The sequence below is a fragment of the Monodelphis domestica genome, chromosome 2 (genome assembly GCF_027887165.1).
Source record: "Monodelphis domestica isolate mMonDom1 chromosome 2, mMonDom1.pri, whole genome shotgun sequence".
In the NCBI taxonomy this organism is placed as follows: Eukaryota; Metazoa; Chordata; class Mammalia; order Didelphimorphia; family Didelphidae; genus Monodelphis; species Monodelphis domestica.
In genome coordinates this window covers 376,086,546-376,643,032 of record NC_077228.1, presented here as the reverse complement: position 1 = coordinate 376,643,032, position 556,487 = coordinate 376,086,546, and the positions used below count along the sequence as shown (strand labels likewise).

The 556,487-nt window shown below is 36.7% G+C and overlaps 5 protein-coding genes, 2 long non-coding RNA genes and 1 other non-coding gene across 18 annotated transcripts; 4 read left to right on the top strand and 4 right to left on the bottom strand.

Annotated features, from left to right (window-relative positions):
• Positions 1–72,825: 72,825 nt before the first annotated feature.
• RPF2 (ribosome production factor 2 homolog) lies at positions 72,826–125,413 on the bottom strand. 2 transcript variants are annotated; one of them, XM_007484432.3, is made up of 11 exons: positions 124,600–125,413; positions 124,074–124,180; positions 120,751–120,883; positions 120,253–120,290; positions 118,558–118,597; positions 115,708–115,789; positions 115,149–115,225; positions 105,348–105,447; positions 95,597–95,699; positions 77,823–77,967; positions 72,826–73,326 (listed from the first exon to the last, which is right to left on the bottom strand). In XM_007484432.3, the coding sequence occupies exons 3-11, from the start codon at positions 120,805–120,807 to the stop codon at positions 73,138–73,140; spliced, it is 831 nt and encodes a 276-aa protein (XP_007484494.1). In that variant the 5' UTR covers positions 120,808–120,883; positions 124,074–124,180; positions 124,600–125,413; the 3' UTR covers positions 72,826–73,137. The 2 variants fall into 2 exon arrangements, with proteins under 2 accessions (XP_007484494.1, XP_001379110.1); XM_001379073.4 differs by lacking the exon at positions 124,074–124,180.
• Positions 106,790–115,120, top strand: LOC103094417 (uncharacterized). Its single transcript, XR_462846.3, has 3 exons — positions 106,790–107,063; positions 107,953–108,139; positions 114,778–115,120. It is a non-coding gene; the product is annotated as an uncharacterized LOC103094417 (long non-coding RNA).
• Positions 125,414–133,489: 8,076 nt separating the features above from the next.
• GTF3C6 (general transcription factor IIIC subunit 6) lies at positions 133,490–145,103 on the bottom strand. Its single transcript, XM_001379058.5, has 6 exons — positions 144,820–145,103; positions 140,671–140,751; positions 137,896–137,959; positions 137,750–137,794; positions 137,533–137,646; positions 133,490–135,335 (listed from the first exon to the last, which is right to left on the bottom strand). Exons 1-6 carry the CDS (start codon positions 144,883–144,885, stop codon positions 135,034–135,036), a joined length of 672 nt encoding a protein of 223 aa, XP_001379095.2. The 5' UTR covers positions 144,886–145,103; the 3' UTR covers positions 133,490–135,033.
• Positions 145,104–177,664: 32,561 nt separating this feature from the next.
• Positions 177,665–286,045, top strand: LOC100022260 (non-histone chromosomal protein HMG-14-like). Of its 4 annotated transcripts, none has more exons than XR_008915875.1 (3): positions 177,665–177,760; positions 217,139–217,307; positions 243,683–244,090. XR_008915875.1 is itself a non-coding variant. In XM_056814352.1 (3 exons), the coding sequence occupies exon 3, from the start codon at positions 285,261–285,263 to the stop codon at positions 285,567–285,569; it is 309 nt and encodes a 102-aa protein (XP_056670330.1). In that variant the 5' UTR covers positions 177,665–177,760; positions 217,139–217,307; positions 284,463–285,260; the 3' UTR covers positions 285,570–286,045. The 4 variants fall into 4 exon arrangements, 1 of the variants encoding a protein (XP_056670330.1); XR_008915873.1 differs by lacking the exon at positions 243,683–244,090 and adding an exon at positions 239,096–242,938; XM_056814352.1 differs by lacking the exon at positions 243,683–244,090 and adding an exon at positions 284,463–286,045.
• Positions 212,276–237,252, bottom strand: AMD1 (adenosylmethionine decarboxylase 1). 3 transcript variants are annotated; one of them, XM_001368757.4, is made up of 9 exons: positions 236,471–237,252; positions 221,932–222,018; positions 219,036–219,162; positions 218,081–218,183; positions 215,906–215,948; positions 215,451–215,595; positions 215,253–215,345; positions 215,006–215,161; positions 212,276–214,540 (listed from the first exon to the last, which is right to left on the bottom strand). In XM_001368757.4, the coding sequence occupies exons 1-9, from the start codon at positions 236,578–236,580 to the stop codon at positions 214,400–214,402; spliced, it is 1,005 nt and encodes a 334-aa protein (XP_001368794.1). In that variant the 5' UTR covers positions 236,581–237,252; the 3' UTR covers positions 212,276–214,399. The 3 variants fall into 3 exon arrangements, with proteins under 3 accessions (XP_001368794.1, XP_056670329.1, XP_016286738.1); XM_056814351.1 differs by lacking the exon at positions 236,471–237,252 and adding an exon at positions 236,230–236,285; XM_016431252.2 differs by lacking the exon at positions 236,471–237,252 and adding an exon at positions 235,963–236,114.
• Positions 286,046–294,555: 8,510 nt separating the features above from the next.
• On the bottom strand, positions 294,556–298,783 carry LOC103095755 (uncharacterized). Its single transcript, XR_462849.2, has 2 exons — positions 298,675–298,783; positions 294,556–298,171 (listed from the first exon to the last, which is right to left on the bottom strand). It is a non-coding gene; the product is annotated as an uncharacterized LOC103095755 (long non-coding RNA).
• A 392-nt stretch (positions 298,784–299,175) lies between these two features.
• On the top strand, positions 299,176–547,940 carry CDK19 (cyclin dependent kinase 19). 5 transcript variants are annotated; one of them, XM_056814349.1, is made up of 15 exons: positions 299,285–299,417; positions 346,613–346,674; positions 369,344–369,385; positions 390,418–390,493; positions 454,875–454,985; positions 458,286–458,426; positions 507,304–507,361; positions 512,441–512,572; positions 523,663–523,806; positions 524,048–524,117; positions 532,430–532,502; positions 537,188–537,285; positions 538,272–538,350; positions 539,416–539,700; positions 543,317–547,940. In XM_056814349.1, exons 4-15 carry the CDS (start codon positions 390,470–390,472, stop codon positions 543,446–543,448), a joined length of 1,347 nt encoding a protein of 448 aa, XP_056670327.1. In that variant the 5' UTR covers positions 299,285–299,417; positions 346,613–346,674; positions 369,344–369,385; positions 390,418–390,469; the 3' UTR covers positions 543,449–547,940. The 5 variants fall into 5 exon arrangements, with proteins under 5 accessions (XP_001368690.2, XP_001368731.2, XP_056670327.1 ...); XM_056814348.1 differs by lacking the exon at positions 369,344–369,385; XM_001368653.4 differs by lacking the exons at positions 346,613–346,674; positions 369,344–369,385 and having other exon boundaries at positions 299,176–299,417.
• On the top strand, positions 463,406–463,512 carry LOC130457655 (U6 spliceosomal RNA). Its single transcript, XR_008916947.1, has one exon. It is a non-coding gene; the product is annotated as a U6 spliceosomal RNA (small nuclear RNA).
• Positions 547,941–556,487: the final 8,547 nt, after the last annotated feature.

Sequence of the window (556,487 nt, the reverse complement as noted above, 5' to 3'; positions counted from 1 at the left end):
TGAACTATGCTGTGTTTTGTGGCACTGCCACATACAGTAAGTACTCCTCTCACTGACCACCAATGAAAGAGGTGCCCCTTCTGGAAGTGCAGTAAGGGCTAGATAAATGGTCTCAGGGGGCTGCATGTGGCCTGTGGGCCATAGTTTGGGGTCCCCTGCTCTAAAAGATCACTTTATTGCAAATATTAATAATATGGAAGCAGATCTTGATCAACGATACTTGTAAAACCCAGTTGAATTGTGCATTGGCTACAGGAGGGGGGAGGGAGGAGAGAAAGGAAAGACATGAATCATGTAACCATGGAAAAATATTCTAAATTAATTAATTAAATAAAAATAATTTACAATAACAAAAAAATGCAGTTATTAAATACCAACTTGTGCCTGGTACTATGCTAAGCACCTTGCAAATATTATTTCATTTGATTGCCAAAAGCATGGTTATTTATAAAAAGAAAGCACATATTCAGACCCATCATGAAAAGAGAAATTATATTTGTTGATTTATTTTCACTGCCAAGAATCAAAATCCTTTCTGGAATAAGCCTATGGTTATATTTTTTCCACATTATCTTATTCTTCATATAATTCTATTACTTTAATAAAATTTTAAAGCCCAAGGAATATCAGATGTCATCTAATCCAATTTCAGACCTAATACTCTGATTCTTTTAACAATATCTCTAAGAGGAGGTCTCCTTAGATAACTCAAGTGAAAGGGAGCTCAGTATTTACTTAGATAGCCAATTCTGTTGGCTGGGGATCCTTTAGTGTTAGAAAGGTATAGGGGTTTGTTGTTGTTGTTGTTTTTCTCATGTTAAAATAAAATCTGTTTCTTTGTAGCTTCTACCCTTGGTACTAAGTCGGTCTTTTGGAGTGCTGCTGACCAAGATAATTTCTTCTTCATATTTTGTAAGATAGCTAGCTAAAATGTGCCTTCCTTCCTACTACTTATTTCTGAATATTACTAGTTTCTCCATCATGTCCTCAAATGAAATGATGTTCAGATCCTTCATATTCCTATTAACCCTTTTCTGGAAGGGTTGTCATATTTGTCAACTCTTTTCTCTTAAAATATGTTAGAATTTAACATAATAAATGTCAACACTTCTGGTCATTCTTAAAATGAGAGCAGTAATGGTGAACCTATGGCATGGGTACCAAAGATGGCACACAGAGCACTCTCTGTGGGCCCTTGGCTGCCCACACACACACACACACACACACAGAGTTCATTACTAGAAAGGCAAAGGGACTCCATTTTTTCACATCACTGGTCCATCTTCCCAGCAGCCCAATGGGAGTACACAGTGGATAAGGTGGGCAGCTCACAGGCAGCAGAGCTGGAGGGGAGGGGAACACTCTAGCCACTCCCCTCCCCCTCTCTACACTAGTAGAGGACATTCCTCATTCCATTCACCCCTCCATCCAGCAGCCCAATGGGAGCATTTCCTCCCTCCCCTGTGTAGGGTAAGGGAGGGAAAGGCATGTGGCCTCTGTGGGGGCCAGCATGGCACTCTGTCTGGGGTGAGGGCAGGGCCTGGCACTCCCTCTCTAAAAGGTTTGCCATCACTGGTCTAGAGCTTTACTTACTATACAAATTACCAAAATACTTATTAAAAATGAAAAGAGTATTGATCTGGGCATCAGAAGATCTGAATTCTAATCTCTGTTTTGCCACTAATTTACTATGACAAAGTAAGAGTTGACAAACAAAAAAGAAGAGGAAGAGATGAGGGGTGAGATAAAAATGATTCATAGTTAATATGACATGATTTGTCTATTAAAATGTGAAAAATAGAACCACATATGAAGGCTTAAAAACCCTCAAAATCTCATTTACCGCCAAAATAGTAGGAGGCAGAATGAGAACAGAGGCATGGGACTATAGGATATGCTAATGGAAGGAAAGGAAACTCTGAAGTCAGATTTCATTCATCACTGCTTTGTGGATGAGGGATTCTGATATTCCTGTCTGGAGTATATACATTTGGACTCTTATTTCTAGGGAAATGACTTTAGGAAAAACTTACTGTATTTAGTGAATAGTTTAGGTCAGATTACAAGATCATTAATTTAGAATTGTAAGAAACCTGAAAGGTCATGTATTCCATTTCCTTTTCATATAGATAAGGAAACTCAGGTCAAGTGACACTCAAGGAGATCAATAGTGGCAGAGACAGGATTTGAATGTACATCATCAGATGTCAAATTTAGGGTTCTTTCCCTTGCACCATGCTGGAACCAATAAGAATATATTCCCTTCAGTAGTGAGGTTGTTTAGTGGATTGAGAGTCAGGCCTAGAGACAGGAGATTCTGAGTTCTGGCCTCAGATACTTCCCAGCTGTGGGACCCTGGGCAAGTCACTTAACCCCAATTGCCTGGTTCTTACTACTCTTATGCCTTGGAACCAATATTTGGTATCAATTCTAAGACAGAAAGTTAAAAAAAAAGAATGTATTCTCCTTTAGTTACAAGACAATATTTCTGCTGTAAAATAAAAGAACTGAGATTTTTAGAGCCAAAAGATGCCTTACAGGTGTCCAGTTCAACTCCATCATCTAAAGGTAAAAAAACTGAAAAATTTTTCTCATGGTCACATAGTTTATTTGTGGTATAATCAAGACCTGAATCTGAGCTTCCTGGCTCCTAGTGCAGTGCTCATTAAATGTTATACTTCAAGGCTTCTGAACATATGAAGCAGAAAGTAAAGATTACTTAGTTGGATCCTACTTTTGATATTTACTAGACAATATCCCCTTGGACAAGTCAGCAAGTCACTTATCTTCTCTAAGCCTCAGTTTCCTCATCTATAAAATGAATATGTTGGACCAAATGGCCTCTAGAATCCCTTACAACTTTAAATCTATGATCCTATGAAGGTCTTTAGTTTGAAATGTTATTTTTTGGAACTCCCTCTTATCACTTATAAATAATCTTTTAAGCACATAAGAAACATTCAATAAACACTAGCTGATGGATTGATTCTAAACCATCTGTTGTAGAGAGGATTCTATTAGAGGCTGAAATCATAGCTGGGAAGATATTATCATCCTTATTTCACCAGCAAGAAGCATTGTCAACACTGCTACATAATAGATGAGCATAGGCTTATGTCTAAATGAGATAATCAAAATATTAAAGCTTTCAAAGTGCACAGATAAAGTTTCTCCTATGTAACAATTTGAACATTCTACTTATAAGTCCACATTGCAGGTTTTTTTCTTTTTTCCCTAAAATATCATAAAAAGGAATAATAGACTAGAATTATATTTTTTAGAAATGAAGAGATACATACATGTCGTTTTCAATTTACTGGGAACTTAAACATACTAATCTTCATCTATAAAATCTAAAGTAAATAACCCATTGTAGTAGGATAAAGGGCATTAAACTATTGTAGTATGATGTATGGGGATCTAAGGCACCTGAGTTTCTAATCTTGGTTCTCCTGTTGTTTGTCTTTTGTTTTTGAAGAGGACCAATGACATCACAGAATGATGTTTGACTTGTGGGTAAATTGGTTTTTAGTGAAATAGAGTTGCACAAAGTCATCATCCTCACTGTCTAACAGATTCATCAAAGTCCAGTGGCAAGACAAAAGTCAAGATAAGTGGCAACGGCCCAGGATACATTGGAATGACTTTGGCTCCATCAATGTCTGACCAAGTTCTAAGCACTCCAGAGCACCTGCTTCAGCCGCCTTTGTGGCAGTTTGAACAAATTCAAACTCTCATCCACCCATTCTGCTAGGGGAAGTCTTCACAAGCTTGGGATAGATACCCCACTCCGCCTCAACTCACCTATGGGTTTGTTGTCCAACAAGTCCCCTTAACCTGGTTAAGCTCATCTGCCAAAATGCTTTACCAAAGTGTGGCCACTGCACATATTCCATCTTCTTGGAGCCACAGGTGAGAGTTTAGTGCCAGGTAAACATCAAAGGTAGATGAGCAGCCCTGAAAATAGAGCAGCAAGCCCTCACACCAGAGGTGCTAGTCTTCATTGCACCCCTACTAACTAGCTGTGTGATCTTAGGTCATTCCATAACTTCGGATTCCTGTTTGCTCACCGACAAAAGGTCAAGGTTATCTCTAAGGTATCTTCCAAGACTTATGATCTAGTATTCTACCTCATTTATCCAGTTGTGGGTATTTATTTTTGTCAAACCATTTTATAGATTCTTTTATTCCCCCTTGAGGCCAACCTGGTCTGGAATAGCTTTTGAAGACAGGGATAAATGTTTATCCAGTGTCTATGGAACAGATTTTTCCTCTGAAGGGAGCCAATGAAAGAGTCTAACCAATTGCACTAACTGGCCTAGTACATTCCGAAAATAAACTTCAGTTTGTAATAAATTTTGCCCAAATTTCCTAGAATGCTACACTTTCTGAAAGTATATAAAAAGTAATTTCAGAGACACTGATGCCTGAGCTGCTAAAAAACCCATACTTCCCCATATTTGCAAGGATGAAAGACAGGAGAAATGAACTTTGAGCTCTATTTGAGTTGCAGTATTTCAATGGTAGGTGACAATTGAAAAATATCTTCAGTCATTCAACAAACATTTGTCCAGTGCCTCCTCTGTTCATACTTATCCCGTGCAGAGTGCCACACAAAGAGAGTTGGGGGTGAGAGAAACTCACTCTGGTCTCGGACCTGGGTGTGGGTCATGGCTCTTTTATTTGCTACCAGTGTGACAATAAGGCATTTACTTACCTCTGAGCTTCACTTTCCCAATCTGAAAAATAAAGGTGTCTCCTGCTAGCTCTTCATCTATGATACTACAATAATAATGATCCCTTCTAACTCTACAGTTCTAATTAGCAGTAAATGCTATGGGGCAGCTAGATAGCTCAGTGGACCTGGAGAAGAGAGACCCTGGATTCAAGTCTGGCCTGAGACACTTCCTAGCTGTAGCCCTTGCCACTCTTCTGCCTTAGAACCAACACATAGTATTGATTCTAAAATGGAAAGAAAGGATTTTTAAAAAAAATAAGTAAATGCTATATTTAAAAATATAAACTATGCCCATGGTGTCAGAAAAATACGCTTTTAAAAGAGAGAGAAAGAAAACAAATATGAATTTACACTCAAACTAGTTTGGTTTATTTGTAGAGAATATAGGTTTGGAAACCTTGAAGCACCCTCAGTTCACACAGGTATATTATTTTTAATACCATCCTTTATTAACTTTGCATAACAGCTATAATCATAACAAGGGTATGGTCACACTAACACCTTGAAGATGAAATATTGTCTCCTTACTGACTCACTGTATGACTGCCTGAACAAACTGATAAATTCTTCTAAACCTTTGTTTTTGTCTGCATATCAATCTAATACTTCTGCCTTTATTTAACCATTGATAAAGAGTTTGCTGAACAAAATAGCCTTAATGTTTTTTTAAATTCTTATTTATTGCGTTTGCTTAATTATTGGTCACTTTAGGATGGACAGAGCAGATGGAATTCATAGATTGGATTCAGAGCTAGAAGAGACCCAAGAGATCACCTTGTTCAAGGATTCTTAACCTGGAGTCTGTGGATTTACCTATTTTTAAAAACATTTTGATAGCCATTTCAATATGCTTGGTTTTCTTTGTGATCCTACATATTTTATTTTATCAATTTAAAACTATTATTCTGTGGCGTCCATAGGCTTTACCAGATTGCCATAAATCAAAAACTCTTTAAGAACTAAAGTTCAACTCCCCCATTTTACAGATGAGGAAATTGGGGAGAGCTAGAAAATTTAAAAAGATTTTCCCAAATCACACTGTAAAAGAATATCTGAACACAGGTTCAGACTCAGTCAGATTCTCTGATCCCAAATATAGTGCTTAGATTTGTCTCCTATCATTTCTAGCCTCTTGGGACACACAAGGTAATGAATTTAACTACAAATTAGCTACTTAATAGCTACTGCTTCTGAATAGGCAGAAAACATCAGGGTGGGGGGTGGAGGAAAAGAAGCAGCCTTTCTGAGATCCATGTGACCATAGGTAAGTAAGCACCAGAGTATATAGTTATAATTTAACTAGTGGCTCCCATTTGTGATGACAACAGTCTCCACAGAAAGGGAATGTTTGTTCAACACCATTATCTATTTTCTCCCCAAAGGGGTTTTGCGAAGTACTTTGCAATTGGGAATTTGCTTCCATTATGACAATGTAGCCATGTTTCAGGGCAACAATCTCCAGATAAATAGCAAATTGTAACCAAATGTGGGCATCTAGTGATATTGTTACAGTATTCCATTTAACCACAAAAAGCTTAAGTTGCCCAAGGTCACACAGGGAAGCACAGTCAGAATTAGAGTACCAAATTTCTAGTCTTGATTTAGGGATTGTTCTTGAGTTAGATATGATTCTTTAGGGTAACTCACTAAAGCTCTTAGAGATGCTTCCCCTTTCCTCCACCCTCTCCACGCCAAGTTCTGGCTCTCAAAGTTATTTTGTTTCTATAATATCTACAAATCTCCACTCTTGCTTCCTTTCTCATACCTTCTCTTATCCTACCTCAGACTCCCTGAGTTCCCTACCCTCACCCCAACTGTTCTAGTTTCTATTTCCTCATCTTTATGCAGTCACATCTGCTCCTCACTCCCATAGGAACTTTAATGGAGTCTTGAGTCTCCCCCTGCACCTGCTTTTGGAAACAGCCTTATTCCCCTGAGTCACATTACCTCTTTGCTTCTTGGTTAAGGATCTTGCCCTTGGCAGAATGTGAGTGAATTAGATGTTCTTAGCTCTGATCCCCCAGAAGGATCACTGTGACTTAGTTACATCATGAAAAAATGATTTTATTTGCTCATGGTATATAGTCTGTACTACTTCCCTCCCCCACTGCTTCTGGTAGGAAATATTTACAATTGAGGTCATATGCTAGCCCCATTACTAACATTTTTTTCTTACTTTTTCTTAGACAACAAAAAAAGATGACCACTGAAATTCTAAAAAATCCAAGAAATCAAGAGAAGGTACACATTCAGTTAGATCTCAAAATAAAAATCTAGAGGCATTTCAGGGGTAGGGGAAAAAAAGGCATAGTTTAAAAATATCCAAAACCACATCCAGCAAGCTATCCATCAGGCCCAAAGAAAGTGAAAGAAGCAATTGATAACTTCCAAATTGCTCAGATTTTTCAGGTCTTTTCAGGGATTAGTTTTAAAACTGCCATCTCCACAAACAGAACTTCCAAAAAAGCAAAGTATAGGTGCCAAACTACCATAAAGAGTGAGGTCTCAAAGTGTGGCAAACGCAAAAGCAAAAAATCTAGAGTGGTATAAATATTCAGAAAACAATTCAGTTCAAATGCCCCCTTCTTTGAAACCTTTCTTGAGCCTTGACCTTACTACATTTGTTATGATCTCACCTCCAAAAAATTACCTTGTTTCCTTTATATACTTTATTTGTACATTTTGTTTCTCTGATAGATTATAAGCTCCTTGAGGGAAAAGAAATGTTTCACTTTTGTCTTTGTATCCTTAGCTACAAAACACAGTGCCTAGCACATAAAAGGTTTTTAGTAAATGTTCATTGATTGATTGGCTTCCAAGAGGGATGCTTAAGTTTGATATCTGCTCTAACACTAACTACTACAGGTAGCAGGACATAATTTAGAAGTTGCAGTCAGAAGACTTGAGTTTATATCCTGACTCTGATACTTCCTAGAACTGTGACTGGAGCAAGCAAGTTATAGACTAGAGTTCAAGGAAATCTGAGGTCATCTAATCCAACTTCCTCATTTTACAGATGAGAAAATTGAGGCCCAGAGAGTCCAAGTGACTTGCCTAGGGTCACACAGAGAATAACTTACATCAGAGGTAGGAATCTGAATCCAAGATTCCCTGTCTACAGAACCAGTACTCTTTCTTCCTTATCACACACAATCTCTCAAAGCTTGTTTGTTATTTATAAAATGCAGTGCTTACTCTGTCTACTCTGCCTCACAACAATATTGTGATGTATAAACTTTAACAGAACAGATAATGTGAATTGTTATTAGAATGATTAATTTATAGCAGTATAGTATAGGAAGGGAAGTGAATGTTGAGTCAGAAGATCTGGGATTGAGGCCCTGCCTGGCCAATTTATTAGTTATATGACCATAGTCATTATGTCTCCCCTCTCTGAATTCTATCATCTATAATAGGGTCTCAGGGAGGTGGCTCAGTAGACAGAGAACCAGGCCTGGAGATGAGAGGCCCTGGGATCAAATCTGACCTCAGATACTTCTTAGCTATGTGACCCTAGGCAAATCACTTAACCCCAATTTCTTAGACCTTGCCACTCTTCTGCTTTGGAACCCATACTTGGTACTGATTTTAAGACAGAAGGTAAGGGTTTTCTTTTTTTTTTTCTAAAAAGATGGGATAATAATACCTGCATTACTATCTTATGGGGTTATTTTTAAGATCAAATGATATCATGTAAGGGAAAACATCTAGTAGGTGTTAAAGTTCTATATGAATGGCAGGTATCACTAACCCTCAACTTCAGGGCAATTTAGAGAATGTTGCAGCTGTCAGAGACCTTAGGAATTTTTCAGTCTGATCTCTCAGTTTTATAATTGAGGAAACTATGGCCCCAAAAGGCTAAGTGATTTTCCCAAAGTCACACAGCTATTATATTTCAGCATTTGAATTTTTAAAAATTTTACTTAGTCAATTTAGAACAGTTTTCCTTGGTTACAAGAATCATATTCTTTCCCTCTCCTCTCCCCACCCCTTCCCATAGCCAACATGCAATTCCACTGGGTTTTACATGTGTCCTTGATCAAAACCTATTTTTATGTTGTTGATATTTGCATTAGGATGATCATTTAGAGCCTACATCCCCAATCATATCCCCCTTGACCCATGTGATCAATCAGTTGTTTTTCTTCTGTGTTTCTATTCCCACAGTTCTTCCTCTGGATGTGGATGGTGTTCTTTCTCATAAATCCCGCCGAGTTCTGGATCACTGCATTACCACTAATGGTGAAGTTCATCACATTCAATTGTACCACAGTGTATCAGTCTCTGTGTATAATGTTCTCCTGGTTCTGCTCCTTTCACTCTGCATCAATTCCTGGAGGTCGTTCTAGTTCACATGGAATTCCTCCAGTTCATCATTCCTCTGAGCACAATAGTATTCCATCGCCAACATATGCCACATATTTATTCATCCATTCCCCAATCAATGGACACCCCCTCATTTTCCAATTTTTGCCACCCCAAAGAGCACAGCTATAAATATTATTGTACAAGTCTTTTTCCTTATTATCTCTTTGGGGTACAAACCCAACAATTCAGCAATTGGATTTGAATCTAGTCTGAACAAGAGTAACAGGTAGGATGTGTGTTATCTAGAATTAAAGATAGGACAGATCTTTTGTCTAGGGTAGGGTAGATTTTCAGTATTATGAGCCAATAGCAATGGTATGAATATGGTGTAATTTAAAATTAATAATACTGATTCTATAAGCTGGAGGAAAATTACTCATGTTTTTGAGACCCAAGTGGTCTTTATTTTTTAAGCACTCTCTAGGAGCTCACATCCTTCTTCTGTACCCTTGGTCTCCCCAAGTAGTTACTAATCTGCCAAGTTCTGCTGGAGGAATGCAAAACTCCCTAAGTGATCACAGCTCTGCACAGGAAGAAGGGATTAGCAGATGTGCCCCTGGGTAGTTATGATGTCTAGGAAAAAGGATGGAGTTTTGTTTATTTCATTATTTTTAAAAATTAAACTGCCATCTGCCCTTCTACTTGACTCCTGGCCTACTCTATCTATTCCTGGGACAAGGAAAACAAATATCTCCATCTGGGATTTATAGTAATACTGTATAATCCAGAACCAGGTGACTTCTAAAACATATCAAAGTCATCCTAGCAAAGATCTCCTGACCCAAAAGCCAGTTCTCTTTCCATAGTATACTGCTATAAATTAATGGCCATAATAACAATCAACATTTCTTTGCTCTGTTAAAATTTATATGTCATTTTCTTCACAACAACCTTGTTGTGAGGTGGAGTAGGAAGAGTAAGTAAGAAAGATCGTATCAGTTGCTGAGCAAAGGAGGTTTATTTAAATACTTTGGAATAAAATAATTCTTAGGCCATCTGGGACACAACTAGACTAAGATTTATTAGTGGTAGTTTATTGCTAGTCTGTTAATTGCTTTGTTTTGTTTTTGAAATAAGTTTTTATGGATACCTTTTTTTCTCATAACATCACCATAGTTTCTCCCTAGCATCCCTTCCATCCTGCTCCCAAAGAACCATCTCATATAAGAAATAGTATTTTTAGAGACCAAAACAAAAAAAGAAGAAAAAAACAGAATTGAAAATAATCAGCAACCGACCAACACATTATTTTATATATTCTTACTTTCTGTCAATATCCTTTCTAAATCATAAGTGGTATGGACTAGGTAATTGGGATTAAGTGACTTGCCCAGGGTCACACTGCTAGGAAATGTTAGAGGCCAGATTTGAGTCCAGGACCTCCTATCTCTGGCCTGGTGCCCTATCCACTGTGCTACTTAGCTGTCCCTACATTTTAAAGAGTCTAAAAATATGTGTAATATACATTTGTGAACCTACCTATCAATGCAAAGGGGTGAGATGGAAATGTCTATTCATATCTTACAGAATACTTGGGAAATAAATGAATTCCAAGACTGTGTGGTACAGTGGAAGAATTCTGGATTTGAAATCAAAGGCCCTAGATACAATGAACTCCCATATTTGTTACATGCTTTGTGCCCTGGATCAGTCACTTTAATATCTAGGTTGAATGAAGGGCTGAATTAAATCAGTATTACTTAATCTAATGTCCATAAGAATTTGGCTGGGGGGAAATTACATTTTTCTTTCAAAATAATTGGCTTCATTTGTAATCTTACATATTTTATTTTGTACATATAAAATATTATCCTAAAAAGAATCTACTTGCTTCCACCAGAATACCAAAGTGCTCTGTGATACACCAAACATATATTTTTAGCTAATATTATGTATCCAGAGATTTAAACAAGACATTAATTAGGAGACTGGGTTCTTTTCCAGCAGGTATTTTTGGAAAAATCTTGACCAATGAACTTAAAAACATTATTTGGAGAAGTGATTGATAGGCTTCATCAATTTTCCAAATGGGTAAATGATGCAATACTGATATTTTGGATTAAATGATATCTGAAGTACCTTCTAACTCTAGCCACTCAGAGTCAAATATCAAATTTTTAGTATGGGCATTTACATCTCAGAAATCAGTAAAAGCTACAAAATCTAGGCTCGGATTTGTTGTTTTGTTCATTCTCTTGCCAAGAAAATGAAGGAAAAAATGTTGATGTAGATTAAACTTGAAAGTGTGTTATGTGCACTTTCCACCCTCCTCCCCTAATTTTTTAGACTCCAGATTGAGTTCTCCCAGGACTTTTATTCTTGGAGGGTCTAGAGATATGATGGAGTGGGGCATCACTAGCTTGCCCAGGATTAAGGCAGAGTGAAAGAGTCCTAAACTCAGAAGCAGGAAAGTCTGGGTCTTAATTCCCACTCAGCCATTAACTTTAGCTGAAGGACTTTAGGCAAACACTTCTCAAATTTAGTTACCTCATTTATAAAATGAAGACATTGTGCTAGATAGTTTTAAGGAACCTTTCAGCCTGTCCTAATATTCTGTGACTCCATTATCAGTTTTCCTGAATGGAACAGAGAAGTTGTACCTAGGACCCCATATGCATTAAGATTATGGAAATGGAATACATTGAAATAAATAGATTTCCTGTACATTTCATTCCTGCCTGGTTGTGGAAGGAATATTAACATCCTTCTCTCTGAACCATTAATAACTACTACATATTCATCAGAGCCCCCCTCAAGAATATGTAATTAGTTTTCTCATCTCTGCATTTCAGTGTTCCCTACCTACTAAGGACTCCTCTCATACTCACTAGAACTAGAATTACACTCTCAAACCTGCCGTCAGCTATTATTAAATCCTACACATGAGGAAACACCTCTGGTGCAGACAAGAGGCAGAGAAACACAGAACTGGCAGAAGGAATTTAGGGCTTAGGTCCTTGCCCAAAGAAGAGAGTCAATTTTTTCAGAAGGAATAGATTATTTTCACCCTTCTTTCCCCCTTCTTATCCTCCACACATGATAATCATCAGCTAGAAACTTGGACAGCCCTCTGCAGGCAATCCTAGATTACAAAGCCCTCCCCAGTTCTCTAAGTCCTAAGGTTTCTCTTCTAGCTCAGGAAAGAAAGAAAGCAAACATGAATGCTTCTTCTTTTTTTTTTTTAATTCATTGGTCAAGATTATTCTGAAAATCCTTGCTGGACATGGACTCAGCCTCCTAATGTCTTGTTTATGTCTGACTCTTGCAGTAATTTGTTCTGTCTTTTCAATTTCCGTGGTTTTACTAAACTCAGGCTCTTGGCTGGCAATCCTGGCACAAAAACAAAGGGCTGGAGAGAGGCTAATGCTTAAGCCTAGCTGGACCCCTTCAGATCAAAATTGAAGAATTTAAGTGGTCTTCTTTCTTCCAAGTGCCTCAAAAGCATTTTCTTTTCAACATTCCTTCAAAAAGCAAGTTTTAAGAAATGACTATAGTAAAGGCATTGAGGTAGTCACTTGGGAAGATATAAGAAGACATATAACCCTTGGTTGCTGCTTTCAAGAAGCTTACACTTTAATCTAGGGGTTCTTAGCCTTCTTGTGATATGAACTTCTTTGGCAGTCTGGTGAAACCTATGTATAGACTCCTTTCTCAGAATCAAGTTTGTTGCCTATCTTCATAATTGAAAGAAGTACTCATTTTCAGTTAGAGGGTAGTAAAAGTAACGATATCATCTTTTTTTCTCCAATCAAGTTCAGGGATTCCCTGAGATCTATCTATTGTTGGGGTCTCTGGACCTGAGAATGAGAATTCTTTCTCAAGTCCTTAGTTCAACCCTTAAGGAATGGTAGGCGGCTATTCTTTCCACTGAAGGGAAGACCACGAATCTGTGATTTATTTATTTATTTTTAACCCTTACTGTCTTAGAATTGATACTAAATATCAATTCAAGGCAGAAGATCATTAAAGCTAGGCAATTGGGGTTAAGTGACTTACCCAGAGTCATACAGCTAGGTAGGGTCTGAAGTCACATTTGAATCCAGGATCTTTTGTCTCCCAGCCTAGATCTACCTAGCTGCCTCCAAACCTGTGATTTCATTAGTATAAGAAACTACTAAGGAGTCCACCTGTGGTCCCTCTACTAATGAGTGTGGAGCACCTTTACAATTGATAACTGTCTGGGTCACCTAACGGCTAATGGATTTGTCCAGCTTCTTACAACATTGGAGGCAGAATTTCCTGAATGAGAAGCCATCTCTCTACTCACAATGTCATAATGCCTCTCCACTGACTCAGTGTTACACTACTGTCATAAATAAATACTCTCTCTGAGCCCTTACAGATGCCCTTCATCATCTAATGATCAACTTCTAGTAATAAAGAGCCTCTCCAAACTTAGGTAGGCTGGTTTTGGAATAGGATATATACAATTTTTTTTGGAAGGCTACCTTACCAAGCCTTTTCAACCTGGCAGACCCTCTTGTTAGCATAGATTTTTGGAACACAAGACTACCTCTATGCCACAGTGAAACAATAGTGTTAAACTTTAGTAGAAATTATAATCTAGTAGAAAGTGATAAAATTGACAACTTGAACTGAAAAAAAGCTATAATAAATTAAAATAAACTTAAAATATTTTAAATTCAATAAAGATACCTGTACCCATATGAAGTTTTTACTGATCTCCTATCTGTTAGTGTTCTTTCTTGCAAACTATCTTGTATTTAACTAATTTGTATTCATTTTTATCTATAAACCCTACCATTATAATGTAAATCCATTGCAAGAAGAGATTGTTTCATGCTTTGAACTTGTGTCTTCACAGTGTATGACTCATAGAAGGTACTTACTAAATAATTGTTGATTGATATGTACAAGACATGGAATTTACTGATATATGCAAGGCATGGAAACATGATATATGTACTAAGCATATACAAAGATATGACAAAGACGTTGCCTTCAAAGATATCACATGAGATAACACTGAACCCAAATGCCACAAATTTCCTAGTAAGTGCCTACTCTGTACTAGGCAAAACAAATACCTTAGAACTGTAGAAATTCAGAGCAGAAAGAGGAAGAACCACAAAGATAGTCAAAAACAAGAAGAATTCATGGAGAGAAGTGGATTTAGGTTGGACTTTGAAGATCTTAAAAAATAGTTAATTTGGATGATCAAATAAATATGTAGTGCTTTAGAGGATATATAGTATATATATATATATATATATATATATATATATATATATATATATATATATATATATACCAATGATACATCCCTTCTTTAATAAGATACATTTTTTTAAAACTGTGACTATTTGCTTTACCTGTGTAGATTGCAACCAGAGGTGTAATGGAGCCAGCTCAAAGAGGCTCACAATATTCAATTGTTAAGTTTTCAGCATGAGCATCAGAAAATGGCAAAGGCTACAAATCAACTCTTGATTTATTGTTTTGTTGATTGCCTAGACTTTAAAAATGGTAGCAAAAATGATTAAATTTAGGTTAAATTTCAATTAGAAATGTGTTGTGCATATTTTTTCGAAGAGCTGATTATTAAAATTAATGAACACCTCTTGGATTGTATTCCACTTATATCCTCTCTCTGTGTCCTGTATAATTCTTGTCCACATCTTTCTGTAAATGTTCCATAGTGGATCCACCCAATATACTAGAGAACTTATAAAAATATGCCTAGAGGGGAAGCTAGATAGATCAGTGGATAGAGAGGGAGGTATAGAGTTCAAATCTGACCTCAAATACTTCCTAGCTGTGTAACTCTGGGTGAGTCACTTAATCCCAATTGCCTAGACCTTACTACTCTGCCTTGGAACCAATACTTAGTATCAATTCTAAGACAGAAGTTAAGGGTTTAAACATATATATACACACACACATATGTATGTATGTATTTTGTATATATGTATGTATATGTACATATCTATAAAGAGATTTAGCTATTTAATATAATTTTAATCAGTTAGAGAAGCAGCAATGCACATTGGCCTGCATGAAGTATAGACTTGGAGTCATGAAGATCTGGCTTCAAATTCCACTTCTAACACTAACTAGTTGACCTTAACTTCTATCTGCCTCTATTTCCCCAATTGTAAAATACCCACCTTGTAAGTTGGTTGTGACAAGCAAATGAGATAATATTTGTAAAGTGCTTAGTTGTGAACATCTGTTAAGGTATAGTTGTTTTGTTTAAAGAAAAAATGTAGTATTTCAACATTCTTTTCCTTTCCAGTATTATAGTCATGTAAGGGACAATGTATGGACAGTGTAAAGTTAAACCAGACAACTATCAGGCCAAGATTTTGGAAGGAATAAAATAAAACCAGAGCAGGGATGAGCAGAGGTGGGATGGGAGTAGAAAGACTAGACAGGGTAAGGATGGAAAATATGTTTCAGAGGAGTGAGGAACCAGAAGAGATATAAGTTAATACCATGAATAAATGAAATTACTTAGGCATTTTAAAGTTCTGACATTTTGAAAATAATTCAAATTATATTCTTCACATAACTTTTTTACAAAGTAAAACAAAGAATCCCAAAGACTTGGGATTTATGACAATGGTAATGAAATGAATGTAAAATTGTGAGGGTGTCAGTGTTGTAAAACATATAAGAGTTTCAATTGAAGATGTAGCCTTTCTACTTCATACTTGGTCTTCACAAGTTCAATAACATAATTGAAAAATTACTTTAAATTAGTGACATTTAACTGGAACAATCTCCAGGATTTGATGCAGAGTGAAAGGAGTAGAACCAGGAGAATGTTGTACACAGAGACTGAAACATTGTGGTACAATCGAATGTAATGGACTTCTCTATTAGCAGCAATGCAATGATCCAGAACTATTCTGAGAGACTTGTGAGAAAGAACACTATCCACAACCAGAGAAAGAACTTTGGGCAGAAATGCAGAAGAAAAATATATGATCGATCACACAGTGCGATTAGGGATGTGATTAAGGTTTTGATGTTAAATGATCACTCTATTGTAAATATGAATAACATGGAAATAGGTTTCGAACAATGATACATGTAAAACTGAGTGGAATTACTTGTCAGCTTTGAGAGAGGATAGGAGGTAGGGGGAGATCATGAATCATGAAACCATGGAAAAATAGTCTAAAAAAAATAAATTAGTCACATTTAGAATCCTTCACATTCAGAGGTTTGTCAGGCAACAATAAAATCCACCCTCCCCCCCCCAAAAAAAAAAACAACAAAAAGCTTTAGAAAGAATTGTATTAAAGCATTTGGCAGAAAAGAAATTAGAAAAAGTTGTGGTCACTGTCTTGAGTCTCTGTAAGCTTTACATTATACAGAGTTCAGGGACAAGCAGCTGAGTGGCTAATATTAGAAAAGGTTGCTTGAGATATTAGCAGATAAGCGTAAACATTCACTAAAATCTGGGTTAAGTCAAAAACTGTTAGGCAGACCCAAAACACAAGTTTTGGGGGTTGACCCCAAACAAGTCGTGAATGGAATCTAAACATTCCTTACTGTTGTCTCTGGTTTCCCTAAGTACATCTTTGAGGTTAGTCTAACTTCTAGAGTAAGTTTTGTGTTAGACACTTTCCAGCCACATAAAGCTGGATTCATATAATAACAAATAGCAAAGTATTTTTTTCATATAGCTTACGGTTCAAAGAGAGAAATATCAGAATTATAAATAGCAAACACACCAGAGAAGCAACATTAACTGTGATGAAGAAATCTGGAAGTTGGTGGAAATATTTGCCTTCCTCTTTTCCTTTCCAATTCCACCTGCTTCTTTAAGTACTTTATTAGAAAGGTAAAAGAATGAAGAACTGAACATTGGACCAAATCCAGGCTTTTTTGGCTGTGAAGGTGGTCAGTATTTTTGTGGAAGAGTTAGTCCTTTTCTGTCTTCCTTAGCAGCTCCAGGCTGGGAAGGAAACACAGTTGCTTAGCCAGTAACAGGTGATTGCTCTCCCAGGAACAGTGACACTCTAGCACAGGCATGGTAGTAAGCAGATGGCCCGTCTCCCACTACCTTGACTTCACATTTCAAGGATATGCCCTATCCAAGGTTTCTATGTTCTAATTTCTATGGTCATCACATTTTATGATCAAAACTATTGGCACATGTGATCTGCCAAAGGATAACCCTTTTGCAAGTCTTTCATTAAGAGGGACTGCTTGGTTTTTTAAAAACTAACTTTATTAAGGACCTCCTCTAGAAGCAATTCTGGCCCAGAAAATAAAACCAGAGACTGGTAGCTGAACCCCAACACCCATGACATAGGAAAGGAAATGGTTCCCTACAGGAGCCTGGATTGTTTATTCTGTAAAGCCTCAGGAAGGACACAATAAATGCCATCAAGTATGTGAAGGGTTATCATGTGGAAGAGTATAATAGATGTAGAGTTGGAAAGGCCCTTGGAAATTACTTAGTCCAACCCCCTAGTATATAGATGTGGAAACTGAGATCTATAGAAATCTATAGACTTGTCCAAGGTCACACTTCCAATAAATGGCAGAGCTGGGGTTTGATCCTGGGTGATCACACTTCAAATCCAGGGTTCTTTTCATTTCACCTTGCTGTCTCACAGAGATTAGACTTGTTCTGTTTTGTTCAAGAGCAATGTGTGGAAATTGCAAAGAAACAAATTTAGACTTGATGAAAGGAAAAACTTCCTAACAATTAGAGCCATCCATAATTGAAATGAGCTGCATGGGAACATAATGGGCTCCCTCTCACTGGAGGCCTTTAAGCAGAGATTGGTTGAAGATTTTCAGGTGTATTGTAATGAGGATTCCTTTTTCATGAAGGACTAGCACCTCTAGTGTGCAGGCTTGCCAAGTCTTTCAGGGCTGCTCTTCCACTCTTAGCCTAACTCTCATCTATGGCTCCAAAAAATTATAGAATGTGCAATGGCCACATCCCAGTAAAACTGTCTTGGCAGATGGGCTAAACCAGGTTGAGAGGGTAATCAACATGCCTCAAACTTGTCAGTGAGTTAAGGTGACATTTACCCCAAACATGTAAAAACTTCCCTTGGTGGAATGGGCAACTGAAGCAAGTGCTGTGGGGCAGTTAGAGCTTGGTCAGACATTGAAGGCATCAATGCCATCACTTTGTCACCCTGACTTTTACCTTACCGTTGGACTGTGATGACTCTGGAAGAGAGAATGAGGTTGATAGCTTTGTGCAACTGCATCACTTAAATGGAATTCACCCATAAATCAAGACATCACCCCAGGATGTCTTTGATCCTCTTTGAAAACGAATGATCAACAACAATGATTGGACTAGATGATCAATGAGGGCTCTTCTAACTCTAAAATTCTATTATCTGTGACAACCTAAAAAAAACCCCAAGATTAGGAAAGTGATCTTTGTTGAGGACCTTGACCATCATAAGTCTTTCCTTGTGATCTCCCCTTGTAATATCCAACTCAGTTCTCTGTGCTAGGCTTCTTCTCAGCTATGGGTTTGTCAATAAGGGATAATAAAGTACTTGTTTGACAGGTAAAAAAATAATGTTTCCTCATATAGAAAGATGGCCCTATTTATCATCACCCAAGACAACTGCTGCTGTAGATTGTGGGACCAAGATGATGTCATCAGTAGAACTCTGGGTAGTCCAACCAGGAGGTGACCTACACAGGAGAGGAAGGTAGAAAGCAAGAAGTAATAAGGTCAGGGTAGAGTATAACATGATTGAACGTAGGCCAAGGACTTTTGTAAGGATTCAATAGCTATTAGGGAAGGAAACTTAGAAGTGAAATAAATGTCTAAAGAAAAGACTCAGATTATTGGGCTATTTAGTCAGGGAACCATCCCAGAAAAGTTAGAGGAAGATTTAGCAAGATGACAAAATGGAAAGAGATTTCTGTTTGCCCAGAGATTGGTGAGAACCATTTGCTTTTTAAGCCTACCTCACATACAAAGTAGATAGACCTCAGTGAGGCAAGGCAGGAATTTCATTGGAGAGCCATCACTAGGCCTGGCATATCCCTGAATACATCTCCCCTCTTTATCGCTCAGCTTGTTATGATCCTTCTCTGCTACTTTCCAAGGAAGCAGCATAGAACAAGGCTGGATTGAGAATCAGAGGCTGTCACTACTGGCTATCTGTATGAGCTCATTGAACAAAGTCATTGAACTCTGGGGCTCAGTTTATTCACTTGCAAAATGAAGCAGTCAGACTAGATGACCTCTTTGGGCCCATCCAGCTCAATAATTACTGATGCTACAATTGTAGTTGGACCGAAACTCCTTAGTTGCCAAAGTTCTCCACTTGCCTATCTTTCTAACACATCATGATGAGTTTCCTAGATTGGAGAGTTGTTACCTTGGACACCTTAAGGGAAAGCACAAAGAATCTGAGACCATGAGATACAAAGCAGGTACATTTCAGGGAAGGGGGGAACCATAGAAGAGACCTTAACCAGGCAAGACAAGGCCCATTTGCAAAGAGCTGAAGGTTATGTGTTTGCATGTATATATGTCTGCATATGAACTAGGTCATACACACATTTATAGGGCCTGGATGCCTCTGATAACAAACTATAACTACTTTTCAGTTTCACACAGGACTGGCTAAAGTGAATAGGCTCTTCCTGCTTTACAGCTCCTGAGGGCATCATTTTGCTGGTAGTAGTGGTAGTCTCTCATGACCGAGAATGACGATTGTCTTTGTGCATTATCATCTATTATGTGCCCTCATGTGGCTTTGGAGTCCAAAGGCTGAGGCGCACAGTTTGTGGCACATGGGGCATGGGACGCCAGTTGTTACGGGAGGTGCGGTTGTGGCCTGGTGTCGGCGTTCACGCGCAGCGGCAAGACGTCGAAGTCGCTCATCTTCAAAGGTGGTGGCGGCATGGTGAATGTGGGTTCTCCAGCTGCTTCTGTCCGAGGCAGCGAGTTCTAGTTGCTTTGGGGTAATGCCAGCCTACTTCAAGTCTGACTTTAGCTGATCCTTGAATCTTTTCTTTGGTCGGCCTTGTTGCCTGAGTCCAGCTGACAGTTCACCATAGAATACCTGTCTTGGTATTCGCTGTGGGTCCATGCGGATGACATGTCCAGACCATCGTAGCTGGGTTTTGAGGACCATGACTTCGATGCTGGTGGAGTTGGCTCTGTCGAGGACTTCCTGGTTGGTGATTCGGTCCTGCCATCGGATCCTCATGATTGACCAGAGGGAGCTTTGGCTGAATTGCTCCAGCTGTTTCATGTACTTCCGGTATAGTGTCCATGTTTCACAACCATACAGGAGCGAGCTGAGGACCACTGAGTTGTACACTTTGAGCTTCACCGCAGTGCTTACACCGCTGTGTTGGAGGACTTTGCAGCGCAGCCGCCTGAGTGCCTGGCTGGCCTTTTGGATCCTGGCATTAATCTCGTGGTCTAGGGACCCGTCGTTGGTGATGGTACTGCCCAGGTACTTGAAAGTATTGACGTTAGAAAGCTGCATGCCGTGGATTGTAATGCGTGGCTGGTTAGTTGGCCTCCCTGGTGCAGGTTGGAACAGCACCTCTGTTTTGCTGAGGCTGATAGTCAGGCCAAACAGTTTTATTGCGGTGGAGAACCTGTCCACAATGGTTTGGAGATGAATTTCTTGGTGGGCCATGAGAGCACAGTCATCTGCAAAGAGAGCTTCCAGGATGAGTCTCTCTGTTGTCTTTGTTTTTGCAGTCAGGCGGCGAAGGTCAAATAGTGAGCCATCCAGCCGGTATTTGATGTAGACGCCCAGGTCTAGATCCATCACAGCATGTCGTAATACTTGGGTGAAAAATAGGTTGAATAGTACCGGAGCGAGGACACAGCCTTGTTTCATGCCATTGGAGATGTTGAAGCGATCTGAAGTCTCTCCAACAGATAGGACTTCCCCTGTCATGTCGACATGAAAGAGCTGGATCCGTTTGACGAATTTTGCTGGGCAACTGAGCTTACTGAGGATCACCCACAATGCATCCCTGTTCACTGTGTTGAGTGCCTTTGTCAGGTCTATGAAGACAATGTAGAGACTCAGGTTCTGCTCAAGGCATTTTTCCTGCATTTGCCTCACCATGAAGACCATGTCTAGGGTGCTGCGATCTGGTCGGAAGCCACATTGTGATTCAGGCAGGTTCTGCTCTGAAACAGATGACAGGAGTCTGTTGAGTATAACACAAGCAAGGATCTTTCCAGCAGTGGAGAGTAATGAGATGCCTCTGTTGTTGTCACAGGCTGCTCGTGTGCCTTTGTTCTTGTATAGGGCTACGATGAAGGCATCTCTGAGTTCTGGGGGCATGTCTTCCTCTTCCCATATGCTGGTCAGCACTATGTGGAATGCCTGGAGTGCCTTTCCATTTAAGGCCTTGTCCACCTCGGTTGGGATTCCTTCTTTACCAGGTGCCTTGCCTGCACTCATTTGTTTAATGGCTTTTTGGACTTCCTCTATTGAAGGAGGGATGTCATGTTGTTCAATGGTGCGGTTTTGGGGGATCTGGTCAAGGGCGCTTTGGTCGACTGAAGAGGGTTGGTTGAGAAGCTGACTGAAGTGTTCTTTCCACCTGTTGCTGATGCCTTTTTTATCTTTTATGAGAGTGTCACCATCAGAGGATAGTAAAGGAGTGGTGGTGGGTTTTAATGGCCCATAGACAGTCTTGAGGGCACTGAAAAATTGTTTGTAGTTTTTTTGTATCAGCAAAGCACTGGATTTCTTCTGCCTTTTTCCCCCACCATCTGTCTTGCATCTTCCTGATCTCACACTGAGCCGTGACTTGGAGAGACTTGAATCTGTCCTTTTTAGGAGCAGAGTTTGGGTTATTTTGTACCTCCATAAAGGCTTTGTTCTTTTTTCTCAATAGGTCTTCAATAGCAGTATTGTTCTCGTTGAACCAGTCCTGGTGGTTGCATTGTTTGGGGCCTAGGACTGCCTTTGATGTTTCCTTCACTGCGTCTCTGAACTGGTTCCATTTCTCGGTTGAGCTTCCAGTGAGTGGTCCTTTGGCAGACAGCTTGTCATCCAGGCAGGACTGGAATGTTTGCAAATAAGATGGATCTCTAAGACGACTCATGTTGTAAAATGCACGAACTGTCTGGGTGCGTTTTGGATGGCGAGGCCCAATGCGCATTTGAAGAGTCGCTCTAACCAATCAGTGGTCTGTCCAGCATTCAGCTCCTCTCATCGCTCTGGTGATCTGTACATCCTGGATATCTCGCCGGAATACAATGATGTAGTCAATGAGATGCCACTGTTTTGTTCGTGGGTGCATACATGTTGTTTTATATTTGTTCGCCATTCTGAACACAGTGTTCATAATGGTGAGTTCGAACTCTGAGCATTTGCTGAGTAGTAGTAGGCCATTGTTGTTCATTTTGCCCATGCCGTGTTTGCCGAGCACTCCTTTCCATCTTTCATGGTCCTGGCCAACGCGGGCGTTGAAGTCTCCCAGTAGTATCAGCTTGTCATTTGTGGGCACTGAGTGCAGGACGGCACTCAGGTCAGAGTAGAACTGCTCGATAGTCTTCTCTGTGCTGGTCAGTGTTGGGGCATATGCGCTGATGATTGTGGCATACCTGTCTTTGCTGAGAGGCAAACGGATCTTCATGAGCCTTTCGCTGATGCCCACAGGCAGGTCTGGCAGCTGTTTGAGCAAACTGGTCTTGATGGCCAGGCCAATACCGTGGATTCTGTCTTCATTTGAGGCTCTACCTTTCCAGAAGAAGGTGTATCCAGTGGTGGGTTCGCTGAGTGATCCCTCTTCTGGTAAGCATGTTTCACTTAATGCTGCGATGTCGATGTTATATCGCGCCAGTTCTTTACCGATTAAAGCTGTTCTTCTCTCAGGTCTTGGGGTATTCTCTCTGTCAAGTAATGTTCTGATGTTCCATGCTCCTAGTAGGAGCTTCTTTGTATTATGTTTTCTTTGATTTTGACCGCTTAAAGGGGATGACCTGCCAGCTGCGGTGTGCTTACTGGGTGTTTGTAGGGCAGGCAATGTTTGGGACATCTTTTCTAGTCCCCTCCCTTGATTAGGGTGAGCAGTGCTGTCATAGAGAGGGCTGTTCAGTCGCCCAAGATGCTGCCAAACATCCCTGCTGCCCTACAGAGCCAAGCGATCACTGGTCCGTGGACCGCCTACGTGCAGGATCGTGACTACAACTACCAGTCGTCACCTCCACCTGTTGCGTCACCACTCCCCCATCACCACAGGTCTTGAAGAGGGTGGACGAGGTTAGGATAGATGAGTGTGCACAAAGAGACTTGTGTGTGAAGGAGATTTAAGTGGAAAAGTCAATTTTGCTGATAACAGAACACTTAGCCTATCACAGTGCAGGGCCCTTCTTTACTATTTCAGGGGTCTAAACTTGTGACTTCTTGTAATGTTAATTCAAAATTTTCCACTGTGGACTGAAGTGACTTTTGTTCGATGGATTTTGTGAGGGAACATGCCAGAGTCACTAGCAAGCTATCCTCCAGCATCAAGAGCAGTATTCAAGTTCAACCTCTGACACATACTGCTTGTGTGAATCTGGGTCCTTCTCTAAGGCTATAACTTGCAGAGCAGGTATCTGTATTGTTAGAAGAAATTTCTTCAGTAGAAACTCCCTATGGTAATGAAATTACCATAGTCCAGTGGGGTGGGGGGAATTATATTAAAGCTTTCATGAAAACATTCAATACCAAGGATGCTATTCAGTCCATTAACATAGACAGCTAATTGGCTATTAACCATTTCTATGCAATAATTCAAAAAATGAGGATTCCTTTCTAGAAAAATAAAAGTGAGTCTCTTTACCTCTCTGAAACTCAGTTTCCTCATCTAGAAAATGACCTACAGAGTTTCCCAGGAGATTTCTCCAACTAGAAGATCCCTCTACCCGTCCTGCCCATTCCTCTGATGGCAAGTTCCTTTAGGTGTTCCATTTTGAGGAAATATGCAAACCAACCATGCTCAATTCTTCACTCCTTGCCCATCTCTGCTACTAACTCTCTGGACTCCTCCACCATGCCCCAGTACAGTACCTTCTCCCCACCTCCCATCTCCGCCCATAGTTTTTGAGCTCCTTTTATGTGTTCCTTCCATTAGAAAGTAAGCTCCTTGAATTCAGAGATTGTCTTTATGCTTGTATTTGAGTATGGGAACCACTTTCTTAACTAGAGAGAATGTTCCTGAGTTCAGGGGGAAATGAAATGGCCTTTCGTTTGCCCTTTATTATTAAAAGTTTTCACTAACCTTTTTTAATTTTTGCTATGGGGAAAGAGAAGAGCCTTTGGGCTCAGATGGGTGGAATCCCTCACTTCCCTCAGGGCAGCCATTTCTTGAACCTATTCTAAAGTATTTTATTCCTGCTGGAGTTTGAGAAACCCTGGGGGGAAAAAAGAGTACTAATGGTTTTGTGTTGAATGTATGTAATTATATATCCCTTTTCCAGCACCTCCCATCTCATGACAATCTCCTCACTACCGTCTTTGTTCTATCTGCAGTGTAAGATGGATGAATGAAGCTAAATAGGAATGACACACCAGTTAAATGGGGCATACATCTTTTTGTGCATTTTTCTGTTTTTCATCTTGATTGCTCAATCCACAGCCTTCTCTAGTACTTCTTTTCCTTCATATGAATATATTCCATATATAAAGGGTTTCTCTATAGGACTTTCATGTTTCCACAGTGCTTGAGGGCTCTTAGAATCTATTCATTTTGAGTCTCTGGACTGAATCCTCCATCAGCATGCCCAGAGGACTCCACAGTGTGGTAATGCCTACCTAGATCAGACTCTGATTAGCCAATCAGATGAACTTCCAAGCACCCATTTTTTAAAAACCTTTACTTTCTGTCTTAGAATTAATACTGTTTATTAGTTCCAGGGAAGAAAAGCAATAAGGGCTAGGTAATGGGAGTTAAGTGATTTGCCCTGGGTCACACAACTAGGAAGTGTCTGAGGTCAGATTTGAACCCAGGACCTCCTGCCTCTAGGCCTGATTTTCAATCCACTGAACTACCCATCTGTCCCCAACCACCCATTTTTTCAAAAAAAAGATGTTATGAATGTCTGATGAGTAAAAGCTGGCAAGACTTTTTTTTTCTCTTTTAGAATAGCTGGATGTAGAAGAAAAAAGAGATGGAAAGAAATGGAGACTTTATCTGGCAAGTGTGGATGGAGAAACACTGGATCAGAGCAAGAAGGCAGTGCAAAGACAGGAATGATGATCATTTGTAGAGGAAAATATAATCATGAATAAACATGATATGCAGTTTCTGAATTCTAGCATTCTATTATAGAGTCTCATAGTAACTATGGGCCATTATCAGAAGATTGAGAGCACTGTTCACCTCTGATAGAGGTAATAGCCCACAGCTACTGTCAAAGCCAAAACAGAGCTCAGAAATATCTTTTTTTTTAATTTAAAATATAATGCTTTATTGAGAAAGAGAGAAATAGGGGGAGGGGCAGTGTCTCAAGTCATAGACCCAAGACAGATGCCTCTAAGGGATTACAGAGCAAATGTGGGGCACTGCCTTGTTATTGACCCAAGACAAATGCCCAACAATTAACAGAAAAATTCCTTACTTATAGGAGAATCCTGATGCAATCAAGTCTCCCAGAAGGGATTATAATATTTTATAATAGTTGTAGACTGTGAAGAGTGAGTCAAACTTTCTTTGTTTATCAATCAATCAGCAATTTTAAAATTAATCAATCAAAAACTTAAACACCCCTATTTAACACTAAGTAAGAGAGTTCGCAAGTCACTAAAGTGGGTGACAACTCCAGAGGCCACTGTCCTGCCCCTGGGCAGTGCTAGGCAAATTGAAAGACTGCAATTGGTTCCCATAAAGTGGAGGAAGGGATGGGAAGTGATGTGGAAAAGGAGCTATAAAAGTCCTGAACTTCCTATCCAAGGGACCTTTGACCTTTGACCTTTGACTTTGGCTCTTGGACTGCTTCTTGGACGATTGCGCCCGGATTTTCTCCTTTGGCCTTTGGTGTTGGAGGACTTTGCCTTGGGACTTGGCTTTTGGTCTTCTCCTTTGGAGTTCATTTTGGGTGGGTCAGTGGCTGGCCTTCCTTTCCTGACTTCTGGAGAGATTGGTTCCAGAGATCCCTGCTATGGCTTTGGAGGAGGCTGCAGTGGTGAAACTCTAGCTAAAGACACCACCAGAAATGGGGAAACTGTGGGACTGAGCCTCACTTCACTGAAGAAGTACTAGTAGGCTTGTTAAAACCTTTCTCTTTAGCTACCTCTTCCATTTTCACTCTTTCTCCCTCTTTGTAAATAAAGCTACTAAAAGTAAAATATGACTTGTTATATCTTTAAATTGGCAACCACAATATTACTTTAGAATTCTCATATTTAACAAAAAACCTAAATTTAATTTCTTACAAGACAGTGTTGAATAACTTTACAATGAACACATTCAAGCTAATTAACATCTTTAAGAAATTGGAGAATAGCTTTACAATAGATACATCCAAGCAAATCAATATTTTAAAGAAATGATCAGGAAGTTAGAGACAGGAGGGACTGATGAGAGGATCAGTTGAGCCATTGGGCTTGATCTCCTGGAAGAAGCTTCAATAATCCAAATACAAAGATACAATAAGAGAGTCTTCTAAGACAAAAGGTACTCAAGATTGGTACTTAAGATTTTGATCATCTTAAATAGGATACTAGCAAAAAGACTCCAGCAAGTGATTAGAAGGGTCATCCACCATGATCAAGTAGGATTTATACCAGGGATGCAGGGCTGGTTCAACATTAGGAAAACTATCCACATAATTGACCACATCAACAAGCAAACCAACAAGAACCACATGATTATCTCAATAGATGCAGAAAAAAGCATTTGATAAAATACAACACCCATTCCTACTAAAAACACTAGAAAGCATAGGAATAGAAGGGTCATTCCTAAAAATAATAAACAGTATATATCTAAAACCATCAGCTAATATCATCTGCAATGGGGATAAACTAAATCCATTCCCATTAAGATCAGGAGTGAAACAAGGATGCCCATTATCACCTCTATTATTTGACATTGTATTAGAAACACTAGCAGTAGCAATTAGAGAAGAAAAAGAAATTGAAGGCATCAAAATAGGCAAGGAGGAGACCAAATTATCGCTCTTTGCAGATGACATGATGGTCTACTTAAAGAATCCTAGAGACTCAACCAAAAAGCTAATCGAAATAATCAACAACTTTAGCAAAGTTGCAGGATACAAAATAAACCCACATAAGTCATCAGCATTTCTATATAATTCCAACACAGCTCAGCAGCAAGAACTAGAAAGAGAAATCCCATTCAAAATTACCCAAGACAAAATAAAATACTTAGGAATCTATCTCCCAAGACAAACACAGGATCTATATGAACACAACTACAAAACACTTTCCACACAACTAAAACTAGACTTGAACAATTGGAAGAACATTAACTGCTCATGGATAGGACGAGCCAATATAATAAAAATGACCATCCTACCCAAACTCATCTATCTATTTAGTGCCATACCCATGGAACTTCCAAAAATTTTTTTTACTGATTTAGAAAAAACCATAACAAAGTTCATTTGGAAGAACAAAAGATCAAGGATATCCAGGGAAATAATGAAAAAAAATACAAAGGAAGGGGGTCTTGCAGTCCCAGATCTCAGACTATATTACAAAGCAGCGGTCATCAAAACAATTTGGTACTGCCTAAGAGACAGAAAGGAAGATCAGTGGAATAGACTGGGGACAAGCAACCTCAGCAAGACAGTATATGACAAACTCAAAGATCCCAGCTTTTGGGACAAAAATCCACTATTTCATAAAAACTCTTGGGAAAATTGGAGGACAGTATGGGAGAGATTAGGCTTAGATCAACACCTCACACCCTACACCAAGATAAATTCAAAATGGATGAATGACTTGAACATAAAAAAGGAAACTATAAGAAAATTAGGCGAACACAGAATAGTATACATGTCAGACCTTTGGGAAGGGAAATACTTCAAAACCAAGCAAGAATTAGAAAGAGTTACAAAATGCAAAATAAATAATCTGGATTACATCAAATTAAAAAGTTTTTGTACAAACAAAACCAATGTAACCAAAATCAGAAGGGTAGCAACAAATTGGGAAACAATCTTCATAAAAACCTCTGACAAAGGTTTAATTACTCAAATTTATAAAGAACTAAATCAATTGTACAAAAAATCAAGCCATTCTCCAATTGACAAATGGGCAAGGGACATGAACAGGCAATTCTTAGCCAAAGAAATCAAAACTATTAATAAGCACATGAAAAAGTGCTCTACATCTCTTATAATCAGAGAGATGCAAATCAAAACAACTCTGAGGTATCATCTCACACCTAGCAGATTGGCTAACATGACAGCTATGGAAAGTAATGAATGCTGGAGGGGATGTGGCAAAGTGGGGACATTAATTCATTGCTGGTGGAGTTGTGAATTGATCCAACCATTCTGGAGGGCAATTTGGAACTATGTCCAAAGGGCGATAAAAGACTGTCTGCCCTTTCATCCAGCCATAGCACTGCTGGGCTTGTACCCCAAAGAGATAATGGACAAAAAGACTTGTACAAAAATATTCATAGCTGCGCTCTTTGTTGTGGGCAAAAATTGGAAAATGAGGGGATGCCCTTCAATTGGGGAATGGCTGAACAAATTGTGGTATATGTTGGTGATGGAATACTATTGTGCTCAAAGGAATAATAAAGTGGAGGAATTCCATGGAGACTGGAACAACCTCCAGGAAGTGATGCAGAGCGAAAGGAGCAGAACCAGGAAAACATTATACACAGAGACTGATACATTGTGGTACAATCGAAGGTGATGGACTTCTCCATTAGTATCAATGCAATTTCCCTGAACAATCTGCAGGGATCTAAAAAAAAAATACTACCCACAAGCAGAGGATAAACTGTGGGAGTAAAAACACCAATGAAAAGCAACTGCTTGACTACAGGGTTGGAGGAGATAAGACTGAGGAGAGACTCTAAATGAACACTATAATGCAAATTCCAACAACAGGGAAATGGGTTCGAGTCAAGAACACATGTGATAACCAGTGGAATCATGTGTCGGCTATAGGAGAGGGAAAGGCGGGGGGGGGGGGGGAGGGGAGGGTAGGAAAAGAAAACGATCTTTGTTTCCAGTGAATAATGTATGAAAATGACCAAATAAAATAATATTTAAAAAAAATTAAAAAAAGAAATTAAAAAAAAAAACAAAAAAAAAAGATTTTGATCATGGTTACTTCAGGATCTAAGTCTTTCTATCTTAATACATATATAGACATAATTTCTGTGCCCTCTAGTCCTACTGTCATCTTGCATCTTTCTCTTTGTGATTACCAACCTCAGCCTATGTGTCTTGAGAATAAAGCAATTAAATAAAAGGAGAGCTACAGTACAGCTTCCAAGACCAGTGCTATGAGTCCTATAGCTGAATTGACTTGCAATATCTCTTGGAGGCACAGGCAAGTTATCCAAGTGTCATTGCCAGAAATGTTTGCTTCTCAATTTAAGTTCTTGTTCTCTTGTTGCTCTATTTCATTAATTTTTTTTCTCATTTGGAATTCATGTCTCATGTGACTTGGTCCAAAAAATTAATATAATTGAATGGAGACTCATAAATTGTGGTTTTGAATTAGATGTTGACTCAAAGATACCTTGAACACCAAAGCTAGCAATGTAACTTTCAGCGAATCACACTAAACATGCCCTGGGCAACAGGTAGCTTTTGTCCTCACTTCTCTTCTATTTCAACATTCTCCTGTGTTATTTTAGCTACTCTCATGGCTTCAACTAATATCCCTTCCTGGCTAATTACTAAATCTTATATCTCTAGCTCTACTCCTGCACTCTTGTTAGATCATCCCTGTATTAGATCATCCTGACTGCTATTTCTGAGTTCCCTCAGTCACCAAAGCTTAGAACCTGGGGAAAAGAGAGAATATAAAACTTGGTTAATAATATAACTTGTTAACAGCACTATCAATGCTAGCAAAGTGTAGTGAGAGAGAAGGTTAAAACTGGTGACATCTTGAATTTGGGCAGCATTTAATCATTCCCAGCTTGCCACTGGACCTCATTACCAAACAATCCTTAATCTTTTTTTTTTTTTGCAGTACATGAAACTAGAGGAGCTATTTCCACTCAAGCATTTATTAATAATCCCTGGGTATATTCCCTCTGTAATAATCCAACAGTAAAAATGATAATAACAATAACTCACAAAGTTTCACAGAGAAGAAAATTGTTCCAACCATAACATGTCATGAAAGCCGAACTGTTCAATAAGTATCTGTTGGATGGAAACTGGAAAAGTTTCCAAGTCTCTTACCCTGTGCCAGGAGGGAAAGGAGGGGGTTGGAGATGCCACAGTGTCGAATGGGAGACTTTGAGTTTCATAGCAGTGATTGCATTGAATCTGTTGGCTATAAATATTCCTTTGACTGGGGAGGAAAAAAGCAGATCCCATCAGCTTGCTGTAACAACACAATATTGTTTCAGAATATCCACGAAATAAGCATCATCCCCAAGTCAAACACAAGCAGAGAGAGTTTGGAATCAAACAGAGGAAACATATTGAGGGCTTTGAAATTCCATTAGAAAAAAAGGTTTCCAAAAGTGCTCATAGGCCCTGGCCCAAAGTTGTGCTCTGTTTGTGTGTGTGTTTGTGTGTTACTAGAGAACAAAGAGTTTCTGCATGTTTCCAATGGATGAATATAATACAGTCAAAACTACCCAGTGGGCTCAGGAACTGGATCTGAACTGATGCCCTCAGAAGAAAGCCAAGTATTGCTTAATTGTGTGTCCTTTTTTGAAAATTGCAGTTGTGCTATATCACACTGAGCTCCAAATGGATTCATGATCTATAGTAAATATAAAAGGTTATTATCATTAACAATGAGAAGAAAATAGAAAGTAAGTACTTTGTACAATGATGGCTGAGGTAAGAATTTTGCCTCTAAAAGATATCATTAAATTATCAAGTACAGCTGGTGTGTTACAATCAAAAGTGCATAGGAAGTGCATAGACAGTTTACATCCCAGGAACTTGATTCGCTGAAAAAAAAAACAGGTTCCAAAGTTTATCGGTCAACCTTTTAAAACACAGAAAGAACTGAAACATGCTTTCAGGATCTTTGATCCAGATTTTTCAGTATGTAGAATTTCTCTTGTCGACTATTTAGTTCCCATGAGTATCACCAATTCATTGAGAAGACTAGGTCAGAAAACAACCTGACTAGTTGGCCCACAGAGGAGCAAAGGGAAGACCTTGATTTTGCAAATCCCACAAGCATGACCTACTTGAGGAAATGTAGGGAAGACTTACTCCAAGCTATTAAGCTCTGTTGCTCTAAGCCTAATGCATGGGCAAGATTTGATAAACTCATGCAAAATAAAGGGGAACATCCAGCTTCATTTATAGATCGTCTCTCTGAAATGGCTGAATCAATTATGGGTTTAGAGACAAATAGTGAGGAATCTACTAGTCACATGAGAAGACAGTTTTTGAAGGGATGCACCCCTCACTTAAAGAATTTTTTTAAACATTATTTCCCAAAGTATGATACTATGAGTCTGATCGAATTATGTGAAACCTCAACTTACCTTCATGAAAGTCATTCAGAACAAAGTAAACAAATGCAAGATTTAAAAGACAAGTTAGAGGTAACAGAAATTTTTAAGAGAAAAAGAGATTGAGGAAATCAAGAAGCTAAACACTATTAGGACTTACACAATAATAAGTATAAAAACAAAAAACAGTGCAGAGAGAAACTAGACAATGCTTTTTCTGCCATAAGAAAGGACACCTGATTAAAGACTGTTTTCTGAAAAAGAAATACGAAGTAAACAACAAAACCACACAAGCTAGATACAGAAAGCAAAATTCCACTTGCTGTTCTCATTGTAAGCTAAAATCCACACAACAGGCAACTGATTTACAGGAAATGCAAATATCATCTATTACACCATCTCATCTAGAATTGAGTGTAGGCCTATCAGTCCTTTGTGGATTACCACAACTAGGTTTAGCCTCTTTGATAAGTTGGCCAGAGGATGTCGAAATTTCAATTAATCAATGCCATTGGGTCACCACTGATACAGGTCTAGAAGTTTAGCCTTAGAGATCATCTAGTCCAACTTCATCTCCTTACAGATAAATAAAAGGGAAATAAGTGGCTAAGTCATAGTCAAAATGGAGGAGTTCCAATTGTCTATATCATAAAACCAGAGAAATAATTTCCACTCAAGCATTTATTCATAATCCCTAGGTAGGGTTGCTAGATAGCCTAGTGAAGAGAGTGTTAGGTCTGGAGTTGAGAGGATCTGGGTTCAAATGTACCCTCAGATACTTCTTAGTTGTGTGACCCTGGGCAAGTCACTTAGTTCCATTTGCCTAGCCCTTGCCCTTCTATCTTAGACTTGTTACTAAGAATAGAATGTATGAATTTTAAAAAATCTTTTTAAATAAATCTTATGTGTGATACATGAATAACCCAGTGGAATTGCTCATCAGCTCAGGGAGGGGGGAGAGAAGAAGGGAGGGAAAGAACATGAATCACATAACCATGGAAAAATATTCTTAATTAATTAATTAATTAAAAAATTTTAAAGGCAAACTAAAGCCCAAAACAAACAAATAAATAAATGAACCCTATGAGCATCTCCACCTCAAACAATTACAATATACAATGGATACTAGGTGTAAAATTTATTTCAACCCTCTCAAAATGCTAAAACCAAAATGATTCAAAAGCACACATTTTTTTCAAAATGTATTTATTTTTATTCTAAATTTTACAAATACCAAATAACCACATACATAGAACAACAAAAAGATTATTCTTTAAAATATATATCTCCATTGTGTGTAACTTTTTTAATTTATATTTTTATATATAATAAATTCAACCTGTTGCTTTCAAAATTGCTCTGTTTATTCCTAACCTTTCTTCTATTCTCTTCTCTCCATTTTAAGCAAACGACTATGACCCTCTTCTTGTCCTTCACTTTTTTCTTCCTTCCTAGCTATGTAGATGTCATTGCCAGGAATATTTGCTTCTCAAATTAATTTCTTGTTGCCTTGCTATTATATTTCATTAAATGCTTTTCTTCTCTTAGAATGTCTGTCTTCTAAGCCTTGGTCCAATAACAGAATAATATTAAATAGGGGCCCCTATCTTCTTCCTATATCTATTTGAGGAGAATTTAGGAAAGAGTCAAACCTAAACTTTAAGAGATTCCCCACCCCACCCACCTCCCAGACTCTGATATGGGTTAATAAAGAGTCCAAGAGTTTGAAAAAGAACCAGACCTTGCTCTTTAGGGACCAGGCTCCTTTAGGACTGAATTTGATCAATATATATGGGGCCAGGGCCAAGAAGGACCTCTTAGAGAGAGAAATGGTGAGAGCCCGGGCTCCTGTGGGTACAAGCACTGATTTTATGTTGATAAGCTAGGGGAAAATCTTCACAGCAGACTTCTTTGATAAAGGTGTTATATCCAAGATACACAGGTAATGGATTCAAAATACAGAAGAACTGATTATTCTCCAATAGAGAAATAAATGGTTCAAAGATATAAAAAGCAGCTTTCAAAGGAAGAAATTCAAGCTATCAACACCTATATTTTAAAAAATGCCCCAAACCATTAATAATAAAAGAATTGGAAATGAAAACAATTTGGAGATTTCACCTAATGCTCACTAGGTTGGCAAAAGGAACAAAGCATGAATATGATAAATACTGGAGATTTGCCTAAGGAAGAAGAGGCTCACTAAAGCAACAGGTTTGGTTTGTTGGTTTTTAAACCTTAACCTTCTGTCTTAGAATTGATATTGATTCCAAGGCAGAAGTGTGATAGGGAAGGGCTACCAATTGGGGTTCGCCACCTGGTCTCCCTGACTATATTTATTTGTTACCATGAGAGAGGTATTCTATGATCAGAAACTATGATTGGGAAGTTATAATAGTATAAAAAAGAAAAGAAAAAATAAATATTTTAAAACAAAAGTGTCACAATTGTGCTTCATTTTAAGATGTGTTGTGTGTTTTTTAAACCTAACCTTCTGCCTTCAGATCAATACTAGTTATTCCAAAGCAGAATAGTGATAAGGGCTAGGCAATGGGGGTTAAGTGACTTACCCAGGGTCACACAGCTACAAAGTGTCTGAGGCCAAATTTGAACCCAAGATCTCTTGTCTCTAGGCCTGGTTCTCAGTCCTTTGAGCCATCCAGCTGCCTCCTTGTATTTCATTTTTAAAAATAGCTTCTGAAATTATAAGTAGGTTAGTTCTTATGGGTTTTTTTTTGTTTTTGTTTTTGCCAACTGAAACATTTTCATTCAGGTTCAGCAAGTATTTATTAAGCACCTGCACTGAGACTACTGAGACAAAAAAACAAAACAAAATACCAAATCATATTCTCAAGAAATGTACTAAAGGGGCAGCTGGGTAGCTCAGTGAATTGAGAGCCAGGCCTAGAGATGGGAGGTCCTAGGTTCAAATTTGACCTCAGACACTTCCCAGCTGTGTGACTCTGGGCAAGTCATTTGACCCCCATTGCCTAGCCCTTACCACTCTTCTGCCTTGGAACCAATACACTGTATTGATTCCAAAACAGAAGGTAAAGGTTTAAAAAGAAAAAAAGAAATGTACTATATATTTTACTTTCATGAAAATGCTATGGTGTGGGACAGCTAGGTGGCATAGTAGATAGAGTGCCAGGTTTGGTGACGAGTACCTGGGTTCATATCTGGCTTCAGTTACTTTCTAACTATGTGACCTTGGACAAGTCACTAAGCACCCCCCCCCCCTTTTTTTTGTCTAGCCCTTGCCTTTCTATTTTAGTTGTTACTGTTTTGTCTAACCTTTATTCTTCTGCCTCGGAGTTGCTACTAAGGCAGAAAGTAAAGGGTTGGGTTTTCTAAAATTAAATTAAATCCTTCTCTAACATGCTCTTTGAGTCATTCATTCATTCATTTAACAAATATTACTAAGGACCAGTTACATATAAGACAGTTTGCTAGTGTAGGAGACAAAAGGAGGGATGGCACAAACATTACTCTCAGATGAGCTTTCAATCTAATATGAGGAAAGGCATGTATACAAATAACTTTGTTGCAGGAAATAGTGAGAAGTGAAAAAGAGAATACGAGAAAAACTGCTGTGAGAAGTTTAGAGGAAGAGTAGGGTTAGAAGGGGAAATGATGACTTCAGATTTGGATGCACTGAATTTGAGGTGAGAACCCAGCATCCTGTTGGTTTGGTGTCCAGTAGGCAGCTGGAAATGGAGAAATGAAGTGCAGGGGAGGGTTTGAAATAGAGATCTAGAATTAAGAGTCTTCACACAGGGAAATATTGAAGTCTATTTGCTCTAAGAATTCCTTTTAATGAGGATAATTATGCCTTAAATGATCTTTTTTTGTAATTTCATACTTTTTATGTCAGTTATTTTTTCAGACAAATCAAATCTCTACTAGAGATTCTTTGTCATTGTGACATCACTCAGGATAGAGGAGTGATCAAATGGACCCCATGTGTGCAGGGAGGACCCCAAGAATGTGGAGAGGGGGCTGTCATAGAGTGTGGCTCTAAGGATATATATCTCTAGCCTCTTCTCCCTCCACTCTTCTCCAAAAGCCTTTCATTCCTGACAAGAGGGGAAGCAACTTGCCTCTTTCCTATACACACTTTCTCTTCCATCTAGTGCCCTTATCTTTTCTCATTTTGCTGCCTCCAATCTCACCCCATACCTTGTACCCTGCTATAGTTACTCTCTAATGGAATTCCTTTTCTCCTTTCCATCACCCATCTGAATTCTCTTCCAAGATATATGCAACTTCCTACCCATATCCCTACTTTCTCATCTCTATGAAATCTTCACAAATAAAAAAATTTAATGCCTTTTCCTGGGTTATATTTATTTATTACAAGAGAGGCTTCTGGGGTGGGAGAAATGAGTAGGAATAGGAAAAAATTAAAGATAAAACATCAAAATATACCAAGGAAAACAAAAAATAATTTCAGAAGGGGGTACAAATAGAAAAATTAATAGACCCATTTTGGCCATTAATACTCTCAAAGTGCTAAACTAGATTACAATGTAATTAGAAAATATTTATTTACTTTTCAAATATTTTTCCAATTACATGTAAAAACAATTTTTTTAACATTCATTTAAAAAATTTTCAAGTTCCAAATACTCTCCCTCCCTCCCTCGTCGAAAATACAACAATTTGATGTAGGTTATATATTTACAGTCATAAAAAAATATATGTCCATATCAGTCAAGTTATAAAAGAAAACACAAAATAAATCCAGAAAAATAAAGTAAAAAATAGTAGACTGTTCTGCACTCAAAGTCCATTAGTTCTTTCTCTAGAGATGTATAGAGTTTTTCCTAAGTCCTTCAGAATTGTCTTAGATCTTTGTGTTGCTGAGAATAGTGAAGCCATATATAATTGATCATGGTATAGTATTATTGTTACTGTGTTCTCTTGGTTCTGTTCACTTCACTTTTCATTAGTTTGTGTATTTCTAGATTTTTCTGAAAGCATCCTGCTAATCATTTCTTATAGAATGATTGTATGCCATCATAATCATATACCACAATTTGTTCAACCATTCCTCAGTTGAGGGACATAGCCTTTATTTTTTATTCTTTGCCACCACAAAAAGTGCTAGCAGCATATATATATCAGCAAAAATATAGCACATTTTTGACATGAATCATGTAACCCAGGAAAAATATTCTAAAAAAAATTTTTATGTGGGGAAATTTTAAAAAAATAAACATTTTTGGACATATAGGTCCTTTTCCTTTCCTTGTTTAAAAATCTCTTTGTGATACAGAGTGGTATTTCTGGATCAAAAGGTATGCACAGTTTTATAGTACTTTGAGCATAGTTCCAAGTCACTCTCCAGAATGTTTGAATCAGTACTCCAGGAAACATACATCATTTTTCCACATCCTCTCCAACATTTGTCATTTTCCTTTTCTGTCACATTAACCAATTAGATGAATGTGAGGTGGTACCTCAGAGTTATCTTAATCTAAATTTCTCAAATCAATACTGATTGAGAGCATTTTTATATAGCCATACATAACTGATTTCTTCATCTGTCCTTTGATCATTTATCAATTGGGGAATATTCATATTCTTATAAGTTTGGCTCAGATCTCTAAGTATTTGAGAAATGAAGTCTTTATCAGAGAAACTTGTTGAAAAATATCCTCCCGTTTTCTGCTTACCTTCTAATCTTGGTTGTATTAGTCTTGTTTGTGCAAAACCTTTTTAATTTAGTGTGTAAGTAAAATCGTTCACGTATGACCTATCCTGCTCTCTATCTCTAGTTTGGTCATAAATTCTTCCCTTATCCATAGCTCTGACAGCTAAACTATTCTGTGCTCCCCTAAATTGCTTATGGTATCACACCTTTATGGCTAAATCATGTACCCATTTTGATTTTATCTCAGAATACTGTGTGAGATGTTGGTCTATGCCTCGTTTCTGCTAAACTGCTTTCTGTTTTTTTCCCAACAATGTTCAACAAATCGTGGCTTCTTGTCTCAAAGGCTGGAAATATCATGTTGATCAAATTACTAGATAACTAGTCATTACCTACTGTGAATTGTGTACCTAATCTATTACATGGATGCACCACTCTATTTCTTAGCCAGGACTAGGTTGTTTTGATCATTACTTTTTTTTTTAACCCTCATTTTCTGTTCAAGTAACAAATCTAAGGTACAAGATCAAGGGCTAGACTATGGGGGTTAAGTGTCTTGCCCAGCATTGCACATAGAGGAAGTATCTGAGTTCAGATTTGAAACCTGGCCCTCCTTACTACAAACATGGCAGTCTATCCACTGTGCCATCTAGCTGCCCAAAGTCTACTGCTCTGGAATATATTTTGAGATCTGGTACATGCTAGGAATTAGAAAATACTTAACAAAATAAATGAAAATAGAATAGAATAGTGATGATTTTCTAAGTCCCGTCATTTAGAGTTTTGTGTTAACTTGTTAAATTTGCTACATACTTTTCTTTCTAAACCTTTACTTTTTGGAAATTTGTTATTACATGTAATTGGTGAAAATAAAATAAAACAAACCTTTATTTTCTGTCTTAATAACAACTCTAAGACAGAAGGATAAAGACTAGGCAAAAGGGGTTAAGTGACTTGCCCAGGGTTATCAGGTAGGAAGTATCTGAGGCCAACTTTGAACCCAGATACTTCTGATTGGAGGCCTGATGCTCTATCCCCTGTGCTACCTAGCTGCTTTGTTTTATATATATATATACTTTTTCAAATAAACTGCAAAGAAATAGAAGCTCATAATTTTATCTACAATCTTATTTTTTGTTCTTTGCAAATTAGAATGTTTATGTTGGTGGACAATTATTGGGTTCATAAAATGAATGAGTGGGGGGTGGCAGTTGGGTAGCTCAGTGGACTGAAAGCCAGGCCTAGAGATGGGAGGTTCTGGGTTCAAATTTGGCCTCAGACACTTCCCAGCTGTGTGACTCTGGGCAAGTCATTTAACCCCCATTGTCTAGCCCTCACCACTCTTTTGCCTTGGAACCAATAAGATGGAAGATAATGGTTAAAAAAAAGAATAAATGGAAATAGTTACAAGAGTGGTCTATGGGGCATCTGGGCAACTCAGTGGGTAGAGCGCCAGGCCTGGAGACAGGAGGTCCTATGTTTAAATCTGGCCTCAGATTCTTCCTAGTTGGGCGACACCGGGCAGATCACTTAACCCTGTTTACCTAGCCCTTGTTCTTCTGTCTTAGAGTTGTCACTAAGACAGAAAGTAAGGGGTTAAAAAAAAAAAGAAAGGAATGGTCTACATGAGAGTATCCTTGAGAAAGACATGGGAAGAGAGAGGAGAGAGGTTTCTGTGGATCATTTTCTACATTACACTTCATATTAATAAGTACTAACACTTTGAGTTATAGAAAATCATAGATCCTGTTATCTCAATTTCTAAAAACATTAAACTAAGTACAATAAAATTCAACCTTATATACCTTAAACAAGATGGAGTGTCAGGAGATGGCAATAGTGGAGAGCCCTCCAATGATGCCCCAGGATTAGACATTTGGCAGCTTTGCAGAGCTTTATAGCAGGCCATCAAATCCTGACTAAAGGAGAATAGGACTGCAGCACTAAAGATGGAACAGCCTAAACCCAGAGACTCTGAGGTCCTTAATGTCCTGAGACACGAGAAAGTGTCTTAAAGATTCAGGGCTCAGAACCTCGAAATCCAGGGGGGCTGATTCCCAGAAGGTAGAGGGGTCAGGAATTTAGGATACCTAGGGAAAGGCCCCACAGAGCTAACTGCTTCACACAAAAGGGTCAGAGAAGAACCTGGCCATGATACAAGCCCCAATTCAGGAACTAAAGCTAAAGCTAAAGAAATGAGCAAATCAGAGAAAACACCATTCAGTATAAATATTATTACAAATGTAACTATAAAATTTGCAGGCAGAGATTCATGGGAAAAAATGGGTTTTCCAAAAAGAACATATGAATACCTAGAAGAAATGAAGCAAGAGATGAAAAGTTCAATAAAAATTTTAGAGAAGGTTCAGAACAGCTTAGAAAAAGAAATAAATTACCTAAAAATAGTTAATTTTTTTGTGGTGGTGTCATTCATTCTTTCAGATTCTTTGTGACTCCATTTGGGGTTTTCTTAGCAAAGCTATTGGAGTGGTTTGCCAGTTCCTTCTCCAGCTTATTTTATAGATGACGAAACTGAGGCCAACAGATTTAAGTGACTTGCCCAGGGGCACATAATTCATAAGAATCTGAGGTTGGATTTGAATTCAAGTCTTCTTGAGTCCAGACCATGCCAGCACTCTATTTACTGTGCTACCTACTTGGCTGCCCTGCCAGGCACATGGTAATATACTGGATGCTTTATAATTATTATCTCATTGGATCCTTAAACAACTGTGGGAGGTGGTTGCTATTTTATAGATGAGAAAACATAGGCAAAAAGAGGTTAAATGATTTAGCCAGGGTCACATAACTAGTGTCTGAGGTCAGATTTGAACTCATCCTCCTGACTTCATGTTCTATCCACTGTATTACCTAGCTTCCATAAGAAGGATTACTGCTAATTAGAAGAGATCAAATCAGTCAGTCAATAAACATATATTAAGCTCCTACTATGTGCTAGGCACTGTGTTAAGGGCTGGGGGTATAAAAAGAGACAAAAATAGTCCCTGCCCTTGAGGGGTTCACAACTAGGAAGGCAATAAGCAAATAAATAACCAGAGCAACCCAGGAGCAAGTAAATGGTAATAATTAACAGAGGAAAGGCTAGAATTATGAGGGGTTGGGGAAGACTTCCTGTAGAAGATGAGATTTTAATTGGGATTTAAAAGAAGCCAAGGAGGTCACTAAGTGGACATGAAGAGGGAGGTCATTTCCAGTACAGGGAATAACAGCAAAAAAAAAAAAGGTCCAGAGATGGACTGTGTGTGTGTGTGTGTGTGTGTGTGTGTGTGTGTGTGTGTGAGAAAGAAGAATGGTAAGGGCTAGGCAATTGACTTGCCCAGGATCACATAGCTAGGAAGTGTCTGATGTCAGATTTGAACCCAGGTCCTTCTGACTCTGAGCCTGATGCTCTATCTACTGTGCTACTTGGCTACCCCAGTGATGGGGGATGAGGAACAACTAGCAAGGCAGTAAGTGCCTCTAGATTGAAGAGTACTTATCAAGGAGTAAGGTGTAAAAAGAGGAGGGGGCTGGGTTATGAGAAGCTTTAAATGCCAGAGGATTTTATAATTGATCCTGGAGCTGATAGAGAGCTACTGGAGTATATTGAGTAGGAAGGTCACACCCTGTGATTTAGGAAAATCACTTTGGTGCCTGGAGGACCAACTGGAGTGAGGAGACTTGAACCTGGCCGACCTATCAGCAAGCTATTATAATAATCAGTTAAAGAGCATACAGAAATCGATGATTATGGGATACAAGCAAGAAATATTAGAACAAAATTAGAAAACTGAAAAATAGATGAAAATGTAAGATATCTGATATTTTAAAATTGTCTTGGAAAATAAGTCTAGGAGAGATACTACAAGAATTATTTGGCTTCTGGAAAATCGTGATTTTTTTTAAAGCCTGGACATTATATTTTTTAAAATCCTAAATAAAAACTTAGAACCAGAGGAAAAATATAGAAAGAATCCAGGACTTCCGGGTAATCATGGCTGCAATCTAGACGCCACATGCTTCCTCTCCCCGGCACCGAACGAAATAGACATCAAAGGAGCATAAAAATCACCTTTGGAGGAACAGAAGGACACCCCAGTACTCCCAGTACTCCACAGAGGCGAAGGTACGTGGGGCTTGAACATTTCCACACTAAAATAAGGAGGAAAAGCTTGCACAGAAAAGTGAACTGAGCCACCCTTCCCCCACCCCACCTCCCCCACTAAAACAGAGTGAGCTACCTGAGCGCTCACTGGGACAGTGAGTGAGTGGGGAACGTCTCTGTCTGGGGGGGGGGGGCACTCCAGGGTCCTTGGGATCTGGGGACTGCCAGGAAAATATGTCTCAGGGCGGTTTCACTGGAGAATCCAGCGCTTCAGCGGAGCTGTACTTGGGGCGGCTGCGCTGAACATCTCCGCGGAGCTAAACACCAGGGGCGGACCACGCTTTGACTATCTGGGCTGAGCTGAACACCTGGGCAGTGTGGCTGTGATCAGGGACCCAGCACTCTAAGAAACTTCGGAGGCTGGGAAGAACTAGTCTGAAGCAACCTAAATTCACAGAAAAACCACCCATATAACCCAGATCCCAGACCAAAAAGGAAAGGGGAATAAAACCACCAAAGGGATGGCTCACATGGCCCAAAATCAAGCCACCAGGAAGAAAGGGAAAAAAGTGACTATTGAAAACTTTTATGGTGGAAGTTCCCAAGGAAAAGAGGAGAATGAGGAGGAAGTCCAAAAAAATTCAGAACACGCCTCCCAAAATGGAAACTATCAACAAGCTCTGGAAGATCTCAAACTGGAACTTATCCAAAAGATGGAAACCTGGAAAGAAAAATGGGAGAAAGAGATCAGCTGTCTGACAGATAAGAATGCTCAATTGGAAAAAGAACTTGAAGCATCCAATAGAAGGGCAGACAAGGCTGAAAAGCAAAACCAGTCCCTAACGACCAGAATTAAGCACTTCGAAGAAAGCGAGATGATAAAACAGCAAGAATCAATAAAGTAAACACAAAAAATTAATGAATTAGAAGAAAACATAAAATATCTCACTGAGAAGGTCACAGATCTGGAAAACAGAGGGAGAAGAGAAAATCTCCGAATTATCAGTCTCCCAGAAAAACCAGAGATAAACAATAAACTCGATATTATTCTACAGGAGATTATAAAAGAAAATTGCCCTCACGTTCTGGAGCAAAGGGGCAAAATAGAAATATAAAGGATTCATAGAACACCTTCTATACTAAATCCCCAAAAGACAACCCCTAGGAATGTAATAGCCAAATTCAAGAGCTTCCAAGTAAAGGAGAAAATCCTACAAGAAGCCAAGAAGAAGAGCTTCAGATATAAGGGGGCTCCCATAAGGATCACACACGACTTAGCGGCTAACACACTAAGAGACCACAAAGCATGAACACGATGTTTAGAAAGGCAAGAGAGCTGGGTCTCCAACCAAGAATCAACTACCCAGCAAAACTGACTATATACTTCCAGGGGAAAGTATGGGCATTCAACAAAATAGAAGATTTCCAAGCATTTGCTAAGAAAAGACCAGAGCTCTGTGGAAAGTTCGATATCCAAGCACAGAAAGCAAGAGAAACATGAAAAAGGAAATATGAAAGAAAGGGAAAAGGAGATAAATCTTATCTTTTTCTTTAAGTCAAACTCTCTTCTATAAGGACTACATTTACATCAAATAATATATATTAATATGTGGGGAAATGTTTTGTGTAACTCTCATAAATTGTATCATCATAAGAGTAGTTAGAAGAAACATGCATAGGGAAAGATTGGAGCATTAAGAAGATTTGGGGAAATTAGGGGCAAAGAAAGGAAAAGGGAGGGGGGGAACCATCGATAATACTAAGATTAACTTCAAGAAATAGGGGGGGAATCAATAGAATAATCTTTCCCATATAAAGATACACATGGGAAGGGGAGGGGAAGAACTCTCATATGAGAAGGAGAGGAAGAGAGCGTGAAGTGGAATTACTTAAACCTTACTCTCAGTGAAATCAAATCTGAGAGGGAAGAACATCTAGATCCAGTGGGATCCTGAATTCTATCTTATCCATTAGGGCAAGAAAGAAAGGAAAATTAAGGAGGGGGAGGGGGGAGGGAGTACAAAAAGGGAGGGAAGGAGAAGGGGGAGGGGAAGGGAGCATAAAAAGGGAGGGGCTAGAAAGGGAAGCATCTCAAGGGAGGGGACTAGGGGGACTGACCTAAAGTAAATCACTGGTTCAAAAGGAGAAAGCTAAAGAAGAAAGGTCAGAACTAGGGGAAGATATCAAAATGCCAGCTATATCCACAAATAACAATCATAACTTTGAACGTGAAAGGGATGAACTCACCCATAAAACGTAGACAAATAGCAGATTGGATTAGAACCCAAAACCCTACCATATGTTGTCTTCAAGAAACACATATGAGACGGGTTGACACTCACAAGGTTAGAATTAAAGGTTGGAGTAAGACCTTTTGGGCCTCAACTGATAGAAAGAAGGCAGGAGTTGCAATCATGATATCTGACAAAGCCAAAGCACAAATAGACCTGATCAAAAGGGATAGGGAAGGTAAATATATTCTGCTAAAAGGGAGTATAGACAATGAGGAAATATCACTAATCAGCATGTATGCACCAAATGGTATAGCATCCAAATTTTTAATGGAGAAACTAGGAGAATTGAAGGAGGAAATAGACAGTAAAACCATATTAGTGGGAGACTTGAACCAACCACTATCAAATTTAGATAAATCAAACGAAAAAATAAACAATAAAGAGGTAAAAGAGGTGAATGAAATCTTAGAAAAATTAGAGTTAATAGACATATGGAGAAAAATAAATAGGGACAAAAAAGAATACACCTTCTTTTCAGCACCACATGGCACATTCACAAAAATAGATCATACACTAGGTCATAGAAACATGGCACTCAAATGCAGAAAAGCAGAAATATTAACTGCAGCCTTTTCAGATCACAAGGCAATTAAAATATTGATCGGCAAGGGTACATGGAGACCCAAATCAAAAATTAATTGGAAATTAAATAACATGATACTCCAAAATCGGATAGTTAGAGAAGAAATCATAGAAACAATTAACAATTTCATTGAAGAAAATGACAACGGCGAAACATCCTTTCAAACCTTATGGGATGCAGCCAAGGCAGTACTTAAAGGAAAATTCATATCCCTGAGTGCATATATTAACAAATTAGGGAGGACAGAGACCAAGGAATTGGAAATGCAAATCAAAAAACTTGAGAATGAACAAATTAAAAACCCCCAGAAGAAAACCATACTAGAGATCCTAAAAATTAAGGGAGAAATTAATAAAATAGAAAGTGACAGAACTACTAAGCTAATAAACAAGACTAGAAGCTGTTACTTTGAAAAAACAGACAAAATAGACAAAGTACTGGTTAATCTAATTAAAAAAAGGAAAGAAGAAAGGCAAATTAACAGCATCAAGGATGAAAAGGGGGATCTCACCTCCAATGAAGAGGAAATTAAGGCAATCATTAAAAACTACTTTGCCCAACTATATGGCAATAAATATACCAACCTAGGTGATATGGATGAATATTTACAAAAATATAAATTACCTAGACTAACAGAAGAAGAAATAGTTTTCTTAAATAATCCCATATCAGAAAAAGAAATCCAACAGGCCATCAAAGAACTTCCTAAGAAAAATCCCCAGGGCCTGATGGATTCACCAGCAAATTCTATCAAACATTCAGAGAACAGTTAATCCCAATACTATACAAACTATTTGACATAATAAGCAAAGAGGGAGTTCTACCAAACTCCTTTTATGACACAAGCATGGTACTGATTCCAAAACCAGGCAGGCCAAAAACAGAGAAAGAAAATTATAGACCAATCTCCCTAATGAATATAGACACAAAAATCTTAAATAGGATACTAGCAAAAAGACTCCAGCAAGTGATTAGAAGGGTCATCCACCATGATCAAGTAGGATTTATACCAGGGATGCAGGGCTGGTTCAACATTAGGAAAACTATCCACATAATTGACCACATCAACAAGCAAACCAACAAGAACCACATGATTATCTCAATCGATGCAGAAAAAGCCTTTGATAAAATACAACACCCATTCCTACTAAAAACACTAGAAAGCATAGGAATAGAAGGGTCATTCCTAAAAATAATAAACAGTATATATCTAAAACCATCAGCTAATATCATCTGCAATGGGGATAAACTAAATCCATTCCCATTAAGATCAGGAGTGAAACAAGGATGCCCATTATCACCTCTATTATTTGACATTGTATTAGAAACACTAGCAGTAGCAATTAGAGAAGAAAAAGAAATTGAAGACATCAAAATAGGCAAGGAGGAGACCAAGTTATCGCTCTTTGCGGATGACATGATGGTCTACTTAAAGAATCCTAGAAATTCAACCAAAAAGCTAATCGAAATAATCAACAACTTTAGCAAAGTTGCAGGATACAAAATAAACCTGCATAAGTCATCAGCATTTCTATATAACTCCAACACAGTTCAGCAGCAAGAACTAGAAAGAGAAATCCCATTCAAAATTACCCTAGACAAAATAAAATACTTAGGAATCTATCTCCCGAGACAAACACAGGATCTATATGAACACAACTACAAAACACTTTCCACACAACTAAAACTAGACTTGAACAATTGGAAGAACATTAACTGCTCATGGGTAGGACGAGCCAATATAATAAAAATGACCATCCTACCCAAACTCATCTATCTATTTAGTGCCATACCCATGGAACTTCCAAAAAAATTTTTTACTGACTTAGAAAAAACCATAACAAAGTTCATTTGGAAGAACAAAAGATCAAGGATATCCAGGGAAATAATGAAAAAAAATACAAAGGAAGGGGGTCTTGCAGTCCCAGATCTCAGACTATATTACAAAGCAGCGGTCATCAAAACAATTTGGTACTGGCTAAGAGACAGAAAGGAGGATCAGTGGAATAGACTGGGGGCAAGCAACCTCAGCAAGACAGTATATGACAAACCCAAAGATCCCAGCTTTTGGGACAAAAATCCACTATTTCATAAAAACTGCTGGGAAAATTGGAGGATAGTGTGGGAAAGATTAGGCTTAGATCAACACCTCACACCCTACACCAAGATAAATTCAAAATGGGTAAATGACTTGAACATAAAGAAGGAAACTATAAGAAAATTAGGCAAACACAGAATAGTATACATGTCAGACCTTTGGGAAGGGAAATACTTCAAAACCAAGCAAGAATTAGAAAGAGTTACAAAATGCAAAATAAATAATCTGGATTACATCAAATTAAAAAGTTTTTGTACAAACAAAACCAATGTAACCAAAATCAGAAGGGTAGCAACAAATTGGGAAACAATCTTCATAAAAACCTCTGACAAAGGTTTAATTACTCAAATTTATAAAGAACTAAATCAATTGTACAAAAAATCAAGCCATTCTCCAATTGACAAATGGGCAAGGGACTTGAACAGGCAGTTCTCAGCCAAAGAAATCAAAACTATTAATAAGCACATGAAAAAGTGCTCTACATCTCTTATAATCAGAGAGATGCAAATCAAAACAACTCTGAGGTATCACCTCACACCTAGCAGATTGGCTAACATGACAGCTATGGAAAGTAATGAATGCTGGAGGGGATGTGGCAAAGTGGGGACATTAATTCATTGCTGGTGGAGTTGTGAATTGATCCAACCATTCTGGAGGGCAATTTGGAACTATGCCCAAAGGGCGATAAAAGAATGTCTGCCCTTTGATCCAGCCATAGCACTGGTGGGCTTGTACCCCAAAGAGATAATGGACAAAAAGACTTGTACAAGAATATTCATAGCTGCGCTCTTTGTGGTGGCCAAAAATTAGAAAATGAGGGGATGCCCTTCAATTGGAGAATGGCTGAACAAATTGTGGTATATGTTGGTGATGGAATACTATTGTGCTCAAAGGAATAATAAAGTGGAGGAATTCCATGGAGACTGGAACAACCTCCAGGAAGTGATGCAGAGCGAAAGGAGCAGAACCAGGAAAACATTATACACAGAGACTGATACATTGTGGTACAATCGAAGGTGATGGACTTGTCCATTAGTATGAATGCAATTTCCCTGAACAATCTGCAGGGATCTAAAAAAAAATACTACCCACAAGCAGAGGATAAACTGTGGGAGTAAAAACACCAATGAAAAGCAACTGCTTGACTACAGGGTTGGAGGAGATAAGACTGAGGAGAGACTCTAAATGAACACTATAATGCAAATTCCAACAACAGGGAAATGGGTTTGAGTCAAGAACACATGTGATAACCAGTGGAATCATGCGTCGGCTATAGGAGAGGGAAAGGCGGGGGGGGGGGGGGGGCGGGGAGGAAAAGAAAATGATCTTTGTTTCCAGTGAATTATGTATGAAAACGACCAAATAAAATGTTTAAAAAAAAAAGAAAGAATCCACTAATTATCTCCTGAAAAGAACCCCAAAAGGATAGGCCCAAGAAATGTTATAACCAAAATCTAAAAACCCTTACAGTAAAGAAAAAGAAATATTCTAAGCATCCAGAAAGAAGTATTTCATATATCAAGAAACCACAGTCAGGATCACAAAGACCTGGAAGCTTTTACTAAAAACCTGAGTACATCTTGGAATATAATATCCCAAAAAGGAAAGGATATATGCTTACAACCAAGAATAATTTACTCTTCAAAGATGAAATGCAGTCCCCCAGGGAAATAATGTCTCTTTAATGGGGCAGAGGTCTTTCAAAATGATATGAACTTTGAAATACCAACACAAGAATTCATCTGGAAAGATTGATTAATTTAAATAATTGGAATAAGCAATATGATGATGCAGTGCTAACATTCTAAAAAAAGAACTGTGTCCCCTTGGAATCTTGATGTCTTCAAAGGATATTGAGGGAATTATAGATTAGACAGGCAGAGGCTGGGGATGGGGTGGGGTAGATTAGTTCTGTTCTGAGAGTTTCAAGTGGAAAAAGAAGAAAAAGTAAAAGATTGAATATAGAGACTAGTGTAGAAAGGAAGAAGAAGAAAGAGAGGAGTGTAACTTGTTATTTCTCATAAGTGGGGTGCATAATGTAATGTAAAGGCAGGGATAGAATGGAGTCTTCCCTCCCTGCTGGATCAGGACCAGAGTGAGGCAAAGATGGAGTTGAGTCAAGTAAAGAGAGAGGGGATGAATTGTCTTCCTTCTCAGCTCTCCCTGGCTAACCCTACTCTGACTGCCTTCAAGATACTTAACTTCTGTTCCCTCAGAGACTTGGCTGATCTCGCTTGACACAGACAACTTCTCCCTCTCTCGGGAGAGGTAACTTCCCTCCCCCAACTCCAAGTCTTTCTTCCTAAATATTATGGAGTCGGTCTCTTGCTCTTATGAAAACAGTTTATTTCTAAGGGAACAACAATAAAGGATAGGACAGATGAATTCGGGAATGAGGCAACAGGAAAAAGGTAGTAAGGAATCCCTAAAATAACTGAACCCCTTTTCCCAAAGACTGGCAGGTCAGGCTTTGCTGACATGACCCCTTGGGGTCAGTTGAGATGAAGCCCTGATTTTCTGGCTCTCTTGGCTACTATATCAAGTTCATGACTTCAGGGGATTTTAGAGGAATCTTCTAATAGTGAAGGGCTTTTGATAGTCTTCACTTGGCTGTCTTCTTGGGGTACTAGGTCAGGAGTCACAGGAAGATGGTACAGGATCAGAGATCTGCTCTGATCAACCTTCTTGACAGACTTCCCACAGAGAAGGTTCTGTCCAACTGTTCAAATCAGTTTACTTCCTCTCCTTCCTAAAGAATTCTCTTTCCTTCCTACCCTTCCCCCATTCCAGCAGAATCCTCCAGCCTTCCCAGTCTGCTTCTCTCTTCAGATCTTACAACTGTTCTCTTACAAATCCCCCTTTTGGCTTTCGAGAAGTTGTCAACTTGACACTTCACGGTGAGTTAAATCTTACTTAACCTTATGCCTACCTATATGCTATTCTGTCTATCTACATGCTATCCCCTTTATACCCCCTCCCAAAATAAAAAATGTTAACCTTACCTATGTCCTTACTCTTAAACCTACCTTATCTTGGGTAATTCCTAAGCTAAGATATGGGTTTTAGGAAAGGTAATTTAGGTTAAGTGTATGGGTACAAAGGTTTGTTACAGTGAAATAATTTCCAATTGAGGGATTAACAATATCTCTAAAAGATAACTTTGTAACTCTCTAATGTCTAATGTCTTCTGGAAATTTTAACTAACATGAAATTTTCACAAGTTGTTATATATCTAATGCTTATTTAAGGTTTTATCTATCACAATTGTATAAATCTATAAGATCTTGTATGTTTAAGGCTATTTCATCCTTTCCCTATAGCTAACTATCTGGGTTATAAAACTTCCCTTTTCCACATTAACTATCTCTGTCCCTGTTTGTTAAGGGTTAAATATGTTAGTTCTTTCCTACTCTGTTAGTCTATTAGTCTGTTAGTAAAATTTACATTATCACAAGTATGTTTCCTATACAATTATAACATATGATACATACCTATTACATATATACATAAGTTCTGCTTTGGAGTCAACCAGACAGAAAAGTATTGTCTTTCTGCCTGTTTGAATCCTGCCTGGACCTTATTTAGACAACATACATTTTTCTCATGGACTTTGCTTATTTACGACACGGTCCCGAAATCCCGAAATTTGTTATTTGTGTTTGTGTACTATGTACTATGTACTATGTGCTATGTACTATGTTTGTGTACTATGTACTATGTGCTGATGGAGGCACATACACACACTGTTGCCAATGTCTTCTCTTCACATGTTGCCTGTTGAGTCTGTTTCCTTTCTTCTTACAAGAAGAAAAGTATACAAATATGAAAGAAGCACTAGGAGAGTGCGCATCAGATAAACATCACTTTTATATGAAACATAAAAGGGTTGAATATAAACACAAAAGGCTTGGTGGATAAGTACATCAAAGTCAACAGGGTAACAAGTGAGGATGGAACAGGAGTGGGAAGTTGGGTAATTAAAAGGGGAAATAGCTATAAGCAAAATAAACTTATTTATTTTGAGAGATTAAAAGTGAATGAAGAGGAAGAAAAGAAAGAACTAGAATATATGGATTGCTTAGAGTGCTTCTTAGAAAATTAAGGAATGGCTAAACAAATTGGAATTATAATATATTATTATAACGCAAAATATGACCAAAAAAAAGTTGCAGAGAATCTAACATATGAACTGATGCAGAGTGAAGTGAGCTTCTGATCAGAACAAGGATTTATTTATAAAAGGATAACATGGTAAAGCAAAACAACAACTTTGAAGCACTTAAGAACTAGGGGCCCACTAGGTAATACAGTGGATAGAGTGCCAGGCCTGGTGTCAGGAGGACCTAGATTCCTAATTGTGTGACCTTGGGCAAGTCATTTAGTCCCAAATGCCTAGCTCTTATCACTCTTACTAAGACAGAAGGTAAAGGTTTAAAAAAGGGGGGGGAGGGCTTAAGAACAGATTACATAATAACTTATGCTTGTTTTCAGCCAACATCTCCAGAACACCTGTGATGACATGTTACTTATCTCCTGATAGAAAGATGATGGATATCAGTTACAGACACACATCTTTTTGGACATAGCTGCCATATGGATTGGTTTTACTTGACTATCCTCTTTTCTTACAGCAATTTTCCTCCCTTTTTAAAAATTTTTGTTTAACTGGGGGATGGAAGATTAGGGAGAAAAGTTAACAATACTAACATCCCCCCAAAAGAAATCTATTTTAATGGTTTTTTAAATGAACAGAAAAGAACAGATGGAATTTTTTTAAGTATAAGCTAGAAGGTCTAATTACTCAAATTTATAAAGAGCTAAATCAATTGTACAAAAAAATCAAGCCATTTCCCAATTGATAAATGGGCAAGGGACATGAACAGGCAATTTTCAGATAAAGAAATCAAGGTCTTTAAAAATGGTGATAGGAGGCAGAGTCAATATGACAGCCTAGAAGGAGCAGAAGTGCAGACTTCTGAATAGCCTTCCTTACCAATCACAAACTGAATGCTCCAAGGGGACTGAAAATCAAACCTAACAACAAGACAGAGCCAAGGAACCCACCTGCTGGACTCAATTCAAAAAGTACGCCCCCAGCCACCCACAAAGCCAGAATACTCGGGTTTAAGGGGAAGGGAGAAGGAATGTCCCAGGACCCCTCCTCCCACCCACTGAGCGGGAATCTCTGGATGGGCAAAGGTGCTGGTCTGGAGGGTGTACCTTGCAGGCAGGACTGTGCCAAGCTCAGAGTATCGAACACAGACGGCGGGGAAGGAGCTGGAGAGGAAGGATAGGACTGGCAGCTTGGCCAGAGCTGTGGAAATCCTCCATATTTGCTTGAGCCTTCCAGGAGGTTTTGGACTCAGAGCACACTCAGCCCAACTAAGTTGAACTTAATCCCAACAAAAGTCTCCAGAACTCAGGGAATCCCAGGCTCCACACACATCCTCATTGACTGCTGGACTTTAATCCAATCAAAAACCTCCAGAGGACAGGGAATCTCAAAACCCCAACAACCCTCCCCCACAGAGTGCACCAAGAGATCTTCTGTCACAGCTCCAAAAGGGGAGACTGACAGAAGCCCCCAAAACCAAAAAAATGAGAGGAGCAGGAGCACAGACAAATATGGGGAGCAAAGAAGGGGTGAATATGAGCAAACAACAGAAAAAGAAGAAAGAAATTACAATAGGCATCTTCTATACAGTGAACAGAACCGAGGGGGAGGGATCAGCAAACAAAAAATCAGAAATCCCAGCAAATTGGATACAGGCTTTGGAAGAACTCAGAATGCAATTCAAAACACAATTAAGAGAGGCTAAAGACAATTGGGGAAAAAACTTAAAAACTAAGATAAGTCATCTGGAAACAGAGGCACTTGAACTCAAATGAGAAAATAGTGTCTTGAAAGCCAAAATCAACCAGCTGGAAAATGAGGCAAAGGAGATGAAAGATGAGGCAAAGGAGATGAAAGATGAGGTAAAGAGGATGAAAGGTGACCTCCATAGAAAACCAGACCAGAAAGAGAAGAATGACCAAAAAGCCAGGGATGAAACCAAGTCTTTAAGAACCAGAATACAACAACTAGAATTAAGTGACCTCATAAGGCAGCAAGACACTATAAAACAAAACCAAAGAAATGAAAAAATTGAGGAAAATATGAAGCATCTCATTCACAAAATAGAGGATTTAGAAAATTGTTTAAGGAGAGACAAATTAAGAATCATTGGTCTACAAGAAGACCATGACAAAAGAAAAAGCCTGGACACAATACTAGAGGAAATTACTCAAGAAAATTGCCCTGATATTCTAGAACAAGAGGGAAAAGTGGAGATTGAAAGAATCCACAGATCACCTCCTGTACTTAATCCCCAACTGAAAACACCCAGGAATGGTATAGCCAAATTCAAGAACTATCAGACCAAAGAAAAGATATTACAAGGTGCCAAGAAGAAGTCATTCAGATACCATGGAACCACAGTGAGGATAATGCAGAATCTGGCTGCATCCACACTGAAGGACCGAAAGGCATGGAATATGATATTCTGGAAAGCAAGGGAACTAGGTCTACAACCAAGAATCGACTACCCAGCAAAACTGACTATATTCTTATAGGGGAAAGAATGGTCATTCAACAAAATAGAAGAATTCCAAGAATTTGTAAAGAAAAGACCAGACTTGAACAGAAAATTCAATGCCTAAGCACAGAACTCAAGAGAATCATCAAAACATAACTTTAAAAAAGGGAAAAAGAAAAACAAAACAAAACAAAACCTTTTTTTTAAGAGACTCAGTAAGTTAAAATGTTATGTATCCCTATAAGAAAAGAGGTCACTGGTAACTTAAAAACTGTTATTATCATCTGGGCAGCTAGAAGAATTACACTTAGAGGGAACAGTGACAAACTGTATAGGATGAAATGACAAGACATAAATAGGTATATAGATATATGTATTCCTAAATGCATATACATGTGTGTGTGTATATATACAATTAGAGCTAAAAAAGAGATTAATACTAAAAGAAATGGGAAAGGAAACAAAAGGGGGTAAAATTATATGTCACAAAGAAGCTCATGGCAGGAGGGGGGAGAACATCAATACACTGGAAGGGTAAAGAGATTGGAGATAGGAAATACTCAACTCTTACGTCATTGAAACTGACCCAAAGAGGGAAGAACAATCCAATCCATTGGGGCAGGGAATAGATTTGCACCCTATAGGGGAGTAGAAGGGTAACAAATGGACTGGTGGGGAGGGAAGCAGTACAAGGGACGGAGAGGGTGGGGAGGGTAGTTTTAGAAAGACTTCAGGGAAAATAAGGGGGGGAAATAAGAAAGGAGGAGGGTAGAAAGGGAAGTAAAATAAGGATGGGAACTAGGGGGACTGATTAAAGACAAACACTGGTGTAGAAGGAAATAGTGAAAGAAGAAAAGGCAGGACCAGGAGTAGAAATCAAAATGCTGGGAAATACACAGCTAGTAATCATAACTATGAATGTGAATGGAATGAACTCACCCGTAAAATGCAAGCGAATAGCAGAGTGGATTAGAATCCAAAACCCTACCATATGCTGTCTACAAGAAACACACATTAGGAAGGTAGATATGCATAGGGTGAAAGTAAGAGGATGGAGCCAAATCTACTGGGAATCAACTAATAAAAAGAAGTCAGGAGTCACAATCATGATATCTGACAAAGCCAAAGTAAAAATAAATCTAGTTAAAAAAGATAGGGAAGGGAATTACATCCTGATAAAAGGCAGTATAGATAATGAGGAAATATCAGTACTCAACATGTATGCACCAAATGGCATAGCATCCAAATTACTAAAGGAGAAACTAAGGGAGCTCAAGGATGAAATAGATAGAAAAACTGTACTAGTGGGAAACCTGAACCTTCCTCTATCTGAACTAGATAACTCAAACCAAAAAATAAATAAGAAAGAGGTAAGAGAAGTGAATGAAAGCTTAGAAAAATTAGAGTTAGTAGACATGTGGATAAAAATAAATAGGGACAAAAAGGAATATACCTTCTTTTCTGCAGCACATGGTACATTCACAAAAATTGACCATGAATTAGGGCATAAAAACATTGCAAACAAGTGCAAAAGAACAGAAATAATAAATGCAACCTTCTTGGATCACAATGCAATGAAAATAATAATTAGTAAGGGAACATGGAGAGGTAAATAAAAAATTAATTGGAAATTAAACAATATGATTCTCCAAAACCAGTTAGTTAAAGAACAAATCGTATAAACAGTTAATAATTTCATTGAAGAAAATGACAATGATGAGACATCCTTTCAAAACCTTTGGGATGCAGCCAAAGCAGTACTCAGGGGAAAATTTATATCCTTGAGTTCATATATTAACAAATTAAGAAGGGCAGAGGTCAATGAATTGGGCATGCAAATTAAAAAACTAGAAAGCAAACAAATTTAAAATCCTTAGATAAAGACTAAATTAGAGATTCTAAAAATCAAAGGAGAAATTAATAAAATTGAAAGTCAAAGAACTATTGATTTAATAATACTAGAAACTGGTACTTTGAAAAAACAAAGAAAATAGACAAAGTACTGGTCAGTCTAATTAAAAAAAAAGGAATGAAAAAAAACAAATTAACAGTATCCAAGATGAAAAGGGAGACCTCACCTCTAATGAAGAGAAAATTAAGGCAATCATTAAAAACTACTATGCCCAATTATATGGCAAAAAATATGGCAATCTAGGTGATACGGATGAATACTTACAAAAATATAAATTGCCTAGACTAACAGAGGAAGAAGTAAATTACCTAAACAACCACATATCAAAAAAAGAAATTGAACAAGCCATCAAAGAACTGCCTAAGAAAAAATCCCCAGGTCCAGATGGATTCACAAATTAATTCTATCAAACATTCAAAGAACAACTAATCCAAATATTATACAAACTATTTGACAGAATAAGCAAAGAAGGAGTTCTACCAAATTCATTTTACGACACAAACATGGTACTGATCCCAAAGCCAAGCAGGTCAGAAACAGAGAAAGAAAACTATAGACCAATTTCCTTAATGGATACAGATGCAAAAACCTTAAATAGGATACTAGCAAAAAGACTCCAGCAAGTCATCACAAGGGTTATTCACTATGACCAGGTAGATTTCATACCAGGAATGCAAGGATGGTTCAATATCAGGAAAACCATCCACATAATTGATCATATTAACAAGAAAACCAAGAAAAATCACTTGATTATCTCAATAGATGCAGAAAAGGCCTTTGATAAAATATAATACCCATTCCTATTGAAAATACTAGAAATTATAGGAATAGAAGGGCCTTTCCTACAAATAATAAATAGCATATATCTAAAACCATCAGCAAACATCATTTGCAATGGGGGTAAACTAGAAGCCTTTCCAATAAGATCAGGAGTGAAACAAGGATGCCCATTCTCACCTCTATTATTTAACATTGTACTAGAAACACTAGCAGTAGCAATTAGAGAAGGAAAAGAAATTGAAGGTATTAAAATAGGCAATGAGGAGACCAAGCTATCACTCTTTGTGGATGATATGATGGTTTACATAAAGCAGTGGTTTTCAACCTTTCTAATGCCTTGACCCCACAATACAGTTCCTCATGTTGCAGTGACCCCAAACCAAAAAATTATTTTGGTGGTTACTTCAAAACTGTAATTTTGCTACAGTTATGATTCGTAATGTAAATACCTGGTATGCTTTAAGTATTCTCATTGCTACAAATTGAGAGGTTGAAAACCACTGACTTAAAGAGTCCTAGAGAATCAACCAAAAAGCTAATCGAAACAATCAACAATTTTAGCAAAGTTGCAGGATACAAAATAAACCTGCATAAGTCATCAGCATTTCTATATATCTCCAAACCATTTCAGCAGCAAGAATTAGAAAGAGAAATTCCATTTAAAATCACCCTAGACAATATAAAATACTTAGGAATCTATCTGCTGAGACAAACACAGGAACTATATGAACGCAACTACTCCCCACACAATTAAAACTAGATCTAAACAATTGGAAAAGCATTGATTGCTCATGGGTGGGACAAGCTAACATAATAAAACTGGCAATCCTACCCAAAGTAATTTACCTATTTAGTGCCATACCCATTGAACTACCAAAAAACTTTTTTACTGAATTAGAAAAAAAAAACATAACAATGTTCATTTGGAAGAACAAAAGATCAAGGATATCCAGGGAAATCATGAAAAAAAAATGCAAAGGAAGGAGGACTTGCAGTCCCAGATCTCAAACTATACTATAAAGCAGTGGTCATCAAAACAATTTGGTACTGGCTAAGAGACAGAAAGGAGGATCAGTGGAATAAACTGGGGTAAATGACCTCAGAAAGACAGTCTATGATAAACCCAAAGATCCCAGTTTGGGGGACCAAAACTCACTATTTGATAAAAACTGCTGGGAAAATTGGAAGACAGTATGGGAGAGATTAGGTTTGGATCAATATCTCACATCCTACACCAAGATAAACTAAGAATGGGTGAATGACCTGAATATAAAGAAGCAAACTATAAGCAAATTAGGCAAATACATAATAATATACTTGCCAGATCTTTGGGAAAGGAAAGACTTTAAAACCAAGCAAGAGCTAGAAAAAAAATCACAAAATGTAAAATCAATAATTTTGATTACATCACATTAAAAAGGTTTTGTACTAACAAAACTAATGCACCCAAAATTAGAGGGGAAGCAAAAAATTGGGAAACAATCTTCATTACAAAAACCTCTGACAAAGGTCTAATTACTCAAATTTAGAAAGAGCTAAACCAATTGTACAAAAAAATCAAGCCATTTTCCAATTGATAAATGGGCAAGGGACATGAATAGGCAATTTTTAGATAAAGAAATCAAAACTATTAATAAGCACATGAAAAAGTGTTCTAAATCTTTTATAATCAGAGAAAAGCAAATCAAAACAACTCTGAGGTGCTGCCTCACACCTAGCAGATTGGCTAACATGAAAGCAAAGGAAAGTAATGAGTGCTGGAGGGGGTGTGGCAAAATTGGGACATTAACTCATTGTTGGTGGAGTTGTGGATTGATCCAACCATTCTAGAGGGCAATTTGGAACTATGCCCAAAGGGCGCTAAAAGACTGCCTGCCCTTTCATCCAGCCATATCACTGCTGAGTTTGTACCCCAAAGAGATAATAAGGAAAAAGACTTGTACAAGAATATTTATAGCTGCGTGCTTTGTGGTAACAAAAAATTGGAAAATGAGGGAATGCCCTTCAATTGGGGAATGGCTGAACAAATTGTGGTATATGTTGGTGATGGAATACTATTGTGCTCAAAGGAATAATAAAGTGGAGGAATTCCATGGGGACTGGAACAACCTCCAGGAAGTGATGCAGAGTGAGAGGAGCAGAACCAGGAAAACACTGTACACAGAGACCGATATACTGTGGTACAATCGAATGTAATGGACTTCTCCATTAGTGGCAATGCAATGACCCTGAACAACTTGGAGGAAATTACTATTCACATCCAGAGGAAACACAGGGGGGGTAAAAACAACTGCTTGAATACTGTAAAAATCGAGATTTGAACCCCAGACTTTAATTCCCAGGAGTCCTTGGTAGCTCCCACAGTTTCCCATAATAATTGGTGAGGTCCTCACCTAGGCCATGAGCAGAGATGGATTTTTAAACTGACTCCACCTTCTGCTCTCACTCCCTGCTTTTGCTTCCAAGGACATGTGTCTCCCAAGATGTAGTGAGTGAAATTGAATGGGCCTTTCGGCCCTCCTAGCCACGTGCTTTCTTATTTTGTATTTTCTTTATTTCTTAATCTTAAATAAACCTCAAAAATTATATTTTTATTATTAGAAACTAAATTTCAACCTTAACAGTTGGCGACCACAAAAGGACAAAAGACTCAATTAAAAAAAAAAAGATAGCCTAGATAGTGATCTTTAAGCCATGTTTCTCCAAGATGCTGTTTTAGAAAATCATCTTGATCAGTTCCTGCCAGCAATCAGGACGCAGATTGTTCTCACCTGGTCTCAGTCCTGCCAGCCCTTCCCGCCCGGCAAAATCCCCGGCCCGCCCACCTGCTTGCCTGTGTTCCTGTCCTGGACTCTATCAGAAAATTGCTATAACAACCTTTGGAAAATTTAATGAGCTAAATATCTCAAATCAATTTTAAGGGTTCTTTAGACATGATTTTTAGAATTTTTCTTAACAATCTCTTGTCATTTTTGCCTGCCCCTAATATAAGGTAAGGCCCATTAGTAGCTGAAGTGAAATACAATTATAACCCCCAACCTCCCGCATTTCTAAAAATGTGAATGGAAGCTGGATAGTTAATCCCAGGGAATGTACTCCTAGAAGCCTCCCAAAGGAAAAAAAAAAGGGAACATCTTTCAGTTATACTCTTCAGCTCATCACTTTACTTCCACCAGAATGATACCTAGATTTCTTGATGATGTTCTAAACCCAAAATGAGTTTTACTTTGTTTACAAATATGTTTACCAAGGTTCAAAGATTTGCTACATTTGTAAAAATTGTGACAAATATCCATCAGTTCATAGGCTTTTAAAAATGCCATACAGCAACTTATGTGAAAAATGATAGTGTGGTTGTTTGCTATTGTAATTAATTGAGCTATTGAGAATTTTGGGGATATTGATAACTACATATTTGTACTACTTTTGTACTCACAGTGGATCATGGCCAGATTTGAAGAGGAAATGGATCTCATTTCTGGTGAGAAAGCCTTATATTCTACATTTTCTTGGCTGACGCAGTGTGTCAATGATTTTAAGCTACATTTTTGAATTTTTTAAAATCTTTTATTATGTTTTTCTTGCATGTGCAATTTATTTTTTCTCTCCTTTTTATATTTGAAGCACATGTCACCAGTATTAAGATTTTATTTAACTTTTTGATTTTGCAGTAAAAGAAGGTTAATATACATTGCTATAATGCTAATGCATGCCCCAAATGCTTGAGAGTATAAAAATGATGCCACTAATTGTTTAAAATAAAAAAAATTATGGGACTTTGCTTAATGATTCTGTCTGATTCCAGGACAAGATATACAAAAGAGCCATTGCATAGGGCCAAAGATAAATCAATCCAGGATGGATTGATGCACTTCTAAACCAATACAAAGGACTTGAACCTAGTGTGAAGACTCAAGGTGGCAATGCTTAACATACGTTAAGACATAGGCCTTCCTTGTATCCACACTCACTCTGAAAATATTTACAGACGAGTATCCCAAACTTTGCTCCTACTTTGCTTCTATAATCTAGTCCCTTTTCTGTCTTTCATAGTGTGGCAAAATTTCTGTAGTCCTGGCTACTGACTGGGTAAATGCATCATTGCTTAGATCATTTTAATTGGGCCCTGATTCAAGAACCTGTTATAGATTTACTTTTCCTTTAATTGGAATTTTTACACATAAGACTTCGATAGTCTATATTTTCATCCAGAAATTTTCTTTTTTACTTGGATTTTTCTGATGTTTTTTTAATATCTCTTACCAATTGATTCATATACCTCATAACTCAGCCATACATCCCTAATTGATTTTTCAATCACCCTCTTCACGTGGAAATGTAAAAATATTATTTTAAATAGCAATGTTTAAATTCCTTTTGAGAAGAATTTTAGGTTAAAAAAAGATGCTACCTCACCGAATCTAGAAACTGAACTGTTTGGAGAAGACACTGTGAAGATGCCTCCAGACCACAAGCTGCATGAGAAGATCAAGAATGAACTTTGGGTGTGGTTGATTGAACATTTATTTGAATGTATACTTTCATGCCAAAGGGGACTGCCCCCTAACTGGCTTTTTGTCAATGCATCTAGCAATTATTGGTTTTGTTATTTTTCTCCTCTTATCCTTAAATTATTGTAATCTTTAAGTTGATTATGTTTTCATGATCCTTTTGGGGAAAATATTTTTCCCAACAGTATCAAACAGGGAAATGTAAAAATGGAGATTTGAACCCTGGACTTCAATTCCCAGGAGTCCTTGGTAGCTCCCAGAGTTCCCCATAATCCCAGGTGAGGTCCTCACCTGGGCTGCCAGCAGAGAGGGATTTTTAAACTGACTCTGCCTTCTGCACTCTCTCCCTGCTTCCTCTTCCAAGGACACACATCTCCCAAGATGTAGTGAGCGAAATTGAATGGGCCTTTCAGCTCTCCTAGCCACGTGCTTTCGTATTTTGTATTTTTTTTAATTTCTTAATCTTAAATAAACCTCAGAAATTATAATACTTTTATTATTAAAAACTAAATTTTAATCTTAACAATACATGGGTCAAAAGGATATGGTTGGGGATGTAGACTCTAAATGAACATCCTAGTGTAAACAACAACATGGAAATAGGTTCTGATCAAGGACATAAGTAATACCCAAAGAAATTGAGCATTGGTTGCAGGAAGTGTGGGTGGAGGGGAGGGAGGGAAATAATGTGATTATTGTAGCCAAGGAATAATGTTCTAAATTGACTAAATAAATTAATTCAAATGGGAAAAAAATTAAAAAATTAAAAATTAAAAAATAAATAAAAATAATCAATAAGCACATGAAAAAGTTTTCTAAATCTCTAATAATCAGAGATGCAAATCAAAATATCTCTGAGGTATCACCTCACACCTAGCAGATTGGCTAACATGACAGCAAAGGAAAACAATGAATGTTGGAGGGGATGTGGCAAAGTTGGGACATTAATGCATTGCTGGTGGAGTTGTGAATTGATCCAACCATTCTGGAGGGCAATTTGGAACTATGCCCAAAGGGCACTAAAAGACTGTCTGCCCTTTGATCCAGCCATAGCACTGCTGGGTTTATACCCCAAAGAGATAATAAGGAAAAAAACCTGTACAAGAATATTCATAGTTGCGCTCTTTGTGGTGGCAAAAATATTGGAAAATGAGGGGATGTCCTTCAGTTTGGGAATGGCTGAACAAATTGTGGTATCTGTTGGTGATGGAATACTATTGTGCTCAAAGCAATATATAGGGACTGTCAGCAGTTCCTATATAATGAACCTGTGGGTGGTGACCTGAGAAGGAGAATGGAGGCTAAAGGAATATGGATGAATAGATAATGCAGTTAGAGGGAGAGATACAGGAATAAAGATTCAGAGACAACAAATTAAAACATGTGGGGAGTTGCGAGCTCTGTTAATACCTCTCTAGAAGATAACAATTGGAGAAATTATAAGTATGAGAAACAAGAGACCATGTGGGGAGCTAAGAGTTCTAGGATACCTCCCATGGGCTAGATGGTCAAAAGATTAATGGGAGATATGTGGGGCAACTGCGTTGCGTGAATCAATCAGACATTAGGAGCAATATAGGCAAGACCAAGATCAAGAGATATAAGAGGAAAGAAGGAGAGCAAGGGCAAGGGAGGCAAGGCAAAAGATATAAGAGGGAGGCTCGCACATTTCCCCAACTTTTATTGGAGATTTTAGGAATGCAAAGTGGGAGGCAATTAATGAATACATGACATGACATAGGTTTTAACATTGGTTGAATTGACAATCACGAAGTCAAAGAGGAAGAGATTAATCCAACATGCTCTTTGTAAAGGAATGTGGTCAGACAAAGGTAAATGAATACATAGGATACAATATCAATATATCAATCATACTTCCAAGATGCTAACATGCCTGGTATGCTACAGAATAATAAACTGGAGGAATTCCATATGAACTGGAAAGACCTCCAGGAAGCGATACAGAGTGAGAGGAGCAGAACCAGGAGAACCTTATACACACAAACAGATACACTGTCATACAATCGAACATAATGGACTTCTCTACTAGCAGTAATGTAATGATCCATGACAATTCTGAGGGACTTATAAGAAAGAACAGTATCCACATCCAGAAAAAGAACTGTGGGAGTAGAAACACAGAAGAAGAACAACTGCTTGATCATGTGGGTCAATGGGGATATGATCGGGGAAGTAGACTCTAAATGATCATCCTAGTGCAAACATCAATAATATGAAAATAGGTTTTGATCAAGGACACATGTAAAACCCAGTGGAATTGTGTATTGGCTACAGGAGGGGCTGGGGTAAGGGGAGGGAAAGAACATGACTCTTGTAACCAAGGAAAAATATTCTAAATTGACTAATTAAATAAAATTTTCAAAAATAAAATAAAATAAAAAAATAAAGTACAAGCTAGCAGGACAGTTGAAAGTAACAGTAGTTATTATATATTTTAAAAACAACAAATCAGGCAATGAGATTCAGGGTTTCATACAGAATCTTTTTTTAGTGTTCTGTGAGTGTGGAAATGGAAATGCTCTTTTAGAAGGTACCTCATTTCCCAAATTGGACCTAAACATCTCCAAGCTTGGCTCTCTATCCATTGAGCTACCCAGTTGCCCCTCAACTCTCTTTTTCCCCTTTATTGAGATGTTAGCACAAAAGGTCATTGAATTCTAGGCAATTATTAGGAAGAAAAATTGTTTTGCATGTTACCTTTATTTTGGGTCCTGTATTTTAGAAGTTATTTCATGGTTACTGTGTTAGGAAAAGTGCATATTATCAGAATTAATGTTTTGTTATAAAGAATTGTATGCATAAAAGTATATTTTCAGCCATCTCTAGCAAAAGATTAGAGTTTGTGGATGGTTGTTGTGAATTTCAAAACTATTCCACCCTAATCAGACAATTCTTTAGAAGATCTGATTTAGCTATTTCCTGATCAATAACAATAGAGATACTTGGAATAATAGAATCAGGTCTTAGAAACCCACATTCTCCACCCTACTCAGTGTAACAAGATTAGGAAGGGCTGCATCAAATTCAAGATTTAATTATTTGAGAAAATGGCCTTCAACAGACATGTGCAAAAAAAGGATAGACCTCTGGGTGGTCCTAAGTCAAGCTTGAGCCACCATTGGTACATGTGAGACGCAGAAAGTGAGGTAGAGGACAGCCTCTGGAGTTCTCGGGACTTCCTGTGAGGAGGGCTAGAGTTCAGTTCGATTCTGGAACTTGAGGTTGGAGGAGCCCTGCAGACTGCTTTCCTTTAGATTGGTCATGTGAGTGATAAGGACTGACCCCTTTCCCTGCCTTGGCTCTCCAAGGCCTTAACGTCTGCGTTGGCTCAGCCTGAGCCAGAGTGGTTTTGAGTTAAACTCCTTTCCTTCTCTCCCTTTTTCCTTCTCTCCCTCCCTCTCTCTCTCCCTCTAATATTTTCTTCCTCCTATTGTAATTAAATCACCATAAAAATTTGGCAGCTGGCTTGGGTATTTTATTATTTGGGATTTCCCTAGGCGACCATTTAAATTTAGATTTTTTTTCAGTCTCAACTATAATTTTAACTGTTACATTGTGGAACCTAAACTATAGGTATTCCATAAGTTCAATGTATCAACATTTACTTTAAAAAAATTTTTGTACCATTTTCTGAAATTGTTATCCTGCAAAAGTTACGAATTGACTGCATTTGAGAGTTCAGGGTCTAGAAGAAGAAGGGGAAATGGCAAAATATTGAGTTAGAGGTAGAGGAGATAAGAAAGAAGCCCTTGAGTGCTTATTTATAATCACCAAATTATAGAAATTGTTATTAGAAGGGACTTCTCTGGTCATTTAGCTTGACCAACAGCCCAAAATAATCCTCACTATAATATACCCCAAGACATCTATCTAGCCTCTGCTTGAAGACCTCCAACAAGGGAAACTTCATCCCTTCAGAGTTAGTTCATTCCACTTATATAGAAACTCTAATTGTTTTTTATATATATTTTAAATTTTATTTTATTTCCTACCCCACCAATTACATGTAAAAAGTTTCCAACATTTTTCAAACTATATTAAACATCAAATTCTCAACCTCGCCCCAACCTCCCTACCCTTGTTGAGATGGTAAGCAATCTCATATAGATTTTATATGTGCAATCATGTATAATATTTTCCCCCATATTAATGCTTTTGTGGAAAGAAAACCAAATAAAAAAATTTAAGAACATTGTATATACAATGAAAGGAATACTGTATAATCAACAGCTATGAATAACAACAATTCTCAGCAGTACAATGATCCAAAACTATCCCAAAGAACTCATGATAAAAAATTGCCATCTGGTTCCAGAGAAAAAGAATTGATAGAGTCTGAATCCAGACCAAAGAAAACTTTTTCATTTTTTTTCTTAAATTTTTTATTTGAGTTTATTAATTAGAGAAGTGCTTAGTTCCTTCTGCATCAGTTCATGTAAGTGTTTCCAGGTTTCTCAGAGCTTCTACTGCCTATCATTTCTTACAACACAATAGTATTCCATTACAATCATATTCCATAACTTACTTAGCCATCCCCAATTGATGATGGATATTCCCTAATTTTATGATTCTTTGCCCTGACAAAAAGAATTGTTTTAAATATTTTTGTACAGATAGCTCCTTCTCCCTTTTGTTTTTTTTTTCTTTAGGCTACAACCCTAGTAATAGTATTGCTGGGTCAAAGGGTATGTACAAATGTATGACCCTTTGGGCATAGGTCCAAATTGCTCTTCAGAATGATTAGATCATTTCACAGTTCCCCCAACAGTGCTTTAGTGTCTCAATTTTCCCACATCCCCTCCAAGTTTTGTCATTTTCCTTTTCTGTCCTAATAGCCAATCTGGTGGGTATGGGGTGGTACCTCCAAGTTGTTTTAATTTGCACTTCTCTAATTAATAGTGATCCAGAGCATTTTTTTTGCAAGACTATAGAGAGCTTTAATTACTTTGTCTGAGAAGTACCAGTTCATATCCTTTAACCATTTATCCATTGGGGAATGATTTGTATTCCTATACATTCAACTCATTTCTCTGCATATGAGAAATTAAGCGTTTATTTAAAAGACTTATAAAAAAATTTTGTACCATGACAATTACTTACTCTCCATCCTGCCCCCCCCCATTTAATTTCTGGTTTCCATTTCCCCAAATTTGCCCTCTTTTCTATTAGCCCCACCCCCCCATTCTCTTATCTCCTTCCCCTACTACTTCCCTGTAAGATAAGGCCCATTTCTATACCCAATTGATTGTGTATGTTCTTCCCTCCTAGAGCCAATTCTGATGAGAGTAAGGTTCATATGCTCTACTCCCTACTTCTCCCATCTTTCCCTCCACCATAAAAGCTCTTTCATAGCTTTTATGTGAGATAATTTATCCCATTCTATTATCCCTTCCCCCTCCTCCCAATGCATTCCTTACTCATGCCTTAATTTTATTTTATTTTTATATCATCCTATCATATTCAATTCACACTCTTGCCCTGTCTATGTATACTCCTTCCAATTGCCCTAATAATGACAAAATTCTTTGTAGTTACAAAAATCATCTCCCCATGTATACAATGTAACCTTATTGAATGTCTTGATTTCTCTTTCCTGTTTATGCTTCTCTTGGGTCTTGTATTTGAGAGTCAACTCATCTAATTGTTAAGAAATCTCCTGATAGCAATCCCAGGGTTTACCTTGCTCCCTCTGAGACTGAAAGCAACAAATTTAATTTCTCCTCCAAGAGACTGCTCAGGTGTGAACTCAGTATTGATTTTAGTGGGGATTAAATGGGCACTCTTAAATCAGTGAAGAGTTAACAAAAGGAAGTTTCCTTTGCCTTAACACAGCAAGGACACAGTGGCATTTAGCTTCTCTAGAAGCACCCTCTGTCATATGGAAATATATATCTGTTTGACAGGACAAGATGGACCCCTATGGCCCTCAGACATCCACTAACATGAAGGGGTCTGATTTGACTTGAGTGGTCGTTTTAATTTTTTTTTTATACCAAGTATATGAAATAACAAAGTTCAACATAAGTTTTCTGAAGTTATATGATCCAAATTGTCTCTTTCCCTCCCTGCTCCCGGAGCTGGCAAACAATTCAATCTGGGTTATACATGTATTACCTTGAGTGGTAATTTTTATACTCCTAGGTGTGACTGCCAGCAGCCACAAATTAGGAAGTGCATTAAGGGAGACACAGCTTGGGTCTTGCCTCACTTCTGGTCTGGTTTTGCTTCCTAAACTCAGCTGTGGTTTGGGAAGGGAAGAGTCTCACCAGATCCTTCACTCAATTTTCGTATGGCACAGACCCAAGGTCTTTCACTGTCCTGCTGTCCTCTTGTGGAGCTCAACAATGTCATCAGAAAAAGGACAGGAGAGAGTTCTTGTTCTGTGTTCCTCTCTCTGGAATCTCCTCCTACCCCCTGACATAGAGAGGGTCACTGAGGGGTACCAAAGATATCAAGGCACAGGAACAAAAGGGGTCGAGTTGGAACCCCAGAGAGCCCTCTGTCTGATAGGAGACTGGAAGATTCAGCAGGTGCTGATGGAATCACAGTATTCCTCTGGGGCAGGTGGCTGGTCAGTGTCTAGTCCTGACCACTTTGGGGCTTTGGACATGCATCTCTACCTGCCTGTTGCACATCTCCAATTGAACAAGTTTGCTAGCATCTCAAAGTCAGCGTGTATAGCACTGAACTCACCATCTCCCCTTATTTGTCCACCCAACTTATCACTACCATTGTCCCATTCTCCAATTCACTGGGCTTCTCTTAAAAAGCCTATTTTCATATTAGCTTTGGGGTTGTCATGTCACATTAAGGTCTTAAAATGAGCTTGTATTTCTTAGGCTTGCCCCAAATCTCAAAAATCTTTTTGTTATCTAAAAGATAAAATATAGCATCTTGATTCTAATAGTTCAGGCTTACCTCTACTTCATCCCACTGAGCTATCTTTCCATTCTTATTTCATAGTATTTGCTTTCCCCACTTCTCACTCCAGTCAAACCAGAGTATTTATTGTTCCTTCATCTCATCCTGATGTGTCTCCTCCATGTACATTTGCACACAATATACCACCTATGGAAGGAACCCCTTACTCTCCTGTCCCCAGGCTCCTAGAACTCAGACCCAGAAAGAAAGTGATGGCAGACAAACATTGGCTTCTATACTTCTAGAAGCCAAAAGAGACCTTTATCAGCCTCAGCTTATTCTTGCCAGAGTACCATGAGGGCACAGGGGTAGCTTAAGGAGAAGGGAAGAAAGGGAAAATAGATATGAAGCATTTATTCTGACTCCTGTGTAGTTAGAATGTTACCCTAAAAATTACAATCCCTAGCAAAACTTACGTGCTGATGTAAACAGGATATAAATTGGGTGGAGGTCCGTCTCTTGCCTCTTTCCTTCCTGTCATGGATTTGGTGGAGCAGGCTTTTTGAGCAGGTAGAAAAATACTTAAGTCACATGGTTCTATTCTGCAGATAATAAACTTTATAAAAAATAATACTTGAAGTATTGCCCCAGATCTAGGGAAATGGGCTTCTTGATTTCTGGGGCATTCCTGCTCTCTCAATATCTCCCAACCTGCTTGCTAATATTATAAATACTTTTTTGGGGTAAGTGAATAATCTTATAAAACCAAAATCCCCCAATATATGCCCAAATAAACAAGTGATAAATCATGTTTTCATTTGCATTTCTACTTAATACTGGAAATACTTTTACCTGAACCTAAAGTCTTTTATTTCCAAATGAGAAAAAAATCTTAAAGAATAAATGCACTTATATATTTAAATATCCTAACAATAATAGCAAGCATTCTTGCAGGGCTTTACTATCTTCAAAGCTCTTTATATGTTAACCTATATCATCCTCATAAATTCCCTTGATATAGATATTATTATCCTCATTTTGCAGATGAAGAAATTGAAGCTTAGGGAGGCCAAGTGCCCCAGGTCACAAAAGAATGAGTGTCTGAAAAAGGATTTGAACTCAGGGCTTCCTGATTCCAGGTCTAACATTCTTAATATCTGAGACTTTGTTGCTTCTCAAATATCTGAATATTTCAACTATGTTGCAATCATGGTCACAAATATAGCAGATTTTTCACTGTTTGGATGACTAGGGAAGGGGAGAAAATTGGTCACTGAAGATCTGAAATGTTTCCCAAGAGGGGAAGGGTGCAAAAAGAAGTGGCTGGACAGGGAATACAGGTTACATTGTTATGAAAGTATTCCTGTCTAGGGAATTTGTTCATGAAAGTATCACTATAGAAAGACCATCCTCTGCTTATTTGCTCTCCCGTTACTTTTGGATCCTTTCTATGCACCATTGCCAGGCATTCCAAACTTGGAAGTTCAGAATATTTATTTAGATCACCTCATCCAGATTCTTTTTGCTACCAGGTTATTTTCCCTCCTCTCTCAAGTTCAGTATCTGTCTCATAGCTTCTTCTTTACTTCAATTTCTACTCTGAGTCTCCAGAACATCCATCCATCCATCCATCCATCCATCCATCCATCCATCCATCCATGCATCCATCTATTTAATCCTTCCCTCCCTCCCTTTGTCTTTGGGTCTCTCTGTCTTCATGATCCTTTGAACAAACTTGTGTCTTTGTTCATCAGTTTTTCGTATTCTATGATTTCCACTTTCATCCGCCCCACGCAGGGGTGGTCACACAATCTAAAAGGATCTATTGAACATATACATTACTATGTGCAATACATTGTTTAGCACCAAGATACAAAGGGAAAAAAAGCCCCTGACAATGAAGAGTTCAAATTCCAATGGACATAGATTTTATCATCTACTAAAACTCTTTTCCCTTTGAAATCTTGAATTCCGTTTGTTCATCTCTCCACCTCTCTATTTGTCACACCCTTCCAATGACCTGCTAATTCTCATCTTCAGGTCACTCCCACCATCTTTATAAATCATGATGTCCCTTGAGACAAAGAAGCAGAGGGAAGCAAACCAAATTCACATGTTATGTAGTTCCTCCAGTTTTTATCTTTTAATCATGTTTTTATTGCTGTGTTGATAGCTATCTCCAACTTGTTTGAGTTTGCCAGAAACACAAATTCTGCTGAAGCCCTTTATTTAAAATGGTGTACATGTTAAGTGTTTCTTATCAACATTGTTGAATTCCACTTTCTAATAGTCTACTCTTCCATTTTGAGTGCATTTCATTCACATTCTAATAATTGTGTATTTCCCTCTATACTATTCACTTATACCTTTTTCTTTTCCCTCAACCCACCATTTCCTTTTACATAGAAGGTAGAGAAAGGAACTGTATTCAACACCAATTATCTATAATTGAAGCCACTTGCTTCTGCTCCATCATGGCTCTTCCCTTACCAAGATTCCTGATAACAAGTTTTTACCTTTTCTTCCTCTCTTTTTAATCTTCCCTTTCAGAATACATTTCTGGAAGAAAGAGTTTATTCGGGCCAGCTAGTTGGCTCAGTGAATAGAACACCAGGTCTGGAGTTGGAAGGACTTGATTTCAAATCTAGCTGTGACCCTGGGCAAGTCACTTAAACCCCAACTGCCTAGCCCTTGTTGGTCTGCTGTCTTCACATTATAAGAGGGGAAAAGGGGGTTATTTTATAAAAGGTTGGACTGGATTATTTAAGAATAGGGTCACCAGGAATTTAATTTATTACAAAGAGATTTATTTACAATTTACAAAATATAGAATGAAGTAAGAAAATCAGAGAGAGGATAGGGTAAGATATCTAGCCTAAGCACTAAATAATTTACTCCCAGCCCCTGGCTCAACCCGGGCAGGGAGTTGGTTCTAATCTGGCCTCAGAAAAGCCAAGGACCTGGGGAAGTCTCTCTCAAGAGTTGGATCTCTTCTGAGGCCAGTTTTTTTTTTTTTTTTTAGAAAATCCAGGAAAGGAGTCAGCTTTTTCACTCACCATGTGTCAGTCCAAAAGAAGAGATTTTAAGAACAGTCTCACAAAGAATAGGGTCTCAGGTCCAGTCAGCAGATTCTTTTCCAGTCTCAACTCAAAGAATGAAGAAATCCCTCTCTTAGGAAGTTGTAACTCCCTTTTAAAGACACTTTTGCATCACTTCCGGAGCCTTCCCCTGATTTTACGTCTACCAATCATAATTGAAGCTTTGATTAGGACGGCCCACAGGGCAGTCAGTTTGATTCTAATTTATCACCTACTATTGCACACATGGGTCACAGACCTCCCCACTTAATGATTAAGTGGAATGTTCACACTTTTGATGATTAGATCTAAAAATAGGCAGGGGAGTTAATTTCATTTTCACAATCAGGGGAGAGTTAAATTTAATCTTCACAGCATTGATACTATGATAGAAGGCAAAGGTTTTAAAAATGAACAAAAAGGTAAGTTTATTTTGCTCTGGACTGGTATCTCCCAGATTCTACCCTCCATCTTAATCCTTGTCACCTTTCCCTGTTCCTACCTAGGTTTGCTGATCCCACCATTGTACAGAAACAACTCTCATAAAGATCACAAATTACCATGATTACATGCAACAACCTTTTCTGTCTTCATTTCCCTTAATTTGCCAAGGCTTTTGACTTTTGACAAGACTGTTGACTACCCCATCCTCCCACGCAGTCTACTATTTTGGTTTCTATGACATTGATTTCTCTTCCTTAGAAGGCCATTCCTTTTTTTCATCTCCGTTTATTCATCTTCCCAGAACCCAAATATGGATGTCCATGAAAGCTTTATCCTGGATTCTCTATGAAAGGGCTCTTGCTCATATCATTCACTCCCATGGTTGCAATGAACATCTCTACAGAGACAACTCTCAGATCTATATGCCTAGCCCCCCCAAATCTTGCTTGACATCCTGGTCTTGCATCACTAGATGACTTTTGGGTTTCTCTTTATAGATTTTTTTTAAAAATGTAAACTCTTACTGTGTCTTGGAATCAGTCCTATAGTATTGGTTCCAAGGCAGAAGAGTGATACGGGGCTAGGTAGCGGGCATTAAGTAACTTGCCCAGGGTTATAGTTATAGTGTCTGGGGTCAAATTTGACATCTCAACTCTAGGTCGGCCTCTCTATTCATTGAGCTACCTAGCAGCCCCCTTTAGATTTTTCTAAAGTCACCTAGTCTCTCAAATAATAGGTTCAGTCCCTATTATTATCTTAAACCCAATATATCCAAAATAGAACATATCCCACTAACCTCCACTATTCTCCTCCAAACATACCTGTTTTCTGTTATGACAAAGAATTTATAGTCATTGCAGTCATCTGTTGCCCAAAAACACAGGCAAAAATTCTTGAAATACTAAGGTATAATCCTCTCAAACAAAAAACAGCATATGAGAAAAAACAGGTACAAGCTGACATGGTGTGCCTAGTCTCGGGCTAGGAAAGCAGAAAATCTACTCTTTGAATAACCCAAAAATTATTGAGTCATTTTAGTTGTGTCCAGCTCATGACCCCATCTGGGGTTTTCTTGGCAAAGATAGTGGAGTGGTTTGCCATTTATTCCTCTATAGGAAGAAATGACAAAAGGGAGAGTTTTAAGAGAAACCTGGAAATACTTGTATAAAGTGATGCAGAGTAAAGTGAGCAAAACCAGAACAATAACAGCAACTCTGTAAGACAAATAATTCTGAAAGACTGAAGACATCTGATTGATGCAATGATTAACCATGATTACAGGGAACCAACGATAAAGCATTCCAGCCATCTCCTGACAGACAACAGACTCAGTAGATAGAATGAGACACGTTTTTTGGACATAGCAATGTGGGAATTTGTTCTTCTTGACTATGTGTATTTGTTACCAGAGGGTTTTTTTTTCTTTTTTCAATGGTGGGGATTGGGGGAAGGAGAGAGCAAAGAAATCCAAACTTGATTCCCAGTAAGCTCAATACTAGTCCAAGCACTTTCCACAGTCCTGTCTTCTAGCCTCTCTTCCCATGAATTATTTCATCCTCCGAAATTACCTACTTCTACCTCATGCTGGGCCTGGAGAAAGAGAGACTCATTTCCTGAATTCAAATCTGGCCTCAGACACTTACTAGCTGTGTGATCCTGGGCAAGTCCCACGAAGGGTTGGATGTGACTGAAAAACAACTGAACAATTAGTCCCTTTCCTCTTTCTTTGATCTTTTTGGGGCATAGGCTAGTGATATTGGTAGCATAGTGATATTGGTTGTTCAAAAGGTATATATGTAAGTGGTAACTTTTGGGGCTAAGTACCAAATTGATTTCCAGAATGGACTAACAAATTGTGAATTAACTCTTAGCCTTCCTGCCAGAGATATTTGGATTTTTTAAAGTTGCCTATAAAATTGAATTAACATCTAAATGCTGGACTTTCAGGTAGCATACGAACTAAAAAAAAACAAAACTCAGTACAGGGGCAATACTGTGGAGTGGGGGGCAACCATTAGGTAGATGCCTGGGATAGCTCAGCTCACAGTCAGCTTTCCTTTGTTTTTTTCTATTTCTCACATTTTTTCCAATTTTGAGTCTTCAGATTCTTCAAAGGTTTTTATATATAGATTTAACATGCATCTATCTATATATGGGCAGATCCTACAAAGACTTAGGATGGTACGGATGGCAAGGGCTATGATTCAATCAAATAAACAAAAAATATGAAGCAAACTACATTTATTTTAAGCCCTATGCCACCATACTCCTTCCATATCAAAAGAATGATCATGATAAAATCTGATTTAGCAAACATGTAAGTACCTTACTATTTAGAAGGCACTATATCAGCACTGGAGATACAAAGATGAATTAGTTCTTATCCTCAAGGAGTTTACAATCTAATCATCTAAATTATAAATTTACTACTTAACAAAAAAAGCCATAAAAGATACATGTAATAAATTTTATAGAATTGTTTACATCTGACAGTTCTTTTCTGCAAAAGAAAATAACAAACAACTGAAGACAAAATTCAATCAATTTTCCTCCTCTTAATTTTCTTAGATTTGTTTTCTTGATTGTCAGTTAACTTTTCTGCAGGTCTTTTCTTTAACCCTTTCATTTTCCGGGTTTGCAATTTACTCAGATCTTGTTTCTGCATGTGAATTCTTCCATAAGTTGTACCAAAAGTATCATGGGAGAGATTTTTCTTCTTCTTTGGCTGTAAATTAAAAGAAAAAAAATTTTGCTTACAATTCCTACTAGCCAAAATAGTAAAAGCTTTTATTTTTAATGGAACATCTTAGTAGTATTTCCATTAATGAAAATTTTTTGAGCACCCTCTGGATGCTTTGGGCAGTGATGGAGAACCTTTTAGAGACAGACTGCCTTCAAATCAGTCAGGCCTCCTCCAACTTGATTAACCCAAGACCCAGAGATAAACCCAGCTTCTTCCTTCCAAGTCACGACCATCAGTCCTAAAGCCCAGAAAAACAGTCAAGCAGTTGCCTTTTGCCTTCAACTGTTTCCTGGTCACATTCCAAATGGAATTTTCCTTTGATTGACAGTTGATAAATCTCCAGCTTCTTGTCTTGCTGCATGCCTTATAATTTCTCTCCTCCAAACATCCCACCCCCCAGACTGAGTGTCCCTCCTTCCCCTCCCTTTCCCCACACAGAGTTGCTGGGCAGAAGGGCAGGCCATGTGGAGAGGGGGAGAGGAGTGGCTTGAGCTCTCCACTCCCTTCCAGCTATGTGCCATGCCATAAGCTAAGCTCTAGCCCCCAACCTAGCTTCTCTCCAACCCCACCACAGGAATCACCTTCACAACAGACTCAACAGGCTGCTGTCTGTGCTGCACCCTGTGAACTTTAGATTACTCCACCCTACTTAGTCTAACAAAATCAGGAATGTCTACACCCATACTTAAGGATCAAGTATCTAGGAGGATAGCCTATGACAGACATGTGCTAGCAAATGACAAATCAGAAACAGCTGACAGACCCCTGGACTATCCTAAGTCAAGCTTAAGCTACCATTGGTACAGGTGAGACGCAGGAAAGTAATGTAAAACGCTCTATATATTTCGCGTCACTTCCTCTCTCTGGCCTCTTTGGTGGCGGAGAGGTGGCTGGCAGCAGCTTGCTGAGTATGCTAAACGTTCCAGCATCTTGGCGTGGCAGCAGCCATTGTCCAGTTTAGCGGTCAGTTTTCCTTGATTCTATACTGGGAGAAGCTGAGTAGCCTAGTTTAGGTGAGGCATCTACTGAGCTCTATCAGAGTTTAGGATGATTCTTTCTCCTTTACCTTCCAAACACTACCCTCTTAGAAAGCCACTAATCTTCAGAGACCTCATGGTGGAGGACTTTGAACTTCCCCTGGCACAGGCCAGGCGGGAGAAACCCTATACCCTTTCCATCTCCCTTTTCCTTAATTCCTTTCGTCTAATATTAATTAAACCACCATAAATTTACTAACTGACTTGGGTATTAATTTAGATTAGGTCACACCCCTAAAATTATCCTTACAACCCTCATGCAGGATGTGAGTCCCCTCCCCCCCCAACCTCTTACCCCAATCAGGGGAGGGAAGAAACTCTCCCACTGGCTACGGGGCAGAGGGGCAGGTCATGTAAGAAATGTCCTCAGGCACATGGGGAGGGGGAGGGCAGTCCTATGCCCACAAAGAGGGCTCTGAGTGTCATTTTGGCACCTGTGCCATAGGTTTGCCATCACTGCTATAGGATGTCCAAGTCATTAAAAAGTACAGAGAACATTTGAGGTTCAAGCAACTTGTCAATATCACTGTCTTTAGAGGGACAGCAAAAATTCAATTTGTTTTCTAAGCTTGAAAAGTGAATGTATATAAGAGTCCATGACCTCTGATCCACACGCAAGATTACTTACAGTTCCTGGTCTCCCTGGGTCCCAAACTCATCTGATTACAATTTCTGAGTACACTAAAATACCCTCCCTCTCTTATATCACAAAGGCATTTTAAAATTCTATTCTATTGAGTCTGAAAAAATAGAATACACAGAGTTCTACCTGGTAAAAAAGTTTGTGGCTGGACCACTATTGTATGAGCCTAAAAAGGGGGCAGCTCGGTGGCTAAGTGGGGATTGAGAGCCAGACCTATAGATGGGAGATCCTGGGTTCAAATATGTCCTCAGACACTTTTTAGCTGTGTGACCCTGGGCAAGTAGCCCACTGCTCTTCTGCTTTGGAACCAATACATAGTTTTGATTCTAAGACATAAGGTAAGGGTTTAATAATAAATAAATAAATGCCAAATTATTTTGAAAGCTAAGTTAATTCTCAAAAAAAAAAAAGAAGTCCTAGATAAATATACATACAGGAGGCAGAATCACAAGGTCTCTCAGCACTATAATCAAGAGCAGACTTTACAATCAAGCACCTAGTTCATTCAGTCTTTGAAAATTTAAGAGTTTATAGGAATTGACTATTTACTGAACAGCTAGTAGTCCTTAACAACTGTCAAGATATGAGAATCATTCAATCAAGAGAGCTTTCCCAGTCATTAGATAATAATTGATATTTGTATTCTCTGTTGTCTTAAAAGAAAATACACTATCCTTCCAACTATTCACATGGTTTTATATTGTAATTCATCACTTCTATGTTGCAACAAAGCAGTTTTAATAGAAGGGATGCAACTAGAAGTCAATGTTCCACAAACATCATAAGATGGAATTAAGTCTTCTCATAATCTGGCACATGGCAAGAAACTTGTTCAAAGACCCTCTTCCATCTCCTTAGAAAGCCTCTACTATCTCTATGATAAGCTCAAAGATCCCAGCTTTTGGGAAAAAAATCCACTATTTGATAAAAACTACTGGGAAAATTGGAAGACAATATGAGAGAGATTGAGTTTGGATCAATATCTTACACCCTACACCAAGATAAATTGAGAATGGGTGAATGACCTGAATATAAAGAAACTATAAGTAAAGTAGGTGAACATAGAATAGTGTACATGTCAGATCTTTGGGAAAGGAAAGATTTTAAGACCAAGCAAGAGTTAGAAAAAAATCATAAAATATAAAATCAATAATTTTAATTACATTAAATTACAAACAAAACCAATGCAACCAAAACCATAAGGGAAGCAACAAATTGGGGGAAAAAATCTTTATGACAAAAACCTCTGACAAGGTCTACTTACTCAAATTTATAAAGAGCTAAATCAAATGTACCAAAAAAATCAAGCCATTCCCCAATTGATAAATGGGCAAGGGACATGAATAGGCAATTTTCAAAATGATTAATAAGCACATGAAAAAATGTTCTAAATCTCTTATAATCAGAGAGATGCAAAACAACTCTGAGGTATCATCTCACACCTAGCAGATTGCCTAACATGACAGCAAAGGAAAGTAATGAATGCTGGAGGGGATATGGCAAAGTTAGGACATTAATGCACTGCTGGTGGAGTTGTGAATCGATCCAACCATTCTGGAGGGAAATTTGGAACTAAGCATAAAGGGCATAGTTGGTCTGCCCTTTGATCCAGCCATAGACCAGCTGGAGGAATTCCATGTGAACTGAAATGACCTCCAGGAATTGATGCAGAGTGAGAGGAGCAGAAACAGGAGAACATTGTACACAGAGACTGATACACTGTGGTACAATCAAATGTAATGAACTTCTCCATTAGTGTCAAGGCAGTGATCCTGAACAACCCGGAGGGATATAGGAGAAAAAACATTATCCACATTCAGAGGAAAAACTGTGGGAGCAGAAAACCAGAAGAAAAACTGCTTGATTACATGGGTTGAGGGGACATGACTGGGTATGTAGACTCTAAATGAACATCCTAGTGCAAACATCAACAACATGGAAATAGTTTTTGACCAAGGACACATGTAAAACCCAATGAAATTGTGCGTCGGTTATAGGAAGGAGTGGGGGAGGGGAGGGAAAAATATGATTTTTGTAACCAAGGAATAATGTTCTAAATTGACTAATTAAATAAAAGTTTCCCCCCCAAAAAAGAGAAGAAGCCTTCCACTGTCTTCTTTATTTAACAATCTAGAGACTAAACCTTGAAAAGATATATGGGTTGGGTCAGCTTAGGTGGCCCTGTGGATAGAGCACCAGGGCTAGAGTTAAGAGTCCTAGGATCAAATTTGGCCTCAGACACTTCCTAGCAGTGTGACCCTTGGTAAGACACTTAACCCTGTTTTTCTACCCCTTGCCTTTCTGTCTTAGAATTATTACTGGGGGCAACTGAATAGCTCAGTGGATTGAGAGGCCTAGAGACAGGAGGTTCAAATCTGGGCTCAGATACTTCCTAGCTGTGTGACTCTGGGAAAGTCACTTAACCCCCATTGCCTGTCCTTACCACTCTTCTGCCTTAGAATCAACACCCAGTATTTATTCTAAGGAAGAAGGGAAGGATTAAAGAAAAAAAAAAGAATTGTTACTATGGCTGTAAGGATTAAAAAGAAAAAAGAGAATGTGGGTGGCTATTAAGCAAATAAGGCCTATTCTGTACTGTTAACGGAAATCAGCCTCCACTACCCACCACCAAATGCCATTCCTGCTATTAGTTTTCTGTGTAAAGATACCATCAACATTATGGGATTCCAACCTCATTCTTCTTCTGAAGTCTTCTGAAAAAACACACACATGCACATAAACAAACCACAAGACATATTTTGCAACAATCTACGATGATGTTTTTGCACGTCACATACCTTCAGGGCTTTAGGCAATTTCATAGATAACTTATAAAGATCATCTGATGCCAAATATGTCCTTCTCATGATCAGATCCAGGGATGGTCCCATTTCTTCCAATTCAATTCGTGGTGTTCTGCAACCAGATTTCTTCAACAATAATCTTCATAAAAAAGAAAAAATAAACACTAATGCTTTTTCTCCTATAAAGCTTTCCAGAAAATAAAAAGTCAGAAAATATAAATTCTACAGTATCTTACAAGTTTTAGTCAAATGCACTCTTTGATCAACACAGACTTTTAGGACAGATTTCCAATTAAATATAGCTAGGAAAGAACAATTCAAACTGGAATTTCAGGAAGAAATCATTGCCTTTTTTATTTCACTTACTCAGTTGCCAAAAGTATGAAATATTTAATGTCCGTATACATTAAAGTATGTATAAAATTCGTTTCAAAGACATGCTCATACTAAATGAAGCACAGCTTTACACCTCCTCTTGATACTTACAAACACTGAAGGGAACGTAAGTGTTGACCAACCCTGAAAACTGATGCTATGCCCACACTGAGGCCTCATGGGAAGGGCCAAGGGCCAGTATACAACAAAATATTGTTGCAAAGGCAATTTTCTTGTAGTGGTCATATCAAAAACTCACAGGGTTAATAAGTGCTCAAACCTTCCATGGAAAAAAATAATTAGTGGAATCTTTACTAAATTGACCAGGTTAATCTGGTATTGCTCAACAGACTATCAAGGAAACTTCCCCAGCTTTAAATAGTGGCCATTGGGACACTTCTGATTATCTTTAAAAACTTTGGAATTTACATTTCAAAAGCTCCCTTCTGGAGAGACAGCAGAAGGATTTGCCAGTCCTCCCAACTTCCAGATAACTTCTCAGTCAAGAATCTTCTTTCTGTCATCTCTTCTATTTCCTTAGCAAATACTACAGAGACATGACAAATGTGACCTTTGACTGTAATGGGAATTTGTTATTAACCAAGTTATAAAGGACTGATTAGTATGCTGTAACCCACTGCATTGTTCCTTCTGTATGTCTATGATATCAATCAGAAAATCAATGAGTGTTAATATGCTAAAAAAAGCACCAGCTAAAAGCTCCTTGAAGGCAAGAGATTCTCTCTGAACCTAATACTGTATTGGAGTCTCTTCTTCTTTCTTCTTTTCCTAAATTCCATATTTTATCTGCAGTTTAGGACCCTGTAACATCCTTTATGTTACATGGGCCATAACAAAAACTGATTTTTCCTGGGCAGTGTGAGCTTCCCCAACATACTGCCACACTGACAGACTCTTTTTTTTCTAGAGCTCATTGAAATATGAAGTTATAAAACAGCCAGGCATAATAAGGCTTGCAAAACAGCTCTGGACAAGAAAAAAAGCAAGGGCAAATGTCAGAAAGGCACCCACATCTACCCCTTTGAGACTCAGAAACAAATGAATACAGCTAAGATGGCCTGAAAGATCACCAGATCACAGGAATGTGAGAGTCAAAGAGTTGGAGCTGGAAGGGTTCTTAAAGGCCATCTATTCTAGACCCTTCATGTACAGATGAGTAAACTGAGGCTGAGAGAGATTAGGTAATGTGCAGGATTCTAAGTCCCTGACACTTAATATAGCATTCTATCTACTATGCCATGCTGCTTCTCTAAAATAATAATAATAAACCACTTAAAAGACATATATAGGGGTCAGTCCTCTCTTGTTGTAAGGCAAGGCTACCTTTGTACCATTCACTGGGGCATGATGAGAATTCTGACTAACAGGTGAGATCCACAAAAGGTAAAAGGTGAGAAGAAGAGACCTGAGATAAAAGAAAAGAACAATGGAATGAAGTGAGGCAGCCTTGTCCTGGGTCACTGGGGAACCACTGCAGCTCACTACACCTCATTCTCACCTATAAAACCAGGGGACTGAATCATGATGATGCCTGCAGTCTCTGACAGTTCTAGACTGGGTGATTTGTTGCAGAAGGAGAGGGAGAGAGGGAGAGAAAGAAGAAGAGAGTAAAGAAGGGAGGGATAAAAACAGGATCTACGTTCCTACTATGTGCCGGGCACTGTGCTATGCACTTCACAAGTGCATATTAGTCCATCTGATGCTCACAACAACTCTAGGAGGTAGGTTCTGTTATCACCCCCATTTTACAACTGAGGAAACTGAGGCAGACAAAAGTTAAGCTGACTTGTCTAGGTTGCACAACTAGTCAGTGTCTGAGGCTGCATTTGAACTCAGGTCTTTCTGAGCCCAGACCCAGTGCTCAGCATACTGGCTAACCTAGTCGAGGAGACTAGCAATAAAGACTGGTAACATGGAAGGCAGAAAACTGCCACTTGCACTTTCATACTAGAGCTCCTAGGGGATAAGGCATCTTTAGTATGTATGCTTGGGATGGGGGAAGGAGGCAGAACCAGGGAATGGGGAGAATAAACAGCTGGCCTATGCTGTGCCTCGAGAACTCCTGAAAGTGGGACAGCTAGGTATTTCAGTGGATAAGAGAGTCAGGCCTAGAAATAAAAGGTCCTGGTTTCAAATCTGGCTTCAGATAATTCCTAGAGTCTGGGCAAGTCAATTAACCCCCACTGTCTAACCCTTACTGCTCTTATGCCTTGGGACCAATACACAGTGTTGATTCTAAGATGGAAGGTGAGGGTTTAAAAAAAAAAGGCCCCCTGAAAGTATCTGTGGGTCAAATTGAAGCAACCAAGGCTGTTGGGGAAGGAAAGATTCATTGCCCACGCTAAAATGCCAACCTAAGCAATAACAGAGAACAGAGGAACACTATAGTCTATTTAATAAGGTAAGTATGATCATGACAGACAAGTTTTTGATATAGATCTAACTGTATCTCCCTACTGCTTTCAGGAGAAAATATAAAATCCTGTTTGGCTGTGAAAACCAACATTGCATTACCAAGTTCCTTCCCAGTCTTGACACTACTTTCCTCCAAGTTTTCAAACATACACTGGCCTTCTGGATAATCTTCCCATGACATTCAATCCCCAGAACTCTCATCTTCTGGATTAGGCCTTTCCACCTTTCTGTCCCCCATACCTAGAGTGTTCTCCTCATCACCTCTGCCTCTTGACTCATTGCCTTCCTTCAAGACTCAGCTCAAATCCCACCTTTTGATGAAGGACTTTCCCATTTGCCCTAAATGTAGAATAGCTATAGACATAGCTATTTGCATGTTGTCTTCCCCCATTAGACAGGGAGATCCTTGAGGGCAGGAAGCCTGTTTTTGCCTTTCTCTGAATTTCCCAGAGCCTGCTACACAGAAAGCATGCAATAAATGTTGACTGACTTCAACTCTCAGAGGCTCCCAGTAGCAGAAAATCTGCTAATCTGAAACATAGAAGGGGTGGTATAATGTTCATAAAATCCAAGATTTTAAGAAGTTTTAGAGAAATTTCAGGAAAAGTAGCTCGCTAACTCCTTGAATCAAGAAAGTGAACTGTTTGAAGAAAGTGCCATAAAGAAACCTACGCTGCATCAGAAGACCCAGAATGAACTTTGGGATGTAACTGATTGAACCAAAGGGTGTTGAACACATTTATTCTGAATGTAAATTCTTATGCCAAAGGGGACAGCCCACTAATTAGCTTTTTGTCAATGTGCCTAGCAAACATTGGTTTCTCTCTCTCTCTCTCTCTCTCTCTCTCTCTCTCTCTCTCTCTCTCTCTCTCTCTCTCTCCTATTTCCCTCTTATCTCCAACTACTGTAACTTCCTCTTAGAAAGTGCAATACTACATGCACCTTTAGCTAGAAGATCTTTAGAGGTATAAGCTGGTTGTGTTAAATTATTCATTGGAAAGAATAGTCTCCCAAAGAATCACAGAGGGATTTGTGAAGAATGAATCAAACTTTGTCTATCAACCAGCAACTTTTAAATTAATCAAAAACTTAAGCACCACTATTTAACACTAAGTAAGAGAATTCATGAGTCACTGTAAAGTTCCCACCTCTAAAGGCTACTGACACCCCCTTTGGGCAGTTCTAGGCAAATTGAAAGACTGCAGTTGGTTCCCATAGAGTAGGGAAGGGACAGGAAGTGACATAGTAAAAAGGACTGCAAAAAGTTGTGAACATCCTATCCAAGGAACTTCGCCTTTTGACTTCTCCTTTACACTTCATCTTTGGAGGACTTCTTCAGATTTCTCCTTCAGACTTCTTTGGGATTGGTCTTTGGAGATTCTGCATCGGTGAGCTGAACTGAAGGAGGAAGCTCTTTCCCCAGATCCTGTGTTGGTTTGCTGGTTTTCCTTTCCTGGCTTCTGGAGATATTGGTTCCAGAGAGGCCTTCCTTTCCTGGAGGCAGCTGCGTTGGTGGAACCCTTGCTGATGACACCACCGAGTCCTCTGGCTGAAAATTACCGAGCCCTGCTGGGGCTGAGCTAGACACCAGAGCAACACTTAGGGTGGTAGGTTAGAAATTTCTCCACCCTCTTCTTACATTTTTCTACTTTCACTCTTTCTACCTCTTTGTAAATAAAGCTACTAAAAGTCATTTTGACTTTTGTTATGATTTTTTTAAATCAGTGACCACAATATTACTTTAGAATTTTCATATATTCTTACAGGGGTTTCCATCCATCAATGAAATCACAGGTCTGTTTTGTGAAAATATTAGTATCTGTATATAACTTGGAAAGGGTGAACCAAAGAGCTTTTATTAAATCAGTACAAGTATGATAAATGTACCCTCAAAGGATATTAGTATCCAAAAGAGAAAGCTTCTTAAATTCTTTGCAGATTCTGAATAATTTAAAGCTATGGGAATAATGCCACCTAGCATACCTTCCTAGATTAGATAGTTCTGCATAAGTGATTCTCTGAGATCTCCCTTCTCTGCTGTGCCACAGTTTTGCCAACAAGGCTGACCCTGCTTCTTAGGAGTAAAGGTCCTACCTCGAGTGTGCCTCTTCAGAGGACCTGTAAACCAAGGTGCAGAACTAGAAGGCTAGATAGAACCAATGAAATAAGAGATACAAAAATTTCTATGCAGGCCATCTCCCACACAGCCTTAAACATTGATGAAACAAATGGGGCCAGGGCAATACTGGCCAATTTTGGCACTGCTAATGAGCCAAGTTTCCAGAAAGTAAAATTTCCGATTTCTTCATGATAGGACTTTTGAAAATATCACCATCACCTGTTATTTACAGCATGTCAGCTAAAGCACAGAATGAAGAGAGGAAAAAATATTCTGATATTATCTTTCTGCACCTACATCAATCAAATCTGGAATTTTGACATTCCCTGGGGCCTGCAAAACTATTTGATTGCTATCTCACTGTAGAACTCACCTTAAGGAAACAGGGTCACAAAAATATTTACTCCATGTTCTGGCCTGTGAACATTACTTCATTAACTCAGCCTATGAAGCAGTATGTTATTTAGAATGTAAAGGTTATATTACAGAAGAGTTTCCATGAGAAATCTGACCCAACTTCAGGGTAAGCATGGTGGCAGTCTAGACGTAGAACGCTTCCTCTCCCCAGCACCCAACGAAATAGACTAGCTCAAAAGAACATAAAAACCATTTTCAGAAGAACAGAGGGACTCAACAGTAAGGCGCAGCATTGAAGGTTTGTGGGATTTGAGCATTTCCACACTATAAGGGGGTAAAAAGCTCCTACCCAAACATGAGCCGATCTACCCTCCCCTATCCCACCTACGGAGCCAAAGTCAGAGCATGCCAGAATCAGCAAGTGAGAGAGGGGCACCTCTAGAGTGAGCAAGGAGCACCTCTAGGTCTTTGGGAGCTGACTAGGACTGCTGGGGACATACCCCTCAGAGCAGTTACACTGGAAACCCCTGCACACCGGGGAGTGCAGAACATGGGCACTCTCATGAACAGCAGAGGCTGCAGAGATTCAAGAGCTTGCCTCAATCAAAATCCTTGCTCCTTAACTCCATACACAGAGAACCTGCCCATCTCACTTAGATTTCTGACTAAAAATAGAAGGAAAAACCACCACAGGGATTGCTAATTTTGCTCAGGACCAACAAACACCCTCTAAGAAAAACAGGAAGAAGGCACTGACCCTGGAAAATTTTTATGGAGGGAAAACCCAAGTTACAGAGGAAAAAGAGGAAGAAATTCAAACAAAATCAAAACTTTCAAAAAAAATTTGGAAATTGTCCACAAGCTCTGGAAGAATTCAAATTGGAGCTTATCAAAAAGATGGAAGCCTTCTGGCAAGAAAAGTGGGAAATAATTTAAAGAGAAAACAATAGTCTAAGGGACAAGAATTCCCAATTAGAGAAAGAGATGGAAGCCACAAAAAGCAGAATAGACCAAACTGAAAAGGAAAACCAGTCTTTAAAGACCAGAATTAAGCAACTGGAAGATAATGATCTTGCAAAACAGAAAGAATTAATAAAGCAAAGTCAAAAGACTGACAAATAAGAAGAAAACATAAAATATGTCACTGACAAGAAAAACAGAGGAAGGAGAGACAATTTGAGAATCATTGGTCTACCTGAAAAGCCAGAAATAAACAAAAATCTTGACATCATACTACAAGAAATCATCCAAGAAAACTGCTCTGGTGTTCTTGAACAAGGGGGCAAAATAGACATTGAAAGAGTTCACAGAACACCCTCTATACTAAATCCCCAAAAGACAACTCCCAGGAATGTAACTGTCAAAATCCAAAGCTTTCAAACTAAGGAGAAAATTCTTCAAGAAGCCAAAAAGAGATAATTCTGATACCAAGGAGCACCAATCAGGATCACACAAGACCTGGCAGCTTCCACACTAAAGGAACGCAAGGCCTGGAACACAATATTCAGAAAGGCAAGAAAACTGGGTCTTCAACCAAGAATCACTTATCCATCTAAACTGACTATATACTTCCAGGGGAAAGATGGGCATTCAACAAAATAGAAGATTTCCAAGTATTTGTAAAGAAAAGACCAGAACTAAGTGGGAAGTTTGATATACAAACACAAAGATCAAGAGAAACATGAAAAGGTAAATATGAAAGAGAGGGAAAAGGAGAAAAAAAATTTTTATTCAAACTCTCTTCTTTAAGGGCTACAAATAGATCAAATTATATATATTAATATATGGAGAAAATGTTATTTGTAACTCTCAAAAATTGTATTCATTATTATAGTAATTAGAAGAATCACTCATAGGAAAAGACTGGGACATTAAGGCCTAGAAGATGATATGCAAAAAAAAGAAAAAAGGGGGAAATCGATGATGGTACCAAGAGATACTTGAAGAAATAAAATAAATAGAATAATCTTTTTCACACAAAGATACACATAGGAAGGGGAGGAGAAGAATACTCTTATAAGAAGGAGAGGAAGAGAGTGCTAATAGGTAATACTTAAACCTCACTCTCAGTGAAATCAACTCTGAGAAGGAAGAGCATCTAGATGCACTGGGATCCTGAATGCTATCTTATCCTATGGTGTAAGGGAGAAGGGGAAACTAAGGGGGTAGGGGGTAGGGAGTACAAAAGGGGAGGGAAGGAGAGTGGGGAGGGAAATTAACAGATCCTTTAAAAAAAAAAGGGAACAAAAAGGGAGGGACCAGAAAGGGAAGCATATCAAAGGAGGGGATTAGGGGGGTTGATTAAAAGTAAAACACTGGTTTAAAAGGATATAGCAAAAGAAGAAATGACAGAACTAGGAGAGGATATCAAAATGCTAGGGAATTCACAAGTGACAATCATAACTTTGAACATGAATGGGATGAACTCACCCATAAAATGTAGACTAATAGGAGGATGAATTAGAATCCAAAATCCAACGATATGTTGTCTACAAGAAACACACCTGAGGCAGGTAGATACTCACAAGGTCAGAATTAAAGGTTGGAGCAAGACCTATTGGGCCTCTACTGATAGAAAGAAGGCAGGAGTTGCAATCATGATATCTGACAAAGCCAAAGTAAAAATAGACCTGATTAAAAGGGATAGGGAAGGTAAATACATCCTGATAAAAGGGAGTATAGACAATGAGGAAATATCACTAATCAGCATGTATGCCTCAATTGGCATAGCATCCAAATTTCTAATGGAGAAACTAGTAGAATTGAAGAAGGAAATAGATAGTAAAACTATACTAGTGGGAGACCTGAACCTACTACTAGCAAATTTAGATAAATCAAATAAAAAAATAAATAAGAGGTAAAAGAGGTGAATGAAATCTTAGAAAAATTAGAGTTAAGGAGCAGCTGGGTAACACAGTGGATTGAGAGCCAGGACTAGAGACAGGAGGTTCTAGGTTCAAATCTAGCCTCAGACACTTCCCAGCTGTGTGACCCTGAGCAAGTCACTTGACCCCCATTGCCTAATCCTTAACACTCTTCTGCCTTGGAGCCAATAAACAGTATTGACTCCAAGACGGAAGGCAAGGGTTTAAAAAAAAATTAGAATTAATAGCTATATGGAGAAAAATAGAGAGAAAAAGGAATACATCTTCTTTTCAGCAGCACATGGTACATTCACAAAGATTGACCATATACTAGGTCAAAAAACATGGCATACAAATGCAGAAAAGCAGCAATAATAAATGCAACCTTTTCAGATCATAAAGCAATAAAAATAATGATCACTAAGGGTACATGGAGAACCAAATCAAAAATTAATTGGAAATTAAATAATATGATTCTCCAAAATCAGTTAGAGAACAAATCATAGAAACAATTAATAATTTCATTGAAGAAAATGACAATGATGAGACATCCTTTCAAACTTTATGGGATGTAGCCAAAGCAGTACTCAGGGGAAAATTTATATCCTTGAGTTCATATATTAGCAAATTAGGGAGGGCAGAGATCAATGAATTGGACATGCAAATCAAAAAACTTGAAAGCGAACAAATTAAAAACCCCCAGAAGAAAACCAAATTAGAGATCCTAAAAATTAAGGGAGAAATTAATAAAATCAAAAGTGAAAGAACTATTGAGCTAATAAATAAGACTAGAAGCTGGTATTTTGAAAAAACAAACAAAATAGACAAAGTACTGGTCAATCTAGTTTAAAAAAAGGAAAGAAGAAAACCAAACAAACAGTATCATAGACAAAAAGAGGGACCTCACCTCCAAAGAAGAGGAAATAACGGCAATCACTAAAAACTATTTTGCCCAATTATATGGCAATAAATATGCCACAATCTAGGTGATAGGGATGAATATTTACAAAAATATAAATGTCTAGATTAACAGAAGAAGAAATAGAATTCTTAAATAATCCCATATCGGAAAAAGAAATTGAACAGGTCATCAAAGAACTCCCTGAGAAAAAATCCCCAGGGTCGGATTCACAAGTGAATTCTATCAAACATTCAAATAACAGCTAATCCCAAATACTATACAAACTATTTGACATAATAAACAAAGAGGGAGTTCTACCAAATTCCTTTTATGACACAAATATGGTGCTGATTCCAAAGCCAGGCAGACCAAAAACAGAGAGAGAAAACTACAAACCAAGCTTCTTAATGATAGATGCAAAAATCTTAAATAAGATACTAGCAAAAAGACTACAGCAAATGATCAGGAGGCTTATTCACTATGATCACACGTGGGATTTATTCCAGGAATGCAAGGATGGTTCAATATTAGGAAAACCATCCACATAACTGACCATATCAACAAGCAAACCAACAAAAATCACATTATCTCAATAGACACAGAAAAAGCCTTCGACAAAATACAACACCCATTATTATTGAAAACACTAGAAAGTATAGGAATAAAAGGGTCTTTCCTAAAAATAATAAACAGTATCTATCTAAAACCATCAGCCAACATCATCTGCAATGGGGATAAACTAGATGCATTCCCAATAAGATCAGGAGTGAAATAAGGATGTCCATTATCACCTCTATTATTTAACATTGTACTAGAAACACTAGCAGTAGCAATTAGAGAAGAAAAAGAAATTGAAGGTATTAAAATTGGCAATGAGGAGACCAAGCTAACACTCTTTGCAGATGATATGATGGTCTACTTAAAGAATCTTAGAGAATCAACTAAAATGCTAGTCGAAATAATCAACAACTTTAGCAAAGTTGCAGGATGCAAAATAAACCCATATAAATCATCAGCATTTCTATATATCTCCAACACATCCCAGCAGCAGGAATTAAAAAGAGAAATTCCATTCAAAATCACCCTAGACAATATAAAATACTTAGGAATCTATCTGCCGAGACAAACACAGGAACTATATGAACACAACTACAAAACACTTTCCACACAACTAAAACTAGATCTGAGCAATTGGAAAAATATTAACTGCTCATGGGTAGGACAAGCTAACATAATAAAAATTACTAACCTACCCAAACTTATCTATTTATTTAGTGCCATACCCATCAAACTTCCAAAAAACTTTTTTACTGAATCAGAAAAAAACATAACAAGGATACCCAGGGAAATAATGAAAAAAAAAATACAAAGGAAGGTGGCCTTGTAGTACCAAATCTCAAACTATACTATAAAGCAGTGGTCATCAAAACAATTTGGTACTACAGAAAGGAGGATCAGTGGAAAAGATTTGGGGTAAGTGACCTCAGCAAAACAGTCTACAACAAGCCCAAAGATCCCAGATTTTGGGACAAAAATCCACTATTCGACAAAAACTACTGGGAAAATTGGAAGACGGTGTGGGAGAGATTAATAAACACCTCACATCCTACACCAAGATAAACTCAGAATGGGTGAATGACTTGAACATAAAGAAGGAAACTATATGTAAATTATGTGAACACAGAATAATATACATGTCAGACCTTTGGGAAGGGAAAGATTTTAAAACCAAGCAAGACTTAGAAAGAGTCACAAAATGTAAAATCAATAATTTTGATTACATCAAATTTAAAAAGTTTTGTACAAACAAAGCCAATGTAACCAAAATCGGAAGGGAAATAACAAACTGGGAAACAATCTTCATAACAAAAACCTCTGACAAAGGTCTAATTACTCAAATTTATAAAGAGTTAAATCAATTGTACAAAAAATCAAGTCATTCTCCAATTGATAAATGGGCAAGGGACATGAATAGGCAATTTTCAGTCAAAGAAATCAAAATCATTAATAAGCAAATGAAAAAGTGTTCTAAATCTCTGATAATCAGAAAGATGCAAATCAAAACAACTCTGAGGTATCACCTCACACCTAGCAGATTGGCTAACATGACAGCTATGGAAAGTAATGAATGCTGGAGGGGGTGTGGCAAAGTGGGGACATTAATGCACTGCTGGTGGAGTTGTGAATTGATCCAACCATTCTGGAGGGAAATTTGGAACTATGCCCAAAGGGTGATAAAAGACGGTCTGCCCTTTGACCCAGCCATAGCACTGCTGGGTTTGTACCCCAAAGAGATAATAAGGAAAAAGACAGGTACAAGAATATTCATAGCTGTGCTTTGTGGTGGCAAAAAATTGGAAAATGAGAAAAGCCCTTCAATTGGAGAATGGCTGAACAAATTGTGGTATATGTTGATGATAGAATACTATTATGCTTAAAAGAATAATGAGCTAGAGGAACTCCATATGAACTGGAATGACCTCCAGGAACTGATACAGAATGAGAGGAGCAGAACCAGGAAAACATTATACACAGAGACTGATACACTGTGGTACAATCAAATGTAATGGACTTCTCCATTAATGTCAAGGCAGTGATCCTGAACAACCCAGAGGGATATAGGAGAAAAAACACTATCCACATTCAGAGGAAAAACTGTGGGAGTAAAAACACCAACGAAAAACAACTGCTTAATGACATGGGTCAAAGGGGATATGATTGGGGATGTAGACTCTAAATGAACATCCTAATGCAAACACCAACAACATGGAAATGGGTTCGGATCAAGGACACATGTAATACCCAGTGGAATTGCGCGTCGGGTATGGGAGAGGTGTAGGGAGGGGAGGGAGGAATAAAAAATGATTTTTGTAACCAAGGAATAATGTTTGAAATTGACCCAATAAAAAAATAATGTCAAAAAAAAGAAATCTGACCCCTCATGCAAGCAATGTGCAAGGCCTCCAATTTCATTATACACTAAAGATGCCATTTTTTAAAATGTCATTGGCTTAAAATTCCATTTGATGTGAAACATTAAAAAGAAGTAAGGAAATGTACAATCTTTTGTAGGGACAAAGAGGTAGAACATTAAATATACTGCCAGACAGAATTAAGTTTTGCTGAACTACTTCTCCCTACCCAGAACTTAACCTTGTTTAAAAGGCTTGATGCCTTGGATAGGAGAGGTGGTAGAGGCATAAAAATTAAAACTTTAAAAGAAACTAGTGTGGTGTAGCATTTTATCTGCAAGAACCTCATGATTATCATGTGATAAAGAATTTGCTGGCATTGCAGTCATCCAACATTGTGCCCAAAGCACAAATTCTTGAAATGTTAACATATATTCCTCACATTCAAAAAAACAGCATGACAGAAAATGCAGGTACAAACTGACAAGGAGGTATGTGTAGTTGCTTGTACTAGCAAAGTAGACAAGTCCACACTTTTTTTTTAAACCCTTACCTTATGTTTTAGAATGGATACCAAGTATCAATTTCAAGGCAGAAGAGTGGTAAGGGCTGGGCAATTGGGGGTAAGTGACTTGTCCAGAGTCATATGGCTAGGAAGTGTCTGGGGCCAGATTTGAATATAGGACATCCCAACTCCAGGCCTGACACTCCATCCACTGTGCCACCTAGCTGCCCCTGAAAAGTCCACACTTTGAATAGTGTGGATGAGTCAAAGGACTTAATAGGAATTTATAGAGGATACAGAGGATTCCCAGAGATTTAAAAGACAATCAGTACTACTTCTGTCCTGGTAGTCTACCTTCTAGGCAAACTTGAGCACTCCCTGTGCCCCTTCCTCTGGACACACCTATACCTTGAGTCCCTGCCTTTACTTGTAATGTCTATGATGGGAAGACAATCTCCCTCCTCCTTCCAACACAACCTATTACATTTTTACCTGTCCGTAACAATTTAGACACTACCTTTCCCTTCTCTGATCCCTATTCCCCTGACTTTTGCCAGATTTCACAGAGAGCATGTATTATTTCATATCAATTGTAACAATTGTGTTTTATTCTTCCTAGTATCCCCTTACTAGACAATAAGCTCCATAAATGCAGGGGTGAAGTTTTACACTTCACTTCCCTCAGTGCCCAAGAGTGTACTTCATCAACAAGACACATGATGTTTACTGAACTGAGTAAGGTGCTTTGGTCTTTGATCTGTTAATACATTTTGCAGAAAGGCAGCCATATTCCATTGGTCAAAGGGTCAAGCTACATGCTTCAATCTTTGTGAAAAAGAGGCAGATGACTAATAAGTGAGTTGAAATGAAGAAGTTTTTCAAGAAAGCCAAATTAAATACTGCTTTTCCTAATCTATATCCCACATCATTTATATCAACACATCATAAAGCTGATATTTTCAATGATTATCTTGAATCAAACAGAAAATATAAAAATGTTTGCTGTCCTTCATTTATGAAAGCAAGGAAGCATTCACTATTATTTTAGAAAGATATCCATTCCACACCATAATACAATTTATATTTAGAGCACATAAGAATAATCCTCTTCTATCTGGAAATCCTGGATAGATTAATCCACTAAGCAATCCAAGGGGATATAGTTCTAGTACATTTAAACAACCTTTGCTTTAAATCATTTATTTGTCTCTCCACAAAGCAAAAATTCATTTTCCTATTAAATCAGGGACATCCCTTTCAATAATCCTAAGTGAACTGTATATCCTGTCACTTCACCAAAGAATTAAAATGTGAATGTGGGTATATATGTGCTTAGCTCGTTTCATTTAATGTCTTTAATAAGAGACTAGGATAATAGTGGTCAACTTCCTGTGGTTCTTTATCCACAAGTTCTATATATCTTTTTTTTTCTGTGACAACTTTGAAATAGTAAAATCTACAAATTCTGTTAAATACTTCTATAGAAGAGGTTAGAATTTCTCCTCTAGGTTTAAAAGAGTCGAGAAGAAGGCCACCCAAGAAGTACCTTTTGGACATTTAACCACCTAATGAACGTTCTAAGTGGATGCTCTATAGTCTAATTTCAAAGTCTTTTTTTATCTCTACATTGACTTTAGCAACCTCAGGTTTCTCCTCTGAACCAGGAAGCTGTTTTGATAAAGTATTTGTAATGAACTGAGTTTTCTCTTCTAAAATTAAATAAATCGTCTTTTGTATTGCTTTTCTTTATGAGAGCAAATCTGGCTTTTCTTTCATGACCAAATTAGGCTGATTACAACTGCTAATTCTTTTGAGAAAACAAAATACATATTTATATTTCTCTCAAGGAAGGAACTTTTCTTTAAAAATCCAAGCACTTTAGTCTATTAGTTTCTTCAAGAAAATCCAAACAATTAATATATAGATTGGAGAAAGGGGGAAATAGAGTGAGGCTGGAAAGGAAATAGAAAAACGAATCAATTGGAGGCAGTCATATAGTTAAGTATAAAAATGTGAGGGAACAAAAAACCCCTAAAAATATTAAACATGTATACAATTTCCAACAAATCAAAATCATTGTGTGTGTGTGTGTGTAAACCAAGCACCTATATTTTCAGTGATAATTCTAGTATCTATATCCCAGATACTAAAGCCTTTTTTCTACAAACATTATAAGTGACACATGAAGAGAAGGTATTTGTGAATGTCCACAATCTTTTATTTATGTATATTTCTCAAGGGGTTAACAGATATGTTTAAAATAGTAATCTCTTGATTTCCTCCCTCACAGTCTCTTTTCTTTCTTTCCTGTTCCCTGTTCTTTTGCTTGTATGTCACCAAGCACTGCTCTAGCTCTTTCAGTATATTCCCTAAAAAGGTATTCTCATCCTAGCCCTGATGCTGTAGATTCTTCCCTATAAAGTCTATAGAAGCCACAACAAACACATTTATCATCATCATCATAATAATCTTCATTAAATAATTAAAGATTTTTTATGTTTCATAACAATAGATCTAACCCTATAATGAGTAAACTAGTCTCTAAGAGCAAAATGCTCATTTATGTATGATGAATGAATCCTTTTAGAGTTCTTCACAGGAAGAGGGAGGTAATTGACCCTATACATGGAAATAAGTTTACTCATCAAGGTCAGAGCAGATATGATTAATATCACTTTATATTCAGAGCTTCTTTAATCTAAGCATCTTATAAGCCTTATTAATCCTTACAACTAAGCCATAAATGCAGGAAATATTATCATTTATAGAGAGAAACAGCTTAAAGGAGCTGTCTGAAGTAACAAGAGACAAAACAAGGAATCCCAGGAAAAAGCTCATGAGAGGGCCTCCATTTTAGACACACCCAGGTGCTTCTGCTCTGCCAACACCATCAATTCATTAATGTTATGTCATGTTTCCTGTAACTCTATTCTATTCTGAATGCTTTCTCCAACTGAACGATGTTTTACAAGTGGACATACATAAAAACTTCTAAGAGAATACCTTCACAGAGAATGCATTGAAAAAGCTAATGCAGTGCTTCGTAACAAGCTGCCTTAAGGAAGCTAAAAGTATAAACTATAAGTGATCTTGGCATTTCACCTGCTGGCTTCACACTGATTTCCTGCCTGCAGCTGCACTCCTCTTCCTCCTTTTTTATGTCAAAGTAACTGCCTACACAAGAAGTCTCAGCCTCCTTAGGTGCATCATCAAAGACAGCCTTCCCCCAACTGAAGTACTTCAAGGCTCTGGGCTGCACTTTCTTCTCTTTATACCTTGTAAACTCTGCTCACTTAATGCAAATGACATCCAGATCTGGCTAGAGAGCCTTAGCTGAGCCTTCTGAGACCTAGTTCTAAATCACCAATTGCCTCCAAGACTTTGCAAACCACATGTCCTACAAGGACAAGGTTAGGAACCGGACCTGATCTTTCACTGGTAAGGAAAACTCTCAGATAAGAGGACTCCTACCAAAGAAGGCCTGTGCCCACTTCACCACTTATAGTCTTAAAGAGGTATCTGTGGCACTGAGAGGGTAAGGGATATACACACGGGATGTCAGAGATGGGACACAGACATCTTATAGGCATCTCCACAAAACAAGACCAAAACAGAACTCAGTAGCTTTCAGTGAAAGGCACTCCCCCCTTTCCCACTTCCTTATTTCTGTGGAGGGTATTACCATCTTGTCATGCAAATTATCATCCTCAGTACCATTTTTTTAAACTTCTCACTTACCCTATATATCCCACCAGTTGTCAAGTCCTATGAATTCTACCTCATCTGTCCCCTTATCCTGGGGACTCACACCCCCACCACGCTAACCCAGGCCTTAATCAGCTCTCTCACCTGAACTATGGCAGAAACCAGCTAATTAGTCTCTCTGTTCATAGGTTTCCTCTCTCTTTCCAGTCTTTAAAATCCTTCACAACTTGGCTCCTTTTCCAGGCTTAATATTTCACTCAAGCATTCAGTGGTTTTGTCAAACCAGCCTTTTGGCTGCTTCTTACACAGGAAACTCTTTTTCCCACCTTTACAAAAGTCCCTGTCCCTGTCCCTCTCCTCCTCTTGGAGGCCCGGAATGCACTTTCTACTTACTTCTCTTGGAATCCTTGTTTCCTTCAAATCTCAGTTCAAATGCAACTCCTACATGAAGATTCTCCTAATCCTCCAAAAATTTGCTAATTTGTCATAAATTTAGTAGACAGCAATGTTTATACCCATTGCTTCTTGAGAGAATGCAAGTTCCTCATGCAGTAAATTCATTCATTCATTCATTTCTTTTTGCACCTATCAATTAACACAGTTCCTGATATAAAGTAAGGGCTTAATAACTGTTGATTGCTCTGGAATTAATTTCTCAGAGTGAAACTTAAAAATACTTTTAAAATTTCATATGTAATATTTTCCATTTTGGCTAAAATTCAATTACTATTACTTTTAGTAAGTTTTCTTTAGTAGAAAACAAGGAGGAGGAAAAGATATGAAGAAACACATTGAGGTAAGTTACACTCTTATCTCTATTGTCATTATTCTGAAATCACTAATTCTTCATTCATTTGCTTTATTCTTTCAGAAGCTTATGTTTCTTTTTTTTTTTTAATAAAGCAAGATATTTTTGCTCCATGCAATTTTTGATGCCATAGTGAGAAATGCCTTGATACTGGTTTGCTCCATATAAACTAGGATGGGCTCTTTTTTACAACTCATTTTTATTTTCTCTGCTTCATGATCTTTACTCTATATTGAATCCACTCCTTCCTCATTCACTCCTACTTCTCACCAAAAAGGAAAAAGTATGCATTTCATTTATCTTAGAAATAGCTTACCTTTCATAGTTTTCAAGTTTCTATATATTGGCATTATCAATTTGTATCAGAAAAAAAACAATAGGAGCTATTTTATAATAGAGGACAATAGAGGCCTTAAAATCATAGTACATCATGGCCCTTGGGACTACAGGGTTACCTGCAGGCCTAACCTTCCTATGGCTTTAAATCAAGACACCTCATAGAAATTTTTGGTCCCTGGGATGGAATAGATGAAGTTAAAAACAATAGCTCTAGTCACTGAGTTTTTTTCTAGTTCCTTTAAACTTCTTCTGTTTAGCTTCAGGGTTTAGAGGCTTGCTGGGCCTACAGCAGGTGACCAAGAATGACCAAAAGAGAGCACAGAGCTGATGCTCTACACATGTTCCATAAAAACTATGGTCACCCAATTCTATGTTTTGAAGAATGAAAAATAAGCATAAAATAATTCCCCTAAAAGTAAATAAAAATATACAGAGACACACACTTACTTATAAGTCCGAAAGTAAATCTTCCCATCCACTGCAGTGAAATGCAAGACATACTCTAAACCAGCAAGACGAATATTTGGTACCGTGGGGCCTCTGAAGAAATCTAAAAGCATATTTCATGACAGTAAAGAATATTTTTTTAAAAAATTCAGCTCAAATAAAACAAAACCATTAGAGTGAGAATGTAGTTTATTCTAAACAGAAATCTAACAATAACATGAATATTTAAAAAATGACAAGTAGTCCCAAGGGGAAAAAAAATTCCTGATTAAAGCTTCACCAGTGCCCCATCTACGTTTTAATCTACTGAAGCTTTTCAGTCTTAACAGTTTTCTCCCTCTCTGCCAACACTTAGCATGGGGTCAAATTATCATAAATATTAACTTTAAACAAAAACACATACAATGCAACTCATAGCATGTTTTTCTAGCATAAACAGACAGAGGTTAATTTTTTTAAGTATATAAATTCTTGTCTAAACAATAAAACAATCAAAATTAAAAATCATAATGACCACAGTTTGGCCCAAAGAAGAAATGAGAAATCTCTTCCCCCTATTTCTTGGGAGAGTTAGGTGACCAAGAGTATAGAACCCTATATATATACACACACACACACACACATATATATATATATATATATATATATATATATATATATATAAAACATTGGACTTTTTGCTGAACAATTTTTTCCTGCTTTTTCTTCTTCTTCCTTATTATAAAGGATCACTTGCCTGGGAAGGGGGCAGGAGAAAGATACAGTAGGCAATAGAGGTGATATAAACACACAAACTGAGTCATCAGTTAAAATATATTTTAAAAGAAAAGCTAAGGGGCAGCTGGGTGGCTCAATGGATTGAGAGTCAGGCCTATAGACAGGAGGTCCTAGGTTCAAATCAAAGCTTCCCAGCGGTGTGACCCTGGGCAAGTCACTTAACCCCACTGCCTAGCCCGTACCACTCTTCTGCCTTGGAGTCAATATACAATATTAATTTTTTTTAAATTGGGTTTAAAATAAAAAAGAAAAAAGAAAAGCTAATAACTCAAGCTGACCCTTGTTAGATAAAGGGAAAGTCTATACTAAAAGTAAATCTTAAAGAAAATTCCCCAAAAGGAATTCAATTATAGGAGAAAAAAAATGTTTTGGGAAAGCAATTGAAAAACATGACTAGACTGGTAAAAAATGCAATCCTGCCCATCCTCCACCCACATGCAGAGTCTCTTCCTAAACCAAAACTCAGGGCAATTAGAATAAAACAATCAAATAATTTGCCAAGAGAACATGGTGCAAATTTCACAACTAATGAAGAGACACCCTAATATTCTGCCCCAAATTTACCAGCCCAGAGTTAACAAATCAATAAACCTCTGCTATCCAGTGGAATAGTATCATCACCAAGGTCAGTTTAGTTCTAGGAAAAACAGCTATTCTCTACTCTGAAGTAGCTGACAGTAAGCAGAAGCATTTTCAACACACATAGTTTTCCTAAATTTTTTAAAGAATGAAATAATGGTCTAAGAATAATACTGGGGAAAACAGAACCATACTGTCTACTAGGCCAAAAGACTTTAGATAGAAACCAGCTTATAGGTCTATGCCTCACAAAAGTCAAAGCTTTATCTTCCCTTGGATGATTCCTGACCTGAATTGCTAAATTGAAATTTCATTAACAGTTCCTGGTACTTCAAGATAATAGAAAAATATATTCAAGAGAAAAAACAGGGGGAGTGACATTTGGAGAGTACAGAAGTACATTAGTAGCATATATAGCAAGACTTAGCAACACAAATGCAAAGATGCCCACTGTAATGAGAGAGTTCTCCTAGAGCTGGGGAAAAAGAAACACAATTCCTACAGATTTGTAGTCTTGATAATTATTGACTTAACAAATATTCAACAGGGGTCTGCTCTGAGGTACTGTTGGGGATGCAAAGGATTTAAAAATGTACTAAGGGAAATTAAAATCACATGGAAACAAATATAATGTAATCTGAGCAAGAGAAGAGGTAGGAGCAAAGATTCTGGATTAGAAAAATGAGGGATACACTTTTGGAGGAATGAAAAGAACTTAAATTGGAGTAATAAAGAGTGGTAGGAATAGTTAGAGATATTTGACCTTGTCTGAAAATGAATGCCTCATCCTGCACTGATATTCTAACACCTCTCAACTAAGAAGGGCAGGAAGCATGCTTTGTACCATCAGTTCCCTGAATTTAATAGAATGAAGCACACATTTTCAGACGAGGTCAATATGTTGATTTTGTTTATCTGAATTGATTTATATACAGAATTCCAACGGAGAGGGGTATGTGGAGAGAAGTCATTAAGAGATAGTAATAGTGATGTTTTTAAAAAAGAATACTAATAAAACTTCCATAGAAACTGTGGATTTTATTTCTTAGACAACAGGACAGGAAGTTTTTGATCAAGGGAAGTTATAACCACAAAACCATGCTTTAGGAAAACTGACCTTTTTTGAAAGAGAGGAAACCTAGTAGGTGGCTGCTAACAAACCTAACAAGAGACGACTACTCTAGAGTAAAAAGCCTGAAGTAGGTGATAGGTAAGGAAAGAACAGATACAAGGGACATTGTGTAGAATCAAATCAATAGGATCTAGTGACTAGATGCTGGCAGGCAAAGGGGAAGCAATGAAAGAAGACTTCAAGTTTTTTAAAAGCAAGTAGTCTGAGAATGATGTTATTAAATTCAGTTAAAAAATGTCATGAGGAGCTGGGTTTGGATGGGCTGTTGTTATTAATACTGTGGATTTCCATTTCTTTACAACATATCTAAATAGAGCTAAGTAGCAACATGAAAATAGAAGCCTAAAGACTAATAAAGAGGCCAGGCCTGAGGATATAAATTTGAAGCTGTAGAAGCAATAATAACAGCTGACATTCATATAGTGTTTCAAGGTTTACAAAGAGCTCACCAAGGTTAATGAAATAAATAGAAAAAGAGCACAATGAGAGGGAAAAAAAGCTGAATACTGAGGAAATCTATTGAGGAAATTTGAGGGAAGGACAAAGAAAATAGAGGCAAAAAGGATAAAAGAGTAGTTTTAAGAAGGGTTACAGAAGAGTCAAGATAGTGCCCAAACACAGAAGCCAAGGAAAGAGAAAACTTCAAGTAAGAGGAGTGGACAGTAATGTCAAATGCTTGTGAGAGGTCAAGAAGGGTGAAATTAAGAAAAACCAGTGAACTTAGTAAGTGGATCACTAGTAAACTGTGAGAAAGATGTTTCAGGAGAGAGGTTAGGAGCAGAAGCCAGATTCCAAGAAGCTGAAGAAGTGACCAAGTGAGCACAACTACTCCCCTGAGAATTCTGGCAGTAGAAGGAAGATGAGCGTTAGGACAGCAGTATCAAGGATAGAAGGCAAGTTGTTTTCCTTTAACATTTGCTTTTTAAAAATCCATAATGTATTACAAATATGGAGAAGTCAGAGAAACTTAGGAAGATTTGTATGAAGTAATACAAAGTGAAAAAGCAAAGCCAAAAGAACAAAATATCCATGACAATTAAATGAAGACAATACTAAAGAATGACAGAATTCAGGCCAAATACATTTGAACAAAGTTGGCACCAAATTATTCAACTAAAAGCACACCGTTCTTTTTTTCTGTTAAGCAGTAATTTTGCTTAATTTTTTAAGTAATGTGCTTCGAGGAAAATTTGTGTTTATTGGGATGAATTGGTTATGACAGAAAAAAAAAGTTATCAATGTAACTTGTAAATTTTGGTAAAAATAAAAAGAGTATATTGTCTCTGCAATTAGCAAACTGCTGGTTGGTTTGCATACTAATGCAGTGTTTATATAAGCCAATTCTGTCTAATCTTGCTTGCAGAAAGTTATAAGTAATAGCTTTACCCAGGGGGAGAGGGGGGGACACTTATTTATTTTCCCCAAAATACAGAAATCTAGAAAAGCTCAATCAAGTGTAATAGATACTATGGAGATGAGAAGATTAAAAAATAACAGAAAGCTAGAGCAAAGTACTGTACTTCAATACTGAAGGCAAAACAGAGAAAAACAACCAGTGGCAAAACTTTCAAAAAATTTTTAATTAAATTGACTTACAACTTGAAATTTTAGGGAGCTCCTGAACTATATAGATAACTTTTAAACGGACAAAACTGACAATAATAACCATAAAGATTCAATGAGATATTCCTATAATTAAAGCTTGGAGAAGAAATAAATTTAGATGGAATATTTTGATGGTTTTCTACTAAAAAAACTAGTACTCAAAAACTGCATGGTATAAAGCTGAGTCTACATATTTAAGAACCAGGCACCTAGGTGGCTTGGTAGATTGAGAGGCTTAGAGACAGGAGGCCCCGAGTTCTAATTTGACCTCAGACACTTCCTAACTGTTTGACCCTGAGCAAGTCACTTAACCCCCACTGTCTAGCCTTTACCACTCTTCTGCCTTGGAATCAATACACGATATTGAGTCCAAGACAGAAGGTAAGGGTTTTAAAAAAAGATCATCCCAGAAGATTGTCCAGCCTAGTATGTAAATACACAACAAAGACAATATATAATCTCTAGCTATAACTGACAGTCTAGAGAAAAAAACCATTTGTAATCTTGTCTCCTTCCTATCACCATTAATTCGTTTGCAAAAATCTGTATAAATTATTCACAAATCTATCCTTTTCCTACATTTTTATATTTAAAATTATCATATAGTATCATGCATTCGAATCCAATGTTCCTTCTTTTCCTCCATCTTCCCTACCTCTGCTCTCTTTTTTCCCTTTTGCATCTCCTGGTCCCATCACTGATGCCAGAGGCTCTGCTGGCATTGGCTGGTCAGTTCTGCCATCTGGTGGCTGAATAAAAAACTACAGCATGGCCCAGAAGATGAAGTTTAGATTTTCAGACTTAGTAACAAAAATCCTCTCTATAGGTAATTTCAGGACTGATGACACATGGTACCCTGGAAGGCCTTTCAAATATCTGAAGACTCAGTAAGAACCAATAGTTTGAGAGCTGCTAAAAGTCAATGCAATTGTAAACAACATGAATCCAAAGGTAGAATCCAAGATGAAGGGCAATAATAGTGCCACCTGTTCACTACTAGGCTACAAGGGGAATGAGCAGGCCTGGACATCACACTGGCAAACTAAAGAGAATTCAGGAAAGCTCATCGTGACAAAACTCACAACTTGCCCAAACTATTACTGTCTACTCTAACATAAGCTGTATTTTTCTGCCTCCCTGCCTTTGCCCACACCACTCCCTATGCCTAGGAAGACCTTTTCATCAATCTCTTCCTGCTTGGGAAGTCCTCTCCATCAACCTCTTCAACTGTTAAAATCCAGTGTAACTCAAATGCCACTCTTCCACTAAAACCATCTCTGATCCTTCTGGTAAAGTTCCCTTAGATATACCAGACAATTCTGTCTTTTAATTCTAAAATCAAATGGCAGATTTGTAAAGCATAGTGCCTGGCACCTAGTGGAAGCTTAATAAATGTTTACTCTTCCCCTTTCCCTAGTCCTCTAAAATATAAAAGTATATGGTGAGTACATTATAGTTACCTATTTTAGTATCTTATCCCCTTACTAGAAAGTGAGTTCCATGACAGGGGGCATATCTTGCCCCTTTATAGCTAACCTACAGTACTCTATACACAGTAGACATTAAATACAGGTATCTCTTCCACATTGTTACTTCCCCCCATTGTAGTTCTGCTATACTGCAGATCAGCCTAAGAAATTAAATGGGAATGGGGGTAGGAGGGAGGGTTCAGAAGCTGCAGACAACATGTAAAGACTAGCAGACAACAGAAGAAGTATAGAAACTCAGAAATGAATAAAATAGCCTAAGACCAAATACTTAACCTAAATTTTACAATAAGATACTATGAACACCCCATAAAAGAAAAAGAACATTTCAGACTACGTCTCTGGTATGAAGGTTTCCAGATACCAGAAGCATCTGCACTTCCCCCATGATGTGGAATGGATACTTGTATATGTATGCTGATTATATCAGTGGAACTGTGATTTCATTAGGGTATTTCATCCTTCTTATTCTATAAGATTCTTTCTCATATCTTTCCGTAAGTCCTCTATGGAAGATGCATCTAACACATTAGAAGCCTTTCTCTAGTACTTTTGTTTTTAACCCTTACCATTTGTCTTAGTATCAATTCTAAGACAAAAGAATAGCAAAGGCTAGGCAACTGGAGCAAGTGACTTGCCCAGGATCACATAGCTAAGAAGTGTCAGAAGCCAGATTTGAATCCAGGTTCTCCTGACTCTAAACTTGGAACTCTATCCTCTGTGCTACTAGTTGCCCCTTGTATTTCTTTTTCAACTCTTACTTTCCATCTTAAATCAATGCTGTGTTCCAAGGCAGAAGAGCAGTAAGGGCTAGGCAATGGGGGTTAAGTGATTTGCCCAGGGTTGCACAGCTAGGAAGTATCTGAGGCTAGATTTGAACCTAGGGCCTCCCTCCTCTGGACCTGGTTTTCTATCCACTGAGCCACACAGCTGCATCCCCTGGCAGTTCTTTTAATATTTTGTGGCTATCAGTACAACACCTCAATCATTCATAAGATACTATCCCTCTCTCAATATGTCCCTCTTTTCCAATCAAGTAAGTCCATTGTGCCACTTCTTGCACAACAGTCAACAATGGTGATATGCTATAGTCTACTTATTCCCACCATGGCTCTTTCCATTACCCTTTGAACTGGTAGCAATATTTAGTCTTTCTAAGAGAATGCTAGTCCATAATTGGCAGCCATATAACAATACTAACTGAGAAATAAGGGGACACAAGGTGTACAAACATGTATTTTTGGACATATCTGATGTACTGAATGCTTTGCTTGACTAAGCTACTTTTTACAAGTTTTTCCTCCTTTCTCTAGGAAGAAAGGTTAGTAATAATCCCAAAAAAAAAGGTGACCACTGAAATGATGAGAAACAAGTCCTGACAAGATGGTAGACTCCTCTCATAAGCCCATATAATGGAGTAAAAAGAAAAAAAATTAAGTTTCCTGTTCTGAGCTTAAGCTCCTTTCCCCCAAATCCACACCAGCAGGGCATGACAAGAACACATGATAGGTTAGTCCTTTAAGAGGCTAACAGGTAAAGTTGCTTTACTTTTGATTGGTTGAAAACCATGTGAATGACTAGGGTTGTAAACTGCATTCTGATCAGCTGGCTAGATATTAATTCTCTAGTAACCAGCCAAAGATGAATGAGGGAAGGGACCAATTCACTTTAAGAGACTAGGATAAAAAAGAGCCTGCATGTGTCCATTCCTTGTACTTGCTTGTTGGTTGTAACACTGGCTTTTGAGTATCCATTCTCAAAAGGATGACATAAAATAGCTTTTTCCACATTAATGTTGAGTTCAAGATTCTTTTGGGTAGGTAATCAGTTCTCTCAGAAACTTTTTTTTTTAATGTGTAGAAGAGAACAGGAAGAAATTCAAAAAGAAGAACAGATAAGCAGGGCAGTTTTGAAAGTAACATTATACCCTCAGATATGTCTCTAATATAAAACAATTAGAAGTAACATTTTTCTTTTTATTTTTAACCCTACCTTCCATCTCAGAATCAATACTGTACATTGGTTCTTAGGCAAAATAGTAGTAAGGGATAGGCCCATGTTGGTAAAGGTGTGGTAAGTGTGCCCCTGGTGTCCCTGACGGGGCTGCCCCGTTCCCCCCTCTTTACCTCGTCTGAGGACATTTTTCACACACCCTACCCCTCTGTCTAGCAGACCAATTCGAGTACTTTCTTGGTCAGTTTTCTAGGGTAATGCCAGGGGCTGAAGGTGGCCTGAAGGTGCAGTTTGGTCATGTAGCCTGAAAAAGGTTTGCAAACACTGGACTAGGCAATGAGGATTAAGTGACTTGCCCAGGGTAACAGAATTAGGAAGTGATTGAGGCCAGATTTAAACCTAAGACTTCCTATCTCTACATCTGACTCTCCAATCTACTGAGCCATCTAGCTGCCCCGAAAAGTAACATTTTTTGAATAAGGAAAAGGTCATATAATAAAATACAGTTTGGAGTTAACATTCTATTCCACCTAAAAGAACAGCATTCACTTAAGTCTTCTTTGGCCACTCTTTTCAAGTAACTCAAAGCCCCATACCCCCACCCCAATCAATACCCTAATCCCATATTGGCAAAGCATGGGTGCTGGGGTGGCACAGAAAGGGCTGCTCCTTCCCATTAAAGTCAAGAAGTGTCCACACTAAGTGGAACACACATAAAATAGTGTGTTCCTAAGAGTATGAAGTCAACATGCCACCTAAAGTGGGGTGGATGGGCCCAACAGATAAAAGGAGCACCAGATTAAAGCTTCCATGCCAGCAGTAATGGGGTTAAGTCCATAAGTACTTGTGGTACTTCTAGTCTGTGGGAGAGTGACCCAATCTTAAAAAAATAAATTTTAAATCTAGCCTCTAGAGCTTAGTTTTTGTTCTTGACCTTTTCACATTCCTAAAAGGAAGTCTGGAAAGAATCTAAGGTTGCAGAAATATTTGCATCTTAAGAATTTTCAGTTGAACTAAAAGGTTTTCTATATACCTCCACAACAATAAGGTAGTTTCGGGTAAATAAGAGGAAAACCAGATTACAAAGGGTTGTAAAGTGAATGGGTTGTAGGTAAGGAAGTGCCTCAAGACTCAGCATCCTGATGACCAACTAAACAAAGTTAAACTAACCTTTAGAGCCTCATTATCTCTAAGATGATATTGCTGATGAATTTTTTTTTTGGCCATTACAAACTATGAAGCAGAAGTTTACTTAATGGAAGAAAAAAAAATTTATTTTGGACATTTTAAATTTGAGATGCCAGCAAGACATCCTGGAAATATCAAGTAAGTAACTGGTAACAGTGTCCAAACTCAGAGAAAAGATAAAGATCAGAGGTACAGATTTGGAATCATCATGGTGCTACTTAGTGGGCAAGACCAACAAAAAAGAGAACTGAAGATAAGAAAATAGGGGATGGTCTATAGAAGACCTTACATGCCTACTTGAGGAATTTAGACTTTAACCTATAAGCCACGGGGGCACAATTAATGTTTGTGAGTAGGCAGAGAACTTGTATTTTACAATTTTAATTTAATTTCCCAATAGGTTTTTAATTTATTGGCCTAATTTTAAATGGTTTTAAACATTAATTCCCAAAACAATAAACCATTCTTCATAATTCAGAGCAGAGGTCAATAACTCTTAGCTACAGATATCCTATATAGATGTAATTAACATCCATACAAAAAACAGCTAAAGTATTTGTTAAAGAGAATTTATTTTGGGATGAAAGGAAAGTATGAGAGGCCTGTTAAGGCAAAAGACTTTAATAATTAAATAATTACTTGGATTTAATAAATAATTAAAAGTCTTTAATAATAAGTTTTTTAAAGGGGGGCAGGGGGAACGGGGATGAAAGTTAAAGAAAGGAGGGCAGCTGGGTGGCTCAGTGGATTGAGAGCCAGGTCTAGAGATGGGAGATCCTGGATTCAAATCTGACTTCAAACACTTCCTAGGTGGCCCTAAGCAAGTCTCTTAATTCCCATTGCCTAGCCCTTACCGCTTTTTTTCCTTTGAACTAAAACATAGTATTGATTCAAAGACAGAAAGTCAAAGTTTAGGGGGGAAAAGACAATAGGAGAAGGAAAAGAAGAAAAATAATGAAGGAGAAAAAAGGGATACATGGCTGAAAGTTGGTAGACTAAAATTTCAATAAAGATTTGAAAAACTACTTACCAGTAAGAAGATTTTTCAATCTTCTATAGTCTTCACTTACATCAAAAGCATCACCAGCAAATATTAACATCGGTTTTGTTCCCTCAGGGCACTTGCTGTTCTATTAAAGAGAAATTTTTTAAACGTATAGACCAGTGATAGTGCACCTTTTAGAGACTGCATGCCATGTCCCCTCCCCCCTCTGAATGCCACATGCCACCTGTTCCTCCCTGCCCCCCAACCCAGCCAGGGGAGAGTAAGTACTCCCACTGGACTATTGGGCAGAGGGGCAGGTGAAGTGAAAAAATGCCCTCAGGTACAGTGTAGACAGGGAAGGGGGCAGCTCCACCCTAGTCCCTCTACCTTTCTAGTATTGAATTCTGGCTGATGATGGCTCGCATGCCATAGGTTTGCCACCACAGGTATAGCCTATTCCAATCACTGATTGATTTTTTTAAGCTGCCTACCCTTACACAGGATAAATTAAGGTTTTAAAGGGTTCTTAGCTATCATAAACATTTCTGTGAATATCTACAAAAGCAAATTCATGAATTTATTCCCAGAACTTTCTTCCTGTACTTCTCTTTTCCCTCTGACATTCTAGATTATCTTCGAAAAATTATTCTGTCTTAGCTAACTTCCCTACATAAGATCTCTCATCTGATCAATCTTGGATATATGTCAGATCCCTCCTAAACAGTTCTTTCCCCTGCCTATGCTTGAGTATTTTATCTATAATAATGGTTTACTAAGAATAAAATAAGAGCTTTTATACTTAAATAGCTGGAAAGACAGTAAGTTTTCACTGCTATGCAGAACCAATCTAATAGTGATAATGATACAATCTGATTTAGTTTTCAGAAATGTTACTACAGCAAACTATAAAGGGATTACTTTATATAGGCATACAAAATATAAAAATTCAGAGGAACAAGAAGTCTAGAATCTCAAAGGATATTGGAGGAGGGGAGTTGGAATGAAAGGGAAATCACAATTTCAGACCTCAAAATAATAATATAAAATGAAAATCATCAAAATGAATGGTGTCAGCTTCAAAGAGAAATGGATCCCTTTGGGTCACATTACATATGTTATATTTAGTATTGATTCTAAGACAGAAAGTAAAAGAAATGAAATACAGATAATCATGGAAAGAATGATATGAATTCATGCAGAGCGAAAGGAGCAGAACCAAGAGAACATTGTATACACAAAGACTGATACGTTATGGCACAATCAAATGTAAGAGACTTTTCTACTAGCAGCAATGCAATGACCCAGGACAATCCGGAGGAACTTATAAGAAAGAATGTTATCCACATCTAGAATATTGGGAATATTATTGATAAGGATTTGGAATAGGTTCTGATAAGTTAATTGGTAGAACAGGAAAATTCTGTCAGATGGTTTTAAGCCAGTTTAGAATGAGAGAGAAAAATCTGTTGGAATTCTCAGGTGGGGGTTTCTAACTGACTGTTCTGAGCTCTAAGAAGATTCTGAGGGTCTTTGGGCTGAGCTTGGTCCAAGACACAAGCTGTCCTAAACTCTTTGGGATTTTCCTTTAAAAAACTTTGGAAATACCTAGATTGGCAGTTGTTGGAAAAGAGAGGACTGACTGTGTGGCTAGTGTTAAACCCTGACAAGAGAAGATCTTTCCTTTGACCTTTTGAAAAAACAGATTGAAGAAAGGGTTTGGCCAGGCCTCAGTCAGGTCAACTCTGTCTGACTCACACTGAAGTAATAATATTTGGAGACTTATTTTAAGAATCATATATATTATTTATAAGGATATTAGTATTAAGTTATTTGGTTAAGATGTTGTTTTTTTAGTGAGTTATAAGGAGGATTAGAATAGCCTGGTTCTCCAGGAACAAAGAGATGCCATTAGTTAGAAATCCCCTTAGTGATAGGGAACCCTTCCTATAATACCTTATTACCTTTTAAATTCCTATAAAATTCCTAAATAATCTAAATAAAAAAGAATTTATTTTTTATACTAGTCTCCAAAGTCAAGTGTTAATTGCCCGTGGCCCTGAGGTCAAAGCCTAAACACAGGCAGCTGACCTCTTAGAATAAACAAGAGAAGATTGTAGGGACTTTTGAATACAATTTCCAAAAGTATCTTACAAGAGAAAGGACTGTGGGAGCAGAAACACTAAGAAAAACATATGATCAATCACATACTTCGAAAGGGATATGATTAGGGTTTTGATGTTAAAATATCACTTTACTGAAAATATGAATAACATGGAAACAGGTTTTGAACAATGATACATGTAAAACCCAGTGGAACTGCTTGTCAGCTCCAGAAGGGGGGAATAAAGAGGGGGAGAAATCATGAATCATGTAACCATGGAAAAATATTCTAAATAAATTTAAAAAGAATAAGGTACTTTATAAGCCTTAAAGTAGTATGCAAGGAAGTTGCAGCAACAATACCCTAGACAATTATTATTTTATTGTTACACAGAACTTCAGATATATGGAATAATTATTTGGATGAAATAACTCTAGCCAAATATTAAGTATGATTTTGTCCACAAATAGTAGTCATATGATATTCTATGATCTATATGGGGCGGGCTCCAATGAGAAAAAACTAATTAAATGACAAAATATTCACTAGGGCAGCAAAGCAGAAATATTTACAAGCTGCAGTTCCTTTCTGATGAGCCAAACAACATAGAGGAGAAGAAGCTAAGGTGACTTGGCAAGAAGGACCTCTGCTAACCTAGACAATAATGAATGGAGAAGTCACACTTTGTTAACTTCTTGCTGGGCTTTTAAGAATTAGATCAGAATCTAATCAGAAGGTAAGGGCTTCATTCAAGGTATGACAATTTGAACTAAACTGATTAGGAGTCAATTTCCCAATGTCAGAGAAGCCAACAATACTTGTTAAAAATGAACATTTCTCAAAACATTTAGTTGTAACATCTTGGGATTTTATGATTTTTTTTCTCAAATACAATCTGCTGTTTGTGGGCTGGTTTACAGGCCACTAATCAGCATCTAGGAGTGAAACTATGAAGTACTCTTAATGACCTTGTGAATTATCACAACTAAACAAACAGAAAATTTCTCTCCCATCTATCCCCTGATTTCTACTGCCCAGACCACAACACTCTGTACAGGTCCTCATTTTCACCTGCCTGGATCAATTCCACTCTCATTTCTACTCCAATCCATCCTTTATATTGCTGCCATATTTATTTTCAGATCACAGATTTAGAGCTAGAAGGGACTTTAGAGATTAGAAAATCTAATCCCCTCATCACTTTACATATGACTGAAACTGAAACATTCAGTGATTTACCTAGCCACATTAACTAAACCTAGATCTTCCTAGCTACAAGACCAGTATGCTCTCTACTTCTACTTCCTGATTTGTAGATCTGATCATGCTACAATCCTACTAAAAATTCTTCAATAGTTCCCTACTGAGAAACTCCTTAATCTGACATTCAAGACCCTCAATAATACAGAAACAGTCAAAAACAACAATAATAACCAACGTTTACATAGCACTTACTATGTGCCAGATAGCAAGCTAAGCACTTTAAAATTTTTGTTTCATTTGATCCTCACAACAACCCTAAGATGTAGGTGCTATTATTATTCTCATTTTACAAAAATAAAACTGAGGTAGAGAAAAAGTTAAATGATTTTTCCAGCGTCATATATCCAGTAAGGGTCTGAGGCTAGGAACTCAGGCCTTCCTGATCACAGGCCCAATGCTCTATCTCAGTGATGTTGAACCTTTTAGAGATGGAGTGCCAGACCCTGCCCCCCCCCCCAGCAAGTGGTATGCCCCTGCCCCCCACTGAGTCCCAGGCACATCCCACCCCCCCTCTTACCCCACACAGGGGAAAAAGAAAGCACTCCCAATGGGCTGCTGGGTGGGTAAAGTGAAGAATGTCCTCAGCAAGTGTAGGGAGGAGGAGGGGAGTGGCCCGAGCACTCCTCTCTGCTGGAGTTCTGCAGCCTGTGAGCTGTCCACCTCATACCCTGTGCCTTCCCATTGGGCTGCTGGGCAGAGGGTGGGGGATGTGAGAAAATGTCATCAGGCACAATGGAGAGGAAGAGGGGAGCAGCTCTACCCAAGTCCCCCTGCCTTTCAAATAACAAACTGTGGGGGTTGGGAGGGGGCATCCACATGCCCAGAGAGCGCTCTGCATGCCATCTTTGGCACCCATACCATCTAGCTGCCACCTCACATACAACTCTACTTGTAAAAGCCCATGTTTTAGCTGTTCCTTAAGCCCAGAATATCTTATTATCTCCTTTATTGCTAATTCCTACCCATCCTTTAAAACTCAGATACCAACTCCTCCATAAAGTCTTCACTGCAGCCCCTAATCTCATTCCTTGAAAGGACAGAATGGTTTTTCTTCTTTAGACTTCCAAAAATACTTCCTATGCATCTCATTGAACCTTTCTTCAGTCTGGACATGTGATTTTTTTCAATGTGAGAATCCACTGTCTATAACTTGTAGAATTCTCTAAAGGTATTTAAGTCAAGCATGTATAGTCATAGGGCCAGGATATATCAGAGGCAGGTCTTGGGCTTGGGTCTTCCTGTTTCTCCTATTAATAAGAGCTAGCATTTGTACAGCACTAATTTCTAAAGGCTTTACATGGTATCTTCTTGATCTTCTCAAGTCATCCCACTCTACAATAAGCCTCACACTGTCACTAATGTTTGATTTTGTAAGTTGTTTGTTGTTTTTTAATGCAATATGACTTCTAGACTATCAACTTCATTAGAACAGATGTTTCCTACTGAAACTTAGTATCATCCTCAACATGGAGCTTTGTCTTCTTTAAATAGTACAAACTTAATAAATGTTCATTTGAATCTGCTGAATCATTAGTAAAAATAATCAAGATCCCAGATCGCTAATCAGTGCTGGCACAAGGCCTTATGAACTTAAAGAATCTAGATCAACTCTCAAACCATGAATGCTTTACAAAATATTCCCATCCACCTAGGTGTACCTAAATCATCAACACATTTTTTAAAACATGCCAAATTTTATTAAGAGTATCTTATATTTAAACTTATTTATAACAGATGGGATACAGACATAGTACTCATCTTCTAGGGCATTACTATCTGAGGAAAACTGAAGGGATTAGGACAGCAAGTGGATAATTGTGGAAATTGAGTAAACCACACTGACTCCATTTTCTGACTCAATTCTAGAATTAGTTCTGTTCTCTTTCTATTCAACCATGTGTCTCTACTCCAAAGTCTGTCCTGTAAGAAAATTTTATTCAACTATGTAGATTAGGAGAAAACTTCATTGCATTGTTAGAACCTAGCTCAACATGGCTGGGAAATTGGGACAGCTCTACTTGTTGTTTGGCTATCAAGGATACTACTATTTTATGCTTAGCAGAAACCCAGTAACTTTTCTCACAATTGTACATCTCAAGTCAGATCTAAACACTGGAAAAATATTAATTGCAATAAAAATGACAATTCTACCTAAATTAATTTACTTAGTGCCATACCAATTAAACTACCAAATAATTATTTTATAGAACTAGAAAAAATAATAAAATTCACCTGGAAGAACAAAAGGTCAAGGATATCAAGGGAATTAATGAAAAAAATGTCAAGGAAGGTAGCCTAGCAGTACTGGATCTCAAACTGTACAATAAAGCAGTAGTCATCAAGACAACATGGTCTTGGCTAAGAGAGAGAATGGTGGATCAATGGAATAGATTAGATATACAATATACTGTGGTAAATGACTTAACAATCTCTAGTGTTTAATAAACCCAAAGATCCCAGAATTTGGGGAGAACTCACTATTTGACAAAAACTGCTAAGGAAACTACAAATCAGTATGGCAGAAACTAGGTATAAACTAATATCTCATACTCTCTACTAAGATAGAGTCAAAATGATACCTATGATTTAGACATAAACGGTAATACCATAAGTAAATTAGGGAAACAGAATAGTATAACTGTCAGATCTATGGAGAAAGAAAGAACTTATAACTCAAACACGAAACAGAAAACATTACAAGATTTAAAATGAATAATTTTGACTATATTAAAGTTTTTTTACAAATAAAATCAATGTAACCAAGATCAGAAGAGAAATAATAAACAAGAGGAAAAAATTTTATAACAAATTTCTCTGATAAAGGTCTCATTTCTCAAATACATAGAGAACTAAGTCAAATTTATAAGAATATAAGCCATTACCCAACTGACAAATGGTCAAAGGATATGAACAAGCAGTTTTCAGATGAAAAAAAAAAATCAAAGCTATCAATAATCATGCAAAAAAATGTTCTAAATCACTCTTGATTAGAGAAATGCAAAAATAACTCCAAGGTACCACTTCACCAACTGTCAGATCAGTCAATATGATAGTAAAGAAAAGTGATAGATATTGAAGGAGATGTGGCAAAACTGGGACACTAATGCATTCATGATATAATTGTGAACAGATCCAAGCATTCTGGAAGGTAATTTGGAACTATGCCCAAAGGGTTATAGAACTCTGCAGACCTTTCTTTTTAAAACCTTTACCTTCCATCTTGGAATCAATTCTGTATATTAGTACCAAGGCAGAAGAGCGATAATGGCTAGGCAATGAGGATTAAGTGACTTGCCCAGGGTCACATAGCTAGGAAGTGTCTGAGGCCATATTTGAACCCAGGACCTCCTGTCTCTAGGCCTGGCTCTCAATCCACTGAGCCATCCATCTGCATGCCTTTTGATACAGTAATATCACTACTAGGTCTGTATCCCAAAGAGATCATAAAAAAGGGACATACTTGTACAAAAATATTTATAGCAGTTCTTTTTGTGAGGGCAAAGATTGGGAAATTGAGGAAATGTCCACTAATTAAGGAATGGCAGAACAAATTGTGGTATATGTTGGTGATGGAATACTATTATGCTATAAGAAATGATGAATAGGATGATTTCAGGAAAAGGTATAAAGACCCACATGAACTGATATAGAATGAAATAAGCAGAATACTGTACACAGTAACAACAATATTATACAATGTTCAACTGTGAAAGACTTAGTTATTTTTAGTAAGACAATTATCCAGGAAAATTCTGAGGGGTTTATGACAAAGAATGCTATCCACCTCCTGAGAAAGAACTGCTGAGGGGAGCTGGAATGCAGATCAAAGCATACTATTTTTCAATTTAGTTTATTTAAGTTTTTATTTGGGGGTTTTGGTTTTATATGAGTATTCTCTTACAACTAGTACTAACATGGAAATGTTTTGTATGATAATACATATATAACTTAAATCAAATTGCTTACAATCTCCCAGAGGGGGAAGGAGGGAGATAGTATAGATCTTATAATTTAAGAAAACACATATGGGAAATAATTGAGAAAATAAAATGTGAAAAATAGATTTGAATCATGCATCCCCAATAGCCCTAACCTGTACATCTCAAGCAAGCCATGAATCTTATCTGAAGTTTGAAAAGAATTACAAAAAGAGCACAAAAAGAATTTTTAAAATCGAATAAGAGAGGAAAAATTATGAAAAGAAATGAGAGTAATGCAGAAAATTATGAAAAGAGTTAACAGCTTCATAAAGGAGGTCCAAAAAAATACCGAAGAAAATAACACCTAAAAAAACAGAACAGGCCAACCAATTAAAAAGAGGTACAAAAGCCACTGAAGAGAAGAAATTTTTAAAAAAGCAGAATTTGGCTAAATGGAAAAAGAGGTACAAAAATTTACTGAAAAAAGAGAACAACTTAAAAAATAAAACTGGCCAAATGGAAAAGTATAAAATTTCACTGAAGAAAATAATTCACTTAAAATTAGAATTGGGTCAGTGGAGCCAATGATTTCATGAGACATCAAGAAACAATAAAACCAAATCAGAAGGATGAAAAAAATAGAAAATTTAAATAGCTCATCAAAAAAAAAAAAACTGAGCTAGAAAATAGATCAAAGAGAAAAAATTTAAGAATTATTATTCTGCCTGAAAGCTATGATCAAAAGAAAAGTCTAGACATCATATTTCAAGAAATGATCAAGGAAAAACTGCCCTGATATCTTAGATTCAGGGAATAAAACAGAAATTGAAAATTAAAACTCCCAGGAATATTATAGCCAAATTCCACAGCTCCTAGAGAAAATACTTAAAAATCAGTCAAAAAGCAACAATTCAAATACAGTGGAACCATAGTGAGAATCACACAAGATTTAGTAGCTTCTACATTAAAGGAGAAGAGGACTTGGAATATGATATTCAAGAAGGCAAAGAAGCCAGGATTAAAAAGTAAGACTCATCTACCCAGCAAAATTGAGTATAATCCTTCAGGGGAAAATAGGTATTTAATGAAATATAGGACTTTCAAGCATTTTTGATGAAAAGACCAAAGGTGAATATAAAAACTGACATTTAAACACAAGACTCAAGAGAAGTATCAAAAAGTAAACTTGAAAGAGCAACTTAATAAAGTTAAATTTTCATATTCCTCTATGGGAAGATGATTCATGTAACTGCTAACAACTTTATCATTACTTGAGCAATTAAAAAAAGGAGTTTATATCGACAGAGGGCATGGATGAGAATCAAGTGTTAGGATGATCTGCAAAAAAATGAAGACAGGAGAAAGAAGGATATACTGGGAGAAGGAAGAAGGGAAAAACAGAATGGGGAAAATTTTCCTCACGTTAAAGAAGTGTGCAAGGAAGAGCTTTTAAAATAGAAAGGAAAATGGGAGTTGGACATGGCAAGCAATGTTTTATCTTTACTCTCATCAAAACTGGTTCAAAGGGGGCAGGTAGGTGGCTCAATGGATTGAGAGCCAGACCTAGAGATGGGAGATCCTAGGTTCAAATCTGGCCTCAGACACTTCCTAGCTGTGTGACCCTGGGCAAGTCACTTAACCCTCATTTCCTAGCCCTTACTGCTCTTTAGCCTTGGAGACAATACACAGTATTGACTCTTAAGATGGAAGATAAGGGTTTTTAAAAAAAAGAACTGGTTCAAAGAAGGAAGAATATCTGTATGTGTGTGTTGTCAGGAAACAGAAGATAATGGGATAGAGAGAAATATACAGTAGTCAGCTGTAAATATGAGTAAGATGACCTAACCTATAAAATGGAAGCAGATAGCAGAATGGATTAGAAAACAGAATCCAACAATATGTTATTTAAAAGAGACATACTTGAAACAGAATAACATGCACAGAGTTAAAGTAAAGACCTGGAACATAATCTAAAATGCTTCAGCTGAACTAAAAAAAAGGCAGGGATAGTCAAATTTCTAAAAATAATGATAAATGGTCAAAATATAAAACAGTTTTCAGAATAAAAGCATTATATAATCATAGGAAGAGTAAACTCTAAATTACTACTAAGATAAATGCAAATTAAAACCACTCTAAGGTTGCTATGTCTTTGAGCAAATAAAACAAAAAAACCCTCTTTTTTAATTAGATGGATTTTCCCATCTATGAAAATCTACAAGGAATGAAGACATCTATGTGGAATGAGAGCTCTTCTCCAAAAGACAAGTCAAAGTATGTAAATAGTTTTGAAAGCTGATAATATATTATCAATAGCTATATGAAAAATGTTCCTACACATTAATAATAAAAACACAAATACTCTGTAGTCTTTTAATTCTAATATCCTATGATTCTATAATTATGTAGATATATCTATCTCTTATGCCTTAGAGTATAACAAGAAAATAGAAGTCTTCAAGTTGATTTACTTTGCAGAACTGTAGTGTAACTACTCACCAGAAGATGTCACTAGAGTGACAGCATCAATACTATAAAAGCAATTTTTTAAAATTATCTTACCTTAAAATCTTTAAGTGAGACAAACTTCTCAATACCCAGCTCAATCATATCTAGGACATGATGATCATACATACGACCTAAAAAGGCAATCCACAAAATTGCTACCTAAATATACTGTGGTATGTATGCTCTAGGTATCCACGAACCTTCCCCCCACCCCCATTCCTTAAAGACATATCATCTCTTTAATCAACCCTTTGCCCCTTCTGTTTAGTATATGAGTTATGTGGGCAAATCTGATAAAAAACAAGTCAGAGGGATTTTAAAGAAAATTATATTACTGATTTTGTGTTTTGTCTTCATTTTTGAAAAACATTTTGTATTTAAACTCTTTTGTAACCATAGATATCTACTATCCCAGATAATATGGGGGAGATTAGTATTATATACCCATTTTATGGATAAAAACTAGAAGCTAAGGAATTACATGATTGTATTCAATGGCACATAAATAGCTCTAGAATATACTGTTCATTCCTAAATCTAAAACTCAATAATATAACTTGAAAGATAGGGTCTCAGTCAGTTATGATCATTCTTTCATATAGATGAATCTTACCTACTATGAGATTGTTTGGTCGTTTCTTATTATGAGACCCAAACATGAATAAGGAGCAGTCTGACTTCTTTGAAAAAAATTCCTATAAAACCAAAGAAAGAAAAATTTTAAAGTTTATATCTAACAATCACTGCAGCTAGAATAAAGAAAAGCTAAAGTTGGGGGGTAACGGGGTGGCAGCGAGAGACCCGAATCTACAACAAGCATAATCTAAGTTTGGTATCTAAAATTGACAGGCAATAAAGATACACAGATAAAAACCAAAAGTTATTCTCCAATAGATAGTGGTCTAGATAAGTGGTCAAAGTTCATTGGCTTGTATTTCTCTTATTAGTGATTAGGAACATTTTTTCATGTGGTTGTTGATAGGTCAAAGTATAGGAACTGTTTTCAAAAGACAAAATATGACCTAAAAGAGAAATACAAACCAATAAACTATGAATTTCCCTTCATACCTGAAACATCAATGCTTGAGAGGCTGACAGTAACAGGTGTATAATGTTATTGGAACTGTAAACTAGTCTAACTATTCTGGAAAACAATATAGAATTTGGTAAAAAATAAGCTATTCATATTCTGACCAGTCATCTCACTTCTGGGCATACACACCAAAGAGATTAATTACAGAAAGGAAAATCACATAAAAGACAAAATATTTACAGTAGCAGGTTTTTTAAAAATTGCAAAACAACAGCACTGAAACTAAAGCAGATGCCCATCAACTGGAGAATGGCTAAAGAAACTGGCATATGAATATTATGGAAGCCCCAGGAACAGATACAGAGTAAAGAAAGTTGAAGCATAACAACATACAAAATGATATTAAATAGTAAATGAAGAGAAGACTAAAAGGTAATAGAATTCAGACCAAATGAATTGACCAGGTACTTTCCAGAAGCCTGATTTTGGAACACAATTCCTTTTTCTTGGTAGAGCAGTAATAGCCCGAGTATAAAATATTACATACCGTCAATCATTATAACTTTATGAGGCAGTTTTAAATTTAAAAAAAAAAAGGAGGGCACTAGGTGGGGGGATGAGGGGGGTAGGGGTTATTAGTATGAAACTGTATTTTTTAAAAAGTGAATCAATAAAACATCTAAAATTAAATCAAAGGACCATTAAAAGCAGAAATTTATATTCTTTACAATAGTTATTTCTTAAATATCTAAGTTTTTAACTGACTTTTTTTTAATACCAGTAATTCTGGAATCTATCTATCTATCTAACAGCAATGCAATATTCCCTACACACCTACCTCCTCATTTCTCTAAGACCAAGATGTTATATCTCCTAAAAAGCTATTTACAGGAGACAGCAATATGACTCAGCAAGTTGAAAGCCAGGCCTAGAGTTAAGAGGTCGTGGATTCCAATGTGGCCTCAGACCCTTCCTAGCTGTGTGACCCTGAGCAAGTTATTTAACCTGTTTCCTAGTCTTTATGGCTCTTCTGCCTTAGAACCAGTTTCAAGATTTTATAAGACAAAAGGCAAGGGCTTAAAAAAAAAGTCAGTAACACAAGTGCCACTTTCAGAGGGGAACAGAAGAATCACTTCTTCCATCCCTCCCTGGAGTCCCAACAACTATTTAAGCAGGACAAAAATCATTTCTGGAGGGCTACTCATAGGAAACTAGTGGCTTTTTCGTTCCCCTAATGGGGTTCTCAGCATGGGTTATTTTATTTTTTTTGTCTTTAATTTTAAACATACAGACACAGAGACACAGACAGACACACCCCCTCCCTCATTAAATGGAAGGAATTTAACCTACTGGTGTTCCATTGTTTGTCTCCTAATTAGGAATATCACCGTTTTCCTACTGGGACATACAATGTGCATTTGTGTTTCTAAGGTTCATCCCATGTTTTCTTCCTGTCTCATGGGCTTCTTTTGCCTTATTGCTGCTAGATCCCTTTCTGCCTCATTTTCCATCATGCTTTCCATCTCCTCCATGGCAATGAAGTTCACTGGCCTCTACATCAAGAACCATTTGCACTTGGACACTCAGCTATCCCACTATTTGTTTTGGGATGTGTCTTCTGTTAGTTTATGATTGATTTCCTTTTTTAAATGTATGGCAAAAATAATCATAAATACTATATAAAGCACCTCCCAGGTCAAGTATTTCTCATGAACCCCCCCTCCAGTGCCTTACTGGGATATGATCTCTTGAAGGCTAATCCAGCAGAGCACAAGGTCTGGTAGTTCCCATCAAGATGAAAAGGGTTTCTTCCCTTAGAGTCTTGGTGATATACTATATCTGTCACCTGTACACCAGTTTTGTGGTGTCTGATAAGACTTATGGTAGCTGCATGGTAATGGATTTTTTAGCCACAGAAACTATAAAGAACTGTAAGTTACAAAGAGTTGGAATCTGCATCAGTGGAGGGAGTACCTAGAGCAGAAGTATCAAATACTTGGCCCATAAAGTCCACAACACTCTTCAATGTGGGCTGTACCAGATTAAAATGTTAAATTAAATTAAAATTAAAATTGGAAAGTATTTAACTAACAAAATAAAATTTTAAAAAATAGAAAATAGACAATGTCAATATGTGATTTATTAAGTTAATGCCCACAGGGATCCTTAAGTACAGTTTGGTAGCCCCCATCTCTGTGTATGACATCACTGGTCTAGAGTGATAAACTCACAGATCATTTAAGCCAATGATGGAAATGGTTTTGTCCAAAATAGATTGTTTCATTCATTCCATATATTTCATATATAGCATGATTTATTTTTCGTATTTAGCAAGATTTGTAATTCCCCTCACTGCAAATTCTGGCACTTGGCTATCTCAAAGATTGTAAATCAAGTCTTAATATCTTAGAGAGGTTGCTTTATACTTACCAGTGATGTCTGATCCTCAAAAGGTCTTGTAATATTTTTTCTAAGGATATAAACATAAATGTAAGCAAATTCAAATAAGCATATACCACTGACACTTAAAAATATTTTATCCAGACCACATATCCATAATGGCTTCCTATTCCACTATATCCTTTGGAATCTCCATTTCAACAAACTCCTCTTCATCTTGGACCTCTCTTACAATCCATTTTATCTATTAATCCTCACTAAAATCTAAAGTTCCCCTCCAAATACAGCCATTACTATACTTTTTCTCTCAAAACATTAGTATATACTGGAGATTAAGTCTTTACTTTACTTACTCAATAAAAATTTTCTGCCCAATCCAAATTACAGTGATTGTAACCCACCTACCTGCAGGTCATTTTCCCTCTGACTCACTAACTTTCTCTCCTCCCCAACTCTTGCCCTTTAATATCCACACAAATGCTACCTCACCCCCCTAATTTCCCAATTCCTTAGCCATTGTAAATCCTATCATCCACTCCCTTTACTTCACCTCACATACAAATGGGATAAACACACTCTGGATCTAAGCATTACCTACAAGTTTTCTACTTCCTTAATTATAAATTCTGATCATAACAATTCTCATTCCACCTCTCCTTATGCCTCACTCCTAATTTTTTCTTTACTTATCATACCACCAATCTCTTCTAGCCCACCCAACCCCCAGCCAAGTATATTCTCAGATCATTACTCATTAGGCAACTAGATGACTTGATAGAGAAAGCACTGGGCTTCATGTCATTAGAGCTGTGTTCTAATCCAGCCTCAGATATTAGCTATGTGATTTTTGCAAATGTTAAACATCACTATTGTACCAGTTGGTTCTTAAATTGGGCATTAGGCTTTACCCCCTAAACACTATTTATTACTTTACTTTGAGGTTTATATGATTAGATAAAATGTCCGCACATGGACAAAGTTTGTTTTGTTTTGGTAATTTGAAGTGAAGAATATTAGTTACAAAAATTGAACTCATTATTTTCCTCCCCAAACCCAACTTGCCTCCAGATTCCCCTATTTAAAGACACAGCATCCTTACAATCTTTCCAAGTTCAAAACTCTGACAATAATCTTTATCTTCATAGCACTTTTTGCATCTAAACCCATTGCTTCACTTGCATATCAACCACCCTAGTTCAGGACCTCATTACTTCTTGTCTAGATTATTGCAAAAAATTCCTAATTGGTCTATCTGTCTCATGAATCTTACTAGTCCAATCTACCCTACACATTGCTGCCACAGTAATTTCCCCTGAATCCCCTATCCCTGTATTGGCGAACCTATGGCACGTGTGCCAGAGGGGGCTGTTCTCTGCCTCTCCAATGAGAGACATTTCTCTCATCACCTGCCCCTCTGCCCAGCAACCCAATGGAAGTTGTTCCTCCCCCCTCTCTCATCTGGGGGAAGGAGGGGTCAGGGGAGGACTCAACTGTGGTGTGAGGGTTACAGTTTGAGCACCTGCTCTATCCCATCAAATTCTTCCTCATGCCCTTAGGATAAAATAAATATGAACTCTTCTCTTTATCTTTTAAAGCCCTTTAAGACTTGGCCCCAATATATCTTTCTAGCCTCAATGGACAGCCTCCTCATGAGGCTACTGCACAATATTATATCAGATTCCAAAGTGTATACTTGATTTTGAAAAACATTAAAATGTTACTTACTTTTTATATAAAACACTATAAGGTTTCTTCAAAGCATACTGCAAAAAAGAATTTAGAGTCATGAAAACATCAAAATGACCTGAAAACTCGGTAAAAACTAAATTATTATACTATTTATTACTCGAGATTATTCCAATCCTTAAAGTCAAAAGCCCTTTCTTATCAGTCAAGAGCCCTTTCTTATCTGGATTATCCCCAGATTTGTCTGCCATGAAGACTGGCCAAACAATGCTTAAATATTTTTCTCACCTATCATTTTTACGGTGTCATAATTTTTCAAACATCATCTTTCTTGACATCACTTTGAATTTCCTTTAAAACAAAACTTCAGTACTCTTCAATTGTCCCTCCAGTATAAATAAGTTTTTTCCATTTCTCGAAAGTAGGGCCTTACTCCAATAGATGAGTAAACTAAATTAAAGAGTCTTCCTGAAAACTTTCTTGGTTACTTTCATTAACTACAGAAATAAAGTTTTAGGTTTTTTTAAACATACTCACCACATCCCTAAGTACTTGAGTAACTATTGCATTTGCATTTCCCCCTTTAATAAGCATAGCATTTTTAACATTTTCATTGAGTTTAGGCTCTCTCTTCTCAAGGAATCGCTTCGCCCGTTTTGTTTTTGGCTTTCTGTACAAAGAAATTGACAGGTTAGAAATCACATTAATAATAAAGCATGAACACTTAGGTCAAAATAATCATTTGACTAATCTTGCAAAAATAATATGATTTTTGTTTTTACATATAGATTCTTAGGTTACATATGCTTACATTAAAATATTTACCAATCGCAAACCACATTAATGTAAAAGAAAAAATTTTTAAGAGATCAACTCATAAAATAGTGAAGGAGATAAATTCTCCACTAAAATTCTATACTGATGATACATATGGAGTGGATATGCTTCAAACCATCAAAGACTATAAGGCAGAAGTCAGGAGGCAATGCATTCCAGATAAGGGAAACAGCTGGAGCAAAGACAAAGAAACCTAAGATGAAGTGAAATGTGTGAAAAACAGCAAAACGACCACTTTGGCAGGTTTTTAAGAGTTTGGGAAGAGGAATAATGTATAATGAAGCTGGAAAGATAAGCTAGGAACAGGTTCTCACACTCCAAATACAGTGCTCTTCCCAATGTACCACATGCTATCTTTTTTTTAATAGACACAAGTTGAGTAAGAGAATGAAGTAAGTATAGCTTGCCTAGATTTTGGAAATGACAAACTTTTTGAGGCTATTCTTGTGGACAAGATGGAAAGGTATGGGCTATGCATGAGTACTTAGGTGGATTCAGAATTAAGTTGAATGACCTGTAGTAATAAATCTTTGGATAATAAGAGACTAAGGCACAAAAAGTCCAAGCTTATCCACTTATTGGTAAGGCTAGAAGTTACCAATAATAGAGATCAATGATCCATCGGTAACCCAAGACCCCTGACACAGATAGAACAGCTCTTTTATACTGATTAGTGGTTAGATTAGGACCAGATATAACACCCCCCCACCCCCATGAAGATTCTGATTGGTTCTTAATTATGCTTTCTGACTACTTGATTATGAGTCTTCACTCATCAGGGTGACCAGAAAACCCAAATTAGGTCAGCACCCTATTGTAAGAAGAACCAACCCTGAGTGCCCTCTCAGACCAGGTACCTTACAAGGGGCATAGATTTAGTCAACCTTCTTTAACATTCTCCAAAAGGTTCCTTATCTACCACTCTCTGTATCAATGCAGCCCAGTAGTAGGTGAACATCTTGAGATCAGGTTAATTCACCTTCTATCTTATCTTCCTCAACTGATACTTGGCTTTGCTCCCTAAATGAGGGTGGAGAATTCGACTTATACAGTAATAGTTTAAGCCTGAAAGTCTTAAGACCTGGTTACAATGTTAAAGTTTGGTTGTAATGACTACTATTAATGATTACTATTACAATCAACAAAACTCAACTAATTTATAATCTTTAATTTATAATCAACTGCACAGCCAGACCCAGAGTAGTAGTTAATGATTCAACTTGACAATATCTATTCATTGTGAAAATGGACTATGAAAGACAAAAATGATAGTCTTTGCATTCTTGGAGATTATATTGAGGATTAGAGGAGGATCATATATACAACATGTATGTGGAAAAGTAAATAGAAAATAATTTCAAGAAATAAAGCTTTAACAGCTATGGGGATTTTAGTGTTATTTCATTATAACTTCTTTAATCTAATCAAATTCAAACAGAATATCCCCAACTAAATGCTTAATGTCAGTCAGACAAACTGCTAAGACTCAGATCTTGTGAGGTTTCTGCTAGTCATATATATTGTCATAGCTTCCATTAGCACCTTAAACAGATAATTCATCTAGATCTATGTCTATTTAGCCTTAATTACCTGAATTCCAGAGTTTCATTTTCAAACAGTAGCTAAATATCTCTTCTAATTTAGATTTTCCCCAATATGACTCAAATTGTATCTATTTAAGAATCAAATCTACCCTCCCAAAACTGAACTCCCCCTTGACTTTTCCATTTTCTCATGGCCCTCAGTTATACAGACTTGTAATGCAACTTCTAAGAAAATGGGGATGTCTTATTTATCTTCCCATCTCCTCATCAACAAGCTCATATTAGGTACTAAACAGATGTTTGTTGAATTAAAATGAAAAATTAAGGCATTTTCTACTATCAATAGGTCAGAAACATAATTTCCATATATGATCGTCATACCAACAAATTTAAAGCTACAAATATACCTAGAGGTCACCTGGCATAATAAATTCCTCATTTTACAGATGAGGAAATGAAGCCTAGAATATCTTTTCCATCTAATACAGGTAATAAATGGCAAGGACTCCAATCCTACCACTCTATCTACACTGAGAGGATATTATAGTTTTAATCATACTGACAGATTGATGACATTGTAATGAAGACATTAATTACTTAATTACTGTAACTACTAAAAGTTAAGGTTCAACTAAAGGGTGCCTCTATTCCTTAATTTAATGAGAGTTCCCCACTACATCCTGAAAAAAAAATGTTTCCCCCCCAACTGTCGGAAATGCAGTCAAAATTGTAGTCAAAACACCAGTGCCAATTACTACCTTAAACATTATTACTTAACCTATTTAAGCCGTTTTCTCATAAAAACAGATCATAACTAGACTCATAGAGTGCAAATTCAAGAATATATGAGACATTATTGGGGCGGGGGTGGTACAAGGCCAAACAGGAATTTATTTGACTGTAAATGTCTGTAATAGATTTTTTTGTTCTTGTCTTATTAATGTGGGGGGGAGAGGGAAGAAGCAAAGAGGAAGCAAAGCAGAGAAATGGAAAGGGGGAGAAGGAGAGAGAGACAGATGGAGGAAGGAAAGAGGAGCAAGAGAGGGAGAGATGGGGAAAAGAAGGTAGAGAAGGAAAAGAAAGGAGAGAGGAAGAAGGAAGGAGGAGAGAAGTAAGAAAGGGGGACAAAGAAAGGGAAGAAGAGGGAGAGAAGGAAAAAGAGAGGGGAGGGGAGAAGGGAAGGAGGAAGGGAGGAGAGAAAAGTGAGGGAGAAGGAGAGAGAAAAAGATGAAGGAGAGAGGGGAGGGAGGAGAGGAAGGAAAGGAGAGAAAAGTAAGGGAGAAGGTAGAGAGAAAGAGATGAAGGAGGAGAGAGGGAGAGGGAGGAGAGGGAAAGGAAGAGAGTCAGCAAAACGTGTTTTTAAAAGGATTGTAACACTTGCATTATCTACCGGAATAAATTGATTTTAGGGAAAGGTTAAGCAGGGACAGCAATTCAAAGAAAAGGGATTGGGGAGAAGTTTTATTCCGCATCTCTCACCAGTGACGGAGTAACAAAGAGTAAAGAACCCATTCACTTATTCATTCATTCAACAAGAACAGACACGCCTACGTCACAGCAGCCCAGAGGAGAGTGGGAAGCAGGACCTGGAAATAGAAAAACAAATACTGGGCCGTCAAACACCACCAGATCAGGCTCGAGAGGTCTCCCCAGTTAAGGATCGGACACTCTGCATAACTGAGCAGATAGGGGAGGACTGGGCTGTTTTCCTTCCGGGAAGCTGCATGGGGGGAAAAGAATGGGGTAAGAACGCAGGGAGTAGTAAAAAGAAGCCAACATCTCTGGTGGCCGCAGCTCATTTCTCTAACTGTTGGCCTCGATCCTCCACCAGAAACCTCAGATACAAGGGACCGCGTCGCCTGCAGGTTCCCTCGGACTGGACACAGCCATTCTCCTGGGGTTAGAGCAAGAAAAAGGACGGGGAGAGGCACGGAAGGCCGCTCTACTATCTCGAACAGCAGCACCAGGGCTAACGATAAAAACTTCACCATCACTTCCCACTTACACTATTCGGTCCAAGTCGGCCATCGTTCCAGCAACCAGGACACCTAGACCCACGTGCGCTGCGACAGTAAGGATGAAACCAGCGTAGCTCTCTCAGTCCTGATTTCCACACACGGAACCGGAAGTTTCTTGATGATGTCACATCCGCCTACTAAATACCAGACTTGGGTTGTATTGTCCAATAGGGAAATCCAAAGCCCTGTGGGAGTGAAATAGACTTGCTGGCGGCCATTTCTTAAAGCGTGAAAAGCTGCCCCTGGTTGCCATGGATACTAATAGCCTTCCTCCTTGCAACTGTGCTAGCATTTGTGTTGGCTCAAGAAATGTCACCATGCTTTATGTAGGTTGTATTTTAACATAGGATGTCCTATAGAGGAAAGGAATGAGCTTCTATACGGCACCTACTATGTGTAGACACTTTAAAAAATATTTTCTAACTTGATCTCATCTTGACCCTGAGAGGTGTTATTATATAACACCTACTCTGTGTTAGGTACAGTACAAAGCAATTTTTAAAAATCTGATTTGATATTTCTTCAAAATGTTTTAAACTTATTTATTAAATCTTACCCAATTACATTTTTAAAAATTTTAAGCTTTCATTTATTCGGATTTGATTCTCACAACAACCCTGCTAGGTGAGTGCTATTATTACCCTCATTTTGTTAGCACCTATGTGGATAAAATATTAAATACTTTTTAAAGTGTTTTCTGATTTTATCTTTTAAATATATATTTGTTTATTTCATTAAATATTTATAATTACATTAAACTTTTTTAACATTTATTTTTTAATAAATTGAGCTTCACAACCCTGGAAGTAAAGTACTATTATTTATCTCCATTTTGTATAGTATCTACTAGGTGCTAGTACTGTTTAGTATAGCACTTTAAATATATATTATCTGATTTTATCTTAATAACTCTTGGAAGTAAGTGCTATTATTATTCCCATTAAGAAGTTAAGGAAATTGAGTCAGAGGTTAAGTGACTTGCCTGGAATAGGCTTCTAATGTCTGAGGCTGAATTTGAACTCAGGTCTTCCTGACTCCAAGCCAAGTTCTACTCACTATCTCACCAGCTGCTACCTGTGCCATCTTAAACAGTATGTTTAAAACTGAACTCATTATCTATACCCCAATTCTCTCCCTTTCTAAAATTCTCTATTATTTCAAAGACATCACCATTCTCTCTATCCCTCAGGCTCAAACCCAGAAGTCATTCAGGATTCCTCACTATTTCCCACCCCTCTATATCCAAGCTGTTGCCAAGGCCTGCTAATTTCTCCTTTGCAACAACTCCTGATTACAGCCCCTACTCTCTTCTGACACTGTCACACTCTCCAGTAGACAGTCCCTCATCATCACACACCTGAACTATTCGGGTAGATCTCCCTCCCTCAAGCCTCTCCAGCACTCCAATCTATTGTCCTTCAATCACCAAAGTGATTTTCCTGAACCATGTCAACCCTCAATTAACTCCAATGGCTCCCAATTGCCTCCAGAATCCAAAACAAAATTCTCTGTTTGGCATTCAAAGCTGTTCATAACCTATCTCCCTTCCACCTTCCCAGTCTTCTTATACTTTACTTTCTACCATCTACTCTCTTCAGTCTAGTAACATTGGCTGTTCCAAACTCTGGGCATTTTCTCTGGTTGCCTCCATGCTTTCCCTTCTCATCTCTACCTACTGTCTTCCTTGGCTTTTTTTTTCAAAGTTTCAACTAAAATCTCAACCCTGTGTTGTTCAGTTGTGTCCTATTCTTTGTTACTCTGTGGACTATACCATCCATGGAGTTTTCTTTGCTAAGTTATTGGAGTGATTAGCCATTTCCTTCTTTCTTATATAAGGCAAACAGATGCCCAGGGTCACACAGCTAAAGAGCGTCTGAGGTCAGATCATTTGAATTCAGATCTTACTGACTTCAGGCCCAGCACTCTACCCACTGAGCCATCTAGCTGCCCAACTACTCTTAATGCTAGTGCCTTTCTTCTCTTAATTATTTCCTACTTATATATTTGCATTTCCTGCTATAACTTGCTTTTACATATGTGTTTGTCATCTACCCCATTCGATAATAAGCTCGTTGAAAGCAGGGACTATCTTTTTCCTATTTTTGTATCTGCAGGGCTTATCATAGTGCCAGGCATATAGTAGGCACTTAATGTTTGTTGACTGACCCAGTCATATATTTAAAATGTTAAATTCATCTTAATGTATAAAAATCAGGAAGTATTTATTAAAAGCCCACTATGTGTCATGCAACAGTGATATGAAAAAAAATATTCTGCCTTTAGCTGCTTACTTTTTCAAGAAATAGACATCACATGCACAATAAATCAGAAATACCAATGCAGGTCAGCATGTAGGAGCCCTACAGTCCCTCGCATGTGGTAAACCAAGACAGAGGGTTCTCACAAAAGAACCTAAATCAAAGGAAATAGAAAATGGTCATATATTTACGGTTAATGATCAGTTCACATCCAAACTGCACAGAGTCAAGATTCAAACAGTTGCTGCCAAACAAGGGGAATCGGACCCAGAAAGAAGCAAGGCAGAAAGTAGATGACGACAGGACCCAGGACAACTGAACCAAACCTGAACTGAACCAAATTAAAATGTAATTTGGAAATTTTAACAAAAAAATATATAATACAATATAGATAATTTTAATTTGTGGTTTTCTAAGTCAACATATAGTCCCCAGCATTTGAGTTTGATGTCACTGCTCTAGGCAGTCATATAAAACTAAATTTCAGAGGTGGCAGTGACATCAAACTCAAATGCTATATTGTATTATATATTGCTTTTGTTAAAAATTTCCAAATTTACATTTTAATTTGGTTCAGCTGTCCTGGGAATTTTGTGAGGCCCTATAGTACTTAGATGTCATATAATTTATAAGGGTAATGGGGGCTTGAACCTGATTCTATCTGTTTTGCTCAGAGACCAGCTCTAATATCAATAGATCATGCTGCTTCCCTTTATATATACAGAATATATATATAAAATAAACACATGGTAATTCTCAGTATCTGCCAGTCCCTGTGGAATTATTTTGAGAATGAAAAATCTTTCTTCTAAAATGTTTCTTCCCAAGCTAAGCACTCAGTGGATTTTTTCCCAAAAAATGGGGTATTATGAGAGGAGAATCTTCTAGGTCATAAAAATAAAATCTGTACAAAACAGGATACAAGTTTTTGATAGGGGATGTTAAGCACTTTTTAAAAAATTATTTTTTTATTTTAATCTTAACAAATACTAAATAAAATGAACATTTCCATATACATACTAGAATAGACAAAGAGGATTATATAAGAAACTAAAAATTTCTATTACATACATCTTGCTTTTCTTTAGAAATAGATAACAAATTTAATCCTTAACTTTCAAAGTTGTCCTGCTTGTATTTTTTTCTAATCTTCCTTCTGTTCTCTTCTGTACACTAAAAAAAAAAGGCCTCATTGACTCTCTTTTCTTTTCTTTTTCTTTCTCTTAGCTATATTGTCTCTCTTCTTCATTTCGTCCCTTCTCTAGAGAAAGAGAAAAAGAAAGCCCTTGTAACAAATATACATAAGAGTCAAACAAATTCCCAAATTGGCTTTAAAAAGTGTCATACTTGAGTTCACTACTTCTCTGTCAAATAGTAACAAACAAGTTTTATCTCAGACTTTTAGAATCTTAATTGTTCATTGCATTAGTCATATTACCAATGCTTTCAAAGTTATTTTCTGTACAATGTTATTACTATATACTTTTTACTCCTGTTTCTGCTTACTTTACCCTGTATCAATTCATATAAATCTTCCCAAGTTTCTCTGAAATAGTTCCTTTATTATTTCTTACCACACAATACTTCATTACATTCATACACTATTGTTTGACCATTCCCTAATTGATTAAAAAAATCCCTTTTCAGTTTCTTTACCAATACAGAAGTATTTCTCCTATAATGTATTTCTTCTAGAAATATTTTTGCACATATGGATCCTTTTTCTTCTTTCTTTGAGGTATGGGCCTATCAGTGGTATTATTGGGTCAAAAGGTATGCACAATTTAGTGACTTTTTAGACATCGTCCCAGATTGCTTTCCAGAATGGTTGCAACAATTCATAACTCCACAAATTGTGGTTTACTATGCCTCCTTTCCCACACCTCCTCCAACATAAGGTAGAACCTCAGAGCTGCTTTAATTTAATTTGCATTTTTAACAATCATTAATGATTTGGGGCATCTTTCCATAAGGCTTTTGATATAAACCATTGATTGGGGAGTAGCTAAACATTATGGCACATGAATTAATAGAATATTACTGTGCTTTAAGAGATAGTGAATATATGATGAAAACAGAATCATGGGAAGACATATGAACTGATACAAAGTGAAGAAAGCAGAGACAAGATTATAAAGAATATTAAAAAGTTATAATGTAAATGGGAATTAAATTCTCTGCAGGCTGTATTTTTAGTTTGAAAATAATAATTTATTAATCTGCTCAAGAAAATCTAACTAGCTAATAGACTCCTCAAGAATCAGAATAGACACCACAGAATTCAAGCCAGACTGCCAGGCTGGGCAGGAGACAGAGAGACAGAGAGACAGAGACAGAGACAGAGAGAGACAGAGAGAAGAGGCCTAAATAGAAGCAAAATCAGAAGCTAGACAGGAAAACTAGGAGAGAGAGACAGCGTGGTCAGAAGATAGGGGCAAAAGAGCAAGTAAATAGGAAAAAAATCTCCAGTTGCACAACCAGTACATATTCCTTCGGATGTCATCTCTCAGTTCTTCCCCAGGACATCTCTGATTGGAAAACAGTTGTGCAGGGAATGGCTTTAGAGCCCTCAACCCTTAGGTTCTCTTCTTCCCTACTGTGTGATGGCAAGCTTCCCAACCTGGGGACTACCTAGTTGATTTCATCACCTAATTGAGTCCTAGTTTACCAATAAAGAGCAGGTCTCCACCCTGCCAGTTTATATATCTGGACAAAAGGAGGACCCAACCCAGTTTCATCCCTAGGAAGAGAAAGTTTTGTAGTTTTAAAAATCAAACTATTCTTGGAGGCAAAAAGGAAAATAACTTCTAAAAACAAAATCCCAATTCAACATTAATTTTCAATATCCTTTAATTTTCAATTTTTCACTTTTCTGTTTATTTCATTTTTTAAAATGTTGTCTCATCAATTATTCTATGATGTATACTTTGGTCCACTCACTGTTCAGTATGTCATCATTAAGTCTCTATTTAGGTCTCTATCTTCTGCTCTTGCTTCTTTGATTATTAATTTTATTGAGTTGTGGTCTGGAGAGCATTTGACTTTTTACATTTATTTACAATTTCTCTGCAACCTGGTACATGGTCTGTTTTTATAAGGTAACATGTAATGTTCCCATTCAGAAGACACTATGTCTTTTAGCTCTAAATTTTTAACATTTCATTTAGTTTGATAGTTCCCTTTTGATTACCTGTTAAATTTGTCTAGCTCTGATGGAAAGACCTACAGGAACTGATGCAGAGTGAAATAAGCAGAACCAGGAAAACACTGTACACCATAACAGCAATATTGTGGAATAATCAAATTAAGTGACAGACAACTACTATCAGCAATATAATGAATGGCCCAGGATAATTCTGAGGGACTTATAACATGTTATCTACCTCCAGAGAAAGAACTGTTGGAGTTGGAATGCAGATCAAAGCATATCATTTTTCACTTGTTTACATGGGTTTATATTTTGGGGTTTTGGTTTTATATGATTATTCACTTGGAAATATGCTTTGTATGATAATACAGGTATAACCAAATCAAATCCTTTGCCAGCTCCAGGAAAGGGAAGGGAAGAGGGAAGGAGACAAGTTCAATCATATAACTTCAGAAAACTTATGTGGAAATTTGTTATTACATGTAATTGGCAAAGAAAAATTAGTCCAGCTTTGAGAAAGGAACATTAGTCTCCTACTTTATTGTATTATTGTCTAAATATTTTTTGCAATTGTTACTTATGATTTTAGATATGATGACATTTACTAGTTGTGTAACCTTGGTCTGCCTCAGTTTCCTCAATTGTGAACAGAGATAATAAGAGTACCTACCTTGCAGAGTTGCTGCAAGGATCCAATGAGATATTTGTTTAAACAAAAATATTTAAGAGTTATTTTTAAAAAATATTTAATACAGCACATAACAGCTGTATAAACACTTATTCTTTTCCTTTACCTTCCCTTTTTGGTCAAAAGTATCAAGAGATTGATACGAGTTGGCTCCTCCAGGAATATGTCCACTTCATGGTCACTCAACAAGGATCTCAACTTTTTAAATAATAGTCAAATTAAAATTTATTGACAACCTAGAAACTGAGGGATTTTTAGCATCATCTGCCTCCTTTCTGCTATTCTTCCACTGTCACTGCAGAAATTGAAGAGAGCATCATAGAACTGAGACCCATTTTTTATCCGTCTGTTTTATGGGATATCCTGGGTATAAGTTTCATCACTCAGTTTCATCAGTCTACCAATGATGTCTTACTGTGACTAATTAGGCTGGTCCTTGGAAAATTAACTCAGTCTGCTTCCCAGGCCTTTACTCCAAGCCTTTCCATTATGAGCTTTCCCCCTAGACCTTGTGCTTGGCTGATATTCTCTCAACCACTCAGGGGGACCTCCACATCACAGGGAAATCATGGCATAAGACTCTTGTGAACAATGAAAAATATTCATAAACATTTTTGACACATAAGTTCCTGGATACATGCAGGCATGTTTTCCCGCATTTTGTGTAACCACATTGTTGATTCCAGGTATTTTAATCCCTGGCAATCTAGGTAAAGTGGAGGAAAGGGAAGAAAGCAGGTGAAATGGGTTAAGGAGTAGATAAGCAGACTCCAGTCAAAAAGTCTCCCACGATTATTCCAGGAAGGTTCATTTGAAAGTTGTTCAGTTGTTCTGTCATAGCTGGCTCTTTGTAACTCTTTACTTGGCAAAGATATTAGAATGGTTTATCATTTCCTTCTCCAGCATGTCCCCATTTTACAGATGAGGAACTATGAAAATAGAAGTTAAGTGACTTGTCCAGGGTAGCAAAGCCAGTGTCTGACCCAGGTCTGAATTCAGATCTTCCTGACTCCAGGTCCATACTCTATCCATTACACCATCAAATTGTCCATTCATTTGAATGACAGATCCTTTTTCAAAACCCATCAGCCTGAACAAATTATGGTATACAGTGGTGATGGAATGATGAACTGCTTGATTTCTATAAGAACTGGAAAGACCTCCATGAACTGACGCAGAATGAAATGAGCAGAATCAAATTGTACACAGACACCGAAACATAGAGGGACAATCAAATGTAATCAACGTTGCTACTAAAATCAATGCAATGATTCGGGACAACTGTGAGGGACTTATGAGAAAGAATGCTATTCACATATGGAGAAAGAACTGTGGATAGAACTCCAGAAATGATATGATTTATCACTTCTTTGGATGGGTATATGAGATGGAGTTTTGATTTTAAAAGATTATTCTATTACAAAAATGAATAGTATGGAAATGGATTTTGAGTGATAATACACATATAACCTGGTGGAATTGTGTGTCAACTCTGGGAGGGGGGAGGGAAGAGGGAAGGAGACAAGAATCATAGAATCAAGGAAAAAATTTTAAAAATAAAACTTAAAATCCATATGCCCAGTGAGCTAACCTCTTTCACAATCTAGTATCCATTACTTTAATCTGATAATAAAATTAGCATTTAAAAGAAAGTTGTTGCTTTCTAGTGTTTAGATTGGGAAGAGAAAAGAAAAAAGAGATGAGGCACTAAAATAACAGCTGTAGGGAGGGTAGAAATTCTGGAGAGTAGGACATGACAGAGGAGACACTCTAAATGAACACTCTAATGCAAATATTATCAACATAGCAATGGGTTCAAATCAAGAAAACATGTAATGCCCAGTGGATTTACGCGTCGGCTATGGGGGGTGGGGGGGGTAGGAAAAGAAAATGATCTATGTCTTTAATGAATAATGCTTGGAAATGATCAAATAAAATATATTTAAAAAAAAAGAAATTCTGGAGAGTATATCAAAGTGGGATAGATTACTTTGGATAGTCATAGATTTGCAGAAAGGGAGCAAAAAGGGAGGAAAGAAAAATGAGAGAGGAATTAAAATGGAGTTCCTTATTCTTTTTCTTTTCCCCTGCCACTTTTCCTAAGTCCCTAAAGGCAGACTATGCTCTAAGGGTTAAAATAAGGATTAATTTTGAAGACTGAAAAACCTCAATTTACATCTTTTTAATCTTCCTCCACTGGGAGAGGAAGACTTAAGGTAAAAAGAACAAGGAATATATGAAAGCGTTTCTCAATTCTCATAATTAGCATGGTATCTGAGGAATTTGTTCCTTGTTTTCACTCAGTATTTAATTGCCTGTCCCCATTTGATTATTGTGACTTTTGAAGGCAGTCATATCCACATTTGCATTCCCAAGCTCCATGAGCTGATGGGGGATGAACTATAAGACTCTTGGGAAATATTGGATAAGCTGGAGGAAACCACCAGAGAGTCAAGTTATGCAATGCATGCTTTTCCAATTAATATTCCATGATTCTATATAGAGGAACTTATAAGACAGAGATCTCAAGAACAAGTAAGAGAATACTTTCCAAGAAGCATACTATAACCAGCTATAATCTGGCTCTTTGAACCATCACTGCTACATTACATGTGAATAGAAAAGTTGAGAAGGAACTACTCAAAGTAGGCACTATGATAAAGGTGTGCCAGAATGCTAATGGCATAATATAGTTCCTTAAAATGGATTGTTTGCACATTAAATAGCAATCAGATGAAATATGGCTTAAATCACAGCATAAACCACTATTAGCCATTAAAAAGTTTCTCAAAAATAAGACTTTATTTTGCCATATACCAAATATTATTATAAAGAAAAGAGAAGCTAAAATGCACCTAGGTTCTCACAGTATCATTCCATTTTCATGTAAATAAGACTACTACCATATTATTTATCCAACCCTTGCTTATCTAGAATGGTTTGCCATATGACCTTACAAAATGATCTTCCATAGTTCCTTGGACTATAGCAGTGATGGTGAACCTTTTGGAACTTTTTAGGGACCGCATGCCAAGCCCCACTCACCTACCCAGACTGCATGCCCCTGTCCCTGGCTGTATGCAATGCCCCACTCATCCCTGCCCCTTCCACTCCCTGCATTCCCACATTCAGAGGCAGGGCCAGTCAGCAGACTGGCCAAGCCAGGGCTGAGCTCCCTAGGGAGATTCCAGTGCTCCATACCCTGCCCTTGCAGTGGGGGGGGTGGGGGGGGAAGAGGGGGAGGAGCACAGTACCAGGTTACTGGGCCTGGGCCAGCCATACTCTGTCCCTGCAACAGAGGAGGGAAGCCAAAATGCCTTATCCCCTGCATTCAGTGATGGGGCCAAACCAAGGGCCTGCACATGCCTATAAAGAAGTCTCTGTTTGCCATCATGACACTATTGGAATAAGGTAAGTAAACCCAATGTTATAGTGATAGTGAACCTTTTAGAGACCACATCTCTTTTATTCCAGACAGGAGGGAGAATGGGAGGGGAATGGCCTAGGAACTCCCTCCTCGAGGGAGTAAGCACTCCCACTGGCTGCTGGGCAGAGGGGCAGGGGAGCAGCTCCACCTGGTCCTTTTGCCTTTCTAGTAAGGAGCTCTGGGGCAATGGCACATGTGCCCACAGAGAGGTCTCTGCATGTTATCTTTGACATATATACCATTGATTCACCATCACGGTTATAGGATCAGAATAATTCTGAAAATTAAATTCTAGCCAGTCTTTCCAAGATAGAGCTTTGAAATCATGTTATCAGAGGAGAAAACCTTGAGCATCAAAAAGTCTCGGGTTCCTACCTGATATACTATCTACAGAACTCCTCTAAAATTAAGTTGAAGAATGGGGAAGAGATAAAGGATGGGAGTAGTATCCGCAATATGGAGGGGATCATTTAGTACAAAACAAAGTGTTCTAATTAATTAGCAGGATGAGATAGAATGCTCTCCAGTAAGTACTACAATTTCCTGGTTATCCTCTCAGAGGAAAGGTTTAGATATGTAATTATGTTATGCCTTGGATCCCTCTACTCAAGTTCCCATTAGTCCTTTAAGTCCTCAGGAAAATGTCTTTGCCTGCATATAATACTCATTTCAGCCAAACTCTAATTTAGAGAATCTGAAGGAGAGAAGTCCTTAAAAAAATTTTTTTTTTCCTGAAGAATCATCTGATTTTTGCTTTGGCCTGACTTATCCAAATCTATGCAGCTGAACTATTGTGTCTGGCCAATAGTTGTAGAATCCATGAAGAAATAAATCGATATACTCAATTCTCCAAAATCAGAACTCCAGTTATGCCCATGGTTAAAACCTATGGGAATGTTGTCACCTAGGAGTGGCTTCCAAGGTAGGCTCCTGAGTTTCCATAGAAATAGAATCTTCTGTCTCAGAAGAAGGGCTGTCAAGAAGAGGCCCAGCATCCTCCATTTCCAAGTGCTCTGATTTTTCCAGTTCATTGTCCAAGCCTGTGTTCTCTTTGGTTTGCATTTCCTGCTCTTCTATTTCCAAAGTTTTATCTGGGGCTTGAGCTGCAACTTCCTCATCTTCCTTTTGATGTGCAAAGCTACAAATCATGTTGGGTCTATATGAAAAATCATTGTCCTTGATCTGCAGCCATTCTACACCACCTGCTCCAAAAAAGAAATAATTATGCCAAGAAATAGAGGTAGGGAGGGGAAAACTGTTACAAGCCAACGTTTCCCTCAATTAATATAATTTTAGATTGATGTAAAAAGTAAAAACATGGCCAATAACACAATGAGATATACATCATTGATTACTGAGTATTCCCCTGCAAAACTTGGAAACATAAGGGTGACCTATAGTGAAAAACTATGTAAAGCCAAAAAGAAAAAGAAAATGTAGTTACCCTAAATTTTTTTTTAAAAAGGGAAGATGACATTTTACTTGCCTATCACAGTCCTTTCTCTAAAAACCGAATTCTAGATCTCCAAGTGATATCTTTAACTAGAGGTCTCCTGAAACTACCTCTGCCATCAATGATCTTCTAATCACTAAATCAAATGATCATCTTTAGAGCCTTCATCATATTTGACTTCTTTGGAATATGACACATTCTCCCATTCCCACATTTTTTGCATGCTCTCTCTGCCCTTGGCTTCTGAAATATAACATTATCTCTTGGTTTTCCTACTTCTCTTATTCATTCCTCCTCTCAATTATTAGTACTTCATCTTCTCTCCAATCTTTTTATGGGAATATTGCCCAACATTAGGTCCTAAACCCTCTTCTCTTTTCTCTCTGCATTTAATTCCATAGCTTCAGATGCCTTTATGTAGATCTAAATCTTCAGTTCTGGCTCTTCCCCCAAACACTAGATCCAGATACACAAGTAGCTACAGAACACAGGTCCATAAAATTATACAGTTTAGACCTGGAAGGACTAATCAAGATTGTCTAATCCAATTCCTTCATTTTACAGACAAAAACTTGGGCCTAGAGAAGAGAGATGATGACCAAAATCACAAAGGTAATAAATAACAGAACTGAGCTTTCCAAATTAATGTTCCACTAACAGACACTTCAAACTCAGCATGTTTAAAAAGTATATCTTTCTCTGCAAAACTGTTCCTTTTATTACTATGTCACCAACATTCACCTAAATTCTGAGATTCAAAACCTCAGTCTGATGCTTTAACTTTCTTTTTCCCTCAGCTTTCTATATCAATAGTTAAGATTAAAATTTTTCAATCCTACCTTTGCAATTATTCTCACATCTCTTTCTTTCTCTATATTACCACTTCCATTGTCTTAGTACACAGTTTCACAAGTTACCTGACAGGTTACAAGTTATTCCAATAGCTTCATAAAAGATTTCCTGCTTCAATTCTTTCTTTTTTCTTTTTTTACCATTGCCATATAAATCTTTATTTACAATTCTGGTTTTGTTATTCCTCTATTCAAAACCCTTTTAACAGCTCCCTATCTATCACTAAATAGTGATAGTGTCTAGTAATTAAGGCATTATCCTACCTTCCCAGTTTTCTCCCATTACTCTCTTTCATCTGCCACTCTAAACTCCAGTCAAACAAGACTACTTTACAGATGTTAGGCTTGCTCAATTCTATGCCTTTCCTCATTCTACTTCTTATCTATGCAATGTCCTTACCCCCTCTCTGCCCAATGAGTTCCTAACCTATTTTTTCAAACCCTTACTCTGTCTTAGTAACAACTCTAAGATAGAAAAGTGGCAAGGGATAGGCTATTGGGGTTAAAGGACTTGCCCAGAGTTACACAGCTAGGAAATGTCTGAGGCCACATTCAAACCCAGGTCCTCCCAACTGCAGGCCTGGTGCTCTATCCACAGTGCTACTTAGCTGTCCCCAATCTAGCCCAATTCAAATGCCCTTCTTTCATGTAGCAATTCTCTGGTTTCCTAGCAAAGTAATTTGTACTTCTCTGTTGCACATATATACATAGGTCTAAAAATAATATATTTCCTTTTAAACCATAAGTCCCATGAAGGCAGTGATTGTGTCTTATCCAAACACTTTATTTTCTCAAACACAGAACTCGGAAAACTAATTCAAATGTAATGTCTCAGAAGCACTAGCATAACTTGTATACTCTTAATGGGTTACCTTCTACTAAACTACCTAGCTGCCTCTTTGAATTAGTTTCTAAGTATTATCTGGACAGTAATATACTAGCTCCTTGAGGGCAGAGGCTGTTTGTGCTTTTTCTTTATATCCCCTGTTCTTAGAAAAGTTCTTGACACAGTAAACACTTAACAAATGTTTTCGGAATTGACTGATATAAGGCTTAAGTCCAAATCACCACTTTCTGAAAATAATGTATACCAACCTATGTTTTCTTCTCCCTCCTTCTTCTCTGTCAGAAGTGTTCTTGTCATACTCAGCTTCTTCATTGTGTGGCACTTATATTTCAGCTCTGTTTTATGGTTACCTTCTGCATCAACTATAAATAAAGTTATCTCAATTACTACAATGTTTAATTCCACACAAAAGATTTAGGCTCTGTGGCCCTGATCTCAACCTGGAAAATCAGGGTAATTATTTACCTTGGTCTGGATTCTCTTCAAATACAACACAAGTTCCAAGAGTATCTATAGGAAAAGTACAAACAGGACAACTTGTTGAAAAATGAAGTTCTTCTTAGAAAAATCACATAATTAAAAAGGAGTTTCAGCCAGTAAGCTCCTCTTACCTTCATATTCCCCAGCAAAGACATAGCTGTCCACTTGAAGAATAGGCCTCTCTGTGTCAATTCCCTATGAAATGAACAGTATAAAATGTAGTTGTAACTAGAAGAGACTTGAACAGGCTTCCTCAAGGAAACCTTTAACATATACATACTCCAAATAAGTACAATAAGAAATGTTAGTAGCCATAGTAATTGCAGTCCAAAGAGTACTTCTTTGGCAAATCTATCTATTCCATATAAAGTCAACTCTGAAAGATTAACTAAAGGAAGAACAGTTTAAAAAGATGTCAACAGTAGCAGTCAACTAAAATTTCAAAGGGAGAAGATACTAAGTGACAATTTACTTAGCAATAGACAATGTGCCAGACATTGTGGCAAGCACTAGGGAATCAAAAAAGAGGCAAAAGGCAGTCCCTGACTTCAAAGAGTTTACAGTCTAATGGGGGAGACAACAAGCAAACAAATATGTTCGCATACACTATAGTCATGAAAAATAGGGAAATAGTTAAGAGGGAAGAAACTAGAATTAAGAATTCCTGTAGAAGGTAAGATTAGTTGGGACCCAAAGGAATCCATGAAAGCCAGACAGACAGAGAGCATCCTAGGCATGAAGGACAACCAGAGAAAATTCTCACATCCTAGGGAATAACTAAGAGATATCTTTTCCTACACACCGTCTCCCCATTTTTCTCCATGCTTATCTTGTTTCTCACTTTCTCCACATGTATTGAACCTCCCCCAGACATACTCGCCTCTTTAAAAACAGTCCAAAGGTAATATTTATTTTATAATAATTTTCTAGTGTTAGAATAAATTATATTTCCTATTCTTAATGTAAAAAGGAAGACTGAATTATTCATATTTCTCTTAAATAAGGTCCTGATATATGGCTCTCAAATAATTTTAAGGAGAGTAACAATTGGAGAGAAGGGTTTACCTCAGATAAAAAAAAAAGGTCTCTAGCCCAATTTACATCATCTGATATAGAAGACTGTTAATTTTAAAGATCTGTACGAAGAGGAAGTCTATGACTTAGGTATTTAATCATGCTTTAAAGTCATTTATTGGGGGCAGCTAGGTAGCTCAGTGGATTGAGAGCCAGGCCTAGAGACGTGAGGTTCTAGGTTCAAATCCGGCCTCAGCCACTTCCTAGCTTTGTGACCCTGGGCAAGTCACTTGACCCCCATTGCCTACCCTTACCACTCTTCTGCCTTGGAGCCAATATACAGTATTGACTCCAAGACGGAAGGTAAGGGTTTAAAAAAATAAATAAAAATAAAGTCATTTATTATTTTAAAGATAATTACTATCGCCTACCACCTGTCTTTTTACATAGCAAATATCATACTTAATATAGAAATTCCCCACAAACAAAATTTAGCCACAAGTATAATTACTTAGGTGGCAAAAAAACGTGTGATAATTGCAGCTTACATTTTATGTAGTTCAAATCCAGCCTTAGACTATCTGTGTGATACTGGGCAAGTCACCTGACCTTTGTCTACTTCAGTTTCCCTATCTGTTAAAGAAGGATAATAACAGTACCTATCTCCCAGAGTTGTTGAAGATCCAATGAGACAATAATTATAAATCACTTTACAAACTTTAAATTGTTATATAAATGGGAGCTACTATCATAGTGCTTAATAGTTTACAAAATGCTTTCCTGACAAGAATTCTGTGATAAAGGCAGAACAAATATTAATTCCTACTCCCATTTCACCAAAGAGGAAACTATAGGTCAGACAAACCATGACGTTGTCCAAAGTCATACAACTATGACCTATCAGATTGTTCAAGACCTCATTTGCCTCTTGGCAAAGATATTAGGGTAATTTGCCATTTCCTTCTCCAACTCATTTTATAGATGAGGAAACTATGGTAACCAGAGTGAAACAACTTGCCCAGGGTCACGCTTCTTCTTTTTTTTAATTAAGTTTATTTGTTTAATTAATTAATTTAGAATATTTTCCCATGGTTATATGATTCATGTTCTTTCCCTCTCCTCCTTCCACCTCCCTACCACAGCCAAAGAGCAATTCCACTGGGTTTTACATGTGTCATTGATCAAGACCTATTCCCATATTTGCAGTAGGGTGATAATTTAGAGTCTACAATCCCAATCATATCCCCATCAATCCATGTGATCCAGCAATTATTTTTCTTCTGGATAGTGTTCTTTCTCATAAGTCCTTCAGAATTGTCCTGGATCATTGCATTGCTGCTAGTAGAGAAGTCCATTACATTTAATTGTGCCACGATGTATCATCAGTCTCTGTGTACAATGTTCTCCTGGTTCTGCTCCTTTCACTCTGCATCAGTTCCTGGAGGTGGTTCCAGTTCACGTGGAATTCCTCTAGTTCATTATTACTTCACCAACATACACCACATTTGTTCAGTCATTCCCCAACTGAGCATCCCCTCATTTCCCAATATTTTTGCCAAGTCTTTTTCCTTATTATATCTTTGGGGTATAAACCCAGCAGTGCTATGGCCAGATCAAAGGGCAAGCAGTCTCTTAAAGCCCTTTGGGCATAGTTCCAAAGTGCCTTCTGGATGGTTGGATCAATTCACAACTCCACCAGCAATGCATTAGGGTCCCAATTTTGCAGGGTCACACTTCTAGAAGACCTGTCAGAACTAGGACTCAAACCCAGATTTACTGAATTTAAGTTGTATTCTTTTTCCTTTCCCTAAATTATGCTGCTAATAAGAGTTTAAGCCCATTTCTAGATTAGGAATGGTTTAGACAAATCCCCAAAAGCTGGACACACTCACCAAAATCTTGCATTTGTTTCCACATCTTGTTAAAAACTCTGAATCTATAATTCCTGATAATTCTACCATGACCAATTGCTCCTGGAGAGGGAAAGAAAAAGGCATTAAAAGTTAGAAGCTAACAAAGTAGGTGCCCACTGTTTGGGGAATAACTAAATATACGATGTCACATGGATATGACAGAATATTACTGTGCTGTAAGAAATGATAAACATGATGAATAATATAGAGAAGACTAGAGTTTATGTGGAGATAATCAGAACCAATAAAACAATACCTACAATCACTACAAAAATGTAAATGGAAAGAACCACAAAACAATTCAAATGAATGCTGCAGAATTATAAAAAACAAGCATAGCTCCAAAGAAGAGATGAGAAGTTACTTTCAGTCACTCTCTTACAGAAGTAGGAGACACAGGGCTGTGGCATAATTACATATATTTTCATATTTCTTTGACGTATTGATTGATTTTGATAATTTTTCTCCTTATTCTTTATATTTTTTCCCTTTAAAAAATATTCTTTGTTATATGGGATGGCCCTCTGGGAAAGAGGAAGAGAAAGAATACTGGGAGAAATTTAGGTGATCTAAAAAACAAAAATATTAATAAAAAAATTTTAAGAGTTTGCCACAATGGTACAGTGAACGACTAGGTGGCACAGCAAATAGAATGCCAGATCTGATGTCCAGAAGACTCATCTTCCAGAGTTCAAATCTGGCCTTGGACACTTCCTAATTGTGTGACCCTGGGCAAGTCATTTAATCCCTGTTTTCCTGGCCCTTGCCCTTCTGTCTTAAAGAGTTCTTGCTAAGAGAGAAAATAAGGGTTAAAAAAAAACTCCAGGTACAAACAAGATATATAATAAATTCCAGATAACCTTAAAAGGAAAACAACACATAGAATTAAAGGGGATTGAGGCTTCTTGAAGAAGGCTAGATTTTAGCTGATAACTAAAGGAAGCCATGGAAGTCAGTAGTCACAGTCAAGGACTGTGGTATTTCCATTCACTAGGAAAAGCCACTGAAAATGCATGTGAGTTGGGAGGTATAGCAAAGAAACTAGTGTCATTGGATCTCAGAGTACCTGGGAGGAGAATGAGGAGTAAGATTGGAAAGGGAGGAAAGAGTGAGGTTATAAAGGACTTTAATGCCAAAGGATTTTATGTTTAATCTTGGAGTCAGATTTGTTCTTTAGAAGGATCATTTTGATAGACAAGGCAGGGAGATGAACCAGATGGCTACAGCAATAGTCTAAATATGAGGGGATGAAGGTCTGTCCCAAGAGGGAGGAAGGCTGTGTCACAGCAGAGCGGATATGTTCCAGAAATGTTGCAAAGTATAATCTATAAGATTTAGCATCAGACTGGACATGGGAGGTGAGAAACGTGAGGAGTCAAGGACAACACCTCAGGTCAGCATGGGTGACTGGGAGAATCAGTGGCATCTTCAAGAGTAATTTAGAATTTAAGAAGAAAAGGGGTTTGGGAAACATAATGAGTTCTGTTTGGGACACATTTAACTATAGGATATCTAGTCTGAGATGTCCAACAGGTAGCTGGAAAAGTCAGATCATTATGCTTGAAAGGCTTACTCTATTTAATTCTCCCCAATTAAATTCCTAGCTATTTTTAAGCTTCCAATCAGGTGATATCGCCCATAAGATGCTTTCCCTGATTCTTCCAGTTATTATTGCTCCCTACTACAGAAACTTCTAATTTTTTTGGAATATATCTCATATTTATTTTTTGACATGTTGTTTCTCCTTTATAGAATGTAACCTCTAGGGCTACGGTGCTCCCATTCCTCTTTTTATTCTTAAGCATCTAGGAGAGTGCCTACACATTGCTTTTACCAAGTAATATTGTTTATTGTCTTGAATTAACTGGAACTCAGTAACATTATGGTACAGTAGAAAAAGCATTGGATTTGAAGTCATAGCTCTGCAATTAAAATGCAGGATCTGTCACTTACAGTGCGAACTTTGGCAAGTCATTATCTACCCTTGCTAGCCCTCATCTGAAAATGAAGTCTTATGAAGGGATAATCCCTGAAGTTCCTTCTAGTTCTAATACTCTCTGTAATCTTTCAGCGCTCTTACTGGACAATTAAAGAAAAAGTCATAACACTGCATACCACATAGTTTCACCATAAATCAAATTCTGTTAAGTTAGGTTAAGCAGAATGACTTTAGATAACTTCACTATAACTTCCATTTTGGTTATAAATGTCCATCTAGGACAAAGTGCTAGGATCAGCATAATGGAAAGGATGCTGAGTGGAAGTCAGGAGACCTAGACTAAAGTCCTTCTATTAGCTAGTTGTATGACCTAGTCAAATCATAAAAAAATAAAAAATAAAAAAAGTTTAATTAATTTTACCTGTAAAAATAAGGGGGAGGGGGTGGAAGGAAGGGTAAGGAAGATTTTACTAAATTAGAATTTCTCAAAGCATGTTTTATAAAATCTGTTTCCAATAGCTGTGAATAGAAGGGACTCTTGAGAACACTCTCCTGATTATGTTTTCTCCAGCAAAAAAATAAAACTTCCATTCCTGAAAATGATCTTAAGCATCTAAAATACTATCTCGGATTGTAGTATTAGCTCTAGTGTAACTTCCCAAACAGAATATGAGTTGGTCCGAGGGTAAGAGGTAGCAATAATAACACTGGTACACAAGAATTTTAAGAAATAGAGAAAAAGCATCCAATCTCATGCTGATCTTCTAAGCAGAAGTGGATAATGACAAGAAATAGATGAACTGTGATCTCTATGACTGGAGAATTCACATGATTTCCGGCCATTTCAAGATATATTGGGGTGGAGGTGGGATGAAGCTGAACTTATTTTGCCCAAATATTCCTGACTTTGCCTCCAGAAAAGACCAGCATCTATGATTATTATCCTATGCCCTAAAATGGTCCATGTTAGTCAAGAGGAGAGAAACCAGTGTGGATTGGGAGTCTACCTCTTCTATCATCATCAGTAACAATTACTGAACAACCCTGCATAGGAACAATGGCAAAGGGCAATATCCTCTCCTCTAGAAAACACCAGTTCAGTTTTCAGCCCTCACAGATATCATCTGAGGATATCTCCTGTGGCAAAGGGTCTACTCATAGTAACTGCCATTTACTGGGAAAGTAAAGGCAGTCTAATCAAAGAAGCAAAGCACCAAGAGTCAAGAGAACACTTTGACCACTATCTCCCCTGATGGAGGCAACCCAGGACTTCTGAAACCAAGGGTCCTGGGAATTGCCTTGTTTCCAGCTCAGTGCTCTGAGCCATCAGCTTAGGAAGCAAAAATTATGGAGAAATAGTCTGGTCACTGCCACAACTGGTCACCTGCACTGCGGGTACTAGACATTCATAACTAACTGAAGCCCAGAAAAAAAAGTTCTTGTTACCAAAGATCTCAGCACTATCAAATGGTTCAGCATCAAAACTGATGTGATTTTATCAGCGGAAATGACATTAAAAAAAAGGCATTAAGATGTGACCCTAAGAACCACAGGCCCTTTCCAACTGACTCTCTCTTAAATAAAGCAGGAGCTCCTTGAGACCCAGGAATGGCTTTACTTTTATATTTGTATCCCCAGCACTGAGGACATTCTTTGGCATCTTGTTATAGTTTATTCCTGATCCTATAGGTTTGTCCATGGGGTTTTGTTGGCAAAGTCCTGGAGTGGTTCAATATTTCATTCTCCAATTCATTTTACAGATGAGGAAACTGAAGCAAATACGGATTAAGTGACTTGAGCAGAGTCACACAGCTATTAAGTGTCTGGAGCCGAATTTGAACTCAGATTTTCCAGACTCCAGGTTCAGTGATTTGCTGCCCAGTTTGACACCCAGTAAGCGTTTAAGGATTGTTTCCTTCCTCCATTCAAGCTCACGGCGAAAGAAACACTGAGCAAGTTCCGACCTCCACAGAGAAGCCATCCTGCTACTCTCACTGAGCGCCCGAGAAACGTGGGTGATCATTCTAACAAAGCAAAACCTCACAGGGAAGGAATTCCATCTTCTAGAGGCAAGCTCCACACCAAGGCCTGGGCCGGCGAGGCATCCGGCCCGCCCCGCCCCCTTACCCCTGCCCCTATCCCTGGGCCGAGCCAATCTGCGCTGGGTGCTTCTTTCCACCTCCTCTTACCTCCTCTTCTTCATCCTCTTCTTCCTCGAGCCGAGGAGCCAGTTCCTCCAAGGAAGCAACCGCCATAACCCGCAGGTTGAAGGGACAACTACTGGACTCTTCCCTAGCCCCGCCCCCTATAGTGTCACGTGAATTAGCAATTCTCTCATCTTCGGGAGGGCTTCTGAGAAGCGACTTCCTCGTTCTCCGGTTCCGGATCCGGATCCGGATCCGCCTCTTCCGCTCAGTAAACTCGCTCTGGCTCTTTCTGGCGGAGCGGAGGTACCGGCGCTCGCGGCGAGGGCGCTATTGAGCTCTCCTGCTCGAGGTTCTCTCTGTCTCACATGCTTTCCCAACCTTTCTGAGTCTGAGTTGTGGTCGCCTGAGAGAAGTGCCGGACCTAGGGCGGAGCCTACAGGTCAGGTGGGATCCACTGGCTGTTCTGACCTTCTGAGCCATTTCTAGATAGGCGGCACACCTGCAGGGAGTTAGTTAATAACTGATCACGCATTTATTAAACGACTACCCCTAGCCCTGTGAGCTACTGCATTTTGTTGGTTAAGCCATCATTTATTAAGCACCTTATGTGTGAGAAGCTCTATGCTAAATGCTGAGGACTCAAAGAAAAGCAAAAGCAGGGTCTAGTTCATAGCAGATTATATACCTATACCTAGGTGGAAGACTATGACGGCTGGTGGCCTCCCGCAGAAGTGGAGCCTTAGAAGAAGTTGGAGACAGGAAGGAAGAGGGGAAAGAAGAGAACACTTCTCCTCTATATGGGCCTTTGAAGAGAAGCCCAAAAGATGAAGGGATTGTCTTGGGGTTCCACAACTCTAGACCGGGTCAGTGATTCTGATCCTGAACTTTTAACTTTCCAGTCCAGCATTCTCTCAAAAAACCTTTAAGTGCCAGACACTTCTAAATGAAAGAACGAAAGAAAGAAGGAAGAAAGGACCCACAAACAATCGCTCCCCTCCCTTGCTCCGACTTTGATCAAGTGAGAAATCTGAAGAATGGAACGAGATAATAGAGTTGAAAAGAGAGAAAAGAAAGGAGCCTGGGTAACTTGTAGAAGATTGTTATCTTGTTCTGTAAAGCTTGTATTAATCACCTGTTTTGCACCAAGATCAAACGAGATACTGTATGTCAAGTGCTGTAAAGTGCCATATAAATGCTCATTTTAATTAGGGTTGTTACATTATGAATTACCATTAGGATTCAAAATGGGGAAAATGACAGGTTCTTGCCCTCAAGTAGTTTACAATCAAATAGGGGAATCCAGGAAGAATAATAGAGTGTAAGGTGATAAGGCCAAAGGAAAGGTACAGACTAAAAATTTTAAAGAGGGAGAGATCCCGTTAGGCTAAGGGATTAGAGAATGCTTCATGAAGAAGATGGTACCTGAAGTGGGCTACTAGCTTTCATATCGATTGAACAACTGAAAAGATGTTAGGGGAAAAAAATCTTTTTCCTCATCTGGCTAACGATTCAGAAATCCTCCAGATTTCCACTCTATTCGTGGCTACCCCAGTAGGATTTCAGATCCTGAGAATTGTTTAGACCTTATCAGTAAAGTAAGAAGAATGAACAAAATAACTTCATGTTTAACCAAAATTCTGATGTAATGTAATCTATATATGCTGTGGCGTGTAGGTGTACCCCTGGGATTTGGATACCTTCGGCAAGAATGCAAGACTCGGAAACTTAACTTAAAAGTAAAGAGAGATTTATTAATAACATTGAGTTTTTGGCAAGCAAGACAGCATGAGTGGAGGTTACTCCCAGAATGCCTCGATTCTGGGGTTTTTACATTCTTTTACACAGCTAGGAGGACGTGACTCTGGGGCAAGGGGTTGGGGAGGAGGTTCCCTGAAGGCATGGGGGTGGTTCTCAGATTTGGGAGTCAGATGGATTTGCTGTGTCTCTTTGTCCATCTCAAGTCCATGAGACAATCAAAGGAGGATAATCCTCTCAGAGTCAGATGAGTCAGAGGGTGTAAGGGAGCAAAGGAATTTCCCTGATAATAGTTTGCCTGAGTTTCTGGGGTACAATGCCCATGACATTTAGACATAATATCTAGAATTATAAAATGAAACAAATCAAAAAGGTAAACCACATTAAGATACAAGCAGAGATATATGCTAATGGAATAGATATGTAGGTTGATAAGGTATGGAGTATAATTAATTGTAATTAAATAATCACCTACTCAACCAAGGGTAATGCAATTCAGTATCTGCGAATTGGTATTTAAAACTTACTATTTTCAATTCTGCCACTAGGAGGAGACAAGTAAATTAAAAATCACTGTGATCATGCCTTTTAAGCACATAATAAGCTATAAGGCTACTTGAATCTTAATGTGGCTTACCTTTTTGATTTGAAAAAAGTTATTCTTTGTATCATTTATTTCTGTATGGTTTGTTCTGGTTTTCAGGAATTCTGTTACCTGCATAAGAGAAACACAAAAAGGTAAACCTGAGTAAGCTAGCATAAGAAACTTAACAAGAATAAACTATTTACCTTCTCCTTAGAACCCTAGCATTATCCATTTGGCATGGGAGTCTAATCAGAGGGCCCAAGAGTGGTCCTATTATTCTTTTAATGATCTTAAAAGAAGAATGAAAAAGTTTGGGGAAAAGAATATACTGAAGTGGGAGGGGAAGGTGGAGAGGAAGAATGGAAGAAATTATTTCATAATCAAAGTACATAAATAGAAGTCTACACAAAAAGGAGGAAGGATTGGGGGAAGTAGTTGATACTTGAGCCTCACTTTCATCTAAACTGGTCAAAAGAGAAAAATACACACGCACAATTGGGTTTAGAGATATAGTTTATCAAAGGGGAAATGGAAGGAAAGGAGAGAAGGAAAATGGAGAAGAATAAATTTAGAGAGGAACTATTCTTAAGTAAAACAAACTTGTGAAAAAGGTGGATTTCAAAGAGGGGCTTAAAAGAAAAAGAAATAAAGGATAAGAACCTATTATTGATATGATTGGGGGTGTAGACTCTAAATGATCACCCTAGTGCAAATATTAATATGGAAAAAGTTCTTGATCAATGATACATGTCAAACCCAGTGGAATTGCAGCCAGCTACCGAAGGGGGTTGGGGGAGAGGGGCGGGAAAGAAGATGAATCTTGTAACCATGGGAAAATATTCTAAATCAACTAATTAAATACAAATTTTTTTTTTTAAAAAGAACCTATTATTGGTCTCTGAGAGAAGGGAAAAGCAACAGAGGAATAGGAGGATCACAGCAAACCTAGAGTACTGGTAATGAATTCAATCCTTTCACACAATCCTTTTTCTTTATGAAGAAGTAGGGGAGGGGGAAGAAAAGGATACAAAAATAGGAAGGAGGAAAAAACATAATTAACAGTCATAAATGTAAATAGGAATAGGATGAATTCTTCCCCAAAAAGTAGAAGAGGCCAACAAAATGCATTAGAAACTAGAATTTGACATAAATTGCTTACAGGAAACACACAAAACAGAATGATGTACACAGTTAAAATAAGAGGCTATAGCAAAATCTATTATGCTTCAACTGAATTAAAAAAGGTAAGAGTAACAACCCTGATCTTGGAAAAATTATCAATTAAAATAGGCAATTAAAAGAGATAAATAGGGAAACTATGTTTTTCTAAAAGATACCATTGGTAATGAATTTATATCAGTACTAACCCTACATATATATATGGGAAAGTAGTTGATACTTGAACCTCACTCTCAGCTGAACTGTTCAAGGAAAAGAAAAATTTATAAATTCAGCTGCAGAAATACATTTCACTCAACAAAGAAATAGGAAGGAAAGGGAAGAAGAGAGGGAAATAACGAAGAATGTAGGTTAAGAGAGGGAGTAGTCCTGAGCAAAACAAACTACAAAAATATTTATAGCAGTTGTGGGGGGAGGGGTAATGGCAAAGAATTGGAAACTAAATAAAGAATGGTTGAACAAGTTATGGAATATGAATATGATAAAAGAGCATAATTCTATAAGAAATGATTAAGGGAATGGTTTTAGAAAACCTTGGGAGGACTTGTGTGAATTGATGTGGAATAAGGAAAATAGAACCAGAAAGATGTATACAATGACAGTAATATTATAAAAAAAAAAAAACCATTGAAAGATTTAGAAATTCTAATTGTGGAGAAAAAAGACCCCTACCCCCTTATACTTGATTGGATTTTAGTGATAGTGATAGGTTTAAGATAATGAGTATTTTCATTCTAAAGTGATTAGTATAAATTCCATTATAATCTTAATAAAATCAGTAAAATTCATAATTTTATAAGGATTTTTAACTAAAGCATAAAAACTTTTAATGGGATATCTAACCCCTTCCTAAAATTGTACTTCCCTTTATCATAAGATGCTAACTATCCAGATCTCATGTCCAAATATGGCACAAACATCACACCTCCTTTCCTCTTGGGAAATAGTCATCTCTTCCCCCATATCATATGAGAGGTAAGGGTCATTTGACTTGACTAAGTCATTAGTCAAAGGACTAATATGGGTTTTCCGAAATGAACTAACCAATCAGCTTTGTAATTGGGTGACTTTTTCTAAAATAAGGTCTACATGATGTTATGTCTTGTGATCTTGTATTCATTTTGTTATAAAAACCAGATCTCAACCTCTGAGTGTTATCTTTTGCCGGAGTCCAACAATGTAATACATGCAAGAGAACACTTTTATTGGAGAACTTGGCCCTCTTCCAATAAAATCTAACTTTCTACCTTGACCTAGAAAAATTTGGCTTTTTGACTTTATTTACCTAAATTGTCCACATGGAGTCTGTAGGTTTCTATTTCACAACATAATAAAGAGAAAGTAATTACACATAAATATAAAGGATTCACATGCTATCCACATCCTAAAGAAAAAGATGATGTATAGAAAGGTAATGAATTTCTAATAGAAAGGTAATAAATTCAGAGAGCAGATTGAGACATACAGCTAGGTCCCAATGAGTACAAGTAATAATGCCCTGAAGTGGTTATGTTATTAAGATGTTCACATTGATCATTTTTATTGAGTCAGTACCAATTACCATACAATTACATAATTATAACTGAATACTGTGAATTAGACTCCATCAGTCATTTCAGGGGATTCATTATTTGCACTAATGGGGACTTAAATGTATTTTGGTGGAAACAGTTAATGCATGAATTTGTTTTGTTTTGTAAAAATTAAACTTATATCTCCAATAATAAAAATTATTATGTTTTATGATGTTTATTAAAGATAATTAGAAATCAAGGAATAAAGAGGGAATAAAATAAAAACCAGTGACCATGGCTGGTTAGCCATTTTTAGCCATCCCCACTCACCACCATAACTACTGATTCTATATTCTGCAAGAAGAAAGAGCATGGGAGGCTTTACTGCCAGTTAAATACCAATAATGTGATATCACCAATGTGAAGGCACAGGAGAGATTATAGGAAATTCTGGGAAATACCAAAGACTTCTGGGGAATGAAGTCTAAGGTTCAAAATCTCCTACAGTTTGACTATCCAAGTTTATAACAAGTGTTTAATTTTTCTTAATGCAGGTAGGGTAGGGAGACAGGGAAGGAAAAAAGTCAAATTTTTATTTGTTGAAAAAAATTAAATCAGAAAAAAGGAAAGGAGTTTGTGAAGTTTAAGATTTTATTTAAACTATATTTAGGCTCTGAATGAGGACCATAAGAAATTCTTTAAAATTAAAATGAATGGACTTCATGGTTTCTATTTTAGAAAGGTCCCAGTTTTAGTTCTTTAGCTAAGTAAACTGACTAAAATAGGGAGATAAATTGTACTTGTGATCTTAAATATTTAAAAATTTTATCTACTTGAGATACTTGACACAATTTGTTTAGTGCATTCTTTTTTTTTAATTCAATTTTATTTTGTTTTCAGTTCCAAATTCTCTTTCTCTTTATCCCTCTTCCCTACTGTGAATTTCAAAATAACTCCACCCTATTCAGACCATCACTCCAGTGTAGCACAGCCTAAGCCAGAGTGGTTCTGAGTTAAACTTCTTTCCTTCTGTTCCTCTTTCCTTCTCTCTCTCTCTCTCTCTCTCTCTCTCTCTCTCTCTCTCTCTCTCTCTCTCTCTCTCTGTGTCTCTCTCTGTCTCTCTCACTCTCTCTCTGTCTCTCTGTCTCTATCTCTGTCTCTCTCTCTAATATTTTCTTCCTCCTGTTGTAATTAAAACACCATAAAAATTTGGCAGCTGACTTGGGTATTTTATTACTTGGGATTCCCCTTGGCAACTATTTAAATTTAGATTTTTCTCAGTCTCAACCATAATATTCACCCTTTATAGTTTGGCTGACCACGTTGCTGTGACAAAATACCCTCGATCTTCTTAAGTTTCCTAAACTTTTTTCTACTGTGACTATTTTTTAATAACTTATTTTGATCAGCTATACAGGTAAGTAAATTTGGATTTTTTTTTCTTTTCTCCCTCTCTCTTTAAATTAGATGGGACACAGCTGTTTTAAATCTTAGCAACAGGTCCTGCCTGGGAGAGCTGTTTCTAAATCTCCTTTCCCTTAGGGAACAACTGCCTAGATTAGGAGTGGAAAAAAACCTGTAGAAAGTTTTGGCTTTGTCCTGCTCCCCATGTATATTGTGAAGACCATTAGAAAAATAATTACAAAATATATGTATAAAAATGAATACTACATTCTTTGACATTTATATGGAGGTTGAAAAATTAGGGACATTGAGGAACACCTCCAATTTTTTATATTAATAGGTAATATCATTTTTGTACTCCTCAGCACTGTGCTTATAGATGCTAACATAAAAAAATTAATTGAAGCTGAAATTCAGAAAAACACTCCAAAAAATTGAGGACATAAAAAAAGATGTAAGAGAACATGCAAGCCCAATTTGAAAACTTAAAATGTTTCTTACAGGATCAATTGGCAAACATCCACCCTACCAGAATCAGACCTGTTTCAGAAACTTTTGATTGAGGAAATTTCCTTCCCTGAAATAAAGATGGAAAACACCTTCCCTATAGCTAAGTTACCAGACAGCTTCTCTTGTGTAGTGCAAATGTTGACTGAATTTAATCCTCAAAACCCTTCCCCTGCAATCCCAGTTTCTCATGTTCCCTCTCCTACAGAAAACCAAATTCCAGACCAAAGGAGATCTCATCCTCCTAGAGAAACTTGTCCTAGTCAAACTGACCCACAGGTACAAAATTCAACTAGAGGCCTGTTTCCTCTAAGAGAAGTACCTGAAATAGGATGGAATGGGGATATGGTGACTTTAAGACACAGGATACCATTTACTCCCAAAGAAATAAATGAATTTACATAAAATATCCCCACATATGAACAAGATCCCTTTCTAGTAACAAAAAAGATGGCAGACATGTTTTTTCAGTATAATCCGTCTTACAAGGACGTTGAGAACTTACTACAGGCTTTTTTTAACTGAACATGAGAAAAATAAAATAATTGCTCATGTCAACTGTTACAAGGGAATCACTTTAAAAGACTGATATATATTAATTTAAGGTCGCCCAGGAATCAGCTATGTAATTCCTAAATGAAAAACTCAAGTCAGCCATCAGCCTTTTTTGGAGTTTAATTACAATAGGAGCAAGAAAGGAATTAGAGATATATATAGAGAGAGAAAGGGGAGAGAAGGGAATAGGGCTTAAATACCCCTTCTGTTTAGGCTGGGCCAAAAGGCCCAAGCCCTTAGATAGCTGGGGCAAAGAAAAGAGATCAGTCCCTATTACTCACGTGTCCAAAATGGAGAAACAGTCTCAGAGGCCCCCACCTTCAGCTTCCTTCAGAGCAAGCTTCCCCAGAGCCCAGGAACCACACCGACCAAAAACTCCACCTCCTCCTCTAGCCTTCAGACCCTCCTATCTTTAAGGAAACCATCCAAGTTGCCTCCCCTCAGTCCTCACATCTACCAATCACTCTTCATCAATTTCCCTGTCAATGGAGGCTCTCGCTTAACCCAGGACCGCCCAGAGGTTTCTGGCTTTTGCACATGTCTGTTGAAGGTCATATTTTTCAAATGATTAAATCTTTACTCCTTTGTTACAGCCCTTTTCTAAATCCTGTTAACTTGAGTATGGTAGAGATTGGAATAATTAAATTTTGATCTAGGCTGCAGCCCTTACTCAATCCTATTAGGACTGAATAGGGTGGAGTATCTCCATTGTATCAATTCTAAAATCAATCAAGACTCAAAGAAATTCCTGTTCTATGCTTAAGCATAGGTCAAAGTCCTTTCCATTGTTCAGCAAAGGGTTTCTGTCCTAAAGTAATCTTAAGAAGGGAAGAGAAGGAACCTCCCATGCCAATGGAGTTCCCATTCCAATAGACTATCAGTAAGAAATTTTCCAAGTATGAAATATCCCAATGGTGAAATTTTCAACAATTATAAGTCTAAGGAAATTTGAGGTTTACACAACAAAACCTGGGGGTGTAATGCAGCACATTGACCATCTCAGGATCCCGAATGGGAATATAACAACCCTGAGGATTATCTACAACTATACTGTTGTAGAGAGGCCATCCTAACAGCAATGAGGGAATATGCAAACAGTACAGATAAGTGGATGGAACTTGAAAAAATTATGCAAAATGAGGAAGAAATACCCTCCATATTCATGGAAAGAATAATTGAGTTTGGGGACAGATACCTGGATTTTAACCTAACTAAAGAGAAAAGCTTAAGACAAGTTAGAAGGATCTTTGTCAATAACTCTTACAAAGGGATTAAGGATTATTTTAGAACACATTGTCCAAGATGGTCAGAGATGGAACTTGAAGAATTGTGAAAAACAGCTATATATTTTTTAAAGGGAAACAAAGAAAAGGAAGAAGAAAATAATGATGCCATGGAGGAAATGAAGAAAGAAATGAGATGCTTAAAAGATAAGATAGTTAAACTAGAAAGTGGGCATGACAATGAACCAATGACACTTGCCCCTCTCCAGAAATCTAATTATCAATTCATTACCTGCCATTTCTGTGGGAAGAAGGGCCACAATATGTTAGAGTGTAGAGCTTTTCTCAAGATTATAGGAAGGAATACGCAGTTTAATAACAACTACAGAAGTGATAATTATAGAAATAACTATTATTATGACAATGCAAACCACAACTTTAGGAATGATGACTATAGGAATAGATATTGGGAAAATGATAAATCAAATGACTCCACAACAATATATAAAAAATGGTGCTCATCCAAAAAATACTCGAGGTGCTAATGCCCCTCAGGGGGGTGCCCAAGAAACTTCCCAAACACAATGAAGGTGTCCAGTGGGAGCTAGGGCACAGGAATCAGAGGATATAACCTTTGATTTTCCGGACCCTGATGTCCTACTACCCGTTGTCCCTATCTGCTACCCCCCCCCATACTAATGAACCCTATGTTACTTTAAAGGTGGGTAATACCTATTATGATTGTCTTTTGGACAGTGGAGCTTCCTGGTCTGTATTAAAGAGAACACCTGATTTACATTGTTATTCTGTTGGCTCAGAGAATGTAATGGGAGTATCAGGAATACCCCAAAGAGTTAAAAGACTTCCCCCTAGAATGGTGTCTGTAGGACCCCTAGAGGTACAACATTCCTTCCTTTTGATGCCTGACTCCCCTTTAAATTTGCTGGGGAGGGACCTTCTATGCAAACTCAGAGCCACAAATACTTGCTCCCCAGATGGTTCCTTATCATTGGAAGTACTGGAGGAATCTTTAAATTTAATCCCTGTAATTCTCTCAGTCAGGAGGAAAAAGAGCATCCCACCTTTGCAATACCTGAAGATATACTGGAGTCTCTTTGGGCCACATCTTTTTCTGATGTAGGCTTACTTAAGTCGGCTGTTCCTATGCAGATAAAAACTAAATCTAGCCCACCTCCTTCCATTCCTCAGTATCTGCTCTCAAAAGAGGCCATTGAGGGAATTACCCCAGTAATTAACTCTTTAATTGGACAGGGAATAATGATCCCTTGTAAATCTGAATACAACACGCCCATCCTGCCCATTAAAAAACCAAAAAGAGGGCTGATGGCAAATAGATTCATGCAGGATTTGGGGGCTGTGAACAATCACGTTATAAAGAAACACTCCGTAGTTTCCAACATCAATACTATTATTTTTTCTATTCCTAGTACAACTACATAAACTTTACAGTAGTAGACCTGTACTCAGCCTTTTTTTCCATACCCATACATGAGAACTCCAGGCATATTTTTGCTTTCACCTGGAAGGGCCATAAATAATCCTGGAGTAGTTTGCTACAAGGTTTCGTAGACAGTCCGAGCTTATTTGTGCAAATTATGAGCCAAGATACAGATTATATAAAATTTAAAAACAGCAAATTAATCAAATACATAGATGATCTACTCTTGGCTTCAACAGATGCTGAAGCATGCCAGGAAGATAGCAAACACCTTCTTTTGGAATTGCATAAAAGAGGGCATAAGATCTCAAAGGATAAGTTTCAATGTCGCCTCCCTAAAGTAGAATATTTGGGGTTCATTCTGACTGTGGGTGCCCACTTTATTTCTCCCAAACGAATTGAGAATATTCAAAATTTAAGTGCTCCTACCACTAAGAAACAGTTGAGAGCAATTTTGGGAGCAACAGGGTTTTGTAGACAATGGATTCCTTGCTATGGGGAAATTACTAAACCCCTTATAGCACTAACAAGGGATTCGGTCCCTGAACCCCTCAAATTAGAACCAAAACACCTATCAGCTCTATCATATCTTAAAAAGGCTATCCTGTCTGCCCCCACTCTAGGCATCCCAGATTACAACAAGCCATTTACTTCATATGTACATGAGCAAAGAGGGGTAGCTTCAGGTGTTTTAACTCAGACTTTGGGACCTTCTCAGCGTCCAATTGCTTATTATTCTGCCTAACTGGACCCAGTAGCATCAGGAGCACCACCATGTCTTAGAGGAATAGCTGCTACAGCCTTACTAGTGATAAAAACTGTTGATCTAGTATTAGGATGCCCATTAATAATTATGTTCCCACATGAGGTAGAAGCATTGTCGCTAAGACATAGAACACAGGCATTTTCTGATCAGCGAATTATAAGCTATGAAATAACCTTGTTAAACAATGAAAATGTTACCTTGAAGCTCTGTTCAACTCTTAACCCTGCCACCTTGCTTCCAGATTTACCAACTTCAGGAGAACCATTACATAGTTGTGAAACACTAGTGTCCATGGCAGAAAAGCCTCGAGATGATCTCTTGGACACTCCCTTAAACAACTCAGATCTGGTCTCATTTATTGATGGTTCTTCTTTTATGAGAGATGGCATATGCTACACTGGAGTTGCTGTAGTCACAGAATTTGCCACTGAGTGGTCAGCTTCACTGCACTCTAATATTAGCGCTCAAGGGGCAGAATTCATAGCTCTCAAACATGCCTGTATAATTGCCAAGGGTAAAAAGGCAACAATTTATATGGATTCTAGATATGCTTTTTGCATTTGTCACTCAGTTGGGATGCTATGGCTCCAGAGAGGATTTTTAACCTCAGCTGAAAAATCCATAGCTAATGCAGAAATTATTGATGAAGTGCTTTCTGCTCTCCAGCTGCCTGAAGCCCTAGCTGTAGTTCATTGCTCTGCTCATACAGGTGGCCTTGACCTTGTCTCTAGGGGAAATGACCAAGCAGATACTGCTGCAAAGCTAGCAGTCATGGAAGGGCCTGACTTCCATTTTAACATTAATAACCACTGATGATTTAAATTTATCACTTTCCTATAATGAAAAGGAAGTGGAAAAATGGAAACAAAAATTCAAAGCAAAACAGATCAATGGAGTATGGATGTCACCTGAAGGAAAACCCCTGCTCCCTAGAAATTTCTATCACCAAATTTGCCAATCTGTTCATAATAATGGCCACTTTGGTACCCAGGGCATTGTGGACTCTGTTAAGAGGGTATGGATAGCCCCTAGTATAACTACCGTAGCCTCTAAAGTGAGTTCAGCCTGCTCTACCTACCAGGCATATAACCAACACGCCTTTCGTAGAAAAGCCTTTGGTGGGCAACCTCTGGCTTACACAACTTTTGAGCACCTGAAGATAGATTTTATGCCAAAGGCTGGACAATACAAATTTTGTCTGGTCATAGTAGACCAACTGATCAGATGGCCAGAAGCATTTCCTACAGCCTGAACCACAATGGCTTTTATTGCTAAGATGCTTTTAAAAGAAATTATTCCTCGCTTTGGCTTGCCAGCACGTATTGATTCCAATAGAGGAAGTCATTTTACTGATTCTGTTCTAAATCAGATAGATTCTTGCTTGGAGATAACTCCAAAATTCCATGTTCCATATCATCCCCAGAGTTCAAGTCAAGTTGAAAGGATGAATAAAGAACTTAAAACGATGATTGGCAAATTATGCACTGAGACCCATTTAAAATGGCCTGAAATTCTCCCTCTGGCCCTATTTTATCTTAGAAACAGGCCTAGAGGAGACTTACACATCTCACTATTTGAGATGCTTTTTGGACATCTGCCTATACAGGCTAAGCCTTTCTCCCCGGCATATGCATCACTACACTATTAGGGGGAGATACTACTATTGCTTCCTATATATAGGAATTACAGCATAAACTGCATGAACTCCATGAATCTGGAACTGCAGTACAAGCCGGACCACTAGACTTTTCACTTTATGACCTGAACCCAGGAAACAAGGTGTATATTAAGAATTTCCAGCATATTGGAGCAACTCAACCTTCCTGGGAAGGACCATTCCAAATATTATTAACTACTCCAACATCTATAAAGGTTGGAGAGAAGAAATCTTGGATTCATTGCTCACATGTAAAGAGAGCATCTTCTGTTGAGACTGATTTACTGTATCCTATCACATGCATTGAAGATAATAATCCATTGACAAGTGGATGCTGTTTTTCAAAAACACATTGAATTCCTGATTTTTTCTTCTCTTTCCCTTATTTTTTATTATTGCTTTTTCTTTTGAATGTTTGATTTTTCCCCCTTTCCTCATTTCTTGTACAAAAGGTACATACAATTAATTTTTTTTCTCTTTCTCTGCAGTAACATAAGTTTAAATATACATGCTTGCTATATTATTAATACATACCCAAACAGCTTTAGGCTGTGGGAACCCACCATTTATTCATAAAATGTTATGGGATTATGATTAATGTTTGTGTCTGATTCCAGGAAATGGGATAAAAACAAGGAGCACAGACTTAACTTGAATAGTACCAAAAGAGCACACAGGAAATACCAATGTGGACTTGAGGTTGCGATGCTTGACATACTTTAAATCGTAGGACTTCCTTGTATCTACACTCTTCATGAAGTACTCATACAAGTACCAAAATTTCACTATCATGTTGGCTCCCTATATCCCTGAGAATGAAAAAAGTCATACCAGGGAATGACATTTCCCTATCAAAATAGAGTTCTAGTTCTTTTCCTTCTTATAGTATGGCAACTTCCTGTAGTCTTGGCTGCAAATGGGTAAGTGAAATATTACTGCATTCTGTCCTACAGACTTGTGGGATATAAATTACTTTAAATTGGACCTGTACAAGGGCCTATTATGAATTTATTCTTGCTTACTCAACATTTTATATACATAGATTTTGGTATTTTGATTCTGATTTTGAATTTTTTCTTCCCTTTCTCCAAAAAGTTTAACTTTCTTCCATATTTTTTCCCTTTATATATTTTTGTTTTGGTTTGGTTTTTGGTTTGGTTTTTATTGTTTTGAATTCTTTTAATAACTGACTCATATACCCCCATAACTCAACAATGTATCCTGAGCTGAACTGGATGTTTTTTTAACACCCACTTCAGGTGGGGGTTGTATTTTAATAAAAATCCAAGATTTTGAAAATTTTTTGTTAGAGAAAGATCTTCAAGGAAGAAGCTTGCTAACTCCTAAATCCAGAGAATGAACTGTTGCAGAAAGATGCCAGAAAACCTACATTACATCAAGATCAAGAATGAACCTTGGGGTGTGGTTGAATTGAAGGTTGGTGGAATTTATTTTGAATGTACACTCTTCTGCCTAAGGGGACTGCCCCCTAATTGGCTTTTGTAAATGCACCCAACAAAACATTGATTTTGTTTTCTCTCTCTCTCTCTATCTCTCCTATTTCCCCTTATCTCTAACTATTGTAATTTCATAGCTGGTATGTTTACAAGACCCATCAGAGAGATTAGTCTTCCTTGGGCCTCAGGGGGAATTGTGAATTTCAAAACTACTCCACTCTATTCATTCCATTCTTTAGAAGATCAGATTTAGCTATTTCCTGATCAATAACAATAATTATACTTGAAATAACAGAATCAGGTCTTGGAAACTACATTCTCCACCCTACTCAGTGTAACAAGATTAGGAAGGGCTGCAGCAAACTCAAGATTTAATTCCTTGAGAATATGGCCTTCAACAGACATGTGCAAAAAAAGGACAGACCTCTGGGAAGTCCTAGGTCAAGCTTAAGCCACCTTTGGCACATGTGAGATGCAGGAAGTGAGGTAGAGAACAGCCTCTGGAGTTCTCGGGACTTCCTGTGAGGAGAGATAGAGTGCAGTTCGAGGCTGGAGCTTGAGGTTGGAGGAGCCCTGCAGACTGCTTTCCTTCAGATTGGTCATGTGAGTGATAAGGACTGATCCCTTTCCCTGCCTCGGCTCTCCAAGGCCTTAACATCCACTTTCTCTCCCTCTTTACTTATCTCCCTTTTTCCTTCTCTCTCTCTCTCTCTCTCTCTCTCTCTCTCTCTCTCTCTCTCTCTCTCTCTCTCTCTCTCTCTCTCTCTCTCCCTCTAATATTTTCTTCCTCCTGTTGTAATTAAAACACCATAAAAATTTGGCAGCTGACTTGGGTATTGTATTATTTGGGATTTCCCTTGGCAACCATTTAAATTTAGATTTTTCTCAGTCTCAACCATAATATTCACCCTTTACAGTACTCATTAAGAAAGGTAGGGAGTAAATGGTGGAAATCTTTGCACATATTTATGCAAAACAAATTTCCACATTAGCCACATCCAAAAGGAAGGTACCAGCCAGTCCCTAGCATCATAACCGTGGAATTCTTTTCTTTTACTTTCTTCTCTCCATCTTCTACATTCAGTTTATTAAGTACTATTAATTTTGCCTCCAAAATATTTCTTATATTATTTTATCCTCTGTGTTTCTCTGACTACCATCCTTGTTCTGAATCTTTATCTCCTCATGCCTAGATTATTGCAATGATTTTTTTTAAACCCTTACCTTCCATCGTAGAAGAAATACTAAGTATTGGTTCCAAGTGTAAACCTCAAATTTCCTTAGACTTATAAATGTTGGTAATTTCACCATTGGGATATTTCATACTTGGAAAATTTCTTACTGATAGTCTATTGGAATGGGAACTCCATTGGCATGGGAGGTTCCTTCTCTTCCCTTCTTAAGATTACTTTAGGACAGAAACCCTTTGCTGAACAATGGAAAGGACTTTGACCTATGCTTGAGCATAGAACAGGAATTTCTTTGAGTCTTGATTGATTTTAGAATTGATACAATGGAGATACTCCACCCTATTCAGTCCTAATAGGATTGAGTAAGGGCTGCAGCCTAGATCAAAATTTAATTATTCCAATCTCTACCATACTCAAGTTAACAGGATTTAGAAAGGGCTGTAGCAAAGGAGTATAGATTTAATCATTTGAAAATATGACCTTCAACAGACATGTGCAAAAGCCATAAACCTCTGGGCGGTCCTGGGTTAAGCGAGAGCCTCCATTGACAGGGAAATTGATGAAGAGTGATTGGTAGATGTGAGGACTGAGGGGAGGCAACTTGGATGGTGTCCTTAAAGATAGGAGGGTCTGGAGACTCGAGGAGGTTGTTGAGTTTTCGGTCGGTGTAGTTCCTGGGGTCTAAGGAAGCTTGCTCTGAAGGAAGCTGAAGGTGGGGGCCTCTGAGACTGTTTCTCCATTTTGGACACGTGAGTAATAGGGACTGATCTCTTTTCTTTGCCCCAGCTATCTAAGGGCTTGGGCCTTTTGGCCCAGCCTAAACAGAAGGGGTATTTAAGCCCCTTCTTAAGTTTTAAGTTTTTGTGATTAATTTAACCTTCATAGTTACTTAATACCTTTTTGTATTAGATCTAAAAATACTTAGCTTAAAGTTCTAACTTCACTATAAGGTGAGAACTAAGTACCTTCATTGTTCAATCAGGAGATTACAACTTTATCTTTCCCTAAAGTACAGTCTAAGTAGGGTAGAGTATTTTTATTTAAGTTCACAGGACCAACTAACAGGATGGCCAGAAGCTTTTCCATCTATTAAAAACACATCAAGCTTTGTAGCCAAAATCTTGTTGAAAGAGATCATTCCAAGATATGGTATACTACTAAGAGTAGATTCTGACAAAGGGAACCATTTTACAGATTCAGTTCTAAAACAAGTTTATGAGAATCTGGGTTTCACACCAAAATTTCATGCCCCATATCACCCCCAAAGTTCTGGGCAGGTGGAGAGACTAAACAGAGAAACTAAAATTATGGTTGGGATATTATGCATGGAAACTCATTTAAAGTAGCCAGAGATTTTGCCTCTAGTGCTATGCTATCTGTGCACTAGTGTGAATCTTAAAATTTCTCAGACTCTACCTTAGAAGGTTAAGGATAAGGTTATTCCCCATTTAAACAATGGAGGTACTTGATCAGGAATGTATTGGGAACTTTACATTACTCCACCCATACTTAGGCATACTTTAGGGGAAGATAAAATTGTAAAGCTCCTTACTGAACAATGAAACAATACTTAACTCATACTTATAGTGAGGCAAAAGCCCTTAAGCTAGGTTTATTTTTAGATCTAATAAAAAGGGTGCTAAGTACCTATGAAGGTCAAATTAATCACTAAAAGGTCAAGAGGCAAGCTTAGCAAAGAGGTGTGAAGTTTTAGTCTACCCAGAGAAGTTGAGAACTAAAGAAGAGGTAAATTAAGAATGGTCAGTCCTGTGAAAACATCTACTGTGATTGGTAGATGTGAAAACTTAGGGGAGGTGACAGAGGAGAAAATTCTCTTTAAAAGGAGGTCAGAAGGCCTCTGACCTTAGTTCAGCTTTTGAAAGCTGAATTGGAGGGACTCTCTCTCGGTGGCTGAACTTAGGTCAACTTCCTGAGCTAAACTGGTGGGCCTCTCTGAACACTAGAGTTTTGCTTGGAAGGTTCTTGTGGTGAGTGATTAAAGACTGACTTAGTTTTCTCTCTTAAGGAGAAAGGCCTAGGCCATTGGCCTAGGCCCAAGCCCTTTTCCTATTATTTCCTATTACTCTGTCTCTTTCACTTTTTCTTAATTTCTTAATTTGTATTAATTAAAATCACCATAAAACCCAGCTGACTTGGGTATTTCATATTTGGGAATTTTCCCATGGTGACCACTTATTTTTTATATAAAATCAAGACTCTAAAATTATCTTTACAGTTTTGGCAATTCACAGTCGTGAAACCATATTTTCGTGGTCACAGTTTATGGCAACCACTCTTTTGTCTGTAACACTAAACCAAGAGAAGATGTGCATATCTCACCACATGAATGTTATTTGGACATTCACCATTGCTGACAAAAAGTTTTAAAACAGCTTATGTGTCTCTGCTTGGAGGGGATCTTGTACTTGCTGAATACATCGCGGTATTACAAAACAGTGTTGGAGAATTACAAGAAATGGGAATTTTAACTCAAGGGGGTCTGTTAGATTATGCACTCTATTTGATAAAACCTGAGGATTCAGTTTACATAAAAAAACTTTAATGGAACTACCTCAACACAACCATTATGGGTAAGACCTTTCCATGTTATTTTGACAACACCATCAGCTATTCATGTATTAGAGAAAGAATCGTGGCTGCATTGCTCACATATGAAAAAAGCAGCAGCAGAGATTACTTCAGACAGTTATCAGAAGTTATCAGAAGAAGAAGAAAATGAAGACAGAGATCAAGATAAAGACAAAGGAGAAGACAACATAGAAGAAACATAGATGACAGCAAAAAGAATAATTGAACTGTAACAAAGACATTGCAGAAAAAATCAACACAGAGAAGAACACAGACTGATTATGGACACGAACTGTAAGATTTTTGCGCCATCCTAACACTACACACTTTCACTATAGTTGCAAACAAAAACTACATAGTAACAACACAAAGACAGAAGACAGTAGCAGAGGAGGTAACTTTAAAAATTTAGTATTTGCAACAAAATAACATACACATATAGGACATATTTCTCACAAACTCTGCAACATTATAACAAGGTGATGAGTATCTATAGAAATACATAAATACAGATAAATCACCTTGGGAAAATAATAATAATTGTACACATTAAAATAGTAGTAGTGGTGGTAGTCTCTCGGTGATCGAGAATGACGATTGTCTTTGTGCAGTTTCATCTACAGTGTACCCTCATGTGGCTTTGGAGTCCAAAGACTGAGGCGCACAGTTTGTGGCACATGGGGCCTGGGACGCCAGTTGTTACGGGAGGTGCGGTTGTGGCCTGGTGTCGGCGTTCACGCACAGCGGCAAGACGTCGACGTCGCTCATCTTCAAAGGTGGTGGCGGCATGGTGAATGTGGGTTCGCCATCTGCTTCTGTCAGAGGCAGCGAGTTCTAGTTGCTTTGGTGTAATGCCAGCCCACTTCAAGTTGAACTTTAGCTGATCCTTGAATCTTTTCTTTGGTCGGCCTTGTTTCCTGAGTCCAGCTGACAGTTCACCATAGAATACCTGTCTTGGTATTCGCTGTGGGTCCATGCGGATGACGCGTCCAGACCATCGTAGCTGGGTTTTGAGGACCAGGACTTCGATGCTGGTGGAGTTGGCTCTGTCGAGGACTTCCTGGTTGGTGATTCGGTCCTGCCATTGGATCCTCATGATTGACTGGAGGGAGCGTTGGTGGAATTGCTCTGGCTGTTTCATGTGCTTCCAGTACAGTGTCCATGTCTCACAATGTACAGGAGCGAGCTGAGGACCACTGCATTGTACACTTTGAGCTTCGTCACAGTGCTTACACCTCTATGTTGGAGGACTTTGGAGCGCAGCCTCCCAAGTACCTGGCTGGCCTTTTGGATCCTGGCATTAATCTCGTGGCCTAGGGACCCGTCGTTGGCGATAGTGCTGCTCAGGTACTTGAAAGTGTTGACGTTAGAAAACTGCGTGCCATCGATTGTAATGCATGGCTGCTTAGTTGGCCTCCCTGGTGCAGGTTGGAACAGCACCTCTGTTTTGCTGAGGCTGATAGTTAGGCCAAACAGTTTTATTGCGGTGGAGAACCTGTCCACAATGGTTTGGAGATGAATTTCTTGGTGGGCCATGAGAGCACAGTCATCTGCAAAGAGAGCTTCCAGGATGAGTCTCTCTGTTGTCTTTGTTTTTGCAGTCAGGTGGCGAAGGTCAAATAGTGAGCCATCCAGCCGGTATTTGATATAGACGCCCAGGTCTAGATCCATCACAGCATGTCGTAATACTTGGGTGAAAAATAGGTTGAATAGTCCCGGAGCAAGGACACAGCCTTGTTTCATGCCACTGGAGATGTTGAAGCGATCTGAAGTCTCTCCAACAGATAGGACTTCCCCTATCATGTCGACATGAAAGAGCTGGATCCGTTTGACGAATTTTGCTGGGCAACTGAGCTTGCTGAGGATCACCCACAATGCATCCCTGTTCACTGTGTTGAGTGCCTTTGTCAGGTCTATGAAGACAATGTAGAGACTCAGGTTCTGCTCAAGGCATTTTTCCTGCATTTGCCTCACCATGAAGACCATGTCGATGGCGCTGCGATCTGGTCGGAAGCCACATTGTGATTCAGGCAGGTTCTGCTCTAAAACAGATGACAGGAGTCTGACTGTTGAGCATAACACGGGCGAGGATCTTTCCAGCAGTGGAGAGTAGTGAGATGCCTCTGTAGTTGTCACAGGCTGCTCGTGAGCCTTTGTTCTTGTATAGGGCTACGATGGAGGCATCTCTGAGTTCTGGGGGCATGTCTTCCTCTTCCCATATGCTGGTCAGTACTATGTGGAATGCCTGGAGCGCCTTTCCATTTAAGGCCTTGTACACCTTGGTTGGGATCCCATCTTTACTGGGTGCCTTGCCTGCACTCATTTGTTTAATGGCTTTTTGGACTTCCTATATTGAAGGAGGGACATCAAGTTGTTCAATGGAGCGGTTTTGGGGGATCTGGTCAAGGGCACTTTGGTCGACTGAAGAGGGTCAGTTGAGAAGCTGATTGAAGTGTTCTTTCCACCTGTTGCTGATGCCTTTTTTATCTTTTATGAGAGTGTCACCATCAGAGGATAGCAAGGGAGTGGTAGTGGGTTTTGATGGGCCATAGACAGTCTTGAGGGCACTGAAAAATTGTTTGTAGTTTTTCATATCAGTAAACCGCTGGATTTCTTCTGCCTTTTTTTCCCCACCATTGGTCTTGCATCTTCCTGATCTCATGCTGTGCCGTGGCTTGGAGAGACTTGAATCTGTCCTTTTTAGGAGCAGAGTTTGGGTTATTTTGTCACTTCATAAAGGCTTTGTTCTTCTTGCTCAATAGGTCTTCAATAGCAGTGTTGTTCTCGTTGAACCAGTCCTGGTGGTTGCATTGTTTTGGGCCTAGGACTGCCTTTGATGTTTCCTTCACTGTGTCTCTGAACTGGTTCCATTTCTCGGTTGAGCTTCCAGTGAGTGGTCCCTTGGCAGACAGCTTGTCGTCCAGGCAGGACTGGAATGTTTGCAAATAAGGTGGATCTCTAAGACGACTCACGTTGTAAAATGTGCGAACTGTCTGGGTGCGTTTTGGATGGCGAGGCTCAATGCACATTTGAAGAGTCGCTCTAACCAATTGGTGGTCTGTCCAGCATTCAGCTCCTCTCATGGCTCTGGTGATCTGTACATCCTGGATGTCTCGCCGGCATACAATGATGTAGTCAATGAGATGCCACTATTTTGATCTTGGGTGGATCTACGTTGTTTTATATTTGTTCGCCATTCTGAACACAGTGTTCGTGATGGTGAGTTCAAACTCTGAGCATTTGCTGAGTAACAGTAGGCCGTTGTTGTTCATTTTGCCCATGCCGTGTTTGCTGAGCACTCCTTTCCATCTTTCATGATCCTGGCCAACGTGAGCGTTGAAGTCTCCCAGTAGTATCAGCTTGTCATTTGTGGGCACTGAGTGCAGGACGGCACTCAGGTCAGAATAGAACTGCTCGATGGTCTCCTCTGTGCTGGTCAGTGTTGGGGCATATGCGCTGATGATTGTGGCATGCCGGTCTTTGCTGAGAGGCAAAAGGATCTTCATGAGCCTCTCGCTGATGCCCACAGGCAAGTCTGGCAGCTGTTTGAGCAAACTGGTCTTGATGGCCAGGCCAACACCGTGGATTCTGTCTTCATTTGTGGCTCTACCTTTCCAGAAGAAGGTGTATCCAGTGGTGGGTTCGCTGAGTGATCCCTCTTCTGGTAAGTGTGTTTTGCTTAAGGCTGCGATGTCGATGTTATATCGCGCCAGTTCTTTACCGATTAGAGCTGTTCTTCTCTCAGGTCTTGGGGTATTCTCTCTATCAAGTAATGTCCTGATGTTCCATGCTCCTAGTAGGAGTTTATTTGTATTTTTTCTTTGATTTCGACCACTTAAAGGGGATGACCTGCCAGCCGCGGTGTGCTGACCGGGTGTTTGTAGGGCAGGCAATGTTTGGGACACCTTTTCTAGTCCCCTCCCTTGATTAGGGTGAGCAGTGCTGTCCTAGAGAGGGCTGCTCAGTCGCCCAGGATGCTGCCGAACATCCCTGCTGCCCACAGGGCCGAGCGACCACTGGTCTGTGGGCCGCCTACATGCAGGATTGTGACTACAACTGCCAGTGGTCACCTCCACCTGTTGCATCGTCACTCCCCCATCGCCGCAGGTCTTGAAGAGGGTGGACGGGGTTAGGATAGATGAGTGTGCACAAAGATACTTGTGCATGAAAGAGATTTAAGTGGAAAAGTCGATGCACAGAGACAGTCCCACTCACTCGGCGTTGGAAGCCTGGGTCCATTGGCACGAAAAGTCGTTACACCTGGAGACTTCCTCAGCTGCATTGGATGGCCGTTTTGTCTTTTGTGCTCCATCACGCCCTAAGCACTCCACAGTGCCTTGCTGCATCGCCATCTCAGCCGTTGAACCTTCTTGTTGGTTTCTTCCGCCTGTTCCGCCGAAGCAGTCTTCACATGCTGGGTGAGCAAAGCCCTGGTTCACCATGGGTTGATGACCCGATGGCTACCCTCACAAGGTTTGACCGGCCTGTTGAAGCCGTTACCCGGGGTGTGGCCCCTGCCGCATGCTAGCAGCTACTGGGAGCCACAAGTGAGAGCTGGGTGTCAGGTGGGGATCAGAGGTTGGAGAGCTGCCCTAGGAGGGCATTACAAGCCCTCCGTACCAGAGATACTACCCCTCCTTGAGCACCCCATACACCCCTGATATCTTATCTCACAGGAAAACTTTATATGTTCCTTGAAGATGAAATCAAGAAAACATACATAACTTTCTAAAGAAAATCTTTAAGGTTTTCTCAAGACTATCTTAAGGGGGGAAGCTCCTACAACATGTAAATAGTTTATACATAACATATATATAGATGTAGAAATTGTACAGATCTGTATATGTATATAGATGTGCATATAGTTAAATTATTTTAAAAGTTTTGATGTTATTAGCATAGTAAGTTGATTTTGAGCTTTAATGTAATTAGTTTTGGTTTTCTGTATTAGAAATAGAATAAGATCTTAGCATAGTAAAAAGTTTCATTTGAATTGTTCAAATAGGATTTGTAAAATGAAGTTTGCATGAGTTTTATTTTAGATAGACTTTAGGTTTTTGTAAAACATAAGTTAGTTTGTAACTGTATTTTATTGTTTCTAAAGATTTTCAAAAGTTTGAATTTCGTATTTTACATTTTAAATCTCTGTAATTGTATGTTCTGCACTTGAATTAGTGCAAATATGTTTTCATTGATTATTTGTTTTATTGAAATTTTCTTTTCTTTCATTTATATCCCTAGTACAGGTTAGCATAAATAGATATGTGTGTAGCAATAAGTGTAGCATAAAGTGTAGCAATAAGAATAGGATAAGCATAAGATTAAGACTATTTTTAGGAAATAATAATACGGTTAGGTATCGCTTTAGAATTACATAGAATAGCAAGCATAGGGGAGAGATTTTTCATCTCTCCATATGCTCAAAGGGGGGAATTGCAAGGATGATATTAGAAAATAAGTGTTTTTTTTATTAGTTTCGAGATAAGAAGTAAAGTGGCTGGTTTGAGAAAAGAATTAAGAGTTTGAAGCAGAGCTGAGAGAGCATGTTAATTTCAAATGTGACAGTTATAACTGCTTTTCTATGTCAATTACTCTCTAGCAGTTGGGAGTTGGTCTCTGACAGTTGGCAGAGCCACACTCTCAGAGATTTTCTCAGGGCTGGAGGAGGTAACATCTTTGCCTCTCTCTCTGGCTGAGGGAAAGATCTAAAGGAGCTCAGTGTTTTCTTTTCCCAACTTGGGAAACACTAGTGACTATCTATTGCAGCTTTATAGATTGTTTAACTCTGAGAAGACCAAAGAAAAACCTGGTCTTTGGTTTTGGTCCTAACTGGATTCTTGTTGAGACTCAACCAGCTAGCCTTTGCTATTTTATAATTTGAAGGCAAAATTAAGATTTATAAGGATAATAGTGGTAGTTTTTATTTAGATAATATAAATTTGGGTTAGTCAGATCAGGCAGGATTAGTGTAGCCTGTGAAACACAGGAGAAGCAGTTCCTTGCAGAACCTGGGAGTTTATTTGGGTGGATTTTGAATCCCTTAGAATTAGAAATCTTTTATTTATCCTTATATATTTCAATAAACATTTTATTTTTATAATAAGAGTCTCTAGTATCCTTGAGTCTGTCCCTAAAGGGAAGTTCACATTAGAGCTTTACTTCATCACTGAGGATACTTTTGATTACATCTATCAAAAGTGTCTAAACAATTTGAACCTGATTGGTGAGTTAAACAGTTTTGAAAAGTTTTGAACCTATATTGGAAAAGTTTTTTCATCTAAATATTTTATTTTTTAACTCACCATTTCATTATTACAACTCTTTCCTGTGGGTTTCAAGGATCACATACTTGAAATGGCAAAAAGAGAAAGTAGATGTTGGTGTATATATGAGAAGCTCAAAATGATCAGGAAAGATATGTGCATATGTAACTATCTATAGAAGAAATATAAAGTAAATCTTCATAACTTGCTATATCTTTTTGGACCACCCACTTTAATTTTTCAAAATAATTTCTTCCTTATTTACAATATAGTCCTACTCTAGTCAAGAAAACCTATGGGCCACTGGCTACATCCTAATTTTTACCTTTGTTCCTTTGCACCATTTGCCCTCACCAGGAACAATTTCTACTAGTTCATATCCACTACTTCCTTCCAGATAGTATAGCAGTTTTACCTCTTCAAGAAGTCTTTCTTCTGGGGGCAGCTGGGTGACCCAGTGGATTGAGAGCCAGGCCCAGAGACTGGAGGTCCTAGGTTCAAATCTGGCCTCAGACACTTTTAGCTGTGTGGCCCTGGGTAAGGCACTTGACCCCCACTGACTAGCCCTTACCACTCTTCTGCCTTAGAATCAATACGGAAGGTAAGGGTTTTAAAAAAGTCTTCTTAGACATATAACCATAGATTGTGGTGTAAAGGACCTTATAATTCACTTAGACCAACCCCCTCATTTTACACAGTAAGAAACCTGAGAGAAGAGTTGAATAGAGGTGAAAAGACTGACAAGGTCAAACAAGTAATAAGAAGTGAAGGCAGCACTCAAACTAAAATCCTCTAGCTCCAAATCTAAAGCTCTTCCTACATGAGATATTTGTAAAGCACTTTGCACAGCACCTGGCACATAGTAGGTGCTAAATAAATGCTTGGTTTTTTTCCCTTATCACTTCTCTATTATGATGCATCTCTTGAATGTACAAGTAGAAGAGTTGACCTTGACAAGAAGCAATGCCACTTCTTCCTTAGAGATAAGTAAAAGAAGGCTCTTTACTCCCTTCTTGGGCATAGATGAGTCTTAAGTAAGGAGAAGGAAAAATGAGAGATGTCTTTTTTTGTTTGTTTTTTTAGAATTAAAAAATTTTATTTAATTAATTGATTTAGAATATTTTTCCATGGTTCCATGATCCATGTTCTTTTCCTCCCCTCCTCCCCTTCCACCCATAGCCAATGAGTAATTCCACTGGGTTTTACATATGTCTTTGATCAAGACCTATTTCCATATTATTAATATTTGCATTAAGGTGATCTCCTAAGAGTCTACATCCCCATTCATATCCCCATCTACCCATGTGATGGAGCAGTTGTTTTTCTTCTGTGTTTCTACTCCCACAGTTCTTGGCAATGATCAGCAGTCACCTGTAGAACTTGACAGAAACTTAGCCCTTCCATTTGCCCTTGTGACTGTATCAATAACCAATTTCCTCTATAGCATTTCTTTTCCCATTTATCTTCCCATACAATTCACCATTAGATGGCAATTCTCTCTAACCATGCTCCAGATTTAAAATAAATTTATCTTCTATTACTAACAATTATTTCTAGGCTCCGTCATTCTTTTCTAATTTCTTCTTGGACCACTGAGACAAACTAGCACTCTGGAATCTTTGCTGCAACTTCTCAAATTAACAGATGTTAGTTTCAAACCTCTTAGCCAGGTAAAATGCTCCAATTTAAACTTTCCTACTTCAACTAAATTTGGGGACTAGCTCTGTCCTTTCTAGGTTCTCTACTTAAAGGGACTTTGCTCAGGATGAATATAATTCTCAGGGGAAATAAAATGGTCATTTTTATGTCTGCTACAGAAATATTTCTAAAGTCAATAAAAATGATGAGAAACAATTCTCATCCAGATTCAGTATCTTGGGGGCCCCTTCAGATTTCTTGTAGACATGTCTGTTATGGGGTTTGGATGTGTACCCTTGGGGTTCAAGAAGGATACCTTTTGCAAGAATGCAAGACTCCAAAACTTAGCTTAAAAACTGTCAACTAGAAAAACATAGAACTATTAAATAGTCAAAAATCACTCTTTAATCAAGGGAAAAGGGGTCAGCACTACGACAACAGAGCTGCTTTCCAAGACTGCACAGAGTCAAGATGCCCTAGTCACCAGCCCCTGGGAGTGCCAGGGACTCAGGATGGACTCAGGAGGAACAAAAGAACTTGGGGAACTTATATACCACTCTAGGTGACCTGGGGGCTTTAGGATTAGAGGGACAGTTGATTGACTTTGCAATGGTAAGAAAGGAAAATGAGGAGTTCCAGACAGGAATAATAGTGAGGGGCTGGGGCCCTACAATGGACACAAAAGGGAAAGACTCAGCCTAGGGCTGGGTCACCTTAGTCATGGACCATAGCCTAGGGGGAAGAAACCATTGGGACAAAAGGGATGTTCAATATTGGATGGGATTAGCTGGTCCCACCCAAACTACCAGGAAGTTCACTGTCTGGTGAAGAGGGACCTTCCCTCAGGGGGAAACTCTCCTGTGACAAGGTCAAAACCTAGGGTTTCTATACTCAAACTAAATAAACTGGGGATCTCTAGATTTCCATGTTGACAAAACAAAAAGAGAAATGTATTAGTTTAGGGAATAATGTTGAGAATGGCCAGGAGGAGAGAAAGGTGGGACAGCAAGATGGGGAGCAGTTCCTGGGAGGACAGCATGAAAGGAAAGGCTGTTCCTCCATGGGGACAGCATGGATGGAAAGGCTGTCCCCCAGACAACATCAGTTCTGGGGTTTTTATACTCTTTAGATGCTATGTCCTGGTGTGGATGTGACCTAGAGTATTAGTCCCTCAGGCATTTGGTGGGGTGAGGTGGTCACCTGACTGGGGTCTGCCTGGAGGCATAAAGATTCATCTCTTTGTCCATCTTAAATCTAGAGGACAATCAAGAGGATAAACATCTCAGGACCCTGGGTGGGGTCATTGGGTGTTTCTAAATTCAGAGTCAGGAGGATGCAAAGGCAAGGGAGTTTCCCTGATAATAGTTCACCTGGGTTTCTGGGGGTACAGTGCCCATGTCAATATCTTCTTCAGGAATCCTTCAGATCCTAGGCTTCAGGAAAATCTTGTCCAGGCTTTTGACTCCTAAGAAGCATCTTGAAGTAAAACTTAACTTTAATAGGTTTTAATCACTTCACCCACACTTTAGAATTGGGGTGGTAAAATACAGGGCATTCCTAGAAATTTCTTAGGAGTTTCCCAGGTGGGAAATTCCTTTTCTCTATTAGCGGTCATATGCCAATGATCATCAGAAATAATGTTCACAACACCATTAGTTCTCTCCAATTAAAAAAGAAATTAATTATCAGTATTCACTGGTCTATTAAAACAAAAATCCTATCTATTGTGTCAACCTGGAAATATAGAAGTCCCCAGTTTACTTAGTTTAAAGGTAGAAACCCCAGGTTTTGACCTTGTCACAGGAGAGGTTTCTCCCAGAGGGAAGGTCCCTCTTCACCAGACAATAGACATCCACTTCAGGTGGGGAGGTAAATCCCATCTGAAGTCAAGTAGCTCTTTTGTCTCCAGAAGCTTCATCCCAGTATATCACACCCTCCTTTCCAGGATCAAACTTGGGACCTTCAGCTTGAAGCTACCTACTGTGCTGTGAGACTGACTTCATCTTGGGACCTTCAGCTTGCGCTACCTACTGTGCCAAAGTAAAAGTGTATGTCTATTGTCTGGGGAAGTGGGACCTTCCCTCAGGGGGAAACCTCTCCTGTGACAAGGTCAAAACCTGGGGTTTCTACACTCAAACTAAATAAACTGGGGACTTCTATATTTCCATGTTGACAATTGTAATGGTTGCACTCTGGAAATTTACCTTAAAAATTCAAAAAGCAGGCTATAGTTCATGATTCTTTTACTTTTTCAAAAACTAAAACCCATAACTATTTCCCTCCAAACACAAAACTTAGGGTTACTAAGAAAAGCTTAAAAATTACCTTCAAGTATGAATATCTCTACAATTCCTTTCCCTTTTTTACCTTAACTCTAATTTACTTTTGTCTCCAAATTTGCCTTTCTTTTAGAGCCTTGCCTCAAAAACCACTTTGGCCTAAGGCTAAAGCCGCTCCTTGAGCAATTTCTTTTTAAATATTTTATTTTCTTCCATCTTGTTTTTTTTTTAAAGTTTCATACAATGTAGTGAAAAGTAAATTCAGGAGAGAATAAGATCTCGATTTTAAACCTACTTTTTCCAAAGCTTCCTTACTAACATTTTCAATATGTTTTACAGAATGCGAATTATTTTGAAATGTAGCAGTATCTCAAGGTCTCCCTCATCTCTCCCTCTGAGAATAATTTTCTTCAAGGCTCAGCTGAGATGCAACTTTTTGGACAAAGCTATTCCTGATTACCTCAGTTGTTAGTGCTACTCCTTCATTCCTAATTATACTTTGCATTTACTTCATGTGGACTTTGTATTTATTTGTGTACAAGTTGTAACCTTGTGGCAAGTGGCAAGGAGACATCTCAAGAGCAGTTTGAAACGACTTCCCCTTTTGACTTTGTATCTTTAGTGCCATCACTATGCACTTTGTCCATAGCAGGGTTTAATAGATGCTTTCTGTCTTAAATGGAACTATTTCAATACTGGGCACTATCAACATGGAATCTAGAAACCCCCAACCTGGTAGCCTAGAAAGATTTAAACCTCAGGCTTTCACCTGTCACATGAGAGTTACTCCCAGAGGGAAAGTCCTACATCACCAGTGTCAGACTAACAATAGATTTTAAGGTAGTTTGAGTGGGAATAGCTAATCCCATTAGATGTTAAATATCTCTTTGGTCCCAATGGTTTCTCCCCTTAGGCCAAAATCCTTTACTTAGGTGGTCCAGTCCTTGGCTGGGTCCTTGGCTGGGTCCTTCCCATTTGTGTTCATTGTAAAGCATCAGCCCCTCACTGTTATTCCTGTCTGGAACTTCTCATTTTCCTTTCTTACCATTGTAAAGTCAATCAACTATCCCTCTCATCCTTAGCCCCCATGTTTCACCTAGAAAGGTATTTAAGCTTCCCAACTTTAATGGCTCCTTGGAGTTGTCAATCTAGTGCCATTGGCTTTCCCAAAGTTCAGCATCCAGAGTTCAATCCTCGGACTCTGTGTCGTTGTTAGCGCACAGCTCTGTGTAGAGGCCTACTATTGCATTGAAGCCCTTTCCCTTGATTAAAGAGTGGTTTTTCTGACTATTTAATCGTTCGGTGTTTTTCTAATTCAACAGCACACAGAAGATATACAGTATTTGTTAAATCAACAAATCACATCAAGGCAACAAGCATTAAGTTGTTACTATATGCCAAGTACTGTGCTAAACCACGATATTCAAAGAATGTCAACGTGAAAATCTAGAGATCCCCAGTTTATTTAGTTGGGAGGCAGAAACCCCAGGTTTTGACCCTGTCACAAGAGAGGTTTCCCCCTGAGGGAAGGTACCACTTCACCAGACATTGGACATCCACTTCAGGTGGGAGGCAGACCCCATCCGAAGTCAAGTAGCTCTTTTGTCTCCAGAAGCCTCTCCCACTACATCACACCCTCCTTCTGATCTCTAGATTTCCACGTTGACAAAAGCAAAATAAAAAAAAAGTCCCTGTTCTCAAGGAATTCATAGTTTAAAAGTAGAGACAACATGCAAATAACTGTACCAACAAGATGTGTGTGTAGTAGTCTCTCGGTAACCGAGGATGACAATTGTCTTTGTGCATTTTCATCTATGGTGTATAGATGAGTGTGCACAAAGACACTTGTGCGTGAAGATTTAAGTGGAAAAGCCGATGCACAGAGACAGTCCCACTCTCTGCATTGGAAGCCTGGGTCCAGTGGCATGAAAAGTCGTTACACCTGGAGACTTCCTCAGCTGCATTGGATGGCCCTGTGGTCCTTTGTGCTCCAACACACCCTAAGCACTCCACAGTGCTTTGCTGCGTCGCCATCTCAGCGGTTGAACCTTCTTGTTGATTTCTTCCTCCTGTTCCCTGGAAACAGTCTTCACATGCTGGGTGAGCAAAGCCCTGGTTCACCAGGAGTCCACGACGACCCAATGGCTACCCTCACAAGGTTTAGCCGGCCTGTGGAAGCTGTTGCCCGGGGTGTGGCCGCTGCCACATGCTAGCAGCTACTAGGAGCCACAAGTGAGAGCTGGGTGTCAGGTGAGGGTCAGAGGCTGGAGAGCTGCCCTAGAAGGGCACGACAAGCTCTCAATACCAAAGATATTACTCCTCCCTGAGCACCCCATACACCCTGACCAGCAAGATATGTAGAAGATAAATGAAAACGGCAAAGAAAAAATAGCTAATAGTGGTCTGTATCTTAAAGATACCCTCCCTTGATTCCAATCTGGTTCTTCTAAGTACAGTTCACTACCTAAAAGTGAACAAGTAGCTGGATTCTGATATTTTTCTACATTCTCAGAAACTCAAATCAGCAAATTTCTGCATCAGTTCTGCTAATTTCTCCCTTTTTTCTCTGCTCTTTCCCTTTACTCAAAGAGGGTCTTCTCTGTTTTTTAACATAGACTATCTTTTCCCCTTATCCCAAGTAAAGTGCACAGACAAATCTAGACTAATTTACTACATACTAAAAAAAGCACTAGAGTAGTTGCCAGTCATTGCTACTTATTCCAAAAACAAATTCTCATAATTAAATCATATAAAAAGGGCAGAGGTGCAAATGATTCTAACATGTTCTCTCTTTTAATCAAAAGTGCTCAGACCACTTAAATGGCACTCAAACAGAGAGCTTATTGTAGCAGCAAGTCAAACACCAAATTGTGTCTGCTTCCAAACATCCTGGAGAGATTGTTTACTCTAATTCCTTTTTTGTTGAAACCCTATCCCATGACAAGCTTTAGATGACTAGGACCAAAGCTGAAAGTAGGCCAAACTCCTCAAAGCATGGAGAAATAGAAGAAATAACCTGTGCTCTCCAGTGTCCTTGAGATAGGGATTATCTAGGGTGGTTCTGGCCTTGGGCAACTATCCAGTTTGATACAATTAGCTGCTTGTTGTTAGCTAAACTGTCAAATTAAATTAGGCTGTTGTTTTTTTTCAAACCAGCCTTCAGCTTTAACATATGACTTCTGAAAAGTTACTCAAGATCTGTGCTTCAGTTCCTCATTTGTAAAATGAAACATTTATTGTTTACACATATCAAATAGATACAGAAAAGAAAAAGAAAATTAATAACTAGTCATAGTCTCCCTTTGGCCAAAGATACTTTACATTAAAGCAAGAGCTAATAAATAGCTTCCATATCATAGGGAAACTCTTAGAAGGGAGGGTTTTCCTTTCTGTACTTTGCTTGAGATGACATTCAGAAATCCCAAAAATCTTGCTCAGAATTCCATAATATAAACTTTATTGAGATTCAGACCTTAGAGATGAATTATTTCTACAGGAGAGCATTAGGGTATTTTTCATCATAATTTGAGAGCTCTGGATTATCCTCAGTTATAAACTCTTGGCACTAAGCCCTAATATCTTTATCACCATAGAAAACTGGCAAAAACCATGTTAGTTGGTTTTGCTTCACTTTTTTCTTTTCAATTCTTTGTCATCAAGGAAGATTTTGCTATAAAAACAAAAAAGTCTCAACTTGAGAAAAGATAATGTAAACAGAACTAAAATGAATTGTATTTCGGTTGTGCTAACAATCAAAAGGCATTATAGTGTACATAATAGTGTAGTGTAATAAATGAAAAAGCTGACCATGTTTTGATGAGCTTGAGCTCTAATATGTAGGAGACAATTTCCAGGAAGGAGTACATGTTACATTCAGTTCAACAAAATGATTAAATGCTTACCATTTGAGAGACATCTAGATACTGAGAAAAAAAAAATGACAGGAGTCCTTGCCCTCAGGAGTCTTGCAATCTAATAGAATTCTGTTCATGGTAACTGGGCTGAATTTAATTCAAAGGAGGAAGACATGACACCTGTCTATAGAATTAAGAAAAGCTTCCAGGAAGAAGTGGCGCTTGAGTGAGGACATAAAAGTATAGAAAGAATATCAGTAAACAGAAATAAGATTTGGGGGCTGGGGTGGGAGGTGGCGATTTATACAGACTTTTTTTTTCATAGTTTGTGATCAGTGTTGTGATGGAACTCTGTATTTTTCCTTTTTTTCTTTTTGTAAACCCATATCTTCTGTCTTAGAATATTATCAATTCCCAGGCAGAAGCGTTTAAGGGCTCAGCAATTGGGGGTTAAGTTAAATAGGAAGTGTTTGAGGCCAAATGTGACTCTGGGACCTCCCACCTCTAGACCCAGCTCTCTATCCTCTGAACCACCTACCTTGCCCCACCTGTAGTCTTTAAGGACCTCAACACTCCGTTAATTAGAAATCAATAGTACCCAGTATTAAACCAAAATTCTCCACTAATTATAGAAATGGGAAGAACTAAAGGAATTAAGCAGTCTTCTTCCCCTCTGAGCCCCTTCCCCCCCTTTTTTTGTCAGACAGGATATAGCTGAGTAAGAGCCTAACTAGAGACTCTCCTGTTCAAGTCTTCTGGACTTGAACCACTTATCTGGAGCAAACCCGACAGGCAGTTTGTTTAGGAAGGGTGTGCCTGTTCCCAGTGCTACAATTGAACAAAACCAATACATTATGATACATCAGAGGACCTATCTGCCAAGGGAGAATAATGGAAACACAGGTGCTCCTAGAGAAAAAAGCAAAGATGTTGAACTCTGGTGCCTCATAATAGGAAGCTCAGCATCACTGATGTCATAATTATTATCATTAGACTCAGACCATAGATTCAGAGTTGAAAAGGGACCTTACTAGCCCAATCTCCTCTTTTCCAGATGAGGCCTGGAGAATGGCTTGCCTCTGGTCATTGGGTCACACAGCTACTAAGTGTAAGTGTAAGACCTAGGATTTGAATTTGAGTCTCCCGACTCAAGATCTAGTGTTCTTTTGATCATAATTAATAACTATTATAAGTCCTTTAAATATGTATTAAGAAAAACAATCCAGTGGTAATCACAGTAGTTTAAACTCTCTATTTTGGGGTTGTGTACTAAATTGACGTACATATGTTATTTTTATGTATAAAAAGGTGCCAGAATCCATTCAGTAGCTGCAGCAAGAAAGAATGAGGATTCCTGAATCATGCAAAATTTCAGTTTTGTTTGTTCACAACAGAGGAATAAAGCAACTAACAAACTTTCAAAATATATAAATTTCTATAAAGAAAAGCTCAAAGATGTATTTTTTAAATGTGTTTTTTTTATTCCTGGCATATTGTTGAATGAGATATTGTTACCAATCTGCTGGGAGTACTGATAAAGGCTATTTTTAAAAGTAGCACAGACAGGAAGTATTGCAGAATGATATTGTTATCATCTGGCACACTCCCTCATTGGTAGGAGCTGTGGCAGGCCAAGAGGAATAATATGCTAGATAAGGCATTTGATGACATCAGTTTTAACTTTCTACCACAGATGTGATAGTCTAGATTAGCTGTAAAACAGCAAGTCCCAAAATATTCTATAAACAATTAGAACAAATTTGAGTTAAAATACTCAAAACGTGGTTTTCTTGTTTGTTTTTTAAAAGGCTGTGTCATTCTGGGCAAATCTTGAACCATTCTAGGTTTCAATTTTCTCATCTTTAAAAAGGGAATGAAATTAGACAATCTCTAAGGTCCCTTCCAACTCCAATTTTTTTTTTATTATAGGAATTCTTTCTGGAGTTTCTCCACTGTAAGCTCATTAAGTGTGAAAAAACTTCCTGAGACAGAAACTTATTAGATATAATATTAAAGATGCTGATAGAAAAGTGTAGTAGCATCACTATATCAAGGACTTCCTTTTCTCCCCTTAATTTTATGCTTATTGATTATATTCAACCTCTGAATTAAAAAAAAAACTTTATTGTGTTGTTTAACACATTGCTAGTTTCATGTATTGGGAATGCCATTCTCCATAGGAATGGGAATAGTTTTAATACCATGTCTTGCAGTCAAGGATTTTAATATGGTTCACTATATAAGGTAGCTAGGGTATACAGTGGATAGCGAACTGGACCTGGAACCAAGAAGACTTGAGTTCAAATCCAGACTCTGACACTTATTAGCTATGTAACCTTGGGCAAGGCACTTAACTTGTTTACCACAGTTCCCTCACCTGTACAATGGGGATGATAATAGTATCTACCTCTCAGGGTTGTTGTGAGAATAAAATGATATAATTATTGCAAAGCACTTAGTGTTATATAAATGTTAGCTCTTATTTTGCAATTATTTTTCTGACAATATGCAATGCCTTTCTCCTTCTTGTGTATTTATGTCCCAATTTAATTCCCACCTCCTTTGTGCCTCAGCTTCTGAATACCTCTTTCATTTATCTGTTTTACCCCTTTGGCCTTTTGCCTATACTATCTTGTAGTGTTATTTATCTTTTTTATTCCCTATCGCTGCCATTAAATTAACAACTTTTTGAAAGGATAACCTATTTTATAATTCATTTTATTCCCAGTGCCTAGAATATTGCCCTATATATTCTAGGGTGGTCAGTGGAATATCCTGCCCAATGAAGAACAAATTTAAGAACAGAAAACAGACTTCAGACCCAAGGTTAAAGGGTTGTGCCAGTAGTGCATGTATGATTCTTACTAAGTTCTCTAGGATTAAAGTCCTAGATATGTAATAATTTTGTTCCTATATTTTAGGATCCTAAAATGGTGCAGCTCTCATATCTCCTTTGAGAAACAACTCCAGGTAGCTTCCTCTAAGAACAGAGATTGTTGATCAATCAATCATCTGACTGAAATCTCCTTTTATGTGTTATCTCTATTATAATGTGATCTCCTTGACAGCTGGGACTAACTTCAGTTCTATTTTTATTCCACAGTGCTTAGCACAGTGGTTTGAACATAGTAAGCACTTAATAAACACTTTTTCATTCATTCAGTCAGTTTCCTCACACAACCACTACCTTAGCTCAATCTTTCATCATCTCTTTCTGTATTGTTGGTGATTTTTATTCAATGAACAAAACTCTTATTTCTCTCCCACCCCATTAAAAAAGAAAATAAAAAGAAAATTTCATAATAAATGCATAGTCAAGCAAAAGATTTGTTCATGGACCATGTCCAAAAAATATTTTTCATTCTACACTGTGAGTTCATCATCTCTCAATCAGGAGATGAATAGCATGTTTCATCATCAGTCCTCTGGAATTATGGTTGGTCATAGCATTGATCAGAATTCTTAAGTTTTTCAAAGTTGTTTGTCTTTATAATAAAAGGCTATTGAATAAATTTGTTCTGGTTATACTTACTTCACTATGCATCATTTATTATAAGTCTTCTCAGGTTTCTGTGAAATTGTCCCCTTCACAATCTTTTATAGCACAATAGTATTCCATTATATTCATATGCCACAATTTTTTTGGCCATCTAATTGATGAATACTTTCTGCTACAAATATTTCTATATGTATTTGACACTTCCCACTTTCTTTTCTTTTTGGTGTATATGCCTAGTAATGGTTTGGTAGATCTCTTCAGTTTAATAATTATTTGAGCTTAGTTCCAAACTGCTTTTGGGAATGGCAAGAACAACGTACTATTGTGCCTATTTTCCTGAAACCCTTCCAAAATTTGTCACTTTCCCTCTTTTGCCAATTTTATCAATATAATGGGTAAGAGGAGGAACCTCAGCCTTTCTTTAATTTTTATTTATTATCAATGATTTGGAACATTTTTTCATATGCCTATTGATAATTTGATTTTTTTTTCTTAGAGGCCTTTATTATTTCTTGCCTGGACAATTGCATCATTGTCCTAACTGGTTTCTCAGGCTCGTCTCTATCCATTCTAATATATGTTACATAAAATTGCCAAAGTATTTTTTTAAATGCAAGTATGACCATATCACTCTCCTATTTACAAACCACAATAGCCCTCTATTGCCTTCTGATAAAATAATAGATTTCTCTGTGTGCTTTTTAAATCCCCTAAAAATCTGGCCCCAATCTATCTTTCTAGTCTTATTATACATTACTTTCTCTCCTATGTTAGAGGTAAAATTTTGGTTGGACTGAATATATTTGGGTTGGTCGCCAGGGATTTAATTACTAAATCCAAATGAATTACTCAAGTCAAAAATGGATCCTTATTTACAATAGAGGGAAGATATTATAGCTGCTCAGGCCTGGTCTGAACCAAGCAGGAATTCAGAGGCCCCAGAGGGCAGAGGATTAAATCTAAGGTGGCTTCTAGACAGGAGGCTTCCTCCAAGATGAGGAGGTCTCTTCAGAGGCTGGTGCCAACAGAAAAAGCCAAGGAAAAGAGAGTCAGCCTTTCACTCACCACGTGACAGTTCAAGGGAAGCAGTCTGAGGTCTCATGCCTAAGTTCCTCCACCTTTGTCAAAAGTTCCCTCACAGGAAGTGACCTCGAAATATAAAGGCAGTTCCTTGCATCACTTCCTGTGTCTTACATATACCAATGGTGACTTAAACTTGGCTTTGGACTGTCCAGGGGGTCAGTCAGCTGTTTTTGATTTGTCACTTGATAGCACAAGTGGTTCATAGACCTTCTTTCCCCACACTTAATCCTTAAGTGGGGGTGTATACATTCCTGGTGGCTAAAATTCTAAGGAATAAGTAGGGTGGAGTAAAATCCAAAATTCACACCTACACTCTATAGTCCAGCCAAACTGACCTCTTTGCCTCAGACATTGCACCCTTTCTTCCATCAAGGGACTTTTTACCGACTGTTCATCTTATGTTCTCTCATTCTTGTCTTCATTAACCTAATCCCTCTCATGTGTCAATGCAACTTCACCAACTCCCTTCACTGTGCCCTCTGAAATTCCTGTTCTGTATCAAACTCCTCTTCATTTTTGACCTTTCTCTCACATTCTTCCCATCTATTAGCTACCTTCCAGCTACACTGTGTCCCTGTCTAAACTGTCTAGCGTTGATTGTATCTTTTCTTACATTGGTCCTAGAGGAAGAATCAGAATATTCCTTGCTCCCCATTGTCATTTCCAGAATCTCACAGTGATTCTTTTAATAAGTAACTGTGTCTCTTTTGAAATCCACTCAATTAACATTTCATACCCAATTAAATTATGATTATTTTAACTTTACAACCATTAGGTTATTCTCCCTCTTTTTTCAAAAAGCTCAGTACTTGGATCATCATTTTTCCACTTGAAAATGGATCATAATATTCCACTTAATTTATTCTTCCATATGAATATAAATTTCACATAATTTAAAATGTATTTATACATATTTATATATAAATTTCACATATAACTAAATGAAGGGATATAGGGGGTTTATTTCCAATAAGGAAATTTTTTAAAAAGTGTGTCATATGTACATTTTTTTTCAGAGCCAGTTGTTAAACATTTACCACTATATTACTGCCCTCAAGGTTTTATTCTGAGTCTTGTCTTCTCCCTCTATACTCTCTTTCCTGGTTGTACAATCCTTTCCCATGGGTTTAACTATTATCTCTTTATAGATTACTCCAAGATCTATGTATCCACTCTCAGTTACTCCCTTGAGTTTTGTAAAGATTAAAATTTAGGGGAGAGGGGGAGACTGAGGCAGGTAGAAATTAGTTACTCTCTGCAAGGAGTACTATATTTTTTAGAGGTTTATTAAAGGTTAAAGATTAAGAATATACAAGTAAGAAACATGTGCCTAGGCCAGAGGCCTAGACAAAATAACCTCACATCATGGAAGAGACGCCTCTGCTCCAAACGGAAGTCCAAAAGGGCCCAAGCCCTTCAAAAGCCTTTGCTTAAATATCTTCTCGATCTCGGCCCAGGTGAGATTACAAGGCATTCTGGGGAAGTGGAGCAAAGGCTCATGGGGATTGTAGTCCTGTATTCGAGTCTATTTTTTACAGTTTCTTGAACATCTTAAACTCAGCTTATCTAAAGCTGAACTCATTTTCTTTCCCTTTAAACCCTACCCACTTCCAAGCTTTCCTGTTTCTTTTGAAAGTACCAACAGCCTACTAGTCTCCTAGGTTTGTAACCTTGGCATTGCCCTTGATGCCTCAATTTTCCTCACCCCACATACCTAATCACGTGACAAATCCTGCTGTTTTATTTTTACATCGCTTGCATTGGATCCCTTCTTTATCCTCATACAACTACCAACCTTAGGTCATCTTTTATGCAATAGAGTATTACAAAAGCAGCAGCTAAGGGGAGCAGCTGTGCAACTAGGTGGCATAGTGATAGAGCACTGGGCTTAGAATCAGGAAAACTCATCTACAAGAGTTCAAATCTGGCCTCAGACACTTATTAGCTATGAGACCTTGAGCAAGTCCCTTAATCTTGCTTGCCTCCATTTCCTGATCTGTAAAATGAACTGGAGAAGGAAATGGCAAACTGTTCCAGTATCTTTTTCAAGAAAACTCCAAATGGGGTCATGGAGAGTTGGAAATAACTGAACAATCACATTACAAAAGCCTCTTGATTGTACTTCCTGCCTCAAGTCTCTCACTACTCCAGGCCATCCTACAGAATGCTTCCAAAGTAATTTTTCATAAATGCAGATCTGACTATATGACTCCCTTATTTAATCACCTGCAGTTGCCCTGAAGATAAAATTCCTCTGATTAATTTCTAAAACCCTTCACAACCTAGCCCCAATTTATTTTCATCTTTGTGGGACAATACTGCCCCTCCTGTATTCCATAATCCAGCCAAACTGGCCTTCTCTCTTTTTCTCACTCACAATACTCCACTCTCTAGGCCAGGCCTTTTTATTCGCTGTCCCTCATGCTGGGAATGCACTTCCTACTTACCACTGCCTCATAGGTCCTTTTTCTTTCTTTAAAATGAAGGTCAAATGCCATCTTCTTCCTGATTCCCCCCAACTAACTTGGCATTTAACTACTTGGTATTCGTTAACTTTTTATACATGCTATGCATATTTTTATATGTATTTGTCTTACACTATTAGATCATATGCTCACTGTGAGTAGGGATTGCACTAAGTGAAATAGGCAGCTAGGTAGCACAGTGGATAGGGTTGGGCCAGCAGAGTCAGGAAGACTGAGTTCAAAGTTCCCCCCTCACACTTGCTAGGCTAGTCATATGACCAAGGGAAAAGTGCTTGTTTTCCTCATCTGCAAAATGGGGATAATAATAACCCCTATCTCTCAGGGTGGTTGTGAGAATAAATTATGAAAATATTTATGAACTGCTTTATGAACCTTTATGAAATAGCATTATCTAAATGCTATTTTTATTATCATTTATACATGTCATTGCCTAGCACAGTGCCTGGCAAAGAGCAGTCCTTAGTAAATGCTTGTGGCTTGTTGATTGATTGAACAAGATGTCTCCCATTCATATATTAAAAACAAGTGAGGAGGGACAGCTAGGTAGTACAGTGGATAGAGCACCAGGTCTGGAATCAGGAGGACCTGGGTTCAAATTTGACCTCAGACCAAATTCCTAGCTGTGTGACCCTGGGTAAGTCATTTAACCCCAGTTGCCTAGCCCTTGCTCTTTTGTCTTAGGGTTATTACTAAGACAGAAAGTAAGGGCTTTAAAGAAAAAAAGCAGATGAGTCAAAGATGCAGAAATAACTTTGCTCAATAACCTTATTTTTATTTATATCAAGTAAAGCATGAAAAAGTGAGATGTCTGGTCCCTTCATTCCATCTCCAAGCTCCACTCCTAACTTGCCAGACTTCTTCCTTCCCCTGAACCTTCCTGCCCCTGTCTCACTTCATCTTCTTTTTTATTTGCCTGTGAGCTCTTTGAGGGCAGGAGCTGTCATTCTTTTTGTGTTTATAATACCAGTGCTTAGCACAGTGCCTGGCACATAATAAGTACTTGTAAATGCCTATTGACTTGCTTGTTGATGCCTGTTTATCGAAAATGCTCCCTTTTGAGAACAAATGGAACAGGGATCCACTATAGATGAAGGTGAGATCTTCCAGATCTTCCTGTTTGCACATGTCATCATGATGATGAGTTTTGTCAAAGGAAAAAGGTGAAACTTCCTAAATAAGATCTAGTCAACCAAAGAATCCAACCTGACTAGACACTAAGAAAAAATGGATAGAGAATGCCTATTTTCTAAACCACAACTAGCTGTTGAAAGGAAACCTTAAGAGTCGTTCCATCTGTACCTATATCTTGGACAGATGGACAAATGGTCTAGATGTACCTAGAATTAAATAAGAAGTAAACTGAATTTCATTTGTGAAACTGGATAGTGATTCTAATAACTCCAAGATTCTCCTTGAAAGCTCTATCTATCTTTTGAAAAATTGATATTCTTGGGGTGGCTAAATGGCTCATATGGATAGAGTCAGGACTAGAGATGGGAGGTTCTGGGTTCAAATATGACCTCAGACACTTCCTAGCTGTGTGACGCTGGGCAAGTCACTTAACCCCAATTATCTAGCCCTTACCACTTGTACCAAGTATCTTGGAATTGATGCACAGTATTGATCCTAAGAGAAGACAAGAGTTTAAAAAATTATTTTAAAATAAAATCAATATTCTTTGATGATGTAATAGCATTCCACAGCCTCTGAAGAATTAAAGTTGCAAGTCATCCAATAGGAATGGAGAAGGAGGCATGAATAGGCTACTATAAATTGAAGAAGCAATATTAAAAATATCATCAGAGAGGCATATGTCTGGAAATGGATGTGGACCAGTCAATGTAGAAAGAGTAAGATATGACCACAGCAGCTTATATGTTTCTACAAGTCCTTTGTGGAAAAGTGAAAACAATGGCAGAAACTGGAGAGGTGAAAAATGTGTTTTTTGTATAGGATTTATGGGAGGATATGCATAAGAGGCATTCAGAATAAGAAGGTGTGAATGGATTACAATCTGTACTTTGGAGAAAGCTATCCACAACAGTGAAAGATCACATATTGTTGTTATTGTTTCATTTTTTCAGTCATATCCAACTTTTTTCTTTGCAAAGACCCTAGAGTGGTCTGTCATTTTCTTTCCTTCTCTAATTCATTTTTTAGATGAGAAAACTGAGACAGGCCTGGCACTATCCACTGAACTACCTAGCTGCTCATAATCAGTTAATTAGGAGATTAACTGTTAAAGGACCTTAAAGTCAATAGAAAATAATTTAAAACAAATATGAGACATTATTAGACTCTACTAGAGCCTTATAAAGAGAGACATGATCAAACCAACGCTTAAGGATTAAGACTCTGGCTGCTGCATTTAATACAGATGCAAAAGACAGGCTTCCTAGAAAGCTAAAGCTGTATTTGATGTGAATGAATGCATTAAAAAAGCATTTATTAGTTATGTACTATGTGCAAAGCATTAAGGATACAAACAGGAAAATAAGACAATCCCTATTTTCAAGAAACTCACATTCTAATGGGGAAGACATCACACATGGAAGGTTTTGGCTGGAAGTCAAATGGAAAGGTCCCATAGTCCTTAGCAAAGCAGAAAAGTAATGCTTCTTATTTAATGCTACTTCTACTAATAAAACTTTATCAATTTCTGATGTAGAACCATTTGACAGAATTTTTTTTCCCTGGAATTTTAATAGATGCCATTGTAACACTTTCAGGAGCACTTAAGTTTCTAGGCTATTTCTCTACAGGAATTTCTTTCCACAGTGATGTCTGCAAATATTGAACTGAACTCATTGCTATTCCTTAAAGCTCTTGGGTTCAGAGTACTAGGGAAGATGGCAGCTTGATTTGCCTGGTATATGAAGCCCTGATAAAAGGGTGTGGTTACAGAAATACAAGGATTACAATGATACTTCAATAGATCTGTGATCTCATTAACATGGCTACTCCCTTCAATGATGCAGCCTATATCCAAATCTTATCCTAGTTATCTCTTATTTTCCCTCTCTACTCCTACCCACACATCCTCCAGAAAGAATCTACCCTGGAGGATTTCCTTAAAGTCTTTCTAGCATGCTATTGAAATAAAATCCTTCTTCCAAAGGGAGGTGGATTGTTGGGAAGACCTAGATGGATGGGAGATGAGAAAAAACCCACCTAGGGACTTCCCCAGGGCCAGTAAAGCACAAACCTTGCAATTATTTAAAAAAAAAAACAAGTTTATTGAGGATATGGAAATGATAAATAAAGTCCTAAATCTATACAACTATAGCTCCTCCCACCAATCTACACTCTTGGGGTTTGCTCTTCTGGTCTTCTCAAGCACTTCCTACAGCTCCCTGCTCCTCTAAGACCCCAAAAGCTATCTGACTACCCTAACTAACCTTATTAGTATGGATTATCTAAAAAAAAAGGTTAAAGAGGGAGGACTCAGATGTACGTAGTCTTTACCTAAAGCCTGGGGTTGTTTCCTAGGTATACCCAGAGTCCCAGATGACCAAACCCTCGGTTTTACCTTTACCAAGTAGATTTCTGACAGGTGGATCTCAGGCAGGTGGTCTCTGTACTTCAGGGAAAGGCAGGTCTCCTCCACGGCAGATCTCCCACCCAAGAATATCCAAAACTTTCCACAAGATCAGGATTTCAAGGGATGCCAGAGAAAAAGCTCCTCTTTACCACCTCAGTAGACAGCTAGCTAGATCCAGAGTAGCAGTTAACACCAGTAAAAACTCCCAAGATCTTTTTCTCCTTGTCAGAATCTTTCCCTAGGGTTTATGTCTAAATTCTCCTTTCCTTTGAAAGCCAATCCATACTTTTCCCCTATCCCTTATTTACATTCCTACACTATGTACAATATACCAATGCAATCCTGGTTTCTAGCTCTTGTTCCATGAGTAGACTACATGTCTTCTGAATGATATTCCTTTTCCCCACTCCTCTTCACCCTTACCCCTGCCAAGAATAGATCTCCCTATTTTACCCAGGCAATTAGTGCAGCAGCCACTTAGAAGCCTTATCTCATTGCTGATTATTATGATTATGATAATGTAGCTTAGCCTGCTTTGTTAGCAGCTCTTTAGGTCTCTGGTGGTTCGTCGCTCCCAGGGCTTAGCACATTAATGCTGGACTTGGTACAGAAATCCAATTGACTTTAGCCCGACTTTAGCTCAGAATTCTCAAACTAAGAGTTGAATCTACCAGCCTCAGTCTACCCCAAGAGCAGGGATTAGAGGCATACACCACCAAGCCCAGACCTGGGTAGTATTTTTTATAAAATGTCTTACATGTGAAAAGCTGTATAGAAAGGTTCAGAGTGAAAAGGAAACTGAAAGTCAGAACCACTCCTCTTGTGCTCTCCCTGCTCCTTTCCAAAGCCAACAAACTATTGTAGAAGCCAGAAATGTACAGGGTAAATATAAAAGTTTGGACTGGATTATTTAAGAGTAAGTTCACCAGGAATTTTAATCAATTCCAAAATGATTTTTTTTTTAGCTATTTATTTTAAAAATATAGAAAGAGTGAAAGTAAGAAAATGAGAGATAGGATAGGGTAAGATATCTAGCCTACACACAAAGTATTTTGCTCCAGCCTTACTCAACCCAGGCTGGGCTAATTAGCCCTTAGCCTGAGGGGCCTCAGCCTTGAACTGAGGACCTGGTGACTCAGGAAGTCTCTCTCAAGAGGGTAGGTCTCTCCTAAGGCTAGTCCCTTCAGAAAATCCAGGAAAGGAGTCAGCCTTTTCACTCACCCCACATGGTAGTTCTAAGGGAAAAGTCGATAAGAGCATTCCAAGTTCCCAAGCTGGAGCTCCTTCAAGATCAAGTTCAAGGTGAAAGATCCCCTCACAGGAAGTTCTTGGCATTTTTAAAGACCATTCCTTTTTGTCACTTCCTGTGACTTCCTTCCATTTTACATGTACCAATTACAGCTAAAGCTTTGCTTAGGACTGCCCAGAGGGCAGTCAGTTGATTCTGATTCATCACCCACTATCACACATGTGGGTCACAGACCTCCCCCACTCAAGTGAAAGTGGGGTGTATATGCTTCTGGTGATTAAAAATAGGCAGGGGAGAGTTAATCTCATCTTCACCCTATGAGTCAAAAGTGAAAGTTAGGTTCTGTAGTCTTTGGGGAGTCAAAAATCTTATTTTATGAACTGGCTTGTGGAGCTTACAAAATTATAACAAAATACAGTATTAATGTCTCAAAATATTCCCCTGTTAGAGATTCTGTAATAATGGGCCAGGGATTGGGCCCGGAGGCATGAACTAGGAAGAAATGTTCCTACTCAAGGCTGCCCCACCAAAAACTCAAAACTGAAAACAAATGGACTTAAGGAAATGCACAGTTGGGTGGATAACAGATGCTTTTGAGAAGTAAAACTAGGTCAAGTAAAGAAAAAAAAACATCAATTTATAGCACAGAAACAAGCTCAGAAATGGATACGAGTCACATCCAACTGAAGCAGGACAAAGGGAAGGGATGAGAGCAGGTTTAATTTCTTCATATTCCTCTCATCTGCTTTTATCAGAGTTCCAACCACACCAGCAAGTCTCTCTAGTCACCTCCACTGTTTTTACTTCTTTGCCCCTTGGGTTTGTAAGAAGAAACTATCAGCTACTGTTCTTGGCTCTGCTGCTATTAAATTCTCCCAAGTCTTTCCTCTTCCTCTCTCCCCTGATGCCAGCAGTGGGAAAAAAGAAAGGGAGCTGTCTTTCTTTACCCTCTTTTTCTTTCCAAACTTTTCTATAGGCCTCTCCAAGTCTTGCCTCCATCCCCAAACCATGTGATTATTTTCTCAGTCAGGGAGATGAATGAAAACTCAAATTTCAGAAGTCTGTGAGGATCCAGGATGCTGTCCACCTGAGGGAGATCAGAATCTGCTCCCTTCTTCAAGAGGGCTGCTTTATGAGTCGGCCATAGCTGTTGGCAATATGTTGCAAACTACATTATGAATCTTTCCATTGAATTTTGAGTGGTCCATGTCTTTGAGTCCTTGGATATTATGGTGTCCCATAATTTACAACCATATAGAATCAACTGAAGAATATTAGTGTTAAAGGATAGGTCAAATATGTATAGCCTATATCAAATTGCTTGCCTTCTCAGTGAGGGAGGGGTGAGGAGGGGAGGTAGAGGTAGAATTTGTAACTCAAAGTTTTAAAAAATGAATATTAAAAAATTGTTTTTACATATAATTGGAAAAAATAAAATAAAAGGATCAGTGTTTATATTAGAGAAAATGTTGCTGAGACAGAGCAATCAGTAGAACCGCTTGCAATCTAATTAGTAGAACTTCTGAGATAGATTGGATATAAGTGTAAAGGAGATCAAAGAATCAAAAACTGTAAGCCTAGAGGGTACAGAAGGTAATTTATGTTCCTGTTGCTCATTAAGATTCTCATAGCAATTTCCTCACAAGACACTGAGTTATACTGTGTGAATGTCTGTGTTACTATCCTCACAGCTGAGGAGAGCTGAGAAAACTAAGGTTTGAAGCCCTTACCTGACTAGTCCAGTGTCATACAGCTAATTAATGTCAGAACTGGACTTTTAAACCTCATTTCCTGACTTAGAGGGAACATGGCATTGGCTCATAGCATGCCAGACTTAGAGTCAAGAACCTGGATTTAAATCTACCATTTATTAGTTAAAAACCTTCCCAATAAGATCAGAAGTGAAGCAAAGGTGCCCATTATCATCACTATTATTTAATATTGTATTAGAAATACTAACAGTAGCAATTAGAGAAGAAAAAGAAATGGAAGGAATTAAAGTGGGCAATAAGGAAACTAAACTATCACTCTTTGTGGATGATATGATAGTATATTTAGAAAATCCTAGAAAATCAACTAAACTACTTGAATTTTTATATGAATAACTATGATATAATAAAATGATATAAATATTCACATGAATAATTAATAACTTTAACAAAATTGCAGGATACAAAATAAACCTACATAAATCATTAGCATTTCTATATATTTCCAACAAAACCCAGCAGCAAGAATTAGAAAGAGAAATTCCATTTAAATCACCCTAGACAATAAAAAATACTTGAAAATCTATTCGCCAAGACAAACACAGGAATTATATGAACAAAATTACAAAACATTTTTCATACAAATAAAGTTAAATCTACAAAACTGGAAAAATATTAAGCATGGATAGGTTGAGCTAATATAATAAAAAAGACAATCCTACCTGAATCAATTTACCTATTTAGTACCATGCCAATCAAACAACTCCCTCAAACTTTATGGAACCAGAAAAAAATCATAAAATCAACCTGTTTATTTGGGTATGATTTGGGGTTTTGGTTTTATAAGATTATTCATTTACAAAAATGAATTTGGAAATGTTTTGGGTGATAATACATATAAAACCCAGATGGAAATGCTTGTCAGCTGGGCATGGGGGAGGAAGAAAGGAGGGAACCAACATGGATCATATAATTTGGAAAACTTATATGAAAATGTGTTATTAAAGGAAAAAAAGGAAAAAAAATCCTCCCATTTACTAGCTTTGTGACCATGGGCAAGTTACTTAACCCCTCTGAGCTTTAAATTCTTTAAATTGGAATCTTAACATTTTCTGTGTCCTGGACCTCTTTAACGACTTCTGGTGAAGCCTATGGGCCCTTTCTCAGAATAATGTTTTTAAGATGTACAAAATAAAATACATGAGGTTACAAAGGAAACAAGTTATATCAAAATATAATTATAAAAAAATTTTAATCGGGTTCATGGATCCTAGGTTTAGAACCCTTCCCAGCTCTGAATCTATCCTGAGGATTCCAAGTCCAACATTTCTTCTGCAATATCAGATGACTCTAAAATGGCACTTAGCAAGCATTTAAAAGTTCAATTGGATGGATGATGGCTTGTACAGAAAAAGTTAATTAAATCATATTTTTAACAGATTGTGTTAATTCCATCTTGGTTAGATAGGCCTTCAAAACTGAATTAGCATTCCAAAGAAAAAAATGAACTTTGGTCATTTGGGAAGGGAGCAGAAATACCATTTGAGACCTTTTCAGATGTAGAGAAAATGAGGTTCTCCTAAACTTTTCCAGAGAAGTTATCAGGACGAGCCTGAACCAATTTCAGGATGTGCAGTGAGATCTGTGCTGAAACATGTTTTTTGTTCCACCTATGAGCTGCAGGAGCTTCAAGCTCTCTTGTGGAATTTAAGTTTGGTTCTGTCCTGATAGTTTACTCTATTCTTTGCATCTCATTTCTTTTACATTGGCCCAAACCCTTGGATCACTTTATAAGATCATAAGGATTATATAGTTAGAAGGAGGAGACATCAGAGTTTATCTAGTTCACCTTTTTCATTTTGTTCACAAGGAAACTGTAACCCAGAGAGGTTAAGTGACTTCTCCAAAGTTACATAAGTATTAAGGAGAAGAGCTGGGATTTTAATCCAGCTTCTTTTACTCCAAGTCTAACACACCTTCCTGTTCTATTCCATGACTTTCTGTCAGAAGGGTGCTTCCAATTTGATAGAATTTAGCTCTCACTAACCAAAAAATTACTGTGAGACATTCAGGGTCTTAAATGCTTAAGGAATAAACAGAGTACTTTGAGAAATATCATTCAGTCAACAAGTATTTATTTAGCATTTGCGGTGTGCCAGGCACTGGGAATTCAAAGAAAAAAACAACTTCTGACTTCTAGAAGATTAAATTCAAAGGAGAAGACATATTCATAAATTGATTGGTACATGAAAGATAAGTAGGGAGTGGACAAAAGGTAATCTTAGAGTGGAAAACACTAGCACCTGGTGGAACTTGGTAATAGAAGTATAGAACTTGATCTGAGCCTTAAAGGAATCCAGAGATTCCAAGGAGGTAAGGGGAAGAGCATTCCCAGGCATTGGGGTACAGCTGATACAAAGGAATAGAGATGAGAGATGGATTATTTTGTCAGGAATAACAAACAAGGCATATAGGGGAATGATGTAGGAAATGATTGGAAAGATAGGAAGGGGCCAAGTGGTGAAGAATTTTAAATGCCAAAGCAATTAATATTTGCTCTTAGAGAAAATAGGGAGCCATGGGAAGCTTATCAAGTAGGGGTGACATGGTCAGATTATCCTGTAGGGTAGTCTTGCAGTATGGAGGATGGATTGAACTGAGGAGAGATGAGGCAGGGAGTTCAATTAGAAAGATATTGCAGGGGTAGCTAGATGTCTCAGTGGATAGAAAGCCAGACTAGAGACTAGATCCTAGGTTCAAAGTGTGACTGTGGGCAAATCACTTTAACCCCCATTGACTAACTCTTACCACTCTTTTGCCTTAAAACCAATTCCTAGTATTGATTCTTTAAAAAAAAAAAGTTGCATAGTGACAACACTAAAAACTTAAATGACCAATCATGAATCTAGGGTACAGATGACAAAGCATTCTACATGCCTCTTAACAGGGAAGTTATGAATTCAAGGAACAGAATTATATATATATATATATATTTTTTTTTTTTTGCATGTAACTCATGTGCATACTTTGATTATTCATATATTTATTACATTGCAAGTGCTTTCTTTTCTGTTTCCTTTTCTCAGCTGGGGAGAGGCTGTGATCAGCTGAGAAAAAACAATTATTAAGTGAAAATAATAAAACATTTAAAAGGCCATTGTAATAGTCCAAATGAGAGATGATGCTCAGGAGAAAGAAAGTCATCTGGGAGTCATTTGCATAGAAAAGATAATGAGAAATTACCAGGTGAGAAAAGAAAAGAAGGCCAAACACAGCCTTTTAGAGAGCATCCATGGTTAGTGGGCATGACATCAAGGAACCAACCTAGGAGAATGAGAAGTCAGTCAAGTAGGGGAGGGGGAAAGACAGAGAGAGAGAGACAGAGAGACAGAGACAGAGAGACAGAGAGACAAAGAGAGAGAGAGGAGAGAGAGAGGGGAAGAGAGAGGGGAAGAGAGAAGGGAGAGGAGACAGAGATAGAGTGAATGAGAGTCAGGAAAACTCTCCTTCTAGGAGAAGGTATTCAAAGTGTCAAATAATGTACAGAGGTTTAAAAAGAGTCAGAATTGAGAAAAGGTTGTTAGATTTGGCAATTAAAGGATTATACAGGTAACTTTAGAGAGAGCAATTTCAGTTGAATGAATGAATCAGATGGACAGATGATTTAGGAGAGAGAGATGATTCCAGTATACCAAAGTATGGACAGTTTTGTTTTTTTTCTCACTTGGGCAATTGCAGTAACCTTTTAATTAGCAGAGAAGGGAAGGTGAGAGTTGGCAGGCATGGTAGGATCATAATCTTATGTAATAAAAATAATTACATAATATTACACAATTATGTATAAAATAAAATAACAACTCACATTTATATAGCACTTTAGGGTTTGTTTACAAAGTATGGCATGTATTATTATTCTCATTTTACAGCAGGAAACTGAGGTTCAGAGGTTAAATGATTTGCCTAAGGTCTTATAACTAAGACTTAAATCATGGTTCAAACTTGGTTCTCCTGATTCAAATCCAGTGTTCTTTATAAATTATGTAATGAGAAAAGTAGGGCTGGCCCAAGGCAAAAGTGTTAAGGCATTTTGTCCTCCCTATTTAACAGGTGTTCCTTTCCCCTCTTTTAGTGTCCAGTCTCCCAAGAGTCACTGCTCCTGTTCAGGAGACATCTCCACCTAAGTATTACCAGTGAGGGAGAGTGGGGAAAGAGTCCCCAAATTTTCTAAGTATTATCAATGTGGGGGACATATTCTTGATCTTGTCCAGCTTTTTTTTTTAAACATCATCTTAGTAACACAACCTCCGTCGATGAATTAATTCTTCTACCTACTAAGATAATGAAAACAATTTTTAAGAGTTACAGCTATCATTTTCCACGTAAAAATATAATCAATTTAACCTTACTGAAGCCCTTAAAAAATTTCCCCCTCTTTCTTGTTTATCTTTTTATGGTTCTCTTGAATTTTATATTTGGACATCAAAATTTCCATTTAGTTCAGGTCTTTTCTTTAGGAATCTTTGGAAATCTTCTATTTTGTTAAATGCCCATACTTTCCCTAAAAGCATATAGTCAGTTTTGATGGGTAAGTGATTCTTGGTTGTAAACCAAATTTTCTTGCCTTCCTGAATATCATATTCCAAGCCTTGCAGTCCTTTAGTGTGGAGGCTGCCAGATCCTGTGCAATTCTGACTAGGGCTCCTTGATATCTGAATTGTCTCTTTCTGGCGGCTTACAATATTTTCTCCTTGCTTTCAAAGTTCTTGAATTTGACAGTTATATTCCTGGGGATTGTCTTTTGAGAATTTAATGTAGGGGGTGATCTATGGACTCTTTCAATGTCTATTTTGCCCTCCTGTTTAAGAGTAAGGGAAGTTTTTTTAGATAATTTCTTGTAATATGATGTCACAGCTTTTATTTTTTTCTAGGCTTTCAGGTAGACCAATAATTCTCAAATGGTTTCTCCTGGATTTGTTTTCTTGATCAGTTGTCTTTTCAACTAGATATTTTATGTTTCCTTCTATTTTGTCATTCTTTTGACTTTGCTTTATTAATTTTTGCTGTCTTGTGAGATCATTAGCTTCTACTTGCTCAATTCTAGTCTTTAAAGACTGGTTTTTAGCTATGATCTTTTGATTTTCCTTTTTGGTTTGGTCTATCCTGCTTTTCATGGCTTACAGCAGGTTAATTCTGGTCTCCAATTTGCTTATTTCTTCATTTGATTTTGGTGCCTCTTTTTCCATGTGGGCAATTTTGACTTCTAAGCGGTTATTTTCTTTTTGAATTATTTTCATTTTTTTCCATTTTTCTTCCCATTTTTCTTCTTTCTTGAACTCCTTTTTGATTTCCTCAAAAGCTTGTGACCAATTTCCATGGGGGAGGGAGGTAGTTTGGATATATTTGCTTGTTTGTCACTCTTTTCTGTTGCTTCTCCATAAAAATTATCCAGGTTCAAAAGCTATTTTTGCTGCTTACTTCTTTTGCTACTTTTGGATTATGGTTCTTGCATGTTGGTGGATATTGCTTTCTTAGCTTCTGTCTTATAGGGCTTTGCCTTGGTAGTATCTTCCAGGGAGTACCTTGTGTAGCCTACTTTAAAGTGTTTTGCCCTGAGGCTATTTTTCCAGACCCTGCTGTCTCTGCTGTGGTCAGCCTTATTTCTGCCCAGGCTCTGTGCTCTTCAGCCTCAGGTCCCAAGTCTCACTGCCAAAGCCTTGCACTGCTCTCAGGGGTCAGTCTCAGCCAGCCCTGGAGAATTTAGAAATTGTCCTAGCCCTTGCTCTGACTCTGGCATGGTAGGTGGTGTTGGGTATGGGTGATCAGTTCATGCTTTGATAAATGTTATTTTTCCCCCTTATAGCATGGAAATTTCCAAATACGTCCTACATTTAAGGCTGGGTCCTGTGGGAGAACCCTTTAATTCATCTGATTTTGATTTCTGTCCTTTTGAGACACTTTGTATTGATTGGTTGGAAGGAGATTTAGAAAGTTCCTGCTACTCCCAACCATCTTAGCTCTGCCCTCTCCAGATTTTTTTTATTTTTTTGGTTACAATACTCACTTTATTTCCCTCCCTCCCCTCCACCCACCCTTCCCATAGCCATGCAATTTTATTAGGTATTACTTCTGTCCTTGATCAGAAACTATTTCAATGATGTTTGCACTAGGATGTTCATTTAGAGTCTACATCCCCAACCATATCCCTTCGACCCATGTATTCAAGCAATTGTTTTTCTTCAGTGTTTTTACTCCCACTATGTTTCCTCTAGACGTGGATAGTGGTTTTTCTCATAGAATTCCTCCAAGTTGTTCAGGATCACTGCATTGCCATTAATGGAGAAGTCCATTACATTTGATTGTACCACAGTGTATTACTCTCTGTGTACAATGTTTTTCTGGTTCTGCTCCTCTCACTCTGCATCAATTCCTGGAGGTTGTTCCAGTCTCCATGGAATTCCTCCACTTTATTATTCTTTTGAGCACAATAGTATTCTATCACCAACAGATACCGCAATTTGTTCAGCCATTCCCTGATTGAAGGGCATCCCCTCATTTTCCAATTTTTTTTTGCCACCACAAAGAGTGCAGATATGAATATTTTTGCACATGTCTTTTTTCCTTATTAGCTCTTTGGGGTACAAACCCAGCAGTGCTATGGTTGGATCAAAGGGCGTCAGATAGTCTTTTAGCGCCCTTTGGGCATAGTTCCAAATTGCCCTCCAGAATGGTAGGATCAATTCACAACTCAACAGCAATGAATTAATGTCCCAACTTTGCCACATCCCCTCCAGCATTCATTACTTTTCGTTGCTGTCATGTTAGCCAATCTGCTAGTCCTGCTTTTTTAAAAACAATTTTTCATGCAATATCTCACTCCCTTTTTCATGCAATATCTCACTCCCTTTAACCCTGACCATTGCTAGGTGACAACTAGCTAATCTGATAAAAAACAACAAAAATTCAAGCTAATATTACTTGAAGTTAATATTGTGACCCAAATAAGGTTACTCCCAAAGGCATTTATTTGATTCTTCTTGAGTGCATGGCAGAGCCCTTAGGATATAGAAAGCACTCAATAGTTGTTGATTAATTTGAATACGATTCTCCTGGTGACAATGCCTAAACTCAAGGAAATTTTTTTAATGATGGAATTTTTAAACAAAATGACAGTCTGGTGGGGAAGGCATTTTTGGCCAAAATAAAGCAGTGTGAAAACTTAGATCACACCAAATGAAGAGTAAGCAAACATTACTAACTGGAATTCACAATTTTAGTCTTGTTAGAATACTGTTAAACTGAGATTCTTTCTATAATTTTAAGCCAAGCAATTGGCAAAAATGGAATCCTTCATATCTTACTCTACTTGTAATACTTAAAACCATAAATTTGTCTTTAAAAATAGAATAAAATAAAATTTGTTTTCAGGGATGATAAGCTTGAACTCATATAAGAAGCCATTTTATATATTTGTGACATGTCTTTGAAAGGAGAATCTTCAGTGTCCACTTTTAGCTCTATGACATGGAATAGAACTATAATATTTTATTTCCTTCAGGTAATGATATAATTAGTTAACAGATATGGAGAGGACTTCCTGTCCTCTGAGTCATTAAGGGTTACCAAGGAGAGGGCAGATGCTGAAACAATTGCTTCATTAGGTATTAGGATGTCTTTGAGACCATAACTATGATAAGCTGCCCCCTTTTTCCTAGAAACTGGACAATTAACTTTTCTAAGCTAGGAATTGAGAACATTTTGTTCTGAGAGAATATATGTGATCCATTCTTATAATATCATATTTTGCAAGTATTTATTTAAATAATATTTCCCCATCATCATCATCAAGAGTTTGATTGCTTTGGCAAAATCATTGGCAGCACCTCCATTGATTCACTTAATATGTGGCAACAGAATTACAGAATCTCCAAGTTGGAAGAGACTTCAGAGATCATCTAGTTAAACCTGTCAGGGGGGCAACAAGGGGGCACAGTGGATAGAGTATTGGGCTTAGAATCAAGAAGACTCATCTTCATTCGTTTAAACCTGGCCTCAGATACTTATTATCTGTGTGACCTTGGGCTAATCACTTAACCCTGTTTGCCTGAGTTTCCTCAAAATGAACAGGAGAAGGTAATAGGAGATCACTCCATTATCGATGCCAAGAAAACCTCATTGGAGTCATGAAGAGTTGGACACAATTGAACATCAAAATTCTGTAAGGAAGAGAAACCTGTTCTCCTTGTAAGCTGTAGTAGTGTTAGTTGCCCTCTTCACCCCCCCCCCCCAAGTCCCATATGTGGCTCAGGATCTTCTTTATGTTTATACATAAAGGAGACCAAGAAAATTCCCATGATGTCAGAGTGTAGAGCTAAATTTCCACACTTTATACCTTTAGTGGCATAGTAATTAGAGTGTTGAACTTGAAGACATAAAGGTCCAAATTTGAATCTGTCTCTTATTAAGGCATTTATTAGCTGTGTCACTCTGGGCAAGTCAATTAACTCTTTCAGTCTTGGTCTCCTCACCTGTAATAGGGGGTATATAATAATAATAATAGTGCCCAATTTACAGGTAACGATGTCTTGTGCCATTAAGTTATATGAAGTATTGTCATTATTACCTAGAGACATTTGGGTTGAAAATATTTGAGAGTGGAAAGATGTTCTTGCAGACCCTAAAATACTGCATCCCCAAATTGTTATCCTTAAAAACCAAAGATATACCTAGAATCTAAAAGGCAAAGCTTTACTGACAGGTAAGAGAATTGCAAACACCAAGCACAGAACAATATTGAATCCTGTGACTTTCAGGAAGAGGGTAGAAGGACCTGGGTCAAAAAAAGTCAGCTAGAGGGTAAAACCCTCTTTACGTGACGACAAAAATGAGAATACAACATATAGCAGAGGTATATTGATTACACTACTAGAAGCTAGTAAAATTAATTATGGGCAATTAGGTGGCACAATGCCAGGCCTGGAGTCAGGAAGACTCATCTTCCTGAGTTCAAATCTGGCTTCAAGACCCTGGGCAAGTCACTTAACCATGTTTGCTTTAATTTCCTAACCTGTAAAATGAGATGGAGAAGGAAATGGCAAATCACTCCAGTATCTTTGCCAAGAAAATCACAGAATTGAAACATTGATCAATCTTTATTTTTTTTAAACCAGTCCTGAATGGTTTTGATTATTTCTTATTAGCATAGATTTGAACTATTTGACTATTCTTGATCAATTAATACTTCAATAATTTAGTTCCACTAATAATTTTGTGGTGAATTAATGTAGTTCTTATATTTGCCTTGGTAGATAGACTCCCAAGTATTTTACATATTCTGTGGTTATTTTTAATAGAATTTCTTTATCTTTTATATGGAAATGCTAAAGATTTATGTATATTTATTTTATATACTTAAACTTTGCTGAAGTCATTATTTTAGGTGACTTTTAATGAATCTTAAGGGGTTCTCTAGATACATCATCATATCATGTTCAAAAGGCCATGTTTTTTATTTACTCTTTGCTTCACTTAATTATTGCCTTGATTTCTTTTTCTTATCTTACTACTGTAGTGATGACATTTTATTTCGCCTCCTTATTGGAAAGGCCTTGAACCTTTCTCCATTTTATATATATATTTGCTAAATTTAGATAAATACTATTCCTCATATTAGGGAAGAGTCCATTTATTCCTGTGTGTATAGAAACATGCCTCTATTAATATAATTGTGCAATTACTAATTTAGTATGGCCTATGAGGTTTATACTTTCCCTCAGATATTGAACCAACTCTGCATTCCTGGCATCAATCTAAACTGGTCACCTTATTATCATCTTTTTGATATAGTTATAGCCTCTAACCTAAGATTTTATTTAATACTTTTGCATTGACGTTCATTAGGGATATTGATGTGCTTTTCTTCCTGTTGTCTTTTCCCTGGCTTTGTTATTTACCAAGACCATGTTTGTACCATAGACTGAAAAGATCTCTTAGTTTTGCCAGCATTTACTTGTCCTTTGAATGTTTGGTGGAATTCACTACTTATAAATACTGGTGTTGGGTTTTGTTTTTGTTTTTTTCTTTGGGTCATGATTTTCAGATAGTCTGGTGATTCTTAGATGATATCTCTTTACTGTTTTCTAGATAAGCTATTTTTGATAGTATATACACTTTTCTTTAAAAAACAACCAAATCCGTATCTTCTTAGAATTGATACTAAGTATTGGTTCCAAGGCAGAAGTTATAAGGACTAGACAATTGGATTTAAATTACTTGCTCAGGGTCACACAGCTAGGAAGTGTCCAAGGAAGGTCACATTTGAACCTAGAACCTCCTGATCTCTAGGTCTGGCTCTCTATCCAGTGAGTCACCTATAGCTGCCACTACATTTTTCAATATTTTGATTTTGTCTTGGTAGTTCTTGCTGCCTCATACCATTGTAGCTCTTTGTTGCCTATTATAATTTTTACAAAATTCCTAGGTAAAGTTTGCCACTATGTATTCTAAGTTATTTTTATTTACCATTCTTTCCTCCCTAGCTGTCATTTCCTTTAATGTTCCATTTTGTATCACTTTACCACTTGGGCTTCTCTCCATTCAAAGCACTTTTGTGTTAGGCATTTTTTCCTGCCTATCTCTTGCAAATTTCTGGAATGGTGGGGCTAGTGCCTGGGCAGCCTCTTCTCCTTCTCATACTCTTAGATGACAGGGACAGACCCTTGCTTGGCTGTATAAGCCCCACTTTCTGTAGGAATCCTCAGGTGTTAGTGATTGCTGTGGCTACTAGGGTCCTGGTTGTGGGCACCTAACTTTTTTTTCTAGAATTAGATGCTTCCTGGGCTGAAGATGGGAGGGAGCCCTGCTGGGCACTGGGTCAGGCTCTGCCTCCTGGTCTCTGGACAACTCTGTACTGAGTGCAAGTCTGTCCCTGTCAGCTGCTATGGGACTGGGCTCTTTTGCTTGCTTCACCTTCTACCTACCTCTACTGACTGCTTCCTCAGAATCCTCGCAGTCTAATCCTGTGCAGTCCTGGATGGAAGGAGTAATTTATAGCTGTTTTTTTGTTTTGTTTCTAACACATTTGGAGAACTTTACTGTGAAGGAACTGGACACTTCTAGGTCCTAATACACCTTTTATTCTCCCATAGTTAATTCAATAGATAGTAAAACCTGGTATAATCACTGATTGATATAAAGACAGATCCTAGATGAGAGAAAAGATACTAGGGACTGACAGTATTAAGGATGTATGACAAATTTTATATTAATAGAAGCTTTTCTTACAATATGACATCTGTTTACCATGGATGGAATGAATAATCTACAGGAAACTTCCTCCTCGGGGCTTCTCGATTCTCACCTTTCATGACAGGTGTTCCCTTTAGCTGGCTATTACTGACCAGTCTTTTTCAGGCAGCTGGTGGCAGAGTGGATAGTGCTATGTCTGGGGTTGGGAAGACCAGCGTTCAATTCCAGCCTTAGACACTAGGTGTGTGGGTCTAAGTCACTTAACTTTGCCTCAGTTTCCTCATCTGTAAAATGAGCTAGACAAGGAATTGGCAAACCACTCCCGTATCTTATCTCTTGCCCAGAAATATCACTAAGAGTAGGGCAATAACTGAAATGATTCAGTGATAACAAAGATCACTTTCATTCTGGATTCTCCTTCTTTGTTTCTCTTCCTATATATCTGACTGTTCCCTCTTGATCCGTCCTGGTATATAGCATCTTCTTCCCAACCCCAACAGGCCCCTCCCACCACCACCACCCAAAACTATGTCTTCAGTCTTTTTTCAGTCTCTACAAAATTACTCATATTTCTGTTATCTCCAGTTTTAGCCCTACTCGGCTTCCATTTCCCCCTAAACTGCTACTCTTCCTACCTTCTCTACTTGCCATTTATACCATCTCCCTTCTAACCTCAGAATTGGATTAACTCCTTCCTTTCTTTTTATCATCCAAATATAATTATATCCTATCAATTCTACCCTTCATAAAATCTTCCTCCTTTATTAATGCCAAAATTGATCAATTCCTGCTCAATAGTCTTGCTCATTTCCCAGAGGACAAACTATACCAATTCCTTAGCAATGACATTTAAGGCTCTTCACAATATGGATCCAATTCACCATTCCAGACTTATTTTGCTCTTCTGCCTTAGAACCAATACACAGTATTGATTCTAAGATGGAAGGTAAAGGAAAAAAAAAGATATGCAGCTCCCATCCCATCTGACATTCAAAAAGCTGTTTTCATCCCCATTTTACAGATGAGGAAACAGAGGCAAATAGAAGTGACTTGTCCAGGGTTGCCTGAAGTGGGATTTGAATTCAGTTCTTCCTGACTCCAGGTCAGGTAGTCTATTCATTGTATTGCTTAGCTTCCCGCAAGCAAGTCTAATTTGATAAAAGTGTTTTTCCAGATGGAAGTCATAGTTTGGATAACATGTCTTTCAATCTAGTTTGTTTTTATATAGATGATTTAATTAGTGGTGGGTCTGGAGTCAGGAAGACCCGAGTTCAAATTCATCCTCAGACACTAGTCCTTTGATTTCATTTTCAATTTCCTCAACTATAAAATGGGGATAATAAATTGTACCTCATAGGCTTGTGAGAATTAAATGAGATGAATTTTTTTTAAAAAGTACTTAGCAGTACATTTGTAGTACCACACAGAGCAAATGTGACATAACTGCTCCTCTTCCTCTTTCCTTTCTCATTGCAGTAAATTTCACTGAGTTGGCTTGTTTTCCGAGGCTTGAAGTGATACATACACACCTGACTAATAGGGAAACTGAACATGTGATGCTATATGGCTGTGGATCCTAGAATATCACCATTTTTTTTTCATTTTAAAGTTTTATTGATGTTTTGTTTTACATTACAATTACAGAGGACTCTCACTTCATGAGAGATTTCTTTGTAACAAAATAAAACAGTTAAATAAAACTAAAAATACAGTGACCTCATCTGAAAGTGCATGCAACATTTCACATTTGGAGCACTCCCCTATTAAAAAAAAATTAACAGAAAGCTTTATTTTCTTACCCACCACACCATTGGAAAATAAAAACTAATTTCTTGGGACAAATATGCATAGTCAAGCAAAACAAATTCCCTCAATGGCTGTATACAAAAATATTTGCCTCAGTTTGCACTCAATCTATTATTTCCATGTAATAGATAGCATGTTTTATATTGATTTTCTGGTATATTGAATGGTCATTATATTGATCACAGTTCTTACAGCTTTCAAAGTTGCTTTTTTGTTATTATATAAATTATTCTGATTCTGGTCATTTCATTCACCCGTTTATAAATAATTCTCAAAATTGTTCATTTTTTTAATATGTGAAAGTATAAATTATTTTGGTTGTGCTTACTTTACATCAGTTCATATAAATCTTTTCAAAGAAGAATTAAATTACGAATAACTCAAAGAGCAATGGAAAGATGGCTAACAGCGAAAAGATCTGCAGTACATAAACAAAGACAAAAGTTGTAGAATGAATATTAAAGGACTAGAAAAGGAGAGGGTAAATTAGGCCTTTCGGCAGTAAGAAAGAAGCTAAAAGGAAAACTGATCCATTTTTTCCTGTCCATTTAAAAATTCTCATTTGATAGCAAACTCCTTTCCAAAATAAATGCCTTTGTAAATATCCTCAACTGGGGAGGGGGAAAGAAAACCCACACATAAAGCTCATGTGTATAAAAGAGATTATAAAGACTTAGAAAGATTATATAGGTATTGCCATGAAACCACTGGTATAACCTATATCAGGCTAATTACCACTTTGGGGAATTGGGGGGAAGGGAGAGAACAAAAAATGGTTTCTACATGTCACTGAAAAAATAATGTTTAAAAAGGCTATTTATAACCAGCAATAAATTCAGTTCTGATTGGGGTGATGGCTCCTCCTTAGACTGTGGAGGTCTTCAAAGATGGCTTTCCAGATTTCCTTTGTACAGGGAAAGTCCCTTCTCTGACATGTTACAGATGGGAAACTACTCATTTGGGAGCAATGGAGAGGCTTAGTTTGGCTAGATTTCAAGCATGCAGGAGTGGTATATAAAGAGGCTGGAAAGATAGGTTAGGGCAAGTTATGAAGGGCTTTAAGGGCTAAGTAGAATAATTTCTCTTTTATCCTACAGGCAATAGAGCCCTGGGAATTAACTGAGTAGAGGACTGGCATGGACTAGAGTAGGGAGAGAGATTATGCCTGTGATGTCTAAGACATCTAGTTTGAAATGTCCCAGAGGCAGCTGACGAGACGAGGGCTGGAGGTTTATATTGCACTCACCTGCCTAGGAACATCATTAAATCCAGGAGCCCATTGAGGCCACCAAGAGAATGGTGAGAGGGTTAGGACAGAACTGTGGGGGACAGCTCCAGTGAAGGGGCATGTGGGTGACGAGGAGGAAGAAGAGGATACTAAGGAGTAGACCGGTAGGAAGGAGAGCCAAAATGATGACATGAAAACCCAGAAGAATTCTCTAATCATCTACATTAGAAAAACAAACTAGATTGAAAGACATGCTATCCAAACTATGACTTCCATCTGGAAAAGCACTTCAAATTGGACTATTGTTTGTGGGAAGCAAAGCAAAACAATGAACAGACTACCTGACCTGGAGAGAATGAGGTCAACAGTATCAAATTCACTCAAGAGATTAAGAAAAAGAGAAAAGCCCATCAAATTTGGTGATAAAGAGATCACAGATAAGTTGAGTGAAGAGATCAAGTCAGAAGGCTGACTGAAGGGGAGGGAGATTATAGTCTCTGGGAACTGGCTAAATGGACTCCTTGGAAATTGTCATTTCCTTCTCTCTAAGAGCAATCTTTCCGGTTCAGGAAGAGACAGTGTGGTTGGGACGAAGCGAGATCCCAACCTGAGAAGTTTTGTTTTAATCTGCAAGGAGTAGAGAGAGCCGAGACTACATACAGCAGCAGTTTCAGTAGCAGGACACGATTCCCAGCTCTCCCCTCACTGGCTACTGCTGGCCTAGAAAATCTAGTGGGTAGTGAGCTGATGGTCAATCTATTCTCTGCTTCAACTTATTGCTTTCTTGCTAACACACAGGTGGCATTTATTTATACCAACTATTTTTATCTCTAGCACCAGGTTGCTTTGAACAAGGGCACCTCGGGCTTTTTCCAAACCTCCCCCTTCCTCCCGAGATGGAAGGCCATACCATGAGTGACCCAGTGGGAGGAGATAGGTATGGTCAGGGAAGAATCCATTTGAAATGTGTCTCAGTCTTTGTAACTTCCACACTGACCTGGCTCTTGAGTTAAGAATCTAGCGAAAAAATAATAACTCTTTGAAGAACTGAAAAAACTGGGGTATGTCTGAAGGCAGCAGTGAAGGAACCGGTAAAGAAAGGGTAAAAAGAAGGAATTCACTGTAAATAATGGGAAATGGGATTCAGGGCCCATCAAAAAGCAGTTAGATTTAACCATAGAGACTAAAGTCAGTGAGATTATAGCTATAGTCACTGTTCACTAATGACTCATGACCCCATACAAATTCTATATTGGTTTGCCATTTTCTTCTCCTACTAATTTTCCAGATGAGTAAACTGAGGCAAATTTAAATGACTTGCCCAGTGTCCAGAGCCTAGGTCAGAACTCAGATGCCTTCCTGACTGTGGCCCTCTGCTCTGTCCACCGGTGTTGTATGGCCCCCAAATCTGACCTCAACTTGGCTGTGCGACTGTAGGCAAGTCAGTTAGGATAAAAGGGAATGCCCAGGGAATCACTGTTTTCTGAGGGAAGCCGAGTCTTCGTACAAACAAGTGGACGAAAGTTTATTCAGCATGGAACAAGAGTAAGAGAGGGCAGGCACAAGTGCAGTGAGAATGAGACTCAGAGAACAGGGGTGCCCAGTGATACAGGCAGGGATGGGTAAAGTAAAAGGGAGTAGGAATCTGCTAGGTATAGAGTGAATGGCAAATGAAATGTTTACAGTCTCAATAGGGTCAAGAGGCCAGGAGCACAGGGCTTGGGTGCAAAGGGGACACGGCTACCACTGGTTCCCATTCATACCTATTGACCAGATAAAAAACGTCAATGGACAAGATCATAAGAATTATACTGCTTCATGAGGCCAATTGTAAGCCATTAAGTCTAATCATCACAAAGTCTATAACATGCCGTGATACCTGATTGATGAGGTAACTGATAATATACAGACCAACAAGTTCAGAAACTAGGGCTGTTGGCCACCTTCAGTATAAGTTACTGAAGTTACTATTAAGTTACTGAGCTTCTGGATCCAACATTAGCTGTTGCTTTTATGGTACACCAAGTTATCTTTTTGTATTACATTATTAGTCATTGTGCTTATTTCTAGATTTGGCTTATTTAATGGCCACAATTCATACATCTGAGCATTTCTCTTTAAGTTCTTATATTTTTTAAGAACTTAATATTCCACTTTACTGATATCATTTGTTCAACTATTCCAATTGATGAGCATTCATCTGTTACCAATTTTTGCTATAAGAAGTGCCATTTGAAATCTTGGTATACACAGGACATCTCTTTTGACTTTCTTGGGATGAATGGATGTATCAAGTCAAAGAGTAATTTTGGGGGGAGGACAATTCCAAAACAAGTAGACAAATGGCCAATTTACAATTAGTAGTTTTCCTGTCTCCCAAGAGAACTTCCAGACTACTTGCATCTTTTATCAACTTTGTCAATTTGGGGGATATGAAGCCAATTCTTTTTTTTTTACTTTTATTACTTTTATTTTTTACTGTTTTTCTATAATCACCAAGCAAAGTCTCACTTGTAACATTCCACCTGTCCTTAAACTCGATCCAAAATCATCTGCCCTGGGGTTTTCCATCTTCCTTCTTAACTGCCTTAATTCTTATAACCTCTATTGCAAATTTGCCATTTTGCTCTGTTAAGATAGACCTTTCTTTTTCCAATGTACCTTCATTCTTTGACTGTGCAGCACACCATTCTAAAGAAATAAAACCTCTATTATCAAATAGACCCATGAAGTCATATCTACCCAGGACTGATTTGCCATCCTTGTTTCTAGACTAAAATAACCCTAAATACTTAAGACCAATGTTTAACCATTGCAACAGTATAATAAAAATGTTAAAAATCAAAAAACCCTAAACTTTTCCCCTAAGCCCCAAAAGTGTAGAATCAGTATAGCCTAACTGGCACTGGAGAACAGATCATCTGATTCATAGCTGGGAACAGATGTCAGGAAACAAGCTTTGATCTATAAAGTATACAAATGTATATATTAAACTGTTATGAGGGGAATCCTGGGGTCAAAGATTCCCTGATTTTAGTTTGCAGAATACAACATATTAACAACAAAAACAAAATATTTATTGAGCACCTAATATTTGTAAGGCACTGTTTAAATACAAAGATGAATACAACATTGTTCCTGCCCTCCAAGAGACCACAATGCATTTAGTGAAACAAAACACAAGAAAAACACCAATCAATGCAAGAACTCATGTGAATTCAAGTTCAAGACAGTATAGACAATATCACATTTAGCAGCACATGATTAACTGCCAAGTGAATGATAGTTTAACATTACTGAAGTAGGAAAGATTACTTCAAAATTTAAGAGACCTTGCTCCAAAGGTTCTTTGGTGCCAAGACCCTGAAACCAGCCAGTAGAAAGGTGTTACTTCCATCTCCACTCTTAAGACATATATTTTCTTTTTATTCTTTATCTATTTCCACTAATTCCACAATGGACTTCTTTATTCAAACATTCAACTTTAGAATAAAGCAGGGTGTTCTTTGGTATCAACAGGACTTTGTTTTGAGATCTCAAGCAATATGATCTTAGGACTAAACCAAATATTTGCAATGAACAAACAAATCGGGGTTTGTCCTTGTGATCACCAATTTGTGATAGAGAAGCCTCTTTAGATTCCAAACCTTCCAGAGTAAAAGACATATAAATCCAACAAGGTTACGTTCATTTACTAAAACTATGCAATTAAAAAAAAATGTAGCTAGAATAGTAACCCAGTGGCCTTATCTGCCTGTGACTTCTTAAGAGTTTTTAACTTTTCTTTCAAGTAGAAAAAAAAAATCATTTGACCTAATTTAGTAGAAAGAATAGTAAGTTCTTACTAATGACCTTCTTTTTGACCCAAATGATGAACATCCCAGATCAAATTCCTCCAAATCCAGATTAAGTTCCTCTCCTACATAAGCACAAGCATTTCCAAACTACTCTAATCCTCATTGACTTCCTCTTCCCTGAACATTCACTCATCTTTGTCAAGTAATTTAGGACTTAAAATTTCAGTCTTCTCTTGTGTATTTTCTGAATCTCATGAGATGAACTCTAAACATTCAAAGGTAAATTAGGCTTTAAGACAGTGATATATATATATATGATTTTAGGTATCAAATTAAGAACCCCCCCCCAATTCCAATGAAATGAGGAGTAAAGGGCTAGAAATTCAATTTCTACTGAATACAATATAATACTATCTCACTAACTAAACCAGGATTAAGACATAGAAAACACTTGAATTGACAATAGTATAAAAGGATAAAACGAAGAGAACTGTATTTTTTTTTAGAAGAGTCCCAGGTGGCCTTGGAAGTTTTATCAGTAAGAGCCATAGAAAAAAAACTAAGGATTAGTTTCAGAAGGTCAGATTCCCAAGTGGAATGTTACTGTAACAAGGCTCAGATTGTGCTATTATTTGATGTTTTGTTTCTTCTAAAGCCCATTAATAATCATAAATTTGCAAAGTGCAAATTTGTTTCTCTGGTAGGGAAAATGAAAAGGCTGAAGGAATGTTCTCCTTGATAAAACCAGCATAGAAAGGTTTTAGTTCCATCGAGAAAAATGGAAGAAATGCTTCAAGGGGAAAATCGAGAGGAAAAGATAATCCCAGGAGGCAAAAGAAGTTAGTTGGAGGGTCAAATAAGGAATGTGGCAGAAGAGATTAAGGAAAACTGTATCAAAGCAGTTAGTTATATGATAAATGTTTAATTTATATGGTGTTTAAGAAGTCTACAAAACACTTTTGCATATTCTATTTAATCATTGTAAGATAGGTATGATTAACAAATGAGGCACCAGAGGCTCAGAAGGGTTTTAAGGGACTACTCAATTTTCTGGGGAAGTAGCTATTTCTGGGGCTCCATGATAATGAAGACACACAGATACTAGCATTTGAGTAACCAGCCCTGTAAGTAACTGTCCTTGCTAGTTCTGATGAAGGTGGCTCTACCAGGGTAGTCACAATGCCCTGCCCAAAGCTTTCCTACAAGTGTAGGATTTGAAGGAGAGGTTTTGGACACTTTTCAAGACCTGACAAACCAGAACCCACTTGTTAGTAAACCAAGGCTTCAGATACTGCTAAAAATATATCTGGCTTTAGATTTGGTGAAATATTTTTTTTTTAATTTAAAACAAAATGGTGAGGGGAGGGAAACAAAATAGTCATAGACAACCACCAAACCAAATAATATAGTAACTGGTATGATGCAGGAAAAAAATAGAATCATTCAACATACTCAGAAGTTCACAGAAAACTTTTATGATCTAAAGACATTATACAACAAAGCAAATTATTGATCGTAAAGGAAGTGGAATGACTTGAGTATGATAATAGGATAAAATTTATGAGATCCAAAATGAAGCCCAGAAATGGCACAAAATCTGTTCAGGTTCACACAGGTAATAAACAGCAGATTACATAGGGCTGGTTGCCAAAATTCCTAATAGACAGGTTTAACTACATAGTCTAAAACTCCTCCCAGTCCAGGTTTCTTTCCACTAAAAGATTAATAAAAAGAAAACTGGATTTGGAATTAAGAGAAATCTACATTTAAAGTTTGCCTTCAAAAGCCTACTTACTGCATGATCATGGGACAAGTACCTTCCTCTCCTGGTGCTAAGTTATGATTGGGAGGCAGTTGGGTGGCTCAGTGGAGAGCCAGCCTAGAGACAGGAGGTCCTAGGTTCAAATCTGACCTCAGATATTGTCTAGTTGTGTGACCCTGGGCAAGTCACTTAGCCCCTTACTGCCTAGCCCTTACTGCTCCTTCTGCCTTAGAACCAATGTATAGTATTAATCCTGATATAGAAGGGTTAAAAAAAAGTGTGATTGCCTAGTGTACTTACCCCAACATGGCTGTTGTGATGACTAAGATAGTATAGGCAAAACATGTTTTAAATTTTAAAACATTATATATAAATTTCAGCTATTATGACCCTGAAGCATAGAGGGTACACAAAGATGTTCTATTGTCTTGATTCCAAGTCCTGTGGGGTACTCTTGGCCACCTTTTCTGCTTTGCACCAATAGAAAAGGAAAAGAGAAATGATATCTCTACAGTGTTATAGCCCTTTAGGCCAGGAGGAAATAAATAAATCTGGCAATGTTGATATAGTTATGATAGGGAGGATACTCAACTACAACAGGCCATTTGCTAAAAGTAAACCAGTTATAACTTTTGAAGTAGAAACGATCAACAGGAACCCTGGGAAAGAGTAGAAAGTAGGTGCAGTCTACCTACAATTCTGGATTCAGAGTAAATTGTTACCCAATGCTCCAAAAGGAAGTTGGCCTAAAAGGTACAGCCCTGACAGGGACATGAATGAACTTGATAAGAAAAAAAGGGAACCTATTTAAAGACATGTGTAGCTATGTAGGGAATGCATTGATAACTTTTGAAATGACTTGTAGATTCAGTGGGAGGGACATTAAAGGGACAGAAAAAGTAGTCCTGTATAGGAGACAAAGACAACAGAAATGAGAATTACTTCCCATTTTATTTTTCCTCTGCAAAGGAAAATAACTTCAAACTATTAATTTTACCCCTAGCACTTAGCTTAAGCTGATAATAAATGCTTGTTGCTTATCAGCAAGAAGACTGAAATCCAAGATAATAAAGAAAACACCTCATTTCCTAAATGAAAGAAATGTATATGTTAGTAGCATTTCTATAGCATCACTATATCCCATGGTAACTTTACTGGCTCTGGCAGACCTCAGTGTAGTAAGAATTTAGGTTAAATGATTTGTCCATGGTTCTAACAACCTTTATAATCTCTGGTAAATCACTTAAAAACTAACCACTCCCCCTTTTAAGATTTATAGGTAGAGACTACAAGGTCCCCTGGAGTTCTAGGTCTATGATCTTAACAGAAGCTGGAAAGGCTCAAATCTGTACAGGTGAGGTACCAGGTAAAGAAAATAGTAAACACTAAAGAAACCCTATGTGCTTGAAATATTAAAAACCAAAAAGCTATCATAGCTTGTTCACCTAGCAGCTGTCTAAAAATGAACCCAGAAGTTAATAAGCAATGGGCATAGTCAAAACAAGAGATCAGACATATATATAAAAGGATTGTGTATACTATTTCAATTTAAGCAAACATTAAATACCCACAAGCAAAGTACTGAAGTAGATGCTAATGATACAAAGATGAAGGTCCTGCTTTTGAGCTTACATTCAAACTGGGGAGAGAGAGAGAAAGACACACACAAGAAATAACTGACACAAGGGAAAAGTATAATAGGCAAATGTAAAGGAAACATTTGTCCACATGAAATGAGCTGACCTTCCCCTTGAGGGGGAAGGATTACAAAAGGTATAGGGAGGCATAGGGTTCAAAAAAAAAAAAAGAAATCCCTCCCAAGAGAAAGTGAAGAGATGAATAAAGGCACTGATATGGAAAGAGGCTGGAGAAAACCATTGGCGGAATCTGGATGAAACAGTTATGTAAAGGGAGCACTAGAATAAGCTAGAGCTAAAATGCTTGAAATCAGGATTGTCTTCTTCATAGGGCAATGGGACCTAGGAATAAGTATCAGTTTAAAGGTAGAATTAAAAGTTAAGATAATTACAGTAGTCGGAATGAAAAGGAGAGAACAGATATGTCCAAGATGTTTCAGGGGCAGAATAGCACCATTTCGGGGATCAACTCTGAAAATTAAGATGCCAAAGAATTTGGTTAACAGGATCCTAATTATTCTTAGGATAGGTTGACATAAAATAATTTACATCAAAAAAAAAATCTCTGAATGTCACTAAAAATTAATTAAGCAAACTTTTATTGAAGCATTAAGTTTTGTGGTACAGATTTTGAAAATACATTTTAACTGATTAAAGTCCAACACCATGAAGAGAGAAATTATGACACCAAACTTCCCCTCTTCTGATCATCCTAGATTAATTTAGATTAATATCCATTCGACAGCTTTCACTTAAGAGGCTTGTGTTTTCATACTTATATAAATCTGTGCATTTTTCAACTAGTTAGAAAGGGATCTTCAGTATATTAAAAAAAAAATCAGACCTCAAGCCAACAAATGTCATCATCAAATCTCTTGGGACACTGTTCAAGAACAAAATCCACTTGAATTATTGGTCCTCAAAAATATCAAGCACCAAAAAGTATCAGGTGCCACATTACTTACAAATTACAGAATCAAATTGACCTCGTTGGTAGAATGCTTCTTCAATGAAGCTGTTAGTCAACAACATGCTTAAAATAAAAGTCAAAACAGTGTTCCAACCACTTGATTACTAACCAAGCAGATTTTAAAATTTAGAAACACTAAAAAAAAGTGTTTCATTTATAAATACGGAAGGAACAAAACACCACTGCATCAATCCAGAAAGAGTCAAAAACAATGTTGCGAGGACAAGAGGGAAATATCAAATTTAAATTAACTTTGCTGGTCTCACAGCTGCTAAAATCCCACAGTTATTTGCTGAAAATGCCAACTCTTGAAAGCCTGCATCTACATCCATTAATGACCATTTTTGAACATGCCTTGTTTTTTATGAATAGTATTTTACTTCACTGTCTGTCCAGATAACCTAGACAGTTCTCACTTTGTGCAGTCATTCACTTGATGCCATCAAATCATGGTTAAAGGAATCACCACATTAATTAAGAGGAACAACAGATGAAGTCACAACACTATCAAATACAGCATAATAGTCTCATCATGCACCACAATATCACAGGACTTTCAGTCACAAGATAAAAAAGGCATATCGATTCTGCTTGGAACAACAAAATCAGGTTAACAGTATATTGTTTACTCACAATTAGGTAGAAATGGCTGCTAAGGAAAAAGTTATGGTGAATGATCCAAGCTGACCGGCATATCTAGTCTGGTAAATTCCATATCCTTTACACTACATCTCCCTATTAAATTTGTTGGTTTTAAAAAAAATCAATTAAACCATTTTATTAAGTTATTTGAAGATCTGTGGCTATACATTTGGTGCTCTATTAACTGTGGAGTATGGAAATGGCATAGTTAAAACCTTAATAACTTTGCCAATCAACTCTTAATCAGCACATACCGGAGAAAGCCTTGATGCCCCACCCCCTACCCTTGCCAATCATACATGAAAGAGACCACACCAAACCCACCTTGACCTGAATTAAGATCTGAACCAAGGTTTTGTTCTCCCAAAAGTGAAAGGCTAGTGTTAACTCAGTGTAACAGTACATTGTTCATTTTATAAAGGGGGAAGAAGGAATCACTGAGCTTAAAGAACTGAAGATACGGGGAGCAAAAGTAATGTTCCAATACTCAAAATTTATATAATAAGCAAAATCATCAGCTGTAGTAATCATTAATTTTCTTAAGGTAAAATTTCTAACTCCTCAAGTGCAAAGAAACATTTAGGTTTAAGTACGAATTAGTTTCATTAGAATTAATAGAGAAAAATGTGGTCTAGAAATAGGAAGAAACTGCCCATAAAAAATCTGGCAGCAATAGAACAGTCCCAGATGATTTAGGCTGAGGCCAACACCTAATGAGGACGAAAGCCTTGTCTGTGGGGAATTTTTGGTGATACCTGGAGAAAAATTACACTGTGCATAATCCTAATTGAATTGTTTTTACAAGTGTTGTAAAGTCTCATACAGTAAAAGTTTTTCTCTACATGCACTTCAAGTTCACAGCAAGAGTGGCATAGAATACCTAAACACAGAAGAGAGCAGTCATGCAAGATATCTAACTCCTTGATATAATAATGCATACAATTCAAAATGATTATACTATGATTACATCTAGGGCTTTCCGAAACTACAAGGTGGTGGGTATGGAAAGCATGGCCCCCTGTATCATTGACTAGAAAGCTGCCACCACCTTCTATTTGTGTTCTCTTTTTGCGTTTCTTCTTCATTTTTCTTAATCAACTCTGCTGTTGCTGCTGATTCTTAGCAAAACTGGTAAAAACGAAATTGTAATCATTGAACTGAGCAATCTGGCGATCAAGACGTTTAAACCCTTCAATCTTTTGGGCCGAAGAAAACACTGTGCGACATTTAGAACTCTGGGGGGGAAAAAATTAAGAAACCATTTAGAATATACCAGTGTCAAAGTAGCTTTTTTAAACAAACAAGGTTATGAAATAGATAAGCATTTGGTTTGTCATTAGAATACTGGGTATTTAGGTTGGCTTCTTAAAATAACATTTTAAACATGGTTATGAGACAGCTTAGAACCCCACCAAGTTCGAAATACAAACAGGATGGTGGTGAGAGATCACTATTGGTACTTATTCACTCTTACAAATCTTACTATAGGTTTTAGTCCTAAAGCACCTATTTGTTTATCTGAAGAATTGTCACATATCTGTTGTTTCCAACTTCCTGCTACCTATTTAAGCCCAAATATGGAAAACACTACCTTTAGGGAAAATGGTACAGAAACTAATTACAATTATCCATATTCTTCTTGAGAGAACTGTTCTATACATACCCCAGGTTAATGCATTACCAAAAATAAAACAGGTTACCTGATTTACAAAGAGGGTGGTCACAAATTTTCCAGGCTTGAAAACTTCCACTACTTTCCTGATCAGGTCATCATAAGAGGTTTGACCTATGTTAGTTTCAAAGCTAACATAAGAAAATTCTGGTTCTGGAGTGATGTGAATAGTCCAATAAGTTCCCTTCAAGGAAAAAAAATTGCTTTAATTATAGGGAACATTTAAAAAATTAAGGGGCATATGATGATCACTTTGGTGAAGCAGAATTACTTACATCCGATTTCATTCCATTCATTGAATACCCACAAGGATTGAACATTGTAGCATCAATGACAGAACCTGGTATCAGGTCACGAATTCCACTCACCTGAAAATTTTAAATCAGAATTGAATACTTGATGAAGAAAACACAAAAAAGAAAAACAGCATCAAAAATTAAGACATAAAAATCATAATAATAAAAAAAGCTTACACGAGTGACATCATTTGCAGTAACACCATCTTTCATGTAGAACTGGTCCATAACTGCTGGGTCAAGCTCACTCATCAGAATTTCCAGTGTCTGATCTGGCTGATTAATAACTCGGCTCTCTGGAAAATCCAGAGTGTACAAGTACCTAAAAAGACCAAAATTTTAACTTACTAAATAATGCTATAACTAATAGAATTCTTAACAGTCAAAAACTTACAAAATATTAGGGGGCAGCTGGGTAGCTCAGTGGATTGAGAGCCAGGTCTAGAGACAGGAGGTCCTAGGTTCAAATCTGGCCTCAGACACTTCCCAGCTGTGTGACCCTGGGCAAGTCCCTTGACCCCCATTGCCTAGCCCTTACCACTCTTCTGCCTTGGAGCCAATACAAAGTATTGACTCCAAGAAGGAAGGTAAGGGTTAAAAAAAAAAACTCACAAAATTTTACTGAGACATACCAGCAATCAGAATTCATACGCCCCATACAATATGCTGCTCCATCTGTTGAGAAAGGAACAAATTTTGAAACCCAACCCACATTTTTGTCTAATCACCATCTTTCAATAATTAATATTGAAATATATTATAGCTTATATCCTTTATCATAAGTGTATGATTTATTAAACAATCATGATGGAAAATATATAAGTAGATGCAAAGATAGCTATCCCTCTGATCTCTTCATCACTCTAATTTGATCTGTTATTCATGGCGACAAAATGAAGATATAAATAAGATGAACATTATGAATAGGTTGGTTAGACGTGGCCAAATCCCAATAGTTATAAAAAGAGGTCTGATTCATCTGATTCATCAGTGTCTACATGACACCGATGGTGCACACAGGGGACAGCTCTCCGCATTCTGAACTTAAGACATCCAAACTAACCAAGCATTTATTAATACCAGGTGCCAGACACCATACTATAGATATGCTGAGCAAAGATTCAGAACACATACCCCTCTTCACCCAATCAAAACCATCTTTATCCTCTCAGACATTCAAATGGAAGAGGAAACACTACAGGTACCTACCAAAAATATACACAAAGTTTTTTGAAAATTTTAAGAGTAGATTTAAGCTATTAAAGCTCAAAAGTGCACTAGATTTTCTTTAAGGACACCCCATATTTTATATAAACAAAACACATAAAAAGCAAGCAGGGAGAGGAAGAGTAGGGAGGGGAGAAATGACTGGAAACAGGAAAAGCTTCATGTAGAAAAGTTAGCATTTAAACTGAACCTTGAAGGAAACTAAAGAGGTGAGGATGAGGAGGGTGAATAGAACAGCCTGTACAAAGGCAGAGAGAATAATTACTTCCATCAATCATATGGGAAAAATTGCACAGTAAAGCAAAGAACTGTTTTGGAGCATATATAAAAGAAAGTAATGTGGAAGACACAGACTTGGGGATCTTAGGTATGTAAATTTTCAAATGCTCAACAAGGATTTGTATTTGCTCCTAAAGGTACTTATGTGTATAAATTACATGTATTAAATCAAAATCTTCCCAGAAGATACTGAAATTCAAATATCTAACCTAATTTCTATTTGTTGTAGTTTAATTATCATTTGTGCCTGGAATAGAAGCTTTACAATCAAGCATATTTAGCCTTAAGGTGTTTATTCCCCCTTGCCTTCTTGTCTTCAGAAAAAAGGTACCCAAATTTCTTTTTGCTTTCTTGATCAGGAATTTCAAAACTTCAATGACTTCTACAATCACATTATAATTGAAAGTAATTTTCACCCACATTACTAACGTGATTTCATGACTTAAGAAGTCAATGTGCTATGGCAGAAAGAGCATCAGAGATCAAGAGACATAAGGTCTGGATTCTAGTAAGATACTGCTTCCTTTGGTAAGTCACTAAAACTTTATAGGCTTCAATTACTTCATATATATAAAATGATGTGACTGCAATAATTAATGTCTAATCTCCCCTTTTAAAATTATTAGGTTATTAAAAGTTTATACAATGACTAAGACTACAATAGACAAATCAGAGTGAAAAATGTTTAGAATATATTTATTTCATGTCACTGTGTCTTAACATTCAATTCCCTGATTAAAAAAAAATCTTTCAGAATCTTTCAGCAGCTAGTATACAACACATTATAGATAACAATAGATGTTTATTGGAAAAAAAAGGCATTTCAAGTTGAAATTAATTCACAATTGTAGCATGATATGCGAACAGAGTGCTAAACTGATAGATTAGGATAGTCTAGGTTCAAATCCCACCTCTAACACTCACTAAGTGTATTGACCACAATCAAACTCCACCCCTAAAAATTTGAGCTTTAGTTTCCTAATCTATGAAATGAGGCTGCTAACTAATTATTAAAGGGTATTTATGTTAACTCCATAAAAGGCTCAAATGAAATAAAGCAATTCTCAAACCTCAGGATATATAATTAAGTTACTGTTAATACTTACATTTCTGAAACAATATTATCCCAAATATATGAAATAAAAGTCAGAAGTATCTACTAAAATCTTAGAATTATTTCAACCAGGATCCTTTTCAGTTAGTATGTACAAATCATCACAAAATTTCTAGAATTTTCCACAATTCAACACCTGCTAATAAAATTTAAGTAAATATATATGTTTTGATTTAACTGAACTTACTTGGGAAAATGTCATTAAGGAATTCTACTTCTTCCTGGAAATTCCTGTGTGGGTACTCCTGGTGGGAAGGCTTCATGAAATTCTTACGAGAATAAAAGAAGCTCTGAAAAGTATAAATGTACTTTCATTAATTAAATTAGTCAATTAATCAATTAAAATGACACATAAAATCTCTTCTAATCATAATTACACTATTTCATCAAAAATACTGCTGTTATACTGCTTCAAAAACGAACTCTTAATTTCTTTCCTCCCATAAACTCAATCTTTTGTTATACTTATATTTTTAATATCACTATCTTAAGCTCCTTAACACCAAAGTGTCTTTATCGCCTTTTTACTGAGCTTAAAGAATGATGGTGATAAATGTAATTATTTTTGGACAATTTATCTAACAATAGTTTGTGATCTAACACAAAGAACTATTTCTTTTGAAACAGAACTTTAAGCAGGGAAGGAGAGACCGGGGAGAAACAAAAACCACCATGCTAAAACAGAACACTAAAGTATGTCAATGAACATTAGTTGACATAATAGAAGTTTATAACTAGTTTAATAAGAAATGAAACATAAAAGCCAAGAGTTACCATTAGTATTTATATCCTAACTCGGAAGAATTTCTCCTTCCATTAATATTAATACAAGATCATCATCTAATCCTTTAACAAAATTCTAATTTTTGAAAAAGCCACTCATTAAAAACTTTCCTGGAACCTGGAAAGAACTTACCTTTACTAATATGCTACATAGATTGATTACCCCCCTCCCCACAAGAAATGCTCATTCTACAACAAAATGACTTTATGAAAGCTTCCAGGAAATAATTTACACAAACTATGCTACTGGTCTGGAAATAGTCTACATAGCACTATTATTGACATCCAAAAATTAAAAAAATAAAAAATCTGTAGGCATGTCATCAATAGAACTCCTAAAATGGTCTTTGTATACTTACTTGAATTGAGTCAAACCCACTGTACTCCCTAGCAAGCTCCAACAGGGGGACCAGTGCTTGCAGTAAGAGGGTGGTACCACATGTCTTCAAAATGAAACGTCTCTTGGAGACAAACATGCTACTCTCACTGTAGGTGGCAAGATAAATCATAATAATGGTTCAGAAGTTGAAATCATGCAGAAACATTAACAGTAGAAACAGTCACATTAGGTAAGTACTTGTAGAAAAGAAATGTAACATTTTACAGACTTCTACAATCTAGATTTTGTCTACAAAGACCAAATTCCCATAGAGTATTAATTCACTGTCATATGTATAACTCAAAAAATGAATTTGTTCATCATTAAAGTCAATAAATAATATGGTGCACCCCTATATACATCAGCATAATTTCTACAAATGGATAAACAAAAAAACCATAACACCACAAAACTAGCACACAAGCATGTCTTCACATTAACTATCCTCAAAGATGTTTCTAAACCCAGAAAAATTCGGATTTTTTAATACTTTGATAAAAGGTAGGATTTTTAGGTTAGTCAGGAGAGCTAATTTTTAATTATTCCCTTTAAGAAATTGCTGCTATGCTGCTGGGTTTGTACCCCAAAGAGATAAGGAAAAAGACATGTACAAGAATATTCATAGCCTCACTCTTTGTGGTGGCCAAAAATTGGAAAATGAGGGGATGTCCTTCAATTGGGGAATGGCTGAACAAATTGTGGTGTATGTTGGTGATGGAATACTATTGTGCTCAAAGAAATGATAAAGGGAGGAATTCCATGTAAACTGAACAACTTCCAGGAAGTGATGCAGAGTGAAAGGAGCAGAACCAGGAAATCATTATACACAGAGACTGATAGACTGTGGCACAATCGAATGTAATGGATTTCTCCATTAGTGTCAATGCAATGTCCCTGAAGAATCTGCAGGGATCTAAAAAACACTATCCACAAGCAGAGGATAAACTGTGGGAGTAAAAACACTGATGAAAAGCAACTGCTTGATTTCATGAGTTGAGAGGGAAAATGGCTGGGGATGTAGACTCTAAATGAACATCTTAGTGCAAACATCAAGAGCATGGAAACAGGTTCTGATCAAGGACACATGTAATACCCAGTGAAACTGCGCATTGTTAATGGGAAGGGTGGGGGAATGAGGAGGAAGGAATAGAATGATTTTTGTAACCAAGGAATAATGTTTGAAATTGACCAAAAAAACAAACAAAAAAAAATTAGAAACCAAGATGGATTGTCTGCTAGCAACAATGGTATCCTTAATATAGCAAGAAGGGGGGGGGGGGGGGGGGGAGATTGCTGCTATGGAAGAGAGAGTGACTTGCCAGATTCCATTACTTTTCACTTAATGAGTAAACTATTATTTAGCTTTTAAGTACAAAGCACCCCCAAATTCTTAAATGCAGTTTTAAATTATCAACTTTTGATAGCTTTATCTGACTTTAAGGTAAAATCAGCCAATGAGAAAATCTTTCTAATAGAGGCTGAAAATGTTAATTAACAACCAAAACTGTTCACGATATAGTCCATCATTTCTTTATACATTTTGGTAAATTTTTTATTTGTATTTTAATAACAAATTTTCACCTAAGTTTTCTGAAGTTAAATGATCCAAAGCGTATCATGTCTCTCCCTTCTCCCCTCTCCCCTCCCGGGGCTGGCAAGCAATTTAATCTGGGCTATTTCCATATTATTCATTTTTATGAGTGAATAATCTTAATAAGCCAAAACCCCAAAACATAAACCCAAATAAACAAGTGATAAATCATGTTTCCATCTGCATTCCTTACTCCAACAGTTCCTTCTCTAGAGGCAGATGGCATTCTTTGTCATAAGTCCCTCAGAATTGTCCTGGATCATTGTATCATGATTAGTAACAAAGTCTATCACAGTTGATCATTCCACAATATTGCTGTTTATGGTGTACAATGTTTTCCTGGTTCTGCTTATTTCACTCTGTCTTTCTTCATGTATGTCTTTCCAGTTCTTTCTGAAATCGTACTGTTCATCATTCCTTATAGCACAATAGTATTACATCACTGTCACATACAAAAATTTGTTCATTCTCCAATGGCATCCCTTTAGTTTCTAATTCATTGCTACCACAAAAAAAATAGCTATAAATATTTTTGTAGAAAAAGGTCCTTTTCCCCTTTTATTAAAGATCTCTTTCTGATACAGACCTAGTAGTGGTATATCTGTAATTCCAAATTGCTCCCCAGAATGGGGTTGATCAGTTCACAATTCCACCAGCAATGCATTTAAGAGTTCCAATTTTGCCACATCCCCTCCAACATTTATCATTTTCCTTTAGTTTCATATTGGCTAATCTGATTAAGGTGGTACACCTCAGTGGTTTTAATTTGCATTTCTAATTAATTAGGAGGGATTCCAAACATTTTTTCATGATTGTTGATAGCTTTGATTTGTTCATCTGAAAACTGCCTATTCATATTCTTTAGTCATTTTTCATCAATTGAGGAATGACTTGGATTCTTATAAATCTGACTTAGTTCTTTATATATTTGAGAAGTGAGATTTTTCATCAGAAATGTTATAAATTCCACCATCTCCAGTTTGTTGTTTTGCTTCTAATTTTGGTTGCATTGGTTGTTTGTACAAAACCTTTTTAAATTTGATAATCAAAATTATTCATTTTATATCCTGAGTGTTCTCAGGTAGAGTGTTCTCCACCTCATAGGCATTAAATAATTAATTTTTTTTAAACCAAAGTAATTTCTGTGTAATTTAGTACAGACAGTAACTTGGAACCTTAATTATGGGATAGTTATGCCATTTCCCATTTTATAACTGATTTAAGTTCTTCAGGATGAAGGAGAAAAGGAAAACTATTCTTTTTAAGTTAAAAAGTAAAATTTTACCTGAGTACATAAGCTTCCTGCTTGTCAGTTTTTGTCACACTTATGATTAAACAATGCACATTCTCCAAAAGTTTGTCCCACTCAAACCTAGAAAGAAAAATCCATTCAATTAGTTCACACAGTCCTCAGACATCACCTCCCTGGCTTCCTCTCCCAAGATATAGCACAGAAAAATTCACCTCTTATAATTATGGAGGGGGATTATACTATCAAATTTTGCTTTCTGGTACCCAAAGTCTAAATCTGGGCAACATAAATTCAAGCAATAACAATTAATATACCCATCACTGTTGGACACAACCTAGAGTTGCCTGTTGGGACCATTTCAGCAATTCTGTTTTCTCATTTTGTTCTTGCCAGAATTCCCACCCACCTACCCAAATTCTATTCCTATAAACCTTCTTACTTTGAAAGTAATACAATTAAGGCTGCTTTATCTATGAAAATATACTATTGTACTTTCCCCAAAATAAGCAGTCTTCATGACACGGCATATGGAAGCAAAAGTGAATTAAAAATTTTAATGCCACTCCTAGGCATATATTCTTAGAGATCAAAGATGGGAAGGTTCCGCATATACCATATAAAGTTTATAGAACTTTTTATCATGACAAAGAATTAGAAATAAAGTAAATATATATTTGGAACTGCTAATTCACTTGTAGGCTATGCAACAAATATAAAGGAATGAAATTACTATGTTTTAAGAAATTATGAATATGAAGAATTTTGGGAAAAAAGCATGGGAAGACAATTATAAATATGGTAAAGCAGAAGCAGGAAAATATACACAATATTATGCAATTTGTAATAACAAGTGTGGCCCCCTAACAATGAGAAACTGATTTCCCCTCCTTCCTTGCTGCTAGTGGATAAGACTCATGGTATATAAAGGAGACTTTTAAAAAATTTGGTCAATGTGAAAATTTACTTTGCTCTTCTCTTCTCCTTGCCTGCCCCACCTTGGGGAAGGGAAGATGATGTAGGGATGAGTAAGTTTTCTGTCCACTGAGAAAAAAGTTATATAAAAATAAAAGATAAAAATTAAATGATAGCTTTACTAACAAAAAGCAAACATTTCTTTTTTGGGGGAGTGCCGATTTCATCTAACTACATTAAACCATCACCAGGCTTCAATGGTAGATGTAACCAACCAATTGTATAAAAACATACAAGAATTCTACTTTAAACAAAAGGGGAAATATAAACCTTTAACCTAGACTGAAAATCTTGGTTAAGCATGGTTTAACAAATATAAGCCTCTACTACAAAATTTAAGATTATTTGTTTTATTTAACCAAGGTTGATATTTTACTCTAGGAATGTCTTTATACACACACACACAAACTTCATTTCCATACAATCCTCCTCGAATGAAGCAATTCAGTATCTAAACATTCTTCTACCAGAGAACTGAGGTATTTACTCAAAAACATCACAGATTCAATGATGAAGGGACTTTTGAGATCATCTATGGACAGGGATTTTTTTTTACCCTAGAGTCTTTAAATGATCTTTTAAAAAATTACCACTATTTCAAAATTACCCCCCCCCCCTTTTTACTTTATGCATTTAAGAAGCTGTGAACTGGCTGTGACACAGAAGAAAAAAGGTTAAGAACCTCCCCCCAGGTAGTCATCTAGGATCAGCTTGGAAACCTTCCAGAGATGGGAAACCCAAGGACTTCCTATTTCACTTACAGACATCTCTATTATTATAGGAAAGAGCCAAAACTCTGGCTCTATTGTTTCCAACCTAATGTTGCTAGGGACAACCTGAACAAGTTTATTCCCAAGCACAATATTGCTGATTTCCTACATTGCTTTAAAGATTTAAGAGGTCACTATAGCTTCTTTTTCTTATTGCTCTATGTAAGCAGAGGGGAGAGGATAATAAACCTGGTTGCTAGCTGCCAAGTCAAGACAGGCCCTGGCTGTCTCCTTCCAATTATTAGTATGTCTTCCCCTCCCTGAGGCACTCACCACCTTTCACACCCCAGCATTGCATCTGTCAACAACTTACTGCCAGAAAACCAAGTACCAATCAGGTGTCTGGGCTCCAATACTGTCCTGCCCAGAAAATCTCAGCTTTGGGCTTTGTTGGCCTCTCCTATGCCTTACCAGCCCCAAAAATAAAAGGATTAAGTGAGAAACCACCCTAGATTTCAATTAATCCATCAAGGTGATATAAAGGAATTAAAACCCAAATATGGTTAGGTTATGGTTTGTCTTGGAACATAAGTTCTCACTTGCTATCATACTAGGATACAATACACTGGCATATCTGCCTCTGTAAAGATAGCTAAAGGAAATGAAACAGAGAAATTCAGTTATGCCTGACTCTTCAGACTCCATTTGGGATTTTCTTGGTAAAGCTACTGGAGTGCTATTTCCTTCTCCAGCTCATTTTACAGATGAGGAAAATGAGGCTGCCTAGTTGCTCAGAAAAGATTAAAAACCAGCATTCTTGCTCAAATGTTATTGAATGGTTTGATTTAATTACGAGCACTTGCAATAGCACTGTTTACTATTTTTCACTGTATGTATACAATTATTTTGGCTATAGCTACAGTTTTGTTACCCATACTACAAACATAACCAGTATTCATAAATCATTGTCCTAGAGAAATGTCTTCCATATAACTGAATCTAAAACTTGAAACACACAGCCATTTCTTTTAAACCTGAGTCAACTGAATGGATAACTTACCACACAGGATTGTTGTGAAGTTATTATATAATCAGAATCTTTATTATTATTAGAAACCTTATATTCCATACCACAACACATTAAAATGATTTTTTTTGTCTGTTTAAGAAGTTAAAATACTGGCTGTGTATGCACTGTAAAGCTATTATACTAATTTTAAGAAGGTACAAACCCTATCCAATTTATTAGAAGATATCCTTTATACTGTGATTACTTTATTAAAACCCAGGAAGAGTTCCAGTTAGTTGATTTGTTCAAGGTCAGACAGAATAGTACATGACAGAACTAGGATTTAAACCTAGATGCTGATTCCACACTGCTCCTCCCTATTAGCTATGTTCCTATAGAGAACACCAGGTACTTATACTGGAATGGAACACAAAAGTCAAAAATAGAAGAAGCAGTAACAATTAAAAGAATCTATATTTTTTCCTGGATTCCCAGCAAACAAAATTAGTGTATGTAAAGTCACATCTACTTATCTGTTGCACTTCAAGGTCAAATAAACCATTTTTAGTAATTTTATGCTGATGAAAGTCATCATCATTACATATAAGGCACTGAGAACAGGGAACAAAGACATACAGAAAGATATAAGACATTCCATGTGACATCAAAGATTATCATCTTGAGGTAAACAAAACAGATGGGAAAACTGCTTAGGAACTGCTCTCATGGAAATGGGGGGTGTATTATATATCTTAGTGCAGCTGTTCTCAACCTCTCAATTTGTAGCAATGAGAATATATAACGCATATCAGGTATTTACATTCCGAATCATAACTGTAGCAAAACTATAGTTTTGAAGTAGCCACCAAAATAATTTTTTGGTTTGGGGTCACTGCAACATGAGGAACTGTATTGTGGGGTCATGGCATTACAAAGGTTGAGAACCACTGTCTTAGTGGCAATTACAAATAACTTCTGCATTGGGGTATAGAAAAAGTGATTTTTATTCTAGAATGAATAAATAAGAAGTTCCATTCAAGTAAAATAGCTGTTGCTGAATTTCAACAAATTATATAACTTTACAGGAATATCACGACAGGAAAACCATGAAATTTTACTACATATTGCTCATTATGAAAGTTCCAGTGTGTCATGTGTGAAAATTGGGTGGCAGCATTTCAAGTATACAGCATCCCCACTAGTACATAGTTGATTAAGCTGAAGAAAATATCCCCATATACTTGAAAATACTTTATTAGGATGATTTTTTGATAACTAAGGATTAAAGTAGATGTTTATCACCTGGAGAAAGTTAAACAAATATTGGTTTATGAATGTAAAAAAAATTTTACTGTAAGAAATTCAATGACTAAAATAATATAAACAGAAAAAACATACCAAAAAATTAAAAGTAAATGTAACAAAATTATAAAGTTCAAATGAGACAAATGAAGAGATATTAAAAGACATCTCCAATCTATCCCTTTGTGGTAGTAGGAGGTCCACGGATGTTACACATTGCAGATTATTTTCAGAATTCCTCAATGTACCCATCAGTTGTGCTATTTTTTCTCTCTGAAACTTTTAAGTATATAGAATCATATAGTCAGCTGCAGGAGACAATTAACAAGGAGAAACTAAGAAATGAAATCACCTCCTGGAGTGCTGTTTAGAAACTTGACTGTGAGGGATATGAGGGCAGGACACAAGAGACATTCCAGTGACTATAGTCACTGGGCAGCAGCATACAGTGCGGAATCCTCTCCCCCAGATCACCACTCACCATGCGTCCATTGTGCGCCTCATTCTCGTTCAGTTACTCTCAGAACAAGGTGCCAAGCAAAGGATTATGTTACAGGCACCACCACATACAGTGCTCCTCTCACTGACAACCAATGGAAGAGGTGCCCCTCCAGAAGTGCTGTGGGAGCCAGCTAAATGGTGGCACATATGGCCTGCAGGCTGTAGTTTGGGGACCCCAGCTCTAATCCATCCAAATAAGCCTAATTATTCTCCACTCCTACTTGATAAGCCATTAAACATTTATATATGCAATATGTGAAGCACTGTACTAAGTTCTGGGGACATACAAAAAAAGACAAAAGGCAACCCTTATTCTCAAGGACTTCAGTCTAATGGGGGAGGACAACTTGAAAACAACTGTGCATGCTGAAGGTGATAGGGAGCCACTGGAGTTTATTGAGGTGGGGGGAATGACAAGGTCAGAACCTGTGGTTTAGGAAGATCCCTTCTGGCTACTAAGTGGAATTATAGACCTCTGACCCACTTGGTTAAAAGAGAACTGTAATCAGTTCTTGGGAACTACATTCTTGATACAATAATGTATCCACATTGAGAGGCCTAGACTTGTAGTAAAAAAAAAAAACACCACAATTCCTAATTCTGACTCCAATATATATTAGCTTCATAACCACAGACAAGTCATTTATTTAACCTCTCGAAGACTCAAGTTTTCTTCTCTGCACAGGTTGTTTTGAGAAACTTGTTTTGTAAACCTAAGAACACTATAAATGTAAGTTATGAATCAGTTATTTATCAATGTACCTTAGACTAAACTTGTACAGAATTCTAAGAGTATCCTTCATATTAAGTACATAGAGATAACAAAACACTTTAGAAGATGGCTGATAGTACAGATGACGGCCAATAGTACCCAAGATTATCAGTGTCACATGAACTAGATACATTATGATTATCTTTATTCCTCTGTGCATAGTATCTTGCATCAAACTAGGCATTCAATTTTTGACAAGACTATACCTAAAATTACAAGGAATCTTTTCAGAATGGCCTCTTTAGGAAAATACAAAGGTTTGCATCCTATGAATTTAGAATAAAATTTTAAATAAAGAGCTATTCAATCAAAAATCTTAAGCATGAAATATTTAAAGGAAAATAGATGAAGTGGACATAGTTATAGAGATCCACTGACTTCCGTAGTACCTTCCAATCCTATAACACACCAAAGTAGGTGCCATTTTAAATGATTAAGTCACAGGGCTCTTCAACTGTATGTGTTCTCATAGGTTTGAAGGCCAATTTTGATAATGCCTGAAAAGCACTATTATAGTTATATAGTACATTATATACCAGAAAGTCAGGAATATGTAAGATGTGTTTTAGAAGATTTTTTAGGCTGAAATAAGGGGAAAAAAACTTCAGCCTGACCCCGCGCCCCCCCCATCAACTTTTTTTTTTTTTTAAGATTTCTTAATCTGCTACCTTTTCTGTTCTGGGTAGCAGCTCAGAGAAGCTACTTGACTTTGCATGGATTTAAGTTAGATCAATGCAGGTAGAAAAAAAAACTTGTGGGAAATATGAAGAAAGCTCAGCTCTTTAATAGGAAAAGCCTTTTTATTTCAAAACTTTTTGCTAAAAGGCTTTTTGGCATGGGCTGTGGATTCCTTTAATGTAAATCATTGATGCTGTAAAGCTTGAGCAATGACGTAGTCAAGTATGGAATGAGTTCCAGGAAGTTAATGCTGAGGTTTCAATTACTATATTTGCAACTACTGGTCCTCAGCCTTCACTGCAAGTTTCTTTTAACCACAAATATCTTGGTTTTCATGTTTTAAGTACAACATAAAAACAATAGAATGATTGCCAGATATAAATTCAGTATCCAATTTTAGGGCATCAGTACAACTATTAAATTAACCTATCTTTCAGCAATAATACTATGTAGTGATAACATTTTCACATGTAAACAGGGGGCAGCTAGCTGGCTTAATAGATTGCAGTCAGGCCTAGAGATGGGAGGTCCTGGGTTAAAATCTGACAGCTATTTCCTAAGTGTGACTGTGGGCAAGTCACTTAATCCACACTGCCTCACCTGTACCACTATTCTACCTTGGAACCTTGGTTCCAAGACAGAAAGGGTTGTTTTTTTTTTTTAATAAAAAATAGTTTATGTTCCTTACTTTGAGTGACAGTGACTAAACTCAAACTTATCAAATAAATAATTTTACTGTTTTTTGTGTAAATATTAGAAATAAAAAAAGGAAGGACAATGTAAAATTTGATCAGTTTAAGCTAGTTTTTTCTCCTTCAGGTCATTTGCCTTAATACACAAAGTGACAAATTTATTGACCTGTCTTCAGATCATTTCAAGAAACAGGTTAGTCACAAGTAAATAGATGTTTGTATTGGCACTTAATGTGTAAGCATTTATTTATTAAGCATTCTCCCATGGCTCAGAATCAGAAATCACATTTACCTAGTGCTACAAAGATTTGACCAGGAGGTAGAATTCAAAGGCAGATCACTCCAGCCTTCAAAGCTCAATGTTTCAGTGATTCATTGTAATTTCCTCCAATTTCATTATTTTTTAAAAATAAGCCCTGCAACTTCAATCTTAAACTCATATTCTAAAATAACTACCCCAAAGTTGGAACTTCTGAGATGATACTGATGATATTTTAACTGAAAAGCAACTGAGCCTGGAATACAATTTTTAAAGGCACAAGTCAATAAATGCTTCACTTTTTGATATTTTTATAGGCTCCACTAAGAATAATAAAGTAGATTTTTTTTAAAGCTCTGAATAGGTCATTTTTCTATCTTCCTATAGGTTATTTTCAGAATTAAGACCATTCAGAGCTTCTCAAGTTGAATTCACTCCCTCATTCAACAAATAACTTATTCAGTTACTATATATAGAACAAACATGTAAATACTATAGAGATCATTTATTTTGGTCTTAATATAAGAACAGAGAAGTTAAAATAACACAAAGGTATACTTCTACATCTGTATAATGGGTGGGGGTGGTACAAGAAAGGTCAGAAGCATCAGAGGGGGTTTGGGGGGTGGCTCCGTGGATTGAGAGTTCAGGCGCAGATACTTCCTAGCTGTGTGATCCCGAGCAAGTCACTTCACCTTCATTGCCTACCACTTTTCTGCCTTGGAACCAATAACTATCAATTCTAAGAGGTTAGGGCTTAAAAAACAACAACAAAACATGGGGGAGGTCTTCAAAATGGCATTCATACTTTAACAATAATGAAGGCATTACTTTAAGCAAATGAAACTTATCCATTTTATATTTATACATTCTTAGAGGAATTGTTTCTTGCGAGATACAACCCAGATTTCTCAAGATTTCAATCTAACATTTTAATTACTTCCCACACTATGAATCTAGGGTATCTGACTCTTGAGCTTATCAAAAGGGTGGGAGCATCAGTTATAGCCACAATTACTATTATCAATAAAAATCTGAAAATCCCCAAATTCCTATAGACATTTATTAACATTCTTCCATATATTTCCCCAGGCAGAATTTAACCCTCATATGCAGGATTTTTCTGGTCCACAAGCACCTGGGGAAAAACAAAAACACAACAACAAAAAACTAGGAATCTCTTGTGATCTAAAGTTGGACTAACGATGTTCAATATCACAGAAAACATTTGCAATGTTTTTTAAAAAATAAAAATCAATTCCACTGAATTTGGTATATTCAAAGGGCACAGTAAGAAATAAAATTATCTTCATTTTACTAAAACTGCCATGTAAACCAATTCCTCAGTCTATTCTTCAAATGAACTATTTTAAAGACGGTAGAGAAATTCCTGATCAGAATTATAATAATTACAGAAGTTTGATGAACAGATCCAAGTTAAGCTAAGTTACACTCTGAGTAAAATGAAATGAAGGCTAGGGTTGGGTGCACCCTTCTAACATACAATTTAATTACATTCCATTCTGTTTTAAAAGATGAGACTATATCACATGCTTCTTACCTTTCTGGGTTAGGATTATACAAATAATTAGCATCAGAATCAGGATTGTGATTTATGTCTCTCAACTTTCAACCAAATGTAATTTTTCTTTCCATTATAACACACTGGACTCCACAGTTCCTTTATATTATTACCCACATCCCCTGAGATTTCTGAATCAGTGATGACACTGTGAATATCTTCTTATACACAAATATTCTACTTCCACAAACCATAATACTAATATTTCCCTGACAAGTACATCTCATCTTCTCTTTCAAGGTATTTCTCCTCACCACTACTAAGTTGATAAGTTTTCATTCTCATGGAAACCTCCAGGCACTTCACTCTTCCAAGGTGCTTGAATTCCTTAGCCTTACTTTTCAAAATTCCAGCCTCAAATTAATCAGTTCAAGTGTTAGTCAATGTTAAATGGAACCTTTCACTGCTGCATTCTAATCCTTTTTTTATTCTCAGCAAAGGATCTAGTCCATTGTTCCTGCAGATATATGTATAACATAAACTGAAATCTAAACACAAAATTTTAAGAGAGAATTCTGTCCATAATGGATGGCCTTATACTTCAATGAAAAAACTAAGACTATCCCAAGCTCCAAAATCACCTCAAACATTACACCCCTGGACCTTTCTCAGAGATCAATCTTTTAACTTGTTATGCCTCTCAATCCCGGAAGTTCTTAGCCTTCAAACATATCCAAATCTAATTTATTAAAAAACAAACAACAACAACAAAGCACTTTACTTGGGACTAAAATGTCCATTATCACTTGACCTCGAAATTCTATACGAGGCACTCCCTCATCATTAAGTCCCCTAAAGTTACCAAAATATTTAATACAGCACTTTTTGCAGTAGCAAAGAATTAGAAACAAAGTCGATAGATGTCCATTAACTGAAGAATGTGGTATCTGAATGAAATGGTTATGGTATTATTGAAATGAAGAATACAGAAATGCATGCATGGATTTATACAAGCTGATGTAATCCAAGAAGTACAGAAGCAAAGCCAAGAAAAATATACAGAGACTACAACAATGTAAGTCTAAACTTCAAAACCATAAAAAAGAATGCTGCAAAGTATTACAAAGAACAAGCATAGTTAAAAGATGTAACCAGAAGTCAGCTCCCCTTACTTTTTTGCAGGAGAGGTTCATGAGGGTGAGAAAGTGCTTTAGTTTTCTTTTTGTAAACTCTTACTTTGTCTTAGAATCATTAGTATCAGCTCCAAGGCAGAAGAGTGGTAAGGATTAGGCCACTGGGGTTAAGTGACTTGCCCAGGATCACACAAGCTAAGGAAGTATCTGGAGCTAATTTGAACCTTGGACCTCCATACAGTCTCTAGGTCTGGCTCCCTAGACACTGAGCCACCAGCCACATAGTTTGCCCCAAAATTATATGTGACAACATTATTTTCAGAACTTTCAGAGTAAATTGTCTTCTGGAGTCTTTTTTTTTTAATTAAATCCTTATCTTTTATCTTAGAACTGATACTAAATATTGATTTGCAGTATGGGTTAATTTTTCAATGTAACTGATCCTAGTATTGTTGTTTGCTTCTTTTAAAAAATCATTTTTGTTTTATGAGATGACTCTCTGGAAGAGGAAATTAAAATAACATATAAACCAAAAACTATCAAAAACTTCCCCCTTAACAACACTCCCTTTCCTCCTAACTTCCCTATTTCTAGCAAGGCCATCAGTCATCTAGGTTTTAAAAGGCCATCTACACAGAATGTCATATGCAGATAAAATTATAAGGGCACTTAAATGGCCCTTCATAATATGGCTCTAGACTTTCTTACAGGCATATTTACAATTTACACATGACCTAACCATATAGAATCATCCCATTTCCTACCTTTGCATGGCAAGCCTCAATTATGTAATGTTACCATCAGACAGCTGATAGCCACAGTGGATAAGATGCTACACAATTGGAGTCAGGAAGACTTAACTTCAACTCTGACATCAGACACTTAGCTGTATGACCCTGGTCAAGTCATGTAATGTGTGCCTCAGTTTCCTCAACCATAAAATGGGGATAACAGCATTATTTATCTCACAAAATTGTTGGGGTGGTAAAATAAGAAATGTGTAAAGTGGTTAACACAGTGCCTGACCCAGAGTAGGTGCAATATAAGTTTCCCAATTCCTTCTCTCACTCATCCCCACTACTTCTGATGCCACTCTTCCTGTTCAAAAACTCCATAGAACTTGGATAATAGGATTATCCATTTCAGGTTGGAAGGGAATTTAAAGGTCATCAACTTTAATCCTTACTCCACATCCAGTGTTCTTACCTGGGAGCTATCTCAATGCAAATGCTTCAACAAATTACAATAAAACCACACACAACAGTTTCTAAACCACAGGCAAAGGATATAGACTATAACACTACTAGTATTATATAGCTATTATAACTACTCACTGAAGTAGGCAATGAACATATAAATTATAAATATTCCATTTCACAAATGCATAAAAACAGCCTCATAGAAGTTAAATTACTTTTCCAAGGTCACTGTAACCTTCAACTCCAATGCTTTCAATCAGGCCTTACTTTTATGGTCAAATATAAAATTTTCAGTCCAACATGGTTATATACTTGATTAATCAAAAGTTCAATGATTCAACAAATATTTTTAGAGTTCCTATACTAGGTGAAAGCTACTTTAGTTAACATAATTCCAAAGGCCAAGAAGGGAAACATCACTGAAGTTTTATAAGGGACATAAAACTACTTGGGTTATCCTTTTCCAGTCTCAATCAAAATCTGTTGTAATTATTCATCAAAAAGATATATTTATTCCACTGCAATATTAACCTACAAAACAAGTCTCAACTTGTTTAGTGCACACTGAACTAGACAGATATACTCTAAAACTTATCAGATTCCATAAGCTAAAAAGGGAGATGGGAAATATGCCAAAAAAAGATACTATTTTGTAATCATCATCATTGTTCTTTTTACACACCTTGGAAAATTCTACTAAGACAATTTCTTTAATGATGTTTCTCAGCCATTTTGGCTCATACCTCCAAGGCCAGGGGTCAGAATTTCATTATGGCATCTATATACATAGTCCACCACAATCCCTGCCGCAATAAAATGAGGAAGGTATTTAGCTAGGCTTGTTTATACCTAAAAGAAAATCTCTCTACATACTATTTAAACTTATGTTCAGGTTGGGTAGCATTTAGTGCAGAAAAGCCTGTTGAACCTGGAAGTTCAGGTCAGAGATGAGACAGCAGTCATTTTTTTTTCCAAATTGGTAACCTTATTGATTAAAAAGTTTTTTAAAAAATCCTTCTACAGAAGATATGTGAGGCATCTAAGAAAGATTCAGATGATTGCCTATAAAGTTAGCAAGTGTGTTGGGGCACAAGACTTGAATCCATTCTCCAAAATGCTTTTTCTTGAGAAGTACCCTAGAGAACAGAATAAAGCAACTTGGTGTCACAGTGATTGAGTAGAGTTTTGAGATCTAGGTTACAATAACTCTTCCACTAGGTAACCTTAAGTTATAAATAAATCACTTCAGTTTTGTGGGGTTTTTCATGTTTAAATTCCATAATCCAAAAGAGGCATAAATAAAAACTTCGAGAAAAATGATTCTTATTCTTAGAAATGGGTAGTCAGATGAAGGTCATGAACACCTCAAATAATGGTTTTAAATGTATAAAACAAAATAGTTAAAAGAAATTATTTTGAAAGTTTCCAAAAATGTTTTTTAAAAGTTTATGGACCACAGAGTAAGAATTTTTACATTCTAAATCAACACTGTTTCCCTCAAAACAAAAAATCCTACAAAGAATTAGTTTATCATATGCTGCGTGGTATAGGTAGATTAAAACCTAACACCAAAAACCATTCCCAAAAGTCATTATACAAAAATCTATTTATCAACATCCTTCAAATTCTGTGGTACTGTTTACCCATTGCCTTGTGAAAGGAAGGGGGAAAAAATACCTACCAAAAAAAAGAAACCCTAATAGGTTCTCCATCAAATTCTTTTTTTCAAAAAAAAAAAAAAACTGAGTTATGGGACAAATTTAATCTGTTGGCCAACAAAATCTGTTTAGTTATTAGATCTGAAACAGATCCAGAAAGATTTTTAGCTACAATTTCTAACTTCCATTTAATGAATACTTTTAAAATAACTTTTTCTGAATATTTCTAACCACGTTTTTATTAATCACAACAGACGTACAAATGAGAGGTTTTGCAATGTCTTAAGTGGGAGAAATTGTGAAAAAGTAAAAGTAACAGTCCTGCAGTTAAAGTCTTAACTGCAACCCAAAATTTAGTAAGAGCTAAAGGTCTTATTCATGTATATGCCTTGAAATCACAATGAGGTCCAGAAAATCCTTCAGTTTTTGCTGCTGAAAAATGAGCTACAGAACGTGCCTAAAATATCTCCATAGCACCTCCTAGTTTTCCCTTAACCCCAGTTGCTCTTTATCAGAGGATTAGGGCTGAGTGGCAGCCAACATTCTTCAAAAGCCCATAGGCTGACAGCCTTAGGGCCCAACATTCAGCCTTCCCAAAAAAGCTCTCATTGGTTGCAACTTTTCAATGAAGAGGAGCCTGGTAGACTCTAAGCCTGAGCTAAGAACCTCACGCGTAATCATAGTAATGGCCACTGTGAGGGAGGGTGGAGAATGAGTAGAAGGGAAGAGGCGGTTAAATCACGTTGGTCCTCCAAAGACACCAGGTAGCCCGACACTACGACGTTTAGCGCGATTTCTTTCGGTTACTTTTCATTATTACCATACCGCATGAAATGCACGCCAGAATCTCCAATAATGCTATTGCTTTTTTTAAAAGGGTAAATTAAAGGGAGGAAAAAAGAGCCTTTTTATTCCCAAGAGGCCACCAATCACCATCCGGGAAAGGAAGTTTCTGAAAAAAGCTTCTAGCATTGGTTTTTTGCCTTCAGGTGCAGGGAGCCAGGGCCCCATATCTCCTAGACCAAGCTTAAGGCATTAGGTAGTATAATACGTTACACAGAGCATTATGTCCCCAGGCAGAAATAATTGTAGGATGGGCATCTATCCTATTAACGTTGCACACCAGCTTCTCATGCCCCCGACCTCAGAGGCTCAAGTAACAGGTTATACACAAGGTCAGAAAAGCCTCCAAACAACTTCCTCTTCGAGCCTAAAGCCCCAGGGGGTTCGTTTATGCCCGTAGGGGCAGCCACCCACCAGGAGCAGCTGCAGAACAGCCTCGAGGGCAAAGGCGGGACTCTCGGGCCCACAGAGGCCAAGCGTGCCACGCGCTAGGCCAAAGATTTTGGTGCAGAGCATTTCAAGGCGACGGTGGCCCCCAGGTCCGAGGCTGCCAGCAGGACTGCGACACCGCCGCCTCCTGTTCCCTCGCTCCCCTCCACATGCAGCCAGCCTGCAGAGACCTGACTAGTACACAAGGGGGAGGCCTCGGGAGGCGGGTTTTTATGGCGGCTCCGCAGGAGGCCTGCTTTAACGAGACCCTTCTCAGTGGAGGCGCCAGGAGGAATTCCCCTTCTTCCCACCAGCGGCGGGAAGAGCTAATCAGTTCCAAAACCCCACGAGGAACGGAGGGGGCACAATACATAATTGGGATTACCTAACGCTGACAAAACCGGGTCCCGAGATAGAACCCCAGGCTTATTAGGCTAGAGCAGGCGCCGCCGATCACCACACCTGCCCGGGGGTGGGGGAGAGAAAGGGAAGGAGGCTAAGCAACTGGCCCGCCCCCCCCAATCTTTTCTAGTCCCCCCCTCCCTCCAGGCGGGGGCGGCGCCCAGTAGCCCGGATGGGTGAGCATTCCATTCCTCAATCACCTGAAGCCTGCGCTCCCTCACCCCACCCCCGGCCCTCGGAAGGACGTTACCTGAGCGCGGCCGGCACGAGGCGGAGACCCCACCGCAAACGGCGATCCAGCTCCCTTTCCCTCCCCCTCCCTCCCTATCATCATCACCACGAAATATTAGAGCGCCGACTACCGAACACAGGATTTTACCACCTGACGGCGGGCAGCTCGTCCCCGGCCCTCCTCTCAACCCCCACAAGCTCGGCCCGCTGACCGCTTATCCGTGCTAACAACCCCTCCGGCCCCCACGCGCCGACCCGACCTTGGGATGGTGCGGAGATCCCCAGATCCTTTGCTCTCGTCTGGCTGCTGCCGGGAGAACCAAACCTCCAGCAGCTTCTCGGTCCCTTCGAAGAAGTGTGCAGCTTCCATCACTGTGAGACAAGCGAACAACCAACAACCACAGAAAATCAACTAAATTAAATCTCTTCTTCTCCCGCCGCCGCCGCCTCCGCCGCTGCGGGTTGTTCCTGCTGCTTCTTTAAAGTTCAGGAGGTTGTTTTTTTGTTTTTTGCTTTTTTCTTTGCGTGCGTGTGGTTCTATTTTTTTTTTTGCTTGTTATAATTTTATATTAACTTTTTTTAAAAAAAAGATTAATAAAATTTTTCCCGGCTTTTTTTCTCTCGTGCGAAAGTTGAACGTGAGTCTGTGTTGGAAATAGAGGCAGATGCTGTTCAGTCTCTTTTACTCCGCTGGTTCCCGTTACAGAGAAGAGCATAGAGCGAGCGCTAGCTAATGTCGCCGGCCATACTGTGTAAGCGAGGGCGCTGCGTGAGCAAGTCCCTTATATAGCCCCTCGCCCCGCAGGGCCAGGAAGTGACGCACACGACCCCGCCCCTCCCGCTCATAGCACCAGCGAGCTGTCAATCATTTGCCGTTTCAGGTTGGGGCGGGCCTCCCGCGAGCGCCGGGGAGCAGCCCTGCCTGTTCGGTTTTTTGCCATGGCTCCCTCGAGTGGGAGATAACGGAGGATGTGACTGCATTTGCACTCAGTAGGGGAGACCAAATCGGGGTAGTAAAGGAACAGTCTAGACGAAGTTGGCGTGGAGAATTCGTTTGTAAAAGCTGAGCTTTTAAAAATTTAGCTTGCGTGGGCGGGTCCTTGTCCCGGAGCTGGGCTGGGCTGGGCGGTGTGCTGGGCGGTTCTGGGCTGGGCTGCTCTGCGCTGCGGGGGCGCGGCTCATTCCCTTGTCTTTAGGGTGGGTTTGCTCGCCGGGGTTTCTCGTTGACCTGGCTGTTTTCCGCAGACTTTCCCCGTGGCTAAAAAGGAAAAAAAAAATCCACAGTTCTAAAACTCACCAAGTTGCCCCTGCACTTGCCAGGAGCAGAGAAGAAGGTTTTTGCCTTGCATGTGAATAGGAATGAATACATACCGCTTTTACACAATAGGCAGAAGGGATTGGGATTTAGCTTTTTTTTTTTTAAAGGGTAAAAAAAGGCGTGTGCTGCCCAGCCCTGAAGGGCTCCTGTTCTCCCGGAATCTGCGTCTATTAACCTGTTTTGCCTTTCGAAAAAACATGTCTAAGCCTCTTGAGTTTGTGGAGCGCGGAGCTCCTGCACCTAGCAACTTCATGCCTCAATGGGTCATTGTAAGAATGAGGATTTTTTTCTGCAGAGATATTCTTCCAAATCGAGATACTAAATACAACTGAGACATTAACTTTATTGGTAAATCTGATGTCTGATTTGTTTTTCACAAATCTCAACCAACTAGAAAATGATAAGTGGGAAGAGGGGCGTTGGCCCCCCCAATATACTTCGCAAACACGTCACAGAATTCTGCAGGTATCTTTAATAAATAGAAAATACATTATTCTAAAATGGGTCAACTAGAACCATTCAGAAATGTCAGGGTTAAGATGACTAATTCACATAAACTGAATATAAGGGGGGTCAAAATGTCATAGTGAACCTTCACCTTATTTTGTTATTTTGTACTTGGAGAATTTGGAAGACTAAAAAAATGCATGCCATTTGAAGTAAATGTGTCCCAATATGAAATAAATTTCTCAAGATCAGAAAAGACTGGTCTACAAGATGATGTCAGCATGAAAAACAGCAACTGGAAAAAGAGGAGGTTTGAGCTTGCATTCCAGATACCCTGCAGGGTATATACTTGTCCAACAAGTATAGGGTTTTGTTCACATTTCTCCATGAAACTTGTTGAAAGTATTTTGGTACTGAGGTTGTTATTATATTTACTAATAATCTTGCTTGCCACCGTGTACAAAACAACTTACTGTTTAAATTGGGGTTATGAACTCCAGGATCATATAGCCCATCTTTCCATTTGTTGAGGCAAAGACAAGCAAATGGATAGGCAAGCAAAGGCTGTTGTTGTTTTTTTTTTAATGGAAAGATGGCTTGTAATACTAATTGGGATGAAGATGAAAGTCGTACTGCCATGTTTTTACAAGCCATTCCATTCTTTGGCTTTAAGCACTTACTTATAGAAATAGGGAATCAGTGTCTGTTAAAATGCCTCAAACTCTACTAGCAGTATAAACATTATTTGTCTTATAATTGCTTGTAATTAGTTGCTTTCCAATTGCTACCATATTATTTTTTTCAATGTAATTTCAGTCTTAATGTAGAGATGAGAACAATGATACTGTAAAACCTTGTTAATTTGATGGAAGTTGATTCAAAATAATGTGGAAATTGAAGCAATTACTGATTCCCAACCAAATGGCTTATGGAATCTGTTTTAGAACTGAGAGGATCATAGGGGCATAGATTTATACTTGTAAGGGACCTCAGAGGTCATTTAATAATCCAGGGGGGATTTTAACCTGAGATCCATGAACTTGTTTTTAAAAAAAATATCTTGATAACAATACTTAAATGTTAATTGGTTTCCTTTGTAATCTCATATGTTTTATTTTAGGCATTTAAAAGCATTATTTTAAGATACAATGTGAAGACTTCAGCAGATTGCCTAAGGATCCAGGATATAGAAAAAGCATAAAAACTCCTGATAATCAACTCTCTCAATTTCGAGAATGAAAAGGAAGCCCAAATACCTGTACAAGGTTATGAAGCTAGTTATATCCTCAATAGTAGAGCTGGGATTAATATGTTACTTACTAGCAGAGGCTATTTTAAGTCTTGAAGCTGAGAATCTCCATGTACTTAGTTCTTAACTTGATCAGTTAATCCATGCATAGATAAACTCTATCTTAATCCAGACAACAATTCCAAAAAGGAATTTATTTCTTCTACCACCATTTGCCTCTCTTCCCCCCACTACATCCTTCATCAGTGAAAATGATGGTAATACCAATCATTTTCATCATTATTTCAGCATTCCCAACCAAAACCTCATTCTCTCATTCACTAGATATTTATTGAGCATGTCAGTACTTCCACATATCTAAAATGAAAGAGAATTGCATAGAATACTAATACTAAATAGTTTGAGAACTATCCAATGGCAAAGAGACCCCTGCTCAAATTACCTAGATCTGGCAGGCCCCTGAAAAAAGGCATTTTTAAATGACTCAAAAAAACAGCTCAAATGTCTTCAATCCCTAGTCTTTCTTGGTGTTTAAGAAGAATCAAATAAATAGGTAGAGACCCTTCATTAATGTTTGGAATAGACAAGTAAACCTGATTTCTTTGGGGAAAACAAGTCGATTCAGAAAAGAAAATGACTCAGAAGATCTTTTACACTAGACTTATTAAGTAAAATATTCTGACCTCCTAGAGGGAATCAGATCTACAGTCAGCTGTAAAATAGAATTAGATGTTTAGCATCACAATAGACCCTTCAGAATCATCTAATCTAACCAAATGATTTTTACATAGGAAGAAATTAAGGCAAAGAAAGGATGATTATGCTCCAGGTTACACAGAATGAATGGTAGCGCTAGAATTTCAATAGAGGTTTTACTACTCCAAATTCAGTATTCTTCCTACTATATTATGCTGCCTGTCTATGTGTGCTTGACTTTTGTATTTGTCTTTTTGCCAAGTAGAATATTATGGCTCTCTCATAGAGGTGGGACAGGATAAAGCCCTCGCTAAGCTTTTCTTTCTTTGAACCATATGTATATATATATGTATGTATACATATATATATATTAGATAACATGAAATTAGGAAAGTATAACTAACATGTTGGAAAATTAACTCAAGATCCCTAAAAGCTTTTTTTTTATCATGTTAGAATAATGGACTGAATCTAATAAAATGAAATTTAATTGGGATAAATGTAAAATCTGGCACTCAGGTTTAATAAACTGGCTAAGTAAGGCTGGGGAGAAATATGTGAGAAAACAAATGAACAATCAACCTGGGAGTTTTAGTGGACCCTAAGCTCAACATGAATCAAAATATGCCTCCCAAGGCAAAGTTGATATTCTCTTTAACAATATAGAGGTCAACTTATGGATTCTTGCTTATCTGCTTGTTTGTCTATCCATACATTCACCACAGAGTATCTCTAAATATGCCAGAAGCCTTTTAAAAATTCTCTTGCTATGTGACTAGCCAATCATGTATTTATCTTAGGATGTCTTTTATTCTCTTCCTTCTACGTAATTCTTTATTTCTAATAAATCATAGCCTGCTCACTATGCCCAGGTTCACCATTCCCTCCATCATGGTGACTTCCATTTTTGGTGAGTTTGTGTTTTATGCCTGTGAAAAAAGAGCTCCATTAGTCATGTTGGATGTGTCAGTTGTCAGATAATTTTAGGGTTGTGACTTTAAATCTAGATTTAAATGTTCGCCAAATAAAATTCTCAAGTCAGTCTGGAAATTTATGGTAATTTAATTAATACAGAGGGAAGGAATTTAAGGAGAAGGAGGAAAGAGGATATAGGATTTCTCTTACCTGGCCTATGCCAGCGGGAGTTTTAACCTCCCCCCCTTACCCGCCTAAGTCTCTGAAGAAGATTAGAGGCTTCTGAGAGGAAAAAGTTGGAAAGTAAAGGAGGAAGATTCAGCTAGAAACTCACTACCGAACCGGACAATAGTTTGTAGCCACACTAAGATGCTGAAAGGCTCAGCAAGAAGCTCTCAGCTAATTCTCCACCACTAATCAGGGAAAGAGAGAGAGTGTCCTTGAGGGATGAAAAATCTCAAATATATAGACCTTTCATCCTTGTGTCTCCTCTAAATTTTCACATCTACCAATCACATTAAAGGCTTTTTCTCCAGGGCTGCCCATACTTTTAGTTCTCATCTTCTTTGATTTGATTATATCTTTAGAGTTAACACTTCTTAGTTCACCTTTTGTGAGTTACTTGACCTTTTTTGTGATTAATTTAACCTTTATAGTTACTTAACACCTTTTTGTATTAGATCTAAAAATAGACTTAGATTAAAGTTCTAGCTTCACTCTAAGGTGAGAACTAATTACCTCCATTGTTCAATCAGGAGATTGCAACTTTATCTTCCCCTAAAGCAAGGTCTAAGTAGGGTGTAGTAGTTTTCAAAGTTCACACAGTGTCCAAGTATGCAGGACTTCCTTGGTCAAAATTAGGTCCAGGTTAAAGAGGTTCTTATGACCACTAAATTGCCTTTTCTCTTCAATATCACTGGAAAGCCTTGGGGTATTTCGCCAGGTCAGTGAGAAGCTCTGTCTGGGTGAGAAACTCAGGGATGAAGTGTTAATAGTGTGCCATAAAATTTAATAGCCATTGCAAGTATTTTGTCAATATAGGAATCTTTCACTACAAACTTATTTTATACAGACCAGAGAATCCAGTAGTTGAAAGAGACATTGGAGGCTGGTGTTGCCTCTGCAATTTCCACCCATTGCTGCTAGTTCTACTTTCTAAGGTCAAGTAGAACAAATGTATTGCATCTTCCATTTGACAGTCCTTCACATACTTGAAGACAGCTAATTATACAGATTTTTCCACCAGCCAATTATGTGCTACAGATACTCCATTGTCTCTTTTTCTAATTGGCACTTTTCTAATTTGGCAAATACTTTTTGTTGCCTTAAGTGCTAAAGGAAATTCAATATACTGGGAGAGGCCCCTGGAGTATATGACATAATCATTGAAATAGACTACTTCCTTCTTGGCAGGATTTGAAATACTGAGTTTATATTTCTGTGGATTTTTTACAAATTTCATCACTATGGGTGTACTTTCCTCTATCATGTAGAACCCATCCAATCAGCCTAGCAAAGATTCAACCCCCCCCCCAAAAAAAAAGAAAATGAAAAATGTTAAAGGTGGTGTGGGGAAGCAGATATATTGACATACTATTGATGGACCTGTTAATGGGTACAACCCCTCTACAAAGATACTTCCTAGCTATGTGATGCTGGGCAAGTCACTTTACCTGTTTGCCTTAGTTTCATCTGTAAAATGGGAACAATAATAGCATCTATCTCAGGGATGTTGTGAAGATCAAATGAAATAATTGTATAGCACAATGATACATATAGATACATAGTAATAACTGTATAAATATTAGTTACTATTATTATTATTATAAAGCAACTTGGAATTATACATGATAAATTATTCAATAGTGCAAGCCCTTTGCCTCAGCTATACTACTGCTAAGATAATACCCAAAAGAAATCAAAGAAAGAGGAAAAGTGTAATCTGGTCAAGTAAGGAATGGCTGAATAAATTGATGAAATAGATGATTTAAAGACCTATGAACTGATAAAGAATGAAGTAATCAGAAGAAGAATTTATACTATAACATCAATATTATAAAAATAAACAATGTTGAAGACTTTGCTGAGCCAGAACAATTTATATTATAGCACTGTAAAAAAAATTTTGAAAGTTATAAGAATTATGACTATGATTCTTCTAAATGGTTCCAAAGGAACAATGATAAAACATGCATTCCATTACAAAGAGGTAATGGATTTGGGGTATAGAATGATACATACACACACACACACACATATATATATATAGTATAATTATCTTTCTTGACTATACATATGAGAAGGAATCAAGAAATTTTTTTTCTCAATAGGTTCAGAAATGAGAGAAAGAGAAAATAGATTTCTCTTTTTTTTTAACCTGTACCTTCCATCTTAGAGTCAAGACCATATTTTGTCTAGAAAACCATCCTCCATGATTACCTTCCTATCGTCATATCAAATTTTGTACCTTTTGGAGATCTAATTTGGTGATTATCACTATACTTTCCAGCTGGTATAGCTAATCGAGTAACCAAGGATGAGGGGCATTGTCCCCAAATGAAGATGAAATTTGGGGGTCTTTGACACAAAACCTTAAGTCCTTTTCTCTCTTTCCCCACGGAGTAGCTTTTATTTATGGTTTTAAAAAGTCATAATTTCTCAATAAAATTCTATTATCACATCCTTTAAAGAAACAAAATTAACTTCTGAACTTAAAAAAACTAAATTAAAAGGACTTTTCTAATACATAGTAAAATAGAAAAAGATTAATGTACTTGAACCTATAGCTTTCTATTATGCACAATTTATTTTTTATTTTTAAACATAAATCCAATTTGTGTCTTTCAGAGATGTTTGTGCTTCTCTTTGGATTTTCTTCTGTTCTCACCATTAAAAAAATAAAAGATGCATTAATGACCCTTTCTTCTTTGCTATCCCTATGTTTTTATTTCTATCTGCTTCTAGCAGCAATAGCATCTAAAAGATACCTTTAAATCAATTCGGTGCACATTTATAAAATTCATACTTTATACCAAACACTGTGTTAGATGCTGTGACTAGAATGAGAAAAAATGGCACCAAATCTCCCCTCAAAAAAATTAAAAATCAAGTAGGGATGGAAAGGCTATGACATACCTAAATGGATACAATATAGCATACACAATAGGAACAAAAGCTAGAAAAAGTACCATTAGAACTTTGAGGAAAGAGAGATAACACCTGCCTGTGGAGAGGTGTCAGGAAAATCTTCCTGGATTAAAGTACCATCTGATTTAGACCTCAGATAAAGGAAGAGACTTCTACAGATGGAGTTGGCATAGGGAGAACTTTTCCAAACATGGAGGATTGTAAACCTCAAAATTTCTTAGACTTATAAATGTTGGAAAATTTCACCATTGGGAAATTTCATACTTGAAAAATTTCCTATTGATAGTGGGTCTTGGCTATTGGAATGTGAACCCCATTGGCATGAGAGTTTCCTCCTCCTCCCTTCTTAAGATTACTTTAGGACAGAAACCTTTTGCTGAACAATGGAAAGGACTTTGACCTATGCTTAAGCATAGAACAGGAATTTCTTTGAGTCATGATTGATTTTAGAATTGATACAATGGAGATACTTGGAATCAATCTCCACCCTACTCAGTCCTAACAGGATTGAGGAAGGGCTGCAGCATAGATCAAAATTTAATTATTCCAATCTCTACCCTACTCAGGTTAACAGGATTTAGGAAGGGCTGTAGCAAAGGATCAAAGATTTAATTATTTGAAAATATGACCTTCAACAGACATGTGCAAAGCCAGAGACCTCTCGGCGGTCCTGGGTTAAGCTAGAGCCTCCATTGGCACAGGGAAATTGATGGACAGTGATTGGTAGATGTGAGAACTGAGGGGAGGGAACTTGGATGGTTTCCTTAAAGATAGGGGGGTCTGAAGACAGAGGGTGGTGGTTGAGGAGTTTGTCGGAGTGGTTGGAGTGTGCTCTGAGAAGCTTGCTCTGAAGGAAGCTGAAGGTGGGGGCCTTTGAAACTGTTTCTCCATTTTGGTCACGTGAGTAATAGGGACTGATCTCTTTTCTTTGCCCCAGCTATCTAAGGGCTTGGGCCTTTTGGCCCAGCCTAAACAGAAGGGGTATTTAAGCCCTATTCCCTTCTCTCCCCTTTCTCTCTCCCTCTCTCTCTCTACCTCTAATTCCTTTCTTCCTCCTGTCTGTAATTAAACTCTAAAAAAAAAGCTGACGGCTGATTTGAGTTTTCATTTAGGAATTACATAGCTGAATTCCTTGGGGACCTTAAATTAATATATATTAGTCTTTTAAAGTGATTTCCTTGTCACAGGATAGAGTGAGAAAAGAAACAGATTCACAGAAATATACACTCTGGATTTCAAATGCTCCTGAGAAGAAGGTAGTTATTTCAATGATATATTTCTGGGACTTCACCTTGGACCTCCTTCTGTGTATATAATGGAGTCTCTCCTCACTCTGCATCTTGGAATCCTTGGCTCCTTTCAAGTCTTACCTTGGGTACTGCCTCCTATAGGAAGCCTAACATGATCCTCATAATTTATGGGCAGTAGTACCCTTCCCTCAGAAATTACTTTGTGTATACATTGTATATATTTTCCATTTAATTATCTGCTTTATATGTCCCTCCATCCTCTTCTCCCCCAACTCCTCCTCCAAGCTCCTCAAGGGAGGGGGTCTGGAGTTTGGGTTTTGGTTTTTGTATTTGTATCTCTAGTGACTAGGATAAAAAAGATTTTGTTGTTATTGTTACTTCATTCATAGCAGTAAGAAGTAATCACTGGTACCCTGATATCAAGAAAGGTGACAGAAAACCAAAAAGCAGATGCAGACTAGAAACATAAAATAGGAAGGAACCATTTAGTGTAGGGCCACAAACCCTACACACATAACGATTCCTAAAGGCATCACATTATGACAGGACAGCACAATCATTAATAACTCTAATGGTAGCCAAAGGCGAGATTAAATTATGCTCAACATCTTGAATATAAAGAAAGCATAGTTCATATTACTAATAGTAAGATAAATAGACATTAAGATAGTTCTGAAGTTTCCCCTCACACAATGTAAATTGACAAAAACAATAAAAACAGAATATGTTGGAGAGGCTATGGAAAAATAACAAGGATGTGCTAAACTAGCTCGAATAGGATCACAGACAATTAAGTTTTCTTTTTTTACATAATTTCTTTGCCCCCATTACATGTAAAAAGCAATTCTTTAGCATTCATTTAAAAAACATTTTTTTAGTTCCAAATTCTGATCCCTCCTCCTTCCCCTCCCTCCCCTCTCTCTGAGATTTAGGTATGCAAATCTGATAAAGATTTTACATTTGCTATCATGTAAAATATTTTTTCATATTCATTTTGTGGAAGAAATCTCAAATGAAAAGGAGAAGAAGAAGAGGAAGAATAAGGAGGAAGGAGGGAGGGAGGAAGAAAGGAAGGGGTCTGTGAATCCCTGTATTTTTTAAAAAACCTTTCTTTTTTCTTATTTTCTTTCGTCCTTCTCTTTCTTTCATTCCCTATATACACTTACCAATGAAATCATAATTCTCTGTATGCATGTATACATAAAACATATACATATACTTATATCTTCTTATCATTATCCTTTCCTTGAAGTAGGGGGGAACTCCAAAAGGTCAGCCTGTCTCTCTAGATAAAAGAAAAACTGTCCAGGATTGTGAGGAATAAAACTGGGGGGGTGGAGATGTATGAACAATTAGAATTGGGCCAATAACCTGGGAGGTTCCTCACCTGGCTGGTGAAAGAATCTGGGGGACTGACTCATTATGAGCGAGTAATAACTAGCATCTATATAGGTTAAGGTTTTGCAAAACCCTTGACTTGCATTATCTCATTTGAGTCTTGCAACAACTCTATGAGGTGAGAGCAAGTATTATGATCCCTGTTTAATAGATGAAGAAAGTGAGTTTCAGAAAGGTGGAGTAACTTGTATGTAGTGATAGGAGTGAAAGAGGCTGGATTCAGTCAAGATCCTTCTGACTACAGTAAATCCAGCACTCCATCCCATTATATGAGACTGATTTTTATTTTAGTAGTTAGAGCAACTGGCTAGTTCTGCAGTCATTCATCAGCTCCTGCAAGTCTGCAGCTATTCAGCTCTATAGAAGTGAGCTATGACTGTTGCTGAAGTGCCACAAATTCCAAGGAGTCCCAGCTATGGGGAGTAACAGACTGATAAGCTACTCAGCCATTATCTGTATCACCCATAGGTAGGGGGCATATTTTTGTTCCATTTGGTTTATCATATAAAGCTGAAGGTCTTGCTGCTCTAGAGGAAACACAAACTAGGAATTAAAGAGAACTGAACAGGCTTAAAGGAAGATCTTTGGAGGAAGTAAGAGATTTGATTCGTCTTGATTAGAAGAAAGAGCATAAAAATGCACCAAAAAAGCCCAATATATTGTCCAGGGAGGTTATTAGGAAGTGGAGCACAAAGCAGTAATCAAAAAGTCAGGAAAATTAATGTGGATTCTGAAAGGACATGCCACAAAATAGAGTGGTAGATAACCATAAAGTGTTAGTTTGTATGATATAACTTCTTTGCCTGGATTGGATGAGGCAACATCCAATTAGGATCATGTACAGGAGACATCTGCCCCTTGCTCCAGACCCGCTCTAGTAGTAGTCTATTTCAATGATATCCTCATATGATCCTTGACAAGTCTAAGAACGTCCTATTTGCTCAGACTGTTTGCTTGGACCTTTACCAATCCTCAATCCCATATTCCATATTCATAGTGTGGAAAGGAAAACTAAAGCAAGTTCTGGACTTTCTGCCACTGAATTGGAAACAACAGCAGGTGGAATGTTAGAAAGAAGATATTGACAAGACTGACAGTTGGTGGGGGGAGGGGCAACTGGGAGTGGCAGTTGGTCTTCTGACTAGCACTTCCTTCCTGGCCCTGGAAGTGGAAGGAGCTCTCTCCCTGTCTCTGGATAGAAGTGCCTCTATTTCCTGATTTTCCCAACGGTGTACTTTCCCTGGATTCTTATGATCGTGTCATCAACATAAGGACTTAAGGGAAGCAGTTTGTACTGTAAGGCTGGTCTTTAGGGGCGTCAGCCTGAAGAGACAGGCCCACCCAGCTCTGAAAGTCAGAACTTTTCTTCCTCTCTCTGTCTACTGCTAAGACTTTTGAAATTAAGAAAGCTAGCACAGATATAGCATAGACAGGAAAAAAAAAAACCCAACCCTCCACCAGCCTGTGAGGCCTGGCCTCAGTTCAAAAGCTGAAAGAGACTCAAACCTCATCTAGGGACATCCCTATTCCCTCTTCCCTGATACCTCCCCATTCCAAACTTGTTATTAAAATTTATCTATTTGAATATCACAGTCAAATAAGAGGACTAACATTTCAGGGGACATAGTGGGAGCAGAGCCTCAGGATAGCTATTCAACTATGAATGGTCCTTATTGGACCCCTACTGGGCGACCTTAGTCTAGGGGGGGAGGCTTGTCCCTCAGGAGGGTCCTGCTTACCTGCTCTGGGGTATCTTCCACATCAATCCATAGAGAAGACATCCCCTCAGGCTATCATAAGTGGCCATTTCTCAGGAACCCCATTTTTCAAAAACAGACTCTTTGCCGGGCTCTCCTTTTACCTCACCAACAGCCATGTTCCCTCTCTCCCTTCAACTCCTCCATCCCCTGCACAAAACCTTCAGTATTCCCTGTTATTCAATCAAACTCATTTTCCCTATAAATATTACAGTAGGGATAGCTAGGTGTCTTAGTAGCTAGAGCATTGGATCTGGAGTTAGAAAGACAGGAATTCAAATCTTGGTTTAGATCAGTGGCTCTCAAAGTATGGTCTAGAGGGAGAATCTTATGAGGTAAAAACTTTTCTTAATAATACTGTTAACTTGGAAATAACACAGAACTACTAAAGTAGTCAGAAAACCAAGTCTTTAATCAGGAAAGGGAGAGGTCCAATATTTGGCAGCTACAGAGAGCCCATCTCCCAGAACTACACAGGGCCTACACCCAGGGACTCTGGGAACATATCTCTGGGAGAAGACACTCTGCTAGGTGCTTTCTCCCAAGAGTGACAGACCTTGGAAGTCTTTTATACTTTCTGCAGAACTTAGTACAACAAGCACACATAGACAAGCTGCAAGCAGGCTGCAAAGAGGTTGCAGCCAGCAGATGGGGTATCAGGGAGTGGTCAACTATAACAAATACAAAGGAAAGGGTCAAACCAAGAGCTGGGCTTCTTGAGAGAAGATTTTAATACAATGGGAGAATCTTCTAAAACAAATAAAGGTACTGTATCTCTAAACTAATAAAACAATACTTATTTTATAATATCATCCCCACCATACTCAACATTTGACTATGTCTACTAATCTCACTCAAACTAGGGTCCCCAAACACTTTAAGGTCTATAGTTCAGTCCAAAACAAGTGTGTCTGGTACTTGAGTTTTCAAGGCGGCAGGGGCAAACTTGGGGTCTCCAGATTTCAAGTTGACAATACTGTCATTTTAATTTCTAGTACAATATTAGAAATTAACTTAATTTCCAATACAACATTTCCAATAAATTCCAATACAACAAAAATGTATTTCTAATGAAATAAATATTATAATTTGCTTTTTTGTAAAAGGACAGCTAGGTAGTACAGTGGATAGAATGCCAGGTGTAGAATCAAGAAAACTCATCTTCTTCAATTCAAATCTGGCCTCAGAAATCATTTAACCCTGTTTGTTTTACTTTCCTCATTTGTAAAATGAATTGGAGAAAAAATGGCAAACCACTCCAGTATCTTTGTCAAGAAAACCCCAAATGGAGTCACAAAGAGTCAGATATGACTGAAAAGAACGACTGACTCATAGTGACATTATTTTTAAAATATCGTGCATTAGCTATAACACCCACAAAAACTTTTTGGGAGGGTCCTCAATAATTTTTTTTTTTTCTAAATCCTTAACTTCTGCCTTAGAATTGGTATTGAGTTACAAGACCGAAGAGTGGTAAAGGTTAGGCAATTAAGGTTAACTGACTTGCCCAGGGTCATGCAGCTAGGAAGTGTCTGAAGCTAGATTTAAACCCAGGTCCTCCCATTTCCAGGCCAGGAGCTTTATTCACTGAGCCACCTACCTGCCCCTTATAAAAGAAATATTCACATAGACAAAGGAGAATAGGTTACAGTGTCCAAAACTGAACTTTATCCAGTCACTCTTTGAGAAAGAGTCAAGATCTTTATATGAAATACTCTCTTTTCTTGAGAAAATATCTAGGAGATGCCTTGAAAGTCAACATGATATATTGGCAAATAACACTGAACAAAAAGTAGTTGTGAGATCTTTATGACTTGGGTCAAATAAATTCATCTTTGTGAGCTTGTTTCTCCATATAAAAAATGAAGGACCTTGAAATAGATTATTTATATGGTCATTGTTAACTTGGAAAAAACACAGAACTATTAGAGAGTCAGAAAAAGCAAATCTTCAATCAGGATAGGGATAGGTCCAATATTTGGCTGCTACACAGAGCTCAGTGCCAAGATCTACACAGGGCCTACACCCTGGAGACTCTGGGGATGTATCCCTAGGAGAAGGCACCATGCTAGATGCCAGCTTTGAAGAAGGACAGAACTTGGGGATCTTTTATACCCTCTGGAGAACTTGGTCCAGCAAGCCTGCACAAACAAATTGCAAGTAGGCTGCAAAGAGGTCTGCAGCCAGCAGCTGTCCTATCAGGGAGCGGTCAACTTTAATAATTACAAAGGAAAGGGTCAAACTAAGAGCTGGGCTTCTGAGAAAGGACTTTAATACCATCACAGAAGCTTCTAAAACAAATAAAGGCACTCAACATTGGGACTATGTCCACAGATCCCACCCACACTAGGGTCCCCAAATAGTTTAAGGTCTATAGTTCAGCCCAAAACAGGTGTGCCTGGTACTGGGGTTTTTCAAAGGACAGGGGTAAAATTGAGGGTCTAGATTTCACGTTGACAGTTATGTTTAAAGTTCAATAATTTAGGAGATAGATGAACTTCTAGGAAATGAAATATGTCAGTCTCTAGGTTGGCCTTGGTCTTTTCCCATGATTTTCACATAAGAACAAGATTCTACAGAATGACTACAACCAAATGACCCTTTATTTCATGTAGAAATAAAACCTATGTAAAACATCACAAAGTCTTACTTATAGCTTGTCCAGTGCATTAATTATATGGGTAACTTTTTTGATTCTACTATTCCAAATTTGTGACTACAATATCTTCTGAATTAAAAAAAAAACTTTACACAAACTAGAATATCAATGGGGCACCCTATAGGTGTGCCTTCTAACTTCTAACAGGGATCAATATTTCATCTTCAAGGTGTTCTTTGGGTCTACATCCCCTATAGTTATAGCTCATGAGCATCCACCTTTCAATGATCATCCCAATGGCACAACTAGTTAAAAGCAAAGTTATTTTGTAAAGTAGCCTAATAAGAAACGTAGTAACAAAAAAATTTCCCCCATAAACCTGGGACATAGTCTCCCACAAATATGCACATTAATGAGAAGAATGGGCATATACAGGCAACATACATTGGAGGGCACACACACTGGAAAGATGTGTAGCCAGAGAATATTCTTGTAGGAGCAGTTCACTCCTCTGTGCAGAGTTGCTATTATGTTCTAGTGATGTCATTGTGTTGGTCCTACTGGTTCTTATGAAGATTGGATTTGGCTATCCCCTGATTGTAACAATGAGTGGGAGGTCTGTGACCCACATGTGAAAGAGTGGGTGATGAATCAGAATCAACTGACTGCCTTCTGGGCAGTCCTAGAACAGAGTGTCAGCTGGGATTGGTAGACATAAAGATTAAGGGAAGTGACAGAAGAAGAAAAGTCTTTAAAAGAGAGTGACAAGGGCCTGAAGGGTTCTTCTGGAAGTTCAACTTGGACTTCCACTTCTGCTGGAGTTCTATTGGCAGTTCTACTGGAGTGGAGAATAATACTTCATTCAGAAGAGTGCTGACTGGACCTGTTTTTTCCTGGTGACCCTGTTCCTTTGATCTGACACGTGGTGAGTGTAAAGGCTGACTCCCTTTCCCTTAGCCTTTCTGGAGACACCAGCCTCTGGAGAGGCCCATCATCTTGAGAATCTTTCCCCTTGGCTGGGGCCTCTGAACTCCTGCCTGGGTCAGAGGAGGCTGGAGCAGCTTTCTCTCTCTTTTTCTTCTCTTTCTCTCTTCCTTAATATCTTCCCTCTTTATTGTAAAATAAACTACCATAAATTCCATTCTGACTTTAGTAATTCATTTGGGATTTACTAATTAAATCCTTGGTGAACAACTAAAAAGTTATTCAGTCCAACCATAAATTTAACATCCTGCATCCTGCTAATATTATATAGTCTTTGTTGGACACCTTATTTGGCTAAATGCATTATTCTAGTAGATACTGCTTAGTCAAGCAGTTTTCCAACACTCAGCACTACTCTACTGCCTTCAACTCCTGGGTTACCCAGATGGCTATCAAGAGTAGAGCTGGTGATGCCATGCTTAAAAAGCCATAGAATTTTACCAACTTTTCTAGAAGAGGTAGAAACTCTCTCTTACTACCAACAAAAAAGCCTTTCCTCAGGTCTTTTTGTTCATTTCCCTCAAGGAGTCAATTCAACTCTGATTTTCTCATTAGTAATGCTTAAAAATCTTTCTTCATTCAAAATCCATTTTTCCTTCCCTATACTTAAAAAATATAAGTTGAAGAGAAGGTGAAGTTTCTTCATCCAAAAATCACTACTGTGTTAATAAGAAGGAGTTTCTTCACCCCCAAATTACTACTATGGTAAATACAAAGTTGCTGAAACTTTGATGTTGTCTTCAACTTTTTTTCTGTCTCCGTATCTCCTGTGCATGTTCCCTTCTTTCCACCTCTACACCCACCATAGATCCAGTCCTTAACTCTGTTCCAGAATTATACTCATTATAACTTAAGTAAGTTATTATTATCTGTAAACTTTTATCTTTCAAAATATTGTATTCTAAGCTCTTCTACCCTTTCTTTATAGTAGTAACTTCTAAGTGTTTATGTTTTTTGTCTGTGGTTTCTTTATACTTTGACTCTTTCTTTTTGGCTGTTCATTACATTTTTTTTCCCCTTTAACTTAAAAGCTCTGAATTTTTACCAGAATATTCTTGGAAGTTTTCATTCTAGGTTTCTTTCAGAAAATAACTGGTGGATTAAAAAAAAACAAAACCCTTACCTTCTGTCTTAGAATTAATACTAAGAATCCGTTCTAAGGCAGAAGAGAAGTAAGGGCTAGATAAGGAGGGTTAAGTGACTTGTCTAGGGTTACACAATTCAGAAGTGCTTGAGACCAAATTTGAACCCAAGTCCTCCTATCTCCAGTCCCATTTCTCTATCCACTGAACCACCTAGTTGCCTCAGTGGATTTTTGTCTATATTCATTTTGCCTTGTGGTTCTAATAGTTCTAGGCAATTATCACTTGCAATTTCTTTTTTCAAAATTTTTATTTATTTAGAATATTTTTCTATGGTTATATGATTCATATTCTTTCCCTCCCCTCCTTCCTCCCCTCTCCCAGAGCCAATGAGCAATTCCACTGAGTTATACATGTATCATTGTTCAAAACCTATTCCCATATTATTAATATTTACAATAGAGTGATCATTTAAAACGCGATCCTGGATAATGAATTCTAAGAAATTACAAATGAGAAGAAAAACATATGATTGATCACATGGTTCAATGGGTATATGATTGGGGATTGTGACTTTAAATGATCATTCTATTGCATCACTTGGAGACTCTCCAAGCTGGTAGTCTCAGAGCACTGTGTTTGCCTTTCTCTGGCTTCTCTGAAGATATCCCTTCCTCAGTTCTTGCCTGTTTCTTTTTAATCTCCTTTAGTTGATTTAGGAGAGTGAAGGTACTCAAGAGAGTTTCTTCTTTTTCCCCTTAATTATCTTTTTAGCTGAGGCTCTGAAAGCCTGAAAAACAGGGGAGTTGAGCTGTTCTTATCCACTTTGCTATCTTGTGTGGAATCCCAAGTAGTCTTTTGACTCACATGCCCAAAGTTATTATGTAAAGACTTCATAGCCATAGGGGGAAAAGGCCTTGAATGCTTCTGATATATGTAAAAACAGTTACAATCTAGTACCAAACTCCATTGCATAGCTCCAACTTCTGTCATTATCTCAAGGGTAAGGTAACCTCTGGGGCAGCTAAGTGGGTGCAAAGGATAGAGCACTCACCCTGGAGTCAAGAGGACCCAAATTGAAATGGAGCCTCAGACACTTTTTAAAAGCGATCCTGTGTGATCCTGGGCAAGTCAGTTAACCTTGTTTCTCTCAGTTTCTTCATTGTGAAATGAGCAGGAAAAGGAAATGGCAAACAACTCCAGTATCTTTGCTGAGAAAACTCCCAAAAGGAGTCACAGAGAATTGGACACAACTAATACTAAACAAAAATAACAACAAAGTGACTTCTAGAAAATGGGTCTTGGCTTGCATTACTTTTGATAGTCCTTCCTTATCTACCTGAACTGTCAGTCAGTTGTCTAATGTCACCTGAGGCAAGGGGTACTGGCTAGATGCAACGATATTCACACATTCCGGAGATATATCCTGTGAGGGAAGTACAAGTTTATTTCAATTTGACCCAGAATCCTGGGGATAACAGATAATCTTCACTCCTTCTACAGGTAACCCTAAACTTTCAGTGTCACCTGGCTTGCTAACAGAACATCTTCACATTGGTCTTTCTTGGCAAGTAACTCATAGTAACTAAGAGTATTTCTCATATCTGGCAGATAGCTCACATTGTAGAACTGATCAAAATGTAGATCAGTGAGTTATTGTCCATCTGTGCTTGAAATTTAACCATAAACATCATCTTTGAATCTTTCAGTAATATTCGTTTCACAGCAAAAAAACAAACAATGGAATACTAAATCGTATTGTCATTAAGTCCTCTACTGGCAAATTAACAGGTTTCTGGTGATCATTATTCTTCTGATACAGAAATATTTCCAAGTTTTCCAAAAGTCCCATATGGGGGTAAGGAGAGAAGAGAAAAATCCCTCAACTTGCTGTCTTCTGATGGAGGCACAAAAGGAAAAGCAAAGCGTGATTCCCTCTCAGGCTATAATTCTCCAACCTTGGGTCTCCTCTAAACTGTCTGAGATCAGACTACTTGAAATTATTCCTTGCCTTGGCTGACTCTTGAACTAGCTAGCAAGCTAGCTTTTTAAAGACCAGCTGGGATGTGGCTTAAACTTGGTTAGTCAATGCCCTTTAAATTCTGTCAAGCAAAAACTTTTTCATATTTTTAAAGAGGTAAAAGAGTATAGATGTATCATTGAACTTTGTTTAACTTTTTCTCTCTAGTTGTTTGTGTTACCTGACCCTTCTTTGATTTCATAAACTAGGTTGGGAGTCAGATGGAGAAGAGTCAATTCTTCAATCCTGACCAAATTCCCAATGCTACATTAATAAAGGTGTGGGTTTTGTTTCTTTTACTTTCCTTAGAACTATGAATTTCACCATTGACAACACTTTCAATTATTAGTGCTTTATAGTTACACTATATACATTATATCATTGAATCTGTTAAACAACCCTGCAGAGTAGTTAAGCTATGTTTTAAGTGAGAGAACTGAGATTTAGAGAAGTTAAATGATTTGCCCAAGATTATACTGTCAAATGTGGAAGCTAAAACTAGAATACAGAGTTGATTTCTAGTCTGGTGGGTTTTTCACTACACTATTATTTGAAGAGTGAAACTATATTAGTATGATTAATTTTCTTAGTATCCTAACTGTTTATTAGTTTCTCTGTAGTGTAGGAATGAAAGAAAAAGCACTTTAAACTAAATATTAAAATTTCTCCAGTCTAGTTTTTTGTGATTTTTTTCCTACAAAATATTGCCTTTGTCTTCATATATCCTTGTTATTAAAACAAAAAGACAGATTAACATTATGAGTGTAATTTAGATATCAAGAACTGGTAGATATTTTTTTTGTTGCTAATTATGACACCCATAAAGACGTGAAAGCATTAAAACTTTAGGGGATGGAACAGAATATGGCATATGAATGTAATGGAATATTTTTATGCCCTAAGAAATGATGAAAGGAATGAATTCAAAGAAAACTGGGAAGATTTGTATGAACTGATTCAGATTAAAATGAAGAGAACTGAAAGAATAGTATTTAACAAGGACTGTGACCATGTAAAAGAAAACATCTTGGTGTAAGATTTAAATTAATGTCCAATATTTCAAGTATTACTTATATGAAGTTTATTATCTGACAAAATAGAACCTAAGTTTTTCTACCTGCTCAAAAATTCCACTCCACCAAAGCTGCAACAGGAAGATAAGAGAGAGACAGACTCCTACCCAATTTATATCCTGTCTACATCAGCACATAATGACAGAAAGTGAGTGGGGTTCTGGGAATTGTAGTTTTGGTAGGTATCATAGTTTTGCTGGGAACTGTAGTTTTGCTGTGGTTTGTACTGTTTAGATTAACAGATTCTAATTACACAATTGTCCCTTGAGATCCTTTGGAAGACTAGTCTCCCCAATGGATCTTGTAAACATAACCTACTTATAAATTACAATAATTTGGGGATAAAAAGGAAAAAGAACAAAACCAATGATTGTTAAGCTCATTGACAAAAAGCCAATTAGGGGCAGTCCCGTTCGGCATAAAAGCATGATGCAAAAAAGCATTTATGCATCAAGCATAAAGCTTGAGCATAAGCTGGCCCTTACCAACAAAAAACAAAGCAGAAACAAAAGGATACTGTTTCAAAAATAGACTTAACTCTATAAGAAAAGACATTTATATTTTATGGGAAAAGTTTTGGCAGGTAGTTTGTGGATAATGATAGTGATGCAAAAAAAAGAAAGAAAATGTCACTAATAATTTAACACATATAAAGAAGAAAGCACAAGAAAATGCAGGAGAAAGATTAACAGGGATATGTTGTCTCAGTTATATGAAACTAAATATATATATGTAGCATACATATACACATACATATATTTAAAATAGCAAGTTGTATACAATAGATGCATAATTTCATATATGATTCTTTTTTTATTCCTTGTATATAAGAATGTTGATGTTTGTGAAATTCATAATAAAAATTAAATTAAATTTTAAAATGTCCAAACTCTGAGATACCTTCTTTTGCCTTGAGAAATATAGTGGTTATTAAGGTAACCCTACTACTTATTCTAATTAATCTTATAATTTTATTCTGTGAAGATTGGATTTGGCTCTCCTTTGATTGTAACAATGAAAGTACTTAGCACTTCCTTGATTGTGAAGATTAAATTGTAATCCCCTGTCTATTTTTTGATTTAATCCCCAAAGTGTAAACATTATACTTAAATTTGAGTATAGAGATCTGTCTATTTTTAGATATTAATCCCCAAAAGCATAAGCACAGTACTTAAAGTTGAGTATGGAGAGCTGCCATTTTGGATTTAGTCAAAAAGGTACAAATACCCATCTCACACACGAGTGGGAGGTCTGTGACCCACATGTGAAAGAGTGGGTGATGAATCAGAATCAACTGACTGCCTTCTGGGCAGTCCTAGAACAGAGTCTCAGCTGGGATTGGTAGACATAAAGATTAAGGGAAGTGACAGAAGAAGAAAAGTCTTTAAAAGAGAGTGACAAGGGCCTGAAGGGTTCTTCTGGAAGTTCAACTTGGACTTCCACTTCTGCTGGAGTTCTATTGACAGTTCTACTGGAGTGGAGAATAATACTTCATTCAGAAGAGTGCTGACTGGACCTGTTTTTTCCTGGTGACCCTGTTCCTTTGATCTGACACGTGGTGAGTGTAAAGGCTGACTCCCTTTCCCTTAGCCTTTCTGGAGACACCAGCCTCTGGAGAGGCCCCTCATCTTGAGACTCTTTCCCCTTGGCTGGGGCCTCTGAACTCCTGCCTGGGTCAGAGGAGGCTGGAGCAGCTTTCTCTCTCTTTTTCTTCTCTTTCTCTCTTCCTTAATATCTTCCCTCTTTATTGTAAAATAAACTACCATAAATTCCATTCTGACTTTAGTAATTCATTTGGGATTTACTAATTAAATCCCTGGTGACCAACTAAAACATTATTCAATCCAACCTTAAATTTAACAATTCCATTAGTTTGCCAAATGAGAAAGTACCAGTGTTTATAGGACCTTAAATTTAGAGCTCATGGGATGAGGTTATCTTGTCTAATTCCCTCATTTTATAGATAAGGAAAGTGAAGTGAGTAGAAGTGAGGTCACACAGTTAAAAAATAATAAAATTGGAATCCAGATCTAGGTGTTAGGACTCTTAAGTTCAATGATCTTTCTCCAACACTGCTTTCCATATTTAAAGGATAATGCAATCAAGTCTGTAATTATATGTGAGTAAATATGATGAAACATTTCTTATTCCAATTTCATAAATATACTCATGTTAGTTTATTTTCTTGGTTTATACAAAGTTCAAATCACAATGGATGAAACTTTTTCTTTCTTGAATCACCTACATAAAACCTTTTTTTAAAATCATTCCAACTGCTAGTATCTCCCCCTCAAATTATCTTGCATTTATAGGCTTATTTTGTATATGCCTATACATGTTGCCTCCTCTTATGTGAATAAGTTACTCAAGAACAGAGAATCTTTCATTTTTTTGGATGTTTTAATTCTTTTTATTCTCAGAACCCATAGCAAGGTTTTGATAAATATTGATCAATTGACTGATTAGATGTTTATTTTTTCATTTTGCACATTGCCAATTTATGCAAGTGGTTTTTAAAAAATAACTCTCACTTTGTTCCTTAGTTCCTTCTTACTCAAAGACAGAAAGGCAAAGGATAGGAAAATGGGGTTAAGTGACTGATCTGCCTAGTCACATAGTAAGGAAGTATCTGAGCCATAATTGAACCCAGATCCCCCCAACTCCAGGTCTGGTGCTCTATCCTCTGAGCCTTTCCTGTGAAGTGTGATTAAAAAAAAACAAAAACACTATTTATTTATTTTTAACATTAATTTAAAATGTTTTGTGTTCCAAAAGAAGTCAAGCAATATTATATCAATTATAAATGTAAAGTCATGCAAAACATATATCCATATTAGCTATGTTGCAGAGAAAAAGCACGAAAAACAAAGTGAGAAAAGTATGCTTTAATAAGCACACAGAGTTCATTAGTTTTCTCCTTGGAAGTGGATAGAATTTTTCATCATGGGTCCTTTGGATCATCATATTGAGCAGAGGAGCTGTTTTTCAGTTGATCATTGTTACAATCTTGCTATTTCTGTGTACAACATTTTCCTGGTTCAGTTCACTTGTGATTGGTTTAAACTCAAACATATAGTAACTTTAGTCTAAAATGTTGGAACAAGGATAGTGTCTGAATTTCTCAATCATAGTCACTTTGGCAACAAAGGAGTGGCACTACAGAAAAGCTCTGAGCAAAGCTCCATTCCAGTTAAACATGTTTATATCATGCCATCAAGTCATTATGATAGAAATTAAGATCTGAAAGGAAACTATGGGAATATATCAAATTCTCTCATCTTTGATTGAACCAAAAACTACAACATCCCTAAAAACTCCAGGAGAGACTATTATAATATATTTTATTTATATAGAAATGTTGCCTATGCATTTATCCCTTGAGAATTCTATATTTGGAAAATGTTTCCAGATAAGAGATAGGAAAAAGAGGTAGCAAAAACACTATGGAGTACAACCTATTACAATTAGACTTGGGAGAACTGGATAAAGCTTTTTGTAGTCACTGCATTTCTAGATGGATTACTGGTCAAAGAATATGAATATAGACAATTTTCAGAAAAAAGAAATGTTAAGACATCAACAACCATTTTCCATTTGGGGGTGAAAAATCCGGTCATTAATAATAAGGGGACATTTAAAACAACTCTGAGGTTCCACTTCATAGCCTTGGATTAGTAAAGATGACAAAAAAGGAAGAAGGCAATTATTAGAAGGGCCGTGGGATAATAGGCTTACTAATTATCTGGAACGGTGAATTGGTCTAACCAGTCAGTAAAGTGAGTTAGAACTGTACCCCAAAAGTTACTTCATAGCTTTTGCCCCAGCTTCTAGACGTATATCCCTAAGAAGCCAAAGGGAAAGGACCAATATAAATAAAATATTTATGGGCAGCACTTTCTGTTGTTGTTTTAGCCAAGAATTGCCAAAGTCAAGGACTATTAATTGGGAAATAGCTAAATAAATGATGAAATGTGAATTTAATAGAATATTACTTTTTTCCATAAGAAATTATGAAAGGGATAGATTTAGAGCAAACTGGGAAAACTTGCAAAAATTGAAGAGTGAGGTAAGCAAACCCAGTGGCACAACTTATATATATATATATAACAATTTATAACAACGATTACAATAATATAAAAAGAATAGCTTCAAAATACTAGCAGTGACCAGGCAAGACTGATGAAGCATGGGTAATGACCTAAGAGTGCAGAATGATAATACAGCTTCATTCATGCCCATTATATACATTTGTTTTGTTTGACTATAATTAATTTGACTATAATTTTGACTATAATTATTCTCTCTTATAACGAGAGAACTTCCATGAAGCAGAAGCCTTTAGAAGGAGATTTATTTGATGGTGATAATGATGTTTAAAAAAAGAAGAAAAGAATATCAATAAAACATTACAAAATACTCAATAGGGGGGCAGTGAGGTGGCTTGGTGGATAGAGAGGTCCAGGCTTCATATCTGACTTCAGACACCTCATAGATGTGTGACCCTGGGCAAGTCACTTCACCCCCATCATCTAGACCTTACCACTCTCCTGCCTTGGAACCAATACATAATATTGATTCTAAGATGGAAGGTAGGGGTTTTAAAAAAAGAACAAAATACTCAGAAGGAGTTCAGAATGTTGTTGTTTAGTTGTTTTTCAATCATGTCTGACTCTTTAGGACTCCTTTAAAAAAGATTTTCTTGGCAAAGATATTGGAATGATTTACCATTTCCTTCTCCAGATCATTTTATAGATGAGGAAACTGAGGCAAACAGGGTTACATTACTTGTCCAAGGTCACACAGCTAGTAAGTATCTGAGGCTGGATTTGAACTCAGGTCCTCCTGACTCCAGATCAGACACTACTGGGCCACTCGCTTAAATGCACACAAATAGGTCTGCTTTGTTACTACCATGTTAAATTTAATATATATTTTAAACTATATGTAAAATAAGTTTAGCATTTCATATGTAATTCATTTTCTTTTCTTTGTATATTAAACTATTTGTCTATTGATATAAACAAATATATTATTATAATTATTAATTAATATAATATACAATATAAATAAATAACAAAAATAAAGTTTGTGGTAAAATAAATCTAATAATTAGCTCATTTTTTCATTCATTTACTAGTATTTAATCATACCTACTCTATTCATAACTCCCTACTATGCTTTGTGACAGATAGAATACAGAGAGCTTAATTTATAGTACCTACCATCAATTTGCTTCTAAGCCACAGATGGTCATTTTGAGAGTGTTCTTCCTACCCAAAGCTTGAATCTTTTTCTCTGGGGTGTTCTCAGATTTAGGTTTAGAAATAGGCTTATCATTCATATGGAACATCTTGATATGGCTATCCATTTTACCAGAAATAGAACTATAATTTTTACTGGGGCTTATGTTGGTGAAATCCTTGAATTTACAAAATTTTCATTTCATTTTACAAAGAGAGCCGGAAAATTGATCTTTCTCTTGGGCTGTGAAACAGGCAAGTGTTTAAAAAACAAACAAACAAACAAACATGTAAATGTGAATTTAAATGAATCAGGGGATAATTATTAACAGTATAGTAGGGCACTTTGCTTTTCAAAAGCATTTGCTGTAAGACTTTATTTATTTATGTAAACCCTTACTTTTTTTTTCAAGTTTATTTAATTGATTAATTTAAAATATTTTTCCATGGTTACATGACTCATGTTTTTTCCCTCCCCTCCTCCCACACCCCTCCTGTAGCCAATGAGCAATTCCACGGAATCCCTTACTTTCTGTCTTAGTAACACTTTAAGACAGAAGGGCAAAAGCTAGGCAAAGGGGGTTAAGTGACTTGCCCACGGTCACACAGCTAGGAAATGTCTGAGGTCAAATTTGAACCCAAATCCTCCTGACTCCAGGCCTGGAGTTCTATCTACTATACTACCATTCCGCTTCAGTGAGGTTCCTTTAAAGAGAAAACTCTTCCGGTATGTTTTGAAAGATTAAATTTTTACATACTTAAGGAACATGATTAAAATCTTTCCTGTAATTCACTTATCTATGTGTCAATTACTGCCAAACCTCAGGAACTGTCTGCTCTTATCTCTCTTCTTATGTCACTTGTGTGTCTGAAGTGTAGCTTGGGGTTCCCACAGATGGGACTCAGTATAGGAGATCTCTCAATAGTAATCCAAATATGACTTGTTTTGTCTTCAAGGCAAAGTTTCCCCTGAGAACTTCTGAATTGCACTCGCTGTAGCTCTCTAAAAGTAGTCTGTTTTCCTACAAATAACCCAGACCTATAGGGCATGGATCATGGACCAAGTTTATTATACATAATGAAGAATACAGAAAAGACTTGTAAATGAGCTCATAGAAAGTCAAGGAAACTTTACCCTCTAGTGAACTGTCACTTTTCTCCAGGATTTACATATAAACCTCCAAGCTTACCATACTGCCCCAAAGTTAAGCCTCTTTGCCCAAATGAGAAAAGAACTTGAGTTGTTACTAAGGGTGATAAGAAGACCAAATAAGGTAATAGATGTAAAGCTTTTTGTAAATCTTAAAGCACTTGTTGACTCTGGGAGGGGGGAGGGAAAAGAGAGGGAAATGAATCATTTAACCATGGAAAAATACTTAAATTAAAAAAAAACCAAAAATCTTAAAGAGCTACATAAATGCCATCTATTATTAGTATTATCATCCTATAGTCAACAAGCCTCCAATTTGATCATGATTTCATCCCCTGAGCTACTGTTCAAACACTATTTATAGAACAAGACAAAAGTCTGCTGATAAATGTGTAATGACTATCTCTCAGAGGGAAAAAATGTATGCCTGGAAACTTTTTTAAGTTTAATTTGTATTATTAACTATTTCTTAAAGTCCAGAAAATCAACAAAATAATAAATCAAACTGATTTGTGATGATTGTCATTTCTGAGGTAAAAATGTTCACCCTGAAAATTGAACAACTGGTTTTCTCTTTATTTTTTAAAAATATTTTTCTTTTTTTTCCTTTAGAATATTTTTCCATGGTTACATGATTCATGAGCCTCCCCCAACTCTTTCATCCCCCCTCCTGAATCTGACAAGCAGTTCTACTGGGTTATATATGTATCATTGTTCAAAATCTATTTCCATATTGTTCATATTTGCAGTAGAGTGATCTTTTAATGTCAAAACTCTAATCATATCCCTATTGAATTACGTGATAGATCTTATGTTTTTCTTCTGAGTTTCTGCTCCCCTAGTTCTTTCTCTGGATGTAGATAGTGGTTTTTTTCCCCTCATAAGTCCCTCAGAATTGTCCTGGGTCATTGCATTGCCACTAATGGAGAAGTCCATTACATTCGATTGTACCACAGTGTATATCAGTCTCTGTGAACAATGTGCTCCTGGTTCTGCTCCTCTCACTCTGCATCAATTCTTGGAGGTCATTTCAAAACAGTTTTCCTTATAGCTGGTTCCAGCTCACCTGATTATTATCTTAAATCAAACCACATCTTTGGCTGGGCACCTATGTATGGTCACTCCAAACTTACCTGAGAACTAAGTCCCAAACAGGGAAAGAATTGGATTTCTGAGAGTTAACTTCTCCTCCCTTGGACACGGGCAGACCACATGCCACAAGTGGTAAAGAGCCAGGTCCAGGTTAGGTCTCTTGTATCATAGTTTTATGCCTTCCTGATCCATAGTTTTATTTCTTGCATTTACAAGCTTGAACTAGAGATTCCTAGTTTGGTCCAGGAACTTGTTTGCTTGATTAAAGAATCCCTCCATTGATCTGGTGCCACTTCAAACAACTGGTCTAGTCCTTTGCCCCTGCTGAAGAAAAATGTTAAAGCTCTTGGGTATCCAGGGTCCTTGTGCCTCTGAGCTAGTTATTTTTTAATTCTTATTTAGCTCCATAGCTTTACACCTGGAGAACAAAAGGTCCTTCAAGTGCTGTAAAGATGTCCAACTTGCTCATATACATTGTTAATACCTAGATCTCATGCCACTGATTCAGCAACTGAATTCAGTCTATCTCAGAGGTCAGGCAGGAGAATCTGTTTCATGAGGAGGCAATAGAACAGCACTTTAATGGAGCTATAATTAGAAATTCTTTCATCTGGAATCTGGGAGTCATTATTAGAAGCACAAGACAGTCTAACTGTTCTGTAAAAGAAGAGAAAAAGGAAAGAGGGTGGTTTATCCTCCATGATTTCCCTTTGTGGGTTGAGGGGTGAATGGTAAGCTGAGGAGCTGGGAACTATGGTGAAGGGGTATTGGAGAACTGGATCAGAGGAGAAGCAGAGTTATAATATGTGACCTAAGCCAGCAGAGGACTGAAAGATGTGGGATGATAATTTCCAGATCTTCAGAGAGAGGAAGCACCCCCTAAAGAAAGGAACTGAGGCTGCCCTCTAAAGGTTGGGACCCCAGTAATAAGGATCAAGTGTCTCCACCCAAATCATGATTCTGCTCCTCATGGAGTTCTCTAATTACATCACCACTTTCCTCTAACCCAACTTCCACATAGATGTACATTTTGGTCTGACTGTCACTCTTTTGCTCAAGATATTTTGGTGATTCCCTATAACCTCTAAGATAAAACCCAAGTTCCTCTGGCATTTAAAGCCTTTGCAATCTAGCTCTAGTCTATCTTTTGACATATTACTCCTCCTCTCAAACAATCTATGCTTCAATCAAATTGACTTGCTTAACTTGCTGTTTTACATTTACAACATTTCATATCCAGCCTTTGCATAGGGTATTATCACACCAGAAAAACTTTCCCTCTTTTCCTCAATCTCTTGGAGCTTCTAGTTTGCTCCCACTTCAAGGCTCAGTTTAAGATTCAACTCATTTGAGAATTTTCCCAATTCCTTCCTTTGTTATCGATCTCTTACTCAATTGTTTCTTATTTTTCTGCTTATTCTTTTTGTTTATCTGAACATGTTTCATTCCTCCAGTGTGTTAAAATCGTTCTGAGCCCCTGACCACCCTCTACTTCAGGTCAGAGGTTGAGTAGTCCCTTTCCCTTTTCTCCTCTCTCCTTCTCTCCCTCTCCTTTTCCCTACTCCCATTGTGATTAAACCTCCATAGACTCCATTCTGACTTGAGTGTTTCATTTTAGGAATTTCATAAGTAAATTCCTTGGCGGCCATTGTTCAATATTATAACAATCTTAAAAGGCGAAATTTTCACCACAACAGGTCTTTCCAGGTTTTTCTTAAATCATCTTTCCCATCATTTCTGCACAGGAGTATTCCATTACAATCACGTGATACAACTCGTTCATTTCCCAGTTGATGAACATCCCCTTCAGTTTCTAATTCTTTCCTACCACAAAAAGAGATGATATCAATATTTTTGTACAAACAAGTCCTTTCCCCTTTTTCTGAATCTCTTTGGGATAGAGACTGAGTAATGGGATTGTTCAGCTCATTTTTTAACAGATGAGGAGACTGAGGCCAACAGGGTTACAGGGTTATACAGTTAATAATCATCTTGAATACAGGAATTCTTCTTGATTTCAGGCCTGATGCTCTATCTACTATGCCACCTAGCTACCCTTTCAGTCAGTATGGTAAGTTTATATTAATAAGTAGCCAGCATAAGGGACCAATAGCAGGAAATAAGACTGCAAAGAGGAACTTGGAAATCAATTACAAATAGGCATAAAGATCAAAGGAGCATAATTTACAAGTAAATCTATATTAACCAAAATTTACAACCTGTTCACATGTGCCAAATCAGAAGAAACTATGTAGGTACTGCTTGTCAAGGTTTCTGGATCTGTGATTCATAAATTCCATACAAAATCCAGAACTCCATAGTTCCAGACCAACAGAACATCCAAAAGATGCTGATAACTTTGAGATGATATCTTTAAAATTTTATCTATAACTTTGAGATGATTTAGATATATTAATGAATTAACCCCAAACTGGCACAGTTAGGATTTCGTCTGTTTCCTCAAAAAACCCTGTAAAAGAGGGGAAACTATGTGGTTCAGTGGATTGAGAACCAAACCTAGAGATGGGAGGTCCTGGATTCAAAATCTGACCTCAGACACTTCCTAGCTGTATGACCCTGGGCAAGTCACTTAATCCCTATTGCCTAGTCCTCACTACTCTTCTACTGTGGAACCAATACATAGTGTTGATTCTTTTTTTTTAATATCTTATTTCTATTTTTTAATTTTTTACCAATTACATGTTGTAACAAATTCTACACAAGTTTTCCTAAGTTATATGATTGAATTTATCTCCCTCCCTCCCTTCCTAAGAAAAAAGATAAGGATTAAAAAAAAACAAACAACTCTGATTGGGACACTATTTCTTGTTGCTAATTGTGGTCTTTCCTGGAGAGTACCTAAAGAACTAGAAGTGACTGTGCCAATTTCACAAATTAATTATCAATTCAAGCTCCTTCTGGAGAGGGACTCTCTGACTTTTATGTTTGCATTCCCAGTCTCTATTATTAGCCTGTAGAGTCTGGTTCATAGGAGTGGTTTAATAATCTGTCAATTAATTGATTGATTTGTGTGCAAAAGAAAATCTGATCCTTATTATAGGTTGTTGCCATTTTCATTAATAAGATGAAAAGGCCTGAGTTTTTTCATTTAAGTGGTATATTTAGTGGATTATTATCAAATAAGCTTATTTTAAAATTGCATTATTCAAAATCAAGTTTACTAGGATCAGAGATGCCGTTTCTATTATTTCAGGGATAAACATTTTAGCACTATATTTGACATAATTGATACTAAGATCTAACAGCATATTTGATACTTTACTAAAATTAATTAAAATAAAATAAAAACAAAAAGAGTTAAGTTACTTTGGGACAGGTAGCATTGCCATTGAGTGACATATGAGACAATTAGGGATATTCCCTGGCTTACTCTCTAGATGGACTTTTTCCTTCTTTTTCCTCTTTTCTCATTTTCCCCTCTTTCTTATTTTCTTCCCTACTTTTCCATTCCTTTCTTTTTTCTCTCTTGCATTTCCTTAACACATTTCTATGGCTTAGTTAGGTTTGTCAGGATTCCCATAGACACCTCTGTATCTAGACGAATACTAGTTACATTCTAATCCACTGTTGTCCTAGGACACCCTAGAGAATTCATATGGATCAGATATACAAACTCTGGGTTTAGATGTCACCACCTTGCCCCACCCCACATAATCTCATATCTTGGTACACCCTTATCCACCCAGTTTGCTCAAGTCATAAAAATTAATGAGATTTATTCCTGGCACATAATCCTCCTCCCACTTCTGAGGAAGATCTTTACTATAGGTAATAATCTACTCCTCACTTAGGATGTTTTTGACTCCTTTTGTTTTTATGTCACAACCATTTCTAGATAAACACTTTCCCTCTTTTCAACCACTTAAATCCTTTCATATAAGGAAGAAAAACTGATGAGCAAAGGCGACTGATATGGTGACCTCATCAGACAATGAATGTTACATGCTGCCCAATTCCACTATCTCTTACTTCTCCTTGATTCTTTTTTTAGGTTAATTTTTTTTATTTTTATTTTTTCCCCCAGATACTTGGAAACAACATTTAACTTATTTTTTAATATTTTGAGATCCAAATTCTTTTCCTCCCTCCTTCTCCTCCCCTCTCCTTGAGATGTCAAGCAATTTGATATTGATTATACATGTGTAATCATGTAAAATATATTCCATATTAATCATGTTGTGAAAGAAAACACAGAGTCCCCCCCCCCCCCATTCCCCCAAAAAACACACTTCAGTTTCTGTATGACACAAAGAAAGAAAGTAAAAAAAGTCTACTTCAATCTGCATTCAGACTCCATCAGTTTTTTCTCTGGAGGTGAATAGTATTTTTTATCATAAATCTTTTAGAATTGTTTTGGATTTTTGTACTGCTTAGAATAGCCAAGTCATTCGTTGTATCATCGTATAAAGATCATCATACAATATTGCTGTTGCTGTGTATCATATTCTCCTGGTTCTACTCACTTCACCTTGCATCAGTTCATGTAAGCCATTCTAAGTTTTCTGAAAGCATTCTGCTCCTCATTTCTTATTGCTCAATGATACTCTGGATTTTGGGGACACCATTTTCCCCTGGTTCTCCTCTTATCTATCAGATGGCTTCTTCTCAGTCTCCTTTGCTAAATCTTTATCCACCTGACACAATTAACAATTGGTTTACCATAGGGCTTTGTCCTGGGCCTTTTTCTCCATCTATACTCTATCACATGGTGACCACATCAGCTCCCAAGGATTCAATTATAATCTCTATGCTGATAATTCTCCAACCTATTCATCCAGCTCAAATATCTTTCTTGACTTCTAGTCTTACATCCCAATGGCCTATTAAAGATCTTAAAACAAAAAAAACAAAAAACCTCTTATCTTCTGTCTTAGAATCAATATTAAATATCAGTTCCAAGGCAGAAGAGTGGTAAGGACTAGGCAACTGGGATTAAAGTGATTTGTCCAGGGTCATATAGCTAGAAGTGTCTGAGGTTAGATTTGAACCCCAGGCCTCCAGCCTCAGACCTGGTTCTCTATCCACTGAACCCTATTAGACATCTTGAACTGGATGTCTTGTAGACATCCTAAACTCAGCAGGATGAAAACTGAACTCATTATTTTTCCTTCCAAATTCTCCTCTCTCCCTAACTTCCCTGTTACTGCAGAGAAAGCACCACTAACTTCCTAGGCACCCAGGTTCAAAACCTTGGTTTTAACTTCTATTTCTCACTCTTTCTCACTCCCTTCACCCAATCTGTTGCCAAGGCCTGTCAAATTCACCTTCATAACAACTCCTGAATACATCCTTGTCTCTCCTCTGATATTGCTACTAGCTTGGTACAGGCCCTCTTCACCGCTATTTGTGTTGTTGAATTGTTTTTTAGTTGTGTCCTCCATCTCTTTGTGATTCAGTTGGGGTTTTATTGGCAAAGATACTGGAGTGGTTTGCCATTTCCTTCTATATTCATTTGACTGATGAGGAAACTGAGGCAAACAAGGTTAAGTGACTTGCTCAAGGTCACCCAGCTAGTAAATGTCTGAGGCCACATTTAAATTCAGGAAGATGAATTCTGGCATTCTATCTGCTATATCCCTTAGCTGCCGTTCCACTTCACACATTATTGAAATAACCTGCTGGTTGGCTGTCCTGCCACAAAAACTCTTCCTACTTCAATTCATTCTCTATTCAATCACCAAAGTGATCTTCCCAAAGGTCAAGTCTGATCATGTTACTCCAACTCCCCATTCAATAAATTCCAGTGGTTTCTTGTCACCTTCAGTATCAAATATAAAACCTTCTGGTCACAGTCCTTCCTAACTTGCTCCCTCCTTTCCAGTCTTCCTTCTGCATCCCCAAGACTCTGTGATCTGATATCACTGACCTCCTTATGTTCTTCCATCAAGACACTCTATCTCTGTACTCCAGGCATTTTTATTGACTGTCACATATAAGAATGCTCTTATTCATTTCTGCCTCTTGACTGTTAAGGGTAAAATTTAGGGTTGAGACTGAATATATTTTTTTTAGTGGTCACCAGGGATTTAAATTCTAAATCCCAATGAAATACTCAAGTCAGAATGGAATTTTATGGTGGTTTATTTACAATAGAAGGAAGAAATTTAGAATGAGGGAGAGAGAGAGGGAAGGGAAGATCTGCTCCAGCCTGGTCTGAGCCAGGGGGAATTCAGAGGCCTCAGCCAAGGGGCCTTCCCAGGAGATTAAATCTAGCTCAGCTTCCAGCCACAAGGCCTCCTCCAAGATGAGGGGCCTCCTCGGAGGCTGGTGCCTTCATAAAGCTTAAGGGAAAGGGGATTAAGCCTTGTACTCACCACATGACAGTCTAAGGCAAGCAATCTGAGGTCTCACGCTGCAGCTCCTCCAAGCCAAGTTCCACTGCCAAGCTCACAAAAAGTCCCTCTCACAGTGAAATATAAAGGGAGTTCTTTACATGACTTCCTGTGTCTCACATGTACCAATGGTGGCTTAAACTTGGCTTTGGACATTCCAGGGGGGCAGTCAGTTATTTCTGATTTGTCACTTGCTAGCATATATGGGTCATAGACCTTCCTCCCCCACACTTAATTCTTAAGTGGGGGTATATACATTCTTGGTTGCTAGAATTCTAAAGACTAAGCAGGGTGGAGTAAATCTAAAATTAATATCACTTCCTTGGCTTTCTTTGAGTCTCAGCTAAAATTCTGCTTTCTTTAGGAAGCCTTTCCCTGTCCCTTTTAATGTTAGTGTTTTCCCCTCTGTTGATTATCTCTGACTTATCTCTTATATGTCTTATTTGTACATAGTTGGTTTTTTGGGGGGCATGGTATTTCCCTTATTAGATAATTAGATCCTTAAGAGCAAGGACTTTTACATATCTTTGTATTTTTACCTCTAACAGTGTCTTGCACATTGTAGGTGCTTAATAAATGTTTATAAAGTAACTGACCTCAGCATCCTTCCTTCTTTTATGGCCCAGACAATAATCCTTCAGCCTCCTGAAATTAGTCTTTCTTACAGGTACTCACAGAGAAACATCTTATTGTTACTCTCTGGGTGATTGGCACTTTGGTTTCCAGAGTGGTATTACTATCCTTTGGTATTTTATTTTATTATTTTAAACCCTTACCTTTTGTCTTAGAATCAATACTGTTTATTGGTTCTAAGGCAGAAGAATGGTAAGGGCTAGGTAATGGGGCTTAAGGGACTTACCCAGGGTCAAACAGTTAGGAAGTGTCTGAGATGATATTTGAACCCAGGACCTCCCATCTATAGGCTTGGCTCTCAATCCACTGAGCCACCTAGCTGCCCCTATCTTTTGGTATTTTATTCATAGTTGGTCTTCTGTTTTTTTTTTTCTAGACTCTTGCCCACTGGTAGATTTTCCAGTCAATCAAACAAGTATTAAACATTTGCTATGTGCTAGGTGCTCTGCTAAGTGCTGAGAGTACAAAACAAAAGTAGTCTTTAACATGAAAAAGCTTATAATTCTAATACTGTTGTTGAGTCCTTTTTTTCAGTTGTGTCCACCTCATTGTGACCCCATTTGGAGCTTCCTTCTCTCATTTTACAGATGAGGAAACTGAGGGAGAGTTAAGTGAATTGCCCAGGATCACATAACTAGGAAGTGTCTGAGGCCAGATTTGAACTTAGGAAGATGAATCTTTCTGACCCCAGGTTTGGCATTCAATCCATTGTGCTACCTAGTTGCTCAGATGTATATAAGATGTATATAAATAGATACATACAAGGTTTATATAGGATAGTTAAAGATAATTTTAACGGGGAAGGCATAAAAAATAGGGAGAGCAAGAAAGTCCTCTTGTGTATTATCTTATTAGGTCACTGTGGAGGGAAGATAATGAAGCCATAGTAGAGGTAAATGTTTTACCTTCAGCTATTAGAATATAAGCTTCTTTGGTCAAATGCAATTGATTTTTCTATTAGCAGCAATCCAATGATCCAGAACAGTTCTGAGGGACTTATGAAAAAGAATGCTATCCACATCCAGAGAAAGAACTGTGGGAGTAGAAACCCAGAAGAAAACATGTGTCTAATCACTTGTTTATATGATTATTGGGATTTGGGGTTTGGGCTTTAAAAGATCATTCTATTACAAAAATGAATAATATGGAAATGGGTTTTAAGTGATAATATATGTATAGCCCAATGAAATTGTTTGTCAATGAGGTAGGGGAGGGAAGAGAGGAGGGAGACAACAAGAATCATGTAACTATGGGAAAAAAGTAAATTAAATATATATAAGCTCCTTGAGGGTAAGGACTCCCTCTCTTCCTCTCTGCTTCTATTTGTATTACCAGAATTTAGCAGGGTGCCTACAGCTCCAAGAAGTTATAACATGGAAGTGATAACACCCCATTAAAGCCATCTCTTCAGGTGCAGATAAGCAAGCAGGTAACTGGTTAGGGGGGATAGCTACTCCGAATATAAAGACTTCCCTCAGCAGAATGGGCAAATGAGAACAATTGTGACATTTGTTCCAGTGGTCATGGAGGCAACTCAGATGGGCACTGTAAAGTGCCAGAACTCAGTCAGACATCAAAGACACCAAGAACATCCACTATATCCCAGGCCATAGCCAGTCCTGACTTTTGACTTGCCACTGGACTTTGATATCTCTTGAAGGGAGGGTGAAACAGAAATCTTCTTGCAACCCTGCCTCATTGAAATCCAATTCACTGGCAAGTCAAGCTATCACCCTGTAAAGTCATTGGTCCTGGTCAAAAAATGAAAGACAAACAACAATAAATTCTTTATTTACTCCAATCTACTCTCTCAGTTGGAACAGTTGGTGTTGGTTGAGTCTGCTTAATTGCTTTTTTGTTGTTGTTCTTTTATTTTTAGTCTTTGTTAAATAAATGTCTTTCTAGGTAGGATGGGGGGGGGCATTCAAGAATGCAAATGCAGTTAAAAAAAAACCCCAAAACATAGGCATTTTTGAAAAAAAATTTTTTTAAAAATGCCTTTGCATCCTGATAGGTGGTTTAAGCACCTATTCAGGGGAATAGGAAGTGGAGAATGAAACCATCTCTACTCTTAAGTTTTCAGAAATATAGATTGTAATGCTCTGCCTGAAATACCTGAGAATAATATTATTGGGAAATGTATTGTTATTCAGTTTAGTCCATCTCTTTATGGCTCCATGGATGATACTATCCATTGGGGTTTTCTTGGCAAAGATATTTGAATGGTGTTAAATTTAATTGTGGTTGGACTGAAATATATTAATTAGGTGGTCACCAGGGATTTAATTTCTAAATCCCAAAATGAATTACTAAAGTAAATGAAATTTATGGTAGTTTATTCACAATATTTACAATAGAAGGAAGATATAAAGGAATGAGAGAGAGAAAACTGTGGCTTCTTCTGATATCAGTTAGAATTTCTAAGCCCCAGTCAGGAGAAGAGAAAAGCAGGGTCACTAAGTTAGCCTTTTACTCATCAACAGTGACAGTACAAATGGAAAGAAGTCTGGGTGTCTGTCTTCTGGTTGCTCCTCAAGGGTCTGTCTTCCAGCTTCTCCTCCGAGTCAGAGCCTCCTCCAACTCGAAACTTGAATCGAATTCACCCCTTCTGGCCTTTCGTCCTCTTTTTAAAGAATCTTTTTCTTTTGTGTCACCTTCCCTAAATTTCACATCTACCAATCATAGCAGACTCTTTTCTCCAGGACTGCCTACTCTTTAGTTCTCATCTTCTTTGGTTAGGTTACTTATGTAGTTACTTAATGCCTTTTTTGGTTAGTTCACCTTTTGTAGTTACATAATATCTTTTTTTTGCAGTTAAAATGGGTAGATCTACTTAAATACTGAGTTATCACCTTTTTGTAGATTAAAATCTAAAAATAGATTGTAGATTACAATTCAATCTTCCCAATAAAGGAAGAGCTAAGTATCTCCATTGTTACAATCAGGAGATAGCTAAATCTAAGCTTCACAATCCCCCCTGATAATCATTGGAAGACTAGTCTCCCCATTGATCATTTAATATAGTCATCTTGTAGTCCTAAAACACTTCTAACTAAAGATGTATACAATATTTCAATTTCTAACAGGAAATTACAATAGTTATAGATAATTAGAAAAGAGAGAAAGCAAAACCAATGTTTTGCTAGGCGCTTTGACAAAAACCAAATTAGGGGGCAGTACCCTTTGGCATAAAGTGTACATTTACAATAAATGTTCAATACCCTTTTGTTCAATCAATTGCACCCAAAAGTTCATTCCAGATCTTCTTGATGCAATGTAGGTTTCTGCAAGCATCATTCTCCAAAGAGTTCATTCTCTGGATTCAAGGAGTTAGCAAACTTCTTTTTCTGAAATTCTTCTCAAACAAAATTTTAAATATTGAATTTTTAAAAAATAAAAATACAATACAATATCCGCCCTGAAGAGAGTGTTTATCAACACCCAGATCAACTCAAAATGGTTGATTTATGGGGTGTATTTAAAAGAAAAAGTCAAAAACAGAAAATAAAAATAGAGGGAAAAAAATTAAGCCTTCTGGGGGAAATAAAAAGTCAAAAGCAGAATCAAAATATCGAAAACTATGTATATAAAATTTCTGAATTTAAAAAGAATAAATTCATAATAGGCCCTTGCTATTAGGGTCCAATTAAAATAATTTTATCTCATCCCACAAGTTTGTAGGACAGAATACTGTAATATTTCACTTACTTATTTGCAGCCAAGACTACAGGAAGTTGCCATACTATAAGAGAGAAAAAAACAAGGACTAGATTTTAGTGTAAAAAGGGAAGTGTCATTTCTTGGTCTGATATTTCATCATTTCTCAGGGATAGGGGAGCCAGACTAGCCAATTGTTATGTACTTTCATAGAAAGTATTTTACAGGGAGTGTGGTTCAAGGAGTCCTGCATCTTAATATATGTCAAACCCCACAACCTCAAGTCTCACACTAGGTTCAAGTCCTTTCATATTGCCGTAGAAATTCATCAATCCCACATGGATTGGTTTCATTTTGATCTGTGTGCTCTTTTGGCACTTTTCAGGTTAAATCTGTGCTTCTATGGCACTATGTAGATAAAAATCTGTGCTCCTTTTTTGATTCCAATTTCTAGAATCAGAAACAATCATTAATCATAGTCCCATAACATTTATCAATAAATTGCAGGTTTCCATAGTTTAAAGCTTTTGGGTATGCATTCATATGCTAAGCATATGGATATCAAATGCTAAGCAAATGGATATCTTAGCTTACTGAAAAAATCAAAAATAGTTAAAAGAAAATCTATTCAATATAATTACATGTGCTTCAAATGCAAAAAGAGAGAGAATGAAAAAAATACTGTAAGGCACAAATAAAGTGCAATAAAATAGTACATATACATTAATAGGGAAGTCTTATCATAATCAGTAGTTAAACACTACCAATAAAGTCAATTATTCATTATCAACAGAGGGTACTCATTTTACATGACTACAATGAATCCATGAGTCCCTCTTCCCAATTTTAATAACTGTCAGTGTAGTTAATAGGACTTAGAATGGTCCATCATAAGCAGGTTCAGTTGACCCAGTACATTTAAAAGTCTTTATATTCACACTATCACCTGGGTTTAAATCATGAAACGAGAAGTCTATGGGGCCAGCTTGAACAGTAGCTTCAGAGTCATGAAGTTCTTTCAATTTTGTTTGTAATTGTCTGATATATGTAGCAATGGTTGTATCCCCTCCTAACAATGAGGTGTAAAGATTGAAATTTAGGAATATGGGGAGACTGAGGCAGGTAGAAATTAGTTTCTCTCTGCAAGGAGTATTATATTTTTTAGAGGTTTATTAAGGATTAAGGATTAAAGAATATACAAGTAAGAAACATGTGCCTAGGCTAAAGGCCTAGACAAAATAACCTCACATCATGGAAGAGACGCCTCTGCTCTAAAACGAAAGTCCAAAAAGAGCCCCAAAAACCTTTGCCACCAGCTTAAATCCTTCCTCAATCTTGGCCCACCTCAGAATTCCCGTGAGATTACAAAGCATTTTGGGGAAGTGGAGCAAAGGCTTGTGGGGATTGTAGTCCTGTATTCGAGTCTATTTTTTACAGAGGTATAGGCAGGGGTAAATGGTTGTGCCTGAATAGATGGATGTCCAAATAGCATCTCAAATGGTGAAATCACCTCTGGGTCTGCTTCTGAGATAAAATAGGAGGTAGTATTTCAGGCCATTTCAAATGAGTCTCCATGCACCATTTTCCAGTTATAGTTTTGAGTTCTTTATTCATTCATTCAACTTGGATGATATGGTGTATGAAATTTAGGAGTTATCCTCAAACATGAATAAATTTGTGATAAGACTGAATTGGTAAAATGAGTTCCTCTATCCAAGTCAATACGTACTGATAGGCCAAAATGGGGAATAATTTCTTTTTTTTGTTTAAAAAAAATTTTTTTTTATAAACCCTTACCTTCCATCTTGGAGTCAATACTGTGTATTGGCTCCAAGGCAGAAGAGTGGTAAGGGCTAGGCAATGGGGGTCAAGTGACTTGCCCAGGGTCACACAGCTGGGAAGTGTCTGAGGCCAGATTTGAATCTAGGACCTCCCGTCTCTAGGCCTGGCTCTCAATCCACTGAGCCACCCAGCTGCCCCCAAATAATTTCTTTTAAAAGGACTTTTGCAACAAAAGCAAATGCAGCCCAAGTAGTAGGGAATGCTTCAGTCTACCTGGTCAACTGATTGACTAAGACCAGACAAAATTTATACTGTCCAGCTTTTGGCATAGAGATAAAATCGATTTGCAAATGTTCAAATGGTGTGTAGGCAAGAGGACGTCCACCAAAAGCTTTACCATGAAAGGCATGTTGATTAAAGGCTTGGCAGGTAGGGCAGGCTGTACATACTTTAGAGGCTATATTAGTTATACCAGATGCAATCCATATTCTTTTAATAGAGTCCACAATGCCCTGGGTGCCAAAATGACCATTTTTATGAATAGATTGGCAAATTTGTTGATAAAAACTTCTAGGGTGCAAGGCTTTTCCTTCAGATGACACCCATACTCCTTTAATCTGTTTTGCTTTAATTTTTTCTGAAAGTGATAAATTTAAGTCATCAGTGATTGTTAATGTTAAAATTAATTCATGCCCTTCTATAGCCACTAGCTTTTCAGCAGAATCTGCTCGGTCATTTCCCCTAGAGGCAGGGTCATTGCCACCTGTATCTGCAAAGCAATGAACTACAGCTATAGCTTTGGGCAGCTGGAGAGCAGAAAGAACTTCATTAATAATTTTTGCATTAGCTATAGATTTTCCAGCTGAGGCTAAAAATCCTCTTTGGAGCCATAACATGCCAACAGTGTGACATATGCCAAGGCATAGCGGGAGTCTGTGTAAATTGTGACTCTTTTATCCTTTGCAATGATACAGGCATGTTTCAATGCTATGAGTTCTGCACTTTGTACACTTTGAGGGTAAGGAAATGGACCACAGAGTTTCAAATTCATTAACTATTGCAGCTCCTGTACAGAGCAGGCCATTTCTCATAAATGAAGAACCATCTGTAAATAATATTAAATCCGAATTATCCAATGGGGTGTCCAGTAAGTCATTACAAGGTTTATCAACAATAGACACTAAAGATGTACAATCGTGTAAAAGTTCTCCAGAAGTTGGCAAATCAGGAAGTAAGGTTGTAGGATTAAGTGCTCCACAGTGTTTTAGTGTGATGTGTTCGTTGTTTAGTAGTGTTATTTCACACCTAGTAATCCTTTGGCCAGTAAATGTTTGTGTCTTATGTCTTAATAACAATGCCTCAACCTCGTGTGGGCACATTATGGTCAGAGGGCATCCCAATACCAGATTGGCTGATTTAGTTACTATTAAAGCCACAGTGGCTACTCCTCTAAGGCATGGTGGTGCTCAGGCAGCTAGCTTGGCTGAATAATAGGCTACTGGGTGTTGATCAGGTCCCAAAAGTTGAGTTAGAACACCTGAAGTTACCCTTTTTTGTTCATGTATATATAGGATAAATGGTTTATCATAATTTGGGATGCCTAGAGCAGGGGCAGACAAGATAGACCGTTTTAAATTTGAAATAGCTGTTAGGTGTTCCTTTTCAAATTTAAGTGGTGCAGGGACTGAGTTTTTATAAGTGATACAAGGGGTTTAGTGATTTCCCCATAACAAGGCATCCACTGCTGACAAAATTCTGTTGCTCCAAGAATCGCCCTCAATTTGGTTTTTAGTGGTAGGATCACTTTCCCAATAAAGGAAGAACTAAGTATCTTCATTGTTACAATCAGGAGATAGCTAAGTCCAATCCTCACATTGGTTTGGCATTTCCTTTTCTAGCGGATTAAAAGACAAAAAGAAGTCAAGTGACTTGACCAAGGTTACACAGCTAATTAGTCCCTGAGGCCAAATTTGAACTGAGGTCTTCCTGACTCCAGCTCCATTGCTTTATCCACTGAGCCATCTGGCTATCAGAGATAGGTACTAGGAGACTATTAACTAATAAACCTCTCTTCTGGTCTTCATCCTCCTGGGAATCTTAATGCTTGGAGTAATTAAAAGAGAAGGAAACAAAGTAATGGCATACTCCTTTTTTTTTTTTTGGCAGAGTGTCCTAGAGTGGTTGTAGTGGTTCATGTAGTACTATTCCTGGGGACTAATATCCATTTGCTATTGAATTATTGGGCTGTTGGGGTTAATGGTGGGTTAACATGCTTTGCCTTTTCCTATTTTGCCCTTGTAGCACTCTTTTTTCCAGGCCCTATTCACCTGAGGAATGGAAAAAATCAATTATGAAAACTATGGAATTATAGGAATTGAGTAAACCATACTGACTCCATTTTGTGACTGGATTCTGCAGCTAGCTCAGTTCTCTTTCTATTCAATTATGGATCTAATCTCATTGCTACATTGTGATAAAACTATTGTATTGTTTGAACCCAGCCTTGCATGACTAAGAAGTTGGATTACTTAACTAAGGACCTAGGTTATGCTGACCAGAAACCTGATCAGTTCTGAAGATTTTCTGAAGGAGTTTTCTAATAATTATAAGTCTTAAGCAATCCATATGCCTTATCTTGAAACTGGCCCTTTTATGGGCAATCTGTTACTGTTTCCTTTTTCTTTTGGCAGGGATTGAGATACCTCTTTTTCTGAATTCAGGGAATTCAGAATGCCCAGAATTTCCAATTATCCAATTAGGTCCAGGATAACCCAATCTTGTATCCTGTTAATTGTTTGCTTTTAATGCATAAAAATCTGTCTCTTCCTGTATTTGGGGTTTAGTGCCAGGTTGAAGATGCCTGGTCCTGAGTCATTATGCAATTGTCATACATTGCATAATAAATCAAAATGCTTAGAAGCTGGAACCTTTGTTTCCTCAGTTTCTTCAGATTCTACCCATCATAAAATGTTAGCTGTGGTTCTTTCCACATCATTGGTAGTGATGTCCATGGCATTCTATGAAGTCCATACAAATACCTGCTACCTTTTTCTGCTGGGGTAGACATAAGGTACTGCCAAAGACACTCTCAGAGCTCAAGAATATCTCTACCTTGCTTAAGAGAGGGTTAAGTATTTTTATTATATTTGGGTAGCCTTTCATCCCTGGGAAGTATATACTTTTCTTTGAGCTCTGCTGTTCTCCACCATGCTGCCTAGCTCCTTCTGACACAAATACATTGTGTGTGGATCCATGATCTGATCCAGGCATTTTCAAGAGTAACCTGGAATTATGTTTAGAGTAATACTTAACTATATATTCCTTGGTAGGTTTTCTGTCTCTGATTCTCCAGTCTGGGACACCTTTTTTTTTTTTTTAAATGAAACTCTCTAATGTATGCCTGGCAGGATACACTCTTGTCCCAAGTACCCTTTGTAACCTTGGAATTACTGCCTATACAGTCTCATTATTTATATTTTAGTATACTCTTGTTGAAAGGAAATTCTTTGTTTCAACTTTTACTCTGATTAATAAGGCAAAACTTGGGACAAAAAGAATTAAAAGGAGCTTATTATAAGTATGTCTAGATAGCAACACTTTGAAGGGCTAATCACTGGAGATGGCTTCCAGGTGTGGCAAGCTTTTATTGGTAACTTTCATAAAGACAGTTCTAATGGGGTCATATCAGCAAAAGAGGTTCAGCCTTTACCTATCAGTTCCTCCCTAAGGGAGCAAGTTTATGACAATTTTTAGGTAGGGGGAATAAATATTACAAGCAGGGGTATTGTGACAATGAGCATGTCATTGTTCAAACAGCTGCAGACTTGTGTGCCACCCTGCCCAACACTGATTGACAGAGCAGGGTTGGAAACAATGGCTCACTGAATCAATATAACTTTTAATATTCTTGTTGATTCATAGTGCCTCAGCCACAATAACAAGATAAAAGGGCAATGTGAATCGTTATTATTCTTTTGTGATCCATTGATTGGCACAATCTATTTGATGGTTACCAGGTCAATCTTAGAGGTTATTGCATTAAATGAGATTATATTGATTGCTTTCCTAATATTAAATTCTCAATATAACCTTGATATAAATTCAAGTTGGTCATAATGAATGGTTTCTTAGATAAATTGCCTTTGTCTGTTTGACAGGACTTTATTTGAAACATTTAAATCAATATTCATTAATGATATTGTTCTACATTTCTCTTTTTTCATTTTATCCTTCCCTGGTTTAGGTATTAGGACTATTTGTATCTCATAAAAGGAGTTTGGTTGAATGTTTCTTCTTTCAATTTTGAGAATTTTAGTAATATTGGTATCGTGTTGCTAAAAAGTTTAATAGGATTCTGCTATGATTCTATCAGGAGTTGAAGTTTTTTCTCTTGATGTCAGTAGTCAAATGTAGATAAACATTTATTAAATGCTTACTATACGCCAGGCATTGTGCTAAGTGCCCAGGATACAAATACAATAAAAGAAAGACAATCTCTATTGGGAAGAAGTTTACAATTTAACGAGAGAAGACAACTCCCAAGATCAAGCTGAGAGATGGGAGGTGTCAGGTGGTGGAGAAATCAAGGAAATCCCAGAGGAGTGTAGCCAGTTGAGAAAAGAGATGTTCTGAGATGAGATTCCTTTTTAAATGGAGATTTGGGAGCTCTTGGCTCCAATCTTCAATCAGGAGGCCAGAGGGTAGTGATGAGGGGAGTACCAAGGCTGTTTGGATCTTGAAGGTTTTCCCAATAATGAGTGTCCTGGGTAAATAGCACACCCAGTTGAAAAATGATAGCTATTTCTCTTTCCTAAGATCAGTCTTAATGTCATCTATCGGTGTCAATTTCTTTAGGTAAGCACCAAGAGAGCACTAGAATTTGAATCTGCAAGAGGATAGATATGTATTTAAGGGGGTACTCTTTCATTTCCATTTCCCATCAGGCTGCAAGAGGATAGATATGTATTTAAGGGGGTACTCTTTCATTTCCATTTCCCATCAGGCTGTTAGGTGATTCAGTACATAGAGTCCTGGGTATGGAGCCAGGAAGATCTGAGTTCAGATTTGACCTCAGACACTCCCTAGCTGGGATAGGGATAAGGATTAAATGAAATAATATTTGTAAAAGTACTTAGCACATACTCTGATCAAGACAGTAATGTAAGACATTTCCAAAGAATTAAGATGAAAAATTCTTTCCACCTTCTGACAGAGAACAGGTGAACTCTGAGTACAAATTGAAGCATACTTTTTTCATTTTTTTCTTATTTTTCTTGCTGTTTTTATTTTTGTTTTGTTTTTGCAAAATGACTAATATGGAAATAGATTTTGTATGACTTCACATATATACTTGCTATGTTGCTTTTCTTCTCAACATGTAGGGGAGAGGTGGAAGGAAAGGGAATAATTTGGAACTCAAATTTTAAAAAAAATTTTTTAACTAAAAAAATTTTTTTCCATGTTTACATGATTCTTGTTATCTCCTTCCCCTCTTCCAGCCTCCTGGAGTTGATAAGCAATTACACTGGGTTATCTACATATTCTCACTCCAAAACCATTTCCATATTATTAATTTTTATAATCTTTTAAAACCAAACCCCAAGTCATATATACCCATACAAACAAGTGGTAAATCACATATTTTCTTCTGGATTTCTACTCCCACATTTCTTTTTCTAGATGAGGATAACATTCTTTCTCATAAGTCTCTCAGAATTGTCCGGGATCAATGCATTGCTTTTAGTAGCAAAGTCTATTATATTTGATCATCCCACAATGTTACTGTGTATAATGTTCTCCTGGTTCTGCTTATTTTACTCCACATCAGTTCATGTAGGTCTTTTCAGTTCTTATAGAAATTCATTGATTCCTTATAGCACAATAGTATTCCTTCACCATCATATATTATAATTTGCTCTGCCAGTCCCCATTTGAGGGACATCCCCTCATTTGGAAGTCAAATTTTTTAAATGAATGTTAAAAATAAAGAAAAAATTAAAGGGAAAAAAGTATTTAGCACAGTGCCTGGCCTAGCAAACACTTAAAAATTGCTATTTTCCCTACCCCTTTATTAAATACACAGACTATTTACTAGGTCATTATACTAGTCTATTCTTGCACAATTTTAGCAGAATTTATTTACTCTATCTTGTAATTTGATCATCTATTTTTTCTATTGCAAGGGGTAGTAATGTCCTTTGGAAGTGAACAGTTGTGAAAGAATGATCATGAAGTGAGTTTTCTCAGGGTTGCAAAATTGAGAAGAGGAGAAAAGGGAAATTGAAGTGAATGACTTCACTTTCTCAGCAAAGTATGAGTTGAGTACCTTATTTGAGGTGGAGAAAAGGAGTGATGTGGAAGGTTTGAAAAGAGAGGTTTACAACCATGGTGGTGAGGGCAATTCAGAAAATGAGGTTCACCATCTAGTGAGAATGAAACCCATCAAAGCCCTGGAATAGGAAGATTTACAATAAGACACCATAAAGAACAAGGAGAATCGTCCAGTGAAGGGAAATCTCCTTACATTGTTTCCCAGCTTCTTGCCTTAAACAATTAAGCTAAATTCAACAAATATTCATTAATCCCTTGCTATATTCCTCTTGTAAAAACTTTCTTTTTATAGATTTGTTTGCATGTTATTTTAAACTTCTTGAGGGCAGAACTGTCTTTTGCCTCTTTTTTAATTTTTTTATATTTGAATAAGCTTTGCACATTGTCTGGCACACAGCAGGTATTTAATAAATGTTAATTAAATGAATGTATATACACTTGATAATCAAAGATAAAGAAGACAAAGTTTCTGCCCTCAAAGAGCTGACATTCTTCTTTTCTTCATGATCCAATCCCACTCTTTCCTAGGCTCCCTGACTTTTTTCTATCCCCAAGATATGGTAATATTCTATTTGTTTCTATTCCATGTCTCTTCTTTTAAGTTGCTGTTCCAAACTATTGTAAATTACTCTCCCTCCTGATAGGATGGTTGGTGGGAGTAAAACCTTTTTATTCTTCAGACTTGGATTTTCTGAATTGTGTTTTCAAAAAGGTGGGGCAGAAAGAACCTAGTTCTCTTTATTACTCTCACTCTCATGGTATGAATATATGTTAAATGAAAATGGAAAAATGTGATGACCCTAGTGGAACAAAGTGTCTTCACTGTATAGGCAAAGAAAAGTGACAGTTAAGGTTCTGCCATTATTATGTAAAGCCTGTGAAAACAATCTCATAAATATATGTCAAAATGTGATGAAGCCTGGAGAAAATATTTTAAGTCAAGAGTTTGTAATGGACAAGTAGACCCAACTGAGGACATTGTTCTTGAATCCAACTTTCACATGTAAATTTTAATGTCTGCCTCTTCACATAGTTATCTTTCTGCCCCACTCTGGTATAAAAACAAACCTCCCATGAAAGTATTGGTAGGATTGAGGGTGAAAAGAATAAAAAAATCTGGGCAATGGGATAGAGATTAAAGCAGGAATCCAGTTAAAAAGAACCAACCAACAAACCAGTCCTTTCCCGTTAATTGGCTTGCCCTCCAGTCCCCTGGCAAGATAATCCCTTGTTTGAATCCACTGAGCTCCTTCTCTGACCCAACTTTAGGGTATAATCTACTAGAAGGTACCCAGTTCCCAAATTCTTATAGATTTGGTAAGTACTACGGAATCCAGTCCACGGCGATGCAATAACCATATGTAAATCTTTTATAATTAAGCAGATGAACTATAGTGTTAATATATATTTTAAAAAGCATAATAAAAATATGCTTTGTCTTGGATGACAACAATAAAGAAAAGTAAGGTTAAAGGAAAAAAAGGAACTCTTTTCCCAAAACATTAAAAAAAAAACCTGTTAGAATTGATTTAAGTATCAGTTCCAAGGCAGAAAAGCAGAAGGCAGAAGGGCTTGTAATTGGGCTTAAATGACTTGTCCAGGGTCACACAACTAGGAAGTGTCTGAGGCCACATTTGAATCCAGGACTTCTCATCTTCAGGCCTAGCTTTCTATCCACTGAGCCATCTAGCTATCTCCTGAAAACATTTCTTTAGTAGGAATTCAAAAGAGACAGTTTTAGTTGGATAATACAATAGAAAGAGCAATGGATTTGTAGTCATAGGACCTGGGTTCAAATGTTTCTGCCCTTATTGTTCATATGACCTTGGGCAAGGATTAATTAACTCCTTAGGTCTCAGTTTGTTTCTCTGTAAAATATGAGTTTGGACAAGATGAGACCTTCCAACCCTGAATCTAAGATTTTGTGGAAGTAGTTGAGGAAAAGAATGTCAATTACAATTTACTTCCATGGAAGGAGAACCTATATCAATGGAATCATTGAGCTGTTGAACTATTATTTGCCATTAAGCTTCTTGCTTTAAAAAAAATAACCTAACATATATTTCTTTTTCATTTGCAGGGGTGCTAAATTGATTCTTCTCCATCCCCATACCCTCCACTGTGAGTTAGTGGCTGTGTGAAGGGAACCCCTCCCCCAGAAATCATGTACTAGGGTCGTCCTACCTGTGTCCCTGCACTGAGAGCACTACCTCAGGTGAGAGTGCTCTAGCCCCAGTCATGGCACTGTGGCCTATGTACTTGATTGGCAGATTGTGTTTGACCAGGAAGGGAAAGGGGAGGTCAAAGGGTTCCAGACAAGGAGGTAGTCTCTCTCTATTCCCTTGGACATAGCCTTGGAGGACGCTGGCTGAGAGCCATGAAATGGAGAGCCACGTGGCTGGTTAGCTGGTCAGAATAGGCTTAAACATTCCTATATCTATCTGGCCTCTTTTATTCAAGTAAATATTAATAAAACTCTATGGAAACTAAGAACCAGAGTGTTAATTTAATATAGCTTTTACGTGACTTTCTAGAGTCCTCAACCCAGTAATTCCAGAGATGGCCTAGGCCCTAGGGTATGATCTCCCCATCTTTCATAATTTCAATTCTCAGTTTCTAGTCCTATCTTCTCTGAAGCATTTAGTTTTCTGGAAAAATCAGTACTTTAGTTCCATTTAAAAATATGAATCTCAGGCTTCTGCTGTGGGTCCTAGCAGCCCAGCATCGGGAGGAGGAGTGTGGAGGCCCAGAATCCATGCTTGAAAAGAAGAGTTCCCAGCCAGGGCCCTTTCCCTCTGACCCCAGATCCAAGTCGCTGGCACTGGTGCTCCCCTGTGTCTGAGGAGAGGGACCTAGCTGATCCTCACTCACAGCCAAGATGCCCAAGAGGAAGGTCAACTCTGCGGAAGGGGACTTAAGGGAGGAGCCCAAGAGGAGGTCGGCAAGATTGTCAGCTAAACCAGTCTTTGCAAAGGCTGAGCCTAAGCCCAAAAAGACCCCTGGGAAGGATAAATCAAAGGACAAAAAAGTTCACACAAAAGGAAAGAAAGGAGCAAAAGGAAAACAAGTAGAAGTGACTAACCAAGAAGAGAATAAAGAAGACTTACCTACAGAAAATGGAGAAACTAAAAATGAAGAGGGCCCAGTCTCTGATTCAGCAGGAGAGAAAGAAACCAAATCTGAATAACATCTTATACCAAGTCTTTTGACAGTTGTCCCTGTTACTTCCCTTCTTGTACAATTCAGAGGAATATTTTTATCAACTATTTTGTAAATGCCAGTTTTTTAGTAGCTCTAGAAACAATTTTTTAAGGAGGCAATCCCACCTCATCACATTAATTTTTTAAAACATTTAGATAAATGTAAGCCAATCTAAAGTGACTTTATTTAGAATCCTATTTAAAGAGGTTAAATCACGTACTGGTTGCTGTTTTGGTATTTTGTTTTAATATGGCCAGAAATTAATAGAATGTTGATTAGGAAGGTGTTCGCTGTCTTGTGCATAGGTTTAACATTCCATAAGCAGTTTTTACGTCATTAAATGAAGCATAGGTGGCCATTTGGAATTTTGACCATGAATTTTAAAGATCTTATTTGAATTCATCTGTTTTCTATCTTATCTTTCGGTACAATTTTTTCCTAAATAAAACTACCTTGGTGTTGGATCGTCCTTTCAGAATTGTGTGTTATCTGTGACATTGTCAACTTTGGGTAGTTGTGGTGCTATTTTTTTCCAGTATCTTAGTTTATGTACTGTAAAAGATTGGGAAATGTATATAATGAGTGTAGTTTTATCAAATGCAGAATTAGTGGAATTTTGCTTTGTAAAAGATATAATTTCCTATCCATATTTAGGATATTGGTATTTGATAACCTCTTTAGGGAGAGTTGCCTTCAAATTTAGTAAGAAAGTCACTGGAAAAACCGTTTAGAAAAGGATTACAACTACATAATTTTAGATTTTTTTCCTAGCATTTTTTAAATGTACAAATTAGTTATAGTGAATATGTACTGATGACCAAACAAGAACTAATAAAATCTTGATTATAAAAGAAAAAAAATATGAATCTCAAAATATTGAGAGGTCCCTCTAAATAGTTCTTATCCCATCTTTTATTCCAAAACAAAAATTTTCATCTTACTTGGGATAAGTATACTAATTCTAAAGTATTCCTTTTGTAAAAATTAGTTTGTATCTAATAATAATAAAAACATTATATTTTATGAGGTTTATTAAGGATTATTAGAAATCAAGTATACAAAATAAAAACCATGTGCCCATGGCTGATTAGCAAATTCAGAATCCCAGCACTTAGCTTACCACTAACTTCCTACATCATTGCAATTGAAGAGAAAGAGGGAGGAGTTACTGCCAGTTAAATACCAATTGTGATCTCACCAACCTGGGGACTCAGGTGAGATTATAAGTAATTCTGGGGAAATACCAAGGATTTCTGGGGATTGAAGTCTGGGGTTCAAAATCTCCATTTTTACACTTTGAATGGGGGGAGTTAGTCACTTCATTCCACTCACTGAGCCATCAGTCAAGTCAAGGATTTGTAATTTCATGAGTTATATAGAAAGCAACCAGTCTATAATTTATAGTTTTAAATAAAGAGCTGCTTCTAACTCAAAGAGTTTAATGACTTGCCCATGATCACAGAGCTGGTAAGTATTAGAGGTCAGATTTAAAAGGAGGTCTTGCTGACCCTAAGTACAATATGATATCTATATACTAGTTTCCTCTTTTGTAGGAGAATGTTAGTTTATTTCAATACAACAAATATTTATGAAGGAACTTCCATATTATGTGTAAAGAGGAGAGGAACGTGTTTAAACAAGAGACTTCCTTGAGTTGATTCAACTGGATGAGTTTTCAGGGCAATGAACCTTTGTTTGGAACATTTGTTTGTATCTCCAGATAGAAAAGTGCTTTTTGAACTTTTATGTAGCAATGTCCCACTTTTTTTTAAACCAAAAATTATTGTACCTTGCTCTTTCTTTTTATAAAATAATCCACAGAAATAACTTTCTTTGTTCCTATTAAAGTAAAATTAAGATTGAGTTATAATGTTCATAACATAAACAAACCTTAAAACACCACAAAAGTAACAAATAATTGTTGTGTTGTTATCACTGTTTTAGAATTAGAGGTTTAGAAACAGAAGAGACTTTGAAGTCATCTAGTTCAATCCTCTCATTTTTTTATTGGGGACACTGATGCTCCAAAAGAGAATTTTTCAGTGGGGATGTACTAGATTTTATAAAAAGGAATTCTTTATTCCTTTTTTAATTTAACTGGAGGTCCTCTTACCATAGAGATTTGTAGGGATTAACCAGACCACAATGACAGGAAGTAGAAATCATAGAGATAGGAAGTGAGGTAGGAAAAGTGTATAAAAGTTTGTAAGTTGCTGACAGGGCTGGCAGCTTTGGGGAAGTTGGCTGCTGGGTGTGATTGGGTTGGTGGTTGGTGTTTAGTTGCTGGAATATAAAGGCAGGTCTTAGCTTACTGAGAGGGCTTTTTTTTTTTTTTTGCTTTAGCCTTTAGAGGGATTTTTGGCTTTTGGGTTTCTGGCTTTTGGTTTGGGCTGTTAGTTTTTTTTTTCCTTTCTTAAAATTTTTGGAAGGTGGCTGGTCTTCATTGACAGACCCAATTGGGGTTGGATTAAACACTTATTGGGTTGGTTTTGATTGGGCTGGTACATTATGGGGTGGTTGTTAGTTATAGGTAGATATAGGCAGTTTTAGGTACTAATTATAGGTAGTTAATAGGATAACTAGAATAGACATCAGGAAACTTTCTCTGCCTTTTCCCTCTATTTTTCTCCTTCACTATATTCATTTTACTATATTCTTTAACTATCTCTATTTTAATTAAACTAAATTGTTAAATTGTTAGAAGTGGCTCTATTATCTTGTCAAAACTCCTAATTTAACCCTTACCATATCTAGGATCAGGGACAGGGTGAGAAGTCAGCAGCATCAGGCAGGGTTTATTACCCCTGACTTTGCTTGGAACTTTGTTTTCATTCAAAAAGTGGAGTATTGGGGGCCACTAGGTGTTTCAGTGGATTGAGAGATAGGCCCAGAGCTGAGAGTTCCTGGATTCAGATCTGGCCTCAGATATTTCCTGTGTGATCCTGGGCAAGTTACTTAACCCCCATTGTCCAGCCCTTAATGCTTTTTTGCCTTGGAACCAATACACAGGATTAATTTTAAGAAGGGAAGAAAAAAGTAAAAAAAAAATGAAAAAAATAAAGTATTTGAGAGTTGCCCCATAATTTTGTCTGTTGCATTATAGAGGTTATTGAGTGGTTGGATTCCACAATTTGGAAAATTCTACCATTGGGTGTGAGCATGCCCAATGGCACCTTCTTAAGAGGAGAAAAGACAGTTCCTTTCTGGTTTCCAGTGACTGGGGCAGTTCCTAAGATGATTTGTTTGTTTGGGATTGTAATGATGGGGAGTAGGACAAAAACAAACAAACAAAAAAAAACAATGTTCGGGGAAATTGGAATGTAGGAAGGACAGTTGGAAATCAAACAATGACTTTTGAGAAATTCTCCTGAGGAGCAGGGTCTTGAGTGTAGAGACACAGAGTGGAGTGGAAGGAGGAGCTGTTTCTCTGGGCCATTTCAAGACACCTTTGGGGATTTCTGACACTAACAGAAATCTTAACATCACTGGTTCCTGTTTAAAACATTGCTGGTTCCTGTCTAGAAACCCAATTTCTTCAAAGACTTTCATTTCCATGAACTGGATACTGGACTCAAATCGGTGAGTAACGCTCCCTCCCCTTTTCTATCTCTCCCCTGACTATGAGAAAACCTTTTACTTCAGTAATTAGATTATTTATAAAAGATTTAGGGTGACCTACAATCCCTCTAACCTCTTTCCCTTTTTTTCCAATCAACAATTAAATCAAATAAGCAGTCAGATAGCGAATTCAATCTTGTTTATTTACATCTAGAGAGCAAGCCCATTGGTAGACTCCATCTTGTTGCCAGTTTTCAAGAAGACATTAGGGGGAGGCTTGTGAGCACCCTAAAGCAGCACATATCCAGATTGAGGTCCCTCATACCTCTCCTTGTAGAGAAGACCATCCCGTCACCCTTGAGGGCCAGCCCAGCCACCAAAGGGTAAGCTTTCACTGAGGGAAGATTTCCATTTTGTTTCCATCAAGTAATCCGGGGACTTTGGGAGAGGGTAATGAGGAAGCCATTTCAACAACCCTTTCCTCACTGCCTTCAACCCTTATTTCTCCATCTAAGGAGTGTGCATCCCCCCAAAATTACAGAATTCTTGATAGATGGAGCCACCTCTCTGTGCTGATACATAAAAGAGGGTCAAGCCCTTTTAAATTTTTTCTTTTTTATCTTCTGTAATGCTGTAGTAAAATATTTCCTGGTTTCTAGGGACCTACAACCCATTATTCCTATGGTAACCCTAGACATGACAACCTCTTAGTTCAAAAGATGGTAGATATTGGAGCTGATTGAATATCAAGAGTTCTTGTAGATACACACAAGCACATATATGCTTACCTCTCTTTCCTAAGAAGGGAGATAATGGACCATATTCTTGAACCCTAACTTCCTGAGAGGAGAAGAGAGGAGAATTTATATTTCTTAGTCAATATTATCCTATAAACAAACCTTCTATATAGAGAAGGGAGATTTATTGCGTGTTCTTTCAGGGTTGACTTGAGAATTACCCAAAATCAAGAGTTTTTAGACCTAGATTTCATAAATGATAAGAGAAATTCCTGAACATCATGTTACTTGGAAATAAAGGGCCAGCAGAAGACTTACTACTACCTCTGCCCTACTACTACCCTCAACTGTTCAAACTATTGGAGGTCCAGTTGAAAGGGGATTATCTTAGTAAGACAGTGTTTATAAACCCAAAGATCCCTGCTTTTGGATCAAGAACCCTCTATTTGACAAAAACTGTTGGGAGAATTAGAAAATAGTATGGGAGAAATTAGGTTTAGATCAACATCTTATATTCTATACCAAGATTAATTCAGAATGGGTAAATGACTTAAATATAAAGAAAGAAATCACAAACAAATTAGGTGAACATAGAATAGTATACTTGTCAGATCTATGGGAAAGGAAGGAATTTAAGATCAAGCAGGAGATGGAGAACACTATAAAATGTAAAATAATTTTTATTATATTAAATTACAAAGTTTCTATACAAACAAAACCAATGCAACCAAAATTAGAAGGGAAGCAACAAATTGGGGGGAGGGATTTATAACAAAAACTTGTGACAAAGGTTTAATCTCTCAAATTTAAAAGGAGCTAAGTCAAATGTACAAAAAAAAAAATCAAGCCATTCCTCAATTAGAGAAATGCAAATGAAAATAAAGCTAAGGTACTACCTCACACCTAGCAGATTGGTCAATAAAGGAGAGTAAAGGAAAAAAAGTGTTGGCAGACTTGTGGCAAAATTGGAAAATTAATGCATTGCTGGTGGAGTTGTGAATTAATTAAGCCACTCTGGAAGGCAATTTGGAATTATGCACAAAGGGCTTTAAAAGAATGCCTACCCTTTGACCCAGTCATATCACTGTTGGGATTGTACCCCAAAGAGATAATGAGGAAAAAGAGTTGTACAAAAATATTTATACCTGCACTCTTTGTGATGGCAAAAAAAAAAAGAAAATGAGTGGTTGTCCCTTGACTGTGGAATGGCTGAACAAATTGTGGTATATGATAGTGATGTAATACTATTATGCTGTAAGGATTGATGAACTGGAGGATTTCTATATGAACTAGGAGAATCTCAGTGAACTGATGCAGGGTGAAATGAGCAGAACCAGAAGACCATTGTACCCAGAAAGTAAAACATTGTGGGAAAATCCAATGGAATGAACTTTGCTACTAGTAGCAATGCAACAAGCCAGGACATTCTTGAAGGACTTATGGGAAAGAATGCTAACAACATTGAGATAAAGAACTATGGGAGTAGAAAGACAAAAGAATATATGACATCACGTATCACATGTATATATGGGTATGTTGTTTGAGGTTTAGGCTTTAAAAGATTGCTCTATAGCAAAAATGAATAATATGGAAATAGGTATCAAATGATAAAATTTGTACAACCCAGTGGAATTGCTAGTTGGCTCTGGGAGAGGGGAGGAAAAAAAATAAATCATGTAAACGTGGAAAAATATTTTAAAATTAAAATAAAAAGGGGGGTGGTCTTAATTAGCAAACCCATATTGTATTTGACTTCTGGTGGAATCCAAACCACAGGATGGCACTATGAGTCTGGGAGGGACTCTAAGATTTTGTGGGAGAGACAGGTTCCACCAGAATATCAGGGTTTTGCTCTGATGGCAATACCAAGTTCCCTTCTCTTTCAGGGAAGCTGATGTGCTACTATGAGTGTTTATGGACTTTTGTGAATCCTTTGAATTTTCTGTATTTTCTATGGAGTGAGGTGGTCTATTTTGTCCCCAATAACTTCATTTGTTACATTGAGTACTTGTAAGAGACCTGGGGACCCCATTTCCTCACAAAGCAAATTCTACCCTCTTTCTACCCATTCTAAAAACCTAGGCATGAAAATATTCTGAGATTTTCTAAACAATTCTAGGCATATAAACCAAAAAGATCTTGATGAACCTGTCTACTTCCCTGAACCATGAGTTAACACAAAGGATTATCCTAGGTATTGTGGTTGTGAAGAGACTCTTCTTGGGTTGATGCAATACATTCATGTATATGTATATAAATACATATTTGTATGTACATATAAAAGAAGTAAACAAGATGAAATATAATAGGGTAAAGGAATGATCATAATAAAATAGTCTAGAAAAATTTGGGAAGAGAAAATCCACTGTCAGCCAGAGTAATCAACAAAGATTTTATGGTGGACATGCTACCTGAGTTGAACCAAAAAGGGACAGAAAGATTTCAACAAAGAAAAGGAGAAAGAACTGTGTTTCAGGCATGGGTTATAAGTTTTAGGATCATTTGATCTAAGCCTCTCATTTTACATATGAGGAAGGTAAAATAAGACCCAGTAAACTTAAGTAATTTGTTAAATCTTTCCCTTCCTCTCCTGTCCCTAAAAAAGCACTGCCTCTGTAATAGATCAGTATAGTCATGCAAAACAAATCTTCATGGTGATCATGTCCAAAAATATATGTCACATTCTGAACCTTTGGGAACTGTTATAAGAGGAATTTAAGGGAAGGGAAGGTTTTAAGGATGAGAACACACACAAGTATATAAATAGTTTTATTAGCTAAAAGAGATGGGGATGGTTGGGGATGATGTACCAACTGACTATTTCCCACCCAGATAGTTAACTCAATAAGGTTTCTACTCTAAGCTTAACCTAACAAAAATATAACTAAACTAAAAGGTAAATAAAAGATAAAGTTCAAAAGGAGAGCCCAGATTCTCACAAACTTCCAGAGTCCTTGGCAGGATCAGACTGAAGAATCCAGTTGTATGGTCCTTACAATGGTCCTGGAAAGGGAGATCACACCCAAATCACTTCTGTCCACCAGAGTGAATGGGGAACTCAAACTCAAACCTTTTTCATGAGGATAATCCAAGGCAGGCAGCTTCAGAGATGATTTATTCAAGGAGACTCTCAGACTCACAGCCTCTGTGTCTGAATCCCAGCTTCAGAGAGACAGTAGTCAACTGCCTAACCATTTAGAATCCTGACCCAGCCAGCTCTATGGAATCTTGGCCTGAGGGCTGTCAATCAATTTTGCAAATTCCCTAGCTACAGCACCTTAGGTGGAAAAGTGAACAGAGTGCCATGCTGGGAGTCAGAAAGACTAATTTTCCAGAGTTCAAATCTGGCCTCAGACATTTATTAGCTATGTGACCCTGGGCAAGCCATTTAACCCAATTTGCTTCAGTTTCTTCATAAAATGAACTGAAGAAGGAAACAGAAAACCACTCCAGTATTTTTGGCAAAACAAAGCCCAAGATGAGGTCATGAAATGTTGCGCACACCTGAAAAATTACTGAACAATATTATGTACCTCTAGTCTAAAACCCTGCTGCTAGGTAGTGGGAAACATTTTATTGTCAGTCTTCTGGGGTCATAGTTGCTATTCTTTAAATTGCTATAGTCACTGATTAAATTGTTCTGCTAAATCTGCTTACTTTACATTTGTTCATACAAGTCCCCATAAGTTTCTCTCATTTCATTCCTTTCATCATTTCTAGTAGTATAATATTTTTCCTATGTATTTTTCCAACCTTTTTTTTCTCTTCTCACTTGATTTGTTTCATCCGGGTAGATAGATCTCCTTGTCTTTATATGTAGTCACTTTGCATGCTCTTACCTGTGAGAATTTGCTTGTTCTTCCTCTCTGAAATTTGTTTTCATTCCCTCTTATTTAAATCCTACATTTCTCTCCAAATCTTGTTCAAATCCAACCACCACTGTGAAGACTTTCTTAATGCTCTGTGATTATATCTTCTTCAGAACTCCCATCCTACTTTTCTTTACAACTTGATTTTTGCATGTTACCTTGCATTTCTTTTTATTTATTTTTATATGTGACACCAGAAGATTGACATCATGGACAGTGGCTAGTCCCATATGGCAAGTAGGACTAGGGCTGTGATGGCGAACTTATGGCATACATGTCAAAGATGGCACACAGAGCCCTCTCTGTGGGCATGTGCACCATTGCTGCCAGAGCTAGTTACTAGAAAAGCAGAAAGACTCTGGTGGAGCTGTTCCCTTCCCCCTCTCCCCTGCGCCTGAGGACATCTTTTTACTTTGCCAGCTCCTCTGCCTAGTAGCCCAAGAGGAGTGCTTCCTCCTTCCCAATCTGTGGTAAGGGCGGGGGTGGGATGGGGCATGGTAGCATGCAGTCTGGGGGGGGGGTGTTATATTTAAAATGTTGTCTGCCATAAACTGTGGCATTTGAAAGAGTTGACCTTTCATAAGGTCATAAGTTAATAAGTTCATAAGGTGATAAGTTAAAATGGTTGAAGGCCATAAACTGTAGTGAGTAAAATAGTGGAAGATATAATTTGTGATAGATATAAGAGTGGATGAGTAAATTGTGACCGCAGGAAATATGTTTTCACTACAGTGTTTTGTTTTAAATCAAATATATAAGGTGGTCGCCAGGGAAATATTCCCAATTATGAAAATATAGCCAAGTCAACTGGGTTTTATAGAGATTTTAATAATACAATGAGGAATTAAAGAAAGAGTAGGAAAGGAATAAGTATGAAGGGTCTTAAGCCAACATGGCCTAGACCTGAGTCTTGAGAGAGATCAGTCAGTCCTTAATCACTCAACACAAGATCTGTCCAAGCAAGAATTCTAGTGACACCAGGCCAACTCCATCTCAGCTGACTTCACCAGCTCAATCAATCTGAAATGTTCCTGAGAGAGTCTCGAGAGAGACCCTTCAAGGCAGCCTTCCCCAGCTGACTGTTTCAGAATCAGTCCCTTGAGCTCCTATCTGAGCTCCTATTTAAAGGGCAATATCTCCTATGTCACCTCCCCTAAGTCCTTACATCTACCAATCACAGTAGATGTTTTCCAAAGGACTGGCCATTCTTAATTCACATTTTGTTATCACCTTCTTAATTCACATCTTGCTCTCACCTTTTCTGGGTAGACTAAAACTTCTGAGTAATTCACATCAGGAAAGCTCTGAGTAAGTTTTCACCTCTTTGCTCCTTGTAAGTTCACAAGTTGCCTGACCTTTATAGGTACTTAGCACCCCTTTCTAAAAATAGGCATGGCTTAAGTATGGGTTTAAGTACTTTTCATTGTTCTGCAAGGAGTTTTCTCCCCTAAGGCAGTCTTAAGTATGGGTGGAGTAGAGGTCTTCCCATTTCTGATCTAAGTAGAGTTCTCACTTTCCAAATGGGGAATGGTCCAGTAGGGAATTGTTCCAATGGAGAATTCTCCAATGGGGAATTTTTTTAACATGCACAAGTCTGAGAAATTTCAAGACTCACAGTGGGGAGCAACAGAAGGTTGCTAAAAGGTTCACCATCACTGGACTAAGGTATATGCTATCAAGTAGTTGTCCTGGACACTGTCTAAAATCATGGAATTCTGGGGTTAATTAATTAATAGCTAATTCTTTTAGCTAGTTTCATGGGGAGCTAGCAAGTCTACCCCTTCACTAGATCCCATCTTGATTTTTCTTCTCTTGGCTAAACTTTTCTTCTCTTGGCTAAACTAAGAAGGTCAGAGAACTTCAGTTGATCAGAATTGTGTGGCTTTGGCAATAGGAAAATTAGATCTGGTGCTGATCCCTGGAGCAAATGACCCCTATCTCTTACCTAGATTCTGAATGCTTTCACCCTTGCTCTTATGCTTGGATTATGCTGAAAGAATGTATGGCTCTGCCATTAAAGCCCTAGCACAGGAAAACAGTAGTGGCATAATGGTGATGTTTATCACTATTTTGTCTCCCTCCAATTTCCTTGAAAAAAATTGTAGCAAACTTCCCTCACAGTTATGTTCTATCACCTGGAGGTGGATGGGCGAACCATAGCAACCCCCACCTCCACTACATATGTAGATATCTGGCCTCCTCAGCTGTATACAGGAATTTTGTATAAACAGAGCCCAAGAAATTAAGTATAGAAGTAAGTTATTTTGAATTTAGAACATAATTCCTCATAGAAATAATGCCATGAATATTAATTAGATTCCCAACATAGCCTATAGGAGTCTATTTGACTAAATGTAGGTGAATATTATAAATTTACAGTGAAAAATGGTGAAGAATTGTTGAAATACTAGTATGGCAATATGAACTCTGGGATCCCTCACCAAACCCATACTCTTGAGTAAATAGGTCAGGTTCCCAGAATAAGGCTATTGATCCCTTCTGAGTTTTAGGGGTAACCTTGAGGGGTTGGGGATTTCTTAGTAGTACAGCTCACAAACCCTAATCTGGTATGTTCTGCCTCCCCTACATAATTGCTTTTTAATATTTCCCTAAAATCATCTACTCATTGATAACTGTCCCAATATCATTTTGACCAGTTGCTTTCTTCTCATGATCAGTTTACAAATTAATATCAGACCTTTAACAAAGTGATATTCAGCCAAATAAATCAAAACTATTAATAAGCACATGAAAAAGTGCTCTACATCTCTTATAATCAGAGAGAGGCAAATCAAAACAACTCTGAGGTATCACCTCACACCTAGCAGATTGGCTAACATGACAGCTATGGAAAGTAATGAATGCTGGAGGGGATGCGGCAAGGTAGGGACACTAATCCATTATTGGTGGAGTTGTGAATTGATCCAACCATTCTGGAGGGCAATTTGGAACTATGCCCAAAGGGCGATAAAGACTGTCTACCCTTTGATTCAGCCATAGCACTGCTGGGTTTATACCCCAAAGAGATAATAAGGAAAAAGACTTGTACAAGAATATTCATAGCTGCACTCTTTGTGGTGACCAAAAATTGGAAAATGAGGGGACGCCCTTCAATTGGGGAATGGCTGAACAAATTGTGGTATATGTTGGTGATGGAATACTATTGTGCTAAAAGGAATAATAAAGTGGAGGAATTCCATGGAGTCTGGAACAACCTCCAGGAAGTGATGCAGAGCCAAAGGAGCAGAACCAGGAAATCATTATACACAGAGACTGATACACTGTAGTACAATCGAAGGTAATGGACTTCTCCATTAGGAACAATTCAGTGTCCCTGAACAATCTGCAGGGATCTAAAAAACACTATCCACAAGCAGAGGATAAACTGTGGGAGTAAAAACACCGATGAAAAGCAACTGCTTGACTACAGGGGTGGAGGGGATATGACTGAGGAGAGACTCTAAATGAACTCTGATGCAAATACCAACAACATGGAAATGGGTTTGAATCAAGAACACATGTGATACCCAGTGGAATCGCGCCTTGGCTATGGGAGAGGTGGTGGGAGGGGGGGAAGGAAAGAAAAGAAAATGATCTTTGTTTCCATTGAATAATGTTTGGAAATGACCAAATAAAATAATGTTAAAAAAAATTTTTTTTTTGGTATGAAGCCCCAAAGATGGAACAGGTGGGTTAAAAATATAATCAAATTTGTCACCATAATCCTAGGGTGCAATATTACTCTTCAAGATATTTGTAACTATCTCAGGAGAAGAGCAGTAAGGGTTAGGTAATTGGGTTGAATTGACTTGCCCAGGGTCATACTGGGAGAAAATGTTTGAGACCAAATTTGAACCTAGGGCCTGGCTATCCATTGACCCACATAGTTGCCCCTAAGAATTGGTTTTCTTTCTTTCTCAAGACTGAGTTAAAGAAGATAATCAAACCTAAAATGCCTTTCCAATCACCCTTACCTCTGGCTATTCTTTCCCAAGCTTCTGTGAAATCACAAAATCCTTCTGTTATTTCCACCTCTTTTACCAAAATCTATCTAAGCAATCCCTTTTCTGTAGTTCAGTGGAAGTCCCGGGGTTGGGGGTCTGTGTGGCTTTCCAGATTAAGGTCTCCGGGCAACGACTGTGTTTTTTTTCTCGATTATAATTCCTTGCTCCGATTTAAGACTCACTATTATGACTTCATTGGTGGTGTTCTGCATTTTTTCCCCCAGGTTAACAAACTATAATTCAACTGATAATTTATTAAAGTGCAAGAAATCCTCTTAATTCCTGGGGCCTAGACGATGAGTGACCTTTCCATTATAATCTTCAACTATTGTTCTAAAATGCTGCAATCTCTGTGCACATCCATTGTCTTCCCGTGGCAGGACAGTTTTTGCTGCTTAGGGCTCATTCGAGGACCCGCACCTGTTAGAAGACAGAATGATAAGACGGCACTGATCATTAACACTCACCTTTGGTTGTCAGCGTATGAAAACTGCTGAGGGTTCAACATTTGAACTGCGGTTTTGGCTTCGCCATAGAACGGGAATAGCCTATGAAGAAGGACTGTGTAGAACCATCTACCAATCAGAAGCAAGTATCTGGTCCTGCAGACCAATTAGATACGCATTCCCTAGCACCAGCCAGTCAGCTGTAGGACTAAAGGAGAAATAGGCGGACCAAATGCCTTAGAAAATAAACAACGATCCGCAGTACAGCATCTTTAACCGACGTGGTCTTTCGGCTCCTCGAAAATCCCAGAAGGGAGCACGGGTTTACTAAAACATTCTTCACTCTTCCCATTAGCTTGGAGCCTCCTTGGTGTCCATACGATGGCCTAGGAGCGGATTGCACATGTTAGTTTAGAGAAAACAAACCGCAAGTTTTTTCGGGCTGTCAAAGAATTTAGAAGCACTCTCCTTCTCTACCTAAAGGGGAGTGGCGGATGGGATTGCACAGGCGCGGGCATTAGCAGGGGTACTGTTCCTGGGAGAAGGGGGGCGGCCTCTGCCCGAGGCTTTCTGGGATCTGTATTTCCTCGACAGTCAAGATTACGAAGCTTTCACCACCTCCGGGACTACAGCCCCCAGCAGCCTCAGCGGCTCCCGGTGGGGCGGGCGTTCTGATCGTTAATGAGCAGGAGGAAGCTCCGGTGCGGCCCACAAGGTTCCAAAACAAGGAAATGAAGGAGGGAGGCGGGACTGGGGGTGCCTGCGGGAGCCGCCGCGGCGGAGGAGGAGGAGGAGGCCGCCGCTACTGCGGCGGAGCTCCGTGCTGAAGGCGAGGGACGCTCGAGTGGAGGAAACTAAGGGGGGGTGGGTGGTGGTGTGGAGAGCCAGTGCGCGCGCCCGGGCGCCAGGCGTCTGTGAGGGGAGAAGTGAAGCGACGGCCGCGGGTGGAAGCAGCGGCGGCGGCGGCGGCGGCGGCGGCAGCAGCAGCGGCGGCGGCGGCGGCGGCGGCGGCGGCGGCGGCGGCGGCGGCGGCGCAGTGAGTGAGCGGCGGCGGCCCCCGCGTCCCCCGCGCCTCTATGGGGGAAGCAGACAATGGATTATGACTTTAAGGCGAAGCTGGCGGCCGAGCGGGAGCGGGTGGAGGATCTGTTTGAGTACGAGGGATGTAAAGTGGGACGCGGCACCTACGGTCACGTCTACAAGGCCAGGCGGAAAGATGGGTAAGAGCTGCCTGAGGATGCGAGGGGTTATCTCGGGGACTAGAGGGGGATAGAGGTGCGCGCGCGGAGCAGCCTCCAGCTCCAGGGGTCTCCAGTTTGGGCTTGGGCCCGGCTCTGGATATGCAGAATCACGGCCGGGGGTCGAGTTGACGGCTCGGAGCGTTGGGTCTCTCGGTCGTCCCGTCCCGTTCTTGCCCGGCGCGACAGGCGCCGCCGCGTTCAGCTACTGTCTCCCCCTCCCTGCTCCCGGTGTGCGGTGCCGGCGGAGAGGCGCCCGTGCGGACCTGGGCTGGAGGGAGGAGTCTAAGGGCTCTGGTCTCCTGGGGAGAGGGCGAGGGGCGGGCGGAGCGCGGTGAGGGCGGCTGGGCTGCTACCGCCGCCGCGGGCACGGCTGTGACGGACGTCCCTAGACCTCCAATCGGCGGAGGCCCCTGCTCCCGGGGGTGTAATTTAAACCCGGCTGCGGGAGCCTCAGGCAGAGGCGGGGACGTCTGCCGCGAGGTGGCCTTGGGGTCCGTCTGGTGCTGATTTTTGTCTCTCGAATTAGGGGAGGTTTCCCTTCTGTGTGTTGCCAGGATGCTAATTCGGTGACGGTCCAAATCTGAGGGATTCCCCCCCCCCCCCCCCAAACAAACAAACGAACCCCAAACACAAAACTTCTTTTCCCTCTTCTTTTACTTCTTTTAAAAATCCTGACCTTCCATATTGGAATCAGTATTCCAATGAGGTATTAGGTTCTAAGGCAGAAGAATGGTAATGCACTGTGGTTGTGACTTGTCCAGGGTCGCATAGCTAGGAAGTGTCTGAGGCTAGATTTGAATCTAGGACCTCAATTTACTAGGCCTGACTCTTAAATACCCTGAGCCATTTAGCCGTCCCTCATTTACTGTATGCCAGGCACTGTGCTAAGTGCTTCACAGTTATCCTCACTACAACCTCTGGGAGTAGGTGCTGTTATAAAAATAATAAATAATAATAGTAGCTAACATTTATAGAGCACTTTTTATGTGCCAGGTAACTGCTGAGTGCTTTACAATTATTGTCCCATTTGGTTCTCACAGCAATCTTGAATAATAATAATAATAGCAGGTAATATTTGTATAGTGCTTATAATGTGCCAAATGCTTTACAGCTATTTCATTTGATTTTCACAACAACCCTGGAAGGTAGTTGCTTTTATAATAATAATAATTGTAATATGTGTCAGGCTCTTTACAACTGCTATCTCATTTTATCCGCACAATACCCTGGGAGGCAAGTGTTGTTATTGTCCTCATTGCATATGTGAAGAAATTGTGGCAGACAGGTAAAGTGGACTTGCCCAGTTTCACACAGTTAATAAATGTCTTTGTAGAGTGGTCGTACCCATTCATAGGTACTTCAATATGTTTGCTTCCCCATGCATTCTCTCCAACGTTTCCTTTTTTTTTTTGGTATTTGAGGCTGGATTTGAACTTAAGTCTTCCTGATTCCATGCTCCATTCCATTCTATCCACTGTCCCACCTACCTTCCTTTTCTAGGGTCTTGGGGCACTCTCCTTTCTTTCCCCATGTGTGACTGCTCTGTTGAACTCTGCTTTGTACTCTATTTCTAAATTCTAGGTTGTGGTTGAGTATATGCCAAAATCCCATCTTCTGCAAGAAGTCTTTCCTGGTTTTTAATTCTGGTGCCTTGCATTGACCATATATCTCCAGTAATTCTGTAAGGATGCCAGTCTTCTCCATAACACAATGAGTTTTTTGAGGGAAGGCACTATTTAAAAAAAATTTTTTTTTGGTTATCTCCATTGCTTAGCATAGTACTTAGTGAATTATAGGGACTTAATAAATTCTTGTGGGCTTGACTGGTATTGTGAACCTTCCTCAGAAAGTGTCACCTAGCTTTGAATTATCCCAGGATGGTGGGAAATCAAAGTGGCTGGACTTGGAGTAAGAAAGACCAGAGTTGAAATTCCTCTATAGTCACTGACTAGCTGTGTGACTCTGGGGAAGAAGGCCCTTAACCTCTTTCAACCTCAGTTTTCCTCATTGTAAAATGAATATAGTAATAGCAGCTACATCACAGGGTTGTTAGGATCAAATGAAATAACATGGAAAGATGTAAATGCTAGCTCACTGCTTCCATCTCCCAACAAATTCACTTGATTCCAATGCTCTGTCTTGAGTTGAGCAACTAACTATGATAATCTCCATATTTTTTTAAATTTTAGATTGGTGGGTAAAGTTGCATAAAAAATGGTAACTATAAGTGGTCCTCTAAAATGGGTGAGGAGTTCACACAGATGCAACTTGTAAGGCTACCCAGGACAAACAGGAAAATTAATCCCTTCTTTTTGTCTTAAAAAACCCATACCTTCTTTCTTTCTTTCTTTTTTTTCTTAAACCCTTACCTTCCGTCTTGGAATCAATACTGTGTATTGGCTCCAAGGCAGAAGAGTGGTAAGGGCTAGGCAATGGGGGTCAAGTGACTTGCCCTGGGTCACACAGCTAGGATGTGTCTGAGGCCAAATTTGAACCTGGACCTCCCATCGTTAGGCCTGGCTCTGAATCCACTGAGCTACCCAGCTGCCCCCCAAAAACCCTTACCTTCTGTCTTAGAATCAATACTGTGTATTGGTTCCAAGGCAGAAGAGCAATAAAGGCTATGTAATGAATGGGTTAACTGACTTTCCCAGGGTCACACAGCTAGGTAGTATCTGATGTCTAATTTGAACCCAAGACCTCCTTTGAACTCTAGGCCTGGGTCACTATTTAACTAAGGAATTGCCTCTCCTTAAGTCATCCTTGCAGAGGCAGATATACTATTATATTTGGAGTTCAAACTTTTGCTTAGGCTTTTCCCCCTCAAACTAGAGTTGTACTGTCAAGATCAAGTTTAAATTCTATGAATTTGAGAAAAGATTTTTTTTCTCTCTGAGAAAAAAATGTTATACAAATAATCAGATTAGTGATAGAGGCACCATATTTTAGTGAGTAGGATCAGGAAAACAAGTTCAGATCTCATCTATGACATTTGTTATGTTACTATAGGTAAGTTACTCTGAACCTGTTTTTCTCCATGAAAAATGGGGATGGGGATGATAATACTAATAGCATCTACATCCCAGGGTTATTGCAAGGTTGAAATATTATCATTCTCTTTCATACGTTCTATGATGATTTATATCTCAAAGACTTTGCTGTATTGTCATTTTGATTTACTTAAGCATCATTGTTATATAGTGGATAGAAAGCTGATCTTGGAGCCAAGAAGACCTAGTTCCAACCTCCAAATCCACATTGAACTGGTTACTTAATTTCTTAGGGATCTAGGCAACTTTTTAAGTTATAGAGAAAGAAGGTGGTTATATCTGTTTTGGTCTGCTTTAACCATAGAAGTAAAATTCTAAGGACTGCCATTATTCCAATCTACTTAGAAATATAAAATTACTTAAAAAAAGTAAATAATCAATATTGTTTATCTGGTAGCTGAATAAATAGAAGCAACTTTTAATACAATCAGTTTACCTGCTTATTTTTTCTAATAAAATCACATTTATTAATACAATTTTCCCAAAATGCACTTTTGTTCTTGAGTGAAAGTAAAACTTTATTTGATGAGAAAGGATATTTGAAAATATAATAATTTTGTCTCTAAAAATTTTGCTAAGTATTTTATTAGATTTAGCAAAGGCTTTAGAAGAAATTTGGATCCATCTTAACAGTTAAGCACTCATATTTAGTAGAATTGTTTTGAAGAATTGGAAATTAGAAAATTGGAAGAACAGAGGAACTTCAGTTAATTATGATTGAACAAGCCATGCAAGTTGTATACTTGCATATTATTTCTTCATCACTAATTTATTGAGGAAGAATCTAGGTATTAATTTAGTAATTTCCTAATCTTGGTCAACAGTGAAAATTCTCAAAATGCTTTTTTGAGGCAATGCTTTTTTAGTGATAATACAGAAACAGTTTGTAAATATAGTATTAACACAAAGAGCTATATGGTACAATATTGTAACCAGAAAAAAACAATTTAAAATATTACCCAATTGATATCAGCCTATAAAACATTAGAAGACTTTTGTAATTTGTCTTTACATGTATGAATTACATTCATGTTCTATTCATTACTTAGTACTTGGACTTTAGGTTAGAGGTTCCCAACAGATTCCTGGATGAACTTTTTTCATGAAGTTAGCCTATAAATATCTTGAAGTTTCTTCTGAAGTATATATATAATTTCTTTAGGCCTAAATAGAAAAAGGCATTTAAACTTTAAAAAGACCTTCCACATTCCCCAAAGGAAAAATATAATAAAATTCCAAAAAATTGTTATTAAAAGCATAAATTTCAGCTGGGTATGTATGCTGTTTATATATACATATATTTCTTTACATCAGAATTAAAGGAGACCTCATATATATGCAAAATCATTTAGAATTATTTTGTAAAACTTTAAAAAAAACCCTCAAATTTAGGATAGAAATCTCATCTGATAAAGGAAAACTTGCCATATTGTTTCATTTTATTGTCAATAAACTCTTAATTAGAAGTCATTCTGTTGTTCAGTTTTTAGGAAACACTTTTGTTAATATTCTTTTTAAAAATTTAACTTAATTTTAATTTTTAAATTTTAAAATATTTTTCCATGTCTACGTGATTCATTTTCTTTCTCTCCCCTCTTCCCTCTCCCCTCCCAGAGCCAATTAGCAATTCTACTGGATTGTACAAATGTTATCATTTGATACCTATTTCCATATTATTCATTTTTGCTATAAAGCGATTTTTTAAAAGCCTAAACCCGAAATCACATATCCATATATACATGTGATAAGTGGCATCATGTGCTTTGTTTTCACATTTCTACTCCCATAGTTCTCTCTCTATGTTGTTAGTATTCTTTCCCGGAAGTCCTTCAAGAGTGTCCTGGCTTGTTGTATTGCTATTAGTAGCAAAGTCCATTCCATTGGATTTTTCCACGATGTTTTACTTTCTGTGTACAATGTTCTTCTGGTTCTGCTCATTTCACTCTGCATCATCAGTTCATTGAGGTTTTCCCAGTTCATATAGAAATCCTCCAGATCATCAGTCCTTACAGCACAGTAGTATTCCATCACCATCATATACCACAGTTTGTTCAGCTATTCCCCAATCGAGGGACAAAGATTCATTTTCCAATTTTTTGCCACCACAATGAGTGTGGCTATAAATATTTTTGTACAAGTCTGTTTCCTTATCTCTTTAGGATACAAACCCAGCAGTGGTATGGCTGGATCAAAGGGTAGCCATTCTTTTAAAGCCCTATGTGTATAGTTCCAAATTGCCTCCAGAATGGTTGGAACCAATTCATAACTCCACCAGCAGTTTATATTAGTGTCCTAATTTTGCCACATCCCCTCCAACGTTTATCACTTTGAAGGTAAGGGTTTAAAAAAGAAAGAAATCCTTTACTTCTAGACTCAGCTCAGGCTCTACCTTTTAAGTGAAGCCTTTGGGAAGTTAGGTAGGTAGCATAGAGCATAGAGAGGAATTGGGTTCAAATGTGGCCTCAGACACTTTCTAGCTTTGTGAACCTGGGCAAGTCACTTAACTCTGTCTAGTTCATGCTAGTCTTCTTTCATAGAAATGATGCTAAGAGTTGTTAAAAGGGGATATCGAGGTAGGCCATTGGATAGAGAACTAGGCCTGCAGTTGGAAGGACCTGGGTTTAAGTGTGGCCTCAGACAAGTTCTAGTTGTGTGGCTCAACTAAGTCACTTAATCCTGATTGCTTAACTTTTATTGCTTTCCTGCCTTAGAACTAATACTTAGTATCAATTTTAAGACAGAAGGTAAGTTTAAAATAAAAAAAAGTGAAGCCTCCTCCATGGTTTACTAATGCCCCCTCTCCCAAGATTACCTTAATTTTCCTTTATGTGCTTATATATGTACATATGGTCTCTTTTCCAAAGTTATACTAGCTCTTGTCTTTGTATCTTAAGTAGAACATGGCAAATATATCAGTTTTTCTATATATTTATGATAATTTGAATTATAAAAATTTAATAATTCATCTAGATAACTGAGAAACTTATTTTGATTAGCCAATAAGCAGATCTCATTGTTGGACTTTTATAATTTTTTTCTTGAATAATTGTTTAAAAAAATTTCTGGGATTTCATTCTGTCAAGTTGACTAATCATGCATATGCTTCTCAAAAAACTATGTTTCTGATTTTTGATAGTCGAATTTTATACAGGCTGTCAAAGTGGTTTGAATTTCCTTTAAAGATAGATTGGCAAGGAAAATAACAAATTTTGAACAAATTTCTTATCTTAATCATTTCTTTTAGGAATACTGGAATGCAGCAAATTCTTCACGTGTTCTGTTACTTGCCATTTCAGAGATAAGCCTAGAAAACTTGTATTCTTGATGCATATTTAAGCAAATGTACTTTATATTACATCATGTGTGTTTTTGCTTGTATGTTTTAAAATTAAGTATTAATAGTGTTTTAAATTATATTGAATAGTTACTAATTTGAACTTGATTGTTGATTTCTCTACTATACTGTAAAAATTAAATGTATATCTCTAATAAAAATATTATATTTTATGAGGTTTATTAAGGGTCATTAGAAATCAAGGAATAAAGAGGATACAAAATATAAACCATGTGCCCATGGCTGCTTATCTTACCACCATACTTGCTGCATCATTGCAAAGGAAGAGAGCCAGTGGGAGGAGTTACTGCCAGTTAAATACCAATCGTGATCTCGCCAATGTGTAGACACAGGAGAGATTATAGGGAATTCTGGTAAATACCAAGGATTTCTGGGGAATGAAGTCTAGGCTTCAAAATCTCCATTTATACAATACAAACATCTTGAAATGTGGCCTAGTCATTTTTGTGGGCCAAGGAAAAGTAGTTTTCCTTTTCAATAACAGATAAATTTGTCTTCAACAGTGAAAATTGGTTGATGAATGGTTTACTTGACCATGTCAATGGTAGAATAGATAATTAATACCCTTTTCAGGTAAACTTCAGTTTTGACTGATGTTTGGTTATTTTGTTTTAAAATATTATTAATAAAAATAACAGGGATTTATATGGTGCTTTAAAGTTGGCATAGTACTTTTTTTTTTTTAAAATAAAACCCTTATCTTCTGTCTTAGAATGAGTACTGGGTATTGGTTCTGAGGCAGAAGAGTGGTAAGGGTGAGGCAATGGGGGTCAAGTGACTTGCCCAGGGTCACATAGCTAGGAAGTGTCTCATTCAGATTTGAACCCAGAACCTCCCATCTCTGGGTCTTACTCTTAATCCTCTGAGCCACCCAGCTTCCCCCTAAAGTACTTTACAAATATGGTCTCATTTGATTCTCAAAACAACTCTAGAAGGTATGTGCTGTTATTATTACTATTTTACAGAGGAGGAAACGGAAGTTGAGTGCCTTTTTGGGTGTTAAGAGTTTGGATTTAAATTCATCTTCCTGACTCCAGACTCGGCACTCTATCCACTGAGGAATCACACTAAAGTAATTGTCTGTGAGAGTATGTTTATTTGATTGGCATAGAAATACTTTCATGGGGGGCAGCTGGGTAGCTCAGTGGATTGAGAGTCAGGCCTAGAGATGGGAGGTCTTAGGTTCAAATCTGGCCTCAGGCACTTCCCAGCTGTGTGACCCTGGGCAAGTCCCTTGACCCCCATTGCCTAGCCCTTACTACTCTTTTGCCTTGGAGCCAATACACAGTATTGATTCCAAGATGGAAGGTAAGGGTTTATAAAAAAAAAAGAAATACTTTTATGTTTAGGAAAATGTTTGTTTTTGGATATTAGAACCCAAAATTGTGAAGTAAATGGAAAATTGTTTTTCTTGAACAGATACTTTGTACTGTTGACAGAAGATACAAGGCCAATTCTTATATCTAGAACAGTTTTTTAAAAATAGTGGATTTGGTATTTAAGGATATTTGGTCCTTAATAAATAGCTGATAGTCCTAATTCCTTTGAGGATTGTTTTCACAGTATGTTTACATGGTATGAATTGTATATGATGAAGATGGTCTAAAGAGAAAAAGCAGGATGTAATTCAGGATAGAAGTGTGAAGCACTTATTTTTTTTATTGAGGATTCAAGTTCTTGTCCAGAAAGTAATTTAAATTAAAGAGAGAATTAAAGAGAGAATTTAAAGCCTGTGTAATCGTTAAATAGTAGTTGTTCTTGTAAAGTATAATTGTTTCTAATTAAATGGAGCTTCTTTAAGGAGAAATTCAACAAATTGGTAGGTATTATGTTTTTCTTTGTTTCATTTTGTTATTAAAATGAAGCTTTATGGCTAGTTATCTCTATTGGCTAGAACATGGTGCTAATCAGGTCTTGGACTTAATCTCCATTTTGGAGGCTACTAATTTTGCTTCTTTCTGTGGCTACAGACTGTACTTCCAACCTTGGTCAACTATCATGTAGATACTTGGAGAACTGGATGTGATTATGATTGGATCAGTATTAATCTGTTACCAGTACTGGGAGTGGAAAAACTCTTTTCTTTACTGAGTTAATTGATGGCATCTTCAACATGGACAACATTATTGTGTGATTTTAGAAATTATAATTACATTTGAAGAGGCACTAATCTGAAAAGAATAAAATTTAAAAGCGTAAAAAATGAATAAAACCTGGCTCAAGGGCAGGTTTTTGAACCTTTTTATTTCCTTTAAAAAGATAACAAGTAACATCTTATGTAAAGGAGGAATTCCATAGTGTTTGTATCATTCGAGTTAATTTTTGTGCAGCCATTTTTTTGTAGTAAATACTTAAAAATACTATATTTGGCTCTTATTTCCTATATTTTAAACCTCTTACATTTTGAGGGCTCTAATAGGAAAATAGAAATGTGAATATTTTGTGCTAGGTGCTTCAGTGATTCTTTAGATGTTTCATTGTCTGATCTCATGAAACTTACAAATAGGAACATAACTAGGGAGACTAGTAAATATACTAGGAAGATTACTAGAAGATCTAGCTTCCAGTATCAGTAGATCTATGGTTTCAGCTTTGCATACCTCTTAGTGCAGTTTAGACTGCCAGGATTGGCAAAGTACTGCACCTGAAATGTTAAGCTTCTGCACTGTGCATTATGCAAAGTATTGGTGTAATGAATGTGGCCAAGGGAATCTGACTTGTTGCCTCTAATTGAGAGCAGCTTTTCTTCCACTGACTTCTTTATCCTCTGCTAATACATAGGGAAAAGTGGTGGGAGGATACTTTTAAATCTTGAACTGCTCCAAAAGATGAGTGGAACAGAATATTGAGGGATTTCATCTCCTTTAAAAGATAACATAGGGGGCAGCAGGGTGGCTCAATGGATTGAGAGCCAGGCCTAAAGATGGGAGGTCCTAGGTTCAAATTTGACCTCAGACACTTTCTAGCAGTGTGACCCCGGGCAAGTCACTTGGTCCCCATTCCCAGCCCTTACCATTCTTCTGCCTTGGAACCAATCCACAGTATTAATTCCAAGATGGAAGGTAAGGGTTTAAGAAAAAAAAAGATAACAGGAGTATGGGAAGGAAATTAAGACCTGGGGCAAGTCATTTAAGCTCTGAATCTTTCTTTTCCTCATCTGTAAAATAAGGATAATAATACCTGCATTATCTTTTTTTACTAAAAGCACTTTGTAAATCTTAAAACATCATGGATTTTTTTTTGGGAATATTTTTTTTCCCAAATTGCTTTCTAGAATGGCTGGACCAATTTTTGGAAGTGTCTAATATTTTTCTCATCTTTGTCAGTCTGATGTATATGAGATTTGGCTCAGTTTTTTTACTTTGCATTTTAAAAATATAGATTATATAATAATACCTATAGATAGCTTGGCTTTCTTCCTTAGAAAATTTCCTTTTCATAGCTTTTAACTAGTTATATTGAATAATGGTAATCACTAGAACATTTAAGAACATTTAGCTAGATTGTGATGAAGTGAAGTTTTGTCAGGAAAAGTAGCAGTTGCTTTTAAAGAAACTTAATACTGGTGTTAGACTTTTTGTTGAAGTTTCACATATATATCTTTCTCCTTTTGAAAATGATATTCAAATAGTAAGGAATATGTTTTTCCATATGTAGGCCAATCAAGTTTTTTTTTTTTTTGCTGGTTAATTATTTACTTAGAAGGGTAAAGTCCTTGACAAATTTCCTAAGAGAGAGATCTTCAAGATAAAATGTGAAATTTGTACAAGAGAAAACTGGGCATATGGTAGAGTTATGTTGGAAGTAGTTCTATCAATCAGTAAACATTTATTTAAGATTTACTGTGTGTCAGGTATTGTGGATACAAAAGGAGGCAAAAGACAATTTCTGCCTTTAAGGAATTCCCAGTTTAATAGGGGACACAACAAACAAATATATCCAAATAAGCTACATGCAGGCTTTCTCAATTTTTTGTGTGTGTCATGGATCCCTTTGGTAGACTAGTAAAACCTACTCTTTAGAATACAGTTTATTACATATGCTTATAATGGAATGAAATGCTAAATTTCATTCCGTGTTTAATGGAGATAAAGATGCAATTTTTTTTCCCACCCAAGTTTTCATGGATGGATCCCCTGAAATCTTTTCATGGATTCATTGATCCACATTGAGAAACCCTGATCCAAAGGACAGCATATAACTTTCAAAAGTTAAGATAGTAATTTAAAAGAAAATTTCTTTTTCTTTTTTTTTATAGTATTTTACTACAATATATGGATTTTAAGTGTTCATTTTCTAACATTTTGAGTTCTGCTTTCTCTCTGTCCTTCCCACTCCTCCTCCATCCCTGATATAGTAAGCAAAACTGGTTATTTGTGTGCTACTGTACAAAACATATTTCCATATTCTCAAAAGACAATTTCTTAGTGGCATTTATTAAACCAAACCAAACCAAACCCTTACCTTTAGAACCAATACAGAAGAGCTGTAAGCTAGGTAATTGGGGATGAGTGACTTGCTCAGGTCACACAACTAGGAAGTACTGGAGGCTAGGTTTGAACAGTATTTTAAAACAAAAATCTAGACTAGAAAACCTTGAGATTAATCAGTAGAATGACAATTTATGTTTTCATTATTATATTGATAAGCTTAAAGTATTTATTGAGCTCTTAATATGTCCCAGGCTCTGTATATGCTGTGTGTTTTGATGACTGATAGTCTCTAAACATTTAAGAATTTATTAATTGCCTTCTCTGTATCAAGTAGTATGCTAGAGATAAAAACAGAAATGCAACATTTCCTCAGAGAAGAAAATATGTACTTATAGGTATGTATAAGCCAAATTAATATAAGGGAATTTTGTTGTTTTTGGGACAAGCCACTAAAAGATGGAATCCAGAGAGGTTTAATGTAGAAGATGACATCAGCTCTAGGAGTGTGAAGAGGAGATATATTCCATGCAAGGAGACATCCACAAAGCAATGGGGATGTTGAAGAAGCACCCTGTGTGAGGAGCCAAGAGAACCAAGAGAGTAGTTCATATTATAAAGGTGGAAACGTAGAGCTAGATTTTTAAATGCTGAACAGAGGTGTTTGTTTTTGATGCAAGAGGTCATAGTGTTATTGATTGGAAGGGATCTCAAAGGCCAGTAAGTTTTGTTTACTCATAGGGAAATTAAGGCAGAGATCCTGCTTTGCCCAGGATGATACAGCTAGTAAGTGTCTGAGAAAGAACTTGAAGTAATTCAAAGCCTAGAAGTATGCCATTTACCATGCTGCCCAACTAGGTCTTCGGAAGCCCATGGAGTTTGAGAGGAGAGGGACATGGTGGTTACATGTATACTTTAGGAATACATATATACCATGGCAGTTGTGTGCAGGATATAACTCAAGTCACAATCATTCTGTGATTTATATGGATGATTCTCATGAATTGTTGTGGCAAAAAGAAAAACAAAATCCCCCAACAAAACTTCACCTAGTAACCAGCCTTCTGGGAATGAGCCTCACCTAATTTAGCTGGTCATAGTTTATCAGTTGGCATGTTTAAACTTTATCAATATAAATCTACTCAGTCAGCAGTCCTCAATTAGGATTGGGCAACCTAAGTTAACATGAAAGGCATGTGCCTTTCCTCCATGGCAACCATAGCCTTCACACTTGTGTTTCTTTGCCTGACATTTTGCAGGTGCAACTGGGCCACTGCTACTGTGCCTGTGGTTATAGTCTCCTTTGTGATGCTCTATCCCATCCCCATACTCTCTCCTTTCTTGTGCACTCATTGTTCCTCTTTTTGTTATATATGAAAGAAAGTTAGGACTTTGTTTTTTGCACTAACTTTCAGGAAGCAAGAGGTTTTAACCACTATGACATAATTATAGGAACAGAATAAAGCTTAGGTAGAGGATTATTGGGTAGAAAATTGAAGTAAAAAAAGTTGCATTTGGAAATTGTGTAAAGGATATTAGGGACAAAGCTAATATATATATATACTTTATAACGTGGCTCTATATATAGTGGTCACTAAACATCTGCTATGTGCAAAGCATTATGCTTGGTTTTGGGAGTACAAGTACAAAGAGGTAACAGTTCCTACACACAAGGTGTTTACCTTCTAATGGGGGAAACAAGTAAATATATAACTATATGCATCATAAATATAGTGTGAATGAAAGCAAATATAGTCAAAGTTAGCTGAATGTAAGTATAGGGGGGATCAGGAAAGGCTTCATCTATTTATTCATTTATTTATTTATGCATTTATTTATTCATTCATTCATTCATTTATTTGTTTGTTTGTTTGTTTTTAGGGCTCTTACCTTCTTGTCTTGAAATCAATACCTTGTATTGATTCCAAGGCAGAAGGGTGGCAAGGTTTAGGCAATGGGGTTCAAGTGACTTGCCCAGGGTCACACAACTAGGAAATGTCTGAGACCATATTTGAACCCAAGACCTCCCATATTTGGGCCTGGCACTCAATCCACTGAACCACCCAGCTGCCCCCTTCATTTAGTTTTACAGTTAGTGCTTGAACTACATCTTTAAGGAAATAAGGGCTCTGTAAAATGGAGGCAAGGAGGGAGTGCATTCCATTCACATGAGACTGCAAATGCAAAATATTGTGGATATCCATATGTACACACATACACACACACACACACACACACACACACACAGATAGAGATATAGTGGCCTATATGAAGAATAGAGAGGAAGGCAAGTTTAACTTGTCTTCACAGAATGTAGGATGGGCAGTAATGTCCAACAAGGCTGGAAAGATAGGTTGAGGTCTAATTAAAAGATTAAATTTTTAATTAAATAATTAAATTTAATTAATTAAACAATTTAAGTAAGTAAATTAATTAAATCAAACTAATCAATTAATTAAATTAAATTAATTAATTAATTAAACAGAAGAATTTATATCTAAGAAGCAATGGGAAGCTGCTAGAGTTGACCAAGTAAAGGAGTCTTATGGTCAAATCTGTGCTTAATGAAATTACTTTGGCTTCTGAATGTAGGATGGACTGGAGCTGTGAGGGACTTCAGATTGGGAGACCAATTAGGAGATTGTTATAATAATGAAAATGAGAGAAAGAGAGGTGATGAATACCCCAACCAAGATGGTACCTATATTAGTGAAGAGAAGGAATCAGATGAGAGATGTAGTGGTGGTAAAAATGTTAAGATTTGGCATATGTTTAGTGAGGGGAAGTGAGGAGTATAGAATAAACGCTGGAGAGTAGGGAGACTAGAAGGATGGTGGTGTTCTGGACAGAAATAGGGAAATTTGGAGTGCCCTAGGGCAGCTAGGTGGCAAAGTGGATTTAGTAGCTGTCCTGAAATCAAGAACTCTCATCTTCATGAGTTCAAATCTAGCCTCAGAAACTTATGTGGCCTTGGGCAAGACACTTAAACCTGTTTGCTTCAATTCCTCATCTGTAAAATGAGCTGGAGAAGGAAATGGCCAACCACTGCAAGTATTTTTGCCAGGAAGACACCCAGTGAAGTCATAAAGAGTCAGGCAGGTCTGAAACAACCAAACAATAATAACAAGAAAGTTTGGAAAAGGGGAAGATTTTGGGGAAAAGATAATGAATTCAGTTTTGGATATGATAAGTTTGAAATGTTCAGTAAGTAGGTAGTTGGTGATGTGAGACTGAAGTTCCGGGGAATACTGGGATTGGATGTATACTTCTGAGAGTTAACAGTATAGATATGATAATTAAAGCTGAATGGAACTGATGAGATAAATTGGGGTGATAGAAAAGGGCCAAGGAGAAAGTCTTAATAAGCAGAAGGTAGACAACTGTGTCAGATGTAGCAAAGAGGTCATAAACTGAGGAAAGCCAGTTTTTGGAATTAATGAAGAGAACAGTTTCATTTTGGTGATGTTGGAAATCAGATTATTAAAAATCAAAGAATAATTGAGAGGAGAGTAAATGGAGACAGTGAATGTAGACAGATTTTTTGCTAGCACTTTACCTCTGAGATTTCTTCCAGTTTACCATATCTATATATCTTGTATCTACATAGTTGTTTCCATTTTATTTCCCTGAGGGCAGGGACTGTTTTTATTCTTGTAGTACAATGCTTGTAACATAATAAACCATTAATAAATACTTATTGGTGTTAATACTTTTTCCAAGATTTGGCTGAGAAAGGGAGGATGAGCTATATAGGATGAGATGGTAGGATTTAGTGAAGTTTGTGGGTTTTTTTAGAGTATGGGGAATACTTTATTGCTTGAAGGCAAGAAGGAAACAACCAGCAAATAGGGAAAGGTTTTAAAAAATTGTTAAACATTTTTTTCATTCATTTTTATTTAAAAAATTTCAACTTAAAGCCACCAAATAAAATGTGCATTTCCTTGAATGCACTAGAATGGAAAAGAAGATTGTATATGAAATTACTGATTTGTTATGTACATTTTCTTTTTTATTATCTAATAAACAGTATATAATAAAGCCAACATGTAATTTTCAAAGCTGTTTTGTTTGTGCTTCCTTCTAATCTTTGTTCTTTTATTAGTTTAAAAAATTCTCTGACTCAAAAACTCTTTGTCTCAGTAATAGCTATTAAAACAGAAGGGCAGCAGCAAACAGGATTTTGCTACTTGCCCAAGGCCATACAGCTAAGAAATGTCTGAGTCTGCATTTGAACCCAGGTCCTCCTGATTCCATGCCTCAGGCTTTATCCATTGTGCCACCTAGTTGCTCTTTTTCTTTTCCTTATATTTTATGGGCAATATCATTCCTCCCTGCCCATTAAAACAAAGTAGAACAAAACCAATGGGGAAGAGAGGAAGAGGGATGAATGACCTTGCAGTCTACTGGAGGGGACGGGATCAAGTGCATATATAGAGTGGTTAGCCTTGGGAATGAAAAGGGAAAATCACTTACTTGCTTGAGATGGGGAGAAAGGAGAAGTGACTAGGATGATAAGTTTTTGAGATGAAAAGTCATGACTTTAATTTTCTCAGCAATGTAAGCCAAAATACTTATTTAAAGGAAGAGGGAAGGAGGAAATATGGGAGGTTTGAGAAATGAAATTTATTTCCTTTCTCCTTTGAGAGACCAGGTGAGGTTGGATAACATGAATTTGTAATGTATTGAGTCATAAAACACAAGTTTTTTTGCTAACAAAGATTTTATTGACTGAACCATCCTAAATGGTCCTTAATGATATATTAGAGAAGGGAAGTGATTTCATTATCTATCAACAATTGCTAGAATGTGCTCCAAAAAGAAATTCATTTTTAATTTTAAAATTCCCAGATATTTTCCTCCCTCCTTGTACTAAAGAGAAAAGGCACCATTTGACAAAAAGATATATGTATATATAAAACTTAAGTCTTGCTTGGTTTTATTTATCAATTCTTTCCTTGAAGGTGGATATATACAAGTCATTTTTCTAATAATATTTCTCTTGCTGTATATAATGTTCTCTTGGTTCTGCTCACAATTCCACTGGGTTGTACAAGTGTTATCACTTGACACCTATTTCCAATTTATTCATTTTTGCTATACAGTTTTTTTTTTTAAACCCTTACCTTCTGTCTTAGAATCGACACTATGTTTTGGTTCAAGGCAAATGAGTGGTAAGGGCTAGGCAGTAGGGGGTTAAGTGACTTGCCTGGTGTCACACAGCTAGGAAGTGTCTGAGGCCAGATTTGAACCCAGAACCTCTTGTCTCTGGGCATGGTTCTCAATCCACTGTGCCACCCAGCTGCCCCCATAGAGCCATCTTTTAAAGCCTAAACCCCAAATGTCATACCCACATGTACACGTGATAAGTGGTGTCATATGTTTTTCTTTTGCATTTCTACTCTCATAGTTCTTTCTCTCAATGTGGTTAGCATTCTTTCCCATATGGAATGTACTTTTCTTTAAACTTTTCAGAGAGAAAGAGAGTGAGTGAGTGTGTGTGTATGTATATGTATGTATACATGTATACATACTTGAATTGAGAGATAATAGCATTTTTTGTCAATGTCAGCAAATATTTATCAAATTATTCATGAGGTTAAAAAGCGTTGTGCTAGATCAGTGATGGAGAACCTTTCAGAGACAGTGCTGGGCCCTACCCCCTTCCCATCTCCATGTTTCATGCCCCTCCCCCCCACCAAGTGCTAGGTGCACCCCTCCTTCCCCCTCTTCCCCTACACAGGGGAAGGGAGGAAACACTTCCATTGGGCTGCTGGGTGGAGGGGCAGGTAAAGTGAGAAATGTACTCAGGCAGTGTAGAGAGGGATAGGGGAGTGACTGAAGTGCTCTGCTCCCCTCCAGCTCTGCTACCTGTGAACTACTCCCATTGGGCTGCTAGGCAAAGAGGTGGGGAAAGTGAAAAAATATCATCAGGCTGTGAAGCTGGGATTAAATCTCCCCTGCCTATTTTTTAGATTTAATCATCAGAAGCGTGTGTGTGTGCACGTGTGTGTGTGTGTGTGTGTGTGTGTGTGTGTGTGTGTGTGTACATACTTCACTTATCCTTAAGTATGGGGAGGTCTGTGACCCACATGACGAAAGTGGGTGATGAATCAGAACCCACTGACTGCCCCATGGGCAGTCCCAAGCAAAGCTTTAGCTGTAATTGGTCCACATAAAATGGAAGGAAGGCACAGGAAGTGATGAAAAGAAATGAACTTCCGTTACTAGGTCTTTTGCCTTTAACTTGACCTTGGAGGAGCTCTGGCCGAGGACTGCTTCTATTAGGACTAAGATGTGGGTGAGTGAGAAAGGCTGACTCCCTTTCCTGGCTTGTTCTGGAGATACTAGCCTCCAGTTAGGCCCTTTCTGCTTCGTGGCTATAACCCTTGTCTAATTTATCTCTGGGCCCCCTTTGCTGGGGCCTCTTAAGCACTGTTTGGTTCCCACAGGGCTGGAGTAAACATCTACTCTCTGATTTTCTCACTTTCACTCTTTCTCCTTTTGTAAATAAATTATCATAAAAATCATTTGGAATTGAGTAATAATTCCTGGTGACCATAATCTTAAATAATTTAGTCTAAACCTTTAATTTTAACCCCTTATATTCTGGCCATTACAAGGCACAGTGTAAAGGGGGAAAGTAGATGAGATGTCTATGTGTCCACAGAGAGTGCTTTACATACCATCTTTGGCACCTGTGCCATAGGTTTGCCATCATTGTGCTAGATGATGTAAATGCAGAGAAAAATAATATAGGTCAGTAATAAATTATATGACAGTCCTAGAATTATAGAGCTATAGAATCACAACTCTGGAAGGGACCATTGCCAGTTCTTTATTTTATATTTGAGAAATCAACTTCCCAGAAGAGAATAAAAAATGTTTGAAGGTAAAACTTGAGAAAGTACTCTAAACTAGGTTTGTGGAGGAAAAAGATGAGAGAAGAGCTTTATTTTGTATTTTGGAAGGATATTCTGAAATAAAAGCTAAAAAACAGTATTCATTTCAATGTTTTTGACCCTTCAAAGTCAATATAGGAATTTGAGAGAACATTTATTAGTAATGCTCACTAATGAAATGCTTTTCTGCTTGTGGAAATAAGACAAATTGTAAAAGGCATCATGGTGTTGTGAAAAGGATACTCTTGGAGTTAGCAAAGATAGGTTCAAGTTCTACCTCTGACAGTGGCTACTTATATGATTATGGCAGGTTATTTAACATATCTGGAGTCTGTTTCTTCAGTTTTGGTTTAAGAACCAAACTAAACCAGGGTAGGATTGGATGATCCCTGAGGTGCTTTTAGCTCTAGATTTGTGATGCTCTCAAAAGATAACTAACAAGGGGCAGCTTAAGTGGAACAGTAGAAGAGTGCCAGACCAGGACGACTGGGGTTCAAATGTGGCCTCAGACACTTCCTTAGATATGTGACCCTCAGCAAGTCATTTAACCTCATTTGCCTGTAGCTCTTGCCTCTTTCTTAAAGTTGTCACTAAGTTAGAAAGTAAGGTAAAAAACCAAAACAACAAATGATTAACTAACAAAGGATTAACTAATAAAATCAGACCAGAAATGATGAATGCATTTAAGAGTATATCATTGCCTTGAATATAGACAGGACTTAATATCTTTTTTAAAAAAATTCTTATCTTCGGTTTTAGAATCAATACTGTGTATTGGTTCCATGGTGGAAGAGCAGTAATTTGGCCTCAGGCAATTCCTCACTTTGTGAAGTCTGAGGCTAGGAAGTATCTGAGGCTTGCTTTGAACCCAAGGCCTCTGTCTTTAGGCTCAGTTCTCAATCATAACTGCCTCTAGGACTACTACTTTTTTATTGCTGCTATATCTTTTGTTTATTTATGAATATTTTATTATTTTCTCCAATTACATGAAAAAAGTTTTTTAACCTTCATTATTTAAGGTTGAGTCAAATTCTCTCCTTTCCTCCTTCTCCTCTCTTCTCCTGAGATGGCAAGTAATATGATAAAGATTTTACATATGTTATACTGTAAAACATCTTTCTGTGTTAGTCTTTTTGTGAAAGTGTAGGGTCCGAGAAAATCCCCCAGGAATGGAGACACAGAGACAATGCAAGTAAGCAAAGGATCACCATTTATTTCTAGCGCACTATTGTGCTAGGGCAGCTCCAAAGAAGGAATTTACCCCTGGCCCCCAGAGGGAGGTTGTTTTGACCTCCTTCAAAAGAGAACTTGGACAAACAAAAGAAAAGTAAAGAAATAAAGTGAAATAAAGTGTATCTCTGTCTGCATTCAGACTCTAAGTTCTTTCTCTGCATGCAATTGTTCTCATGATTCCTTTAGGACTTTCTTGGATTACTGTATTGCTAGGAATAGCTAAGCCATCCATAAATGTTCATCATACGATATTGCTTTTACTGCATATAATTGTCTCCTGGTTCTGCTCACTTCACTTTACATCAGTTCATATAGGTCTTTCTAGGGTTCCCCCGGACTTGTTAACTTTTTAAGGAGATCTTTGAAAAATCATAGGCCCAAAGAGTAAAAAAAAATATTGATCTGTTACATAAAGTTTTTATGGCATATATGTGCTTGTGTTTTAAAGGTATCTTTGAAACAAATTCCTTAGGCCTTTAATAGGTATCATGATAACAAAATTACCATTTTTAAAAAGTGTATCCTGACTTGAATGATAAGCCTTGGTTAGTGGGTAGAGGCTTTTATTTAAAAAAAAATTAGATTTACAATATATATCTGTTGCTTAGCTTTGCCAGATCAGGAACTATTTTCAATCCCAGTCTTGATGGTTTCAGCCATCTGTCTCTGTTTATCTACATGAATCTGGCTGGAAGCCAGAAGAGTCATATTATTTTACAATTATAATAGAACTAAGGAGATTCCTTATTTAGTACAGATAGAGTAAAAAATCTTAATATATTTCTTGCCAGGCAGCATAAAATGTTTGTTCTTTTTCCTGCCATTTTTTTTCTTATTTATTAAGTAGCAGTTAGTGGTAGCCAAAATGGTTTGAGTTTTCTAGATGAGAAAATTATACTCAAATCCTCTTAGGTAGTCTGATGGAAAGGGAATCTTTTATTTTCACTTGGGTTTTGGTTTTTGCTAAAGAATATTTTTAGTTTTATTTCTCTATCTTATGTACTTTTTAATGGAAAATTAAGGGGTTCATAATTTAACTGTTCTTATTTGATAGAATGAATTCTTTCATAAGGATAATGCTGTGTTGTGCTTTTAAAAAACCTATTCATGTGTGTTATACTGTAAATATATATGTTCTTGGTGGAAAGACTTTTCTGTCTGACATTGGTACCTTAGAAATAGCTAAGGGTGCTATGGAGGGAGTGGTGGACTTAGAGGTAGGAAGACCTAAGTTCAGATTTGATTTCAGATATTGATAAGCTATGTGACTTCTGGACAAGTCACTTAACCCCAATTGCTCAGACCGTACCACACTCTTCTACCTTGGAATTAGTACTATTCCTTTGTGACAAAAGGATCCTTTTCTTATGGGTAGAAATCTGATACTACTGTAAGTTTAAAGTACGGATATCTTTTTCACATCATAATTTTCCCCATTGTGGTTTCAATATATTGCTGATAAGCTTCTTATTTACTTTCTTATAGTAAATAGAAATTTGGGAGGAATTTTGTGTAAGCTGCAGAAGACCCAGAAAAAGTTTAGAAACTCAGAAATGCATAAAATATGTATATTATTATAGAATATCAACATGTTTTGTCATTTATTGCCAGAAATATACATAATTTCTTTTTTAAAGTTAAAATAAGTAAAAAGTTAAAATTTGAGAAAAGAATGCAAAAGTCAGCAGAAAGTCTAGAAATGTGGAGACTATCTTTAAAAGTTTAGTTACTCATAAATGCATGTATGGTTCTATAAACACCCCATAAAAGAAAAAGAAAAAAAATTCAGACTTATATGGTATGAAGGGAGTTTAAAAATTTTTTACTTGGATTTTCCAGATTGTGGGGGTGCTGCAGCATCCTAACCTTCATGATGTGGAAGGGGTATCTATATTTTTAATATTATATTTATAATACTTTGGTTTTGAAAAAGTTGAGTTTTAAGTCAAAGTGGGTATTAATGAACCAAGAATAATAAGAAAGTTGTATTGTTTACTGAACTTGGGTATGTTGGCAGTTAACTCAACTTTGAAAACTGAGATGAGAACGAAGAGTTTGCCTTCCACCTAGTTCAGCCTTTACTGTACTTTACTGTGTTGTATTTTACTGTAGTGGTGCGTTATGGTAGCACTTCTGCTGTATTTGGTATAGGGCTGGTAAGTATTGGAATCCTAAGATATTTAGTCTTCAGAAAGCATGACATCTCTCCCCTGCATTGACACTGAATTTGGAATTAGAAAATTTTTTATTCAAATCTTTTGGCTTTTCTACTTGCCTTTATGACCTTGAGCAAATCATTTAACTTCTGAGTTGCAGTTTCTTCATTTGTAAAATGAATGAATTAGACTGATAATGTCTTAAGGACCTTTTAGATTTAAAATCCATGATTCTCTGTCTCTTTTTGGCTCCTCTGGAGACATTTTGTTCCATTTTGTTCTTTGAAGGGTAAATAAAATTAGCCTTTGGAGATCAAGGTGACAATTCAGTATCTATATTTTGAACTCATCTTCTGAAAAGTCATGATTATCAAGTGGTTATAATGGGATATCTCCAATCCCTTGTTTGTCTCTGTAAAGCCATATTTTGGGAGAGCATTAGCATTTTTAAATCCCTAGTTTTATAGAGGAGGCAGTATAGCCAGACCTTAAAATCAGAGTTTCAGGATTCAATTTCTATCACTGATAAATACTGGCTATGCTTCTGGGCAAGTCATTTAAACTTCCATTACCTCAGGTATCTCTAAGACAGACTTGCAGAGCAGGAACAGATACGCTGTGGTAAGATGGAATTTCTTCAGTGGCAAGTCTCCCTCTACCAATATAATCACAGATAAGATTAAAAAACATTTTTTTTTAATAAAGAAGAAACTAAAGCCTGAGAAGTTGTGATTTGATCAAAGTCATATAATTGGTTTTAGACCTGGGATTGGAACCCTGGCTTCCTAGCTCCTAGTTAAGTAAGCATACCTTCCAATATAATATACCACCTCCTTCTATGGTTCTGAGCAGACAATGGGAGAGGTCTGCTCATTCATCTAATTTTTACTGCCTATTGCCACTCTATGATGCAGTAAGATGTCATAGACCTTGATGATTAGGCCATTTAATTTTAATAGATAAATAAGCGAAAGATAATTGATTGACAAGAAATGCATGTAATGACTGAGTGGAGGGTAGTGTGAGAATTGTAATAAGAATTAGAAGGGATTTTATTTAAATATTCAATATTCTAATATATCTGTGTTTGGATAATTCAGGCCCCTCCAGTGATGGAGATCCCAACTGATCTATGCCTCCTCATTGTATGTGATTTTTGTTCACGTTCTCCTAAAAGTTTTCCACAGAGTATCATTCAATATTGTTGGACGATTTTCTTAATTTCTTATAACATTGTTTAGAAGGATACTAATGAAATGCTCTGGCTATTACCTTCTATCTTCCACTTTCACCATGTAAACATTTCATTCCCTTCGGTCATTTCGGTCATGCCATTCTTTTACTTCTGTTCTTCAGTGTTTCTTGTTTTTTTTTTTTAATTTGAAAAAATATTTTAAATTAAATTAGAATATTTTTCCATGGTTACATGACTCATGTTCTTTCCCTCCCCTCCTTCCACCCCCTCCCATAACCGACGTGCAATTCCACTGGTTTTACATGTGTCATTGATCAAGACCTATTTCCATATTATTAATATTTGCACTAGAGTGATTGTTTAGAGCCTATATCCCCAATCATTTCCCCATTGCCCATGTGATCACGCAGTTTTTCTTTTGTGTTTTTATTCCCACAGTTGTTCTCTGAATGTGGATAGTGTTCTTTCTCATAAGTCCCTCAGAATTGTCCTGGATCATTGCATTGCTGCTAGTAGAGAATTCTATTACATTTGATTGTACCACAGTGTATTAGTCGCTGTGTATAATGTTCTCCTGGTTCTGCTTCTTTCACTCTGCATCACTTCCTGAAGGTTGTTCCAGTTCACATGGAATTCCTCCAGTTCGTTATTCCTTTTAGCACAGTAGTATTCCATCACCAACAGATACCACAGTTTGTTCAGCTATTCCCCAGTTGAAGGGTATCTCCTCATTTTTCAATTTTTTGCTACCACAGAGAGTGAAGCTATAAATACTTTTTGCACAAGTCTTTTCCCTTATGATCTCTTTGGGTATAAACCCAGCAGTGGTATGCCTGGATAAAAGTGCAGTCTTTTAAAGCCTTTTGGGTATATTTCCAAATTGCTATCCAGAATGGTTGGATCAATTCACAACTCTACCAGCAATGCATTAATGTCCCAATTTTGCCACATCCCCTCCAATATTTATTATTTTCCTTTGCTATCATTTTAGCCAATCTGCTAGGTGTGAGGTGGTACCTCAGAGTTGTTTTGATTTGCATTTCTCTAATTATAAGAGATTTAGAACATTTTTTCATGTGCTTTTTGATAGTTTTGATTTCTTTATTTGAAAACTGCCTTTTCATGCCCTTTGCCCCGTTATCACTTGGGGAATGGCTTGCTTTTTTTGTACGATTGATTTAGCTCCTTATACATCTGAGTAATTAGACCTTTTTCAGAGTTTTTTTTTTAATAAGGATTTTTATCTAGCTTGTTACTTCCTTTCTAATTTTGATTGCATTGTTTTTATTTGTATAAAATCTTTTTAATTTAATGTAATAAAAATTATTTATTTTCCATTTTGTAATATTTTCTAACTCTTGCTTGGTCTTTAAAATCTTTCCTTTCCCAAAGGTCTGACAGGTATCCTGTATTCACCTAATTTACTTCTAGTTTCCTTCTTTATATTCAAGTCATTCACCAATTCTGAATTTATCTTGGTCTAGGGTGTTAGATGTTGATCTAAACCTAATCTCTCCCATATTCAGTGTTCCTTGTTTTTTTCCCTAGAAGCTTGACCATATCTGATACATGGCTTTTCATTGCCCTTTATGTGATGTTCATCCTTAGTCCTTTGGAGGCAGTGTTGTTCTAAGTCTCATTGCCTTACAGTAACACCAATAAAGTGTATTGAAAAATAGGTCTTTATTGTTGTCGGAAACTTTGAGACCACTAAAAATGCCTTGCAATTTCCTGAGAGCAGTCAAGCCTGCTCTCCTCCTTTTTCCAACTCTGGGCCTAGCTTCTTGTCCTTCTGTACCAGTTTTCACTGATATACATATAAGCTCTAGAAGATGTCCATTCTGATGCATTTTGAATTCTGAACAATAGGCTTTGATTAATTTGGTCCTTGTTTGTATGAGTCATGTTTGAGTTATTATATATTTCTTCAAGGAAACTTTGAAATGCCTTGGGGCTTGATGCAATCAATAAAATGTCTTTAAACTGAAGCATCTGGAAGACCACACTGCCTGCAAGGAATCTTTTCTTAGCTTGGATTCACTTTTGTCCTAGAGGCAAATACTTTTGTCAAACATAATCTCTCTGTTTTATGACTTGCCTGAAGTTTACCGTTGGGGGTTATTGAACAGGTAGAGTTATTTGTTACAATATCTTCCAAAAAACTTTAATAATTTTGACGTATGGATGGGAGGCCCCTTGTTATAAAATTACTTGCTTTGTGGTCTGTTAAGTCATATGCTTTTTTTGAAGTCAAGCAATGGGATCTTCTGTTCTCTTCATCTTTCAGTCAATTATGAGATAATAAGTGTGTAATTCATTTAGATTGGTTTTACCCTCTATTACTTCTCTTTGCTTTCTTGGGAAGTGGGGGCTAAAGGCAGGAATCTTGTTACAACTCTGGATCTAGGACATCTGCCTCCCTTTGTATTTGCTCTGGAGCTTTAACCCTAGATCCAGGTTGTTGGATCTTCATTTTCGAACTGGTTGCCATCCTGAACTCCATTGCTTCTAATTATTTGTTGTCTTCCAAGATCATTTCTCTTTTTTTAAAAAAGAAAATTGTTGGGGACAGCTGGGTTGCTCAGTGGATAGAGTGCCAGGCCTGTCTTCAGACACTTCCTAGCTGTCTAATCCTGGGCAAGTCACTTAAACCCCATTTCCTAGCCATTACCACTTCTCTGCCTTGGAAACCTATACATATATACACATTCAAATTTATTACCCAGACCAGATTTTGGGGCCCATTATTTATTGACTCTCTAGGACATCCTTTTTCAATGAGTTCAATTTCTAGATCACAGTATTTCTCTACTCTGTATGGGATTTCAATATAAATAATTCTTCCTCAAATACTCTTAACTTCCTAGATCCTCAGTCTAATTTTCATTACTAATTTTCATTACTAACTTCTTTACATAAGCTTATAAATAGAGATGGTCTTTGATTTTGCTATCACCTCCAAATATTTTGTCTTCTTGATCATGAACTTTGAAACTCATTTATGTGGTGACAATCTTTTACTATTTGGTCTTTTCCTTTGCCTTATGACAACCCAACCCTGTTCTTTGTTTTCACTGTCACTTCTGATCCTTATATTTCTTCAGCCATCAATACTACACTGATTTAAATTTTCTGTCTTTCCTAGGTGAATCAATTAAACTATACCCCATGTTCTTCCCCTAAATCCCTTGTCCCCTTGTCCTTTCATTGATCATACTTTGCCAAATGCCAATTTACTCCCCATATCTGTTACTTTTGCTCATATTCACGTGCTTCTGAATGGAATTACCTAATCTCAGTTGGGCTCTTAGTATAGCAAGGCACTCCTTTTACACTTCCTCTTTGATTCCATTTACTATTCATCACAGAGCCTGTTTCAAATTTGGTATCGCCTTAAACCTCCCATGAAATTTCTAGCCTCTATTTACCTGAAAAATTTGATGCCATTCACTGAGAGTTCCTTCCCCCTTCTCTCATATCACTCAGATGCCTTCCCCTATTTTTATTTTGGCTTTGTCAGATATCATGATTATGATTCCTGCTGTCTATTTATCAATTGATGCCCAATAGATTTGACTCCATTCTCTTACTTTTACCCTATGGGTGTCTACCTCCCTCATGTGTTTCTTGTAGACAGCATTTGGTAGGGTTTTGGTTTCTAATCCACTCTGCTATTCGCTTGTGTTTTATGGGTGAGTTCATTCCATTCACATTCAGAGTTATGATTACCAGCAATGTATTTCCCAGCATTTTGATTTCCACTCCTAGTCTTGTTCTTTCTTCTTTCACTATTTCCTTCTATACCAGTGTTTTGTTTTTAATCAACCCCCCCTACTTCCCAACCTCATTTTACTTCCCTTTCTGCCCCCTTTCTTATTTCCCTCTTATTTTCTTTACAGTCTTTTTAAACTACCCCCCCACCTTTTCCTTCCCTTGTATTGCTTCCCTCCCCACCAGTCCGTTTGTTCCCCTTCTCATTCCCTATGGGACGCAAATCAATTCTCTGCCTGAATGTATTTGATTGTTCTTCCCTCTTTGAGTCAATTTCAATACACGTAAGAATTGAGAATTTTCTATCTCCAACCTCTTTACCTTTCCAGTGTATTGATGCCCCCCCCCCCACCATGTGCTTCTTTGTGACATATAAATTTACCCCATTTTGTTTCTTTTCCCATTTTTCTTAGTATTAACCTCTTTTTAAAACTATAGTTTACACACATGTATATGCATTTATGAATACATATATCTGTATACCTATTTATGTCTTGTCATTTCATCCTATACAGTTGTGTTCCCTCTAAGTGTAATTCTTCTAGCTGCCCAGATGATAACAACAGTTTTTAAGTTATCAGTGACCTCTTTTCTTATAGGGATACATAAGATGTTAACTTATTGAGTCTCTTTAAAAAAAAAAAAGGTTTTTTTGTTTGTTTTGTTTTTCTTTTTTCCCTTTTTTTAAAATTACCTTTTGATGATTCTCTTGGGTTCTGTGCTTGGGCATTGGATTTTCTGTTCAGGTCTGGTCTTTTCTTTACGAATTCTTGGGATTCTTCTATTTTGTTGAATTACCATACTTTTTCCCCGGTAAGAATATATAGTCAGTTTTGCTGGTTTTTTTGCTGGGATTCTTGGTTGTAGACCTAGTTCCCTTGCTTTCTGGAATATCATATTCCATGCATTTTGGTCCTTCAGTGTAGATGCAGCCAGATCCTGTGTTATCCTCACTGTGGTTCCATGGTATCTAAATAACTTCTTAGCAACTTGTAATATTTTTTTCTTCGTCTGATAGTTCTTGAATTTGGCTATGACATTCCTGAGTGTTGTCAGTTGGGAATTAAGAACAGGAGGTGATATGTGGATTCTTTCAATCCCCACTTTTCCTTCTTGTTCTAGAATGTTGGGGCAGTTTTTTTGGATGATTTCCTGTAGGATGATGTCCAGGCCTTTTCTTTTGTCATAGTCTTCTGCTAGACCAATGATTCTTAGGTTGTTTCTCCTGGGATTATTTTCTAAAATATTCTGTTTTAGTGAATGAGGTGGTTCATATTTTCCTCAATATTTTCATTCTTTTGATTTTGTTTTATAGTTTTCTGCTGCCTTGTGAAGTCTCTTGCTTCTAATTGTATTCTGGTTTTTAATGACTGAATTTCATCCTTGGCTTTTTGGTCGTCCTTTTCCTTCTTATCTTTCATCTCCTTTGCCTCATTTTCAGGCTAATTAATTTTGGCTTTCAAGACACTTTTTTCTGTTTCCAGATGACGTATCTTGCTTTTTAATTTTTTTTCCCTGTTGTCTTCAGCCTTTCTTAATTGTGTTTTGAATTGTATTTTGTGTTCTTCCAAAGCCTGTGTCCAATTCGCTGGAGTTTCTGTTTTTGCTTGGTGTTCCTTGATCCTCCTCTATTATATTTGCTTTTTATTCATTGTGTGGATAGATGCTGTCAATTGTAATTTCTTTTTTCTTTTTCTGTTGTGTGCTCATATTTGCCCCTTCTTTCCCCCCTGTAGTTGCCTACACACTTGCTCCTCTCATTATATGTTGGTTCTGTGTATTTGGGCTTTTCTAGCAAGGCTCTTAGAGCAATATGTGGGGGAGGGGTGTTGGATATTGAGCTTCCCTGTCCTCTGATTACTTGATAAGATTATGCCCATCAGAGTTGATCTTGCAGATCTGGATGTGCCCTGAGGACAAAAATTTGGGAAGGGGGGGAAGGGGGCAATATGGAGTGTTTCAGCTGCGACTAGGCTGCCTGCTCTATAAGCTTCTTCAGCTGCGCCCCTACCACCTGTGTTCAAAGCCCTGACCCTGGCACAGCTTTGCCTGCAAAGTATTTCCTCCAGACTAGCGCCCTTGTCCACCCAGAGATTCTAGCCGCTAGTTGAGGCTCAGTACTGTAGATGGGGGAGGGATCCTGGGATCTTCCTTCTTCCTTCCCCGTAAACCCGAGTTTTCTTGAATTCAGTTTTTTTCAGGCTTACCATTTAAGTTGAGTCCAGCAGGAGGGTTCCCCAAACTCAATTTGCTTATGTGTCAAATTGATTTTCTCCATTTAAATGAATGGAAATGCAATTAATCTCGTTCCAGCCCCCAAAAAACCCACACAATTTTTTTGTTTTATATGCTTTTAAATACAAACATGCACTTTATAAGTAACAAATAAATATATTTATAGATAATAAGAAAGAATGTAAAGAAATAAACTTTCTAATGAAATGTTATTTATATTCAAGGTCAGGTGAAGATGATGGCTGAGAAAGTTTTCATTTCATGTATTATCACTTAGCATGACTTACTCTCTATACATGATAACGTGTGAAAGAAGTGTTGTTATGTAGCTCCAGTACATGACCTATTGCAACTTTTTCTGGGTTTGTCTTTTCAATAAACTGTTTAATATTTTGCCAGATCCTCAACATTTCCTTAATCTCTCTGATTTATCAGAATTATGATCAAAATTTATAATAAAAAATTTTAATAGTGATGAAAAAATATGGCATACAGTTTAAAAGATTTAACCCTGAATAAGCCATTGAAAAACAAAAATGGGAAATGGACAAGAGAAGTGTCATGAACACCAACTATAATCATTTAATACTGAAGTTAAACCAATATAAAGTAACCTGTTACAAGGTGAACAAAAGAACTTAACATCTTAATCAACAAACTTTTAACCAAACAATAAATGGATGACAAACTCAATACCAGGTTAGAATATAAAGACCTGTAAAATCTTAAAAAGAATTATAGATGACTATAAGCAGTGTTATCAATATGTCAATCAATAAATATTGAATTGTTGACTATTTACTTTACTAGACACTATGCTAAGGAAGCAATAATGATATAAAAAAGGCAATAAATAAGTTACTGCCCCTCAAGGTGCTCACACTCTTAGGAGAGAAATAATGGGTAAGTAAGCTATACCAAAAAAATGGAAAGGAGTCTAGATGAGGGGTAGAAAGGTATCTTGCAGAAGGAAGGTTTTGAGTTGAATCTTTTTTTTTTTAAAACGGTTACCTTCCATCTTGGAATCAATATTGTGTATTGGTCCCCAATGCAGAAGAGTGGTAAGCGCTAGGCAATGGGGGTCAAATGACTTGCCCAGGGTCACACAGCTGGGACATATTTGAGGTCAGATTTAAACCTAAGATCTCCTGTCTCTGTGCCTGGCTCTCAATCCACTGAACTGCCCAGCTGCCCCCTGAGCTAAATCTTAAAGAAGGGTAGGAGACAAAAATGAGGAGGAAAACATTACTCCAAGTATTATTTTAATACTATTTATTAAAATTAAAATAAACTCCAGCAAGCACCCGAAAAGCTCCCTCCTTCCTGCTTGTATGAGTCAGAGAGAGTGAGCTGCGTGGGCGGAAACAAACTCCAAAACTCCCTCCACTTAAGGAGACACACAAACAGGAAAAGGAGAAAAGGGGTTTATGGGAAATGTAGTCTCTAGAGTTCAAGAGTCTAAATCAATACAATTCCCTTGTGATCCTTTGGGATACCAGTCTACCCAATGGATCTTGAAAACATAACTTGAACTAGAGGTATATACAAATATTACAGTTTCTAAGGGGAAATTATAATAATTTGCGGATAAGAGGAAAATAAAAGGGAAAAGGAACAAAGCCAATAATAGGTGTGTTGTCAAAAAGCTAATTAGTGGGCAGTCCCCTTTGGCATGAGAATGTACATTCAAAAGCAAAAGCATTCAATCCCTGCCAAATTCAAATTAGCAATATCTCAAAGTTTACTCTGGATCTTATGGTACAGCATGTGGTCTCTGCAGGCAACTAAATGGTACCTTCTAGATTGTGGGATGTAGTCTCTTGTTCTAAATTTGGCTCAAATTCAAGTCAAAGTTCATAACAAAACATAGTCCCCCCCCCGGAAAATAATAATAATAATAATAATAATAATAATAATAATACATCCCCCCAAGGATGATACAGGGATGCATGTAGGAATTATACCGGGATGCATCATCGAGTCACAAGATATATGAATCATGTATCAAAAAAAAATCAAGGAATCAAATAAATTAAAACAAAATTAAAAAAAAAAACTTCTGGGTCAGATAAAAAATATTAAAAAGAAAAAAAGAAAAAATTCTGGGAAGAACAAAAAAATCACAACTCACAACAGGTTCTTGTAGCTATCCATGTCTCATAAACGTACAACAGTCACTAACCCAGTTTAGCAGACTGGACTATAGTAAGTTGTCATATCATGAGAGAAAACAGAAAAAGACACTAGATCTTGAGACAAATGGAAAATAGAATTTTCTGGATCAACTCTTCAGTCCTTTTTTTTTTTTCCGGAATAATGGAGCCAGAGCAATCAATGTCATATGCTTGATATAGAGTGTGGTACAAGGAAGTCCTGATTTTAACACATGTTAAACAGCTGCAACCTGGAGTCTCACACATGATCAAGTCATTGTGCTTTTTGTGCAGAATGTCATCAATCCCTGTAGGATTGGTTTGGTTTCTTTCACCTTTTTGTGCTTGTTTGTCATTTTGGAAGTCAAGTTCTGTACTCCTTTGTGGTTCATTTGTCCACGGATTAGACATAGTCATCAAGCAAAAGTCAAAATAGTTAAATAACTAGTGGTAGGTTGCTATAGTCCAAAACTTTTTGGGTATTTTTTTTAATACGATAGGTAAATGGACATCTTAGGTTATACTATTACAAAAAGCAAAAATAGTTTAAAAAATTTTCAATACTAGTGACTTATTTCAAAGGCAAAAAATGAGAAAAGAAGAGGAAAAATCAAATATTGTATGACATATGTAGGAAGAAAACAAGATGTTAAAATTGTTTATATTTTACAGTTACAGAGGTAAAGTATAGGGACTAGTTTCCAAAAAATAAGATTCATTTCCTCTTTGACTTACCATGATCCACAGTGTGAGTGCAAATAAGGCAGATAAAACAATGGGAGTGCAAATGAGGTAGACAAAGCAATAATACTTTCAATAAAATACAAAAATATTAGTAAAGGCACAAAATGTTACAAAAGCCACATCAGGTCAATATAGGTTACTAATACAGATTTTCTTAAATTAGATAGTACATATGTTGTCCTACAAGGCAATTTGTGCAAATACAAGGATCAATCAAATAAAGTGTAACACTATAGTACAAATCCAGCAATAAAGAAGTCCAATCACAATAAATAGTCAAGTACAATCAGTGCAAGCAATTATTCACCATCAACTGAAGGTACTTGTTTTATATGGCTACAATGAATCCATGAGTACCTCTCTCCAATTTTTATGACTGTTGGTGTAGTTAATAGGACCTGGAAAGATCCGTTATAAGCGGGTTCAGTCGACCCAGTACGTTTAAAATTTTTTATGTACAAACTGTCACCTGGGATTAAATCATGAAGTGAGCAATCAATGGGGCATGCTTGAACGGCGGCTCCACAGTGATAGAGTTCTTTTAATTTTGTTTGTAATTGTCTGATATATGTAGTAATGGTTGTATCGCCTCCTAATAATGATATATAGGCAGGGGCAAATGGTTGTTCCTGAATAGGGGGATGCCCAAATATCATGACAAATGGTGAGATGTGTAAACCACCTCTGGGTCTGCTTCTAAGATAAAATAGGGCCAGAGGTAGAATTTCAGGCCACCTTAAATGAATCATCATGCATAATTTGCCAATCATGGTTTTAAGTTCTTTATTCATTCATGCAACTTGGCTAGAGCTCTGGGGATGATATGGTGTATGAAATTTAGGAGTTATCCTCTGACATGCATAAGTCTGAGATAACACCAAATTGGTAAAATGAGTTCCTTTATCAGAATCAATATGTGCTGGCTGGCCAAAATGAGGAATAATTTCTTTCAAAAGAATTTTAGCAACAAAAGCCTCTATGGTATGAACAATAGGAAATGCTTCAGGCCACCTGATCATTTGATTGATTATGACCAGACAAAATTTATACTGTCCAGCTTTTGGCATAAAGATAAAGTCAATTTGTAGGTGTTCAAATGGGGTGTAAGCAAGAGAACGTCCATCAAAAGCTATCAAAGGCTTTTCCTCAAAAGGCATGTTGATTAAAGGCCTGGCAGGTAGGACAAGCTGTACATACTTTGGAGGCAATTGTAGTTATTCCAGGAGCTATCCATACTCTTTTAACAGAGTCTACAATGCCTTGGGTGCCAAAATGACCATGTTAATGAATAAAGTGACAAATCTGGTTATCGAAAGCTCTAGGGAGTAAGGGGTTGCCATCTGATTATACCCATACTCCATTTATCTGTTTTGTTTTAAATTTCTTCTTCCATTTTCCCACTTCCTTGTCATTATCAGAAAGGGATAGATTCAATTGTTCAGCAATTGTTAGTGGTATAATTAAATCAGGGCCTTCTAAGGCTGCTATTTTTGCTGAGATATCTGTTTGGTCATTTCCTCTGGAGACAGAGTCAGTGTCACCTGTATGTACAGAGCAGTGAATGTGACTATGGCTTTGAGAATCTGGATGGCAGAAAGAAGTTCAGTGATAAAGTTTGCATTGGCAATACATTTTCTAGCTGATGTTAAGAATCCCCTCTGAAGGCATAACATGCCAATGGCATGACATATGCCCATGGCGTAATGGGAGTCTGTGTAAATTGTGACTCTTTTATCCTTTTCAATAATATAGCACTGTTTCAAAACTGTGAATTCTTCACCCTGTGTACTTTTATTTGAGGGCAAAGAAGCTGACCACAGAGTATCAAATTCGATAACTACCACAGCTTCTGTATAGTGCACACCATCACACATAAATGAAGAACCATCTGTAAGTAATATTAAATCTGAATCATCCAAATGGGTTTCCCATAATTCATTACAAGGTTTATCAACAGTGGACACTAAAAATGTACAATCGTGTAAAGGTTCTTCGGAAATTGGAAAATGAGGGAGTAAGGTTGCAGGATTAAGAACTGCACAGTGTTTTAGTGTGATATGTTCATTATTTAATAGGGTTATCTCATTCCTAGTAATCCTTTGGTCAGTAAATGCCTATGTTCTGTATCTTAATAACAATGCCTCGAACTCATGTGGGCACATTGTGGTCAGAGGGCATCCCAATACCAGATTGGCAGATTTGGTTACCAGTAAAGCTGTGGCAGCTACTCCTCTAAGGCATGGTGGTGCTCCAGCAGCTACTGGGTCAAGCTGGGCTGAATAATAGGCTACTGGGCATTGAGCAGGTCCCAAAAGTTGAGTTAGAACATCTGAAGCTACCCCTTTTTGTTCATGGACATATAAGGTAAATGGTTTATCATAATTTGGTATGCCTAGCGTAGGGGCAGACAAGATATCTTGTTTTAAATTTGAAAGAGCTATTAGGTAGGTATATGATTTCCAATTTAAGTGGTTCAGGGACTGAATTTTTTTTTTTTGTGAGTGCTACAAGGGGTTTAGGGATTTCACCATAGGAAGGGATCTACTGCTGACAGAATCCTGTTGCTCCAAGAATAACTCTTAATTGCTTTTTAATGGTAGGAGCACTTAACTTTTGGATATTTTCAATATGCTTGGGAGAAATTAAAAGGGGCCCAGCAGTCAAAATAAAGCCTAAATATTGTACCTTGTCCACCACTAAACTTTGTCCTTGGAGACTTTGTGGCCTCTCTTATGTAGCTATTAGAGGAGGTGTTTACAGTTGGCATACTTCAGCATTTGGTGAGGCCAAAAGTAAATCATTCATATACTGAATTAAATGTCTATTTAAATTTTATGTCATTTGTATCAGCATTTAAAAATTGTGTGAACAGCGTAGGGCTGTCCATGAAACTTTGGGGGCAAATGAGCCCAGGTTCACTGAGAGCCTTTCCAGGTGAAAGTAAAGGTATGCCTGGAGTTCTCATGTATGCGTATAGAGAAGAAAACTGAGCACAATTCTATTACTGTAAAGTATGTAGCTATGTTAGGAATAGAAGAAATAACATTATTTGTGTTGGAAACTATAAGGTGTCTCTTCATAACGAGATTGTTCACAGCTCTCAAATCCTGGACAAAGTGATAGAGATGCTTTGCCATCGGGCTCAAGTTTTGGCTTTTTAACATGTTGGATGGGTGTATTGTATTCAGATTTACATGGAATTATGATGCCTTGGTCAATCAGGGAATTTATTACTGGTGTAATGCCATCAATTGTCTCCTTCGAAAGAGGGTACTGAGGAATGGTAAGAGGTGGTCAAGATTTTGTTTGAATTTGGACAGGGACAGCTGATTTAAGTAGACCAACATTAGAAGATGATGTGACCCAGAGAGACTCAGGTATATCAGTTGGGTTCTCAAAAATAGGAGTCTTCTTTGTTTCATGAGTATCTGAAAGAAGTCCCAAGTTCTAGAATCCCTTTGTCGTCCCTTAAAATGTAAAGATTAAAATTACTATCCAATACTCCAAGTATTATTTTCATACTATTTATTAAAATAAAAGAAAAAAACAAAACTCCAGCAAGCACCTTTTTCCCGCTAGTTTGAGCCAGAGAGAGCGAGCTGTGTGGACAGAAACAGAAACTCCAAAACTCCCTCCACGTAAGGAGCCACATAAACAGGAAAAGCAAAAGGAGACACATAAACAGGAAAAGCAAAAGGGGATTGTGGGAAATGTAGTCTGTAGGGTTCAAGATTCGAATTCAATACAAATAACAGTCATAATCATTACAATCATATACCATAGCTTGTTGAGTCATTCCCCAATTGATGCATATCCCCTCAATTTCTAATTCTTTGTCACTTCATAAAGAACTGTTTTGAATAATTTTGTGTCAATAGATCCTATTCCTTTTTTTTTCTTTTTGATTGGGATGCAACCCTAGTAGTGTTATTGCTGCATCAAAAGATATGTACAGTTTTGTAGCCCTTTGGGCACAGAACAATATAACTATTTCATTAGATGAGATCAGTGATCTCCAAACTTGGTTTCTTATGTGCCTTATCTATACCTAAACTTTTTTGTATATCTAAAAATTCTGAGAATATTCTCCTAGATATGCATGTCTTTTATATAATTTTGGGCAGGTAGGTGGCACAAGTGGATCCAGTGCTTGGCCCAAAATCAGGAAGACTCCACTTTCTAAGTTAAACTCTGGCCTCTGACACTTTATAGCTGTATGACCTTGGGCGAGTCACTTAAATGTGTTTGCCTTAGTCCCATCATCTAAAAATGAGCTGGAGTAGGAAATGTCAGACCACTATAACATCTTTGCCAAGAAAACTCTAAATGGCATTATTAATGCATTATATATGCAGTATAAAACAACAATGTAAATGAAAAAAAGATTAAGAATTGAAATAAAGTGCCTAAAAATAATTTTCACTTTATTAATGATATGAAGCCTTTTATTTCCACAGATATTATTGATAAAATATTTTTAGTAAGAATGATCCAGTTAGATATACTTCCTTATTTATTCTTCCATTTGAATTAGTTTATTTAGTCAATTTAGAATATTATTCCTTGGCTACAATAATCTCAGTGTTTCCTTCCCTCCCTTCCACTCACCCTTCCAACAGCCAACATGCAATTTCATTGGGTATTACTTGTGTCCTTGATCAGAACCTATTTCCATGTTGTTGTTTGCACTAGGGTGTTCATTTAAAGTCTGCCTCCTCAACCACATCCCTTCGACCCATGTATTCAAGCAGTTTTTTTTTCTTTGGTGTTTTTATTCCCACAGTGATTCCTCTGGATATGGATAGTGGTTTATCTCGTAGATTCCTCCAGGTTGTTCGGGGTCATTGCATTGCCACTAATGAAGAAGTCCATTACATTCGATTGTACCACAGTGTATCAGTCTCTGTGTACAATGTTCTCCTGGTTCTGCTCCTCTCACTCTGTATCAATTCCTGGAGGTTGTTCCAGTCCACTTTATTATTCCTTGAGTTGCAATAGTATTATTCCATCACCAAGATATACCACAATTTGTTCAGCCATTCCTCAATTGAAGGGCATTCCCTCATTTTCCAATTTTTTTTTGCCACCACAAAGAGCACAGCTATAAATATTTTTGTACATGTCTTTTTCCTTATTATCTCTTTGGGGTACAAACCCAGCAGTGCTATGGCTGGATCAAAGGGCAGACATTCTTTTATAAACCTTTGGGTATAGTTCCAAATTGCCCACCAGAATTGTTGGATCAATTCACAACTCCACCAGGAATGAATTAATGTCCTGACTTTATGTGGACTTTAATGTCCACATCCCCTCCAGCATTCATTACTTTCCTTTGCTGTCATGTTAGCCAATCTGCTAGGTGTGAGGTGATACCTAGTCAATAACTTTTGTGATGACTTGCTAGAGTCTTTTTGCTGGTTTCCCATTTAAGATTTTTCCATCTATATTTATTAAGGAGATTGGCCTATAATTTTCTTTCTCTGTTTTTGACTTGCCTGGCTTTTGGATCAGTACCATGTTTGTGTCGTAAAATGAATTTGGTAGAACTCCTTCTCTCCTTATTCTGTCAAATAGTTTGTATAATATTGGGATTAGTTGTTCTTTGAATGTTTGATAGAATTCATTTGTGGATCCATCTGGACCTGGGGATTTTTTCTTAGGGTGTTCTTTGATGGTTTGTTCAATTTCTTTTTCTGATATGGGTTTGTTTAGGTAACTTATTTCTTCCTCTGTTAGTCTAGACAATTTATGTTTTTGTAAGGATTCATCCATATCACCTATATTGCCATATTTGTTGCCATATAATTGGGTATAGTAGTTTTTAATGATTGCCTTAATTTCCTCTACATTAGAGGTGAGGTCTCCCTTTTTATCTTGGATACTGTCAATTTGGTTTTCTTCTTTCCTTTTTTTAATTAGACTGACCATTATTTGTTTTTTCAAAGTACCAGCTTCTAGTCTTATTTATTAAATCAATAGTTCTTTGATGTTCGATTTTATTAATTTCTCCTTTAATTTTTTAGGATCTCTACTTTAGTCTTCTTCTGAGGATTTTTAATTTGTTCACTTTCTATTTTTTTAATTTGCATGCCCAATTCATTGACCTCTGCCCTTCTTAATTTGTTAATATTTGAATTCAAGGATATAAATGTACCCCTGAGTATTGCTCTGGCTGCATCCCATAGGTGTTGAAAGGATTTCTCATCATTGTCATTTTCTTCATTGAAGTTATTAATTTGTTTCTACTATATGTTTTTAACCGGTTTTAGAGAATCATATTATTTTATTTCCAATTAATTTTTGATTTACCTCTCCATGTACCCTTACTAATTATTATTTTCATTGAATTGTGATCTGAGATGATTGAATTTATTATTTCTGCTCTTTTTCACATGTTTGCAATGTTTTTATTCCCTAATACACGATCGATTTTTGTGAATGTACCATGTGCTGCCAAAAAGGAAGTATATTCCTTTTTGTCCCTATTTATTTTTCTCCACATGTCTACTAACTCTAATTTTTCTAAGCTTTCATTCACTTCTCTTACCTCTTATTTATTTTTTGGCTTGATTTATCTAATTCAGATTGAGGAAGGTTCAGGTCTCCCACTAGTATAGTTTTTCTATCTATTTCATCCTTGAGTTCCACTAGTTTCTCCTTTAGAAATTTGGATGCTATGCCATTTGGTGCATACATGTTGAGTATGGATATTTCCTCATTGTCTATACTGCCTTTTATCAGAATGTAATTAACTTCCCTATCTCTTTAAACGAAAAAGTTTATTTGATTACATGATTTAGAATAATTTTCCATGGTTACAAGACTCATGTTCCTTCCCTTCCCTCTCCCCATCCCCCTCCTGTATCTGATGCACAATTCCACTGAGTTTAACAGACATATATCCTTTTTGATAAAAAGAAATTGGTCTTAATAATTCTTAATGTCTTGGAAGTAGTCATGGCTTTGTATTATCATTTATTCACTCATTTGAAGGCATAATGTACATCTAGGGTGAGATACCTCAATATTGATTGTGGGTGTTAATTTGTATTTCAAATCTATAATTTATAATTTTTTGGCCAACTTTTTGTCAGATTTTTTTTAATGAAGAATATATTTGCCACCTGCTATTTTCTTGTTTGATTGTTCTTATAATATTAGTATTATCTTTAAGTTGAGATTTCTTTGCAAGAATCCTTCCATGATTAATTTATTTTATGTTATCTGTATATTCACTTAATTAGGTATATAAAGCTACTATATATACTAAAGGCAAATGAGTGAGGGTGCCACTGTTGTCTTTTTTATGAAATGCCCTTTCCCCCTTATGATGCTACCTTGAGTGCTATCTGACATATGATATCCTTTTTGATAATGAGCTTAGTTTGAATATAGCTTGCTAATTGTCATCACTTTATAGTATTATTACCTCAGAAATCAAGATACAATGTATACTGAGAATGATGCTCATCAATAATTATAGTGCATGTTATTCTCTTTCAGATAACTTGAAATTTTGTATTTTTTGCTAAATTTTTTTTAATTTTTACTAAGAATAGAAGTATCTGAGATAGACCAAGTGAGAGTGCCAATGTCTGTTGTATGTTAAATATTAGTAGACTTAATTTCCCAATTTTTAGATAAATTTAAGAAGTATTCATATTTTCTTCTGCACCTTAATATAGATTAATGTATTCAGTTTTAGAGACTAATACTCTCTCTGCAAGAAGAGATGAAAAGTTGAATGAGATGTGAGTGGCACAGAGGAATGGAGGTGAGAAATATTCTGGAAATAGACTTGATGGACCTTGGCAAATATTTGGACATTTGTGGTGTGGGAAAGAGAAGAGTTTACTTTGAAAAGTTCATCATTAAATACTTCTGAGAAATTACAGTTTTGGGTGTAGCTAGGTGGTTCAGTGCATTGAGAGACCCAGAGATGGGTTGCCCTGGGTTCAAATCTACTATCAGATACTTCCTAGCTGTGTGACCCTGGGTAAGTCACTTAACCACTGCTGCCTAGTGTAAGGGTTAAAAATTAAAGTGTTGGATAATAATGTGGTCGCCATAAATTATGACTCAAGTCAGAATGACTTCCTATGGTAGTTTATTTACTAAAGGAGAAAGAGTGAAGGTAAGGAAATCAGAGAGAGAGTAGATAATTACTCTGGCCCCGTCCAAACCAGGCAGGGCTTCAGATGCCTCAGCAAAGGGGGTCCAGAGGTAAATTAAACAAGGGTTCTAGCCATGTATCCTCCTCCAAGACGAGGGACCTCTCTGGAGCCTAGTACCTCCAGAAAACCAGGAAAAGGAGTCATCCCTTTTCACTTGCCCACGTGGTAGTTTTTTTTAAAAATTTTATTTAATTGGTCAATTTAGAACATAATTCTTTGGTTACAAGAATCATGTTCTTCCCCCACTCCCCCTTCCCCTATCCCTACCCATAACTGACTCACAATTCCACTGAGTTTTACATGTGTCTTTGGTCAAAAACCTTTTTCATGTTGTTGATGTTTACACTAGGATGATCATCATTTGGAGTCTATATCCTCAAACATATCCCCATCAACCCATGTAATCAAGCAGTTGTTTTTCTTCATTGTTTTTGCTTCTATAGTTTTTCCTCTGAATGTGGATAGCCTTCTTTCTCATAAATCCCTCTGAGTTGTTCAGGATCACTGCATTGCCACTAATGGAGAAGTCCATTACATTCAATTGTACCACAGTGTATCAGTCTCTCTATATAATGTTCTCCTAGTTCTGTTCCTTTTACTCTGCATCAATTCCTTGAGGTCATTCCAGTTCCCATGTGATAGGTCTGTCAGATATCATAATTGTAACTCCTGACTTCTTTCTATCAGTTGAGGCCCAATAGATTTTGCTCCAACCTTTAATTCTAATCTTGTGAGCTAGGTGGTTCAGTGCATTGAGAGACCCAGAGATGGGTTGCCCTGGGTTCAAATGTGCCCGCCTCAAATGTGTTTCTTGCAGACAACACATGGTAGGATTTTGATTTCTAATCCACTCTCCTATTTTTTCTTTTTTATGGGTCAGTTCATCCCATTCACCTTGAAAGTTATGATTGTCACTTGTGTATTCCCCAGCATTTTGATATCCTCTCCTAGTTCTGTCCTTTCTTCTTTTGCTATATCCTTTTTAAGCAGTGGTTTGATTTTAATCAATCCCCCTAATCCCCTCCCTTAATAAGCTTTCCTTTCTTCCCCCTCCCTTTCTTGTTCCCTTCTTATTTCTTCAGGGTCTATTAAGTTCCCTCCCCCCTCTCTTTCCCTCCCTTTTTGTAGTCCCTGCCACCCTTAGTTTTCCCTTCTTTCCCTGTAGGGCATCTGTTCTCAACCTCTCAATTTGTAGCAATGAGAATACATAATGCATATCAGGTATTTACATTCTGAATCATAACTGTAGCAAAATTACAGTTTTGAAGTAGCCACCAAAATAATTTTTTGGTTTGGGGTCATTGCAACATGAGGAACTGTATTGTGGGGTCACGGCATTAGAAAGGTTGAGAACCACTGCTGTAGGGTAAGATAGAATTCAATAACCCAATTGATTTAGATGCTCTTCCCTCTCAGAATTGAATTCACTGAGAATAATGTTTAAGTAATTAGCACTCTCTTCTTCTGCTTCTCATAAGAGTATTCTCCCCCTCCCCTTCCCATGTGTATCTTTGTGTGATGAAGATTATCCTATTTATTTTATTTCTTCAAGTATCTCTTGGTGCCATCTTTGATTCCCCCATCTCTTTTTCTTTTTTTTTATATCATCTTAAAGCAATTATTACCCCAATCTCTTCTTGTGAATGATTCCTCCATTTACTATAATAGTGAATATATTGCTTGAGAATTACTAATAACATTTTCCCCATATACTAATATAAATAATTTGATCTTATTGAAGCCCTTAAAGAAGAAAGTTTGAATAAAAAAGATTTCCCCCTCCCCCTTCCCTCTCTTTCTTCTTTAACTTTTCATGTTTCTCTTGATCTTTGTATTTGGATATCAAACTTTCCACTTAGTTCTGGTTTTTTCTTTACAAATACTTGAAAATCTTTTATTTTGTTGAATGCCCATACTTTCCCCTGGAAGTATATAGTCAGTTTTGATGGATAGGTGATCCTTAGTTGAAGACCCAATTCTCTTGCCTTTCTGAATATCATGTTCCAGGCCTTGAGGTCCTTTAGTGTGGAAGCTGCCAGATCTTGTGTAATCCCGATTGGTGCTCCTTGATATCTGAATTGTTTCTTTCTGGCTTGTTGTAAAAATTTCTCCTTAGCTTGGAAGCTCTTGAATCTGGCAGTTACATTCCTGGGAATTGTCTTTTGAGGATTTAGTGTAGAGGGTGTTCTATGAACTCTTTCAATGTCTATTTTGCCCCCTTGTTCAAGAACATCAGGGCAGTTTTCTTGGATAGTTTCTTGTAGTATGATGTCAATATTTCTGTTTATTTATGGCTTTTCAGGTAGACCAGTGATTTTCACATTTTCTCTTCGTGCTCTGTTTTCGTGATCCATCATCTTTTCAGTGAGATAGTTTATGTTTTATCCTATTTTGTCAGTCTCTTGACTTTGCTTCATTAATTCTTGCTGTTTTGCAAGATCATTGGCTTCCAATCGCCTAATTCTGGTCTTTAAGGACTGGTTTTCTTTTTCGGTATTGCCTATCTTGCTTTTCGTGGCTTCCAGGTGTTTCTCCAATTGGGAGTTGTTGTCCTTTAAACTGTTATTTTCTCTTTGAACGATTATTTCCCACCTTTCTTGCCAGAAGGCTTCCATTTTTCTCATGAGCTCCAATTTAAATTCTTCAAGAGCTTGTGAACAATTTCCATTTTTTTGGGAAGAGTTTGGTGCGTTTACTTGAATTTCCTCTCCTATTTACTCCATTGCCTGGGCTTTTTCTCTGTAAAAAATTTCCAGGGTCAGTCCTTTCTTATTGTTTTTCTAGCTGGAAGGAGGTTGTTGTTCCTGAGTACTGTGTTCCATTACTGTGGTTGTTTTTCCTTCCATTTCTATTTAGAAATCTGAGTGAGATGGGCAGGCTGTCTTGTGTATGGATCTAAGGAGTAAGGATTTTGGTTGAGGCCAGCTTTAGAATCTCTGCAACTTCCTTTGTTTGTTGCCCCTCTCCTTCCCTCCACCCACAGTCTGCCCTCCTCAGTCTGCTGTGGACTCAGGTCTATCTGCTCTCAGGGGTAGGTCCTCAGTTGTCCCAGTCAGCTGTGAAAGACCCAGAGTTGCCCCTCGCTTAATCACTGATTCTTGCATGTGCTGGCTCTGACTCTTGTTCTGTATGTCGGGGAAGGAAGTTGTATTTTGTTGGAAGCTTTTTCACCCTCTTATGTTGTAGAAATGCCCAAATCCCACGTACCTTCAATGCTGCACCTTACTGTTGAGTTCCTTCCTTCATATGAATTTGGGTTTTTTTTGCCTTTTGAGGTAGTCTATATTGGTAGGTGGTGAGAGGAAGTGTCTTGTGTCTAGACTCCCACCATGTTTACCTGGAAGTCCCATTTGGTAGTTCTAAGGGACAATTTATGAGCAGTTTGAGATCCCCGGCCAGACCTCCTCCAGGGTCAAATTGAAGGTGAAAGACCTGGTCACAGGAAGTTCTTGTCACTTTTAAAGACCTTTTTTTTCCCATTTCCTGTGCCTTTCATCCACTTTATGTGGACCAATTATAGCTTTTAGCTTTGCTGAGGACTGGCCAGGGGGAAGTCAGTCTATTCTGATTCGTCACCCACTATCACACACACGTAGGACACAGACTTCCCTATACTTAGGGATAAGTGTGTTGTATATGCTTAATCCCATCTTCACACTAGCCCTTACCATTTTTTTTACCTTAGAAATAATACACAGTGTTGATTCTGAGATAGAAGATAAGGGTTCAAAATATTTTAGTTTTCTTCTCTAGCATTTAAAGTCAACTCTTAATCTTTGTGGTTTGAGAGTCATCTTGGAATTTCTAGAACCATCCCCTTTTTGCCTTCCCTTCTCATAGCATTGTGATTGATCTTTCCTGCATGTTTGTGACCTTTCTAACAGTTTTAACTCTTCACTATTGACCAAGCTGAAAGAAGCAACTGAGGCCCAATAGGGTCTGGATATCTTTTATTTTATGGTACCTAGTGATCACTGTTAGTAACTTTTCTCCCAACTCTTTGATAGTTTTTTATAAATGAATTTGTATTTTAAATATTTTGAATTAGATATCCTTATAGATAGCTTAAATTCACCATGTCTAAAACTGAATTCATTATTTTTTACCCAATTTTCCCTGTTCCTAATGTTTTATGGTGGACTTGAGTCGTAATCTACGTGTTGTTCTCAACTTCTTTTTCTCACCATATATCTGCTCAGTTGTTAATTTCTGTAAACACAACCTTTTCTTCTTTGATATTGCTACCACTTTGGTATAGGCCTTCATTCCCTGGAACCTATACTATTAAAAGTACCCCGCTGGTTGGTCTTTCTGCCTTAAGTTTCTCTCCACTCAAATCCATAGTCCACTGAATTGTTAAGTTTATCTCCCAAAAGCATAAGTCTGACTGTCATTCTTTCTTCCTAACTCCCATTCAGTCAACTTGAGTGGTTCCCTTTTATCTCTAAGATTGATTAGAAAATTTTTTTTTTACTTTTCTAGTCTTTCATTACCTATTGTTTATCTTTTTATCTTTCCAGTCTTCTTACACCGTTTTTCCCTACCCATGTAATCTTTGATCCAGTGACTCTGGCCTCTTTGGTGTTCTTCACACTTCACAATCCCAATTTTATGTATTTTCATTGGTGGTGTTGTCATTCCCCTTCTTTCCCCTGCAACCTTCTCCCTCTTAATCTCATCTCCTGGCTGTCTTCTAGTCTTATTTAAATCTCACGTTCTGTAAGTTTTTTCCTTTCATTCCTTCTAAACGAAGATGCTTTCCCTCGGGATTATCTCCAATTTGTCATGTGAAATTTTTTGGTATATATAATATAGTATATGCATGCATATATGTATATCTGTACATATCTATTTACACACAATGCATATATAAATGAATATATTTCCTTGCATGTTGTTTACAATAGATTTTAATTTTTTTGAGAGCATTCATTATTATCTTTTGCTTTTCTTTGTTTTTCTAGTGCTTAGTAAATGTCTGGTACATAGTATATGCTTAATAAATGATTCATCTACACTGATGTTTCCCTTGGCTGCCATGTCTCTCTACTTGGCAAGGATATAAAGTGTTTGTAGTCTAAGGTGGTATCTGATATGACAACTACTTTAACATTAATTAAACTGATGAAGGAAATTGTGATTATCAAAGTCAATATCTCCCTTTTTCTATTTCCTGTTTATTAGTGTGATAGCTTATAGGACTAAAGTATTAGAGTTGTATAGTGTTGTCTCATTATTCTTTTAAAAAATTAGATATTGTTTATAACCTTTCTTCTATCTGTTCATTGTTACTATACCCATTGATTCTTATGGCCCTTTTATCAGTAGATATTATTTCTTATATATAAATTTTTAGATAATTTCATTTTTGTGATGTTTTCAATTTTCAGAATCTCTTCTAAGAAAGTATTAATAGATAAATGTGAGGTTTCTGAATAGTTAATGTTTTAAATATCTTAACAAACTGTTTTTCATAGGATCTTAAAAAATTGATAATACAATTTTCTGTACCTCTTTATTATCTACAACAGATGTTGACCTCCAAGTTGAGATTAATTTCCCCCAATTATATTTATTATGAACTCTGCATGAAGACTTAACGCAAATATTTCATGAAATTTTAGTTATATAAAAACCAACTTTCAACTCCTTTGTTAGCTTCTCCATGGAGACTTGTGAGTCATTCTTTCTTTAAGCTGCAGATAAATAAAATTATTTATCATGAAATCACAGTATCAATATGGTTTGATTCTTTTAATAGAATTTCAGTTTGGGGATTTTGACAAACGATTCTACATTTACAATACCAAAAATTGTGTTAACATAAACATTATTTTATTCTTGGCACACTCTGCTCCTTTTCTACCACTTCACACCACTTTCACTTAAAAAAAAAAAAACCTCTTATTTGTCTCTTAGAATCAATACTGTGATTTGGTTCTAAAAGTGCTAAGGTTTAGGCAGTGAAGGTTAAATGACTTGTCCAGGGTTCCACAACTAGGAAGTGTCTGAGGCCAAAATTGAATGCAAGATCCCCTGTCTCTAGGCCTGGCTGTTAATCCTCTGAACCACCCAGCTGCCCCTACCACTGTCACTTTGGAAGCAAAAGAGGGCTGTATAAGACAGCCAACCATCTTTTTTCCCTTTGTTTCATATGTTGTATTGGTCAGAGAATTCGTCAGTTAGTGAACAATGTAGTAATGATATACCCTTTTGGATATAGTACCTTTGGTTTCTTAACAGGTCTGTACTTGAGCAGCTTGATCAACCTTGCCTACAGCTTATACTCTACTGGTATTGCCTCAGAACTCTGCTTCACTCCCATTACTTGATGGTGCATCAGCATGGGACTTTTTGGAATATGAAATTAATTTTACTGATATCAAGTATTTTAAAGTTTAATAGTTCCTAATTGTTCTTGGTCATTTGGTGATCTTATTTAGCACCTACTAGATTTTGTAGTTATCCCCCTCCTAATTTTTAGACTTATATTTATGTGATTTTTCCTCAATTGCATATTAATCATGTTCCTCTGTATCTTTTGATGGATAAATGTTTCACTTGATTGAATCCATGATCCTTTTATGAAAATTTGCTTCTCTTGTAGAATATCATTTATAATTTTATTTATTTAAATTGAAAATAAAATTAAAAAATTTAAAAAAGAACTTAATTTATAAATATAATTAAGGTCTTAATATCCTTCCTCCTCTCCAGTTTCAACAGATCTAGTACTACTTTATACTAGGTGCTTAATAAAGTTTAAATTGATACATTTGCCAAATACTTATATTAAAACTACTGGGTTAGGTGCTGAGAGAATTGTCTGTATTATACATGTATGTATTATACAAAATAATGCATAAGTGTATTAAAGAGTGTTACAAAATATTTTATGAAGTTTGGTTAGGGACAGGGTATTCTTGAATTGGGAAAGAGTTAAGAAAAAGCTTTTTGAAGGGTAGGTGGCCAGCAGATGCTAGGACCTGGTACATAAACTTTACAAAATAGTTTCCTTAGAACAACTTTGAAAGTTAAGAGATTGCAAATATTATCTCTATTTTATAGATGAGGAGAACTGAAGCTAAGTCATATAGTTAATAGTTATCTGAGCTAAGATTGGAAATTTGGTCCTTTAAACTCTTAGTTTGTCATGGTGTGGTGTCATTCTAAATGGGTTAGAAAACTTTTCTTTGAAAGATTGAGAAGTACCTGAGTATATTTGTATATAGAGGAAAGGGAGCCATTGCAAATGAATACATTAAAGATGTATGAAAGAAAGAGGGGATGATTATTTAAATAATATTATCTTCTTTGCATTTTCTGGGAAGATGTCTTCTCACATCTTGGAAAATTTTAGATAAAAGACAAATATAATTCTAGTGATCATCAAACACTACTTCTCAAATAAGAGTTTTTGAAAAATTTCATATTTAAATTTTTCTTCATACTATTCTAATTAACTATATTAATATATTCACTTAAATGCCTACATTTATATTTTATGCTCATTAATTTTCATATCTCTGGAACAATTATTTTTGCCATGTGGGGCAAGTTCACTTTTTTTTATCTTTTAAAATTCAATTCATTAACTGAATGAAATATAATATCTGGATGTTACTAGTACAGTATTGGTTTGCATGTTGTCAAACCTGACTGATTTTTTTGGGGGGGAGGGAAGATGTATAGACTTGTAGGCATTTGGCATTTTATGTTTTGGGAAGTAGAACACATCTACATAAACTTCTCTGCCTTTTGCCTCTACTATGTTCATAGATTCCAGAAGGGCTTCCTGTATGGACCTCAAGCCTTGGAGGTAGCAGAATATTCAGCAGAAGGTAAAGAGGAGTGCTGCCTTCTGGTGTCATTGTGTGTGTGTGCTGGGTTGGGTGTCATGACATAATCCTGCTTTTTCAGGAAGGATAGCAAAAATATTAACAACTTAAATAGTGTCCCTATGATGATACCAAAATCCTTGTAAGGTGAAATTATCTTTAAGTCTCTGAACTTCTTGAATATGTTGACTTCCACCCTTAACAATATCATCTCTTTATTTTGTTTGACTGTACGTAATTAAGAAAAAAAGAGGCTTATTGTGATAATGTAGTGTTTACTATGTATTTTCTTGCACTGTCTAGAATATTTCTTCATATTTAATTGGGAGATATTTATCTCATGAATAAGTTAAGGGTAAGTATTTTTACTATATGAAAACTCTGTTAGACATTATATGAAGAATGTGCTAGAAAATTTGGTTTTGATAGTAATAAATATACTAACTGCTTGTCTTTGGGAATTCAATAATTTTCTTTCAGGTTCCTGTGTGTTTTTTTTTTTGTGGGGAAGAGAAAAGAAAAACTTTTTAATATAGGCTTGAATTGCTTTTTATAAGTTAGTAAATGTAACTTATAGATTTGAACCTTCTGATGATCAATTTTTACAATTTAGAGAAAGAGTTTGACTTTTAAAATGTCAGATGGAGATACTAATTCTGGTGACTTCTTAAAAACTGGTTATAGAATTTATTTGGAAAATTCATGGGCAGCATGCTTTTTTTTTTAAAACATAATTTTATTTGGTCATTTCCAAACATTATTCATTGGAAACAAAAATCATTTTCTTCTCCCCCCCCCCCCCCCCATAGCCAGCGCATGGGCAGCATGCTTTTAAAGAAAAATATTCCAGTTTCCATAAAGTATTCCTGGATTGGCTAAACATTTTTTTGATACATTTCTGCTTAGAGTTATATATATGAAACAGTTGTCTTACAATTCTTTAATCAACTGTTCAGATATGATGATCTATCTCCTGCTTTGATAGCCAGTGATAAAAATTATTAGAAACATTTCCTATTGTTTATTTTTTAATTTTCCAAAATTAAAAAGACATAATTTAGGCATTTCTAATGGGAAATAGTATTTAATAAACTACCTATTTGTGGGGCAGCTAGGTTGCTCAGTGGATAGGGATACAAGTCTAGAGACAAGAGGTCTTGGGTTCAGATATGACTCCAACACTTTCTAGCTGTGTGACTCTGGGTAAGTCACTTAATCCCCATTGCCCAGCCCTTACCTCTTTTCTTTTTTTCTTTTTTTTTTAATGGCATAGTAATATAATGGGATATAATTTATTATACAGTAAGAAAGATGAACATGTTGAATCCAGGGAAGCCTGGAAAGAATTGTATGAGTTGATCTAAAGTCAAGTAAGCAGAACCAGGAAACTAATATCCACAATATCTATAATGATGTAAATAGGAAAAAAAGTTCTCAACAAAACAATCAAAACAGAATGCTATGAAGCTGTAATGACTAAGCTTCCCTTGCAGAGGTCAGAGTCCGTGTGGCCATTCCTAGAATGTGTGCATATAATGTTAAACTTTTTCAATATGTTTATTAGTTTTTCTGACTTTTCCCCCTTTTCTTGCTTTTTCAATTTTTTTTTTGGCTCTATGGATCTCTGAGAGGAAAGAGAGGGAGGGATGTGGAGAAAATATAATGCTAAAAAAATGAAGTATATAGATAAAAATCTATTTTAAAAAGATGTGATTTTATTTCTTATTTATACATAAATGAAGTAGGTATTTGTATATATTTGAAAAGAGGTTTGAGACCAAACTGTGTAAAGATTAAAATTTAGGAATATGGGGAGACTGAGGCAGGTAGAAATTAGTTTCTCTCTGCAAGGAGTATTATATTTTTTAGAGGTTTATTGAGGATTAAGGATTAAAGAGAATACAGGATAAGGAAAACATGCCTAGGCCAGAGGCCTAGACAAGACCTCACCTACATTATGGAAAGAGCCACGTCTGCTCCAAAACAGAAGTCCAAAAAGAGAGAAAAGACGCAAAAACCTTTGCCATCAGCTTAAACCCTTCCTCGATCTCGGCCCACCTCAGAATTGCATGAGATTACAAAGCTTTTTGGGGAAGTGGAGCAAGGGCTTGTGGGGATTTGAAGTCCAGAGTTCAAATCTCAATTTTACATACCCCTGTTTGATCCTCTGGGAAGAAGTCCTTCTCCAAAGGATCATAAAAACATAATCAGTTTAAAGATTACAATAATTTGAGGATAAGAAAAAAATAGAATAAAACCAATAATTGCTGAACGCATTGACAAAAAGCCAGTTAGGGGGCAGTCCCCTTTGGCATGAAAGTATACATACAAATAAATATTCAATCAACTACACCCAAAGTTCATTTTTGTGCAGCTTGTGGTCTGGAGGTTTCTTCATGGTGGCTTCTCCAACAGTTCAGTTCTGGATTCAGAGAGGCAGCTTCTTTTTTATCTAAAATTCTTCTCAAAAGGAATTTAAACTTTGAAATTTAAATGATATTTTTTACATTCCCCCATTAAGAGGGTGATTGACAAGTACAGAATCACTTATGGATGCATGGCTGAGGTATGAGTTATATGAACCAATTGGTAAGAGAAATTAACAAAAACATCAGAAAAATCCAAAAGAAAAGAAAAAATTTCTGGATGAAAATATAGACTATCAAAGTCTTATGTGTAAAAATTCCAAGTAAAAGAAAAATAAATCTATAATGGGTCCTTGAATCAGGGCCCAATTAAAATGATCTAAGCAATGATGCATTTACCCAGTCAATAGCCAGGACTACAGAAAGGTACCACATTATGAGAGGCAGAAAAAAAAGGGACCAGATTATAGAAGCCAAGTAGGAGCCAAGTTTTGGGGATACTCGTCTGTGAGTATCTTCAGAGTGAGTGTGGACACGAGGAAAGCCTATGTCTAGCAAAGATAAACACAGTAACCTCGAGTCTTCACACCAGGTTTGTAGCAGTCCACCCCTAGCTATGGGCAAGGGAAACAGTTGGTATGTACAGATTGCCTTAGAAGAGAGCATGCTCAGTCTTGAGCATGCTCAGTATTGCACGTGGCTGGGAAAGCCTTTGACCCTTGACCCCAGCTTCCCCCAGGTTAGGCGGGAACACAGGTTTCTTTGTGCTCACCTGGTTAAGAGAAACCACACCTATACCTTGTCATTAACCAATGAGAATCGTCCCTATGTACTGTGTATATTTGCATATCAAAGACTTATATTTAGCCCAGCAAGCTCCGCCTCTCTCTCTCTCTTTCAGGCTAGCTGATGGCTGTCCTGGCAGGAGCTTGGCCTCTGGCCAAGCTCCATCTTTAAATCTTCTCTATCTCTCATCTCTCCTACCTGTGTGGTATTAAATGTGGATCTCTGGACTGGTAAAAGCCTTCGGAAGGGTCCTTTGATCAGAGCTTAGCTGTGGCTCATGGAAAATTAATAAAGACTCATTCCTGCCACCTCATATCTCTAATTTGACTCCGTCATCCCCTTCGTGGTATCTAAAACTTCTATCCTGTCTCTATCTTCCTACCTTAAAGCTTCTCTCCCCTCTGAGGAAGCTTTAAGGTTCAAGACCTTTGTATTGGCCTAGAAGTGCATCAATCCATCCTGGATTGGCTTTTCTTTGGCTCTTTGCAATGGCTCTTGTGTGTATATCTTGTCCTGGAATCAGACAGAATCATTAAGCAAAGTCCCATAATTTATTTAAATAATCAGTGGCATCGTTTTTATAGTCACAAGCTTTTTGGGCATGCTCTGACAAATGTATTTCAAACTTGTAGTACTGAAAAATCAAAAAGTTAAAGAAAATCTTAATACTGGTGACATGTGCTTCAAATATAAAAAAGAGAAAAAAACTGAAATAGTATATTGCACATGCAAGAAAAATATAATAAAAGAGCTTTAAAAAAATTTTAAAAATATAGCTCATAATCATTGATACTCTGTGTCAGCTAAGAAGATATAGAATACAAGGCTTTCTCACCAAAAATGAGATCCATTTCCTCCTAATATCTGGCCATGCTCACTGTGAGTAGAAGGCAAATGAATTGAACAGTAGTAAATATGTAGATATCAATATCCCCAAAATTCTCAATAGCCCAATTAATTACAATAGCAAACAAACACACTTTCATATTTCACATAAGTTGTATGACATTTAAACGCCTATGAATTGATGAATATTCGTCACAATTTTTACAAACGTAGCAAATCTTTCAACCTTGGTAATAAACATATATATTTTTAAACAAGGTAAAACTCATCTTGGGTTAAGAACATAATCAAGAAATCTATATGTCATTCTGGTGCAAGTAAAATAGTGAGCTGAAGAGCATAAATAAAGGGGTGTTCCTTTATCTTGGAGGCTTTTTAGGGGTACAAATGCCCTGAGATTAACTGCCCCAACTTCCATTCACATATTTAGAAATGCGGGAAGGTTGGGGATTATAAAATGTATTTCACTTCAGCTACTATTGGCCTTACCTCGTGGTAGGGGCAGGCAAAAATAACCAGAGATTGTTAAAAAAAATTTCCAAAAATCATATTTAAAAAAACTCTTAAAATCAGTTTGAGATATTTAGCATATAAAATTTTCCAAAGTGTTAATACGATTATAACCGGTTCTGAAGTCTATCCATCCTCTATGTCAATTTACAAAGGCAAAAATAGAGAGGCTGTTTTTTCATATATGGGCTTAATCACTAATATTTTTTCAGCACAGTTATAGGGGAAAAAACAACAGAATTTTAAAACTCAGTACATTAAAAATAAATTCAATCAACCTTCAGTGTAAGAGAATAATATTGAATCCAGTAATATATGAATTTAACATCACAAAGTTAAACCTTAAACAAAACAATCAGGAAAAATGCAATAGAGTACAGAGATTTGTATAAACCATTGGAGTTTGAAATGCCTTAGAACCTTCAGTCTTTAAGTTCCTTGGGTTCTTATCCATTTAAATGTCTATTGTCAGAAGGCAGAGTGGTAAGGGCTAGGCAATGGGGTTTAAGGGATCTGCTAAGGGCCCCACAGCTGGGGAGTATCTGAGGTCAGATTTTAACCCATGATCGCATGCCTGTAGGCCTGGCTTTCAGTTCGCTGAGCCACCCATTTGCCTCCCCAAAGTTAAAGTTGAATCTTTGGGCTGAGTCTGCTCCCTGACAGGCAGGTGAAGTCAATGAAATTACCAGAAGAGTCAAAAGGTATCCTTTTAAACAGCCCATTGCTATTAAGTTTCTGTTTGAAAAAATCTGTTTCTTCTCCTCTGCCTTTTTCTCTCTCCCCTGATATGATCCCTCCTCCTGCCCCAGTCCACGTGGAGCCCAGGCCGCCCATGTGGAGCCAATACCTCCCCCCTCAGAGGTCTCTGAGTTAAGATTTGAACTCAGGTCCTTCTGACTCCAGGCCTGACTCTATTCACTGAGAACTGGAAGGCTTTTGAGGAAGGAAGAGATGATTCAAGTCAAGTCAGCAAGCATTTATTAAACTCCCACTCTGTCAGGAATGATATTAAAGAGACAACATGAACTTATGTTCAAACAAAATATATACATTATAAATTGGGAATAGGTTCAAAGGGAGAGGACTAAAGTTAAAGAGAAAGACTTCTTGTAGAAGGTGGGAGTTTAGCTAAGACTTGAAGGAATATAGGAAAGCCAGGAGGTAAGTATGAGAAGGAAGAGATTTCCAGACATCAGGAGACAGACAGTAAGAAAATTTGGAGTTAGGAGATGGAGTGTCTTGTGTAAGGTACAGCAAGGACACCAGTATCATTAAAATTGAAGAGTTTATGGAGGGGAGTGAGGTGTAAGAAGATGGAAAAGTAGAAAGGGCCCAGGTTACAACAGTCTTTAAAAGCTAAACAGAGCATTTTATATTTGTTCCTGGCAGGAATAGGAACCCATTGGGATTAATTATAAGGCAAATGATGACCTAGCCCAGTGATGGCGAAACTTTTAGGGATCTTTATGTTCTCCCCTTTCTTTGTGCTATGCCCTGTCCCCCACTGTGGGCAGTGCCTCACCATCCTGCATTGGAGGGGGACAGAAGGGCTGGGCTCCCAACCTACCCAACCCTGGGGAAGCCGCCTCCGGCAGCCATGGGGACCTGCCCTGCACCCAGCCACCCCAGGGGCTGGCCAAGCAAGGAGCCTGCTGCTGCCAGGCTTTGATGGGTGAGGAAGGTGGGGCAAGACTAGGGGGTAGGCAGCTCTGAGACTCCCTCACTCTGCATTTGGGGGCGGGGCCAGCTCTCATCTGGCTTGTTCCTGGGGGAAGCTATGTTGGGGTGGGAGCATGGGGTGGAGGGAGCACAGTTAGCCTTTTGGGGGTGGAATCACCCCCAGACTGGTGGCTGGCAGGGAAGGAAGGAAGCGGAAATCTTTTAGGGGATGGGACAGGCTCTAGTGTTAGGAGAGGACATCTACCCCTTCCCACCCCACTACAGACCCTAGACTCAGACAAGGGTGGGAGAAAGGGAGGGGCGTGGCCTGAACACTGTGCCCAGGGGAGGTAGTAAGTGCTGAGGGTCAGGAAAGTGAGGTGTAGAGGGGCAAGGGAGCAACTTTGCAGGGGAGGATATTGGTACCCCTGCTAGTAATAGAGAAGTTAGGAAGAGGGGAGAGTTTTTGGGGAAAGCTAATGAACTTGGCTTTAGACATATTGAGCTAAAGATGTTTATGGGACATCCAATTTAAGATGGCTAAAAAGAAAGTTGGAAATGCGTTCCTGGAAATCTGAGGAATAGTATTTGCATAGAGATAATAGTTGAATCCTTCAGAACTTAAGGGCGAGATCTCCAGGAGAAATAAGAGAGAAGAGAAGCAGGTCTAGGACAAAGCCTTGTGGGATACCCACAGTTGTTTGATTTGATCTGGATGAAGATCTAGCAAAGGAGGCTGAGAAGGATTGGTCAGACAGGTAGGAAGAGAACAAGAAGAGAGTAGTGTGCCATGTAAACCCACAGAGAAGAGAGCATCTAAGAGGAGAGTGGTCAACAAATTATAAGACTGTAGACAGAAGCAGGGAGATTGAAAAAAGGGCCTTAGATTTGGCAATTAAGAGATCAACAGTAACTTTGGAGAAAGTAGTTTTAGTTGAATGATGAGAAGTTGGAAGCCAAATAGCAGAGAATTAAGAAGAGAGTAAGAGGAGATGGTGCCACCATCTTCTCAAAAGACTCTTCTCACTCTTCTCTTCACTCTTCTCAAAGAGTGTAGCCATGAAAAGGAGGACAAATAGGGAACAGTAGCTAGTGGAGATGGACTAATCAAGTAAGAGTTCTGAGTTGGGTGAAGATTTACTCTATCATTTAAATCCCTTCATATCCTAAACCTCTGCTCCTCCTCCTCTCTTTCCCCAATGGATGGGAAATAGGAGAGCCATGGAAGGTTTGAGGAGGGATGAAAAATTTTAAAAAGATATTGTGGCAAATGGGATATACAGGGAGATTTAAAAGGATTGCTTTGCTGCAGTGTGGACCCAGTTGAGATTTTGTAACATAAATTTTAGTGGTCCTAATCAGCACTGGTATCTGATTTTCTTTATTGGCAGTATTGAATAGGAATGAAGCCAGCAAATAGTGGAAGGTAATCCAAGATTGAGACTTATTAGCATCGTAAGATCTTTGACAGGATAAGAGAGCAAAGGACTTGAGAGATAAGAGAACAGTGTAGAGTTAAGCAGTTTCACTGAGGAACTCAAATTGGGAAGGAAAGGAGAGTGTTACAGTGTAAAAATAATGACTTGGGAAAGAACTGAGGAATGGAGGAATTGGAGATAATGGTGAAGACAAAAAACAGATTCAGGAATTTTGAGGCTAAGGGAGAAGTGCAAATGACAAGTTGTGGTCAGAGAAATTTTAAAGCTCATGAATATATGAATATTTCATTTGTGGACAAGATGTGGGCAAGAACATCTGTAGCTGTGGTGGGGCAGAAGTAGTAGGTCATAGGCAATGAGTAAATTTGAGTAACTGGGAAGCTAAGGAAGTTTAAGGAAATATCAGTATTTATGTTAAAGTTCTTTAGCATGAAGACATTGGAGAGAAGAGAAACTGAACTAGGAGCTGAATTCATTGAGGAAGGAAGAAGACTGTCCTGTAAGTCAGTAGGCAACAGCCATCAGAATCTTGATTTAAAAATCATAATTCTCATGGACCACAAAAAAAACAAACTCAAGAAAATAAAATGAAAAATTGTATGCTTTGATATGCATTCAGACTCCTTCAATTTTTTCTCTAGAAGTGGATAGTATTTTTTATCTTGAGTCTTTTGGAATTGTCTTAGATCATTGTAATGCTGAGAATAGCTAAGTCATTCACAGTTGGTCATCATACAATATTACTGTTACTGTGTATAATGTTCTCCTGGTTCTACACACGTCACTTAGCATCAATTCATGTAAACCTTTTCAGGTTTTTTTTTCTGAAATCATCCTGTTTGTTATTTCTCATAGCATAATAATATTCTGTTATAATCATATACCACAATTTTTAAAGTCATTCCCCATATTTACTTTCCAGAATTTTTGTTTAAGACAAATGCTACTTGATCTATTCATACTTCCAAAGCCACATTGCATGTGTGCCTTTTATTATCTGACCCCTCCAACATTGATAATTTTCTTATTTTGTCATCCTTGCTAATTTTCTGAGCAAAACCTTAGATAATTTGGAACTTTCCCCCATATAGTTGTATTATTATTAGCTTGCAAAAATATTTTAAAGAAATGTACATTCATTTCCTTTGACCATACTATTGAGGAATAACTTTAGGTTTTGTATGTTTCTTTTAGTTGGATATATCTCTTGGATATCAGACCCTTATCAGGTATATTTGACACAATTTTTTTTAATAGTTGAACTAGTTTTCACTAAACATATTTTCCAAAATAAATGCCTGTCAAAATCTTTTGCTTTTATTTTCCCTTGTTTCTCTACTAGTCCCTCCAGAGAGCCATCCTATATAATTATGAACATTTTTTAAAAAGAAAAGTTGATAAGAGAAATCAGCAAAATTAATCAATACATTGGGAAGAAAAAAAAAGAGTGTTTTAGTGGATAACTTTATATGCTCATCTCACCGTATAACTTTGTAAGGTTATTCTGATTTTAAAATCCTTTGATTCCTTTTGGAGATGTAGTCAGGGATAACTTGGAGACCTTTGTAGTGTTATTTATTAGGGCAAAGACCACGCACATTTTAGTGACCTTGTGAATGTAGTTTGAATAGTCCTTTCCAGAATGACTGGACTGTTGTATTATTAATTATTCCTAATTCTATTAGCAATACATTATAAGCTCATATTTAGAGCTGAAAGAGATATCAGAGACCACCTAGTATGCCTTTATAGTTGAGGAAACTGAGTTTTGGAAGTTAGTTGAGTATTTCATATTTAGAGAGCTATTATGAGAGATAGGAGTTGAAGCTAGACCTTTCTGATTCTAAGTCCGAGTACTCAGTATCCTACAGCAGAAGTGTCAGACACATAAGTGCACTCCAAAGTGCAGCCAAACCAGAGTAAAATGTAATTGGGAAATATTTGACAAAATAAATAAAAATATAACTTAATGTTAATATGTAATTTTCTAAGTCAATATGCATCCTTAGAGATCTTTATGTATGCTTTAGTGACCCCTCCTTTTTTATTTAAATTTTCATACTACTGACCTATATAATGCCTGTCTTTCCCCATCCTCTCTTATTTTTTGTTGTCTATGCCAATGTGAGGCAGAACCTTAGAATGTTTTAATTTGCATTTTCTTTACTAGTAATTAGGAACATTTTTTTTCCAACTAATAGCTTGTATTTCTTCCTTGGAGAATAGGCAATTGCTTATTTACATCGTTTTGACCATTTGCCAATTGAGGATTGGTCCTTGTTTTTACATATTCAATTCATTTTCTCTATGTTTTGGTTGTCAGACTTTTTATTTGTTGTAAAGGTTTTCCCCATCTTATTGTATCCTTTCTAATGTTAATTTTGATGTTTTTGTTTATATGTGGAAACTCTTCAAATATAAGTCATCAGAATTGCCCATGTTATCTCTTTTGAGCCTCTCTTTTCCTTGTTTGGTCAACAATTTTTCCCCTATCTGTGATTGGCAAAGGTTTTTTTTTTCTTTCTCCCTTCCCTAGTTTATTTATTCTGTGACTGTTTATATTTTATGTCATGCATATATTTGGACCCTATTGTGGTAAAATGTATGGAATACTGATTTAAAGCCTGTCTCTGCCAGACTGCTTTTCAGGTGTTCTAGCAGCTTTTTTGGCACATAGAGATCCAATAGCTGTGGTCTTTGTGTTATTTTGCTTGTATGTTGTGTACCTAATCTACCCCACAGATAGACTTTTCTGTTTTTCAACTCATAACAAATAGTTTTGATCAATACTGTATTTTAGTATATTTTGAGATCTGGTACTTATAGACCCCCCCTCCCCCTTTTATTTTCCTTGAGAGTCTGATATTTTGTTCCTCCAAATGAAATTTTGTTTTTTCTTTCTACTTTAAAAATTTTACCATTTGTAATTTGATTATGCCTCTGGAAAAGTAAATTAATTTAGCTAAGCTAGTTTTTTTTTTAAAATTGCTTGGCCTACCCATAAGTAAGGAATATTTCTCTATTTAGATCTGCCTTTGTTTCTATATTTTATAGTTATTATTATTCTGGCATATGTCATGATAGAAGAAATCCCAAATATTTTACATACTCAGTGGTTATTTTGAATTATTTCTGTCTCTTTCTGCTGAGTTTTATTGGTATGTACTACAAAACTATGCTGAGATTATTAATTATTTTGATTAATTTTAGTTGAATCTCAAGGATTCTCTAAAATAGAAAATCATATCTATAAAAAAGCAACAAATAAATAAATAAAATTTTGAACCCTTATCTTACAGATAGAAGAATGGTAAGGTCTAGGCAATGGGGGTCAAGTGACTTGTCCAGGGTCACACAGCTAGGAAGTGTCTGAGGTTAGATTTGAACCCAGGACTTTCTATCTCTGGGCCTGGCTCTCAATTGACTCAACTACCCACCTGCCCCCAACAGTTTTATTTCTTACTTGCTTATGCTGTATTATTCCCCTGATTTCTTTTCTTTTCCTTCTTGGCTTATTTTATAGCTAGTATTTATAGCACCATATCAAATAATAGTGCGTGGTGATAGAATATTCTTGCTTTACTTCAGGCTTATAATTTGTTTTAAAAAATGTATTTTAAACTCGATCATGTGAAATTGTTTTGTATTAGCTGAACTTTTGGTTTTTCTTCAGTGTGTTTTAAACATTTTTTAAATGTTCGTTTTTCCCTTTCCTTCTGTCTTTCTATTTTATTCCATAGATGTCTTCCCTTGTCAAAAATAAATATAACTGAGCAAAACAGTTTAGCACATTAGTCATGTCTGAATATTATTCCCAATATGCTTCATTATCCTTTTATTATAATATTCCTTTTGACTTTAATTTTCTTTATTATATAATGGAATTTAAAATTTTTCTTTGATCTGTTCTCATTTTCAAGAAGTTTGTTACTTGGGTTAAGCTTAGTACTTCTTTTACTAAGCTATTGCTTTGCCTTTCAAGTCTTTCCTTTAGAGCTCTCATTCTGATTCTTTCCTGTAGCATTTTCATTTAATTTACACTATATTTAAAAAAAATCCTTACCTTCCATCTTAGAATCATTACTGTGTATTGATTCCAAGGTAGAGTAGTGGTAAGGGCTGAGATAGAAATTAAGTGACTTGCCCAGGATTATGGAGCTAGGAAATGTCTGATGCCAGCTTTGAACCTTCCCTCTCTAGATCTGACTTTCAACTCATTGAGCCACCTAGCTGCCTCCTGCAAAATAATTCAAAAAGTTTTGTTTAGCCCTTAATTTGTTTCTTGGCTAATGTTTTTTGGTTTTAAGCTATGTTTTTCTTTGAGACTTTGCTTGTAGGTGTTTTGTTTCTTTTTCTGGGTTGAGTCCTAGATGTATGTCTCTGACCCCATAATACCTCTTTATCATGTGTCTTTTTTTTGGTGGGGAAGAAAGGGATTACGCATTCTTGGTAATTTACTATTTGAAGTGAATTTCAACATCACATTGTATCTTCTGTATTCTCTGGGGTCTTGTTGCTACTTTTTCTCTACATATTGAGTAATATTTTTTTCAAGGTTCTCAGGGAGGGTGCTAATTCTGAGACTTTCAAATTTTCACTGTGCTGTGCCTTAAGTAGCCTTTTTGTTTTTTGACATTTTGCCATCCAAATTTTCTCCCTCCCTCTTCCCAGAGAAGGCAAGTAAGCTGATACAGGTTTTACATGTGCTGTCATACAATACATATTTTCAAATTAAAGTTTTGACATTTTTGACAAGAAGTCAAATGACTTGTTTTCCTCATCTGAGTTTTTTAAGTTCTTTACTCTGTACCTGGGCAAATACAACCATAGGCTTGCTCTTGGCTGATGTCTTCAGCTTTTGTTGACTAGCTGGACGGCTCTTCAGTTTTGGTGTAACAATTGTAAACCTCTCCTTGTCTGAGCTCCCTGCCCTAGTCACTCAGTTGTAGGTCTTTGACTGGTGACCTCTCTCCAGAGACCATGCCACACAATTGCTTCTAGTTTCTGTTCCTGTTCTTGCACAAAACACAATTTGAGGTCAGCTTGTTTTCCTGGAATATTGTTGGAGCTAAGTCTAACACTTTATCTCATTGTCTCTTCCTAAGACCTCATTGACTGGGGCCTACAACCCAACTTTGGTGTCGGACTCCAGTTGTAGACTGGCTCCGACTCTCCTGGATCCATAAGTGCTCCTTTCCCAAGAACACAGCCAGATCCCTTGCCTTTGGTTCCCTGTTAAGTCCACACTGGATTCACAACCCAGCTCTGGGGCCAGAGAGACCTAGATGCTGGTTGACTCTTGTTACTATTCTCTGACCTGGAAAAGTGACTAACTTTGTTTTCTCCTTGGATTTACTGATCACTAGTTTGTCTGGTACTCTTAGATCTTTGTTGGAGTAGTTGTAGGGAGAACTGGATTATAATGCATCCTTCCATCTACCATCTAATGTGATTCATTGTGGTGCTTTCTTGTTCTTTCTTATTGTTGAAAATCTCTCTTTTGCCAAGTGGAATGGATCACAGATGAAAAGAAAGGACTTCTTCCAACATTTGAAGATAAAATAAGACTTGGAGAAGATTCATATAGGATTTTGTTGTAAAGTTGGCAACACCTAGTTTCAAAACTGTCAGTAATGTACCATCTCGAGTACTATTCTATTGATAAAGTAGAATTCATATAGCAGAAATAGTTCTGTGGGAAAAAGAAACCTTCCACAATGATGTGTAAAAACTTAGGAGTATGCTGGATGTTAAATTATTTAGTGAATATGAAGTTGGAGCATATAAATATTGACTTAATTTACTAACTTGAAGTTATTTTTGATCACTACTGGTCTTTGGAATTTTCTTTATTTCTTTTTCTTTGTTAGAAGTACTTCATCTGGGGGCAACTGGCTAGGGTAGTGGATTGAGAGCCGGTCCTAGAGATGGGAGGTCCTAGGTTCAAATCTGGCCTCAGACACTTCCCAGCTGTGTGACCCTGGGCAAGTCACTTAACCCCATTGCCTAGCTCTTACCACTCTTCTGCCTTGAAGTCAATACACAATATTGACTGCAAGATGGAAGGTAAGGGTTAAAAAAAAAAAGGAAGTACTTCATCTTCACTGGCTTAATTTAGGCTGGAAGGAATAAGCATTTATTAGGCATTTACCATATATATATATAATGTTACACTAAATGCCAGAGATGCAAATATAAAAACAAAGAATTCACATTTTAATAGCAAGAGACATTTAAAGATCTTTTCAGCTGCAAGTCAGATGGTAAGACCTCATTACAGCAAAGCAAATATTAATGTATCTTCTTTAATGTCATTTCTATTAATAAAAAGGCACTAGTTTATGACTTGATAATCTTTAATCTTAGTCATTTCCCTCCCAGATTACCAGCAGTTTATCCTTTATGTGTTTTATTTGTACCTACTTTGCCTGTTTTCTCCCCCATTATTAGATTCTGTGTGTCTTGGGAGTAGGAACAATTTTTGCCTTTGTATCCTCAATGTTTAGTAAATGCCTGGCACAGAATAGGCTTTTAATAAGTGCTAGTTAACTAGGATTTAATACGGATACCAGTTTGATTAGATACATTCTTGCTTCTGTTTTGTGCTTCTGGTTGAAATGAGGATGGCGGAATGGTGGTGCTAGAGAAGTGCCTCTAATTTGGTCTGAGGTCAGCCACTGCCATTTTGGCCCTACATAGCAGGAACCTAAATGTTAGCCGTTAAGAGTTAAAGCCAATTCGTTATGCTCTGCATCCTTAGGAAATGAAGATGGTTGGAGCAGTTGTGATCTGGGATTTATTTGGGACGTATCTATACAATGTTAGCTCCTCCCTTCTTCCATTGATCAGTTTCTGATGACCATGCTTCATTTGGCTCCTGGTTGTGTTCATGACTAGACTTATCTACAGTGTTCCCACAAGTACCTTCATCTCTTCCACTAAAACTGCATTCTCCAAAGTTAGCAGTGGTATCTTATTGATACCACTAGAGAAAATCTAGTGATTTTCTCAGTTCTCATTTTCCTAGTTCTCATTCTTCTTGATATCCCTACAACCTTTTGATATTGTTGATCACCCTCTTTTCCTGGACATTCTCTTCTCTCTAGGTTTTTGGGACACCACTCTCCTTGTTCATCTCCTACCTCTCAGACCACTTTTTCTATTGTTGGATCTTCATCCATGTCTCATCTTCTAACTGTAGGTATCCCATAGGGCCTTGTCTTGCTTGGGACCCTCTCACCTGTAAAGATTAAAATTTAGGGGAGACTGAAGCAGGTAGAAATTAGTTTCTTTCTGCAAGGAGTATTATATTTTTTAGAGGTTTATTAAAAGTTAAGGATTAAAGAAAATACAGGATAAGAAAAACGTGCCTAGGCCAGAGAGGCCTAGAAAAGATAATCTCACATCATGGAAGAGCTGCGTCTGCTCTAAAATGGAAGTCCAAAAGAGAGCACAAAAGCCTTTGCAATCAGGTTAAATCCCTTCTTGATCTCGGCCCACCTGAGAATTCAGTGAAATGACAAAGCATTTTGGGGAAGTGGAGCAAGGGCTTGTGGGGATTGAAGTCCAGAGTTCGAGTCTATTTTTACACACCCTTTCCCTCTGTACTACTTCAATTGGTGACATTATTAGTGGCCATGAATTTTATTATAATTTCTATTGAAATGATTCTCAGTTCTACCAACCAGCTCCAACCTTGCTGCTTACCATGTCTCAAATTTCTGACTGCCTTTCAGATATATCAGACTGGATCTCTGATAGTCACCTTAAACTGTATATTCAAAGCTGAACTCATTATCTTTCCCTTAACTCTTTCTCCCAATTTCCCTTTTACTATGGAAGGTAATTCTATCTTCTCAGTCACTAAGGTTTGCTGTCTACACACCATCTCCATCTCCTTATTATTTCTCATGTTCCATATCCTTTCCTTTTCCATGGCCTGTTGATTTTAACTTTGCAACATCTCTTGATACTGCTCCACCCTGGTGAAGGCCCTCATCCTCACACTTGGACTGTTGCAAAATCATTTGGGTGAGTTGACTTGCCTCCCTGCTCTTACTACAGCCTGTGTTTAACCACCAAAGTGATGTTGACCCTATATTCAATCAAATCCATTAGCTCCTTGTCATCCCCTCTTAAGATAAAATATTAAATCCTCTGTTGGGCTTTCAGAGTCCTTAATAATCTAGGTGGTTCTCCTCTCTCTCCCTACTTCTGTTCTTATACCTTATTCCCCAACATGTAGTCTTTGAACCAGTGACAGATGGTATCCGTTGCTATTCCAGGGACAGGACACTCCATCTTTTGGCTCTGGCTGGGCATTTTCTCTGGTTGTCATTCATACCTGATTTACTCTCTTTCTTTATCTTCAACTCCTGGCTTCCTTCAAGTCCCAACTAAGGTCCTGTCTGCTCCAGAAAAATCTTACCAAGCTCATCTTAAATCCTTCCCTCTGTTAATTATTTCTTATTTATCCTTGTTATAGCTTGTTTGAACATGTTTGTTTCTTATTTCCTCCAACATGGAGATTGTGACTTCCTTGAGGGATGGGGTTGTCTTTTGCCACTTAGCTCAGTGCCTGGCATATTAAATATTTATTCATTTATTGAAGTGGACTGAGGATGATGAGTTTGTTAGCTTCCTTTTATGTATTATCTTCCCACATTAGAGCATAAGTTAGCTTGATAGTAGGGACTCATTTTTCTGCTTTTATTCTCAGTGCTTAGCACAATGCCTGACACATAGTAAGTTTGTAACGAATGTTTTTTGGCTGATTGACTATTCCTCAGATATAATGCATTATCTCCTCTGTCTTTGTATCTTTTTGCAGGACTTTCACCCATGCTTGGAATACTTTTCTTCCTCACCTATGTTTTTTGGCTTCTTTTAAGACTTTCAGAAATTCTCCCTTCCTCCCATCCCTAAAGATTATTTGTCATTTACACTTTATGTACAGAGTTGTGTACTGAAATGTAAGCTTTTTCAGATAATCTTTTTGACTTTCTTTGTTTCTCTAGTACTTTGCATAGTGCCTAGCACTTACTAATTATTTAAATTACTTGTAGATCGACTAATTTATTAGCTGTGTCTGAAAATGTATTCCTAATTTTGTACTCATAGTCCATCATTTCTCTGTTAAAAGAGTGATTGATCATCTGGATGTCTTTTGGAATATTTTTTTGGTCCTCATGGTGATTAGAACTCTGAACTCTTAGTTGTTTTCCTTTTTACATTGTTCTTTGCACAAGTTCTCCCAATTCTGCTTACTTCATTATATCAGTTCATTAGAAGTCTTCTCAGTTTACTCAAGTTTGAACCTTGCACCATTATTGCTGTGCGACAATATCCCATTATTCTCATATGTTGTCATTTGTTCAGCTGTTCCTTAGTTCTTAAGTATCTGTTTTATTTTGAGTTCTCTGCTATAACAAAAGATACTGCTATATTTTTTTGGGATACATATTGTTTCTTTTCCTGTGTTTTTGTTATCTTTATGTATATGGCTGGTAGTATGGTAGTATTAGATTTATGGGTTCAGAAGAGCTACATCAGTGACTCTTTTGGAAAAGTTCTGAATTGCTTTATAGAATAATTAGGTCATTTCTCAGTTATATCCAAACAGTACACATATTGCATTATATTTTGAAGAGAGAAAAAGAAAAGTAGAATGCTATAAATTTAAAGGTGTGATAATAGGGTCATAATCTCATGTTAAAAGAAGCTGTCTAGTTGTTGAAGAAAAAATATTTATATCGTACTTTGTGTTTTAGACAAAAATGTACTAAAAGCAATTTTTATTAATTTATCATAATTCTAAATCCTTAGTATTTCTAGCTGAGACACATATCACCTGTTTTCTGTGACGGAATGTGGCTTTCAGAAACTTCCTGTTTTCCTTTTACTATCAGTATCTTAAATGTTCTCATTGTGTAGATAGATTATTCTCATTGAAATATTGTATTGATGGGAAAATTGACTGGAAAGATAAAATGGAGCTTTAAGATGAAGAGCTTTAAAATCTAAACAGAATTTCTATTTCAAATCATATTATAACAATTCTACAGGAAACATTAAGTTTATCAGATCAAGCACTGAGTAAAGTTAAAAAAAATTGAGTAAAGTAGGGACATGGTCAGATCCACTCTTGGGGAAAATCACTTTTCCAGTTGAATTTAGATGAATTAGAATAGATTGAGATCTTGGCAGTAGTTCATACAGGAGGTTTGGAGGACTTGAACTAAGAAATTGACTATGTGAATAGAGAAGAGGGAATTTTTATAAAAGATCTTGAAGAAGTGGAGGTGATTGATTATGTGGTGTAACAATGTGGAATCAAGGATATACTGACTAAGTTTATTAACTCTGGAGAATGGAAACAATAGTGATGCTTAGATAGAAATGGGGATGGTTGGAGATGTAAGAGTTTACCTTTAGGTTTTATGATAAATATGAGAGTTATAAAGTAATATTGTGGTCATAGATTTAAAAACATTATAGCTTAAGTCAAAATGACTTTTAGAAGCTTTATTTACAAAGAGGTAGAAAGAGTGAAAGAATGCAGATAAAGAGACAGATTCTAATAAGCCTACCAGCTCTTCTGAGAAGTCAGGCTCAGCCCTGGCAGGGGCTTTCCTAAATCCCTTTTCTCCATGTGGATTTCCCAGTAATCCTTCGCCAGAAGTCCCAGTGGTATCTTTAGCTAGAGTTCCACCAACGTAGACTCTTCCAAAGACAAGGCAGAAAACTCATCCACTCACTTCAGACACCAGGAAGGGAATCAATCTCTAGAACCAATTTCTCCAGAAGCCAAGAAAGGAATGAATTCAGACCATGCTGGTCTCTTACTTTTATGCTCCTATTTTCTATGTCACTTCCAGTCATTCCCCCTTTTTTACAGAAACCAATGGCAGTCTTTTCAATTTGCTTAGCCCTGCCCACGGTGGAGCAGGCAGTGCCCTTTGGAGGTATGAGTTTAACTTGTGAACTCTCTTACTTAATGGTAAGTAGGGGTACTTTAAATTCTTGATTTGATAGGATTAACTCTCCCCTTGTCTATTTTTAACCAATCTTCACAGAAGAAGGGTAGATTTCTGGGATGCTTGTGTATGTGTTGAATTTCTGATATGCATGTGTTTGATATATTTTGAGGTTACTTTTAAATTTCTAATATGTAGTTGGTAATACAATGCTTATGCGTGGGAGACATGGGCTAGATATCTGTGAGTAATCTACATAGAGATGAGTTAATTAAATTTGTGGTAGCTGATCATCAGGAGAGATTGTAAAGAGGGAAAAGACTGTAAGTCTAAAGGCAGCACAGCTTTGGGGGAATAAATATCCATTGTAAGGGATGTACTATGTGTGTTAAACCTGCAAAGGAGACTGAGAAAGGAGGCAGAAAAGGTAAAACAAGAAGAGAGTCAAAAGAGAATTGGGCCACAAAAATGCATAGACCATAATCAGGAGGAAAGAAATAGTCAATAATGTTATATATACATAGTGGAGAGGTTGAAAGGAATGGGGACTGAGAAAAGACTGTCAGATTTGGCAGTTCAGACATTTGCTTACTTAGGAGATGAGTGGTAAAGTTGATAGCCTGATTATAAAATATTGAATGAATAAGAAGAGAGGAAAAGAGGCAGAATATACACAGTAGTGTTCTTGACCCTACCTAGGAATTTGACTGATAGAAGGATAGGAGATTAATGATGAGAGCTTGAGGGGCTGTTAGAGTCTACCAAAGTTTTTCTCCCCATAGTTCGAACAAATATTTAGTCATGTTAATAAAAAATCACACTGAGTCAGAAGGATAAATGAAGGTTGTCATTTTCCAGGGGTGTATTGGAGGCAGCTGGTACTAACTCTGATCATCAATATGTAACCACTCCTGGGCCTTATGTCTAATTAGACTTCTTCTTTAAACCCTGATGATAACAGGATTCAGAAGGGTGTGATAATTAAAATGTTTGGGAGCAAGGGAAATATATATATCAATTATGACCGCTGAAATATGTTTTCTACTGTGTCTTGGTTTTATATAAATATAAGATAGTTGCCAGGGAATATATTCCCAATTTGTGAATATGCCCAAGCCAACTGGGTTTTATAGAGAAATTTATAATACACTGATTAATCAATAGAAAAGAGAGAAAGTAAGAAAGGAATAAGAATGAATAAATCAGTCAGTTGGTTTTATCACTCACCCAAGATCTCTCTAGGTAAGGCTTCTCATGCCAACCTCAGGCTCCACCTTCAAGAGAGCCTCCTTTCAAGAAATGTTTCCAGAGAATTCTCCTCCTTCAGAGCCAGCCTTCTCTCCTGGTCCTCCAACAGAGCAACCTCCTCAGTCCTCCTTCAGAGCCACCTCACTCAGAGCAAGAAGCTCCCTCTCCTCTCCTCAGACCCCGCTATCTTTAAGGAAACCATCTAAGTCCCCTCCCCTCAGTTCTCACATCTACCAATCACTGTCAATGTCTCCCCTGTGCCAATGGTGGCTCTGGCTTAACCCAGGACCGCCCAAAGGTCTGTTTCCTTTGCACATGTCTGTTGTAGGTCATATTCTCAAATAATTAAATCTTGATCTGTGCTATAGCCCTTCCTAAATCCTGTTAGACTGAGTAGGGTGGAGATTTGTAAGTTCCAAGACCTGGTTCTGTCATTCCAAGTATCTCTATTGTATCAATTCTAAAATCAATCATGACTCAAAGAACTTCCTGTTCTATGCTTAAGCATAGGTCAAAGCCCTTTCCATTGTTTAGCAAAAAGTTTCTGTCCTAAAGTAGTCTTAAGTAGGGAGGAGAAGGATCCTCCCATGCCAAGGGGTTTCACATTCCAATAGAGTTCTTACTATCAGTAGGAAATTTTTTCCAAGTATGAAATTTCCCAATGGTGAAATTTCCAACATTCATAAGTCTAAGAAATTTTAAGGTTTACAAGGGACATAATTTCCCCATATTAAAATTTAAGCAATTTATCATTGTTTAGTCCCTTATGATTTTTTAAAATGTTTACTCTTTTGTTTCTCTTGACTCCTGTGTTGGAACTTCAAAGTTTCTGTGTAGTGTTGTCTTTTTTAAAAATAATATTTTTTCCTTAATTACATATAAAAAGTTATTTACCATTTATTAAAATTTTATTTGAGTTCCAAATTACTCCCTCCTCACCCTTCCTCTCTCATCCCCTCCTACCTCTTTCTTCTTCCTGAGATAATAAGCAATCTGAGAAAGATTTTACATGTGCAATCATGTAAAACATTTAAAAATATTAGTCACTTTGGGAAAGAGATCTCAAACAAACCAAAAAAAGAAGAAAGTTAAGTATAGTATGTTTCAGTCTGCATTTAAACTCTTATGAATTCTTTTTTGGAGAACAGATGTCATTTTTCATCATGAGTCTCTGGCATTGTCTTAGATCACTGGTCATTCACAATTGTTCTTCAAAAAAACATTGCTGTTAATGTGTACAGGGTTCTGGTTCTGCTCACTTCATTTTGTATCAGTTCATATAAGTCTTTCCAGATTTTCCCAAAATCATCTTGCTTGCCATTTCTTATAGCACAATATTCCACCACAATGATATATCATAACTTGTTTAGCCATTCCCCAGTTGATGGATAACCTTTGAATTTCCATTTTTTGATACCACAAAAAGATTTGCAATAAATATTTTTGTGCAAATAGGTCCTTTTCCCTTTTTAAAAATCTTTCCCAATAATGGTATTGATAGTTTAAAATGTATGCATATTTTTATAGCACAGTTCCAAATCACTCTCCAGAATGGTTAGATCAGATTGTAACTCCACCAACAGTGTATTAATATCCCAATTTTCCTGAATCTCCTCCAACATTTGTCATTTTCCTTTTCTATCATATAGGCCAATCTGATAGGTGTGAGGTTTTAAATTTTCATTTCTCTAATCAAGAGTGATTCAGAGCATTTTTTCATTTGTCTATGAATGGCTTTGATTTATTCATCTGAAAACTGCCTTTGACCATTTATGATTTGGATAATATTGAAAGTATGAATATGAATGATAATATTCTATTTGTATAAATTTGACTTGTCTAATTTAAAAAATTAGACTTTTATTTGAGACTTGCTATAAAAATTTCCCCCTAGCTTTCTGTTTTCCTTCTAATCTGAGTTGCATTGGTATGGTTTATATAAAACTTTTAGAATTTAATATAATCAATTATCCATTTTTACATTTCATAATGCTTCCTAATATCTTCTTTGGTTCTAAATTCTTCCCATCCATAGATCTGACAGGTGAACTATTCCAAGCTTCCCTAATTTGCTTATGGTATCACCTTTTATGTTTAGATCATTGTACCTTTAATTATGTTAGTATACAGTGTGAGATGTTGTTCTTTTCCCAATCTCTTCCACACTATTTTCCAATTTTCCCAACAGTTTTTGTCAGAGTGAGTTATTGTTCCAAAAGTTTGGATTTTATAATTTATCAAACATTAAATTACAATGTTCATATTTTACTAGATTTTATGTACCTAATCTATTCCACTGATCCTCACCACTCTGTTTCTTAGTAACAGCTTGTTTTGATGATTACTACTTTGTAGTGCAGTTTGAGATCTGTTACTCCCAGGCTACTTCCTTTCATTTTTTTTTCCATTGATTCACTTGATATTCCTGACATTTTGTTCTTCCAGATGAATTTTGTTATTATTTTTTATAGTCACATAAAATAATTTTTGAGTAGTTTGGTATGGTGCTGAATAAGTAGATTAGTTTAGTAAAATTGTCACTTTTATTATATTTGCTCAGCCTACGGATGAGTTATTAGTGTTTTTTTCAGTTGTTTACATCTGACTTTATTTTTATGAAGTATTTTGTAACTAGAGTTCCTAGGTTTATTTTGGCAGGTAGACAGTCAAGTATTTTATAATATCTACCATTAATTTAAATGGAATTTTTTTTTTGTTTGTTTCTTGTTACTGAGCTTAGTTGGTGCCATGTAGAAATGCTGATGATTTATGTGGGTTTGTTTTACATATCTTGCAACTTTTATGCAGTTCAAGAGTGGTCTTTTTTTTTTTTTGTTAAAAGGTCCAGTTTTTCCCCCTGTTGGATTATATTCAATTTTTCTCGGTAAGTCCATCTTTTACCTCTGGAATATCTTTACTCCTTTTTAATGGTGGCTACTAAATTATGTGTAATCCTGACTTAAGCTTATCAGTATTTGAATTCTTTCTGTTTGACTTCTTAAAAATGCCTTTTTTTTTTTTGACCTGGATGCTCTGGGTTTTGGCTATAATATTCCTAGGAGTTTTATTTTTTTATTTTCTTCAGGTAATGACAAGTGGATTTTTTTCTATTTCTATTTGTCCTCAGGTTCTGAGAGATCTGGGCAGTTCTCGTAAGGATTTCTGGATATATTTCTAGCCTCTAATGGATTGTTAATTTTTTTTCCTTCTCAGTCTTTCTTCTCTTTTGTTTTGGTCAATCTTTTGATCTTGTTTACTATTTCTTACTGTTTCATGGAGTTATTAGCTAATATTTTGTCCATTCTAGGACCTAGGTGGCAGAGTGGATAAGTACCAGGTCTAGAGTTAGGTAGACTCAAATTCAAGTCTGGGTTCAGATTCTTACTAGTGGTATGACTCCTGGGTAAGTCACCTGTTTGCCTCAGTTTCCTTATGTATAAAATGAACTAGAGAAGGAAATGTCAAACCATTCCAGTATCCTTGCCACAAACCCCCCCCTACACCCCCCCCCCCCGCCTCCCTCCAGGACCATAGAGTCAGATAGAACTGAAAATGACTAAACAACAAAAATTTTTATGAAATTATTTTTCTGGGGTATAAGACTTATATCTCTTATTTCAAACTGTTCACCTCCTGCTCGCCCTTCCTTTCTCCCTTCCTCCCCCTTATATTTTTTAGTTTCCAGGCAGAAGACTGAGTAGGACTAGGCATTGGGGGTTAAGAGATTTCACAGGGTCACACAACTAGGTATTGTCCGAGGGCAGATCTGAATGTAGGACTTAATTTCTCTAGGCCTGGTTTTTGAGCCACTGAGCTGCTCCCTCCTTTCTATTATTTCTCACATAACTCTCATCTCTTCCTTTTTTTTTTTACTTCTTTTGGTCTTATTTCACTCAAATTTTAAAAAAAGATTTTTAAAACTCTTGCATTAATTTGTATTGGAAATATGGTTGAATGTGTTTTCCTCTGAGCTTGTAAATGTTTTAAAGTCATTCTCTTCTGGGTTTGAGTGCCCCTATCACTATAATAGTCTTTTGTGATGGGATTCTTTTTTTTTGTTTGTTTTCCCATTCTTCTGGCTCACTTTGACTTTGGACTTGATGTTATGCTTGGGTTCTGTACACTTTTGGGTTGAATGTCTGGTTTGATCTATTTTTTTTAGACTTCTGGCATGGGACCTAGGGTTTCCCTCTGGACATTTTGAACTCCAGCAGTGTTCCAGATCAAAAGGGATGTAGGAAATTCCTTTAAGATCCCTGAGAGGAAATAGTTCCTTTGAACTTCCCCCTACATCTTTGATTAACATAGACATTCACTGCCCAGTTCTACCCTGATCTTTGGGTGGTATCTAATCCAATCATCTCTTGAATTCCACAGGTCATCCCTTTTTACCTCCCAACCCAGAACATTACCCCATTCCTGATTACATAGCATCATCCCATCTCCTCATCTCTTATCATTTAGACTCTGTTGTCTAGAGGGTATAAATATCCTAAACCCCATCTCCTCTGAGAGGCAGTATTCTACCTATACCTGCTTCCCTGGCCATTTAACTTAATAATTCAACTTGCATTAAATTTAATAAATTTTATATTTTATTTTTAAGCTAATTATTGGAGTCTGTTATTCCTGATAAGGGTACCTGTCCTGAGTCCAGGGTTTTGCTTCAAAGCTCTCCCACATCATTTTCCATCATGCCCTTTTTATTGGGGACCTTCCTTTTCCTTCCCCCTTTTCATCTTTCTTTTGTGTGCTGCCTCCCCTGTTATACTATAAGTTCTTTGAGGGTAGGAACTGTGTTTTAAAAAATTTGTATTTAGCAGGAACTAAATAAATGTTTAGGGGGAGGTAGGTGGTGTTATAAATAGAGTATTGGGCTTGTAATTAGGAAGTCTCATCTTTGTAAACTCAAATCTGGCCTCTGACACAAATTAGCTATATGGCCCTGGGCAAGGTACTTAATCCTGTTTGCCTCAGTTCCTCATCTGTAAACTGAGCTGGAGAGGGAAATGACAAAACACTCATTAATGTATCTTTGCTAAGAAAACCTCAAATAAAGAGTTGGACTTGACTTAACAACTACAAAAAGCAAATATTTATGTATTGCAATAAATATTTGACTGCATGGAAGCTCTTAGTACTCCCATGGCAGTCTGATCTAGGATAAAAAGTCCTAAACACCGACTCATTGATTTGAACTCTGAAAATTCCTGACAGGTCTGAGGAATAGGCCCTTGGACTTGCTTATTGAATTTTAGGAGAATGCTCCAGGACTCATCTATTATTAGCCAGTTAGAAAGTTCTATTGATTCAGATTGATATTACTGCAGGCTTCCTTTTGGTATAGAATTCCTGTCCTGGTTATTCTGTAGGCAAGCTCCCTCCCCCAGCCAAATTCTATTCCAAACAGATCTAGAAAGTGTACTAGATTGAATCCTGATCAGGAATTTAAAAAAAAAGTCATATGTCATTTCCTTACCCTTAGTCAGCATAAGGAGGCAGATACTAGGGATGAGATTCAGACTGACTAGAGCTTGGAACTGTGAACTCCTTTCCTAGGACTTGAGCCACACATTACTTGTGAATTTGCTCCTTTCTAGGTGCACAGATTAGGATCCATACAACTGCTCCTTTCCCTGTCATTAGATACCTCATTCTACCCTGGAACTCTGCCCTGAGACTGGCTAATGAGTAATAGAAGTGCTAGTTGGCATCTGTTCCTACCTATACAAATTTCAGTTCCTTTCTTCTGGATCTGGTACCTGATCTTGCCCTTGTGCATGGCTTCTCCCTGCACTGGAATGTTCTGTTGAGCTGCCATTGACAATATCTCATCTCCACTGTGTGCAGAATTCTCTTTTTACTCCTTTATCCTAACCTGGGCTAGAAAAATGACTCAGTGTAATTTTTTTCTTGGAATTCTTTTTTGGGGGAGGGGTGCTACAATCTTCCTTTGTTACCATGAAAATGTGTAAATGGCCAAACTGTAAGGTTTTGGCCACACTGGTAAAGATAATTTTTAGTGTCTTGATTTAAATGAAAAATAATTGGTCGCCATGGGAGAATTCCCAAAATAGTAAAATATCTGTCAGCTGGGTTTTATGGAGATTTTACTTAATACAAATGAAGGAAATAAGGAAAGGGAGAGAGACAGAGTAAGAACAATAGTAGGGAAAGGCTAGGCCCTAGACCTTTTCTCTTTAAGAGAGAAACTAAGTCACAGTAGATGCTTTTCCTGGGACTGCCCATTCTTAGTTTTTACCACTCTTTAGTTCTCACCTTCTCTGGGGAGATTATATCTTCTGAGTACTTCACACCTCTTTGCTAAGCTTGCCCTTTGTAAGTTGCTTGACCTTTTAGTGATTAATTTGACCTTCATAGGTACTTAGATCTAAAAACAGACCTAGCTTAAGGGCTTTTGTCTCACTATAAGTATGGGTTGGGGACTTTTTCTCATTGTTCCATCAGAAGTTTACAACTTTATCTTTCCCTAAAGTATGCCTAAGTATGTATGGGTGGAGTAATGTTAGAATACCCAATACATTCCTGATCAAGTACTTTCATTGTTTAAAATGGGGAATACTCTTAACAAAATGTTCCAAGGTAGTCTGAGAAATTTTAAGATTCACACCTTTATTATTATTATTAATTTAAATTAATTCATTTAGTCAATTTATAACATTATTCCTCGGTTACAAGAATTATATTATTTCCCTCTCTCCCCTAACCCAACCCTGACACACAATTTCACTGTGTATTACATGTGTCCTTGATCAAAACCTATTTCCATGCTGTTGGTGTTTGCATTGGAATGTTCATTTAGAGTCTACATCCCAAACCATATCCCCTTGACCCATGTATTCAAGCAGTTGTATTTCTTCTATGTTTCTATTCCCACAGTTTTTCCTCTGGATGTGGATAGTGTGTTTTCTCATAGATCCCTCCAAGTTGTTCAGGATCACTATGTTGCCACTAATGGAGAAGTCCATTACATTTGGTTGTGCCACAGTGTATCAGTCTCTGTGTACAATGTTTTTCTGGTTCTGCTCCTTTTGCTCTGCATCAATTTCTGGAGGTGATTCCAATTTCCATAGAATTTCTCCAGTTTATTATTACTTTGAACACAATAGTATTCCATCACCAACATATACCACAATTTGTTCAGCCATTCTCCAATCGAAGGGCATCCCCTCATTTTCCAATTTTTTTGACTCCAAAAAGAGTGCAGCTATGAATATTCTTGTACAAATATTTTTCCTTATTATCTCTTTGGGGTACAAACCAAGCAGTGCTATGGCTGGATCAAAGGGCAGACAGTCTTTTAGTGCCCTTTGGGCATAGTTCCAAATTGCCCTCCAGAATGGTTGGATTAATTCACAACTCTACCAGCAATGCATTAATATTCCAACTTTTCCACATCTCTTCCAACATTGATTACTTTCTTTGCTGTCATGTTAGCCAATCTGCTAGGTGTGAAGTGGTACCTCAGAGTTGTTATGATTTGCATCTCTGATCACAAGAGATTTAGAACACTTTTTCATATGCTTATTATTAGTTTTGATTTCTCTGACTGAAAATTGTCTATTAATGTCCCTTGCCCATTTATCAATTGGAGGATGGCTTGATTTTTTTTTTTATACAATTGATTTAGCTCTTCATATATTTGAGTAATAGTCAGAGTTTTTTTTTGTTTGTTTGTTTTTTCTAAACCCTTACCTTCCTAATACTGTGTATTAATACTAATTAATACTGTGTATTAGCTCCAATACAGAAAAGTGGTAAGGGCTAGGCAATGGGGGTTAAGTGTTAAGTTAAGCCCAGGATCACACAGCTGGGAAGTGTCTGAGGCCATATTTGAACCCAGGACTGCCTGTCTCTAGCCCTGGCTCTCAATCCACTCAGCCACCCAGCTGCCCACTGTTAGAGGTTTTTGTTATGGAGATTGTTTCCCAATTTTTAAATTCCCTTCTAATTTTGGTTACACTGGTTTTGTTTATATAAAAACTTTTTAATTTGATGTAATCAAAATTATTTATTTTACATTTTTTGACTTTTTCTAAGTCTTGCTTGTTTTTAAAATCTTTCCTTCCCCTTAGGTCTAAAGTGTATACTATTCTGTGTTCACATAACATACTTATAGTTTCCTTCTTTATGCTCAACTCTTTCACCTATTCTGAGTTTAACTTGGTGTAGGGTGTGAGGTCTTGATCCAAATCTAATCTCTCCCACACTGTCTTCCAATTTTCCCAGCAGTTTTTATCAAATAGTGGGTTTTTGTCCCAAAAGGTGGGATCTTTGGGCTTGTCATAGACTGTCTTGCTGAGGTCACTTATCCCAAGTATTTTCCACTGGTCCTCCTTTCTGTCTCTTAGCCAGTACTATATTGTTTTGATTACCACTGCTTTATGGTATAGTTTGAGATCTGGTACTGCAAGGCCACCTTCCTTTGCATTTTTTTCATGATTTCCCTGGATATCCTTGATCTTTTGTTCTTCCAAATGAACTTTGTTATGGTTTTTTCTAATTCAGTAAAAAAGTTTTTTGGTAGTTCAATGGGTAAGGCACTAAATAAGTAAATTAGTTTGGGTAGGATGGTCTTTTTTATTATGTTAGCTCATCCTACTCATGAGCAGTTAATGTTTTTCCAATTTTTTAGATCTAGTTTTAATTGTGTGGAAAGTGTTTTGTAGTTGTGTTCATATAATTCCTGTGTTTGTCTCAACAGATAGATTCCTAAGTATTTTATATTGTCTAGGGTGATTTTAAATGGAATTTCTCTTTCTAATTTTTGCTGCTGAGATGTGTTGGAGACATAGAAATGCTGATGACTTATGTGGGTTTATTTTGTATCCTGCAACTTTGCTAAACTTGTTTAATTTATTTCCACTAGATTTTTAGTTGATTCTCTAGGATTCTTTAAGTAGACCATCATATCATCCACAAAGAGTGATAGCTTGGTCTCCTCTTTGCCTATTTTAATGCCTTCAATTTCTTTTTCTTCTCTAATTGCTACTGCTAGTGTTTCTAGTACAATGTCAAATAGTAGAGGTGATAATGGGCATCCTTGTTTCACTCCTGAGCTTATTGGGAATGCATCTAGTTTATCCACATTGTAGATGATGTTGGCTGATCGTTTTTTATAAATACTTTTTATTATTTTTAGGAAAGGCCCTTCTATTCCTATACTTTCTAGTGTTTTCAATAGGAATGGGTGTTGTATTTTGTCAAAGGCTTTTTCTGCATCTATTGAGATAATCACGTGATTTTTGTTGGTTTGCTTGTTGATATCGTCAATTATGGGGATGGTTTAAAGATAATTTAAGGGTTGTGATTTAAAATTAAATTAATTGGTTAGGGAAAAATCCCCAAATAAAAAACCCAAATCAGTCTGGAAATTTATTGAATTTTTAAAAATTAATATAATGGGAAGGATTTAAGGAGAAAGTGGGAAGAGGGTATAGGATTTCTCCTTTAAGGAGAAAGAGGGAAGAGAGTATAGGATTTCTCCCGCCTGTCCTGTGTCAGAGGGGAGTTCAAGATCTCCGTCACTAGGTCTTTGAAGAAGATTAAAAGCTTCTAAGAGGATAAAGTATTGAAAGTAAAGGAGGGAAACTAAGCCAGAAACTTACCACCGAACCATGCCAAGATGCTGAAAGGCCCAGCACACTGCCACCAGCCACCTCTCCCCTGCCAAAGGTACCGGAGAGAGGAAGTGATGTGAAATATGTAGACCTTTTACTATTATGTCCCTTCTCTAAATTTTCACGTCTACCAATCATATCAGAGGCTTTTTTCCAGGACTACCCATTCTTCAGTTCTCATCTTCTTTGAGTAGATTATATCTTTTTAGTTACTTTACACTTCTTTAGGTTCACCTTTTTTTTTTTAGGTTACTTAACGTTTCTGTGATTAATTTACTCTTTATAGTTACCTAACACCTTTTTGTATTAAGATCTTAAAATAGACTTAGCTTAAAGTTCTAGCTTCGCTATAAAGTAAAAACTAAATACCTTCATTGTTCAATCAGGATATTACACTTTCATCTTTTCCATAAAGTAAGATCTAAGTAGGGTAGAGTAATCTAAATTTCACAATGATTTTCCTAATATTGAGCCATCCTTGCATTCCTGGTATAAGTCCCACCTGATCACAGTGAATAACCCTCATGATGACTTGCTGGAGTCTTTTTGATAGTATCCTATTTAAGATTTTTGCATCTGTTCATTAAGGAGATTGGTCAGTAGTTTTCTTTCTCTGTTTTTGACCTGCCTGGTTTTGGAATCAGTACCATATTTGTGTCATGAAAGGAATTTGGTACAACTCTTTCTTTGCTTATTATGTTAAATACTTTGTATAGTGTTGGGATTAGCTGTTCTTTGAATGTTTGATAGAATTCACTTGTGAATCCCTCAGGCCCTGGGGATTTTTTCATAGGGAATTCTTTGATGGCTTGTTCGATTTCTTTTTCTGATATGGGATTATTTATGAATTCTATTTCTGTTAATCTAGGCAATTTATATTTTTGTAAATATTCATCCATATCACCTAGATTGGCATATTTATTGCCATGTAATTGGGCAAAAGTTTTTAATGATTGCTTTAATTTTCACTTCATTGGAGGGTGAAGTCTCCCTTTTCATCCATGATACTGTTAATTTGGTTTTCTTCATTCCTTTTTTTAATTAGATTGACTTTGTCTATTTTGTTTTTTTCAAAATACCAGGTTCTAGTCTTATTTATTAGTTTAATATTTCTTTTTCTTTTACTTTTGATTTTATTACTTTCTCCCTTAATTTTTAGGATCTCTAATTTAGTTTTCTTCTGGGGATTTTTAATTTATTTGCTTTCGAGGTTTTTGATTTGTATGTCCAATTTATTGACCTCTGACCTCTCTAATTTGTTAATATATGTACTCAAGCATATAAATTTTCCCCTGAGTACTGCTTTGGCTGCATGCCATAGATTTGGAAAGTATGTCTCATCACTGCCATTTTCTTTAATTATTGTTTCTTTAATTGTTCTCTAAAATAACCTATTTTGGAAAGTCATATTGCTTAATTTCTAATTTTTGATTTGGCTCTCTATGTACCCTTACTGATCATTATTTTTATTGCGTTATGATCTGAAAATGTTGCATTTATTATTTCTGATTTTCTGTATTCTTTTGCCATGTTTTTATGACCTAGTACATGGTCAATCTTTGAGAATGTACCATGTCCTGCCGAAAAGAAGTTGTATTCCTTTTTGTCCCAATTTATTTTTCTCCATATATCTATTAACTCTAATTTTTTAAAGATTTCATTCACATCTCTTACCTTTTTCTTATTTATTTTTTGATTTTATTCATCTAAATTTGATAGTGGTAGGTTTAGGTCTCCCACTATAGTATAGTTTTCTATCTATTTCCTCCTTCAATTCCACTAGTTTCTCTTTTAGAAATTTGGATGCTATACTGTTTGGTGCATACATGTTGATTCCAGATATTTCCTCATTGTCTATACTCCCATTTATCAGGATGTATTAACCTTCCCTATCCCTTTTAATCAGAGATATTTTTACTTTGCCTTTGTCAGATATCATGATTGCAACTCCAGCCTTCTTTCTATCAGTTGAGGCCCAATAGGTTTTTCTCCTACCTTTAATTCTAATCTTGTGATTGTCTCCTTGCCACAGGTGTTTTTCTTATAGACAACATATGGTAGGATTTTGGATTTTAATCCACTCCTATTTGTTTTTGTTTTATGGGTGAGGTCATCCCTTTCACGTTCAAAGTTATGATTGTCACTTGTGTATTCCTCAGCATTTTGATATCCTCTCCTAGTTCTGTCCTTTCCTATTTTGCTATATTCTTTTCAACCAGTCGTTTGCTTTTAATCAATCCCCCTAATCCACTCCTTTAATATGCTTCCCTTTCTTGGCCCTCCCATTTTGTTCCCTTCTTATTTTTTTAGGGTCTGTTAGGTTTCCTCCCTTTTTGTACTCCCTTCCCCCCCCCCCCCCCCCTTAGTTTTCCCTTCTCACTTTCCCTGTAGATTAAGATAGAATTCAATATCCCAATGGATCTAAATGGTCTCTCTCAGAATTGAATTCACTGAGAATAATGTTTAAGTAATTAGCACTCTCTTCTTCTGCTTCTCATAAGAGTATTCTCCCCCTCCCCTTCCCATGTGTATCTTTGTGTGATGAAGATTATCCTATTTATTTTATTTCTTCAAGTATCTCTTGGTGCCATCTTTGATTCCCCCATCTCTTTTTCTTTTTTTTTATATCATCTTAAAGCAATTATTACCCCAATCTCTTCTTGTGAATGATTCCTCCATTTACTATAATAGTGAATATATTGCTTGAGAATTACTAATAACATTTTCCCCATATACTAATATAAATAATTTGATCTTATTGAAGCCCTTAAAGAAGAAAGTTTGAATAAAAAAGATTTCCCCCTCCCCCTTCCCTCTCTTTCTTCTTTAACTTTTCATGTTTCTCTTGATCTTTGTATTTGGATATCAAACTTTCCACTTAGTTCTGGTTTTTTCTTTACAAATACTTGAAAATCTTTTATTTTGTTGAATGCCCATACTTTCCCCTGGAAGTATATAGTCAGTTTTGATGGATAGGTGATCCTTAGTTGAAGACCCAATTCTCTTGCCTTTCTGAATATCATGTTCCAGGCCTTGAGGTCCTTTAGTGTGGAAGCTGCCAGATCTTGTGTAATCCAGATTGGTGCTCCTTGATATCTGAATTGTTTCTTTCTGGCTTGTTGTAAAAATTTCTCCTTAGCTTGGAAGCTCTTGAATCTGGCAGTTACATTCCTGGGAATTGTCTTTTGAGGATTTAGTGTAGAGGGTGTTCTATGAACTCTTTCAATGTCTATTTTGCCCCCTTGTTCAAGAACATCAGGGCAGTTTTCTTGGATAGTTTCTTGTAGTATGATGTCAATATTTCTGTTTATTTATGGCTTTTCAGGTAGACCAGTGATTTTCACATTTTCTCTTCGTGCTCTGTTTTCGTGATCCATCATCTTTTCAGTGAGATAGTTTATGTTTTATCCTATTTTGTCAGTCTCTTGACTTTGCTTCATTAATTCTTGCTGTTTTGCAAGATCATTGGCTTCCAATCGCCTAATTCTGGTCTTTAAGGACTGGTTTTCTTTTTCAGTATTGCCTATCTTGCTTTTCGTGGCTTCCAGGTGTTTCTCCAATTGGGAGTTGTTGTCCTTTAAACTGTTATTTTCTCTTTGAACGATTATTTCCCACCTTTCTTGCCAGAAGGCTTCCATTTTTCTCATGAGCTCTAATTTAAATTCTTCAAGAGCTTGTGAACAATTTCCATTTTTTTGGGAAGATTTTGGTGCATTTACTTGAATTTCCTCTCCTATTTCTTCTATAGCCTGAGCTTTTCCTCTGTAAAAATTTTCCAGGGTCAGTCCCTTCTTGTTTTTCTAGCTGGAGGGAGATTGTTGTTCCTGGGTGTTATTTGCCATCACTATGGAGGTTTTTCCTTTCATTTTTAGTCAGAAACCTGAATGAGATGGGCAGGCTCTGTGTATGGAATTAAGGAGCAAGTATTTTGCCTGAGGCCAGCTCTCGAATCTCCACCTCTTCTCCTGATTGCTGTCCTTCTCTGTGCTATCTTCCTGGGAGCTCCCATGGTCTGTGCTCCTCAGCCTGCTGGCTTTTCAGGTGTAGCTGCTCTCAGGGGTAGGTCTTTGGTGGTCTTAGTTAGCTGCCCAGGACCTAGATATGCCCCTCACTCACTCTAGAGGTGCCTCTAGCTTATTCACTGATTCTGGTGGGTGCTCACTCTGAATCTGGCTCTATAGATGGGGTTGGGGAGGGTTGATCAGCTCGGATTTTGGTGGGAGCTTTTTCACTCCCTTATAGTCTGACAGTGCCCAGATACCACATACCTTCAATGCTTAGTCCTACTGTAGAGCCCCTTTGTTCATATAAATTTGGGTTTTTTGTCTCTTAAGGTAGTCTATATTGGTAGTTGCTGAGGAGAGGTAGTGTCCTGCATCTAGACTACCTCCATGTTTACCCGGCAGTCACCTATCTCTTTTAACTAGATCTATTTTTACTTTTGCTATATCTGATATCATGACTGTGACTCCTGCCTTTTTATCAGTTGATGCCCAATAGATTTGGTTCCATCTACTGACTTTTACCTTATGTGAGTTTATCTTGTAAAAAATAGACTTGAATACAGGACTACAATCCCCACAAGCCTTTGCTCCACTTCCCCAAAATACTTTGTAATCTCACGGGAATTCTGAGATGGGCCGAGATTGAGGAAGGAGTTTTGGGCCCTCTTTTGGACTTCCATTTTGGAGCAGATGCATCTCTTCTGTGATATGGCGACCACTAGATTGGATGAGAACTTCTTGAATTTTTTAGCCTAGATACTGATTTTTTTAAAGCCAAGGTTTTCCAAGATGCTCTTTAGAAAACCATCTTGATCAGCTCCTGCCTGAGGCCTTCTCAGGCTCCTGGTTCTGCTCCTGGTCTAGTCCCCAATCTGCGCTCCGGCTCCCGGCCTGACCCACCCAGGCCTCACCCATCTGGCCTCGTACCCAGACGGCTCATCACCCAGATCCTTGGAGCAGATTGCTGAGGACTCATTGCGACCAGCTGGTAACAGTATTGGCCACGTGAGCGGAGGGGAGAGATGAGAGGGAAAGGAGAATGGGCAATTTTCCCTTAGGCTAAGCCTCCAAGTGGATGGGGTATTGACTCCACGTGGGCGGCCTGGGCTCCACATGGACTGGAGCAGGAGGAGTGATCAGAGCAGGGGAGAGAGAAAAGGGAGAGGAGAAGAAACAGATTTTTCAAACAGAAACTTAATAGCAATGGGCTGTTTAAAAGGATACCTTTTGACTCTTCTGGTAATTTCATTGATTTCACCTGCGTGCCAGAAGAAAGATTCATTCCAAAGATTCAACTTTGGAGAGGCAAATGGGTGGCTCGGCGAACTGATAGCCAGGCCTACAGACATGCGGTCCTGGGTTAAAATCTGGCCTCAGATACTTCCCAGCTATGGGGCCCTGAGCAGACCCCTTAAACCCCATTGCCTAGCCCTTACCACTCTGCCTTCGGACAATAGACATTTAAATGGATAAACCCCCAAGGAACTTTGAAGAGACTAAAGGTTATATTTTGAGGCATTTCAGACTCCAATGGTTTATAAAAATCCCTGTATTCTATTGCATGTTTTGTTATGGTTTTACTTTGTGATTTTAAGTTCATATATTACTGGATTCAATATTCTCTTACACTGAAGGTTGATTGAATTTATTTTGAATGTACTGAGTTTTAAAATTCTGTTGTTTTCCCCCTATAACTGTGCTGAACAAAATTATTGTAATTCAGCCCATATGAAAAAAAAAACAGCCTTTATATTTTGACTTTGGAAATTATCACATAGATGGACTGCAGAACTGGTTACAATTGCTATAACAACCTTGGAAAATTTAATGTGCTAAATATCTCAATGATTTTAAGGATTTTTTAAATATGATTTTTGGAATTTTTTTTTTTAACAATCTCTGGTTATTTTTGTCTGGCCCTACCACTAGGTAAGGCCAATAGTAGCTGAAGTGAAATACATTTTATAAACCCCAACCTTCCCACATGTGAATGGAAGTTGGGCAGTTAATCTCAGGGCATTTGTATCCCTAACAGCCTCCAAAGGAGCACCCCTTTATTTATACTCTTCAGCTCACTACTTTACTTGCACTAGAATGATATCTAGATTTCTTGATTATGTTCTTAACCCAAGATGAGTTTTATTTTGTTTAAAAAAATATGTTTAAATACCAAGGTTGAGAGATTGCTATGTTTGTAAAAATTGTGACAAATGTCCATGAATTCATAGGTTTTAAAAATGTCATACAGCAACTTATGTGAAATATGAAAGTGTTTGTTTGCTATTGTAATTAATTGGGCTATTGAGAATTTGGGGGGTTTTGGTAACTACATATTTGTACTACTGTATTTTTAAAAATGAAAAAATTGTTAACCTTGTTCAATTCATTTGCCTTCTACTCACAGTGAGCATGGCCAGATATTAGGAGGAAATGGATCTCATTTTGGTGAGAAAGCCTTTTATTCTATATTTTCTTAGGTGACAGAGTTTCAATGATTATAAGCTATATTTTTGAATTTTTTAAAGCTCTTTTATTATTATATTTTTCTTTCATGTTCAATATACTTTTTCAATTTTTTAATTATTTTTTTCTCTCCTTTTTATATTTAAAGCACATGTCACCAGCATTAAGATTTTCTTTAACTTTTTGACTTTTCAGTGCTACAAGTTTGAAATACATTTGCTAATGCGTTCCCTAAAAAGCTTGTGACTATAAAAACGATGCCACTAATTATTTAAATAAATTATGGGACTTTGCTTAATGATTCTGTCTGATTCCAGGAGAAGATATACACACAAGAGCCATTGCACAGAGCCAAAGAAAAGCCAATCCAGGATGGATTGATGCACGTCTAGGCCAATACAAAGGTCTTGAACCTAGTGTGAAGACTCAAGGTTACTATGTTTATCATTGCTAGACATAGGCTTTCCTTGTGTCCACACTCACTCTGAAGACACTCACAGACGAGTATCCCCAAACTTGGCTCCTACTTGGCTTCTATGATCTGGTCCCTTTCTTTTCTGCCTCTCATAGTGTGGTACCTTTCTGTAGTCCTGGCTATTGACTGGGTAAATGCATCATTGCTTAGATCATTTTGATTGGGCCCTGATTCAAGAACCTGTGATAGATTTATTTTTCTTTTACTTAGAATTTTTACACATAAGACTTTGATAGTCTATATTTTCATCCAGAAATTTCTTTTTTTATTTAGATTTTTCTGATGTCTTTTAATTTCTCTTGCCAATTGATTCATATACCTCATACCTCAGCCATGCATCCCTAAGTGATCCTGTATTTGTCAATCACCCTCTTAACGGGGGGAATGTAAAAAATATTATTATTTAAATTGCAAAGTTTAAATTCCTTTTGAGAAGAATTTTAGGTAAAGAAGATGCTACCTCTCTGAATCCAGAACTGAACTGTTGGAGAAACCACCATGAAGATGCCTCCAGACCACAAGTTGAACAAAATTGAACTTTGGGTGTGGTTGATTGAACATTTATTTGTATGTATACTTTTATGCCAAAGGGGACTGCCCCTAAGTGGCCTTTTGTCAATGCATTTCAGCAATTATTGGTTTAATTTAATTTTTTTTCTTTTTCTTATCCTCAAATTATTGTAATGTTTAAGTTGATTATGTTCTCATTATCCTTTTTGGGGAAACTTTGCTCCCCAACAACGATCACCTGAGGTAATGTAAAAAATAGACTCGAATACAGGACTACAATCCCCACAAGCCTTTGCCCCACTTCCCCAAAATGCTTTGTAAACTCACGGGAATTCTTAGGTGGGCCGAGATCGAGGAAAGATTTAAGCTGGTGGCAATGGTTTTTGGGCCCTCTTTTGAACTTCCGTTTTGGAGCAGATGCATGTCTTCTGTGATGTGAGGTTATCTGGCCTAGGCCTTTGGCCTAGGCACGTGTTTTTTCTTATTCTGTATTTCCTTTAATCTTTAACCTTTAATAAACCTCTAAAAAAATATTACTCCTTACAGAGAGAAACTAATTTCTACCTGCCTCAGTCTCCCCATATTCCTAAATTTTAATCTTTACAACCTTCCTCATGTGTGTTTCTTCTAGACAGCATTTGGTAGAGTTTTGGTTTTTAATACACTCTGATAGTCGCTTGCATTTTATGGGTGAATTCGTTTTATTCATATTCAGAGTTATGTTTACCAGCTGTGTATTTCCCTGCATTTTGATTTCCACTCCTAGTTCTGTTTTTTCTTCTTTTACTATTTCCTTCTCCACCAATATTTTGTTTTAAATAGTCCCCATAATTCCCACCCTTATTTTACTTCCCTTTCTAACCCCTTCCCTTCCTTTTTACTTCTTATTTTCTTCACAGTCTTTTTATACTTACCCCCTCCCTCCCTCGAACTGCTTCCCTCCCCACCTGTCTGTTTGTTACACTTCTACTTCCCTATAGGGTGCAAGTAAATTCTCTGCCCTAATGCATTTGGTTGTTCTTCCCTCTTTGAGTCAATTTCATTGCACATGAGAATTAAGTATTTCTTATCTCCAACTCTTTCCATTCCAGTATATTGATGTTTTCTCCCCCCCTGCCATGAGCTTCTTTGTGAAATATAAACTTACCCCCTTTTGTTTCTTTTCCCATTTCTTTTAGTATTAACCTTTTTTAGCTCTAGTTGTGTGTTTGTATATATATGTATTTTTATATACCTCTATGTGAATTTATGCATACATATATCTATATCATATTTATTTCTTGACAGTTTTTCCTATATTTTTTGTCACTGTTCCCTCTAAGTGTAATTCTTCTAGCTGCCATTCATGTTAATAACATTTTTTTAAGAGATACCTTTTCTTAAAGGAACACATATGAATTTAATATTTTGGGTCTCTTAAAAAAAGGTGTTTTTTTTTCTCCTTTTCATTTTTCTTTTTTACCTCTTTCTTAATTACCTTTTGATGATTCTCTTGAATTCTGTGCTAGGGCATCAGATTTTCTATTCTGGTCTGGTCTTTTCTTTACAAATCCTTGGAATTCTTCTATTTTGTTAAATTTCCATCCTTCCCCCATAAGAATGTAGTCAGTTTTGCCGGGTAATTGATTCTTGGTTGTATACATAGTTCCCTTGTTTTCCGGAATATCATATTCAATGGCTTTTGGTCCTTTAGTGTAGATGCAGCCAGATCCTATGTTATCCTATCTGTGGTTCCATGCTACCTGAATGGCTTCTTCTTAGAGGCTTGTAATATTTTTCCTTGGACTGCTAGTTTTTCGATTTGGCTATAACATTTCTGGGTGTTGTCAATTGGGGATTAAGTACACTAGGTGATCTGTGGATTCTTTCAATCTCCACTTTTCCCTCTTGTTCTAGAATATCGGGGCAGTTTTCTTGGATAATTTCCTATAGTATTATGTCCAGGCTTTTTCTTTTGTCATGGTCTTCTGATAGAGCAATGCTTTTTAGGTTGTCTCTCCTGAATAGATTTTCTAAATCTTCTGTTTTGTGAATGAAGTGCTTCATATTTTCCTCAATTTTTTCATTCTCATGATTTTTTTTTTTATAGTGTCCTGCTGCCTTGTGAAGTCTCTTGCTTCTACTTGTTGTATTCTGGATTATCATGACTAGATTTATTTCCTTGCTTTTTTGTCATCTTTCTCTTTCTGGTCTGAGTTTCTTTGGAGGTCATCTTTTATCTTCTGCTTCATCTTTTATTTTCTTTGCCACATATTTCGTCTTCTTTGCCTCATCTTTTATCTCGTTTACCTCATTTTCAATCTGATTAATTTTGGCTTTCCAAACACTGTTTTCTGTTTCCAGATGACTTATCTTGCTATTTAAGTTCTTTTCCCAGTCATCATCTTCAGGCTCTCTTAATTGTGTTTTGAATTATATTTTTAGTTCTTCCAAAGACTGATCCAATTCGCTGGGCTTTCTGGTTTTTTTTTTTTTTTGCTTTGTGTTCCCTCATCCTTCTTTATTCCATTTGCTTTTTTTGTTCATTGCCTGTATAGAATGTTGATTGTAATTTCTCTTTTCTTTTTCTGTTGTTTGCTGATATTTACTCCTTTATTCCTTGCAGTTGCCTGTGCTTTTGATCCTCTTATTTTTTTGTGGTTTTGGGCTTTCATGTCAGCCTTCACCCTTGGAGCTTTGTTAGTAAATGTCTCAGTGCAGTGTGTGTGGGAGTGGCGTTGAAGCTTGAGCTTCCCTGCCCTCTGAAGGCTTTGATGGGTTTTTGTCCAGCTGGGTTGGGCTGGATGTGCCCTGAGGCCAAAATGTCCGGAAGGTAGGGAGCAGTATGGAGTGTCTCTGCTGCTGCAACTAGGCTGCCTGCTCTGAGCTCTGAGCTTCTTCTCTAACTGCTTTCCCACAGCCTGTGTTCAAAGGTCTGAGCCTGGCACAGCTTTGCCCGCAGAGTACTCCCCCAGACCAGCACCCTTGCCCGCCCTGAGGTTCCATCTATGGCTGGAGGTTTAGTGCTCTAAGTGGGGGAGGGGTCCTGGGACCTTCCTTGTTCCTTCCCCTTAAACCTGATTGTTCTTGAATTTCAGCTTTGGGGGTTGTACCTATTTAGTTGAGTACTGCAGGAGGGTTTTTTGGCTCTGTCTTGTTGTTAGGTTTGATTTTCAGTCCCCTAAGAGCATTTAATTTGTTATCGGTAAGGAAGGGTTTTCAGAGGTCTTAACTTTCGCTGCCTCTTCGCTGCCATCTTGACTCCGTCCCCCTTTTCTTGGAATTGTTAATCAGGATTTGCTTGTTAAGTTTTCTTGATTAATTTGGAGGATTTTTTTTTTTATGGGAAGCTCATTATATTCCTGTTACTTCCTCATTTTGGGTACGAAAAGGGCCTTTCTGTTTTCTCCCATCCAGACACAGGCCCCTGTTTTTATCCACTATAAACATAGCAGTAGTTGGACTAGTCTTTCTGACATCACTTTTCCCCTTTTTGTTCACCTGTTATTATATATATATTTGTACCTTACTAATTTTCCCAGTGAATTAATAAAACTATTTTCAGCTCCCTGTACATGATTTTTATTTCCATAATAAAACATAGCATAAATGCTGAGAAGTAGGATTATGTGCAATACATAAATAATCATCTCACTTGTTAGCTTAAAAATTTTCTGTGGCTTTTCCCCCTACTGAGTCTAATTCTGATTCCTTTGCTTGACATTTAAGTCCCTTATTAAAAGTAGACCTCAATACTTTTCTATTTTTATTGATTGCTCCTTCCCGATCATTCAAAGAACTCTGTGCCCTGAACATTTTGTGCTTCTTGCTTTGATGTGGCTCCATTTGTTACTTATCCCTTGAATATTCTGCTTTTCTTTTGCATTTTGAAATTCCTGCCCTTCTTTTCTTTTTCATTAAACCTTTACTTTTTCTTAGTAGGTATTCAGAAAATGTTGGAGGTCAAATTTGAACCCAGGTTCTTTGAACATAAGGCCTGGTGCTCTATCTACTATGCTCTACCTAGCTGCCCCTAAAGTTTATTTTTAATATTGGACTTAAATTCTTCCTCCATAAAGTTCTTGTTGATTTCCCTTCAAGCTGGTAGTGTTGTTCTTCATAAAGAAGCATTTCGATACCTCTTTAAAGCTCCTTAATGCTTTTAGCTGTATGATTTAGTTACTATAGAGCTGGCTTTGAAGCTAGGAAGAGCTGGTTTAAAGTTTTACCTCAGACATATATTGGGAATCTGACCTTGAACAAGTCATTTAACCCATATGCTGTATGTAATACAAGTTGTATTTAAGTTGAAAAAGTGTTGATCTGCATTTGTAAAGGGAGTTTTTTTCATCTGGCGATTTCCTATACCAGTAAAATCACAGGTCCAGTCCTTCTCATGTACTAATTATATGTTTTGCATTACAGTTACTTGTATGTGCTGCTTCCTTTCTAGACCTCCGTTTTATGAGGACTGGGATTCTGTACCTAATTTTGTCTAGTGCCTAGTTTAATGTTGTGTACTTAATAGATGCTTAAATGTTGTTTGAATTGTGGAACATAGAATCTGAGTCTTGTTCTTCATGTTGTATTCCTTCAGTTATCAAATTCCCCTGACAGTTTAGATTTCAAATTGAAAAGTCATTAATATGTGATAATTTTATTCTTTTACTTGTTGTAAAAAAAGAATCTTATGGTTACCATAACAACTATTACTCATCCAGATTGTATCTTCCGTACATCATAAAAATAAAACTGCAATTTTATGAACTTATAGTATGTCATATGAGGAGAGATGCGGATTAAAAATGTTTCCGTTGAAATGATTGTGGTTACAAATGAAAATTTTGTCAGTGTTCTGATTTAGCATGTATTAAGTTTAAATTTGTAGTACCAGACACTTCATATTAAAAACATTCACTGCTCCCATAGAATTGACTTGAAAATATTAAATCAGAATATTCAAGTCACGCTTACACATTTACCCATGAAATAATGTGGGAAAAGAAGCATTTGGAGTTAGTTATATTTGGTCACCTGCTCCTTATTTTCTTTCTCAGCTTCTGGAACATCTGAACAGAATTTGAGTGATTACATGTTAAATAGAAAGAACGGCATTGGATTTTTCTCTATTCTTTTAGTATATTAGCTGTTAACTCATGTTCAGAATTTATTGATGCTACTTTGAAAGTAAGGTTTCTTTTAATCATGGAATATTTTGAGTGTTCCCACTATTTTCCCAGTACTATTTTTTTCTTTGCCAAAATTCAGCTTATTGCCTCTAACTTTTATAGGATAATTTTTAAAAAGGATCTTTTTTCAACTCTTGGAAGAATTGTATCTTGTAAGAATTATATGTAACTTTAATTTTGACATGGTCTAAACATTTGCACATATGAAAATATTTTCAAAATTGCTCTTATCTTTGAAAAAGTCATTTATTTCTTGTATCAAATAATAGGAATAGGAAGGAAAAATGAGGGATAGCTGGCTGCAGACTATTTTTTTCCTTTTTTTTTTAAATCCATTACCTTCTTTCTTGGAATTGATACTTAAGACCAAGGCAGACGAGTGGTAAGTGTTTGGCAATTGGAGTTAAGTATCTTGCCCAGGGCCACACAGCTAGGAAATGTCTTGAGGATAGATTTGAACCCAGAATCTCCTGTCTCTAGGCCTGGATCTCTACCAAATCACCCAGTTGCCCCTTGTGTACTATTTTTCAAACCTACTCAAATAAATGAGGCTGGATGAATATTTGAGATAAGAATACCTCTAGTATGGGAGTTTCCTTAGCATATAGAACTACAAAGCCATAACATCAGACAAGTGCTTTCATAGTTGTCGGTCCTGGTAATATTGTTTGTGTGTGATTTCCCTTATTTGTTATTCGTGACTATTCTTGTATTGTTGCTGAAGGCTGAAATTTCTCTCTGTAGCCATTGGGTTTCTACTACATTTTTCATTTATTCATGTAGTAGAATTTGTTGGGGGATCCATTGTAACTTTGACTAATGAGGTGATAAGCTGTGATAACTGAGTATAAAACAAAATTCTGGTAACATTAGCATAGAGTATCTATTGAGAGTCTTAGGCCTTGTGTTTTGTGCCATGCAAAAACACTTAGACTTATTAGTGAGGGAACATTTTTTTCTGTAGCTCTTGATTCTTGTGAATGCTTGCATCACTGCCACCTTGTACTGGTACCTTGTATATATGACTACCAATAATTTGATTTTTTGGGGAACTGTTCCATTAGAATGCTTCTGTAAACTCTTTAAAAAAATCCCTTACTTTCTGTTTTCGAACAGCTCTAAGAAAGAAGGGTAAGGACTAGGCAAATGGAGTTAAAGTGACTTGCACAAGGTCACATAGCTAGGATGTATCCAAGATCAAATTTGGACCTATATCCTCTTGACTTCAGGCCTCACACTGTATCCACTTAGCCTCCTAGCTGTCTAGCCTCTGACTATGAGAGAGGAGTGATACTCTATTGCTTAAGTTTTTGTTTATTCTCTAAACCTCATGATTTCAGTAAAGCAACATTTTTATATCAGTATTCTGATTAGTGTCTTATAATGTTTTTATCAGAATTTTGTGTCAGGTTTGTTTTTTTTTTTACAAGTCAGGATGAATTTCTTTTTGAAAATTTACCTTTCTGTAGTTGAGATACCAATGCCAAAAATATTTATGAAGCATTGTGCAGGATCTTGAAAAGACTTTTAACATTGGGAATCCTTTTTCATTTCATTGATACATTTTAGGGAGATTACTGTGTCTGCTTTTATAATTTTTAAACTTGAAGATAATTTGTAGAAAAATAAAATGATGATTTTTTGTTTATATGCAGAAAAGATGAAAAGGAATATGCATTGAAGCAAATTGAAGGCACAGGAATATCCATGTCGGCTTGTAGAGAGATTGCAGTAAGTGTATATAAACATAGTTCTTTATTTTATTATTTTAGTTATTTTAGATGCTATTAATATTTTATTAGAAACTTATTTTCTATGAATACATGTTAATTTCATAAGTATTCAATGATTCTTCAATTAAATGTTTGTGAAAAAGGCTGCAATACTTTTTGAGTAGTGAACTTGATGGCATAATTCAGTAGTTAAACCATTTGGGTAAAATATTCACAAGATCACAGTGTATATTATTAATAAGATTCTAAACCTAAGTGATGATTTCATGATTATTTTTGTATGAGTTCCACTTTTCTGTTCTATAGGAGACTGTTTTGAAGGGAAGTAGGGAAACTTGCAGGGATATTGAACTGAATATAAATCTTAAAAAAAGGAGTAAAAAGGAGGAAAATGATAGCATTTGTAACCATTTGAATATTTGTAGGGAAAAATAAAAATGTTAGTAACAGAAAAGTGTTCTTGTGTGTTAAAATTGATTTATTTTTTGATGACTCACTTTTTATTCTGAATGTTTCAGTAACTTAATGTTCAAATGTCCTATAAATATTATTTTTAATTTTACTATGCATTCTTCAGTAACTACCAAAGTTTTTGAAAGTGTATGCTGACAAATTCTTATAGAAAATGAGCGTCGTAGAAGGAGGGTTTTTTTTTGTTTTTTGTTTGTTTGTTTGTTTTTTGCTCACTGGAAAAGTAGACAAAGTAATAGTTGAGTCAGGAAAGAGAAATGGTGTATCATAAGAGTCAAGATAAAAGTTTTCCCATACCTCTGTTTTTCTCTCAAATTAGGGTATTAACACAGAGCTAAGTTTTCATAATTACCCCTTTGCGCTGAATCACTCTCCCATATTTTCCCCATAAACTTCAAATTTGATATATAATAGCTCAAAGACCGGGTCTCAGTGGCCTTGCCTTTTGGTTATCAAAATCAGTAAAAGGAGGTAGCAGTCTGTGGCAGAAGCTACATTTATAACTCTGACAAGATTCTTTAGAGTGAGGTGCTAGTTAGAAATTCTTTTATGGCTGCTCATTATATGAACTCATTGTAAAGATGCATCCTCCTAAAACTAAGCAAACTAGTTTTCAATGTGAGACAAAACACTTATCTCTGTACATTTTACAGCAGAGGCATTATTTATCATCTTTTCACAATCGATTGAAGAGGTAAGATGAGAGGAGGAGAAAAAGTCTGAGCTTTCATAAAGTGCACATAAAAGAAGAGGCGGAAAAATAGCTCTAACTAAAGGTTTGTAGGTAGTAGTGGAGGATAGCTTGTGTTTGATTCAGGGTTTTGGCAGAAATTTCTTCATTGCAGGTAAGTTGTAGTGGGAAAAGTAGGCTGGAAAGGCCCAGGAATAAGGGCTTTTTACCAGGTATTATTATTGGGCAGGCAATTTGACTTTTAGCTTGAGACTTAGAATTATAGCAAGTATGGATCGTAATGGATGACATTCAGTCAATCAGTAAACATTTATTTAGTGCCTACTGTGTTATAGGCACTGTTTTATTTACCATATTCATGTTTCGGTTAGAGTGGAGTAACTTCTACATTGTTTTACAATGAGTTGACTGTTCCAATTAGAAGAAAAGCTGAGAGAATTATATATGTTTTTTCTTCTATGTTATCAGGGAGAATAAATTATTAAAATAATTGAAAGTACTTCAAGGGGAAAACCAAGGAGAGAAAAGTGTCTGAGTAGACAGAGGAAAATTCTTATTTGAGACAGAACACTGGAATATGGAAAAAGAAGGTAACCCAGAGCAGAAAAACTGTGTTACTATTATAGAGCTACTTAGTATAGATGAGAGTCTTCTCCTGGAGAGTGGAGCTATATCTTTTGATGAAGAAACAGCGTTTGTGTTTGTTTTTTTTGGTCCCATGGAATTTTTATGAAGATCTACAGGACCTAGTAGTATGGAGGATATCCACAATGGTGTTTGGTTACTCTTTGCTTAGAAATGCCATTATGGCCATTCATGAACCTAATAGCAAGAGTCAGAGGGAATTCTCCCTTTCCTGGGCATATATTCAGGATATAATAGCCTTCCCAGATGTGGCAAAAGTGACACCCATGTAATGATTATGGATCCATAAAGTATTTCTGGGGTTTATGGAGTTCAGGGAAAGGAACAGAAGACATAGGAGCAAAGCTAATCTATTGATCACCACTTCCCATTGAAGATAGAAGATGCAGACGAAGGGAATAGATTTCAGAAGTGGGCAGGTGATTGAGCAGATGATTACTGAGAATGGGATTTGGATTGTTGGCTCTAGTTTATATACTGGAATCATGGATTCTTGAATGGAGATAGTGTCCATTTCACCAGGACTAGTAAATAATCTGTTAGTTTGTGAACTTCTGTGAATCTCCTTAAGAGAACTTTAGACTGAAAATGGAGAGGGAAGGAAAAAATTGCCCTTGATGATCTCTCAAACTAAATACTATAGAGAGTAGCAGATGCTTCACAGAAAGAACATCTTTGGAAACCTCATTTTTAGGAGATAATACCCTAGAAGGTGAGTAGTCTATTTAAATGCACAGAGTGTAGTTGAGAAGAGAAGGCAAATGAGCAATCTTAATTCAAGGAGGTAAACTGTACTAAATAAACATCACTGACATTTGATGGGTGTTACTCATGATTAGATTATGGACATGGAAGAGTTTATAAGTTAACAAAAAATAACATTAAATAGAATAAGCCTTGTGATATTATGTATTGAAACGTTTTACTTCTTATAGGAAATCTATGAACTGGCAGGGGAAGGAATTGGGTAATTGGAGGGACAAATAGAAGCAAAATAGTTGCGTTAATATAGATCAGTGGAGTCAAACAAATAGAAGTGTAGATCACTAAACCATATTAAGAATTCCTATCATATTAACTTAGAAAACCACATAACTACTTTACCTATGTCCTGTTGTATTTTTTTATTTTGTTAAATATTTACTTAATTACATTTTAATTTGGTTTAAGGCAGCATGTTTGACACTACAAATTACCAAACTAGAATGAAGAAATGTTGAACAAAATAAGAAACAAATAACAAACAGCATGCAGATGCAAATGGCATAGTAAAGATTGAGGACATCAGTTATTTAGATATTTGCTGTAACACTGATATAAGCATAGCAGATGTTAAGTTCTGATTTATCTTAAAGCTGTTTTTATTTTTTTTCAAAAGCTGGAAGAAGTGATTGAAGGAAACAATTATTCTATACCTTTTTTTTTAATAGTAGGAAGTATCTGTTTAATGAAATAGAAATGATGAGAATCTTGGAAGTAATAGTTACTATGTTTTGGAGTTTGTTGTATGTAAGGAGGAAGAATTTGGTCATATTCTTATGTGCAATTCAGATTTTTTGATAGTAGATTTCAGGGAGTGAAGAATGGATAGGTAGGATCTATCTATCCCAAGGCCTAAAATTCTAGATAAAAGGACAGAATTTAATCATCAATCTTATCTCCACTTCCTTCCTCTTCCAAACTTTGATTCTATTGCTATCTTTTGTTCTTACATCACTTAAATTTCCAGTATATTATTTGCACTACTACCACACCACTACCCAGTGAACCATCTCTTTTAATGAAGATTTTTTAAAATGAAAGAAAAAGTAGTTCACTTAAATTAACGAACACATTATCATGTCTGATAGCATATGCAATATTCTCTTCTCATAGTCTCCCCAACCTCCACAAGTTGAGGAGAGAGATCTGTTTTATTAACTTTTCTCTGGGGCCATATTTGATTATTTTAATTATAATGTTCAGTGCTAGTCAGACCCATGACTCCCAGATTTATCTGAACAGGACCATTCTCTCTCTTGAGCTTTAGTTTGACATCTCATTGGCTATTGGGTGTTTAAAACTGGACAAGTTCTTAGACATCTCAGACTCAACATGGTCAAAATAAAATTCATTATCTTTCCCTTCAAATTCATCCCTCTTCCAAACTTATCATCTCCTGGTAATCAAACTTCTTTGATTACCTAGGTTTTATAACCTCAGTGTTATCCTATAGTTCAGCCAGATTGTCCTTTTTTACTGTTTCTTATGCATAACATTCCAGTTCTTGTTTTCTTACCTTTCCACTGGTTCCTCTGAAAGCCTTTAACACACTCTTATTTCTTCTGTCTCTTAGGAGTCTATTTGTTTTAAGACTCAGAGAACAATTTCATAATGGATTCATTATATTTCCCCTATTTGTTAGTATCCTTCTCTATCCCCTTCATTGCCTTATCTTTGTTTATTTTGTGAATACTTATTCATGTAATCTAGTACAGGGACTTTTTCATTTTGTTTCTACACCAATGCTACTGTAGTACCTATTATGTAGTAGATGCCTAATAATGATCTCTACCCACTTGGAATTATTTGCTTAATTGTGAGATCTCTGGGTCAAAAAGCACAAGACCTTTAATCATGCAAACTGCTGTCTTTTTGACACAAACTTCCTATGGAAAAGAAAAAGGTAGTGATCTAGAGAGATGGAAATAGATACAGATTTTTAAAACGGCATGCATGATATTCTAGTCAAGATGGCTTCATGGTAAGTTCCAAGGGAGCAGGTTCTGCTACAGCCTCCCCACCAAAACATGGGCATTTCAAAGAGAAGAAAATGTTCTAAAGTCATAGCAAATACAAATGAACAAAACCAGAAAATGAACAAGGTAAATAAATATGCCAAAACAATTAGGAAAAAAAGAAGCAACTGAAAGAGAAATTTCCAGAATGATAAAGTTGGGGAAAGAAACAATAGGTGTTATTTAGAGACTATCTCTTCAGATAAATAAAGAAAACATTTGAAGAAGTTAGGTAATGTTGAATACTGGTAAAAAAAAATTCATAAGAACAAACAGAAGAGCTTAACAAAATAAAAAAAATCACCAGTGGAAGTGAGACTAGAATAGAAAAATAGCATAAAAGATTTAAAGACTGTTTTGATATGATTCTTGTGTTCAAGTAAGAAGAATGTATGTGATCGATCAAAGAAGTATGCTAAATTTGTAACAAGCATGAGGGTCAGCAGGTAGATAGCTAAGTGTTCTTCTATAGCCACATTGTAGAGGATTTAGGAGAGATTTAGGAAAAGAACTTCACAGCATGAGAAGCCGTGGATGGGTTGCAGTCTGCACCCATTTGGTGGTAGTATCTGAATTAAATTATCAGATCCTTTGATGTCTGAAGAATATAATAGAAAATGTTCTTCCCTTCCCAAATCAGAAGCAATGTTTAATAGGCTTAATGTGGTGAAAGAGAGTTAGTTAGTATTTGAAATAATTGAGAAAAAATGAATATCAAATGCAGGATTTGAAACATGTAAATCAAGATGTAGCAACTCTGGAACTATTGATGTCCCAGGAAATTTAGAAAAACAAAAACATCTTGACTTTATGTGCTAGGAAATCATGCAATACTATCTTTCAGAAGTAATAAAAATAAATTATGACATTAAAATAAAAGCTGAGGGGGGAACCCTAAGCTTCAGCTCTATTGGATATACTTTAGTTGAACTTTAACAAGACAGAAATCCCATCAGCATTATAAAGATCAAAATTACTATGCCAAAAGTCATCATCATTCAAAATCACAGCAGTCTTCTCATGGAAGAGGAGAGATAATTGGAGAAATTGGAATCTGACATAGATAAAATTAAGAAGCCCTGGGCCATGAACCCAGAGTTATCTAGCCATCAAAACTCAATGCACAGTATGGAGCATTTGGACTTTGAAAAGTGGAGATGCTTTTGTAGGGAATCTTTGATGATGATAATAAAGCTTCCAATCTAAAAAGGAAATTTCTAAAGCAATAAAAATAATATCTAGAATTGAGATGAAGAGATCGCTAACGAAATAAGTGAACCTGGTTTTAAGTAAATCACTAACATTCCTCCATTTAAAGGAGGTATTCAGTTCAGAACTTCTCCTGTCTCAGATAACTGTGCTACTCCTCCATTGTGCTCCTGCCTGGGTTATCTTCCTTGTGCAGCTTCTCACCCCTTCTTTGGTAACTTACTTGATGTCTTGAATAGATTTGATTTCCAAACTGTCAAGGAAATGTGAAAGAAAATTCTAGACCAATATATTTTGATTAAAATCAACACAAACATAATAAATGTTCCCAGGAGATTATTTGATCATAATATTAGATCGAGACAGCCTTCAGTAAAATATCATTTATTAAAGAATTTCAAGTATAAGCTCTTTATAACATGACCAACTATATGTTCAAAGTCATCAGCTAATATGTTATAAAAATGGAGAAACAATAGAAACATAACCACTAAAAAAAGGGCTGTCAATTTTTCAGCAGTCTTATTTGACACAATTTTAGAATTCTTAGAAATAGTAATAAGGCATTAAAAAAAAAAAGAAAATTAATATACCTCAGGAATGGAGAAGTTTAAAATCTCTTTCCAAAAGACATAAATGTATATCTAGAAAATCCAAGTCAGTTAAGAAAAAATTTAGTTTTTTTTTTCCCCTTACCAGTAAGGCCTTAGATCCTGCTACTATAACAAAAGGCATTAAAGTAGTAAAGTGGATGATAAAATGCTGGGCCTGGAGACAGGAAGACTCATCTTCTTGAGTTCAAGTCTAGCCCCAGATACTTATTTTGCGTGATCCTGGGAAAGTCACTTAACCTTTTTTGCCTCAGTTTCTTATCTAATAAAATGAACTGGAGAAGGAAATGGTAAACCACTCTGATATCTTTGCCAAGAAAATCCCAAATGGGATCATGAAGAGTTGGATATGACTGAACAACAACAAAATTATAACTAAGCAATGGGATATACGATAAACCCTCAAAAAATTTTAAAATATCACCAATAAAAATTAAGGACAATATATAGATAATTACTCTTAAATTAGAACAAATATCATATATTTATGCTAACTTATTAGGGCATGGTTAAAACCTATCTAAAGATAATTTGAAAATCGTTTTATCAAATGTCTTAGAATAAAACAAATGAAGAAAACCTCCTGATAATGGCTAGTTAGAGCAAATAGAATCAAAATATACTTGATTACATCCCAAACAAGTTTACTTAATGTAAAACTAATCTAGATGTAAATGTGTCATATTAAATAACCTAATTCATATGGAAAAATTGTTTAGAATATAGAAACCTGTAATGGTGGAAATTTAGGGGAGATGGGAGAGGTTATAATATTGTAATGGTTAAGAATGTGGCTACAGGATTTATGTAATATTAAACAATGGCCGCCAAGGAATTTACTTATGAAATTCCTAAAAATGAAACACTCAAGTCAGAATGAAGTTTATGGAGGTTTAATCACACTGGGAGTAGGGAAAAGGATAGGGAGAGAAGGAGAGAAGAGAAAAAGGGAAAAGGGGCTACTCAACCTCTGACCAAGGCAGAGGGAGTTTTAGGCCCAAAGGCCCAGGTGGAAAGAATCAGTCCTTAACTCACGTGACCGATCTGAAGGAAAGCTGTCTGCGGGCGTCCTCTCTGTCCAAGCTCCTAACACCAACTCCTCCTAACACCAACTGGCGTCTCCCTCTCCCCACAGGAAGTGAGCGAATTCCAGAGGCTGTTCCCTACCTCACTTCCTGTGTCTCACAAAATCCAATGGTTGGCTCTAGCTTGGCTTAGGACAGCCCAGGTGGGCAGTTAGTTATTTCTGATTTGTCATTGACTAGCACATGCCCGTGTAGTGTGGGTGTGCACAATTTTGGGTGCTAGACCAAGATGGAGACTTTTTAAAATTCACAAACCTATGAAAAAGAATATTTCTGAAGGGTGTATTAATTTCAAAATAACTAAAATAATAGTTTCCAAAACTTTTTGTTTATATACCCTTACCAGTAAAAATCTTATGAATAGGTTCCCCAATTTAACACATATATACATACTTCTATCATAATAATTATGTGCATTATAAAACTCATACCAAAAATTGATATTTATAAAGATGGAGTAATAACACCATGCTCAGTTGCAGTCAGTCAGATGGTTCCTGGATTTATCTAAATAGTTCCATTTTCTTTCTATTCTAGGAAAACTTGAACTTGAATCATGCCTCAGACACTGGCTTCATGACCTTGGGCAAGTGACTTAACCTCTCTGCCTCAGTTTCTTCTTTTGTAAAAGGAATAATAACAATAATGCCTATATTACATGATTATTGTATAAATAAAACAAGATAGCATATTAAATTGCTAGATACATTTTATTTATTGTTAGCTTCTTTTTTATGACAGTCAAAAAGATAATGCCACCTTAGTTCTAGGGGTATAGTTTCAATAAAGAGAAAGGGTAATAATCTCACCATGCTCTGCCTTGGTTAACCTTAACTGCTACCAGTTGTTTCAGCTATTCAATTCTGAGAGCAATGTTTTTTGAAAGACTTGGTCAGATTGTAGCCAGGATAGGAGGAGGTCATGTGATATAAAAAACAGTTGAAGGAAATAAGGTTGTTTAGCTTGGAGACAGCTTAAATGGACATGATTGATGGTCTTCAGCCATTTGAAGGGCTGCCATGTGAAAGAAGACTTGATCCCAGCAGGCTCAACTAAGAGTAGTAAGTTGAAGTTGGAAAGAGGCACATTTTGAGTTTAACAGAAGAAAAAGCTTCCTAATAAGAGGTGTTTAAAAATTCAGTGGGCTACCTTAGGAGGTAGTGATTTCCCCATCACTGAAGATCTTCATTTATAAAGCATGATTGATTCCCTGGAGATTTTGTAATGGAGATTTTTGTTCAAGCACAAGTTGGACTATGTGAGATTTTTTGGTTTCTTTCAACTTTGAGATTCTATAATTATCTTGAACCACTTTGTACCATGGGTAAGTTACTTGAATTCATGGAGGCTCAGTTTTTTGTTTTTTTTTTTCCATTTAGAAAGCAGATGGCAATATTTTCCCTTGTTTACTTCCTTGGTTTTGGGGAGACCAAGTGAGATAAAATGTGAAGTGCTATGCTATTGTAAGATTTCTGCTCTTAGAATTTTAAAGAATAATTTTAAAATAAATAATTAATATTAAGTAGTTCAGAGCAAGCAGTTTGAGATACTATAGTTTAAACAGTAACTTTTTAAGTCAGCATATTTCTATATGTATCTACAGTATTTCTTTCATTTTGTGGTGGGAAAGCTTTTGATCTCCTGCTTTTAATTATTAACATCAGCCATTCTTGTTATATTACTCATTTTATAATGTTTGAAGGGGAAGCGAAGCTACCCATGACACATTAGTTACCATGATGCCTTTGGTATATAGCTGTTTAAACTGCAGTAGAATTTCTCCAACATTTTTCCTGTCAACCAGAGAAAAATAGTTGCTTTTTTGTGGCTTATAAATTGGAACTGATACAATCGATACACTTGAGAAAGAATAGTGTATGTATATATATTGTATTGCAACTCCGAACCTTAAAATTTTATATAAACAAATTAAAAATTGTAGTATTTTCTAATCATATTCCCTAATTGTATCATATTAAAATGAAATCTCATGTGTCATATTTTATTATGGCAGAAATTATGCATTTAGGCTTATTAAAATCCTAAAACAAGATATAAAATTATTTTTTTTGTTTTTCTTATCATTTTCATGTTATGTCCCAGATTGTGAGTTTCTTTCTTTCAAGCAGGTAGCTAACCTTAGTCACTTATAGGTTTGCAAATTTTCTTAGCAATACCTTTTTTATTATTCTTAATTCCTCAGAAAAACTGTAGTTTCATTGCTCTGTGAACTATGATTAATGACACAGCTCCATGCCTTAGTGATTGTTTTTTGAGTTGTTTTGGTTACAAATTCATCATCTGATGGCTAACTTTCAGATAATAATAATAATAACAACAACAACAACAATAATAATAATAATAAAATATAGCAGTTCTCATGTGCCAGATACTGTGCTAAGCATTTTAAAATTATTATTGCATTTTATCTTAACAACAACCCAAGAGATAGAATTCTATGTTATCATCTCCATTTGACAGATGAAAACTGAAGCGGAGGCCATGACTCGCCTAGGGTTACAGAACCAGTAATTGGCTGAAGCAAGCTGTGTTTGAAATTGGGTTTTCCTGACTCTCTGCCTGGCCCTCTTATCTATTGTGCCAACTTTATAGGACTTTTCTCTCAATGTCTTTCTAGCTCAGGTAGAGCATTCTAGAACTTATGCTTAATTGTTGAAGCATTTGAGAAATAAGGGTAGTTTTCTGCTGTAGTGTGTCATAGGGGTTGACCTTCAATGTATATACTTATTAATGTTTATTGAATTGAATCAGTACAGGTTATTTTTTATTTTGAATGTTGCAAAAATTCTGTTCCTTAAGAAAAAGAAATCACTGTCTTATGAGGTATGGCAAATTTTTCCCTCAAAAGTTTTCTTACAAATCTAATGTGTTCCTTTTTCAATAACATTACACCATACCCTTTCAAAAAATTTATTTTCTGAGAATGATTTGATATGAGGTTTAAAAATACTAAATTGTAAATCCTTCTCAATGTACATTTATTTGACTATTATCTAATGAAAAGGTGTAAATAAGTTGAATTAAAATATTTTTTTATGCTTATATCCATGGTTGTCTTTTTTTTCCTTCTTAGGATAATGCAAAAGTATAGTATTTAACACCTAAAAATCCAAATAAATAAATAAATATGTTTTAAAACTGTTCTGTGTGTTGTCTAGTGGTAGTTCTTTTTCTTCATGGCAACAACTTGAGAAAACAACTTTTAAGGACCTTTTTTCTAAGACTCTTCATTAAAACTGAAGAAGATGATTAGAAGTCTATATATCATATGTCTGGATAGTGTAAGGGATAAAGTATATAGTATTGTTTCTCTGCTTAATGTAATTACCTCAGCCAAAAGGACAAAAAGACAGCTAGGCAAATATATGGTGTACCTTCTGATTTTTTTTTTGTAAGAAGTTTGTCCAACTGGATTGTTATTTTAAAATAAGTGATTTATTATAAACTCAAAAAAATAAACTCAATTAAAACTATAATAAAACCAATTAAACTTACATTATCACTTTAGGTTTTTACAAGTACTAATTATAAACTTTTCTCTTAGGTGATTTGTTCTAATGCCCATCCATAAATCTTTCGTAACACATCTTCCTCTGATGGTCCTGAACAGTTTCATCTTGGCTTTGAATATTTTGTGAATACCAGTGCAAAGCTAGGCTACCCTTCTCATTACATGAATGACTTTCTTTTCCAGTTACACATCCTTGATGTCTTTTATGCTACTTCTTATACAAAAGTTATTTTTGGTAAATATGTCTGCAGACATCTTCAGTGTGGCTTTCTAGTACCATTTCAGTCAACTGCAATTTTAATTCTTTTGAGACATGATGTTTAAGGCTTTGTATAGATATAGCATCACTAGGAAAATGTTTTTATGTTTAAAAAACAAAACAAAATTGGTTTTTGTTGTCTGAGCAGTTTGGCATCATTTGAGTGGGATCATACCTATTTTCCTCTAATTCTGTAAACTGATATTTACAATTATTTAAACTTTTAAACAGTTGACCTTCAAAATATACATAAATGTGTAAAGCAAATTGATCGCTTGATTCTGCTTTATTCACATATAAGAATCATTTATATTCTTGTTATTCTGAATTCTGTTAGTTCCATTGCATTGTTCTGACATTTATATTTATCCTCTTCTGTTTTTTCTTATTTAAATTAGGTTGTTTCCAAATTTAAAATATTATACTGTTACTATAAGCATTTTTCTTCACATAATTTTTTGTTAATCTATTTAGCAATATATTCAGAATAACAGGGTTACTGAGTCAGATCACATGGTTGTTGTAATTGATGATGATGGATGATGGTGATGATAATGAAATTTCCTTGTAATTTTCCTAGCAATATCCAAGGTTGTCACATGAGGTAAAATGTTAATTTTACTATACTCTTTAGAATGTTTTAACACTGGATCATGAAAGTCTGTGTTGCAGTTTCCATGTCACAAAAATGGCCCGCTCTTTTTCCCACTTTCTCCATTGTTTTGGGAATAGTCATTAAATCAGTATCTCTCTTGGCTGTGGAAAGGGTATTAGAATTGACTGCCCAGTGAGCTCCACTTATCATTCCTATGACACCTTAGATTAATATTCCCTTTGCTTTTGCTAATCATCACTTCCCTATATGCTTTCCTCCCTTTTAGAATATAAGTTCCTTGAAGATCAGCTTCAATATTGAATTTGTGTGTCTTATCTCCTCCCCACCTCCCAACCTTATAAAATGTTCATTTAATTGCTTTTTCATTCATTCAGATATGCAGATTGCTTTGCTTATTATCACTCAGTAAGGTTACTATTATAAGTATAGTTCAAAATATTTGTTTTCTGAAAACATAAATTTGTTCCTTTGCTATTGACATAGTAGGGAATAGTTGAAACATAACATTAATTTCTTGTTTGCTTATATGTAATTTCCTTTGAGATAAACAGCAAGCATATAGAAAACTGCACTCAGAACCTACAACCCTTCCATACATTTTTTCCAAGGGAAGTGACATTTTAAAATATGTATTCTGGTGCAGTAGGAGCTGTGGGTGGAGGAAGGTTGTTTCACTGTGCCCCGTGGGTCCCCCCACCCTCCGTCCCTCCAACCCCCCAACTCAGAGTTTATTTTGAGAAGGGCTCCAGAGGCTTCTCTGTGTAGCTCCTAGGGTCTGTGACACAAGAGAATTAAGGACACTTGATATAGAGTTTCATCAAGAACTGGGCATGTTCTATATAGTGATTACAAATGCTCACTAATTTTCTCCAACAAGATACAATGATACATACTCAGTTTCCTCATTTATAAGAAGAATATGTTAGATTATATTGCTTCTGGGATCTGTCCAGCTCTAAATTCATAATCTTTCTTATATCATTTCTCTTCTCAATAGAAATGTGTCAAACCACAGGGACATGGTGCTATATAACACTGTCAGATGTTGTCACATATGTACATATTGGATAGAGTCCTCAATTTGAAGTCAAGAAGACTTGAGTTCATATGTTGCTTCTATCATTGTATAATCTTGGATGAGTCACTTAGTTTTTCTTAGCCATTAAGTTTTTTTTTTTCTGTAAAATGGAGATAATATTACCTCCCTCATAGGGTTGTTGTGAGAGTCAAATAAGATAACGCATGCTTGTACTTTGCAAAACTCAAGTGATATACACATGGCAGCCATTATTATTGTTATTATTTTTGCTTAATTGTTTTTGTTTTTTGGTTATATTAATCATATTGGTAATGACTATAATATGAAGGCAAACAAAATCAATAAAAATTCTTTGAGAAGATAGTCCGGAACAGTCAAGTAAATGCTCTAAAAATAGCATGCTTAGATTTCAGCAAAGCATTTGATTAAGTCCCTAACAATAACCGTATGGACAGGATAGAGATATGTTTGTTGATTTTAGATGTATCCAGAACTAATTGTATACCTGGACCATATGGAGATCTCTAGTGAACTTAACTTAAGACCTGTTCATAATTCTCTGTTCAAAATTTTTGCATGGTAATCTGATTTAAAGATTATTTTAAAAGGAATAGTTTATATAATAGTTGAGTCAGGGTTCAAGAAGATTTTATGTCTGGAGCTGAATGAGACATTAAAAATCATATTGATAGGTAGCTGAGGGACAATGAGAGTGACAGATTTGTTGTACTAGGTCACACAGGTATAGGAAACCTCAGAGTCATCATTTGAACTTAGGTCCATTTACTTCAGAGCCAGTTTTCTTTTACCATATTGCTTAATTGACTAGTATGATGGGCCAAATCTAATCAAATCTCATATAATAAAGATAAATTGAAAAATCTATACTTGGTTTTCAGATACTCCTATGAAAAATGCTTCCAATTCCTAGTAAGAGAAATTAAAATTTAAATCATTTTGAGGTTTCACTTCACAACCATCAGTTTTACACAAGGATAACAAAAATGGAGAATGAGCATTGTTAGAGGATAGGCATAGTAATAGTGGAGTTGTGAATTGGTCTATCCATTTTGGAAAGTAATCTGGAACTATATCCAGAACATCATTAAAGCTTGCATGCCCTTTGACTTAGACATGTCATTTCTGGGTATGTATACCAGAGTATAAATAAAGTCAGAGAAAAGACCTATGATCTTCAACTATGATGGTTTCCCCATATATTGTCATCCCACTCATCATAATGCAGAAAAATACTCTGAAATTTGAACCACACCAACTAATGATAAAGCTATCCAATAGGATACTTCTGCTATTCCAGAACTTCTCAAAAACTTGGGTTGAAGATTTCTATCTATAACAAGGAAATCCTCTAATAAAGTCATTTCTAGGGAATAGGATGATGATTTCCCAGTGCAATTACAAATAGGTATAGCCTTCAGAGCTTTGTGTCCATAGGTAAGAAGAGCATAAGATTCCCCCAGAAAGCCTCAGGCTCTCAGAGGGACCTAGGGTGAGGCTGTTAGAAAGACAACATGGCAGAGCTCAGATTGCAATATCCCAGTGCTTGAAGGTCCTTAGTATTTTTTTTTGGTACAGTTTTAATTGTTTGTTTTCTTTGTTTACATGTTGGAAATATATTGAAATGTTGCTGATTTATGTGGGTTTATTTTGTACCCTGCCACTTTGCTAAAGTCATTTTAGTCGATTTTCTAGGATTCTTTAAGTATACGATCATATCATCTGTGAAGGGTGATAGTTTAATTTCCTCATTGCCTACTTTAATTCCTTCAATTTCTTTTTCTTTGCTAATTGCTACTGCTAGCGTTTCTAGAACAATATTAAATAATAGAGGTGATAATGGGCATCCTTGCTTTACTCCTGATCTTATTGGGAAGGCTTCTAACTTGCCCTCATTGCAGATGATACTTGCTGATTGTTTTAAATATATACTGTTTATTGTTTTGAGGAATGGCCCTTTTATTCCTATACTTTCTAGTGTTTTTAATAGGAATGGGTGTTGTATTTTGTCAAGGGCTTTTTCTGCATCTGTTGAGCTAATCATGTGATTTCTGTTGGTTTGGTTGTTGATATGATCAATTATATGAATGGTTTTCCTAATATTAAACCATCTTTGCATTCCTGGTATAAATTCCCCCTGGTCATAGTGGATAATCCTCGTGATAACTTGCTATAGTCTTTTGCTAGTATTTTAGTTAATATTTTGCATCTATGTTCATTAAGGAGATTGTCCTGTAATTTTCTTTCTCTGTTGTTGGTCTGTCTGGCTTTGGAATCAGTACCATATATGTGTCATAAAAAGAATTTGGTAAGATTCCTTCTTTGCTTATTTTGTCAAGTGATTTGTATAGTATTGGGATTAGTTATTCTGGATTTTTTCCTAGGAAATTCCTTGATGGCTTGTTCAATTTCTTTTTCTGATATGGGATTATTTAAGTATTTTATTTCCTCTTTTGTTAATTTAGGCAATTTATATATATTTTTAAATCTTCACCCATTTCACCAAGATTGACCTATTTTTTGCCATATAATTGGGCAAAATAGTTCTTAATAATTACCTTAATTTCCTCTTCATTAAAGGTGAGATCACCCTTTTCTTCTTTGATACTGTTGATTTGATTTTCTTTTTTTATTAGATTAACCAGTACTTTATTTTATTTGTTTTTTCAAAGTACCAGCTCCTACTCTTATTTATTAGTTCAATAGTTATTTTACTTTCAATTTTATTAATTTCTCCTTTAATTTTTAGGATTTCCAATTTAGTTTTTCTCTGGAGCTTTTAAATTTTTTTTTTTCAAAAATTTTTAAGTTGAAATCCCAATTCATTGATCTCTCCATTTTGTTGATATAGGCACTCAGATATAAAATTTCCCCTGAATACTGCTTTGGCTATATTGCATAGGTTTTGATATGTTGTCTCATTATAATTCTTTTAAATGAAGTCTGTAATTTTTTCTATAATTTCTTTTTTGACTCACTAGTTTTGAAGAATTAGACATTTAGCTTCCAATAAATTTTAAATATGCCTTTCCATGGACCCTTATTAATTATAATTTTCATTGCATTATGATTTGAGAAGGTTGCATTTATTATTTCTTCTTTTCTACATTTGTTTGCAATATTCCTATGCCTTAGTACATGGTTGATCTTTGTATATGTACCATTACCGCTGAGAAGAAAGTATATTCCTTTTTCTCCCTATTCAATTTTTACCAGATATTTATTAATTCTAATTTTTCTTACATTTTATTCACTTCCCTAATTTCTTTCTTATTTTTTGGCTCAATTTATCTAGTTCTGAAAGGGGAAGGTTGAAATCCCCTACCTGTATGATCTTACTATATTTCTTCCTTAAGTTCCTTTAATTTCTACTTTAGAAATGTAGATGCTATACTGTTTCGTGCATAAATGCTTAGTAATGATATTACTTCACTATTTATAGTACTCTTTAGCAAAATGTAATTTTCTTCCTTATCTCTTTTAATCAGATAAATTTCTACTTTAGCTTTGTCATCTGGTATCATGATTGCTATTCCTGCCTTTTTTTTTTAAGCTTAGATGATGCATTCATTTATATGTAAAAACAATTTTTTGGAATTAGTTTTCTGACATTTTGAACTCCCCATTCTCTATTTCCTTTCCTCTCCCCCCTCCTTGAGCCAGTAAGTAATTTGATATTGATTATAGATGTACAAATCATGTTTCCATATTTTTCATGTCGTGGAAGAAGACAGACAGACAGACAGACACGCACACACACACACAACACACACAACCCTGAGGAGAGTCCCTCAATTGGGGAATCACAGAATAAATTGTGCTTTATTAATTCAATGGAATACTATTGTGCTGTAAGAGATGATGAGCTGTAGGATTTCAGAAAAACCTACACGAATTGATATAGAGTAAAGTGAGCAGAATTGGGAGAACATTATACAAAGCAATATCAATAATGTACAATGATCAACTGTGAATAACTTAGCTATTTTCGGGAACACAACAATCCCAAGAAAATTCCAAAGGGCTTACAATGAAAAATGGTATCCACCTCCAGAAACAGAACTGATGTAGTGTTATTGCAGATTGAAGTAGGTCATTCTTTAATTATGTTCAGTTTTTTTTAAAAAAGTATATTCTTAGTATTTTTTCTTAAGATGCCATAAAAGACCTTGAAGATCCAGCACTGTGGACCTTAAAGATTTGAGGAATTGGAGAGAAAGTTTGACCCCTAGAGATGCATGTCAAATCAGGAACTCTGAAAGATCCTTATACTGAAGCAGCTTGTTTTCTCTGCCTCAGATTTCTTTATTATATTCTCAGTGTTGAAAACCACTCCTAGCATTAAAGTTTGCAAGTGATGAGGTTTAAAGCAGATTGAGATCGACTTAGATATTTGCACAGGGTAACAACTGAAAACAGATATTTGGATCTGAGGGTGGGAATGAGTCTTCTAAATAAGGAGAAGAGGTGATCCAACTTGTCTCAGTAGTGATTATCAGCTAGTGAGTATTCAAGCTAAGTTTTGAATGTTGTTCTACAAATGAATTAATTTTTTCCACTGTGGCACCTTAATGGGAGTTTTGATTGTTTGAATAATGATATAACATTCAAACAAGGTAGATTTTTCCCTCCTACTAGATAAGGTAGGGGACCTTCCTGAAGATGAGAGAAAGTATATTATGGTTATATTGTCATAATTCTATTTTTTTTTTGCCCTGAGTATCTGTCAGTGTTTAGTGATATATGAGACATTAGTGGCCTAATGAATTAATTATAACAGACCCTGATAGTATTTAACATGTGCTTGCAAAATACTTTATTCTTCATCTCCTTTGAGTCTCACCAAAGCCCTAAGAGTTATATATATTCTGTTAAACAGATGAAGACATTGAGACTCAGAGAGGTATAATTTGCCTATGGTCATATAGTTGCTAATTAATAGAGGAAAGATAGGAATATGATCTTCATGATGGTAAGTCCAGCATACTCTGCCCTAAATAATGCTTAGTCATTCATCTTAGCATTTCTGCCTTTCAGATCATTTCTTCTCAAGTCCTGCATATCACTTGCAACTGTGGGTTTTAACTTTTAAAAAAATTTAAGACCATTCAATTTGAATTCTTCCTTTTATTCTTTTCATCTCAAAACTATTTGACATTATCACCTGCTCTCTCTTCCTTTCCTCATAGTCTGACAAAGAAATGTCTTTTCTCCTTGCCAAGGCTGCTGCTTCTACATGTGCGCTTGATCCTGTCCTCTCTTGTCTTCTGCAGTAAATTGAAGTCTGAGTCAGAGGTATTAGACATGAAGCCTGAGGGCCACATGAGGCCCACAACACTCCTGAGTAATACCTAGCCCAAATCAGATTAAAATGTTATTTGGGCATTTTCTAACTGTGTGATCCTGGGCAAGTCACTTAAACCTCATTGCCTAGTCTTACCACACTTCTGCCTTAGAACTAATACATAATATTGATTCTAAGACAGAAAGTATGGGTTTAAAAAAAAAAAAGAAAATCATTGGGAAATATTTAACAAAAGAAATAAAAATACAACAAAACATAGGTAATGTTAATATGTTGTTTATGAAATAATATGCCCCAATAGAGGTCCTGATAATATGGTTTAGGGGCCCTATTTTCATTGGAGTTTGTTGCACTTGTTTGAATCATCCAATCTCTCTCAGTTTTATGAAATTTCATTGAGAAATCTTTTTATTTAGTTTTAGAGATGAAAGCAAGAAACAAAAATTAACAGCCCCAGAATGCATGCCTAATGTTATAGGCAGAACACTCAGCATGTCAAATTGACTGTGATGACAGAAACTTAGGAATACAAACCTTTGGATCAGGAGCTCTATTCCTGTTTATTATATAGAAATTATGTGTTTTGTGTTTCTATTTTTCCTACTATATATTTAGTGTTAGGTATTTGAATAGTATCAGTCCTTATATTTATAAAAGATCCCCAGGGTGGCCTCTTTGCTCTTGCAGTCTCTTCTCCATTATGTCTTTAGCAAATAGATTAGCTCATAGTATTTTGTTACACCATAGGGAAAATATTGTAGAGCCAGTCAGTCTTTTCTAACTTTTAACTCTTTCTCACTTTTGCCCATTTGTCAAGTATGATACCTAGTGTAGTGGTATAGCAACTGCGATCAACAAACAAGTTACTTTTAGGGAGAAAATTGTATTAGCAAATGTCTCAATAGATTTCAATTTCAGTTAACACTTAAAGAGAGGACAATTTGCTATTCCAGGGGCCTCATTTGGTGGGATTACCTTCTTCCAGTGTTTTTTCTTCAACTCTTAAGGTTCAGAAACTTGGTTTTGTAAATTTATCACATTAGGTCTCATGGCACAGACTAACACTAACCAAATTTAAAAAAACCCAATTAATCAGAATTCCCATTTATTAATTTATAATGGGAATCATATGTGTGGTACAATATATTGTACTAGTTTATGTAGAGTCTTGCCTCCTGGCAATTGTTCTTAAACTAATTATGAAGGATTTGTTTTATATAAAATAGAATGAAGGGAAACAACACAGACTGAGAGACAGAAGACTAGGTTCTAATTCCACTTTTGCCACTAATTATTTGAACTTCACAAGATTGCTATTCTGATTTTACAGATGATAAAATAGTTTCACAGTAGTTATGTGATTTACTTTGTAAATGAAGAGTACAGGGTGTTTTTTGTTTGTTTTGTAAAAATTGAGTTTGGTTCTCTTTCAGCTACAATAATTATGTCTCTGAAAAATAACCCTACTATTGATTCTGAAAAACTGCCCTATACTCTTGAGAAATTGCTATTTCAATAATTGGAACTCATTTTTTAGAACTATAATACTTTTTCCCTTGGTTCATGCTGGAGACAGTTGATCCAACACACATTTATTTTGGTCACTCTTGACCTTTCCTTGTTCAATTTCGCAGGCCTTAATTAATAGTTTTATCCTATACAAGGGACCAGGCAGAGAAGAGCCAAAAGCAGAAACCATCCAACTAGCCAAGCAACCAAACCCCAAAACTTAACCTGAAACAATTATTGACATTAGGGAACATAGATTCTTTTGGAGCTTTATAGCATATATACAGATAAGGTAATAGATATATACAAGCATACAAAATTAGCACAAAGTAATTTCTGGATGGAGGCTCTTATAGCCAATCAATCAAAGTAATTTATGTCAAGCCCTTGTGATATAGGTAGAAGGCATAATAAGACAGAACAAAAGGGCCCCTTATATTCTTGTGGGGTAAGGTTATAGGAGTAGAATATTTGAATGTGGGGCATAAGGAGGGAATAATATGTAATAAACCTTGAAAGCCAGATTGCAGAGTACTTTAAATATTAAATAGAGGTGTTTGTATTTTATCATTAAGATTATAGGGAACCACTGAAACTTCTTGAATAAGTATAGTTAGACATGTGAATTAAAATATTATTTTAGTATTTGGACTAGAAAAGGAACGGTTTGGATGTGCAAGTCCCTTTTGCCTTATTTCTCACATCTTCAAGGATCCTGCAGATCCTATATTGCCTAATTCCCTATCTGCCTCTGGTTTCTTTTTTTCTCAAATGCCTCCTCGCAGATTCTTTCTCCTCCATGCCTTTCATCCCTCTCCAATTTACAGAGGCTGTACTCAGGTAAAAATAGATAAGATTTAAAAAATCACCTCAAAGGTGTGAATGAATATTAGACAATATTCCTAGCATTGATTGTTTTTTGTTTGTTTGTTTTTGCCAAAGGGGGCTTATTAAACATAAAGACACTAATTATCCAAAGAGGAAGATGTTTCTGAACAGGCACATCTAATTCTCATTGTCTATAGCCTACCCTTTTCTCACTCACCTCCAAAAAAGTTTATCAGGGAGTAAGATATATGTCTTCAGTATTGTTTATTATCCCGCAACCATTACCTCCACCCTTGTCCTTAACCCCAATGCTTTGTTTGTGACTTTTATTTGGCCAGAGGAGACTTTGGCAACTTCCAGTTGCTACTATTTCTTTGGGACCAGATTAAACAAGTTTAATTTTCTTCTCCATAGAATATTCTATCAAGTATTTCCCAGTTTCTTCAACTAATCATCCTATGACATCGATTCAAAGTATCTCACCATCCTGGTTGCCTTCCTGTTTATGGTTCTTAAAATATGGTGTCCAGAACATGCCACTCTAACTGAAGGCTGATAAGAACTCAGTATGGAGGGACTATCACTTCCTTTACCCTGGAAGCTTTTCCTAATGCAAGCCAACAAACCTTTACCTTTTTTGTTTGTTTGTTTTGCTTATCATATTTATGTCTCATATTGAATATATGTCCACTATAGATTTTTATCAGGAAGAATTTCAAATATTCTTCTCTCACCTTGTGTTTTTGAAGTTGATTTTTTTTTTTGCATTGAGGTCCACTATCACAGGCAAGAAGAGTGCTCGCCCAGACTCCTTGCTTTCTCTAGCTGTCCAGGGCTTAAAAATAAACATTTATTTAGGATTCTTAATCCAGTTGGTTAATATATGGAAGACCTTAAGTAGAACAGAGAGATTTGGGGTTAAGGAATAATGAGATTTTTATATCTGAATCTGGAGGTTCTGGATCTCTGGGATGGGTTGAGTAAAAGGAGATGGACTTTGCTAACCACAGAGGAGTTAACTTGTTCAGGCAGAGTATCACTGGATGGAGGAAGGCATATACTTGGACTGTACCATTTTGATTTATGTGGGGACACTAGCTTCCTTGAGGTTTAAGCTGAGGAAATAGTCTCTAGGTTTCCAAAATGGTTATATCATTTTACAGTAATATAGTGTACTAGTATGGCATCATCCGACAATCCCTCTAAAACTGACTATCCATTGAACCAGCTGCCTCTACAAAACCTTCTAATTGATCTTATCACAAGTTTATTCCCTCTTCTGCTCTCTGTACAGCAGTAAAAAAGGTATTGCTTAAACACAGACCAGAAAATGCTCCCTTCCCTCAATAAATGCAGGTGGCTCCCACTTACCTTTTTGATCAAATATATACAAACTTCCCTGTGTATTATTTTTCTCAAACGTTCTTTTTAAAAAAATATGAGTTTGACCAATATGAACAAACTCAAATATATCCATGTATAAAGACCCAATAGAAAAAGAAAATGGTTCATGAAACCATGAATCTATCACAAATAGATAGTTATTTCTTTTTAAAGTATATATTAAGAGCAGCCAGGTAGTACAATGGATAGAGTGCCAGGCCTGGAGTCAGAAGAACCTAGGTTGGGCCTCTGATACTTCTTAGCTGTATGATCTGGGCAAGTCATTTAACCCCAATTTGTCTAGCTCTTTGCTCTCTTCTGCCTTAGTATTGATTCTAATGTAAGGATTTTTAGAAGTTTAAAAAATATATATTAAGTTACATTATTTAAGTATATATTTTAAATTTAAATTTATCACTTTATTGTTTAAATTTAACAAAATAGTATTAATAAAGATTGTATCCCTTTCTGAATTTTTTTATTCTCTTCTGCACACTTTATAAGTTATTCCCTCCCTCTAACATCTCCACTGAACGATAAAAACTTTTCCTTAAAACAGATAGTACAAGGGTCAGTTAGATGACTTAGAGGATAGAGATCCAGGCCTGGAGACTGAAGGTCTAGGGTTGAAATCTGGCCTCAGACACTTCCTAACTGTGTGATTCTGAGCAACTTACTTAACCCTTATTGCCTAGCCCTTACCAGTCTTCTTCCTTAGAACCAGTACATAATATTGATTCTAAGACAAGAGGTAAGGATTTTTAAAAAAAAGTAAGAAGAACAAATTGACACATTCAATGTATCTTTGTTAAGAGGTGGGAAGCATGCTTCAGTATCAGTCTTCAGGAGTAAGAATTAGTTGCTGCATTGGTCTCTGTATGGCATTTACCTGCCCTTGTAAAACTTTACTTCTTTTCACCTACATTATTGTTCCAATATGCCAGCTGCCTTGTTTTTCCATTTCTTTCTGTGCCTTTGAACATGCTGTACTGCATCTTGGGACCCCTGATCCCATTCCTTCCATGTACTTCCTTATCACATCTACTTCTTACAATTCCTTATTTTCTTCAAACCAAAGTGGAAGTTCCTTTTACTAAATGAGGCCCTTCTCCCTTGCTAATGACATCATCACTGTCATCAATCAACTTGTATTTATTATATATAGAATTTTCTTGTGGCAGAAACTTTTGTTTTAATTTTATCTTTATACCCCTGACCACTACTACATCACTTGACTGACTGACCATAGTTTATAATTCATAGTCCCTTTTAGGCTTTGAACTTTGGGTTCTCTTAATAACGTCCTATGGATTTTGATTGTTTTCCCAAGTTCTACTTCATTTCAAGTTTGAGCTCATCCTTCTAGCTCCTTGGATTCCTGGAGTCCTAGGCCCTTGGTCCACTTTCATTGCCTTCAGGTAAAAATGTACTCTCTTGACATTTAATTAACTCCTGACTGCTTCTTACCTTTTGCTCCATTTTGAAATGGTTTGTACACAAATTTTTGTCAGAATCTCTTTTAAATTTGCACATTTTTAGTTCCATTCTTTGTTAAGCATTTTTATTTTTCCTGATTCCATTCTTTAAGTCAGTATAGTGTCATGGGAAGAACTCTGGATTTGGAGTAAGAAAATTTTCTTTTGGGTATTAGTTTTTCTACTTACTGGATGAGTAACCATGGGAAAACCAGTTCACCTTTCTAAGACTTGATTATCTATAAAATGGTCATCAAATAATTTGTATTAATGTACCTCAGGGGACAATTGAGAGAAAAATGCTTTGTAAATTTTAAAACACTAAAGATATTGTCAATTTTGTTTGTTGGAAAATAATCAGTTGGATGGTCTGTGGTAGTATCAAAGCATTAATTACACTGTAGATGGAGTTGTGAATTAGCCCAGGCATTCTGGAAAGCAGTTTAGAATTATGTAAGGAAAGTTATTAAAACATTTGATCTAGCTGTCCCATTATTAGGGTTTTGTCCTGTGGTGTTTATGACAATAAAAAGTTTCGATATGTACTGAAGTAGTCATAATAGTATTAATTGCAGTAAGAAAAATCTGGAAACAAATTGCCCATTATTCACTTAACCCCATCATACTCTAGGTAACTTTTTAAGACTTAAGTTGCAGAGAAAGTGTGACTTGCGTTAGTGGAGGGAGTTTCTTTATCTGGGAGTTCCTAATTAATAGAAATCATAGATCAAGTCCCTGTTAAGAGATAATTCTCTTAGAGCCACCAGAGTGAGAGGTTTAAGTGGTATATATACAGGTGGTGCAAAGACCAAAGCTGTTAGTTAAGAAAAATGTATGTTCCAGTAGATTGGGGAATGATTGAACAAATTGTGATTTATGCTTATAATGGAATAGTTACTATGCTCTGAGAAATGACAGGAAGAATTCATATCTAAAGTTGGAAGACCTGTATGAACTGATGTATATCAGAGAACACATGATAACTACAGGAATATAAATGAAAGTTATACTAAGAACAGATAGTGATGACCAATATTGATTATAGATTATTAATATTTAAATATGCTACTTTTATGTGGAAAATTCTGTGGTGGAGAATTCTATGTACTGTCAGTCACAATTGCTATTTTGGATTATTTTGCTTAACTAAGCAAAGTACAATTTGAATTTTGCCATTGTAATTATATCCCATAATTAGCTCTTCTGTCTCAACCATTTCAGTTTAGGCTGTCTAAGTCTCTTCTCCAAACTCTGAGTTTTTATCAAAAACCCATTGGTCTAGTCAGAGATTCTCATCTGCTTAGGAAAGGTTTTATCACCCTTTCTCTAAGTTTAGGTTTACTCTACCATGTTAAAGATGATTGGAGCTTTCCCTGGAAAATCCCTTAATTATTTTCCACTTCTTTTAATCTGGGGTGGTTACCTCTCTATCAACAATAACATTTGGCTGGGAAAGGTGGCATGTGGCCATAGTACAAACTGTCTCCTCCATATTCATCTTGCCTTGGCTTTATTAGCTTTATTTAACTTCAGAGTCAATCCCTCACTTTTCTGACTTATCTCATTTTCATCACTTGTCATTCTCAACCAATTTTCAGCCTAAATTCTGCTCCTGTCCATCTTCCTGGAGACATATAATTAAGGCAAGTAAATCTTGAAGGCTATACTAATCAGATTTTGAAATGATCTCTTAAGTTTGCTGAACTGCTGGAATCATACAGATACTCCTGCAATTGGTTTTCTTAGAAATAAAGTATGAATATCATTCATTGATAAAACATGAAGCAGTGATTATGATTTTATTTCATTTTTTAAAAAAACTCCCTTTCCCTCTTGGAATCAGTATTGTATGTTGGTTATGACACAGAAGAGTGATAAGGGATAGGCATTGGGGTTAAGTGACTTGCCCAGGTTCACATAACTTGGAAGTGTCTTAGGCCAGATTTGAACCCAGGACTCCCATCTCTAGGTGTGGTTCTTAATCCCCTGAGCTACCTAGCTGCCTGTGTTTGATAATTTGAAAAAGTATAAATAGTGTTTTTTTAAAAAGATAATTTTCACATGCTTTAACATTCCATGTAGAATAACCCCTACCCTCCATAGATTAGGAAGAGAAGCATTCAAGGAACTATATAGATATAAATCTGATAATTCATTGCTATGACTTTATATCTTCCCCAACCATTCCAGTTTCAAAAACTACAACATTGTTTATACAGGTTCTTTTTAAGGAGTCCCAAGGATTTAAAACACAATTAGTATTGTTCTATTTCCTTCATTTGAGAAAAATAGCTTCTTAGTAAATGTAACTTGTTTTTGTTAGTGAAGAATGCCATTGAATAATGCCAAATTATTATTAGGAGCTTAAAATTAAAATATTTATAACCAAAACCTACTTAAGAAATTTATGAGAAAAAGGTTTGCTATTGTTTGGAGTCTAGCATAGTAATGTTTTGAAAGCTCTCAAGAGTAAATTTAGAAAGTTTTGAATTTGATTATGACAATCATTTTTAAAAATAGAAGAACTTTTCAAAACACACTAAACATAATGATGCCAACATTCCTGTTCATCGTCATAGTGCACTTGACTCTTGGTATAGGGTTAGAGGTTCTTTGGTAGTGATACTGGAACTCCCCAGTGTGCTAGATCTTGAGTCTAGTGTACTTGCAATTTTAAAAATCTTGAAAATTAGGATTTAGAGGAATCGGTTTTTTTCCCCTCAATAATATTTTGCCATAACAGAAAATTATCTTAATTAGTAGTAGTAGTCTCTAGGTAACTGAGGATGACGATTGTCTTTGTGCATTTTCACCTATGATAGATGAGTGTGCACAAAGACACTTGTGCATGAAGGAGATTTAAGTGGAAAAGTCGGTGAACAGAGACAGTCCCACTCTCTCGGCGTTGGAAGCCTGGGTCCAATGGCACAAAAAAATCGTTACACCTGGAGATTTCCTCAGCTGCATTGGATGGCCATGTTGTCCTTTGTGCTCCAATACGCCCTAAGCACTCCACAGTGCTTTGCTGCGTCGCCCTCTCAGCCGTTGAACCTTCTTGTTGGTTTCTTCTTCCTGTCCTGCTGAAGCAGTCTTCATGTGCTGGGTGAGCAAAGCCCTGGTTCACCAGGGGTCAACGACCCGATGGCTACCCTCACAAGATTTAGCCGGCCTGTTGAAGCCTTTGCCCGGGGTGTGGCTGCTGCCGCATGCTAGCAGCTACTAGGAGTCACAAGTGAGAGCTGGGTGTCAGGTGGGGGTCAGAGGCTGGAGAACTGCCCTAGAAGGGCACAACAAGCCCTCCATACCAGAAATATTACCCCTCCCTGAACACCCCATACACCCTTATCTTAATTATCTTAATTAGGAATATACTTATAGGATATCTTTTTTTGTGGGAGAGGCTGGAATGGAGATGCCCATGACTTTTTGTTTTTCCATTTGAATTACTTTATTTAGTCAATTTAGAACATTATTCCTTGGTTACAATAATTGCATTATTTCACCCCCTTCCCTCCACCCACTATTCCTGCAGCCAACGCAATTTCATTGGGTATTATTTGTGTCCTTCACCAGAACCTATTTCCATGTTGTTGATGTTTGCACTAGGATGTTCATTTAGAGTCTATATCCCCAGTCATATACCTTTGACCCATGTATTGAAGCAGTTGTTTTCTTTCAGTAATTTTCAGTAGTGTTTCCTCTGAATGTGGATAGTGGTTTTTCTCATAGATGCCTCCAAACTGTTCAGGGTCACTGCATTGCCAATAATGGAGAAGTCCATTATGTTCGATTGTACCACAGTGTATAAGTCTCTGTACAATGTTTTCCTGGTTCTGCTCCTCTCACTCTGCATCAATTCCTGGAGGTTGTTCCAGTTCACATGGAATTCCTCCACTTTATTATTCCTTTGAGCACAATAGTATTCCATCACCAATATATAATACAATTTGTTCAGCCATTCCTCAATTGAAGGGCATCCCTTCATTTTCCAAATTTTTGCCAACACGAAGAGCGCAGCTATGAATATTTTTTACATGCCTTTTTCCTTATCTCTTTGGGGTGCAAATCCAGTGTACAAACCCAGCAATGCAATGGCTGGATCAAAAGATAGACAGTCTTTTAGCACCCTTTGGGCATAGTTCCAAATTGCCCTCCAGAATGGATGGATCAATTTACAACTCCACCAACAACGAATTAATGTCCTGACCTAGCCATATCCCCTCCAGCATTCATTACTTTGAGGTCATGTTAGCCAATCTGCTAGTTGTGAGGTGATACCTCAGAATTGTTTTGATTTGCATTTCTCTGATTATAAGAGATTTAGAACACTTTTTAATGTGCTTAATTAATAGTATTGATTTCTTTAACTAAAAATGCCTATTCATATCCCTTGCCCGTTTATCAATTGGAGAATAGCTTGATTTTTTTGTACAATTGGTTTAGTTCTTTATAAATTTGAGTAATCAGACCTTTATCAGAGGTTTTTGTAATGAAGATTGTTTCCCAATTTGTTGCTTCCCTTCTCATTTTGGATGCATTAGTTTTGTTTGTACAAAAACATTTTAACTTGATGTAATCAAAATTATTGATTTTACATTTTGTGATTTTTTTCTAGCTCTTGCTTGGTTTTAAAATCCTTTCCCAAAGAACTGACATGTATACTATTCTGTGTTCACCAAATTTGCTTATAGTTTACTTATTTATATTCAGGTCATTCACCCATTCTGAGTTTATCTTGGTGTAGGGTGTGAGATGTTGATCCAAACCTAATCTCTCCCATACTATCTTCCAATTTTCCCAGCAGTTTTTATCAAATAGTGGATTTTTGTCCCCAAAACTGGGATCTTTGGGTTTATCATAGATTGTCTTGCTGAGGTCATTCACCCCAAGTCTATTCCACTGATACTCCTTTCTGTCTCTTAGCCAGTACCAAATTGTTTTGATGACCACTGCTTTATAGTATAGTATGAGAGCTGGTACTGCAAGTCCTCCTTCCTTTGCATTTTTTTTTCATGATTTCCCTAGATATCCTTGATCTTTTGTTCTTACAAATGAACTTTGTTATGTTTTTTTTCTGTCAGTAAAGAAGTTTTTTGGTAGTTCAATGGGTATGGCACTAAATAAGTAAATTAATTTGGGTAGGATTGTTATTTTTATTATGTTAGCTCATCCAACCCATGAGCAATCAATGTTTTTCCAATTTTTTAGATATAGTTTTAATTGTGTGAAGAGTGTTTTGTAGTTTTGTTCATATAGGTCCTGTGTTTGTCTCAGCAGATAGATTCCTAAGTATTTTATATTGTCTAGGGTGATTTTGAATGGAATTTCTCTAATTCTTACTGCTGAAATGGGTTGGAGATATATAGAAATGCTGATGACTTATGCGGGGGGGTTATTTTGTATCCTGCAACTTTGCTAAAGTTGCTGATTATTTTGACTAGCTTTTTGGTTGATTCTCTAGGATTCTTTAAGTACACCATCATATCATCCGCAAAGAGTCATAGCTTGGTCTCCTAATAGCCAATTTTAATACCTTCAGTTTCTTTCTTCTCTAATTGCTACTGCTAGCGTTTCTAGTACAATGTTAAATAATAGAGGTGATAATGGGCATCCTTGTTTCACTCCTGATCATATTGGGAAGGCTTCTAGTTTATCCCCATTGCAGATGATGTTTGCTGATGGTTTTAGATATATGCTGTTTATTATTTTTAGGAAAGGCCCTTTTATTCCTATACTTTCTGGTGTTTTCAATAGGAATGAGTGTTGTACTTTATCAAAGGCATTTTCTGCATCTATTGAAGTAATCATGTGATTTTTGTCTGTTTGCTTGTTAATATGGTCAATTATGTGGATGGTTTTCCTAATATTGAATCATCTTGCATTGCTGGTATGAATCCTACCTGGTCATAGTGAATAAGCCTTGTGATGACTTGCTGGAGTCTTTTTTGCTAGTATCCTATTTAAGATTTTTCCATCTATATTCAATAAGGAGATTAGTCTATAGTTTTCTTTCTCTGTTTTTGACCTGCCTGGCTTTGAGATCAGTACCATATTTGTGTCATAAAATGAATTTGGTAGAACTCCTTCTCTCCTTATTCTGTCAAATAATTTGTTTAATATTGGGATTGGTTGTTTGAATGTTTGATAGAATTCATTTGTGAATCCATCTGGACCTGGGGATTTTTTCATAGGGAGTTCTTTAATCGCTTGTTCAATTTCTTTTTCTGATATGGGGTTGTTTAGGTAATCTATTTCTTCCTCTGTTAGTCTAGGCAATTTATATTTTTGTATGTATTCATCCATATCACCTAGATTGCCATATTTGTTGCCATATAATAATTTTTAATGATTGCCATAATTTCCTCTTCATTAAAGGTGAGGTCTCCCTTTTCATCTTGGATACTGTCAATTTGGTTTTTTTCTTTCCTTTTTTTAATTAGATTGACTAGTACTTTGTCTATTTTATTTGTTTTTTTCAAAGTACCAGCTTCTAATCTTAATTATTAAATCAATAGTTCTTTGACTTTCGATTTTATTAATTTCTCCTTTGATTTTTAGGATCTGTAATTTAGTCTTCATCTGAGGATTTTTAATTTGTTCACTTTCTAGTTTTTTAATTTGCATGACCAATTCATTGACCTCTGCCCTCCCTAATTTGTTAATATATGAACCGAAGGATATAAATTTCCCCCTGAGTACTGCTTTCACTGCATCCCATAGGTTTTGAAAGGATGACTCATCATTGTAATTTTCTTCAATAAAGTTATTAATTGTTTCTATGATTTGTTCTTTTCATAACCTGTTTTGGAGAATCATATTGTTTAATTTTTGATTTACCTCTCCATGTACCCTTACTAATTATTATTTTCATTGAATTGTGATCTGAGAAGGTTGCATTCATTATTTCTGCTCTTTTGCACTTGTTTGCAATGTTTTTATGCCCTAATACATGGCCAATTTTTTTGAATGTACCATGTGTTGCTGAAAAGAAGGTGTATTCCTTTTTTTCCCTATTTATTTTTATCCTCATATCTACTGACTCTAATTTTTCTAAGATTTCATTCACTTCTCTTACCTCTTATTTATGTTTTGGTTTGATTTATCTAGTTTGGATAGAGGAAGGTTCCAATCTCCCACTAGTATAGTTTTTCTAGCTATTTCATCCTTGAGTTCCACTAGTTTCTCCTTTAGATATTTGGATGCTATGCCATTTGGTGCATTCATGTTGAGTAGGGATATTTCCTCATTGTGTATACTGCCTTTTATCAGGATGTAATTACCTTCCCTAGCTCTTTTAACTAGATTTGTTTTTACTTTGACTTTGTCAGATATCATGATAGTGACTCCTGCCTTCTTTTTATCAGTTGATGCCCAATAGATTTGGCTCCATCCTCTTACTTTCACCCTATGCGTATCTACCTTCCTCATGTGTGCTTCTTGTAGACCACATATGGTAGGGTTTTGGATTCTAATTCACTCTGGTATTCGCTTGTGTTTTATGGGTGAGTTCATTCCATTCACATTCAGAGTTATGATTATTAGCTGTGTATTTTCTAGCATTTTGATTTCTATTGCTGATACTGCTGTTTCTTCTTTCACTATTTACTTCTACACCAATGTTTGTTTTTAATTAGTTCCCCTAGTTCCCACCCTTATTTTACTTCCCTTACTACCCCCACCCTTTTTATTCCCCCCCTTATTTTCCCTGCAGTCTTTCTAATACTACCATCCCCTGCCCTCTCCCTCCTTTGTACTGCTTTGCTCCCCACCAGTCTGTTTGTTACCCTTCTACTCCCCAATAGGGAGCAAATCTATTCTCTGCCCCAATTGATTGGATTGTTCTTCCTTCTTTGGGTCAATTTCAATGACATAAGAGTTGAGTATTTCCTATCTCTAACCTCTTTACCTTTCCAGTGTATTGATGTTCTCTCCCCTCCTGTCATGAGCTTCTTTGTGACATGTAAATTTACCCCCTTTTTTCATTTTTCCCATTTCTTTTACTATTAACCTCATTTTTAGCTCTTGTGCATATATACACACATGTATATGCATTTATGCATACACATGTCTATACACCTATTTATGTTTGTCACTGTTCCCTGTAAGTGTAATTCTTCTAGCTGCCCTGGTGTTAATAACAATTTTTAAGAGTTACCAATGACCTTTTTTCTTATAGGGATACATATAATTTTTAACTCATTGAGTCTCTTAAAAAAAGTGTTTTTTGTTTTGTTTTTCTTTTTTTCCCCTTTTTAAATTACCTTTTGATGATTCTCTTGAGTTCTGTGCTGGGGCCTCAAATTTTCTGTTCAGGTGGTCTTTTCTTTCCAATTCTTGGAATTTTTCTCTTTTGTTGAATGACCATACTTTCCTCCGTAAGAATATAGTCAATTTTGCTGGGTAGTTGATTCTTCGTTGTAGACCTAGTTCCCTTGCTTTCCGGAATATCATATTCCAGGTCTTTCGGTCCTTCGGTGTGGATGCAGCCAGAACCTAGGTTATCCTCACTGAGGTTCCATGGTATCTGAATGACTTCTTATTAACAGCTTGTAATATCTTTTCTTTGCTTCAGTGTGGATGCAGCCAGAACCTGGGTTATCCTCACTGAGGTTCCATGGTGTCTGAATGACTTCTTCTTAGCAGCTTGTAATATCTTTTCTTTGGTCTGATAGTTTTTAATTTTGACTATAACATTCCTGGGTGTTGTCAGTTGGGGATTTAGTACAGGTGGTGATCTGTGGATTCTTTCAATCTCCAATTTTCTCTCTTGTTCTGGAATATTGGGGAAGTTTTCTTGGATAATTTCCTGTAGTATTATGTCCAGAGTTTTTCTTTTGTCATGGTTTTCTGGTTGACCAATGATTTTTAAATTGTCTCTCCTCGAATGATTTTCTATATCCTCTTTTTTTGTGAATGAGATGCTTCATATTTCCCTCAATTTTTTCATTCTTTTGGTTTTGTTTTATAGTGTCTTGCTGCCTTGTGAAGTCACTTAATTCTAGTTGTTGTATTCTGGTTCTTAAAGACTTGATTTCATCCCTGGCTTTTCGGTCATCCTTCTCCTTCTGGTTTGATTTTCTTTGGAAGTCATCTTTCATTCTCTTTACCTCATCTTTGCTCTTCCTTGCCTCATCTTTCATCTCCTTTGCCTCATTTTCTAGCTGGTTAATTTTTGCTTTCAAGACAGTATTTTCTGTTTCCAGATGACTTATCTTAGTTTTTAAATTCTTTTCCCAATTGTCCTCAGCCTCTCTTAATTGTGTTTTGAATTGCATTTTGAGTTCTTCCAAAGCCTGTATCCAATTTGCTGGGATTTCTGTTTTATTGCTTGCCTCCTCCTCTGTTCTGTTTGCTCTTTGTTCGGTGTCTGTACAGAAAGTGTCGATTGTAATTTCTTTCTTCTTTTTCTTTTGTTTGCTTATATTTAATCCCTTCTTTGCTCCCCGTATTTGTCTGTTCTCTTGCTCCAATTTTTTTTTTTTTGGTTTTGGGGCTTTCTGTCAGTTTCCCTTCTTGGAGCTTTGTCAGATCTCTCTGTGCAGTCTGTGGGGGAGGGCTGTTTGAATTTGAGCTTCCCTGTTCTCTGGATGCTTTTGATTGGATTAAAGTCCATCAGTCTGTGAGGGAGTGGTGTTGGAGCTTGGGCTTCCTTGACCTCTGAATACTTTTGATGGGATTGTTTGATGGGATTAAGTTTAGCTGGGTTGGGCTGGATGCGCTCTGAGGCCAAAACCTCCTGGAAGGCTGGAGCATTATGGAGGGTCTCTGCCACTGACCAGGCAGCATAATCTGCCCTCCCTCTCTAGCTCCTTCTGAGCCTGTCACAGCCCTGCCCACAAGGTATACCCTCCAGAGCAGAGCCTGTGCTTGCCCAGGGGTTCCCTTTGCCACTGGAGGCTTAGAGCTCTAGGTCGGGGTGGAGCTTCCTTCTGGGACCTTCCTTCTGCCTTCCCCTTAAACCCATATATTCTTGGATTCTGGCTTTTCGGGGTGGGTGGGCATACCTCTTGAATTGAGTCCAGCAGGAGTGTTCCTTTGCTCTGTCTTGTTGTTAGGTTTGATTTTCAGTACTTTAGGAGCATTCAGTTTGTGGTTGGTAAGGAATGTTTTTCAAAGGTCTGAAGTTTTACTGCATTTATGCCACCATCTTGACTCTGCCTCCCCATGACTTATTTAAAGAGGCAATTAAGATAGTTGGGGTAAGTAGGAGGAGGCTACTCCTAAAAAAAAAGTAGGAAAAAGGTAGCAATTACTAAAGATTTTTTCATTGCTGTTAAGTGAGGTGAACTTTTAAATATATTAGTCAAATAGTTTCTTTATTGATATAGATTTCTTCTTTTTTTTAGGATTTAAAAAAATTGTGTTTTTTATAATTACAATTTTCTAATAAAAAGTCATAACATTTCTAGTGTTTGTAGCCCTTTAAAAATATTATGGCTGTCAATGAATTGATCTGTTGTGGCTTTCCCTTATTATTTTTGTTTTGTGTGTGCAGTGTTTTAACATAATGGTGAAATAAAACCTAATATCATTTTGACTTTATTGTTTTTTTGTTTAGAGCTGATCTGTTTAATGACTAATGAACACCAGGTTCTGTTCAGAGTGCTTTTCACATTTGGATTCTGATCCTAAGGGGAAGCCAGCAGGGGTTGGCTGGGCTAGAGCAGTATGGACTCAGAGCTCCTCACAGAGGATACAGAAATGACTCCCAGGTGAGTTGCTTGGGAGCTAGAGGAGATGGGCTCTCAAGAGATTGTCTTTGTGCTTTGCAGCTAATAGTGAAGAGCTATACAACTGAGACATTCAAAACTAAGATTTACTTTGTCAAACTACTAGAAATTAGTCCTTTCCACAAGCCCTTCTTTTCCTAGTCAGAAGAATCCTTTTACCTTGTGATTTGGGTAGGGGGGGGTAATTTAGTTGTATTTCTCAGTGATTTTCCTTTGCCTGTCCACTCTCCTCTCCCTTACAATTTGGTTAATACCTTAGACTGCAAGGAATAAGTTTTAAATTGTAATCTTAATTTTGGATTATTTTTGCACGCCAAAGCCTTACTTGGGAAAACTTGATCTGGTTTGAGTGAAATGGTAATGAATAATCCCTGAATGTAAACAGAAGAATTATTTTAGACTATATTTAGACTATTTGGTTTAATATATAAATGTCTTTGTCAGAATATGCCTCTATATAGATTAGGAAGACATGTAGAATCTTTAGAATGAACCTGACTTTATATGTGAACATATGCTGTTTGTTTATTTTCTGGCTTTTCATATTTAAGAAATATCTGATTCTCATCTCAATATAATGGAGTCCTGACTCACTTATTAGTTAGATGATTTTGTACAAGTCACCCATTTAGCCTCTCTGGGCTTTAGTTTCTTCATTTATAAAAGGGGGAGGGGGTGTCTTAACTAAATTTTTAAAAATATCTGTGAGCTCTAAAACTTATTATGATCTATAGATTTCAGTTGTAGTATTCTACTATCCATTAATTTTCAGTTCTGAATTAATTAGTGCCCCTAATTTTCTTTTGTTAATTTTAAAGACAATTTCAGAATGTTGAAGAAAAGTATCCAGTGTAATTCTTTGATATACCAAGGGTGGCAGTAAAAGTTCTGGTTCATACAGTAATATAAAAAATCAGTTGGTTGGGTCTTGGCTTCAAATTAGGCCTCAGACACTTCTTAGTTGTGTGAACCTGGGCAAGTCACTTAACCCTCATTGCCCAACCCTACCACTCTTCTGTCTTGGAATAAAAAAATATTGATTCTAAGATAGAAGGTAAGGGTTTAAAAAATCACTTGTTATTTAAACAAAAAAAAGAAAGAAAAAAATTTCCTTGTGCCTATTCCTTATTAACAAAGGGTTCAAAATGAATAATGTTAAGTAGATGAAAGATTTATAGCACATGCATAATAAGATTTCAAGACTGGTTTAAGAGTTATGTAGACATTTCTCCAAGTAATGAAATTATATAAAATGAAGGCCAAAATATTATGCCTTAGAAGTAAGTAGGTATAATTGAAATGCATTCCTGCATGTAGAATTACTCTTTGAAACACACCCACATTTGGTTAGGCATAAAATACATGAAGAGCTGTGTTTTAACTTGTATGGTTACATAGTTCTGTAGAAAAACAAGAGACATTGGTTTCTGCTTAGAAATGATTCCTTTTGTTTGGTCATTCTGAGGAATGCATACATTTACTACTTCTTATAGTAATCTGAATTGTTTTGTAGGCAGTCTGAGGTTATTTATCACCAAAGATTTTCTGTCAGAGATTAATTTGTATTTTGGGAATATTCATGGGATGACAGAAACAGACCATATGCCAACCAACATAAATTTGTTTGGTAAAATCTTTAAAATATTTTAAAACTGGATAGATTTTGCAGTTTTCAAATTGAGATATTTAGAATTCAATTTAATAAACATTGTGTCTGCTTATGTACAAGGAACATAGTAAACTTTGAATCAAAAGATTAAAAAATAGAATTTCTTGTCCTCAAAAGGTTTACTATCTATGGGAATACAAATTTTTGGAGTACATTTGGAGGAAGGAGAGAGTACCTAGGAAAGTTTTAAAGATTACTTTGAGACTTTTTTGATTTTTTTTATGCCTTTGTTTGAATTAAAAACAAAACTGTCAAAGATTGTTGGAGCAGCATTATTTTTAATTGCAAAAAATGCAATGAAGTAATGGTTAAATTGTGGTACATGCATGTAAAGGACTATTTTAATATACCTAAGATATCAACAAATATGAGGAAATAGAAAGCATAGAAAGTACCTTTAGGAAATAATGGGGTGGGGGAAAAGGCACAAGACCAGAAGGCTAAGATCATGTAGGAAAAGTGAATGAGAATAAATGGACAAATAAAGGTCACTGATGGAGATATAGTGGGAGTGACTGAAAAACCAGGATATTATATACATTTAAATACATTTTTAAAATGTGATTATAAAACTTCTTTAATTTGTTATTAATATTTATAATAAATTAATAAATTTTAGCAAGAAATAAAACAATTTGGCAATAAGGGAATTCCTCTTTTGATTCAGACATGCCTAATTTAAATCTCTTCAGTTACTATCCAACTAACTGCAATTTTTAGGGTGAGAGAATGATGAAAACCTATTGTTTTTGAATAATCTGTGGGTTCAGAAGTCATTCTTATATATTAGGGGTTAAGATCGGGATGCTGTTCCTTGAGACAGGTCTCCTAGGTATGATTAATTATAGTTTAACCACGTGGTCTTAGTATTCCCTATTTTTTTTAACTTTTTGGTGAGATTTTCCTTAAAATGTTTCCATTTGTAATTATTTTTGTAAATATTTATGTTTTTTCTGCCTACAAAAGATAAACTCCTTGAAGGCAGGGATTGTTTGACAGTTGTGTTTGAAAATTTATGTCTTACTGTATACCTACCTTACCTACAGTCTTCATTATCTTTCTCCTTTGAAAGTATGCTTTGAAAGTATAGGCTTCTAGATGGAGTGGTCATTTTATTGAACATTATATTCTTAAATCTTTCAAAGTTTTCATATACAGCATTGTGCTCATATTGTACATTGTTCTTTTGGTCCTGATTATTTCATTCTGCATCAGTTTATACAAGTCTTTCCCAGGTTTCTCTAAATCTATCCCTTTTGTCATTTCTTACAGTATTTCATTATATTTATATATCATCATTTTTTAGTCATTACCCAACTGATAGTCACCTACTTTGTTCCAGTTTTTTGCTACAACAGAATGTGCTGCTATAAATATTATATACATATTGATTCTTTCCCTCTGAATTTGATATTTTGGGGAGATTATTTTTTCTAGTATATCACTGGGTTGAAGGATATACACATTTTAGTGAGTTTTGGGTTATAGCTTCAAATTGCCTTATTTATTTATTATTTGTACCACTCCCCCTCCTGAATTGCTTTATATATCTATTAAACCAATTTGCCCAAATTGCATACTTTTGTGTGGTTGTCATCCAATACTTTTTCATTTTTGTCCCATTTTCCAATCTAATGGTTATGAGATTAGCACCTTGGAGTTTTTTTAATTTGCACTTTAGTTAATTCAATCTTATTGTTGAATAACCAGTAAATTTAACAATACAGAATAAATAGGAATTTTGATTGGAGAAAGATCAGAGACTTTTTAGAGTTGACACCAAAATTATTTGATTTCAACTTTTACTAATTCCATTGAATTTACAAGGTATGGGTAATTTATGTTCTAATTAAATGTTCCAGCTAAATCCATGATTTTTCAACTTAGGATTTGAGTTCCAAGGTAATGCTATTGCCTAGAAAACTTAGGTTCATATGCTATCTCTGTCAATTGCGACCTTAATGTCCTTGAGTAAAGCACTTAACCTATCATTGACCTCATCTTAAGGAACAACTAGGTGGTTTAGTGGATAGAGAGCCAGCCTGGAGACAGGAGTTCTTGGGTTCACATGTGACTCAGATACTTCCTAGCAGTATGATCCGGGGCAAGTCATTTGACCCCAGTTGCCTAGCCCTTACTGGTTTTCTGTCTTGGTACTTAGTATTAATTAATATACTTAGCATTAATTCTAAGATGGAAGGTACAGGTTAAAAAAAAGACTTAATTTAGTCAATCTTTTTATTATGCACTTTATTCTTTTGCTGCTTTATTTATTTTAAATAATTTTTTGGTATTGCTATTTATTCTTTTACCACTAACACCACCAATATATAACAAGACAATAAGGTAAATGTCCTATTTTCCTGTTACCTATTAGTGATATTGTTTTTTTGGGAATCCTAGATTTTGTCCCTCACTTTATGTGGAAACTGTCCTTACTTTGCCCTATATTTTTATAATGCATGTGTAAGGATTTAAAATTTAGGGTTTATGCTAAATATGAGAATTCTATAGTAATATTGTGGTTGCTGATTTAAAGATATCATAACTTAAGTCAAAATGACTTTTAGTGGCTTTATTTACAAAGAGGTAGAAAGAGTGAAAGTAGAAAAATGTAAGAAGGAGGTAGAGAATTATCTAGCCTAATACTCTAAGCACTGCTTCAGTGGCAGGCAAAGCCCCAGCAAGGCTTAATAATCTTCAGCCAGAGGATCAGGTAGCAAGGATTCCACCAATGCAGTCTCCTCCTTTCCTCCAGAAAGGAAGGCCTTTCTGGAACCAGTCTCTCCAGAAACCTGGAAAGGAAGGCCAGCTACTTACCCACCTCCTCAATGCAGAGTCTCTGAAGGCAAAGTCTCAGGAGCAGTCCAAAGGAGAAGATCCAAGGGGAAGGTTCAAGTTCAAGGACCCTGAACAGGAAGTTCAGGACTTTTTATAGTCTTTTGTCCATGTTCCTTCCTGTCCCTTCCTCCACTTTACGGGAAACAATTGCAGCCTTTCAATTTGCCTAGTACTGCCCAAGGGCTGGTCAGTGGCCTCTCGAGTTGTCACCTACTTTAGCAAGTGACTTGCAAACTCTCTTACTTAATGTTAAGTAGGAATGTTTTGAGTTCTTGATTGATTAATTTAAAAGTTGCTCATTGATAGACAAAGGAAGTTTGATTTCACACTTCACACATGTGAGAAAGAGAAAAAACCAATAACCCCAAACTCAGTAGTCTGCCATTACCAGTGAGCATTCTTGTGAGTGGTGGCTAAGTAGGTGGCAATAAGAGGAATCTATCTATTCAGGTGAAGCCTGCTTTCCTCTTATGTCATTTCTAAGGTAAAAACAAAGCCCTGATCTTTCACAACTACAGAGAAATGTATGTAAAGTACTTTACAACGTTAAAGTGCTACATAATGATGAATTATTATTCTTATTAGATAGAACTGTTACCGACTCTTAAAACTCTATCACCAGAACTGTACTTTCAGAGGATTGAGCTCTAGTTCTGGCTCCTCTCTCAAAGTATTCCTGCCTTATTGCCTATTCCATTCTGGTATCTTAACAAATTTACTTTTCATTCTAGTCATCTTCCTCTTATTCTTTTCCCATCTTTCTTCATTCTTAGAAATCTGACTCCCTTCAGAAGACCCTGTATCTCTTTCTCTTGTACTCCAGGTTTTGCCTTCCATTTTCCCTGCCTTTGTCCCCATATTGGGCCAAACTTCCAGTCTTTCTCTTTGCCACTGTTACTCGGCAACCTCACTTCCTTTGAGGTTTATTTACTACTTTTATGTCACTCAATTCATATCTTTTTTGTGGTAACTTACTGGTTTCAAAGTCATTCCCTTTCCTTTCTGAGCAATAGTCAGTATATATTTTTTAAGTGCTTACTATTTCTGAAGCTAAGCTCTGGTGTTTTAAAAATAACAAAACCATTCTTTGCCCTTAAAGGAGCTTACATTCTTCTTTCTTAAGAGACTCAGTTCCTGACCCATAAGACTTTTTCGTTACCTTTAACCTTTTTCTTTATTTTGTTTCATTATTTATTTATGTCTCTTGGAGTAGTTTCCACATGACCAGTTCTAATATAAAAGATTTATTTTCTTAAGTATAGGCTTTCTACCTCTTTTATCACAGAATTAGCTTTCTTCATAACTTTTATGCATAGCTCTTATTTATCCTTTTTTCTCTAGGATTCTTATTTTGTTTAAGAAAAATTTTTTTTTTGTTCTCTTAAAAAATCACTTTAACTCTTCTAAGAATTCTTGATGGGCTTGTGTCCAATCTGCATTTTTCTTTGAGGCTTTGTAGAAGTTTTCAAGTCATTGCCTTCTTCTTTGTATTGTGAGCTTTCCTGTTAACAGTAGCTTTATGATCGAGTTATTTTTGTTTGTTTCTTTTTCTGTTTGTGTACTCTTCCAGCCCATCTCTTGACCATGAACTTAATGTTAGTGTTGGCCTCTGCTTACTTTTGTGGGAAATGCCTATCTTGAACTTTTGTCTTTTGTAACCTGCTGCTGCTTTCATAGCTCAAATTGGTGTCCTATATAGTTTTTAGTGTTTACATAGTAGTGTGTTTGGAGAAGAAGAATTCATTGCTTTCCTGGTATGATCTCTGCAAATTCCTGACCCAAATTTCTGTTTGCTAACTTATATGTAGTTGAGTGTCAGTAGACTGATACTGGCCATTACAATATTAGCCATTACAATATTATAACCCTCTCCCAGAGGCCTAAATTTCCCCATTACATTAGTCACTGTTATTCCGCTGGTAAATTCTGTAGGGTTCAGCATGCATGAATTGCTGAATGCCTTTTGGCCTTGGTCTGCCTTAGTTTTTCCACTGTGAGCTTAAGTGCCAGGCTAATGGTTAGAACAGAGTCAGCATTCTGTTACCTCCTGACTGCTCTTCACCCTGAATGTGTGCCCCAGAACTGGCTAATATGACACATATCTCCAAAATTGCACTCATTCTTGCTCCAAATGGTAGTTCAGGAATCCTTCAAATCCCTTCTTCCCCTAAGTACTCTACTCTCTTTTCTGTCCCTGTCCCCTATCCTAGTGTCCACAGACCTCATTGTCTCCGTTAGCTTGATCTGAAAATGATGCACTGTGACTTTTTCTTGGTTTTTGATCAGAATTAGGACAGTTGAATTTTCTAGGTTGTTGTGGAGTAGGTATCAGTGAAATAGGCAAAAATGCTTCCTTCCCCTCTACTATCTTGACTTTACTCTTTACCATTGCCTTCATATTAGGGGATTTTTGTATATGTGTTGATGGCTTCTCAAATACTCTTTTCTCCAACTTGTTTAAATTTCACTCCCATGACCCATGTCTTTACTATACTTATGCCCCATATAAAATGGGCCTACTTACCATTCCATGTCCCTGACCACTGCTCATAGCCTTCTGTCTTTCCATTTTAATCTCAGCATCTTAAACCTGTTCTTCATTTCACTGTGATATTTGGTTTAACTATTCTTCTTTCTTAGTCACCAAGTATTTATTAAACACTTAATATGTGCAGGGTACTGTGTTGAGAGTTAGGGATGCAAAAATCCATATTCCACTCCTTTAAGGAGGATGTATTCTAATGGGGTAGATATTTAAATAATATACAAGATACATGCAAGAAATACACAGACTAGAAGAAAGGTAATTTGAAAAGGGAAGGCATTAGTAGCTAGGGGACTATGAAAATACTCCTATAAAGATGGGCTTTGAGTAGATTCTTGAAGGAAGCCAGAGCTCACAGTATACTGGTATTAGCTCAAATGTAAGAAGACTGGAAAGGTAGATAGGGGCCAGGTTATGAAGATCTTTAAATGCCAGAGGGCTTTGGAAAGTTGATTGGAAAATGGAGATGAAGTGATGAAGGCCTAACCTGGGGAATTGGCTGTTTGAACTGAAAGAACCCAAGCCATCACTTCTTTACTTGACTCATTCTTTTCTCATCATTTATTGAGTGTTGACCCAGTAGTTGGCAAGTTTAACTATACTCTTATCTCTGCCCTTGCATTCCTTTCCCCTTTACCTTTGTGCTGCTGTATTGCCAAACCTCAGCCCTTGTTTACCCTACCGTTTGCCTCCTATACTCCGGTATTCAGAACACTGCTGAAAGATGTTTCACAACTTATATTGACTGGATTCATATCTAATATCTAATCTTAATTAGGCTCCTGATACTCCATAGGAATGCCTTTATTTAATCTCTAACATGTTCCTCATAGCTGTGGTACTGTATCTTCGTTTTCCTTATGTCATATCCCATCTCCCTCTCAGTATAGGATCTACCTCTTTCTTGAGGAAATTGACAATTTTTTGAAAGCTTCCTCTTCTTTACAACTTTATACTTCAATATTTCTCTATGTCAGCTCTTTATTTACTCTACCTTTGCTACAGTACTTGTTTTGCTTCCAATTCCAACTTACCTACTTAAGCCTTTGATCTTATATTTTTTGGGAGATTGCCACTTTGCTTTTTCTCTTCATTTTGCCTATCTAGTCTTTTAAAAAACCCTTCTTCTGACTACTATTCTTTTGAATTTCTGTCCTATAGCTCTTCTGCTTATATTATTGTAGTCATTTATACTTTTGTTTAAAATTTTGCCTTTATTGACTTAAACTCACTTTTCACCTTGCAGTTTGGTTTTTGACTGTACTGAAATGTCTCCAAGGCCCCCTGACTTTGTTACTAACACTCACATCTAACACTGAAAAAAATCTATTTCCCCCCTTTACCATCTCGGTACTTTGGGAAGCAGTCATTGTGTATTCCTTAAATCAGATTACTTTTCTCTGTCCTTATCCTTCATTCTCTATACCTCCTTTTGGCTTTTTGTGGTATTGCTCTCTTCAGCATATAGTAATAAGTCATAGCAATAACAACAACAACAATAATAATTGACAATTATATTCCTTATTGATCCTCACAACAAACTTGTAAATACTAGTTGTTACCTCATTTGATAGATGAGGAAACTGAGACTTAAGGGAGGCTAAGTGGTTACCTATATGGAAAGTATTGATATTGAAGATGTAAATTCAGACTAGGTCTATCTTGAACTACAGTTCTGGTGCTCCGTGTGCCTCTCTCTGCCTCCCTTTCTAATATCTTTTACCTCCTACAAAACTGAGTTTTTTTTCCCCTTAGTTTCCTCTACCGTGTCATTATTTATCTTCTAACTGTTAAATGTGGATATGACTGATGGTTCTGTCTTGTTTTTGTTTTTTAAATTTTTCTTTGGTGAACAAACACATCAGATACCATGGATTCAATGATCACTTTGTCAGTTAGTTTCATGTCTATATATCTAGCCCTTCCTTCTTTTGTTCAAAATGCTATTGTTTTCCCTATTCCCTTTTTCAACTTTCCCATAATCTAATGATGAAACAGATGTTCTAGTCATTCATGTTTATAACCTTAGTTATCCTTGATTCTTCCATTTCACACACACACACACACACACACACACACACACACACACACACACACCACACACTGTCAAGGTCGGGTTTTTAAAAGCCAAACAGATGATTTTATACTTGATCCTGGAGGTAACTGAGAAACACTGGAGGTCTTTGAATAAAGGAATGAGTCAAATGGTTAAACCTATGCTTTGGATTATTCCTTTGGAATCTGAATGGAGGACAGTTTTAAGTAAGTAAGGAGAGTCTTAAGACAGAAACAGCTAGAAGGTTATCCAGGTCTGCTATAATGTCTTGTAACTAGGGTGTGACTATGTGAATGGGGAATTGTGAAGATAGAAGACAGAAAAACTTTGGAGTAAATTATATGTGAGACATAAATTGGTGATTCATTGGAATTGGGGAAATGGTGCTGTCCTCATTAGCAATAGAGAATTTTTCAAGTAGGGAGAGTTTTGGAATGGAAAATAATGACTTTTGCTTTGGGATGTTTTAAGTTTGTGAAACTTATGGGATGTCAACTTAGAGATGTCCAGGAAGCAATGAGTCATTTTGACCTAGAGTTCAGGAGAAAGATTAGGACTGAATAAATAGATAAGAATCATTCAGCGATAAGATTTTTGGATCAAAGAGCTATGCCCTTTTTGTATCATTTCAATTGTTTCCTAAAATATATATATTTCAGCCAAATTCATCTGTTTCCTTGAACTTAGACTTCCATTTCTGGATTCTGTACTTTTATACAACCAATTGATCAAATGAGATTCTTTTGGAACCTGGTTTAGAGATCTTTTTTGTCTAGTAACTTGGTATTATATATGGAGTAGATGTATAACAAATGTTCGTTGAATTGAAATGTGAAAAACCTATGCCAGATCAGATATTTTCTTATTATGTTCTTAGGAGCAATAATCAGTCATTTAAACTTGAGCACCTTGTACAAAATAACTGATAAATAGTTTAGTGAGTGTGTGTGTGTGTGTGTGTTTTAGTGTAAGGAAAGCTATAAAAATAGAACTCAATGTTGGTAATATTATTTCCATGTGGATACTAATTATTTAATGAACTGGACATTGTTTTTTCCCCCATGTTTTTCTTTAACATTCTTGAAATAAAAACAAAAATATCATACTGTTTTTATGAATAAGTGTTATTTTCTATTAATAATAACTTTATTGGATATAATAGCAATTCATTAAAAACTGCAGCACTATGAACTGGTTTTCATAATCCTAATTGATTTTTGTCCTTCAGATTATTTTAGCATATTAGCATAAAAATAATAAAGTGGTATGATACTCATTTAGAATTGTGCTCTTACAGTAGCTTTAGAAATATTGTTCTAGAATTTCTACTTATTTTTAACACTTCTTGCCTTCTGTTTTAGGATCAATATTTTGTTTTCGTTCGAAGGCAGAAAAATGAGAAGGGCTAGGCAATGGAGGTTAAATGATTTCCTCAGGGTCACACAGCCAGGAAGGGTCTGAAAACAAATTTGAACCCAAGACCTCCTGTCTCTAGGCCTGGCTCTTAATCCACTGAACCACCTAATGGGCCCCTTGCTTTAGAATTTATTAATTAAAATATTACAGGTTTTTTTTTTCTTTAACTGATATGGTAGATATCACTCAATTTGAATTAGATTTGTGTCTGTTGATTGAAGATCATTTTGTGTGTGTGTGTGTGTGTTAACTGGCCAAACAACTATGCATTATTTCACAGAGGAGACAAAATTTTTTATTTAAATTGATACAGTGATACTATCCCTTTTCTCTAAAGGAAAGAAGTCTGTATCTTCTTGGCCTGTTCTTCTCAAGGGTCCCTGAATCCTATTGAGGGAAGTCACAGGTAAAGTAGGGAGAATGCTTTTACCCTTCTTCAGCTTATGAATGGGGAGACCCAAAAATGACTCAGTGGTGCAGTGTCAGAAAATTATGATGAACTTTTAGAAAGAATATGGGCTCATGATTTTACAGTATTTAAAACTACCTATTAATCTACAGGAGTAACTACAGGAGTAACTAAGTACTTATTAGCTCATCTTTTGTGTGTGTGCATGCCACCTGCTGGAAGTTTACAATATGACCAAAATCCTCTCATTAATTTAATTTAGTACCCTTTGTATGTAAATATGCACTTTTTATTTAGTCTTTTCTGAAATATAATTTTAAATATCACTTGAACATTCTGTTTTAAACTCTTTTCTAATCATATTGCAATTTCACCTTACTTAATATAAAACAGTTCCTGTTTTATAAGAAACTCAAATGATTTTGTGACTAGATCTATTTTTTTCCCCAAAATTTTGCATTATATACTTTTATAATGAATGGCGCCTTCCTCTGTTTTCTTTGCTTAGAAAAGGATGTTATCCAAAAATGATCTAATAAAGCACCAATTAAAGCTGTCCATATGTGTCAGTTGAGGCAGCTAAGAAGACCTGAGTTCAAATGAGGCCTCAAAGACTAGCTGTGTGATCCTTGGCAAGTCACTTAACCTCTGTTTGCTTTATTCCATGGGAGAAACAAATGGCCAGTGTGGAAGAGAGAAAATGGGAAAGCATGCAACAAGAGTTTGGAGCAGCTGAGACTGATGACCTGAGAGTGTCTCTTCCCCCATCCCCCTAACAGCCACCTACCACAATGAGTCAGAAAGTGAGACTATAAAAAGCAGCCTTTATTCTTCCTCATGAGAAAGGACAAATGTCCTAATGTGGCAAATGCAATGCATGAGTGCAGATTCAAACATTCTTGTATTGGTTCCTAATGTGAGACCCTCTTCTCCTCTCTGTCCTACTTCCCCTTGTATGGGACCAGCATTTATAATTTAGGTGCTGTAAACCTTAAAATTTCTTAGACTTGTGAATGTTGGAAATTTCAACATTGGAATGTGAACTCCATTGGCAAGGGAGGTTCCTCCTCCTCCCTTCTTAAGATTACTTTAGGACAGAAACCTTTTGCTGAACAATGGAAAGGGCTACAGCATAGATCAAAATTTAATTATTCCAATCTCCACCCTACTCAGGGTAACAGGATTTAGGAAGGGCTGTAGCAAAGGATCAAGATTTAATTATTTGAGAATATGACCTTCAACAGACATGTGCAAAGCCACAGACCTCTGGGCGGTCCTGGGTTAAGCTAGAGCCACCATTGGCACAGGGAAGACATGGACAGTGATTGGTAGATGTGAGAACTGAGGAGAGGGAACTTGGATGGTTTCCTTAAAGATAGAGGGGTCTGAGGACTGAGGGGGTTGGTTGGAGAGGTGCTCTGAGTAGCTTGCTCTGAAGGAAGCTGGAGGTGGAGGCCCCTGAGACTGTTTCTCCATTTTGGTCACGTGAGTGATAGGGACTGATCTCTTTCCTTTGCCTCAGCTATCTAAGGGCTTGGGCCTTTAGGCCCAGCCTAAACAGAAGGGGTATTTAAGCCCTATTCCCTTCTCTCCCCTTTCTCTCTCCCTCTCTCTCTCTATCTCTAATACCTTTCTTTCTCCTGTTTGTAATTAAACTCCATAAAAGGTTGACTGCTGACTTGAGTTTTCATTTAGGAATTACATAGCTGAATTCCTTGGCGACCTTAAATTTATATATATCAGTCTTTTAAAGTGATTTCCTTGTCACAGTGCAAAGTCTACTCCAATCAGAAAACAGCAAGATATTTAGCATGAGCTCATCATGAGCTTCCATTTGGGTTGGATAAGGTGAAGGAGAGGTAACCATGTCCTCTGGAGTGATTCCTTTAGCTTCTAAAGGTATGCAGAGATAGTGAGGTAGGAGAATCTGACTGTTTTCCTTCATTTCTTGAGCCTTAACAGCAGGTCCTTGAGGTGAGATAAGGAGTCTCCCAACTCACTGGGTTTGTGGCAATGACTAGTTGTCCTTAAGGTCTTATTCTGTAAGCCTAAACAGACTTTCATTCCTGATTGGGGTGTGGGGGAAGGTTGGTAGGATGGATGTTGTCCACCCTGAGAAGCACACATTAATCCTTTTTTATGCCCCGTATTCTGAACATATAACAAAAAAAAAAATCCATATACGGAAAAGAAGAGAAAAAAACGGTTTCTTATGGAACTATGTAACTTGCCTTTGCTTTTTAAATATACATTAAATTTAACATATTTCAGAGCTGTCTTTTTTTTTCTTTTCTGAACTTCTCTGGTTATTAAAAAATGAATCGATAACATTTTTAAAATTAGGAAGGGCAGAGGTCAAAGAATTGGGCATGCAAATCAAAAAACTTGAAAGGGAACAAATTAAAATCTCCAGTTGAAAATTAAATTAGATATCCTAAAAATTAAAGGAGAATTTTGTTAATTTTATTAATATAAAATCAAAAGTGAAAGAACTATTGAATTAATAAATAAAAATAAATAATAAACTTGAAACTGGTGTTTTGAAAAAAACAAAGTAAACAGAGTACTGGTCAATTTAATTTAAAAAAAAGGAAAGAAGAAAACCAAATTAACATTATCAAAGATGAAATGGGAGACCTCACCTCTAATGAAGAGGAAATTAAGACAATCATTAAAAATTATTTTCCCCAGTTACATGGCAATAAATATGGCAATCTAGATGATATGGATGAACATTTATACAAATACAAATTGCCTAGATTAATCGAAGAAATAGAATACTTAAATAATTCCATATCAGAAAAAGAAATTGAACAAGCCATCAAAGAACTCCTTAAGAAAAAAATCACCAGGACCTGATGGATTCACAAATTAATTCTATCCAACATTCAAAGAACAACTAATCTCAATATTATACAATCTATTTGACAGAATAAGCAAAGAGGGAGTTCTACCAAATTCCTTTTATGACACAAATATGGTACTGATTCCAAAGCCTGTTGAAAACACTAGAAAGTATAGGGATAGAAGAGCCTTTTTCAAGAATAATAAACAGTATTTATCTAAAACCATCAGCAAACATAATCTGCAATGGGGATAAATTAGAAGCATTCCCAATAAGCTCAGGAGTGAAACAAGGATGCCCATTATCACAGCTATTATTTGACATTGTACTAGAAACACTAGCAGTAGCAATTAAAGAAAAAGAAATTGAAGGCATTAAAATAGGCAAGGAGTAGACCAAGCTATCACTCTTTGTGGATGATATGATGGTCTACTTAAATTAAACAAGTTTAGCAAAGTTGTAGGATACAAAATAAACCCACATAAGTCATCAGCATTTCTATGTCTCCAACACATCTCAGCAGCAAAAATTAGAAAGAGAAATTACATTTAAAATCACCCTAGACAATATAAAATACTTAGGAATCTATCTGCTGAGACAAACACAGGAATTATATGAACACAACTACAAAACACTTTCCACACAATTAAAACTAGATCTAAAAAATTGGAAAAACATTAACTGCTCATGGGTAGGATGAGCTAACATAATAAAAAAAAGACCATCCTACCCAAACTAATTTACTTATTTAGTGCCTTACCCATTGAACTACCAAAAAACTTTTTTACTGAATTAGAAAAAACCATAACAAAGTTCATTTGGAAGAACAAAAGATCAAGGATATCTAGGGAAATCATGAAAAAAAAATGTGAGGGAAGGTGGCCTTGCAGTACCAGATCTCAAACTATACTATAAAACAGTGGTCATCAAAACAATATGGTACTGGTTAAGAGACAGAAGGGAGGATCAGTGGAATAGACATGGGGTAAATGACCTCAGCAAGACAATCTATGATAAACCCAAAGATCCCAGCTTTTGGGACAAAAATCCACTATTTGACAAATACTGCTGGGAAAATTGGAAGATAATATGGGAGAGATTAGGTTTAGATCAACATCTCACAACCTATACCAAGAAAAACTGGGCAATTTGCAATGGGCAAATGACTTGAATATAAAGAAGGAAACTATAAGTAAATTAGGTGAACACAGAATAGTATACTTGTCAGATCTTTGAGAAAGGAAAGATTTTAAGACCAAGCAAGAGTTATAAAAAATTATAAAATGTAAAATCAATAATTTTGATTACATCAAATTAAAAAGGTTTTGTACAAACAAAACCAATACAACTAAAATTAGAAGGGAAGCAACAAATTGGGAAAAAATCTTAATAACACAAACCTGATGAATGTCTAATTACTCAAATTTATAAAGAGGTAAATCAGTTGTACAAAAAAATTCAAGCCATTCCCCAATTGATAAATGGGCAAGGGACATGAATAGGCATTTTTAGTTAAAGAAATCAATAATATTAATTAAGCACATGAAAAAGTGTTCTAAATCTCTTATAATCAGAGAAATGCAAATCAAAACAACTCCGAGATTGGTTTAGCAGATTGGCTAACATGACAGCAAAGGAAAGTAATAAATGTTGGAAGGGGGTGTGGCAAAATTGGGACATTTAGTGCATTGCTGTTAGAGTTGTGAATTGATCCAACCATTCTGGAATGCAATTTGGAACTATGCCCCAAAGGGTGCCAATAGACTGTCTACCCTTTGATTTAGCCATAGCACTGCTGGGCTTGTACCTCAAAGAGATCATAAGGAAAAAGACTTGTACAAGAATATTTATAGTTGTGCTCTTTTTGGTGACAAAAAATTGGAAAATGAGGGGATGCCCTCCAATTGGGGAATGGTTGAACAAATTATGGTATATGTTGATGAGATGGAATACTATTGTGCCCAAAGGAATAATGAACTGGAGGAATTCCATATGAACTGGAATGACCTCCAGGAATTGATGCAGAGTGAAAGGAGCAAAACCAGAACAACATTCTACAGAGACTGATACACTGTGGTACAATCTTATATAATGGACTTCTCCATTAGTGACAACACAGTGATTCTGAACAACTCAGAGGGATTTATGAGAAAGAACACTATCTACATTCAGAAGAAGATCTGTGGGAGTAGAAACAAAGAAAAAAAAAACAAAAAACAACTGCTTGATCACATGTGTCAATGGGGATATGATTCGGATTATAAACCATTAATGATCACCTTTGTGCAAATATCAATAATATGGAACTAGGTCTTGACCAATGACACATGTAAAACCCAGTGGAATTGTGGTTTGGCTATGGAAGGAGGTTGGGGGGAGGGGAGGGAAAATATGATTTTTGTAATCTTGGACAAATTCTCTATAGTAGTAGTCTCTTAGTAACGGAGGGTGATGATTGTCTTTGTGCACTTTCATCTGTGATGTAGATGAGTATGCACAAAGACACTTGTGCGTGAAGGAGATTTAAGTGGAAAAGTCGGTGCACAGAGACAGTCCCACTCTCTCGGCGTTGGAAGCCCGGGTTCATTGGCACAAAAAGTCCTTACACTTGGAGACTTCCTCAGCTGCATTGGATGGCCGTGTTGTTGTCTTTTGTCCTCCAACACGCCCTGAGCACTCCACAGTGCTTTGCTGCGTCGCCATCTCAGCCATTGAACCTTCTTATTGGTTTCTTCCGTCTGTTCAGCTGAAGCAGTCTTCACATGCTGGGTGAGCAAAGCCCTGGTTCACCAGGGGTCGACGACCCGATGGCTACCCTCACAAGGTTTAGCTGGCCTGTCGAAGCCGTTGCCCAGGGTGTGGCCACTGCAGCATGCTAGCAGCTACTAGGAGCCACAAGTGAGAGCTGGGTGTCAGGTGTGGGGTCAGAGGCTGGAGAGCTGCCCTAGAAGGGCACGATAAGCCCTCCAGACCAGAGATAACCCCTCCCAGAGCACCCCATACAAATTCTCTATATTAATAAATAAAATAACAAATAAAAAATTTTATTTTTGTTGTCATGCAAAACACACTTCCATATTGGTCCTTGTTGTAAGAGCAAATTCATACATAACCACCCCCCTTGTTAAAATTAAAAATGAGTCTTACTGTAGATTTTTAATATTTTTTTAGAAATAGAAAGGAAAGGTGTGAGAGATGTCAGAGAGGGAGAACCTGGAAGTAGATTGATTTTTAGAGAAAGTTTACTCCAACTATGAAATCTCCATTAATCAGGCAGCACAGTAGCAAACCTAACCCCGTCCTCCCACTTCCCCCTTCAGTTTCAACATGGAAGTAGAAAAGGCCAATTTCCCCTGACCTTGGTTTGTCAAACTTTCTCTCTGTCCACTGACTCACATACCTCAGGTCTCACGAACCAACTGCTGTCCTTCCTCCTTTGCTTGCCCACCCAGGGGACAGCCCAGGGTTCGTTTTGTTTACCTCCTTCCTCAAGGTCCCCTACCTTAATCTCTCAATTTCCTGATGGGGCCTGGAAGTGGGTGGGCACAAGAGTCTAGATTCTATCCTTGTGATCAAAGTCCCCTCAATAACCTTATTTACACACCCCAAATAAAACCATAAATACACTAATATGAAAGTGATCTCAACAGTTCTTTCTCTGGAGGTGGGTTTCATTCCCTGTCATAAGTCTTTAAGGATTGTCTCAGATCATTGAATTGCTGAGAGTAGCCAAATTTTCACAGATGATCATTGTCCAGTATTGTTCTTATTATGTACAATAATATAGGGACCGACCTGCAGTTCCTATATAATTTACCTGTGGGTGATAACCTAAGAAGGAGACTGAAGGAAAAAAGGTGAATAATAAAGACTCAGAGACAAGTTAAAACACATGGCGAGTCGCAATCTCCGTGAATATTTCCCATGGACAAGTGTGCCAGAGAATTAATGGGAAATATGAGGAATAAGAAAACACATGGGGAGTAAAAACTCCTTAATGTCTCCTATGGACAAGAGTGCCAAAGAATAGGAAGCATGGGGGCAACAGTGTCGCGAGGAAGAGAGAGGTCAGGAGGAATAAGATAGGAAAGCAATCAGAAGATCCAGAGATTTAAGAGAGAGAATCGTGCTTGTTCCCCAGTATCTATTGGAGGTTTTAGGTATGTGGATTGGGAGGTGATCAATGAATACTTAACATGGCATAGGTTTTAACATTGGCAGAATTGACAATGATGAAATCAAAGAGGTGGAGATTAACCTGACATGCGGCTTGTAAAGGAATGTGTTCTGACAAGTTGTGAGCTAGGACCCTGTGGCCACTCAGGAATTCTCTTACCCTTTGGACTGTAACTTCTTTTTTTTTTTTTTAAATATTATTTTATTTGGTCGTTTTCATACATTATTCACTGGAAACAAAGATCGTTTTCTTTTCCTCCCCCCCCCCCCCCTTTCCCTCTCCCATAGCCGACGCATGATTCCACTGGTTATCACATGTGTTCTTGACTCGAACCCATTTCCCTGTTGTTGGAGTTTGCATTATAGTGTTCATTTAGAGTCTCTCCTCAGTCTTATCTCCTCCAACCCTGTAGTCAAGCAGTTGCTTTTCAGCGGTGTTTTTACTCCCACAGTTTATCCTCTGCTTGTGGGTAGTATTTTTTTTTAGTTCCCTGCAGATTGTTCAGAGAAATTGCATTGTCCCTAGTGGAGGAGTCCATTACCTTCAATTGTGCCACAGTGTATCAGTCTCGGTGTACAATGTTTTCCTGGTTCTGCTCCTTTCGCTCTGCACCACTTCCTGGAGGTTGTTCCAGTCTCCGTGGAATTCCTCCACTTTATTATTCCTTTTAGCACAATAGTATTCCATCACCAACATATACCACAATTTGTTCAGCCATTCCCCAATTGAAGGGCATCCCCTCATTTTCCAATTTTTGGCCACCACAAAGAGCGCAGCTATGAATATTTTTGTACAAGTCTTTTTGTCCATTATCTCTTTGGGGTACAAGCCCAGCAGTGCTATGGCTGGATCAAAGGGCAGACAGTCTTTTATCGCCCTTTGGGCATAGTTCCAAATTGCCCTCCAGAATGGTTGGATCAATTCACAACTCCACCAGCAATGAATTAATGTCCCCACTTTGCCACATCCCCTCCAGCATTCATTACTTTGCATAGCTGTCATGTTAGCCAATCTGCTAGGTGTGAGATGATACCTCAGAATTGTTTTGATTTGCATCTCTCTGATTATAAGAGATGTAGAGCACTTTTTCATGTGCTTATTAATAGTTTTCATTTCTTTGGCTGAGAATTGCCTGTTCATGTCCCTTGCCCATTTGTCAATTGGAGAATGGCTTGATTTTTTGTACAATTGATTTAGTTCTTTATAAATTTTAGTAATTAAACCTTTGTCAGAGGTTTTTATGAAGATTGTTTCCCAATTTGTTGCTACCCTTCTGATTTTGGTTACATTGGTTTTGTTTGTACAAAAACTTTTTAATTTGATGTAATCCAGATTATTTATTTTGCATTTTGTAACTCTTTCTAATTCTTGCTTGGTTTTGAATTATTTCCCTTCCCAAAGGTCTGACATGTATACTATTCTGTGTTCGCCTAATTTTCTTATAGTTTCCTTCTTTATGTTCAAGTCATTCATCCATTTTGAATTTATCTTGGTGTAGGGTGTGAGGTGTTGATCTAAGCCTAATCTTTCCCATACTGTCCTCCAATTTTCCCAACAGTTTTTATGAAATAGTGGATTTTTGTCCCAAAAGCTGGGATCTTTGGGTTTGTCATATACTGTCTTGCTGAGGTTGCTTGCCCCCAGTCTATTCCACTGATCCTCCTTTCTGTCTCTTAGCCAGTACCAAATTGTTTTGATGACCGCTGCTTTGTAATATAGTCTGAGATCTGGGACTGCAAGACCTCCTTCCTTTGTATTTTTTTTTTCATTAATTCCCTGGATATCCTTGATCTTTTGTTCTTCCAAATGAACTTTGTTATGTTTTTTTCTAAATCAGTAAAAAAAATTTTTGGGAGTTCCATGGGTATGGCACTAAATAGATAGATGAGTTTGGGTAGGATGGTCATTTTTATTATATTGGCTCGTCCTACCCATGAGCAGTTAATGTTCTTCCAATTGTTCAAGTCTAGTTTTAGTTGTGTGGAAAGTGTTTTGTAGTTGTGTTCATATAGATCCTGTGTTTGTCTCGGGAGATAGATTCCTAAGTATTTTATTTTGTCTTGGGTAATTTTGAATGGGATTTCTCTTTCTAGTTCTTGCTGCTGAGCTGTGTTGGAATTATATAGAAATGCTGATGACTTATGTGGGTTTATTTTGTATCCTGCAACTTTGCTAAAGTTGTTGATTATTTCAATTAGCTTTTTGGTTGAGTCTCTAGGATTCTTTAAGTAGACCATCATGTCATCTGCAAAGAGTGATAATTTGGTCTCCTCCTTGCCTATTTTGATGCCTTCAATTTCTTTTTCTTCTCTAGTGTTTCTAATACAATGTCAAATAATAGAGGTGATAATGGGCATCCTTGTTTCACTCCTGATCTTAATGGGAATGGATTTAGTTTATCCCCATTGCAGATGATATTAGCTGATGGTTTTAGATATATACTGTTTATTATTTTTAGGAATGACCCTTCTATTCCTATGCTTTCTAGTGTTTTTAATAGGAATGGGTGTTGTATTTTATCAAAGGCTTTTTCTGCATCTATTGAGATAATCATGTGGTTCTTGTTGGTTTGCTTGTTGATGTGGTCAATTATGTGGATAGTTTTCCTAATGTTGAACCAGCCCTGCATCCCTGGTATAAATCCTACTTGATCATGGTGGATGACCCTTCTAATCACTTGCTGGAGTCTTTTTGCTAGTATCCTATTTAAGATTTTTGCATCTATATTCATTAGGGAGATTGGTCTATAATTTTCTTTCTCTGTTTTTGGCCTGCCTGGTTTTGGAATCAGTACCATGCTTGTGTCATAAAAGGAGTTTGGTAGGACTCCCTCTTTGCTTATTATGTCAAATAGTTTGTATAGTATTTGGATTAACTGTTCTCTGAATGTTTAATAGAATTCGCTGGTGAATCCATCAGGCCCTGGGGATTTTTTCTTAGGAAGTTCTGTGATGGCCTGTTGGATTTCTTTTTCTGATATGGGATTATTTAAGAAAACTATTTCTTCTTCTTCTGTTAGTCTAGGCAATTTATATTTTTGTAAATATTCATCCATATCACCTATGTTGGTATATTTATTGCCATATAGTTGGGCAAAGTAGTTTTTAATGATTGCCTTAATTTCCTCTTCATTGGAGGTCAGATCCCCCTTTTCATCCTTGATGCTATTAATTTGCCTTTCTTCTTTCCTTTTTTAAATTAAATTAACCAGTACTTTGTCTATTTTGTCTGTTTTTTCAAAGTACCAGCTTCTAGTCTTGTTTATTAGCTCAATAGTTCTGTCACTTTCTATTTTCTTAATTTCCCCCTTAATTTTTAGGATCTCTAGTATGGTTTTCTTCTGGGGGTTATTAATTTGTTCATTCCCAAGTTTTTTGATTTGCATTTCCAATTCCTTGGTCTCTGTCCTCCCTAATTTGTTAATATATGCACTCAGGGATATGAATTTTCCTCTAAGTACTGCCTTGGCTGCATCCCATAAGGTTTGAAAGGATGTTTCGCCGTTGTCATTTTCTTCAACGAAATTGTTAATTGTTTCTATGATTTCTTCTCTAACTATCCGATTTTGGAGTATCATGTTATTTAATTTCCAATTAATTTTTGATTTGGGTCTCCATGTACCCTTGCCGATCAATATTTTAATTGCCTTGTGATCTGAAAAGGCTGCAGTTAATATTTCTGCTTTTCTGCATTTGAGTGCCATGTTTCTATGACCTAGTGTATGATCTATTTTTATGAATGTGCCATGTGGTGCTGAAAAGAAGGTGTATTCTTTTTTGTCCCTATTTATTTTTCTCCATATGTCTATTAATTCTAATTTTTCTAAGATTTCATTCACCTCTTTTACCTCTTTCTTATTTATTTTTTGATTTGATTTATCTAAATTTGATAGTGGTTGGTTCAAGTCTCCCACTAATATGGTTTTACTGTCTATTTCCTCCTTCAATTCTCCTAGTTTCTCTATTAAAAATTTGGATGCTATACCATTTGGTGCATACATGTTGATTAGTGATATTTCCTCATTGTCTATACTTCCTTTTAGCAGAATATATTTACCTTCCCTATCCCTTTTGATCAGGTCTATTTGTACTTTGGCTTTGTCAGATATCATGATTGCAACTCCTGCCTTCTTTCTATCGGTTGAGGCCCAAAAGGTCTTACTCCAACCTTTAATTCTAACCTTGTGAGTGTCAACCCGCCTCATGTGTGTTTCTTGAAGACAACATATGGTAGGGTTTTGGGTTCTAATCCAATCTGCTATTTGTCTGCGTTTTATGGGTGAGTTCATCCCATTCACGTTCAAAGTTATGATTGTTATTTGTGGATTCGCTGGCATTTTGATATCTTCCCCTAGTTCTGACCTTTCTTCTTTAGCTTTCTTCTTTTGAACCAGTGAGAAAGTGTCAGTCCCCCTAGTCCCCTCCCTTGAGATGCTTCCCTTTCTAGCCCCTCCCTTTTTATGCTCCCTTCCCCTCCCCCCTCTCCTTCCCTCCCTTTTTGTACTCCCACCCCCCTCCCCCTCCTTGATTTTCCTTTCTTTCTTGCCCTAATGGATAAGATAGAATTCAGGATCCCACTGGATCTAGATGTTCTTCCCTCTCAGATTTGATTTCACTGAGAGTAAGGTTTAAGTAATTCCACTTCACGCTCTCTTCCTCTCCTTCTCATATGAGAGTTCTTCCCCTCCCCTTCCCATGTGTATCTTTATATGGGAAAGATTATTCTATTGATTCCCCCCCCTATTTCTTGAAGTTAATCTTAGTATTATCGCCGTTCCCCCCTCCCTTTTCCTTTCTTTGCCCCAACTTTCCCCAAATCTTCTTAATGCCCCAATCTTTCCCTATGCATGTTTCTTCTAACTACTCTTATGATGATACAATTTATGAGAGTTACACAAAACATTTTCCCCACATATTAATATATATAATTTGATGTAAATGTAGTCCTTATAGAAGAGAGTTTGACTTAAAGAAAAAGATAAGATTTACCTTTCTTTCATATTTACCTTTTCATGTTTCTCTTGCTTTCTGTGCTTGGATATCGAACTTTCCACAGAGCTCTGGTCTTTTCTTAGAAAATGCTTGGAAATCTTCTATTTTGTTGAATGCCCATACTTTCCCCTGGAAGTATATAGTCAGTTTTGCTGGGTAGTTGATTCTTGGTTGGAGACCCAGCTCTCTTGCCTTTCTAAATATCGTGTTCCATGCTTTGCGGTCTCTTAGTGTGTTAGCCGCTAAGTCGTGTGTGATCCTTATGGGAGCCTCCTTATATCTGAAGCTCTTCTTCTTGGCTTCTTGTAGGATTTTCTCCTTTACTTGGAAGCTCTTGAATTTGGCAATTACATTCCTAGGCGTTGTCTTTTGGGGATTTAGTATAGAAGGTGTTCTATGAATCCTTTCTATTTCTATTTTGCCCCCTTGCTCCAGAACGTGGGGGAAATATTCTTTTATAATCTCCTGTAGAATAATATCCAATTTGTTGTTTACCTCTGGTTTTTCTGGGAGACCGATAATACGGAGATTTTCTCGTCTTCCTCTGTTCTCCAGGTCTGTGACCTCAGTGAGATATTTTATGTTTTCTTCCAATTCATTAATTATTTGGGTTTGCTTTATTGATTCTTGCTGTTTTATCATCTCACTTTCTTCGAGGTGCTTAATTCTGGTCATTAGGGACTGGTTTTGCTTTTTAGCCTTGTCTGTCCTTCTATTGGATGCTTCGAGTTCTTTTTCCAATTGAGCATTCTTATCTGTCAGACAGCTGATCTCTTTCTCCCATTTTTCTTTCCGGGTTTCCATCTTTTGGATAAGTTCCAGTTTGAGATCTTCCAGAGCTTGTTGATAGTTTCCATTTTGGGAGGCGTGTTCTGAATTTTTTTGGATTTCCTCCTCATTCTCCTCTTTTCCTTGGGTACTTCCACCATAAAAGTTTTCAATAGTCACTTTTTTCCCTTTCTTCCTGGAGGCTTGATTTTGGGCCATGTGAGCCATCCCTTTGGTGGTTTTATTCCCCTTTCCTTTTTAGTCTGGGGTCTGGGTTATATGAGCGGTTTTTCTGTGAATTTAGGTTGCTTCAGACTAGTTCTTCCCAGCCTCCGAGCCCAGGTATTCAGCTCTGCCCAGATAATCAGCGCGTGGTCCGCGTTGTTCAGCGCAGCCCGCCCCAAGTACAGTTCCGCTGGATTCTCCAGTGAAAGCGCCCTGAGACGTTTTTTCCTGGCAGTCCCCAGATCCCAAGGACCCTGGAGTGCCCCCCCAGACAGAGACGCTCCCCACTCACTCGCTGTCCCGGTGAGTGCTCAGGTAGCTCACTCTGGTTTAGTGGGGGAGGTGGGGTGGGGGAAGGGCGGCTCAGTTCACTTTTCTGTGCAAGCTTTTCCTTCTTATTTTAGTGTGGAAATGTTCAAGCCCCACGTACCTTTGCCTCTGTGGGGTACTGGGGAGTCCTTCTGTTCCTCCAAAGGTGATTTTATGCTCCTTTGATGTAGTCTATTTCGTTCGGTGCCGGGGAGAGGAAGCGTGTGGCGTCTAGATTGCAGCCATGATTACCCGGAAGTCTGGACTGTAACTTCTATACAATGAACATTAAGTGATATGACCATGTGTCTGTTAAATAAACATATAGGATACAATATCATTACATCAACCATACTTCCAAGATGCTAACATGCCTGGTATGCTACAAATATTCTGAGTTTTTCTTATTTTGCTCTGCATCAGTTCCAGCAGATTTTTCCAGCTTTTTCTGAAATAATCTTTCTTATTTTTTCTTACAGTCTTCTCTTTTTTTTTAGCAACCTTATTGTTATTCCTACTCTCTCATCTTTCCAAAAAAAAAATTTAAAAGGGAAAAAAACCCTTTGGTTACCAATATCTCTATATCTGAGAATAGATATGTAGTCAAGGACAGTTGAGGAAACTGAGGTGGATGCAAGTTAAGTGATTTTCCTAGTGTCAGATGGCAAGTGTCTTAAGTCAAGACTGGATCTTCCTGATTCTAGGTCCAATGTTCTATCCACTACACCATTATTCTCATCACTTTTTGGTTACTTCTTTCAATAAGTGCATTACTTATATTTAGGTCTATGATCAGAATTCTTAAACCTTTCAAAAAAAATTTTCATTATAGAATTTACTGTAATGGTTGCTTCTGGTTACTTTACTCCGTATCAGTTCATATAATGTTTCCAGATTTCTTTGAAACCATCCCTTTCACCATTTCTTCTGGTGTAATATTTTATTATATCTATCTGCCACAATTTATTCATCCATTTCCTACTTTATGGATATCCACCTAATTTCCATTTTTTTTGTTTCAACAAAAGAAGTCTATATAAATATTTGTCATGTGAATTCTTTTGTACTTTCTTGGATCCTTTTGGTGAGGCCCAGTTGTGCTATAACTAGGACAAAGGGTCTGTATAGTTTAGTGACTTTCAGGCACAGTTCTAAATCACTTTCTAAAATACTGGACTGTAAGAAGGAAAATTATGAGACTGATTGTAAATAAATAATTTCATTAATAAAAAAGTAGTAGAGGAAAAAGATGGAAAAACAAGGGGGAGGTATATAGTTTATTTTCCTTATTGCTGCATTTAGCTTGCTCTCTTTTGCAGCCACCATTAGGGACCCCCAGCCATGCTCACAGGGAAGTCCAGCCAGCAACAAAATCTGAAGAGATGAGAGCAAAATCCACTCTTCCCTCAGTTTATCAAACCTTTTCTCTGCCCACTAACTCATACATCACATCTCTGAAGCCAGCTATGGCTTTCTATTTTGCCTGGGATGCCCAGGTGAGCAGTGCAGGGGACATTGTTCTGTACCCTATCTTGTGATTACCATCGCTGTATTCCCCATCATTTTGATTTCCTCTTTTAGTCTCTGCCCTTTTTTCTTAAACTTTTTCCTTCTGTACAAGGGATTTAAAAAATTATACATTAAATTCTGTTTATTTTTTTCAGTTCTTTCTGAAAGTTTGAATTTTGAGTGGAAGATCTTCACTCATTTTACTTTGTCTACTGATATTCTTTTGCACCCCATTTTCTTCAACTTTTCTATAAACGAATACCTAATATTTGATACTTTGACCATATATATTACTCTTAATGAAATATGCAGCTGACTCACTCCTCTCACTTATGGTACTTATATGGGCACATATGCCTCTGTATTATTATTTTTAACTCAGCAGGAAATGGTAACTTGCCTTTGATTAGGTAATGTATCTTCTTTTTTCCAGGTCTCTTTGAGTTTTATTTCATGAATGTTCTTTTTTTGTATTTGTATACCCAGAGCTTGATACAATGGTTGACAAATAACGAGCATTTACTAGCTTTTGTGGGTATTTATTCATTCATTTATCAATTAACTTAATAGTGTGATAGGAATTTTTTCTTTATATCATATCTAATCTGTCTCTTTTTCCAAATTCCATATATTATCCAAATTTTGATCCAAGCAAACTCAATTTAATTCCTCTCCAATTTGACATCTCTTCAAACATTTGAAGACATATCTTATGCCTTTCAAGTCTTTTCTCCTTCTGAGTAAATAAAACTCTTTAATTCTACCAGATGTCTTTGTGTGACATCATCATCATCATTATCGTCATCATCAGTCCCAGTGTTGTCAGTGAGCTTTGAGGTAAAACCATAGGTATCCTTTGCATGAATGCAAGACTCCAAAAATTAGTTTAAAAATAAAAAAAGAAATTTATTAATTTGGGAGCAATATTGAATAGCTGGGAGACAGTGTGCAGTTAGAACACTGCCTTCCACTGGAAATGGTTTCTGGGTTTTTTTTATATCTCTTTGACAAGAGGGGTATAGTATTGTGTCTGTGTTTGTGGGGATGGGATGAATCAGGAATGAGGTAATTTATTGTGTAGGAATGTATAGGGGATGTCTGGTAATGGTTTGTGTCCTGAGGGCACAAGTTCAAGGGAGGATTGATTGGATTAGGTACCACCCAATGCTTATCAGGGTGGAACTGAGAGGTGCATATGTTAAAAGAGGATCTAGAAGAAAGTCCCAAGGGCAGAAAGGAGTTTCCTATATCCTTTTTGACCTGTAACACTTCTGGAGTTTGGATGTCCAAACGGAAATCCTGGGTCCCAGAGATAAAAGCCCCATCCAATTGTCACTTTCTCCTATGTATCCACTTTGCCTCCTAGGTAACAGAATCTTTAGCAGGCTGTCTGTTAACTGATTCTTATTGCAAAATGTTACCTGTTCCCTTGCCTCTTAAAGAGACAGAGGGAGAGATTAAGAAAACTCTCTTTAACATATAAAATTACAAAGACCTTTTGGATTCCTGTCTAAGGACTGTTTATCTTAAAAGCAGTCATTCAAATCTTTGTATAATTCACATATATGATAACCATGTGTCTGTTGTCTTCATCCCATTGTGATGAATTTTAGAATAATCTTCCCTAGAGGGATAGTATAGCATATTGGATTTGGATTCAGGAAGACCTTGTTTCCTACCTTTTTAACACACACACACACAAACACACACACTTTACAAACTTTACTTTACAAACCTTAAAGAATTATATAAACATTGACAGTATTAATAGAAGTCCATGAATCCTACATAATGGAAGTGGCATTTATAATTAGATCTTTAAAAGTTTGGGACAAGTACATTATGTAAAAAAAGTATATATTTCAAATTCTGAAAAATGTATATAATAGAAAAGAAGACAAAATGGCTTCTACGACTTAAAAAAGTTGATGATCTTAGCTGTCAGAAGAAAATTTATTGTTTTTAAATGTTTCTTGAAAATTAATTCTATAATATCTATAACCTAAATTAAAATTTTTTATTTAAGTAATTGATTTAGAATATTTTTCCATAGTTACATGATTCATGTTCTTTCCTGTCCACCTCTGAAATATTATAATAGGATTGAAGTGGTTTTAGGGAAGAAACATAGACAGAACATAAAAATATTTTTATTTTATTAAACAAGGAAGGGGAAGGTAAAAAAGGAAAGAAGGGAGGGATCTTAATTATTTTACCCTCTAAATTATAAACTATCTGACTAAAACTACCTTATTTCTAAGTACATTAAAGGCAAAGTCTTTAGAGATTAGTAATCATACAACAGAGTCTTTTGATGGGAAAAGTTCAAAAATCCCAAGAGAAATATCGAAAGGTGGTCTGTTCTATCTGCCCAGCAGAAGAATGAAGAATGCCTTCTTTTCCATAGCCAAAGATATTCCCAGACTTGTAATTTGAATGATGGTTTCTCAAGCTGCTCCAGGAAAATACTCCTCCTCCTTCATCCAGGTCCAAAGAGATTGCCAGTTGCTTAACTGTTTCTCTGGGATTCTATTCCATCAGCTCCAGGAAAAATTCTAATCCCATGCCCTGTCAATCACCCTTATGTCTTAAGTCTTATTTCTTATTGTAACACCTTCTACCCTCCTTCTGTACCTAATGAGTAGTTACACTGGGTTTTACATGTGTCATTGATCAAGACCTATTTCCATATTATTAATATTTGGATTAGGTTGATAATTTAGAGTCTATATCCCCAATCATATCCTCATCAACCCATGTGATCAAGCAGTTGTTTTTCTTGTGTTTCTACTCCCACAGTTCTTTCTCTGGGTGTGGATAGCATTTTTCTCATAGGTCACTCAGAATTGTCCTGGATCACTGCATTGCTGCTAGTAGAGAAGTCTATTATATTCAATTGTGCCACAGTGTATCCATCTCTGTGTACCTTGTTCTCCTGGTTCTGCTCCTTTCACTCTGCATCAATTATTAGAGGTTGTTCCAGTTCACATGGAATTCCTCCAATTCATTATTCCTTTCAGCACAATCGTATTCTATCACCAACAGATACCATAATTTGTTCATCCATTTCCCAATCAGAGGACATCCCCTCATTTTCCAATTTTTTTGCCACCACAGAGAGGATGGCTATGAATATTTTTGTACAAGTCTTTTTCTTTATCTCTTTGGGGTATAAACCCAGCAGTGGTATGGCTGTATCAATACAGCCCAAGTTTTAACATTTAATATGTAAAAGTTTTTAAAACCTTTATCTTTTGATGATATTATCTTTAAACAAAAAGGTCTTGGTCTGTGGCACAGCTATATATTATTGCTGATGATGGATTGTTTTGTCTATCACTTTAATAATTATTGACTTTCACGTAATACTTTTAGCCTGCAAAGATCTTGTGGGGGGAGGGGAAGCATTTCATTTGAGCATTTTTTAGATGGAGGAAATTGAAGCTCAGAAAGGATAAGGGACTTCCTTATAGGCTTATCACGCCAGTATGTTTTGGAGGTGGTATTGGATCCCAGAGCTCTATGTATTATACTAGCTGCCTCTTATTGATTATCTTCTATATAGAAGATAGTTATTCCACAATTGATTTTATATTTCTTTTCTTTTCAACACACCTACTTAGCTAAATTTGGAGAGCCTTATGGAATATTAACCACCTAGTATTTGACTTTTCTTCCAAAACACCTCAAAGAGAACCACTTAAGATGTAGAGTGGTTATAAACTGTATCAAAGGAAATGGCATTTGTGCCAGTGTAGTTTTAGATACTTAAGATATTATATGAAGGAAATTATATTCCACAGTACGTTTATGTCTAATAGGAAAAGATTACCTTTTTTTGGTTAATATATCAAATGAGCATCAGATGAAGCAAATTGGGAAAACTACTTTCAGCCAAAAGCTTTTTAAATTATGGCCATAGTCAAAGACAAAAGGGCAGGCTATGTACTTATTGAGGAAAAGGTTCTACTGATATTTCTTTGTTGGTGGGGTACATCTTTGTGGTGGTAGGTGGTTGAATTCCTCTTGCAGAATCTCTAGAAACTTTTGCTCTTATCGTCTTCCATTATTTCATCTCTCAGAATACTAGATGAACTCCTTAATGAAGAGCTCTGTCCTTAAAAGCCTAGCTTTGTAAATTAAACAGGCCTATGTTAGGTGGCTGAGCAGAATAGTGTTGAGCCTGTGTCATGGTGAGAGTGTGAAAGGAAGGAGGAGAAGCGGCAGAAGAAAGGGAGAGATAGTGGCAAGATCTTTTGGGAAAAAGCTGATTCAAATTATAGAATAAGATTACCTCTTCTAATTGATTCTATGAAATTTAATGGATTATCTTTTTTTTTTCCTAGCTCATAGTTTGTCATTAAATATAATCTAAAGAAATCTTTTTTTTCCCCTTAGTCAATGGAGATCATCATCTCTTTCCACTTTCTTTTCAGCTTTTACGGGAATTGAAGCACCCTAATGTGATTGCATTACAAAAGGTGTTCCTTTCTCACAGTGACAGAAAGGTTTGGCTGCTATTTGATTATGCAGAACATGATTTATGGGTAAGTTCAAATTTTTTGATTATATTTAGGATTTTTTACTTATAGAACTATTTTATTTTTGTATGTGGTAGAAATAGGTCAATACTTAAGAGTCAGAAACATGTCTAATGTTGATAATTTAACACTTAAAATTTATATATGTATATTTCGATAATATTTATGATACTTCATTTAATAAAATTGAATATTACATTACTTAGTTTATGTAATACTGTCCTTTACTATCTAAGAAATGGAGTTAACATTTTTTCATATTTATAGCTAACAGGTTTACTGATAAGAAAATTAACATTCATGTTTATTTTATGGTATGTAGGTGAAATTTAGCTAGTGTTATGCATTTGATCCTGAGGAAATTACATAACCTCTTAGTGCCCCCAAGCAACCATCTTAGAGTAAAAGTTACTGAGAATGTGCTGACCTGCTTTGTTGGAAGACATTTTCTCATCTTATCCCTACATTGATGAATTCACAGGTCCGGGCCCTATCCATATGCATATGTAGTTCTCTTTCCAAGTTAAAATTAAACAAATATCAAATCTTGCATTTTATTTATGACCTTGTTTCTCTTTATAAAAATCTATTATAGATTGATGTCTGAATTTAATATGTTATGACTGTGCACAGAAGAATCCAATAGTTCTACTTCTTTTAAGTACTTTTAAAAGTACTCTAGAAATATTGGATATTTTAAAAAGTCACAAATGGAGACTCTAAATATGGAAATCTTGAGGTCTAGGGACAAATTGGTCAAGTAGCATTTATTAAGCTCATATTGTAGGTCAGGCCCTGTACTTAGCACCTGGAATACAAAGAAAGGTAAAAATAGTTCCAGAACTTAAAGATCTAAATCAGTGAATTGAAAAGGCTGAATCAAGGGGTATGGTTGATATTTTTGGTTAACAATTATGCTTTACAAATCTATACTGCATTTTAAAGTTTTATTGATATTTACTTTCATGCTACATTGATTTAAAAATACACCCAATCCAAAATCTCCATCCCCAGCAAGCTTTCTGAGGCTTACAGATTTTACATATATTTGTATGAAATGTTGTCTATTTCTGTAGAATAAACTATAACTTTCCAATATCAATTAAATGAATATTTTCTCTACTGTTGTGATGGTAAATCATTAATAGTTTCTATCAGTAATATGTTATGTATTTCCTTAATATTTTGCAGCATAATTTGTAGACTTTATGACCATCTCCTACTAGTCCTTAAACAGAACTTTTTGACCATATATTTTTATTTGTACTATGTTATATATTTAAGAAAGATAACCTATAGGCAGAAAATATTGAGTCTTAAGACTTTTTGACTATAAAAATTTTAATTCTATGAATATAGTGGCCAGGTGGTACATCAGTTATGTAAGATAGGATGATAAGTATGGGTCCCTCCCTCCAATTTATCTACAGTTCATTAAGTGATTGGGGAAATATATTTAAATAGAAGATGCCCTTTAAAAAGCCACATTTTCAGCTATGAATTTTAAAAATGTAGCAAAGAAGAAAGTAATAATAAAAGAACAAGAATTCATAACTCTTTGAGGTTTACAAAACATTATTTCATTTGGTCCTCAGCCCAACAAGGTATATATTAGATATGTTATCATAGAGAGAGATTATGAAGTTTGTGTCTTCCATGTTGTTAGTAAATGTCACAGGAAAGATTTGAACTAATGTCCTTTTGGCTCCCAAATCTAGTTCTTTTACTAGTCCTAGTGAAAATATAATCTGCCTCCAGTTAGGTCACCTCCATTCATTCATAGATTATCTGTTGAGAAACAAAATCTTGCTAAAAGGGAGGGGAATTTCAGACATTAAATATAAGATCTTAGAATTCTATTTAAAAGTGCTTTGATCCCTTTTATGTCCATCCGAGTGGGATTGACTTTCCTCTTAGCCTAATTCCTGGTAAGTGAATTATTAGCCATTGGGAATGAGTAATTAATTAGATTGTAAAATATTATAAATTATAATATGCTAACGGCTACTATTTGTGCAATACATATTTTATCATAAGCCATATTTTTGCCTATTGTTAATTGAATACAAAAACAGGATTTTGTTTTTGTTAACTGGGAGTTTTTATTTCCATAGTAACAGAGTAGAGAGAAACTAGATTTTCTCAGTCAGGGCAAAGTTCACCAAAGCTATTTCATTTTTAAAAATAAAAAAATTAAAAATCCATATTCCCTCTTAGATTCAATACTGTGTATTGGCTCCAAGGCAGAATAGTGGTAAGGGCTAAGCAATAGAAGTTAATTGACTTGCTGATAGTCAAACTGCTAGGACGTGTAAGAGGTCAGATTTGAACTTAGGACCTCCTTTGACTCTTTGTCCTTTGTCCACTCAAAGCTATTTCATTTTAAGGGCATAGCTTATGAATAGAAACATCCTATATTGAATCATTACTGTACATCTTGCCTCATAGCTGAAAATGGTGCTTTGGATTGGGCATCTTAAAAAAAAAAGTAAAAATCTTCCTTGATTGGATGGTTTTTCAGGTCTTTTCTAGTTTAAATTCTCTCTTAATATCCACAGGAAGGTTTACCAGCTTTTGTTCCTGTTCTAAAAGAAGTCCTCAGTAACCTATATTCATTCACAATATGTTTGATTTTAATTGGCTTTGTTAGATATTATTTGAGTTTCTTTTCATTGCTTATTGGTCTTGAGTGATCAAGAATTTAGAAACCAAGGAAATGTAACAACATTCTCATCTATGTGTCTGGAGTATATGAAAATTTTAGTGGTTTATTGGAAGATATATGTGGCGTTATGAGAGTATATATGGGGTGGTATATTGGAGTTGTCAACATGGAAATCTAGAGATCCCCAGTTTATTTAGTTTGAGTGTAGAAACCCCAGGTTTTAACCTTGTCACAGGAGAGGTTTCCCCCTGAGGGAAGGTCCCTCTTCACCAGATAAATAGACATCCACTTCAGCTTTGGTGCAGTAGGTAGAGCATCTCGCAAGCTGAAGGTCCTCAAACCTGAGTTTGATCCTCAAAAGGAGGGTTTGATATACTGGGAGAAGCTTCTGGAGACAAAAGAGCTACTTGACTTCAGATGGGATTTACCTCCCCACCTGAAGTGGATGTCTATTGTCTGTTGAAGAGGGACCTTCCCTCGGGGGGGGGGAAACCTCTCCTGTGACAAAGTCAAAACCTGGGGTTTCTACACTCAAACTAAATAAACTGGGGATCTCTAGATTTCCATGTTGACAGAGTGTATGGAAATTTTATTTTTTGCCAAGATTGTACACAATAAAACATCTTTTACAAAATTTTTAGCACATCATTAAGTTTCACCGGGCCTCAAAAGCAAATAAAAAACCAATGCAGTTGCCAAGATCAATGGTTAAATCACTGCTTTACCAGATTCTTGATGGAATCCATTACCTCCATGCAAACTGGGTGCTTCACAGAGACTTGGTAAGTAATATTCATTTTATCAGATTAATACTATATTAAATTGTTCAGCTACATAGTTTTAAAAGTACATATTGATCGTTGCTGTTCTTCCTGTTATTGTAGCTCATTAGGAAAATTTTTTTAAAAGGTAAACAAACTGAATTCTCATTGTTTCTATCCTTAAGATATGAACTGAAACAATAACATTGTATCCGGTAAAAGGAATTCAGATAGCATTATCAACAAACAGTGATTCTACCAGATGGTGTATATACTCTTTGTTAGTAAAAAACATAATTTAAATGTATTCTTCTATATGAAAAAACTTTTGCTCCTTTGTAGAACATAATCATGCTCTACATCAAATGAAATAATACATATAAAATGCCTTGCAAAATTTGAAGCACTTTATAAATGCTAACATTTATTGTTATTATTCTTGCTGCTGCTATATTTGACATGTGGAAATTCTATAATGTAATAGTTCACTATGTTATATTTTTTGTTTGCTAATTTGCTTCTTCTCTGACAAACTGCCTCCTTCATTTGTAGCTTTTCTTTGGATTCCTCATATTTTAGTCAATTTTTAAAAATTGGTAGTTTTGTAGACACATATGCTTATAGATATAATTTATATGATTTTCTTATAGCTGGTGCTTGCTTCTTCTGAGACTTTTTTTTTAAACTCTTACTTTTTATTTTGGAATCAGTACTGGGTATTGATTCCAAGGCAGAAAAGTAGTAAGGGCTGGGTAATGGGGGTTAAGTGACTTGTGCAGGGTCACAGAGCTAGGAAGTATCTGAGGTCAGATTTGAACCCAGGATCTCCCATCCCTGTGCCTGGCTCTCAATCCACTGAGTCACCTAACTGCCCCTATTCTGAGACTTTTGAAGGTAGTTTTCTCATGAATCATTCTTTTGGCTTTGGAGGAATACTGTGTGTAATGTATATTCTATGTGTAATGTATATTCCTCAATGTAAGTTAGCCAAATTGCACTCAAACCTTTTAGCTGAAAAGTATATGTTTATTATAAAAAGTAATGAATAAGTGAAAAGCACTCACTTTGTACCATCTGATATGGAAAGATCCTTGTTAATCATTTCATGCTTTTATTTTTGAGTATTCCTCAGTTCATCAAGATCGGGGCTAGATAGTTGAAATCAATAATTAAAAAGTTTAAGTGCCTATAGTATTCAAGATACTATTCTAGGTACTATGAACAAAGGGGAAAATATAGTCCTGACTTCAAGGAATTTATGTTCAACAAAAGATGTTCTTTTGGGATTTGGAGGGTTGGTGTGAGAAAGGACATACAATGCACATAGATAAGTAAATACAAATTAATCTGAGAAGGAATCCTTTCCAGAGCAGGTGGCATTTTGGAAGAAATCTGATGGGGGGGTGCGGGAGGTTGCACAGGGAGTATATTCTAGGAATGAGAATGACTTGAGCAAATGTGGAAATAGAAAATGTAGTGTTAGGTTCAAGAAACAATTGAGAGTTAATTAAACTGAGCTAACTGCATCCACTCTAAGGCTCCACTACAAATATGTTATCTAATTTCAGTTGGACCTCCCTTCCATAAAGTAATCTATTTATGTCTCCATAATTGCTCCTCTATTCCACTCTCTATAGAAGGTATTACAGACCTTCTTTTCTCTCAAGAATCCTACAACTACCCCTCCTCCCATCTCCCAACAAAAGATCTTGTCTCTTAATGTAATGAGAAAATAAAGACTAATTACTATGAATTCCCTCTTCTATTCCTCCCCTTTCACTATTCCTTAGAACTGATTGACAAAGCACCCTCCCTCCTTATTCCACCCCCCACCCCTGCCCCAATATTTGCTGTCCTGGCCCCTGACTCTGATAAAGGATATCTTTGATCAGTGACCTTTTGCCAAAGCTAGTTTCTTTCTGTACATGCACCCTTGATCCCCACCCATCCCATCTTCTTCAACATCTATAATTATCTTTTCTTCATCTGTAATCATCAGACCCCACCTTGTCTTTTAATTCTTTCCTATCAACAGTACTAAGTTTCTCCCATCCTCACTAGATGCTACTGACACCTTAAACTTTTTCTATGTGTTCTTTCCCTCACAACCAGACTCCTAAAAAAGTCTTCACTTATAACTTTTATGCTGGTTGGCCTCCATATTTGCAGCCTTTCTTCAGCATTTCTTGGAATTCTTTATTTCCTTCAAAACTCAGCTCACATTTGACTTTCTTTATGAAGCTTTTCTGATCTTGTATGTGTTTTGTATGTTTGTTCACATCTCCAACATTGTCATTTTACTCTTTTTTAGGGTCTAGTAGGTATAGATGACATCTGAGTTGTTTGTTTTGATTTGCATTTATCTAATCAATAATAATTTAGAGCAAATCTTCCTTTGTTTATATATATCTTTGATTTCTTTATCCAAAAACTGTCTGTTCATATTTTTTGATCATTTATCAGTTGGGGGATGGCTCACACTCTTGGCAGAATTCTCTATATATTTTCGATATTAGACCTCTGTCCAAGAAACCATTCACAAAACCTTTTTTCCCAATTTACCACTTTCCTTCTAATCTTGGCTACATTGGCTTTATTTGTACAAAAATTCTTCAATTTCATGTGTTTAAAATTTTATGTTTTACAGTGTTTTCTAACTTGTTCATTCATAAATTCTTCTTTTGTTCCTAAATATCTACCTTTAGACTCAGATCATATATCCATTTTGATCCTATCTTGGTAATTAGTAGAAGACATTGTTCTATATCTAGTTTTTGCTAAACTGCCTTCCAGTTTTTTACCAAATTGTGTATTCTTTACTATAATTTACTATAATTCTTTACAACTGTTTGTTATATGTCTATTCTGTTCCACAGATCTATTTATTTCTTAGCCAGTGCCAGAGGGTTTTGATATTTATTGCTTTATAATATAGTTCGAAATCTGATACTGCTAGTCCTCCTTCCTTAAGATTTTCTTTCACTATTTCCTTTGTTATTCTTGACCTTTTGCTTTTCCAAATGAATTTTGTTACTATTTTTTCTAAGGTAAAATAATTTTTTGGAAATTTAATTGGTATGGCAGAGAATAGATTAGGAAGACTGTCATGTTAATTATATTAATTCTGTCCATATAGGAACAATTGATATTTTTCCACATTTATTTATATCTGACTTTATTTGTATAAAATGTGTTTTATAATTATATTTGTGTAGCTTCCTGATTTGTTTCGGAAGATATACTGCTATGTATTTTATTCTATGTATTTTATTCTATCTATGATTAATTTAAATGGATTGTCTCTTATGATCTCTTCTAGAGAACATTGTTAATGATATGTAGAAATGATGATGAAATTATTGAGAGTTTTGATTAATTTTTTTTACATTTCTGAAAACCAGTTTTATTTAAATAAGATCTTAAATGCATTATATAACATTTAAACTAATTTTAGAAAACCAGTCTGATAATTTCACATGGCACTGGGCAGCTGTTGCTATTAAGAGGTAATCTCCATAGTTATTACACTGACTGTTGAGATACATTGATTCAATATTTGTTCCCTTGTCAAAAGTCTAATTCAGGTAAAGTTGGCCTCACAGTATAGTGTTCTCCACTTGTGCATCACCCAGTCAGGGCACTACTATTAAAAGTCTGTTCAAACACTAGGCCTTGGTATGATGTAAGAAAGAAAATGTCCTGCCATTCCCCCAAAATCAAAGTCTTATTCCCTGGCTCAGGTGGTATTAATCACCAAGGGAATCCCTGTTCTGCTACCAAAGGCTTTCTTTATCTTGGTGGTACAACTGGGTATTGGTGGACTTACTTGTAGCTCAGAGGATCAGTTTTCTTAAATGGACAGAGAACTCTGAACAGGGAGCACCCAAGGAGCCTCTGGGCAGACATGCTACTGGGGCATGTCTGTGGATGGACAGATGCCCCTAGGGCTTTGAACTTGATTGAAACATCACATTATTTGAGTTTCAGGCTGAGCACTGACAGGCTTTACCTCTTTTTTTTTTTTGAGCTGTTCACCTTGTAGCTGAATTACTTCTCCATATTCTGGATACTCAATTTCAGTACCATTACAGACAAATTTCTTCTTGAATGCCTTCATTAGTTTCTTTTTATCATAATCATCAGTGATCCCCTGGACAGTAGTGAGGGTCTTCCTCTCATTTCTCTGTTGAATTCTTATATGGATATATAATCCTCAGTCCCAACAGGAAGCAGGTGATAACCCTTACTTGCATCAGAAAAGGTGTAGAAAGAGCAGAGGTTCTGGATAGCAGACATATGACATGAATCCTTTTCTTCAGTGGAAAAGCTTCTTCTGCTTTTCTGCATTTGTTTATGATGTTTTTATGCCCAAGTACATGGTCAATTTTTGTTATATGTACCATGTGCTCCTGAAAAGAAGATATATTCTTTTAAATTTCATTAAATTTTCTCCAGATATCTATTAACTCTGATTTTTCTAACATTTCATTCATTTCCCTTACTTCTTTCTTACCTTTTTGGGGGGGTTCAATTTGTCAAGTTCTGATAGGGGAATGTTAAGATCCCCTACTAGTATGGTTTTACTGTCTATTTCCTCCTTAAGCTCTTTTAGTTTCTCCTTTAAAAAACTGGATGTGCACAATTTTGATGCATTTATTTTGGGTACTGATATTTCTTCATTATTTATACAGCCTTTTATCAAGATGTAATTACCTTCCTTAGTCAGTTTTCCCCCTTCCCTCCTCTCCCCTCCCTTATATTACTTCCCTTCCTACCACCTCCCTTCTTATTCCCCTCTTACTATAGAGCTTTTTGATTGGACCTCCCATTCCCTCTTCCCCCCCTCCCCCTTTCCTTATTTCCCTTCTACTTCTCTATAGGGTAAGTAACATACACTTCTATACCCCAATGAATCTGGCTGTTGTATCCTCTCTGAGCCAGTTCCAATGACAGTACAGCTTAAGTGTTACCTGTCACCAACTGTTAAAGATATTTTTAGGGTGCTTGCTTCGGCAGCACATATACTAAAATTGGAATGATACAGAGAAGATTAGCATGGCCTCTGAGCAAGGATGACACGCAAATTCATGAAGCGTTCCATATTTTTTCAGAGCTGCACTCTTTGTGGTGGCCAAAAATTGGAAAATGAGGGGATGCCCTTCAATTGGAGAATGGCTGAACAAATTGTGGTATATGTTGGTGGTGGGATACTATTGTGCTCAAAGGAATAATAAAGTGGAGGAATTCCATGGAGACTGGAACAACCTCCAGGAAGTGATGCAAAGCGAAAGGAGCAGAACCAGGAAAACATTGTACACAGAGACTGATACACTGTGGTACAATCGAACGTAATGGACTTCTCCATTAGTGTCAATGCAATGTCCCTGAACAATCTGCAGGGATCTAGGAGAAAAAACACTATCGACAAACTGTGGGAGTAAAAACACCAAGGAAAAGCAACTGCTTGACCACAGGGGTTGAGGGGACATGTCTGAGGAGAGACTCTAAATGAACACTCTAATGCAAATACCAACAACATGGAAATGGGTTCGAATCAAGAACACATGTGATACCCAGTGGAATCGTGTGTCGGCTATGGGAGAGGTGGTGGGAGGAAAAGAAAATGATCTTTGTCTCCAATTAATGATGTTTGGAAATGACCAAATAAAATAATGTTTTAAAAATCCATTTGGTGATTTTAATTACTATAGAGTAAGGAAATTGAGAGAGAGAGAGAGAGGGAGAGGGTGAGTGGGAGGGGGAGAGGGAGAGAGGAAATGAGTTAATTTAAAATGCTCCAGCTCAGGCTGAGCTAGGCAGGAGTTCAAGGCCTTGGCTAAGGGGGCCTCCAATGAGAGCCAAGGGAAAAAGGAATCAGTCTTATCACTCACCATGTGACCGTCTCAAGGAAACTGTCTGAGGGAGCTCCTTCAGGCTCGAGTTCCAGGCTCCCAGGCCTGCTCACAGGAATTGACCAGCCAGAGCCACCTCTCTGGGGGAAGAGCCAGAAGGTTCCCCCAGAGAGAGCCAGTGAGCCAAATATATAGTCCCCTTTTGCTCTTGTGCCTCCTCCTCTAAATGACCATTCGTTAGTTCTCATCTTTTTTTGACTAGATTATATCTTTAGTTACTTAACACTTCTTTATTATGTTCATCATTTGTGAGTTACTTAACCTTTTTGTGATTAATTTAACCTTTATAGTTACTTAACACCTTTTTGTATTAAGATCTAAAAATAGACTTAGCTTAAAATTCTAGCTTCACTCTAAGGTGAGAACTAAGTATCTTCATTGTTTAATCAGGAGTTTACAACTTTATCTTCTCATAAAGTAAGATCTAAGTGGGGTGGAGTAATTCAAAGTTCACACAGCCTCTCTTTCTTCCTTTCATTGTATTGTTCTTTTTCTTCCCCACTCCGTTGTTTCTTTATGTGATATGGTTTTCTCCATTTTATTTTTTCCCACATTTCTCTTTGTATTATCTTCTTTTTAACCCCAGGTTTTTGTTTTTTTATATATATCATTGTAAACAGCTTATTTCTATACCCTCTATGTATACTTCTAATTACTCTGATAATAACAATTTTTATGAGTTACAGGTATAATCTTTCCATATAGGAATATAAGCCATTTGACCCTTAATATTTTTTCCTTTCTTACTTACCTCTTTATACTTCTCTTAAATTTTGAATTTGGGCATCATATTTTCTGCTTACATCTGATCTTTTCTTCAGGTATGCTTGGAAATCTTTTATTTTATTAAATGACCGTACTTTCCCCTTAAATAATATAGTCAGTTTTGCTGGGTAAGTGATTCTTGGTTGTGAACTCGGTTCCCTTGCCTTCTGGAATATTATATTCTAAGCCTTCCAGTCCTTCAATGTAGAGACTGCCAGATCCTGTGTGATCTTGACTGGGGCTCCATGATCTCTGAATTGTTTCTTTCTGGCTACTTATAATATTTTCTCTGCAGGAGGTGACCTGTGGATTCTTTTAATCTCTATTTCACCCTCTTATTCAAGAATATCAGGGCAGTTTTCTTTAGTATGATGTCTAGGCTGTTTTTGGTTGTTTTTTTATTTTGGTCATGACTTTTGGTTAGTTCAATAATTCTTAAATTGTCTCTCCTGGATCTATTTTTCATATTCTTAGTTTTTGCAGTGAGGTACTTCATATTTTCTTCTATTTTTTTTTCATTCTTTTGATTTTGTTTTATTGTTTCTTGATGTCTCATGAAGTCATTAACTTCTAATCACCCAGTTCTCATTTTTTAAAGACTGAATTTCTTCTATTACCTTTTGATCCTCTTTTTCTAATTGGTCCTTTCTTTTTTTAAAGTCATTCTTTTCATCCTTTGACTTTAGGCTCATTTCTCATTTGGTTGAATCTGGCCTTTAAGAAATTGTTTTCTTGTTTTAATTTATGTTCCTCTGTTTCTAATGACTTATTTGGCTTTTTAAGCTATTGTTTTTTATTTCCTATTTTTCTTCAACGTGTCTTATTTGATTCTTGAATTCCTTTTTGAGAGCTTCCAGAACCTGAGTCCAATTCTCTGAATTTTTTTAGTTTTTGCTTGAAGTTCCTTGGGTCTTGTAGACCTCTGTTGGTTCTATTCTTTTGTCTGTTTCTCTGCAGAAGCTTTCAATCATTGACTCATCTTTTTTTAAACTCACTTTCCCCCACACACACCCCCACTCCCTGATTGTAAACTTCCTCTGTTGGTTTATAGGAATAGAGTGTTTGAGTTGCTCTGTCCTGGAGGGAATCTTCAGTTTTCTCTTCTCTGCTGATATATATACTGGATCAGACCAGTTGAACTGACCTGTCATGCTAATCAGCCCTAAGACCTAATATTCTGTGTAGGAAGAGGGTGCCCAACTAGATATTCCCACCCGCCACCCTATTCCTCCTCATCAGCCACTTTCAGAGCCTTGGACCTCATGTGGTAGATCTGAGGTGCTACATTGTGGTTGCAGCCCCCACTTGGGAATCCTGTAGTCAAACCCGCATCTGATTACAAGTCTCAGTGCAGTAGGTAGGGGAAGGATGTTGGATTTCTCTATTATATCATAGAAATTGATTTTCTGTGCCTACCTTTCAAGTGGTATTCGAGAAGAACGTTCTTTGTCTTGTTCTTGTATTTGGATTTCTGTCTTTTGAAGCACTTTCTAAAGATTGTTATGGAGAGGTAGTCAGAGAGGTTTTGGTTTTTGCTGCTCCTAAGCCACCATCTTTACTCTGCTCCCCCTTCCCCTCATTGGGGTTAAGTGACTTGCCCAGGATCACACAGCTGGGAAGTTTCTGAGGCCAAATTTGAACCTAGGACTTTCCTTCTCTATTACTGACTCTCATTCATTGAGCCACCCATGTGCCTATATCTGTATGAATGATTGAGATTCTTATAGAAATAATTAATTTAAAAAATTTACATAGTGCTTTATGGTTTATAAAACACTTAAAATGTATTATTTCATTTAATTCTCACAACAATAGCCATGTGAGGGATGTTCTACCCCCATTTTACAGATGATGAAACTGAAGCCAACAGAGGTTAAATGACTTGACCAGTTCAACAAACTAGGAACCGACTGAAATGGGATTTAAACTCAAATCTTGATCCAAGGCTAGCTGCAAATACAGTCAATTAAACATCAGTCTGTATATTGTCAGCATTCTAGAAATGAGTATTTTAAGTCAACTACATGCTTTTGGTTTTATATGAAATTTTTATCAATAACCTTTTCTTCCTTTTAAAAAATATGCTTTCACATCCCCCTGGCTCACCATTCCCCAAAAGAACTCTCTCTTATAACAAATATTTGTATTTAAGCAAAATAAATCAGTACATTGATCATAGCTGAAAATTTATGCCATATTCTAGACCTTTCTCAAAGAAGATAAAAAATATGATTCATCATCAGTTTTCTGAAATCATAATTTTATACTGCACTGGATTGAGTTCTAAAGTCTTTCTTTGTTATTTTCCATTATGTTATTGTGGTCAGTGTGCAAATTGTTTTTCTTATTCTATTTACTTTCCAGCTGTTTGTTATTACTAAAAAAGTCATAAATATTTTTCTATAGATTACCTTCCTTTATTTGAGCTCTTTGAGATTATCTTGCTGTGAATTTTCCAAGTGATATTGATTTTAGAAATCCAAAATTCCTTTGTTTAACTTAATAGATGCTTATAAATAACTATATAGCATTTTTAGAGATGTAAGCAGTTATTTTCTGTTAAGTAGAAAATGGCTTTTTATTAGTTATTATGATTACATATGATAGGTTGTACATAATAAAGAACAAACGAGTCTAGAATATATATATATATATATATACACATCTCATTTAGGAGTGTTAATTTTCTTGTCTTAATTGTTACATTCTTGTTAGACCTTGGAGTTGGGTCTAGAGCTTTGTGGATACTTGTAATTGCTTTCCAATGAGCTCTTTTTAATACTAACTTTTGGTTTGTAATAATTTTTTGGGAAAAAGAAACCTTATCTCTGTTATTCTGGGCTATACCTAGTCCTAAAAGGCAAGTAGACCAAAAAACAAAAAGCATTTTTAACTTAAGTTGGAAATAATTGCAAACTGTGCTTCAAATTAGAATAAAAAATTCATTGTAAAGAAAACTCTCAACCTTATAAATCTGATATACAACTAACATAGTTGGCATTATAGTACTACATATTCTATATTTACTTTTTTGACCAGTTCATTAAATATTAAATATTAAATCTTAAAAAAATTTAAAATATTAAATAAAATTAAATATTAAAATTAAATATTAAAATCCTTTTCTCAATTAAAATTTCAACTAAATTAATTAGAACAGTGGTAGGTCAAAACCCATTGCAGTCATAAGGAGACTGGCCTATTATAATTAGAATCTTATTAAAATATGACATGCTACCTCTTCTAAGATGATTAATAGAATGAAAATTGAGTCTTTTTCACCTATCATTTGGATTCTACCTGCAGACCAGAGAAACAGAAAACATTTCTTCCACAAATAGCAACAACATAAAACTTTTGTGAAGACCAATGAGATGATTTTTGTAGAGCACTTTACATTTATGTAAATGTTCTATGTATTTATAAGCCCCTGTTATTGTTTTCTAATTCTCATGTTAAGTTAAGAATCTTCCTGCTAGTATTTCTTTATAGTCAGGGTTTTATAGGTTTTTATATAAGTGGATAAAATGACTGCTTTCATTAGTTGAGTAAAGATATTAGCATTCAAGGGGGCAGCTAGGTGGGACAGTGGATAGAGTGCTTGGCTTAGAGTCAGGAAGTCCTGAATTTAAATCTATACTCAGCCACTTATGAGCTGTATGTCTCTGAGCAAGTCACTTAATGCTGTTTGCTTCAGTTGTCTCATATGTAAGATGAGCTAGAGAGGGAAATGGAAAAGTACCTTAATATCTCTGTCAAGAAAATCCCAAAACAGGAGTCACAAGATGGTCAGACATAACTGAAAACAACTGAACAATGACAGAATGCAAATTTATCATTGTAGGTTGTCTGAAAGCATTCTTTGTGCAATATCAGGCAGGACAAGAATGATGTTTCCTTCTTTTTTTTTGTTTTATTTAATTAGTCAGTTTAGAACATTATTCCTTGGTTACAAGAATCATAGTCTTTCCCTCCCCTCCCCCAACCCCTTCTGTAAACAACATGCAATTCCACTGTGTTTTACCATGTGTCTGGTAAAAAAACTTTTTTCATGTTTGTACTAGGATGAGTCTACATTCCCAATCATATACCCCTCGACCCATGTAATCAAGCAGTTGTTTTTCTTTGGTGTTTCTGCTCCCACAGTTTTTCCTCTGGATGTAGATAGTGTTCTTTCTCATAAATCCTTCTGAGTTGTTCAGGATCATTGCATTGCCACTAATGAAGAAGTCCATTATATTCGGTTGTACCACAGTGTATCAGTCTCTGTGTTGTAACAATTAAAGTAGTTTGGCATAAACTGTTACAGATAAAAGAGTGGTTGGCTTAAACTGCGAATGCATAAATATGGTTTCAAATCAAATATAAAGTGGTCGCCAGGGAAAAATTCCCAAATATGGAATATACCCAAGTCAGCTTGGTTTTATGGAGATTTTAATTAATACAAATAAAGGAATTAATGAAAGAGAGAGAGTAAGAGGAACCAATGAGAAAAGAGATAGGCCAGCCTAGGCTTTTAAGCCTTAAGAGAGAGATCAGTCAGTCTTTTATCCACTCACCATAAGATTTGTCCTAAGCAAGATTCTAGTGTTCAGAGAGACCCACCAGTTCAGCCTCGGCAAACTGAACTTAAGTTCAGCCACCAAGCCCTTCAAGGCAGCTCTGGCAAGCTGATTCTCCAATTCAGCTTTGGCTGCTGAATTTCCCAGAGACCTCTTTTGAGCTCCTTTTAAAGAGAATTTTCTCCTATGTCACCTCCCTTAAGTTCTCACATCTACCAATCACAGTAGACCTTTTCACAGGACTGACCATTCTTAATTCACACCTGAGTAGACTAAACTTTTGAGTAATTCACACCTGAGTAGACTAAAACCTCACACCTTTTGCTAAGCTTGCTTGAACCTTTAGTGATTAATTTGACCTTCATAGGTACTTAGCATATTTTTGTATTAGATCTAAAAATAGATCCAGTTTAAGGTTTTTTAGCTTTACTTTAAGTATGGGTTAAGTATTTTTCATTGTTGTTCAGTAAAGAGTTTACAACTTTATCTTCCCCTAAAGTATGCTTAAGTATGGGTGGAGTAGAGTTCTCACATTCCTGACTAAGTCCCTTCATTGTTTAAAATGGGGAATGGTCTTAACCAAGTGTTCTGAGGTAGAGTCTGAGAATTTTTAACATTCACAAGTCTGAGAAATTTTAAGACTCACAGTGTACAATGTTCTCCTGGTTCTACTCCTTTTACTCTGCATCACTTCCTGGAGGTTGTTCCAGTTCACATGGAATACCTCCACTTTATTATTCCTTTGAGCACAATAGTATTCCATCACCAATATATACCACAATTTGTTCAGCCATTCCCCAATTGAAGGGTATCCAGTCATTTTCCAATTTTTTGCCACCACAAAGAGCATAGCTATGAATATTTTTGTACAAGTCTTTTTCCTTATTATCCCATTTGGGGTATAAACCCAGCAGTGCTATGGTTGGATCAAAGGGCAGACAGTCTTTTATCGCCCTTTGGGCATAGTTCCAAATTGCTCTCCAGAATGGTTGGATCCATTCACAACTCCACCAGCAATGCATTAGTGTCCCTACTTTGCCACATCCCCTCCAGCATTCATTACTTTCAAGAAAGATGTGTCTTTAAACCCTTTTACTACAAAAATGTTTCATTGAATTTGATCGTCATATATATTTGGAATAGTGACATCTACTTAAAATATTGATCTTTAATTTTATGGATCAGTATCATGTTCAGGTCTTTGTGTTCAAGAATTTGGTTTGTGATAATGGTCCAGTTGTAGAATAGTTTATTAGTTGAGTTCTCCAGAATATTTTGAGGTCTTGATTTGTAGTATGAGGATCTGTTATCTGACAGTCCATGAGTGCTAATGAATTTCTTATGTATAATTGTAGTCATGTCTGGCTAGGGTGGTGCTAAATTTTTGTACTCAGTACTCACATAACTTAGTTATATGCTCCACTTATATGTTATATGTCTTGACTTGAATAATCTATGCTGATTACTAATTGTATGTAGGCTTCTTTAGAACAACTGTTCCTATAGTGCCTAGGGGCAATGATCTGGTCCTGAGTTGCTAACAAAAAACTTTCTTTTCTCACAAATAAGAATGTTTGATTCAGACATTTATTAATACTCAGTTGTTGACATACTTTTGGCAGAGTTTATGTGGATGCCACCAATGGAGGGCCTTTTAATTCTACTCTTGTATCTTAGTTATTTCTATGTTCCATCTAGAAGTAACCTGCTTCTGGTTACATTAGACAAATCCAGTGGTATGGGCCCTGTCCCATAAACATGCCCAAAACTGTGAACTCAGTATCTTTTCCCTAAATTCTCTGCCTTCCAAATTTCCCTATTAGGTAACTAGGTGGTGCAGTAGATAGAATGCTTCACCTGGAATTAGTAAGATCAGAGTTCAAATCTGGTCACAGGTTCTTAATTCTATGACCCTGGGCAAATCACTTAATCTTTTTTTGCCTCAGTTCCCTCACATATAAAATGGGGATAGTAACAGGATTGTAAAAAAGGTGTGAGACTGAAATTAATATTTATAAAGAACTTAGAACAGTGCTGGCCCTTGGGGATACACACTCTTATTTATTCCCTCCATACCTCCTTCCCTCTCTTTTTTCCTTCAGGCTTGCAACCTGGTCATCCTCAGTGCTTCACTTTCTTTCACCTCCCAGATTCAGTTTGTTGCCAGGGACTTTTGATTTTGCCTTTAAAACATTTCTCAATATACCTTCTTTGATACTACCATCACCCTGGTGCAGGCTCTTATCATCTCATGCCTAGATAATAGCTAGTTGGGATGGGATGGTAGGATCAAATGAGGGCTTTTTTATGGATCAGGGAGATATGGATATGTTTATGAGAAGCAGGAAAGGAGCCAGCAGATAGGAAGATAATGAGGATAGAGAGAGTAGGAATGATAATGGGGGCATTCTGCTGGAGAAGGTCAGAGAATGAGATCCATAATTCATATAAAGTAGCTTGCCCAGATAAGGAGAAGGGTTTCCTCTTCCATCTGAGACCAGAATGATGGAGAAGGTAGTAGAGGTAGACACTTGAGTGATAAGGAGAAAGGTTGAAGTATGAAATGAAGTCTTCTGCTGTAAAGAATGGAAATGAGATAGTAAATTGATTAGGAAAAAATAAAAGTATTGTCTTGCAACAGTGAGGGCTTAGGCTGAAATTAGAGAACATAAATTTGTAGCATACTTTATTGTGAGAGTTTATTTTTTCTTGAAGTTTATGAGTAGTCAAGTCAAAATAAGTATTTATATAGTGCCTTCTATAAGCAGTCTGTGTCCTAAGCACTTAAGAAAATAAATATATTATCTTATTTGTTCTTTATAACAACCCTGGGAAGTAAGTACTATTATCATCCCTATTTTACACTTGAAGAAACTGAGTCAAAGGTTTAGTGATTTGTGAGGGATCATGACTAGGAAGTGTCTCTGAGGTTTTTGAACTCAGTTCTTTCTGACTCTGTGCCCAAGGTTTTATGCACTATACCATCTGATACCTCTAAATGAAGGCAGAAGATTATGGGAATAATCCAGGACTAGAGTTTGATTATTCATGAATGTCTATAGAACTAGGAGGCAAAGGAATTCCTGAGCAGAATTTCATGTAGAGCTGATTTTTATTTACCAGGAGGTTGAAATGGTGAAGTATCACCTTGCTGAGGTGTTAGCCTGGGAAAGAACTAAGGAATAATAATTATAATAAGGTTACTGTGAGTTAGGATTATTGTTATTGTTATTATTTTCTAGTTGTCATCATCATTATGATCATAGGAGGTAGTTTTTTCCTCTCTTTTTGTCTATTCAGCCCCCCCCCCTTCCCCCCAATTGTTTATTTTCAAGTAGTTATTTCTGGCTCTCTGGCTCGTTTTTCCTTTACCAGCATTTCACATTATCTTCATCCTATAGACTCTTCTAACTTAAGCAAATATGTTCTTTAAAAAACTTTGTTTTGGTTTTTAGATTTAGTATTTAGATTTAGTAATTTCTGAGTTTTGTGAAGTTAAAAGATAGCTCGCAGTGGACTAAAGACATTTATTGACTAAAAATTTTCATAGGATCCTATGAACATAGCTAGAAGTATCCTTCAATGTTACGAATTCTAAAATGAGGAAAATTGAAGCCCAGGGAAGGTAGTTTTTACATCAGGGAGAAATAATTTAGAATACAGAAATTTGGTAAAAGCATTTTTTTATGTGTTTTAAGTGAAAGACAGTGGTCTTTTTATTTAATTTTACTATTGCCACTATTAAAAAAACTTCCTTAATCATGATCAAACATCAGTAGTGTTTTGGTTTATAAATTATTATGTTAATATAACCATTTTATAAAATAGTATCTTCATAAATACAGTGCAGCTGACTAGAAAAAAACTTGGATTTGTTGATAGTGATGGGTGTTCTTGTCCTTGGAATGCGCAGGCAAAGAAAGAGCTTGTTGCCGACATAGAACATTTGACTTGCCAGGTCATTATGACCCCACATGTATATTTTTTACCATTTATTTATCCATCTATATATTTATTTATTTATTCATTCATTTACTTATTTGTTCGTTTGTTCATTTATTTGCTCATTTATTTGTTTGTTTGTCTGTCTGTTTGTATCTATCTATCTATTTAAGAATATTTTGGGGGGCAGCTAGGTAGCTCAGTGGATTGAGAGCCAGGCCTAGAGATGGGAGGTCCTAGGTTCAAATCTGGCCTCAGACACTTCCCAGCTGTGTGACCCTGGGCAAGTCACTTAACCCCATTGCCTAGCCCTTACCACTCTTTTGCCTTGGAGCCAATACACACTATTGACTCCAAGACGGAAGGTAAGGGTTTAAAAAAAAAAAAAGAATATTTTTCCATGGTTCCATGATTCATGTTCTTTCTCTCCTCTCCTTCTCACCCCCTTCCCGGAGCTGATGAGAAGTTCCACTGGGTTTTACATGTATCGTTTATGACCCCCATATGTTGCAGCGATAGTTAAGAGCGTCTCCCTTTCCCAGTTCTAGCAACACTCATTTTCTTGGGTGCTCCTGGCAATAGCCCACAATATATGCCTGCTGCTTAGAGCATGCTCTACTCTCTAGCTTACAGAGATTTTTGACCATCTAGGCTATGTCCTCTCACAAATGGAGCTGATTTTTCAACATTTTTCTTTCCACTCTAGTTGTGCTTGGTGATCACTTTCTGCCCTCACTGCATTAATTCAAAAATCCTTTCAACATCCAGGTTCCTTTGATAGAATCACTTCTTTTTTGCCTTTTCTTGAATTAACTAGCTAGCTACAAAATGTAGGAACCAAATTTAGAGATAATGATGCCTACTAAATATTCTACTTAAAGAACTATGCCTCTAAAATATAAACTAAGTTAAAATAATTAGCATGTCATAAATATCCTATTGGATATATGTCAGTAATCTGGGTTTGCAGATCTCAGTTGGAGTTCATAAATATATAATTAAGAGCTATCTTACATCATTCCCTTTTAGCATATAGCATAGTGACTAAGTGACTAAATAAATATTTGTTGGTGGATTATTTAATATACTTATCCTTAACACACTCTGTACACTATTACAAACTTTAACTCAGCTAGCCTGTTGGCTATCTCCTTACTTAAATTTCACATTCATTTTCCCATCTTAGATCTTTGACAGACTCCATCTTCTATGCCTGATAGGCCTCCCTTCCTCATTTTCCCTTCTCAGAGTCCGTGTTTTTTCTTCAAGGTTCATGTTAGGACAAGGAGCCCTTTAAAAAAAAATCTTTATTTTCCATCTTAGAATCAGTACTATGTATTGGTTCCAAGGTTGAAGAGTGATAAGGGCTGGGCAATGGGGGTTAAGTGACTTACCTAGGATCAGCCAGCTAGGAAGTGTCTGAGGCCAGATTTGAACCAGGACTTCCCCTGACTCTTAATCCACTGAGCCACCTAGTTGCCCTCTAGGACAGGGATTCTTAACTTTTTTTGTGTCATAGATTCATTTGGCAATGTGAGCATCTTTTTGGAATAATGTTTTGTTTTGTTTTTTTAAACCCTCACCTTATGCCATAGAATAGATACTAAGTATTGGTTCCAAGGCTAAAGAGTGATAAGGGTTAAGTGACTTGCCTAGGATCACACAGCTAGGAAGTATTTGAGGTCATATTTAAATTTAGGACCTCCATTTTCAAGGCATGGCTCTCTATCCACTGAGCCACCTAGCTTCCTTGAGCAGATTAATTTTTTGAAAACTTGAAAAGAACTACATGGATAATGAAGAGTGAAATGAGTACAATCAAGAGCACATTATATAGAGCTACTGTAATGGAGGAAAGTTTTGGGGTTGGTAAAAGGGAACAAGAATCTAGAAAAGAGACAGCTGATGTTTAGGGTTGGCTCAGAGAGAGGAGAGGGGGTTTGAAGATTTTCACCCTTCACCCTTCACTCCTTAGTTATGGTTGCTCTCCCAGATTTGCTCTTGTCCCTCTAGTACCCCCATCACTACTAGAGACTTCAATGTTTCTTCTTAAGAAGATGTCTCTCCCCCTTGAAGCTGTTCACTCACACTTGATTCAAATTTTGGGGAAAAATAACTACTTTAATGTCAATTAACTCAATCAGTGTAATACAAAGGTATTGTATTACATGGACAGGGAGAAGAATGGTAATGGATAGTGGGGGAAAAGGGGGTCCCTGTCTCTGTCTCTATCTAAACCCTTTCCCTCCCTCCTTGAGTTGGAGGGGGAGACTCAGGCTTTGGTAGCCCGAGCCCCCTGAGAAATAGTCAGATGGACTGACCCTGGGTTTGGCCCCTTGGCCACAGTTCAGACCCAGGGCAACAGGAGCTGAGGTAAAGTCTGACAGAGATTCAAAATGCCTTTTCTGAAGTTTCTCTTCAATAGTGTTTTCAATTGGGAAATGTTGGGGTGGGGGGAAGGATTTCTAGTTACAAACAGGAAAAAATGGGTAACTCTTAGTAGAAAGTCTTATTGATCCCTCCCTCTTCAGCTTCTCCAAACTGAGAGACCAATTGCTCTTCAGAGGGAACTTTCTGCTTCTCAAGATTCCAGCCTCCTGGGGCCCATCCCCCCATCAAGTGATCAGATCTACATACTCTTCAGCCTGGCACCTTTTCTTTAGTGCAAACCTCTTTCACATTACAGATTTAATATTGGAAGAATAATTGGTGAATATTCATCTCCAGCGAATGAGCTGAGAAGTAGAAACACCTAAGACAAATGTCTGTTTCCTGGACGATGCCTTCTGTACTGTGGGGAAGAGGGGAGGAGTTGAGATACCTGGAAATAAATTCTATTAATAAAAAAAATTTTTATGTCTTGTCAAATTGAATTAATTCATCAGAATTAGAAGGAAGCATCTTTCTCCCAACTCTCATTATATACATTCTTTTTAAAAACTTTTATTTTGTCTTAGTATCAATTTTTTTATTTTTTAATATTTTATTTTCCTCCCTATTATAAAACAATTTTTAAAAACATTAATTAAAACAATTCTTTTTAAGTTCCAAATTCTCATCCTTCTTCTGACCTTTTTTCCCTCACTTCTTCCCTGTCTTTCCCCCCCTTCCTGAGATGAACGGTCTCTTATAGATTTTATAGATACAACATTTTTCATCATAAATCTCTGGAGCTGTCTTGGATCACTGCATTGCTGAGAGTACTTACAATTCTAAGAAGAGTAGCAAGGGCTAGGCAATTGGAGTTAAGCGAGTTGCCCAGGGTCACACAGATAGTAAGTGTCTGAGGTCAGATTTGAACCCAGGCCCTCCTGATTCTAGGCCTGTGCTCTATCCACAGTGGTACCTAGCTGTCCCCATACATATTCTTTACCCCTGTGTATTTTTGAGTTAGAAAATGGGCAGAGAAAAGAAGAAATGAGAGAGACACAGAATGGTGTTTATCTGTCAAGACTCAAGGAAATTAAGTATAAACCACTAAAGGAAAATCATCTGTTTTCTCCTACCTCCCTAATACATTCATTCTACAATACCGATTTCTTTTTATTTTTCACTAAACAATCTTTATATCCCCTTCCTCTACACCCCCCCCCCCCCATTTTCTGTCATTATCTTCTAATGAAGCAGAAATGCCCAGTGTATATTCAACTGGAAATATCTCTTTAGCATATCAGTACAGTTTGGAACAACTTTTCTAAAATTATCTTGATTCTCCCTGGGAGCAATCTGAGTCCAAGAAGACTGAATGGGCATAAATACAGTAGCTTTTCACTATTATTGCTGTATATTGAGTGTGTGGGCTAAGTAGTGGAACATTATAAAGAAATAAGATAAAAACACCATCCACTTTAATAAACTAGCAAGTATGATGTATGATGCATTGTTTTGTGGCCATATTTATTCCTTGCAGTTATCTATTCACTATTTCTAACCACAATTGGTATTTAATTATTTTTCATTTTTTTGTGTGTATAAAGTGGAATTGTTATTCCTGAGACAAGGAAATACCATTTTAAGGGTAAATATTACCTGTCTGAAAAAATTTACCCTCTAACAATTTAGTACTAAGATATTATAGTACCTTCTAACTAATTTTTTTTGAAGTGATGAATTGGAATAAGAATATTAAATGTAACTTTTGGTAATTTTAAGAAGCAAGTCTCTATCATTGAGATAATACACACACACACACACACACACACACACACACACACACACACACACACACACACACACACACACACATATATAGTGACAAGGAAATCACTTTAAAAGACTGATATATATTAATTTAAGGTCGCCAAGGAATTCAGCTATGTAATTCCTAAATGAAAACTCAAGTCAGCAGTCAACCTTTTATGGAGTTTAATTACAAACAGGAGGAAGAAAGGGGAGAGACAGACAGAGGGAGAGGGAGAGAGGGAGAGAGAGGAATAGGGCTTAAATACCCCCTCTGTTTAGGCTGGGCCAAAAGGCCCAAGCCCTTAGATAGCTGAGGCAAAGAAAAGAGATCAGTCCCTATCACTCACCCTATGACTCATGTGACAAAAATGGAGAAACAGTTTCAGGGGCCTCCACCTCCAGCTTCCTTCAGAGCAAGCTTCTCAGAGCACAACTTCTCCAACCAACCACTTGGTCCTCAGACCCCTCTCTCTTTAAGGAAACCATCCAAGTTCCCGCCCCTCAGTTCTCACATCTACCAATCACTGTCCATGTCTTCCCTGTGCCAATGGTGGCTCTAGCTTAACCCAGGACCGCCCAGAGGTCTGTGGCTTTGCACATGTCTGTTGAAGGTCATATTCTCAAATAATTAAATCTTGATCCTTTGCTGGATCCTGTTACCCTGAGTAGGGTGGAGATTGGAAGTTCCAAGACCTGGTTCTGTCATTCCAAGTATCTCTATTGTATCAATTCTAAAATCAATCATGACTCAAAGAACTTCCTGTTCTATGCTTAAGCATAGGTCAAAGCCCTTTCCATTGTTCAGCAAAAGGTTTCTGTCCTAAAGCAGTCCCAAGTAGGGAGGAGGAGGAACCTCCCATGCCAATGGGGTTCACATTCCAATAGAGTTCCCACTATCAGTAGGAAATTCCCTACAAGCATGAAACCTTCCAGTGGTGAAATTTCCAACATTCACAAGTCTAAGAAATTTTAAGGTTTACAATATACATACATAGATCTGTATAGGATAGATACCAGGGAGGAATAATGGGAAGGGAGGATCTTGCTGATGGAGTTTGCCAGGGTGGAGAATTAAGAATACCCTTGCTATCCTGGAGATAGTTACTTTGGCTGAGTCTTATAGGAGATTGTAAGGGCCAGAGGTGACAAGAGCGTGTGTTCTGGACATGGGCAGCAGTCTTTGCAAAGGTATAGAAATAGGAAGCAGAGGACTATGGGTGAGTAATAGTAAGAAGGTAGGTCTGCGTGGTAAGTTATATATGGAGAAAAGATAGAAAAAGGAGGGAGGGTCCAAGTTGTGAAAAATTCTAAATGAAAAACAGAGGAGTTTAAGTTTTAGCCTTAGAGATAAGAATCACGGCGCTTATGGAATAAAGTGGAATGTCAGTACTATCAGAAAGTCCCTTCTGCAGCTCTGTGGAGTATAATTAGCTTTAGAGAAAAGCTTGACGGAGGACAATAAGGAGGCTGTTGAAATTATCTAGGTGTTATCTTTAAAATTATTTTCCTGGTTTGAGAAGTATAAGTAGTAGTAGTAATAGTAGTAGTAGTTGTCGTTGTCGTCTCTGGGTAACCGATGTTTGTCTTTGTGTGTTTTCATCTATGGTAAATGAGTGTGCACAAAGACACTTGTGTGTGAAGGAGATTTAAGTGGAAAAGTTGATGCACAGAGACTGTCCCACTCTCTCGGTATTGGAAGCCTGGGTCCAGTGGCACGAAAAGTTACGCCTGGAGACTTCCTCAGCTGCATTGGATGGCCATGTTGTCTTTTGTCCTCCAACACGCCCTGAGCACTCCACAGTGCTTTGCTGCGTCGCCATCTCAGCTGTTGAACCTTCTTATTGGTTTCTTCCGTCTGTAAAGCCGTAGCAGTCTTCACATGCTGGGTGAGCAAAGCCCTGGTTCACCAGGGGTCGACGACCTGATAGCTACCCTCACAAGGTTTAGCCGGCCTGTCGAAGCCTTTGCCCGGGGTGTGGCCGCTGCCGCATGCTCACAGCTACTGGGAGCCACAAGTGAGAGATGGGTGTCAGGTGGGGGTCAGAGGCTGGAGAGCTGCCCTAGGAGGGCACGACAAGCCCTCCATACCAGAGATACTACCCCTCCCTGAACACCCCATATGTCTCTCTACATTTATACTATATACTTATATTTAGTAAATCTGTTCCTGAAACTTAGGAAATACATTTATTTGGCTTGATACCCTTTCTGGGCTGTTGCTGGTAGAACCATAGCCATCTTAGGCATTTTTCTCCTTATTGCTCTATCAGTCTTCTAGAAATTTACAACTGGCTTTCTTTTGAATAAGAATGTGGTAGACACTAATATATTGTTGGTGGAACTGAAAACTGATTCAACCTCTTTGGGGAGCAATTTGGAATTATACCCAGAGAATTATAAAACTGAGTATACCCATAGATATCATTGCTAGATCTGTTTCCCAAGGAGATCAGGAGATAAGGAAAAGAATCTATCTGTATAACTTCCATATTGCCACTTTTGCCTTTGCAGTTTGGATATATCACGAGTTGGCATAAGAATTAAATGGGAATTTTTTGAGAGTTTTGTGGAAGCTGTAGGATAACATATGAAGGCCAGAAGATGACACAGAAAAAGTTTAGAAACCCAGAAAAACATAAAATATATGTATAGTATTGTATAACAATAGCATATTTTATCTTTTAATACCATAAATACATAAAATTTCTTTTTTAAAGTTAGAAAAAGTAAAAAATTAAAAATTGTGAAAAGAAAGCAAAAGCTAGCAGAAAACTAAATCTCCTAACACTGACCCACATATATAGCCAATGACCAAATACTTAACCTAAATTTTATAATAAGGTTCAGTAAACACGGCACAAAAGAAAAAATTCAGACTTCTTCTTTGGCTTAAAGAGAGGGCCCAAAATTTTTATACAGATTTTCCAGATCACAGGGATATTGTGCCTCTAACTCCTATAATGTGGAAGGGATACTTATAGTAATAGTTCTCATTTATTAACTCTTTATAGTTTACAAAGTTCTTTTTCCCCCAACTATTAGAGGGTAAAATTCGGGTAGTTGACTGAATATATTATGTTAGTGGTCACCAGGGATTTAAATTCAATCCCAAGAACATACTCAAGTCAGTTTGGGATTTTTATGGTGGTTTAATTACAATAATAGGAAGAAATTAAGAAGAAGAGAGAGAGGAAAGGGTATAAGATTTCTTTGGCCTTGTCTAAGCCAAGGGAAGTTCAGAGGCCTCGGCCAAGGGGCCTTCTCAGAAGATTAAATCTAGCTCGGCTTCCAGCCATGAGGTCTCCTCCGAGAAGAGTGGCTTCCTCGGAGGATAGTGCCTTTTCAGGAGGTCAAGGAAAGGAGGAATCAACAGCCTAACCACTCAATGAGGTTGCTCAGGAAAGATGCCTCACCTAAACAATGCTACAGAACCAAAATCTGCAAGCACACCAAAAAGGCTGCCCAGAGCTCCCAACACCACTGAGAGAGCCCAACTCGCCAAGAGAGAATATATAGGCAGTTCTTTACATCACTTCCTGTGTTTCACATGTACCAATGGTAGCTTAAGCTTGGCTTAGGACAGCCCAGGGGGTCAATCAATTGTTTCTGATTTGTCACTTGCTAGCACATGTCGGCCATAGGCCATCCTCCTCACAGTTTATCTTTAAGTGGGGGGTGTATACATTCCTGATTGCTAGAATTCTAAAGACTAAGCACGGTGGAGTAAATCTAAAATTCACACAACCATGTTGTAGGTTTACCTTTATCATCTGCTTTTGCCTTTTTCAGAACATGTGAGTGAGTGGATCATCAAAATTTATGCTGAATAGTATGTTATTCCTCTTTGGGAACTAAGGTTACCTGAAAAGGCTGTTATTGTTTATATAACCAGATGTGATACAGAGAGGAAATATAGTATCTAAAAAAAGAGGATATATGTGAAGCCAATAACATCCAGAGCAATATGGATAAGATGAATTTCAAAATTCTAGAAGTCATGCCTTTCTGAATTTATGAACAACCATTTTGCAAATGCCCCATATAAATCAATGTCATTCTTGGAGGCTGCTCTCCTTATTTAAGGTAATCAATTATCTTGCTCTCCATTAGTGAGTCAGAAATAAACAAACCTAACTGTAATTGAAAAAAAATGATAGTGGTTCACTTGTACTAAAGAAATAGAAAACCTATAAGATTTGAAATAAAATTATATGCCAGAAAGAAAATATATATGTATATACACATATATAAACGTTTAGGTATATTTTTGGATGACATCTATAATGTATTGTTAAGAAAATTAATAGGTATAGATTATATCCCTTATGCTTGTGAGACTAGTAGAATACTTGACTTTATGAGTCATATATTAGGTCTGCTCTAGGCTTGCTGTTCTCATGTTTTTGATGCCTTGGGATTTTTAGATGTTTAGAAATAAGAAGCATGGTATAGTGAATAGAGCCTTGGACTTGGAGTCAGGAAGACCTAAATTAAAATGCTGCCTCTGGTTTATGCTAGCTAGCTGCCTGCAGCTCATGAACAGTTTTTTGAGCTTCAGACAGTTCTCTAAGAAGTTTTAATGAGTTCTATAGGAATTATCAGAATGGTGAAATCACAAGGTCTTTGACTTATTGATATATTTATGAGAAACAGGAGGAAAATAGGCAAATTTGTTGTGATTTCTAATAATTGATCAATTAATTTTTTTTAAAAAAAGGTTTAATGTATTGAGATGCTGCTTCTCTTTGCAAGTGATTGTTTAACAGTAGTACAACCCATTATTTCAGAAATCATTCATTATGCTGCACATCACAACAGACTTTTGTCTTATTTGTTCAGTAGAAACAGAATAGTGTGAGGAAAGGGGCATGAAATGAGTCAGAAGTGAGGTGAAATGTTGCCACTGTTATATTTAAAAGAATAACTCAAGTGTTAATATTACTTCAAAACTGCCTATTGTTGCAGTTATTCCTGTTGTGTTCTGATTGTTTTTTCTTTCTTTTCTACCAGATTTTAGACAGTTATAGCTATATATAATGATTCTTTTAACATTTTTGTAGTTTAGTTGGCCAAAATATAGTATTTTAAAGTCTCATGTTTACTTAACATATGATTTCATTTCACCATGTACTCAAGAGGTGTTTACTGTTTATTGAATTGAACTTGATCTTTTTCTTTTTAAGGAAAAAAATTGAAGAGATTTAATAACCATAAGCTCTGTTTTGTAGCGTATCAACTAATGGAAATCTATTTTCACATCTGGAATTTTCTGATTAGGAGGAGGAAAAACAATTGTGTTGATACATAAAACAGTATAAATATTAAATCAAGAATTAACTAAATGGTTTTAAAATTGTGCTTCTGTGGCACATTTCAAAGGTTTATATTACTATGTAAAAACCCATTGGTGTTTTTTTACCCTTAAGATGCAATTTAAATTAAAATGGTGCTTCTTATTGATTTGTCTATTTGCTTTTATTGCTGATAACTTAAATATGAAACTTCCAACTACTGCCATTTCTGTGGTTGCCATGGTAACCAGAGTGTGCAAAACCAGCAGTATCTCTTTTCTTTCACAGCTGGCGTTTTGTGTTCACAGTGAGGGGAAGAGTTTTTAATAAAGCAAGTTTGTGTTAATTGGAATGTAACTAGGTCAGAACAGCTTTTGTGCAGTTTTCTCACTCTGGAAGGTAAGGGGGGCAGGTTCCTTTTTCTTTAGAATATAATATAACATCATTTAAATTCACCACTGCTGAAACTCAACCAAAATTATGTAGAGCATGATGATTTAACCATTTCTTTAAATTCAAGCTGTAGGGAATGGGTAGCTTGCTCTGATTTTATCCCCTCAACTCCCCTTTTTTTGAGCTGATAAATATGAAAACAAAAGGTTTCAAAGCAATATACACATTTAAATTACTAATGTTGTTATCATCAAAGTGTTAATGTTAAGACATATACACAGATGTAGTTTAAGTAGCACATTTACTGGACCCTAGTTTTTACTTTTAATCTAAAGAGAGAACTATACTTATGGCTGCCCTTTTAAAAAGATGAATCCCACTAGAGCACTAATAATTCTCATCTTCTTTCTTACCAATATAGAAATGTTTACCTTCCTTCCCTTTCTTAGTAAATTTACCATTCTGATTTCATCTCATAAATTAATTAATACTAAAATTCTAAATTTAAAAAATGTTCACTTAGTATCCCACTTCTAATGTATTCTTTTATGCTTAATTTTGATGCTACATTATTTTTGTCTTTTTGCTTTACTCTTCTTTCCACTACTCTTCTGGTACTTATACTTTCTATTCTAGCATATTCTTATTATGAGGACCTTTTATTCTTCTATTTAGTTTCCTTTATCTTCAGTATTTTAATCTCTTTTTCTCTCTTAATTGAAATAATTTTTGTTCCTTTTATCTTTACTATTTTTACCTTTAATACCTTCAGTTGATTATTGTTTAGGATTACAAAGTATATGAAGTCCTGTATAAAGAGTATTCTATCAAACAGTCTTAGAAAAATATTTAATTCTGATTTTAGTAGTTTTATTGGTGGATATCCTTCAAGAATCATTCCTTGTTCTTTTCACCTCTTTGTGGTCCATCTCTTTCTTCCTCTTTTTCTTTCTCTCATGAGCCCAGCTATTACCTTTTTCTATACTGATGATTCACTTCTTTATTGGCAACCCCAGATGTATTTATTTCAACTTACCTATGTATGTCTCACTTATGAACAGCTCCTCCAGCCTGATTTTTCAGTAGACACAGGAATTCCTCTCACTTCCCTAATTGCCTTCTGCTTTGAAATTTTTTTTACTTGTATCTTTCTTTCTCTTATGCCATCTAAGACTACTTTTTTTCTCCTTTACTCCCTATCTTAGATGTGTACACTTTTCACATCAATATAGGAGCAGAGCAGGAAAGGAGAGGTCCCACCTTTCCTCCTCTTATCTCTTTCCTAGCCTCAGTATTGGTTTAATTTGGCATCATCCCAGTCTCTTTATTAGGTCCATTCTTGTTCTTTGCCTTAGATCTTCTATACATGACCTGTAAGGAGCTGAATAATCAAAGTCAGCTTCTCTTCTGAAAACAAAGACAGATCTTTAATGAAATCTTTTGTGTATCCCCACCATTGTTTTTAAATCTCTAATGTAGTAGAATGAGTGCTGATTTGAAGTCAGTTATGATGGTTCAAATCCCTTCTATGCTATTTTACTCTTTTTGACTCTTGGGAAGTCACTTAATTATATTTCAGTTTCTTTATGAAATGAGGTGGATTTACAAAATGATCTCTCTGGTCTTTCTACATTACTGTTCTGAGAAGGAGGTGTGGAATATTTTATCCTTTGCTAGTAAATGGAGAAGCTGATGAGCCAATTCATGGGGGTCTACCCACAGCTCCCCAAAATGAAGTGTGACCCATAGAATGTTCCTGTGGGTGTACCCATACACATTTTTACTTATATCCTTCTGCATTGCTATTCCTTGACCAAGATTCCTTGGAGAGCCTCTGCTTAGGCTACTTAGCTACCAACAAAAGCTGTGAATCAGTTGAAGCTTCTTTTTCACTATAGGAATGGGGCATAGGAAGAGAGTTGTTTTCAAGTTTGAGTTCCAGAATCTTTCCTTCCCTCCCTGTCTTCTTTCCTCCCTTGAGAAGTCAAGCAATTTGACTTAGGTTATGTATAGTCATTCAAAATATATTTCCTTGTTAGTCATATTGTAAAAGAAGATAGGAACCAAAAAAACCCTAGGAAAATAAAATAAAGGTTTTTAAAAGTGTGTTTTAATCTGCATTCAAATCAGTTCTTTATGTGGAGGTAGATAGCATTAGGCCTTTGAAATTGTCCTGGATCATTGTATTGCTGAGAAAAGTTAAGTCAGCCACAACTGATCTTCAAACAAAAATCAAATATTATTTTATTATTTTTACTGTGTATAATGTTCTCCTGCTTCTGCTCATTTAATTTTGCATTAGTTCATGTAAGTTGTACCAGTTTTTTTTTCTGAGAGCATCCTGCTCATCATTTCTTATAGCATAAAAATATTCCTTTAAAATCATGTGCCACAATTTGTTCAGCCATATCCTATCCTGATGAATATCTCCTCAATTTCCTGTTCTTTACTATTACAGAAAGAGCTACTATCACTATTTTTGTACAAATAGGCTCTTTAAAAAAAAATCTCTTTGGGATATGGACTTAGTAATGATATTGCTGGGTCACAGGGTATGTATAATTATATAGCCCTTTAGGTAAGGTTCCAAATTGCTCTCTACAATGTTTGAAGCAGTTTACTACTCTACCAGCAATGTTTTTTTTTTGTCTCAATTTTCCCACACCCCATCTAACTTATTGTCATTTTTTTCTTTCATATTAGCCAATCTTATATGTGTGAGGTGGTACCCGTGTAAGGATAATTTAGGGTCGTAACCTAATCTAAGTTTGATTTTTGTTCGCCAGGATATATCCCAAATAAAATACCCAAGTCAGTTTGGAAATCTATGGTGGTTTAATCAATATAGAGGGAAGTGAAAGGGAAAGGGTATAGGATTTCACCCGCCTGACCTGTGCCAGGGGGAGTTCAAAGTCCTCTGTCACAAGGTTTCTGAAGAAGATTAGAGGCTTCTAAGTGGATAGTGTTTGGAAGGTAAAGGAGGAAAAATCAATCTAAGCTCCAAGAAAGCTCATTGAAGACACTAGGTTACTAGGCTTCCTCCAGTATCAGTATCAAGGGAAACTCACCACTAAACCGGACAATAGCTGCTGCCACACCAAGATGCCAAGATGCTCAGCAAGCTGCCACCAGCCACCTCTCCTCCACCAAAGAGCCCCGAGAGAGGAAGTGATGCAAAATATATAGATGGTTTTACATCACTTTCCTACGTCTCACCTGTACCAATGGTAGCTTAAGCTTGACTTGGGACAGCCCAGGGGTCTGTCAGCTGTTTCTGATTTGTCATTTGCTAGCACGTGCTATCCTAGACATTTAATTCTTGCGTATGGGTATAGACATTCCTGATTTTGTTAGACAAAATAGGGTGGAGTAATCTAAAGTTCACAGTAATCTAAAGTTCATACCTGAGAGCTGTTTTATTTTATGATGTTGATAAATGTTTTTGGCAAGCACACATCTCTCATTGTATTATTAATTACAGGGTCTAATAAGTTATCTGTGTAAATACCTTAATATAAATTTATTTTAGTGAATACATAAATAAGATTTTTACATATACAAAAGAGACTTTGAAAGACAGGTTTTATAGTGAAAAATTGCTGTACCAAATGAAATGCTTTTTTAAAAATACTCAACAAATAAGCACAGATACATCTTGTATTCTTTATACTTTTCATTCTGTTATGTGATGGTATAATGATAACTTTAGAAGGGATATGCTGGATTTGGAATCAGAAGACCTGAATTTAAACTTTGGCTCTGCTACCTACCATCTGTGTGAAAGTTTCCTTGTTCTTTCTTATATTGTCATTAAGGATTCTATTGACATGAATAGATTGTTTTAGATACATTTTGAAGAGCTGAGAAAATTAGATACCCACATTGACATTTATTCATTTCACATTGACAAATTTGGATACTATTAAGGTCCAGAAAGAACTTGATATGACTTTCCAAATTAAGTCAACTTAAATTTTTTAAATTTATTTAGAATATTTTTTTATGGTTTTATAAGATTCATGTTCTTTCTCTCTCCTTTTGCTTCCTCCTCCACCCCACCCCCAGGAGCTGACAAGCAATTCCACTGGGTTATACATGTATCATTGTTCAAAACCTATTTCCATGTTATTCATATTTGTAATAGTATTCTTCTGAAGCCAAAACCCCAGTCATATACTCATTAAACCATGTACTCTAATTGTATGTTTTTCTTCTGTGTTTCTACTCTCTCAGTTCTTTTGAAGTCCATTACTTTAGATTGTGCCACAGTGCATCTGACTCCATGTATAAGATTCTCCTGGTTTTACTCCTTTTGCTCTGCATCACTTCCTGGAGGTCATTCCAGGTCACATAGAATTCCTCCAGTTCATCACTCCTTTTAGCACAATAGTATTTCATCACCATCATATACCACAATTTGTTCAGCCATTCCCCAATTGAGGGACATCTCCCCATTTTCCAATGTTTTTGCCACCACAAAGAGCACTGCTATAAATATTTTTGTACAGGTATTTTTCCTTATTATCTCTTTAGGGGAACAAACCCAGTAGTGTTATTGCTGGATCAAAGAGTATGCATTCTTTTAAGGCCCTTTGGGCATAATTCCAAATTGCCTTTCAGAACGGTTGGATCAATTCACTGCTCCATCAGCAGCACATTAATGTCCTAATTTTGCCACATTCCCTCCAACATTTATTCTTTTCCTTTGCCACATTCCCTCCAACATTTATTATTTTCCTTTGCTGCCATATTGGCCAACCTGCTAGGTATGAGTTGGTATCTCAGCATTGTTTTGATTTGCATTTCTCGAATCAGGAGATATTTAGAACACTTTCTTATATGGTTATTGATAGTTGTGAATCTTAAAATTGCTCAGACTATACCTTAGAAGATTTGGTTAAGCTATTCCCCTATTGTAACAATATAGGTACTTGGTCAGGAATGTATTGAGAACTTTATAATTACTCCACCCTGTTCAGACAGTGCCTTAGGGGAAGATAAAGTTGTAAACTCCTGATGATGGAACAATGAAAAGTCCATAACTCATACTTATAGTAAAGCTAGAACCTTAAGCTAGGTCTATTTTTAGATCTAATACAAAAGGGTGCTAAGTATCAATAAAGGTTAAATTAATCACTAAAAGGTCAAGCAACTTACAAAAGGCAAGCTTAGCAAAAGAGATGTGAAATACTCAGAAGATATAATCTACCCAGAGAAGATGAGAACTAAAGAGAGATGTGAACTAAGAATGGACAGTCCTGGGGAAAACGTCTACTGTGATTGGTAGATGTGAAAATTTAGGGGAGGTGACATAAGAGAAATTTCTCTTTAAAAGGAGCTCTCTGAACTGAGTTCAGAGAGTTCATCGTGGAGGTTGGAGTTTGGAGTTAGTTTGGAGGAGCTGGGTCTCTGAACTCAGTTCAGGAGTTGAGGATTTCAGTGAAGGACTGGAGTTTTGCTTGGGACGATCTTGTGGTAAGTGATAAAAGTCTCTCTTAAGGCTCAGGCCTAGGCTATTTGGCCTAGGCCCTTCCTACTATTTTTCTCTCTTCTCTTTCTCTCTCTCTTCCCTTAATTCCTTCATTTGTATTAATTAAAATCTCCATAAAACCCAGCTGACTTGGGTATTTTCATGTTTTGGGGAATTTTCCCATGGTGTCCACTTATTTTTTATTTAAATCAAGACACTAAAAATTATCTTTTACAGTTTTGGCAATTCACAGTCTTGAAACCCACATTTTTGCGGTTACATAGTTTTAATTTCTTCATGTGAAAACTGTTTATTCCTATCCCTTGACCATTCATCGATTGGGGAATGACCTGATTTTTTGTAAATTCGACTTAGGTTCTTATATATTTGGAAAATTAACTTTGTCAGAGACTTTTGTTATAAAACCATTTCCCCAGTTTGTTGCTTTCCTTCTAATTTTGGTTGCATTGGTTGTACTAAAACTTTTTAATTTAACATGACAAAAATCACTCATTTTATATATCATAATGTTCTCTATCTCTTACCTAGTCTTAAATTCCTTCCTTTCCCATAGATCTGACAGGCATACTATTCTATGTTCACCTAATTTATTTATGATTTCCCTCTTTATATTTTTAAGTCATTTACCCAGTTAAAATTTATCTTGGTGTTATTGGGTGTGAGATGTTGATCTAAACCTAATTTTTTCCATTTTGTTTTCCAATTTTCTTAGCAGTTTTTGTCAAATAGTGAGGTCTTGTCCCAAAAGCTGGGGTCTTTTGTTTATCAAACACTAGCTTACTGAGGTCATTTGCCCCTAGTCTATTCCATTAATACACCCTTCTGCCTCTTAGTCAGTTCCTTATTGTTTTTGAGGACCAGTACTTTCGAGAAAGTTTAAAATCTAGTACTGCTAGGCACCAATCCATATTTTTTTTTCATTGTTTCCCTTGATCTTTTTGATCTTTTGTTCTTCCAGATGAACTTTGTTAATTTTATAAAAATGTTTCTTGGTATTTGATAAGTATGACACTGAATAGTTAAATTAACGTGGGTAGGATTGTGTCATTTTTATTATATTAGTTTGTCCTACCCATGAGCAACTAATGTTTTTCCAATTATTTAGATATATATCTTTTTTTTTAAATTGTGTGGAAAATGTGTTGTAGTTGTATTCATATAGTTCCTTTGTTTGTCTTGGCAAATAGATTCCTAAATATTTTATGTTGTCTACAGTGATTTAAAATGGAATTTCTCTTTCTAACTTTGCTGTTGAGTTTTGTTGGAAATATATAGAAATGCTGATGATTTATGTGGGTTTATTTTGTACCCTGCCACTTTGCTAAAGTTGTTAATTATTTCCACTAGCTTTTTAGTTGATTTTCTAGGATTCTTTAAGTATACCATCATATCATCTGCAAAGAGTGATAGTTTACTTTCCTCATTGCCTACTTTAATCCCTTCAATTTCATTTTCTTCTCTAATTATAGCGTTTCTAGTATAATATTAAATAATAGAGGTGATAATGGGCATCCTTGCTTCATCTCTGATTTTATCAGGAAAGCTTCTAACTTGTCCCCATTACAGATAATGCTTTTTCTGATGGTTTTAGATATATGCTGTTTATGATTTTGAGGAAGGGCCCTTCTATTCTTGTACTTCCTAGTGTTTTCAGTAGGAATGGGTGTTGTGTTTTGTCAAAGGCTTTTTCTGCATCTATTGAGATAATTATGTGATTTTTATTAGTTTGGTTGTTCATATGGTCAATTTTGCAAGTGGTTTTCTTAATATTAAACCAGACCTGCATTTCTGGTATAATTCCCACCTGGTTTTAATGAATAATTCTTGCGATAACTTGCTGTAGCCTTTTTGCTAAAATTTTTGCATCTATGTTCATTAGGAAGATTGGTCTATGGTTTAATTTCTCTGTTTTGTGTCTTCCTGGCTTGGGAATCAGTACCATATTTGTGTCATAAAAGGAATTTGGTAGAACTCCTTCTATGTAAATTATGTCAAATAGTTTGTATAGTTTTGGGATTAGTTGTTCTTTTAATGTTTGATAGAATTCATTTGTGAATCTGTCAGGCCCTAGTGATTTTTTCTTAAGGAGTTCTTTAATGGCTTGTTCAATTTCTTTTTCTGATATGGGATCATTTATGTATTCTGTTTCCTTCTTTATTAATCTGGTCAATTCATATTTTTGTAGGTGTTTGTCCATTTCACCTAGATTGTCATATTTCTTGTATAATTGGGCAAAATAGTTCATAATAATTGCCCTAATTTCCTCTTCCTTGGAGGTAATATCACCCTTTTCATTTTTGATACCGTTAATTTGATTCTCTTCTTTCTTTTTTAATTAGGTTAACCAAAATCTTATCTATTTTATTTATTTTTTGGAGAACCAGCTCCTAGGCTTATTAATTGGTTCAATGGTTATTTTATTTTCACTTTTATCAATTTCTCCTTTAATTTTCATGATTTCCTATTTAGTTTTTATCTGGGTTTTAAAATTTTGTTCTTTTTCTAGTTGTTGTTGTTGTTGTTGTTGTTGTTTTTTAATAAAACCCTTACCTTCCATCTCAGTGTCTATACCATGTATTGTCTCAAGGCAGAAGAGTGGTAAGGGCTAGGCAATGAGGGTCAAGTGACTTGCCCAGGGTCACACAGCTGGGAAGTGTCTGAGGCCAGATTTGAACCTAGGAACTCCCTTCTCTAGGACTGGCTCTCAATCCACTGAGCTACCCAGCTTCCCCCTTTTTCTAGTTTTTTTTTAACACTATATGCCCAATTCATTAATCTCATCCCTTTCTATTTTGTTGATATAGGCACTCAAGGATATAAAAAATTTCCCCTGATTAGTGCTTTTGACTGTACCCATAGATTTTGATATGTTGTCTCCTCATTGCCATTCTCTTCAGTGAAATTAGTAATTCTTTGATTTGTTCTTTGACCCAACAGTTTTGAAGAATTAGATTATTTAATTTTCAATTGCTTTTAAATTTGCTTCTTATTAATTATGATTTTATCCCATTATGATCTGAGAAAGTTATGTTTATTATTTTTGCTTTTCTGCATTTGTTTGTAATGTTTTTATGCCCTAGTACATGGTCAATCTTTGTATACATAATGTGTGCTGCAGAAAAAAAGATATATGCCTTTTTATCCATATTCACTTTTCTCTAGGCATCTAAATTTTCTTTCATTTCATTCACTGCCCTTACTTCTTTTTTATTTATTTTTGGGTTCAATTTATCTTGTTCTAATAGGGGAAGGTTGAAGTCCCCCACTAGTATGGTTATACTATTTATTTCCTCCTTGATATCCTTCAATTTCTGGTTTAAAAATTTGGGAAGCTGTGTAATTTGGTGCACATATGTTAAGTACTGATATTTGTTCATTATTTATGATACCTTTTATCAAGATGTAGTTTCTTTCCCTATCTCTTTTAATTGAATCGATTTTTAGTTTGGGATTTTTTTTTTGAGACCATGATTGCTACTCCTGCCTTCTTTGTCTTAGTTGCAGCCCTTTACCCTGTGAGTATCTATCTGCCTCATGTATGTTTCTTATAGACAACATATACTAGGATTCTGGTGTTTAATCTACTCTGCTATCTGCTTGCATTTTATGGGTGAGTTCATCCCCTTCACATTCACATTCACAGTTATGATTATCATCTGTGTGTATTGCTCTCCATTTTAACTTCCTTCTTTAATCCTGACCTTACTCTTTCTATTTTTCCTTTCCCTCCAGGGTTTTATTTTTAGTCAGTCTCTCCGCTTGTCCCCCCCTTCTTATATCCCTCTTTCTATAGGACTTTTTTTTAATGCCCCCCCTTCCTGCAACTTCTCCCTTCTTCTATCTCTTCCATCCCACCACCTCGTTTCTTATTCCCCTTCTACTTTTCTATAGGGCATGATACAATTCTATAAACCAGTGAGTCTGGCTGTTCTCTCTCAGTCAAATCCAATGATGGTACGGTTTTAATATTACCTATCACTAACTTCTTCCTCCTTTCCATTCATTCGTTTTCCGCCCATTCAACCCAGCTCTTTTTTATGTGATATATTTTGCCCCATTTTAGCTACTATGACAATGTTAATAATTTTTTAACAGTTACATATGCCCTTTAACCTTATTGAAGCCAATAAATTTTTCCTCCTTTTTGTATACCTTTTCATACTTCTTGGAGTTTGTGTCTGAGCCTCATATTTTCTGTTCAAGTTTGGTCTTTTCTTCAGGAATTCTTAGAAGTCTTCTATTTTATTAAATAACCCTACCTTCCCCTGCAAGAGTATAGTCAGTTTTTCTGGGTAGTTGATTTTTGGTGGTAGACTCATTTCCCTTGCCTTCCAGATTATTATATTCCAAGCTTTTTGGTCCTTCAGTTTGGAGGCTGCCAGATCCTGTGTGATCCTGGCTGGGGCTCCTTTATATCTGAATTGTTTCTTTCTAGCTGCCTGTAGTATATTCTTCTTGGTCTGGGAGCCCTTAAATTGGCTAAAATGTTCCTGAGGGTTGTTAGTGGGGATTTAATGCAGGATATGATCTGCGGATTCTTTCAATGTCTATTTTACTCTCTTGTTCCAGGATACTAGGGGCAGTCCTCTTAGACAATTTCCTGTAGTATGTCAGGGCTTTTTTTCTGGTCATGACCTTCAGGTAGTTCAATAATTCTTAAATCGTCTCTCCTGGATCTATTTTTCAGGGTCATAGTTTTTTTTGACGTGTTTCAGATTTTCTTCTATTTTTTCATTCTTTTGATTTTTTAAAAATAAAATCTCGATGACTTGTGAAATCATTAGCTTCTAGTTCTTCAATTCTAAATTTTAAATGACCAAATTTCACCCATGACTTTTTGATCCTCCTTTATTTTTTAACTATTTTTCTTTGTAATTCATTCTCTTTGTCTTTTATTTTTTTATTTTTTGCCTCAAATTGGGACATTAATACACTGCTGGTGTAGTTGTGGATTGATCCAACCATTTTGGAAGGCAATTTGGTACTATGCTCAAAGGGCTTTACATGACTGTCTGCCTTTGATCCAGCAATACCACTGCTGGGTTTGTGCCCTGTCAGATAATTTTAGGGTTGTGACTTTAAATCTAGATTTAAATGGTCACCAAATAAAATTCCCAAGTCAGTCTGGAAAATTATGGTAATTTAATTAATATAGAGGGAAGGAATTTGTGGAGAAGGAGGAAAGAAGATATAGGATTTCTCCTACCTGGCCTATACCAGGGGGAGTTTTAAACTCCCTGCCTCTAGGCCTCTGGAGAAGATTACAGGTTTCTGAGAGGAAAAAGTTGGGGGGAAAAGGAGGAAAATTCAACCAGAAACTCACCACTGAACCAGACAATAGCTTGTAGCCATGCTAAGATGCCAAAAGGTCTCAGTAAGTAGCTCTTAGCTAACTCTCCACCGCCAATCAGGGAAAGAGAGAGAGAGTGTTCTTAAGGGAAGAAAAATCTCAAATATATAGACCTTTCATCCTTGTGTCTCCTCCTCTAAATTTTCACATCTACCAATCACATTAAAGGCTTTTTTTCCAGGACTGCCCATACTTTTAGTTCTCACCTTCTTTGATTTGATTATATCTTTTGAGTTACTTAACACTTCTTTGTTAAGTTCACTTTTTGTTAGTTACTTGACCTTTTTGTGATTAATTTAACCTCTATAGTTACTTAAAATCTTTTTATATTAGGATACTAAAAATAGACTTCTAGCTTCATTATAAAGTAAGAGTTAAGTACTTTCATTGTTCAATCACGAGATTGAACTTTATCTTCCCCATAAGGTAAGTATGTAAGTATCTTCAGTAGGGTGGAGTAATTTAAAAGTTCCCAAGATATTCCCGATTCTGTTAGACCAAGTATCTCCATTGTTATAATCAGGAGGTAGCTAAATCAAATCTCCTAAAGTACTGTCTGAGTAGGGTGGAGTAGTTTTTAAAGTTCACAGCCCAAAAGTGACAATAGGAAAAAATATTTATAGCCTTACTCTTTGTAGTGACAAAAAATTGTAAAATGAGGGGTGCCCACCAATTGGGGAATGACTGAACACATTGTGGTATCTGATTGTGATGGAATAATATTGTGCTGAAAGGAATCATGAACTGGAGGAATTCCATGTGAACTGGAACTCCTGGAATTGATGCAGAACAAAAGGAGCAGAACCAGGAGGCACTGTACTAAAAGAGACTAATACATTGTGGCACAATCAAATGTTATGAACTTCTCTACTAGCAGCAATGCAATGATTCTGGACAATCCTGAGGGATTTATGAAAAAGAATCCTATCCACATTCTGAGAAAAGAACTGAGTAGAAATGTAGAAGAAAAACATATGATTGATCATATGGTTCAATGGGGATATGATTGGGGACTTTAAATGATCATTCTATTGTAAATATGAATAATATGGAAATAGGTTTTCAACAATGATACATGTATAACCCAGTGGAATTGCTTGTCAGCTCTAGGTGTGGGGAGGGAAGAGGGGAGGTAATGAACATGAATCATGTAACCATGGAAAAATATTCACAATAATTAAATTAATTAATTAAATTTTTAAAGTTAATTTTTTGCCTTATTTACCTAGTTGGTGAATTCTGACTTTCGGGACAATTTTTTTGTTCATGTGTCTGTTTCCAGATGACCTCTTCTACTTTTAAAATTCTTTTCCCAGTTTTATTTATCCTTTTGTTATTTCTTTTTTGAGCCCTTCCAGAGCCTGAATCCAGTTTGCTGGAGTTTCTGAGATTTTGCTTAAATGTTCCTTAGCTTCCTCTGTTCCATTTGTTCTTTGTTGTTTTTCTGAATAGTAGTTTTCATGTATAGTTTTCTTTTTTGCTGTTTAATCACATTTTTTCCTTATATACTTGCTTCTCTTTTTTTCTGTTGGCTCTGTGAGTTTGAGCTTTTCTGCCCTTTAGAGGCTTCTTTTCAGCACATCTGCTATATTGGTGCTAAAACTTTCATGGTAGGTGTCTAAGATGGAGGTGTGGCGGCTGAAGGCTTCAACTAGCCTTCCCTTTCTTCTGCTTCTCTTCTCTAGTAGCCTCCTTGCCAGAGAAGTCATAGCCCTGAGCTTCCTATAGTCATGGTAGTAAGTTACTCTGCCCTGGTTGGAACCCTTGTCCTGAGATCCCACCAACCACCTAAGTCTCAGCACAGTAAGTGACGGAGGGGCATTTGGGCCCTTACTTCTTTTCCTTATACCTGAAAATTCAACCTTCTCTTGAGTACCTTTTAAGCTGAATTGAACAGGAGGGTCCTGCACCTCTGTCTTGGATTTGGTTTTGGATTTGGTGTCCTTCTTGAAGAGCTTTGCTTTTGATTGGTGTTGAAGCATATTTACAGAGGAATCAATTTTTGTTGTTTATAAGGCTCCATCTTGATGCTGCCCCCCCACCCACACCCCCTTGAGTCACCCTTTAATTTAATATCACTATCTTAACTATGAAGTCTGGTAGCAAAAATTATTTTTGGGAAATATTATTCTAGGAGTAAGGAGTGAAGAAGTCACTGACTTGAGACCTTTTCAGAAGCTACTTTCTTCTGAATAACAATAAAATTACAGATAATTCAGTTGATTATATTTTAACATATAGGAAGCAATTTCATTGATATAAAAGCCATTTCCAAATCAGTTGTCCTTATCTTGTCTAAATACCGTTGACTAGTTAGAATGAAGATCAAAATCAATACCATACTACCAGAATTCAAGTAAGTGTATATCAGGTACAATGGAGATAGTTTTAACCTGGCCTATTTAAACAAGCTGACGACACCAAAAAATGGAAAATGGATAAAAGAACAAACAGTACAGATTGCCAACTTTTCCTGAGGAATTTAAATGATAATAAATCAAGTGCCACAATAAGTGGGCCCAAAATGTTTGAAACCACCTTAGCCATTAAATAGTTGCAATGATAGATTTCTATATAACATGGGAATAATTATTTCATAAAAATTGTTTAGAAAAGTCAATTGTATTAATAAAGAATAGTGTTAGAACTGTACCTGATTATGATAATCTAAATATTTTAAGACTATTTTAAAATGGAAAAATTAGAGGGAATCACTCTTTGCGGATGATATGATGGTTTACTTAAGGAATCCTAGAGAATCAACCAAAAAGTTACTCGAAATAATCAACAACTTTAGCAAAGTTGCAGAATACAAAATAAACCCACATAAGTCATCAGCATTTCTATATGTCTCTAACCCATTTCAGCAGCAAGAATTAGAAAGAGAAATACCATTTAAAATCACCCTAGACAATATAAAATACTTAGGAATCTATCTGCCGAGACAAACACAGGAACTATATGAACACAACTACAAAACACTTTACAACACAGTTAAAACTAGATCTAAACAATTGGAAAAACATTGATTTCTCATGGGTGGGACGAGCTAATATAATAAAAATGACAATCCTACCCAAATTAATTTACTTATTTAGTGCCATACCCATTGAACTACCAAAAAACGTCTTTACTGAATTAGAAAAAAACATAAATAAGTTCATTTGGAAGAACAAAAGATCAAGGATATCCAGGGAAATCATGAAAAAAAATGCAAAGGAAGGAGGACTTGTAGTCCCAGATCTCAAACTATACTATAAAGCAGTGGTTATCAAAACAATTTGGTACTGGCTAAGAGACAGAAAGGAGGATCAGTGGAATAGACTTGGCGTAAATGATCTTAGCAAGACAGTTTATGACAAACCCAAAGACCCCAGCTTTTGGGACAAAAATCCATTATTTGATAAAAACTGCTGGGAAAATTGCAAGACAGAATGGGAGAGATTAGGTTTGGATCAACACCTCACACCCTACACCAAGATAAATTCAGAATGGGTGAATGACTTGAACATAAAGAAGGAAACTATAAGTAAATTAGGTGAACACAGAATAGTATACATGTCAGAACTTTGGGAAGGGAAAGATTTTAAAACTAAGCAAGACTTAGAAAGTCACAAAATGTAAAATAAATAATTTTGACTACATCAAATTAAAAAGGTTTTGTACAAACAAAACCAATGTAACTAAAATCAGAAGGGAAGCAACAAACTGGGAAACAATCTTCATAAAAACCTCTGACAAAGGTTTAATTACTCAAATTTACAAAGAGCTAAATCAATTGTACAAAAAAATCATGTCATTCTCCAATTGATAAATGGGCAAGGGACATGAACAGGCAGTTCTCAGCCAAAGAAATTAAAACTATTAATAAGCACATGAAAAAATGTTCTACATCTCTAATAATCAGAGAGATGCAAATCAAAACAACTCTGAGGTATCACCTCACACCTAGCAGATTGGCTAACATGACAGCTATGGAAAGTAATGAATGCTGGAGGGGATGTGGCAAAGTAGTGTGACAAGGAAATCACTTTAAAAGACTGATATATATAAATTTAAGGTCGCCAAGGAATTCAGCTATGTAATTTCTAAATGAAAACTCAAGTCAGCAGTCAACCTTTTATGGAGTTTAATTACAAACAGGAGGAAGAAAGGTATTAGAGAGAGAGAGAGAGAGGGAGAGAGAAAGGGGAGAGAAGGGAATAGGGCTTAAATACCCCTTCTGTTTAGGCTGGGCCAAAAGGCCCAAGCCCTTAGATAGCTGAGGCAAAGAAAAGAGATCAGTCCCTATCACTCACGTGACCAAAATGGAGAAACAGTCTCAGGGGCCTCCACCTCCAGCTTCCTTCAGAGCAAGCTTCTCAGAGCACAACTTCTCCAACCAACCACTTGGTCCTCAGACCCCTCTCTCTTTAAGGAAACCATCCAAGTTCCCGCCCCTCAGTTCTCACATCTACCAATCACTGTCCATGTCTTCCCTGTGCCAATGGTGGCTCTAGCTTAACCCAGGACCGCCCAGAGGTCTGTGGCTTTGCACATGTCTGTTGAAGGTCATATTCTCAAATAATTAAATCTTGATCCTTTGCTGCAGCCCTTCCTAAATCCTGTTACCCTGAGTAGGGTGGAGATTGGAATAATTAAATTTTGATCTATGCTGCAGCCCTTTCCATTGTTCAGCAAAAGGTTTCTGTCCTAAAGTAATCTTAAGAAGGGAGGAGGAGGAACCTCCCTTCCCAATGGAGTTCACATTCCAATGGTGAAATTTCCAACATTCACAAGTCTAAGAAATTTTGAGGTTTACAGTAGGGACACTAATTCATTGCTGGTGGAGTTGTGAATTGAGTCAACCATTCTGGAAGGCAATTTGGAACTATGCCCAAAGGGCGCTAAAAGACTGTCTGCCCTTTGATCCAGCCATAGCACTGCTGGGTTTGTACCCAAAGAGATAATAAGGAAAAAGACTTGTACAAGAATATTCATAGCTGCGCTCTTTGTGGGATGCCCTTCAATTGGGGAATGGCTGAACAAATTGTGGTATATGTTGGTGATGGAATACTATTGTGCTCAAAGGAATAATAAAGTGGAGGAATTCCATGGAGACTGAAACAACCTCCAGGAAGTGATGCAGAGCGAAAGGAGCAGAACCAGGAAAACATTGTACACAGAGACTGATACACTGTGGTACAACCGAAGGTAATGGACTTCTACATTGGTGTCAATGCAATGTCCCTGAACAATCTGCAGGGATCTAAAAAGCACTATCCACAAACAGAGGATAAACTGTGGCAGTAAAAACACCAAAGAAAAGCAACTGCTTAACTGCAGGGGTGGAGGGGATATGACTGAGGAGTCTAAATGAACACTCTAATGCAGATACCAACAACATGGAAATGGGTTTGAATCAAGAACACATGTGATACCCAGTGAAATCGCGCGCCGGCTATGGGAGAGGTGGTGGGAGGGGGGGAGGGAAGAAAAGAAAATGATCTTTGTTTCCAATGAATAATATTTGGATATGACCAAATAAAATAAAAAAAAATTAGCGGGAAAAATCCATATCTTTTCAGTGAATAGGTGAAACTACTGTCAAAATAAATTTGATCACAAATATTTTTGGCATGTATTTGAAAAATTTAAAAATATAGCAAGAATTAACTATTTAACAAATGTACTTGCAAAAATTGGTTATCAGTTTGAAATGAATTTGACTTTGAACCTTACACCATATACCTCTTAAGTACATTTCATTTGGATAATAAGCACATATGATTACAACATTGTAAATAAGAATATCAACCATCTCAAGTCCTCCCAATTAAAATTACAAAGAATAAATAAGTCTCTAAAGAAGAAATATGAGAAGATACCCATATCTCTTTAGAGAAGTTAGAAGGTTCATGAATTTGATATCTTGTACATATTTTAAGACTTAATATTTTTTTTATTTTGCTGATTTTTTTTCTTCTTTTTCTATCTTGTTTTTAATATGAGATAGTTTGCTAAGAAGGAAGAAGAATGATATAAAACCCCAAAAGATATCAATAAATATTTTAAAAGAAAATTCCATCTGGAGAACAGATATAATCATTAAGAAAAATGTAAGACAGTGGAATAGAGTATTCATCTCAGCTTTGGAGGAGAAATGGAAAGTAATTTCAGGGAATAGTATAAATGTGCCTGACTACATTAAAATTTTAAAACTTTACTACAAAAGTCAATTGGCAATAAAGATCATTGATTGAGGAGATATTTACAAAAATGATATAAAATTGATGTGTAATATACAATGAGATAAAATCAAAGTGGTAACTCAGTCTATAGTAAATAAATGATCAAAGGAAATAGTTTTCAAAGGAGGAAGCACAAAGTATTAGGGATTAGCTAGAAAAAAAATTTTAACCCTAATCCAGCTACCTTGAGATATTATCTTATAATAGTCAAATTGTGCCTACTTCTTGTTTTTATAAACATAACCCTGACTGAGAAGTTTAAACAATATGTATTTCCTTTGTATGACTACTGTTTGTTAATTTTTTAAAAAAATCACCTGGAATAGAATTCAATTGTAAGGCTTTCATCAAAAAAGATGACTCATGCCAGATTCTAATATAGAAGTGACTGGAAAAGTTACTTCATAGGGTGATCTTTGCCTTCAAGTGTAGTATCATGCAAAGGTATTGTGATGGGTGAAATCTTAAATAACTGAGAAAACAAGAGTTTGTGTTTCCAAGCATATCGCTTTATTGGGCACTGCATGCGAATTGTATAGTGTATTGGAACCATGCCTCCTCAGCTTGGCAATAGATTTTGAATATAGGGAGAGATATTTTTATGCATTAAAAGTAAAAAGTTAACAGGATATAAACTAGGATACAACAGTAGGTAATGTAATATCTAATTGGAAAAGATTAGGGGCTTTCCAACTTGGGGAAATAAGAGTGAACTGGTTCAATTCCCCAAAATCAGAAAATAAAAGGTGTCCCACTACCCTCTGTATTCAGTCAAAGGAACATGGAAACAGCAACCAATTAAGCAATATGAGGCCAATTTTCAGATAAGACATATTGGTTGCTTGAGATGTATAATTGTGAGAAAACTCTTTGCATCAGTCTTCTTATCTGACTGACTCTGGTTAGCATGACTCTAGGTCCTTAGGAGTCTCTAAGCTATAGGTAAAGATAAGTCCAGTTTTCCAGTCTTGCAGTGCTAGTGAAATAAAATCCTTCCTCCATAGGGAGGTAGATTGTTTGGGAAAGGTGTAGATGAATGGGAGATGAAACACCCACTTAGGGACCTCCCCAGGGCCAGCAAAGCACAAAACCCTTGGGCTTTTGAAACCAAGTTTATTTTGATAATTGAAGCCAAAGGGAAAGGGTAGGAAGGGTCCTAGAACTACAGATCTAGACTCAACCCACCTCCTATGCACCTCTCACAATTTCCATAGTTGAAAAGGTTTCCTCACTAACTGAACAAAGTTTCCTCACATGACAGAATTTAATTGAAAGGAAACTGAATTAGATCTAGAATTTGAGCCACAAGATGGAATGCATAAAATTCTTTCAATTTCCACAGTGTAAAATAGGGAGATCTTTGCTAATCTAAATTGTTTCCTTGTATGATGGAATTCATCTGTTAATGGTGAAGTTCTACAAATGTTCATGGCAAAGTTTTATCAGTATCAGGCTCAGGAATATTATAGGATCCCCTGTGTGTCTCCATAATTAATTAAAAAATTTTTTCCATATTAGTAAATCAAAGTTGAGCATTAACATATGTTCATGGATATTATGCATGGAGTGATAACAGATATCCACATATTAAGTGAATAATAATGTTATTAACTTTACTGAAGGAATTGACAAGGCTGGCATTTTTATTTCTCTAAAGATAGCAATAAATGTTATTTTTTGGGACCCTTAGTCATCTGTTTTTATTGTAATATATAATAATAATAAGCATGAAAAACAAAGAAAAACTAAGGAAGGATTGATTGTGTATGATATCACTCTGTATCATATAGTTTGCTTTTTTAAAGAGTCATATATATTCAGTATGTGCTTATCTGTGTTACTTTATAAACTTTATTTTCTTCATTTATGTGTATTCTAAGGTAGTCATCCTGATTTAATCTCTTTTTATTATTTACTACCATAAGTATATATTCATAAATTTATTATAAACGGTTAAATTTTGTTAAATGTTTCAGTCCACTAAAGTTCTATACAGTAATGTCTAGAAATGCCTCTTCTTTGTCTTTCTAACTTCCAGACTCATTCACATGATATTCTCTGGACAGCCATTTCTGTATCTTGCTTTCATAGGAGAAAGAAATCTGGCAAGCAGGTGTTGTAGCTACATTAGTGCCTACAAAGGCTCTGCATGTAGTGTAAGATACTAATCTCTCTCAGATAGAAACTATAACTTTTTTATGGGTGCAATGTGTTGCTTTACTTGTTTTATATGTTATATAAATATGATCATATGAATATAAATACATATGGTATATAAATAAATATATAAATAGTAAAAATAAAGGTTTGGTATGGGGCCTAGAGTTATTCATAATTTTCACATTCATGGGAGTCTTGTGAACATTGAGAGAATGACAATATTCATTTTTCTTATCTTGCTTTTCAAAATTTTTCTATCACTACCTAGCCACAATAGACTGAGAATTGTCTAGGAATGGTTTCATTCTTCAAATCCAAGATTAGACCAAAAGGAGAAAGCTGGAGAAAATTTTTACAGAAAATACCTATGGTAAAGGCCTCATTTCTCAAATATATAGAGGTCTAAATCATTTCCCATTTGATAAATGGTCAAAGGATCTGAATAAGCAATTCTCAGGTGAATAAATGAAGGTTATACATAATCACATGAAAAAATGCTCTAAATCACTCCTGATTAGAGAGATGCAAATTAAAACAACTCTCAGGTACCACCTCACACCTATCAGATTGACTAATATGACAGAAAAGTAAACTAATAGATGCTGGGGGGAGGGGTCGTAGGATGTGGCAGAATTGGCACACTGATACTGCCTATTGGTGGAGTGAACTGATCCTACTGTTCTGAAGAATGATTTGGAACTATGCCCAAAGAACTTTAGAACTGTGCATACTCTTTGATTCAGCAATACCCCTACTAGATCTATTATTCCAAAGAAATTTTTACAAAGGGAAAATGACTTCTTTTGTATAAAAATTTTGATAGCAATTCCCTTTGTGGTGGCAAAGAATTGGAAACTGGGGGAAGGTTTCCATCAGTTGGGGAATAGCTGAACAAGCTGTGGTATATGATTGTGATGGAATACTACTGTTGAAGGGTGATTTAAGAAAAATCTAGAAAGTCCGATGCAAAGTGAAGTGAGCAGAACTAGGAAAACATTGTACCCAGTAATAATACTATGATATGATGAACATTTATAAGTGACTTGGCTATTTTTAGCAATAGTGATCTAAAGAAATCCTCAAGGACTCATGATGAAAAAAGCCATATGCCTCTAGAAAAAGAATTTATTGTGAAGATAGGATTACTCTTCCCTTACCTACTTTTAAACTTAATCAACAAAAGCGAATACATCCCTACTTAACCCTAAGGTAGGGGATATCCACAAACTACCTACTAAAGGGATTTGTGTCTCCAGAAGCACCTGACTGCCCCCTAGGCAGTCCTAAGCAAATGTATAGACTACAATTGGTCCCCTAAAGTGGAGGAAGGAACAGGAAGTGATGCAAAGAGAGGTCTTTTAAAAGTAGCCAAAACTTTTTGTCACAAGGTCTTTGGGCTCTTTCAAAGCTCTGGAGGCTGGTGGAGGATTTTCCTTAGTGTGGACCTAGGACTCTAGCATTTGTTAAGATTGCTCTTGGATTTTCCTCTTTGTACTACAATGTGGGTAAGTGAAAAGCTGACTCCTTTCCTGGCTTCTCTTTTTGTTCTTAAACCCTTACCCTCTGTTTTGGAACCAATACAATGTATTGGTTCCAAGGCAGAAGAGGGGTAAGGGCTAGGCAATGGGGTTCAAGTGACTTGCCCAAGGTCACACAGCTAGGCTGTGTCTGAGGCCAGATTTGAACTTAGGACCTCCCATCTCTAGGTCTGGCTCTCAATCCACTGAGCTACCCAGCTGCCCCCTCCTTTCCTGGCTTCTGGAGAGATTATTTTCTGGAGGAGGCCATGTGATTTATTCACTGCTGAGGGTCCTCTGGTGGAGGGTTAATGAACCCTGCCTGAGTTTAGCCAGGCCCTTGAGAAACATTTAGGGTGATTAGTTAGACTGTTTATTCTACCCTTTCACATTTCTCTATTCTTTCCTTCTATTTTGTAAATAAAGTTGTTAAATAAAAAGTCATTTTGACTGGAGTTATACTATTGGTGACCACATTCTCTTATATTTAGTCAAACCATAGTAATTTTATCCCCTACATTATGGAGTCTGAATGTAGTCTAAGACATACTATATTTCACTTTATTTCTTCACTTTTATTTGAGTTCTCTTTCACAAAAATGACCAATATGGAAAGCTGTTTTACACTCTTATGCATGTATAATTATATCAGATTGTTTGCTGTCTCAGGGAAAGGGGAGGTCAAGGAGAAAGGGAAGATGAAAAATTGGCTCAAATTAAAAAAAAAAAAGGGTTGGGGGACAGCTAGGTGGCTCAATGGATTGAGATCCAGGCCTAGAGATGATGGGAGGTCCTAGGCTCAAAATTGGCCTCATACACTTTCCAACTACCCATTGCCTAGCCCTTACCATTCTTCTGCCTTCTGCCTTGGAACCAATACACAGTATTGATTCTAAGATGAAAGGTAAAGGTTTAAGAGACAAAACTAAACTAAAAACATTAAAAATGAAGGTCAAATTATTTTTTCATATAATTGAGGAAAAAATAAAATTAATTTTTTTAAATCATTTCATTCTTTGGAGTATAAAAAATATAAGTACTGTAGACTGAACAGTCCACAGTTGATTTATCAGTGTGCTTCTATCAGTGTATTTATATCATGAACAAACATGATGGTTTGACAGTGAACTGAAAGGGGTCATGTATAGGGTTAGTGCTGTTCAATGAACCTAAGCCGTTCTTGGCAAAGGAAGACCATCTTTTTGAATGTTGTTATCCTTCCAGTGAATTAATGAAAGAAAAGCACTTTCTACTTTTTTACTGTGTGCCTAACCCTGTGACAAATGCCAGGGATAAAAATACAATAGGGAAGTGGTGTCTGGGAGAGAAAGTCATGAGAATGATGAATGGAACCATCAGGAAGCGAATTTAACAAATACTTTCTAGAAACCATGGCACGATTTACTTTATTTTTAACATCTAGAACCATGAAGTAGAGAACTTAAGGAGTACAGGTTGTGTTATATAGGTGGCCAGGTTGGGTGTCTGGGCATCTGAGTTGGTGAGCTGACATTGGCTAGGTATAATGGGCCATGTGGATTTATGTTTTTTGACTCAATGAAATGATTCTCTGTACTTGGATGTTGTGAAATACCTGCCTTCAAATAATTAAAGTTGTAGATAATATAAAGGGCAAAGATAAGTTACATGATGGGTATAGAGCAAACTGTAGCATATTACTGATGAAGAATTACACTGAACTGTACATACCAGACATTAGAGAGATGCATGTCCAGAAAAGAATGTGGACTGATCATGTAGTCAGAGCAAGGGATAACCAATGGATAGTTCATATATTTCATCCAACAAAATGTTAGGAGATCTGGAGGAAGTCTCTAGTATATTTAATGGACCAACAGTTAGGATTTATTAAAAGATTTAGACAAAAGTTGTCCAGGATTCATATAGATCACAGTCTATACTGGTCTTCTCATCCTTTGCTGCAACTTTCCTCTAGATCTCATGACATTGTATGTATACTCATCTTGGAATAGATGCAGTCTATAAAATAAAGTATCTGGAGATTAAAGAGAATATTAAAAGACAAATTTCCTTTTCTATTTTTGATGGTATTTTAACAACTTTTCCAATTCTAAATACTTTGATCCCAAAGTAAGGCTATTCTGAAAAGTGACTGATTAGAAATAGCAAGCAATTATTAATCCTATATGCCCTTACTATTTCAAATGAGGCCTCAAGGTATAGAAATACAAATAATAGTATTAAAGTCAAGAAGATAACTGTTCAGATTATACTTCTGAAATTGATTGGTAGAGAAAGTTCCTACATTGGATATTCCTATAGAGGAAATCACAGATCATTCTAGTATTTAGGAATGATTATATTTATATGTCTGTGAAGCTCTCTTTTTTGTTTATTAAAAGTTTCTTTTTATCTGACATGATTTTATTGTTTTAGGGAACTCCACTTCTTCAGTATAGATGTAAGTACATATTGAGGGTGTACACATACTACCCGAGGGTACCCAGTTAGTGTATTTTAGTGAAAGTACTTGATCCCTTTAAATCTTTTAATCCACTATGAGTAGTTCATCGTTGATTTTAACTATTTTCTTCTTGAAAATATTTCATATTTTCATTCCTGTAGCTTGGAAAAAAGACCAACTATCTATGTTTAGAAGACTATTAAAGAAGTTTACTTGTTTTCCCCTAGCAGAGTTTCTTTATGTATTAAAATTGAACTATTGTATCTAGTTTTCTGAATGAAGGGAATTGTTAGGTATTGTACTTTAAAAAAAAATTCACATAAACATTTTGATAAGAGAATTTACTTCTAACAGAATGATAAATATGACGTATTAGTGTCTCTTCTAAATGAAATGAGTGCAAATGTTGATTTTATATAAAACAAGCTTGCTTCTAAAATAAATCTTGCTTTCGAAACTTATTGATATGAAATAGTTGTTAGTATTTACTTGAAATAACATAAAATATAAATGCTATATTTACTAATTAGTTTGTCATTTTGAACAAAATACTGATTTAGTGTTTCCATCATATTATGAAAACATTTTTGGTAGTTTTTGAGCATGTCAGAAGTATTCATTTAATTGCCTGAATACTCTTTTATTTTTATTTTTTAGAAACCAGCAAATATCCTAGTAATGGGAGAAGGCCCGGAAAGGGGGAGAGTCAAAATAGGTAGGTAAATATGGCTAAAATAATTTATAAAGTGACTGCTTTATCAGAGCACCATAGTATCCTTCATACTAGTTTTTGATTGCAAACATTCTTACCATATTTTATGAGAAACAGGGGGAAAATTAATATTGGGAAATCTAAACATAGATTTTTAAAGTAAAAAATTATTTTTAGAATATTTGACTTTTTCTGTCAAAGATTCCATGTACCTTTTAAAATCTTTTTCATTCTCAGATTCCACAAATCTAAGATAGAACAGCATTGTTAAGTAACTAACCCACAAAAATATTTACTTTCTGGAAATTGGTTTTATATGTTACCTCCTTATTTTAAGAAATATACATACATATATCACCTTAACCATAATGTAATATTCTCTTACTCAACATCATAATCTTTTAGCACCTAACACAGATAGACCCATGCACATTTAATTCCCACTATGTGCTATGTAAGAAAACTTTATATGTTATCATTATAGAAATAAATTTATATATGCCTGGCATTGCTGATCTCTAGCATTCCACAGAAATTTATAATTGCATATATTATCTAATGAGTCCCTCTGTGGGATTTAGAAGCAAGATCTAGGAGATCATACAGTGCCGTAGAAAGATTTTACTCTTTAGTCAAAGACCCAGGTTCAAATACTATCTCTGTTTCTTTACTACCTGTGTGACCTTGGATGAATCAACCTTCCTGAGTCACAGTTTCCTCACTGTAAAGTAATTATGTTTTAACTAAACATACATTTCTCACTTATGTTAATAATAAAAGCTTAATAGTGCAGTGGGTAGAGTGCTGGACCTGGAGTCAAGAAGATCTAAGTTGAAATCTAGCTTCATTACTTAATAGCTGAGCAGGACACATAACTGTTCTCTGCCTCAGTTTCTTCAACTGTAAAATGAGAATACTAAGAGCATCAATCTACTATTGTGAAGATAGAATGAGATAATATTTTAGCACAGTGCCTGGCATATAGAAGGAGCTTGATAAATGCTTGTTTTCTTTCTCTTCAATTCCCTGTCAAGTGCTTTGTAAATATATGTTGAATGTATGTATGGTACTATAAAAAGGTGGATCCTAACTGTTTTCCTTCCTTCTTCACCTTAAGTTCTCAATTCTACTTCTCTCCTCATCCCATTAAGCTTGGTGGATGGTCTTACACCATCTACTTAATTCATCTCAAAATTAGGTCTATCCTTGCATGAATCATAAGGAACAAATAGCCCTTGAAGACTAAGGCTAACTCTTGCATGGGACCCTTCCTTTCCTGACTTCTGTGTATTGCTCCCACATAACCTCTTTCATTGAAGTGCCTTTAATGCCTTTCTCTTTATTTACTCCTTTTCCTTTACTGCACACATAGACAGATCTCTTATCTTTGCTTGATTTTGCTTTACTCAAGGTTTTGTTTTCATATTTCCTCCTCCTCCTTCTAGACTTAAAAAAAAAATCACCCTTACCTTCCATCCTAGAATCAATCATATGTACTGATTCCAAGGCAGAAGAGCCATATGGAATAGGCATTGGGAGTTAAGTGACTTGCCCAGGGTCACACAGCCAGAAAGTGTTCCTCTAGATTCTTAATTGCAGTATATACCTGCTTCCTTTAGTTTCTTTATTATAAATTCCTTTTTGAATTCCCCAATATTAAATTACTTATACTTGATTTTTTTTCTTTTTGCCTGTTAACATTTATTGTTAACCACTTGCTCTAATCTACAGGAACTTCTTCATTAGTCATTTGATACTCCATTATCTTGTTTCTTCTTTTCTCATAGCTCCTTCTTTGTTCTATTTTCCCCTATCCTAATTGTAAGTTTATAAAGGTTCTTGGTTCTTAGCTATCAGCTCTTCCTAAGTCATTGAGTTTCAACTCGAATTTGCCTTTTTCACTTCCCTCATGAACGTCCAAAATTGAAGTGATTAGAATGTCTACCTATTTTCTTTCAGCACTATAATTCTGAATTCCAAAACCTCAGTATTATCTTTGGTTTTTTATTCTTTGTCATCTGTACCTAATCAGTAACTAAACCCAGTGATTCTTCTTTTTAAATGTTTCTCCTTTTTACTACTACTTACAACTTTTTCCCAGGCTCTTAGTTACCATAAGCTTCAATTCAGTGAACATTTCTGAAGATTCTGCCATCTGCAGTGCATTGCACTATGTGTTTGGATAAGAGTGGAGATAAGAACTGGGTCTGATTTCAGTGATATTGGGAACTTCAGGCTGAGGATTCACTAATGCAAGTTTCCATCTTAGAGAATTGCCTAAAGGACTGAGGGGTTAAGCTACTTACTCTCATCCCAAATTTCCACTCTCTTGCCAATTCTTAACCATTTCTACCTTCACAACAACTCTTGCATGTGTCCCCTTCTTTCATCACACAGTCACTGCCCTTAAAGTAGTTGCCTTCTGGTTGGTCTCCCAGCCTCAAATCTTTTTCCACTCCAGCCTATCCTCTACTCAGCTGCCACAGTGAACTCCTTTGAGCTCAGGGCTGGCCATGTCACTCCTCAGTAAACTCCAGTGGCTTCTTGTTACCTTCAGGACCAAATATAAAATCCTCTACTCTGCATCCATCCCTGACCACTTCTCTCCTCTCCACTTCTTACACTCTACTCCCCTCCATGTAGGTACAATCCAGTAGCATTAGACTTGCTGTTTGTTGCTGAAAACATACTATCTCCTGACTGGCTTTGTATCAACTGTAGCTTCTCTGTGGCTAAAATCCCCACATTCCTTACCTGCACCTCCTGGCTTCTTTTCCAAATTCAGCTCATTCTACCTTCCCACTGAAATTACTTCCCACTTACACTGTATATCTATTTGTTTTCATGTTGTTTCCTCAACTAGAATGTTTGCTTCTTGTTGGCTGAAACAATATTTTTACCTATATTTGTGTTCTCAGTGCTTCACACACTGCCTGACACCTAGTAGCACTTAAAAAATTCTTGTTGACTGTAGGCAAAACCCAACCATTCCCTGATCTCAAGGAATTTCTATTGCACGATGAAATTCAGTATATATGTAGAAGATAATTTGAGGTCAGGGAGAATACTGGGGTTTCAGGAAAGGTATGATATAAGAAAGGAAATGGATTATTTATATTAGTAATCACTATCTGACTAGTCATTTTCCCTTAAACTCCCTCCCCCGACTATTAATTTCATCCTGGCATTCTCTTTGGCAAAAGCTTAATGGCACGTCATTAGAAATTAAAGAATTTTAGAGCTTAGAAACCATTGCATCTAACTCATAATTTTATAAATTTAATAATATATTTGATAAATTATATAAAAAATTTTATAGAAACTGGGATGGGGAGGGGGGAGTTACTTCTCCCGAATTCTCTAGCTAATGAGTGACAGAACCAGAACTAGTTCCCACATTTTCTAACTTTTGGTCCATTATCCTTTCTGATACAGTATTATTCATAAAATCCATTATTATGCCATTCAGAGTCTACCCAGTTTTACTCTACTCTATTTATCCAGTTTTATTTCTCATTCAATTTTCAGTAGAAAGCATCCATTTTGGCCTATTCTTTTTGCTCTCAAGAACTTCAGGGTGAATTAATTCCATTCAATTCAATTTAGTATTCATTTATAAAACACTGTATACCAGGGACTCTGCTATGTGCTTAACTAGATTCTGGGATACTTTGATAAATAGGAACATCTCCTTTTCCTAAGAGGCTTATATTCTACTTGTGTTTCATCAAAAAACAATCCTTGAACATAATTAAGGATTGATAAATAAGGTAAAGTAGAACTGTTTGTATTTCTTTAAGTCTTGCTTTTGTGTATGTACATTTAAATAGATTAGCATTAGCATTTGTCACATCCAAGAGTGCTTGAAGATACAGAAGTCAATAGATGGACTAATTAGTTAAACCATTATGTCTGTCACAGCAATTCTGTTTTTATGTTCTTAAAACTTTATAATGATGTGGAAATTGTTTCAATAGCTCTTTAAAATACTCTGCTAGCTTTCAACAAAGTATTAATAGAATAACTTGATTTCTTTTGTTTTACATGATTTGGTATACTAAATAATTATAATTTTATAGTACTTTGAGATGGAAGAAACCATAAAACTTTAAAAGTTCAAGCCTCTTAAATAAAAGATCCAAACATGAATAAGAAGGAGTTAGGAAAAGGGTAAAGGGAGAAATGTTGATTTAGTTTTTAATTTAAGAGCAACAGCAGCAAAACTTCTTAATGAGAGGAATATTACTACCATATCGATAGCAACAAGTATTTATTAAATGTCTACCACTGTACTTTGAAGCAGCTTTAAGATCAGTGAAATGATTTTGTCTCTATGATTGGGAAAATTATTGCAAATAAATATCATCTCAAAATTATTTTTATGCCTTTTTAAAGAAAGTTGAGTCATTCTTACAAATCCCTTCCAAGATCTAAGAAGAAAAACATAATTATTATTAACAAAGTGTTTAAGGCTTATTTTGGTCACTATTTTAGATCAGATTTTTATGGCAATACAGTTGTCATAGCTGGGAGTCTCTCATGTAATCTTTGTCTACAGCGTATTTATATCCATTTTATGGAACTTGCAGCACAGTTTTCTCATTTTAAATTCACACTGAGCAATATAATTATCATTTCTTTGTTTTTATAGCCTATTGGTTGGTTATTTGTGTGACATTTGATGGCAAATCCTTGGTGAAGAATGCTGCTGTTAATTATATTTGCCTTATGAGAAGATATGACAATTTAAGATAAATCTTCAAGGATCTATTATGGAACAAGTGAAGAACAGGCTCTACTTTTTCAACATCCTTCATAACACCTGTTTATCACAATACATGTGATTAACTCAGTAATTATTCACTAATAATTACTGTTGAATGAAGTGGGCTATGTGTTTTTGGGATGATCTTAGAGCCTATTTCATGTTTTAGAAAGCCTAGAGTAATTTTAATTTTAGTTTATAAATAATATTAGAGTTTATAGGATATAGTAATATGTTAAGAATAGGAAAATGCTGAAAAGGAGATTTTGCTATATATAGCATATTAAGTTGATTTATTTTATTGTTTTATTTTTTAGCTGACATGGGTTTTGCCAGATTATTCAATTCTCCCTTAAAACCTTTAGCAGACTTGGATCCAGTAGTAGTGACATTTTGGTATCGAGCTCCAGAACTGTTGCTTGGTGCAAGGCATTATACAAAGGCCATTGGTAAGTTAGCCTAAAATAATTTGCCACTTTAGTAATACTCTATCATAAAGATTTTAATGTTATAAAGTGGTTTTTTTTTTACTAAAATAAGCTATCTCAAAAAAAGAAAAAACCTGTTATAAGCTAATTTCCTGTCTTTTCAAAAGGTATGCTTTGGTAAACTTAGACTTTGCACTTGGAAATAGGATATATTGTCCCTTTAAAGGAAAGAAATCTTTTTCATACAATGAAGATCCTGTTGCTATGGAAATAATTGAATGCAAATTTAATTTTGCACAAAATTTAGCTAGGTTTGATTAAGTGGTAGAGGAGAAAATTAGTAGAGCAGAGACAATCTTATTGCTGACCAGAGAAGGGGTTGCCATCACCCTAATTAATTCTTAAAGCATTTGTGTGGATCATAAGTATATTTTCTTTATTAAGACCAGAAAATGGGATAGATTACTTAGAAAGTAATAGTAATAATTTTGATACCTGACATTTGCCTAGAGATTTTTTCTTCTTTTGAGATTTACAAAGCACTTTTTATAGACAATCTTATCATCAGAGTGCTGAGAATTGGTAACTCAATGTGGGTGCCTATGGTGAAACAAATAAGCAAAACAAGAACTTCCTGTGGGAGCTGAAATATGTTGTAGAAGATAAGTTTCAGTTCTGATAAAACCTGGATATGTCTTAAAAAGGAACATTCTATTCAAGCCTGAGAATAGTGGTTACCTTAGATACATTATAGATATGTCACCTTAATAGAATAAGGTACCTAACTGTGCCCAGGTATTTGTATTTATTTAAATATTGATATAATTACATTTTATAGTCAGTCTTAGATAGAATCTATTTTAACCATTTCATTTTAAAGATAAGAAAAATACCCAATGACATATAACTAGTTTATGGACAAACCAGAACTAGAAACTAGATTTCTGATCTCTAGTTCTATGTCTTTTCTACTATAACATATGGTCTTTAAAAATATATATTTTGGGGCCAGCTAGGTAGAACAGTGGATAAATATTAGGCCTAGAGTCAGGAGGTGTCCTGGGTTCAAATATGACTTCAGATACTTCCTATATTTATGATCCTAGTCAAGTCACTTAACCCCAGTTGCCTGGCACTTGCTGCTCTTTTGACTTAGAATTGATACTAAAGGTAAGGGACTAGCATTTATGTTCAACTCTATGTGCGTACATATGTATGTAAAAATAACTTCATTAAAAGTATAATTGAGTGGTAGTATATGTCAGGTTCTCGTGTTTATCTGATATTTATCATGCCAGTGGAAAACCTAGATGTTTTGGTCACAAACCTTTAACAAATAATACTGTCTAAATGATGATAGCATGTCCAGATTATCAGAAATATATATGGAAAAATACTTGTCATAAATTCCAAAGAATCTATATATAATCTGAAATGCACACAAGACAACAAAATCCAAACTCTTCCCCACTGAATAATTGTCCAAAAGGTATGATCTGAAACCTTTCTTTTCTTTTTTCTTTTTTTTTAATCCTTACCTTCTGTCTTAGAATCAATATTGTGTATTGGTTCTAAGGCAGAAGAATGATATGGGTTAGACAATGGGGGTTAAGTGACTTGCCCAGGGCCACACAGCTAGAAAGTATCGAGGTCAGATTTGAACCCAGAACTTCCTGTCTCTAGGTCTGGTTCTCAATCCACTGAGCCACCCAGCTGCCCCCTGGAACTTTTTAGAAGGAAAAAAATGTAATCTGTTAACAACCATATGAAAATATGCAACCTATCACTGTATTAAGAGATATGAACATTGAAACAACTTTGACATTCTACCTCAAATTCATCAAACTGGTGAAGTTATTAATAAACAGGAAAATAGAAATTGCTAAGATGAGATATAGAAAGACAGGCCTACTAATATGCTATTAGTGCTTTGTATTGATCTAACCATTTTATAAAATAACTTGGAAATATAACCAAAATGTCACTCAACTGTGCATACTTTTGACTTAGTGTTTAACACTATATCAAAGAAGTCAAAGATAGGAAAGGATCCTTACATACAAATTACTTTGAAAGACAGGAGCTGACCAATGCAGTGATCAGTTATGATGTTAGCAGCCTATTAATGAGGCATACTTCCTATTTCTTTTTTTTTTTCTTCCTACTTCTTGATGATGGATTAGTAGTGAACCAGCGGTACAGAAACATAACTTTTCAGACATGTCCAATTGGTTGATTTCTTTTCTCTTCATCATATTTATTTAAGAAAAATATTTACCATTTCTGAGTACTTCTCTGATTATAGGATTTTTATAAGTCTTTTATTATCTAAAACTATTTTAGTTTAACATTTTCAAGCCCCCCTCTCTTTATGCTTAGAACTTACTCAATGTTCAATTGTGATTTGAAGACACTTGCCATTTAAACTCTTGAATATCACTGGTATACTTTAGAATAATGCTTGGAAAAGCCTGTTGATACTTCTCTAATACTAGATCTTACATGTATAGATTATTCTCACTTTTTAATATTTGGTAAATTAATCATATAGATCAATAATTTTTGATGTTCTCTTTTTAACTTGTCACTTTAAAAATTATTGCATCTTAGAGATACATCTTGGAGATCTCTCCTTCAGTTACCTTATAAATTGATTCCTTAAAGCCCTTGTCATGTCAAAGCACAATCTTCTTTATGTGCACTTGGTCTAATTCAGCTGCTCTTCACGTCTTGGTTCCCTTTCTCACTATTTTGTCATTCACCCTGTTGCAGTACATATCCCCCTCTCCTTGCTTTTGCCTCCTACTCTGGATAGACTAATCAAATTAATACTACTATTACTTCTGAAAAGGGGGTGTAAGTTAGAGCCCTATGGATCAACTCTGTGATTCCCTAAATCAAAAATTCCTTTTCTGGCTTCTAGCTCCTGCTATGTGTTATCTTTCCTATTAGAATATAAGCTTTTTGAAGGCAGAACTGCCTAACTCTTTAATTTGTATTCACTGTGCCAACATAATGCTTGGCATATAGTAATTACTTGATAAATACTTTTTCATCCATTCATTTTCACTCCCACGACTGTAATGTTAGCTTCCCAATTGTGGTGGTTCCTTGTTCTTAATGTATAGTAGTAGCTCAAATTATATCAGATAGTACCAAGTTGGAAAAGCTTTGAGAATGGGCCATGTAATAGACTGGATATTGACTGACTCATGGGCCAACAAACTTAATAAAGGCTCATCAAAAAAGGTATTGATTACCAAGTAATGGATTTTCCATGGGGTTATATCAGCTCCTGAATAGAGCTTGTAGAGCTTGCAACCCACATCCGTAGAAGAAATACTTACAATTAATCAAATCAGGAATCCTTTGAAGTATTTGAGGAAAAGCATATTCTGGTCCAGCTTAGGGTTAAAAATGGTCTATTATTTTATCAGAATGAGTTGAGAAATCTCTTACATTGAGAACTAACCTGGTGATATGCTTCTTAGAGCATAATCACATCTATCTCTTTGCCATACTATGAAGAATCTAGATCTGGTCCATAACTTTGGGCAATCAATTGAAACTCATCCAGTGACACTTCTTCTTAGACCCACAAAGCAAACACAACAAAGCTTTTTTATGGCCTTATTACATGCAAGATATACTGTTCTTGGCATTTGGGATACAAAGACAAATTATTTTCTATTTGTAAAGATTAATTTGTCACATACATAAGTAAATACAAGTTAATTTGAAGAGGGAAGAACACACAAAGAACATAATCAAGCCTTAAAGGAAAGTAAGGATTTGGAAAAGTGAGAAAAGAAAACAACCATTCTAAGCTTGGGACTATTACTAATATAAATGAACACAGGTGCGAAGTGTGATATAAATAACTAATAGAATAGATGGATTGGAGTACAGAGTCAATCAGTGAGTGTTTATCAAGTGCCTACTATCTGCCAGACACTGTCCTAAGCACTGGGGATATTAAAAAAGGGGGTGGGGGGAACCACCAAAAAAACCTGTCCTGAAGGAGTTTACCATCTAATGGGGGAGAGGCAACTTGGTGGCTCAATGGATAGAGGCAAGCCTGGAGACAGGAGGTCTTGGGTTCAAATGTCTCAGACACTTCCTAACTGTATGACTCTGGACCAGTTACCTAGCCCATACCACCCTTCTGTCCTAGAACCAATACTTAGTAATACTAAGACAAGGTAAGGGTTAAAAAAAAAAAAAAAATATATATATATATATATATATATATATATATATATACTGAGGGAGAGAATATGCAAACAGTCTACACTTAGGATAAATAGGACACAATCTACCTAGAAAGCACTTCCTAAGAATTAGAAAAGGCTGCCTGTAGAAGATTGTATTTTAGCTGGGACTTGGAGGCTTAGGAAGCTAGGAGGTAGAGATGAAGAGGGAGAGCATTCCAGGCGTAGGTGGGACAGCCAGTGAAAATGCCTGAAAATCTCTGAAGCTAAGGGGTGGAGTGTCTTATTCTAGAGTCCAGTGTCACTGGATTGAAGAGTACTTGGGGTCGGGGATATAGGAGGTGGGTTAGTATAAGGTATAAGAAAACTTTTCAGATTAGGGGTAAGAAAGCAATATGTGAATGACTTTGAATACACAGTGGTGTTTATTGGGGAGATAGGGGTAGGGTCAGACCTACCTGCTAGGAAAATAAAATAATTTTGTCACCTGAGTGAAGGGTGGACTGGAATGTGGAGAAAGACTTGTGGCAAGAGGACCATTGCTGTAGTCTAGATGTGAGAAGAAAACTGACTACACCAGGGTAATGGCAGTATCACAGGAGAAATGTGAGCATATTGGAGAACATGTTCCAAAGACGAAATTGGCTTTCGCAATAGATTGCATATGGATGTCATGAGAGATGTGAGGAGTTGAAGATAGCACCTAGATTGTGAGCCTAGGGGACTAAGGAAAGTGATACCACTGATAGAGGAAATTTGGAAGTGGGAAGCATTTTTTGGGGGGAGGTAATGAGTTCAGTTTTGAATTTGTTGAGTTTAAGATGTCTGCAGGACGTCCAGTTTGAGATGTCATGTAGGCAGTTGAAGATAGGAGCCTAGAGATCCCCAGAGAGGTTAGGGCTAGATAAGTAGATTTGATATTCATCAGCACAAAGAATCCATGAAACTGATAAGCTCACTAAATGAAATAGTGTACAAAGAAAAGAGAGCCCAGGACAGTGCTGTGGGATATTGATTGTTAATAGGCATAACCTGGATGAAGATCCATCAAATTGCTAAATCTCAATTGACCATAGAAAGAGGGAGTGAGGGAGTGTCAGAATCATACTTAAAAGTGGCAAAGGCAAAAGGGAGAAGCTATTTGGTGATCAGGTATTAACTTTCTTAGGGCAAAACTTGGTGCAGTGAATAGAGTGCTTGATTCAGGAAGACTCATCTTCCTGAGTTCAAATCTAGCCTCAGATACTTATTAGTTTTGTGACCCTGGGCAAATCATTTAACCTTATTTGCCTCAGTTTCCTCACCTGAAAAATGAACCAGAGAAGAAAATGACAAACCACAAGAAAAACAACTAAAAAACAAGTGAACTTTTTTACCAAAAGAAGACAAGCAGACTCAGGAACCAAGAAAGTCAAGATGGCTTAGTGCCTTGAGTTGAAATTTAAAAGATCATCATGGAGTTTAGTGATTAGAAAAATGGAAAGCCTTGGTCTTATATTTTTCCCTACTGTGTATGAAAGAGTGTTATTTAAAATAACAAACCAACAAATCTTTATTGGGCATCATTGTGTTAGATTCTATAAGTACCTATTATGTTCAAAGCATTCCTTAACACCTGATTCCCTTGTGACCACTGGTGAATGGGTTTTGGCTGATGAATATACTGAGTTTATTTACCAGTTTTTAATCCCAAATAGCTAATTAGCAAGCCTCTTGATTTCTGGTAGAATTTTGGTGGTCTACCCATTTTAATGTAGTTCATTAGCTAGCTTGATATTATCTTCCTGTACCCAAATAGAAGCAGATTTATAAATTACTTCCCGTATACCATTAGGTAGAGAAAATTAGAATGATTCAACTCAATACACAGTTCCTCCCTAGTGTTCACAAACAATTCCTGTTGTGATATACAATACCAATTTTAATGGTCAACTAGAAAGTTATAGCAATGAAAACATTTTGCCACAAGAAAAATAGTTTTCATTATTTCTTCATACTTAAACAAGACTTTGTTTACATATTTCATACGTACACATATTGCTTTAAGAGGGGCAGTCTTTGAATAGTTCTTATAGTAGTGTCTAAATTGCATACAAATGTGGTTGATTCATTTTCAGTTACCAAAGAGAAAATTAAGATACATATGCCAAGTGATTCAACAAGATTCATTTAAATATTTTCATTAGAAAGGTTGAAGCCCCTCCTTTTTAAACATAATTCATATCATTTTTGTTGTCATTGAACCAAAACAATTTTTGCAATATAATAGGATATTATGTCCTTTTTAAGACAACTTAAATAAATATTCCCTCTCCCTTGCACCAAATAACCAAACAAATCTTGGTTGAGGAGGGATATAATGTGTGCTTTTTACCACCAGGAAAGAAAGGTAAAGTCATTTCTCTGTGAATTACATGATTATGTTTGCAAAACATTCGAATCGCTGAAGAGATTTTGAGACTTTTCCCAAAAGGGAACGTCATTTTTCTGCATTGTTTACAATCTCTGTTTTCCTTTGACCTCTGTTTTCAAGCATGTTATCAAAACTAAATGTTAAAGAAATTGAAGTAAACTTTACAATTTTTTTTAGTTTGTGTCATTTATTATTTCTGAAGTTATTAAAGTTTTAAATTGCACTAAGACTTTTTGGACACACTTATTTCAAAATTTAGCATTTAGAAATCTCATACCAGAACTTCTGTACTAGTAGCAATGCAACGTTTCCAAACATTTCTGAGGGACTTAGGAGAAAGATGGTATTCACATCCAAAGAAAGAACTGTGGAAGTAGAAACACAGAAGAAAAACAACTGCCTGTTCACATGGGTTGATGGGGATATGATTGGGGACATAGACTCTAAACAATCACCCTAATACAAATATTAATAATATGAAAATAGGTCTTGATCAATGACACATGTAAAATGCAGTGGAGTTGCTCATTGGCTATAGGAGGGGGGTGGGAGAAGGGAAGAGAAAGAACATGAATCATGTAATCATGGAAAAATATTCTAAATTAAGTAAGTAAAAATTTTCAAGTAAAAAAAATCTCATACAAGAGAAAGCTAGGTTAAGTAAGAATCTCTTTTTAAAAAATAAATCCACTTAATAAAACTTTACTGAAATTAATAATGTCAGATTATATAATTTGAAGCCTCAAATGTAGGACACTTTTAAGTTCTTGGAACATCAAGAGAGTGAAATTTCAAGCCTAAGAAATATGTCAGTGATTTGTAGGATAGGAAAGGGAAAAGATGCCACTAAGATTCATGGCACTACTGATATGGCACCATGCCCAATTTGCCAAAGGATTTGCCACCATTTTATTTTTTTCTTTACCAAAAGTTTTAAAATAATTTCAGAGATGGAAGAGTCATTTCCAAAAAAGAATCCCTTCAACTACATTCCCAATAAGTTAAAATCCATTTAGCCTCTTGATGGTGACATCTATGGCATGGCCCAGATGGCAGCCTATTGAGTTTGTGGTGAAGGTGATTCCCCTGATAGGGTTGGCGAGGAGGCTAGGTTTGAGGGGAGCAAAGCTTACAGTGTGCATAGAGCTGGAGGGGAGGGAAGTCCTCAGACCACTCTATTCTCCCTCTCTATGGGTGCCTCTCATCATACATCCCTCTGCCCAGCAGCCCAATGAGAGTGCTTCCTCCCTCCCCTGTCTGGGGGGGGGGGGGGGGACCTGTTCTCTTGAGAGAGGCATGGCATGGCATTTGGTCCTTGGTGAGGTAGACACAAATTCCATCTGGAGGGTGAGGTGGGGGCGGGGCCCAGTACTCTGTTTCTCAAAGGTTCACCGTCCCTGACCTAGCCTTTTGCTTGAAGACCTCCTAGTGAGGGAGAGCCTACACACTGGCTTCTCTGGATTGAGCTTTTCCACTTAGGCATAACTGATTGTCAGGATGTTTTCCCTTATATTAAGACAATAGTTGCTACTTTCAATTTTGACCCATTGCTCCTAGTTCTGACCTGAAATAATCCGAATAGGTCTCATCCCCCTTTTACATGACAGACCAATAAACCTTTGGATGTAACTGCCACAGCTCCCTTTAGTCTTCTCCAGAATAAGCATCATTAGTTTCCATAACCATTCCTCATATCATAGAAACTCAAGACCTTTATTCTGGTCTTCGTTCTCTAGATGTTCTACAGCTTGCCAAATGCCCTTCCTAAAATGGGGTGCCTAAAGCACTCTGAGTTTTTTTTCTTTTTTTCCACTGGGAGCATGTCTCCTCTTAAAAATCAATATGAAAATAAGATTTACTTGTTTTTAAACTCAGTTTTTGGAAACATAATTTATAACCAAACACACCTATATTAATCAGTTCTTCTTTTTTTCCTTTTTCTTTTTTTAACCCTTACCTTCCATCTTGGAATCAATACTGTGTATTGGTTCCAAGGCAAAAGAGTGATAAGGGCTAGGCAATGGGGGTTAAGTGACTTGCCCAGGGTCACACAGCTAGGAAGTGTCTGAGGCCAGATTTGAACCTAGGACCTCCCATTTCTAGGCCTGGCTCTCAATCCACTGAGCTACCCAGCTGCCCCCAATCCGCTAATTCTTAAACCACATTGAGAATTGATATTATTGGAACTCTATGACCTGGTTATCTGTCAATTAACTAACCATTTATTAAGCATCTGATTTGTGACAGTTGCTGTGTTGAGCATTGAGGATTCAAAGATATATATGAAATAGTATATACCCTCAAGAAGTTTATATTCTATTGAAGGAGACATGCGTATGAATGTATATATACTAATACAGATATATGTGAATAGATTATAGGAATATATTTCCACTTTAGACTCATTTCTTTATAACATTTACTAACTTTAGTCTTCCTTAGAAAAATAATCTGTCTTAATTTTTTAAAATAGTCAGCTTGATAACTTGTATTCCACATTCCCTCTCCTTCCCCAGGCCAGTTCTATGTAAATTCATTCATATCAGGACCTTACTTATTTCTTGGTATCCTTAGTCCTTATAGTATCGAGTGTATGGTTTTCACTCACTGGAAGTTCTCATTGAAATGTTCTTTATTGAGTGATAAATATTTCCTTCTCTAATAAGATGATACCCATCATTCCATTCCAAAAATAGAGTTTGCCCCTCTTTAAAAAAAAATCTTGCAAGAAGTAAATAAAATGTCTCTTTGTTTCCCATTTGTGACCTCATTCAGCATTTTTATATTAAATTTTGCATAAATGTTTATAATTTTCATAAATGACCCCAAAGATGATTATATGTAATTTTTATTTAAGTTAATTTTTACAAATCACTGATAGGATGATTGTACTTAACATAGTGTGTCATCTCCACTTTAAACGGAGGCCAGACTTCTAGCAGCTCCCAATAGGAAGTTGCTAGAAAATGCTTCTGAGCATCAAGAATAAGTGTCACAAATCCTTTGCACTATAGTTATATATACCATAGATCCTCATTTAGAACTTTAGTAATTCTTAAGATAAATTTGAATTAGATTAGAAATGACAAGTTATCTCTACTAGCAGCAATGCAATGATCCAGGGCAATTCTGAGGGACTTATGAGAAAGAACACTTCACATCCAGAGAAAGAACTGTGGGAGTAGAAACAGAAGAAAAACAACTGCTTGATCACATAGTTTGATGGGGATATGATTGGGAGACATAGACTCTAAATGATCACGCTAGTGCACATATTAATATGGAGATAGATCTTGATTAATGACACATGTAAAATCCAGTGGAATTGTTCATTGACTACGGGAGGGGGTTGGGAGAAGAATAGAGAAAGAACATGAATCATGTAACCATGGAAAAATATTCTAAATTAATTAAATAAAAAAATTTTTGGGAAAAAATATAACAAGCTAGTAGAGAGTTATTAGAGTGAAAGTTAATTCTTGAAGGCAAAAAATAGGAGACCTGAAAAAATAGACACAATTTTTCTTTCATTAAATAATATTCATAACAAAGACTCTCAAACATCAAGGTTATCTGGGGGGAAATGACTTATGTGGAATGCCCTCAGACTCAATAATTTAAATATTAAATACTTTTATGTTATCTTTCATATGAAGCATTTTGTCAGTTTCAAATAATATATAATAGAACATTATAAATAATTTAAAATTAGAATTTATTTTCATTTAGCTAGTGAGTCTGCATATAGACTAGACTACTCTTTGCTTTTAATGTTACTTAGCTAGCATTTGGGCCTGTAAACTTGAGAAAGCTGAAGTTGATATCTCCAGATATAAGTTGGATTTTGCCTAGATATTATATATTTGATTGCCTTGAAGGAATAACTCAACTATATTTGGAGTTTGTGTTTCATAGTATCATGTGTAGGGCATTATGTTCTGTTTTAGGTTATTTTTTGTATATCTCGTTTGACTAAATTGTCAGTAATGTTCAAGAAGACTTTCTTTATGTCCATGGAATACATTGTTTAATAAATTCAGTGAGCAAAAATAACAACTTAAATAGAAATTTACAAATATATTTTATTTGACTTTTGATCTGGAATGTGGTGATACAGCCATGTTAGGAGCAATGCCAGCATTCAATTACATGGCTCTTTCAAATTCTCAAATTCTCTCATTTTATCTTCATTATAATAACTTTGCGAGACAGGAGCTCTAAAGAATTCAAAGCTCAGAAAGGTTAAGTGATCTGCCCAGGGTCATATAGCCAGTATCAGAAGTAGGAATTGAACCCAGGTCTTTCTGACTTCAAGACCAGCATGATCTCCGCTGTACAACAGACTCTCATATTTAATATACTTTTTTTCAGTTACATAATGAAGTAACTGAATTAAATATGTAGTTAAATTGTTCTGTGATAAAGAAAAATTAAGCAAATGGAATATAATAAATGCATATAATAACTTGTTTTTTATTCCTTCACAGATATATGGGCAATTGGTTGTATATTTGCTGAACTATTGACTTCAGAACCTATTTTTCACTGTCGTCAGGAAGATATCAAAACAAGCAATCCTTTTCATCATGATCAACTAGATCGTATTTTTAGTGTCATGGGATTCCCTGCAGGTGATTTGTTTTTAATTAAGGAAATGTGTATAATATGTATATTTTATTTTATTTTTTATTTTCATTTATTTTAAGGCCCCTACCTTCCGTCTTGGAATCAATATATTTTATTTTTAAATATAATTTTGAACTTTTAAGATAATTGTATATTAGGATCCAAAACTAATGATATTTTGAGAAAGTATAAACCATAATATCTCTTCTATAACAACCTATTATTATGCCTTTTTTTTTTTGTAAGATAAAGACTGGGAAGATATTAGAAAAATGCCAGAATATCCCACACTTCAAAAAGACTTTAGAAGAACAACGTAAGTATTTTTATGTAGACTCTAACCAGGTCAAGAGTCCTAATGGGAACATTTAAAACTTTTTTTAAAAATCATGCTTTTTTGTATGTGTGAATCACTGTTTGAAATTAGGCACTGTTTTATATGCAATACTTATGGAAAAGATGACTCCAAAGAAAGGAAAAAATTCTAGATATATAACAGATAGGATCTTCATAAACTATCTTAGGTAATTTGAATATTTTTTCTACTTTAGTATAATAAGGCTCTGACTTCAAGACCACATTGTGATTTTATCAGCATGTCTAAAATGATGAAATAACACATAACATTGAATTGTTAAAAGTAGTAGGCTACTGAATAAGGGAGAGAAAACAAAAATGATATACTTATCTATAATATCCTAGAATTGATGAAGAATAGTAAGTAAAGAACCTCTTTGAAAGATGAAGGGAAAAAATAAAGATGTCATCTAGGAGTTTATTAGAAATTCCACAGAAGAAGAAATGGTGTTTAGGAAGCTATGGATTTCTTAAATCATTTTAATAAAGCAAGCATATCATTATAACACATCTATAACTCAAATCAAATTGCTTACCATCTCTGGGATGGGAGATGGAAGGGAGAGAGGGAAACAGTTTGATTCATATAACTTTAGAAAATGTATGTGAAAATTGTTATTACATATATTTGGGGGGAAAAAGTCTTTTAAAAATTAAAAAATATGGGTTCAAATCAAGAACACATGTGATACCCAGTGGAATCGTGCGTTAGCTATGGGAGAGGTGGTGGGAGGGGGGCGGGGGGAAGAAAAGAAAATGATCACTGTTTCCAATGAATAATGTTTGTAAATGACCAAATAAAATAATGTTAAAAAATTAAAAAATATAAAACTAACCCATATAATAAAGACATTTAGTCATTTGAGCTATCTGGATATTTCCTAAAAGAGAAATAAACAGCTGTCCAAACACTGGACACTTAAGTGGTTGGAGTATGTTGTATGTGATTTAATAAAACAAAAAAATGGAATAATTGACAAGGGCAGATATTCTTTGAACAGTGTAACTATAGAAGAATTTAGTTAATACTTTTTAAAAAATGGAATGAGAATCTTCACTAAAATGATCGGGAAAAAAAAAAGCATTTAGAATTCCCCAAAAGGGAAGAAAAGAAATTAGAATGATGAAGTAGATTTTAGAACACCTTTATTCATTCAAATTATAGAAAAAATTTTAAGATTTGAAAACTGTGAATATTTTTTAAATATAAAAGTGCACAGCCTCAAGACCCTACTTAATTGAGAGGAAATGAAAAGTTTAACTAAATGTAATATGCTACCTGCCATGCAAAAAGAATATACAGAACAGAGAATTACAGTTTGAGAGATATATAAAAGGAAAAAAAAGAAAGCCAACATATATTTCAAGACTCTTAAAAGGTAATAAAATTCCTTTAGTTGAAGATTAATGAACCTCATTGTTGTGACTAAATTATTCTTCAAAGGCAATTCAACCTGCTCTACTACTCCTATTCAGTTTTGTGCCCAAATCATTGCAGTGTCTGTCCAAGATTATATCATGATAAATAAGGACTACAGGTGGTCCATCCATAGTGATTTTAGATTTTATTTAGGTTAATCTTCAACGATCTGGGGTTTAATGCAGTCAGGATGATGTCATCCACAAATGGTTTCTTGAGGATCTTACCATCTCTAGAGAATCCATCTCATGTTATTTCTTTTAAGGAATCTTGTATAGTTTTCACATATGCATGAATTATATATATATATATATATATATATATATATATATATATATATATATATACACACATATTTTTAATAACCTTTAAGGTGGAATTTGTTTCCCTTGTTTAATTCAAAACAAGGTTTTTGTGGTCAACAAAGAGTAAATAAGCACCATGATATCTAATAACTATCTTTTGGTCATCCTCATCAAAGAAGTTTTCATTGCACGTGTAGATTATTCTCATGGTAGTATTATTTAGATGGGAATTTAGATATATGAGTGAATAGTTATTCATTTTCTCAGTCACCCTTTTTGATGATAATGATGCTGATAATCTTTGGCAGAGTAACTGAAGAATCAGCTTTGGAGTCTAAATGACTTTGTTTCTATTTCTGCCTTTGACACATGCACTGTATGTCTTATATAACCCTTTTCAAGTCATTTAACTTCTCAGTGTCCCAGTCAACTCTAGTATTATAATTTTTGATGCTGATTAGATTTGGGAGTTTTGTACAACAGTGAAATAAATCATAAAGGTAGGGGAGAAAAGAAGTCCCAATTTTTTTTTCCCTGTCTTCAGTAGTTAACCTTGAGAATCGATCCTACTATGTACTCAAAAAGATGACTTCACCTTGTCATTGTACACTATGTGTACAATTGATGTAATCCAATTGCTTTTCCCATCTGCATTTTCTGAAGGGCCATTTCTACTTCCTTTATAAGCCAATTAGGATTATAAAGTTAGAATCATAAGTGTGATGGTTTCATTCCCCTTAGGGGTAAAAATGTTTGTTATAAATCTTTGCAGATTTTTTCCCCATCATTTGTCTACATCTTGTCCAATTTCAGTCTTAAATGCCTTTGGATGACTTATGTCATTTGCTAATTTTTCTTTAAACTGATTTTTCTCTCCATAGATGACCTGTGTATGTGTTTCTGACCTGGGCCCTCTTCTTTTTCCTTATATATTACTTTATTTGGTGATCTTATTTGCTCTCATGAATCTCCATGCTGATGAGTTTCAGATCTACCTATTTTCCTCCAGTCTAATGACTTCCATCCTCATTTCTCCAGCTACCTTTCAGACATCTTAAACTGAATGTCCATTCATTATCTTAAATTCTATTTGTCCAAACTCCTACCTTCTAATTTCCATATTACTGTAGACAACCATCTTTATAGTTTCCCAGGCTCACAAATTAGGAGTCATCCTTATTCCTCACTATCTCCTACTTCTCAGTATTGTTATAAGGAAATTTAGGAAGAGGAAAGGTTTATACAAAGGGGAAAAACAACACTTAAAATAAATGAGTTTATTAACAAAGATAGTAGGGATTATGGGGAAGGAAAAAGGGTAAGGTTTGCATCTGACTATTTGCCCCAAGACATTTAATCCACTATAGTTAATTTCCTATGCTTAACCTGTCTAACTCAACTAAAGATTTTCTAATGGGGAACACAGAATCTCACACACAGAGTCCTTGGTGGGTCAGATAACAGGAATCTAGCTGTAGGTCCTTAGATGCTCCAGGAAAGAGAGAAAAGCTCTTCCAAAATCACTCTGTCCACCAGAGTGTAGGAGGAACTTCCTCTCAACCTCTGCTTGATGGTATTATAAGGCAGACAGCTTGTTATATGGATTTATGCAGGAAGAGTCTCAGATCCACACCTCCAGGCTTGAATTCCAACACCAGACTCATAGTTGGAAACCTCCTTCAGCAGCTTAGAACTTTTACCCAGCCAGCTCTTGGAGATTCTCGGCTTGAGGGCTGTCACTCAAACTCTTGTAATCACTTCCCTTGCTATTTTTACCTTTGCAACATTTCTCAAATATACCCCTTCTCTCCTCTGACACTACCACCATTGTGATGAAAGCCCTTATTCTCACATCACACCTGAATTACTACAATAGTTTACTGGTGGGTCTGCCTGCCTCAACTCTTTCCCTACTCCAGCTTTCCATCCATTTTCCAATTCCACTAAGTGATTTTCCTAAAGTGTAAGTCTAGCCATATTACCCTCTCCCTATTCAATAAACTCTAGTGACTTCTTATTGCCTCTAGGAATAAATACAAAATGCTGTTTGACATTCAAATTCCTTCATAACCTAATCATCTCCTACCTTTCCAGTCTTATTTTACCTTACTTTTCAATTTTCTTCATTTCAGAGATTCTAGATTCTTAGCTGTTCCATAAACAAGAAACTCCATCTCTTCATTTGGGGCATTTTCTCTGGCTGTCCCCCATACCTAGAATAGTTGATCTCCTCCATTCCAACTGACTACCAACCTCCCTGGCATCCTTTTAAGTTTCAGCTAAAATCCCAACTTTTATAGGAAGCCTTTCTCAGCTTCCTTAATTCTAGTTCCTTCTCTCTACTAAATTTTTTCCTATTTATCCTGTTTATAGCTTGTTTATACGTATTTGTTACTTGTCTCTGCCATTCTTTGAGGGTAGGGGCTCTTTTGTATCTAAGTACTTAGCACATTGCCTGGAGATAGAAGACATTTAAAAAATATTTTTTGATTCCTTGATCTTTTGGCCTACCCTTTACGACTATTGATCAAAATTCTGTATGAAATTCTTATTATCAGTACCATTTTCTCATCCGTTTTCCTGTATTTGGTTTCTATAACTTGTTTAAAGAGGTCTATTTATAGTTATTTCAAATTCATGTAAAATCTTTGCCCTCATTCTTATTCTTCTAGCTTTATATTCATTTGATATTGACTATAAGAACTTGGTAGTCTAACTTCATCTATACAGAAAGCTTCCACATCAGTATCAAATTACTTCCTGTTATAATCAATTTTATTAAGAGTGTGCAATATGTGGGCTTAAGTACCAGTTCTGAAACATCATGGCTGTGTGACCATGGTGGCAAGTCACTTAACTTCTGAGGGCACCTGGCAACTTTCTAAGGCTCTTAGGTTGCAGAAAGGTGTTCTTCAAGGTGAGCTTTCTAAAGCAATGAAATTAGAATTCTACCCCTCACTCATCAAAAAAAAAAAATCAGTGGTCACCACGCCCAACTCCTTCTGGTTCTTATCTGAAGGAAGAATTTCTTATATAAGATATAGATTCAAAGCTTGTATTTAATCTCCACTTTTGTCCTTTCCTTGTCCTTCTGAACCATGTTCTTCACTGTTGTTGCCTATATACACTTTTCCATTAGAATATCAAAGTATGTATTTTAAAGGGTCTTGTCAAGTTTTTATTAAGTAGAATTTCCTTACTTCTTCAACATGATGTTTAAGCCACAATTATTTTGCCAGGATCTTTTTAAAAATACTCATCATTGCCTTGCTCTTTCCCTTCTCTCTTAGAGCTGTTACTAAGACCGAAAGTAGGGATTAGAAAAAAAAAATACTCATCATAAGCATAGCAGTACAACATGATCAAATGCGCCTGGGGAAATAATTTTTCTTACTGTCTTTGGAGACATAAAATAAACCTGGCCGTTTTCTTTGTCTGTCCAAGGAGAGATGGTTCTAGTATTACTTCTAAGAAGAAGAGCAGCAAAGACTAGCAAACAGGTTAAGTGACTTTCCCAGAGCCACACAGCTATAGGAAGTATCTGAGGCCAGATTTGATCCCAAGTCCTCCAGACTCAAGGCCTGACCCCATATCCATATGTAGTCTGAAAACAGTATAATTCTTATCATCTCTTAGTCCCTTTTCTACCAGTTTGCTAACATCACTGCAGAAACTGAGAACCATTAAAAAAATTTTTTTTTTAATTTCATGGATTGCTGTAACCAAAAACTTCATCAGCAAGTGGCTAGCCTACTTTAATTATATTAGGGGAGGGGGGGAAAAAAAGCTTTTTCTACTTCTCTATAATTTAACATTAGCTAGATGATCTTAAGGTGTAACATTTAACTTACCTAAACTTTATTTAGCTCACTTGAAATAATACCATTGGGTCTAATACCTTACTTACTGTAGTCAGGGAATTGACCCATGAGCTCGCTCTCTCTCTCTCTCTCTCTCTCTCTCTCTCTCTCTCTCTCTCTCTCTCTCTCTCTCTCTCTGTCTCTCTCTGTCTGTCTGTCTGTCTGTCTGTCTGTCTGTCTGTCTCTCTCTCTCTCTCTCTTTAAACCTTTACCTTCTTTTGTCTTAGAATTGCTACTAAGTATTTGTTCCAGGGCAGAAGAGTGATAAGGGCTAGGCAATTGGAATTAAGTGACTTGCCCAGAGTCACACAGCTAGAAAGTATCTGAGGGTAGATTGGAACTCAGGACCTCCCATTTCCAGGCCTGACTCTATCCACTGAGCCACTTAATTGCCTAGACTCATGATCTCTTGAAGTTCCTTCTATTCTAAGATCCTTAAACGGAAGAAAATACTTATAAAAGAAATCAGCTACTTTTTATGTCTTGCCAAAATGTCAACTTGAGTCATCTAATTGGAGCTTAAAATGAAAACAGGAAAGGAATTGGCTCAATTAACATTAAAGAATTAAATATGTTCAATTAAGTATGACCCAAAACAAGTTGCAAAAGAAAAATAATAAATGTAGTCATTAACTTCCCTTTTCCTCTATATCCCTATAGCAACATTCTTTTTTTCCCCATTTGAATTAGTTTATTTAGTCAATTTAGAACATTATTCCTTGGTTACAAGAATCACATTATTTTCCTCCCTCCCCTCCACCTACCTTTCCTGCAGCCAATGGGAAATTTCATTGGGTATTACTTGTGTCCTTGATCAGAACCTATTTCCATGTTGATGTTTGCTCTAGGATGTTCATTTAGAGTCTACATCCCCATCATATCCCCTCGACCCATGCATTCAAGCAGTTGTTTTTCTACAGTGTTTTTACTCCCACAATGTTTCCTCTGAATGTGGATAGTGGTTTTTCTCGTAGATCCCTCCAAGTTGTTCAGGATCACTACATTGACACTAATGGAGAAGTCCATTACGTTCTCTTGTACCACAATGTGTCAGTCTCTGTGTACAATGTTCTCTTGGTTCTGTTCCTCTCACTCTGCATCACTTCCTGGAGGTTGTTCCAGTCTCCATGGAATTCCTCCACTTTATTATTCCTTTTAGCACAATAGTATTCCATCACCAACATATACCACAATTTGTTTAGCCATTCCCCAATTGAAATGCATCCCCTCATTTTCCAATTTTTTGCCACCACAAAGAGAGCCTATAGCAACATCCTTGCAATATAAGCAAACCTAGAAGGTAAAAGAAGCTACAGTTAAATGTAAGAGTATCTATAGTTCATGAGTTCTCCTTATGTAGACAAATAAAGGAATTGACCACATTTATTTTATTGTGTCTCAATAGACAGAAAGAAACTTCATTTCATAAAAGCATTAGGTTATGTTGTATTGCTTTGCTCATGATAAATATATTTTGAAAGATCTCTGGCAGAGTTAACTGTAACTTATTTACCATGTTGATGTGGTATTAATAATCTACTTTAGGGGGAAACTGGGTGGCTCAGTGGATTGAGAGCCAGGCCTAGAGACAGGAGGTCCTAGGTTCAAATATGGCCTCAGACACTTCCCAGCTGTGTGACCCTGGGCAAGTCACTTAACTCCCATTGCCTAGTCCCTACCACTCTTCTGCCTTGGAGCCAAAACACAGTATTGACTCCAGGATGGAAGGTAAGGGTTTAAAAAAAAAAAAGAATCTACTTTAGAAAAATTTTCAAGGATAAAAATGCCTTTAAAAGAGGGAGTTCCAGCAACAGGTCTGGTAAAACACAGATCTGGAATTTGCAAATTGGTCAGCTGAACTCTGACAATCAGAAATGATTCAATCATTTTATTAAGGATCTAGTGTATGCTAGGCACTGGGTTAAGTCCTAGGAATACAAAGAAATGACAAAAATAGCCCTTACTCTCAAAGAGTTAACATTTTGTAAATCAGTCCAGTTATCCTAAGTGTCTACTATGTGCCAGACCTTGCATTATGGTTACAACAAATGAAAAAGAAAGTCTTGGGTCTCAAGGAGCTCACAGTCTAAATGGGAAGACAGTATACAAAAGGAGGTAGGAAAGCAAGGGCAAGTTGAAGGATCAGGAGAAGTGGAAGGGACACCAGAGGGATATTTTGTTTCACGGACTTGAGAGTAGGCAGGGGAGAAGATGCAAAATGGAGTAAAGAGGCCTGATTTCCATCTTCTCTAACAGAAAGGCATTGACAAGCATTTGGTACTCCTCCTTCCAATTAGAGTGAAAAAACCTGACTGGAAGTTGAATAGGAAACCTCAATAATAACCATCCTCTAGTCCCTTTGTTAGGGGAGAAAATATGAAGCCCAAACTAGTGAAGATTGTACAGGGAAAGCGAAGGTCCAACATGAGGACCAAGGAAATGTGGGTATTTGCCACCTCTTCTTTAGCCCCAATTCCTCTGCCCCAACCCCTACACTCAGTCATTGACCACATACAATTATTTTATTGGATGTATCTACACATAAGAAAAGCAGCCTTGAGATCCACCACTAAAAGGAAAAACATGTGAGGCACAGGTAAAGTACATGATACTTCTTTCTGGTGATTGGTTTTTTAAATCAGACTTCTATTACTATTGAATTGTGTATTTTACTGTAATTTTTCAGGTATGCCAATAGTAGCCTCATAAAATACATGGAAAAACACAAAGTCAAGCCTGACAGCAAAGTTTTCCTTTTGGTAAGTTCATTTCTTTAAAACATAATCAGGGAAAAAATTACTACTGCCTAAAAAATTTTCATGAGAATAGAAGCAAATTTTATATTGTTATTAATATTTAATATTTTATTGATGAATTTATAATCTTTTACAATTTTAAATTTCCTTTTAAGAAAACTGGTTTTGGAGCAATATGGAGATGCCATAGAAAAATGGAGAATGCTTTTTTCCTTTTCTTTCCTAAAATCTATTTTTTCCCCTGTTACCACCTCTAGCTGTGGACCTCAGTCCCTGGTAAACTTTGAATCTCACTTATATAGATGTCCAATCATTAATAAGAGCTTGTTTTTACTAATCATTTAATCTGTAACACAATACATTAAAAGGACTCAGATTTTTCCCACCAATTATTTTGTTACATTCTTAACTACAATAAGTTAAGTGCCATTCAGATGTAAAATGAGGATAAAAATAGCACCTATTTCAAAGAGTTGCTGTGAGGATCAAATAAAATCATATTTGTTAAGTGCTTAATTTAGAGCCTGGCACACAGTTGGTGCTGCATAATAGCAAATTCTCTTCCTTTCTCCTTTCCTCTCACTATTTCTTGAAAATCCCTTCCTCTTCACCTCAGAATTTTTCTGTATCTTCTGTCTTCTCCATCTACATTTCTCATTATTATTTTCTGTCTCTTCCATTGGCTCCTTTTCCTTCTTGGAGAACAACAGCCCTCCCCTTCTTTTCTAAGGTTGTTCACTAGACCTCATTCCCTCTCATCTCTTTGAGCACCTGTCTTCATCAGCAATCTTCTTATATACTTCTTATCTCTCCCTCTTTCAAACTCCCCATCTGCTCATGTTTCCCCAGCCTAAAACCTTCCTGAACCCTGATTATACCTTCCAGTTAGTGTCCTGTCTCCATTCCTTCATCTATTAAGTGTTTTATATATATATATGTATATACATATATATATATACACTCACTGCTTCTGTTCCTCCCATTTATACTTATCTTTGCAATTTGATTTCTATAACCCTACCTTATTGAAACTGCTTCCTTATCTTATTCAATCCAATGGTCTTCCCTCCTCCAGTGTAGGGTAGTAGGTAGAGAAAGACCTGGTTTCAAATCCTGTCCCAGATACTTTCTTACTGTGTGACTGGAGAATCACTTGACCTCTCTCAGTTTCCTCATCTGTAAAATATGAGGTTGGTCTAGTGTCCTCTGAAAGTCCCCTCCAGCTTTAAATCTATGATTCTGTGGTTTGTTACATTTGATTCTATTGAATACCTTTTCTTTAAAAATGTTTCTGATAGACTTCCTTTTAAGGTCTTAATTAATGTTGAGGGTAAAATTAGGGGTTATTGACTAAATATATTATACTAGTGGTTGCCAGGGATTAATTCAATCCCAGTAAAATGCTCAAGTCAGTTTGGGATTTTTATGGTGGTTTAATTATAATAGAGGGAAGGAATTAAGTAGAAGAGTGAAAAGGGTATAAGATTTTCTTTGACCTAGCCTAAGCCAAAGGAAGTTAAAAGAACTCAGCCATGAGGCCTCAGAAGATTAAAACTGGCTCAGCTTCCAGCCACGAGATCTACTCCGAGATGAGGGGCCTCCTAAGAGGATAGTGCTTTAGGAGGTAAAGGAAAGGAAGAATCAGCCTAACCACTCACCCAGGTTGCTCAGGGAAGACACCTCACCTAACCCACTCTATAGAGCTTCTCCAATCACCTCACTGGCAAGCCGCAACCCCCAAACCGCCAAGATGCCCAACACGCTGCCACGAGCCACACCAGCCAGAGAGAGAGAGAGCCATGTCTCCACACTAGAGAGGCTAGAGAGAGGAAGTGGCGCAAAATATATAGACCATTCTTTACATCACTTCCTGCGTCTCACATGTACCAACAGTAGTTTAAACTTGACTTATGACAGCCCAGGGGTTCTATCAGTTGTTTCTTATTTGTCATTTGCTAGCACATGTCTGTAATAGGCCATCCTCCTCAACACTTAATCCTTAAGTAGGGGTGTATACATTCCTGGTTGCTAGGATTTTAAAGACTAATCAGGGTGTAGAAAATCTAAAATTCTCATTAGCAAGCATTAACTTGGTGCTTTCTATGTGCTTGGCCCTGGGATATAAAGACAAAAATGAAAGTTGTTGCCATCAAAAGCTTGCATTCCATATATATAAAGTATATGCAACACATGACACAAAATAAAGTATTTATATTTATAAAGGGAGGCACTTGCAGCTGGAGAGTGGAAAGGTCTCATGCTGGAGTGAGAATTTGATCTGAGAAGAAATTAGGATCCAAAAATCCAAAAGATAGAAGTGAAGAGAAAGTTCACTCCAGGCATATTGACAGCCTTTGCATAGGAACAGGAGGAACTAGAGATTTGGGAAATAGCATGTGGGGAAAAACCACCAGACAGCCAGTTCCACTTGAGTACGAAATACATGAAGGGGAATAATGGGGAATGAGGGTTGAAAGAGAGGGTGGTTCCAGGTTGTGAAGGATTTTAAATATCAAACAAAGGAATTTTACTTTGATTTGATTCCCAAGGCAATAGGGAACCACTTTGTGTTTTTTGGAATTTATTGAGTTTTTAGTTTATTGATAGGGCATGATGTGGTAAGGCCTGTGTTGGGAAATAACATTTTACTATTTTGGTATGAAAGATAGATGAGGGGAAAGATGAAGCAGGGAGATTCATTAGGGACTGTTGAGCGGTAGAGGTGAGAAAGGAAGAGAGACTAAAGAACTTTATAAAGCATTAGATGTTTTGATCATTTCTTTCTTCTCTCCTCCATTAGCTCCTCTTCTTCTTGCTTCTTATATGTGGCATTGCTCTGTTTGCAACTCATCTCTCTTTTCTTCCTCTATTCACTGGTGATATTATTGATCTCTAAACTGCCAAATCTATTTAGCTTGGGTCGACCTCCTGATGGTATTTTAGGTAAAGTATATCTTAGATAGTCCCATCCTGGCTATCCAGCTACCCCTTAAACTCAACAAAACTTTTTTTTTTACTTTCCTTGACTTTCTTGTATATTAATTGCATTGGTAGTCCTCCTAGTCACCTTGAATTAAAACAAGATCCTTATTTTTCCTACTGCCTTCCTAGTTCAGACTTTATTTCCTGTCTAGTTAATACTTATTTTTAATTTCCTCTCATTTGGGGTATCCTAAATGATCGTTCTCTAGTCCCTAAATCTCTCCTCATCTATCTTAAACTGGAAACTCAATGAAAATAACAGATGTTTTATTCCCTTGTATGTGTAACACCATGCCCTTTTGTAATATTTATAGGGAAAGATGTGTGGATATGAAGAACAGGGAATACAGAAGGTTTGTAGCAGGAAATGGAGGAATTAAAGGGAGAGAGGGAATATGGCTGCCTGTGAGGTAGAAGGAGAGAGATGTTCCCTGCCGAGAGACTATTTTTGAACAAATGGGGTGTCCGAGGAATGGGCCACTTATGATAGCCTGCAGAGATGTTTTCTCTATGAATTGATGCCGAAGATGCCCTAGAGCAGGTAAACAAGGACCATCCTGAGGGACAAGCCTTTCCCCAGACTTTGGTCACCCAGCAGCGGTTCGGTAAGGACCGTTTGTAGTTGAATGACTGTCCTAAAGTTCAGCTCCCTCTATGCACCCTGAAAAGATAGTCCTCTTATATGACTGCGATATTCAAATAAGATACATTTTAATAACCAGTTTGGATTGGAGAGGTATCAGAGAAGAGAGAAGAGGGATTTCTCTAGATACGGTTTGAGTCTCTCTCAGTGTTGGAGCTGAGGCCAGGCCTCACAGGCTGGTGGAGGGTTTCTCTTATTCCTGTCTACGCTATATCTGTTCTGGTTTTCTTAATTTCAAAATCTTAGCAGTAGACAGCAAGCAACAAGAAAAGTTCTGACCTTCAGAGCTAACCACGTGTCTTTTTGGGCTGAAGAAAAGAGAGGCACTTCTATCGAGAGACTGGGAAGAACAACAGCTCCTCACACTTCCAATGCCAGGAAGGAAGTGAGCAGTCACAAGACCAACTTCCACTCCCAGTTGCCCCTTCCCCCACCAACTGTCAGTCTTTTCAATTTCTTCTCTAATATGCCCACTGTTGCTTGTTCCAACACAGTGGCAGAAAGTCCAGAACTTGTTTTAGTTTCCTTTCCACACTTTTAACCCAGTATGTACCCTGAATAAATAATATTTGAATTTAATTTTATTTATTCTTAAGTCATCTCTGCAAGGGTACACAGAAATATCTAGAACACAGAATCATAGATTGGGAGTTAGAAGAGACTTCAAGGGCCATCTAGTCCAACCATTTTCTTTTACGGATGAGGAAAGTGAAGCCTAGAGAGCTTAAGTAATTGCCCAAGGTCATACAAGTAGCAAGCATTAGAGGATGAATTTGAATCTCTGACTTCAGGTGCCCTTTTCTTTAAAAAAAATCATATTTTGATAAAGAAATTCTGAATTTTTTTCTAATAACTGACATCAGTAGGAAATGATATAAAGTCCTCCAATTGCTGATTTCTGCCAATTGTATAGCCACATTATAAAAATGAATCTTGCTTATGATGAAATGATGCTTGCTTGCGCTCTCTCTCTCTCTTTCTCTTTCTCACCTTAGAATGTAAATAATATTTCACTTATAAATATTCATTTCATAAATTATCTCTTCCTCTCATGTCCCTATAGCTTCAGAAACTTCTTACTATGGATCCCACAAAGAGAATTACCTCAGAACAAGCATTGCAGGATCCTTATTTCCAAGAGGATCCCCTACCTACATCAGAGTATGTATCCCACTCCACATCTTTCTGCCTTTTTAAAACTATTGATAAAACCTGAAGAATTAGTGCTTGAAAACAAAGGATCTTCTCCTCCTAAATTTACATTAGGAAGAGAAAAATAATTTGGGGTTCTGGGTCCCCCCTCCCAGAAAAACCAAAACAGGTTTCAGTAAGTTGTGAGCCAGCACAGATTTAGAGTGAGAAACAAATAACTAAGAGGGGGTGTTCATTTTTAAGATTTGGAATTGCAGGTAACAGACAAGTGACTTCTTCTGGTTCCCTTAGCTCAACCAGGAGCAAAGGAATATAGAATTGGAAACTTGTGCTGTATGTTCAGTCCCATAAACCACAAAGTAAGTCATCATCGTTGTCAGATCATACCCACTGAAGCAATTTTATGCACTGATTTCTGAAATAGAACAAATAATTCTTAGAGAGAAATTTGTTCCAGTAGTTTAGGCAAATTTATATTCAGATTTTACTGTTAAAAATAAAGATATTTTCGGGGGCAGCTGGGTGGCTCAGTGGATTGAGAGCCAGGCCTAGAGACAGGAGGTCCTGGGTTCAAATTTGACCTCAGACACTTCCCAGCAGCGTGACCCTGGGAAAGTCACTTGACCCCCATTGCCTAGCCCTTACCACTCTTCTGCCTTGGAGCCAATACACAGTGTTGACTCCAAGACAGAAGGTAAGGGTTTTTTAAAAAAATATAAATAAATAAAGATATTTTCACTGTTGTATGGTTTAAGATCAAAGATGGCAACTCAACACTAAAATAACATGTAAGTAGCCATACTTGTACTTTTGCTTATATAGAGTGGTTTTGTCCCAGAAGGCACCCAGACAGTATTGACAGACTGGAATTAAGCAGACATAGATAGAAATGTAGGAAGGATGAGTAGCTGCATGACATTATTATATTCACAAGAATTGAAAATTTGGAGTTTTGAAAAATAATGCATGATTTTTTGTTTTATGATATTTTCCAGTGTGTTTGCTGGCTGTCAGATTCCATATCCCAAACGAGAATTTCTTAATGAGGATGAACCTGAAGAAAAAGGTGACAAGGTACAGATTACATGGTATAATTTAGTCTTTTTTTTTGCCTCATTTCTTTTCTTCTTCCTACCCCATATAGATTTCCCCAGACAGCTAGTAGTAAAGGAAGAGGAAATATAATTATGACACTTAGCTATAAAGGAACATGTTTTCTTCAGTTCTCAGGGAGGTCTGGAGACTGTAAGATATAACCGCAAGTCCAAAATACAGTAAACAAATATATAGACTCTGACTATTGTTATATTATTAGCTATGTTTGAGTGACTGATTCCTTTTCTTTCTTTTTTTTTTTTAAACCCTTACCTTCCATCTTGGAATCAATATTGTGTATTGGTTCCAAGGCAGAAGAGTGGTAAGGGCTAGGTAATGGGGGTTAAAAGTGACTTGCCCAGGGTCACACAGCTGGCAAGTATCTGAGGTCAGATTTGAACCTAGGACCTCCTGTCTCTAGGCCTGGCTCTCAATCCACTGAGCTACCGAACTGCCCCCTCTGTTTTATTTTTAACATTACTACAACCTTCTCTCTCTTTTTAATATCTTTACTTTCTGCCTCAGTAATAACTTCAAGACAAAAAAATAAGAATTAGGCAAATTGAATGACTTGCTAAGGATTATACAACTAGGAAGTACCTGAAGCCAGATTTGAACCTAGGTCCTTTCAACTCAAGGCCCTGCACTTTATCCTCTGAGCCACCTGGCTGTCCCTACTATCTTCTTTAAAGCAATCTTTTTTAAGCAGCTTGCATTCTATTCTTTCTTTGCCTTTGTCTCCTTGAATACTTCCAAGATAAAGATGGAAAAGTCAGTACGAGATTAATTTCATGTTATGTACTTTGGGGTAGTAGTACTTAAAAATCCCAACCAGTGGAACATGCACAGTTGAAAGATTTTGCTATAACCTAAATAGATCTCTGTTGGGACATGTATCCAGTACCCTGCTCAGCACACTTCATTCCATTGTTCTTCAATTATTCCCATTAGATCTAACAAGGAGAAGTATCATTTGGAAACTCATGTAACAAAGAGAATAATCTTACTCAAGTTTTATATACTGTCTTTTGATTTTCTTTTAAGAATCAGCAGCAGCAAAATCAGCATCAGCAACAAACAGCACCTCAGCAGCCACAGCAGGCAGTGCCACCGCCACCACCACCACAGCCACAGCCACAGCAGCAGCAACAGCAACAAAACAACACCCAGACCAATGGAACAGCAGCAGGAGCAGGAGGAGGGGGTACTGGGGCAGGGCTCCAGCACAGCCAGGACTCAGGCCTTAATCCAGTGCCTCCAAATAAGAAACCACGGCTAGGTCCTGCAGGCACTAACTCAGGCGGGCCTGTTATGCCTTCTGAATATCAGGTATTAGCTTAGACCTTTTACCAATTACATAATTTGTAGAATGATCAAAACGTTAATATTAGATCATTTTGAAGTTACTTATTTTTTATGTAGTTTTCATTCATATTTTTTGTTTTTAATATAACTTAGATTTTCCCTATATCTCTTCCCCTTCTTCCTTTCCATAGAGCCATCCCTTAAAGAATTTTTTTCAAAGAAGAAAAGTCATTAAAAGAATACACTGAAAAAAATCTGATGTTATATATAGTATTTTCATCCATGGCTCCCCCCTCCCTCAACTTCCCATCCTCCCCTTTGCAAAGGCACAAAGCAGAGATGTTCTTGTTGCTCTTTTTTGGGACCCAAGCTTCTATTTTGTAATTTACTTTTGTTTGTTTTGTGGTTATTCTTTCCATTTGCATTGATGTTGTCATTGTATACACTGTTTTCCTAGTTACTGCTACTTCATACACTTTATATTATTTCATTTTTTATTTCATTTATTTCATTGTTTCTTGGTTTTCATCATATTTGTCATTTCTTACAGCACAGTAATGCAATTCTATTCCATTAATATATCACAATTTCCTTAGGCATTCCGCAATTTATATATATATTATATATACTACTTTCTCATTCTTTGTTAACATGGTGCTATAAAAATATTGGATTATTTAGATCATTTCTTTTTACCAGTGACCTCCTTGGAGTATATGCCTAGCAATGGAGGCTCTTAAGTCTTTTAGCCACTAAACTAAGTAGCTATTAAGCAAATTAGCATGATTTCTAGAAGTGTAGTTCTCATTGCATCACCAACAATGCACTAGTGTTCTTGTTGTAAGGAATGAAGTATTATTGAAGGTGACCATACAATCTACCATATTGAGTATCCCTGCCGGTTGGATGTATTTTTTACATGGAAATGAAAGTTGGATTATCATGTTCAGTATAATTCCAAGAATTAATTACCTATTATGGTTTGAATCTTTTTATTCAGTCATCAAGGAGTGAGACAAAATATCCCCTTGGTTGTTTGTATCTACTTTTTGATCAGGGAATAACCTAAATAAGCATATAAAACAAAGAAAGGAAGAAAAGGCCTCCTTACTTTGGGCAAAATAATGTGAACAGGTTTTCTTTTATTAGGAGACAATAAGAGCTAGCCATTACATGGGAGAAAAAGCAAGTCAGACTTATTAATCTGAAGATATAACTATTATGAGTAAATGGAATTGAGTAAATGGAGTTGGGATCACTATCTAAAACCGAAATTATAAGAAGAGTTCCTTCCTGCCAGAACTAAGATATCAAATAGGAGATAAGAGATTGTCATGAAGAGATGAAAACCAGTAAAGAAATAATAAATGGCTTGCTTACTTTAGGGCTCTCCATTTTGAAAATTTTAGCATACTTATTTGTTTCCCCACAGTAATCGTTACTGAAAATTGCAAGTAAAACTGTAGTACCTATAATTTGTATAATACCCTTCCTAACTGTATGACCCTAAGCAAGTCATTTAACCACCATTGCCTAGTCCTTACCACTCTTCCCCTTGGAACCAATACATGGTAATGATTCTAAGATGGATAGGTTAAAAAAAAGAAAAGAAAAGAAATTATCTTCACACCTAAATTTGAAATTTAGCATGAGCACTACTTTATTATGTAGTAAATTTAAGATTAATTCCTTATCTTTTGCAAATAGTACAAATAGCAGCATTCTATTGCTTTAGAGTTAAAAGAACTTAAATTCTAGACTCAACTGGCACAAATTCTCTAGGTAATACACAAGATAAGAAGAGAAAAATATTTAAGAGAGTTGCCCATGGTAACATTATTAATAAGGCTAGAGGTAGAATTTGAACTTATCTCTTAGGATTTAAAGCCAGTTCTTTTTTTTTTTTTTTTGCATTGGCTGTTTCAAATGATTGCCTCCAAGGTCCTGATCTGATTTAGTTGATTTATTTTTTCCCCCTAACACAGATGTCAGAGCCTTCCCATATCTTTTCAGGGAGCCTATATCTTTATTTTAGTTTGTGCTATGTATTTTTGTACTATGTACTTGTAATTGTACTATGAATGAACCTTTGGGAATGCCTCAGCAATGAGCTATGAGCTAGTACAGTCAGTACTTGTAAGTACTCTGGCATTTACTTAGTTAAAAGGATACATATCCTTGAAATTGTTGTCCTTAAGGCATATTGGAATCTCTTATGCTACTAAGTCACATCCTAACAGGAATTGTCATTAGTGTCTTCTGAATAGACATAATTATGTGCATGTTTATAATAAATTACAGAATAAAATAGTATAGTTAAAATGTCAAAGTTGATAAAAGTATTTTCCCACACCATGTTATTATAGTTATATAACTGAAGGGGAGGGGAATAGAGAGGGTTGTCAGGTTGTTTTTCACCAAGACTATTTTATTGCACTGTTGTTTTGGTTCATTTGTTGCAAATCAAGTTTGACAGCTAGTGTTGAACACTAGTAAAAGAACCTCCTTACCTGTTTTTCTCTCCTTCATCCCTCAATGACACTTCAAGGTCTTCCATATTTCTTAATTCCAAGCTCCAGTTTTTCTGTGTACAGTGTTTTGCTTCTAAGTTACATAACAGAAACTATCCCTTTAATAAAAGTCTCCTTGGAACCAATAATGCCTTCTTTCCTACTGCCATTTAACACATCTACTGCTTTGTTCTTCAGTTTTTTTTTCTGTCATGTGTGATTCTTCATGATCCTTTTTGGGGTTTGTTGGCAAAGATTCTGGAGTGGTTAGCCATTTCCTTCTCCAGCTCATTTTACAAATGAGGGAACTGAGGCAAACAGGGTTCAGTGACTTGCCCAAGGTTACATAACTAGTATGTGTCTAAAGCTGGATTTAAACTGAGGGATTCCTAATTCTAGGCCTGGTGCGCTATCCACTGAACCACCTAGCTGCCCATCAAAATATAATCTGTTCTTTATTTACAGGTGATTTTTCTTTTTTTATTATTCTTTTACCATTAAAATGATAGAATTATGAGAGATTATCAAATAAAACAACATTCAATAATATGACTATGTATTATGTAATGATATAAACTTAAGATACTTGATTACATCACAAATGTATCTTATTCTTTAGGTCATTTATCTCAGAAAGAAAGTTAAAGTTTCTCTAAATATAGCCTAAACTTTATTGTTTCTCTTTTTGCCATCTTTTCCATTCTTTTCTGGCATTGCAAACTTAGAGATATTGATGGCACCAACCTACCAGTATCTCCAAAACCTGCTCATGAATGATATAGGATTTCTAGTCATGACGTTGCCTCATATCCTAAATGAGACACTTTGTTTGACAGTAAAATTTTACATTATTAGTATTCATGGTGTAGCCACTATAGCTGAAGAGACAAATGTTGATGGTACTGGGAATATGGTAGTGGTGTCATTGGTTCTGGGCTCAAACAGACTTCTTCGTTGAACAACTTTATTTTACTTATTTCTCTCTGAACTAAAAGCCTAAAATCCTAATAATGAAAAGCGCTCTCCCTGTCTCTCTGTCTGTCCCAACCCAACCCCCCATTCTTATTGTCATTATACTTATCATTGTGAACCATTCAGTCCCTCTAACAATTTCCTTGTCCTTTTTATAGCACTCCAGTTCACGCCTGAGTTACCAAAGCAATGTTCAGGGATCGTCTCAGTCCCAGAGTACCATGGGCTATTCCACGTCATCTCAGCAGAGCTCCCAGTACCATCCTGCTCACCAGGCTCACCGGTACTGAGAAGTCCAGCAGACTCCCCTCAGCATGGAATGAATGAACCAAAAGTTAAAGGCTCCAGCAATATGAAGGTCACAGTGAGAAGAACCAAAAATGCAAACTGTGATACAGATGGAAGATTCTTAAGTATATGAGAACTTTATTGACCGAATGTTTTGTGGTGGACTCATCACCCTTCTTTATTAGCTTAAAGAAGGTTCTTGTGAAGTTTCCCAGCTCCCTTCCCCTGCATGTGTTCCATTGTGGTTACTCTGATAAAAAACGTCTGATCTAAACCCAGCACTTAACTTTTCTAACCTTCAGCATTGTTTTGAAGGATTCCTGGTGCACCTTTCTCATGCTGTAGCAATCGTCTTGATTTAATCTTTTCAAAGCTCTTTAATAGAATTTTAATGTTTTAGATTGAATTTCAGCTGTATATAGTTTTATACTAAGCAAATTGGTTCAACAACACAGGTAAAATGCACCTTTTTAAAGCACTACGTTGTTTTCACAGGATGTTACTGTTTTGCTCATGGATGTCCTGAACAGAACATTTTAACTGTTCTGGAGTATTTACTGATTGTTTTTATTAGTCTAGTTTTCAGGGAAGGTATGTTAAAGGGAGGGGGAAGAGGAAAACCCACAACAGAAAAACATTCTAGGTCCTTGCAACTAATATGCTTCAGACTAGCCAAGTGAACACTAGTTAAGGGATTGCAGTTGATACATACATTAATCATTCATATGGAGCCCAGTTTGTAGAATCATCATCTTGTTCCATATAGTTTTCAATAATTGTGTCATGATTTTCATCTATCTCTAAGGCATCCTTTAATATAGCTAAGACCACCTTAACAGATTTCAGAACTTTGGTAGAATGTAGTTTCCCCGGACATTCATACCAGCCAGCAAGAAAAACAGTTTTAACTACATTCAAATTTCATTAGAAAAGGAGTGAATGTTGATTAAAGGATGCATTACCTAACCTTTCAAAAGAAAACTTTTCATAGTTATTGTATATAAAGTTGGCTTCCCTAAAAACTTATCCATTTCTTTAGTTTTGACCAGCTTGCATAAATAGCTTAAGTAATCAAAGTTAACCAAATAAATGCATACAAGCTAACCTTTAAAATATAAATTTGATGATTCCCATTCATTTTTGCATTAGATGTAAAGTAACTATTTCAAAGGCATGTTAAAACATCTAGATTTTTTCATGTTTAAGATAAGTATTATGTATACATAATAGTGCTGTTGTTGATGCAACTTTGTATTAAGAGGCTTTACATTGCACTGAAATATTTCTTTTGCCCCGAGGAGAAAACTTTATGAGTGTGTCTAAAATCTGTAGGCAGATAAGTGTAAGTCTATAATAGCTATCATGAGTATTCTAGTTACCATAAATCAGACACTAAGAATTCCATCATTGTGTAGATGTTGGCCCTTGCTCATCAGGAAAGTAATGATTTGGGGAAGGATTTTTTTTTAAAGTGTTTATAAAGTAATATAAAGATTGGCAACTCTTATCACAATATATATAAAAGGGAAGATATCTGGGTTCTTCAGAATGCTTTTAACCATGGAAGTGGCACCAGCCTTATTTCACAAATTGTTTTCTGGAACTAGATGTAACCTCAATAACTGTATACAATTTTTTACTATTTGTGAACTCATCTACCTGCTTTTGATAATCTGGGTCCAGACACAAGTAAAATAAGACTTTAGGTAGAATCCATTATACATTTTGCACTAATGATATGTTGTTATGACCAACAAAGGGTCTTACTTCTCTCAGTGTAATGTTAATAATGAATAATTAATCATTTATTTAAAACTCTGAAGACTAATCATAGACCAGGCCACAGGCTGCATTCAAAGCAAGTTTCTGTTTTTCATAATTGGGTTTTCTCCCTTTCCTGCTTTTTTATGAGAAAGCAGCTAATAGCCGGTGTCTAGTACAGTGCCTTGCACATAGTAGGAATTCAATAAGTGCATGCTGAATTAAATCATTATACTCATGCCAGAGTTATAAGTTTATCATATACGCTGAACCACAATCTAAAGCTGTCAGTTAAGTATTTATTGAGCATGTACTCTTTGCCTAGTGTTGGACTAGATAACCTTGGAAGATGCTGAACTCTGGTGCAGGCCCAAAAGAGGCTTACATTCTAGTTGGAGAAATAAAACTAAGAGAATTCCACACTTTGTGGGGACTGCCTTATCTGCAGTCTTGTATCAAGGTCCTTGGGATGTTACTAAATCCCCTGAAGATGGGTTCTTATTCCAGTTTCTGATCCTATACGCAAGCAGTGTTCTAATCCAAGGGTTACACTGTGTATACAACTTCAAGAGAGAGAAAGCACCAATTATTATTGCAATGCAATGAAAGGAAATTAAACTGTTTTTGGAATACTAATTAAAGTAATAATGCTTTAGTGTCTATTGTGGCCCAAGCTAAACTAAATGCTTTATAGAGTTAGATGGAAAGTACTCTTGTCATAAAGGAGAGATTACATGTAGTGGAGGAGATAGAACAAAGAAAGAGCAAAAGAGACAGGCCAAAATGTCATGTTCTTTAGTACTTGGGACATTTGCAAACATTTCACAGTACTATATATGACATGAGTTTTATGGGCTGGTACTGAATTTTCTCTCTTAGAGTCTTCTTTTCTCAGAGTGTTCATGAACATATGTGTACGTGTGTGTGCATATGCATGCACATGCACACATACCTCATCACAGCCATAGATCCTTTTTATTGACTAGTGGTTTTACCATTGAACCAAACTTGTTACTTTTTTTTCCTCCTTGTCCTGTCCCCATTAATACTCATTCTTGCCTTGTTTTAAAATAATTTTCATTTTGTTTTAATTTTTAAATTGATATTTCATTTCAAAGGAGAGAATTTGAAAACACAATTTTTACATTTGATTTTTCCCATGTCCAAGTGAACATAGCTTCATCTGAAAATAAAGTAGATACTTCTGTATGCTCAAGGGTATAGTGTTTGAAGATACTCAGATCAGGGTACTTAAAAGAGTAAAATAAAAATGCATAATGCTTTTTGGCGTGTTTGCTGCCATTCCTATTGCCAATCATCTTAGAACAACTTTCTCTCTGGTTTTACAGTGAGATGAATGTATATCTAGAAGAAAGGTGTTCCAGAATCATAAAGTATATAAAAGTAAAGATTAGGCATCCTCATGTCAGGGCTGACATAATGAGGTTGGAATTACCTTTGTAAAAAGATAAATGCAGTAATGCAGTAACTTGCAAAAACCAAGGACTAGTAAGTATATTTTTGTACCTGTGTGATTTTTGAAAAATGACTTAGTACTTGGAATTTTGGCCTTCTGCATAGCTTCTTTGCCCTCACAAAAGCATTTCACACTTTGCAGTTAAGGATAAAAAGTGACATTTGCTTATTTATTTGTTTATGGCCTGGTTCCTTTAGTTAAACAACAGATGACTGTTCACCTCTCTATAATGATGTGATTCTGTTAGTTGAGGTTTAAAAAAAAAGAAAGACAAGGGGGAATCAGATTAGCTACTATCTACTTTGAGTAAAGTTATGTAGCAAAAAAAAACCCAAAAACTATATAATGAAGGAAAAATTTTATGAAAATTGAAAATCCTGCCTGCATAGTACCTGAAATGCTATCTTCTTGAAGGATAAGGGTTCAGAAATAGCATTCAGAAGAGTCTTGAAGTATTCAAATACATGTAACGTTTTATATAAAACATAGCAGCTTAGGTTCCCTTTATAAGCTTCAGGAATGGTCCACAAATATCATTAAGCAAAGATAATTGTTGTAGGATTTTAAAAAAATAAAACAATGTATTATACATAAGGCCATACATACTCTTTTATGGTATCACTACAAAGGAGTGATATGTATTACTATATGAAAAAAATCCTTAATGCACTGTTATCTCTTAAATATTTAGTAAATTAATACTATTTAATTTTTTTAAAGATCTGTCTGTGTAGACACTAAAAGTATTACACGAAATGTGGACTGAAGATGTCCTTTTTAATAGCAATTTAAATAACTTTTTATATATGTCATGTAGTATATATACTTTCCAAATTGCTCTAGTTTGTATTTTCCCATGTTTCCTATTTGTGAAAGTGTGCCTGTTTGTTTCCTCTTTCAATAATTACATGCACGTGTTCTTCATTTTCTAATTATTACATGGAGTACTATATATACTTTTCATGATGCCGCAAAGGTTTGCTGCCCTAATCATGTGGTAGTCACAGACAGCTGTGCCCCTTCTGATGGGTGTACAGGAAAAGAGCCGCTTGCTTACTTTCGAGTTAAGAGTTTACTGCATTTGAGTTGTCTTGATATCATTCTCAAAACGACTATTAAAACTAAAATGAGTTAATGGCATTTATTTTATATTCTCAGTTGTAATAAAATTTAATTGACTTTGCTTCTGTGTGAATTTTTTTTAAGTCGAAATAATATAAATTTGTAATAATAATAAAAAGGAAGTTGAGATCTGATCGGTGTGCTTGGAAGTTTGTAAAGATTGCATTGGGATTGTAAATAGTCTCCTGCAGAGCAATAATCTATAATTTTGTTTAGGATGTTTATGATGTCACTAAACCACAGAAGTCAAACTTGCAAAACCTCAAAGATAGAATTATGGGGTTTTTAATTGTACTTAGGAAAATGTCCTTGTTTTTGTACATATGAAAATAGAAGACTGTTCTCAAGAAGAAGAAAAATAGGTTAGAAAGGCTTCTTCACTAGGGATTTTCTTCTATTTTATGTATTTTATTTTATATGGAATATGCATTCTATGACTGAGCAAGATCCAAAGATCTTTTCAGTCTTAGCATTCATTGCCAACCTCAACTAGATCTGAGTTTTAATACTTTAGAAATTTTTTATCCTCAATTCTTCCCCTGCTTCAATTTGCCAAGTTAATGTTACAAATATTTTTTGTTAAAGGTATGTCTATAAGATGAAATCAATTAAAAGTATAAAATAAGTAAATGTAACATTTCTCACATTTTAGTTATTTTCCTACATCTGAGCTGTTGTTTGGCTGGTCAGAATGTGGTGCTTGATGAGTATTCAATACTATGAGAATTATGTTTGATTTCCTACTAAAAGAACTCCTAACAACAGGCTAAGTCTCATCTGCAATCACCTGGGGAAAAGTTCCTGAGTGGTTAAGCACAACTTCCCCCTACTGCTGCAGAAAATTCTGACAGCAGGCCATCTGCACTATACTGTATGATTGCACTGAGAGCACATTATCCTGTCTTTTACGCTGAAGAATTTCTGCCTCTTGCACTCAGGCATTTGAACAGTATGTATCATTCCAGGTAGTTCATTCATTTTCTTAAGCAAAAAGCAATCCAAGTTAGGAGAGGGGAAATATCTGCTAGTTTATTACTAACAGTAAATGGACAGTAAATATTCAGAAAATGTACACTTTATAAGGGTTTCTTGTGGACATCTTTTGGAAAGTATGCCAAACTAATTATATTTGTAACATTTCTTGTTCATTAAATTTATTCGTGAGGATATAATTTTTCCTGGATTTATTATTTGAACTTATTGAAAGCAGCTTAGTTATTTATTCTCTCATCTCCTATTTTACTCTTTATTAACTATTTTTGTCCCATCTTCCCAATATAAAGGTCATGATTTTTGATAGAACAGAAAGAAACTGAATATTGCCATCTTCCTACCACTGTTTGTTCTCATTCCATGTACCTCAAGCAGGATACCCCTCCTTTGATCTTGATCTTGGTACAAACCTATTTCTAAAAGTTTTGTATCAGTGTCCTTTTGCATTTGTTGCCAGCCTGATATAGTTCTGAGTTTTAATGCTTCAGATAATTTTTATTCTCAATTCTGCCCCTGCTTCCATTTGCCATTGACATCTTTTTGAAAATCTAGGTTGATTGTCGCATTCTTTGAACCCTTTCATCTCTAGACAAGTCACCGTTTCTTCTTTCTCATCAGAATTGTTTTTATTTGTATGATGATAAGTGTTCAGAGTATCTTCTGGATATTTTGGAACCAGAGATGATGATGATGATGCCAACAATGAACAATGGCTAAGCTAAAAGGCATTAGGCTTTATAAAATGATATTACATATATTTCTGATTTGAGCTTTATAACCACTCTGAGGTTGGATATTATTATCATCATCTCTTCTATAGATGATACATTTAATGACTTAAATAGGGGTTACACAGCTAGGAAATATCTGAGGCAGACTCCAAACACTGGTGTTCCTGTCTCTAGTTTCATCGTCTATTCAGTACATCTCATAGCTGCCTTTTTTTTTTAATCCCTTTAAATCCAGGTGAGTTTTTTCCAACCTTATTTTACTTTTATGAACTCCCAGATCACATGGTTATTTCCTACCAAGGCCCTTTTACTTCAAGTTATTACAGTTAAGTCCAAAATAGCTTCCTTCATTATGTCTTCAACCTTTTGAAGAATTGAAATAATGTTTATTAAAATAAGAGAAGAATTTATTGGCTGCCCTGCTTATAGTAGACAAAAGCTTCAGCAGATATCTGAAGCCCGTATCACTGCTTCCATTTGTCAGGAAGAAAGACCCCTACCCCCATATACTTGATTGATTTTAGTGATAGTGATAGGTTTAAGATAATCAATATTGTGATTCTAAAGTGATTAGTATAAATTTTACTATAATCTTAATGCAATCAGAATTCATGATTTTTATAAAGATTTCTAACTAAAGAATAAAAACTGCTTCTAAGGGAATGTCTAACTCCTCCCCAAGTTTGTACTTCACTTTATCATAAGATGCTGACCATCTAAGTTTCAGGACCATCTTGCACCCCTCCCTGTTTGGAAAATAAACATCCTTCCTCATAGATCAGATGAGCCTGAGATAATGGTCATCTCTATCTGCCCAAATAAGGGCATTGCCTTAGGGTTTGGCCTTTAGACTGGGCTTTCCAAAATGAACTAGCCAATCAGCTTTGTAGTTGGGTAACTTTCTAAATAAGGTTTATATAATGTTATGTCTTGTGATATGTCATCAATCTTGTATGGATATATTAATTTTGTTACTGCCCCAGTATATAAACCAGATCTCTGCTTCTGGGCGTTGTCTCTTGCTGGGGTCCAACAATGTAATACATACAAGAGAACGCTTTTATTGGAGGACTTGTCCCTCTTCCAATAAAATCTAACTTTCTACCTTGACTTGGAGAAATTTGGCTTTTTGACTTTATTTACCTAAATTGTCTATATTGAGTTGGTAGGTTTCTATTACACAACATATTGCCAGATTTATATTTCAAGTATCCTCCCCTACACTAATTGCTTTTGTTTCTTCCTCCAAAATCCATACCCAAAGATGTTCCACTATGAAATGTAGATTCTCTTTCTTTAAAAAAAACTTTTTTTTAACATTTAGTTCTGAATTCTCTTCCTTGTGCCCTTTATTTTCCCCTTGCTGAGATGATAAGTAATTTGATGTTGATTTTACATGTACAATGATGTAAAATATTTTTCCATGTTAATACTTTTGTGGATTAAATGTGAGTTCTTTTCATTTTTGTTTTTTAACACCAGAAGATACAGACCTAATAATGGTATTGCTGGGTGAAAGAGTATGTACAATTTTATAGCCCTTTGGGTATATAGATCTGCCCCACTTAATGGATATCCTGTTGAGTACTGATCTAATTCTAAATATTTTTCTTTCCTATGCTATACCTGTTATTCTTTTATCTAGCTTAGCAGCACTAACTACCTCAACTTTGGTTCTTTTCAACCTTCATCTTATGATCCTAAGATATATAGAGGCTGTTTTCACACTCTATTTTTAATTTAAAACACTTTTGATCAGATCTGTATCTCTCAGGAAAGAAATTTTTACTATCCCTTATAGCAATGTCATTCCTGACAAAGAGTTTACCTTTCCTGCATCTGGCATAGAAAGCAAAATCCTATATTCAGATGCCATCTTTTTTTTAATTCAAAAAAGATTTACATGCAATAACAATTTTCATCATGTTTTCCAAAATTATAAGATCCTTCTTTCCTTCCCTTCCCCCCTCTCAGAGATGGTAAGTAATTTTATCTGGATTTTACATGTATTATCATGCAAAACATACTTTCTTTTTCAAAATTTTTTAAAATTTTATTTAATTAGATGATTTAGAATATTTTCCCATGGTTGCAAGACTCATGTTCCTTCTCTCCCTTCCCCCTACCCCCTCCCATATATGGCAAACAATTCCACTGGGTTTAACATGTGCCATCGATCAAGACCCATTTCCTTATTAGTATTTGCACTAGGGTGATCTTTTAGAGTCCACTTTCCCAGTCATAGCCCCACTGACCCATGTGATCAAGTGGTTGTTTTTCTTCTGTGTTTCTTTTCCCACAGTTCTTCCTCTTTCTCATATGTCCCTCCAAATAGTTCTGGATCACTGCATTACTGCTAGTAGAGAAGTCCATTATGTTCGATTGAACCACAGTGTATCCATCTCTGTGTACAATGTTCTCCTGGTTTTGCTCCTCTCACTCTGCATCACTTCCTGGAGGTTGTTCCAGTCTCCATGGAACTTCTCCACTTTATTATTCCTTTGAGCACAATAGTGTTCCATCACCAACATATACCACAATGTGTTCAGCCATTCCCCAATTGAAGGGCATCCCCTCATTTTCCAATTTTTGGCCACCACAAAGAGTGCAGCTATGAATATTCTTGTACGTGTCTTTTTCCTTATTATCTCTTTGGGGTACAAACCCAGCAGTGCTATGGCTGGATCAAAGGGCAGACAGTCTCTTATCACCCTTTGGGCATAGTTCCAAATTGCCCTCCAGAATGGTTGGATCAGTTCACAGCTCCACCAGCAATGAATTAATGTCCCTACTTTGTCACATTCCCCTCCAGCATTCATTGCTTTCCTTTGCTGTCATGTTAGCCAATCTGCTAAATGTGAGGTGATACCTCAGAGTTAAAACATCCTTTCTTATTGGGCATTGTTGTAAGAGAATCCTTATGTAGAACCCAAACCCCCAAATAAAACTGTAAATAGACTAATGTCACTTGATCTTGACCAAAAGGCTAAGAAGTGATGACTAATGTTAAAGATAGTCTGCTTTGATCTGCATCTGATTCCAACAGTTCTTTCTCTGGAGGTGGAGAGCATTCTCTATCCCAAGTCCTTCAGAATTGCCCCGATCATTGTATTGCTGAGAGAAGGGGTCTGTCACAGTTTATCATCATACAATATTGCTGTTACTGTGTACAATGTTCTGATTCTCCTTATTTCACTCTGTATTAATTCATGTAGATCCTTTTAGCTTACATACAGCAATAGTATTCCATCATCAACATTTGCCATAATTTGCTCAGCCATTGTGAATTGCATTGCTATTGATCTTAATTAATTTCTTTTGCTATTTAATTTGTGGTTCCTTTGTGGTCTATGAATGAATGTATCAAGTAGGAACTCAAGCAATGATTTATGTAACTACACCCCAGATACCCAACACTAAAGCTGGAGTCATAGAACCAGAGAAGACTCTAGAGCCTATGCAGTGTGTTGTGTTATAGTCAGACATATGGAATTTGGCTTTGGGGGAGAAGATCTGCCTCCTTCTGCAGGAATTTATGTTTAACATGAATGTTTAAAATCCATGTCTGTATGAATAAGACATTTTCTTCCAGCATTTGTTCCCACATCTCTCTCTCTCTGTCACTCTGTCTCTGTGTCTCTGTCTCTGTCCCTGTGTATCTCTCTCTTTGTCTCTGTCACTCTGTCTCTGTCTCTGTCTCTGTGTGTCTCTCACTTTCTCTGTCTCTGTCTCTGTCTCTGTCTGTCTGTCTGTTTCTCTCTTCTTTACAGCTTTTGCCACAGGGGTTGCTCAATATGAGGCACAGCAGAAACTTCACGGGAGGGTTTTATGACCACCAATTTCTACCACCATTGAAAGGGTCTTCATTAAAGCAGAACAATGTGGCTTGAAACTATTACTTTGATGTTGGTTAATAAGCAGACTCAGTTCTCATGTGAAGGAAGCTGTGTACCAGATGCACTAGTTAATGCCCTCCAAAATATCTGTTTCTTACTTACCCAAGTCACGTGACAAAAACAAGCCAAAAAATCACATCAACAAGCATCCATCCTGTAGTCACTGTAATAGGTAATATTTGAGGGGGTATATTTGATGGGTAAATGATAACTAATAGATCGGGTAGTTATCTTCTCTTGCCTACCCTCCTCCCCTCTATACCTCCCTTCCTCCTTCTTCCAGCTTCCCTTCCTCCCCTCTTCTTCCCTTCAGCTTCCCCTTCCCCTGTTCTTCTGGTTTCTAAATCAGTCAGGGTGATGTTTCAAATGAAAATACTCTCTATCTTCTTTTATCTCAAGTAAGGATTTATTTGGGGAAAACAGGAAAGATGGTGGATGGAGGTAAGAGGGTTGGGGGTTTCCCTAATCCTATAATTAGCCTTAGATTGGAGGATATTGAGAGAAATGGCTGATAGGTCTAGTGCTTCAGTCACTATCACCAACAGAGCAAGTCAGAGAGATATATGGACTATTGTCCTTCTTCTTCTGCCTTCAAAGTCACCAGGCCACCTCCAGCTTGATTATCCCAAGCCCCAGAGATAAACCCAGCTTCTTCCTTCCCTGATTCAAAGGCAACCAGGAAATCAGTCAGGACCCTGATGTAAAGGCAACCAGCGTCAGCCAAATCCCAGAATTCAGCCACCAGGATCAGCCAAGACACCAGAATTCCTCCAGCAGTTGGTTTGGCTCCAAATTGCCTTTCCTGGTAACATTCCAAATCAGAATCTGCATTTGATTGACAGTCAGGTCACCTCTCAGCCACTGCTTCTGTCCTTTTGCATGTCTTGTAATTTCTCTCTTCCATACCACTCTCTGACAAGCGCTGGGTTAAGCACTGGGGTTAAAAAGAAACATCTTTAAGACTTGGAAGAAAGTGTTCCTGCTCTCAGGGAGCCTTCAGTTTAGTAAGACACCACGCAGACAACTAGCTACAAACAAGTTGCCCATGGGATAACCGGGAGACAATAACAATGGGGAAAGCGCTAGCATTAAGGGGTAACAGAGAGGAGGCTTCTTGCATGACTGGAAGGAAGCCATCTGGGAGGCAGAGATGAGAAAGGAGAGAGCACCAGGCTTGGGGCTCAGCCCCCCAAGATGCAGATGGAGGGCTGAACAGCCAGGAGGGTTTCATCCCTACGAATAGATCATTTAGGAAATGATGAAGCTGACACAGCTAGTTCTTTGGGCATTTACCAGGAAGGATCATGATAGGCAAATCCTTCAGTTCTCCCTAAATTTTTCATGTTCTTCCTTTCTTGCAGTGCCATAATATTCAGCTTCCCTCACAGCACCATCTGCAGGCCAATGCTTTGCTCCTGGTTCTTTGTCACTTACCCACCAACCTGTAAAAAATAGACTCGAATACAGGACTACAATCCCCATGAGCCTTTGCTCCACTTCCCCAGAATGCCTTGTAATCTCACCTGGGCCGAGATCAAGAAGGTATTTAAGCTGATTCAAAGGCTTTTGAGGGTCTTGGCTCTTTTTGGACTTCAGCTTTGGAGCGGGCACCAAATACCAAGTACTATTTTTTTTTACATTTTTTTACATTTGGGACTTTTCATCTTTGCCTTCCTCGGGCTGGGTGCCTGTCGGAGGTATCACCGGGTCAAAGGATGCTACCCTATGCTGTTTCCTAGAACAGCGAACCCATTGCCCATCTACCAACAGGGCGTTAAAATGCCTGTCTTCCCGTATTTCCTGCAACATTTGCATTTTTCATCTCTTGTTATCTTTGTCAATCTGATGGATGTAAAGAGAAGCCTTAGAATAATTCAGTTTTCATTTCTTTTCTTTTTAGGGATTTAGTACACTGTCTCATGTGGATGTTAATACCCTGGATTTCTTCTTTTCAAAAAATACCTGTTGGATGAATCATGTAACTATGGGAAAATATTCTTAATTGATTTTTAAAATGCCTGTTGGGGCAGCTAAGTGGGTGACTCAGTGGAAAAAGCCAGACCTGGAAATGGGAAGTCTTGGATCCCAATCTAACCTCAGACTTGTGATCCTGGGCAAGTCATTTAACTCCAGTTGCCCATCTTTATCGCTCTTCTGTATTGGAATTGATCATTTTTTTTTCTTAAACCCTTATATCCTATCCTAGAAGTGATACTAAGAATCACTTCCAAGACAGAAGAATGGTAAGGGCTAGGCAATGGAAATTAATTGACTTGCTCAGGGTCACACAGCTAGGAAGTGGCTAAAGCCAAATTTGAATCTGAGACCTCCAAGCTCCAGACATGGCTCTCTTTCTCCTGAGCCACCTAGCTGCTTTGAAACCTATCCTTGTATTGATTCTAAGACAGAAGGTAAGGGTGTAAAAAGAAAAATACCTGCCCATGTTCTTTGACCATTCATCTGTTAGAGAGATCATCTTTACTAGTTCTTATCTACTCAAAACCATTTCCCATCCAAACAATTCCCAGGCAGTAAATTCTTTCATCCTCCCTCTAACCTATGATCTAGGAAACAGTATAGAAATTTTATTTGGAACTTTTCCTGGTCAACAGAATTAACTTTTGTTTTACTCTGAAGGTCAAGGAACGAAAACATCGGTTCTAGATTTTCTTTTTTGGCCATATATTGTTCCAGCAAATAAAAAACTAGACAATTTAACACAGCCACACCCCTTCTTTGCACTGTGAAAAAGAATGGAAAGTAATTCTTATGGCATTTGTGTGCTTTAAAAAAATCACTAAAGATAAACTTTTCAAGTTAAAATATAAATATCTTATAAATATAAAATAAAACCTATAATGTTGTGGATAGGACATGGCTTTTGTCATTAGAGGGCCTTAGTTCAAGTCTTGGTTCAAGTCCTTGCCATGTGTGTGATTTTAAGTGAGTCACTTAACCTCTCTGAGGTTAAACTTCTCAAATTCTTTATACATAAAAGCGAGATAATGATACTTATGTGAGTTACTTCATAGGGTGGCAGTGAGAAAAATATCATGTCATT

Coding starts and splice junctions, on each gene's coding strand:
- LOC100022260 (XM_056814352.1), top strand. CDS start 285,261: ATGCCCAAGAGGAAGGTCAACTCTGCGGAAGGGGACTTAAGGGAGGAG.
- RPF2 (XM_001379073.4), bottom strand. CDS start 124,622: ATGGCCGACTTGGACCGAATAGT. Junction 115,790..118,557: donor TTGAGGATCAGACATCACTG/GTAAGTATAAAG, acceptor TTGGTTTTATAG/GAATTTTTTTCAAAGAAGTC. Junction 95,700..105,347: donor ATTGAAAAATCTTCTTACTG/GTAAGTAGTTTT, acceptor ATATGCTTTTAG/ATTTCTTCAGAGGCCCCACG.
- AMD1 (XM_001368757.4), bottom strand. CDS start 236,580: ATGGAAGCTGCACACTTCTTCGAAGGGACCGAGAAGCTGCTGGAGGTT. Junction 215,596..215,905: donor CGTATGAATTCTGATTGCTG/GTATGTCTCAGT, acceptor TGGTCTTTTTAG/GTACTTGTACACTCTGGATT. Junction 215,346..215,450: donor CTGCAAATGATGTCACTCGT/GTAAGCTTTTTT, acceptor TAAAATTTTCAG/GTGAGTGGAATTCGTGACCT.
- GTF3C6 (XM_001379058.5), bottom strand. CDS start 144,885: ATGGCGGTTGCTTCCTTGGAGGAACTGGCTCCTCGGCTCGAGGAAGAA. Junction 137,960..140,670: donor GAAACAAATGCAAGATTTTG/GTGAGTGTGTCC, acceptor TTCATTTCATAG/GGAATTGACACAGAGAGGCC. Junction 135,336..137,532: donor GGAGGGAGAAGAAAACATAG/GTTGGTATACAT, acceptor TTTTTGGAGCAG/GTGGTGTAGAATGGCTGCAG.
- CDK19 (XM_001368653.4), top strand. CDS start 299,290: ATGGATTATGACTTTAAGGCGAAGCTGGCGGCCGAGCGGGAGCGGGTG. Junction 390,494..454,874: donor CGGCTTGTAGAGAGATTGCA/GTAAGTGTATAT, acceptor CTTTCTTTTCAG/CTTTTACGGGAATTGAAGCA. Junction 512,573..523,662: donor GCATTATACAAAGGCCATTG/GTAAGTTAGCCT, acceptor ATTCCTTCACAG/ATATATGGGCAATTGGTTGT.